This window comes from Pelmatolapia mariae, linkage group LG17 (assembly GCF_036321145.2).
Source record: "Pelmatolapia mariae isolate MD_Pm_ZW linkage group LG17, Pm_UMD_F_2, whole genome shotgun sequence".
Lineage (NCBI taxonomy): Eukaryota > Metazoa > Chordata > Actinopteri > Cichliformes > Cichlidae > Pelmatolapia > Pelmatolapia mariae.
The window spans coordinates 9,079,431-9,656,146 of record NC_086242.1 but is presented as its reverse complement, the minus strand read 5'-3'; the positions used below and the strand labels follow the sequence as shown (position 1 = coordinate 9,656,146).

The 576,716-nt window shown below is 39.4% G+C and overlaps 2 protein-coding genes across 13 annotated transcripts; both read right to left on the bottom strand.

The window, feature by feature from the left end:
• Positions 1 to 249,213: 249,213 nt before the first annotated feature.
• On the bottom strand, positions 249,214 to 537,196 carry grm8a (glutamate receptor, metabotropic 8a). 4 transcript variants are annotated; one of them, XM_063500400.1, is made up of 14 exons: positions 536,545 to 536,965; positions 529,483 to 530,327; positions 404,205 to 404,421; positions 334,590 to 334,725; positions 333,595 to 333,749; positions 328,788 to 328,925; positions 306,244 to 306,447; positions 282,617 to 282,756; positions 279,307 to 279,453; positions 276,554 to 276,975; positions 274,032 to 274,398; positions 251,177 to 251,317; positions 250,878 to 250,987; positions 249,214 to 249,308 (listed from the first exon to the last, which is right to left on the bottom strand). In XM_063500400.1, the coding sequence occupies exons 2-14, from the start codon at positions 530,023 to 530,025 to the stop codon at positions 249,296 to 249,298; spliced, it is 2,733 nt and encodes a 910-aa protein (XP_063356470.1). In that variant the 5' UTR covers positions 530,026 to 530,327; positions 536,545 to 536,965; the 3' UTR covers positions 249,214 to 249,295. The 4 variants fall into 4 exon arrangements, with proteins under 4 accessions (XP_063356470.1, XP_063356469.1, XP_063356467.1 ...); XM_063500399.1 differs by lacking the exon at positions 536,545 to 536,965 and adding an exon at positions 537,139 to 537,196 and having other exon boundaries at positions 249,227 to 249,308; positions 250,882 to 250,987; XM_063500397.1 differs by having other exon boundaries at positions 249,227 to 249,308; positions 250,882 to 250,987.
• On the bottom strand, positions 270,812 to 569,277 carry znf800b (zinc finger protein 800b). 9 transcript variants are annotated; one of them, XR_010096766.1, is made up of 12 exons: positions 567,278 to 567,720; positions 554,255 to 554,597; positions 549,908 to 550,003; positions 548,266 to 548,409; positions 545,557 to 545,737; positions 545,279 to 545,468; positions 545,031 to 545,193; positions 543,964 to 544,328; positions 542,696 to 543,865; positions 542,205 to 542,316; positions 541,277 to 541,708; positions 270,812 to 270,825 (listed from the first exon to the last, which is right to left on the bottom strand). XR_010096766.1 is itself a non-coding variant. In XM_063500391.1 (12 exons), the coding sequence occupies exons 2-11, from the start codon at positions 558,044 to 558,046 to the stop codon at positions 542,215 to 542,217; spliced, it is 2,811 nt and encodes a 936-aa protein (XP_063356461.1). In that variant the 5' UTR covers positions 558,047 to 558,101; positions 568,980 to 569,277; the 3' UTR covers positions 539,399 to 541,708; positions 542,205 to 542,214. The 9 variants fall into 9 exon arrangements, 8 of the variants coding, with proteins under 8 accessions (XP_063356461.1, XP_063356464.1, XP_063356463.1 ...); XM_063500391.1 differs by lacking the exons at positions 270,812 to 270,825; positions 567,278 to 567,720 and adding exons at positions 557,990 to 558,101; positions 568,980 to 569,277 and having other exon boundaries at positions 539,399 to 541,708; XM_063500394.1 differs by lacking the exons at positions 270,812 to 270,825; positions 567,278 to 567,720 and adding exons at positions 557,990 to 558,101; positions 568,776 to 568,853 and having other exon boundaries at positions 539,399 to 541,708.
• Positions 569,278 to 576,716: the final 7,439 nt, after the last annotated feature.

The window sequence follows — 576,716 nt, the reverse complement described above, 5'->3', positions numbered from 1 at the left end:
GCCTATCATTTCCTCACCTGTGCAATTCACCTGGAGCTGGTCTGAAGCAGTCAGCCTCAGATATTTAAGACCCACGTTGACATCTTCTCATTGCCAGTTTGTCAACTGACCCACATTGGTAACAGGCTCTTACACTCTATGCCATTGTCTCTAGTCCACGTATTTACCTTGTTCTTTTGTGCTGCAGTTTTCTGGTTACGCCACGTCACGGCTCATCCCTCAGGCTTGCTCACCTCTCGGACTCCAAACCATACTCTCTGCTGTTAACACTCCATCACTTGGACAGCTTCCAGCTCTACACCTGCCTGCCTCCTGCCACCTTTTGCACCTTTTGCTCGCTGGATCTCTTGAAACCCAGGTCAGCCATTCCACTCTTTTTAAAACAGTCTAACCCCTCTGTCATCTCTCCTCAGTGCAATCACTTCCATTTCCAGCCACGACTCACCTTGCTTGTCCCCCCAGGCCCAAACCCCTGACCCTGCAATGTTGTATATTGTATTCCCTCTAAGTTAGTCACATTTCTTTGCCAAGTTATTATGCTGTGTTTGTCACTAAGTAAAATAAAACTGTTAAAACTACTGTTGTCATCATACTAGGTCCTGCACTTTCATCCAGTTTCAATATAGGCCTCCGGGCCCCTTTTGACAACATAATTGTAAAATTGCATCAAAAAGGGAATGATGGGGTCTCAGTGACATACAAGTTGTCTAAAGGTTTGCTATTGCCACATAAAGACAATACAAGTCTCCCTCATGTAAAACTGATTAATGCAATGATCTAGTTGAATAATTGATAGCTCTGTATATTCATTTTGCAAATTATAGTCAGCTAAAAAAACATTTTAAGTTAATGGGATAAACTTTGTTTTGAATCTCATATTCACTCCTGTAAAGGACATCGGTGCTGTAATAAAATTCAGTTCACATGCACAAGGTTGCATATTCACAGGCTGCACAGCTCTGGAAATAGTTGTCACAAGGGTGGTTTGGATTGGCAGGGGAAGTGAGTTTTCTTTTTCTGACAGTGAGACAGAAAGGGTCATGGAAGAGAGCTAGAATAGTTAAAATAGGAAGGCAGTTCTCTTAGTGTCTTTTTTTTTTTTTTGCTTAAAATAACATGTGACACAGTGTCCTGTATGTCTCTGTTATATTGTTTCCCTTATTCAGTATATTCAATATAACATCAAGATTTAGAATTTAGTTCTGTTTTTCCAAAAATGTAGAATACACTTGATACTATGGTGTAGGAGATTGGAGTACAGTGCAATTTTTTTTCTTGCCATATGAGCCTGCATTACTTTCCTGGTGCTGAGATGGAACTGTATCTCTTACAGAATAACAGGTTTTAAAAACTAGTCAGAGGGTCAGAAGTTGTGTATTGAAGTACCCCACCAGGAATATTGGAGTGTTGACAAAGCAAGCTCAAAGGAAATGGAAGTTATCTGAAGCAGTAGCTCAGAGGAATGAGGTGTTATGCAGACTCTTAAAGATTGTGGATCCAATCATCATTGTTAATCTTGATTTTTTTTTTCTTTAAGAGAGTCAGCATCTTAGTAGGCAAAATCCTGAGAAGGAACTGGTCAGTTACTCTAGGACGTATCTTATTTCAGTAGACAGAAACAATATGTTGTCGAGATTATTGCTTTGACTCCTGACCTGGCTTTATGTTTAATAAAGGAGATCAAGTATCCAGAGAGAAGATCTGAAAGCTCTTATAGATTAAGTCTACAAGCAGTGAAGCTCACTGGGTCATTTAATGCCAAAAGTTAATATACCTATCATGCTTTATTAGTCTATTAACAAAGTCATTTACAGCAGCATGAAACATGTTCTTGGGTGGGGGTGGGAAATTTTATTTTTAAAGACTTCATTCTTCTATAAATTGATTCAGGAAAAACTTTCAATCCAGACAGAAACCAAAACTTTAGGGACTGTGGCTCTGCCTATGCCCATTTCTCTTAAAACTTCACTCAGATTTTATTGTATAAGACTACATTATCCATAACCCTCAGCACAAACACACAATCATTAGCTAAAAAATTAAATCCATTTTGGGTTTGTCGATTTGTGTCAATAGAACATGGAAATGGGCAACACTCTAAAGTTGTCCTGTGGTATCAGAGCCAAACAAATTAGCAGGAAGTCCTGCTGCTAAAGTCCATTGTGAGAGAATATTATTGCCCTGCCCAATTCTAAGGGTGATAGTTAGATGTTAGCATACACAGTATGTTCCAACACCTTCTGCCATTAAGTTTTGAGCAGTTTCTGCTGCAGTAGCTCTTCTTTCGGCCTCCCTACTTGTAGCAGTGAGCCTGTCATGTCTATGTCCCTGTTGCAAGTTCAGTTTGTTCTTCCCCTGGCACATTTTGGTAGGTGCCAACCAAGGCATTACATAAAAGAAAAAGGTCTTAAAGAATTAATTGAATACTAGTATAGCTAGTGGTAGAAGTATGTAAAAGAAAACAAAGCTTTTTAAAATCTTATTTTGAGGGGATTGTTCCTCCTGTATCTGAGGTTAGACTAAGAGATGGACTCTCCAGCACCCTGGCATAGACTTTCCAGGGGAGAATGAGGAGTGTAATCCCCCTATAGTTGGTGCATACTTTCCGGTCCCCCTTGTTAAAAATGAGAACCACCACATCAATCGTATACAACTGATGCAAAAGCTTGGTCCCTATAACTGGCAATAAGTCTCATTCCCAGTACATGTTAGACTCTGCCAAAGCTGCCCTTTGTCACCAGTTCTGTTCATGCATTTTATGGACTGAATTTCTAGGTGTAGCCAAGATGTGAAAGGCTTCCACTTAGGCAGTCTCAGAATCTCATCTCTGCTTTTCGCAGATGCTATCATTTTGTTGGCTTCATCAGGTGGTGGCCTCAAGCTTGCACTAGAGTGGTTCACAGTGTGTGAAGCGGCAGCAATGACAATCAGCACCTCCACGTTTGAGGCCATGGTGCTGAGCCAAAAAAGGGTGGAGTACCCACTTCGGGTCAGGAACGAGTTACTGTCCTAAGTAGAGTTTCAGTATCTCAGGGTCTTGTTCACGAGTGAAGAGAGAGGAGAGCTGGATTGGTGCTGCAGTTGCAGTGATGCAGATGCTGTAGTGGTCCATCGTGGTGAAGGAAGAACTGACCGTAAATGCTCTCAATTTACTGGTTGATCTACATCCCTACATTCACCTATGGTCACAAGCTTTGGGTAGTGACCAAAAGAATGAGATTGCGGATACAAGTGGCAGAAATGAGCTTTCTCCGAAGGGTGGCTGGCCTCAACACTTAGAGAGATGGTGAGGAGTTCAACAATCCAGGAGGTGCTCAGAGTAGAGCCACTACTTCTCCAAATCAAAAGGAGCCAGTTGAGGTAGTGAGGGCATCTGACAAGAATGTCTCCTGGGTGCATCCTGGATGAGGCCTCCTGCCAGGTGTCCCACTGGGAGGAAGCCTCGGGGCAGACCCATGACTCACTGGAGAGATTATAACTCTCGGCTGACCTGGGTACACATTGTTTTTTTTCTCCCTGAACAAGCTGGAAGAGGTAGCTGGCTGGGTCCCAGTGCCCCTGGGACCCAGCCCCTGATAAGCGGAAGAAAATGGATTAATGGATGGATGAATGGATGGATGGATGGATGGATGGATTTTGAGGGGAAGTAGGCAAACAGATTTGAGTAATGATTCTATACCTAAAGGTATTCTCCTAGTCACCATTCATTGTAAGTTAAGTTAGATTCTGGCTCTAAATAACTACTCAAATAAATGCTCAGAGGCCTTTTTAACGTAGTCTCTGAATGAATGCTTGCTTCTAGAATCAGTTGAACTACTACACACACTGGAAGCACAGAATTATAAAAATGTATGCCATAATGGCCAGGTGCTACTACACCAAGATAATCCATTTTATTCTCTCTCTCTCTCTCTCTTTCTCTCTCTCTCTCTCGCTGTCGTGCTGGCACTTGGGAAATTAATTCAGTGATATTATTGCAACACATGTATTCATAATGACCATAATCTCTTTTAATTAAGATCAATTTTAATTTCTACACTTTAAATATGTTTCATCCAGTTCATTTTCTTGCAGGGTATGAAGAAATTTTGCAGTTTGGGTAGCAAATGCATCTAAGCCTATGGTGACCTTTGTTCTCCATTTCTCTCTCACATTGCAGTGGTGACACACTACCACTAAATGAAACCACACATTTGGTTTTGTTTATCAATCCCCTGTTTAGCCTATGCAAAAAGCTATGTGGTTTTAATCTTCTTTACCACGTCTCTGATCTTGTCGATTTCTATGAAATGACCTAAGCACTTCTCCCCTCATGATATGCTTATCATATACCTAAACTACATTTAAGTATATATCTTTAAAAAATCTTTACAAATAAAGTCCTAGGTCTACCTTTATATAAGATCAAACATAAAAGGTTACCACTAAACCATTTTAAACAAGCTTTATTAGCAATTTCATTTTCTATATCATCTATATCATTATGAAAATCATTTCAAAATACTCTTTACTGGCAATCCAGCATTCTGCTAATGACAGTATTTTAATTAGGAAAAGTTTAATACCTAAACTTTACTTAAATTAAGTGTAACCTCTGGCCTGCATACTGAATTGAATTGAATTTATCTTTATTGTCATTATAAATACATGGAATATAATTAGGTACCTTCCTTGCAGTGACAGTTATTCACACTACAACCATTGCATGTAACACAACACTATTGCATGAGGATACCACCATGTGCGTGGCATTATTGGACATCATAACACAACATACTGCAACCTAATCAAGAACTTTGTTTTAATTAAATACAATTTTATGCCTTTTTAGTGGCCTTTTGGCACTAACGATTCTAACTTGTTCAGGGTCAGAGTTAGGGTCATCAGAATTTTCAAAGCAGTAAACTTTAATTTACATGTATTTCTAATCTTAAGAACGTCTTCTGAAACACATCATCTTTTCTCTCCATGAAAATAACCAGCGCTTTAAATCACTTTGATTTTATTAAATAAGCTGCACGTAACATATTCTTATGTCTTGGATTTCCTGTTGTTTCAGTCATTGAAGGTCCAAGACAAAAAAAACAAAGAATTTGTTTTACAGATCATTCAAAACACTGGTGCGATTTTTCTCCCTTTGTTAAGCCCTTCTCCTCTGCTTTAGGACCTTCTGTAACCTAGCCATAAGAATTTGACTGGCGAAGCTGTTTGAAGCAGAGATGTGCCTGGGGGAAAGTGCTTTATGTTTCACTCAGGCCAAGAAAGCCCTTTTAACCTCTAAGATATTTGCTGGCCTTCCTGACCAGAACTTGCCATTTCAAACCCCCCTGCTGTGCTTTGAGATAAACATTTTTAGCGCCTTTCTTCACTTGAGTACCAGCCATGATTTCTCAACTACACATCTTTATCCAAGGAGCACACCTATCACCCATGCACTTAAGGTTAAGCTGTGGCTCCTTCATGTGTCTGTATAATGGCATGCTGTACAATGGCAAGTATCTATCTATCTATTAGTTAAGTTTTATGATTTCCAATTTCATTATACTGTAACAATATGGCTACAGTACTGGTGATGACTGGGACATAATGAAATATATTTTTGTGGTAAAAAAAAAAAATCCTGAAACATTTCAACAACTATGCACATCCAAAATTTCAAATAGATGGGCCGGTGTACAAAATATAAATTAAAACAGAGTGTAATTCATGGCAGATCTCATTGGAACACAGACACAAAGGGAACATGGACGACATATCAATGAGGTGAGAAATGGAAAAAAGTCTCCATTTCTGATGTTTCACACTTTGAATGGTCAGAGCGTGTTTGCAAATCTGTATCTTCCAATCTGTTAGCAATTAAAAGCAAGGATGTTTTTGCCAACTAGTCGTGAAATACATAGATTGACCAATCTCTAGGCCTGTGTGGCTATGAAGAAGGACATGCCAAGCACTGAAAATCACAAGTCAGTCAGCATTGTCACTGTGGACTTGTTAGCATACTTATATTAATACAGTGGAACCCCAACTTATGAATACCCCATTTAACGAAAAATTCAAGTTACGAAGGCACTTAACGGCAATATTTCTGCCCATGTTACGGCAAAATGCCCACGTAACGAAATCCGCTGGTTGGCTGAGCCCAGAATGCCTACAATGCCCACAATGCCTTCTGAATCATGTGACAACCCCCTTGGCTTTCATACTTGCGCTTCGCTGTTCCACTTGAACGACGTATTGTTGTTGCAGTTAGCAATTAGCCTATAGCCTATCATTCACTCAAAAGGCACGATGGGTGATTCGACTTACGAACATTTTCGACTTACGAAAAACCCTCGGGAAAGAATTAATTTCGTAAGTCGGGGTTCCACTGTATTTTGTATCAACTACTACTAAACCAAATACAGAGTTATAACCTGTTTAAACACTTTAATATATATTTTAAAAAGGAAACCAGCCACAAGCAAAAAAAGTGTATTGAAGCAGGACATTTAAAAATATATATATTTGAAAAATATACTGATATACTTGTAAGCCAAAATCTGGCTAGTAACAAGTTGCTGCCATTAGTTTTCCACACTAAAATCACTTTTCAATTATTCCTACTTCTTGTTGTTTTCTGGCTTTTAGATGATATTATCAATACTTCCCCTTCTTGTCTTCTGTGAGAAGCTGTGGTTTTGCTTGAGACAATTCCCAAGCTTCCAATGAAACTCCTGACCAAACAAGACCTAATTACACTGTAGCCTGTCCCTCTGGAGACACTGAAGAGAGTAAGTTGTTTGGTATCCAATGAGACCATTTCTGTGTTATATGTGTGTGCACCTACATCTTAATAACTATTCATAGCTTGTGAATACTTAATAAGCTATATGTTATAAGTAATAAGATAGTATAAGTGCATCTCTAACTTGTGATTCTGTAGGATTACATACTGTCCACTTGTGTGTGTGTGTGTGTGTGTGTGTGTGTGTGTGTGTGTGTGTGTGTGTGTGTGTGCATGCCAAACATGGCAGCAAACAATAAAGCTCTCTGTGAGTCAGCACAAACATTAAAGTGTGCACGTCTTGTCCCGTTTTCTTGTACAGCTTTTCTTCCCATTAAGTGGGTTAAATTCACCACAAGCTAGTTCCTTTGTGATTAATGATGTCTCGATCAGATTAAATATTGGAACCGAACTTCTGCCTCTGTTGACCTCTGTAATGCAGTATTGTTTGTCACACTCTCTCTTTTGGCCTATTTGTTCACCTCCTCTCTTGTTTTATGCCACCATTTAAATCCTTCTCGTATTTCTTCTTTAATCACCGCTTTTCACTAGTTTCATTGTCCCTTCATCACTGTCTCTCTTTGTCCTCCTCGTCATTTCCTCTTTTATCTTGTGTATCTTTACTGACTCTTGTTTATCTCTCTGTCCTTCCTCTCCATCTCAGTCTATCGCTTCCTCTGTCTTGGCCTCTGCTTGTTCACATTCGTCTCCTTTCATCTTTTCCTTTATCTCACTTCTTTTCTCCCCCCTTTCTAATTGACTAAAGCTTAGAAAAAAATCCATTACACCGTGGCAGACTTTCTGAAAAATGAATTGCTCAGACGAAAATGTCAAACCCAATGTTGTATATAATTTTCATCACGCCATCCTACATGCCATTACAAGCTGACTCATCTTTGTCCGATGCAAAAGTTCAAATAGTTAAGTTGTTTTGCCAATCATCAAAGTACCATTAAGCCTGTTAATGACCTTCAAAGCCTAAAAAAATGTCATTTAAAGGAAGGCAGAATTCTGACAAGACCTATGCAATTCTATGGAGGTTATCCGCGTATGTAAATAAAGCTGGATTTTTGCATTTTCTACAACAGCATGCGGAGGTAGCTCAAACTATAGCAAGTGACAAACTTTAACATAACTGTGTTTCAGGTGAGTTTCTAGTCTTGCATCATGAAATTTTCTCAAGTTATTTCATGTTGTCACACTTTATCTTTTTTGTTTTTCACACATCTTTTATGCCACATACTGTCACCTAAACCGTGACTTTAACCCTGAACTAAACCATCTTAGGTCAGGGTTAAATCATCATTTAATGCCGTAAAATTACATGGTTCTAAATGTGCCTGAAGAAGCATGCTGTTGAGGTTTTGAAGTTACTTGACTGCTAATCACAGGACGTTAAGTCATCTGCTATTTTAGATTTTTGTCAGTGTAGAGTCAAGTGAATAAGGTCTCAACCATACAGGCCTAGAGAGGGGTCTGCGACCACATGGCAAGTGAAAATTGTGTATTCCTCGACTGGTTGGCAAAAACCTCTCTTTTGATTGCTAGCAGATTGCAGCGGTTGGCCTTAGTTTGCATTAAACATGACAAATTGTCCAAGTTGGTTAAATAAAAGAGAAATGAACACGAGCCAGTACATTGGGAGACTACTAGAAATACTGTGGTGCAACCACTTGCCTGATCATTGACATTAGAATGCCCTACAAAGGTGAGTTAGGGCAACACGTTAAAAGGGTTGCCCTACAACACTTTTAACGTGTTGAACTGCAACTACGCACCTGTCTGCAGCATGATCTTGATCTGAAAGTCACCTATGTTAGATGTTTCATGCAGAGTTTGCTGGTTTTGCAACTAATGGTTGACTTTGACTAAATATTTGTAATGTATGCAATTTTCTTGCACGGCCCTGAATCATGCACTGGTGTCATTATCATAACTTTGACATAGACGTGACGTAGACTATAAATAAATCACCTCTTACTGTGAAATCTACCTCAGCTTATGCCAATGTGAGCGTGATAAAGTGCACTGCACTTTAAAAGAAATGGTCCATGATCCAAAGTGACAAATATGAAAAATAGAGATTCAAAAATATTTATTACATAAAGACAGCAACTGAACTGTGCATTCCTCAGAGAAAAGGGTACACTCTAAAAAGTAATTCAGAGGCTTAGTAAATATCACTATAAATATAAGTTAGATGAGCCTGATAAAATCTATGAATATCCTCATAGTAATTATTTGAGTTTGATAAGTTGAAATAAATGTCTAAAATGTTAACGTATGTGTTTGTGTTAAATTAGGGTATTTATTTACATTTATCTCAGACAAAAAATTCAGTATGTGGTTCACAGAATACCTTCTTTGCATGTACTTAATATTTTTGTTTAAAATTGAATCAAAATATTTGAGAAATAGGTATCTATACTCCTCAGTATCTTGTACTAAAATCATTAATTATTCAAATCAATATTATTTATTGTCAGCAACTACAACTGAAAAGTGTAAGTAAAACACGATATTGTAGAGTAATTGAGTACCATGAGCCTTTTTCATTGTTTTGTTCATTTTGTTTTTTAACTACTCTGAGCTTTTGTGTTTGCTCTCCTGGTTTGCCATTTATCCTTCAAGTATGTAAGGCTTTGAGCTAAAAGGGGAAAGGCTCTTTTTAGTGCTTGTTTATTTTGAGTTATTGCCGTGTTTATTAAAGTTAAATTTTCATTTGGAAAAATGTTAACATGTGGTCATTTTTCATACATGTATTATGAAACACACAACTGCATATTAGTTTGTTTGTTTTTTTAGACTTAGACTACCAGTGAAATACAATAACATTCATATTTGAATGTTAGGGGGTGATCATGGCTCAAGAGTTGGCAGTTCGTCTTGTAATCGGATGTAATTGGATGTTTGTGTAACAACTACAATTATTAATTTCAACTTAATATGTTTAAGCCTTAGTTATTCAATTGAGCAAGTATATGGAACAGATTTGACTGGTTTCCAGTCTACGCAATATTTTTAAGTGTAAAAGTGTTGCCTCAAAAATTTTAAGTAAATGTCAGTTTTAGTTTTTAGAGTGTACTTCCTAAGCTTACTTTAAGTTTTAATTAATAGTAATTAATTTTTTTAATATTTGAAATTCTGTCAAAAGCCTTTTGACACGACATGATTTTTGCTGCATTTATGTCAGCCCTCTTCATTGTGTTGTCCATCCAAAAAGTTTTCAGTAGACATTGTAGTGCCAAGCCCTCACAAGCATAACAGTATGCACACATGCGGAGTGAGGGTGGAACCATTTCACTGCTTGGTAGATTTATTACAGTGTGTGTGTGTGTGTGTGTGTGTGTGTGTGTGTGTGTGTGTACATTTGGTACATTTGTGCATGTGTCTGCCCTGCATGCCAGATGACATCAATGAACCACCCACACTGCAGGCTGCGCAAGCTTGGAGTATGAGACCATGCCTCACTTCCACCACATTTATAATTCAACATCCTGTCACACTCTAGTCATCTCCTTTCTTCTCTCTCTTTCCTGCTCTCCATCCTCACTTATCTCTAGGGCCTTTCTCCATCCAAAGATATTCCTAGTCGACTTGTAGCAATAAGTTCAAGCAATTAGTCAGGTAATCATTTAAATTATTATTTTTAGGGCCTAGAAGGAATATTACAGTACAGTATAGATGCTATCAACTGTGTTGCATTGCAGTGAAGTGAAATAACAAGCCCTGGAAAATATAAAGTTTATTAGTGTGGATGTAGAGGAAGTAACCTGTTAGCATCACATGCAAAATGGGGAGTTATTTAGTCTATTACAACAGCCAGCAAAGAAACAGCTAGCATTGCTGACTAAATAAATACACATCAAACAAAGCACGCAAACATCCAGAGCTGAAAAAAAAAAAAAAAAAGTTTATAGTAGACATTGTAGTGCCAAGCCCTCACAAGCATAACAGTATACACACGTGTGGAGTGTAAATGTTTTGATATCCTGGAGCAGAAAATGTTTTAACTGGCCTTTCCTCCACCTTTATAACTGTATGGAGTTCTTTTTTTTAAATGCAGAATCTGTGGACTTCTTGATTGTGTTTGTGTTGATGATGTCTTTAGAGAAGGTTTGCCAAACTTATTTTAGTTTTTGTAACACATATGGTTACATTTTTTTGGGACAGTGGGACAGTGAAGACATGTTGCTAATGACTTAGCTCCAATTTTCAGACTTTATAAAGACATCTATTGGGCCAATTTGTATTATTCAGGCCAGTTTTGGCCCCTGGCTAACATGTTTGAAGTTGCAATGGAATTTTCTTACTAATGATTTGATATGGTCTGCTAGTAGGCACAGGCCATCTAAGAAGTTTATGATCGAGTTTTAGTGAATGAAATTGTAGTACTTTATCGCAGGCATTATTTAGCACAAAACAGCAGCTAACAGAATTATCAGCTTATACCAGCAAGTTTATCAATATTGCATTAGCTGATAACTTAACGCTCCATCCGCTATGAAATATTGTCACCTGCTCCAAAAATCAACACGATGGCTGCCAAAAAGCTAATGTTAAAGGTTCAAGTCCATGGTCGATATAAGCCATGTTTGAGATCAGCAAAAGCCAGGCAGATGTTTTCCTGTAGCTTACATGGCGGCGTCTCAGGGGTGTTCTTTACCCTCTTGAAATGATCCCACACTGATTTTCCTTTTAATTACTATCTAAATATCGCAGGGAGCAGCTGTCTAAATGACAGTGTTTGTCTATGATTTACCAAATGACTGTCACCACACTGTGTGAAGATTTTGTTTCCTTTCCTGTGACAAACTGAAAGATCAAAACTTGCTTGACAAAGAAACACTGAGTAATGTTTGGTCGACTATTTGGGGACACATATTCATTCCCTCTTCTCTCATCTGTATCTCTTTCCACCAGTTGTCGTCTTCTTCATCAACAACCACACCTCTTGCATGCTCTCAGCCTTTCTCATTAACTCCGTTTGAGCTCTCTTTTTCATCTGCCTCCCAGACCTTCCCTTATCGCAGCCTCGCTCATATTTTCTCTTGCTCCCCCCTTCCCTTTCCCCCCATCTCGCTAATATTATTTCCAGAAGCAAAGTATGGCATTAGCTGTCCATATGCTTCAGCACCAACATGCAATATGTTGGCACATGACAAGATTGTGTCCCCCTCAGCAAACTGCAAAGAGCGAGAGCAGGGAAGCATCAATAGAGCTCACCAGCCAACCGTGACAAGCAGCCATGCGCCATATGATAACCACACTGGTTCTATTCTCCTCTCTCCTCTAAGCTGACTTCTTATAGTTATTTTTTGCTTCTTCTTCTTGTATCAATCTTTCACAACATGTAACTGCGATAAAATTTCCATATCTTATCGATTACTCTAGTCTTTAGTGTTCTCTAGAGATTACATATTTACTGTTCACTTTCATTTTTTTTTTCCCATGCAGTTTGCCTCCCACGCATACTCTCCGGGTGTCGTCTTTTAGCTTCTCTGCATCATTTTCCCCTCATTGTCTTTGTCATTCTCTTCTCGTTTTATCTTCCTTCAGCAGTTTTGCCTGATTCTGATTTTAAGTACCGCTGTGTTTTGTTGGTTGCTTGTATTGCTATTTTCCCTTTTGTCTTCTGCTCTTTCATCCTCCTCTTCAAAAAATTCTATAGCTCTTTCCTTCGCCAGCTCACTTTTTCCCCCTGAATTATGTATCTCTTTATTCCTTTGTCTCTGTATGTCTTCTGACTGGCAAGGATGTTTTTTATTCAGCAGGTGATGCATTTATCAGCATACTGTGTGATAAGTGGGGGGGAGCCACTTAGCTTGGCAAAATCTTTAATTGGAATTAAACGAATATTGCTCCAGAAACATAAAGAAATGGCTGAAATAACATTTTGAAACTAAGTTTAAGTGTGTGATTCACTCCCCAAAAAAGTTATCCACACAAATTGGTTTTCTGTGTTCTAGAACAATACATTTGCCCTCTTCCCGATTTTTAGTTTTTTGAACATCTTTCAAACTTAATGTTGAATGTTAGATCATAAAACATATTTTATTATCAGGTAGAGATAGCTCAAGTAGATATGAAATGTAGTTTTTAAATGTTAACTCTGTATAATAAGAGAACAGGGCAATCCAAACCTACCTGGCTGTTTGTGAAAAAAGTACTTACCCCCCCTAAACGTAATAACCTGTTGTTCTTGGCAGCAAGAACTGCAGCCAAGCATTTGTGATAACTGGCAAGGAGTCCTCCACATCACTGTGGAGGAATTCTGGCCCTCTCTTCTTTGCATAATTGTTTTAATTCAGCCACACTGGACCATTTCAATCTCAAGCAGAGTTGAAAGCAGCAAACCCCTGGTCATCACACATTACCACCAACATATTGGCCTTTGGTATGATGTTGTTTTTATGAAATGTGTTAGTTTTACACCAGTGCAAGAGGATGAAGACCTTCCAGACAGTTCAGCTTTTTTCTCGTCAGTCCACAGAATATTTTCCTAAAAGTCTCGGGGATCATCAAGATGTTTTTTGGCAAATGTGAGACGAGCCTTTGTGTCCTCTTCGAAACTCTCTCGTGGATGCCATTTATTACTAGTCTCTTTCTTATTGGTAAATCATGAACTCTGGCATTAACAACAGCAAGTGAGACATTTAGATGTTGTTCTGGGATCTTTTGTAACCTCCTGGATAAGTTTGCCGTGCATCCCTGGCATTAATTCTGGTTCACCACTATTCAGTTTTCTTGGTCAGACATGTGATTCAACAGGTCTTTTAGTAACCAGATATGTGTGTCCCTGGTGAAATTGAACTCAGCTTTACAAAAAAAGTGTTTCATCACAGTTAATTCATAATTTGAGGAGATGCAATTACTTTACTTACTACGAAAGGGGAAAATACTTATTCATAGCACTGTATTTATAAATTGTGCTTTAGCAATTAGAACAACAAAATACCTTTAAATGTAAAGCAAAACAAAGTTATCAAATATTTTAATGCTTTTTTGTCTTTACAATCTCTAATTCTTCATATATAGCTTTTTGCGTATGGAAGAGGAACAGGGCACCCTAGAGTATAAGTACTGGTGGTTAACTATAACTTGGTGAGACATTTTTCTGGTATTTCATAAAACACTTTTTTCTCTATTCAAGCACTCAAAACACTTTCTTACTACAAGCATCATTCTCACTTGGGTCATTCCATCTCAAATCAGCCAATTTTTAGAACATTTTCTGCTCATACAGCTCTGATTTGCATACAAATTTTATGGTCCAGAGTTTGAACATAGGTAGTGATTGCTGTGAAATTTTAGCTTTATATTTCAACTACTTTTTAAAATCTTTAGTTATGTTTAAATATGAATATCTCAAAGACTATTAAAGGTAAAAGCCTGAAATTTTTACTGGTCTTTCTTACCATCAAAATGAATAAGGAGCTGTAATTTGGGACAGACACATCAAAAAAGGTTTATGTATTGGCTAGTTAAAATTAAAAGAAAAGTCCAGCACTCCCTTAAAGTCTCATATTTGAGCACACATAATTAGAAAAGCTTCACCTTGCAAAAGATAACTAGTGACAATTTCTGAATGGTATATACTTGACTTTCAAAATACTATAAAAGCAAGCATCTAGAATACTTTTTTAGCATGAAATTCTCAGTCACAGAAATGAAGTAAATGCCATCTGGAGTTTCCAGATGGTACTCTAATTATAACTCAAAAAATATTTTAGTTAACTATACTACTGCATATTTTTCACTTTCAAGCCCTGGGTTGCTCCAATATCAAATGAACAAATATTTAGAACATTTTCTATACTGCTATCAAATCCTGTCACAGACAGTGAAAAACACAGAACACTGCTAGCCTTTTCCTTTAAGCTTTTGGGGTCTGATTGTAGGCTCTGATCTGTTTCTGTATTTAAAATATCAGATTTCATCCTCCTTTGTTATGTTCACTAGCAAAAGGGAAATATTCTTGCGTCTTTCACTTATGAGCAAAATTAAAATCAATGTGCCTCACAAAAAAATAATGCTCTCTTTGGATTACTCTACAGTAAAAAAAAAAGAAAAAAAGAGAGAGATGAAAAAAAGGAAAAGAAAATAGGTTGTTTAGAATTTGATTTGATTGAACAATTTCTTTCTCAGCATGCCACCACCACCTGTGTGACTCTAATATTTTCTTTCTTACGCCCCATTCGTTTTCAATTTTTAGTCATTCCTGTCATGTCCTATCCCTCTCTGCATCTCACCATCTCTCTCACAGAGAGCAAAGTGTTACAGATAAAGAGTTGGAGTTTTGCAATTACAAAGGCAGGAAAAGGCAAACCGTACCTCACCATGTACATACACTGCTATCAGTTAATGGCACTCCATTTATCCACAAACTGAAACTGAACAAACTGGAAAATAAGGTTTTTTACATCAGCGGGTGATTTTTGTGCTACGCTGATTGTTGCCATAACAATCTTAAATCATTGTCTGATGACAACATGACACGACAGCAATTTATTACACTATCCTACACGGTCGTTTAAATCTTTTAAAAGGATTAAAAGGTCTTCTAATTATTGAATCCCTTGGTAGACCCGTGTGTGTGCTTGTTACATGCATTCCCTATTTCTGTTCTTAGTCACGAGGTCAAAGGATATCTTTAAATACTAAGTCAGCACTTGTAGATATTTGTATCAACATTTTATCACGCCGTCATAAACTGCCAACTTAAAGTGCAGCACTAGTGCCGTATCTGCTCTCAGCCGACTGAAATGTCAGCATACAAGCGGCTGTGCAGCTGCACTCTCTCTCAAAGTCATTTATCACAGAGGTGAAAATTGATTATAATACGGAATATTAACATTGTAGGGCTAACTATTTCACTCCAGCTGGTGGACGTGGAATGGGTTATAAATCTGAAGCGTGTAGAGCAAGAGAGAAGAGGAGACTAAAAAAGGAGGGAAATTAGTGTTTGGGACACACTACACATCCTAAAGTGTGAATGAAAAAAAATTAATTCTTCCTCATAACCCTCAGTGCTGTGGAGCCAGAGGGACATGACTGACCTTTGTGCGTATATGTGTGCAATCACGCACGCACGCACACACACACACACACACACACACACACACACACACACACACACACACACACACACACACACACACACACACACACACACAACAATGCCTGTAGCAATGCCTGGGAATACACAATGACTCATCTACCCTCTGAGTTCCACAAGAGCCATTCACTACAGGAGGAGTGCTACAGAGAGGACAAGAGAGAGACAGAAAGAAAGGAAGGTTAATGGGGAGGCAGGAAGGAGGTTATGGAAGAACAGAAGAAGAAATAAAAAAGTGTATATGACAATGCAGAGATGGAGGCAAAAGTGGTAAAGCAAAGAAAAACTCTTAGAGATACTTGAGCACTGAGGGAAAGGGCATGCTTTTCTGCTCCTTATTATGTATTCCTGGAAGTGAGAGAAGGAGCCAAAGGAAATCAGATAAGTTAAAAATAAAACTCTCCACTGTACATCTAAAAATAATATTCCTAAAACACTTAATGGAGCGTAAGAAATTTAATGCTTTACCCACAAGACATTTCCAGAGCTTGGGCTGCCTGAAAGCAGTTTTAGCTATACCCAACAGCTCTTTATCCAATGATCTGGCCAGCTAATACTTGCAGGGGGGGGCTTGTAGCCCATCCCAGGGTCCACTGAGTAAAAGGCAGGGTACTAACTGGACAGGCTGCCAGTCCATCACAGGGCTACCAGGTATCCTGTTGCAGTTGATCAATTACAGATGAGGACAGAATTATTAGCTCCCTATAAATATTTCATTTAGTATTTCCCAAGTGCTGTTAGATAGAGAAACAGAGGAATATTCCAAACATCCTAGTTTTGTCTGGATGCTTATATTATTTATATTATTTTACTTTAGACACAGAAGCAAAATTATTTCACAGAAAACAAAAACTACCAGCGTTAGAATTATTCTCATAATGTCACCTGAGCAATCCCAGCCCCCTTGTCTTTGTTGAATCTCTCAGGATCCTCCAGATTTGATTCATCTTGTCCTTCAGTTCACCCCACAGATTTTTAAGTGAGGGTTTTGTGCAGGCCAGTCAGTAACTTTCACTTTTTTCTTCTGGAGGTAGTTCTTCACCAGGAGTGATGTATATTTTGGGTCACTGTCATCATGTTGGAAGACAAAGCAACAACCCAGACTGAGTTTTATTGCTCACTGTTTGAGTTTTTATTTCAAAATCTTGATATATCCTTCCACCTTGATGAGATTCCCACTTCCAGACACACTGTAGCATCCCCACAGTATAATACTAGTTATATTGGGGCCTTCTTTCTCCAACCATAAGAAGCATCTGTATGGTCTAACTTTGTCTCATCTGATCAAAGGATGTGCTTCTAGTATGTATAAGTATGTATTCTCCGGGTTGCTGTTAGCATACATCAGTCAGGCTTGAGGCTGTCTCTTCTGCAGAAGTGAAGTTTTCCTTGGTTTGCAACCTCATGGTTTATTCCTGTGCAGAGTTCTAGAAATAGTCTTCTTTGAGACCACAATCCCCAACAATCCCACGTCTTGGCAGTTGTTCTGGGGTCTTTAGACACATCTCTCACTAGTTTCCTTTTCTATCTTTAAAATCTTTCACTTTCTTCCTCAGCCAGGACTCATATGTACTTGGCTGTCTTTGAATTTCTTAATGATACTTCTCACTCTAGTTCTTGATACTTGGAAATGTGATAACTTTGCATATGCTCACAAAGCAGGAGATGGATAAACAATCCTTTTTCTGTCTGAACTGATTTTGGTTTTTGGAATGAGGCTTTCTGAAGTGACAGCTTAAACATTTACTGAAGTTTTTTTTACTGTATGCTAATTGGATGGTAAGCTCATTTTGGGGCGATCGTGGCTCAAGAGTTGGCAGTTCGTCTTGTAATCAGAAGGTTTGCCGGTTCGAGCCCCGGCTCGGACAGTCTTGGTCGTTGTGTCCTTGGGCAAGACACTTCACCTACTGGTGTTGGCCAGAGGGGCCGATGGTGCGATATGGCAGCCTCGCTTCTGTCAGTCTGCCCCAGGGCAGCTGTGGCTACAACTGTAGCTTGCCTCCACCGGTGTGTGAGAGTGAATGAATAGTGGAATTGTAAAGTGCTTTGAGGGTCTCGAAAAGCGCTATATAAATGCAATCCATTATTATTTTACAAGTAGTGAGCAATACAAAGTTAAAGCACAACATCACTGCACAGCTCAGTAAAAAGGTCTGTTTTCCAATCAATCCTGGTTATTTTTGAATTCTTGAAATTATTTCTCTTATTGTGATCAAATCAAAACAATTTTTGCTTTTAAAGAGAAAAGTATGTTTAGAAATGGTATATTAAAAAACCCTTGCTCTGTTTAAAAAAGCATTTTTAAAGGAGGGGCTACTAATTTTGTCATCTCTATCCTGTCATTCAAAAATACCAGTTTTAGAATCTCAGTAAACCTTCATTATGAATCTAATACGTTATATTTCCTGTTTTCTGACAAATTTTTAGGCTCTGAATGATTGTGCATTGTACTGTTGAGGCAAACCAAACATACACACACACAGACAAAGCATACATTAGTATGCTGTGTTGCCAGGAGTAAGGGAAATTCATTGCCCTTAGCAGATTGTATAAACAGTCTTGGCAGACAATGACAAATTTGATTAATTGAATCCTGCCACCATTTTGCCACCACAACAAAGACGACAGGGTGATTGTCACATATTGGACAAATCAGCAGTGGGAGGCACGGGGAATCTCGCTGCTGCGTGCTAAAATTTTAAATACCTTAAACTAATTTCTTCACTGTTTGCCACCCGTCTTTACATATTTTTTCCAGTCACAAATTCAGATAAAAGGAATATACAAAATAAATAATGTACATGGCGTATAATGATGACGATAAAAGAAATTAATGAATCTGCTACCCCCAGAGAGACTCTCCAAACAAATACTGCAAAACAAACAGTATGTGCTGAATTTTGTAATTTTACACGCACACTCTGTTACATTTCCTCATACCCGCTTGATTGATTTCTGTCTATACATTTCTCCCCCGCACTCACTGCGCCTTCGGTTTAAATCTGTGTCACTGTGATGACAGTGAGCTCCTATAACTTCACTTGGAAGAAAGATGAGGGTGGTCGAGGGAACCTTTGGGAGTAGAAAAAGAAATTGTCTTTAGGTCACTCAGAGGTGGGAAACTGTCTTCTCTAATGCACCTTCCATTTGCCAGAGTATCAGTCGGGCCCGCACACTAAGAGCCGCGCGCACAGGCAACACTGAGCGACTAAAGCACGTTGTCGCCCATTTCAGGCATCATTACACTGCGGAATGTCCCAAATTTGTTGCAGACACAATTTTCCACACTTTAACCAGAGTAACAAGCCAAGTGGAAACAAACAAAACTTGTGTATGCAGCCTCAAGATGTCACGCATTATAGCAGAAGGCGGTGTGAGGGACGCTGGAGGATGGTGGCATCTCTCTTGTTAGCTCAGATTTTATCATGCTCCCTCATGTTTTCAATTAAGTTCTGCTGACCGAGCTCATTGCGAGATAATGTCACAGTTGTGATCCAATGTGAAATGCCGACAAGAATCAGATTAGTGATACGTGCCAAGCTTGTCTGTCACTGAACACCCAGCAGCCTTAGCAGAAGGAGCTGCTGTAATACAAAAAACTGCTGGCATAGTGGATTAATAGCCATTAACCAAATTTATGGCTTTGGGAGAAAAAGCTCACTATCAGGGGTGAATCATGGATGAACCCCAGAGTGAAAACTTTGCTTCTCTAGTTTATGTTTGCTAAACTGCTTTCCTTTGCAAATGAACATCTGTCTACATTTAAGTGGCAACTATGGCTCAGGAGGCACAAGCTGATGCGTAATGGCCCGATTTCTCCAGTGTGTGTCAAAGTGTGCATGTCAAGTACTAGGGTATGAACCCCAAAAGCTGCCCCGAATGTGATACAGCTTTATGCCCTATAAACAGAATAAAGTATTATTATTGATGTTGATATCGGTGATTATGTGCATTGATTGATTAAGATCTCAGACTGTATATAAAAGATGGAAGATAGTTAAATTTGTGATTGACATGACATTGGCCAATCAGATGAAAGGAAGAAAAATAGGGTCAAAATTCGTACTTGTAACTTGAAAGTTGAGTGCAGAGTTTCACATGTATTTTTTGGCTAAGTCCACACACAAATCTTTTTTACACACACACAAATTCTTTTTACACATACAAATCTTTTTTACACACGCACAAATTCTTTTTACACATACAAAACTGATTTACAAGTACAAAATATTTATGACCACAATTTGAGCCCATACACCTCTGGCTATGCTAGCATCCTCTTATAGGAACATTACATTCTGGCTTCTCTTCCCCTTCTTTCTGCACAGTAAAGTGTTTAATACTTTGTTAAGCAATGTTGACTTTGTTTTATGCTGTAAAATATACCCGTTGTTCTCATCTAAAGTAACAGCTTTCTGTTCAAAGCTTGAAGTTTAGTTTTAAACTTGAGGTTCAACTAATCCCAGGTAGTTAGAATAACAATTAAAAGTGCATCTCAATGAAATGTGGGAACTTTCTCAGGCACTTGTTTACACTCATCTTGAAAGCAATATTATGTTACTTTTAAATAATTATAGTTCTTATTAGAGTCAAAATTGATGATAATGCCTATTAAGCTTTTGGTCAGGTTTATCTTGTGTTCTAAGTGCCTCATTAGCATCCAACTTCGTTTTCATTTATCTTTTCAAAACGCCAAAATGGTGACAACCAAAATGCTTTGCTCGAGGCTTCATAAGAGGACTTCACCAATCACTTGGTACTGTACCAGTGGTTATGTCCATCTTTTATATACATTCTAGGGTTAAGACTAAAAGCACACTCTAAGTATAATGTTATTTTTGTGTATATGTGTTTGTTAGATACAATTTAATAGTTGGTTTCAAATAAATATAATTTCAAATGACTAACAGCTGAGCATACTGTAATTTCTTTCTTTTCCTTTAATACCTGTGTTGTAATTTGTGTGTCTCTGTGGGATTTCACAATCTTCCTTTAATGTTGTATTTGCTGTTAGCTGTCTCCTGAGCTCTTGAAACTTTTAAATGAATAAAACTAAAGTTTAAGTTTGGATCTAAAAAATAGTTTTAGATAACTTTGGAAAAAAAAAGAAAAAGTTTTTTTTTAATTCAGACACAGTGTCATAGATTCAGAAAAAGTAAGGCTTCCCATCTTCAGCCACAGATGTTCCATTTATCACACCACTGTCACACTCAACTTTTTTTTTTCCTTAGCACAGTTCACTGTCAGCGTTATCTTTAAAGACACATGAAAAATATGAAAATGATGATCTTTTTCATTTATCCCCCGTGAGTTTTTGATCATTCTGGACAGGGAAGTTCCATTAAAGTATTTTTTGTCATAAACATACAACTTTAAAAAAGGAAGAAACACTTCATTATTTCAGTTGTGCAGTTTCAAACTGCGTTTATAGCTCACTGTCATTGTCGCTTTAATGACTTATTCATAAACCTTGTCAGAGGCTGGATCTGTTTTAACAAATATACAGCAGGATGACAGTTCTGCATTTGGCCCCAGTGAATATTTCATATGAAGGGATAACACAATAGCGAAGAAGGCGACAGAGAAGTAGAGCTTAAGAACAACACTCACAGGAGTGCCAACACATGTAGTTGGTTTCACACACGCATGAACAAAGGAAATCCACTACTGATAGCCAGTCTCTTTCTGTTCCACTCCCTGTAACCACTCTCACACACATCATTTGCCACTGAGTCATCCGCTTAAGCTCCTGTCTCTCTAACAGTTCCCCCCTCACAGCTAATCTCACCTGCTCTATAAATCCCTCCCACATCACCTCGCTGGCCCACAGAGAAAATTGGAATCTTGTCATTGCTCTTTTAAGATTTACTTTCAAAGTCACTTGTAAGTGTTTTTCAAAGATATTAAAAGTGACTGTTGTTAAAATAATTAATTTTAAGCCAAACAAAGGTGATGAAACTGGGGAGAAGGGGGGGGGGCTTTTTATCAATCTTATAACACCTGTGCCTTCCTTTCCAAATGTTTTGACAGTTCTGGGGGCAGTGTCGCCACAACTGAAACAGGACTGTGGTTTTTCGCCATTGGGACAACTCGTTTAACTTGATTTAACCTTCATCAGTTTTATTTGTTTCATACTGTACTGTAAAAATGTCTTAAGTCACCGCTCATTTGTTTATATAAGAAATGGCTGCAGCAATCTATAAAACAACAACAACAACAACATGTAAACATACATGGAAATACAGTGCATAAGACAAAAAACAGAATTTGTACAATTCTAACAAACGGCAGTCTTAAACAGCTCATTAAGTAGGAGCAGGAATCTGATTATGGCCTGTAGCTTGGTTCTATGTAAACATTAACCTTATATACTCTTCTCTGACTGGGCACTAGTGGACTGAGTGCACATATATTTTTCTTGTCAGTGATTTCTGATTCTTGATTCTTGGGCTTCTTGTAGCATTTGCTAGCAGATAAACTGCAATACTCACTAGAGACTGTAGGGGCAGGAGAGCATCTTGAGTGCTGATAAACAAAGAAAGACACAAAAAAGGGGGTTAAAATACAAAGGCTTCTGACCATTTTGTGTTACGAGGCATTTATCTACAGCATGATATGTTCTTAATCACCAAGCAGCCATCATAGGATGGCCCAAATGACGTGATAATATGCCTTATACATGTTCACAAAACACATGCAGAGTGATTGGGGAAACTACCACACCCTTGAATATCCTTGAGAGGATAAAGAGCTGGTCCAGTGGTCCACAACAAAGACTCAAACTGCATTGCTCCTCATCCCTCATCTGAAGTTCATATTCGGTGTTTCAGCACAAATTTCTATGCACCATTTTCTTGAGAGTAGTAATCCCTCTGCCCATAATGATATTAGATAACATTCAGTTTCCTGCAGACAGAATGCTTGACAGCTACTAATCTAGTCTGGGAAACAAATGTAGCCAGTGATCACATATGGTGCATACTCAGCAAGATAAGAGGCACTTTCCACCAACAGAATACAATACAAAAAGCTGTCACTTTGACCTACACTTAGTATGATCCTGCCCACACGCTGTACATCTGGTGGAGGTTTAAGTGCGATAACATGCTGACATGATGCAGTGTTTGTGTATGCAGACAAAGTACTACAACATGGCGAGGGAGTAGTTTGCTTGATGTCGTGACTGATCTGAAAGTGGACTAAGTGTTTTGTCTGCTGGAGTGCTTTTTAACATTGCTTTTAAGAGATACCTGCCCTACCATCCAACTGTGTGTGTGAAGGTTTTTCTTCTATTTTTTTATTTTATTTTTATTTTTTTTTAGATTTTGCTTCTGTTGTGTTTTTATGTGGAGTCAAGCCACTCTACCTAAAAAGGTGGAGTGGCTTGGAAAGGTGGCAAACCAGGCAAAAACAGAAGAAGAAGAAGAAAAAAACATGAGAAAAAAATCACTAGCAAGAATAATAAAGAAGGAGAGCGTGAGGTGTGGGGTTAAAAATAAACTGCGGCTGTACTGTTGTTCAGCAAAGCAGTTTTAATTAGTCCATATGAGAGAGTGGTCCTTTTGCTCTGTTTTAAAATGTCATTTCTAATGGCTTGGATAGCTGAGGTACTCTGTGATCGTGCACTAGCATACTTTCAAGTGGTATGCGGCTTACTAATAAAGCAATAATGCAGAAACAGTTATAAGAAATCACAGTAAAAGCAACATCAAATAACATTTTCTAGTGAGGAGAAATTATCTAAGGTCGTTTATCCTCTCTTCCTGACAGCATTTTTTTCCCACAATATTTTCTAACAAAGGGTTTCATGCGGTTATATAATTTTTAATTCAAACATCATCACGAAGAGGCCTTTTTGACAAACTACACAATGAGCTGGACTTGTTGTTCTTAGACTGCAATGTAATGCATTAAAAGGCAGATGTATTGTTTTAGAAATGTTTCCGACAGCTCACAGAATTGGTTGATTATGAGTGAAATGCCATAATATGAATGTGAGGGACCTTTGTGAGTGAAAGCAATGTTTATGCAAAGCTTCACCTTTAGATCTGCTCCTGATAGCAGGCATATTTGTTCATCACCCTCTGGGAACCACCTTGGACTTGACGCGCCCCTGTTTTCATTGTTGGGTAATGTTATTACAGATTCACTGTATATATTTACCCTTTAGTTCCCTTAATCTCTCAGCTGGATTTGCACTGAATGTTAAAGAGTGATGCTATGACAATGCAGCCGATTCTAGCCCTGAATACAAAACACAGTGCATCTGTGATCCATCTGCAATGAATTTTTTATGTTGTTTCACAGTTATTTTGTTGGCAGACAGGTGAAAATGAGTTTAATGAATATTTTATGTATTTATAGATTAGTTATTTAAATTTCCTTGTCCTTGACCACTTGCATTCGCAGCTTTGTAACTGCACAATGGACCTCAAAGTTGAACAAAGAGCAAACAGCAACAACTAATATCACAAATACTATTATTTTATGTCATCGATTGCTACCTGTCACGAGAGCTGAGTCTCTGCTGTGAACAAGAACTGCACAATGTCCAATCCCAAAGGTGACACATCAGGTTAAGAAATACAGCCAAGACATGCTCTCAGTATTTTTATTATATATTCATGAGGTTATGGCATAAATTTGTCCTCCAGGATGAGACAGCTAGAGCAGAATTTTACTGTAATGTTCTGAGGTATAACATTCAGTGGAACATGCCATAATGCTATCTTTCACCCACTCACAATACATCATGCTTTTAGGTTGCACCAGCCCAATTTGCCAGACTTCCTGTGACTCCCCAAGATGAAACGCAAGTCTTGAAGTTGAAGGGTTGTTTTTTTTACTCAGCGGTGCAGGTCAAGCTTGCACCAACAAGAGCAAAAGTTGTGAAAACAAGACTTCCAGGAAATGATTAGAAATGTTTTGCAGCTGCCCGAGAAGTTGGATGGAGAAACTGGGCAAATTTAAATTGCATGTTGTTTATAATTGCCTCCATGTATGCTATTAAAACCTAATACTTGGCAAAATTAACACTAATCAACAATTTTACTGAAATTTCCTGAACTTTGCCCTCTGAATTACAAACTCAGAAACATGAAAAAAAGAAATAAATATACAAATATGAGGTTTAGTTAAATATAATTAAAATGACACGTTGGTGGCACCAGGAAAATAGCCTCCTCTTATAAGTGACTGGATTTTGTGCATTTTGTTTTGTATATTGCTCTGTGCTGCCAAATATGTGTGAAATCACTTCAGACTCTGAGGGTAAAGCATTTTGATTCATTTCAGATAAGCTCATAAACATGTCTGCCTTCTAAAGTTGGCTAGCTCCTACCTGTGCTACAGAATAAATGATTTTGGCTGCCCACCAAGACAGCTTGTTCCCTATTACCACCCAACACAAGTCAAACCGCCCTCTCACTGCACGACCCTCCTCGCTTATTCTCCAAACGGTTTGAAGTGTTAGCCAGAGTGTACGCGTGAACATGCACACACATTTTAGTGGAAGGACATTATCTGTGGAGATGTGAATAAAAATGTTCATGTTTTTCCACAATTAAAGATGTAATTGCCCACTTTTAATTTTTTTTTTTTTTTTACTATTTTAAAACTGAAGGGCCGTTCTCTTTAATTCAGAAATCTAGAGAGTGTGTTTAATAATATCAGAGTGTGTGTGTGTGTTTGGGATGTGTTGTAATTGATTGATATTATTATACAATATGTAAAGAGTGAACACATAAAAATTTACCTGCTCCAATTAACAGTGTCTGCATCGCAATATGAAGTGATATCGTAATATTTCTCTTCTTTGGATTCATGCAGAACAAAGTGCTATCAAACAACAACGGCTCTATGTAAGCAGAGCAAGCAGAGCTTTGAAACTGCACGTCTGTCTTTCACTGTTTCTTCTCCTGACACTTCCCATCTGGTTTTCATCCGTCTTTTTTGTATTTTTCTTTCCCCTACATTCACCTTTCTTTTTCTCTACTGCTTGTCTTAAGCCACTTAATTCTCTTATTCTCTCTTTCCCTCCTGCATATAAAACATCTCTCTCTCCCCCTCAAACATTTGCATCCCTCTTTCTTTCTCTCTCACATAAAAGCTATTATAGGTTTTCAAATGTGTGTCTATGTATAGTGGGTTTTTTCTCTCTCTTTGTCTGCACCGACACCGAAACAAGCTTGCCTCCGGCGCTAGGCTCCCTGGCCACTCCAATAGGATGCAGCATCTTTATCCATAAACATGTTTTTTATGTTTAAGGACCACACCAGTTCTGAAGCTTTGGAGCATGAACACAGTGTTGTACTGTTGCCCAGAAACTGGGTTTTAAAGAAGGGAATGACTGAAAGAAGAAATGAAAGTGGATCATTGCCATGGTCCATTTTGAAAATCAGGTAAAAAAGGGATTGGTGTGTTACTGCTACATAACTTTTCTCTGGATTATAAGTTGAATTTTGAATAATGTAGCAGTGTCACCTTCTTAGTCATGGTGGCATGATGATACATTATTCTGCTTTACTGATCAGCAGCTGTGCTTTCTGGAGAAATGTAATGGACCGAGTCAATTATGGACAGTCCATATGCCTAGCCTGATATTCCCCCGTTTCTAAATTCCTCGCATGCTTTAAACTAAAAGTTAACTATGTTGTATTCCCTGTAAAGCTGCAGACTGTGCTCACGCAGATAACTCATTAAATCTGAAGTGTTTCTCACTTTCTCAGCAACTCTGTTCCTGCTTGTTCTGCATACTGAGTTGTCATTTTCAATTAATTACCCCTTAGAGGTCTTAATAAACCAAAATATTGTCAAACTTGACATTGACAAAAAAAAGAAAGAATTATGCTATGGTACTCCTTCACTTATTCAATCTAGTGACCATGTAATGTAACAGTCACCATCTTCCACCAAAGAGCATTAAACCTTTGATATTTGATGTTTTTAATACAACATCCTGATGTCAGCCCGTTTTTATTTTACAATATGTCATCAGCCTGTTATAGCATCACTGTTATGTCATAGGATGTTGTCTTGAAAAAATAAACAGTGTGCTGCACAGCCATCTCCATGCCCTTTCATATGGTATATTACTCGATATGGTTTCTTAAAATATTTTTTCAAGGTCAACTTTGGCTTTGGGTGCTAGCGATGAAAGTTAAGATCAAACCATAATATGTCAGGAATCAGCCAAACTACATACATTTATATTTTAAGTCTTGAAATTGAATACTGACTAGCATTTTTGCTTGAAATGCCAGTCACTAAATAATTTTAGCAATCCTTAAAATGCATTCATGATTTTTTTTTATTGTGAGTTATAAATAGCTTTCAATTATTCATCATACATACATATTTTGCTTCCAAGTAATCATATGTAGTTTTACTCACATCCTTGAGTGTTTACAGCATTTGTAAAACATTAGTGAAACATTAGTGAACCCCAAATTAAGAAAATAGAAAGGTGCCTTCAGATTTTTACCCACTGCAGAAAGTGTCTAATTTGCAACCGCTTCAATTTTCAGCACGACAATGATTTTACTCCCAATATAGTAAAAGCATGCCTGCATAGCTAAATACCCAATAGAACACCATCAGTTGAGGATAAATCATTTTTTTCCCAACAAAATATAAAGAAAGACTGGTTCATAATGTTTACACAATACTGAATGCTGTAAATATGTACATAAATGTAATACTCAATATATACTAGGTACTTACCTGTCTCCTATTAAAAATATAATATTTAATATAAAATGATAGAACTAAAACTAAAATGTATTGTTCATTTGGGGAAACAAATCACAGAGAACATTTACTTTCCTGTAGTGACTTACATGCAACTACTCTCCTGAACATTTCCTCTGCTGAGCACACAGTGAATTGAGATTCTCGAGCAGCCAGTAACAGATGACATCAACATGCTGAAGCAGCAATCTGAAAGAGAGAATTCCCTACTGGCCCATGGGATCAGGTTTGTAAGTCTAGCAAAGCCTTGTCCGTGCTGGTATCTAGTATCAAAGCAGTTCACCATCACTCTGGGAAAATAATGTCTTCTTTCCTTAGAACCACTAAGGTAAACAAACATGTTTACAAAGCATAAAGTGTACTGACCCTGACTTGTCAACACACATGACACCTTACAACAATATTTCAAAAATGAGCAATGACAGAAAACCATGTATCATTTTGTATGTATAAAGAGGGGAATTTATATTTCCAATTTCCCTCCTCAAGGAAGGAAGTTGGTTGTCTGATCCAGAACAATTTGGCCTGTAACGAAACCCAGAAGAAGTAGATATATACAGGCACTGGCTTAACTAAAATAGATAAACCACGATTGGCCTTAGGAAGACAGAGAATTGTGTGGTGGTGATCTACAAGGGCAATTCCCCATTTTGAGCAGCACATTAAACATGCTTTTAAAGAGCTGGTGATAAAATGTGAGGCCTGGGGATTGGAGAGATGAATCCTTCTTGAAAGACTTTTCCATGGCCTCCCTTGCTCTAAATTACTGGGTTTGAAGCCTGCCAGCGAAGACCAGAGAGATCCAAAAGCAAATTTACTTCCCTGTGATGTGGAAGACTTGGGAAAGAAGACACAAATTACACAGAATAGCAAATGACAGGGAGAACAGAAGATGAAATACAATGTGCAAATGCAAAGAATCAATTAGGCAATTAGGTCGTTTTAAGAAAGGAACTGCTCACCTGCAAGAGAACCATTTCTCTTGCACATTATTAAATGCAAAGGGAAAAGAGAAAATCGCCATGAGTTAGTACTTGTTAAATTTTGCTTATCTCTAGAGCAACAACCATATGCTGGAAAACACATTCATTAAGAATTAACTAAAATGGATTTAGAACTCCCGTTTTCTTCATCTCATGTACTGTATTTAGTTACCACACAATAGTAAGTGCAATCGTGACTATACATACTCCGATGCACAAGTTAGAGGGAGGTTTCTCTCTACAAGCTGAAATAAAATCCACTTAAAAACGATGTTAAGTTAAAGCTTAAAATCTCAGTCACACAAAAAATAAGGTCATCACATCACTGGCTCATAAAAAGGGACTTGATACTGCTAAACGGAAATTAGAATGAAATAACAGATTAATTTATCCTGCAGTGGGTACAATGTACTTATATTTGGTGCTCAGAGAAAAAGAAATCAAGCCACGGGCATAAATCAGCAAAATGATCAGCAATGTAAGCCGTTTAAATTTACTGGAAGTTAACTGTTTTGCTGATGTAAAAGCAGATATTTTACTACCATGCAACAGTCAACAACAAGCAATAAAGACATGTGCTTTAAAAAAATGTCACTTCCACACTTCCCCTTTGTGAACACACCTTTCAATATGTATTTAAGAGCTGATTAGTCCAAAGACAAAACAGGTATGACTTCCTCCCTACCAGCAAGTTCAAATCAGCATGCTTCCTTAACTACCAAAAGATTTCAATTCATTCAAACAAAACCCATGTAGCCCTAACTACCTCAAATTAAATTTTAAAGAAATGTACAAAGAAATAAAGACAAAAGAGTTTTCAGATTTAAAAAGAAAAAAAACTTAAAAAGACCCACAACAATGCCTTCTTTTAAACTGCATTTCCAGCTCTAATGTTCCCCTTTATCACTTCCTCTTTCTTCAAGCACCTCTTGTTTCATTCATCGGAGCTAGACAACCTCTCAGAGGGAAATCAAAAGCTTTGAATAAAGAAGAAACTCGAGTTTGCTTTCCAAGGAGTTTTAGAAAATGCAAGAAGTATATTTTAATAACTAAACTCTGTTTTATAATGTGGTTGATAGAATATTACCACTTTACATTCATAAAAACATTTTTGTAAATTTGCAGAATGTTCTATTTTCTAACAGTACATAAAGTAAAATCAGAAAAGAAGAAACACGTGCTTTAGGTAAGGTCTGCAGCAGGTGATGGAGAAGACAGACAGGTGAGAGGTGGGCTACTGGAACAAGGCATTAATGAACATGGAATTAATGGCATGGTACTATGCCAATTGACCCAAATGAGAAATACCAAATGCAATGCATGTCTTAAATACATATAAACAGAAGACTGACATCTACACTAAAAAAGAAGCACCTAGGAGCTCAGTACAACAATATCAATAAGAAAGATACTACTGTTGAAGCTGGAGAGCTACAGAACCGCTTTTAAGTCTTTGTTACATAGAGTCGTTAAAGTGCATTCAATATGCATTCATATTGTCATGAATGCAGCAAACAGTTGTTGCAGATTTGTCGGCTCCACATCCATAATGTGAATCTCCCGTTCCACCACATCCAAAAGGTATTCTGTTGGACTGAGAGCTGAGATCTGAACTTTGGGTTTCATTTGAATACAGTAAAGTCAAGACTTATCATACCAAATAGGATGATATTTAATTAGACTCCTTCTGCTCAATGAAGCACTAAAAGCACACTACGCTTTCTACACTATGCAGATTTTTCCTTCTACTATTCCGTCTTCTACTGTCCATATTTGTTGTTCCTGTGAGACGTGTGGCTTCAGTTTCCTGTTCTTAGCTGACAGGAGTAGCACACAGTGTGGTCTTCTGCCACTGTAGCCAGTCTGGTTCAAGGGTCATGTATTGTGTGATCAGAGTTGCTCTTGTGCATATCTTGGTTGTAATGAGTGGTTACTTGAGTTATTATTGCCTTCCTGCCAGCTTTCAGTCTGAAGCTGACCATTCGCCTTTGATCTCTGGTTTTGGTCCAGAGAATTCACTGAATATTTTCTTTATCATTCTTTGTGAAATCTAGAAATTGTTGTGTGAGAAAATTCCAGTAGATCAGCAGTTTCTGAAATGCTTAGACCAACCTGGCTGGCACCAACAACCATGCTGCATCAAAGTCCTTTGAATCAACTTTTTTACTCAGTCTGATGCTTGGATTGAGCTTAACATGTCTAAAAACTTTGACCATATCTACATGCACTGAGTTACTGCCATGCTATTTTCAATAAAATATTTACAGTATTGACTCAATGGACAGCTATACCTAATGAAATGGCTGGCGAATGAAATATTGTTTTTTTTTTTTCAATTAAACAGTTATTTGTTATTCTTTGCTTTCTTCTTTTCCTTGTCCTTGCCTCCTTTCCATCCCTTCTTTCAGTTTTTCACAGATTAAACTGGGCAGCTATGAAGAGCATGTATACTAAATGCTGAGGAAGGTTGTTTTGCCACGCTAAACTTGCATACTACCCACACACATATGGGCACACACATAGAGCGATAGACAGACACTTAACCACCCGCATACTGCAGCCTCTGACTCTATAAGGACTACAAAAGAAACTGATTCACAGGGCCACTGCATTGTCAGCCTCCACAATAGACCTGATGAGATTGAGACCTCACAAGGACAAACCTACACACACACATAGACACATGCATGGTCTTGGACAATAGTCCTGATGAGTTAAGAAAAATCCTAATTGACCTGAAGCTACAGTAGGAGCTAGTAGAGGGATACTGATATGCATTTTGAAATGGAGAGCCACTGAAAGCTCTGTATTTTAGAAAGGGAGACGGAAGGAACAGTTCAGTGTTTAAGGCAGAGCAGCTAAGAAGAAATAAGCAGACAAATAAAAGAGAGACCGAGAGGAAGGAGGAGAAAATACTGTGCATGGAATAGGAAAAAGAAACTCCTGGAAATAAAAGAGTGTAAACAAGAAAAGGGGAATATGACAAAAGAGAAAAAGACAGAGAGAGAGAGAGAGAGAGAGATTGTGTGAAGTAGTCTATGAGAACAAGAATGTGTGAGAGACAAAAATAAATAAATATAAACAAAAATTAGAAAAAATGTGTACACAGCACAAAGAGAGCGGGAGTAAAGGAGATAGAGACGAGAGGCAGGAAAACAGGGTACAAGACAGCTTTTATTACACAACATGTGCTGTGGACAGATGGTGGTGAATTATGTATTAAGGCTTTTACACTGCGCCTGTACTTTTGCACTGGAGTAGAAAATAAGCTTGCATGTGGAACAAAATGTTTAGCTAAGTTTCCACATTTTAACCCAGAGGGCTTTTTTTTTTTTTTTTAAATATTAATACAACAGGACATACAGGTGAAAACATATCCAAGTAAAGCACACGTGTTGCAACACATGCTGAGGCTTTATAACAATGCTTGTTTTTTTTTTTGTTTTTTTTTAAAGTTATAACATTATTTTGGGTGCTTTTACTGCAAAAGGGTTTGCATTTCAAGGGCAAGAATATTTTATTTATTTTGAGTATTTCTATTTAGAACAGACAATGGCAGGTGACTTATAAGGGCATATTCATAGTTTATGGAAATGATTTTTAACTTTATACAGATACATTTTGAGTAACTTAGCCAAAACAGAACAAAAACACAATTCTTAGACAACAGAAATTGGACATTAAAAAAAATTGAATTTTGCAATTGTTAACAGTTTCCAACTTTCACATTTTTTTCCCATTGAAAAGCCAAATATTTGCAAGCTAGATACTCTTTGAACAATCAATTACAGGCACTATTAGTGCACAAATATGCATGACACCATGTGCATACAGTATCTGTGACCTCATTGTGGAACTGCACTAAAAATGATTTTGCAAAATGTATTAGAGCATCACATAATGAACAAATAATTTCATCAATAAAGAAAATGTAATGCTGCTGTTTGACAGCTGTTTGTTTGATGCTGTTTCCCAAATGCCATACGTATGTTGCTAATTCTGGTATTGTAGATATTTAAATATAGTAAGTTACTCTTTCTCCAAAATTCACAAACCAATATCTCTGGGGTGATTGAATTGATAAACTCTTTTGCAAGAATATCAGATTACTCAATTAACTGGTCAAAATCTACAGTCCTTCCGATTAATTGCTCCTTCCATAATTCCTCTTCTACTCCACTGCAATCGGGAAATATAAAATATTTAGGTATTAATGTTTCTCCCAAGCTTGCAGATCTAACTAAATTAAACTATATCCCACTTTTAAAGAAAGTAGAAGGCGATCTGGCTAGGTGGAAATGTCTACCCATATCACTCATGGGAAGGGTTGCCGCTATAAAAATGATGGTCTTACCAAAAATAAATTATTTATTCTCAATGATCCCAACTAAACCGCCACAAGATTGGTTCAGATCTCTAGATTCATATATGTCCAAATTCCTTTGGAAAAATAAGCCCCCACGTATAAGCTTAAAAACACTACAAAAGACCAAGGATAAAGGAGGATTAGAACTACCTAACTTTCAGCACTACTTCTTAGCCAACAGGCTCCAATTTATCTCAGGATGGCTAAAACATACCCTCTTAGATGAACCTTGGCTAGATGTAGAACAAGCACTTTGCAATAATCTAGAGATTTCAGATCTACCATTTATCAGCTCAAACATTCAACGACATGAATGCTTCAAAAGCGTCAACATTAGCTCCTCTCTGACAGCATGGTGGGAGTTTCTGAAGTTGACAGAGTCTTCATTAATCCCATGCAAACGTACACCTATCTGGAACAACCCTGACATATTACAAAACAATAATATGATAAACTTTTCAGATTGGAGTGGTAAAGGAATCAAATATTTAGAACATATACTAGAAGGAACAGAATTTATTTCATTTGACAGACTAGTTACACAATATGGGATCAACAAGAAAAGATTTTTAGAATATCAACAAATTAAATCCATAGTAAAAAAGAAATTTAAACCGGGTCAAGTTGAACTACAAACACCACCAAGTGTGGTTCAATTTCTTACTCTTAAAACCCCCAAATTACTATCCAAAATATACAGAATGCTTTCTAAAACAGATGAATCAATATCACTTCCTATTGCAAAATGGGAAGCGGATTTATCAGTTAACTTAGACCAAAACTTCTGGTCTCAGATTTGCTTAAAAACCTTTCATCTAATTAGAAATCCCAGTCTTCAATTAATTCAATACAAAATGCTACATAGAGTGCACTATACAGGTCATCGGATGTTCAAGATGGGCTTTACGTCTACCAACAACTGCTCACACTGCCAAACCAATTCATCCATCCATCCATCCATCCATCTTCATCCGCTATATCCGGGGCCGGGTCGCGGGGGCAGCAGCCTAAGCAGAGAAGCCCAGACCTCCCTCTCCCCAGCCACCTCCTCCAGCTCATCCGGGGGAACACTAGGGCGTTCCCAGGCCAGCCGAGAGATATAATCTCTCCAGCGTGTCCTGGGTCTGCCCCGGGGCCTCCTCCCGGTGGGACATGCCCGGAACACCTCACCCAGGAGGCGCCCAGGAGGCATCCTTGTCAGATGCCCGAACCATCTCAACTGACTCCTTTCGATGTGGAGGAGCAGCGGCTCTACTCTGAGCCCCTCCCGGATGGCCGAACTTCTCACCCTATCTCTAAGGGAGAGGCCAGCCACCCTTCGGAGGAAGCTCATTTCTGCCGCTTGTATCCGCGATCTCGTTCTTTCGGTCACTACCCACAGCTCGTGGCCATAGGTGAGGGTAGGGACGTAGATCGACCGGTAAATTGAGAGCTTCGCTTTTACACTCAGCTCCCTCTTCACCACGACGGACCGGTGCAGCGTCCGCATCACTGCAGCCGCAGCACCAATCCGTCTGTCGATCTCCGGCTCCCTTCTCCCATCACTCGCGAACAAGACCCCGAGATACTTGAACTCTTCCACTTGGGGCAGAAACTCATCCCCGACCCGGAGTGGGCACTCCACCCTTTTCCGGCTGAGAACCATGGCCTCAGATTTGGAGGTGCTGATCCTCATTCCCGCTGCTTCACACTCAGCTGCGAACCGTTCCAGTGCGAGCTGGAGGCCTTCACTCGATGAAGCCAACAGAACCACATCATCCGCAAAAAGCAGAGATGAGATTCTGAGGCCACCGAAGTGAAAGCCCTCCGCCACTTGGCTGCGCCTAGAAATCCTGTCCATAAAAATTATGAACAGAACCGGTGACAAAGGGCAGCCCTGGCGGAGCCCATCACCCACTGGGAACGAGTCCGACTTATTACCGGCAATGCGAACCAAACTCTTGCAACGGTTGTATAGGGATCGAATGGCCCGTAGCAATGGGCCAGACACCCCATACTCCCGCAACACCTCCCACAGGACACCCCGAGGGACACGGTCGAATGCCTTCTCCAAGTCCACAAAACACATGTAGACTGGTTGGGCAAACTCCCATGCACCCTCAAGTATCCTCGAGAGGTTAAAGAGCTGGTCCAGTGTTCCGCGACCAGGACGAAAACCGCATTGTTCCTCCTGTATCTGAGGTTCGACTAGCGGACGAACTCTCCTTTCCAGCACCCTGGCATAGACTTTCCCAGGGAGGCTGAGGAGTGTGATTCCCCTGTAATTGGAACACACCCTCCGGTCTCCCTTCTTAAAGATGGGGACCACCACCCCGGTCTGCCAGTCCAGGGGTACTGCCCCTGATCTCCACGCAACATTGCAGAGGCGTGTCAACCAGGACAGCCCTACAACGTCCAGAGCCTTCAGGAACTCGGGGCGGACCTCATCAACACCAGGGGCTCTGCCACCAAGGAGTTGTTTAACTGCCTCAGTGACCTCGCCCCCGGAAATTGGCGGGTCATTCCCCTCATCCCCAGACTCTGCTTCCTCCTCGGAAGACGTGTCAGTGGGATTAAGGAGGTCCTCGAAGTATTCCTTCCACCGCCTGACAATTTTCTCAGTCGACGTCAGCAGCGCTCCGCCAGCACTATACACAGTGCAGGTAGAGCACCGCTTTCCCCTCCTGAGACGCCTGACGGTTTGCCAGAATCTCTTCGAGGCAGTCTTTTTCCATGGTGTCTCCGAACTTCTCCCACACCCGAGTCTTTGCTTCAGCCACTGCCCGAGCCGCATTCCGCTTGGCCTGTCGATACCTGTCAGCTGCCTCCGGAGTCCCACAGGCTAGCCAAGCCCGATAGGACTCCTTCTTCAGCCTGGTGGCTCCCTTCACCTCTGGTGTCCACCATTTGGTTCGGGGATTACCACCACGGCAGGCACCAACCACCTTGCGGCCGCAGCTCAATGCAGCAGCTTCGGCGATGGAGATGCTGAACATGGTCCATTCAGACTCAATGTCCCCAGTCTCCCTCGGAATGCTGTCGAAGCTCTGCCGGAGGTGTGCGTTGAAGATCTCGCAGACTGGGGCCTCTGCTAGACGTTCCCAGCACACCCTCACTACTCGTTTAGGTGCACCGGGTCTGTCCAGCGTCCTCCCCCGCCCCCTGATCCAACTCACCACCAGGTGGTGATCAGTTGACAGCTCAGCCCCTCTCTTTACCCGAGTGTCCAGAACATATGGTCGCAGGTCTGGTGATACGATTACAAAATCGATCATCGACCTGCGGCCTAGAGCATCCTGGTGCCACGTGCACTTATGGACACTCTTATGTTCGAACAAGGTGTTCGTTATGGCCAAACTGTGATTTGTACAGAAGTCCAATAACAAAACACCACTCGGGTTCAGATCAGGGAGGCCGTTCCTCCCAATCACGCCCCTCCAGGTCTCGCTGTCGTTACCCACGTGAGCATTGAAGTCTCCCAGCAGGACAACAGAGTCTCCAGGTGGGGCACCTTCCAGCACCCCCCCCCCAGCGACTCTAAGAAGGCTGGGTACTCTGAACTGCCACATAAGCGCAGATGACAGTCAGGACCCGTTCCCCGGCCCTAAGGCGCAGGGAACAAACCCTCTCATCCACCGGGAAAAACCCCAACGTACCAGCAGCAAGCCGAGGGGATATTAGAATACCCACCCCAGCCCGCCGCCTCTCACCAGGGGCAACTCCAGACTGAGACAGAGTCCAGCCCCTCTCCAGGAGACTGGTTCCAGAACCCAAGCCATGCGTAGAGGTGAGCCCGACTATATCTAGCCGGTACCTCTCAACCTCACGCACTAACTCAGGCTCCTTCCCCACCAGAGAGGTGACATTCCATGTCCCTATTGCCAGTCTTGGCAGCCGGGGATCAGTCCGCCAGGGCCTCTGCTCCTGGCCGCCGCCCGGCACACAATGCACCCGACCCCTATGGCGCCTCCTGCGGGTGGTGGGTCTGCGGGAGGATGGGCCCATGTCTCCTCTTCGGGCCCGGCCACCAGACGCTCGCCCTCGGGCACCCTCCCCGGGCCTGGTAAACTGTTCCCTCGATGTTCTCTTCATAAGGGTCTTCTGAATCGCTCTTTGTCTGGTCCCTCACCCAGGACCAATTTGCCATGGGAGACCCTACCAGGGGGCAAAAGCCCCCAGACAACATAGCCCCTGGGATCCCTGGGACACACAAACCCCTCCACCACGATAAGGTAGCGATTCACGGAGAGGCCAAACCAATTCACCGGACAATTATATCCACGCTCTTTGGTTCTGTCCACCAGTTCAGAAGTTTTGGCGTGAGATATGTGAAGACTTATCGAAGTGTCTGAAATGTAACATTCCAACTTCTCCTTTAGTGTGTTTGTTGGGCAGCTTAGATAATGTCACTTCAGAAAAGAATATAGCCCACATGGTTTTCACTGCCCTATGCATAGCCAAGAAAACAGTCCTCATGAACTGGAAAAATAAAAATAATCTTAATTCTAACCAGTATAGAAATTATCTATTAGATTACATTAGTCTTGATACAGCCTCTGCCACCACATCAGATCAATTGCTCTGGGCTCCTTTGATCAGCTCCATCACCTAGTGGGGGTGGGGGTTCATAGTTTGGTCCCACCTTCACTGTTGTGATTGGTGTGGGGGTAGGGACAGGCTTAGGGCGTCGGGGGGTTCCCCAGGAGCATCTTCCTTGGGGGGCTCAACCCAGGGTAGCGGTCATGGCCAATTAAGGGCTCTGTTGGCTCTTAGGTGACGGTTTCCTCGTGGCTGCGTGCAGCGGGGCTAGGGGAGGGTCTGTGCTGACGGACGTGGGTTACTGACCTGGTAGTCTGGCTGCCCCTGGGTGGGTCCGGGACGGGCATGAGGTTCTGGGGGCGCTCCGTCTCTGGGCTGGGGCCCTGGCCGGGCCTCGGGGGCTCGGGTCCTGGTTGGTGTGTTGCTGGGGTTGTGGGCGGGTGGGTATATGGGGGCCCAGCCCTGGCGCAGGGCACTGCCAGTGCATCGAGCCACCTGGGGGACTCTTCAACTGGTGGGGGAGGTTGTCACATCTTGCAGGAGCTTTCCTCTCCTCAGGAATTCTCTCTGCAGGAGGGGGAGATATAGGAGAGGTGGAGGAAGATCTCAGCCTGGGCGTCTATTGTCTTGTGTAGTCTGGAAGATGAGTGGATGATGGGGTGGGTGCAGTTTTCTCTGTAGTGGGGTCAGGTGGGCTGTCCCGGGCTCTGTGGGGCCGGGCGGCGCTGCTGCACTGGGCCCTGGTCCGGATGGGCCTGGGCCCCCTTTCCCTGGCGGGTTGCAGAGTATGGGGGTGCCTACTGGGGTCAGCGGGGGAGCTGGCCCCAGGGAGGGGTCACTTGCCCCTCCCTTTCTTCCCTCCCCATCTCCAGCTGCCTCCCTCTTCCCGCTCCACCACAATCACCCACACATGCAGGGCCTTGGGGTAGGGGTGTGTCACCAGGGTGCAGAGGAGGCATCCCCCCCCTCTGTCCCCTTCTGGCTGCCTCTGCCTCAATTTTATCTCACAACTTAGACATTCACATTACTCACACTCTCATAACACATACATATAGGATCTTGGGGGTGGGCTCACAACACGGACTCCAAATTACCATCAGGGTGTACACCTCACCCCTGGCGTCGTTGCCCACCTCTCAATTTTAAATACATTGAGGGCTATCAGGAGGGGCTATGCGCTTACCTGCTGCTCTCTGGCAGGTAGCTCCATGCCCTCCTGGGTTTTAATTGCACCTTAGAACACATATACATCAACACTACATATGAGCGGGTAGAGGGAGGTTTGGAGTCTTCTCACACCCCCGGTCTCTGCGGCCTGCTGGAGCGGGGGGGCTAGGAGGAGGAGTTGGCCGTCCGACTGGGGTCTGGTGTGTGGGGCCTCCCTGCTGCTGCGGAGTCGGGGCAGTCTGCTTCTCCCCACTGCAGGGAAAAGGGTAACACCACCTGGGTCTGGGTGCAGTTTCCCCCTCCAGGGGCAAGGGTACCTAGACCCGGTTCTTAGAGTACGCTTGGGGAGTGTGATTGTGTGTACAGCGTCTCTTTATGTCTGTCTCCACGTTGGTTGAGTGTGGAGTAATTGCCTATGAGAGCATGAGGGTGGGAATGGATGTTTGTATTTGAGTGTGCCTGTATGTCTGTGTCTATATGTCAGGCTGGGTATCAGACGCCACCTCTCTGGGGACATCTCAGGCCCTCCAAGGTTTGGAGGCCTATCTCCCCCTACCACTTCCCCTGCCGGTGGCAGACGCCCTCAGACATCGGTGCGTTGGTGGTTCCTTGTGTCCGGGGGTGGGCGTCCGGGTACACACCGGCTCACTCCTTGGTGGCTGCTTATCGGGGCCTGGAACCTGGGGCTCGCTCGGGCCACTTCGGGGGTGGGGTGCCCTCGGCCTCTCGGCCTGGGGCTCGGTCACTCAGGCACAGCTGGCTGCCGGCGGAGCTCACGGGCACGTCACTGCAACCCCCCCTGGCTTCTGCTCCGCGGCTGCTGAGTGATCCCTCATCTGGGACTCTCCTCAGCTCTTTCTGGGACAGTGGCGCGGCTGCCCCTCTGTTGGTCTTCCTTGGTCTCTTGTGTTCTGGGGGCCTCTGGATGTCTGGAGTTTTGATCTCCTCCATACCTGCTTCATGCCCTGGAGGATGGGACTGTGGCCCCCCACACCCTCTAGCAGATTATTACATTAAGGAACCTTTTAAATACAAGCGCGCTCATGCTCACAGGTGTACACACAGGTGATCACACACACAAACTACACCCTTTTTGGCTCCTACCTCAAAGCACACTGTGCGCTGTCGATCTTACGTGCTGCACAATAATGTTTAATATTAAGTATGTAGTGTTATATTCCCATATATCATTGTGATGTTGTTTATTCTATTACTCTCGTTTTCTTCTGCTTGTTTTCTTTTTTCTTTCTCAACAGGTGATCCAGGTGATCGATATATGTATTTTTTGTCTGCTTATTTTGTTGGTTTTTGTTTTTTGCCCTTTTTCCCCGTCCCTCTTCTCCGCTGTTTTTTTTTTCCCCTCTTTCTTTCTCCCTTTTCTTTTCCCCTGTCCCGTATCTAGCAAGTAAAAAAAAAAATAAATAAAAAAAACAAAACAATAAAAGGTAAATCAAATGGACCATTACGGCAAGGCTGGGATGGTCCATTTGGTAAAGTAAATCCGTTGGGCATCTTTCTTCGCCTTTAGACAATAATTCTGATGGCAAAAGAACCAAACGGGACAGGTTTAAAAAAAAAAAAAAAATATATATATATATATATATATATATATATATATATATATATATATAGTAAGTTAGATCCAGATTGATAAACCCATCTAAGAAGAACATATAAAGAGCAATTTTTAAGCTTTTATGTTACTGTAATGAATAACCTACCAGTCTATGCAAACTCTTTAATCAAAATTTTTAATGCTAAAAAAATGAAAAAAAAAAAAAAACTCATTCATTTTTTTGATTAAGATGTTGAATTTGTTATTTACTTGCATTCCTGAACAGAATAATTAGTTTTAGTGGTTTAATGTTATGCTTGATTAATTCCTAACTTCTCATTGAAGTCCAGTGTGCTGGCTCAAATTTGGTTATGAAAATGTTAATTCAGTTTGCTATTTGACTAATAAAATATTGTTTTAGTTTTAACCAACTTTCTGACAAAATACTAAAGCATTTGTCTTTTCTTGTTTTTATGACAAGTAGACTGATTCTTTTTTTAAAGCTTTGTAAATGTTATAATCCTATCAAGCAAGACATACACCAAATAAATGGTAAGACAGAGAAACCATTGCAAAATCTGATAAACTTGTAAATGAACCTCTGAATAAAGTGCAAATAAAAGTTGTTGTTTTTTTTTAATCCAGATCCCTGCTTTTGTTGTTGATTACGTCCAAGTATTGCCATCCTGGGAACATCTGTAGCCATCAGTGCAAAGTGTCCTCACTACAACTCATATATCTGCCGCATAAAAATTAAAGAAACTATTTTTTTATTAAGGTTAAAATTGGCAGAGCATGTAATTTCTTTTGCAACAATAGTAGAGATGGCAAAGAGTCGCTTCTTGAAGAATTTAAGTTATAGGATAAAATACATTTTAGAATCCAAGAATAATCAAAATAACTAACATATCTTAATAATTTATGCATTATAGAAGAAGAGAATGATGAAAAAGTTAAAAATCAATTTGGCTGGCTATGTCAAAAGAAGAAACCCATTTTAATCAAATAATTGTCAAAGTTGAACAGTGAAAGTCTATCACACTGTACACACCTGTCTCCCTTTCCCTGGACCACTGTATCTAATTCATCCACTCTGCGGCTCTTCACCTCCTCCGCTCTTCTTCTCAGTCCTGAAGGCCATCCAGTCTGGATCCATCTCCGGCTCAATATCCCATCCATGATGCATTCAGTCCAGCAATAATTCATCTTTCATCCAATGACATTCTGCTATATATTTGTGTATCAAACTCATCCAAACATCATCTTGCAAAGAGATGTAAGGACAGCCTCTCTGAAGCCAGTGGCTTTGAGAAAAACTGAAACATTTGACACTTCAGGAATAAAAACAGGCTCCTTAAAACTTCTGTGGTGACAAATTGACAGACATCTGTTCAACTAAACACTGTTTTAAAAAAAATCTAACTGCTGTCATTCCTTAATCCCTGTCAATCAATGTCACAGTTATTATCATCCATTCGTCAAGGGAAGGGAAGCAGAGTAGGATGCCATTTTATATCACAGCAAAAAGAGCCTGTGTTTCAATCCACTGGCCATTCTATGTGGAGTGTATATATCTTCACTGTGCTTTTGTGGGGTTTTCCCTGCATACTCTAGTTTCCTTCAACAATACAAAGATATGCATTGTCATAGGAATTAACCCAAATGCTGACAAGGTCAATTTAAAATGCACCTTTTAATGGCGGTAGAGAAGTAGATGTAAGTTCATGGGACAAAACAACAAAGATCTCCAACAAATGGTAGGAACACCCCCCAAAAAAGATGAAAAAAGAATCCTTAGACAAAGGAAAGCTGGGGCTCCAATATATGCTGAAAGGAAGTGGAAACACCAGGTCAACAAGACACAGCTGAAACAAGTCAAGGACAATAGGACAGGGAAATTAAAACTAAATACAGGACACATAAGACAACAGCGTATTACAATAAAAGAGGAAGTAACATAACAGGGAAACACTAAACACAGAGACGAAAACTCGAAAATCAGCTAGAAATGCCAGGAGACTTGACTAACTCTGAGCATAAAGAAAACTGATATTAAATACTAACAAAACCCAGAAAAGAAAAGTAAAATGAACTATTACCAAACACAGAGGCAAACTATGTACAAAAGTAAACAAAACCTTGAAAGATATGAACCAAAGATTCCAAATACCACAACTCACATTTTATAACAAAAAGAGACATTAATTACTAATAAACTAGAGTTCAGAGTAAAAAAAAAAATAAGAAAAAAATTCTGGACTCATAATCTAGGACCATTTTATGTCAGTGGGTGATTTCAAATTCACCATAAATGTAAATGGTTGTCTTTTCCGTGTTAGACCTGTGACAGACTGACAACTGTAGCCTGCCTTTCGCCCTATGACAGCTGGGATAGGATCCAGTCCACCTGCAACTCTAAACTGTATGAGCAGTTGGGAAAACAGAAGAATGTAAATTTACAAAATCGAGGCCAGACAGGTCCAGCGGCAGTCTAGCATTACAACTACAGTTTTAGTGAAGTTATATCAAAGTCTAGCAACTCACACAGTTCAAAAGGACACGCAGTGGTCTAGTGCACACAAAATACAGTGTAAGCCATTTGAAAGTAATACAAATGCAGGGAAGAATGAACAGAGTTGGGATGACATTTGCTTCACACCCAAGTGAGTTTGTAGCCATGCCGTCGATTCTGTTTACCCCCCTCCCAGTGATGGGCTTGGAGCAGCCCACCCTGTCTGCTGCCAGTCATATTGGCCTTCCTGGCAAGACGGACCGTCAGAGCTTCTGCCAAGTCTGGGAACACACTAGTCCTCAGGCCAAGGGGACACATGCTAGTAAGGGAATTTGGCAGTAATGGAGTGTTAAGAGAGAAACAGAAATATATGGCAGAGCACAGGAGACACACAGGAGGAGGAAGGAGAAGAATGCAGAATTCTGAACGCAGCAGAAGAAGACAGACGGAGTACAAAATGTAAAAATAAAATCTACATTTGACTAAAAATGCTGTCATTATAATCAAAATTAAATTGCTGGAAGTCAGCTGCTGTCTCTCCCCAACTCACAACTCTCTCCAATTCTTGTCTGTAAACAACACTATTAATGAGACAAAATCTCTCACTATGCCTCTCTCTCCCTCTCTCTGTCATGCAAACACAATCTTCTGCCATGCAAACTCATACCTCACAGACACTACACTCACTAATTCACTCGCACAATATACACAAATGTAATGAGAGTGTGGTGTTTACACTGTGAAGACTGATGGCTGTTATTAAGTCAGGATGTGTCTCGCTCTGTGAGATAAGTTTATTTGGTGCTGTGGTTACACGAGGGGCATTTGATTGTGATTTCTCTATCTCATAGCAGTACCACCCCCCAACAACCCCAAAAAAGACACATGTGCAAGTACGATATTAAAAAAAAGAGAGAAACAAACAACAAAAAAATGCTAATGAATGGAAACAGATTATTACAGAAACAATTCAGAGCTCCTGCTGTTTTTTTGAATTTTCCAAAAAGGCGCATTTATGTTCTTTGATCATCCGCCTCATTTGTTTGGGACCGACTCATCGTGTGAAATTACTTTAATCAGAATCTGTGAGGAAGTTGTCGAGTTACCAACAAATAAACATCCGATCAAACAATTTATATAAACTCTGCGTCGTCGCGGCATCCACCACCTGTTTAGGTATGTAAAAAAATAAGCTTCAAAATAAGCCTCACATATAATCTGTATAACATTTGCCTTCACTATAATTTAACAAGTAGCCTCACAGTCCTACCTTTATATTCATCATTATACCAACTTTTGCTTTTTTTTTAATAACTATATATTTTGATTACTTGTTTTGTTCATAATATAAATGACTTAAAATGTGCTTTTAGATTATCAGACAGACTCAAAACACACAATATGGCTGCATTTTTTTTTATTAGTATTCATTATGCACACACATTTGTACTAATTCGTTTAGGGAACAGTGCACATTATGCAGAAACATAACCATCATGGTCTGTAGGTCTGTTGTGGCCGTTTTGTGTGTTCAAGTTTTTGAATTAATCTCTGGGTTCTGTGTTTTTGTCTCTGTTTCCTAATATTTGGGTGCTGAGCTTTATATTTTGAGGCCAGGATTATAGTCTGGGTTTGTCTTCACTTTTGATGGGATTTATGGTTCTTGGTTTACTTTTCATTCACGTTTCAATGTTTCCTTTGAAATCTAGTTGAACTTTTATATGTTTGCTTCCTTGCATTCTGTGTCAGCTTTTAGTGTCTGTTATTTAGTCATTTTGAGGTGTTTTCTGTTGGGTTTCCTTGTCAGCCTGTGTTGTTGTTTGTTTTTGTTAATTTACTTGCCATTATGAACCTTTGTCCTCTTAAATCTTCTTATATTTAAATTCTAATTACTGTTTAAAGAGCCTGTTCATGCGTGCTTATTTTCCTTTATTAAAATAGCTGTCTGTAGTGTTTAGTGAGTTAGCTCCTGTTTTATTTTGGTAGTCAGCTATCACCTGTGCTTCATGCTTAGTTTTACTTCCTCTGATGCCTCATAGCCTTGACTGTCAGCATGTTTGCCAGAGATATTTCCACTTCTCTAATAACCCTATGTATATAAATGATTCTGTCTGTTACTGAGAACAGTGAATTAGCCAAAATAAAGCCACACCTCCTGAGCCTTCATTTTGGGTACTTAACCTGCAACTTATGACATGCATGCATGGTTACATCGTGCATTCATCGTATAATCGTGCATTTGTGTATTCATCATAAAGAAAGGCTCATCTTGTTGCAGACAACAGTACACAATATTATTTACACTTGCACATATTTATGGCATATGTATGGCAACTTCCCTTAAATGACCATGTGTTTGGGTACATCTACTAATGCACATGAGCTGTCCCAGGTTCTAATGATGATGTTGTGCTGGCTTCTTGTGATATTGAGTTTTCAAGTTTGTTTTACTGTTTTTGTTTTCATCACTTTTTTGTGTTTTTAGTACCCTTGGTGTTTTCCACTGTTGTCTCCCTTTGTCTTATTCCTGCAGTTAATGCCCTTGTCCTTGCTCAGTTGTCTTTCGTAATCTTCGTGTCTTTGTATTAGGTTGTGTTTTACCCATTTCCTGTTTACTTTGGGGAGTAGTTTTCTCACATCTCTTGTTTTTGTTTTTACTTCCCGCCTCTGTGATTGCTCATCTTCTGGGACACTTGTTTTTTCCAAATTGAGATGAGTTTTGTTGCCGACTAGCACTACATCTAGATCTTATTTCTCACAGTTACCTGTACACAGATATTCTTTGATATCCTTGTACACAGAGGTTAAAAAAAACTGTGGTATTGTTACACTTATGAAAACTGCTGTTTTTTGTGATGTAGAACACAGTCTTACATCTTTTATATGCATAATGTATGATCGAGCGCATTTTTCATTACAAAGGGGTGTAATAGCCTGCATGGCTGGCTGCTAGTTCATCCATCTCTGTGTATGATAAAACTGGAATATATATGCGCATTATGTTTTTAATGTTTGGCTCAGGTTTAAACATTTTCATAAAATATGGAGCACAGCACAGCATTAACGCTGTATTTTTTCTTCATATACTGAGAAGCTATTTAGTTTCCCAATTCCCTTTTGGATTCAGTCATTAAAGATACGTACACTGTTACAGAGTTTCTGCATTTCATGAAAATTATTGAAATTTGAAGAAACAAATATTTTAACACCCCTCGATTTCTAGATTTTAGGTTAAATGCTAGTGTAAGGAGAATTCTCACCTAGTATTGCTCTCTCATTAATTCACATCTTTTTTTCATCAGTTACTGGTCCCCACTGTGAGCATTTTGACAAATAAAGTCATTTCCCAAAATGCTGAGGCTGCTTTTAGTTTAGCTGCTGATGACACAGAGAGAAACTTTGCAAGGCAGGAAGCAAAAGAGAGGCAATAAGCAACCTCAGGAGAACTTACTATCTGCAGATTCCAATTTGAAAACCAGAGCAGGTCTTAATTAATACTAAATAAGTAATTGATGAACAATGGTGCAGAATGTGTTCAGGGGAAGCTTGTTTGATTATGCAGATTAGGAATGAACAGACTAACAAGACAATTACTTGAATGCCCAGTTCTGTGCATGCATGTGGAGATACATTGCACCAGCAAATTTCTAGGCACTTGTTTGTGAGCGTGTGCTGTTGTGCGCGAGAGTGACTCTGTTTGTCAACAGGGGGATAACTAGTAATTAGCATTAACATTCATGTGTACTTTCTTCAGACCCAAACCTAGTGTAATGCAGGTATGAATGTGACTTTGAGAATATCTTGCCACGTCCAAACAAACAAAACTGCAAAAATAAAACACTGTTGGGGAATTGAGTACTGAAGTTTGAACTCAGTTCAGAATCTGCTGAGACTTGTACATATTAAAAATAGGCTAAGGCTCCAGTCAGACAGCCCAAGAGACCATTCGATGAACATGTTGTAAGCTCCAGTCGCTACGGAAAAATGTATCTCCAAAGTCATAGGCAAGTATTTGCTGGCTGTCGCTGGCTAAAACCTCAGCATTCTACAATAGCAACCACCGGTTGCTAGCAGATTTATGCAGTCACCCATATTTGCCTAGTGGTAGTAAAACTATTAATTACAATTACTGAGCTACCCAATTGAAATGCGCATAGCAAGGTTTCAGTTTCTGTTAATTTAAAAGTCACTCTTGGTTTGGTGTCCAATAATAGTAAAGTTGATGAATCAATAGCAAAATAGTGTATATGCATTTATATGTTTTACATTAAGAAAAAATCATAATAAAGAGTAATTTATTGTCTGTTAAATTGATAAGCTCATACAGAATTTCACAGCAAGGAGCTTTACTACAAAATAAGCCTTTACCAGCAATTTTCCAAAACCACTGGAAAGCTTTTTTTATTTTAAGTCTTTTGGTTATTATTCGAGTCTTAGTTTTGTCAGTTTTAGTTTTATCATATTTGACTTCAATTCCTTGAGCTGCTTCTTGTGGCTTTTTTTCTCTTTTCCACTTCCCCTTACTAGTATTCTGTTCATATAGTATCAGTCTTCACTCTGTCACATGTGTAACAGATCTTTGTCATACTCATTGTGACCAAAAGTTTTGTTATCATTACATTGTTACATCTGACTAGTATTTAATTTTATCCAAAGAAATATCAGATTTGGGATTTTAATAAGTTGCACATGCAACAACAGACATGAGAATTTTAGTTCTAGAAGTAGCTCTATTTTCTGCAATGTAGAATGTAATGGGGAAATTGTTGTTCCTACAGCATAATTTTTCTGTCACTTTTAGTTTTTACTTCCGAGTAAGTACTTTCTCAACATAAAAGGAACTTTAATTCAAGCATACTGTGATTGGTCCAGATGACATGTTAATTACATGCTAATTACTTGATTCACTGATTAGTTTGCTGACCCATGTTTAGACAAACACTTAATCTTGACCGTAAAAAAAGGCACAAAAAGAGGAGAAATAAAGCCAAACCGTGAAGTCAACTCACTGAGTGTACATGTGATGGAGGAAATATAATGTGATTTTAACTAGTAAGAGTGACATCTTAAAATACTGACAAGCAATTCTGCTTCGGCTGTTGCTAGGCAAAATGAAAAGACTAAAACATAATTACAAAAAATTAAAAGACCCTGCAAACAAGGTGATACATTATGAACCACTCAGGAGGTAAAACTTTTAGAAACAGATTTTCCAATCTAAAGTTGTTTTGAGCAAAATTGCACTGCCAATTTAAATATTCACCAAAATGTCAGGACTTAAACACTCCTCTCTGGTCGCTTATCTTGCTTAGAGAGGTAACCTCATAATTACATTTTAATATCTGCCAAAAACCCAGAGATAGTGCAAACTAAACTACCCGAGCTGCAGTTCCAATACTGCCTGTTCAGCTGTAATGGCTCAGCAGTATTAATGTCAACAGACCCATAGAAACAGCTCCGAATTCAACTTATTCATTGCTGACCTGATTTAAATAGTAGAATTCAGTTAAAGCATGGCTTCATATTTCTAAAAGTTCAAAGTAAAACAAAAAAGTGAATTTAATACATGAATATAAGGATGAAAGCAATGAAGTCATTGGTGGCTTTAAGGTTATCATTGACTTGGCTGTTGGGATTTTTAATGTTTAATTATACTATGATTTTGAAAAGCTGTTACATCCAACCTTACCATTTTTTTTATCCTTTTTTTCAGGTTAGGACACAATAGTGACAGGCTAGTGGAAAGAGGAGGAAGGTTAAATAGTAGGACAGATAAGAGAAATTGAAGAAACACTACCTTTCTTTCTCCGCTCAGGACACAAAAAAGAAAGATGGACCAGTGCCAGCACCGAAATCTTGGCAGCAGGTAATGAGAGGACCGTGGATGCTGGTAATGCCTTCACCCATCTTTCTCCTCCACATCCTCTCATCCTGTCTGCCAAGGTTAGGTAGTAAAGGGCTTTTTATCTCGTTGTTAGTCATTATCGTGTGCCACTCTGTCACTCTTCACTCCCTTCTCTGCAGACATCTTAAAAGAGAAGGAAAGAGGCGCGGAAATGGGCAGAAAAGTGTGAGTGAGAAGAGAGAGCAGTATTCCAGCAAAGATGTTGCAATAGGGAGTGTTTGCGTGTGCAGTGGAGATGTCTGCTTGAGCGTGTCCATTTTACACCTTGCGCATGACTGGAACTGAATCCATTTAGAGGGGAGAGAGGTTCTCAATCTGACTGACAACTCTTTCCACATAGTTAAGAATCACAAGCAAACAGTCCATGTGGGAAAGGGTTTTAACTCTGCAGTGCTGTGGGAGGACAGAGGCAGCAGAAAGCTGACTGTATTTCTCACACAATCAGGCAAACAGACTTCCCTTCCACTCTGCCGTGAACACTACTGCAAGCTTGCTGTCTCTTTGTATTATACTGCATGCTATAGTGGTGCATAAAGCTTGCGAGCAGGCAACAGGTATACCAGAATGTGTCATCGTACTTCTTCCTGTCCTCTCAAAAAAAAATAAGCGATGTTTATTGTCTTCCATTTCATTGCACCTTCCCAAAACAAATGTTCTTCCATCTAAAAGAAAAAGGTTTCTGCATCAACACTCAATGAAATTTCACATCAGCTAAGTGTGTTCCTCTTAAATGCCAGAAGCTCCACAGGAAGATGTACAGGTAAACAGTGAAATTTAGTATTTCCACATCAGCACACTCCTGTCAAAGCAAACTAATTTCAAGAGTGTCAGGTAAAATGATTTTCAAGTCCCCTCCTTTTCCTGTATTCTGGCTTTTTCTTAAATTGTTTGTTTAGCATTGTTTATGCTTGTACAAACAGCCAAGGCGTCAGATTTTATTATTTATTACCAAGGCTTTCACTTCTTTGGGAGTTCAGTTTCCTGCTACTCCTCACAGAATCTGTTGACATTTTGTAAAAGGGATTTCTAATACAATTCACCAAAGTCACCTAAAAGGTATTCAGCTGACACAAAATGAAGGAATTATTTGTGTGTTAATATTAAATTCAGAGTTATACAGGGGCTTTTTGTTGTCCTTTAAACAGGTTAGGGAATACAGATTAACATTTATGGCTCTACAGTGCTGATTTCTAGCTCCAATTTCTAGATAAACTCTTCATACCAGAATAGTTGTGCATGATTCCCAGTTCAAATAATCTCTTTCATGTTACACGGGGCTTTGGCACAGATCCCAACCTCATATTCTGTCTGAAACAAGCCATTTTGGCTCCTTTCCTTCTCCATTTAAACAGTTTTTATTCTTTTATTTTGGGCTGCTCACAGCCAGAGCTTTGTGCATATGTCAATGCCCATATGTGTGCATACGCACATGACCAGGGACGACCACTGTTACTGACATCACAGAAATCCAATGGTAGTAAAAAAAAAAAATGAAATGGAGCATTTAGAGCAGTCTTTAGCTTAAATGGATTACTAGCACATACCTTTGTTATTTAGAACATTGGTTGTGCTTACTATGAGCATACATCTTTGTTACAGTATATGTAGAAATGCATAATCAGTCTACTTTCAAGCATTTTGAAAAATACAGTTTTTAACTATAATTCAAAAGTTTTGCCTCTCTTTTTGGCAAAAAGCCATTATCCCTCTAAAAGCACAAGAGTAAAGTAGAAATATCCATAAATTATAGTAATTTGAGCAAAACACTAATTGTATTTCTCGCAACAGGATCTCCTATGAGCCTGTGAGCCTTTTGACAGGTGCAGAGTATAAATACTTGTCAAATTGCAATGGTACAATTTTTTCCAATTTGTGTCCAAGGCAAAAAAAAAAGCTCAGCCAGCTACCAGCAAATAGCTGCCAAGAGCTGAGCAGCCCAAAACTAAAAGACTCCAAAAGTAAATCGTTCTCTTTAATCTCTCATATTGCAAATTATACAATAATAATTACAACTTTGACCTTCTATTATTCCCAATAAATCTAATAGATGGATGAATAATAATAAAAAAATAAACAATTAAGGTTATAAAATTTGCCAAATTACATTTAATTACTTGCATTCCTGAACAGTAAAAGTATTGAATGTTATGCCTGAATAATTTCTGATTTTTCAGCACAGTCCAGTGTGCAAGTTCACATTTGGGTATAAAAATGTGAATTCAGTTCAATGAATTATGTCATTTTTAATTTTAATCAACATGTGTTTTTGATTTTTATAAGATAACAGGTTGGTCTATTGAATTTTTTAAACACTGCATATACCCTATGCAAATGGAAAATGGATATTAATTTTTCCAAACAAAAACTGCTTTTATCAATTGAATTCAGTTCCATTCAATTTTATTTATATAGCATTTTCACTTCAAGGCACTTTACACTGTAAGGTAAACACCACACAATAATATAAATTCTAGAAAACCCCAATAACTAAACCACTCCTTTCGGTCAAAAACTTGGTGACAGTGGGAAGGAAAAACTCCCTTTTAAGAGAAAGAAACTTCCGCCAGAACCAGGCTGAGGGACCAGCATCCACTGCAACCAGTTGGGGATGAGGGGAAAGAGAAGAGAGAGAAAACAAGACAAAAGGCAAAGTATAGGAGAGAGCCAGAGTTTAAAAATGATAAATGTAGTAATGGTGTATAAACACACAGCAAGTAAAAAAAGATGAGTGAAGAAACACCTGATGCATAGGAAGGCCCCAAGCTGCCTAAGCCTATTGCAGCATGACTAAGAGATGGATCAGGGTCACCTGATTAAGTCCTAACTATAAGATTTAACAGAAAGGAAAGAGTCCCTGTCTCCTTAATCACTAGGAGTCAGTTCCATAGTACAGGGGCCTAATAGCTGAAGGCAATCAGCCCATTCTACTTTTCAAAACTCAAGAAATACAAGTAAGCCTTCAGTCAGAGAAAAGTAATCTGTTAGGATAATAAGGTACTATGAGATCTTTAAGATCACCGGGCCCGATTATTCCAGATTTTGTATGTGAAAAGTCGAAGCCAATAAAGAAAAGCTAATATGGGACAAATATGATCTCTTTCCTGTCCCGATTTGTACTTGCTGCCACATTCTGGAGCAACTGAAGGTTTTCAGGGACCTTTTAGAGCAACCTGATATTAGTGAATTACAAAAGTCCAGCCTGGAAGTCATAAATGCATGAACCAGCTTTTCAGCATCACTCTGAGACAGGATGCTTTCTAAATTTAGTAATATTGCACGAATGAATAAAGACCGTCCTATATATTTACTTATTGTGCACACTGAAGGACAAATACTTCAAGTCTTGGAGTCAAAAATGACTCCAATATTTCTCACAGTGTTACTGGAGGTCAAGGTAATGCCATCCAGAGCAAGAATCTCGTTAGACATCATGTTTATAAGATTTTAAGACCTTTAAGTACCTCAAACCTCAAAAAATAATAATGTACACACTTCCCACAGACTTAAGAACAGGCAGCATATATAGTTTGTGTTTTTGACAGTTGAGAGACAAGTATTGACTGGAAAGTGTACAGATATTGAGAAGGGAACTGGGTGAAAGAAGATGTAATTGTCAACTCTAGGAATAACTGGATATGTGTCTAAAAATATATTTTCACTTGCTCAAATCAAATTAATCTTGCTATGATAGTATCTTCTCTCAATCACTGAAATTACATTGATTGAGCGTGTATTTTCTCCCTCTTAAAATCAATGCACTTTCCAGAACGAGGCTCATAATAAAACTAAACACACTGACAGCGTATGAACTTGGGAAGAGACACAGGGAGGTTAATGAGATGAGCCATCCATCCATCAATCCATCCATGGGGGGGCTAACCTACTATTGCTATAATAGAGGAAAAGGTGGGTTACACCCTGGACAGGTTACCAGCCTATTGCAGGGCTATAAAATAAGCCATGATGTTTTAGTTTTTGAAATTTAGGGTCGTTTGGACCTCCCTGTAAGGTAATAGCAGTAGCCACATCATGAACAAAAAATACTTTCCTTCCCTTAAACGTAATTATGTGCTGAATATTTGAAAGTGCTTTTATATGACTATTAGGCGGACTGGTGAAAAAGCAGCAAATCCTTCACCTTATGAATAAAACTGGAAAAATGGAACAAACTGCCTCAGTGGAATACCATTAGTCTGAAATCAGTGGAAGCTATGTTCCTCCGGGTACTGTATAATAATACCGTATGTCAAGTTGTGATAAGAAGGAAGCAATAGGCACACCCATTAAAACTAATTGAGAAGTAGGATAAAACATGCACTGGGGTGTGCCAGTCTCTTTCTGTCACATAACCAGTATATACACAAAGGAAAAAACTATTTTGCTCTGCAGATCTCTCACTTCTGTCCCTATATATATTTTCCTCTTTTCATTTCTTTTTCTTCTATGTACGCCACTTTCAAACCCCCAATTGAGCAGTACTCTTAAAGTTCTCAAACTCCAAATACTCCCTTGCTTCCCTTAGCAAAACCTTTCTCTACCTATCATCATTTTCGCTTAGACCCCAGGAGTACTGAACAATAAATCTCAGAGTGCAAGCTGAAATCCACTTAGCGGGTTCAAATTCGACAAAGTGAAGGTTGCCGGAGCTAAACTAATTTCCATGGTAATAAGGACAGAAGCAAAGTGGTGTAAAAGTCATAAATGTCACAAAATGTATTTATTAAAAAAAGAAGAGCAAAAAATCACAAAATTCTGTCATGCATCTATTTATCAGCTTATTGCTTGAGGGGTCGCAGCTTATCCCAAAATGCACTGGGTTAAAAAAAAAAAAAAAGGCAACTATCCAGAGATGCTGGTGTTTGCTGGATTATAAACATAAACCATACTGTACAGTCAGTGTTGAATTCTAAACGCAATTTAGAGTTTGCAGAGATCTGAATCCAATGTAGGTAATACAGTCATGTGAAAAAGACACATTTCACAGGATTATATGGAATCCTGTGAAAACTAACTACGACTGATGATTCAGTAGCTTGTGGAGTCTGGTTTAGCATGAATAACCTGAAGTATTTGTTTTGTGTATCACTTTATTCAGTTCAATTTTATTTATATATCGCCAAATCACAACAGTTCCCTTGAGGCACTTTATATCGTAAGGTAAAGACCCACAAATTATACAGAGAAATTATTACTCTTTACTTTGTTTTGGAGGGATTTTGTCCCACTTATCTTTTCAACATCAGTTCATTAAAGTTTGATGGCATTTATTTATGAACAGCTTTGTTAAGGTACTGCAACAGCATTTCATTGGGATTAACTTTGCAATTCCTTGATTCTTTTCTTTTTTTAGTTACTCAGAAATAGTCTTGATTTATTGCTGAGCTTGGGATGATTTTCATATTATATGATTTGTGCCAAGCCTTAACATTCAGAATGATCGTTTAATATTTGACTCTAGAATATTTTGGTATATAGAAGAGTTTATGGTTGACTCAAATTTCCATTTTGGTCTCATCTCCAGAAGTCTTATGGTGTGTTCAGATGCAACTTTTCAAACCTAAGCCGTGCTGTCATGTTCTATTTAGAGAAAAGAAGCTTTCTACTTACTTGGTCCGTCGTTTTCTTATTGTACTGTCATGAACTTTAACATTTAACGTGCTAACTGAGGCATGTAGCTCTTGGGTCTTTTGCAGTTTCTCTAAGCATTGCACAGTCTGACCTTGGGTTAAATTTTCTACTCCTGGAAAGATTGGCAGCTGTCTTGAATGTTTTCCACTTGTGAATAATCTTTCTCACTGTAGAATGATGGACTTCAAACTGTGTGGAATAGGCCTTATAACCCTTGCCAGATTGATGGGCAGCAACAGTTGCTTCTCTAAAATCATGCTGTTCCCTTGTCTGCTCAGCAGTATGTTAAGTCACACCTGAATGTTCCGGACTAGCAGAATGCACGCTTTCTGATCATCAGTGCATTTGATTATCAGCACCTAGCTTCTGCTTACACGCTTAATTCCTATAGAAGCAGCACGGAGAGTACAGATTATGGATTGATCTTACTGTCTGAAGAGTATCTTATATGGATATCATTACCATTAGGTTAAACGAATAATGGATCAGAATAAGTGAATGAATATTTAGAAGTAGGAATTAGTGACAAATCATTTTACCTTAGAAGTAAAGTGGTGGGTATGTTCCTCAAGTCTCTCTGCGACCTGGTAAAGTGCTAGTGAAACTAGCACCAAATGGGTAAAACAGAAAATGAAAGGGAGAAAGCTGACTGACCCAGATTAGAATATAAAGCTCACTGACTTATTTGCTGTGTCTTAAAATTACATTCTGATGTTGATGAGTAATGAGAGATGCTAACTGATGCCACCTTAGCACAATGTATCTGCCATACTGAGAGTTTTAAACAGTAATTATGTGAGTAGGTTAGATGAAACTGTGTGCCATGGGAGCCAATCTTGGATCCGATGCATGTATGTAAGCACAGAGACATAAATACGCATGCATACTTTTTTAGTCAGTTTAGATTCAAGCATGTCTGATTCATCTGTATAAATCTTAGTCATTGCAGAAGCTATAACATATGCACAAGCTTTCAATTTCAAATACACAATTATCAACAAAAGGATGTAGAGGCACTACATGCAAATATTACCCTACAGGGGTGGCTATTTATAGAGCTTGCTCTGCTTGTGCAGGTAGAGCACGGTTGTTTTTGGCACTTAGCTTTTTTTATTGCAAACACTATAAAGCTGTGGAAACATGCAGCGTTGTCACATTGCAAGACCCTCTGCACATTATAAATTTGGGCGACTGTCAATGTAGTACTATTAAATTATGCCTGCGTGATTAAAAATAATGAGCACACTCATATGTCTATGGAGCTTTATTTAGAGATGTGGCCTGTCACCTATGTTTAAGTTCTCCACAAAAAATACACGGTGAAAAGATGTCTATAGTCACAATAATAAACCCAGTGGACTTTTTCACTATGGCTTGAATGAGATTTCTGAATTGTCAGTTAAGAAAATGCAGCAAAAAATGTAATTTTTTAACCATATTACCAGCTGTGTCTTACACTCTTTCTCTTGCTCTATTCGGGTTGGCAGTAGACGAGCAGGAGTACTCTTGGGGTGCATGTGTGTGTAAGCTCCACTAGTTTAGTGAGAGAACCGTCACGCACAGAGGTAAGCAGTTGTCGAGGGCCTAAGGTCCAAGCACGAAACCCTCAAAGACTTGAATGACGTCACCTGTGTGCACAGCAGGGGTGGTTTTTTGTCTGACTTCAAGAAGTGTATAAATAGAAATGGGACAGCACTTTGGGACTTGCTTTTACATTACCTTGACAACGGCAAACATGTTTTGTGCCATTAAGAGTTTGTAACTATCAAATGTCAAATGTGTTTTTTCTTCTTTTTATTATTTTTTTTGTATTTGTCAAATAATTTAAAGCAATTTTTGATAAATAGGCTAAGTCTGTAAAGTCTGTAAAACAACATACACTTTTTTAAAAAGTTTTTAAATTTTTATTTTAATTATAGAGTTAGTTGCTCCTTTTGTACTTGTTTACTTTTTTAAAAATCCATTTGAGTTTCCCCTGGTTACCCAGTGTTTAATGTCACTGAAGCAGAGGCTGCAGAAAGAGTGAATAAAAGGATCACATTGTCTGCAAGAAAGCCCCATGCCCTTTACAGTTAGAGCGGGACAGACCTAACCTCTCACAGACACAAAGATATGTCCATTATGCATGAATGAATGTAAAACAAACTGTCTGCAAACACCATGAGATACCTCTAAATGTCGCTCCAGGAGCTTCACTACAAAACACTTTTATATCCTCAAATATGAACTACTTAGAATTACTGTAACTTGACATGTGTGTCTTTGGGCTGCGGGTAAAACCCATGGAGGCAGAGGGAGAACATGCAAACTTACCAGAAGACTGAAACTAGGAACCCTGTTGCTGTGAGGGAACAGAGCACCACTATACTGCCTCACTAGGACTATGTGTTAGTCAAACATTCTCTTCCTGTCACATAGTATAACACACATGAGCCTTCCTCACGTGAGCCTGACTCCTAAAAATAAATTGCTGCACATGTCACACATAGACTCAAGGGCCATTTTAGTATCTGTCTTCTCAGGAGAGAAAAATAAAATAAAATAAATAAACTTGCCCTTCCCACCTATGGTTCTGCTTCTTTTCTTCCCTCACCCCATCTCCCTTTCCACTCCATTCTTTTCAGCTTTATGCTGGGTTTGTACTTTGCAAGTACAGAATACGGTGTTTCTGTCACTGGGGAGTGTCAGCATGTCTCTTCACTTGATATGCATTAGATTTTCCACACTTTCTGGTAGTTATCTGATTCCAACTCAATGTGCTGCCAGGGGAAATTGAGTCCTAAGGCCAAAAGACAGAGAAGTTTTTGGCAGCTTTTTAAATTCATTACAGTATTCTCGTGTGGTCTCAATGGAGCTCGCCTTGCAGCACAAGGCCACGGAGGTGTAGAGCAAACCATGCTGCCACTGCAATGCAGGAGCTATTCTCTTTACCACTAATACAACCTGCTAACTTCTATCAATGTGTGCAGGGGAGCAGAAGTATGATAAACTTATTCATCCCTCAGCCTGGTGTTATACAAGGAGGTCACTGTTGATATCTTTGAAATGTTAGTGTTTGTATTGAGAAACTGACATGCCAATAATTCTGCTAATGTTGAAAACTTTTTTTTCTCTCACTGTTACTTTACCTCATGAATGGCAGGCTGCTGGTCAGTCAGTCAGTTTGTCAGTCTGTTCAACACTTTGGTCCAGATTAATATATTCTAAGTGGAAGATCACCATGAACCTTGCTGAGCATGTTCATGCTTCAAAGATGAAAATCCCTTTTGGTTTTAATGACCAATATCGACTTTAACTGACACTATGCTTAGGAATAAACTCTGTACTAGCCACACTGGCAGCGAGTATTCCAGTCTTTTACACTTCTATAGAACTGGAAGCCCAAATGTTCAAAGGAACTGTCAGACGCAGTGCAACAGATTCAGTATAGTGAATTTATTTAGTGATATTTTTTTTTAGGTTTTTTTTTTCTGAGTATTGGTCAAGTTAGATGACACAAACTGATATGTTTTTATTCATACTCCCATTTCGCAAAAGGTAACTACTTTATAATTTTTCCCTTTATAATTTCATCAGCTTTTAAATCCATGCTCAAGGACATATCCTTTGTAGTTCTTACTCAGATCAGCAGAGAACTGCTTTCTCTCAGCCAGCAGATGATTGGTGTGTTGTAATACAAAGACCAGGGTGAAATGCCAGTCTAACACTGTATAAAGGTAACAAAATCCAATTACCAGCACCTTGAAAGCTAATTATTAGCTACTAATTAAAGATATAACTTGTTTGAAATGTTCAAAAACATTTTTTTCACTTTGGACAAATTGGCTTTCTCCTGCTCTTCTAAGCCCTTAACCTGTATTTATGCTAAGCCAGGCTAACAGGCTTCTACTAGTTGCATTCTGTTTAGCCTAGAGTCTCAGAGTACTTTTTGTGAAGTACAGCCAAAGTGCATTGTCAATGCAATCATGGGTACCTGCATGGACGAACTGTAGCTTGGTAGTTTAGCGCTAAATGCTAGACTGACTTTAAGATGTTCATGAAATTAGCCTTTTCATTAGCTTCATCTTAGTGTCCGATTGTTTGGCCATCTCTGTCAGCCACTGTATGCTCCTAACATTCACAAAAATATTACATTTTCCTACGGTGAGTGATGATTGAATTTTAATCTTAAAAAACCATGTTAACTATGTACATTTTGTATCATCACTTTTCAGTCACTTTTCTTCACTTCACTTTTCTTTTCAGTCTTTTCACCTCACTCATGAAAGTCATTAAACTGTTCCCCAAAATGACATATTCCTTCACCGAGTGCATTTCATTGTCTGGTTTGTGTTATGCAAAGCATTTTGCAATTCCTTCCTGTTGAATTGTGCAATAAAAACAATTTTACTTTGCCTAGCTTATGTGCTGCATGTCAGCTAACTGCTTCAGCTCTGTTTAGATCACTAAGCTTTACTTTCCCAGAAGACTTCACCTGATGTAACTGATTTAAATGATGTCAGTCTGAGCAGCTTTAGTGTCCACAAAGAAGAAAAAAATGATATTTTTTTCACTATTTGCACAGACACACGCCAGCATTTTATTACATGCCCAATTCCCAGTTGTTCTGAAAAATGATTTTAATCTGTATTTCTTGGCTGCACCATATCCCAAGGAACAACAAGAACAGAGAATAAAGTAATGTGACAGATGATAAAGGAGCTGTGCTAATCAGGTGCTAGCTGAAGACTACATTATACTCGCTAGCTATATAATCTTCGTCCATGCTTTATTTCCCACAGTGCTACTAGAGTGCAGCTTCTATTTTTCAGTTCATTTGCATATTACTCAGGAAGACAACTTTGTTAGTAGTGGACAGCTTTTGTAAGAAGGCAATTACCCATAACGTAAAAACCAAAGGGTGTCAGTAAACTGTCGCTATCAATAGTATGCTGAAGATGTGTCAAGCTGTCTTTCTGTGTTTCACTCGTGAATCGTGTAAAAAGCTCATTCTAGTGTCCAAAGCACAGTTACAGATGAGAACTGACTGTTGGGTGTGTGGGTTTTGTGTCTAGAACAAACCTGAAGAATAAGAAATATTACCTTCTCTAAGAACATTGATTGGTCTCTGTGGAATATCAGAGATACTGATATATTTGGAAACTTGTAGAAATAAAATAACTATATAGGTAATATCTAAAATTTTTATTTCTGGCTGTTCATTTTACATCAAATGCTATTTAACAGAGAAGAACTTTGCAACTCTCTTTTTCTCACTAACTGGTGTATATCTACACACTAAACATTTTTAAATACTTGGCCCCTAACCCTGATAGGAAGAGTTTTGATTTTACCATAAGTGTGAACTATAGCTGCAAGATTGTTAATTCTGTGTGATCATGAACAAGCTTTGCTGCCTGTTTGTGGGTCTCTTTGCCTTAAGTTTTCAGTTTACTCTATTGGGTTTAGGTGACTGACTTGGCCAATAAAAAGTATCCATTCTTGGGTTACTTTTGCAGCATGCTTTGGGACATTATCCATTTGTACTGTGAAGCACTGTCTGATCAGTTTTCAGCTTTGGCTGAACAGTTCTGTACACTCCATAATTCATCCTGCTGCTTTTATCAGCAATCCCATCATCAATAAACACTGGCAGTTCCACATGTCCATTCATATTATTGCTCCCACCACATTTGACAGATGATGTGGTAAGCTTCAGATGATACCATGCCTCCTATCATTCTGGTACAAATTTAGCTGTCTTCTGTGGTCTTCAAGCCCTTTGGCATTGCTGAGTTGGCCACTGTATTCCTTCTTTTTGTGAATGCACCAGATTGTTGATTTGGCCACCCCAGAGAAGGTTTTGCTATCTCTTTGATGGTTTTATTTTGGCTCTTCAGCCTCTGTCAAATGCAGAAATGGCTGTAATTCTTAAAGAGTTGAGGGGATGCTTTTGTTAAAGGCCTTAATATAAAGTTGAAAGCATACACTTTAATGTTATCTTGACTGTTTGATTTTTGAAGTCCACTGTGGTGGTATACAAAGAAAAATTCTATTTTGACAGTTACATTGATGATTGAACATGCCACGCTCTACATTTGGTCATAGGGATACATCAATGCATACTTTAGTAGCGTTAAGTTAGCAACAGTTGCAAAACTGTGGCTTATTAACTGTGGCCATCATTTGGATGCCGTCGGGTTGACAGAAAGAAGTTTGTGTTTCAAATGTGCATGTCTAACAGGCTTTAATTTCAACAACAAACCTGGTTTCACAATCACATCACAGCATCATAGCCATAAATCCTGATATTACTTGTAATGTAGCTTTCACTCTCCTTCCTTCTCCTCTCTTTCCCATCTATTTTGTCACCTGCATGTTCTGTCTCTTCCATTAACTTACTGTCTTCTTCAATTTTATACTCTTGGCCATTTTATTTGCCATTCTCTTAAATTCTGTCTTTCTTGGTCCCTCTGCCTTTGAAGACTGGTTACCTGACAGATGTGTGTAGAGAATGACTTCTGACAACTCAGGCATTTCGTTCATCTGTCATCTTCGACGCCTGAGTTTGAGAAAGGGAGCGATATGGAGAGAAATACAGAGAGGTCACAGAAGAACTAAAAAATCAAAATGAGGCTGCCAAATTACTTTGAGGGAAAACCTTTTGCATTTTATGGTCAACCTGGCTCTAATGTCATTAGAAATTACCCATTATTTACCTTGTCTTTTTATTTATATATAGTCACAGCAAAGAGAATACACTTTCTTTCATTTCTAAGGTTGTCCTTAGCAAATCTCAAAATTAGGTCAATACAATCTCCATTGAACAACAACATATGAAAAATGTATAAATATACCCTATGCTTGTAGAGCAACTTTTAGCAGGAATATCGTCAAGTTCTTCTTTAAAGCATTGCTTGAGTTCAACAAGGTTTTCAGGTATTTGTTTATCCATAGCTCTTTTAAGCCCCTTTTCCATTAGCACCAACTTGGATCGACCTGTGATCGTCCTGCGACATAATTAATATGCGACACAAACAGTACAAAAAAGTGCGACGTTGAGGAAAGAATATACCTGTTGCTTGGGGACTCAGGGACCACAGCATTGTTATTTGTAGCCATTTCCCTCATTGCCGGGCTTCAAAAATGGCTGTTTCATAAATGAAATGCTCACATGATTCATCGACTGATGCTTCTGACCAGCCAATCGGTGGCATGCAGTCTGATTACCTCACATTTTAGTACCTGCCCAGATCGCTTGGAATCCCAGGCGAGCAGATACTAAAAAAACTGGTACCAGGTACTATGACCTAAAAGAAAACTCAGTTGTGAACCGTGCCGAGTTGATCCATGCAGGTACTAATGGAAAAAGGTCTTTAAGGTCCCACCACAGCATTTCAATAATGTTCAGGTGTGGACTTTGACTTGGCCATTGCAACACCTTTGATTTTGAGGGAGTTTTTCCTTCCCACTGTCGCCAAAATGCTTGCTCATAGGGGGTCATATGATATGATTGTTGGGTTTTTCTCTGTATTTAATATTGTGCTATCTACTGTACAATATAAAGCGCCTTGAGGCGACTTTTGTTGTGATTTGGCGCTATATAAATAAAATTGAATTGAATTGAATTGAATTTTTCTTTCTGCGATTCTGTTATTGATTTGGTGCTGGCTTGGGATCATTGTCCTGTTGCATAACATACTTTGTCCCAATCTAGTTAGCTGTCACACAGCCTCCTATCTGACTCTAGAATACTTATATTTAGAGGAGTTTATGGTTGACTCAGTGAGTGCAAGGTGCCCAGTCCCTGTGGTTGCAAAACAAGCCCAAGTCATTCCACCTCTGCAAATGTGCTTGACACTTGGTATGTGCTGTTTGTTTTTCACCAGACATGGAGCTGTGCATTATGGCCAGACATCTACACTTTGATCTTGTTTGTTCAAACAACATTGTTCAGGAACTCTTGTGGTTTGTTAAGATGCACCTTTGCATGAATAAACTGTGGTCCCATGTGTTTTTTCAGGGAGAAGAAACCTTTCACCTTGCAACCTTACCAAACAAGCCACACTTGTTCAGTGTCTTTCTAATTGTACTTTCATGAACTTTAACATTTAACATGCTCGCTGGGGCCTGTGGAGTCTGATATTTTTCTCTCTCTTTCTGGTTATTCCACAGTCTAACCTGAGATTGAATTTTTGTTAAAACTTTATAACATGAACCACAAATAGCTACAAGTACCCTGCAATTACGTGCATTTTGAGGGGAACAAATTAGGTTTTTGCAAGAAACAATGAGACAAGTACACCATAAGTACCCAGTACCTTCTGGGGTGCAAGTCGTGTGATGGAGTGACGAAGGTGCAAGTACTCACATGCATTTTGCAGGCAACTAGTCAGGTTTTTGCAGTAAACAATGAAACAGTTATGCTGTACGTACCCTGTACTTTCTGAAATGCAAGCCATATTGTAGATCACCTGCAAGACCAATGAAACAATGAAACAGTTACAATGTAGTTGTGATTACATGTAATTTCAAGTAACAAGTTTTGTACAGGAAGCAATAAAAATAATAAAATTAATTGAATTAATTTTAAGTACTGGGGTATTTCATGGCAAATTTCCAGAAATCAAACACTATTTCCCCATCTTACATCTTACTCTCCTGTACTTTCTTGTAAATTGCACGTATTACAGGGTATTTGCACCTTAGTCACTCCATAATATGGCCTACACCCCAGAAAGTACAGGGTACTTACAGTGTACTCGTTTCATTGTTTCCTGGAAAAACTGACTTGTTGCCTGCAAATTGCATGTAAGTACCGGGTACTTGTGCCTTATTCGCGGGTTGGGTTATAAAGTGTTACCAAATTTTCTTGAAGTTTCTCTTCTTGGGAATATTTGTAACTGTCTTGAATGTGTTCCCCTTGTGAATTGTCTTTCTCAGAGTAGAATGATGGCCTTCAAATTATGTGGAAAAGATCTTATAACTTCTCCAAGACTGACGCAAAGCAGCAATTCCTTCTTTAAGATCATTGCTGATGTCCTTCCTCCTTGGCAGTGTGTTAACACACACCTGGATGCTCCAGACCTGAAAATGTCAGTTTACAAAGGTTGCCACACTTGCTAATGAATATTTAAACAAATGCATTTGGTTAACAACAGCTGGCTGGTATTTATCCTCTTATTTCCTATGCAGTAAGGGTGTAATGCCCTGATGCATAAAACCTTAGAACTGGAAGAGTGTGAGTTTTCTTTTTACCACTCTGTATTCACTTACATATTCAGTTAATGTAGTGGTATTAAACATTTTTTAAATTCTTTATTTTATATTCTTGCAAATAAGATAAGCAATATCTTTAAGATAGATAGATACTACAGGTCTACTTCAGACTTCAATTTGAAACCTTTGTGCCAGCTGTGCTTCATGTTGTGCGAAGTTAACAGTCCAGCGAGCAAAGGTCCACTGGTTCAGACAGGCTCTCATTATTCTGGAATGGGCCAGAGGAACTGAGTGAATGACCTGCACGTTCTCAGTGCTGGATAAGAGGGTCAGCAATTCTTCTCTAGGCTTGTAATCAAAACCAGTTTTGTACGCCCACTAAATTACACCGCTTTGCTCTGCCAACTAGTTTGATGTTTTGTGTGTGTGTGTGTGTGTGTGTGTGTGTGTGTGTGTGTAAGGAGTGTGAATTTCTCTTTCAAAATATGTGCATTTCATTTAAGGAAATATGGGAGCTCATGATCATTCCTTTAGTAGTCATGTAGATTTGTTTGCTTGCAGGACTTCAAGAATCCACTAAGGTGCTCCTCTTGCTATGCTCTCATCAGATTTGAATCATGATATGAATACCAATGCTGCTTCACATCCCCGCAGCCATTTTTACATTACAGAAGATGTCAGCCATTGTCTCTTTAATCTACAATTTAAATATTTTCAGTTGTTTTTAAATGTGCAGCCCAGCTGCTTTAAACAGAGTAGATAAGACAAAATTTAAATGGATAAACTGTCTCCTCTAATCATGTCAAAACTTTACCTAATAGCCTTTTGACTGAGTTGGTACAGTACACTGGATCGGTATAGAATTTACGATAAAGTTTTGTCAAGGAATTAACTCGACCATTTTAGCATGAAGGGACATGCATACTTATTTTCATTTTGAATGAAACTCATCAAAGCCACAAAGAGACCTTTACGCTCCCCTCTCCACAATTTAAACATTAAATGATTGCTACACCTGACCAAGCAGTTCTGACATGAAGTGGCCTCTTTTAATTGAAAGCAGGTGAGTGTACTGTACAACTGTCCCTGCAGACAACTGGTTGGTACAGCTGGTGTTTGGTTAGCAGGTGGTCATCTTTCCAGTTGGTGCTTTAATTCCTCAGCTGTGAGCATGTGTGTTGTTATCTTCATGAATCCAAGCTCGTGCTGACTAATTTAGCCATTTGTCTGTAATTATCCAGTTTTAATTTTTTCTAGTGATTACAATATGTTGGTTTAATCGATACAAAAGGAAATACAAGCCCTATTATCGATGGAGCTGAATTACATGACTAGCATGGGTGGAATCACTAGTACAGACCCAAACTCCAAAAACACCGGAGGCTAAGCTTCCATAATGCAGCTCCTTAATTTTCTCAAATTTCACCATTTCTTCAATCCTGCTTTTTAACTCACCTATCTTTTTTTCAAACACAGACGGTTTTTAAACTTTCCCGAGCAACAGATTTTCTCTTGCTTTTCCTGTATAACAGTGCACTTGTTAAAGCGATTTAAACTTCTTAAAAATATGTTGCACCAATGCAAATTATGAAGAGTTGAATCTGTCTTTGATCTTTCTGTTCTGACTGTGCTGCCTTTATGGAAAGCTCTGAATTAAATCCAATGAATTGCATAATGTGTAGGTTGTATGCCCACAATGGCAATACTATGTTATTATTTTTAATTAAAGCGCAAAAAAAAAAAATAAAAAGAAAAAAAGCAAAGTCCCTCACAGGGAGAGACTGAAGCCTGATAGCCATCATCTGTTCATTTATTAATAGGCAGTACTGAATTTATGTTCATTAGCGCACGGCTAATGAGAACACCCCTGTTGTGTATGCTGGTGTGTGTGTTTGCATGTGAGGGCACATAGGTGCTTCCACCCAATATGATGTGTGTGTATGAAAATAGTTTTTGGATACTGACTAGACCCTGGACCTGTGCATGTATGTTTGTTCCAGAAAGAGCGTAGTGTGTGTGTGTGTGTGTGTGTGTGTGTGTGTGTGTGTGTGTGTGTGTTCCTGTCTAGCTATCTTTGTGAGGACCGAAATCTGCATTCTACTATACTTGTGAGAACCAACAGTCACTTGTGAGGACACACTTACTGGTCCTCACAAGTTTAAAGGCCTTTTTGAGGCTCAAAATGTGGTTTTAGTGTCATGGTTACAATTAGGTTATGGTTAGGTTTAGGTATAAAGAGAGTTTGATTTAGTTCTCTTTTGTTAAAGCTTTTGGTGCACGGACCTAGGGGCCGCTGGATCATCCATACTCTCCTGAGGGTTAGGGTTAGGCATTCATTTTTAATGGTTAGGGTTAGGGTAAGGGGCTAGGGAAACCATTATGTCAATGAAGGTCCTCATTAAGATAGCTGAACGGGGTTGTGTGTGTGTGTGTGTGTGTGCGTGTGTGTATATGTTGTTAATTGTGTATTTGTGCTACTTGGATATACATGTGTTTACATACATGTTTTTTTTATCCTCCCATTTGTAATTTGCATGAAAAAAGGTCATTCTGAGTCCAAATCTTGAACACATGTTTTATTCCATTCATCATTAAAGAGAAGCTGATGCAATGGAAATTATGATAGGAAATTTAATTTAATAAATTGAAAGCAAATGTTGGGACATCAAGCAATAATTAGACCAAAACAGTCATGAGACTGGCAAATAACAAATTTAACAATTTTTGAATGGATTTTTTGAACTACGATGTAAAAGCTTCCCTGTGTAGCTATAAGTGGATTGTCTTACGTTTTTTAGCATCAGAATTACAGTATACTATTCATGATTTTTTACCAGTATACATGTGTAAAGCCATTGGAATTGACAGGCCCTTGGTAGTACAAATGACATCGACTCTGACAGGAAGGTGTATTACTGCTTTGAAATTATGGGTCAGCTGTGTAACTTGTGAGTGATGCAAAGAATTGTTTTGAGTTCACCTTGCCTTATCTTACCTTACTTTAAATTACTTTGTGACAAATTGTCGGCATAGTAAACTTTATCAGTATGCTAAGGTCCTTATGCAACTTCTTTGTTTTGTTGAGTGTTTCTCCTTGATATCATGTTTCCATTTTGTTGCTTTAATAAATTCCTGGGTTGCTTTGGCTGTATGTTTTGGGTCATTGTCCATCTATATTATGAAATGCTGCCCAATCAGTTTGACTGCATTTAGCTGGATTTGAGCAGACAGCATGTCTCCGAACACCTCAGAATTCATTTGGCTGCTTCTGTCCCGTGTCACATCATCAATAAACACGAGTGTCCCAGTGCCAGCGGCAGCCATGCACACCCAAGCCATCGCACTGCCTCGGCCAAGTTTTACAGATGATGTGGTACAGTTTGAATCATGAGCTGTTTCACACCTTCTCCATAAATTTTCTTGCCATCATTCTGGTAGAGGTTGATCTTGGTTTTATCCATCCAAAGAATGTTTTTTTTCCAGAACTCTGCTGGCTTTTTTTAAAAGATATTTTTAAGTCTAGCCTTTCTATTCTTGAGGCTTATGAGTGGCTTACACCTTGCAGCGAACCCTTTGTATATACTTTCATGCAATCTTCTCTATATGGCAGACTTGGACATCGAATCGGCTACTTCCTGAAGAGTGTTGTTCACTTGGCTGGCTGTTGTGATGGGGTTTCTCTTCACCATAGAAATGATTCTGTGATCATCCACCACTATTTTCTTCTGTGGACCTCCAGGCCTTTTTGCATTGTTAAGTTCACCAGTGCTTTCTTTCTTTCTCAGTCTATACCAAACTGTAGAATTTGAGAGTCCTGATATTGTAGCAATTTCTCAGATGGTTTTTTTTTCTGTTTTCTCAGCTTAGGGATGGCTTATTTCACCTGAATGGAGAGCTCACTTGACTGCATGTTGTCTGTTCACAGCAAAATCTTCCAAATGCAAGCACCACACCTCAAATCAACTCTAGGCCTTTTATCTGCTTAACTGAAAATGACATAATGAAGGAATTTCCCACACCTGCCCATGAAATAGCCTTTGAGTCTACTGTCCAATTGCTTTAAGAGAGGGTGGCACATGTTAAGGAGCTAAAACTCCTAAACCCTTCATCCAATTTAAATGTGGATGCACTCAAATGAAAGCTGAGAGTCTGCACGTTATGTCCATGTCCATTATACAGCTGTAATTGGAATATGGAATATGTTTCAGTAAACTGGTAATACAACATAACTTGTGTCCGTGTCCAAATATATATGGACCTGACTGTAATTATTTGCAGAAAGCATTATTTTATCATTACTGTAGCATTGCAAACAAAATTCAAAGTGTCAGAACTGACCCTGTATCTTACAAACGTTCTATTTTCCTACCACTTTTTTGACATTTCACTTATTTCCCTACATCTCATTCCTGACTCAAGAGTTTTAATGCTGGGCCCATATGAAATTCCTATTAGAACAGCCTATAATTTTTTTTTGAATGAGTTTCTGTCAGCCATTTTCTAGGGCTGAGTGGTCCGGGAGGTATACCTCTCACATTAGACCATTGTCCTCCTGCCATTTTTCCCCCAACTGACAGGATCCTGTGTCAGTAAAATACAGCTAATAAGGCTGTGCTGTGCTCCCATTTAAATAGCATCTGCTAAAGAAGTTTTCACCCTATTAAGCTCACTGAGCATTAAAATGTTTCTGATTAAATGTCGCTCAAAACATGTGTTTGCAGTTTCTCTACCCAAATGTTTTTGAAGCAGATGGTGCATCAACAAAAAGAGGCTTGCATTTTAAAAATGGTTCATATGTAGCTTTTGTGTCCTTTTGTCCAAAGGCAAAAAAAACTAAAACAAAATAGATGCACATTTTAGCATTTTATATCTTTAACATCATTTGAAACATTGTAGGTGCAAAAATGCCTTCTCAGAGCTCAGATCAGATCTTTTTGGTCATTGGAAGTGCATCAACTGATTTTTTATGGCGTGAGTGCTGTTGGTTTTCTGATAATTTATTAGTTACTAGTATTCCTTAGCTGTTAAGTCATTTTTGACTTGGTGCGTTTTAATAGTAATGGGATTTTAATCTTAGAACATAGATACAGATTAATACAATACAAAATAGAAGAGACACCACAAGTTAAATTAATATATTAATTCATAAATACTAATTGAAATTAGTATTTTTAAAAAAGTGTTTTAACTCTCTTTTATGGTGATTTGCTCAGCTAATATATATTTTAGGAATGAAAGCTCGTTATTACCGTTGATCAAATGAAACAGGCTCTTTTCAAATAATTTTCAGATGGATACACAAGAGGATGTGCATCCATCTGAAAATTATGTTCGCTTTCCAGAGCCAGGACAATGGGAATATACAACCACAGGGAAATCACACTAAAGTTAATACACCACGACGTGAATTACTCTAGCAGAGCTTGAATGGTAAGTTTGTTTGTGTTCTCCAAGGCAGATGAAATAGTATGTTGTTTTGTTTTTTCTCGCCAAGGGAGGCAAGAATTCCTAAGAGGCAGATAGAGAGAGAAAGTGGGTGGCTGTTGGGGGTGGGGGTGTTACAGTGAGAAGAGAAAACACAATAATGAGAAAAATGACATCTTCTCTTCTTTAAGTGATACAGATTTCCGTAAGGGATGACGGCTTTGGATGACCTGTATTCCCCACATCAATGTTAAGTGTGCCTAATCATCACTATATAGAGTGTAAAGCCCAGAGATGATTAGTACATTTATCACCTCTCTCGCCTTTGTAAAGAGCAATCCAATTCGAATGAGCTGTCTGCCTTAAGAGAAAAAAGATCAGTTATTCTTATTAAAAACAAAGAGGAAAGAGGAGTGGGCCAAATTTCCTCCACAGCTAGTACTGATTTGTAAATGCAGGTCATGCTTGGGTGCTTGAAATATAATTACAGATACTTTTCCACACAGGTGATTCAGGTGTGAGATATTTTTTGCTTATACATGGATTATTTTAAACTACATATCCTTTTCGGATATGTCTCTGTGTTATATTAAATATGTATTAATTTATTTATTTTGCATTGAAAATGAAGTGTTACAGGAAATCAGGAAAGTACACTTTAAATGCAATTTAAACATGTTATGCAAATTCATATTTGTATATATTTTGGTCATATGAAAATTAATATGTTTATTCAAAGGGAATGGCAGCAGGAATTGGTATGGGTAGTAATGTTTTCACACTGTTTTAGAAGAGCGGTAGTGTGTATTGGCTGCTGATTTGTTTTGTATAATTAAATTAAACTACTCTTATCTGCTGATGTAAAAGGTAAGGTTAAGAATATGATTCTTCTATGACAACTGATACACTTAAGCTCATTTCATTTTGTATCATTAATTTGGATAATTTCTTTAGCTCACTTCTAGAAATCAGTGCTTTGCCAGGCAACTGTTTCAGGCTGATTGAACATTTTGATACATTTTAGAGGTGTTTTTTGGTCTGGCAGATTTTTTTTACTCTACTAACATTTTGTCAGTAGAGTACATAATGTTTATAGTAGAGGGTTGTAATCTACAGTAGTTCACTGTTGACTCATGTGTGTAATTTGTGTTAACTAATGTGCAGTTCAAAGCTGAAAAGACATGCTAAGAATATTTTCATAGGGAGTGCACATGTGAATTCTGGCACTAGGGATGGGTTCTGACATGAACGGTAGTAACCATACCGAAAAGCAGCGCACATTTCGGTGCTTTATTTTGGTGCTTTTTTTTTCCTGAGCCAATTCTAGCCAATCATTTTACGTTTCCGAGGATAGTAGGCGGGTCCAGGTAGGTACGTTCTTTTAGAGCAGCGCTACAGATTAAATATGCCCAAGGCGAAGCGGTCAAAAGTCTGGCTGTACTTCACAGCAAAAGATGCAAACTCAGCAGCCTGCAACAAGTGCTTTAAGGTGATACTGTGATACTGTGCAAAGGAGGTAACACCTCGAATCCGATGAAACACCTGGCAACGCATAGCGTTTTTTTTAAAGCCGAGAAATGCGCCGTGTTTGATAGCTTGCTGCGAGACCTCACACCGTGCACATCTACTGCGGGTGTGGTGCCTGTTATCGGACCCGGAGTTAGCAACATCCCCCAAAAACCCGAAGAGGAGAGTCCTGGCCCCTAGCCCTGCCAGTGTAGCAGAAATGATGACGGATGATGATGGCAGCAGCAGCCGTTCTCCTCTGCGTGAGTAGCTTAATGTTGTTCGTGTGTAATTTACGTTGAGTACACTAACCACGTTATTACATTAATGCATGTAAGGTGAACTAGCAAACACCGTAGTAGTTACATGCGGCTGTCTTCTTGTTTGATGGCAGATACTCCCTTCACCCTGGCCAAAAAGGCTAAAATGACCAAAGAAAAAGTGGAAAACAGTTAAACATGAGAGGTTTTTGGACAATGTTGGTGTTTTTTCCATTGTTTAAGCACTGCTTCCAGCCAAGAGTGATACCATATATGCCCTATAGCTGCAGAAAAGGCTAACATTGTTATCTTTTTACAAAAAAAACAGCTGAACATGAGAGGTTTTTGGACCAATTTTGTGTTCTCCATTCTTTAAGCACCGGTTTGAGCACCGTTTAAGCACCGGCACCGTTTCAAAAGTACCGGTTTGGCACCGGTATCGGATAAAACCTAAACGATACCCATCCCTATCTGGCACTAATGGAACCTCACATTATGAGGCTCACTGACTAACGAGCATTGGAAACATTTAACATTATGCATGTATATTTGCTTTTTAGTACTTATTTTGGGACATAATTATCACACTGTTCAAGTAGTTTGTCAGATTTGAGTTGTGAGTCTGGACATGTTTTTTTGCTGTCTCAGTGAGTATAGAACTTGCAGGTATGGGACTGTCTCCATCCATTCAGCTATCAAGTTGCTGTCTCTCAATATCTACCCGAAAGTACTAGACTGCGTTGCCAAGATGCCGGCCAAGGGGCAAAACTTGCTTTTGCTTGTACATTTGATCAAAACCAGCAATTGCTGGCCTGGAATTTGCTGTAAGCATAATATTGTTAAAGGCAATTGCATATCCAGTACAATATCTGGTATACAGTTTATGTAAAATATCAGACAAGATATTTGCCCAAAAGTCCATAAAATAAGTGATGATGCTCTCCAGCTGTGGTACATTTGAACTATTAGTATGATAATAATATGCCTGAAAAATAATAACAGTTACTTTTCCACACAGGTGATTCAGGTGTGGGATATTTTTTTGCTTATGAATGTATTGTTTAAAATTGCAGATGTTTCATAGGAGCTTGAAATTTTGCTGTGGCCTCCAAAATGTGCTGTCAGTAAATGGTCTGCCATCAGCACTACCGTACTGATGAAGACAAAGCAAACAGGACCGGTCAGATGAGTGTGTGAGCTAGTAAAGTCATTTTAAAAGAGTTTTCATTAACAAAGTACCACCGTTCAAGGAGGAATCGGATGGAAACCCATCTGAACTCAATCTACTTCAGTTTTGAAGCTGTCAAGTAAATCTGTGTGACATGAGGTATAATCAAGGTGTACTATGGTTATCAGTCTTATTAGTCTTATTTTATATACTTATCTATAACTTGTTCACAGTATTTGAAAAATGTTTGGCTTTATCATGGAAAGGAAAATGTCACATGAGAGCAAAAAAGATTTTTTTTACACTGCTTTGGGTGTTTGGTCTGAGTTCAACTTTTATTCAATCATAGAATGATAGCTAAAAAGACACACTTATTACAAACTTTTCTATAGTTGGAAGGAAAATGTTGCCAGAAATGTTTTCATTATTAAAATTATCAGTTATATAAACCATTTACAAGGCCACTTTTGGGGACTTGCGTGAAGAAAATTAATATAGCAAGCCAAGTCAAGCCAGCTGCCAAGTCAAATTCCCAGTTTGCTCCCCTGGCCTTCAGTGAATCCCTTTCTTCTCCTTTTCTTCGTATTTTCTAAGTCTATAGCAGTTGCTAAATGTTACTGGGGAAAAAAAAGTTGCAGGGAACTAAAATTCCCTCAGGACCCAAGATGTCAGCTGGATATCAGAACCAAGACGAAAAAGCCTTTGTGCTTCAGAGCTACATCCACTTTTTCAAGTTCCTAAGCTTTGTTTGTGCTCTGGGCCATTAGGTAGGGAAACACAGGGCCAGTTATGACGAAGAGGAAGCCCTTACTTTGAATGATTTTACCAAGCAACTTGAAGTAGAACAGCAGTTTCATATATTTTGATGGTGTAACATTCAACTCAAAGGTCATTTCCTTTTTTCTATGTGCTTGATCCAGGAGCATTTTTCTGTTAAAACAAGATGCCTGCCAAAGAATTTCCCAAATACGGAATTAATAAAGTATTGTATCTCAAAGAGAAGTTTGGGTGTTTAACTTTTTCCAACTGTATGCATAAAATTACATGTTGTCCCAAGATGTTGGTGTCAAGAAAATTAAAATATCTTCAATGATTTCAGCAATATCTGAGAAAATTTACTTTATAAAATCATACGAAATATATAGTATTATATTAGCCGTCCAAGCCAGACCTTCTCAATAAGATACTGGTACTACTGGTACCAATTTCAACAACAGCAATATTTACATGGTAGGTGTAGCTACTTGATTGCACTTTGAAGGGGGGTATGTGTGTGCATGTGTGTCTTCGTGTGCTGTTAGTGGGTGGGTATGTCTGAATGAGTGAGTGGGTCTGGGGCTTGCTGAGCCTTGGCCCCTGTGGGACATGGTCATGGAGGGTGGGGCTCTAACGGATGCCGGGTGGTTCTTGGGTGCCTGGGGCCCTGTTTTCTGCTTGTGCCAGGGTGACAAGCCTCTGCTGGGGTTGGCTGTCCATTGACTCTGGTTCTCTGGGACTCTCACCCTTTGGCTGTGGACGCTCCATCTTGAATCCATCCCTCCTTCTCCTGCTGGGATAGCCACACAGTTGTTGCCGAGATGTGTGCCCTCAGGTCTTTGGTATTCCCGGGGGCTGCGGATGGCCAACATCTACTCTCATTAGCAGTTACATTTTGTGACAAAGACACATGCATTTCATATTTTTCTGTTCCAGGAGCTGTATGTTTTTTCTTTGTTTGTTTTTTTTTCTTACAAGTGCAGCAGTTAGCAATACGTCATGTTTGGTATTTGTGCTCTATCCCTTTGTTACATTTTCTCCCATTTTCTTTTTTGTTGTTGTTTTTTTTCCTCCCTGTCAACTTAGATATTATCATACTACACATATACTGTAATAACTGAAATAACAGTAATAGAAATTAATAAATAAACAGATAAACGAAGCACATGAACTAAACTGTATTTTTTAATTTGGTGACAGGACCATGTCTCAAAAAAGATGGACCAATGCCCTGTTTATCACTGGGCAGCATCCTCTATTAGAGAAATGTTGTCCCATTCTTTTCTGGTACAGAATTCTAGCTGCTCAACAGTCCTTGGTCTTCTTTGCCATTTTTCATTTTAATGATACACCAAATGTTTTAAGCTAATGATGACAGCATGTAAACAATGCATTCATACTAAAGAACTCCTTTGAAACAGGAAAGGTCTGGAAAGTAGGTAGGCCAGTTCACTTGGACTCTTCTACTATGAAGCCAAGACCTATCTTGAAGACATGTATATGAGCATATGTTGCTCTAAACCTTGTTTATACATTTCAGCATTGATGATGCCTTTCCAGATATACAAGCTGTCAATTCCATAGGCACAGCTGCACTCCTCACACCATCAGAGAGGCACTGACAAAACGCTTGATGGTCCCATTTCTCTTTCGTGTGGAGGCTGTGACATCCATATTTTCCAAAAAACATTTCAGGTTTTGATTCATCTGATTGCAGATCAATCCCAGAGAAGATGTCGACCTTTCTAGCTCATTCACATGATCTTCTGTGCATGATGGAGTTTTAATCTGAAGTTTTGGATGGCTGCGTTCATAGACTGGAAGTGTTCCTGAGCCCATGCAGTAATTTCCATGACTGAGCTTTTCGTACAGAGATTTCTCCAAATTCTCTGACTCTTTTAATCATAAGTATACGATGACATGTACTGTAGATAATGAGGTATTCAAGCTCTTCAGTTTTCCATTGAAGAACATTATACTGATATTTATAGACACAGTTTTCTGCAGATTGTTAAAGCTCTGCCTATCTTTACTTCTGAGAAACTCTGGCTCTCATAGAAGCTTTTTCTATACTCAATCATGTTACTCACCTAATGGGCTGGTTCTTATAAAGCGCTTTTGTACTCTACTTGAGCACTCAAGCGATGAAAAAAGTGCTTGTATAAATGAGTGTGAATGGGTGAACAAGGGATATTATATAAAGTGCTTTAAGTGTTTTCTGTCTAACATTCACACACATGCATCAGAGAGCAACTTGGGGTCAATATTTTGGCCAAGGATATTTGACATGTAGACTGGAGCAGCCAGGGATCGAACCTCCAACCTTCTGATTAGTAAATGAACTGCTCTACTGACAGCTAGACAGTCACCCCGTTACCAATTATCCTAATTGGTTGCAAAATGTTTCTCCAGCTATTTCTTTTAGTAGCACTTACTTTCAAGTCTTTTTTTAATTGATTAGTAAAATGTCTCAGTTTAAAGATTTGGTGCTTCCTGTTTTCTGTTGTGAATAATAAAATATGGGTTTATGAGATTTGCAAATCTTTTCATTATGTTTTTAGTTACCTTTCTCACAGGATTCCATTTCTTTCTATTTTATTATACTTGTAAATTTAAAAATTCACAAGATTGTGTTTTGTTTTGTTTTTTTGATAAATTGTTAGCCGCTTTATTGCTTTATGAACCGTCTCTTCCCATCGAAAAGTATCAGGTGTGTCATCTTTCTGTTCTCACTTAAGCCATGTAATGACTTTCATTTTTCATAAAAAGAAAGTATTATTTATGAGGAGAAAAAGTAGTCATTTATTTGAAAGACCTTTGGACAATGATTCAGTCAGCTCAATGTCAGTATGAAATGGGTACCTAAAATATAGATTGCACACTCATCTTAGATCAAGTGTGTCTTGAGCCTAGCCTGTGCCTCCTTCTTTTCTTTTCTTTCTTTTTTTTATTGACAATTTTCATTGCAATGCCTAAGTACGGCAATTCTGATGTGGATAAGTGTTTTCTTATCCTTGCTGATGGTGCCACTGGTTGGGAGACTAAGGGATGTGAAACAAGCTTGTATGTTTTATAGAAACATGAATTCAGCACAAAGTAAAGAGACTCAGTTCAGGAATTTTTCCTTTCAAGCACACAGCAGGAGATAGTCTGCACTAGACAAGCTTCACTTTTGGAAATATTCCATTTAGTTTAGGTCAGGGAGCTGTCTGGAAAGAATGTGCAGGAGGCAGGACAAGAGACTCCCACTTGTTCCTTGGACATCACACAGACTTGGTACTAGTGAACTGGCAGGTTTAATGTCTGATCCAACTGCCTTAGACATTGGTGCTCTCACATGCAGCTCTTTTTTGGAATATCTATATTTTTATGTCTTTATAGTTTCAGGGTTGGAGCATAAAGATGAATGAATGATGTGAATGACCTGGACATAGCAGTAAGTTAATAAATTATTATCATGATTGATTAATTAGAATGACTTTATATAACACATTGGGACCCCCTTTTCTTTAACTTTGTTGTTTTTTAATGTAACTTTTTTATTTTTACCATTAACTATACCTTTGAAAGGTATAGTGCAGTTTGAATGGATCACCCAATACAAGAGATAAACCATCCATCAATGATTTGGTAGCTTAATTAGATAGATAATGATACAAAAATAACAACATGTCTTCCATTTCTCTTATTTTGGTAGCGACTTAAATGTCCCTCTACTATCTGGTATTTTCAAGAAATCCAAATAAAAACGTGATTACAGAAAGAAGGTGGGAAAGACAAATATTGGGGTTATTTGTGTTAATTGAGACCTTCCCAACTCATCTTGCATCTTACAAAAAAAAATTTAAAAATCAACGAGAAGAAGTATTGGAAATGAAATCGCCTAAAGGGACACTTCATAGTTTTAATGTGGAAAACAGTAGCATGCAATTGATTGATGTTTGCTGTGGCATTACAAACGGAGAAAGACATGATTAAAGTCTTGCACTAAATCTCTTTGTTGCTGACATGCAGAATATTACATTTCCAATTTACAAATTAGCATTATTCCTTTGAAGTAACAAAAAAGATTTAATGATCAAAAGGGAGATTAATTGGTTTCAGCCATCTTAAGAAACCCTCATTAAGGAAAACTTCTGTGATATTAATTGGTGCAGAAGTTGCCTATTAACATTTCAGTTTTATACTGTCAGTCATTGTTCCAACTGTTTTGTGTGGATCTAAGGCAATAATATTACTCCACCTTTTCGGACTGTATAATATCATATTTACTGTGTAAAGCCATATGTGATAAAAGCTGGATCATATCAATTTGTAGACCTACTGAACTCTTTCTGTCAAGCACTTGTTTTCTCTGAACAACAATGACTTGCTTGGAAAGGCCTGTAATTATAATACATAAAATATTGTGAATGTGGGTGGCTGTAAAACAGAATAAAAAGGGGCTCGGCAATAAGGCCTTCAGGATAAAGCAGTGGTGACCTTGGTGTCCAAATGATTATGAAACGGCTGTACAGATCGAAATCGAAAGCAAAACAATCAGGGTGCACTTCAGCTTATAGCAATAGTGATGACTTAACAAGCCGCCTTTATATTATTAGATGCCAGAACTTAATTAATTGGTATGAAGACTCTCGCTGGACTTTTTAAGGTACATCTATTCAACTGCTTATTAACACAAATATCTTATAAGCCAGTCACATGGTAGCATTTAAGGATGTAGACAACAACAAAGTGACCTGCTGAAATTTAAACCGAGCATCAGAATGAGGAGGAAAGGGGATTTAAGGGGATGTTGAATGTGGCGTGGTTGTTATTGCCACACTCTAAAAAGTAATTCAGAGGCTTAGTAAATATCACTATAAATATAAGTTAGATGAGCCTGATAAAATCTATGAATATCCGTTTAGTAATTATTTGAGTTTGATAAGTTGAAATAAATGTCTAAAATGTTAATGTATGTGTTTGTGTTAAATTAAGGTATTGATTTACATTTATCTCAGACAAAAAAATCAGTATGTGGTTCATAGAATACCTTCCTTGCATGTACTTAATATTTTTGTTTAAAATTGAATCAAAAATATTTGTGAAATATGTATCTATACTCATCAGTATCTTGTACTAAAATCATTAAATATTCAAATCAATATTATTTATTGTCAGCAACTACAACTGAAAAGTGTAAGTAAAACATGATATCGTAGAGTAATTGAGTACCATGAGCCTTTTTCATTGTTTTGTTCATTTTGTTTTTTAAATACTCTGAGCTTTTGTGTTTGCTCTCCTGGTTTGCCATTTATCCTTCATGTATGTAAGGTTTTGAGCTAAAAGGGGAAAGGCTCTTTTTAGTGCTTGTTTATTTTTGAGTTATTGCCATGTTTATGAAAATTTAATTTTCATTTGGAAAAATGTTTAACATGTGGTCATTTTTCATACATGTATTATGAAACACACAACTGCATATTAGTTTGTTTGGTTTTTTAGACTTAGACTACCAGTGAAATACAATAACATTCATATTTGAATGTTAGGGGGTGATCATGGCTCAAGAGTTGGCAGTTCGTCTTGTAATCGGAAGGTTGCCGGTTCGAGCCCCAGCATCGATAGTCTCGGTTGCCCACTACTGGTGGTGGTCAGAGGGCCCGGTGCCGAGGGCAGCTGTGGCTGCAATGTAGCATACCACCAGTGTGTGAATGACTGAATGATTCACACACACATTCAGGATGACTGAATGTAGTGTAAAGCGCTTTGGGGTCCATAGGGACTAAGTAAAGCGCTATACAGGCCATTTACCATATTTAATATTAAGTACAATTTTGATTACGTTCAGTTTACAGTATTAAGTTAATGGAACAAAATTTTGGATTAACTGACCATCTATATTTCAGTTACATTGACCAAGCATGTCAGTGTTATTTACTCAATTTTTTCATGTTTGTGTAACAACTACAATTATTCATTTCAACTTAATATGTTTGAGCTTTAGTTATTCAATTGATCAAGTATATTGAACAGATTTGACTGGTTTCCAATCTACTCAATATTTTAAAGTGTTGCCTCAAAAATTTTAAGTTAATGTCAGTTTTAGTTTTTAGAGTGCAGTGGAGCTAGTCTGCTAGGCTGCTAGAGTATTTCTGAAACTGCTCATCTACTGGCATTTCCCCACACAACCATCTTTAAGGTTTATAGTGACTGGTTTAAAAAAAGACAAAATATCCTGTCTCTGGAATATCTGACTGAAAATGCCAGAAGGTCACAGTAACTCAAATAACCAAGTTATCCAGAAGACCATCTCTCACCACACAACATGGGGAACCTTGAAGCTCTTGGGTTACAGCAGCAGACAACCACACCTGTCATTGTTCCTGTGAGCTAAGAACAGGACACTGAGGCTACAATTTGCATGGGCTCACTAAAGTTAAGCACCAGAAGATGGCTGGTTTGATGAGTCTTGATTTTAGATGGTAGTGTCAGAATTTGGCATAAACAACATGTCTTGCATCACCCATTCAGGGTAGTGGTGGTGTAATGGTGTAGGAGATATTTTTTGGCATACTTTGGGCCTTTTACGAGCTATTCGACCAACTCGATAACCTACCTAACTATTGTTGCTAACCATGTCCATTCCTTTGTGAGCACAGTGTACCCATCTTCGGATTGCTGCTTCCATCAGGATGCTATGTCTCAAAACTCAAATCATCTCACATTGGCTTTTTGAGCATTACAATGAGTTCATCGTACTCAAACAGCCTCCACAAACACCAGATCAATTTTTAGCTTTGTTCATAAGCTTTAGTGTAATTAGCATCATATTCTCTGTTAAATTTCTTTTGTTTGTTGTTTATGATGACCCAGACTGAACAACAAACAACTGGCTGTTACCCCCAGGGGTTAAGACAGAGTAGTTGATGGTACCAAGAATGTGTTAGCTATCTGAGTCCATTTGAGTACTTGCTCCATACTTAACAATATGATCTAATTACCGACAAGAAAGCAAATACTGTAACCATATCACTTCAAATATTGACTAGTACACTGGAAAGTGACCTGATAAGAATCAAAGAGCTTCTAACTAATTTTTGCCACCTATTCCTTCATATTCCTTCTTGAGATTTTCTGATTAACTGCTGTACTATATACAGAAAAGTGTACAAAGCTCCCACTCTAATACATACAAATTTTTGGATGTCCCATCCTCAGCTGATCTCTCTTTTCTGAAGGGCACCTCTCTTTTTTCCCCTTGTATGTCAAGTAATGAATTTATTAGGAATTACACTGACCTTGGTTCACATAGGAACACTTTTTTCCCCGTCTTAGAAACAAAATGAATAAGGAGGCAGAGGCAAACGTAAAATACCATCATCTTTCTTCAGCTCCCAGCAATGCTGAATGTATAATGTATTGTCAGCTAATATATTCTATAAAGATTTTTTTGTTAGGCAACTATCTTGCTTGAAGCTGGAAGGTTGAGGACCAGAAATCAATATTTTGTGACGTGAGAATTTATTTTTATGAGGTATGTTTTTTATAGGTGAAGTGTATAAGTTTAAAGAGAAGGAATACGCCACTTCTTTAGCAAGAGATGTGTTTATCCTGCTTTATTAAGCCATTAGATGTGGTGTGTTGATGCACATTTATTTGGATATGCCAACATTAATTACTGACATCAATTCATTAATCTTCACGGTGACTTCAAGTTGCCCCAATGGAAGCTAAGGGCCACCTGTTTCAGTGGTAAAGATTGGATTAGAGTTAGGGATGGTACTTGGTGAAGACTTGGGTGTTTTTCTTTTGGCAAGGTTGAGAAACTGAACAGACTGTGTTAATCCCCCACGTCCAACCTCATTTAAATGGCCATTTATCACTCTGACTCACACTTTGTGTAATTTCAAAGCACTTTTAATAAAGTATGACATTGAGCATGCATGACACATGACAAAGATTTTTTTTTTTTTTTTATTATTGGTAGTTCAGTCTGTGAAAAGTATGGGCTTTCCCAGTATATTCACCTGAAGTGCTAAAACTGTGTTGAATTTCCAAAGGTAAACAGGTAAAGCTTTGCATAGAACTTCAGGACAAAGTTGACAAATCTCAGTTTCAAGAGATTTCGAGAGTCATGTGTTACAAAGCAGGATTTTCTGTTATTCAGGTTACTTCAGGGTTAACCCTGGGTTTTCTGTACTATGAAGGTGGTTTACTTCTGACTGGGGTATATCACCATGGTAACTTACGCTGGGACCCTACCCTGCTTTGGAGCAAGTTTATATTCCAGATTCAAAATCAAAATAAAATCAACATGTACTGACCAATCCGTTTACCAGGAAGTAGCATCACCATCCTTGGATAATTGCTCAGACCACTCTGGGCAGCTAGCAGGTGGGTCGAAAGTTTTTTAATAGTGCCTAATAGTGCTGGGCGATATGGAAAAAATATTTATCACGATATGAATTCTTTTATATCACGATAACGATATATATCACGATATACCACCTGACCTGTGGTCATCTGGAAAGTACGCAGTCTGTAAACAGCGAGTGGAGAGGGTGCAGTCTTTGTTTTGAGTTACCGTAAAGCATGTCGCAAATCCGGGTGCACGTAAAGCAGCACCATGTCGCAAAACCACAAGACGGAGTCATTGTTTTTATCATCATTTTTTTATACTTTATTTTCTCTTGCATAAAGTTCAGAGTATGTATAGTGAGAAGACAACACTAATATATTTGCCACAGGCTATTTAACCCTTTAAGACCTACCATAGAACCAAGTCCGCCAGAGCTTATGTTTACATTTTACATGCTGTAGTGCCATTTGTGGGAGCATTTCAAGTTGCTATACATCAATACAACCGTTATAGCCCAAATTTTAATAATATGTATGCATTAAGTCCATAGAAACTACATAAATTGCAAAAGAAAGTGCAATAAACTACAAAAAAAATTGAAAATCGTTTTTGTTTTGTTTTTTACATATATTTCTAGTTAGAGAAATTTAAGAGGCTTATCCCTCAAAACTGTAAATACAAAAAAGTTGCACAACATAGTTTCCAACCACAAGAAATTTATTTTGAGTGTCTTCATAGTTTTATGTTTGAGATACACTAATTTTTATATACTACAGGAAAAATGAAAATAAATATCATAATGCAAATTTGCAAAAACACAGCATGTGCATCAAAATAAACTATTTCCAACAGTGTAATTTGACTTCTAAGCATCCCGGAAACGATACAGAAAAGCATAAAGTCAAACATGACTTTTAAAAACACCAACATAGGCTATGAAGGTAAAAAACTAAATTTTCCGCGAAAATGACGTCACTTCCGGTTTCGTGCAGGTAATGGCGGACGCGATAGTTCGCGCTGCCTTATATTCCAACGTAGGAAGTGTTATGAACAGCTGATCGGATCGGCAAAGCCTGTTTCTGGAATATTATGTTTTTGTTGCTGGAAGTGCTTTTTATGCAATTTTTGCAAAGCCATATGTGGAAGGAAACTGTGACCTAGGACAAGCTAATGGAATAAGATGTAAGTACAACTCCTACTGTTTCATATGCAAAAACAATTATTGCGCTACCTTACGTGGTTCCAGTTCTACAGGGATTTAAAAATAGTTAGGCAAAACGGAGTGTGCCTGCTCCGACTGGTTGTAAAGGGTTAATGATATATTTTATGTAATAATTTATAAAATTAGGGTTAGAAACGATATAAACGATAGAAGACAAATGGCACGATAGACACTTTTCTATCGTCCACACGATATATATCGTCATATCGCCCAGCACTAGTGCCTAATGTCTCTGTTTCCCTGATGAGCATCAGTAAGAAATAAAGATTCACTGGTGTAACTTTATTCCATGAGTTTGTTTTTCCCTGTTGGCTGCAATTTTCGAAATTAGTATATGAATTAATATATGATCCTTAAACTGGATGACTATTTGTACTTTTTGACATATTATAAAATTTGCAGATAGTCTAAGCTGATGTTTGAATTATGTTTTTTATATTTATTCTTTACTTACTCTGAGATTGTTAAACACTGCAGAGGCTGCCTGTGAAAGAATAAAACCTAAAGCTTTAACAAAGTACTCAATTATAATCCATCACATTCTCTCGTGTTGAAATGACAGAGCAGTAATATTGATGTCTGTTAACTTACACAGTCAGCTTTTTTACCAGCTTGAAATAGGTTAAATCGTATTAACGTGAACGTGCACATGCACTCATACAGCTCTCTCTCTCTCTCCCTGTCTCACACACAGACACACACAATCACTGAACTTGTGTTTTGTCTCCATCCTGTGTTTAACCACTTGATAGTTTCTCCATAATATAGCTTCAGGCATTTTGCTGTCAGGACACTTCACCATGTTTGAAACTGGTCAGATAACACCAACGCTACCTGTTTTGATGTGAGCATGCAGGGGGAACCCTGGGTTAAGTTAGTGAGCTGATAACCAATTTCATGTGACTGCTTATTGTGTTTCTTTGGGTAAGTGAATCCAGATAAAAGAAATATATCCCGAGTATGTTGTTTGCAAGGACAGATAGAGATCGACAAAGAAAAAAAGTGGAGTAAAAGAAAGTGAGAAGTGAGTCAAAAGCAAAAAAAGACATATTGGTTAACTGATGTTGCTAATGCTAAGGTAAGGTATACAATATCTCTACATTTTATTTCTCTGAGTACCTGTAGTAGTCACTAATTAGCATTAGACATGGCCAGTTTTCTTACTATCAGCATTATAACTAGTTAAATCTAAAAACTAACTAATATTGTTGTGCTAACTGATGACCACAACAATATTATTGGAATCCTGCCTTTCTGCCCTCAAAGCACCTTAGTTGAAATTCAGCATAATTTGCTTGTTAATGAAAAGGTCGGAAACTGTAATATTATGCAGGAAGGCTATCCACAACAGTGATAATTTGTGCAAACATAAAGGAGTTAATCAGGAGAAAGGGCTTGCAAGACAACAAGAAAAGGGAAAAATAAGGAGAGGGAAGAGAAAGAGGTCCCAGTGAAGCAGCACATATTCACTGATGGATGAGTTTTAGAAATGCAAAAAAGTCTCCAAGGTAGGCTGCAGGTACAGTCTGCACGTAAACTGTTCAGCCGTGGAAGAAGTTCTCAACTACTGAAGGTGCAGTAGAAGTAAACCCTGCATTCAAAATTTCATCTAGGCAAAATTATATAGTTAAAATACTAAAAGTTAAGGTATTCATTATTGAAAATAATACTATTTTATAAAGTATTATACTACTACTGTTTATCACTGTTAAGAAGTTAATGTGATAAGCACATATGACAAGAATAGTTACAGTTAACCTACATACACACAGTTAGCACTATCATTTTTTCCATTCACCGTGATGACTGTATCAAGCTGTGAATGGGAGTGAATGGGAGTTAGCCTAAAGGGGATTTCCCTCCCCGTTCATTTTCCTCATGCCTGGTTAAACATGATGTATTCACAATGTCATGTCTTCCTGTCCTCGTGGAGCAAATGGGCCATGGACTTGTAAACACACAAGTAACTATTACAGAGGTATGCCCCCATTCCATTTTACCCACATAAGCACTGCAACCCCTTTGTGGGAGTGAACACTACTACGCTGCAAAAGTTAGACAAAATGTGTTGAAATGCAGTTTCCTACACTGTAATTGATGTGAAGGTAATCTGAACGCCTTGACTGTTATGCATGTTTCAAAAATTGGTATTTTAAAGGTAGTTGCATTGTGTTGCATTACAAAATCATAATGATATTGCAATATGTAACATGTGGAACATCCCAGCAGAGAGAATTTAGTCTTCATACAAGAAGGCTACAGTGCTCAGTCTCTGAGGATTCACTCTCTGTAATTGCTTCATTGCAGCGACTTATTACCATGCAGTGTGTGTGGTAAGAATCTGCACATGCCTGAGAGTGTATACAGTATGCTTAAAATTCAGGGTTGTGTAAGTGCACTTCTTCTAGATATGATGGGATCTCTAGGGGTTTTATTGCAGCTTTCTCAGTATCACTTTTGTCGACTATCTATATGCGATCAAAACGTGTTTCGTCTCAGCTCATGTTCCTGATAACAGCTAATGAAGAATCATATTAACCCTCCTGCTTGCCCTTCAGAACTGATTTAAAGAAATAATGATGAATTATTTGCACAAAGTGGACTCACCGAGGATAATGAAAAACATTATCGTGTTCTGATAGATGTGTCTCTTTGTGTTTTTAGTCCAACCGCTTCTTGGAGACAGATCCTTGTTCATGAATGGATAAACAAGGGTGTATTCCCGGCATGGTTGTCTTGTATCATGCTCAAGCAGGACTGTGGCCTAATTGAGGAAGTGTTTACATAATTTTCTGTCATGTGAGTTAAATGTATATTTAACTTATTGCATATACATACATTAATAAGTAATGTTTAACTATAACACATTGAAATTTACAGCAGTCACTGAGGAAGAGCCTTAACTTTCCTGCCTCTTCAAGCAGAAAGCTCAGTATGGCATTCAGCAATCACATTAGTCAAACAAAATTTGGAGATCAAACACTTTAAGGCGTGGTATGGATCGCCTTGTGAGAGTGATGTACAGCCTAACATGGAGCAATAAAGTTCATGTGACTGTTAAGGCACCAGACACAAAGGCACCAGCAGAGAACAGCTGAATCCCTTGGCTTGCTGTTTTGTCATGTTTACTGAGAGGAACGTGTACATTTTCAGCAATGACTAAGATCTTCTCTGGTATACCCTACCAACTTTTCAAAAGTTGAGCCAGAAACAAAATCATCCAAATTGAGCTCTGTTGCAGTGCATCAGTTGATCTGAAGGGTGGTACATCAAGTACCAATAAATCAGTCCTAGATCAAACAAACTACATAACTTGGAAAATTTCCCTTAAACACTGCTGCCAACCAAAAATCACTCTGGCACAATGACATGCTAGTGTTGTCTACATGTGCTCCCGAAATATTTCCATCAGTGATGCACATACAAAGAGTGACACGTAAAAAGAAATACTGCAAATTAACAGATAAACTGTAAGACATCACCGTGTGCTCTCTATTGAAATGCTACAAAGTAGCACAGGACTATAGTCATGGTACAATAAAAGTACACAAACACCTTTTAAATCTGAGGTTTTCACAGATGACTATCTAATTCCTAAAATTAGGTACATGCAACCTGAGATATACAACACATGAATGACATGAAGTGTCAGTATTTATTACACAACCTTTCGATCAGGTAGTGATCTGCTAGGCTTAAAACTTTCCTTTTTGCTAAAGCATATAGTTAGGGCTGGACCAGGTGACCCTGAATCCTCCCTTATACTGCAGTAGGTGTAGGCTGCCGGGGGATTCCCATGATGCATTGAGTTTTTACTTTCCAGTCACCTTTCTCACTCACTATGTGTTAATAGACCTCTCTGCATTGAATCATATCTGTTATTAATCTCTTTCTCTCTTCCACAGCATGTCTTTATACTGTTTTCCTTCTCTCACCCCAACCGGTCGCAGCAGATGGCCCCGCCCCTCCCTGAGCCTGGTTCTGCCGGAGGTTTCTTCCTGTTAAAAGGGAGTTTTTCCTTCCCACTGTCGCCAAAGTGCTTGCTCATAGGGGGTCATATGATTGTTGGGTTTTTCTCTGTATCTATTATTATAGGGTATACTGTACAATATAAAGCGCCTTGAGGCGACTTTTGTTGTGATTTGGCGCTATATAAATAAAATTGAATTGACTTGAATTGAATTGAATTGAACTGATCTGGATGATTTATTTATTTATTTATTTGCCACTGTTTTACTCTAGCATGCATTGGCATACAGAGGAGTATGCCAATGCAACTCCGTGACTGTGAGGTGCCCAATTCCTGCGGCTGCAAAACAAAGGTAGACAAGGAAAGGCAGTAGGATGCTGAATAACAAAGCTAAAGAGAAAGGTCTTTACCCTGCTTTCTTTAAATAGGGGTAGAACAACTCATCTATTACCCCACCTAGGAAAAATTAAGGTGATAAGCAAGAGAGTACAGAAGGAGGCAAGGAAAAAAGGAGAGAAGACAAAGGGAGAAAACACAAGGGTACCACGCATAACATTAACCCATCTGGACCTACTTCACACGATCACCATCTCTTCATAAAGCTCAGATTAATCCAACTTAAATAATAACAAAAAACAAAGTGTGTCTAAACAGCCTTTTTTTTCCTCTCCCTTTCTTTCATGAAACGGGTCATTATTTGAATTTGTCAGTAATGAACACCTGGGCACTTCACAACCAGCGGTGATAGGGGACCATTTGCTGCAAATATTTAATTAAGCATTGTCAGTGGCTGGCATGCCTGTGTTGGCTCTGTACAGAGCTGAAACGCAAGGGATTTATGTAAGATCAAGTTTGACTCTGTCCAGATTGGGGCTGCCACGATCTGTACAAAAATGAGACGAGTGCTGCAGGGAATATGCTTTACTGATTCCCTGCCAGTGAGTTCTGTATCATTTCTTGAAGGGACAGTTTGACATTTCTTCAAATGTCTCTCTAAACTCTTTTTCCACTTAAATAAGAGGATCAATGCACTGTATCTGACTATTCTGTTAGCTATCCTGTAGCTATAGTGTCTACGGTATAAGGCAAAACATCCGCTAAAACTCAGGATTGGTTGGATGTACTTAATATAGCACTCGGCACTAAAACAAATATGTGTTTCACAAGCTGTTTGCTTAGTTTTCTTTTTATTGCTGCTTGACACTGCAGAGTAACTGCATGTAGTGAGAAGTCTTGCCTTGAAATACCATGACTACTATTGGTGGTGTGTGTCTTAGCTCACTGACTCAGTGATGTCTGAGGTGTTTGAAATGGATCATGCAGTGAACACATCCAAGCTCCCACAGTTTCAGCAGATTGGTCCACGGTGAAAGATCAGATAGCCATATGCTGGCCCTGATGCTATACTGCTCTTTCTCTGTCCATCTCCTACAACACAAACTGTCAAATGAGCCGGACTTTTATGAACAGTCATTCATCGTCTCACTTGGAAGGGACATCAAAGGAAACTCGGGGGGCTCCATCACGCTGAATATTCTCTCTATGCAAACACACAGCTGACCAAAACAAAACAGGTTAGTGTGACCTGTATTTCAAAGGAATCTGCAATTAAAATCACTGTCTCCAACATTGCCTGGCTACTGTGATGATGGTCGCACTGGCTCAAAGCAGTTTAGTTTGTGAACTGTTGAGTAGGCTTTTTCAAGTCTAGAGAATCTGGTTTCTCATGAGCATTACTATACTGCATCCAATAATACAATGGCCTGTGATGTGCAGGATCAGGACTTATTTAAGAACATGACTGCTGATACACCTCCAGACCTAAAATTATCAACTTGTGCAATCAATACTGCAACCTGCAAGGCAGGTGTAGACAGTGTTATTGAGAATACTGATAGAGAAATGTATTTGCCTTCTTCCTGATCTAAACCTTCCTGACCCTTATGTGAAAAGATAATTGGTCGTCCAAACCTTGGCAATAAGAACTGCAGTAGAACAAGAACTGCAATAAACCATGTATAACTAGGCAACATTGGTGTGGAGGAATTTTGTCCCTTTTGTGTCTTGAATTTTGTTTTAATTCAGCCACTTTGGAGGGTTTTTGAGGATGAACAGCCTGTTTAAAGCCGTGTTGTCATGCTAGGCCACTTCACAACCTTCATTTTGTTTTTCCTTTTGCCTTTTTGAGACAAACTTGTTGGTGTGTTTTGGATCATTGTCAGTGACACTGGGGTCAATTAGTTTTTTGCATAGGTCCAGGTAGATTTGGATCAATTGTGTTCCTTTTTTTCTTTAATGCAAAAAATCAATTAAAAAATGCATTTTATATTTGCTTGGGTAACTTTTGTCTAATATGAAAATTAGTTTGATGATAAATATTATATAATACTTTTTTATGTGTGTCTGGAAGAAGTGTGATGGCAGACGTTGCTGTGAGATTTTCCGGTTTTGCCTTAAGCTTGACAGCAACATCTCACTTGAGTTTTTATTTCATTTAGTGATATTAATAACGCAGCATTCGCTAATTTGATTACTGAACTCTAGCACAGTGGTGTCATGATTGAAATTGGTGGAACGATGATGAGAGGCATGCAATCACACCGGTTGAAACAAACCTCAAGTTAATAACCATTAGGAAAAAATAACAAACAGTGATACAGTGAACAGTGATATAGATGCAATAAAGAACATCTGAGACCACAACTGAAAAGTTGGTGCAAAAGATTTGCTTGTGTACAATAGTTAAACCTACCATCCACCACTGCTAACAGTGCTCTTTGCCCATCTGGACTTTATTGCAATAATGTTTGTGCGTTCCCATTGCTGATTATGACTGACAGAAATCATGGCCAAAAATGTGAAAACAACACACATTTCAATTAATATTTATCTATCATCATATTCACTTCTTTGCATGCAATACTCAAGGACTTCCTTCACTGGTAAAACACCGCTGGGGACCGCCACATTAGATTCTCTGATAGTAAATGAAAATGAAAGATGGGTCGATGCTGGAAACCCCACGTGTACCCAGATGGCCTTTTTGTGTCTGTGGGCTATTTCAGTAGCTGCTGCTATAAACAATTTTATGCCATCTGTTTAGTGATGGATTTGAGTCCATCTGTCTAATCAAACATTGCTGGAAGTTCCTAGTTTGCAGGAATGTGAGAAATGAGAATTAGTCAGCAGTCAAAAGTTCATATGAATTTAAATAAGCATTGTATAGATTTTGTCTGCTGAAATTAAATGTTATCCCAGCAAGAAGCCACTTCCTCTCCTTCATATGGATTGTTTCATTCAGCTGTGGTAACCCACAGTGTACTTATTTATTATTTACACACTGCAGGGAAAGGGGTACTCCCTTCTTGTACAGTCCTACGTGGCGTATTATGAGATGTAAACTACTTTACAATACACAACGTTAATACACAAATCCATATCTGGTAGTTGCCGGCAGCAATATAATTTTGCAGTCTTATTCTCTGTGAGATACAAGCAATGCTATCACCCCATTTTGCCAGGAAATTATGTTTGTATTTACCAGGTAAAAAAGGTCGAGCAACAAAAAAATGCAATTGGATGTTTTATGGAAATTGCATAGAATTGCGCTTTCACATACATGAGCTTGACACATAAAAGCTACAAGTCACAGTGCTGCTAGATTCACCCAGTACATTCACCCATGGAAACTCAAGACACTATATATAAGTGCAATATTAAAATGTTATTTGTGATCCCATGAATAATGAACTAATGAAAATAAGTCTAGCACATTTATAAGTGATGTATGTTAAAGGAACTAAAAGTTAAACACAGTCGAAGGCAAAGCTGTTGGGTTTTTTTCCTTTTATCTGTTCAGCTGAGGTTGTCTCTGTAAAATATGCTTGAGTGCTCCTCTCTTTTCCTGTACCACAAATGATCCGACCAACTGATTTACCACAGCATCATGCCTTCTTGCGCACACATACATGTTATTGGATTGATGACCAGACAGTTCCACCCACACACACACACACACACACCCACACACACACAGGTGGTTGGCTAACAAGACAGCTTGACATGTGCAAGCAGGTTTTGCTGACCAGTGGGGGTTTCTTACTGACGTTAGGAGAAATCCCACAGTCATTTAACTCTTCGCCCGGCTGTTTTCACACCAGCTCTCAGTAGGCTGCTTAACACAAGCTGGGCTGTCAAAAGGGAGAGGGAGAATGTGTCAGAGCATAGCTCCACATAGGTTCCCAATCATGTGCATATACTATTGGGTCTTCAACACGTACATGTGCAATGTATGTGCAGAGTGCAGTCGGTGTGTGTTTGTTTATGTGTGGGCGAGAGAAGCAGGAGTGTGCTTCTAATTATTTCTGTAGCCAAGTGTAGTGTGTTGTGTTTAAGGTGTGAGATATACCAACATGTTTGTGTCAGTCTTTGAACTGCCATAACGCCGCAACCCTACCCACCCTCTATCAGTATCACGGTTCTTCTTTACATGTATTGCAGTTGCACGGCCGGTTGTGTCAGTTGGTTTGAGAGTTATATGTTGGAGCACAAATAGATGGGGCCAGTTGGTGATGGCATGCAGCGTGGGCTTTTTTTAAAGATTTGCATAATTTTCCTTATGCTCAAGTTATTGCTCATCTTTATTGTTTTACTGTGTATGTGAATGATCACAAAATATCATAGAGACATCAATAGCTTTTGAAAAAAAAAGAGGCAAGATCAGCAATATGACAAGCATGATCACAGAAATATCATAGACAGTTTGACAGCTTTTGAAGAAAAAGGGCAAGCACACCAAGCTGACAAGTAAGTTTGAATTTTACAAGTGGAATTGAGATGGATCATCTATTGGGAGAAACAGAAAAAAACATGTTTGACAACACCAAGCCGACAGTGAAATAGTGTACTATGTTTTCAGAGTGACTGATCCATTACTTCAAGTTTTATTGTAACTGACTCATTCAAAGTTCAATTCTTTCTTAGGCGTGATGACTAGAAGATAATCCGCCACTTTGATAAAGCAAGCATGAGTGACGTATCAGATGTTTAGTTGGTTTACTTGATTGTGCCAATATGCCTGAGTACATTACGTGGTTTAGGCTTAAATAAAGAAAGGGGGGGGGGGGGGGGGGGGGTCTTTATGTGCATGGGTTTCTGCATGGAATGTTTATGTGTGTGTATGTGTGACTGTGTGTGAATTAGCACAGAAACATCACAGAGAGCTTGACAGTTTTGGGTGAAAAGAGCCAAGCTCAGCTCTGTGACAAGTCTAATTGATGCACTGCAAGAAATCTGTCATTGCACAGTGCCAACTAAGTTGCTCAGAAGAGAAAAAGTGGAAGGCAGTGGATGTGATATATTAGATTCATGGGCTTTTAAGGCAGTTTGATTACAAAAGAGGGAAAAATGAGGATATAAACAGAGGTGAGACCATTTAAAAGGAGAAGAAGACAGAATTGATAGATAGTAAATGCAGACACATCATCCACAAAAACAATGAACAACAAAATTGATGCAACTAGACAGAATAGACTCTGACAGTCAAAGGTAGAAGATAGCAATGTGGGTGGGTTGGGTGGAAAAGCAAACAGAAAGTGAGGGACAGAGAGTGCATGCAAAGAAAATATGCAAGCCGCAGGAGGGATGCAAGTGTTCAAGTCAACAGCTGTGTACTTTAAAATGTAATTTTATAAAAACAGAATAACAAGGGAGAGGAAAGATTAGTCTGAAAAGTTCACGCTTTGTTCTTAATAAGATTTTGATATATTTTTCTGCCTATTGCTGCGAGAGCAATAAATATAGCATGTCATACTGAGCCATGGATAGACCTCCCCTTATCTGGTTGTATCATGGTTTAATGACTGTGTTTTGCTTGCTCACAATACGATGTGATGACTCTTGGGGTGTGGTAGTGCGTCGTTTTGGGGGGAATTTAAGGCAGCTGTGCAAAGATGGAGTGAAAGAATGGAAATGAGAAAAAAAGCAAGAAGGAAAAGAGAGAGACAGCAACCAAATGATGTGAGAGAACTCATGTCAGACAGAGCAGCCTTGAAAAAAACAAAAACAAAAAGTATCATCTGGAAATAAGGATGAAACTTGGGAGAAAAAAGAAAAGGATTTAAAAAAAAGTAATGGAAGTAGACATATTGTGTAAATTGGAAAAGGCAGATGCCCTTAGGGCTGTCTGTGTATCTTGAGGCAATGTTTCAAGGGGCAAGGCCTTTGCTTTAAGTATTCTCAAGTTTTTTGCAAAAGTTCAAGCCCTCCTGCTCCTTCTTCTCCAAGTTTGTTATTGAGCACACAGTCAGCAATAACCTCTCTCTTCTTTCTGTTCCCAGATCTGTTATTTCAATATATAATAAAAAGGAGATTCTGTAAGGATGAGACTGCATTTAAACACATACTCCGTATTAATTCTGACACACCACTGGGGGTAAGAGACTGAACCAGGATTCTTGAAAACCAGGCCATGTCACAAATAGAAAAGGAAAAAACCCAAAAAAGCAAATATAAAAGTAAAATCAGCCATACTGTCAGAAATAATGAGAATGATAACATTTATACAATCAGAAATATACATTAGATAAATAAATAAATGCATTTTCTCAAAATGCTAGGAATGTACATTTTATTGTTATTTATATTCCATTATTACCACGTGAGTATACTATTATTTAAAGTAAATAAAGTATTGAAAGCAAATGTATTTATAATGTATTAATTTGTACATGTACACATGGATTCTTTTGGTCATTCATATTATGTTTTCCAGTAAAAAGTATATTTTCCCCTCCCAGTTCTACCAGCTTAGTAAGCAAAAGCCAAATAAAACCAAAAAAAGTTCCATGTAAAACTGAAACAGAGAACATTTGCTTTTCTTCAGCTGGCAAATGTTCTCTGTTTACTTTGTGAGTAGTTTGGGAGTGTTTTCAGACAAGTCAGCATCTTCCATGCAAACTACCAGCAACCCTAGCAACTTGCTAGGGACCAAAGCATCACAAGGAGGTTTTTGATGTAGCAACAAGACTCATTTAACACCAGATACAGCCACCAATTTCCAGCAAGCACTCACCAACTTACTGAGAAACTGGTTGAGTTACTCTTGTGACTAGTGGTTGCCAGATTGTTGCTGACAGGTTTCTAAGGCCTCCATAACTGAGGTCCGAACTAGACTGAAATTTCATTGCCAATTAGACAGTATTTGTAGCACCATTATAAAAATAGTACTAGACTAGACATTGTACTATACAGCGCCTTAATATATGCATTTAAATACTTTTGCCTATTACGCACTATCATGCACAAATAGATCTGAAGCTATTTGCCCAAGGACATTTGCTGACAAGAGGAGCCAGGGATCTAACCAATGACCTTATGATTAGTAGATGACTTGCTTCACCTCCTGAGCCACAGCAGCCATGTGGCATACACTATTCTGAGTAACAATTGAATACGCATTATTACATAAACAGCCATGACTTTTAACTTCAAAGAAAAAGAGGCCATGGGGCCTGATGCTGAGAAAGCCTTGGGGCATAAACACATTTTGGCACAAGTAAATAAAAAAAATGTATCAGGGCTGCTGGAGAGGAATAATAAAGCCTCTCTGTAGGCTCATTTGAAAGGGGATGGAACAGTTTATTTAACATCACTGAATCACTTAAGTATGTATATATATATATATATATATATATATATATATATATATATATATATATATACATACATACATATACACACACACATGTCTCCATGCAGAGTCGGTACTAGTTAGAGTAGGTACTAATGGAAAAGTGGCTTAACTTGCCCGCAGTGGAAGACAAAAACAAGGTTTGACTACCCCAAACAGCTGCCAATCGACACAAACATGCAATGCACTAACATACAATATAGTAAAACGACATACTAAGTCTTCAGCTCTGCACTGTTAAAACTAAATAAAACTAATTTCAGCAACCACAGACATGTATTGGCCTTGGTTCAGAAGCCCAAAATTCACACTGGCAAAGCAGCAGTGTGGCGATCTGTCTCCAAGTTAGGCTCCCACACACAGTTCTGCCTACAAGGGGCTGTGCCTAGACCCAGGGTTCACCTCTCACAACAAAGTTAACTGGTAATGTATTAAAGGTGTGAGTGAGAAATGAATTAAAAAGTCAAGACACTGAATGCACGGATGGCAGATTACCATTTATTCGCTTCATGTTAAAACTGGCTGACAAAACAGCTGTGAGACAAATAAAAAAACTTTTAAAAAATGGAGAGAAAAGAAAGCCAAGCTATTTAGCCCGAGCAATCCAGTCATCACGCAGCAGAAATAAACACCTCATCAAATTGTAAGAGCACTCAAACTAGAATAAACCACACACACACACTTGCTCGTAAGTGGCTCATTCAACTGTAGACTGAGGAAACAACCCTAAGTAGCGTTATTTCCCTCTTGACTCAGCATTTCTTTACTAACAGAAAAGGCAGAGAGAAAAATGTTCGCTACAAAAGTCTGTTATTGATCTGATGTCTGCTGAATCAAATTCATTCAGCAGGCAGAGAAAGCCAATTTGCAGAACAAACAAAGATTTTCCAGTTAGCCTGTCTTAAGAAATTACCCAGGATGATGTGTTTAAAAAAAAAAAAAAAAGAAATCACACACATCTATAGTTTTGCTCCTATATGGTATTGATACTCTAAGAAGCTACAAATCATATACCAACATCAAGGTGATCACTTCGTACTGTGGATTCCTGCTTAGTTTAACTTTAACTATGCAAGTAAAGGAAAGATTTTAACACTCGCATATCTAAACGTGGTCTTATAAAATAAACATGTATGCATCTTGAAAAAAATAATGATGCCATAAAGGTTTAAAAATATAGCTTTAAAAATTATGTCAGTCTTTCAAGAAAATCTTTCATATATCTCAAGTTATACAAAAAAGAAATATCTATTGATGTAAATAAATGAAGGGTGTTTTCCATTCTTTGCTAATGGTCTTCCCAATTACTCACTTCTGAATTTGAAATGTGAATCTACTGAAAGAAGGTGCCAGATTACAAAGCAATAGTAGTGACACAGCATAAGTGAAATCTAGTTTAACATTACTGCTTAACACTTACGTTTGACAATAACAAAAGTAACTTCGCCCTGTAACTTGTCAGGTGCTGCACTGTTTTGTCCCATAACTAATGTGAAAAAATATTTTCTACTTAGGATGTTGTATTTTGTATCTTTGCCATCATGTAACCACATCAGTAATTTTCATCCACTGTTTGCTCTTCCTGTCATATGGACAGCAGCTAGCGAGTGCTCCACCAATGCTTGGTTGAGTCATTTGTTTACTTCTGCAGCTGCTAGTGTCTCCTCCTCCATGACTTCAAAGAGTGGGTGTACTCGACTCTGTGTTTTTTGTCCTCAAGTGGTGAAACAAGTTTGTTGTTTCTATGTTTAGGAGAAGCAGTTTTCTTGCATTATTTGCACAATACCACTTTTTCTGGAGGATGTTCAAGGAGCTCCAACTTTATGTACTAAACTATCATCAAAAGGGTGACATGCAGCTCTTGACTTCAGACATGCCTAGCATGAGGGAACATTAAGACATGGTGTTGCTATAGCAAAGATATTGTGATATGAAATTGTTAAAATAACATGACGTGTGTTCCAGTACTAACTCAGATGATATGATATGGCACAGCTCTAAAATGCCCAAATGTCCCAGTAATAGACACGTCGGTCCACTGTATCCATTTCTCGCTTTGCTTCTCCAAAGCGTGGAATGGACACACATGCAGAGGTTGCATTACCAGTAGAGGGAGATAATATATTTAAAGTCAAAAAGTTGGTAGTGAGCAAAAAGCATATGAAGTACATTCCAGGGTCCTTAATTGCCAGAAACGATTAAGCTAGGTGGCTAATATGTATTTACATGTAAATTTGTTAATAATGTCTGTTTAAGTACTATTGATTATTTTCATGTTGGCTTGAAAAAAAATATCTCCCTCTGCTGTTACTGCAACTTCTGCATGTCGACAAGGTGTCTATTACATGTTTTGCTGTGATACTGACTTGAAATATTGAAATAGAATAACGTATACAACATAGACGTTACATATCCTTTACTGTCCAAAGAAAAGTAGCTTCATCCAGACTTGGAAATTTTGTATTTTTCAGTTTTGTTCAGGTTTATATGGAAGCCCATTTCCCCCACTACAAAAAAAAAAAAAGAAAAAAGAAAAAATAACTCTAAATTTCGAGAAAGATACTTTTTTTTGTGGCGGAAAAGGGGCGTCCATAGGGTTCAGGTTCAGTTACATTAAAAAATAGCTTTTATTTATTAAGGTCAGCTAAAACCAGGCTAGCTGCTTTTATTCCCTTTGCTAAGTTAATTTCACTGCCTGCTGTTTGTAGCATTTTAAATAACAGGTAGATATGAGCAGTAAGGATCTCCTTGTGACTTGCTGCTTGAAAGCAACGAACTGTATTTTTCAAAATATCTGTCTATTGTTTAAAACTAGACTGTATAGCATGCTAATCATTCAAGTAGCAGATTAGCTCTTGACATGAGCATTAGTTTAATTGCTTAAGCAGACAGGCAAGCATTGAAGTCAGTATGGCATACAGTGTAGGCTGGTAGCAATTCAGCTGTGCAGCCAGAAATTCGCTTATTTATTAAACTGGACAACAAGCCAGTTAATCAGTCACGCAGGCGTACAAGCAGGGCTGCCATGTGCAAAGCAGCCTACTTCGTTCGGTGGTCAGCCAGGTCACCATCACCTAGCTAAATATCCCAGTCAGTCAGAAAAGTCACCCAAATATTTAACAGAGCATGCTTTCCCTCTCCATGTCTGTCAGCCAAGCAAATAAGCTTTTCTGCCAATATTGCTTCTAGAGTCACAAGAAGGTGGGTGAGTAACAGACCTGAGTTTAACCAGAAGGAGGTGAGAGAAACAGAGACACAAATCAAGATAAACAGAGGAGTAAAAATGGAAGCTTAACAGAATACTGCTTGGCATTCAGCGGCAGAGCCAGCAGATGGTATAGTATTCTCTGCATTCATTCAATAACAGGCTAGCTGTGATAAATGATTTGTGGGTGCAGGTGTGAGGCCTGTGGTGCACACATGCAAAATAACCATAATAATGAGATTCATTTTGTCAGTTTAGTACAGTGGATGGGTGAGAGAAATTATGCAATGTGATAATTTGCAAACAGAGAAGAAATCTAATAAAGTAATAAAGCCAACGGTAATACTTCATTAATGGTGTCTGAATTGACAGAAATTAGTGGGTGCAATGGAGAGTGGCAATAGATGACAGAGAAGGACCTTAGCCATTGTTTCATAAGGCACAACGCTGCCAAAAGCATCATTACACATAATTTTTATGTGCACTCGCCAATGCAGTCATCTGCCCATGTGACACACACTGAAAGTAGAAATGGGCAAATGGGCACATAAACATGCGTGTGTGTGGTCATAAAGCCTTTTGGAATATTAATTTTCAGCCTCGTGATAAGATATGAGACCTTTTAAATGATTAGCTGAACAGCCATTTTCGAAGCAATATCACCGGGGAAACGTCTTTTGTTATGCCCTAAGTGTTTGTAATAGTGGAAGAATAAAAAGGAATGAATCATGAAAATGACACAACATTACAGCTGGGTATGACAGCCAGGGGACCAATGGACGTGGGATGGTATAGATGGAAAATTTCAGTTATAAACACAAAATCAACAGCCACCAGAAGGCTCTGCTAATTTGTGGTGACCATTAAAAAGCCCTCTGCTTTTAAATAGCTCAGATTTTTCAACATTTTTCATCACCTCTCTTTTTTAAACTCTGTTCCCCTCGGAAAATGTGTTTGACCAACTATTCTGTAATATATCTGATACAAATACACACAGAGAAAGATAGCAGCATGATCGTAAACTACAATATATAAAAGAAGGACACACACATCAGTGAGCAGTTAGGTTTACCTGTTTAATCAACTGATAGTGCAAATAGCAAGTAACACTGAGTTGGAGGCATGTAGTTGTGGTCAAACAACCTGCTGAATTTCAAATTGGGTACCAGAAAAAGAGAAAATATCCATTGGGTACCAATTGTCCAACCACTGTTATCAACCATGCAGAAGAGCATATTTGAACCCAAAATATGTCAAACCTTGAAGCAGAAGATCATCCCAGGTATCACTAGTGTCAGCTAAGAACATGAAACAGAGGCTGTGAATTACATGGGGTCACTAAAGTTGGGAAATAGAAGACTGGAAAAATGTTTAATGGTCTGATGAGTGTCTACTCCTGCTGTGACATTCAGATAGTCAGGTCAGAATTTGGGTTAAACGACATGTAACCATGTATCCATCCTGCCTTGTATCAGTGGTTCAGGTTGTTGGTGGTGTAAAGGTGTGAGGTATATCTTCTTAGCGGTAGGTCTTCAGGGTTTCTACTCCACGGCCGTATTTCATACGAGTCCACATTTCCAATGCACGCTATTTATATAAGTACCGCCGCTTCGCCTCTGGACGCAATCGGTCTCTATACCATCCATTCTCTTTTGAGCTGCTTTTAAGCATCTTTCTTGTAGTCGTCATTCCAACACAGTGTATTTGTTTTGATTCGTAGACCCTGAAAATGGCGCCGCGCTCCCACAATGCATTGCGGCGTGACGTCAACTCCAAAGCCCTATAAGTTCACTGCACTCAATCTAATCGAGCACCATTGGAATGCGATGGAATGAGAGATAATGGACCAAAATCTCAGCGGAATGTTTCCAACATACTTTTGAATATGCAACAGAGAATTAAGACAGTTCAGAAGCCAAAAGGAAGTCTAACCTGATACTAGTGAGGTGTAACTGCTAAAGTGTCTATTGAGTGCAGTTTCTTGGTCTGAAAAATTAAGTCAGTGGAGAAGTACCCAAAACAAATGTTCTTTTGAATGGTCAGCAGGGAGTAACCCCTCTGTGTACACAATTCAATAGAAGTATATGAGAAAATGGCCCTTAGTTTCCTTGATTTGTGACCCCAGGAAATACATTCCTGCTGAGTTTTTGGCCTCGGTTGCCAATTTCAAGTATTACTAAATATAGCTTATTTAAAGGTATGAGTTAGTGCAGGGAGCACCCTGTGATTGAGCGTGACACTAGCAAAATATTTGCCTTCCACACCATCATTTGTTTATTTGCAACTATACCTTCAGTTTGGGAACTTTAGGAAGTGAAAGGCTCACATAAAACATTGCTCTCAAAAGAAGCGATCGTAGGTATAGATGTCAAATATTTGCATATGCAATTTTCACCTTGTTTTGGTTTGAGTGAATATGACATTCAATCACCCACACTTTCAATCGATTTTGCATTTATTATTACAACTTAACCACTTATGAGCAGATTTAGACCAGCAATGCCGCAGTCATAAATCAGCTAAGCTTCCATCTAACCATTCCAGATGTTCAGCGTTCTAAGTGTGCACCCGATGCCCTTGAGGGGAGTTAATGTATTCAAAATGTAGATTTAATGTTTTTCAAGACAAAGGTAACATTTAAAAAACCCAGTGGCTCCTCATACGCTATATTATGTATTTTATACTTTACTGGAAAGTTGTAACCTGCAGCTAAGACGTTGTTGGGCTGAAAATCACTTACTACTTCCACGGAGTGAATCAGTCTGTTTGGTCAGATATCTTCCTCCCAGCTGTTGCTGTGCTGTATACACTGAGCAGCTCTGCCAGATAAAACAACTTCAACTTGAGTTACCTCCATTGCACACTGCCGCTGACCATGCCTGGATCTCGGCAGGTCCCAAGGACTTGTCAGGAATCGTAGCAGGGCATCATGATTGTTAAATGACTTTTCCTCTCATTTTTGTTGATTAGACATAGGTTTGCTGTTTGCTGGCAGAAACTTGTTTTTCCCATGGAGAGGGAATTGCAGCACAGCGCTCACCACTTGGCCGCAGTTTCCAAGGTTTTGCAACTTTTTTTAAAATCTTATTTCAAAAAGTACTCGCACACTTAATGTTTGATTGCATACAAACATCCAGTGGACAAACTACCGGCTGAGTTGTCATTTCATGGTTTCAAGTTTTATGATTGCATTTATGAAAAAAAAAGGTAATATGAATTCAGTATTTTAACTGGGAAAATGTGGACAAAAATATATTTGTAAAAACAGCCAAACTCTAAAAAGAAAAACAAGCCTAGATAGCTAAGTGAAACTTTGAAATTACTCTTAAACAGCTTGTCAGATTTAACACTGCATAAGACTTTAACATTATTTCAATAAAGGTTATGTAAGGCATTGAGAAAATTGACAGAAAGCCCAAAGGTCCATGGCCCAAAGCACTTCAATGCACAGCCATGACCCTGCAAGGAGTGGATTTAGGTTCTGACGAAGTCATGGAAGGTGAAAGAGTTTAGTTAAACTTTCCAGACACAAGTGTAGCAGTAGTAACAGGATTAACTGGGGTTGTAATTGAAAGGGATAAAGCTGTTAACTCGACTCCCAATGTTGTAACAGATGTTGAAACAAGCTTTAGAATATCTTATTTTATCCCAGGGTGTCAAATAGTTGCAACATTGGAGGCCAACAGAGTGATTAAAATCTTCATTTGCTTTGCTAGAGTTTTGACTAAAATGATTTTGGCTTTTTTTTTTTTTTTTTTTTTTAATTTCGGTTAGGTTTAAGAAAATATGGATGTTTGGGTTAAAACATGTCCCTAGATTAGCCCCCTGCATTCAAAACTGACACTTGTCCAGTGTGATGGCTGTATCTACAATAGTAACATTCATTATGGTTTCTCACTCTTCCACATCAATAGCATTTTTAAGTTATTTTTTGTTGCAATTACTGGAATTACATGACACACAATTATTTATGTATTTGTTAATTTGGTTCATTTGCTTCAGCACATTTTGACACTGCAATGTATTCTTGAATTACCTGTCTGCTATTCCAGTCCTTTCTTGTTAATACAAAACAGGAAGCTTTTATAAGGAAGTTGGTCAAAGTACCAGTTTCAACAGGTGGTTTACCTGCTGCTTCTGGGTTTGATTGACAGTATCATAGTCTTATTTCCTGTTCTTAGTTCTTTCCTTCCCTGAGTTTTCGTATTTTGTACTTCCTGTGTTTTGTGGTAACAGCATTAAAGCTGCCTCTTTTAGTTTACCCCTTTGTTTCCGAGTCCTGCTATTGGATCCTGCCTTGCCTGCCACACATAACGCTTTGTCATAACGCTATGACAAAGTGCAGAACAAACCTGATGACACTGCAAACTCCAGAAAGCATGAGAGTCATGAGCAGCAAAGGCTGCTGTATTTATTGTTATAATTTTGTTCATTATTAGCAGCCTTGTTTTATTCACTATGTTTTATTTTACACATTGCTTTGTTGTGCATTGGACTGAATAACTAATCAACAGAAAAAACTCCCCATATGTTAACACAACAGGGGGAAAATAGTATTTACTGAAACACACTGTTCATTAGTCACAGATTGCTGTTTTTAACAACCTTAAATTGCTTTGTTGTATGGGGTTTTATGTGAAATGTGTTGATCATATTTATTGATAGTCTGGTGTAATATGTAGCTTTGTTTACAACTAAGCAACACTTGCCTACGTCGTTTAACAGGAAAGCATTATCAAGATGTGATGATAACTAAAGTGGCCAGTAGGTAACAGTGTGGAGATGGCTGTCAGATTGTTTTGAAAACACGATACAGCTCTGGCACAATTATTTTTGAATGTTTTAGTATTTTGCAAAGCTTTTTTTTTTTACCCACCACTAGAACACACTAGTAACTAACTGAGCTTGAACACAGTATGACAGTATGACAAGGAAACACATGCAAACTGAGGCTATATGTACACAAATGAGGTAATGAGGGAGGAGGGAACACCTGGGTGACAAGATACCCTGGAAACTAATCAGGATGAAGGGCAAGGGGAACTAAAACTTAAGATGAGGCATAAAAAACACAGACTGTCAAATTAAAACAGGAAGTAACTGATTATATGCAGTGACAAGACCCTAACACACTTAAAGTTGGCACAGAAGGACATCAGATGAATGCTACAGTACAAAAATACCAGGGGGGCGCACACAAAAAGAAACCCTAAACAGAATACTAATGGAAATAAACAGGAACTGCAACAAAGAGCCAAGACTTAAAACAATAAGCAACATCACAGTCAAACAAGCAATAAACAAACTAAGAAGCAAACAGAACATAGGATAAACAAGAGTTCAAATCCATGAAAACTCAAAGGTCTTCGTCCATGACCAAGCACCATGACACCTAATGGACCAAACCATCTGCAGCGATAGCATGGGGAGAAATAGGGTTTCTTCATATTCAGTTCTTTTATAACGGTTGCTCTGCTAGCACATACATTCTGAGTTTTCTCTGATTTGCAGAGGTCAGTTTGGGTTTCTTTCTGAGTAGTTCTCTTTAGCTGAGGTCAGGAGGTTCTTCACAGGCCTCCATATCTGAAGAATAAGGAGTGAGAAACCCGTCTCACTATTGCCATAACCTGCTGCGTCATAGCACCAACGCCAAAGGATCCATTATGTGTATCTGTGAGATGGTAGTGACTTTGCTAAAGCAGCAGTAGTTGAAACCTCGGTGACGATAACAAGCTGGCAAGACACTTAAAGTGCATCCCTAAGGGCAAAGTGAAAAATGTGTTTTTCAAAGAAAGTCTCCCGACTTTCAAAGTAGGATTCGGTTAACAGCTGCAAAATTCTGGCTCAGCTTGTTTGAAAAGAATAAGCTACTCTAAAAACATTTTTCTGTTGTTTCAAAGTCTCTGATCTCATTGGGGCTCTTTGTTTGTTTGCTTTTTTAGTCTTATTTTTTTCATTGCTTTATACCTGTAGTTTTTCTTAGAGCAGGAAATATTCAAAATAAAATCCTCTAATTTGTCATTTAAAAGGAATCCAGCACCTCCCATCAGCACTGCTCTTGGTTCTGGTTTCATGTAAATTCCACAGAAAAAAAGAGATTTGGCGTGTCAAAGATAGGTACAGCATGAAAGCCAAAGTCATAAGCATGGGGGAGTGAATGTACGAAAGAGAATGAGAGCAAGGGAGAGAATTAACGAAAGCAACACAGATAATGTTATTAAGGTTTTCTTTTATTCATCCTCATGTTATATTATTTCCACAGCCTTGACGCCTTGTCAGGGTCTCTGGCTGCTTGATAACTGTGTCCACTATTCCCACAGGGCCTTTTTTCTGCAATAGCACCATGTTCTTATCTCAGAAGTACAGACGCTCACATACAGACACACAAATACACAAACACACACACAAACATGCACTGACACAAATGCAGAAATTCGCTCGCGCTGCATTGCACTTGTGCCGTCATAGCTCACAGTCTCATATGCGCATGTTCAGAAAAGCACATTACCAGCAATCAAAAAACTTCCCGTGTTCCTGTGCATTTCCACTTCATGTGGGTGCACATATACTTACAGCTTAAAAATGATGACACACTTACACAGATGCAGATTGAAAAGGAATATCTAGTTGAATCTCCATAGCAACAACTAAAATAAGTGTCATTTAGAGAAAAGGTGGGGGAAAAAACAAATCATGATGCATTTTGTGTCTATAAACTAGCAACTGCAGGACAGATACAGGGATAAACCTATGTGGCTTTTCATGATCAAAGTCTAAAGAATATGCGTATTACAAGAGGGAAGATTTTAATAATTTCATGTGTGGACAGTGAAACTGGAGCTAGCAGCTCGGTTTACCCCACTTACAATCATGACTCATACCAGGCTAAAGCAGCCTGGCTAGAGTAAAAATTTGCATATTTTTTTTGTAACTGAAAGAAGTGTGGAACACCATGCAAGACTTTTGTGCAGATTAAATAAGAAATAATAATCAGTATATGTATACTTTGCATGTGCTATTTTTCCCCAATTCCAAACACTGCCAATGGTTCTCAGACTGCCGGGCTAACTCTCATGCCAGGGCAGCGAGTCGCTGCAGGCATGGCACAGATGACCAGAGAAAAAACATGGAGTGAAACTAAGCTGAATGAATGATTCTTGGTTTGATTCTCCAGGCTTGCTGAGGACTGTTTGTATGGATTATACAAGGTTTCATATGCCTGTGTGGGTTTTTCTCAGTGTACTTAGGCTTTAAGATATTTATGTTAGCTTTATCGGTGATTCCTGGACTTATCTATGGAGACAAATTAGATAAGCACATATACATACAGTAAAGACCTGTGTGAAAAAGGTAAATGTGTCTCATAGCGCAAAGTGCTTTGAGAGGTCAGTAAGATTAGAAAGATCATATATAAATGCCAGCCCATCTATTCTATTTGTGTTGACCTTTATTTCACTTAAACATAAATTTGATTTTTTTATAGTTTTTTGACTGAAAACTCTTCTGAAGTGGAGCATGCTAGAAAAAGTTTGAGAACCAAAGCTAAGACGAGCTGTAGAAGCGCGTGGTATTGACCTTGGCATGAAAGAAAATAACGACGTTGCCCAGGTGTCAAGCCATTCAGGTAAATAATGTATCATTTCTTTTTTTGTAATCCTTTTAAAGTCAAGACTGCACTATTTATATGACCCTGAATCGCAAATTTATTTATTTATTTTTTTGTCCCTTGGAGGGTGTTAAAAATGCATGATACAGTCCCTCTATCATTACACCTGTGATTCAGGAAAAAAAAAATCCACAAATGTATAATGTTTTCGTGTCAAACGTCTACTGTCACAATCACTCTGAATGGCAAGCGGCAAATGGTAAAGGATACAAGGGTCAAAACAAAGCACTTCCATTCAGCTTGTGAAGAGTGTAAATTATTGTCTGGGTTAGCTTTCAGTACATGAACATACTGTATGTCAGCTAATTAAAATGGATTGGTCAAGTGCTTTTAAATGTTGAGCAGAGGCTAGTTGAATCTGGGAATTTCATTGGAACATCATTATTACACTTGACCTCAGGGCTGACAGAGAGTGAACAAAGTGTGTGTCTGTGTGTGTTTGTGTGCGTGTGTCTGACTCAGTATGAGGCAGCCTTTTTTACAAAATTGGGAGAAAGAATTACAGAGAAAACCTCAGACTTCCAGAGGTGCCTATTAAAACTTGAGATTCTCTATTCTGATTTGAAAATGTGACTCTGTATGTGTATGTATGCGTCTATGATGCACACACACAGTTGTGTTTGATGTTAAATGCAAACATGCGTGCTTACATGCTCCCCTTTTATGTATGCATGTAGTTAAGGGCACTGCATAGAACTGTGAAAATGTGTGTGCGCGGGTGTGTGCATGTGTGTACGATTTGTTGCTTTCATGCTGATTTCTGCTTTTCTTGACTAGCCTCCTCTCAGCGGTAGACTAACCCCCACTAGCACAGAGGTGCCAATCAAAAGTAGCTACACACATAGAAGCACATACACAAATATACAGCATATGAATATCTGTATAACAAAGTTATGCTGTGACATTAAAGCTCGTATCCTTTCACATATTTTTTGGAGCACAGAGATTGGACAATTTTATTGACTGTTGCTAAGGACTGTATACACTACTGTTCAACAGTCTCAAACTACCCTTCATTTTGTCATGGTTTTGGGTCATTTTGACCCAGCGTTCCCAGTTTTCTTGTGTTTCTGTATCATGTTAAGTTCATTTGTTGTTCTAAAGATTTATTCTATGGTTCCTAGGTTGTTCTGTTTAGTTTAGTTTATTAGATTCCCCCTTGTGTCTTTGCCCTCTGTCTCCCTCTGTGTGTCTGTTTATTTCATTGTGAGTTCTTGTGCCTCGTTTCATCATGTTCCCCAGCTCTGTTCCTCGTGTGTCCTCACCTCCCTGTTATACCTCTGTGTATTTATGTCCGTGTCTTCCTCAGTTGCATCCTCCCTCTTGGCTGTTTCCTCGTGTGCCTCTTCGCAGTATTAGTTATTAATTTCCCAGTTTAGTTTTGTACCGCCTTTTTCCCCATTCAGCAAATAAAGCTGCATTTTGAGTTGAAATCCAGTTTTCCATGAGTTTGCATTTGGGTCCAATTCCTGCCTGCACACAGGTAGTTCATGACACATTTATATTTAGCTAGGAAAATGGGTGCAGGGATTTAATTTTTTTATTGTTTTCAAAACAATAGTAACAGGTGCCTAAAGATACAGTTCAAAATTGTTTCTTTGCTAAGCTGTCTATTAAGTGTTGACATTTGTCCTCAGGAGATCCACAGATCAGTGTTAAGTGCCTGCAAAGCCTGCAGAACTATTGCTCAAGACCACTTAAAGAAATGAGAAGAAAGTCTGGCTTCTTGGAAGCAAAATAAAAAGAAATCAAAGGTGACTCAAGACTTTTACAGTACTTGGGGATAAGCAAGACTAAATGTCTGAATGCCTATAAAATGTACTTGGACTTACACATACAGACTTAACTGAACAAACTGGGAAACCCGAGAATAATGGAGAAAGAACACAGGGAGACCAGACGGACACAGAGACATGACTGGGGAGACAGAGACACGACTGACTGGAGATACGGAACACAGATGAAACTGAAGCCAACTGAACATGTAGGGGAACTAACATGCAAACAAGAACTAGAAACATAAGTATATGTATATAATTCTAAATTCTAAAGAATGGTCAGAGACCTACAGCAGGACCACGACAGTCCCCATGGAGGCAAGCCAAGGGCCTTTGCTTTGAATTTGTTTGTTAGTAGTCTTAAACTCTGTCTCTGAGATCTGCCTCACATTTCTTAGAAGAAGTGATAAACATAGACTATTTATATGATGTAAAAACATACTTCCCGTTATGTGCCAAGGTTGCCCTGGCCTTACTTGGTGATAAGGGTGCAGTAAAATATATTAAATCTTACACCTGAGTCTCCTTAGGATTCTTTCTGGATCAAGGAAACCTGGAAACCTTTTATATAATGTCATGTAGCAAACAATAATGATCCAATTTCAGAAATCCAGACTTTGAATTTAGTTACAATAAAATGCAGGATTTAGTATAGTTAATAGTAAACCATGGATTACGAACCATATGACTGTGATAGCTACACTGTGCACTGTGAGATCACTGGATATTTGTACTATTCTACCTATTAGTGTACTTTTCTCATCATGTCACATCATGTGATCAGTTTTACTCTGAATGGGAGTGTTTATGGAAAACTAAGAAAGCGCAGCATCAAATTCAAACTCAGAGGAACATTTCTACTTTTGGCTGCGAGTTCTTTTCTAGTACACTTTCACAATAGTATGTTTTCAGTGATGACACTTGCCAGCGAGCTTTTGTCATCTGGACGAGGTTATGTATGCCTCCCCTGGTTGAGAGTGAAGCGAACTAGACAAATGGACAATATAAAAGATTAACCTAGTAAACGTGATGTAGCCCCGCTGGTTTGTGAAATATATTTGAGGAGCTGAGTGTTTTTGCATGCTCTTTGGATAATGGCTTGTGATCGCCAAGTCTTTTGCCAGAAAGGCATTCTTTCTAACTCTTACAAACTATCATTTACAAAACAGACTTAATATTTGATTTAATATGACATGGAATGCACAAATGTGCTATAAAATCATCAAGAAACTATTCAGTGATGTCACAGAAAGGAAGAAGGGTCATTTTCCTACAGACTTCTATACAACAGTAGCCCCCTGGTGGCTCATAAAACAATGCCTATTTAAGACAATTCTGTAATGACTTCCCATTTCAAACCTAGCTAGGTCCCAAAAAGAGTAAAACAGTGTAAAACAGGATTGTAAACAGCAGTGCAGACAGCTACAGACAAGTTCACTAAAGCTGAAAACCACATAGCCATTATAATCCAACTGGAAACGTTTGTACTTTTTTAAACTATGACAATTAAGACTGGTTGCAAATGACAGACTAAATCACAACAGCCATTGGTTAGTGAAATTTACCACCTTAGTGTTTTGAAACTGGCCGTGACAAGCAAAGGTGTGAATCTGGGACCAAGCGACGCTGTATGCTTTGTCAGTCACAAGGTAGGCTTGCGCTAGAGCACATCAGACTTCATCTTTGTTTGACTCTAATGGCAGACATACTTTACAGAAATAAACATCATGTTGCATTCAAAATAACAAGTGAGATCATTAGAAACAATCCAGGTTTATGGCATTCACTCTGGTTTTACTTTCAGACATCGGAAACTACAATATGTGCTATGAGAAAAAAAGAGCACACTAACACACAAATACATTACACAAGTAGATACTTCATTAAATACATGACATTTTATGAGTTTGCAGTAATTGCAAGTAAACATATTGGATGGACTACATGAAATCCACTCTGCTGTCGGTGGCCCTGTCCACATTCGTGACTTGTTGCCAAGGCCACCCCTTTCATGTGAACATGCTCGTAACTCGATTACGAAAGGAAAAGATATGCTGGGTATGCTGAACTTGAACTCTCTTGTTAATGACCTTGATCATTCTGCCACAGCATCAAAGTTTCAATACAGAGACTCCTCGTGTGATATTTGCCGTTTTCATGCTCCGTATTTCAATTACTCTCATGAAAACATTTTTAAAGCTTCATTACTTCTTTAGGGAGAAATTCATTATTGCAAATGTTACCACCACTGATAACTAATTTCCTTTTTTAAATTATACCCTCACTCTTTATGCCATTTTCAATTTCTAATCCCATTTGCAAATTCCCAGCCAGTCTTCCGACTATTTTGTCCAACTCTCCTGGCTTTATAGGCTGCTCTTTATTATCAGTGTGAGACAATATAATTTCTGCATTTAATGGTATATAGCTATATGATTGGGAGCATAAGTTGACCTGATAATATTCTTCCAGACATCTAAAATTCAGCTGATGAAGCACAGTCTGCTGTAATTCTCAGCTATAGGTGACGTATAGAGTGTATTCCTGAATTACGACAAACCATTACCCTTTTAATTCAACTAAATTCTAAGATTTTAAAAAAAGAGAGCAGAGGTGCCTCAGTAGAACAGAAAATGCACAGTTTGTTCTAGCACAAATTCAAATAACGTATTGATGACAAGAATGGGCCCTTTATCTAACTTTATCTTCACACTTTTCACAGACATATGTCACATGTGTCTTTTACGGTGGTGCATATAGTCTTACGCTACCCATTATTTCTTTACATTTTGTTTCGGAGGTGTCAGACTTTCTTGTAATTTTTTAAAAGTGGTCTTGAGCAATAGTTCTCAAGGATTTTTGAGGTTCTTCCGATTAGATTTAAAAACCATCCTTTACCCAACACATCATCTGCTGTTTGCTGAAGCCTCATCAACTGTCTCAATGTAAGTGTTGCCTTTAGGAAGCCATTCTGAATGAAAGGAAAAGTGAGAAATAACTGATGAATGCCAAATTACACTGGAAGTCAGTGGAAATGTGACTTTAGAGCAAAATCCAAATTTGACATTTGGTTCAAATAATTATTAATATAACTAAGTAAAGTAAGTAAAAGTTTATTCATATAGCACTTTTCACAGACATGCTTCACAAGAAAGGTAACAAAACATAGTACAGTCAAAATACATCATAAAAACCCTGATCTAATTAAAAGCCGTTTGAAATAAAAATGTCTTTAGCTGCTTTTTAAAGGTCTCCACCGAGTCCAGACACCGTAGAAATAGAGGAAGTGCATTCCACAGTTGCGGGGGACCACTAAAAGGTTTTGATTCAATGACCTTAGGGTTATGTGTACAAATCAATTCAGCAATATAGAGAGGGGCCTGTCCCTGTACTCTGAAGGTTAAAACTAAAATTTGGCAGCCGGTGTAGCGACTTTAAAACAGGAATTATAAGGGCTCCTTTGTTTGAGCAAGTCAGTAGTCTTGCTCCAGAGTTTTGAATAACCTGGAGATGAGCCAGCCCTTTCTTGTTTAGACAGGTAAACAGACTATTACAATAGTTGAGCCTTGTAGAGACAAAAGTATGGATTATCATCTCAAGTTCAACTGTTTAACACCATAGATCTTTTGAGTTTTGAGATATTGTTAGTCTAAATACCATAAACTATAAACATAAGACATGCTTTTTCTTTTTTTTTTACTGCAGGAGGATACTTGTTTTTATTTATTCCACAGTGTAAGTTGTTCATTTGCATATTTAACCAGCTCTCCTCCTTCCTCTATTTTTTTCTCGATCTATCATGTCACATCCAATCCAACCAAGAACAGAAAACAAGTCAGTATTTCATTTACTTAATGACTGACGTTAGTGACCCACTTCCATATTAATAAAAATCATATGCTAATTATTGTTTTGAGCCAGTTAATTAAAAATAAGTGTGCTAATAAGTGTTTATTTACAGTACACAGTTAAGTGTAAACAGGAGGCAAGGAATATGCTCACAGGTCAATAATATTCCATCCTCATTAGACAAACATCCATCAAGCTTTTCCTGCACTGGTCATTCACAGTGCTTAGTAGTCCACATAGTGTAGCTTTTTTATGTTTTAACTAAAAAGTTACAGTTTAGGTGGATTGCATTTTGTTGTCCTTCTTCATTACAGGATCAACAAAATAGTGTATCTGTGTATGTAATGCAATACTTCTTTGTGTGTGCGTGCTTTTTGTTTGTGTCTTTTGTTATGCTTTTGTATATTTACTATTACAATAATTTACAGAAAATTGGTGCAATTTTTAATGTAATTACTGTAATCACCATCAATGCTCTAAACGGGTGCATAATAGGTAAAGTATCCATAATTTGCACATTGCAATGTAATAAAACAGTCCAGAATTTGTGGCATACTTTGATCTTTTCATCAGTATGTGGCATTTGCATGTAGATCAAGCAGAAACCTCTGGGGGTGAAAAATTAAAGTGAACAGCATAGTGCCAAAATGGCTGCTCCACAAATGGCCACTCGAGACTGGCTTTAGAAGCAGGTCAATCACCAAAAGTTGAAATAAACATGTTTACAGCTTGATACAAAAATGATTTTGGTCTCTAGCTAATTTTCCTTTTTATGATTGTGTCATAAAAAGTGTGGTGGAATTACTGTCTAAGTCATCCATTTAAACTGTGTGAGGCTGATAGGAAAACTTAATGTCTTCTTTGTGGTTTGCGTGAGTCTCATTTTATCTTCAGTGTTCACTTGTACAGTTGTAAACAACCCTTTAAGGCATCAAGTGATCAACTTTTCTGTAAAAGCTACACCGTGGCGTCAACAAATGCTGAGCTGCATAGTACATAAAAGTAGCCAACACTCTGCTGACTCAGTAACTACAGAGATCCAACCCTTCTATGGCATTAACATCAGTACAACAACTGTGAGTCAGGAGCTTCATGGTAAACAGTTCTATGTCTGAGCAGCTGAATGTAAGCATTACATAACCAAGCACAATCCCAAGCGTCAAATGAGTGCTGAAAAGCATGGGTTGGTGAATTCCAGGAGAGAATTACCTGCCAGCTGTGCTGAGCTTGGAGGTTCTGGGGCTGGCCTGGTTTACCTTAGCTAAAATGAAGACAAGTATTAATGCTTCACTCTACCAAGACATTTTGGACAACTATGCTTCCAACTTTGGGGACGGCCCTTTTCCATTCAGGTACAACTTTGCTTCAGTGCACAAAGAAAGAAAGATAAGCCCAAGTCAAGCCAACTCAACTTTGTTTGTATAGCATATTTAGAAGACATCAAGTGTCAGACAAAGTGCTGAACATAAGGACAGTGTAGTTAAAGAGTTTGGTGTGAGACAACTTAACTAATCCACAGAGCCCTGACTTCAAACCCCATGAGACACTTTTAGAATGAACTGAAGATTGTAAGCCAGGTCTTCTCCTCAAACATAAGCGGATGCTCCTCTGAATGAATGGGCCGAAATCTTCACAGACACTCCCAAAAGAGTGGAAGCTATATAACTGTATAACTGGAACAAGGGGACCAACTCCATATTAATGCCTATGTATTTACAATGGGAAGTCATGAAAGCTCCTGTACAGGTGACCCAATACATTTGTCTGTATAGTGTAATATCATATTGAATTACACAGGTCAATAGCTAACTATCCTCGTTAGCTGAAAACAGCCTAGTTTTACTTTCTTGGCCAAAATATGTCTAGTTTAAAACAAAGAAACCAACAAAAAGAAAAAAAAACTTGAGCTTAGCAATAGTCATGCTCAAACCAATCAAAGAAACATTGTGAATTCATCCATCTTTATTTTTATTTTTTTTTTACATATTTCTTTGCGTTTTTCACAAAGATGCAGTGGGGTTTGTTCTTTTCAACGAGAGATAGAATAGAAAGGCTGATGCACTGATATCGCAAATATTTAGTTTCCGTAAAATATTAAAGCCTTTGTGTTGCACCATTTTCTTTGTCATTTGTGTGAATTAGTAATAAAGCTAACAGCAGCATTAATGGCTATACTGAGGAACCCAAAACCAAAGGCCACATAGGGAGAAATAAAAGCCTTCAGCGAACAATCATTATGAATAGAGCAATGAAAACAGCAGTGCGTGCCAATCCTCAGTTCAGTTCTTTGCATTATTCATTTGCTAACAGCAAAACAAGTATTAACATATCAAATATTAACATAAATTCCCATGACACATTCATACCACTCCGGAACTAAAAAGGGCAATTTAACGCCACATTTATAAGTCAAGTTAAAGGAACGTATTTTTATCAGTACATGGAGGTGCAGGGTGGTTTCAAAGGAGAACAACACAGAGAATGAATCTTCCTTTAGAAGCTAAATTCACGTAAACGTAAATCAAATCAAGAAGCTTTTTGGCTATTTTCTAGTTATTTCTAGATAGATCAAAGTTAATGATTGTCATTACCAAACTTTAATCCTCTCTAAAAAAAAATTAAAGTAAAAAGTTTTCAAACATTTTCTGATGAATCTGAATTATTATTAGTTTTTAATTATTATTAATTTATTAATAATTAACAAATAACTGATTTATTTGTTTGTTTGGTTTTTTTTTTTGGTTTTTTTTTTTGGTTTTTTTTTCTTTTTTTTTAAACCTGTCCCGTTTGGTTCTTTTGCCATCAGAATTATTGTCTAAAGGCGAAGAAAGATGCCCAACGGATTTACTTTACCAAATGGACCATCCCAGCCTTGCCGTAATGGTCCATTTGATTTACCTTTTATTGTTTATTTTATTTTATTTATTTTTTTACTTGCTAGATACGGGACAGGGGAAAAGAAAAGGGAGAAAGAAAGAGGGGGGAAAAAACAAAACAAACAAAAAAAAAAAACAGCGGAGAAGAGGGACGGGGATAAAGGGCAAAAAACAAAAAACAACAAAATAAGCAGACAAAAAATACATATATCGATCACCTGGATCACCTGTTGAGAAAGAAAAAAGAAAACAAGCAGAAGAAAACGAGAGTAATAGAATAAACAACATCACAATGATATATGGGAATATAACACTACATACTTAATATTAAACATTATTGTGCAGCACGTAAGATCGACAGCGCACAGTGTGCTTTGAGGTAGGAGCCAAAAAGGGTGTAGTTTGTGTGTGTGATCACCTGTGTGTACACCTGTGAGCATGAGCGCGCTTGTATTTAAAAGGTTCCTTAATGTAATGATCTGCTAGAGGGTGTGGGGGGCCACAGTCCCATCCTCCAGGGCATGAAGCAGGTATGGAGGAGATCAAAACTCCAGACATCCAGAGGCCCCCAGAACACAAGAGACCAAGGAAGACCAACAGAGGGGCAGCCGCGCCACTGTCCCAGAAAGAGCTGAGGAGAGTCCCAGATGAGGGATCACTCAGCAGCCGCGGAGCAGAAGCCAGGGGGGGTTGCAGTGACGTGCCCGTGAGCTCCGCCGGCAGCCAGCTGTGCCTGAGTGACCGAGCCCCAGGCCGAGAGGCCGAGGGCACCCCACCCCCGAAGTGGCCCGAGCGAGCCCCAGGTTCCAGGCCCCGATAAGCAGCCACCAAGGAGTGAGCCGGTGTGTACCCGGACGCCCACCCCCGGACACAAGGAACCACCAACGCACCGATGTCTGAGGGCGTCTGCCACCGGCAGGGGAAGTGGTGGGGGGGAGATAGGCCTCCAAACCTTGGAGGGCCTGAGATGTCCCCAGAGAGGTGGCGTCTGATACCCAACCTGACATATAGACACAGACATACAGGCACACTCAAATACAAACATCCATTCCCACCCTCATGCTCTCATAGGCAATTACTCCACACTCAACCAACGTGGAGACAGACATAAAGAGACGCTGTACACACAATCACACTCCCCAAGCGTACTCTAAGAACCGGGTCTAGGTACCCTTGCCCCTGGAGGGGGAAACTGCACCCAGACCCAGGTGGTGTTACCCTTTTCCCTGCAGTGGGGAGAAGCAGACTGCCCCGACTCCGCAGCAGCAGGGAGGCCCCACACACCAGACCCCAGTCGGACGGCCAACTCCTCCTCCTAGCCCCCCCGCTCCAGCAGGCCGCAGAGACCGGGGGTGTGAGAAGACTTGTTTGTTTGTTTTAATAAGTTGAAACTGCCAACTTTAGTATCTAATCAACCTTGGCAAATGTACATGAATCTTTTACACTCAAAGACATTGTCAGGAAAGTAAATGATCAAACAGACTGCATTTGTTTGCTTAAAAAAAATCAAATAACAAAAATTCCCAAAACACTTACATGTTAACTTAACAATAAGCTCAAACCTGTTCATAGCATTGTTGCATCAGGTAACTAAGATATCGGTCAGGTCTCTTCACTCTTGATATTATCACTAATTAAGTAAAGGCAAAACAATCTGTTCTGTAGTAGACAAACAATGCAGTGGTAGTTATGAAATGCATGCTGTCTGTGCTTTTATCATGTCTCCAGCTAAACAGGAATTACTTTCTTTGTCTTCAGGTCTTTTGTTTTCTCAGTACTAATCACGAGACATGAGGACAAAAAGAGGAGATGACCCTTTTTTTTTTGCCTATTATTCAAAACAGACAGGGGCTCATACTGATTTAGAAATGTAGTCAGCCTGCTGCTGCCTTTGGATCGATCCATTTTATAGTATGGATCCACAGCAAAACTGACTTCTACCTGATTGCAAAAGAACCCTCGGATACAGTTTCAAGTACATGATACATTTGTATTTTGTTGTGTCACATCTTTCTCGTCTAAAACTCTATACGCAACACTCAACAATGAAAAAAAGTGTTCTGGTAATTAAAAATAAAAAGCTAAAATATCCCATTTATGTAATTTATGTAATTAATCAGACCCTATGTTATTACACTTGCTACGGCACGCTCCAAGCATGCTTCTATCAATAGTCCTTGAGATGCTTCTACAGCTTGATTGGGGTCCACCTCTGCCTAAGTGAACCACATGGTAATAATGACGTAAAGGCACACAGCTCTCCATGTAAGGTCTCAAAGTGGTAGTAGTGAATTCAGTTCAGCTGAATTCAATTTATTACATAGCAGGAATCACAACAGTCACCTAAAGGCACTGTATACTGTGAATGAATGTGATCTAGAGCTCCTTTGTGGAGATGAGCAAGCCTTCAAAAATGATCTGTGCAGCACTTCAATCAGGCCAACATGGTAAACTGTGCAGACAGAAGTCATTCCTCACTAAAAAAAAAAGCACATGACAGTTGAATTTTTCTACATCCATCTGACCAACTCTGAGAACATGAAAAGCAAATTCTCCAGGTCTGATTAAGCAAAATTGAACTATTTAGCCACGATTTCTCCCATGTAAAAGAAATCATGCATTCCTTCATTAATATCATCTGTCAAACAGAGTGGTGGCAGCCTAATGTTGTGATACATTCATATTAACTGCTAATCCTAGTACTGATATGTATTTTGCATAATTATTTTCTCAGTAAATCAACAGTCAAGTTCAATATTCTCATGCCATTTATTTGTTTGGTCTTCCTTTCTGCTCCTAGTGCATTTGTAATAAAATGTTGGATGATGTTTTAGTGTCATATTTATACAAAAATCCAGATATTCCCTCACAGAAATAGATAGAAAATAACTGGGACTGCAAAAAGTCTGTAATTTTTCACATGGAAGGAAACTATATACATGAATGTATGATGTATATTCAAACACCACAGAATGATTGTTGTATGTGAAAAAGACATAAACGGACGTGATCTGAACACCTGGATTTAGTAATACGACTGAAACAGCAGTGTTCACAGATGTTATGTTTTCTTAACTCCTAGAAGAAAATATAACCCAACTAAGCCACCTCTGGATGTGAGCTGCATTTTGCAGTGATGCCAGGTGTAAGGGAAGCCTGTTGAGTCTGCCTGTCAATCTGTCTCTTCTTCTGCTCTCCTAACAGTCTGTTACTATGCGTTTTCTCTCACTCTTCCCACTGACAACTATCACCAAGTCTTTCTTAGTCTCTTGAACTCCCATCTGCCTCAGTTCCGCAGACAGAGGGATCAAATTCACAGGTTTAATTGTCTCTTGCTCCTTGCACTCATCCGTGCTCCGTGATAACTGGCAAGTGGGTGTCTGGGATTTTTGAGATCATTTACCCTTTTAAAACATTCATTCATAGGGGCACATTTGAGCTACTCTGTGACTTGCCGTGAACATCTGCAGTACAGGTCATCTTAATGCATAATTTAATCCCTTCATTTTGATAAGGAGTGGCAGAGTTGTGAAGGAAAAGGAGGAGGAGAAGACAGATGTGAAGGAAAGAAAAAAGAAAGAGAGAGCCTTGACCTGACATTTTACTGGCTGGGCTGAACTTCTTTGATAGCGCCAGTGTAATGTTTGACCACAATGGAAAGAAGAAAAAAAGGGGGTGACGAAGCCGGGACAAAGGGCTGAGTGAGAGTGGGAGGACTAGAGTTTGGGGTCTTTCAAGGACTGTGGAATGCATGGAGTTAATTTGGAATTTAACACAAGCAGAATTCAAAAGAAGAAAAAAAATAGTGGCAACATGTTCACAAAACTATAGAAACCAAAGAGACCAAATGCTGCAGTTTGAAGCTAAATCTTTTGCTATTCTTGCTTGCCATAGGATTTCTGCTGCTTAACACTTTGGGTGTTTGGTTGGCTTTACCATTTCATAATGTACCAAATGTTTCAGATCACAGACAGTCTGGTTTAAGACCCAGCCCCCCCACTAGTGATCTTTATTTTATTTTTTTTTTTATTTATTTATTTTTTTTAAACCTGTCCCGTTTGGTTCTTTTGCCATCAGAATTATTGTTTTTGCCATCAGAATTATTGTTGTGATCTTTATTTTAAATGATTAAAACTGCCTGGACTTTTTTTTTTTCCAAGTAGCATTCCCTGTTTCTGCACCTTAAACATTTCTTAGTTTTACCTTTTGATATTTTTGTTGCAAAAGCAGAAGTAAAAACAATATACTGCACTGATGACCAAAGAAAAAAAAAACCCCAAGATATAATCACTAAATTTGCATGTTCCCATTAGCTACTTGAATGTTCAAATTTTTCCAATTTGACCATCATTTCCATCTTAGGAAACAGCTGTCTAACCATGCAATTTTACCCACTGGATAAATTTCCATCTTAGGAAACAGCTGTCTAAACATGTAGTTTTACCCACTGGATACATTAGACAGATTTTACTCTTGATTTTTAATGCTTTAGGCTAAAGAAAGTTAAACTTACAACTTAAAAACATTAACTAAAATAAGATAACTGAAATGAAATTAAAATGAAGTTACATGTTGCACCAGTTGTCCAGTGACAATTGCAGCTGCTCAGAGCAGTGCAGGTTGAAGTACTAACCGTTTACCTATCCTATAGCACTATGATGCATACAACTAGGTTTGGGCATTTAACATTGTGGCGTGGGTGTGGTCTCTGGCCGGGTGCAGAGAAAGGGTGGCGCAGCGAGCTCCCGGGGCGGCGCAGAGGCGGGATGAACAGGTGTGATGGGGAAGAGTGATTGATGGTGACTCTTTTTACGTTCACAGTAATGGTCGGGGCGAGAGGAGCAAACGTGACAGCGGAGCGGGGAGTGTCTGAGTCCCATGCGTTGTGCTGAAACCACAGTGCGATTAAATAAAAGTGCTGTCACCACGTCAGTGGATTTGTGTCCGTGTGTCGGGTCCGACGCAATGTCGCATCCCCAGCCTAATCCACCTACTCCCCCGCGGGCCCAGCCACCCGCCCAACCACTACAGATGATGGGCCAAATGATGCAGGACATGGCGGCGATGGCATCTCAGCAGGCTGAGACGCAGGACCAGCAGTTGGCGATGTTATGCCAGAAGTCGGAGCAGCAAACCGCGGCTCTGGGGCAGCTGCTGGGCAATACGGCCGCACCGGTGCATCCCCCCCGCTGGCAGTGACATTACACCGGATTAGGGAGGGGGAGGACCAGCTGGTGTTTATTGAGGCTTATTTAGGTGTTGAGCTGCCACTGGCCGAAGGAGGAGTGGGCCGCCCGACTGCTGCCACTTCTGTCGTGCGAGGCTCAGATGGCAGCGCTGAGCTTGCCCCCCGGACCGCGGCGGGGTGTTCGAGGATGTTTGTCGGGTGATTGGGCATCTCCCCGGAGGACTACCGGTGTCGTTTCCGTGCCTGCAGGATGACGTAAAGAGAGTGGCCGTTTGCGTGGGCTCAACAGCTGGAGGATGCAGTGGCAAGGTGGCTGCGACCGGGCCCCTCGCCGGAAGAGGCTCAGCTGCTCAATCTGGTCATCCTCAAGCAGTTTGTGGAGGGCCTGCCGGAGGCGACGGCTCATTGGGTCCGCTTCCACCGCCCGGCCAATCTGACGGTGGCGTTCACGCTGGCGGAGGACCATCTGGTGGCCAACCCGGGACCCGCACGAGAGGAGCCGTGATGGAGAAGCCGTGTTCCGACGCACCGGCTGCCAGCTGCAATGGCGCGAAGGGAGGTTGGTGGCCCTGGTGGGATGGAGTCTGCAGGGTGAAGTCCCAGGAACCCGTTCCAGCTGCTGCTTCCAGCCGGAACCCCAGCAGCAGCTGATATCGCCCTGGAGCCACGGGGAGCCGCACAGACACCGGGGCCGGAATGCTGGAAGTGTGGGCGACCGGGGCACCTGCGCCGGGAGTGTCCGCTCATGGAGGTGGGGCAGGTGTTCCGTGTTGCCGGTGCCCCAGCACCCGCCCCCGGTTCGGGAGGGACATACAACATACCGGGAAGGTGTCAAGGGGGTATACGCCACGCTTTGGTGGACACGGGCTGCACGCAGACCCTGGTCCATCAAAGCTTGGTTCGCCCCGGGGCGTTGTTAGAAGCTGAATGGGTGGAGGTTAAATGTGTGCACGGTGACATTCACCGATATCCTGTGGTGTTGCTGGTGTTGAAATTTAAGGGCAAAAAGCATAGAGTGAAGGCAGTGGTTAGCCCACGCCTGTGGCATCCCCTGATCTTGGGCACAAATTGGCCTGGGTTCCATGGTTTGTTGGGGCAGTATGCGGGGATGCGATCGCGGCCTGTAGACGTGTGTAATGTCTGGGCGGCATTCAGTGGTGATGTGGGGTCGACCGACACCGCAGCCTCTGGTAGCATGCCCCATGGGAGATTTCCCACTCGTGCGGTCTCAGGACAACACCCTATGCTCAACCTATGACCAAGTGATAGAAATTGATGGTCAATGGGTGCACCCTGAGGCTGCGCGGACTTACCCACACTTCCAGTTGATAAACAATAGGCTGTACCGAGTGAGCTGCGACAATCGCACTAATGAAATTGGTACCCAGTTGTTGGTACCGCAAAGCCACTGGAAAATTATTTTTCAGGTGGCTCATTGTAACCCCATGGCCGGCCACATGGGATCTGAAAAAACTGGAACGGATAATGGCCCAATTCTATTGGCTAGGCATCTGGGCCGACGTGCGCTGCTGGTGCTCATCGTGTCCGGAGTGTCACCTGGTTAGCCAGCCAGCCATCCGTAAGGCGCCTTTGCGCCTGTTACCACTCATGGAGGTCCCGTTTGACCGCATCGGTATGGACCATTTAACCGGAGTGCACGTGGCTATCGCTTCGTATTAGTCCTAGTGGATTGTGCGACACGATACCCGGAAGCAGTGCCACTGCGCACCATTTTCACGAAGAGTGTGGCGCAGGCACTGTTTCAGATCATCTCCCGGGTCGGTATTCCGAAAGAAATACTGACCGTCCAGGGCACGTCGTTCATGTCTCGCACACTGAGGGAGCTATATGGGTTGTTGGGCATTAAGGCTATTCGGACCAGCATCTACCACGCTCAAACTGACGGGTTGGTGGAGCGGCTGAATAAAACCTTAAAGTCCATGATCCGTAAGTTCATTCATGAGGATGAGTGCAATTGGGATCGCTGGTTAGACCCTCTGTTATTCGCAGTGCGGGAGGTGCCCCAGGCCTCCACGGGATTTTCTCCCTTTGAACTATTGTACGGCAGGGGTGTTTGACCTGATTAAGGAAAACTGGGAGGAAGGTCCGAGCCCTGCGAAAAGTGAAGTTCAATACGTGCTAGACCTGAGAGCAAAGCTGTACACACTGGGGAGACTCTCACGAGAGAATTTGCTCCAGGCCCACCAGCGTCAGCAACGGCTGTACAACAGAGGGAATATTCACCGGGAGACAAAGTGCTTGTGTTACTTCCTTCTTCCAGCTCGAAATTACTCGCCAAGTGGCAAGGGCCCTTCGTGGTCACAAGGCGAGTGGGGGACGTTGACTATGAAGTAGTATGGTTGAACCTCAATCTCCTTAAAGCCCGGAGGCAGGCGGAGACCGCTTCTCTGGTGAGCCTGGTAAGGGAGAGAGATGAGTTGGGGCCGGAGGTGCCAAAATCCAACATCCCCGCCTCCCTCCATTGTGATGACCATCTCACACAGGCCCAGAGAGCGGATGTTGCTGCATTGCAGCAGCGCTTTGCTGACATGTTCTCCCCCCTACCCGGCCGTACTTCTCTCATAGAGCACCATTTTGAAACGCAGCCTGGCGTGACGGTGCGTTCACGGCCCTACAGGCTGCTGGAAAATAAAAGTATTACTGTGAGAACAGTGGCGGTCCTAGTATGTTTGGCTCCCCGGGCGAACACTCCCCCTGGCGCCCCCCCCCCCCCCCCCCCCTCCCCACACACACACACACACACACACACAGAACATATTAAGGATTGTACATTAACATAAAACTGTTGTCGGAACCATACTGAATTTCACCAGAGAAACAGACACACACACATATGAAGAGAGAGAGAGTGTGCATTGTATGCAAACGGCTACCAAAGAGCCATCATAATTCGTCATACAATGAGAACAGGACAAACCAACAATTGACAATGACTAATTAATATTAAAATCTGTAACATAATGTATCTTTTGCTCGTTTCTCCTCCTCTTCTTTTATCTTTTTTCTAAACTGAGCTCGTGATGGCTTTGAACTTTTCTTGTCCATCTTGGTTTTAATTTTGCACTCCAGTATGAACACCCAGCCCCCAACTCGAGGATCACCACAACATAACCTAATAGACCTACACCTTAGTTCACAGATTCACTTTGTCTAGGGTTTATTTCTGGGATTTCGCACAACCCAGGGTTCAAATCATGAATACATAATGGGCTTGGATTTACAACATTATGAATGAAATGTGCTCTATTTGGAAGCAGCCGGTCCCCCTCCCCTTTCGACAGGTTGTGTGTGAGACTTTAAATCATCAAACTGTAAATTATAAATTTTTAATTGTTATTGATCCCTTTACCCCTAGTCCCAAAGTGTATATTTATTTTCTTACTCTTCTTATATTTATTGTTTGTTTACTTCACTGCTGTAACTGGAGCCACGTCGTCTCGTGTCTCTATATACTGTACTGTATGTAGCAGAGGTGACAATAAAGTTTACTTCAGCACAGCAGCGAGCAGGCGCACTGAGGGCTCTCGCGCTCACTTTATAGAATTTCGAAAAAACATCGGTGCAAATTATAAGTCTGTATCATAATGTCTGGTGTTTTCGTGTTTGTTGGTTTGTTTTTACTTTGTTTTACTTTACAGGTTGGTTATTAGATGCTGCTCCAGCCAGCCTGAGAATCCCCCGCTGCCCCGCCCTCTCCTCCCTGTGCCACAAGCAGCAGGCGCACCTCGCAAACGGAGGGCGCCCTTACTCCCAGCAAATGGGCGATAGAAAACCGATCGGTGCCTATGCCATTCCCGATATGCGCTGGCATGATGTCGGGGCAGCATGAGAACGAGTAATTTTTTTATTTTTTTTGCCGATGCCCGTGTTGCCGCCCCCACCACGATGCCGCCCTGGGCAACCGCCCGTGTCGCCCGTATCAATAACCGCTACTGTGTGAGAACTTCTGAGTGTTATACCTTCTATGTCTGCAGCCTGTCTGCAGCTCGGACGCAAGAATTTCACTACATGTTGTACTCTGTATAATTGTGTATGTGACAAATAAAGGTTGTTTGTTTTGTTTGTTAACTTAAAGCTGCATCTGCAAACACATTTTTAACTCTTACGTACACATACAAACCCAGATGGATACATTAGCAGGTATTTGGGGTATATCTTGCTTAAGAACACTTAAGAAAAGTAGACAACTTGCTCTAAATCTTAATCCTCATAGTAAAAATTGGGTAACCAGTGAGGATTTTAAGAAGTCCAGGAGATGTGACTGAATTGTATTACTTGCATACTACGCCATACACCCCGTTAGTAAATTAGACATTTGAAAATTATGCAGATATAAATCTGCATAATTTTCAAAGGTCGACATCTACATGATTGTATGTGTGTGATTTGACAGTAAGAGCATTCAAAAAAAATGGAAGTCTAGTTTACTTTATTTGAAATAAAAAATGTATATATTTTCTGCCATATTCATGATTATAATCTTGAGTTTTCAGATGGCTAATGGACTTAATGAAAAACGTAATCATGAAAGACTTTATGTATCATTTTGGTACTTATATGCACTTCTGATGGATTTCCCTGCACTAGTAGCTTACCAGACAGTAAGAAATACATCAGAGCATAACAGACATAACAGACAGTTAAAAATGCTATCTGCCTTAACCTTCCTCTCTTTTCACTGATATTATCCTAGTGATCAGTTTAGAGGCTTAGGGTGCTCAACTCAAGCAGTAAGAGACGCTTCTGAATACAAAAGGTATTGTGTACTGACTGAGAAGGAGAGGGAATAATGAAAAAGCAAGGAGGAAAAAGAAAGAGGATGTCATAAAACTTGGAGACTCACAGCTCAGTATGTGCCGTTGTGGAAACAGCTGGAGCAACAGAGCTGCTGGCACTCTGCAAATGTACAGCATAAAGTTTCACTTCATGAGTGACATGTATTGACATCATGGAAAGGGACATTAACAGTTCTGTGGTACGTTAGCTTACATCGTCACTCCATGAGGAAAAAACTGAATAAAAAAAATATAGTCCAATGATTGACAGGAAGTCATACTGTATTCACTGCATTTTGAAAGCATTAATTATCTTCTCTAATGGTAACAAAGAGCTCACAAAGAAACGGTTGTTTGTGAGCGTCAATGTGATTGTCTTCAACTTGACCTCATTTGTCAAAATGATAATAGCAAGATAAACAGAGGATGGAAGTAAGTCATTTTGTAAATAATGGTGTTTGAGCCACTTTAAATGAAGGCCTTCCAGAACAAAGACAATCACAATGTATTTGTTTTGGTTTTCGTTTGCTTCTCACAGATCTCTTTGTGAGGATCATGGGAAAAATTAAGGAGCTTGGCCGGGTGCCACGATCTTTGGGCAAATTCAGCAACTGTGTATTTTATCCTTAAGTACCTATTACAAAATATATATATATTATAAAACACAGGCCAAAGTAGGAGAGAAAAAACACAGATAATAGTGAAAGACAGACAGGTCAACATCAGGGGGAGGCTGAAACCCTATTTAAATAAGCGCTGTTTGAATGTGTGTGAATGATCGATGTGATTTTTAGTACTATCATGAGAGGGGGAAAAAATTCATTGTTAGAGATTGTATAAATGGAAAGAAATGAGGAGAAAAGGTAAAAAAAAAGATTAAAAAGAAAGGGAGCTTAGAAAGCCAAAAACGAGAGCATAACAAAGTAACAAAGAGAAGCCGCTGAGAAACAGACAGAGGATGAGACTACAGAGATAAAAGCAGGAAGCATGGCTCTGCAATCCAAAGCAAACTTAATTCATGCTAAGCTGGCATGCTGGGGTCAACAGGGGTCTGGACTATACCCATTCAGTGGAGATTATTAGAGAATATCTAAATACCACATAATAAGAAAAACCTTTCTGGAAATACAAGAAACTAAGAATTGGGAAGCAGAAAAAAATGGGCAATAATATGCAGGAAAAGGAGGGTAGTGTTATGGTCTGTCATGTCTAGCTCTTCTTTCATTCTGTGGCGTCATGCACTTTTTCTCTGGAAAGTTTTGACAGAGCAAACTTCAATTTCTTCCTTGTTAACTGACTGCAAATTAACAGTTTATTCAGGGAAACCTTGATATGTGCACATCCATTCATGCACCTTGAAACCATGCTTACACAGCGTGGAGTGCGGCTAAGGCTATCGCCTTCCTTAATTTGGAGTCTTCCGCTTCATGTGGTGTGGACAACAAAAATTTACTTCACTTTCTTCCTTTCAGTTCCATTGTAGAGCTGGCTAAAGCTTGTGCAAATTCAGCCTCACTGCCTTGTGCATTCCCATGCATTTGGTGACAGCAACCTGACAAGAGGTAAGAAAAAGAGGCAGAAGAGAAAGTATTGCAAAAATGGACAGGAATGCAAAAGAAATGGAGGACAAACAGGGATGAGAAGGAGAGAAGAATCGAGACATTGAGCCGAGAAGAAGATTGGCAAGGGGCGAAAGAGACAAAGCAAGGAAAGAATGAGAAAATGAGACAGGAAAAGAGATACGGTACAGCGCAGTACAGTCAAGGTGGCAGGATGAATGTCAGAGATTGAGAGGGAGAGTGAGAAACAATACGGCGGACAAATGAACAAGAGAGTGAGGACGGAGGAGGACGAGTGTTGAGAGGGAAAGATGTTGGCGGTGTGCAGATTTCTCCTCCATCACGTTCTGAAAAGAGAGAAACAAGGGATGCAAGGCAGAGATAAGAGGAAGTTGATTAAAGAGGCACAGCCAAAGAAAAGATGCCCTGTATTTAGCATTCTCCTGGCAGTGTGGAGGCTTATTTTCATGCCCTAGTTTGTCAAAATGAGAGGGAGCCAGAGGGTAACGACAGAGAGGAGACACAGGCAGCTAGCATACAGAGATAGTCATGTTACGCGACTGAGACAGAGGGAATAAATGAAACGTAGACTGAGGGAGAGAGAAGGAGCCCTTCATCTAATTATCAAACCCTCACCATAATTTCCCAGCCACTTGCCATACTTCAAGAGACAACGTGTAAAATCACATTGTTACGCAAAGATGTTGACAATCACATAAGAAAAGACACTAAATGAGGAGATATGTTCCTTTTTGCATGCATGGCATCTTGTTTGTGATGACTTCATGTAAAATATTGGAGCAATGACATTTGTTGGCGGGGTGGCTCATCAAAGAAAAAACAGTGCTGTATGTGTGGTTCTCACTCTAGTTTTGACAAGACTGGAAGGCAGAAAGTTTTTTGTTTTTTTTATTTCACAGTTAGTTTGCATTATCATGTTACAGTTAGTCCTCATCATACATGGTAGTGTCTACAAACCTCCTTCCCTCAAGTTGTTTTTGTCAACCTACCCACAACTGAAGACGTAGATGAATTACAGCATGTTGTCTTACCCTTAGTGCTGTCAGATCAGAAAAAAAAACTACTATCTTTAAAGTTATTGTAATTTGTGTTTGTTTGTTTTTACAGTTTGGAGAACTTACATGTGACCCTGTCCTCAAAGGCAGCTATAGTTGACTACTGCCCAGTCAGCCAATATGATTATTTGCCGGGGACAGAGCTACAACTGATCTGAGCCTAGCCAGGCCCCATGAGTAAAGGCCCATCCATGAGGCCTGTTTGATCAGAGCTGAAGTAACTGGATACCTTAAACTTTTAATCATAGGGATCACTGCAAATGCACTTGGCCTGGATTTCAGCCAGGACCAACTTGCTTTGGGAGACTCTACAAGAGCCAAATTGTCCCTTAGCCACTGGTCTTCACTGTCAAAATGAGTCATGTGATGTGGCATCTGACTAGGACATGTTCAAGAGACTGGCTCCCAGCTGGCTGAGGCTACAGTCACACTAGGCAAAACAGTTGATGAAGAACTCTGCATGACCAAAATATCTGCTACCGAGTGCAATCAGCTTGGGATCTCCCTACCTTTGAAATGGTCACTTTGAAGACGGCAAACGGGTTTGAAATCACTTCCTAGTTGCTGTCTTCAGACTCTCTTTCATGTGTTAAGATGGTGATAAAACAGGAATAAAACACCAATAAGACAGAATCAGTTTGCTGTCAGTTGTCCATTGAAAATTGTCAAGCTGGGAATTACATTCAATCTGTTTGGAAGAATGTGGCAGTTATAACTGTGATAAATCGCAAATCTGTTACCATCTGTTGCAAATTTGTGGCTCAAAAATGAGAGTGTGAGCACTATCAAAAATAATACAGTGTAAGCGCAGGTTTTTGGTCTGTTTCTCTCTAAAAATGTGTGGCAGTTAAGATAAATGAGAGGAAGCTGAAGGGGAATCAATATGACTTGATGATATAAAGGATGACTATTCTGTTGGTACTGCATGTAGACCAGAAGACAGACTCACGTGAAGTGGAGGAAATGCAGGTGAGAGCTGGATTTTCCTCCATATAAACTTCAAATCTACTGTACCTGTACGACGTATAGAAGAACACAAAATATTATTTGCTGTAAGATCTAGAACCCTCAGTATAGCTCTGGGTTTTTCCTTTCATCCTTTCCTCCCACCTCACCTCTCCTATCATTTTCACCCGTTCTTGCATTGCAGTAGCTCTTCCTTCCTCCCCCCTGTTGCTCTCTACTTTCTACTGCTCATCTTCTCATCCCCTCTGTGCAGCCTGTAGGTGGCATAGAGGCATGTAAATTGGCACAGAGTTCGGCAGAGTGATCTGAATAGCCATTTCTGCTCTACAGCCATCGTGAATGACTCCGCTGTCATATCCTCTTCGTTCCACCACACTCCTCTCAGCTTTTACTCTTTGCTTTCCATGAGCCCTGCTCATCCTGTCCTATCCTCACTCCAATTATCTATTTTCTCTCAGCTCTCTTTCAATCTCTTGTCTCCCTCCTTTTTTCTCTCTACCTATCTACTCATGCACTTCCAGCTCTTGCCATCTTTATCTCCACTTTCTCATCCTACATTCACTCTCTGGTCTCCACTTTCCTTTTTATTCTTCCCACCCCTGTCCTCTCCTGTCCTTTTCGTGCCAGTCTTTTGATTATTCCAGTGCCTCCCAGGCAGTGTGTATTAATAACACAGCGCCAGTTGCACACATGGATAGGAGGAGACGAGAGTAAAGTGTAAATGAAAGAATAGGAAAAAAAGATGAGCGATAATGGAGGGGGCTTGCACAGAATGCAAGTGACAGAGACATTGCCTGCTGTCATTTGCATTTTACCATTCAAAGACACATTCATATTTTTCAACTGTCCAAAAGTCACAAAAATACAATGAAAGGCAGTCCGACATTATTAATATTTTTTAGGCACCCCCCAAGCTGAAAATGAGTTTAAAACAAATTGAGAATATGATTTTTCACAATTTCCCATGGTTTCCTTAAAGATTTATCCAAATTGAGCATTTATACTAGCAGGATAACATGTAAACTAAAACACATTGCCCATAATTTGGAGTCATGGTGCAACTCATTGATGTGGTGTTAATGGCTTGGACAACAATAGAGGCGAACAGCACAGAGGATATTCAATCCTGGGCTTTACAGGAGGTTAAAATAAACATGTTTTGGTTGTTGTGGAGTTTTTGACATTGTTTTAAATGTAGAATATAACTTATATTATATGATATGCTTCAATGATTTTATGCAGATGACACCCAGTTGTTCTGCTACCATAGTAACCTATTTAAGTTTCTGCTGGTGGACACCCATACCCACTGGACGGCTTCAGTCATATTCACAAGCCAGCAGATTTGATTGAACGTCAACAACTTAATTTAGGAAACACCACCTGATATGAAAGTAATAAAAAATGCTAACAGGTCTTAATCAATAAAGAAAAGAGCTTATAATGATTTTGTTACACACACACACACACACACGCACACGCACACACACACACAACAATAGCATACAGTAAAATGCAGCCCATCAAAACTCAGGCCCACACAGCTAAAAAGAAAAAAAGAAAAAACTATTAAAGTTGGATTTGTTTTCACATCCCACGGATGTTAAGCTTCTTCTTCAAAAGGAAAGTGTATCTCCTTGCAGCACAGTGCAGTTGCATTCAGGTTCCAATTTCGTGGAACATTCCTGTGACAGTTCAGTAAACCACATGATCAGTGTTGTTTGCACCACTGTGGACCTTGATATGTTTTAAGTCGCTGCAGGCCTGAAAATGACCTTTCTGAGCTACGGGATGTTACAGGAACAGTCAGGGTGTTTCACTTGTTCGGTGATCTCGGGCAGCACAGTTGTCATTCAGAAAGTCCAGTACAGCTTGGAAAGTAGCTGGGCTTTCCCTTTTTGTTTTGCTATAACCAAAAATTGCTGGTTTTATCCAGCTCATCCAAATGGAACTCCATGATCTTTTTTCCAGTCACAAAATCTTCGATATCTTTAGATCAGAGGGAATTCAGAAAGATCATATGCTTTACATCCAGCAACACCTTTTTCATTTGAAGACAGGTGCTCCAGAAATTCAAAGTAAATAGAGCACTCTAGTTGGAAGCAATGAAGTAATCATGTCATTGTCGAGGGCCATTGTGTCGGGCACAGAGTTCTAAGACATGGAGCCTCTATTTGAGGCTAATGAACAAGCAGTGAATGCTGTGTCAGGTGCTTAATATTCTCTGCTGGTGTTGGAGCACCCAAGCACTCGAGACCCTCTGGAATCCAACAACTGTTTGTTTTCACATCTCTTTGGTTGTCTTAAATTATTATAGTATTTATACTACAGTATTAAAGGTGCATAAATGCTAAAAAAAAAAATAGGTCATTTCAGCCACTTAGTAAGAAGTTGCTAGTCAACGTGATCATGTCAAAAAATCTGATATAGCTGGGAACCTTCAGGGAGTGCCAAGTTTGGTTCCTCAACTCTGGATTGTTTAGGAGGAGTCTGTGGCCAAAGAAAGAAAGAAAGAAACACTCAGAGATTTTGTGTATTATCTTTTGTAAACAATTTGCTATAATGATTAATGATATGATGGGAAAATTTAACAAATAAACACTGATATTTCTAAATGTGGGATACTCACACAAATTATGCATAAAATTACCATTTTCTGTCAATGAAATAATAATAAGATAAAAAGATCAGTTACATAAAAAACGTCCACATCTGTGTGTCCATTACAAATTCCCACAGTCCTTTTTTGGTGAGTGTATATTAACATGCAAATATGAACGTGTATGAAGACTGAAAGTTTAGTTAAGTCGAAGAAAAAAAAACTGCAACTTATCCTAGTGTAACCAAATAAAAAATGATTTAAAAAAAATAAAATAAATCCATATTATGCCCATTAGGAGCATGCTGTGTTTGCTGGTAGAAAGTTTGAGTGGGAGTATGCTTTTTCTTTTAATTGATTTTGTGAATGCCAGCATGAAACTGGGTTCTATACTCAAGCAAGACGGCAAAGTGAGCAAAAACAGAAGTAATTCAAATAAAGTGGAGACAAGGAGAAGTCAAGTGGTAAATGGACTGCTCTGATAAAAACGCTTTTTTCCTTAGCAGCCTACGAAGCACTTTACAAAGTGTTAGTGAAACAGCAGGTGGGGTACAAAGAGAAGAAATTGGCTAAATCGGCTGACATCTAGATATCAACACTGGAAGCTTCCAAACAGTGAGCAACCAGACCTCTTCACAGGTCTTTTTCTTGCCACTTTGTCAACCACATCTTCTCTTGCCTTTACCCTCCTCTCTCCCCACCTTACGCTCACACTGCCTCCTACTTCCCACTGTTATTTCCTCCTCTTTATCATCGCCCCCTTCTTTCAGTCCCTTCAGTGGCAACACTACCTTCATCTTCAACTTTGCCCACCTGCATGTGGTTTCATCTTTCATCTCCCCATCCCCTTCTTTTCTATACCCCCCTCCCTCTTTTCGCTCTTTTTCTGTCCGCATGTCTGCCCATTCACTCGTTCACTCTCCCGCCACCTAATGGGGTGCTGTTGCTATAGTAACGCAGAGTGAACATGCTTGCATTCCACTGTGGGAAAGACGATAGCTTGTAATGTCTCTCTCACTTCTTTTTTTTAGCATTATCTTCTGTCAAATTCAAAAACACGGTTTACTGCAATTCCCGTAAAACCCAGGAATGAAAAAAGGATAATTACAACCAAAAAATACACGAAGCATACACTAATTTCACAACAAATACTATTAACAATACTCATGGCATTAAATGGAATTAAAAAGCCACTCATGAATACATTTGTATAATAAATATGAACATAAATGAACACATACACAATGTCAGTTATTTGCAAGGTTTTCATTGCACATCTGCTTCTTTCGCTGATGGCAGAGTAGAAATTTCAGTTCAATCCACCCAGCAGAACATAGTACAATGTATTTGTTTATTAATTCAGACAATTAGCAGATGTATTATGGTCACAAGGTTAAAACAAATAGAGTTTATATTTTTTTATTTACAGCCTTAGCAGTGACAAGAATTAGCAGCCCTGGAGTGTAGACACTGGTGATGGTGATATGATCCTATGATCATATCCTATGATAGGATGTAGGCTTGGATGGAGCACTGAATGACTTGGTTGTGGCAGAGATGGGAGGTGGGTTGCAAGAAAGCATCTTACATCACTACTTCTAATATACAGATTTAAATTTGGACAAAACTTTGACTCTGTAACATCTTTAGCTAATGTGTTATGTATTGTTAAGAATCTTCCATATCTGCTCTACATGTTTGGGATGTTTATGTTAACAAGTTATAGAATAGAGTTATAGAGTTATGAAATGGCGTGTTAAAATTGAAAAGAAATTCTAATGCAGTGAATCACATATATATTTTTCGCCTCTCTTGATGTATGCTGTCAAGCCAACTGTGTGTAAGCAAAATGATAGGCCTTTACCTTGTCTGAAACATCCCTACTTGGGTCTAGCCTTGCTTTCATTTCTTAAAACTGCTGTTTACCTCCATTTTCTCACTCATCCTATAGTAGCAGAAAAAAGAGAAATTCTATGCCAGTTTCTTTTTGAAACCAACCACAATAAACACCCATAAATGATTCTTGACATTTACCATAAGATCAATTAAAATTCATTGTGTCTGCTATTTCACCGGCAGATTACAGCACTGTTCGAAGGGGATTTGGGAAAATCCTTTCCCATTAATTTTTATCTGTCAAGTTGTCATCTGACAGCAAGGTCAAGAGTTTACTTTAAGAACAACTCTCCAGTCATTAGTGGTTACATTTGACATGCTATTCAGGGTAAAACAATGTCCAATAATGCCACACTTGAGATTAGAAGATTGCATGAGGTTATGGCTGGAAAAATACCGATGCAGGAACATTTCTTATGTAAATGATCTTGTTGTTGGTGCTACGGATGGCAGCCATGGTGAACTGATGTACTTGTTTGTAATTTGGAAGAAAAATAATTAATATGATGAATTAATGCCGTGAACGCCAATTTAAGACTTCATCGGGGACAAATCTGTTAAGTAATATTTCAGCAACAGCTGAATGGGTTTGTTGCTACTTTTGCTGTAAAATAAAGGGCATTTTTTAGTGACAGACTGGAATATGGACAAATAGATCTTCTCACACCTTTCTGTCTGGCACTTCTGCTACAGGCTGATGGAATGCTGGTTCCCCCTGAGGCATTCACACCACAAAATGGACTGGTATCAAACCTCCAACACCCACATATTCGACTTAAGGGGACTCAGACAATCTGGTGCTGTAGGTGAAGAAACTGGCAAGAAACAGCTCCGTTAACACTCTTATTTTGTTTGTAGTTGAACGCAAACAGTTCATTTATCAAAGTGGCAGATTTGTAGGCTGCACATTACCATGTCTTAAAGGTATTCTACTGGGTTGAGATCTGGTGACTGTGGATGGTTTTTGACTACAGTGAACTCACTGTGTATTTTCAAGAAAGGAGTTTGAGATGATTTGAGCTTTGTGGCATATCACATTATTTTACTGGAAGCAGCCATCAGAAGGTGGATACACATAAATAGATGGACATGGTCAGCAACCATACTCAGATAGGCCGCGGTCTTTAACAAATGCTCATTTGGTTCTAAGAGGCCCAAACTGTGCCAGGAAAACATCCTCCACACCATTACACCACCAGCAGCAGCCTAAACTGTTGTTATAATGCAGGATGGAGCCATGCTTTCATGTTGTTTAGGCCAAATTCTCACCCTACCATCTGAATGTTACAGCCGAAATCGAGAATTATCAAATCAGGCAACATTTTTTTCCCAGTCTTCTGTTATCCAATGTTGTTGAGCCTTTGTGAATTTCAGTCTGTTTCCTGTTCCTGACAGATGGTTAGAAATGGAAAATCCAAATAAAATGGCAGTTTCTGAAATACTCTGGCCAGTCTTTCTGCCACCAGCAACCATGCAACATTCAAATTCAGTGAAATCACATCTCTTCAATCTTCCATCTCATCCCGATATTTAATTTGAACTTTCATTTTGAGCCTGTAAGCATGCCTAAAGGCACTGAGTTACTGTTATGTGGCTGATTAGATATTTAACTTAACTAAGGCTCACAGTCACACAGGACTAAAGACCAATCAGCCATTCCCCGGCAACCAAGCATCGCTACAGAAAAATGTATATTCTCACTGGCTGGTGAGTGATTGCTGATCGCTCTGTGAAATTGGTTTGGCTATCTGTAAAATCTATTGCTAAAAGTCCTCAATCACAGGTCTATAGGGAAGGAGTCCTCAACCACCGGTATTCTGTGACTGCTTAGGAAGTCATTGCTGGGATCTGCTGGCAGGTGCAAAGTGAAATTGTTTGCAAAGTGTTACCCAATACTTCCAGTTCATGTTGCACTTTTCAAAGTTTTACTACTGATCAGCAAGGGGCAAGAGTTTGCAGAACTAGGGCTACTACGGCAATCTGCTAGTGACCAAAGGAATCATGAGGAGGTTTTTTAGTGGAGTACCTGCTTAGTGGTTGATTTCACCTGTTGATAGCCAACAACCCCCAGCTGTTGGCTTTTGCAACTTCCAGATTGCATGAGGAAAACACATTCCCTTAGCTAAAGGTTGCCAGGGAGTCCCCAAAAGCCCTGTGTGACTGAGCCCTAAAATACTTACCGTACCGTAATTTTCGGGCTATAAGCCGCTACTTTTTGCACAAGCTTTGAACCCTGCGGCTTTTCGTCAGGTGCAGCTTTTCTATGGATCGTCCATGATTTTTGTGATATCGTAAGAGGATTTGTTTTGATTGTTCCACTGTTGTACGGCACTACGTTGCCTGGCGGAAGGGCATGTGATCAGACACACAGTATCGGGGTACAAGAGTGGTATGTTGGTCACATGTCCGTCCGCCAGGCAACGTAGTGCCGTACGAAGTAGCGTGAAAAACAAACTTGATTAGCAAGAGCAAGAGTAGTATTACAGGAGGAAAGAAAGCTTTCATTCACAAACCCTCAGTATGGCAAACAAAAGAAATGCATATGATGCAGCTTTCAAATTAAAGGCAGTCGATTTGGCTCTCTGCAAGGGAAATAGAGCTGCTGCACGTACCCTTGGTATAAACGAATCAATGGTGAGACGTTGGAGACGCCAGCGTGCCAAACTGGCTCAGTCCAAAAAGACGAAAAAAGCTTTCAGAGGAAATAAGAGCAGATGGCCCAAACTTGAAGACTGTATTGAAGACTGCAAACGGGCGAGGTGTTTCAACTGTGTAGATCCGACTGAAAGCCAAAACAGTCGCCAACGAAATGAAGATAGAAAATTTCAGAGGTGGGTCATCCTGGTGTCACAGATTTATGAAACGAAAAGGACTGTCCACCAGGGCGCGGACGACTGTGTCAGCAACTCCCTCCCCACTACGCAGAGAAAATAACAAACTTCTGCAAATTCACACTAAGAAAGATAAACGAATATTCCATCGGACCGGACGAGATCATAAACATGGATGAAGTGCCGTTGACATTTGACCTGCCCCTCATTAGGACTGTTAATAAGCAAGGTGAATCAACCATCATGGTGAGAACCACTGGCCATGTGAGAACAAATTTCACTTGTGTGCTGGGCTGCACAGCATCAGGGTTTAAACTTCCGCATATGGTGATTTTTAAGCGGATGACTATGCCAAGAGAAGAGATCCTGAGCGGCATCTCTGTTAAAGTCAACAAGAAAGGGCGGATGATGGAAAGCGTAATGAAGGAGTGGCTGCAAGAGTGCTATGGGAAGCGACCTGGAGGATTCTTTCGCCCAAAAAAAAGCGTTGCTTGTTTTGGACAGCATGAGGGCCCATATCACAGATTCTGTGAAAGCAGCCATTAAGAACACAAACTCGATTCCAGCTGTGATTCCTGGAGGCACAACGAAGCACCTGCAGCCACTCGACATCAGTGTGAATCATGCGTCCAAAGTAGCACTACGCGTTCAGTGGGAGGGCGTGGATGACAAGCGGCGATAAATCATTCACCAAAACTGGTCGCATGTAAAAAGCAAGTTTTGCCCAAGTCTGCCAGTGGATTCTGACAGCGTGGAGAAGTGTGAAAACATCCACGATCACCAACGGATTTCGAAGGGCTGGACTGCTGTGTAATGGAGAGGAGGACACCGCCACGGCCCTTCAGAGGGTGTCCGACTCTGACACTGACAACGAGGATTTCTTTGGTTTTGAAAGCGACAACGAAGGACAGAAGCGGAGAGTGGATGACGAAGCCATCCTGAGCCTGTTCGTTTCCGACACTGGAGAAGAGGACTTTGGTGGTTTTAGTGCGCAGGACGAAGAGAAAGATGGTGGTGAATGACTGACTTTTCTTCTTGTTAAAGCCGTGTTACTGCACCTGAGCCTAAAAGGTAGCCCAAATCTATTTTTCTGGTGTGCTTTAGGTTATTGTTATACACTACATTTGTTACTCGTTTATAAAGCACAGTACATGTTTCGTACTTGTAATTACCGGTACTTGTACATATACGTAAAAAGTTATGCAAATATGTACCGGTAACTTGTTTTTCAAAATATTAATAAAAGGGATGTGTTCCCAAACAGCCATCTCTTTCCTGACAATCCCTTTTGTGCATATTCTCTTACATATGGTAAGTAAACATTAAAACACCTGCGGCTTTTAATCAGGTGTGGCTAATGTATGTACAAAACAGGAATTTCCGCTGATTTTAGCTTGTGTGGCTAATATTCGGGTGCGCTTTGTAGTCCGGAAAATACGGTAGTTGGAAAAGTAACAGTTTTTACTGTGTTCAACAGTTTAACCGTGTAACTACTGTTATTTATGGTAAAAACAAAAAAGAAAAAAAAAAAGGAAATAAGCAAATAAGCAAATAAAATAGGACTGTGCTGGAAGTGGTAATTGCAGTATATTAATGTCAGCTGCTTGGCTGGTGTTATACAGTACTGTTATTTCAGTGTTCCAACAGTAACAGAAAATCCACAATTTGAAGATGACATAACTGAAGTAGATTTTAAAACACTTGTTAACTAATCTGAACATCAACATATATTACACGAGTCCTTGCACCTATAGAAAAAATTGCATCACTTCATAAAATTCAACAATAATTTGCAGTAGCTTGATGTTTTTTTTCCCAGAGAACACTGCTTTTACAATATGAATAAAATACACTGTGAATAAAAGAGACGAGCAATGTGACTGAGAAAATATAGACAGCTTCATCACCAAAACATCTAGTTTATAGTCCACATCCTTTTTGAACATACAGGGGAGAGTGCACCTAGTATAGCATGTGTATTTGGATATTCTCTGATCCTTATTGCTGCACTGTTAGTATATAATAGATCCCTAACCGGTCCTTGCTGCAATGCAGACAATGGAGTGGTGGGAGGAAAAAAGAGCCAAAGAAGTGACAAGGCTGAGTGCAATAAAAACACTAAAAATTCTATAGCAAGACAAATGCATGATGGGACTTCTATAATGGCGACTGCTATGGTCCCATATTTTTCAATTCAGGCATGCCTTAGAGCTATTATCATACATTGGTATAGCAATGTAGGCTCCAAACACGACCTAGCAAATCACTGTAGACACAAATTCTATTATCACTACTCGTATGCATTCCCAGTTCAATTTAAGATAACAGAGGTTTTTGGTGATTGATTTTTGAGTGAATTACTTCCCCGGAGACATAGTATAGTTGGGATTCTGGATTTTCTCACCATTAAATATATTTGCAGAATGTTTATTTTCTTTTGGTGGCAAACACATCTTTGGCTGAGAGACTGGGATTGCAAACAGCTCAGAGATTTTTACTTATGTCTGTTTGTTTTTGTTATTTTCTTCTTTTTGACTTGTGGAGTTGCAAGTGTGGCCCATTCAAATCAAGCCACAAACACACATTCAGTATTTGTCCGCTCTTGACTTTTCCACAGTCATATTCTTTTAATTTAGTTAGCAATCAGCAGGCATGGCCAGGCATCACAACCGTTCACCTCCATGCATAGATCCAGAAAAAAACGATAACTATGCTTGCACACCCAAACAAAAGACAGTAGTACCCATGCTACAAACCCAGCATAGTCAGTTTCTCCACCCAACAGCCACGCTCCCTGGCTGACACATGCACACCCTTACACACAGCAGCAGCAGACAGATCAGAGGGCAGTTTGTAATTCCATTAGCTGAAAGGTCAGTTTCTCTCCATTAGCTCTGCACCATCTGTCTGGACACATAAACTCTCATGTTAACTTTAACTTTATAAACAATCCATTAAAACAGGAGTAACTACAAACAGACTGGTGCGGAATAGCAATGAGGCAGGAAATTTATTCAAAACATAACATTTAAAACAACATGGGTAAAACAAGGAACTCTGGTCATTCACATGTGTTTGAGCAGTGTGTTTATTTTCTTGACTGATTCAAAAAAACAGTCTTGCCACGGATCAGAGGCAAGTACTGAATCTGCAGACATTCAAAGACAGCCAGTGACATGAAAAAGAAAAAAAACCTCAAACAGTTAATCCTCCTCCCTTTCTCTCTATCTCCTGCTAGGTGACATTTAATGGATGCAACTCAACAGAATGCTAACAGAGCCCTGGAGCCACTGAGAGGGATAAAGGGAAAAAGGACAGTGCTGAGGTAGATCAGCTACTTTCCTTTTTTTTCTTTTTTTCAGTTAACCTTTGAAGCGGAGGTGACAGCACATCCGGTAGAGGTGTGGATAAGCACACTTTTAACCTGAACCTGCATGTATGGCTCAAAATAAAAAAAAATATTGGCCTGGTGTAGCATTTGATCCAGCTTGGGTGTGTTTCAAGGATGGTGTGGGTGTTCTGAGAAATTAAAGGCACGCGCATAATACCTGTGTAAGGAGGCCTTCCTGGTTAAGCTGATTTGTGTCAGTATTGCAAATTCACAGCCATTAGCAGAACTGGGTAAAGGAGACACACAGTTAACCCTTAGTGATTTTTGACTAGTCATTTGAGGATAGTTGACTGTACAGCAGTAACTCAGCTGTTAAGTACCAGAATCTAATAATGCTGCTCAAGCCTTTATAGACTATATAGTACTGTATATCCAATCCACTATATGAATGAAAACAAACACTTCCAAAGATAACCTCTGTGAGGAAGCTCTAAGTGCACATTCCACACTCTACCCCACTAAATCCCCCACTGAGCTTCTTCTAAAATATGATTTGTTGGCAGAAAGGCCACTTCTCTTTGTCAGCAAAAACCACTAAGTCCATAACACCACCAATATAAGATGTGAATCACATTATGTGTCGTTCAAACAGATCTCACCACAACTGGTCATGGCAGATGGCCGCCCCTCCCTGAGCCTGGTTCTTTCTTCCTGTTAAAAGGGAGTTTTTCCTTCCCACTGTCGCCAAAGTGCATAGAGGGGGTCATATGATTGTTGGGTTTTTCTCTCCATGTATTATTGTAGGGCCTGCCTTATGATATAAAGCGTCTTGAGGCAACTGTTGTTGTGATTTGGCAATGAATAAATAAAACTGAATTGAATCACAGTCACATTTAGTCAGTTGGTCAGACTTTTACACTAAAAGTTTCCTACACTTTTCTCCAACTTCTTTTTTTTTGTGTGTATTTGCAACAATTAATGTTTCAGTTCATTAATAAAATGTTAATATCGGACAAAAATAACCCGAGTAACTAATAACCAGTTTTTAAATGATGATTTCATTTATTTGAAGGAAAAAAACCTATCCAAACCCACCTGACCCTGTTTCTACCTTGGAATATCACCTGAATATCTACATTATCCTCTACATTAATGCAACACCACAATATCAATTTGCTAAAGTGCTAGATGTATAAATAAATTGGCCCTACAGTGGTCCTGAAAGACTAATTAAGGGTTAAAACTGAACTGGAGTAAAGATTAGATTCAGAGGAGTGGAGAAGTGATGTTTTCACAACACTTTGTTTTCCCAAAATGTGCAGAATGGTAAACTGTCTTGATTTACATCCACACACATGCACTAGCCAAACAATAGCCTTCCTTACCCCATCTGGCAGATCCCACATGCAGGCAAATCACCTGCAAGCAGTGTTGGGTAAGTTACTTTAAATTAGTAACTTAGTTACATTACTAGTTACTTCTATCAAAAGTAACTCAGTTACTTCAAGTTACTCGTTACTTTCAAAGTAAGTAGTTACTAGGGAAAGTAACTTTGGTTTTACACAGAATTCTCTTGTTAATGTGTTGCTTCCATAACTGGATACCCAGCAAGATTGCCAGCTTGCTTACTTGCCACAAGTGCACTGTGCCACCTAGCAATAGAAAGGAAAAAATAATGTGCATATTTCCACAAGAGAAATCCCACGCCTGGACCGTCTTTGACCGCCGCCATGATTCTAGCCTACGTCACAGCGTCATGTGTGCTTTTTACATCCAACACGAAAACTGCAGTTGTGGTGCTTTCGATTGTACTCAGAACTCGGAAATTCTGCCTTCTGAATAGGAAGATGTAGGTAACACCAGACTGCAGATGAGCTGCATACAGGGCTGGACTGGGACAAAAAAATCGGCCCGGGCGTTTTGACTAGAGACCGGCCCGCCATTATAGGAAAAATCATAAAGCCTTTGAATGAAAACAAACACTGTTGTGACAGTGATGTACACTGTTCTGATGGTATATATGCATCAATCTATCAATCGTTTGTTGTAAGATTCAGATAATTATTTGTCAAAAGCGAGACATTTTAAATGAGAATAAGAAAGAAAAGTATTTCTTTGTGCCCCCCTTTCCCTGTTAATGCCCTACCTGGCCCCCTGGCAAAACTTTGCTAGACCCGCCCCTGCACAGTTACCAGCTGTCAGGTATGTAAAAAAAGATCCTGGTGTTATTTGTCTCTCAGAAACAGTTCATAATTTCCCTTCAACTCACTCATGTCACCTAAAAGGTAAACCTGTTTCTCCATCACCTGTTCAGCTCTGATGATTCAGTAAGGACATCTCCTGGTTTCATCTTCATGTTTCCCTCTCACCACATATCCAAACGGATATCATGACCAGCAGCGTTTACGGCTGTGGTTCCAGCAAACATCAGCTGATACTAGAAAGTAATTTTAAATAAATTCTAACAACAGTTGATCAAGCTTAAACGTGCTGCTGTTGTTTAGCGCAACATCCAGTGGTTTCCCCTTTCTGGCGCAAAGTGGGCGATAAACAAACGAGAGAGAAAAGCCAATCAGCTGATCATTGATCAGTTTCATGATTGAAGTAGCAACAGGAGAGGGAGGGGGAGAGAATGAGAGAAGAAGAGGCAGCTTTGTGTTTTTTTCATTGTAGCTGAATTACGGGACAAACTGTGTTCCTTTTCACCTCAATACGAAACGCGTAATATTTTCTCTGAATATGAGACGATTCCGTTTTTTAGGGGACGGTTGGCAACTCTAATAACTAACCTTATGAATAAAATAAAGTTCAACATCAGAAACATCATAGCACCCACCCAGCTGTATAGAAACTCCGTCATGCTAGCTAGTACGCCGTACGAAAAAGTCAGCATAACAAAAATAAACTACACCTAAACTTGGTTTATATCTGACCCGGATAGACTGCAGGTCATAACGTCTTACCTGAAGTTCAGTTCACCTGACACCAGCGGCCGCCTCGGGCCACCTCGCCCTTTCCCTCAACCACCTGCTGGCCTCCACCACTTGCTAATGTTACTGAATCTGTGGAAGCTCCGCGATGCCACCACACGAAGTAACGAATAACGACCCCCTCTAAATCCCAGTAACGATTAACGCGTTCCTGATTTTGGCATAATAACTAGTTACCGTGCTCGTTACCACAATAATAACGTAGTTACTGTAACGCGTTACTTAATAACGCGTTAGTCCCTACACTGCCTGCAAGTAAGGTCTTAGCCTCCATCTTCTGCATGATACATACTGCCACATACCTTCCACATGTCAGTGAAACAATGGCAGATAGATTATTGAGATACATTATGTATGCTATACATAATACATCAATTCTTCAAGGAGAAATTGTCAGTCGTCGTGCTGTCAAAAGGGGCTGCTTGATGGTTTGATGATGAAGCTCTGATGATTGTGCCGGTAAAATATGTTTTATAGTGACTGGTGAAAAGCACTCATAGCAGTTTTTTTTTTATCATGCTTTTATCTCTCTGTGCATGTACAAATACATGCATAATGATATGTCTGAAGTTGTAAAAGGCTACAAACAGAAGAGTCTGATGTATGAATGTGAACTTTTCATTTCTTTTGCTAGAATATGCTTATCAGCATTCCCGTCCAACTTTCATCTTCTCTCTTTTGTCATAATTGTGTCTTTGTGTCAACCGTTCTCATGAAGTAATCATGCTGACATTTTTCATCAGTGTGACCAAAAAGAATAAATCAGTGGAGTTCACAGTGTAAATGGATTTGCTAGATATGCTACTGTATAAAAAGGAAGGTAAGACAAGAAGTTGACCTACATAAAGTCTTGGTCTACAAACTAGAACCGCATGGGGTCAGCTATACAGAGGGAGAAATTACTGAAGTATTAAAAAAGGGACGAAGATGGGAGTGAAAGAGGAGCTAAGGACTTTAAAACACCAGAGGGGATGTAGAACTCTTTTTTTTTAAGTGCAAATGGATCTAAAAGGCTAGCAGCTATGGGTGTGTGTTTTTGAACTGCTAGAAATATGCATGTACTTTGATGTGGTGCTCATTTTCACCCCTCACTTATCATCCGCAGAATTTTATTTGTCACTAATCCTAAATTTAGTAATTTTTAAAATTTTGGTGCAGTGGTTTGAAATTGTGCTTTTCATGGTGGTGGAAGCCCTAAAGAAGTGTATTTGTTACTTTCTGACCCTCATATACTATACCAATGGTTGCTAATGACAGGACAATCGATCGATTTTATCTGCTGAACTCTCTGACTTCCATTGCCAAGTTCCAGCTTTGGGCAACACTTGCACTAGAGCCAACAACTCAAATCAATAGTACACAGGTTCACCATATTCCCATGTTACTTTTTTTTTTAAATTGTGTCCCATTTTCCTTTAACCAAGGGATTCCCAAAGCCCCTACCCCAAGTTTTTGTATATGCCCCACATTAAACATGGTTGGGCACAAGTGTCTATATGTTTTATTGCTTGTGTCGGCTACAATGTGTGTGAGAATCTGTGGAGGAGAGTGTGGAAAGTGGTTGTATTGGTAAATAAGTTGATCCTTGCTATAGTGTCTTTATGACTTCATCAAGCTGTGCAACCGCTTAAATGCACATATATATGTTTGTCTTCTGGTATGAATTCATATGAGAGTAAACATGTCTAAAAGTGTGCAAGAAGTCAGTGTTTGGATTGTGGCCGGCTCTGGTCTATTGGTATTCTGGCTGTCTGCCTAGCACACAGAGGGAGACTCTGATTGTATGACACGGGAGGAAGATGATGAGATGAAAGAGGAGAGAAGAGAAACCAAAGAGGAGCAGTTTTAGGGTGGTAGTTGTTAAAGGCGGGGGTTTGAGCTGCGGTAGGGAGGTAGAAAAACACGTCTGACAGAACAAAAGACTCACAGAGAGGTGAGGGCAGGAACAGAGAGGACCACAAATGATTTTTCAGCAGGAATCCTTAAGAAGAATCATCCCGAAAATAAGGGAGACAGAGGAGATGGAGCCAAAAGTAGGAAAAAGAAGCAGCAACATTTGATCCTAGAAATCATCACTCATTAATGTCAATGAGGTCTCCCACTATACTGCTACAGCCACTTGCGCCTCAACTGTGAAGATGAGTATTTTTTATTACTAAGGTACAGAAATACAACAGATAAAGACCCACAAGCATAGAAGAAGATGCAGGTACACTGCCATGAGAAAGCATTTGCCCTCTTCTTTTTTTCATATTTGTCAAGCTTACATGTTTCTTATAATCAATCAAATTTCATTATTAAACAAAGATGACCTGAGTAAGCACAAAATACAGTTTTTAAATACAGTTTTTAATGTCATGAATAGACCATAAGCAGAAGACCACCTGAACTTCAGGACACAAACTGAAAAATGTGTTCACACAGGGCCAGATAGGTTTGGGTAGTTTTTTACAGTAATAAATGACATCAACATTTATTGCATTTGTGTTATCTTTATCTAATACTAAATATACCCTCCAAAATAAGGACTAAGAAATCAGGAAGGTGGCAAAATTCCTCACGAGGCAGTGTATATTCTCATCTCTCATCGTTTCTCACAGAAAAACATGTTTCATAACAATTCAGGACTTTAACATTTAACAACTTTAACAAGTTTAACTCAGATTTGTATGAGAAAAACTGCATGCAAGTTTGAAAAGTGAAAATCTGCATAGGGCTTCTCAGTTGGATCACACTACAGTCTTCTGCAGATGTGTTCTCACTACCAGAAAGTCCAATTTGGTTTAGATGAGGCTGCTGCTTAGATGAGTGTGCTTGGGGAAAAGACTTAATCTAATTACCGATTTGCTCATCATGTCCTGATAACTTTTGAATCTCTGACTTATGATGTAATTAGATGTGTTTTTTCTCAGGAAAGTGCTTTATCTCTTAGACTTCCCTAAATATTCTCATTCTGCTCAATTTTCCTGCCTTTTAAGTGTATTTTCATGCAATAACTGAAATAAACACTGTCAAACTCCCTCATGGCACACTTGATGTAGCTGGCATAACAGATATAATAGGTTATAATATATGAAACCTTTTCGATTTGTGACATCATTCATATAAGGCCCCATATGTGCCCACTGGTTGGGTAGAACAAGCACATTTTTGGGGTAGGAAACCATATACACGCACTGAGAGAGACACAGCAGTAAAAAGAAATATACATATATTCAAGATGGCAAGATGAACACATTAAGCCTAAAGTTTCACATACTTCCTCCTTCAAATGAAAGAAACAAAGTCTAAAAACTGCCATGGGGGCTAAAGGTGAAAGATAATTAGCATGATCTTTTTTCTTATGCTTCCTTACCCTCACAAAATTGTTCTTCTCCTCCATCTGTCTCTGTCTCCACCAACTTTTTCTCTGCTTCCTTTTTCTCCCCTTTCTACCTCACTAACCCACAATGCAACTTCTGTTGTCCTTCTATCCTCTGATGAACCCAGACACACAGACAAAAGAGATAAAAATGTGAAAGGAGAGAACGAAGGTAAGACAAAACAGAAGAATGTGGAAGAAAAGAGGTGCGAGGTATGATTACGCCTCAAAGGACAGGACCCACTTTAAAGAATCTCTCAAAGGAGTGATGCAGTTGGTAGAAGCATTCATATTCACAAAGGATTACCTGATATCCTTGTCACATCCCTAATACCAAATCATCCAACAGATCCAAACTTGACAGCTCTGCAGAAGGAAATATTGCTTTTAGTTATAATCCCTGCTAAAAATAAAACAGAAGCAGACTGTCAGAATTTTCTTGTTTTCTCTCTCTGTCTTAACTTCTTGCACTGAGAGTCAGACACCGTTTCTCACAGGAACAAGGGGCAAGAAGAACTGAATGGAGTTCTTATGAGATGATATCTCTCCCAAGAAATACATTTAACACTGATGATTATTAGTGTTATTATATAAAGGTTATCTTATCTTATTGTGTCTGACTTTATGGGGCAGGATTGTCTGAGGTAAACCAAAAATCCCAACGGCTGAAAACTGACAACTTTGAAGACAAGTTTTCAACCATCTTATTCCAAAATTCATTTTAAGCATTTCATAATGTATCAGTTTAAACTGCATGTTTTGTCTTTTTGGATTTTTTTATCTATCTAATTGTCAAATACTAAGAGATAACTGTACATGTATGTACAATTATGACACATAAATATAAAGTTGGGCCCACAGTGTTTTGGTCAATGACAATTTTTCTCTTTTTTCTTTCTCGGTTTTGCCTTCATACACCACAGCCAACATTTTTTGAAGATTTATTTTTGGGCTTTATGGCTTTATTTGACAGTTGAGCAGTGTAGGAGAGAGAGCAGGGGAAGACAAGAAGAAGAGGAAGACAAGCTCAAATGTAATTGGACATACTAACTTAATTTGAAATAAAAGTTTTGTTTTTATAGTTGAATGAAAATTATTTGCATTCAATAACTGTCTATCAACAAATGCTGTGTTTGCACTGTTGCGCTGCTCTCACAGGCCTTTACAGAAGCCACCTTCAGTTGCTGCTTATTTGTTGCATTCGGTTTTGTCTTCACTTGCTGAAAAGCTGCTCTGTTGGGTTGAGATCAGGTGACTGACTTGGTCTTTGAATAATATCCCATTTCTTTCCTTTGGGCTGCTTTTTCCTTTGGTTCGTTATCCATTAATGCTATGGTCAGCTTTGTGGCATTTGGCAGGGAGTACAGTCCTGTATACTTTAAAATTCATCCTGCTGCCTCTATCAGCCATCAGATCATCAATAACACAGCTGACATCGGTCCATTGCTGGCCACAGAGGACATGCCGGCGCCGTGGCGTTACTGCCACCGTGTTTGACAGATAATGTGGAATGCTTCAGATCATGAGATCATTTTTCCTTCTCTAAACTTTTCTCTTTCATTTTTTTCCACTTTTATCTATTTATTTTTTCTAATATTATGCACACTCTTTTTAGATGTTTCAGATCAAGTTTAATCTGACCTTCTTGTTCTTGACTTGGTTAGATCTTGTGAAGAGTTTTTTTTCTTTTAAACCAAGGAAAGAATTCTACAATCATCCACCTTAGCTGTCGTCTATCATCTTCCAGACACTTTGCTGTTGCCTAACACAAACAGTTAATGCCATACTTTTGTTAAATACCTTGAATTAAATGTGAAAGTCTGCACTTTACGCACATCTTGAATATTTGATTTTAAAATCCACTGTGTTGGCATGCAGAGGCAAAAATGCCAATATTGTGTCATTGTCCAAATAGTTAGGGACCTAAATGTGTACTGTTGTACACCCCAACGCTTAGTCGTGCCTACATGCGTGTGTGTATATATACTTGTGTGCAAGCAGGCAAACTGAACCCAGAGACAGTAAGCGGATTTCACTGTAGCCTCCTGGCCTGAGGGGTAGTACTCTAAAAAAGCAGTTAGACTGATCTGCATCACAATTCAGACCCAGACACACTTTGACCAAGGGACACACACTCACACGTACTCAGATGCATAATGAGTGTCGAGCTGCACACAACATTGTGCAACAGTGCTTATGCCTGGGCAATATAATGCCTAAAATGCCCTTATCCGCCTACCCACAAGCACTTGTGTAACTTTGCAGCTACAAATAACATATTTAAACACACACACAGATACACACATATACCTCTCATCAAAACCTTAAGTCAGCTACTGCTAGAGAAACACCACAATGAACATTTTCATACTATAGGAAATATTTCTCCTTAACTGGTCACTGTGGGGTCTGTAAGCCATCTATGGAGTGGAAAATTCTATCCAGAAATATACACAGCTATTGAATTTTTTTAATTGGATTTTTCAAAATCTTATGAGCATCACGAACAGAAAGCCATCGACCTCTATTTCACTGGGAGTGTGTGTGTAGAAATCTTGGACGGTTATTGCAAGAACAGCAAATAAAAGCAAAATTGTCTGCATGGAGCAAAATCATGAGAGGAGCAACTGAAAATATTTGTTTTCACTAACAAATTAAATACACAGCAGCTTGCTTGATTTATGAAAGAGTCGGTCCAAATTATTCCATGAGGTAGGATTGGCCTGGTAGAGCAACCTAACGTCAGTGAGCCAAATGCTTTCTTAATGCAGTGCACAGTGTTGTTCCATCATACTGCCTGGGGTACTCAGTCTTAGATCACTTTGCGCTGCCGTAATTTGCAGGTTATTTTGAGGTGATAAACCACACAAAGGTTTGAGCTATCCGCCAAGAAGAAGGTATTAGTTCTTATTTTCGTAAAGCAAAAAGCAGCAAACACAAAACTCTTTGCGGTTCAATTGAATGTAGCATACGTATATCGAACCTAAGGGAGAAAAGCAAAAACTATTCTCCACTTTTTAAAATCTATGTATGTTCACTGGTGAAAAGTAAGTATTGTGGATGTTGGTTATTATGATGACCAGTTGTTATTATTGTTGTGCAATAATTTCATTACCGATCAGTGGGCCCTTTCCCATTTTAGGGTGTCAGATCCTACCCTACTGCCAAAGCTGCTGATGTCTCACACACAGACACAAGGTCTCTTTTTATATCAGTGCTATGCTGCGTTTGTTGTGGGAGTAGCGATACCTATTTCAGTCCCAGCTCTTCACATATGGACATTTATGCAGGGCCTCTTGGCGTCACATTTTAAAGCAAAAAGTACTCTTATGATTCATGATCTTCACCAACCACGATTAGTATGAAGAACAGGGACATTTTATTCCAAAACTGGATTTTTTAAAAAGCTGTTTTTCTGGCGCCCTCACCTAGCAAAGCAGCAAGTGAAATTTAAGGTACACGGTTTTAAGCCTTTTGACTCATGCCAACACGACCCAGTCTCAGTTGCCTTATGTGCATTTCATGTTATTCATGCCCTGCCGTATTAATTAACCAGTTATACAGTTTTAAAATTGTGAGTTTCAATTTTATAAAGTAGGATTACAGTACAAACCGATTACTGATAGCTATAAAGTGACCATTTATTATTGTCAGCTATTACAAAAGTGTGAGAAAGTATTTTACAGTGTGCTATTGCCACTTTTACTTAGGTAAGTGCCACCAGTGGGTAAGTGAGAAAATACTGTAAGATGTGGGCGAACCCTTCAAAATGGATTCTGAATTCAGTATTGCTTTTTAAAACTGCAATTGGCAGCTGAAATTACTTCAGATGAGCTAAAAATGTTTCCAGGCTCCGAGGGCACACCATGCCACTGATAATGCATTGAAGAGCTTTAAAAATGCATTGGTCTCAGTAGGCAAGACCTACTAGATCTCACTGCCACTAAAGCACAGTTTCGCAGTCTCTCTAGCTCTCTGCAGAAACCTGGTAATACCTTACCTTTGAAGAGCAATAAATGTGAGCTGTATCACAAATCACACAGATCCCATAGTCTGCCTGTTATTTAGTTATTTATGCCTCATGGAGAAATGGCTCTCCATTCCTTCCGAGCAGCACTTATTAGTGTCACATATGGAAGATTTCTCCCCTCAGGTTGTCACGCCAATGTGGAAGTGCGGTAGGAGTTTTTAAATATGTTTGACTGGAAGGGAAACAGAACTCTGCAGAGTGTGTAAAGAAATGTGCATGTGAGAATCTGATGATTTGTGTGAGTTAAAGTGTATTGGTTCTTGCATATTTCGACCAAGCATCACTGCTTATTACATTATTATGAGTCATGCTCCTGTGATTTATTTATGCAGATCGGGGAAATTGAGTGAGTGTGTCCTTGTGTCCGGAAGCATGCAGCATGTCTGTCCTCACACAGAACGTGGATCTTTATGTGTTGGATGTACAGAGTGTGTCTGCTCACATGTGCCATTCTTGCTAAAACAAACAAACAAACAAAAAGCATATTGTTCACTAGGCTTTTCCCTGGAATCTCTGCAAAGTGAGACAGCGAAATCGAGGGTTAGCAGGAAAGGATGCCCAGACATGAGAGCCTGCCGTAATGGAGATAATAGGCTCTGGATCGACGAGTGGAGGCCAGTAAATTAATGGGCCCTCCTTGACAGAAAGTCCATTTGTTAGTTTTGAAGCGTTGTGACAGTTAATTACTGAGGGTTGGCTTCAGTGGACTACTCCACTTAGGCCGCCTCAGAGAAGAAAAAACATTTCCTGGTGTGTTGGGAGAAAGAGGACAGCTTTAGTTTCTGTGGTTTGAGTGTGATGCTATGTGCGTTTGTATGAGCGTGCTCACTTTTATTCCTGTGTGTTCAATCTATAGGTGTATCGAGGCAGCACAACTCTCTGGAGAAATTTCTGCACAGTTTCAATGGCAGCATTCTTCAAAATTAGCATGTAGGTCCAAGAAAACAAAATCAAATCTAGGACAACTGTAACCTGTGCCCCACATTGTTATGTTTAGACTGATTAAGCTTAGAAAGTGAAATATAACTTTTCATAATTACAACTAACACTCTTAAAGCTCGATGCAGGCACTGAACACAAATCATTATTATTAATTCACATTGTAATTAATTAGAGAGAGATTAGATGGATGGAGAAAATAAACAATATACAAGATTTTTGAGCTGTATGCGGGTTTCGAGATGAGATCAATGAAACCATTTCTTCATAACAAAAGCAAGAGCCACGGGGTGCCAGTTTAGCTCAGTGGGTGACCACGTGCCGTACGGCCAGAAAGTAGCGGCCCAGGTTCAGGGCTGGACTGGGACAAAAAATCGGCCCGGGCATTTTGACTAGAGACCGGCCCACCAGGATAGAGATTGAAAATGTGACCTCATTCAGGGGTAAAACCGCAAAGGATTCTGGGAACTTGTGGCAAGAGGTACTAGCGCACGCAGGCTTTCAATTGAACTCAGTTACACAGCGATAAAAAGAAACCCAAAAAATGGCAAGAAGCTGTTGTATTATTAACTGCAATAGCCGGTCGCATGACAGCCACGGGAAGCCGACGGGTAAAGAGATCGGTTTTTTTTATCGGATTACGTCGTTGAAGAGAAATTTTTTAAGCCATGTTTCCGAAGTAAGAGCCGATGGATGGTCTGGATATACCAAATATAACGTCTCAGAACACTCCAGCTCACATGTTAGTCTGCTCCAAGCATTCCCACAAAGGTCAGTGTTTTGTAGTAGTTAATACGTCATTTTTCTTAACATAATTGGTGATATAGGTTACAAGCAAGTCTGGCGCTGAACAGAAATTGTCGCGCTATGCTCCTTTATTTATTGTGCATAAATAGTGAATTGTCCTGACACAATATTGCGTTTCGCTTCTGTTATTACCATGGTACATTGACAAAAACATATACTTTTATTCACAGGATAAAACAGTTTTTTTGTATCACTAGTTGCCCAGTACGATTACAACATACAATATTATTGTCACTGCTACATTTCTGTAATGCATACCAGAAATTATTTCCACTACTAATTAATTACCGTTGAGCTCAAAGGTTATATTAATAAACGGTTAACGAATGTGTATTTATGACGAGGATTTGTGAGACTGGTAAACTTACCTTTGTTTGTACGATGGTCTTGTGTTCTACACGGTGCATTTCAAGGTCCTGTACCCATCCGTCGGTAAACTGTACCTGGGCTTGTTGCAGTGACCTGAAGTTACTAAACTTCATGAGTGTATGCACTCACTCCAAGAACCGTATAATTATAAATCTGAGCGTGGTGAAAGTTGGGCAGCACGCTAACGTCTTTTGTCCACTCTGTGTGCTCGTAAGGGTCTGACCCTTTCACTCCTTTGATTTTTTTCCTCGTATCTTTTCTTTGCCTTTTCGTCGAGTCTGTCTTTGTACGGTCCGGCATTATTCTCCTTCGTTTTGTACATTCCTTTTTTGTGCGGCAAAGAAAAACCAAGAAGGTATTGGAACCGGAGAATGAACGTTTTGCGGTGCTGCAAATGCTTGCATTTGATGCGGTACTTGGATTGTTTTGCCACGAGTTCCCGGCATGCAATGTGCGAAAGTCACGTGATCTGTCAATCGCTATAGGAAAAAACATAAAGCCTTTGCATGAAAACAACTGCTTTGATGTACACTGCCTTGTTGGTATATATGTATCAATCTAATAAACTTAAACCTACACCATCCTCCCTATTCTGGATTTTAAACAGTACATAGCGGAAACAAAAAGACTGCTTGGTCGAGTTAACCTCCTGAACTATCTACAACACATGGTAGAAACCTTAAATTAAGACCAAGAACACTAGAGGTGAGACATGATCATTAATTAATATTAAAATTAATAAATGACAGATTTAGTGATATTTTCATAAACACCTCCTTTCCTTTTTTTGTTCTCCATTTTCTTTAGTTCGTCTATAAGATTGCTAAACAAGGGGGAGGGTGCATCTGGCCTCCTCGGCTGTAATTGGTCCAGCCCAGAGTCGATCATGACCAATTGGCCAATCCAACACCTTTCATTATATATACCCTTCCTAAAAAAAAAAAAAAATCCATCGGCCCATAAAGACAAAAAATCGCCAGCGGCCCACCGGGCAAATGCCCGGTATGCCCGATGGCCAGTCCAGCTATGCCCGGGTTCGAGTCTGAACTGTGACCCTTTTCTGTGTTTCTTCCCCCCTCTCTGCCCCCACTTTCCTGTCTGTCTACACCGTCTCTGTCCAATAAAGACTAAAATGCCAACAAATAATATTAAAAAAAGCAAGAGCCACACGATGCATTTAGCTGCCTGACCTAAACAAGCAGCAGAGCATCTCCTTTAACCCTCAATTCTATTAGAATGAATTTGAATTCTGAAAGAAAGGGGAAAGGTTAAAAAAAATGTTTTTCATTTAATTTAAACATCACAAATAACACTTTAAACTAACATACACACTATTTAAGATTTGTCCATTTATCTGTTATATATTTTATTTCATCTGTCTCCTCCAGCAGTGCTTTCTCCTCCATCTCACCCCCAACTCAACTTCTTCCTTCTCAGAGTGCATTTACACGTCTGTATTAAGTCATGCCATAACCATAATGTTCACGTTGCATTGACGCAGCCTATTGTGATTCGCCTGTTCAGCTGATTTGTGCTTTGCATTTCTAGCTACTTTTTGCTGAAGCTTTTGAATTTATCAGTGACAGAATAACAATCATCACCTCAATAAAAGGACTCACAGATGTCAGCAAATTCTTGTAAGTAGACTTCCAAAACTGTAAGAATGAACATGAGGTAATGAACAAAGAAGTGGAAAAACTGGCTTCTTCCGTGGCTGGTACGACACAAACTCAGAGACACAACCACAGGGTAAGTAACACATAAAACATCATGCAAAAGCATGAATGCTGATGATGGAATTAGCCAATTGTATAGGTTACATCATAGGCTCTGTGAAGATTCACCACAGTCAAAAACTTTAAATCAGCTGTCATCTGAAGCCTCATCTCCAGACCTGACCTGAGCTCTAACATAAGAAAAAGTGAATAAACATGTATATTTGTCCCAGATATTGTTGCAGTTAGTTATTGCCAGCAGATTGGAAATCAGATTCTCCCACAATAACAACAGCTGTTTCAAGCTAATGATATGCTAGCTAATGTTAGATGCAATTGTCCTAAAAATCACACTTTCTCTGTGATAAACATTCAAGCATTGTATGAGAGTTTATTAGATTGACATTGTCTGACAAAGTTAGCACCACTACAAAGAAAGTGCAGCTAACAACAGTTAACTGCAGCAAAATCAAGAAAAGTCCAGGATACCCTTAAAACCTTACCGCAGTGTCACTGTTATTGCTCAGAAGTTAGTTTCATTGACTCATTAGCCCATCGTTAACCCTCAACATTCAAAGACATAGACCTAGCACCTAACATTTTAAGATCTGAGACAAACAGTGGACTGACAGGCAACGCTTTGGGTTAAAATATTGCAAAATATTTCATTAACACATGTGTCAGAGTCCGCTGTGTGGCAAGAATGGGAAGGACTCAAATGCACAACTTGACAAACAAGGCATAAAACTCTGACAGCTTTAATGCTGAAGCCTTGCAGCAAACCAAATTTAAAAGATGCCAGTAACTAGAAAACCAAAATACAGACCTTTGTAGGTAACACAAGGACAGACTCACACAGAGCGAGGGAACAGGCAACAGGTGGGAGCACAGCTTAAAGTATCTAGAGGAAGCAAAACTGAACACAGCGCACACAGGACGAGACTATCAAAATAAAACAGGAAGTGACTGAAACTGAGACCAGGACAAACAAACAAGAGCTTGACACAGACACCACACCTGAACAATACTGGACAGAGAGAAAGACAATATATATATATATACACATATATATACATATATACATATACATATATATATGTGTGTGTGTGTGTGTGTGTGTGTGTTAATCTCAGGTATAAGTGTAGAAGTGTGATAGAATCTCAGGTAGAAGTGTGGGCTGGGGTTTCCTGGCCTGTAGGATGGGCTTCTCCTTCCTACTTTGAGTTACCTTAATGGCTGGTTGGTACCGGTACTCTGTTCCAGATTCTTGTCACAGATATAGTGGTAATCAGGCCCTGTTTGATACCTGCCATTTTCTCCCTATAATACTGTTTTTGCACCTTTCCAAGGTGTTTGCCTGAAGTAATTTCAACAAACTAGGATTCATGTTCTCCTGAGGATTTTCACAGACACTGCCAGCCACTCTTACCTGAGCCATCCAGTCAGTCACCGGTCCTGCAAAGGAAACTACATGCCAGTAACTCATCTGCCTGCCCATTCTCCATTGTGCCATTGTCAGCACTCTGGAACATCGTCTGCCTGCCAGTTACCCCTCCGGATCTCAGTAAACGGCCAAGAGAGGACTCAGAAACTACCCACAATTACTGCAAGATCTCTTCATACCTGCCATTACCACTTCTGACATCTCCTCTCTTCTATGGTTGAGTTTCCAGTTGCATTCCTGTAGAAAAAAACTCCTTCCTGAGTCACTGACCTTCACTTCGTTACCTCTCTCTTATTTTTCAATAAAATCTGTAAAATTGCTGTCAGTCTCCTGATCTATGAGTCCAATTTGAGCTTAAACCCTAAAGATGTCACTGTAAAGTCCAGTCTGTCCTCAGTCTAATGTGAAAGGAAGGAGAAATAGTGGTGCTGTAAAAAAAAAAAAAAATGAAAGTGATACCAAAATAATGGTTGAAGTTCAAAGAAGCATTCAAGAGCTACAGGTTTTAGCCTGGACCCTAAAGTAAGCTGAGAGTATGTCGTTTTTCCAGCAGATCATGATGCAAGTTGATAATTTGATTTTCATGGTCTGGTCAATTCTTAGTACAGGTCTCATGAATCCAGTCACACAGACATGCATACATTGCTTTTATCTATGCCCAAGCACTTGCAAACAATCACATATAGTAGTAATGCAAGGCTCAGTCCCAGTACTGAGTGGTCAGGGATCACCACTGACTTTTCAAATGGCAGATGACCCACTCTACCGCCCGAGCCGCAGCTGCCCTGCTGTGGTAGACTTAAAACACCAGTAGTAAAAATGTCAATTTGCCATAGGACTAAAGATCAAAAGGAATACTGCTTGGAATGTGAAGCAGTCGGAAATCCTTGTGAAGTAAGTATTCTATATATTGCCTCCTTAATCTCCACAAGTGTGCCTCTATTGTGAAAAAGGACTGCATTCATGCTGAATAGATGTACCGCTTCTTAGAAGAGAAATCGTATGGTTCCACATGTCTTTAGATGTATAAAAAAGATTTGGTATTGAGCATATATTTCCAGCTGTACTCTCTTAGGTGTGGATAGGATTATAATGTGGATACTAACATTCTGTTTCAGAGGAAGATTGCATCAACAAAAGAATAACTTGACACATTTATATTTTTTGTTAACTCGTCAGACTTAGAAATCCTTAATCAGTACTTCTCCAATAATGAGCGGTTAGCTAACTGTGTCGAGCAACCTTTCCTGCAGTTTCCATCTCAGCTGAAAGGTGGGATGAATACATCAGTCCCTGAGTGGTTTGACACCGTTTGAATAATAAAGAGAAAGCGGGCACCATGCAGTTTAATTTGCAGGCTATAGTGAACTTCTCTGCACCATTACCACCGTGTCTGATTTAGCTCGGTGGCTGTTTCCATTCGAAAACATGTTTGTATTTCTATTGTACAAAGCAGCCTGCAGTTTTTCAGAACTCCTTTTCAATGAACAAGTTGGCTCGTGTCAGAGAACATGTCGAGTAATCACGTCTTTATAAATTATGACTGATACTGTCAATTTCAAATGCCCTGCTACTGTGAAAACATACTTATTTTGGCTTATGGCACACCGAAATCTGGCTGTTGTTCAGTTATCTATTTATCTCAACTTCCTTTTTTTCTGTGAAATAATCACAAGTAGCAATTTTTATTCTAGTTGAGAAATGTTTCCAAAGAATGCCGATTAAAGCTTTTTCATTCCAACTAAAGGCTCCGAAGATGCTTATTTCCACCTTGGCAATACAGGTCCAGTTCTTGTGTGTGTAGGTGTACAGAAAGATTGAAGTAGTTAAGCTGTGACATTATGAATTAATTTTTTTCTTTAAAGACTGAGATTTTTAGGGGTAGTTTCACTATTTGGCCTGCATTAATTAAAAACGAAACAAAACAAACAACAAAAAAGAGAAATAAGTTTTTAGTTTGGTTGGTATAAAATTATTAGTTGAGTTGAGGATTGAGAGCAAGGAAGGTGGACTTTATTTCCAAGCCTATTCTCTTTCTTTTAAAGCTCTACCAATTTCGTTTTGATTAAAACTTAAAACCAGAAAATACTTCCCCTCGTCCCTAACTTACTCTGAAAGTGCCTTTTAAAGTTTTTCTTCAGCGGACAAAATTCTAACCATAGTTTAAATCAAAAGACTCCATTATTTCATCAAGGCCACACTAACAAGGTTATCGAATTTCTGTGGTGAAATTTTTTCCACGTCTCACATCGTTTTGTGTGAAGTTGTCACATTTCTTTTTTTTAAATCGTCAAACCTCTAAATGTCAAACTAAAGTGAAAGAGTGATTTAACTTTTGTCATGGTGATCTCAGATAAGAAAGCCTCCGGCTCCGTGCTCAGAGACAATGTGGAAAAAATCTTAGTGGAATCAAAAGGGAAGCATCCTGCTGGCAATGCCCCCAGAAGCTGTGGTCATGAAACACGATCTTAGCTTTTGTGCAAACATGAAAATATCAACAACCCACAAGCAAACCTTACAGACCCTCTTTTTAGATTCCAATAATCTTATGCTAATTAAATGATTACTGAGGTAATTCTGACATCTGCTGAGAACTTTTACATTTACATGTTATAGCTGATGGGTTTTCACAGGGAAACCTAAAAGCTGTGCTTATGCAGACTAGTGACTATATCATTTGTCCTTGTCTTTATGGATATTGTGAAAAGATATGCAGAGAGAGAGAGAGAGAGAGAGAGAGAAACATATCTAAAGACATAAAAAAATATTATTATTTAGATTTTTTATTTGCTCAGTTTAACTAAAGAAATGGTTAGGTAATAGTGTTTGTTCAGCAAACATGTCTTGTAAAGACATCTTAAACTCTGGGGAGCTGTGTATTTACTGACATTTTATAGACAAACATATTGGAACATGAGTAGGGAGCAAGCCAAAATTTCAAAATAAAACATTCATCTGTCTGCAGCTTGTCACTCGCTGTTCTTAGTTCCTCTTAATAATCATGGCCCTAAGCATGTGCCTGTCCTAGTGCTTGGCTTACTGTATTTCCTACATAGAGCTCAGTAGGCCCAGAACAGCTGTGTAGGGACAAAATTATGTGGAAAAAGCGACATCTTTTTAATAATCTTTGTTTCCATATTCCACTCACTGTTTCAGATGATGCTACAGTAAATTTGTTATTTAAGTATGTCTTGAATTCTGACAAGGTTGAAGATCTCGGCAGATCAGCAGTTCATGCCTAATAAATATCTGTGTCAATATCTCTTTCAGTGTCATCTACAGAGAACAATATGATATGGTGGTAAAACCAACAAGCTAAAAAATACAGAAAGGTTCCATGACGGACTTAAATTCAAGCAGCAAAAATGTTTGCCTATCTGAAAGATTAACTGAGGCTTGAGTCACACAGGCCTAGACTAGACACACTGGCATCCATTCACTAGTAAAAAATGTGTATTCCCAAACCTGCTGATGAGCAGTTGCTGGCTATTGCTAGTTGAAAGTGGTTGCAAAGAGAGTGCCACCACCCGAATGGCTGTCCTTAGTTTGACACTAAAAGTTATGGCGTACCGCTGCAACCAACACATTTCTGAAAGTGTTACTTTTACTTCAAAGGCAAACAGCATTCATGTAATAATAATAATAATAATAATAATACATTTTATTTGAGGGCGCATTTCTAAAACCCAAGGTCACCTTACAAAGAGAAAAATACATAATAAATTAAAATACAGAAACCAGCAAAATACAACCACAAACAACAAATAAAAAAACAAAAAAAAAAAACACACGATTTGACAGCAAGTAAAATCTGTATTAAAGCCAGTAAGCCAGTTTAAACATGTAAGTTTTGCGTTGTGACTTAAATAAGGGAAGGGAATCTATATTTCTTAAGGCTGAAGGAAGTGAGTTCCAGAGCCGAGGAGCAGAGCGACTGAAAGCTCTGTGTCCCATAGTGCTAAGGCGAGCAGAAGGAACAACAAGATGAGTGGCAGATGAAGATCTGAGAGAGCGGGAAACTGTGGTGATATGAAGCAACCAGTGAAGCTGTTGAAGAATTGGAGTGATATGGTCTCTTAAGGGAGTACGAGTTATGACCCGAGCTGCAGAATTCTGAAGAAGTTGAAATTTATGGAGGGACTTATTAGGGAGACCAAATAGGAGGGAGTTGCAATAATCGATCCGGGAAGTAATAAGACTATGGACAAGGATGGCAGCAGCATCAATGAGTAGTTAGCGAGTGAGGCGAGCAGACAAGTTAGCATCTTCCATGCAAACTACAGGTGACCGTAACAATGTGTTATTGACCAAAACGTTTACAAATAGGTTTTGATGCAGCACTTTTTCTTTTTCTTTGTCACCAGTTTCCTCTAGCGCCTGCAGCACACGTCCGGCATCCACTCCTGCTGTGTTCCCTGTGGACTGTTAACCCCACATTTTGTGATGTTTGGTGTGTGACGGTCAAGACGGACAAGAAAAGAAACAATTTGCTTATACTGAACTGGACTTTAGTCAAAATCTGATTGAAACTGACCTGTTTTTTGAAAAATGTGTTGTCTTTTTATTCTTTGCTTTTACTATTGTCAAAGGCCGATCTATTCATCATCAAAGTAGTTAATTTGAATGTGTGATGTAGTAAAGTGAAGCAAAAAGTTAAAAGGAAAAACCTGTCCACTGAAGCCAGTGCCTCTGCTTTTCATACATGCTTTTTTTTGATCATGAAAGATTTTGTCTCACTTCCTCTTCATGTGGAATTACGCTGTCTTTCCTTTTCCTGTTCAAGTCAATTTTTCAACCAATCATTAGTTGGCTGACATACAATATCTTTGTTGCTGGGCCACATTCTGTTAGCTTTTTGGAGAACTTCACACTAATGCCTCTCCAATAGTCACTGCGTAGGGCAACTTCTCCTTATCCCTCTCTCTGTGTGTACACTGAGCTATAAAAACATGGCCATGTATCATTCATAAGTCAACATGCAGTAAAACGTCCTAGGCAGGAAATGAGACAGATCAAAATATTTCTCTGCCTGCATATTTTGGAGAGGAAACGAGAGGAAATCTGAAGAGGAAAAACCGAAGCGGGAGGAAGTGAGAATGAAAGAGGTGTGGACAAATTAAGCAGGGGAACTCCAGTTATTATTCAGCAGCTGCTTTAGATCTCAAACACTGCTGAGCCTCCTCTGTACTGCAAGAAGAGAAAACAAGAGGAAAAAAACTTGGGGTAAAAGATGATTCTTGAATCCACTGATGCACGTGTGGCTTTACTTTTACTCATAACATGCTAACAGTTTAAACATAGCATGCAATATATGCTACACAATAAAATGAATGTAGCTCTATTATTTTAGGATTTGCTCTACTGGAAGCAAATGTTTGAAGAAAGCTTAGAGGTTTAAATCTGTTGGAGTAGTTCTTGGATTCCCATATTGAGTCAGCTTTAATGTTTAGAAAATCTGTTGGTTTAGAGAGGGCAAAAAACAATTTAAATTCACTTATGTAAGTTCAAATTATTGATCTGTATTGTTTTAGGGCCATGCAGAAAGATTTAGCCTTACTGTACTCATTGCACTACATACAGTGCAGAGTGAATTTAATGTCTTTCTAACTGGATGGGGGTTTCACCTCTCAATTTTCCACTAACGGATATATAATGTGTTTTCCTCCGTTCCATCCATTTGTTTATTTCAACAAAAATGTGCCAGCGCTGCCCCTAGTTGCTGTTATTAACCTGCTGACTTGTACATTTTTTGCATTCCCTGTGCATTGACTGCTTTGCGTAACTCGTCGTGTATTAATAATCTCATTCACTGTGTTATTCCCCAGCATCCTGCCTCCAAAGTGATGGATAATGTTCAAGCTTAGGAAATGTTCAAGTAGTGGAGAAATTACATAATGTAGATGCATGTTTTCAGCTGTCTCACTAAGATGAACTACTCCAGGTCATTACATGCCTTTTACTGACTCCACAAAGCGTTCTTAGAGTTTAGGAAGCGTATGAATGTTGGATCCACTGTGAGACACTGAGGGAACTGAAACTACATGTAAATGCCTCATGTCTCCTATGCCCGTTGATTCAATTCTTAACATTATGGCTAGGGATTATTTTAAGTAATACGATATGGCTATAGCAGGAAGCAGTTCCATCACTTCTGTGCTCTAAATCTAAATCCATCTTGCTGCCTTTACAAACTCCCAAATCTCATAACCAGACTTTTAAACTCACTGCTGTGGCCTCTGCCTGGGTTATTTCTGCCCTCAGATGAGTTCAGAAACAGGTTTTATAGGACTATGTAAGGTAAAATAATAAGTTGCTTTCCAAGGCACTGGAGCACCGGTGTGTGAGTCAAATGTTAGTGGGGAGCACCAAGGCTGTCAGCACCAGGGAATGCTTCCAGCCTAAACTGCAAGAGGGGCTGTGGAGCAGTAACTCTCAACTGACTGTGGAGCACTGAGTGTTTTTACAAGGGGCAGCAGTGTGTGCAGCAGTAGCACCATGGAGAGCTCCTCTCCTCAGAGCGCAAACACATGCCTACTGATCCGTACGCTGTCTCAGGACACTGACTTTAAAACAGCAGCAGACAGACGTTTCTACAGCATTTTAGACATGGAATTATTATCCAGGGATGGGCAATGCGTCCGGCCTTTTTAACAAAACAGCGTCACTTGTTTTTGCCCATTCACAGCTTGCACTGCACTTCTGCTGTTAAACACAGACTACTACTCTGGGTGCCTTTCTCAAGGATGTGTGTGATGCCTATTGCAGGAAAAGGAACATTTTCCTTTCGTCATGTAGTTTTAAAAAAGTAACTCTGGGAAATCAAACCAACAACCTTCAGCTCTCAAGTCTGATTATATACTCTATATAAATGCTACATTACCTGAAAATTATCCATCTCGTGTTATAACAAATGTTGTGGCAGTAGAAGATACTCACTGAGATGATGGCCATTTCATTAGGAATACCTGTGCAGCTGTGTATTGAGGCATATATCTAATCAGTCAATCATATGACGACAGTTTGATCCAGTTAGGCGATCTTTAGGTTAACCCGCTGAAGTTCAAAGTAGGGATAAAAGACGACTTAAGTGATTTAGACATGTTTTTGTTGTTGGCTGGTTTAAGTATTTTTGAAACTGCTGATGTGCTGGGGTTTTCCCACACAACCAACTTGAGGGGTTACACAAAATGGTCCAAAAAAAGAGAAAATCACCAGTGAGCCTTGTTGATGCCAGAGTTAAGAGAAGAATTGCCAGACGGATTCAGGCCCACAGGAACATTACAGTAATTCAAATAACCACTTATTACAACTAAGGTATGCAGAAAGGTATTTCTGAAAGCGCAGCACATTGAACCTTGAGTTGCCAGTCCTGTCAGTTAAGAATAAGAGACTGAGGCTATAGTTCATACAGCCGGTCTGTTGTCTGGATTTCTACTGCAAAATTCAAAGCATGGGTCCATCAGGGCTGATAACAAATGGTTCAGATTGATGACAGTGTAATCATGTAGAGCATATTTTCATAGCTCGCTTTGGACCCTTAAGTGCCAATTGAGCATCACTTAAAAAAAATACTGCTTACTTGAGTATTATTGTCAATCCCTTTAAGAGCACAGTGTACCAGTCTTCTGATGGCTGATTCCAACAGCATAAAGCACCATGTCACGAAACTCAAATCAGTTCAAATGTTTCTTGAACATGATGGTAAGTTCACTGTACACAAATGGTCTCCACCGTCATCAGACTGAAAATCTCTGTTCTGAGCACCTTGTTGAATCATTGCCATGAATCATTAAGGCAAAAGGGGGTCCAACCTGGTAGGGTTCGGTGAGTTGGTCTCAGAGGTTCGGCAGAGCCTCCGCCGTGACATGCACGGCTCATTTTGTGCACCAGTAAAAAACATATCTATGTGCTGAATTTGAAAAAAATCATATTTTATTTTTCACTAAAGAGGGGTTCAGTGACTGTGCATATGAAACTGGTGGGGTTCGGTACCTCCAACAAGGTTAAGAACCACTGATGTACACCTTAGCGTTTGAGCTTATCTAGATTTTATGTGTTGCTAATAAGCATATCATATGATACGATATGTTTTATTAAATATGGGAATCCAACAAAATATTAATCAATTTGGTGTCAGTATAGAGATCCAGACCAGAAGTAGCTATGGCAAGTCCTGGACATAAATAATGCAAAGCGGTAAGATGGTCCAAGTACAAACAAACACCGGATAATATGAATGAACAAGAATGATTAATCACTTATTTTTGAAAGTAAACAAAATATTTGCAGTTGCACACATTATAGTTATGGAAAATTTGGGGGGATGCACGAGGCATCAGAGATATGGTCTATTTGTCTTTATTATTGCCTGCTGTAATTCTGACACCTATCTGTCTGCCTCCATCTTTCCACTGATTCATTCTCTTTCTCTTGCTGTGAATGAAAGTTTAAATAAAAACTCACATACGCATCCTTGGGCCAAAAGAGCAGCAAACATTTGCATGTGATGTGAAAAAAGAACAAGAAGTTTTTAGAAGTCTCAAAAGAGCAGTGGTGATGCAGTGATTACAAGCATACTGTCAGCTCTGTCAGTTTTTCCACTGGTAATTTCAGTAATTAAGGAGTCCTCAGGGATTTTTTTCAGACCGGTAAAATAAAAAGAGAGAGAGACTTGGTGGGGACCTTTACAGGGTTCAGACATCTTTGGAGGTCAAACTTACAAAGAGCCACCTAATTATTTCAACAAAGGAGCAAGTTAACATTGATTGCAAACTCACTACAAATTACGACAAGTCTTAAGTGGTAATCTCTCAGACAGGCAGGATCGTCCTTTTCTTTAAATTCGCTTTTATCTGCTCGCAAGGAGCTTACTTTTCCAAAGTAAAATTCATCTCAAAGTTAAACTAATCAGCCTGAAGGCAGGGAGCGAATTAATTTGAGTTTAATTGAGATCCTTCAGATGTAAATACACACATGTCATGCCCACCACAGACCTACACCCAATATATTCTATGAGACTCTAAATTGTTCCTTGTCATAACACAAGACGTCTTGTATTTGACAGACAGTTAGATGAGTGTACAGATGGAGCAAGTCAAACTGTAAGGAAAGGGGGACGGCATGAAAGCGACGCTTATAATCTTCAATGCGGCTTTCATTTCTTCTTGTATTCTCCAAAACAGCACGTACATTCACGTACACACATGCGCGTACACTCCTGTCATTTGTTAAAGTGATTCATGTGGGGAACTGATGACTTGTAGCAGACTCGATGACATCCAAGGATCGTTCCGTTTCCCTGTTCACAGCTTCCCACTCGCACACGGCCTAACCATTCATATCCACATCCATGTCATCTATTTTCATTCGCAGGATTTATAACCTTCCCCATAGTTCTTGGCCTCTTCCTTTAAATCCATAAGTTGATTCACAGCTGATGTGACCCAATATTGCTGTTGTTTTTTTTTTTTCTCTTCTTTTTTCTCTCTCATAATGATTGGTGGTTTACAGTTTTATTACTGGGGTTTGACATATTTTCCTCGGGGTCAGTTGGCTTATTACTGGATATACTGTAAATCCTCGCTATGATTGGCAGAGGTTCATGACAACACTCGCTAAGTGCAGAGGAGTGACCAAGCTGCTGTGTACTGTCACAGTAAAATAAATTGCTGTACTGATCTAGTGACTATAAACATACTGGGCTGACAGTTTTTATGTTGGAAGTAGAAGTATGGGTGTTAAATTATAATTTAATTGAAGAATTTGACATTTTGGGTGTATTTTTTTGCACTAGGGTGGCACAACGATGTGGTCCTTAAGACTGTTGCCTCACAGCAAGAAGGGCCTGGGTGTGAGTCCACTGGTTAGCTGGGCTGTTTCTATTTTCAGCTCACATGTTCTCCCTGTGCCTGCGTGCATTATCTCCAGATACTCTAGCTTCCTCCCACAGGCTAAAGACTGGTTAGGTTAACAGCTGCTTCTAAATTGTCCATAAGTGTGTTTGCTCTGCAAAAGACTGGACATATGATCTACCTGTATTCTACATTTTGCCACATGACAGCCAGGACAGGCTAAATCCCCAACATTACCCCGAATTGGATAAGCGAAAGAAAATAGATCAGTCTCTAAGTATCATGCAGCTAGTGCAGAGATATCTATGCAAAAAAATCAAAAGTGTGAGATGGTAGAGAATTTACTCCAGTGTCCTGTTATATTTTAGGGAGCAAAGAGCAGACAGCTGAGTTTATTAAACTCCACCGAGACAATCTGCAAATTTCATTAAAAGTTTAATAAATTATCATCTTGTCATTATTTTTAGTTAGCACATACCTTAAACACTTCAAGCTGTAAGCTAATGATAGTTATATAAGAGCAGATGCATGGTGATGCAATAAGCTGTACGTTTTACGTCCAATGGATGCATGATCTGATTAGTCGACTAATCGAAGAAATACTCGGTGACTAGTCAACTATCAAAATAATCGTTTGTGGCAGCCCTACTTGTTACCTATACAGCAACTGCAGGCTTAGTATCATTCCTCTCCACTAGCTGCGAGCAAGTTTAGTGTACCACTCATTTCCAGGCTGTCACGCAGGGCTATAGCATATTATATCACCTGCAATAATACAGGTATAAATTTTTATGTGATAAAAAATGTCAGTGCTATATTAATGCATTTACGTTCCTCAAGTGCATAACAAGAAGACAAGCCCAGGCATGTCTGAAAGCAAGAGTGTGTCATGTGTCAGCATCTGATGATGAGTTAACACCTTAAAAAAGGAAATACTTCAGCAACTTCAGGCAAAGCACAGTGCCTCACTAAATATGCAGGAAAACTGGGTGGTGGTGGTGGTGGTGGAAACAGGATATGTGTTTTGCCACGACAAAGCTACAATGAACAAGATACTAGCAGCTGGTGACTCAGCCAAGCATTACTGGATCACTCACTAGTTGTGCTGCACATGACAGGAAGAGCAAATGGTGAATGGAAATTACTGATGTGTTTACATGGTGGTAAAGGTGGGCTTTCAACATCTGGTTTAAAAGCTCAACTCAAGATACAAGAGCCCATGTGGAAAATATCTTTCAGTTTTATTGTGCAAAAGGTTGAGTTACTTTAGTTATTGTTAAACGAATGTTTTAAGCAGTTGTGTTATATTTTTACTAACAATTTCCAGGGAAAACACTACCTAGTCTACTTCCTTGCTTACATTTGACTATAATGCCACTGGTGGCACCTTGTTTCAATAGACACTTCAAATTCGGAAGTGAGTCATCAATGACAGTAGCCTAGCTAGAAAATGCCCTTCATTTATAAATGCTGCTGCCTGCAAGCATCAGTAAAGTTTCAGTATTTTTTTCTACACTGTCAGATACATCATTATCATAAATGTTGCTTGAAATATCATAATACAATTTTGAGCCATTTTCCCCACCTCTATTGTCAAGTGATGCCTTTTTGTCAGTTGCAGGGTTAATGCTGTGAATGGGCATATTTGAACCCAAATCTTCATCTTATTCTCAACTTCCAGCTGCCCGTCCATTGGATTGTAATGGCAATAAACCAGAAAGAACAAAAGCAAGGAAGGAGGCTCTGATCTCTCTTTGATTTGCATATTCTCAAATATTTTTGATCTTGCTCTGGAGTCAGAGTAGGATGAAGCATGTGGCCAGTTAGCAAACTCATTTTGGTGTATTTCCAGACTGTCACAGTTAAAAGTGAGCTGAGCCTGAGGGCGAGGCTTTCAAATTACCTGTCACTCTGGTTTCAATCCTTAAAGTCAGTCTTGAGTGTTAGGTAGTGACCAAGAGAATGAAACCTTGGATACGTCAGAATTATTTTTCTTCAGGGATATCTTGGCTCATCCTCAGGGAGAGTCTGGGCATCTTCCTTGCTAGTGAGGGAAGATCCGGAAGGGAGTAAGACTGCGGCTTCTTTGCATTAAAAGAAGCCAAATTGAGGTGGTACAGTAGCAGATTGTGATGGCTTAAACACCTCCCTCTGGAGATATTCTGGGCACGTTTAACTGGGAAGAGACCTTTTAGGCAGAACCGGAACATGCTGAAGGGATTACATATCCAATCTGGGCTAGGAATGCATTAGGATTTGCTTTTATCCACAGCAAAGAAATGCAATAACATGGTTTCAAACTACTGCCCCGGCCACAGTATACATTGGCAGCATAATTTTTTTTTATCACACTTGCAGTTTGTTATTCAATCTATTTCAGAGTAAAAACCGAATTTTATGTTTAAAGTTAATTTTCTACTGCTTTTATACTGTGCACCAATGAAAGTCTAAGCAGGATGTTACCTAATGGGCTCCAATTGGTTGAAGGCAACACATAAAAAAAATGGAGGGAGAAGAATAGAGGTAATGAGTCAGGCAGCCCTGAGCTCCAGAAGGGGGGACCCATAAAGTCTGAGATTGATAGAGTTTTTTAATGTGTCCAGAGTCACATCTTGTTAAAGGGCCCTGTAATTCCTCCCAGTGCCTGTGGGATAGTATCACATCCTCAAATCAAACTTCAGGTTTATGACATTGGGAGACGGGTCAGGAAAGGACATTATAGCTTTACTGACTCAAAGGCATAGCCTAGGAAATGGCAGCTGTTCTAGAAACCATTTAGAGTTTTCAACTCAGATTGTGGAATGGAAAGGAGCGGCACCAAGTGAGAGAAATCTGTAGCTTTGCGGAATGCACAGAAGCATAAAACATATCCCATGGCGTTATTTTTTGTTTTTCTAAAAGGGCACCGATTGGATATATGCTAATCTTATGAAATGAACCACAACAACCACAACAGGTGAAACTGGGGTCAACAGAGAACACGGCACTAAAAATAAATTGGACTAAAAAACAAGTGATGAACAGGCACTAATCTGAAACGGCCCAAGTTCTTGTATTTGCATGGGAGAAAATGCTATTTGCTCTTAATGTATGCATGTTTGTACGCTCTAATACCACACACCCACACACACACACTCATACACATTCACAATAAAATGTCACTGGTAATGGTCTTTTTCAACTTCTTTGACTGTGACATTTAAAAATCTTTGAAAAGGCGAGGCCAGTTTGCTGCAGGGTGGCGCAGAGAACAGTGAAAGCAGGCTCACTATTGTTTGCGATTTTAATTGCTAATCTGATAGCGAGGGACAAGATTAGATTTGGGTTTTAGTTTTTCAAAGGAAATGAAAATCAGTTGTTGCTTGTGCTTCCCCAGCAAGGAATTCAGCTCTGCCAGTGGTTTCCTAAGCTGCATCGACTGTGGCACAAGAGTAAATGACTCAGCAGAGCACATGACATCAAGGGAGTGAAGCAAAAAGGGAGCTGCTACCCAAAGAGGAGCTTCCATTTCAAACTTACATCTGTTTCTCCTATTTTGAATCAATATGAGCTGCAAAGGTCAAAACAGATAGAGAGGAAAGTGAGTAAGAGAATGACAAAACAACTGGATATCTTGTTGGGAACAAATCCAGAAAAGATTCTGTAGATTCGACACAAACCTTTACTACATCAAAGTTTTCCAATAGACTCCAGTCTTCTTTGTTCTCCCAACAAAGCTCAGGACTTTTGTCTTTGTCTCCCTGTGAGTCAGCGCAGCCAACTAAGCACCAACTATTCACCAACTCACTAGACTGCAGAGGAAGCATGAAAATGGGTTTTAACAAAATGTTTCCAAGCATCCAGTCATGTCTTCTTCAGCACATAAATCCAGCAGAGCATCAGTTTCAGAAATAATGAGCGCTAACAGGGGAGGATTGGCTATCTCAAGACAGGAGAGAAGAGTAAAAATGCCAAAAAAGAAAGAAAAAGATACAGTGTTAATACATTAATTGGTGTAGAATCACTTCAACAACTGAGAAATGCAAAAATCTGACATTTTAAAGAGGGTATTTTTCACTGATTAAGAAAAGAAATGTATTTTACACAATGTGATCTTTGAAACTTCATTGATTCATTCATTTACTTTTGATCTGCTTTGTTAACCCTTTACTGAGAATTATAACTACACAACTAATACGCTGTTATTACAAAAACTGTGTAAAATACAATCTACTGATGAAGTACAACATACTTCAAAATACACAAGAAAAAATGTGTTACTTGTTATATTTATGACAAACAATAGACATATGACATAAAAGTGTGTAACCAGGACTTAATTGACTTGTATCTGATTTACTTAACTGGAATACTTATTGTACATATAATAGCAGGATTTCCTCATATTTCCTCAAATGAGCTACAGATTAAGGGATTTTCAAATTTGGTATTGCGCGTTGTGGACAAGCTAACAGTGTTTTGTTATATTACACTGATTGTTGAACCTTTGTTCATGTTTCATCCATCCATACAGAGCTGCTTATCCGAGGCTGCAGTGTGAGCAGCCTAAGCAGAGATTCCCAGACCTCCCTCTCTCCAGCCACTTCTTCTAGTTCCTCCATGGGAACACCGAAGGGGTTCCAGCTCAGAGATATCATTTCTGCAGCATAAACTGGGTCTGCCCTAGAGCCCTCCTCCCAGTTGCTTATGCCTGAGAAACCTAGGAGGTGTCCAAACGGTGTCCTGAACTGCCTTAAATCACTCATAGAAAGATGTATTTTTTAATGCAATGATAACTTTAGTTCATCACTAATTAATAAATATCAACTTTAGTGAAAATAACTAAATGCCTAGTTGTATATGTCAATAGACTGGTACTTAACACTTCGCCTTTAAGTCCTACCTAATACACACCCAGAGTCCCATTAAATGGTGTATCAGGGGCTTTTTGGGGTACCACAGCTTGCCCCAAAACAACAAGTATATTAAAGGAAAGAGCCTTAGATCAAACTGCCAGACTTCCTTTTCAGTTAATGACCCACTCTAACTTCTGACCCACAGACAGCTCTAAAATAAACAAATCCATCCATCCATCCTATATCTTTTATCCAGGTTTGGGTCACGGGGTAAGCAGTCTGAGCAGAGAACCCCAGATTTCCCCGACTCTCCCAGTAGGACATCCCCAAAATACCTCAGCTAGGAGAATATTGTCAAAAATGTGCTAATAACAAATAAATTATCATCACTTGTTTTTGCATTAAAAGGTTATTATATGAAATGTCAAACTAAATAAAATATTTTAGCTTACTCTCTTCTAAAGTGACCTTTTCTGGAGTTCACCACATGAGGTTGGGGAAATGAAGCACAAGTTGACGCCACACATCATGATCAAAGACTGATTCCTAGATAATGGAAATTGCTGTAATTGGGGAGGGGAAGGGGGGGGGGGGGTTTCATAACAAACCGTAATGAGAGAGCCATTACAAAATCTCATCTCAAATATGAAATCAGAGCATCCTATCAGGAAAGACCAAACTGAATATTTCCCCACTATCTGCAATCCTTTGAAGTAATCTAATTTTGCGAGGAGAAGAAATTGGCAGTCAGATTAATATCTTAAAATTGTAACATTTGGTTGACAGATAAGCATCCGCGTTGCATGAAATATGAACGAATAAAGCTCACAGGGAGCAAAAATGAATACATTGTGGATATTAATTTAGCCTTAGTGACATTTACAAAATGATCATTACTGCTGAATTATTATTTGGTGTTGCACAACTTATAAATTCAGGATTTTGTCCACCTCAACCTCTGACAAATACCCAATTGATAGCATTTTAATTTGCACATCCATCAGTGGGTTTTTTGTTTATTTGTTTTTTCTGTTGTATTTCATTCTGTCCTACATAATTCCTACTTTTAATCTCCTTTTCACTCTGGTCTCACCAGTTCTTGAGGGAACAACTGACCACTGCCAGGTAGGGAAGCTCTACAGCAGAATGGCTCCATTGTTAATTAGGGAGTAGTTAATGACTACGGTCGCCCATGCATATCTTACAGAGCAGAACAAGAAAAGAACACAGTGACAGAGATAAGTTAAAAGTAACTTGGAAGTGGGGGAAAAAGCAAAATCTATTCTTTTGACTTGTACTGCTTTCATTAAAGATGTCACCGTGGTGACTCTTGGGACGGGAGGATAGAGGGTGAGAGGAGGGCAATTGCTGAGATAAGTTACAAAGTCGGATGTAAGTCGAAGAATGACTACGGTTCAACAGTTGCTTCTAAATTTGCATTAGACTAAATTATCTGGGTCCAGTGCTGATCTGGATCATTCAGCTGCATAGAAGAGAACACAGCCCAGACTAGCAGAGCAGACATGGTGCTGCTGTTCAACATCCAGAACAACTGTCTCTGAAGCATTTTTCCTGGATCACTGGCACTTTATGAATAGCAAGCATGGAAGCAGAACTTGAATTATTATAAGAAACAAAAAGCGCCACGGTGTGAGGGAAGACACAGACGCAAGGTGGAAAGAGATTAAGATGGAAGAGTTCTCTTGCTCTGTGATGGAATTCTGGTGCAGTGTTGGGGATGTTTTTGTTCGGCAATGGATATTTATGTACATAGAAAACATTCTTTATGCAGGTTTCTTAACTGTTGTTGCAAAAATATGGCTGTATGTCTATGTACAGTAATATGCAAAAGGCTTGAGTCACACGTTTTTTAAATATTTCACTGGGGGAAAAAAAACATTTTAATAAGTTTGCAATCATACCAGTATTTGGTATTCCCACCTTTACTCTCCAATACAGCCCAAACTATCTTAGGTAAGCTTTCTTGTATTTTCAGGAATAGTTCTCCAGGCTTCTAGAAGGACATTCAAAGCTCTTCTTTGGATGTCGGCTGACTTTTGTTCTGTTCTCTGTCATGATGATCCCACACTGCTTCAATAATGTTGAGGTCTGGGCTCCGGGGGAGGAAATTCATGACTGATAGTGTTCCACTGTGTGTTTTTCACAGGTGTGCTTTTATTTCATTGACAGTATGTTTGGGATCTGTGCTATATTGAAAAATGAAGTTGTTGCCAATCAGACACATTTTCCAGATGGTACTGGATGATGGATCAAACTACGACAGTACTTTCCTTTGTTTATAATTCAATCAATTCTGACAAGATCGTCGTATGAAATGCAGCCTGTCAGAGTCTGCACCGTGTTTTACAAATGGCTGTAGATACTCATTGTTGTACCGCTCTCCTAACCTCCTCCATATATACTAACAATAATATCATATTTGGATAAATCACTCCTTAAGAACTGTTGCCACTGCTTTTTCAGCCTTTTCTCCTTGACAGCCACCCTTCAATGGAGACCATTTCTGATGGATAAACTGAAGGGCCAAATGCATCTCTCAGGTCATGTGTCAAGTTGTTGCTGGAGTTTTTATCTTGTTTTCTGTTAATCTGCTATAATTAGTTTCTTAGGCCTGCCACGTTCTTTTTGTCCTCCACCCCAGTTTCCTAAAATGCTTTAAGTACACACTGCACACCATACCGTGTACACTTTGCTTAGTTTTAAGCTAATATCATCTTGGTAACGTAAAAAATATTTTTCATGCCTGCCAAAATGTGTTATCTTTGACATTTTTCATACATTTAGGTAGAAAACGGGAACAAATTATATGTTTTTGCAACAGGCTGCTGGGAACACGGTGTCTAAAATTGGTTCTTTGCTAAGCTCTTTGTTAGGTGTAGACACAAGACTGGTCCATCCCTTAAGTTAGGTGCCTTGAATATGCTTTTGCGCAGTACTGCACTTGACCAGTTACAACACTGAAGCCACTTTTTAATGTCGTCTGAACAGCCAGAACAGCTCTAACACATTGTTCTGACCCTGGAGCTCTAAAAGTGTTCTGTGGATGTTCTCAGAGGATTTGTCTTGTTCTCCTTATTCTTCTTTTTCTTTCTGTTGTGGTTTTAATGTTATACATGTTATGTAAGAGAAATGCATTAATTATTAAACTAGACTTATTTACTTAATTGCTTGCTTAATTATTATCTCTGTCTGTCAATTTTCTAATAATGCAAGTGATTTAACTACTTAGGAAAAGCTCAACAATAAATGGGATATTTGTTATTTTTTCATATTATTGAATTGATCTTTTGCATTTGTTGCTCAGAAAATCTAATTAGCTGTTTAGAGACCAAAGAAAAAATAGTTCAATGAAACTGAATTCAACTTTATTCATATAGCATAACAACAGTTGCCTCAAAGCACTTTATATTGTAAGGCAGAGACCCTACAATAATAAAGAGAGCAAATAAATTTGTGCTCATTTTACACATTTTTAAAAACAAATTTGTTGTGATTATAAACTATAAACTGTTGACTTTTACTGAAACTGCTCATCATTTTGTGAACCCTTTCCTTCACCATTCAGCCTAACTCCTGAACACATTTCAGACACATAGATTTTGCCAGCTTTAAGCCCTGCAGGAGAGAGATGGAGATAAAGAAAGAATGAAAGTTGCACTTGTCAAAGAATTGAACTTGTCAAAAGTCAAGATGACAGAGATATAGAGCGATTCATTTTAAAAGAGGTTATCTAACCACTGGATGTGGATGGGGATTTTAAAGCTATGCAGGTGAAAATACCACTTTCATTGCTATAGCATAATCTAGCCCCAGCCATAGATATGGAAGCAGCAAAACATTAGGCGTGTTCACATTTTGTCTGACTGGAAAAATATAATAGGTAAAATGAAAAATGAACTATACGACAGAGCAGAGGGAAACACAGCTGGGTAAGAAAAGAAGTGTAACTGAATAACACAAAGAAAAGAAAAACATCATCCATTTAGTGCTGATGCAAACACTTACTCCAATAACTCCTCTGCCATCGATTTCACAGCCAGAGAGAATTTGTGTTCAATACGCAAGTTATTCGGCACAACCATTCACTGTGACCGTCTCAGCTAGGGTAAATCAATTAAAGTTAAAAATCAAATCTCTTTTAATTTTGCCGGTACAAACTCCCTTCAGTGGGATTTTATGTCAAAAAATAATAATATAGGTGTGAAAGACGAGGAAAGAAAGTCAGAAATCAACAAAAGCATTAAGGGAGCTGAGAAGAAATGCAAAAATTGAATAGTAAGAGAAAGTGTTGTGGGTAGAAACCAAATATCACATCTTCAAAGGGAAGCTTTTTCCTTGAACAACCTGACTATTTTAAGGCAAGACTGAAATGTGACAGGAGAATAATGGCCTGATTCTTATAATTCAAACTCCATGTATTAATGGCTTGTTGGAGGCATGGATGCCATTGTAAATTTGTAGAAAAAATGCTATGAATGCCATTTATGCCATTGTGAATAGCAATTCATTTCTGTTTTGAAGTAAAATCAGCACATGGGTTACACCAAGTTTTTAAATTTGAGGCAACATTTTGCAATCATGTACCGTTCTTTAAAATTAGGCATGAATATGTTAAATGATAATATCTTTGAAGAACAAAATAATAGCAGCTACTCACTGTACAGTTCTATAGCAGACTTTTCTTATTTACTGAAGTGAGGCTTGAGGCTGATTCCACTGCTTGAGTCCACTCATAACTCATCAGAAGGAATCATGTCACACAGAATTTGGCAGACAGTCAGCATAAAGTTGCATTGCAGTCACACAGAATACGGACAACTTAATATTGGCAAGTGCAAAGACCCAGAGGACTGCTTGAGTTCAAATCTATAATTTAGTACTATGTAAATGAAAAATACTATAAAGCGCAATTTATCTATTTAATTTTTTAAGATTATGCCTGAATTATTTCAGTGTGCTTCCTCACATTTAGTTATATATCATTAATTCCCATCCATCCATCCATTTCCGCTTATCCTTTTCAGGGTCGCAGGGGGCGCTGGAGCCTATCCCAGCTGTCATAGGGCGAGAGGTACACCCTGGACAGGTCGCTAGTCTGTCGCAGGGCTAACACAAAGAGACAGACAATCATTCGCACTCACATTCACTCCAGCATTCACACCTATGGGCAATTTAGATTTTTCAATTAACCTATCCCCACTAACTGCATGCCTTTGGACTGTGGGAGGAAGCCGCAGGACCCTGGGAGAACCCACACAAACACGGGGAGAACATGCAAACTCCACACAGAAAGACCCCGGCCTGATGGTGGAATTGAACTCAGGACCTTCTTGCTGTGCGGCAACAGTGCTAACTGTGCCTAACCACCGTGCTGCCTTATAATTCCCTTATAATAGAATTTATTGGAATAGAATATATATAATATAAATTTTTGTTTTCATGACAGGTCTTCTAATACATTTGTTAAGCCCATATATAGATAGTATTTTGTTTAGTTTTTGTAAACCAAACAGGAAAACAGGAAAATCAGCATTTAATAGGTCTATATAGACAGCAATCAGGATCATAAGTAAAGTTCAAGACTATTACCATAAAACACAGAGTGCAAAGAGGAAATAGCTTCTTCTAATTTAAAGGTGATCACATATTTCAAATCTTCCACCTGCTTTCATGATCCATCCATCTACAGGATGATGGATCATTGGGCAGGCTGTGGTATCAGTCTACTGGTTGTTTGACATAACATTTCAATCCATATATGAATATGCTAACACTTATATTGTTTTAAAATTTGACATAGAATACAGGAGTCCGAGAGTTTAAATCCACTTTGAGATTTATTCCAATAATTTGGCAAAAAGTTTAGGGCAGGGGTGTCCAAACTTTTTTCGCTGAGGGCCACATACATAAAAATAGAGGAGGGGCTGGGCCACTTACTAGAAATTAGGTATATAACCTTAACTGTAGCGTATTAAAGTTAGAAAAATCATTTAAAAGTGGTCAAATGTGCTATATTGTTGAATATCATTAAAGACAAAACTGCCTTCATCACAGTTTTCCATAAATGGATCTTTATTGGTTTATTCAGAAAAAGCTTTGGTAGCTCATTCTCAGAACAGCAACCTCAGATTTCTTCTTGGACAGAAGATTTACAGCACAGAGAAAAAACAATAAAGGGGAAAATGGGACGGGTACATTTCAAGGTTGTTATTTAAGTTCTTAGGCTTAGCAACACACCTATTAACGTTCGTTTGAAACGATTATCAGCATTAACAGACTGCACTGGACTTAATAACAGGAGTGCATATAATTTTAGTAAATTATTCTGGTGAGTATCAGCTGCGTTGGGTATGTAAATCGGGCCATCCAGCTTTGGTGCTGATCGCCACTCGTGGCAAAAATCTGGACAAATGTCACTTGATCAAGGAGGAAATCTGCATCAGATGAGATCAGCTGACTTTGCGTGTGCGTCCGCTGTGCACAGCGGTGTGTACTCTGTTAACAAGAAAAACGCATATAAGAAAGTGGTGCGCAAAAGCAGGGTAGTGACAGACTTGATGCGCATTATTGATATTTGAAGCATGTGTACCTGCACATTAACACACGGGTACTGTGGAATATATTTTTACTCACCTAAAGTGCTCGTGCTCTCGTCCACTCCCCGCAAAGAAATTAGCAGCTGTGCGGTGTCTGTGGCATCAGCGCTCTCATCACATGCGATGGAGTAAAAATCAAAAAAACAGCTTTATCAGACAGTTGCAGTTTAATGTTGGCTGACGAGTCTTCAATGCGTAGCACAACTGTACTTCTGGACATGCTGACGTTGTTGAAGTCCTGCACTGTTTCCGTTCACATTATTTCGGTGACTTTAACGACGCCGTGTTTTATGAGGTCTCCATCTGAAAAAGGCTCGCCATGTCTTGCGATGAGCTGGACGACCTCATACCTGGCTATTGGAGCCTTTTCCTGGACAATTTGAGCACGAAAAAAATACTGTTGCTGACCCCACAGGAGAGCTACCCTTTGCTTTACTTTCTGCTCTCGCTCAGCACCAGTGTAGGATGCATAGGCCTGATGTTTGGTTTCATAATGACGTCGTACATTATACTCTTTCATAACTGCCACAGTTTCAGTGCAGATCAAACAGACACACTTCCCCTTGAATTCTTTGAAGAAATATTCACTCTCCCACCTTGTCTGAAATTTTCTGCACTCACTTTCTACCTTTCGCTTCTTTGGTTCTGCCATGTTTGGTAACTTGGGGTAAATTTATTCTTCTTCTTCTTCTTCAGTCAAGTTTAACGGCAGCTTGCATCCAAAACTGTTGCATTACTGCCATCTCCTGGCTGTTAATCGTCCGTCATTCCTGAATCCTCAGATCCTCTTGATGAGACCAGTATGTCTCAAAAAACGAAAAACCACCACTTCCCCTTCACCATGACTTAACTTTTTAACCACTCGTTCAAACGTAAGTTCCCTTCCACCACTCATTTCACCCCACATCACAGGGGTAAATTTCTTCTGTGATTGTCCTTTTTGGTGGAGCAACTGCCTTGATCAACAGTAGCTCCCCCTGGTGTTAAAACTAAGAAGTGCAATACACTCAAGCAAAAGTTGAAGTGCGGGCCATATTCTATTCTATTTATAAAATTACTTGAGGGCCAATTAAAAATGGACCGCGGGCCGCATTTGGCCCGCGGGCCGGACTTTGGACACCCCTGGTTTAGGGCCATGACTCCAGATGCACCCATCCAAGCTGTATAATTAAAGCCAATGACAGCTGAATTAAATAACATTCATCATTTCAACACAATGCAATGCTCTACTGGGAAATCTTGTGTACTGGCATTCATGTGGATGTTACTTGACATGTACCACCCACCTGTCCAAATACATAATTCCATGTAATGGCACTCCCAAGATCAGTGGCCTTCCGCAGCCTGCCAGCCTGTGAAAACTGTTCAGAAATTGCTTGAGGAACATAACAAAGAACCTAAATTGTTGACCTTGCCTCCAAACTCCCCAAATCCCAATCCAATCAAACAGCCGTGGGATGCACCAGAACGAGCCAGAACACAACTGAGCCCCCACGCTGCAACCCACTCAAAGGGTTCACTGCCAACATCCAGCTGCCAGTCACCACAGGACACTATGAGGTTCATTCTCCATAAGCCAATAGGTTAGAGCAGTTGTGGGGATGCGAAAGGGCCATACCCAAAAATAAAAAAAATAATATTACTTTTGCATCTCTTTTAGAGTCAAGTTGACATTTGATAGTTTTGATTAATTTAAAAAAACAAACAAGCTATCAAGTGGGACGGCATGAAATTTGCCTGACGCATTTATTTCTTTCCCAAAATGTACTTCCCTCAAAATAAATCTCTCACTCTATCACTGTCATGTTATCTAGCAGCACCAAATGTTCACATGCTAACATGCCAAATTAAGAGAGAGAAACCTGTCAAACATTACACCTGCATCACTACGTTATGGCTGTCAAGGTGACAATATCATTTACCTCAAAGGTCGGTTGTAGTCTTCTGAAACTGTGGTAAAAATGAAACCTTGTAGAGTCCAAATTACTCTTACAAAGTTTTCGTTTTTCTTCGGAGTTCAGAAAAATGCTCCAGCTGAAACACACCTACTTAGCAATTTGCCTAGAAATAAGCTGGGAGCTGACTGCATAATCAGCTTTTGTAAATGGGGTAAATTTGCAACTTGAATGATTTAGGAAATTTTAATGAATTTGTAACTAGTTTTAAAAAAAAAAAGTCCTGTGATTTCATGGTAATAAATGTTCCCCCTTTTCCCCTCCCCCTTTTGTGCATTTCATCATTCCCTTTACTTTTTCTGTGTATGTATGAGAAACTTAGGTAAGCTGAAAAGGAGAACAAGGTTATGTGATATTCTAGGAAAGAAAAGAAAGTTGGAAAAAATATATTTATAAATATACACTGAAAAAAAGGCCATGTTGGATTTACTTGATTCAATAGTGGACATTGGTTGCACACAAATGTTTTGCTTTGGCAGAAACTTAAACAACTGAGTTAAATCAACTGAACTTATTCATATTCAACAAACCTGTGCATTTTGTGTTCATAAAACGTGATTGAAACATGTTTAGATGAAGTAAGTTGAGCTCTTGGAATATTTTAATCCTTCACAATTTTGTCATTTTATTTCAACACTATTCAATAACCTTTACCACAGTACTACTTGATCACTTAAATACTACATGTTGTCTTCATATTACATAATGTTCAACAAAGTCTAGAGTCTGGTTAACATAAAAGTTGAATGGATCTACAACAACTAACATCCTCCTATCTTTATCCTGGTTGCAGGGGGGCTAGGTTACACACTGGACAGCTCACCAGTCAATCACATAGAAACAAACAATCATTTGCATTCACATTCATGGTGAATTTAGAATCACCAATCAACCTAAGCTAACTCTAATAACTGCATGACTTTTAACTGTAGGAGGACACCAGAATACCCAGAGAGAAACCAGTGCAAACTAACCATATTGTGGATTTGAACCCAGGACCTTCTTACTGTGAGGCAACAGCGCTAACCACCATGTCACCAATCCAGGGTTGACAAAAGTAGGAAAGCTATGATTTCAAGGCTTGATGCAGAATTTTCTGTACGTTTTTGTCCTTGACAGGTTAAACCACAATAAAAAGCAATAGCATACACGTTGTGTGTGTGTGTAGTGACCTGCCTCTTATAACTCTAGTGATTTTCCTGCAGTTTGAAATCTCATGTGATCTTGTTAATTTCATGAGTCCAGCAACTAACCACTCCTACTAGATTGTATCATGTCATCTCAACAAGAACAAATTAAGTTGTTGAATTCCGTACAGATCCTACATGATTTAATTACGTTCAAGATAGAAACATGAAAATTTTGTGTTCAAATTACAAGGTAGACTTTTTTAATGTAACAACCACCCAATTTACTTCTTTCGGTATACCAAAAAAAGTAGAGGCGGCTGTTCGACTTGACTGAGATGGATCCCTTCCTCAAATCACGATCCAAAGCGTGCGAGACTGAAATCCCGTGCAGTGCCGCGAGATTGCTATATCATTGACTTACTTCAATCGAACATGATATGAACAACTTAATCTACCCGCTCTGCATATTATGTATTTTCTACACTATATAGTTACACTTAACTTTAAACCATGAGGCAATTGTGTTACATACACGCAAGATGCTTACATAAATCCAAGAGCTGGCCGATCCCTTTTTTTCAGTGTACAAAGTAGTAGCAGTCATAGTTTAAGAAGAACGTTATCAACATTTTCCAGATCAATGAAACAATTTCTGTGTTTTTTTTAAAGTCAGACTTAAATATTTTTTTCTGGATGACAGTTAAAAACAAATACCTGTGGCAATAACTGTGTAATGGTTAAAAAAGGTACCATGGATACATACCAGTTGTATAACAATCCATCATTGTAGCTCAATGAATCAATGAAATAGTCAATGATCTAGAAAGAAATCTATATTAATTCATAAAAGCTGTCCCTTAAAACAGCGGTCCCTAACCCCCAGGCCTCGGACCGGTACCGGTCCGTGAGTCGTTTGGTACCGGGCCGCGAGAGTTGAAGCTCAGGTGTGAAATGTATGGTTTTCAGGGTTTTTATCGGTTTTCAGCGTTATTTTGTTATCGTTTTTATCGTTAACTCGGTTTTCCTGGGTCTTTTCACGTGTGTTATGAATAAATCTTCTTTTTTTCGGTACCGGTACTAGTTTTATTTTGTTGTATTTATCCGCGACACCTCAAAGGTCGGTCCGTGAAAATATTGTCGGGCATAAACCGGTTCGTGGCGCAAAAAAGGTTGGGGACCGCTGCCTTAAAATGTCCCACCCTCCAGCTTGTTTTGGCAGTCATCTCCATGAACACCTTGTTTCTCAACAACATTCAAATGGTGCTAGTCAGTCTCAGGCAGCAATGTAGATCAACAAACAAAGCACAGTGGAACAATGCGATTATGAGACAACATACAAATAACTGAACCTGACTAATACACAAATAAGAAATTTGTGATAGCCATAACATGCAAAATACTGTTTACTGTACCAGGTTCGCCAATATAATTCCTCAAAAACAGTCGTAAAATAGAGAATATGACCACTGCTATTACATAATGAAATTTCAAAGACATGTGACTGTATAGTGTTGCCAGAAACAATGGTTTTCATGAACTCCTGCATACCCAATTTTTTTGTCTTTACAGCGAGTATCAAGTGAAAAATAAAATGAAATATAAGTTACTGAAAGCAAAAGGAATCACTTTCATTCACTATGGATAAATGGATGACACGTTGGCTTTGTTTGTTTCAAATGATGCATGAATACAAAAAAAGTATGTGAGGAATTCAGCAACATGTCTGTAGTTGGACCAGAAGCTACATAATAAATATTTCAAATTGCCATAAGCCTGGCCACAAAGCAGGGACTGAAAAATGTTGGCCTAGGATATCTTTTGGGAAGGTGGGTCGTATTATTGTTGCAGCACAGCACGGTCACAGTTGATGTTTTGAAAGAGAAACCAAGGTCATTCAGAGATTCCAGAGCGCATACAAAAACAAGACATGAACACAAGCTAGAACATTTTATTTTAGATTAGGAGCAATAATGTACAGTGTGTACCAGGACTGTGCCAGTGGAAACCCCAGACCCATTAGGTTGTAATCTAATTAACTACTAAATTAATACATAAATAATTCATTAAAATACAATTATTATGACTTAATAACTGGTTATTTGATGCTTATGTTCACTAGTTTTGTTGGGCTAAGTCCTCCTTTGTGGTGACCAAGTATTTAAGTGTTAAAATATTAGTGTTTTGGAGATTAATGTTAGAAAAGTCACAGAAGAAGACTCTGGACGATATAAGAGTCAAAACGAGGCATTTGAGGCAGTTCAGGAACAGTGATTCTTGTTTTTCTTCTGTTGTCAGCTACTACACCTCAAAATCAAAGACTTTATAACTTTTATTAAAAACAAAAACAAACAAACAAACAAAACCTCCATAACTGGTGTATACTTTTAGTGTGTATACCTTTTAATAAGACAGTAGAAAATCAGACAATGGTTTAAAAAAAAGAAAGAAAAAAGTAGCATAGTTTGCCATAATCTCTCTTTACCACCAGTGGTTTGCAAAGACTAATGAATACTAAAGCATATGATATTGCATGTTTTTGACTTTCGTGCTAGAACTGGGAAACAAATGTAATGTGTGTGTCTAGCTGCCTATCACTAGCAGCAGGCAGCACTGATGTTTGAGCTCTATTGTGTGTTTTCTGTCTGGCCCACATTATGGTGGGAGTATAACATTGCTTTAACCCTTTCATGCATCAATTATGAAAACCTCAATCAGGAATTTTTATTCATCTTTAGGCATGAAAAGATGAATAAAAAATCCTGATTGAGGTTCTCATAACTGATGCATGACAAGGTTAAATACAAATAATTACAATGAAACACGTCATACATCTATAGTAACATTAAATGACCAGTGGGTGGCAGGGTATGGAGTGACACATCAGTGTCCAATGTAGTGGTTTATGTGCAAGTATAATATCAACACTGACACAAATACAAGCAAACAGCCTTTGGATAGCTTTACACTGTAGTGACCACTATGCGTGAAAGGGTTAAAAAGTGCACATTAATCCCAGTTCTGCCCAAGGGGCAGTAGTGTAGGTTAATAGCAATCTCACAACCGGAATAACAGGATGATGTCACTATGGAGAAGACAGCCCAACCCTAGTTTGTGCTTCACCCCTGGAAAATAAAAATGAGAAACTACATGAATCAAATCAAAGACTCAAGCAAAACTGGCATCACTGCAGCTGAAAAGTTGATTAAGCTACTCAGACCAATAGCAAGTGTCATTACAATCACATGTGAAGAAGCGCAGTGCACAGTGTCTATCTTTGCATCACTTAAGGCTAAATTGTTGAAGGATTTCTGAAAACTGCACTTTAGTAACAGAGATGAAGCAGAGGCAGGGGAGATTGAGCTGCCTAAAGCATCTACCTTAGGTTGAAGAAGCTGCCATTTATAAATGGGGAGAAGGGAGATGAGGTTTTTCAGTGCCTCCTTAGAGAGCCAGGAGGGCTGTAGGACCAGAAATTAAGATCATATTTTCTTCTTTTCGTTTGTAGCAGTGTTAGCACAGCATCCAAGCACAACTCATGAATACCAGATTTGTTACCTCATACTTTCAATTTAGTTGTGTGTCTGTTTATGTGTGCTTTTGTGTTCTGGTGATTAATCTTAGAGTTAATACAAAAGAAGAAGAAGAGTCTGGACTACACGGAGTCAAAACCAGGCATCACAGGCAGTTCTGTGGGAGAGAACTTTTGTTGTCATCCAATCTACTCAATATAAAAGACTGCAGGTAGCCCCTGAAAAACGTTGTCTTTGTGGAGAAATATTAGACAAGAGATCTGGGTTTAAGTACATACTTATTAAAAAGGACTCAAATCTTGGACAAAGGAAAAACACTCTCAGAAATTTGTCATAATCTCCATTTCCAACCAGTGGTTTGCAAAGCATAAAGCGAGTAAGATTAAATTCTGTGAAACGATCCAGTCTCCTTTCTCTGCTGCCATGAATATAATGAAATTAGTCACAACTTCATGAATGACTCATAATATGTTTTACACTCTCAACAGTAATTATTTGGAAAACATTTTTTTCTCTCAAATCAAAGCCTGTTTCCAGGAGTCAAACTATTGTGCAGATTTTGGTTGTAAAAAATAATATAAAGTCAATGTTAGGTTCTTCCATTTCATTCTCTTTACAGCCTGTTCTGGAACTACTACTATTACTAAATGTGTGTTCATATCAGAAAGTTCAGAACTGTTAAACTGGTAAACTTGCACAAGTTTATTCTCCACATCAGTGCTCAATTTAAAAGTACTAGAAAAGGGAGAAAAAAAATACAGCGGTCCCCAACCTTTTTTGCGCCACGGACAGGTTCATGTCCAACAATATTTTCACTGACCGGCTTTTAAAGTGTTGCAGATAAATACAACAAAATAAAACCAGTACCGGTACAAAAAAAGAAGATTTATTCATAAGAAACGGGAAAAGACCCAGGGAAACTGAGTTAACGATAAAAACGATAAAATAAATAACGATTAAAAAAATGATAAAAACTCTTAAAAAAGTCAACATGTCAACATATCAACAACATCTTTATGATTCAAACAATGTAACATGCAAGAATCACTTTTCTGATAAAACAAAGGTTAGGCACAAAAACATTCGTATTGTGCAAAAGTCTTCAGCCACCTCTCAGTTCTTTATATTTTGCTAGGGAAAAAAAAGACTTTTTATAACTCACATGAGATTGAAAGTCAATATTTGGTATGTGAAAACCATAATATTCCTCGCACTTTTTCCATAATTTCTTTAATATTCCTCAGAATGAATTCTCCAGTCTTCTTGAAGGACAGTCAAAGCTCTCCTTTGGATATTTACTGCTTTTTTGTTTCACTATTTGTCAAGATCATCCCACACTGCTTCAATATTGGTGAGGCTGATTAATGACTGATAGCGTTCCTCTAAGTGTTTTCAGCCTCTCAGAAAAAAGACAAAATAAAAAGTCATAAAATGATATACAGAAGAACCATAAAAATGCTGACTGTGTAGTTTAAATGATGCCTTTTGTTATCGCTGTACTTACCCACCACTACTCAAGATGGCAGAACAAAGACCACTTTTTTTCTTCTACCCTATTCTTTTGTCTTACATTCAACATTTTTCACATATTTTGACCATTCTTTCTCTTCAATGCTTCACCCTGACACTGCTTCCTTGTATATCCATCCATCCATCCATTCACTTCCGCTTATCCTTTTCAGGGTCGCGAGGGGTGCTGGAACCTATCCCAGCTGTCATAGGGCGAGAGGCAGGGTACACCCTGGACAGGTCGCCAGTCTGTCGCAGGGCTAACACACAGGGACAGACAACCATTCGCACTCACATTCACTCCCACATTCACACCTACGGGCAATTTGGATTAACCAATTAACCTATCCCCACTAACTGCATGTCTTTGGACGGTGGGAGGAAGCCGGAGTATCCGGAGGGAACCCAAGCAAACACGGGGAGAACATGCAAACTCCACACAGAAAGACCCCGGCCTGATGGTGGAACTGAACTCAGGACCTTCTTGCTGTGCGGCAGCAGTGCTAACCGTGCCACCGTGCTGCCACAGCTTCCTTGTATATATATATATATATATATATTTTTTTTTTTTTTTACCTCAAAATAATCAGCTCTTCCTCCTCATTCTCAGCTCTCCCCTTGATCGCTTCTCTATTTCCCATTTCTGTCTCTTGAATTCCTCCAGTTTTCTCATATTTGCATGTAAATATGCCATCTGACTTCCTTGTCTCCGTTCTTTTCTTCCCTTCCTACCTCCCTCTATCTTACTTCTGGCGCAGGTTGCCTTTCGTCTTCCACGCTTGTCTCTGACACTTGTTGACTTCCCCTCGATATGTCTCCTCAGGGAAATTCCGCTGCCACCTTAAGTGCCTTTCCATTACTCTGAAAACTCAGGGGAACTTTTGTAAGATCAAGCCTTCAAGGGATGAGGGAGTAAAGGCATCCTCAAGGGGTGTATCTTTCTCAGAATTCATTGTGATCAATCAAGTTCTCAGGCAAATAAGAATAGACACATCCAGCAGTAGTTAATTATGTTATTTTAGAGAAAATGTGACATATTTCATGGATTTTAACAATCTGAAGGTGTGAAATTGTAAAGACGAGGGGATGATATTTAACTGTATAATACTACTACTAATAATAATAATACTTTAGGAGACTTAAAGTCAAGTAGTGTAATGCAAATACATTGCAAAGCTTTCTCTTTTGTAGTTTGTTGGGTAATGAATGTGTTGGCTGCTTAAAAACCTAGTTATACCTCTAGATGGTGCATTCAAGGACACAGAAAAATTTAAGGACCGGGGGCGTCCAAAGGCAAAAAATAAATAAATAAATAAAAATAAGCACGACCAACCCAACCTTTTTTTCCCAAAATTATATAATTTTTTTGAATTAAGCACATGTAAGGCAGCTCCCCCTCCTCCTCAAAGCTTTGTTCTCCTCCTCCTCTTCTCTTTCTGCCTGTTTAAAAGCACACCGTTTCCATAGAGACACAGTTACTGCCTGACAACTTGTGGTCAAGGAAGTGTTAGAAGAAAAGACATAACAGGGCAGTCAAACATACAGAGGGTGTATTGTTATGCTTCAGAAACTATTAACAGAAGTTTGTAGTTAAAGACTCACTCACCTCCAGATAGGAGATTTAAAAAAAAATCAGTAAAGTGTTCTTCTTTTTCTTCTGCTTGCTTTAGAGGTTGCTGCAGTGGATTCATCCACCATATGAACCCACCCTCTCTCCAGCATCCTCCTCTGTCACACCAACCCTCTTCATGTTCTCCTTCACTGAATCTCCTCTGACGTCTTCCTTTTCTCCACCCGCGTGGCAGCTTCATATTCAACATCCTTTGGCCTATATATCCACTACCATCTCAGCCTTATCTCCAAACTGCTCTGTTATATTTGTTTCTTATGCTGCCCATCTTGGTCAGTCCTATCCAAGCTTCCGCCGCTGAAAAAAGACAAAAAAAAAACCCAAAACTTTTTTGCCATCCATGAATCAAAAATTCTCTGCCACTTGCAACACCAGACAATGACATCGTCTCCAAACCATATACTGTATCATAGCAGGTCTCACTATTGTCTTGTAAACCTATCCTTCTCTCACAAATCAGCCCCGACACTCCTCTCCACCGGCTCCACCTTGCCTGCACTCTCTGTCTGTTGCTTTGGATGGTTGACCCCAGATATTTAAATGCAACACCTTTATTACCTCTGCTCCTTGCAGTTTCACCATTAGACCTGTCTCCCTCCCATTCACGCACATGTATTCTGACAGGTTTGTACAAACTTTCATTCCTCTTCTCTCCAGAGCATAACTCCACCTTTCCAGTCTCTCCACCACCTGGGGCGATCGTGGCTCAAGAGTTGGGAGTTCGCCTTGTGATCGGAAGGTTGCCGGTTCGAGCCCCGGCTTGGACAGTCTTGGTCGTTGTGTCCTTGGGCAAGACACTTCACCCGTTGCCTACTGGTGGTGGTCAGAGGGCCCGGTGGCGCCAGTGTCCGGCAGCCTCGCCTCTGTCAGTGCGCCCCAGGGTGGCTGTGGCTACAATGTAGCTTGCCATCACCAGTGTGTGAATGTGTGTATGAATGGGTGGATGACAGGTTGTGTAAAGCGCTTTGGGGTCCTTAGGGACTAGAAAAGCGCTATACAAATACAGGCGATTTACAGGCCATTTACCACTACGCTCACTGCAAATCACAGAGACTCCTGTCAGCGCCCTGTCATATGCTTTCTCTACATCCACAAAGGCACAGTGCAACTCCTTCTGTGTACTTCTGCTTCAAGACTCTCAAAGCATTCTGTAGTAAACTTTCTCACTATAAAAATATTTTCCTGATGCATTTTTCAGTTAAGTGAGTTTGTAACTGTTGAATGTAGATAACAGTAGAGTCATTACAAGCGAAAGAGATGTGACACTCAAAGAATTCTAAATTAGAATCTATAGTAGAATTTTTCAGTTGCAAAAAAATGGTGGTATACACAAACGCGCACACACACACACACACACACACACACACCACTGGAATTAATGTTCGAATTCAGGGTGTTTCCTAAGACTTTCTTTGGGCATAGTAATGTGCTCACAACAAAGGGCAAACAGTGAAACAGTCTTACTTTTGCAGGCGGAGGCAAAGCATAGAGGGGAGGTGGACTGGGTCAGTACACACAAATCCTGAAATTTCCAGAGTGCAGGGCAGGGAGGCAGGGAGATGAGTGACACGGAGAAGCTGCAAGCAGACCAGCGACTGAACAGGAGAAAGCTATAGCGGTTAGGTGAGTAATGTCCGGAGAATTGCTGTGAGAACAGGAGAGAGCACGATGAGTCCACAGTAGCACTATGATTTCAGTCTATGAACTATGACGGCCTTCACTAACTAGGGTTAGCAGATGTTCTGGCGAGGAATGATTGTGAGCACTGGTCTTAAATAGCCTAATTACTCACAGGTGCCACTGGTGTTGTGACAAACCATCCTACTTTGGCAAAACGCCCTACCATACGTAGTTTCTGCACATTTCTGCAGTCACTCAAGAATTCCACAAATTTAAGTAGGTAGGACGGTTTGCCACCCAACTTCACCCTTCAGAGTATGCTTCTACCTTCACGAAGGTAGGACAGTTTGCCACTTTATTTTGTGTTGTGTGCATGTGCAGCACATGTGCAGAAACAACGGGTAGGACGGTTTGTGAGGTAGGATGGATTCCCAGAGCACTGGTACATGGAAAAGAGGAGGCTTCGCCCAGGGGTGGATACGCCAACAACACAGAAAAAAAACAGAACTCACCCAGACCATGACAATCAGCCAATTATTGTATGACATGCTCTACCTTACCTTCTGAGCCACAGTCTTTAATAAATACACAGTACTGTTGATACCAACGTCACAACAATCTGGTCATAAACACAACTGTTTGACAAAGTTGAGCTTTGACCTGATGATGACTAAAAAGAAAGGTTCAGGCATTTTCAGGTGTACTGAAGGAAACCGTAGATTTAGTGCCAGATTCAGAGTCAGTCTTTAACAAAGTAGTGGACTAGCTAACACAACCAACTCAAGCCCAAATAGACACATATGAAAAAGCAGTGTTTTCACTTGTTTACTTCTTGATTGCTATTGCTTCTGGTAACTTAATAAGTCAAGTTTTAACAGCCATCGATCTTTACAATAATGTACTACACTTATACTAAATTAAGGACATCACACAGGAAGCCAAGTGCATGGCTTTCACATACATTTAAAAACACTTACAGTGTCTCCTATTTTAGTGCCAGAACTCACTGGCTGGCAATCAGCAACTTTGTGCAATTGCTGCCTTATAGAGCAGTACACATAGGTACACACACAAATATACACACAGGGCTTAAAAGCAAAGTCTTGGGCAAATGTCTCACAGCACTTACGTGGGCAAAACGGCTTCACCTGCTATTGAATCAAGTTGACATCTCCCTTTACCAGTTTTCCCCACTATTGCATCAGTTCCCAGGGTCACTGCGGCCTCACGCCTACAGAGGGGGAGGTTCGACAGCAGAGCACACTGCGTGAATGCGTATCAAAGTTTTACTTGCACACACTTGAAGAGAGCATGAGTACTCCAAGCGCGTTTGACCTCACTTCAAGCACACAATCCGTGGGTGCATACGCATCAATACTCGCCAAGAATCTGATTTAGACCTTGGCTAAAGTGCCAAGCATGCACCTTGCTGCACTGCTTACAGGTACATGGGATCTGTTCGGTAATAATGAAGCATTTGACCTGGCTTTATGACCCTCAAAGCTTTGCACCTTTTGTGCTGCCTTTATATCAACTTCGATCAAAACATGAATATAATCACGTCCAAAGATTGCACTGATAAACGCTGTGTCTCTGAGAGTTCCTGTGGTGTTTTATGGAGATAGTTTTGCTTTTCTGTTTCAAGAATTGCCCTCTTAGAATCGATGAAACTGTGGATTTCTTAACAGTGTTGTGTAACAACATTATAATTAAAAAGCCATTTTTTACATTGTAGCAGCTACTCACACTGGGCATGGTTGCCTTGGAGCGTGCCTGAGTCCTCATTTACCGAGTTGGCCTGAGTATGCTTCAGTTTGTCTCGGCATTTCGACACCTCTCTCTTGTGCTCACTCTCTATCTTTCTCTCTTTTATGCACACACGCATTCTTGAAAAGTGCTCATGCACAACACAAAGATGTTCATAATTTTATGATTTTTGTGGCTTAATTGGGGAACCAGTTTACATACTTGTTAATTACTTAATAAAGGAGGTAGCTGTCACTGTGGAAGCACTGGATCCTCCTGAGTCCAGCTGAAACAACCAAACAGGTCAGTGCACAGTTAGCACCTGAGCACATGGAGTGCGCAGTAATGACACTATGGAGGTTAAATGTGCTCAAATCCTAATATTTTATAATGCTCTTAAATTACCAGTGACATCTTTCAATAGTTTCTTCTGTTATAAGAAAGCCTTCTTTTCAGTTCAGTTAATAAACTGAAAACAAGTATTTCTTACACAGCGCTGTAGCACCAGATTTATTCTCCTTCTCAGTGGGCCTCTCTACCAGTGTTGCGTTGCTGAGCTTATCTAACAGGTGCTTTTTCATATTTAGAGTTCTGATAGAAACGTAGCAGCCAACATTTGCATTTCATTATGATGCTGTTCTTGTTCCTTTCACCCACAAGTCAGAAATATGCAAATATGTTCATGATGTCAGTGCTGACTTAAACATCTGCACTGATACAACCACAGGATTTCACTTCCTTCTACTACTGCTCAGCTATGTGCCAAGCAGTGCTAGAGAGGCACAAATGTTTGTGATTATGACAGGCTGTCTGAGGTAACAAATGGAACAGAGAAATACGGTAACCAGTAAAAAGATTGCTAATAGGGCAAATTACTGATTAACTGAATTACAACATTAATCCCCTTTCTTCTAACACGATCATGTTAGTGTGGCATTGTGAGGCTGTATGATGCACAGCATGAAAGCTGACAAAAAATGTGAGCTAGGGCTTGAATCCTTGAGGAATGCTGTCCATTGAAGTATTAAAATCTACTGTATATTACAGAACTGCTATTGTAGTGATGTGAGGCGACGTGTGCCCGTTTCATCATGAAACTTTGTTTTGTCAGCAGTGCGGGGATTCAGCTACGTACGGTGTGATGTGAGAATCTATTTGATCTCTTAAACTGGATTTCTGCCTGTTCCTGGGGTACTTACAATGTGGACAAAGGTGTTTCAGTTCATTGTGCTTCCAGCTACAATCGCTTTTTGTGAGCTGCCTTACTGCTAGCAGTAAATCGGACCGAGCGAGACATATTTGCAAGATTACAGATCTTATTTGAAATTCAGATGTGAGGCCACATGCAGACGCATGGGTGTAGCTCTGTTCCATTTCCTTATGTATGTGGATGTTAAAGAGATTTGCAACATCAGGTGATCCATATATTTTATTTCAGAGTTCAGTGGCTAAGATCAGCCAAGTAAAGCAATTTTTGTATTTTCTTCTTTGCCCAGATGAAAAATTATTTTATTGTTTAAATGGCACCATACTGCAAACTTCATATTCTGTTTCTATGCGTCTCCAAGTTACAAGTTTTACACTGTAAATGCAAAATGTAATCCATATGGCACAAGCATCTATTGGTTGAGTTAGCTTTCTCTTCAAGTTAATACTGCTACAGTCACCCTAAACTGCTTTACATAACAGGCTATTGCCATTGCATACTGTACATCTTAAGATTTGAATCACATATAAAACACTTGTTTAAAAGATCACAGAACATTAGTCTGAAGAGTTTGTACCTATAGACAAGTCTGCACATGGTGAAGTTTGGGGTTTGCGATATGATGTGAAATTATATGTGAACATAATTTGCAGAGCTCCGAAAAATTTCTTTACTTGACTTTTTAAATCCCTCAACAAGTCCAGCGTTAAATATTCACCAAAACCTGCAACCCAATTTGCATTTCTTCTCCTGACACACAGGGCTATTCATAGACACCTACAGTAAGTTGCTGCCGACTCCACTCCCAGTCTCATGATTTGAATAATAAACAAATGTAGCTCTCATGTACTGTATAACTATATTGCCGAGTTCAGGAACAACAGGAAGCAAATGCAAAACATGCACGGAAGTTTCGATGAGTAGAAGGTGAGCTTTATTAACCAGGCTAATAAAAAAGTGAGGAAATTGATGTTAGCAAAAACTTGAAAGATAATTTAGGAAAAATGCTTCAAAAGCTGAAGAAGGCAGAAACGCTGAAGGCAAGAAACAAGAAACATGAGGGGAAAACACAGGTGGCGGACACTGCAGTGGAAAATAGATGAACTGGTAACTAACTGTGAAACAAGATGCAATGCATGACCCACAACAGAAAATATGCTGCACAATACACAGGAAGTAACAAAAACAAATGCTTTCAAGAAAGGGAGAGAAAAGCCCAGTGACTGGGAAAACAAAGGGTCCTTATGACAGATTACATTTCATTCAAGTAATTTGATATTTGGAGTTAAAAACTCCAAATGTGATGTTTAAAAACATAATTAATCTGTCGGGAAATTTATAGAAAGGAAGGAAGAAAAAAAAGGTCATAACTTGTTTACCAACTTTACAAAAATCTCTCTATTCTCTATTGCTCATAGAATAATGCTTATTCAGATGAGACAGTGCAGTGGCTCAATGCTTAGCACTGTTGAATGATAACTATGAGGTCCCAGGTTCAAACTCAAGCAGGAGTTAGGAAGATCTAGGTTAATGCTGCTTACCTGGACCTAGGACACTCTTAAGAAAGAGATTCTTAATGTGAGGAGTTTGACTTTGTGGCTGAATCAAAGCTAAGATGGAAAAATGTGAGTTACGCATTTAGATAGAACGAAGAAGCTCAGATGTGGTTAAAGATAGCTAGTAATGATCAAAGGCCCATATTATGATGGGTTTGTGTAGATTATTTAGATAAATTAAATTCAGAGGAATGTGTAGCTGTAGCACAGATTATTATCCAGGACTACAATTAGTTAAAAATCTATTCTTTTGAATACAAGGGGTTTATCAATAGCTAACAAGTATTAAATGACTATAACAATCCAGGAATAGTCTGTCTTCTACTGTTAAAATATATCAGTTTTGTGTTTCTTGTTTTCAGGACTTGGTAAGATTGATATAAGGAAAGATAATATTTCTATAACAATTGTGACTGTCATTCAGCCCCATAGGACAGGCTTTGGTTAACTATTAATCTCTAGGCGTCACTGTTTTTACTATGTACACATTCAGTTACCTTCCATCGCTCTTAAATATGAACCCAGTGAGTTTCTAACACAAAACACTGACTGCAGTGGGCCTCTGACCGGAGCAGGTAAGAGACTTTATGCAGTTTATGCAGGATTAATTTATTGAACAAACAAAGTCTGAACAAAGTCTGGCTACAGATAAGTTATTGTAAATAATCAGGGCATCAAACTTTTATTAATTCTTGAGCCACAGAGAATAATTGCCCTTTGACTTGGACTCCACTTTGTTTTATAAATGATCTTTGTGTTTTTTTCTAAGCCAGTCATTTTACAATATGAGCCTATCCCTAACCGTGCTGATGATGAGCTCTGTGTTGTTGGTGCTGTCATTAGGTAGGTTTCCCCATCGTGGTCTTAATTTGGCTTGCATGTTGTGTATGTGTGTGTGTTTTGTGGACATAAAAGATGAATTTTAGGAGCAGGGCCTTCAAATATTTCTATTAAAAGAAAGCCACTTTTAATTTTTTTTTCCTACATGTGATGTGTCACTACTCTTATTTCACATGTAACAGCTTGTAAATTAATGAAATATCCGTTAGAGAGGTAATAGGCAAAAGGTTATTATTATTTTATAGTTGTGAAATATATTTGTCATATTTTGGACCAAAATTATTTTTATTCAGGATGTTTACTATTATTTAACAGTCACGCTGTTCATAATGTTTGTTATTTTTAACATTATATATGTTGGGCAAATGAAAAATATGATCCTGTTCTGTTTTCATTTTTATAGGATTTTTTGACTTTACAGTTGGAAGTCATCTGCGAAGGGTTTCGTTTTTCAGTGAAGGTGATACGAACTGGACGAATTCACTGAATGAGTGTAAAAAAAACAACAGTTCATTGGTAACTGTGTATGATCAAGAGGACTTAGGTGCTCTTTCAAAGGATGGAATTTTTTTTTGGTCAGGGCTGCGTAAGAATGAAAGTAGTGTCACCACTTGGTCAGATGGAAACTCACTTACATTCAATATCTCAAATGTAACTAGTATTGGTGATGACCAAATATGTGAAGCTATGACAAACAGAACATGGAAAGCTTTCAACTGTTCGGACAGGAAGCCTTTCATGTGCTACAAAGGTAAATCAAGCAAGTGATATTTGCTTGCATTTTGGTGGTTTCCCTTTTTTTTCTACTTCAAAAACAACACTTTATTAGATGCCTCTTAAATGTTTGCAACACAGCACAGCTGCATCCATATTCAAGGCCTTTTTGTTTCTCTTTTTGTCAGATACAGTGATTTTGTGTACATTTTCTACTCATGCATTTGTAAGCAATTAATTGGGAACACTGATGAGGTCCCAAAATGTTAATCTGTATGCTTAGTACAACAATCATATCAAAACCATGCAAGGTGTTTCCCAGAATGATGACAGGCAAAATGTTTTTTGTACAAACCAAAATATATGAATTATCATGTGACTACTCTGACAGCACACCTTATCAGAGATATATTCCATTTAGGTATTTCATATGTCTGATTTTGAGTCACTTGAGTATGCAGTTTAAACATAGTCTGGGTTTGCTTTAAGCCAGAACCACCTTAAAACTTGTGATGAAAATGCAGTTATTATTTTTAATTAATTGAAAGAATGACAAAAAATAAAACAAAATAAACACTGTGCTTCATTTTTGTTTGCAGATAATAGTTATACACTGATTAAAGAGAAAAAGGACTGGTGCCAGGCACTGCAGTACTGTAGAAGACATCACACTGATTTAGTGAGCATCAGTAATGAGACACAAAACAATAATGTTTCTGAACAAGGAAGGAACGAAACCTTTTGGATTGGACTTCAACACGATCAGTGGACATGGGCAGATGGAAGTTGCTCTACATACAGAAACTGGTCGGAGAGTAAAGAACCAGAGTGTGCTAGATTTGGTTTCAATAGTCTGTATAAAGTTAAGTGTGGCCAAGAAAGCCAAAATATTTGCTCTAAAGGTAAGTAACTATTTATTTCAAAAAACTATTTTGACAGTAACTATGACAGGAGCTATTAGCGATAATTTTATTTTAAGTTAAAGTAACTATAGGAGGAGTCTTTAAAACAAAACTTAGCCAGTCACCAATTCAGTCTGAACTGATTAGCTCTAGTGTTGCCTAATTACACAATTCTATTCGTTTTTTTGATACTATTGTGCTAACACAAGCACTTTTCTCCATATTTCCTTTAAGTAAAAGCAAGACTGAAAAGAGAAATTAAAGGTCCACTAAAACCTCATTCATTTTTGGGTACACTAACTAAATGTGTATTTACATAAATACTTGACTTGGATAGATTCAGTTTGTCCTACTAAGTATTATTTGCAACATAAGAGTAGTAGTTATTTTGGCGTAGAAGGTTTGGATGCAGAATATTCATGATGTAACTAACCTTATGTTATTACCTGCAAATCTTACTTATATTTTTTGTGTGGTTTTCAGGCAACATGAGAATCAAAGTCATCAAAAATAAATGTACTTGGGAAGGAGCCCTTAACTACTGTGAGCACAACCACAACGGCCTGCTGTGGATTGAGGATGAGGAAGATCAGAAAGCTGTTGAACAATGGCTAAATCACACTGATGTTGAAGGTCCATTCTGGATTGGTCTCAGGCAGAGTACTCTCTTTGGGTTCTGGATTTGGAAAGACAGAACAGTGGGCTACAACAACTGGAAGAATGGCAAAATACCAGCGATGCCCATGTCCAACCACTGTGGTGTCATTGTTAAGACAAACGTCACTGGGAAGTGGAGTGATGAAGATTGTTGGCGTGAGCATCATTTTCTCTGTGAGGAGGAGATTGTATTTATGAACAAAAAATAGTTCATAGTCATCAATCTTTACTGATAGACTGGATTAGCATGTAGAAACAATGTGGGGGTGATCAGGGAGTTTAAATTTAACACATCCTAAGAGCTCATTTGTGCTTAGTTCCTCAATAGATGTTTTTATGTGTTCAGGTTGTTAGTAAGTAATCTAAGATTATGATACTTTATGATGTAGTATAAGATATATAAAACATTAATGACTATGTTTGTAGCAATAAATCTCAATTATTAGTGAAAAATAATTAGTAGCTTTACATAAGAGAAAAGATGAAATGTTAGAAATGATTATTAAGGCTTACTGTGTTTTGGTTTTTGTTGTTTGTTTGTTTTTTGGGGTGTTTTTAGGGGACGGGGGTGATTATTGTTTAAATTAGCAAAACAATATGCCACATTAAACCATGTTTCGTAAGTGAATAGTTTTGATGGCAACGTTTTTAAGTTATGAAAGTCATATACTGTGTGGCATTTCATATAGACAGAGCATTTTTTTTTTTTATAATGTTTGATGTGTGCATTGAGATTCTTTGAGAATTTCATGCTTTCATGTGAGCTTTGTCCAAAGTAAAACAAGAAAATGCTTCTTTAAATTTAACTCCACATGATTTGTTAGTTTAACATAAATGGCAGAAATATTTTTACTCCAATAATTTAACTCACTGAAGAAAAAAATTATAACTTATGCTAACTGATGTGCCGATTAATATATCCCACAGATAATAAAAAAGTGAGGGTTTTTTTTGTTTGTTTTGTTTTTATTTAGAGTCCTAACTGGGAAATTAATTGGGTTTTTTTCTTAACACATTTACTTAATCATGTTTTAGTCTTTCTTTTTAATAACTTAACATTAGTAATTTGTCAATTTCATATTATTGAAGTAAAAGTTTCTTAATCATGATTACTGGATGTTAATGCAAATAAAATTAATTTAGCACTTCATAACAAAGTTGTAATGCTGTGTGCTCAAACCCTGTGCTCAAACTCAAAATATATAAAAGAAAACAAAAAGCACACAAACACACACATAATGTAGAGTCAAAAAGAAGAGAAAACAAACATCATTGAAATTGAACTAAAATTCCTTCAACACTTAATGTCATTAGTATTAATCATTGCAATCTTAAAGTTTTAATGCTCTGTCTGTATGGACAGTAGCACGCCTAATGGGCTGAACTGGAAGAGGTCTGAGAGATGCTAAGACTTTAGCTGGGAGTGACCAGAGGGACAGCTCAGGTTGAGTGTGCTGGGGATAAAGTTAGAGAAGCAAGGCTGAGATGTTGTGGACATGTGCAGAGGAGGGATAGTGAAGACACTGGAAAGATGATACTGAATATGGAGGTGGAAGACAGAATGAAAAGAGGAAAACAACAGACAAGATTTATGGATGTAGTGAAGGAGAATACAAAGAGAGTTGGTGTGACAGAGGAGTACGTTAGGGATAGAGTAAGATAGAGGCAGATTGTGCACTGTCCACTGTGGCGGACCCTAAAGAAAGCATCCAAAAAAAGAGGGCGGAGACTAGAATAGGTCTGGAAAATGTACTTCATCGTTTACAATGTAAAGCATAAGTAACCCACCCCTAACATAAACATTATGCTAACAAATAAAATGCCATAAATACAAAGAAAGACTGAGACAATGTTTTTCCATGTGCTCAAAACATGAGTAAAAAGTCTCTGTTCTGGTGTTTTCTAAAGCATTTTTCATGCAGTTTGTCCAAAGGCAAAAAGAGACGACAAATGAGAGAGTAAGTGAAACAAAGTGAAAAAATGAAAGGGAGAGCCATTGGAAGGGAGGGAGAAAAAGAGGAGCAGATGGAGGGAGGGGAGGAGAGACGAGCAGTGGGGCCTGACTATTAACGTCATGGTGTGAGCCTGGGGCTCCTCGTGACACAAGAGATGAGTGGACATATTTAGCATAAATGCCAGACAACTCCGTAGCAACTAGCCAACCCATTACGTCCTATAATCGCAGGTCTGAACTCCCACTATTAAGTGCTCACATACAAAAATGAAGCCCTAATTACCTGCACTGGTTGGCAGCGATATTGTTGACAGGTTGGTGGGCTTCAGTATGTAATTGTTGGACTGTTGGCTAGCCTTCATCTTGACCATCTTCAGACTTAACATGCAATAACAGTTACTGAGTTGAAAGCAATACATGAGTTAGGGGATCATTTGATTTTGATCTCAATCACACAATAGGCATCCTATAATTAAACAAACATAATCTGGTGATATTTTAAATGTGTGCTCCACCAATAAAATTCAAAGCAAAAGCAAATCAACCCCATGCCTGTATGAGCCAATCACACCTGCTCTATGCAGCTCGTAGGTTGAAGTTTAAAGTACTGGACAAGTAACACTGCATTAAATGACAGATACGCACTTGTTTGGGAAAGTTGCAGGTAAAATGAACACATTCAAAGACTTGTCTGCAAAGATACATTTATGAAGAGTAATGGACAAGGATGAAAATGTGACAGCAGCGTTTAAATGTTTTTACCAGCAAAATCTACAAATAATTGTGGCAAATAATTAGGATCTTAATGATTAAAAAAATTCATTAAAAATTCCTTATAAACATCCCGCCCTATTATTTGTTATCAGTCCAGTGCTGCAGTGTTTCCATTTTATTGCCATCTTCGCTTTACAGGAAATATTTCAAAATTGTCATTGTTTAGTTTTTTGAAAATTCTGTTTAACATATAATCGACTTACTTTCATCAATTAAAACTGACCAAACAGTAAATAAAGTACTTCTTTAATCTTGTTTATATAACAGAATATATCAGTAATAACCCAGTAATAACACTGTATAGCAATAGATGAACAGTATAACAAGATTCAACCTAAATAATAAATTATTTTATTTTAAATTAAGGATATTTTTGTTAATGTTCGTGGAACTGTATTTACATGCAATTCAGTGCTTTCTTTTTAATAAATAATTTACATTTTTTGAGACATTTTCCACTGCCATATGTGTTTTGTTTTTTTTATTAATTAGTACTATTGACAGTGCTTAACAAATGTATTAGACGACTACCCAATATAACATTTATGCCAAAGCCACCCTAAAGTAACAGCATTTTTCTGTATCTGTAATGCTTAATCCACCAATATGCACAAACTCTTTAATCAAAGTGATATTTTATATGCTAAAATATAATTATCATTGTTATTTAATTGCATTCCTCACCAAAAATTTTGATTTTGTGATCAAATGTAACTAATTAATTTAATTTAATTAATTTTTGACATCTCTTTCTGTCGCAAACCCCTTAGACTTAGACTCATAAACCAAATCCTATCTGGTCTTTAAGTCTTACGTCATTAGCCGTCATTACGTCGGCCATTTGACCTTAGAACTGAAGAAGCTTCTCGGATGAGAGGTGAAACGTCGTCAAGCAACTTAAAGAAGTCCAGACGCTTTTCTTTGCAAGCTTCTTTGACTATCTAAATATAATATACCATGTTCTGACTGAGGGATTTCTGAAACAAATTAAAACGTACAGCTCTGCTATCACTTCAGACATAGATGAAGACAGAAAACTAAACAGCAGTGATGTTTGTAGGATTACTGAAGTTGGACTAGCTGGTATATAATGATGTGCTAAGTGATCGCTAGCGACACAGCTATGTTAGCATAATATAAACACTGAAGCTGGAGGATGAACGCTAACTTTTTTCCACTCGATAAAAGTTAACTTGAGGATTCTCGGTGGTTAGGGACAAATGTAATCGCATGGCAGGATGCTGTAAACAGACCGAACTTCAGTCAGGAGAACAACTGAGATAATCCATCCACAATATGAGGTTAGTCATTAATATACTGCTGCATGGGCTGGGCTGTAGTTACATCGTATGGTTTTAAAAACTGAGCTTTAAAATGAATAGCAGTAATAAAAACCGAGGGAGGCCGACAGTGATCACTGACTGTTTTTAGGGGCTTTTTGAGATTAAATAGAACAAGAAAAAAATCATTAAAACATGTTAAAAACACAAAAGCCTTATTAAACACAGAGTAGTTTGGGCCTGGAAGCAGGATTCATCACTTCATCACTTAAAGACCAGATAGCTGTACACACCTTAATTCTCTTAAAATGATTTTCCGTCTACATTTCTTGTACATTTTCCATTCCAAACTAAACAAACCACTTAAAAAACATTATTTTCTGTGGAGGTGGCTTCAACAATGCACGCTTATGCCAACTGGGTTTAAATGTGTGCATACCCTGAAAGCGCAAACCGAACAGGCACACATCAAGTATAATGATTTGAATGGATTCAAGATGTTTATTATAATTACTAGTTGGCCACCACTGGCTGCTGAAGTCCCTGCCCCTCTTTCATAATTAGTATTCCAGTCCAGACCCTAGCAACCTTTCATGAGGTTTCTGTCGCTAATGGTTGATTTCACAATATCTGCATGAGTAATGGCATTTCAGACATGTTCAGTGTAGAGATGACTAATTTACATTGGAAATTGGCCATCAGAGCTGCCTAAGGGTCATAGTAGTTGAGCTGATGCAGAGGTAGGCATATGTGTGTGTGCCTGTATTAATATCTCTGTGTGTGTGGAGCTGGCCTTCATAGTCTGTTTCTTCACTAAACCTCTGGCCAGTGAGAAGTTCAAACTAGTCCCAGCTGACCAGTATTCACCTTCACTGTCATATCCATTCATGTGCATTTATGTGTGATTTTCTTCACATTAAAATGTGAAAATGCAGAGCAAAAGCAAAAGGTGCAGAAGGTTGTATAGTAATGTCACATCTTAGATGGCCCTTCGAGGTACCATTTAATAATATAAACACTTTGGGACAAAACAGTTCCAGTGACTGCTTGAGGGGTCACTAAACTAAGATGAGCTTCCCAAAGAACTACACACCCCAAAGGGCCTTTCTTCCTGTTTTTTCTAAAAGCTGAAATAATAAAATGATCTAACAGGCATTTTTAGTGCTGTTGATAACATGGCTAACATTATATGAAAGCTTACCCTTTATTTTATTATTATTATGCAATTCAACCAGTGACTGTATTTTAGCCACTCAAGGTTCCTGTTTTGCTGGAAGAGTACCAATCTTCATGGTGGAGGAAAAAGAGACCCTTGATACAGCACTCTCAAAAACTGTATTTAGTTGACCAAAAAATGAAGCACTGTCATGGTCTGAGTGAGCGGCTGCAAATTTTCCTGAGCATCCTTGGATCTGCCCGTGGGTAGGGCCACCACAGCTTCACGCATCTGGAGCTAATTGCGACAATCAGGTCAAAGGGCATTTAGGCTCGGCGCTGTCATCTCTTCCACGGCAGTTTGTCAGCTACCTGATGTTGGTAACCGTCTCGCACATTCATGTTTCTGCTCGCAAATAGGTTGACTTAGGTTGTTTCTTGTGCTCCAGGACTTTCTCCAGTGCTGACTGACGCTCACCTTTTGGATCTCGGTTTGTACCCGCTCATTGGGAAATATCTCCAGACCTCACCTGTCTGCCCTCCTGCCCACTCACCACTTTAGATCCAACAGACCCCAGGTCAGCCGTTTCACCTTCTCAAACCCCGAGGAATTACATCACCTCCCCCTCAACACCTCACCTCCACCTCCTGCAAGTAAGCTGGAAAGACTGTTATACTCACCCTCTCTAGTAGTCCATTTTAACCCAGCTCTAACTCTGCTCTCCTCTCTCCCCAGTGTGACCATTACTTACCTGCCCAGATCCAGTTGTCTGTAGGGTCCTACCACTCTGACAGTTTCACGGCCACGTTTCCATGCCACAGTTAGCCACGTCCCTGTGTATTCACCTTTGTCACGTGTATTGTACGTTCACCAATAAATTGTGTTGAAACGCTCCCTTGCCTCCGCTCTGGGTTTCTGCGCTTCAGTTCTGTTCAAGTTGCTGGCCTCCCCCCAGCGTGACATGCATTTCCTCCTGGAGTTACTAGAACCATGAAAACTTTCACCAAAAGTGGATTATATTTTCATTATTGTATACAAACATCAGGTATGCCTTGCTAATCTTCAGTTGGCCCGTCTTTTGCCTTAAGAACTGCCTTAATTTTTCATGGCATAGCTTCATTGAGTTGTTAGAAGCATTCTTTAGGTCTGTAGTGACATGACAGCATCACACAGGTGCTGCAGATTTGTCGGCTGCACATCCATGGTGCAAATTTCCCACATCCCAAATGTGCACTGTTGGCTTGAGATCTGGTAACTGGGGAGTCTGTTTGTGTAGGCCCTCTGTAGTAATAAAGAGATGGCCTTGTGATTGGATGATTAGATATTTGCATTAAAAAAAAAACCGTTGAACGGATGTACCTAATGAAATAATTGGTGTGTTTATATTACTTTAGCGTGTGGTTGTGCTGTCAGACCATTACACTTGACTGAAGGTATGCAAATATAGAAAACACAAGCCAATCAAGAGAATGTCTTCGCTAATTTGAGAACACAAGCATGGCATGAGAAAAATAAAGAAGAAGCACAGATACTCTATAAATAGAAAAGGCTACAAAAAAGGGGGGGGGGGGCTCTAAGAGGCAAAGGACATGGCTAAGACACACTTGTTGCTACCATGGTGACCCCTGAAGTTAGTAAAGTTGAATTTTGGTTAGTGGTATTGAGAAATAAACAAACTTTTTTTTTATGTTTTACTGTTTGAAAGACTTCACATTTGATCAAACCAAGGCCAAAAGTCCAGATCTGCCACTTGTGGAGCAAACACATTTAAAGTTTCATTAGTTTTGCTTTGACATAAACAAATATTTGTGTTTAATCACACGTCCAATTGCATGAGTATTTAAGCTTGGGAAATAGGTTGCTGTGAGCAAATTATATTGTAGCTCAGTTTTAAAACTGTTAAGCTTTATTACTGTTTAGCTTCATTCATTTATTTACTTAGTGCTTTACTTGGACTAGTAAATCAATGAACTATATATGCCCGACCCTTATATGTTATTATATTGTTAACTAGTAGACAAATAAAGCACAGTTTGTTTTAGACAGATAAATATTGTACAAAAAATATGAACAAAATACTAATAAAGTTATTCGTCAAATTAGTCTTTGTTTATTTGAGCATATGCCTCCTTTTGAGAAATGGTGTTTTAATAATGGCGAGCTTTTGTTTTATTTTTTCTAGATAGCCTACTACTCTCTGTATTTTCTTCTTCTTTGTTTCATTTTATGGCAGATGGAGCAGCTTGAGCAGGGCATTAGCAGAGCAGCAGGAAGAGCTTCATTCCCCAGTCTGACAACACAGGTTGCTTTCAGGCAGTTGTTGGTCTTCTGGATTTGACAGTATTAAGAGGCCAGTACTTGATCACTGTAGTTATGGAAGAAAATTGGCATGAAGCATAAAAAATATGCTTTATTTTTAGGCTCATGCAGCATAAGTAGAACTAGAACAAGGTCTATGTAGACAACCAGATTAATTTAAACAGAAGGGTAACTGTTCTGTCACATGCATGTGAGACAGAAGACTAAATGAGTCTTTCCGAAGGCATGCCATCGGTCACAGCAAAGGTAAGACTTATTGAAACAGACATTGAAATAGACAAAGATTATGCATGACTATACGTATAAGTTGTCCCATTTGGATTTATTTCTCCAGTAAAGACTGTCTTTGAAGACACTGTGACACTCCCACCATGCTGTCAGAGAGGAGCTAATGTTGACGCTTTTGAAGCATTCATGTCGTTGAATGTTTGAGCTGATAAATGGTAGAAATCTCTAGATTATTGCAAAGTGCTTGTTCTACATCTAGCCAAGGTTCATCTAAGAGGGTATGTTTTAGCCATCCTGAGATAAATTGGAGCCTGTTGGCTAAGAAGTAGTGCTGAAAGTTAGGTAGTTCTAATCCTCCTTTATCCTTGGTCTTTTGTAGTGTTTTTAAGCTTATACGTGGGGGCTTATTTTTCCAAAGGAATTTGGACATATATGAATCTAGAGATCTGAACCAATCTTGTGGCGGTTTAGTTGGGATCATTGAGAATAAATAATTTATTTTTGGTAAGACCATCATTTTTATAGCGGCAACCCTTCCCATGAGTGATATGGGTAGACATTTCCACCTAGCCAGATCACCTTCTACTTTCTTTAAAAGTGGGATATAGTTTAATTTAGTTAGATCTGCAAGCTTGGGAGAAACATTAATACCTAAATATTTTATATTTCCCGATTGCAGTGGAGTAGAAGAGGAATTATGGAAGGAGCAATTAATCGGAAGGACTGTAGATTTTGACCAGTTAATTGAGTAATCTGATATTCTTGCAAAAGAGTTTATCAATTCAATCACCCCAGAAATATTGGTTTGTGAATTTTGGAGAAAGAGTAGCACATCATCCGCATAAAGGCTGATTTTATGTTCCACGTTCTTGCATTTTATGCCCTTAATTACTGAATTCTGTCTAATTGCTGCTGCTAGTGGTTCAATAAAAATTGCAAACAGTGAAGGGGAGAGTGGGCATCCCTGCCTGGTGCCCCTCAGGAGACAGAAGCTGGAGGATGTCTGGTCATTTGTTCTGACACAAGCTGTTGGGGAATTATATAATATTTTTAACCAGTTGATGAAAGAAGATCCAAAACCAAATTTGTGTAAAGTTGCAAATAGAAATTTCCAGTTAACTCTGTCAAACGCTTTTTCTGCATCTAAAGAAAATATTGTAGTTTCAAGGTTTTTACTGTATGAGTAGTCTATCAAATTAAGTAATCTACGTGTATTTGTTGATGAGTGCCTACCTTTTATGAAACCAGTTTGGTCAGGATGAATTAAGAGGGGGGTTATTTTCTCTAGTCTCTTCGAGAGAGCTTTGCAGATTATTTTAAGGTCTACATTTATAAGGGATATTGGACGATAGCTTGAGGGATATACAGGGTCTTTGCCTGGTTTTAGCAGGAGATTAATGTTTGCAGAATTCATATTTGATGGGAGTCTGCCATTTTCTTTGATTTCCAACAGCGTTCTGTAAAAAATTGGGGCTAAAATCGTCCAGAATTCTTTGTAGAATTCTGCAGGAAAGCCGTCTGGACCTGGAGCCTTATTATTGGGCATACTTATCAGGGCTTCCTGGAGTTCACCTGGTGTCAGTGGCGAATCCAATGCCATTGCTTGAGAGTCTAATAATTTTGGGAGAGTTATGTTGTCTAAAAACTGATCAATTTCCTTTTTAGATGGGTTTATTTGTGGTGAATACAACGTTTTATAGAAATCCCTGAAGATGTTGTTTATTTGTTTCGGGTCATATACTGTGTTCCCAGATGAGTCTTGAACAGCACATAGAGTTGTTTTTTCTTTATTTATTTTTAGCTGGTTTGCTAGAAATTGACCGGATTTATTACCATGTTCATAATTTTGTAAGCGTAGTCTTTGTACTAAGAATTTTGTTTTTTTATCAATTATCTCATTTAATTCTAGTTTTGTTTTGCGTATTTTGTTCAATGTTTCCTGATCTTGGTCGGACGCATAGGCTTCTTCTAGTGATTTGATGGTTTTTTCTAATTCCTGAATATTTTTGTTTTCTTTTTTCTTTTTATGTGATGAGAAAGAAATTATTTTACCTCTCATCACAGCTTTCCCTGCTTCCCATAGAACAGAAGCTGATGTTCCGGGAGTGTCATTAAAGTCTAAATATGAAGTCCACTCTTTTTTAAAATATTTAATATTTAAGTCTTCATCTTTAAGCAGTGATGTATTAAATCTCCAGTTTTTACTAGGCGTAGTATTATTCTTGTGCATTAGTGTTAAAGATACAGGAGCATGATCGCTGACAGCTATAGGGTGAATCTCAGTGTCTGAAATGTCCCTCAGCAGTGAGCTGCTGACCAAAAAATAATCCAGACGAGAGTAGGAGTGATGGACATGTGAGAAAAAAGTATATTCCTTACTGGTGGGGTGAAGGGAGCGCCATGCATCGCAAAGACCAAAGTCGCTCATATACTGTTTGATTATATTTATGGACTGCCAATTACGCTGAGTTCCTGCTGTATTGAGCCTATCCATTTCTTCATTTAGTCCAAGGTTGAGGTCGCCTCCAAGAACAAGTGTGCCATCTAAGTGTTCAGAGAGTGCACTGAAAAAACCGTGAAAGAATGAGGGATCATCAACATTTGGACCATATACACTTACAATACATAGCTTTTTATCAAGTATAGATAGTTTAATGATTAAGAATCTGCCCTCTGGATCTATAACTGTATCGAGTACTGTGAAATTAATTTTTTTATGGATTAAAATTGCTACTCCCCTTTGTCTAGAATTATAACAAGCTGAGAACACATTAGGAAACTCAGGTGTTTTAAGTTCATTCGAACCTCTAAGAGGTCTGTGGGTCTCTTGTAAAAGCACAACATCTGCCTGTAGTTTTTTGAGTTGGTTAAATATTTTTAACCTCTTTTCTCTGGAGCCAGCTCCATTTACATTCCATGTAACGAATCTTAGTGCACCCATAGATGTCTGTGTATAACTAGGGGTGTGCACTGTGTGTGTCGCTTAGACAAGTGGAGAGAGTACATCACTTGTTCGTAAATAAAAAGAGGGGGAGAGAGAAAAAATGTGTGGTGAGATGCTCCCTGAGTCTGACTATGTGTGTGCATATTTACTAATATGAGTACGCTTGGTTTAAGTGTGTGTATCCTATACGACTGTGTGCGCTGTCTGATGTAAATGTGCTGCCGTTGAGCGCATGGCTGTGCGTGATCGTGCTGTGCGTATGTGTCCAAATAAAGGATGTTGTTTGTGGATGAGTGTGGAAGCAGGTGATCGAAGCAGTGAAAGAAAGAAAAAAGAAAGAAAGAAACCAAGGACAAGGGTGAGCAGCATAAAAACAAGAGGGGGAAAAAAGAGAACAAAAAACGAGAAGAAAAAAAAAATCCGGAAACATTCCGATCAAACCATTGACAGAGAGTGACGGTGTTAATTCTGCTATGAAATCACACCTAAGATGTGATTTGATACTAGTAAGTTAAACAGATGTTAATGCAAGTTAGTGTGAGTGGGTGGGGAAAGGGTGTAGCGGATTCTTATCTGGTGTGAAGTTAATACAGCCACGGAGTGATGTCGGGGTCGCGGTGGAGCTGTCCGTCCACGTACAGCCGGTCCACAGCGATGACAGCGCGGGAGCCCTTCTGGATAAAGCTGCGTCGGATTGGGAAGAGGACCCTGCGTCGTTCCAGGATCTCTTTGGGGAACTGGTAGTTCACGCTGAAGTCCGTTCCTTTTAATTCCCTGCCGCGACTTTTCACCTGTTCCTTTTGTTTGAAGTGGCCAAATTTGGCCACGATAGGACGTGGTCTCCCGGCCGCAGCCCGAATGGGGCCGAGGCGATGCACCCTATCAAAGACGATGTTCTTCACCGTGTCCTCGGGCAGCTTCAGGTGGGTTTTGATGAAGCTTTTTACCGTGGTCTCCGCGTCCTCTCCAGCGGCTTCTGGAATACCAGAAAATACCAGATTATCACGCATGCTATGAGCTTGTAGATCTATAACTGTTTCTTTTATTTTTTTATTTTCTCTATTTAGCTGAGTAACATTGTCTGTGAGACATTTCACCGACTCCCTTAGCGTGGCATTTTCAGCAGCGAGCGTTTCCACCTGCTGCTGGCTGAACTCCAGGGACTCTCGCAAGGATTTAAATTCCCGGTGAAGAATCTCCACCAAGGACAGCCTTGCATCGAAACTGGACAGTCGTTGGTCGATTGACTCCAGTATGTCGACAATATCTTTGCCGGCTGGCGATGTTGTGCCGGGGGAATCTGCCGGGCGAAGTCTTTTCGACGACGGCGTCTCAGGTTTGGCCGGGGAAGCTGCACTCTGAGCCTTCTTCATCACGAGATCCTGGAAGTACTGATCAATGTAATCTTGGAGAGCCTCTAAACTCTCCCCGTTGTTCTCCAGGGTGTTGGAGATGATTTAGACAAATGTTGTTAGTTATAAGACAATTGATAAGTGTATTTGGTTATACTGAAGCTTAAAGGAATTTATTCAAATCTAAACTACCATTCGCTTTAATTTTCCGCCAAAATCTCCGGCGTCTGACGTCAGTTACAACATGAGTCGCTTACCTTGTCCGTCACTTCCGTCACTTACCTCTCCACTTCCCCTTTTCTTTCAACAAATTAAATCCATAGTAAAAAAGAAATTTAAACCGGGTCAAGTTGAACTACAAACACCACCAAGTGTGGTTCAATTTCTTACTCTTAAAACCCCCAAATTACTATCCAAAATATACAGAATGCTTTCTAAAATAGATGAATCAATATCACTTCCTATTGCAAAATGGGAAGCGGATTTATCAGTTAACTTAGACCAAAACTTCTGGTCTCAGATTTGCTTAAAAACCTTTCATCTAATTAGAAATCCCAGTCTTCAATTAATTCAATACAAAATACTACATAGAGTGCACTATACAGGTCATCGGATGTTCAAGATGGGCTTTACGTCTACCAACAACTGCTCACACTGCCAAACCAATTCACCGGACAATTATATCCACGCTCTTTGGTTCTGTCCACCAGTTCAGAAGTTTTGGCGTGAGATATGTGAAGACTTATCGAAGTGTCTGAAATGTAACATTCCAACTTCTCCTTTAGTGTGTTTGTTGGGCAGCTTAGATAATGTCACTTCAGAAAAGAATATAGCCCACATGGTTTTCACTGCCCTATGCATAGCCAAGAAAACAGTCCTCATGAACTGGAAAAATAAAAATAATCTTAATTCTAACCAGTATAGAAATTATCTATTAGATTACATTAGTCTTGATACAGCCTCTGCCACCACATCAGATCAATTGCTCTGGGCTCCTTTGATCAGCTCCATCACCTAGTGGGGGTGGGGGGTCATAGTTTGGTCCCACCTTCACTGTTGTGATTGGTGTGGGGGTAGGGACAGGCTTAGGGCGTCGGGGGGTTCCCCAGGAGCATCTTCCTTGGGGGGCTCAACCCGGGGTAGTGGTCATGGCCAATTAAGGGCTCTGTTGGCTCTTAGGTGACGGTTTCCTCGTGGCTGCGTGCAGCGGGGCTAGGGGAGGGTCTGTGCTGACGGACGTGGGTTACTGACCTGGTAGCCTGGCTGCCCCTGGGTGGGTCCGGGACGGGCCTCGGGGGCTCGGGTCCTGGTTGGTGTGTTGCTGGGGTTGTGGGCGGGTGGGTATATGGGGGCCCAGCCCTGGCGCAGGGCGCCGCCAGTGCATCGAGCCACCTGGGGGACTCTTCAACTGGTGGGGGAGGTTGTCACATCTTGCAGGAGCTTTCCTCTCCTCAGGAATTCTCTCTGCAGGAGGGGGAGATATAGGAGAGGTGGAGGAAGATCTCAGCCTGGGCGTCTATTGTCTTGTGTAGTCTGGAAGATGAGTGGATGATGGGGTGGGTGCAGTTTTCTCTGTAGTGGGGTCGGGTGGGCTGTCCTGGGCTCTGTGGGGCCGGGCGGCGCTGCTGCACTGGGCCCTGGTCCGGATGGGCCTGGGCCCCCTTTCCCTGGCGGGTTGCAGAGTATGGGGGTGCCTACTGGGGTCAGCGGGGGAGCTGGCCCCAGGGAGGGGTCACTTGCCCCTCCCTTTCTTCTCTCCCCATCTCCAGCTGCCTCCCTCTTCCCGCTCCACCACAATCACCCACACATGCAGGGCCTTGGGGTAGGGGTGTGTCAGGGTGCAGAGGAGGCATCCCCCCCCCTCTGTCCCCTTCTGGCTGCCTCTGCCTCAATTTTATCTCACAACTTAGACATTCACATTACTCACACTCTCAAAACACATACATATAGGATCTTGGGGGCGGGCTCACAACACGGACTCCAAATTACCATCAGGGTGTACACCTCACCCCTGGCGTCGTTGCCCACCTCTCAATTTTAAATACACGTAGACATTGAGGGCTATCAGGAGGGGCTATGCGCTTACCTGCTGCTCTCTGGCAGTTAGCTCCATGCCCTCCTGGGTTTTAATTGCACCTTAGAACACATATACATCAACACTACATATGAGCGGGTAGAGGGAGGTTTGGAGTCTTCTCACACCCCCGGTCTCTGCGGCCTGCTGGAGCGGGGGGGCTAGGAGGAGGAGTTGGCCGTCCGACTGGGGTCTGGTGTGTGGGGCCTCCCTGCTGCTGCGGAGTCGGGGCAGTCTGCTTCTCCCCACTGCAGGGAAAAGGGTAACACCACCTGGGTCTGGGTGCAGTTTCCCCCTCCAGGGGCAAGGGTACCTAGACCCGGTTCTTAGAGTACGCTTGGGGAGTGTGATTGTGTGTACAGCGTCTCTTTATGTCTGTCTCCACGTTGGTTGAGTGTGGAGTAATTGCCTATGAGAGCATGAGGGTGGGAATGGATGTTTGTATTTGAGTGTGCCTGTATGTCTGTGTCTATATGTCAGGTTGGGTATCAGACGCTACCTCTCTGGGGACATCTATGGCCCTCCAAGGTTTGGAGGCCTATCTCCCCCCACCACTTCCCCTGCCGGTGGCAGACGCCCTCAGACATCGGTGCGTTGGTGGTTCCTTGTGTCCGGGGGTGGGCGTCTGGGTACACACCGGCTCACTCCTTGGTGGCTGCTTATCGGGGCCTGGAACCTGGGGCTCGCTCGGGCCACTTCGGGGGTGGGGTGCCCTCGGCCTCTCGGCCTGGGGCTCGGTCACTCAGGCACAGCTGGCTGCCGGCGGAGCTCACGGGCACGTCACTGCAACCCCCCCTGGCTTCTGCTCCGCGGCTGCTGAGTGATCCCTCATCTGGGACTCTCCTCAGCTCTTTCTGGGACAGTGGCGCGGCTGCCCCTCTGTTGGTCTTCCTTGGTCTCTTGTGTTCTGGGGGCCTCTGGATGTCTGGAGTTTTGATCTCCTCCATACCTGCTTCATGCCCTGGAGGATGGGACTGTGGCCCCCCACACCCTCTAGCAGATCATTACATTAAGGAACCTTTTAAATACAAGCGCGCTCATGCTCACAGGTGTACACACAGGTGATCACACACACAAACTACACCCTTTTTGGCTCCTACCTCAAAGCGCACTGTGCGCTGTCGATCTTACGTGCTGCACAATAATGTTTAATATTAAGTATTTAGTGTTATATTCCCATATATCATTGTGATGTTGTTTATTCTATTACTCTCGTTTTCTTCTGCTTGTTTTCTTTTTTCTTTCTCAACAGGTGATCCAGGTGATCGATATATGTATTTTTTGTCTGCTTATTTTGTTGGTTTTTGTTTTTTGCCCTTTTTCCCCGTCCCTCTTCTCCGCTGTTTTTTTTTTCCCCCTCTTTCTTTCTCCCTTTTCTTTTCCCCTGTCCCGTATCTAGCAAGTAAAAAAAATAATAATAAAATAAACAATAAAAGGTAAATCAAATGGACCATTACGGCAAGGCTGGGATGGTCCATTTGGTAAAGTAAATCCGTTGGGCATCTTTCTTCGCCTTTAGACAATAATTCTGATGGCAAAAGAACCAAACAGGACAGGTTTAAAAAAAAAAAAAAAAAAAAGCACTGTTAGTATGAATCTTTTTTGAGAAACTAAATTGTTCATCATTTTTTAGCTATAATTTTTTGCCATAGTAAAAAAAAAAAAGTAAAAAACAAATAAATATTTAAACACAAACATGAGTTTCCAAATGTACTGTTCTTTTACCACAAACGTAAGGATAAAGCTCCTTAGAATTATGACCCACAATCGGCTGACTGTCGACTGCGTACCAGAATCAAGTCAGTTCCCAGCAAACAGAAATTCTCCCTCCTTTTGTTACAGGGAAATCTAATTTCCACTATGAACACACTCCTTTCAGTCAGTTGCAGAATGTCAACAAGAGGTGACAAATTTTGATTTGTGTGGTTTCTTTCATGATAAAATATTTTCAACCACTGAAATACATTCATCACACAGAGTTGATCAAGTTTAGTAAACTTGAAAAACCTATTTTAACTATTTCTTTAGTGTAGCAGTGTAGCAATCAGAATTGTTTCCTGAAGGCCAAAACAGCCAAACAGATTTACTTTCACAAGTGGAGCATTATGCTGTTCGCTATAATGGTCCACTTGATAGTCAAGTTTTATTAGAATTTTGTTATTATTAATTTTATTTGAGTTAATACAACCAAACGGACAAGACCAGTGGTAAGAAAAAGAAAAAGAAGAAAGAAAGTGGTGGAGAAAGTTAACAGAAGGACAGGGAGAGAAAATAGAGGAGAAGAAGGGGGATACAGAGCGAAAGGGAGAGAGAGAAAAACACTGAAAATCTGCATCAACACCTGCTAAGAGAGGAAGAAAAGTTCAGGGTTTTCAACAGAATCAACTTATAATGTCTGTAAAAGGGTTGGTAACGTGGAAATATATAAAAAGTTTATGCAGTTTTAAGAATATTAATAAGACACTTTTTTTGTTGTAAATCTTGTATTGATTGTCTTAGCCTTATTAAATATCAGCTGATCAAACACACACTACCAAGCTCTGTCTATATTGAAAAGATCAAGGTTTAAAAAAAGTGACAATAAAAAAAAGTGACAGTTTTCTAGTGAATTTTCACTAGAAAATTCAGCAAGTGTAAAGCTGTGAAAATGAAAACAGCAGGGCAATACTTTTTTTTTTTACAACAGCTGAGCAACAGAACAAAAAATAATATCTAAAGACCACATTTGGCTTCAGTAAACAGAACTAGTCAGTGAAAAATGAAATTGGGGGTCGTTAATATGTCCAGTGAGATATGAATACAAGAAAGTAAATACAGATATAGCAGGTGCACAAACATATCTCGTTAAGGCTTCCAGACTTTGACTGGATGATGCTGAACATGAAAGTGTCCACAGTCCCAAAACATCCAGTCTATTACAGCGCTCCTGATTTCTGCCAAACACTAACAAAGCATGGATACTTAAGATGCTCTGATGAAATGGCAACTAAAAAGGTTTGCAATGTTGCCCAGTCTGTTAACACAATTGAGTAACATAGACAGAATTGCAGAGGATGTTGAGAGGCAATTGCCTGAGAGGCTTAGAGAGTGCCCATTCAAGTGGATAGGCCACGGATGCCAAAAACCAGGTGATTTGACTCGTCTGCATGTGATGCATCTAGCACAGTCACTTCCAGGAGGATTTACTCTCATATTTATTGCTGCCAACTAACACAGCAGGAAATAGTTTTTCAGTAAAGTGAGCTGGACATTTTGCGTGGTTATGCCAGACAATAATCTTGAATGTCTTGAGTGTCTTAGACTGAATAAAAATCTCGAAAACAGTTCTTTCACATTTGAATACACTGGTCATTGAAGGGCAACAAAAGATTTAGGAGTTTTGGCACAGTAGATTAGTGATGGGATTTCTGGCTCTTTTTAGAGGACCAGCTCTTTCGGCTCGGCTCACTAAAAAGAGCCGGCTCTTTCGGCTCCCAACCGGCTCTTCAGGTTATTTTGTTGCTTTAATTAATTTATTATTAACAACAATATAAAATTATGCACAAAAGGAATTACTAATGTAAAAAAAAAAAACTGTGGTTTTATTTCTATATGTTTATATATAAATATACACGGTGGCCCCTAGAAACAAAGCACGTACAAACTCCAAAAAGCACGTACAAATTCCAAAGCACGTACAAATTCCAGAGCACGTACAAACCACGACACAATTAAATATAAATATGAAAAAATATGAAAACAAAAAGAAGATGCACATTCTCTGTCATATGGGCCTGCATGAATAAACTTTCTGAATCCTTTATCATCCACAACTGAAAATTGTTGTGGATGATCACTATACCTTTCTAATGTGACGTTGTTGTCCCTGGCTCTCTTTCTCTCTCTTTCCCTCCGGTTCTGTTCCTGTGCTACTGCGAGTGTAACTACCGCCCCTCCCCCCTCTTCCCAGTGCAAAGCACAAGGCTCGCGTGCGGAGTGAAGCGAAAAAAAAAGTACGAGAGAGAGGGTGAGAGAAAGAAAGAAAAAGACCCACGGCTCCCAATAAGGAGCCGGCTCGCGTCGTTCACTTCAAAGAGTCGGCTCTAAGAGCCGTTTCGTTCGCGACCGACACATCACTACAGTAGATATATAAAGTATTTCAACACCACGCTCGAGATTCATGTACTGATTTTTGCCTATAGTTTTTAAACCTTTATCTATGTATTCTATGTTAACATTGTACAGTGTATATTTTTATTAAGTGAATGCGTGTTGATTACTCTTCAAGTCACCATCGCCTTTCGGAGAGCTGATGTTTATTGTTTTTTTTCCTTCAAAGCTCAACTGAAATCTTGAGCGCTTCAGTGAGTTGAAGGTGTGCCTCATGCTGTAGGGGCCCACATGCATTACATGGGAGAAAGAGACTGCCAGCAGCTGTCAAGTCATCATCCGGCTACACTACAAGCAGGGTTTCGTGTGTTATTTTCCATTTGCTAGACTCTAAACAGAAAAAAACCAACCTTTTATGACATAATCAAGCAGCAACCTTTGTGACTGAAAAATGAACGTGACTGGCTCCAAAGGTGAAACGATCCTCATAAGTATCCCCATGGTTGACTTAAAGGTGTCCAGGCTGAGCAACATATCCAAATCGATCGTGGCTCAAGAGTTGGGAGTTTGTCTGGGTAATCAGAAGGTTGCTGGTTCGAGCCCCCGCTCGGACAGTCTCGGTCGTTGTGTCCTTGGGCAAGACACTTCGCCTACCGCCTACTGGTGATGGCCAGAGGGGCCGATGGCGTGATATGGCAGCCTGGCTTCTGTCAGTCTGCCCCAGGGCAACTGTGGCTACAACTGTAGCTTGCCTCCAACAGTGAATGTGAGAGTGAATGAATAGTGGAATTGTACAGCGCTTTGAGGCTCTCAAAAAGCGCTATATAAATGCAATCCATTATTATTATAAATCAAAGGAGTCTTACATTTATTTCAGATACAACTTTGCAGACCTAAAATGTTTTTTAGAAAGAAGATGCTTTCTCCTGGATGAAATGATCCGTATCTGTTCGGTTTTCTAACTTCAGTTAAACATATCCAAGAAAAAAGGTATGCTGACTGACTTCAGAACATGTACTCGTATGCAAAAGCAGTGTTGGGGAGTAACGGAATACATGTACCGCCGTTACGTATTTAGAATACAAAATATGAGTAACTGTATTCCGTTACAGTTACCGTTTAAAAAGGTGGTATTCAGAATACAGTTACTTTGTTGAAATAAATGGATTACACGGCGGTACTTTTCTGTTTCATATTGTCGCGGGTCAGGACTGTTTCGGTTTGTTTGACAAACCAGGCGGCAGCGTTACGGTTGCCATGGTTACAGGGTGACGCGCTCTCTCTCTGCGTGTTTCCTGGGTGAGAGAGCGCTTTTTTGTTGTTGTTGTTGTGCTAAGCTAAAAGGCAGAATGCTACAGGCATGGCCCTAAAGAATGTAGCCTCATGGGCAGTGTAGTCCGTGCTGCAGCGAGAATGGACTGCCATACACGTTATGTGTCTGTGAGCGAGGGAGGGAGAGAAAGGAAAAGTCCGAGCTGTCACGGAGCAAAAACGGGAGCTGGAAGCATGTAAATATAATAATAACCACTGCAGCCAAGAAGAGTGCCTGACGAGCCCATTTGTAAGTAAGCTATTAAGACTCAACTGTACACTGTGTTCGTGTTTTCCTCCGAAACAATAAGTTCCGTTGGAGCAGCCTTTCAACGCCTCTCTCTGTCTCTCGCTAACAAAGTTGACCCAGACAACAAAGTAAAGCTAGTTTTCAGCTACGAGCCCGACATGAACCCGACGTATTAGCCAGAGGTCCCTTTACTACGGTTCGGAGCCGCGGACCTTCAGTAACAGTAATAAATCACAGCAATAGTACATTCACGTAGTTGTAAACAGCATGATAATATATTAAGTAATCCAAAGTATTCAGAATACGTTACCCTCATTGAGTAACGTAACGGAATACGTTACAGAATACATTTTGGGGCATGTATTCGGTATTCTGTAATGGAATACATTTTAATAGTAACCTTCCCAACACTGTGCAAAAGTAACCTTGGAGTGAATTGGCTGGGATGTGCAGTCCTGAAAAGATTGTGCACATACTACAATTAGAAAATACTGGGGGAAAAAAATTAATAAAACACTTAATCAACATTTCTTTTTTGTGCTCCAATGGATTAAAGTCTGCTCAGAATACCTGAGCTAGCTACAGTCGCAGTTAAGACCATATTACCTTTTAAATTCAAATACTTTTATAAATCTTTCAGGCGCTATTGAAATGGTACTCCAGAATAGACTAGATGCTACGTAATGCAACTCACGAAAGCTTGGCACACGGCTCACGTAAACAGTGAAGTTATGACCTAGAGCCCATTTATTAGTTTTATAAAATCTTCTACTGATACATTAACCTAAGTCGTATTTCTGTTTGTTATGCTTCTCTAGTTCTCCTGCTTTTCAGCATTTTATATTTACCTACACCCTCTGTTCCTTTGTGCACTCCTACCTCTGCTGCATCCTCATACCAGCATGATTTAACAATGCAGGCAAGCATGCGTGCTGCACAAGTATAGATCTCAATAGGTTCCTCTCCCCTCTCACACACATATGTGTTGCATTTGGAATTTCTGCTGCAATGTGGGAGGATCATGCCAACTAGCCTCATGTGAATTATTAATTCAGTCTGTCACATGTCATGATGCGCTAACAACACTCTGCATTGGCACTCATTTAGACATAGTGGATGTACACACATTCTATCCAACACCATGCTGTAATTGTTGAGCCACTGGTACAGAGATCATGACAAATGATTGCAGATAATCTAGAGGAGAAAAAAGTAAGGTTGGCATCAAAGAGCTCCCCTCAAAGGGATTTTTGGCCTGACTCTTCTTTTGACTGCTCCTTTATACAGTGATAGGACACTGAGGCAGTTGCTTCTAAAAAAAACAATATCACTAAATGACGGTTTCTTTTTTCTTTTTTGGCAGGAAGCATATTCCCCAGGTCAACCCATTTTTTTCCTTTATCAGACGTCTTTTTCCTCCATCGTTTCTCTCTGCACTTTACTTTCATGGCTTTTTCTGTGCATATCTCAGAATTTACTATCTCCTCCCTTATTACCGGTCTTTTTCTTCCTTTGTCCCTGCTACTGTATACCTCCTTTCTAAAGCTCCCCTCCTCTCCTCTTTCTTTCATATCTCTTTGCTACTTTCTCTTTTATCTATGAAATCTTTCTGAATATGGTTTCACGTTCATTTTCTAGTACCTTCTTCCTTTTTCGTCCTCCTCTTTTCTGCTATGTCATCTTCTTAAACTTACTTATTATCTTGCTCTCTAGTTTGTCTTCTCTGTTAAACTGGCTTATTTATTTTTTCCCCCTTGGCACTAAAGGCAAAAAAAGTAAATATAAAATAAGCCATTAAAGCAAATGTACAAAAAATATTTTCGGTATCAGATACTAATACTAAATTGGTATTTTAAAATAAAACTATTGGCAAGAATTTCTCAAGCAGTGCATTCTTAAGCTAGTGCTGGTCCAATCAAGAATAGAGCCCAGTCAATTTATGAGGGGGCCGATATTATCAGCCGATATTAGATATTTGCCGATCTATTGGTATCAGCATTTACAATGCTCAATAAATGAAAAAGTAAAAAGTGAAGGAAGAAAAGAGGAGAGACATCCTTCATCCATGTTATGAGTTTTGACACTGGATTCCTCAACCATCACAGAGCAGTCTACAACTTCACTGTTGCCAGCGCACATGTTTGGAATCCCACATACACAATAAACAGCTGGGCAGAGTAGAGCTGGATAAATAAGTTATTAAATAACTATACATAGCAAATGTTATGGCATTCTGGGCATCTTTTATGTGTCTGAAAGAAAAAAATATCAGCTGACATATTTTTTAAAATAACTTAATATCAGTCTTTTAATCCTGTATCATTTGGTTTGCATTTCAGCCAAAGATCCATCATAACTGTGATTATGTCAGCTATAAAATATAAAACAGATTACAGACAGTTTAAGGCTGAATTTAAAAACGAAGCTGATACAACTGGTTCCTGATCTGTTAAGTCTCCTTCCTCTTCCATCCTCCAATCCTGTTCTCTTTTACCCCTTTTCCCCCAGCTTCATTTTAGCTGTAACATTCCCTTGATGACTCAGCCTAGCTCATATTCTCCACCTCCTGAGTATCAGCTAATCATAGCCTCAGGTAGATTGCTGTCATGGACCTCACACTACAAAAAGGACAAAGTCAACTATGTTTGATCCCAGAGGGAAACACTTTGTCTACATGCCATGGTTGCTTTCAAACACACACACACACACACACACACACACTCACACACCTCGGGACCAGAGGGGAACAGGGAGTTCTAGTATAAAGGTCATTTGTGCAAAAGAAATAAAATCTAGGAAAGAAATTTAAAACAGAACTGAAGACCTGAAAACATACTAAAGTTCAACCTGAATTCTTTAGTCAGTAATCACTCACTGATTTTCATGCATTTGCAGAAAGTTAAGAAGTCTGAAAACTCACAAATGCTGTATGCACACAGATACACACGTTTTGTTTCAACAGACATAAACTGTGAGACTTTTCAATCTATATCTACAGCCTATTTTAATTTAGCATGATGATTTTATATCACTTATACCTAGTAAGTAGGCTGTTTTAATTGTTTCTTAGTAAACAAGAGGCCTGTGGAGGCAATTCAGAACAGCTTGTTTTTTTTTACATAATGTTTACCTTTAACCCTTGTATGGTGTTCGGGTCTGTGAGACCCGTTTTCAGTTTTTCTCGAAAGAAAAATTAAACAATTAATTATTTTTTCAACCTGAAATTCATTGGCTTTGGCTTATTTTCTGTGAAGAACATAAATCCGAACTAATTTTCAACGACCTCATACTGTAGCTCCCCCCACGCATTTACATTACATACAAGGTGTTCGGGTCCACTGGACCCAGGTCTAATAAAAGTGTTGAAATTGTAGGTCCTGCGTTCCCATACTCTGTCTTCCTCCTTTCTGGTGCTGCTGATAGTGTTTTCTTCCCCTCCTGCTCCCGCACCAAGTTGTTACATTGTTGAAAATTCAACTATCAACACCGTCTGCTCTTACATTCCCACACATTTTACCCTCTTTCTTGAGGGATCCAAATTTTATTTTCTCACACCCTGTCCCACCTGCAAATTAGGGGCATAAATAAGACTTTGCCAGTGTGGTTCTTTATCACAACTGATCAAGATGGCAAAAGATTATCTGCTGCGAGGGCCATCCAATTGATTTTGGAAGAGAGAGGAGCTTCGGATGATGATGTTGACAAAGAGGTTTCAGAATATTTCACATTTCTGAAAATTCAGAGTCTGACAGTGACTTTGAAGAAGAGGATGAGGTTGAGCACCATTTAGTAACAAAACGAAGATGAGTACCCCATCAGCAGCCAGCTCCAGGATGAGAACAAGCCCACCAGACAGCAAGTGAAGAAATATGGATGTCAATAAATGGTGAAATTGAATGGTCTTCTTGCCCAAGAACTGAGCCACCCTGCAGAGCTGCTACTGTGATAAGCCAGGGCCAACATGGCTGACAGTTACTCATGTGCAGGACATCAAGTCTTCATTTGAGCTTTTCATCCCAGATTCCATCCAGAAAATTATTCTGGATTGCAGTAATCTAGAAGGAAGCTGTGTTTTTGGAGAGAGGTGGGAGGAGATGGACCAAATTGATCTAAGAACCCCAAAGGCCTACTTTAGGGTTCTTATCCTTGCAGGAGTTTTCAGGTCCAAAGGGGAATCCACAGAATCCCTGTGGGATGCAGAAACCGGCAAGAACCTTTCCGTGCATCAATGTCTCTGGAAAACTTCCACAAAATTTCCAGGATTATCCGTTTTGATAACCAAGACGACAGACCAGCTCGACGGCAGAGAGACAAGCTAGTTGCCATCAGGACAGTGTGGGATGAGTGGCTGTACCACCTCCCCCTGTTTTACAACCCTGGGCCTAATGTCACCATTGATGAGCAGCTGATACCATTTAGTTGTGAAACATATTGCTTCACGTGTAAATGTGTTGTGTCTTTCCACTCACTCCACTTGATTATAACTGATTTATTTTTTTTATAACATTTTATAAAAAATTTTTTAAAAAAACGAGAAGCACATTAATTCATAAATGTGATCTAACAAAGGTAAAGGGAAAAAATTAACCAAGTTTGCTGGTCATATGGCTTGTAATTGGGATCAAGTAAACATCTGTTGAGTAATTTAACATAAAATTGTTTGATAGTGTTAATTTGGAAAGCCAAAACTCTAGCGGGTCCACCAGACCCATGAACACTGGCTGAGTAACAAAAATACGAACACCACACAAGGGTTAAGTGATGGTGCCTTTAAATCCCAATGACATCACCTGTTGGTTTGAGGACACTTGTTTTTAAACCAAGAGTAGGGCATTTTTATTGTTGGTATTATTTTTTTAAGCTGACATTTGTGCCCAAAGACACATTTTGTCTTTTTATGCCACCACCCATCTTTCGGCTTATCCAGGGGTTAAATTGAGATTTGGCATGTGGAGGAACCATAAGATCAGGTAACGGTACACCAGTGCAGAATTACTTAGAAATAAGTCACATACCATATTTATAAGGCGCAATTAAAATCCTTTACTTTTCTCAAAAATCGACATTGTAATTTTATTTTATTTAATAACGGTACAGTACTCTGTTTTTGGTAACCATTGTCCTTGATGTAAATATGTAAAAACTGTGTATGTTTCTGTTCTGTGTCTTGTGTACTGTTTGTTTGTATATGTGTCTTTCTTGCTGCTGTTACACCCAAATTTCCCCTTGTGGGACAATTAAAGAATTATTCTATTCTATTCTATTCTCATTGCGCCTTATGTATGAATTCTGGTTGTGCTTACTGACCTCAAACTGATTTTATGTGTTCCACGGCACTCAAAAATTCGTCAAAAAATCTTCTAGTACAACTTTGGTAAGCTACAAAGCCGCACCGCTTGATGGATTGTCGGAGCATTACGGCTGCCGTAGTCAGGAGCCTCGCGGAGTAATCTGGGTCCAAACTCTGTCCGCTTCAGGTGCCAAAGTCTAACGAACACTGCAACATCACTGAGAGTTAAAAACTGTCTAAATTACTTACCAGGTGTAACAATTAAGTTTAACATCCAGGCAGCCATGAAAACTGAATGTATTAAATTTAACAGAGTTAGAAGTTAGCAGGAAGTTAGCTCGCTAGTTTCCACCTAAACATGATATAGCATGTTCTGACTGAGAGATTTCAAAGGCACAGCTCTGCTATCACTTCCAACATAAATGAAGACAGAAAACTAAACAGCAGTGACTTTTGTAGGGTTACTGAAGTTGGGCTAGCTGGTCTATAATGATGAGCTTCGTGATCGCTAGCGACACAGCTATGTTAGCATAACATAAACACAGTGAAGCTGGAGGATGAACGCTAACTTTTTCCACTCTATAAAAGTTAACATGAGGGTTCCCAATGGTTAGGGACAAATGCAATCGCATGGCAAGATGCTGTAAACGGACCGAACTTCAGTCAGGAGAACACTGAGATAATCCATCCACAATACGAGGTTAGTCATTAATATACTGCAACAACATGGGAATAGAGCAGCTGTGAGAGAATTCAACATTAACAATGGCACGGAAGTGGAGAAAGCAAGAAGAATGAGTTGAGTAAAGTTTGACTTATTGGACTGTTTTGTTTTGCTTTATGCGCCTTATAATCCGGTGTGCCTTATGTATGAAAACAGACCCGTTCATCGACAGTGCATCTTATGGTCCGAAGATACGGTACTTTGTTTTGTGAGGCTGTGATCAGCTGACCTGTGCTGCTCTGTGGGGTTCAGCCTATGGAATTCAACAAGCAGATGTTTTAAGAGCTGTTTGGCCCTTAGATATTCTGAAGGTGTTCGAATGCCTTTGACCACTAAGCTTATCAGAAACAAAAATATATGGTGTCTGTGTGGGTGACCAGTATTAACAGATTCAAACACCATTCCTGTTCATGCAGGCACTCTTTGCTCCTTCCTCCATGCCATACTATTTAGTAGGCTTGGGTGGATCAATCCAAATATCGATAGTATCGACACCAAAGCTGGTATTGGTATCAGATTGATACTAGTGTAATAAGTTCTGTACTTTATTTCTCTCCTCAAAGAACATGAAAAAGAGATCTTTGTGAGTAGCAAAAGAAATGATGAGAGGAGGAAGTAAATCCCTCAGACAGAACCAGGTCCTCAACACAGAAAAAGAGGTCACTGTCACAGTCCTTTCAGAGAGTCAGCAACTAACCAGGTAGCTGACACAGTGGTGAAAGTAATGTGTGATAACTCAGATCGGTTCTTCAGCATTACTTAATGTTAAATTGTTATTGGTCATCATAGTTGTTAGTGGTCATCACATTTGATTCGTGTCATAAATTAAAGACACACCACTCTCCCCTACATAAGCTGCCTTTGTAAGTTTAAAGCATCTGTATTGGTATTAGTATCAGCAGTACCGGCCCTGTGTTTACTTGGTATTGTATCAATACCAAAAAATTGTGCTATCACAAAAAACTAGTGACCAGTGATCCTAATACATGGACACAGACAGCTGCAGATATCAAAGGCAAGTTGTCATTCCTGTTGGAGTATAGTTGAAATCCACTTACCCTCACCATGCAATGACAAAATATTTGTCATCGGTGGATTCAAGCACACCTCAGCGGACTCGCAGACACGTCCTAGTCTAAATGTTAAACCCACAGGACCATGAGTAACTACAAGCAGCAGTGAATAACTGTATTTTGTTTCCCCTTCTGAGCAGAGGCAGTGCTGTGAGGATTAGTTCAGGTTTTAGTCCTGCCTCACCACCTGCTGTGTGGTAAGCATAATGATTTCACTCACCATAATCACTGTAGCATTTACTCTGATTTTGTAATGCAGTGCTGGCATGGAGCAGAGTATTGTGTATGAGTGGTGTCTCCAGGGGGGTTATGAATAGAAATGTAAAGTTCCTGGTCTAACATGGTGTTATCAAATTGCTCTTCCTGCCCTTTTGCAAATCTACACACTCACACACGCAGACTTTCTAATCACATTGCAGCAACAGCAGCAGCAGGGGTTGGAAGTGTACAAGTCCTGATAGATGTTGCCCTCTAACTCAGCATCTAAGTTGGTCAGAAGGAGGAGAGCAGTATTATCACTCTTTGGCTCCATCCAATATTGATTAGAGAGGGTAAGAGAAGAGATTGTGTGCGTGTGTGTGTAAAAGAATGAACATGAGCAGCAAAACATAAGAGATTTTGAAACAAAGGAATGAATACGATGTAGCAACAGTATGAGAACAATTAGACAGAGGACAGAGGAGAAAAGAGTAAGAAATGAGTGGAAATTTCGTACTTTATTTATTTTTCATATTATTAAAGGAACACTCACCTTGACGACAAAATCCAGGCAACTTTCTTCTACTATCTATAGACTAACTATATAGTATATAGTTAGGTCCATATATATTAGGACACTCACACAAGTTTTTAGTTTTTTTTACCTGTTTAATGACACATATTCCATTTATAGTTATATAATGGACATGGGCATAATGTGCAGACTCTCAGCTTTTGTTTAAGGGTATCCACACTTAAAATAGATGAAGGGTTTAGGAGTTTCAGCTCCTGAGCAGGCGTTGGCAGTTCCTTATGTCATTATCAATTAAGCAGATAAAAAGGCCTGAAGTTGAGGTGTCACGGCTGGGGCAGCAGTCGTGTTGAGGATGAATGAGGACCCAAAATGCAAGCAAGCGACTGATGAAGAGTGTGACGTTTATTTACAGGAGTGGCAGGGTGGCAAACAGGCAGTGAGGCATGACAACTAACTGAAGGAGACCTAAACTGGGATAAACTAAATCACAAACCTGAAGTCATATGAAACGGAGAATGCAGAGAGACACAGAGAACGCAGACTACACAGACAAACGCAGACGAGCCGACAACGAGCACAGACCGACACCCACTAAATATACACACACAAGGTAATCGGGTAATCACACACAGGAGGGGACAACAGCTGATCCTAATACACACGATGACTGGAGGACACAAGCTGAACACAATGACAACAGACACAGACCTTCAGAATAGAACAGGAAATCCAGAACACGAGCCTTCAAAGTAAAGCAGGAAACACACAGACTGATTTACAACACCACACGGGGACATGAACAGAGCACCGAGGACAGACACAGGTAGGGCTGATAAACACTGAGCTCCAGATTCAACCCTAAACTACTACAAAATCAGAATAAACACAAGGCACAAAGTGAACTCCAAGGAAACACAAAACGCTGGGTCAAAATGACCCAGGATCATGACATGAGGTTTGGTGCTTGTATTTGGAAGATGTTGCTGTGAACAGACAACATGTGGTTAAAGGAGCTCCCCATTCAGGTGAAACAAGCCATCCTTAAGCTGCAAAAACAGAAAAAGACCATCTGAGAAATTGCTACAATATCAGGAGTTGCAAAATCTACAGTTTGGTACATCCTGAGAAAGAAAGCAAGCACTGGTGAACTCAACAATGCAAAATAGGCCTGGAGGTCCACAGAAGAAAACAGTGGTGGATAATCACAGAATCATTTCCATGGTTAAGAGAAACCCCTCCACAAAAGCCAACCAAGTAAACAACACTCTCCAGGAGGTAGGTGTATCGATATCCAAGTCTGTCATAAAGAGAAGACTGAAACTAAACAAAGAGGGTTCACTGAAAGTTGTCAGCTGCTCAGAAGCCTCAAGAATAGAAAGGCTAGATTGGACTTTGCTAAAAACATCTACAAAAGCCAGCACAGTTCTAGAAAAAACATCCTTTGGACGGATAAAACCAAGATCAATCTCTACCAGAATGATGGCAAGAAAAAAGTATGGAGAAAGTGTGGAACAGCTCATGACCCAAAGCATACCACATCATCTGGAAAACTTGGCAGAAGCAGTGTGATGGTTTGGCTGTGCATGACTGCCAGTGGCACTGGGACACTTGTGTTTATTGATGATGTGACAGAGGACAGAAGCAGCCAAATGAATTCTGAGGTGTTCAGAGACATGCTGGGTGGCATTTTATAATACAGATGGACAATGACGCAAAAGATACAACCAACACAACCCAGGAATTTATTGAAGCAAAATAGTGGAGTATTCTTGGACGGCCAAAACCAGTCACCTGATCTTAACCCAACTGAGCATTTCACTTGTTAAAGACTAAACTTCAGACAGAAAAGCCCACAAACAAACAGCAACTGAAAGCTGCTGCAGTAAAGGCCTGGCAGAGCATTAAAAAGGAGGAAACTCTGAATCTGGTCATGTCCATGAATTCAAGACTTCAGGCTGTCATTGCCAGCAAAGAAGAAATGAACATTTTATTTTCAGTTGTTTAATTTGTCCAATTACTTTTGAGCCCCTGAAATTGAGTAATTGTGTTAAAAAAATTCTTCCTTACAAATGAAAGCTGAAAGTCTACACTTCAGCAGCATTTGAGCGGTTTCATTTAAAATTCATTGTGGTAATGTAGAGAACCAAAATTAGAAAAAAAACCCTGTAGATTAAGCTTGCTGTAGCATGGCTTGCAGACACACTCCTTCTAACACTAAACAAGTGCAATAATGAGAGCAAACCAATTCATCCTTCTGTGCAGAAAGTGAATGGCAGGCAGGGACTTCAAGCAACTACTGGTGAAAGTAACACTTGCAGTGCAAAGTGGGCAGGACTCAAAATAAACATATTCTCTACATCCGGGAGCACGATTAAAGAGACTAATAGTGAGAGCACAGGATTCGGTTGATTGACAGATGCCCTCATAGTAAATACGTTAGAGGGTTACCTAGGCAACTGAAGTCTGGAACATCTGTGAGCGACCAGCTGTTAGCTTCAAAGCGATGCAGCACTGGTGAATGGCGTTCAGTGTGGACACAGCTTAAAGCAAAAGGGCCTTCAGAGAAAGATATCAACAAACAGCAAAAGTGATTATATCCAGCACCAACCTAAAGAAATGAAGGATAGATATCAATTATGAATTGCAGCACTTATTAACATTTTTGCCAGAGGTTAAATAAGAAGATTGATGCAATATTCATATGCAGGATTTTCAACGTGCCTATTAAAAGTGTGACACCCCACAACATTCTCCCGTGTTGTGTTTGTCCGTCTGCACAAAAAGCGTTTAGTGTTATAGTTGGATGGATAGCAGTACATGAATCAGTTGCAGTTCACAAACACGCACAGTAGCAGTCAACAGGTCTAACATATATCCTGGCACAAACCCTGTACGTGTGTGTACACGAAATGTAAAGGCAGAGCCATGAGACCTTTAGCTTACTTAAGTCACTGAGATAAACGGTTGGATGTGTCCAGAGTAGTGCTGTCAGCGTTAATCTCGTTAAAGTGACGTTAACGCCATAACCACATTAATGCGGCAAATCTCAGTTAGCGAGATAACGCGGATCGCCCCATTGGAGGGGCTGCCCAGCGCTAACAAGCTAACTGCGCTGACGCGTTGACGCCGTGCAGTCCTTGCATGGGCGATCCACGTTAACTCGCTAACTGAGACTTGCCCCGTTAATGGGGTTATGGCGTTAACGTCATTTTAACAAGATTAACGCTGACAGCACTACTCCAGAGGTAAAAGAAAAAATCTGCAAAAAAAACACTTCCAAAATCCATTATAAAGTTAAAGTCCAGTGTTCAAGAAAAGTTAACTTCCTTGAATCTCAGATGTTGTCCACCAGCTACACAAAACACATTTTTTTAAATTTAGTTTATTAATGGATTAAATAAAATACATGTTAACTAAAAATAACATATTACTTGGTGACATTTAAATGTGCTGGATATTATTTTTATCCCACTGAAATGCTGACAAACATGGCCAGAGGTGCTGTATATTTTGGATGTCCAACCACAAGATACATCTTGAGAACATCTTTAGATAATTTCTTTAAAGTTTTTGCACAAAACCTTCAAGTCAACAAATTGCCTTTTAGTGGTCACTGTGGCCTTGGGTCTGGCCCTATCTTGATCTTTTAGGAATTTTTTGAGGGAATTTTTACAAATCTGACACAAACATTCACTTGGATTGAAAAGTAAAGAAATTATAATTTTGTGGTCAAAGGCGAAGGGTCACCGTAACCTCACAAAAGATTGCTGAGGCCATAACCTCTTTGAATATAGGATTTAAGATTATGATATGAGAATTTTTTAACCCCCCCAAAATTAAAATGATTATTAATTAATTTATTATTATTAAAATGAAATAATGAAGTAATGATGATGATGTCCTCATCAGGTTAAAGGTCGAGCCCAGATACATATAAATGTAAACACTAATGGCAGAGGATTGCAACTGCAACCTTTTGACAGAATGAATTTTCCCTCTTTTACAGTGTTTATGATAAGCAGGGCTCTAGACTGCGACCAATATGGTCGCAAATGCGACCAAATTTTTCCGTGGTGCGACTAAAAAAAACATTTGGTCGCACTGGTGCGACCAACTGTTACCAACATTTGGTCGCACCTGTTTGGGTAACAAAAAAAAATCTCTGCAACTCTCCATGTTGTCAACAGCAGACACACATTATGCCCCTATCGTGGACTAAACCAATCAGAGATAGTCAGGGGCGGGACCTCTCTGATTGGCGGTGGTCCAGTGGAAAGTGCAGGTAGAAGAGGGAGGTGAGTAGCTTTAATAAGGCGATATCAATTCATTAACGGATTCCACACAAAGACGTAAACACAGAGCGACCCGACGCATCAGAATCAGCTTTGTCTTTCTCAGCTTTCTCACCGGACGGCCCGCAGACGGACACGCTGTCGGAGCTTAGCGATTCTGATGCGTCGGGTCCGCGCCTGAAGCTGCAGGTTTTGTCTCTCCAACCAAAATTCGCCGAGCCAAAAAGAAGCAGCAAACTGCGCTTCACATTTGATCAATGTCGTCATGAATTTCCTCTGACTTTTGCTGTTTTGCTTCCCCACGATAAAAATTACACTTCCTACACAGCTCCCTGTGTGTACTTCAAGAACAGTTTCCCGTCTCAAATCTCTGTTTTCTGGATTATTCATTCGCTTATTACCCACCAGTCTACCGTTGTTTACAGCGCTGTCTTTTTCTTTTTTCATGTAAATGACGTCCGACAAGAAAGCCTAATTTCTGCTGTTCAATACTGAAGAAATTTAAACTTCTTAAAATTATGCAAAATTGCAGAATATTGCAGAATATTTTTAAGGTTATCTGCTATACAACGCCAGACCAGGAAAATCTCCTTCATGTTTTTCTGTGTTTTATTCTCAGTTACTTTTACACAAAGGCATCTGCTGTGATGTTCACAATTCTGATAAAGTCTCACAAGTGTCAGTACTGATAAATGATCAGAATTATAATATTTCTGACTGTCTGAGGCTAAATTGAATCGAATCAGGACTTTGAGAACCGGAATCGAATGGATTATAGAAATCAGTGATGATACCCAGCCCTAGTGAGCAGCCTAGGCCTGACAGAAGTGGATGTAGCTGTGGGTAATAAGAAAAGATGAAAAGAACTATTGATAACTTTTTTGTTAAGTTAAGGCCTGATCCGTCTGAAATTCATAGCCAGTGCTCTGACACAGCGCCATCAATCTTTGAATGCTGAAAAAGCAGCAGTGTATCCAGAAAACACACTTCATGCTGCAATAAATGCACTGCCCAAGTGTCCTCTCTCCCCACTGCCTTTCAGCAGCATGCAACAGCAAACAGGTCGTCAGAGGAGGCCAAGATGATGATTAAGTTTAACATTTTCTACAATATTGACAAAGCACTTTAAGCACAACATTGTTAGTTAATAATTTAGAAATGAATATTGTCTGTATGGACCTCCCCCCAAAGAAGGTGCACATGTAAAACTGCGGTGTTAAGCGAAGCGGTTGAAAAATTTGAGTGCGCCTAACTTTTGTGCCGGTACGCCTAACTTTTGTGCCGGTACGCCTAAATTTTTAAGTTAGGCGTACCGGTGCGCCCATGTCAAATAGTTAGTCTAGAGCCCTGATAAGGTAAGCCAAATGAGATTTTAAAAAATGCATGTATGTATTTTTTTTAAAGTATACCGACTTCCTCCATATACTCCCAGCAATTAGGAAATTAACGGTATTTGCCAACAAATAAACTATTAAAGTAAGTTAAATATGTTATTGATAAGATGCACTGAGGAAGAAACGTTGCAGTGAAGGAACTGCCAGGTTATTGCTTGAACAAAAAAAAAAAAGTGGTACCTGACATTGTAGATTATGAAAAGCACTCCACTGAGGCTGGTAGAGGCAGCCAAGTCTCTCAGCACTTCTCATAGTTTGTTTATGATAATCAAGCTAATATGTCAAAATAATTGGGCAATGATTTATTCATATTACCTTTTACTTTGACCCATCAGCATACCATGTGACTTCCTGCCTCAGGAAGCATCATTCTAAGCAGCATGACTTCATGGCTGAATGCAGATAATAAAATAAAAAATAAATAAAAAAAAACTTTTTATGATTCTCATTTGAGTGATCAGGCATACAGAACCATGGCTGTAGAGGAGGCACTTAAGTAGCACAATGAGACAAGGAAGAGGATTTTTGGTGCTGTGCACTTGCACAAATGCTCAACAGAACTTATTATGGATGATGCAGACTTTTGCTTTTGTCCTTTTTTTTAATGAAGTGCATTAAACTGTTTTGTTTTTTTCAGTGCAATAAATGTTGTGCTCTGACACAATCAGTTTTTGCATAAAAAGGCATGCTGAAAAGCTATAAAAATATCTATAAGCAAAAATACCAAACAAACTCTTGATCTATGAGCTGCTTGAACAAAGTCTATGATGACTGAGAAAGTAATAGGAGCTGACATATCCACCTCTCTCGCTTAAGTTCAGTGACGCCTGCAAAATAACATCAGAATGCTTTGTAATGCCCTGAGGTGCCATGTGTGACTGTGAAGATTTGCTCCAAAGAAATTATTGGTGTCAAAGCAAATCTACAATATATTTTCCCCCTTTTTAGCAGCTGTTTTCACTTGTTTGTGTCATACTACAACATGCAAAATTAGTTTTTACCAGATGTTCCTTTAATTGTCACAGACCAAAAACATCACTTGTCAATAATAAGTTCTGTACCTAAATAAGTGTTATCTTCTATTTATTGAAACAATATTTTATCGAGTTTGATGTTTTTTCCACAACGTGATAGCAATAGAACACCACAAAACATCAGTTAAGTGAAAGTCTAATGATCTAATGTCAATAAAGGAAAAAATAGCAATTGGCCATGATGAATAATTGAAAAGAACAAAGTTAAATAGAAATTTACATATGCAAAAACAAATGTGTAAACATGTACACAGGAGTTTACTTGTTCACTCAATATGAACCTACATAAATATTGTCTACATGTCGTATAGAAAACAATAAATTGCATTTAAATAACTAATAGCAAATGAGAATATTAACAGCAAATATTTGTTTTTTTTCCTTTTGTTTGAACAGCAGGACTGTTTCTTTGCAGCATTCATAAATAATGCTGTAAAGAAATTAACTTTTTTCTGTTTAAATACAAAGATCTATTTGTTTGACAGCATGAAAGAATTTGCTCTTTCTTTGTGTGTCTTAACAAATTAGGCCATATTCATAATGCCTTTTCTCTTTCCTGTTTCAGCTGTTGACAATAAAGTATTCAAAATAATAGTTTTACACTTTTTGGTTTAAGAAGATAATATAATATGAGTTTCATGTGCATATACTATACATTCACCCCCTACTTTGTTAGTTACACAGCTGAACACATTTTTTCTCATAACTGCCTTAATTTCTAATGATAGACCACTCGTGGTAATAGATTCAACATTGTCAGTGTTGGGAAGGTTACTTTTAAAATGTATTCCACTACAGATTACAGCATACACGCCCAAAAATGTATTTTGTAATGTATTCCGTTACGTTACTCAATGAGAGTAACGTATTCTGAATACTTTGGATTACTTAATATATTATCAAACTTTGTACAACTACATGAATGTACTATTGCTGTGTGATTTATTACTATTACTGAAGGTTATTCGCCATACTAATACCAACTAATACCAACTAGATTTTCTTAATATAATAAATATATAAATCTTTAGATATAAATCTTAATATAAAATGAGTAACAGTAGGGTGGACATTAGGTAAGGCTGCACTTTTTGCAGCGATCTCATATAGAAAACTATTCCACGACGTGTGTATATAAAACAGGTCCGCGGCTCCGAACCGTAAAGCCGTAAAACCGTAAAGGGACCTCTGGCTAATACATCGGGTTCCGTGTCGGGCTCGTAGCCAAAAACTAGCAACACTAGTAACAGTACATTTGCATAATGACTGAAACCAGCTCAGTCCCTTAATTGTGCAAATTCTCATGACCATTGATCAACAACCACTGACCAAAACCCACTGATCAAAGCCCACTGATCAATGGCCATGAGTACCATTCACAGAGAGTTGGGGAATGGCTGCAATCACAGCACTGTAAGATGGCGAAAGAGTGGGCTGGTTTCAGTCATTATGCAAATGTACTGTTTATAAGATTGTGGAAACCTGCAATCAGCTGAGACTGAAGAAGTCACTTGGATGAGTGACGAAACGTTTCTCCCAGAAAACGCTACGTCCAGATGAACAGAATCAACTTTACTTACCTGGATGATTGAGCATGCTTCCAGCTCCCGTTTCTGGTAGGTAACACCTCGTACTTTTCGACTCTCCTTTTCCTCCTTGCGCTCACAGACACATAACGGATATGGCAGTCCATTCTCCCTGCAGCATGGACTACACTGCCCATGAGGCTACATTCTTTAGGGCTATGCCTGTAACACTCTGCCTATTGCCTTCATATTAGATAGTTTTTTGAATAATAATTTTTAAAATAGTTCTTCACGTCAGTATGCGTGCCGCAGGGGTGACATGGCCCGCGAGATTGAGACACAGGCACTAGAGCCTCTTAATGCGTGTTTTGTTTGGGTTTCCACCGGCGTGGAATTACCAAAAATAGAGAGGGCATAGCCTAATATATGAAACAGGAAAGGACCGATGTGTAATCCATTTATTTCAACAAAGTAACTGTATTCTGAATACCACCTTTTTAAACACTGTAACTGTAAAATTCCTCAAAGATTTTGGTCAACACTGACATGATAGCATCACACAGCTGGTGCAGATTTGTTGGATGCACATCTCTACCAAATCTCAAAGGTATGGGATGTGGTAGAACAGTTTACTGTGGATGCCATTAGAACATAGCGAACTCTGATTTCACTATGGAGGTAGAATATTTCTTGAACTTAGCTAAGCAAACAAGCTAACTTGCTAGCTAAAGTATTAACTAAACTTTTTATATCGCCAGGGTGTTGAAACCTGCTTTTCTGTCAAAGTCAAAAATTTTCTTTGAGGACCTGAGGAAGAATAATTTTCCGAGTTAATGGGACATTTTTAACTCAAACCAAATTTTGCTCTAAACCTAACAAAGTAGTTTTTGAAGTCTAAACTGAACCAGTGTGTCACGTAAAGTAAAACTGTTGCAGCTGGTGTGTCAAGGCAAAGGCTTTAAAATCTACATCATCTTCACATCTGATAGAGCAAAACTGTTTTATTCTTTAGGATGACCCTTATTGTCTATCCACATATTTTAAGTTAAGCCATGATAGCAGTATCTATTATTGCTTTCTCAAATTGTTTGGATGTCTACTTCAGAAATAGATGATATCTTCACACTCAGTATTCACATGTAGACAAAACAAACACAGGAAACCGAACCTTTCTGTTTTCCACTGTATCCAGACTTAAAAACTTAACAGCTAAGTCACAGACACAACCTACAGGCATTAAAAGATTTGGCCAATCATTAGCAGTGCAGTGCATTCCAATGCCATTTGGTACTTTCTGAATAGGTCCCCTGAAAAAGATTGAAAGAGTGCCATTTCAACCATTACATAAAATGCCTTGACATGGCGGGGGTGAAGGGAAGGAGCTTGAATGTTTAAAATTGTGTGTCCTCACAATGGAACATTCTTCAGGGGCATCCATTTTTCAGAATCAAACACCATTACGATAATAGGTTGGGGCTTTTAAAGATACAACCCATCTGATGGCTAAAATGCTTTTTGTATTTTCTTTCTCTTTTTGACCCAATCTCTGACCCTGTGGGTGTGTGTAGGAAGATAAAAGTGGTTTAAGATGCGGGTAAGGATCCACTGTTTGTGCTTACATGCAGGCACACAATGCCTGAATTCCCCAAAATGGATATATGTATGATCTATGTGTAGACACATGTTCACACAGAGCTGTAAGCTTCCAGGTTTAACCAAAGTTCATTGCCAACCTTTGGACTCGAAGCACAGCTGCATGGCATCATGAGGGAAGTTTGTGCATTTTTACAAAAAGAGGAACTTGACAAAGGAAAATCCACCGCTGTTCTTTTCAACTTAGCCTTTGAGCAACCAAGGTGCATTACAGAAAGGAGGGAAACCACACAGTCCAATTGATTACTGTGAAATACAAAGAGACACCGCACTTTTATCAGTGGCTACTCCCCTTCTCTCTTTGGAGTTTAAAAAGCTTGGCATTCCCTTAAACCTCTGTGAAGCTGTGACACAGATTTAAGATCAATAGCTACAGATATCACCAGAAGGTCACTATTTATTATTTCTGCAGTTTCCCAAATAAGCACACGCACAAAAACTCCCATATGAATTACATTTGCTACTACAGCAAGTGGTCTCATTTCAGCTTTAATAGGTAGCTCTCCCTTAGATTCTGATACCTTTATGACCATCTCAAGTGCATTGTAAGTGTTGGCTGTCATTGTGTTGACTTTACTACTAATTTACATAAAAAGCCAAACATTAAACCTTTCCTTTGTTGCAGTAGTACACAGAATGATTCTCTTCTCTTTTATGAATACAGCACCATCTCCAGTAGGGGAAATAATGATCACTTCAACACCAGCTGAGTTATTTTTGTTGACCCTGGACTATCCCAGCCGTAAGCAGCATCTTTTAGCTATTTTGAGTTCACTGATTTTATGCGCCTTGGTGAAGTCTGCATTTACATTTATTTATATCACTAAGGTAACAGAGTGAGATGGTGATGTCCAAATAATGTGTGAATATAACACTAGGGGATGCCATTTACAAAGCAAGATTCCCAAAACCGTAAAGTTTAAAAACCGTAACAACTGCTCTTTGTAAGAGCATTAAAACTTTCAGGCGTCAGTGCAATCAAATAGTTTGATTTTCCTGTCTGTAGAAGAATTTGGTTTTATGCCAGCACCATGCTCACATTGTGTTTGAATAGCCTGTAATTATTTTGAATTGGTTGTATTGAAGGTCTATTAACAACAAAAGGCCCATTTGCCTCTCTGATAATGGTCTCTAAATGATGCCCATCGCGCTTTTATTCTCATGTCCTAAGTGGCAGTTACAATAGTAGATAATCTTCAAAGAGTACAGCATGCTCTGTCCTTTTTCCAGGAATTGAGCCGCACACTGGGGGAATTGTTTTAAACTCAGTAGGATTCCACCCCGCTTTCAACCTGCATGGGGATTTTTTTTTTTAATTTTTCTGGGCCATATGAATTGGTTTTGGCATTAAAGAAGTGCCTTTTTTAACAATACCACAGCCATAATGAGAAACAAAAATGTCTCTGCCAAACTAGAAAGTGGCTTAATATTGTCATATGGTTTTTTGCCTTTTAGAAATGTGCCTTTTCTCAAAATGTATTTTGTGTTGAGTGTAAGATGATTAAATAATATGCTTTGAATAAATTAAGCCAAATGCGTTTTGCCTTTAAAAAATGCAGTAACTGAAAAACCTCTAGAGCATAAGTCTTGAGCCTCCTCCATTTATTTATATTTTGCTTCCAAAGAGCTAGACTTTCGTGTCATTTTTTAAGTGATAATTTTCAGTCCAGTCCTTTTACCGGACCACTTAACATAGATACACATGAAATCGACAAGTGGAGGGCAACAGAAGAAATGACAGGCCTAAAAAACTATCTGCAACAGCAGATGTCCTTAGGGACTAAGAAAAACTCCAATCAAAAAACTGACACAGGATCTGAGAGATGCATGTGATTCTTCAGTTGATCCATCTGCTGTAAGCCTTATTAGAAATGGTTTCTCTAAATTGGAAATTTTCGGTTCGAATCATCATCATTTCCATGCAAGAAGCCAGTAGAGAGGTAGAACAGAGCAATCCGTAAAACATGGTGGTGAATCTATAACAGTCAGCCAGAACAGTCCCGTCAGATTTTGATCCACGATGCAATACCATCTGGAAACAGAAAGAAGGGGCTGAGGTATGTTTGACCGACAATGGCTTAATTTTTCAGCATAACAATGATCCCAAACACATTGCCAATGCAGTAAAAGCATGCCTGGACAGAAAAAAACACAATGGAATGGTACCAGCCATGGACTGCCTCCCACAGAGGCCGGACGTCAATATATGGGACGACCTTGACAGAATGGAACAAAAGGCAGCCAACATCCAAAGAAGAGCTTTGAATGTTCTTCAAGAAGCCTGAGAAATGTTCTGAAAACTATTTAAAGAAATGAGAAGAAAGCTTGCCTAAGAGAGTTCAATCTGTGTTGAAGAATAAAGTGGCTATAGAAAATATTGACTTTCAAGTTCATTATTATTGCTTTATATAACATATTTCATTTAGGTTTCCCCATGTTTAAATAAATCACTTCAAAATATAAAGAAATAAAGGATGGCTCAAGCATTTTCCACAGTACTGTATGCCATGATTTTGTCATTTGTGTTGACTCTGAAAAAAATATTTCTTACCCTCCCCTTCCCTCCTGTCATTCAATTCAGTCTGTCTCCTTTTCCACTTTATTTAATCTCTTTCCTCACATAAAATAGACTTCCTATCACAAAGACAAGTTGGTTTAATATTCTACCTCATTCCACCACATTCAGCGGATGCATTTAAGTCAGTCACTCACTTTCTCATCCAGTTTTAGTTGTTTGCCAACTTCACTTCTTTTTCATTTGTGTGTTCATTTTCAACGAGATGAGTTTGGAAACAGTTTTATCCATCATCCCTGTGAATCTTTTCTCCTTCTCAGCATGCTCTCATTCTATGTGCACAGAAATGAAGCCTAAAGTTATGAACTCAGTGGTCGATGTACTTTTATAGGCAAATGCTGACATTTTGAAGTATGGTTTTGTGTTAATGTTTAGTGCCATTTGATTTGAACTATTTGTATGCCCCAAAGAAACCCAGGTTTCCTGAAGAATTTCATGGTTGGTTGAGAGGAAAAGATTTTGAAGCAGCGTGTGGACCATGGATTAATGGTCTCCTAAGAAAATGAGTACTATTGAATTTTTTTATTGATCCAAGAGCTCTTGAAGGCCAGACTCAAATTTCAGGTGGTTTAGCTATATTTATCTCACCCATTCTGACAATCATTATTGATATTTGGGACAAAATATCTAGTAATGTGAGAGTTTGGGTTTTTTTAACATGGAGACAAAAAGAGGAGAACCCTCACCAGGTTAACAAAAGAAGTTAAATATTTAATAACATGTCTCCCCATGTGTCCAAGACAACTGTGATCTTTGTGGAAAACTAACACTAATCTGTAGCCTTGCTGCGTCTCTATGAGGTTGTACATAAGCACAGCTTTGAGCTAAATTCAACCAATTCTTAATGTCAGCATGCGAACATACAATTCCAATTGCCTTGATGTATGCTCAATCATTCAGGAAATCCAAAAAAGTTGTTCCTGTTCATCTGGACGTAGCATTTTCAGTGGGAGGAATGTTTTGTCAGTCTTCCAAGTGACTTCTTCAGTCTCAGCTGACTGCAGGTTTCCCCAACCTTATAAAAAAAAACATTTGCATAATGACTGACACGAGCACCACTGACTAACAATGGGCCATGAGGCCAGTTTCATGATCGCTATTATGCAAATTGTCTTGACCATTAATCAATGACCATTGATCAATGACCACTGATCAGTGACCATGAGTACCATTCACAGAGAGCTGTGGAATGGCTGCAATTACAGCATTGTAAGATGGTGACAGATGTGTACATCCTCATCATTGAAAGAGCGGCCATTGGCCTGTAGGTGTAAATAGACTGCGGAGTCCTGACGAGTTAGTGCTTCTGTGTTGTGCCATCTACGTAGTCAGAGGTTGTTTGGTATCCCTGATCTATAAATCACAGCATACACTATAGCGTACACTATATTACTCTTTTTGTCACTGTGGACCCGATCCTTGGTGTGCACCAGTTTTTGGTGCAGCACTGAAAACGCTACAACCAGATGAACGGAAAAAACTTTGGGGGTTTTACTTTGAAAGCAAATAATCTCTTGATTCTGATTTACATTGGACTTTTTCAAGTTTCAGTGCATCTTAGCGAGGAGTTGGCAAGTGTCAGTGTCTTTCATGCAAACTACAGGTGACTGCAGCAATCTGCTATCAGCCAGAGCTATTACAAGGTCTTTGGTTCAGCACCCTCTTTGTGACTGCTTTTACCTAGCAACAGTCATCAACCACACGCCAACCTTTTGGCAAATGACCCAGCAACCAGAGATTGCCAGGGGTAGGACAACTGGTCTCTATGGTTGTGTTTTTGCAGGTATTAGTTAGAATTAGGAGTAAATAATGGTACTGAATAAAAACTCTAGACCATAAAAATTATTAAAATTTATCTGACTGATTTTATGCAAATATCTCATAAAAGCAATAAGGCAAAAATCTCGCAACCTGCAGGAGACACAAGGTTAAGTCATAGGACCATCAACCATCTTGTGGTTGTTGAGGGAGTTAAGGCTAAACTAAAGTCAATCAAAAACAAAAACATATACGCAGTCACTAATATAGTCACCCCCCTGTGTGGCTTTGCTGATCTACTCTTCTCTGATAGGGTTCAGTTCTCCAAAACTATAAGGAGAAAGATCAGGTCAGCACCACTAACAACAGCAAAGTCACCCATTGTTCACAGACAAAGGACTGTGACAAATCCCTGACAAAACCTTGTGTGTATTGCTCCCCAAAGTACAATAGAAGACAAGATTGTGTGTCAGCTTCATTTCCACTGTCAAAGCTCTCACTGGCAAAGTGCAGTCTGAAAAGCAATTACGTTCATCGGGGAGACGTAGGCATGATTCAAAATTAATTCCTATTGTCAAGCAAATGGGGGGAAAGGAGCTTTTTTCTTGTCTGCTTGACTCATTGAGATATGGAGTCAGAAGACATATTCAAATCAGTCATGTTTTTAGGAAATTCCTCACAGTTCTTCATAATCTCTGTTTTTGTATGCGCTTTCTTTTTTTTTCTTCGAGTATCACTTTTATGCTTTCAAAGATTTTATACTTATATAAGTTACACTAAACTTGATCAAGAGATGGTTAAGTCATTATATGAGTGGAAACTGATATGAGGTGTTTTGAAGTGTTACATGTATCTAACACATCTGCTATGTTCACTATTAATGGCATCTACTAAGAGAGATGAGTCATCCCTGTCCTAGTAGCAGACCCCAAAGGTGTTTAACACACTTCAGTTCAGTAGGATCTGTATGTCTGTCCTGTCAGGCATACGCTTAGTATTAACATATAATATATTTCGAGATAAGTTATTTGAAAATGAAAATTTGAAATAAAAATGAACTGAACTGAACTGAACTGAACTGAAAAAAAAAAAGGGCTAATGACAGGGATATTAGCCCATGGTTAAAATTTTCAGTTTGGACAAACAGTACTTTTTATGTTAAAAACCAGTTTGTACTGGCACAGTCTGTTGGTAAATCCAGCCTTTTATGTGTAAAAATAATTAATGAAGATAAATTGATGCATTTGGATGTGTTCCCAATTTAAACTGGAGAAAACCAACAATATAACTGACCAAAATAGTGTGTATTAAACATCCTCACCATGTTGGTGTATAGCTCCAATAAAGGTTTTGGTGTATATTTCAAATATGACTTTTGAATTAAATCACAATGTTTTCAAAACCGCAATCACTATATGAGGATTAAGTGAAATGCAGTCACTGTTCTGTCAGACTAATCCAGTCACCATTGGAAAATGTAGTCATCCAGCCATTTAACCCAGACGTGAATACTACATGTGTAACATGTACAAATCAATATCCGACTATGATCCCATCAGCCAGACCACAGTTGAAGGTTTTCAGGCAGAAACTGTAATCTGATCTCATCCAGGTGTAAATCCAATGCTTGCAGGGTGACAGTCCACGCTGTGAAGAAAAAAACATCAGCTAAGTCTGAGCAATTGAAAGGTCACCTAACTCTGCCCCTTCCTGCTAACTCAAACAAGCTTAAGAAAAGCTCCTGGTTGCAGTAGTAATGTTAGAATCGTGAAGGAAAAAAGAGCTCTTCTTCCTTCAGTGTAGGAAAGAAGGATGTTTCTTTAATTCAATAACAAGTACATATAAATACCAGCTGTGAATGCAATGGATGGATCACAAGACCAGATTACAGGTTAACATCAGGTGCATATGGCTATCTAATATCACTATCCAACTTTATTGATTACGTGTCTTCACATTTTTTTTGCCAGTTGTAAATATTATGCAGTTTTTAACAAAAAAATATAATGACAAACACAACAAAACAGTATTTAAGGCAAAGAACAGATTTTGTGCAATTCTAACAGGATTGAAAGTCAATATTTTGTATAACCATGTTTATTCTTTAGCCTGAACTCTCTTAGGGAACTTTCTTTTGATTTCTTTAAGTAGTCTTTAAGAATAGTTCTCCAAGCTTCATTAAGGACATTAAAAGCTCTTCTTTGGATGTTAGCAGCTTTTTAGTCTGTTATCTGTCAAAATGATCCCACACTATTTCAATACTGTAGAGGTCTAGTCTCTGACGAGCCCAGTCCATGATTGATAGTGTTCCATTGTGTGTGTTTTTAACCAGTTATGCTTTTACTGTACCAGCAGTGTGTTAGGGATCATTGTCATGCTGAAAGCTGTTGTCAGTCAGATGCTTTCCAGGTGGAATTCCATGATGTTTTTTCTGTGTTCATAATTCCATCAATTTTGACAAGATCCCAACACCACTGGCTGAAATGCAGCCCCAAACCCAGGCAGAGCCACCTCTGTGATTTTACTGATGGCTGTAGTCACTCACTGTTGTGCCTCTCTCATGACAGAGACAGCATTGATGACATGTTGAACCAACATTTTCAAATTGTGATGTATCGCTCTGTAAGACCTCTTGCCACTGATTTTCAACCCAGTTCTTGTTTAATTTCGCACACCTCAACTCTGGCATACCTCTCTCACAGTTTCCCTTCCTTTAGAACAATTTCTTACAGCAGTTCTTCCACTGAAACATTTTTTGAGCTTCAGTAAATAGAAGTTGGAACAACTGAAGGATCAGATGGGCATTTGAGGGTAGTAAACATCAAATATTTGGAAGCAGTGCATACAGTGCAGAGCTATGCGAACCTCTTTGAGTCGGTTGTTGCACAATTGGTGTAAAATTACTAGTAGATTGAATTAAGGAAATGGGGAAAAAATTATGTATTTATGCAATAGACCACTCAGGCTCATTGGAAGCAAAATATAAAGAAATGAGAGATGACTCAACAGTTTAGAAAACTACTATATTTTTACAGGAAATTTGCAAAGTCTAAATCTTAAACCCAAGAAAGCCCATTAAAGGCTACGATGCACATATTGTGTGTTTCACACACATAAATCTAATCCAGCTAAATCAGACTGCCACCAAGTGCTGGATGTGCCCATAAAACACTCCTCCTTTACCATTCCGTCTTCACAGCTTAGTTTTCCAGCTAATATTTATACAGACACATGCTTGAGCAGATGCAGTGAGCTCTAATCACTTGCTAAGCATGCTACCGTGTAGCAAGCCATAAACCACGAGGAGGTCTTTCCTTATTTCCCTTCCTCTACCATCACCTCTTTTTTTATCCTCTGTTAGGGAGCGTTAAGCCACATGTTGCCTGCTATAAAAAGAGGGATGTCACAGTAACAGATGTATGTTTTTAGTGTATCTTTCTATTTTGAAATCCCTTTAATGTTTTATCCAGTCTTTCTTTACCTTTTATCCGCTTTCCAGTTATTTTTTTTTCCACAACAACCCCCTCACCTCGTTCTGAAAATATATTTCCCTTTTATTCTGCTTCTCTTCAAAAGATTTAGGGTATCTATTTTCTCTTAAACCATATGCCAGATGCTAACACTATGCAGTCAGCACAGTAGCTATCAACAGCTGTGAATCAACTCAGCAGCTGCTTCTTAAGGTGTTAGCCACAGACTTGTCACCCTTGCACCTCATAATCTTGTCAGTGTATGACCTTAGAGTTGTGTTGCTAATCTGCCTCTCAGCGACAGATGTCCTGTTATGATACCACAAGAGAAGGACAGTGAATTATGATGCTATCTCTTGCTCCTCTATTAGTCAAATTAGGCATTTAGAGGTCTTTCACCTTTATTTAGAAGGCACCACATCACTATACTAATTGAGTTGAGAAGCAGACATGTTACATCTTCCAATGATCAGGTGAAATGCTTTGCTTATTTCAAGAGCATATTGATATAATACAGCAAAGACTGCAAGCTACTAATGCTGCACATGATATTTCAAACACACTCTACCTAAGCTGCTAAATTTGCTATCTACAACTTTGAAATGTCAGTGTAACTTTGCTGCCTGCTATTTTGACCACTCCACCACACCAGCATCTACCTGTAGACTTTAGTGGATTACTTATTAATCACTTCCTGATTTCTACATGCATACTATTTTTTGAGAATGATGACATCAGAGTACAAATGCAAATCAGTAGTCTGCTGCAGTGATAAATCATTTCAACTATGGGTTTCTTGAGTCAAACAGTGTTACAAGGATTGAGCTGAACTATATTGGACTATGTCTTTAAATACCTTGTCTACCCAGAAAGGCCAAAAAAGTAAGTGTTACTAAAAAGAAACAGCTGGGATAACATTGTGCAACTAAGTTAACTTTGGGTATAGAAAAAGTCAAGCGAAGTCAAAGTTTTTTCCTATAGCACATTTAATAATAAACAACCTCAGATGACCAAAGTGCAGGTTACACAAAATATAAACTATACATAAGACTAAATATACCTCTGAGATCTCTAAAATGCCCCAAAAGAGATTTACCAGTTTGCAAAGATTCTAGATCAATTTTAGAATAATGTACCTATAATGTATAATAATGTACCTCAAGGTGAAGTTGCAAAGAATTGGAATATCTCACCATCTACAGTCTATAATATTATCAATAGATTCCAAGATCTGGTGAAATCTCTGTTCTCACTGAACAAGGAAGAAAATCCGTACTGGAACCCGGCGATGTCTTAAATTATTACTAAAACATGAACAAATATCCACACTTTAGAAGAAAATTACAACAGCAATGTAAAAACAAAGCGGCTGAGCATGAATTTTCACATGCACATGATCCTTTTGGGGTTTACAAATGCACATATGTTAGCCACACAAATGCACACACGCACACACCTCACAATGACCTCACCTTATCTTATCCTTTCTAAAGTATGAAAAACAAGTTGTGTACTCTGCAGATAATGTCCTCTGTGTATGAGCATGTGGCACTGTTCAGGTATTTTGTGTTCTTTTTCATATTTAATGGAGCATATTTGCACTATGCATCACTGTGAGCCTTATGTTCAACATTTGGTTTCTCTGAGAGTTCCCAATTTATCTATTTTAATTCTGCATCACTAATCAGACGAAGAAAACTGGAAAAGTGCCCACACCGACGCCAGCCAGCTGTATCTTCAACAGGCATGCAAACATCTGTAAGAACCAGGATCTGTATCACTGGTGAGTCTATTTAAGGTAATAGCTTCCCCTGGCACAAGCCATCTGACAGAGCTAATTACGATAAAGTCTCGGCTGGGAGGTTTCACGCGCTGCCTGAGAAACCTTAAACACAGAAACTGGCTGTTTTTCACTGTTATTCTTTCTTTGTTTTCCCTCTCAAATCACTGTTCCGTTGCTTAAGCACTGGTAACTCCCAAATGGAGACCTTGCTCATTAAGAGGATGGAAGCATTTCAGATTTCTCCTCTTCCTCCTCCTCCTCCTCAGCACAACAGTATGAGGAGCATTTGATTGACAGGTGGGACATTTCTGTTGGTGGCATCTCTCCCAGGTGTCCCGTTTCCTCACCGGGGTATGTTTTTATGGATACACACATGCATGGAGGACTGACAGAAACAATTCTGCACACATCCTCACAAATCGGGATAAATAGAAGTGAACACAATGCTGCAGACACTGCCAGAGGGAGACTGGCGGATTTCTGTCCCAAAAGACAATAAGTGAAAATTAGGAGCTGTGGAATGATGGGACACTAGAAATATATTAGGCAGAGGGTCTGATATTGCTAAGGATAAACAGAGTTTCCATTATTTACTCGGTTTAATTTAGTAGTTTTCACTCCCCGCTTTAGAATATGGAAGGTTTTAAATTAAGTTTGTTATTCCCTCAGTAACTCAGATCGGTGTGTGTACATACAAACCAATACGCAAATACTCACATATTCACACAGTTTTATACTCAATTTAAAACTGAACTTGAAATAAGCAAATAAAGAGTATGATTTGGCATTTGCTGGAAACCAGTAAATCCCATTAGAAAAGGAGATAGAGAAGAAAACCAAGCAAAAACAACAGTAAACATAAGATTTAAATAAATAGATAAATTCAATTTAAAAATAATATAAAACAGTTCTTCATTTAAATTCTTGAAAATATGGATGATGGTTTTATGGAAGATCTGTAAGAACCAAAAAAAATCCCCCAAATCTAGCACAGGCTACATAATTTCCTTTGCTTTTTTAAACCCACAGAGTCTTGCCATAGTCTAGAATAATAGGTTGGAAATAGTAAAGGCTTAGTCTCACAAACTGGTTTTATTGGAAGCACACTGTCATGAAACATGTACCTAATTTTCATAGAGAGAGAAACCGAGCGAGGTCAGGCAGATAAAGCAGGTCAAGATTACTTCACACGCGAAATACTTTCATTTGTCGCTCGCAGGCCCCCGCCTACAAACCACAGCTTGTCCGATCGTAATTTAGAGACTACAGCCGGGAACAGCAGGCAGGCATGTCAAGCTCTGAATTTCTTTGCATGTTGTGCTGGGGCTCTAGTGAAGGGATGCTAATTTGCATTTAAAGTGGTTTGAGAGAGGTGTCCTTTTTCAATGTTGACAAAACAAAAAACACAAGCAAAAGCATAAGCAAGAGATAGACCGCCTGTTTCTTCCCTCCAAAATCTGAGGTAACTCATTCAGCTAACCAGCTTACTAGAGGGCGTACAGTGTACACTAGAAGTGACAGTCACATAGGTCAAAATCAAGGCACGTGTATTTATAGCTTCTAAAATGACAAAGATATATGTAAATTAATCATTAATCAATAAAAAGTAAATACTTTATAGTTATAATTAAAATACAGGCATCTATTATCACTGACAATATTTAGAAAACTAAAGAATATTAAAACGACATCGAGTACATCTGATTTTCAGTTAGCCTTACAAGGTTATCAAATGACCTGAAAACATTCAAACTTATCAGCTTCAGATGTATGGGCTGTTCTATCCATGGCATGAAAAGTGTGACCATGAGACTTCACAAAGATGGGAAAGGATACAGAAAGAATAGCAGCAAGCTAAAATTATGCAGTAATCAGGAGCGGTAATCAGGAGGTGTAAGAGCCACTCGAGCACTAATCAGAGCCATGGACGGTGCGCTATTTTCACAATTTAGCTCAGAGACGCAGAAAAGTCCTTCATACTTGGCATAGGGTTTATCTACGTAAATCTGAGCTTCTGTGACTGCTTAGATAGCGCAGTGGAGCGGCACAATCTCAACCCCTATGTGAAGAAACATAACCTTTCTTGCTCTTTGTCACTAAAAAAAAACCTGTAAAACTGATGAATATGGGGAGGGCATTTAGATAACACTAAATAAATTTGTTTGTGTCAGATCTTGCACGTACTTGTGCACAAGGCGGTCCAGAGTTGCATTAGAAGATGACCGTGAAGGGAAAATCTGCCAAATTTAAATAAGGGTTTGTTTTGGAGTTTTTTGTAGAAATGGAACTTTTTCATTTTATTGCACCTCAGATCCTGGTGTGATCCTGCCTGACTAAAGTGAAAGGGAGATGAGGGAAAGGTGGTGGAAAAAGCAAGAGGGATTTTAAAGCTGTAAATGAATGTGTCAGAAGCTGTCAAAGAGAAGAAGGTCAGAATAACCAAAATTTAAAAAGATGTTCTAAAGGAAGTAGTATGTTGTGAGAATATGCTATGATTACTCTAAAAACAGTTAGAAACACAAAATGTGAGACTTTCTAGTTTGCAAATATACATTGTTGTTGTTTAAGCTGTATAGCAGGAGAGCTGCTTTGCTGCCTAAAGCAGGTGTGCTGGTCTGCAGGTTTGCAGCAGTAACCTAGCACACGCTAGTTGCATTAGTCGCGTTATCATTTTTTTTCATATAGTAAGATGCTGTGCTTGTGCACATGCACGTCACAGTGTGCATCCATTAATTTTGGGATCAAAGCTTATGAAAGAGCACTGATGGGAGTGATATTTGATTTGCATGGCTGCAGAGTTTAAATCTAAAAAGAATTTCTACACTGTTAAATGGAAAGAGATGTGATTAGAGCAATTTTCTTCAACCACCCTGCTTCCTGTTCCAATGCCACATTGGTAGCAGTCTGAATGAATTAGCAGGGGACAATGTGGATCATTGCCTGGAAAGCTTTTCTGCACTGCCGACAGTAAAATGTTTTTGTGAAAATGGAAGCAAATAACATAAAAATGATTACAAACAACAATATAGTGAGGGGAACATAGTAATTTCCATTAATAAGGCAACTTAATAATGAATTTGTTTTTATTATTATAAATTTTTTATTATTATTTATTATTATAAATTATCAATTATAGTCCTATAACCAGTATTAATGTATGTGCAGCCACAAAGGTCAATAGGTGCTCTTTTACCTAACAAGGTCCCACAGGAATGATTCCTAATCAGGTCACCTTTGAAAAGTCTATAACTTAAAGGTAAAGTCAATGCAAGAAAAGGCCACACATCATTCCTTTGTGTTCTACAGTACAGTGTATTCAATGTGGGTTGACCTATAGTCTCTCAGTGTGATTGTAATAAAATACAAAGATAACAAAACTTTTTTTTATGTATAAAAATGTGATACATTCTACTGGCAAAAGGATTCCATTATCCATCCAAATCATTGAATTCATGTGTTCCAATCACTTCCATGGCCACAGGCGTATAGAATCAAACACCTCAGCATGCAGACTGTAGTTTAGTGGAGGGAGGATTACAGTATCCCCTTAGTTACAATGAAATGAGATTTTGGACAACTTCATGCTTTGTGGAAACAGTTTGGGGAGGACCACTTCCTGTTACAACAAAACTACACACCAGTCTGCAAAGCAATATCAATAAAGATGAATTTGGGGTAGAAGAAAATGACTGGCCTCCACAGAGTCTTGACCTTACCCTGATAGAACACCTTTGGGATGAATTAGAGTGGAAACTGGAAGTTGGGTCTTTTTTATACAACATCAGTGTTTGTCCTCACAAATGCACTTCTGGAAGAATGGTCAGAAATTTCCATAAACACACTCCTAAACCTTTTGCAAAGCAATCCCAGAACAGTTCAAGCTGTTATAGTTGCAAAGACTGGGCTGATATCATATTAAACTCTATGGACTAAGAACGGGATGTCACTGAAGTTCATACGCGTGTGAAGGCAGAAGAGTGAATATGTTTGGCAGTATAGTGTACTTAGTGTCCAAAACACCATGACAATAATTGACCAGGCTCAGCACGCGGCACGCACTCTGCTTTGTTTGTGCTGGTTTGTACTTGTGTCAAGCTGTGCTTCACAGCTAAGTGTGAGCTCTGGGGATGTGCACTCACAGTGGCATGATCATGATTTGAAACAACCAGAATTTTCACTCATTTCTATTCGAAAATTATGTGCAAACTCTAGTGGGCGTTTTAAAGTAACTCAATGAGTGAAGTACCCGATTCAGTCGCTTATTAAAATGAAATTTTGAGTTTTTATTCGGAACACCTCTGAAAATTTCTCACCCACCATCCTTGCCATCTCTAGTCCAAGTTGTCACATGAAGTAATACTCTTTGAACAAAATTATTTATTTCATTCTGATTCATGGTTGAATGATTATTAGTCTTCCACACCTGTGCTTGGACGCTTTTGTCAGTCTGATTCACTGCTAATTAATCACACCAAATCCATCCTGTACACAAACCAGCTGCATCACTCACCGACAAAGCGACAATGAGGTCAAAACATCCACCATCTGGTTTCTCTCAGGAAATATTAGAACACTCTCACACAGGCTTACGTGGGTGATGACAAACAAGTGTCAAAGAATGCAGCCCTATATCCCTTGACAGTTGTGCATTTTTTAAGAGTTGCCAACATTTGCTTCCGATAGGGATTTCCCACAATTCCCGAAGTGACTGATAATAATTGAGCGAAATTTGCAGGACTTTTTTAGTTAAAAAAAAATCTTCAATGTAAACTGAGCTATTAATGCTAGTTTATTAAAATATTCAAAAGCCAAATACTCAGGATCCATGTGAAATTGAACATTTATTTATATTGAAAATAAATGCCCAAACCAAACGATTGAAAAAAATCACTTTAATAATTGTATTTGTGGACATAGCTCCGGACACCATAAACATGCTTAAAAAGATGTAGATGCCTTCTACATGGAGTTAACAAAATCAAGTCTGGTGCAAGACATGAATATATTTTTATTCCATTCAGCCTAAGACGTCAAGGATATTGTCTCACAAATCCTTTGTTTTAAGTTCACATTTTCAAAGTAAGAGTTATGTGTGAGATAAATGTATTGTTTGGCATCTCTAAGTAGCACAAGAGTTGTTAGCTCATGCTATTTAACATTCAGTGTTTCTATTAACAATAAGTCAGCTCTGTTTTTTCCAGGAAGATGACCCAGAACTCCCTTGTGTTTCAGATTCAGATTTGCAGCAGGGAGCGCTCTTAGCCACACTCCTGCTAACATACATATGCATATTGTATACTGTATGCATATTGATATGCAGCAGTGGGACTGGTGATTCAAAATATTTCAAAATATAGCTAGATAAATAGATTTACTCTGTACTTTCTTAGGTCAAGGTAAATGCAATAGTAAAATTATGTCTTTAAAAAAACAAAACAAAACAAAAACACCCTTTGTGGAATGATGCATGACTGCATGCTGATGTCTGAAGTCTATCAACATCCAGCTTTGGTAATTTGAATGAGCTGGTCCTTTAAACAGCCTAGAGGGATACATTACTGTGTATTTGAAAGGAAACTTACCCTCTGTGAAGCTTGAAATCCCATACTCTAATATTAACAATCAAAACGATTTATTAATTATCGAGCTAGCTGTTATTATGTTTTCTTATAAGACAGTCGTTGTGGGAGAAATGACTTCAGTGTAAAAGTGTGGCTCTTTTGGCAGCTTAACTGATATGGTGAGACGATCCTGTCTGTGTCATTACTAAATGACAGGCATGAATGATTATAAGTTTTGCACTGTGTGTAAATCCATGCAGCTCCCTAAAGTGAGATTGCAACCTTTACTGTGTTACCTTACATTATGTTCTTCTGCCTAACGTCAGTGTCACTCACTTCATCTTGGAGATTATCTTCATGCTGTTAGCATCCAATCTTTAGTTTATTCTGTAAGCCCAGGAGAGGTCCAGTCAGCAAAATACAAAAAAATAAAATCACCTTCATGCTGTGGCCCTGTATTATATCCCAGTAAGGCCCCATAGCTACCATAGCTGGGGACCAGATCCATTCTCTCTTTCAGGGTTGCTATAACTAGCTAAGTGACGCTTCATTGTTAGCACTGGCTAACCTATAGTTACTATTTATGAAAATAACGAAATAAAGAAATTTGGACTCATTTCCAGCTTTCTAAATAAAATAACATTTTTTATATATTTAAAAGTAGTTTGCAAGTCTCATACAGTATAAAGCATTGATGTAGCCCCAGGATTAGAAAAGAGCCTTAAATCTTCATACAGGCTGAGAGCCACCAGATGGCGATAGCTGTGACTGGAAAAAGACTTCTGGTCCTGTGACTATAAAAAAATGTCGCTTTGACTTGAGCTTTGTAAACACTTTCCTATTGAGTTCATTGGGTCAATCAACTTGAAATGGTCAAGTCAATGAGCAAGATTTCAGAGGCCCACCCGTCTTTGTCATATCTGTTTTTGACAACAGCAAAATGCTAAATTCGACTTCAGAACCCAGTGGAGAACATCATCACAGCTAAAGCCTTCTTTTATATCATCTATGGTTTATTAAACTTCTACAATACAGTGGAAAAAATTTGATTGAATAGATCAATGTATCAGCTGCCATGAAAAAAAAAATTAAAACTGGATTCTTTCCAAAAAGACAGAATATTTATTTTATCAATAAAACTGAAATTTGCCAATTATCCTTTTTTGGTAATTTACTATTTTAAAAATATGTTTTGATACCTGTTATCAAAATACCATATACGTTATTATCTGCAATGATGAGAAATACATTCATGTTAGAGCGATGACCACAGGATGTGCAACAATAGTTTGTTTGGCAGTTTGGGCTGCCCTAAGTGTATGACTAAAGTGTATAAAGAGTCTGTAAAAATACAGAATATTTTAACTGTTTTAAAATGAAAGAATTTTCAGTATTTTTACTATTTTTCAAATTAATTTTTGCATATTTTAATCTCATCCTTAATTATGACTTTAACCATTTACTGAAACTTCACGGCTGTAAGAAACTATAAGAAAAAATGGATAATGTACTGGCAGAAAATGGCCAGTAGAGTTCAAAGAAAAAGTAATAAACACTTAAAGAGTGCCATGAGATTTTGTTTATGGTCTGCATTAACGTCTCTGATTTTAACCTATAGCTCTGCCAGTAGGATGGATCACTGTGGCCTTCTGTACCGTACGATAAGATAAGAGACATCCAAAACACCAGAACGGATTTAGTTTATGTGATTATTTTGAATCACACTAGGAATCCTTGAAAGGCAAGCTCCCAATGCATTCTATGCTATACTCCTGGCAGTGAAGTATACATGAATCACTGTCTTGGGGTGTAAACTAAAACTGCCAACCTTGACTGAAAAGTTTAGCATTTGGCTTATAAACAAGCTCCAGTGGGTGTAGGGTCATGTTACACATTTCAAGTCTTACCCAAGTCTTTTCCATTAAATAAACAGGTAGGAGTTTAGTATTTTGTTTAAGGCCATGTGGGATTTTGTGGTTAGAAAACAATGAAAAAGCAGCTGCAGAAACAATACTTGTGATTTTACATTGTGGGGAAAAAGAGGCCTTCACTACCAGGTTTACATTTACTGATTTTTTTACACATACACTTTGTCATCAAGGGAGATTTCCATGGCTTTCAGAAGAAACAGCAGAAACTACAAAAAGTATGAGATCACCATTTCAGGAAAACACTTGGTAAATTTCACACCTTTTCTTGTAACATCTGTGTGTAGCGCACACCATCCTCCTGTAAAAGGTGTGATTTGTCCTTTCACTTTGCCTTCAGCAGTATCGATTTCTCCTCCCCAACAAGAATGGATCTACTGTACTGATGCAGTTGACTGTTTTTTTAGTTCTCATGTATTTCTGAAGGTTGGACATCAGGTTGTTGTCTCTAATATTTATCACTCAATAACTTTCACTCTCCTTTATCTTCTGGCCCATTTTCCAATAGCAGAGAAAAAAAAAATAAAAACCCACCTTTTTTCTTTCAAACTCAAGTCATTTCCTCATTTTTCAAAAGCATGACAACAAAATCTACACATTTGCAAAACATTCCTTTATTATAAATAAATCTCCTTTTTGTATAAAAACTGGCATGCTTCAACCATGGCATTTTACAGGTTCACAACCCAAGGCTACAACCCGGATAGCCAAGACAGGAGGAAACACACTCATCTCATTATGCAAGGGCGATCCATCAGACAACGGTGAGACAAGAATGAAAAAATCGTCACGACCACAAAAATACCTACAAGTAGAGAATAACAACAAACATGTTTGAGTCTCATAGATTTTCTCTTACATTTCTCTTTTTAAATATCTTTTAAAATGTAATTTGTTAAATCTCTTTTTCAGCCCCACCTTTTGCCCTTTAGATATAATTTCTACACATTTTTTGAGTTTTTTTTATGACTTTTTCTCTTTTAAAATTTTTGTTTTTGTTTTTATATGTTTTAATAGTTACTCTGTCCACCACAGTCTCCTATGGTACCACTTTTTTCATGTTGTTTCTTTTTTTTTCTTTTTTAAAACAGGTAAGTTCATGGTAGGACCAATGAGCTGTGAACAGCAGGAAAGCAGGCACACTGACTGGCTGTTTATGTGGTCCCACCTCTGTGATTTGATGGGGAACAATACAAAATGTCTCATGCTTGAATTCCATTGGGCACTCTGTCCGTTTTCCACTTTTTCAGCCAATCAGCTGAGTCACAGCTCTTCCTTCCCCTTGGCCCTGCCCCCACAACACGTCCCCCCTCCTATTCAATCCCCCCCTCTTCTTCATCGTCATCTTCTTCCTCTATGGTCCCTTCACATGGCGTGATTACTGTAGCTGACATATGTCATCTTAGTTGATGAAGCTGCGTAAAGAGTTAAATAAATAAGATGGAGCGTGCGTCAGGGGGACAAAATTGTAAAAAAAAAAAAAACATGAAAGGAAAATTGGCAAAGAAATGTAACAAGCAACGGAATAAAAGTAAAGTGACAAATACGAGGAATGGAAAAGGGCAGGGGGAAAAACAAAGAAGAAAGACCAGTTTAGAAAACAGTGTCACATCAACAGTCCGCTGTAGTTGCTGGGGCTTTTTGTTAAACTGTGATGTCTTGTGTCCCCTCAAGCATGCTGCGGTAAATGTCAATATTTTTGCTGCAGAGCAAGCCTCTAACAGCACCACCGTTACACACTGATGGAATAGTTTTGGGTTCTTTTCCTCTCACTTGTTTTCACACTGCCTGAGACTGCCTGGATGATAGTTAAAGTAATAGTAAATAATAATAATAAAGCTAAAAATTGAAATAATAATAATAATAACAATAATAATAATCATAATAACTAGAACACTAACAAAAATGGTAAAAACAAACATCTAGACACCTTTGATAATGCCATCTTTCTGTTCAATCTGCTTCCTGGAACATCAAACTTTTTTCTAAACTTTTTGCAAACAGAAGCATTTAAATAGATGACTAAGCAGTTCAACCATTTGCTAAATGAATGAACTGTGACCTGCTTTCCTCACTGATGCTAATAAAGTGCTGACAGAAGGGCAGGGCAAGGTTTGGCTTCACAGTTCTGGAACCTATTATACACGTGCACACAGAACTCACAAACTACACACAAACAAGTGTTAATAATTCCTTAGTATGCTCACGGGATTTCCAGCAAACGCACACACGCGTGCAAACCAAGAGTAACTGATACGTGCGCACTGCAGGAACCTGAAACAAAACCACCTCGATATAAACACTAAGCTACTCGTGCACACGCACATAAATCCTCCCTCATTTCATTTTATCTGCAAATTGCTAACACCGGGACACAAAACAGTCTCTAAGTGAATTTAACAGTGCTTCGACTAAAACATGGTGAGTACAGCAGGCATGCAAGAAACACATTTTCAGTAAAAGAAAACAGTATCTAAGGTTAATGTACACGTGGAGGAATATTTTATTTGTTTGATTTTTATAGCGTTACTCCATCACAGCATGCAATTAACAAAATATAAATGGATCATCCACAAACTGGGTGGTTGGTAAATTATTTGGTTGCTTCCAAATGAGCTCACATAAATGGCTGCCAGGCTGCTTCATAAACACATTATGCTATACTTGATGTTTTTCAATTACGGCTAACTCTATACTGATTCAAACCAGAAAATTAGCCTGAAAATGATGTGTGTTTTTCAAATCACATTACTAAATATTACTTTGTTGTTTTCTATTAATGTCTTCTCTGCTATTTGCTCATATTCTAGATTTCTTGACCAATCTACATGTATTTGACCTTGGTGATGCATTTTTTTCAATACAAGTGTGTTGCTTACTAAAGAACTGATGTACAACTAAAAATGTATTTTTTCTTTTAATTATATAAAGCTTGTCTCTTTTAAGTTTATATGTGTAATTATAAAATTTTGGTGTTCTCTTACTCACTGTTGGTCTCCATGCTCTCACACAGTTCAGTCTTAACTTCTCCATTTGGCCGGTCTCCTCCCTTCTGAGTCAGTTTTCCCGACATGGTGGCTGCTGTCACGATCGCCTGCATAGTCATTTATTCATAATGAGAATTTTATTAATTATAAATGAGGAAAATGGTCTTAGTATACCTACGTTCTTCTTTCTCCCTTTGTAATTTCATAAAAATATTTTCTGTTTAACGTCAGCCAAAATCGAAATATATGGATTTGGAAAGCATTATGAAAACATATAAGAGTAAAAGCCATGTCACCTTGAAGCTCCGTTTTCGTTTGGGTACGTTCTGCTCGGGGTGGAAGAGGATGATGTAAACCTTGGGCATGTAGAGCATCCCCAGAGAAACAGAGGCAGACAGGCTCAGAGAGATGGTCAGGGTAGTAGTTTGTATATACATCTGCAATGAGAACGAGAGAAAGAGTCATTTATTACATTTCAAGTTGTCAGAAATAGTCTGTTTAATCATCCAGTGTCAGAATACATTTAATCAAAGGAAGACAAGGAAGTCAGTTGGGAAGTGGCGGGGGTAAGGAAGTAGAGGGTGGTCTAACAAGGGTGATATGAGCAGAAAATTTGTCAGTGACAGCTACGACGACACACAGGCTAGTATATAAAACAATAACATGAATGATGGCACCAATGAAGTTGCTTAATTGCCCGTGTGCTGCAGAGCTCGTCTTCTTGTCTAAAAGTCGAAAATGATTCTCTATGTTTTTGTCAGAAAACACTAGAGAAGTGGGTTTATGACATCAGTTAAGAAGATGGTGAGGAAAATTACACAAAATTGACTTTCAGACAAGTTTTCCTGAGAGTTTTGATAAGATTTTGTCTGATATCACATACAGCTGTGAACTTGCTTTACTCTGTTCCCATCCTCGGTTTTGCAAGTGGATAACATCCACCTGAAACAGATATTGCTTGGGTCAACACTGGCCTAACCACATTCTCATTTTACAAGAGTTTTTGAAGATTAGAGCAATGTCGAAATGATTGGTGAATCTTTAACTCTTCCACAGCGCTGGATTCTTTTAGTCCAGTCGAGGAACTGTTCTTCATCGTGCAATGCCAATCACAGTATATATATATATCAAAAAATCTGCAGATAGCAGGATGAAGTTTGGCCTGTATGGCATTCTATAGGAGTAGAACAGAAAACTTTAGATTTCAGAGACTGAGTTGATGGCAAACTAGAGTTTCCATCCAAAAATAAAATCTGTGCATTTCTATATTTATTCAGTTGTGAGTGTGCCGAATTGCCATATAGACAGACAGGTATCCAGAAACTGTCCTAGGTGGCAGGTGCTAGTGGACTGAAGGACAGATATGATGACATGTGCTTTAGGTAGAGAGTCAAAATTGCTAAGTTCACCTACCAAATTTCACCGTTCTATTAGAAAACAGCGATTCTGCTAAGTAAGCTAAGGTGCAATTATGATGAAACAGGAGGGGAGTTCAGGCAGAGACATTAACACACTGAAACATTCTGCAGTGGACTAAGCACTAGTTCTTAGTGGATCCTTAGGGAGTTTCATAGTGTAGTTTGGAGGAGGACAGATGTAATGACAGGCTTCACCCACAGCCCTGACACAGCTGACAACATCTCAAGACAAAGGCCTTATCAGGCAAGCAGTGTAGTGGAAGGACTGGTGAAAGTAGAGTGTAGTAAAAATGCAACAAGGAAAAGTAGAAGACTCGTGGAGACAGAAGGGACATAGGGAAGCAAAGACATGACAAAAAACTGATGTTTAAGAATGTGGCAAGAAAGAAGATGAGAAGTGTGTGCATCACAGACACGATGATCAAATGAGAAGGACAGAGTGACCAGTGAGACCACAGCAGTCACTGCTGTCAAGAAGAGAACTGAATCGGGCAGTAACTACAGCCTGACAAGAAGCAGAAAAACAACAGACAAAGTAAAGCTGCACAGTGTGGTAAACACCATGCTACTACCGCAGTTTTATTTTTTTTTTGAAAAAAGTGTTTGATCCAAAGCAGCTCATTTCATTTCACTGTGAGAACAAAAACACCTTTCATGCCATACATTTGCAACACACAATCACAATATGAATAATAAACAGAAAGCCTGACTTACACTCAATAATAAGAAGTCATTCTTTTAATATCACACTGCGGGAAAGAAAGCAACCAAGCCAACATAGCAACATAGAAGTACTTAAAAAAAACATACTGAATTCATCCATGAAATATGTCCTGAAAATTTGTAACAAAAAGCAGGTATAGAGTTTAATTCAGTTTCATTGTTGGCAATAAAAGCCTCTAGAACATGCAACTGTCAATTTGTCAAAAACAGCTGGAACTGGAAATGTACACTACAAAAAATTAAGGGTAAGCTAAGGCTGTTCTCTTAGTCAGAAAGACCCCGGCTGTCTTAGCGTACCCTTACTAGATAATTTTGTGCTTACAAAAAGTAAAGACAGTAAAGTCTGGAGTAACACTGTCTTTAATAAGCAGCATCTCATGTCCTATTTCAGTTGATACGAGCTCTGGGTAGTGACAGAAAGAATGAGATCACAGATACAAGCAGTGGAAGTGAGCTTCCACTACTCCTTCGAAAAAAGCCAGTTAAGGTGGTTCAGAGATCAGACTAGGACGCCTCCTGGATACCTCCTAGGTAACAGGTTTTAGGAATGAACTACAGGGAGCAGGCCCTGGGGCAGACCCGGGACACACTGGAGAGATTATGCCTCTCGGTGTGCTTGGGAACTTCTCTGTGTCCTCCTGGACAAGCTGGAGGAGATCGCTGGGGAGAGGGAGGTCTGGGCATCTCTGATTACATTGCTACCCCAGACCAAGATAAGTGGCATAAAATGGACTGATGGTGTTTCTTGTCTAAACAAAAAACCTGACCAGATCTCTTGACTCTGATATAAAAATAAATCATTGATTGAAGGGATTTAAGTATTAAACAGCAGCACAAATCTAATTAAATACTTTAGGTGATAATACCTGAGTCTCAGCACTGGCTTCTTAGATTAACAGCTGACTTTAAAATGGTCGATGACCTGGTGAAAGAAGCTCACAGAGACGCATTAGTATTATATTTATGAATGTTTTCGTAGGCCCCTGATTAACACTAAACCCCTATGAGTTTGCCCTCAAACATGTATTTGAAGACATCAAGATATTGTAACATTTTAATAGTATCCTTATACTTATCTGCAGCTCCATGCTTTTATCCCTGCACCCTGGTTGAGTAGTTTTGCATAATTCACAATTCAAAATAGTCCTTTTTTTATATTATACTGGGCCTTGGTGCAGCTCCTCAGTTCCTCCTCTGTCTAAAACGAGCCATTGTGTCTCCCTTATAACTCCATATAGACCAGTTTTTTTCTAATTGGCTATTTCTTGCAAACAAAAATATTTGATGAGGATGGACATGCCAGAGCTGTGTCCCTGAGGTGACTGTGTGTCCCTGACATCATACAGAAGAATAGAATAGAAAACCTGACTAGACAGTGAACCTGAGCATTTAAAGAGGGATTACAAGGATAACTTGTGCATACTTTGATCTCATTTGAAACTTAATATGAGCTTCCACTAATATACCAGTATTATACTGCATGTAAAAGGAAGTAAGGAATATCATAATGGAGCCCCTTTAATCGTAATGGCCCAAACTTAAATTAGTCTACAAAAATATACAACAGAGGAACAGACATGCCTGCCTGAGGGTTTGAATTAATTGCAGTGACAGTAGCTAAAGCATAAGGGGACTGCATGGTCAATAAACTGGAAGCAAGCGGATGCGTGCAAAAGCACAAACATGACCTACACGTGTAAACTAAGAAATAAACTCACATGAACAGAACGTAATATTAACTTCACATGGGAGTTATTATTCTTCTGGGTGACCTTCCTAAAAAAAATAGACCCTGCCTGCAGCTTCATTATAGCCTCTGATTGCAGTTATTACCCCACAGCTGCACGCAAACACTCGCACACAGCAGAGCATGTGCAATCAGGACCAAACTTCACAGTCGTGTGAGACACATCGTCAATTAAACAAAAGAAACCTGATCATGAAAGAAATTTGCAAGAGGGGAATTTGTAGATTCATTTACACGTTGCCATATTGTTTCTTTTTCAAATCTCCTGCCAACAAATTGTCTTTAATTGAATTGCACTGATACAGGGAACAGTAATTCGCTATATCTGAGAAGAACAGATGGAGATGGAAAAAGCATATTTTCACTAGGAGAGAGAGAGAGGAATAACTCGAGAAAAAGAAATGGCTGAAAGAGCGAATGACGAAAAAGGAAAAGGCAGAGTAACTGCGAGAGGAAAAAGATTTATTCCCTTAAGCGGTGAACTTGCTCTTACCGAAACAGCAGCAAGTCTGCTGATAGCCACTTCCATTACATCTAGCCTTTGGTCCAAAGTTGTGACCTCCTGCTGTTATTTACACAAAGACTGAAACACATACACAAACACAAACTGAGGGCTGAAATCGTCATCCTCCACCTTGTTGTTCGCACTTGATGCAGGCTGAAATGCGTGCCACGGAAGAGCGCGCTATTAACTCAAAAGACCCACTCAAAAAAATAAAGCAATGACCTATGGCTGGCTGTATTCAGCGTCCTCCTTTAAGGTTTAAAACATTTATAGATGTGTAATGAGATTCAGGATGTGGAACAGACAGATAGAGCAGATGTGTTTAGAGCCTTGGCAGACAAACTGGAGTAAGGAAGGTCACGAAAGAAAGAGAAACAATTGAAAGTTTGGATTCATGGTGCCCTTTTAATGTTTTTTTCAGTTTATTTTTCACTGTCAACAAGTAATAATGACCCACGCAGACTTTGAAGTGCTGGGTTGATTTCACAGGAGCCTTTTTATGGAAACCTCATGACTCATATTTACTTCATTATTTCCTCTAAAGGAAACTGCTCATCTAAGAATGATCGTCTTCCACAGAGCTTGTTACATTTCAATTAGTGCTTCAAGGATAGTTCCACTGTTATTCAACTTAAACCTTATTGTGCTGACTACAACCATTTATAACCACCTATAGATTTATTACATTTCTGAGGAATACTTTTCATTTCGACTATACATGAAAATGGTTCCCAATAGGCCATAAATAGCTAAACTGTATTAGAAATGTAAATCTAGACGGAGACAGTTCGATTGTCTCATAGTTATCGGGCGCAGAAGTTCAACTCCTCATCATCACTGTGCAACCTTGAATGTACACTCAGTCGCTGATACTGAATATCTGTGTAACAATGTAATTCCTGGCCAATTGTGACAGTCTGGCAGCTTAAAAGTTCAATGACACGTCAGTTGGTGCAAAGACGGCAACTTTCTTTTTGCAGCAAACCCATATGATAGCTGAAGCATGACAGTTCATCTAAAAGGCTATTCTGAGTTAACTCGGCTGCACTGTGAGTGACACTGAAATGGAATGTACTTATCAAGAATACATTCTAAGTAAATTAAGCAAATTAGACCCATCTCCTTCAGGCTCATTGCTTTACACAAAAGGTCATGTACATATTAAGTTTATCATGTTATATGAATTGAAAATGGCATTGTAATGGGGGTATTTCAAAGTCCATATAGGGTGTCAAACATATGGCTTGGGGGCCTGAATTGGCCCAGGAAAGACTCCAATCTGCCCTCCCTGCAAAAGTAAGTACATCCTTGATATAGAGTAATGCTTTTGGCAGTAATTTTGGGTGAAGCAGTAAAATGCAGGTAAAATTTTGGTGATTTATGGTGAAAGCTGTTCCACCCACAGGCTACACCTTTATTCTTTCATGCCATGCTTTCATTTACTGTCCATTCTACATGATCAGTGCTTCTCTCTCGTCCCACCGCAGAATAACTATAAGTGCACATGCTTATTACGAGTAAACATGTTTGCCACAGCGCAACTGATAGTAGAACAGACAACAGTGCACCTGCCATATGCGTTGTCCCAGTTCAACTGTTAAAAAGCAGATGATTGGCTCTTTAGGGAGAGAGGCAACACAGCGGCACTCTTTGGCATTGCAGGATTCTTCCATAAATTTCGATTCGGGATCCTTTAGGTGCCATTCCTCTTGCATTATGTCATCTCTGGGTTTTTATCTGCACCTTTTGTTTACTCTTCGTCCCTTCATCAATACCGCTCAGCTTTCAGAGGATTTCTATTGGCAGCTAGAAAAAAGAAGCCAATCAAAGAGAGGTAGTGATGTCGTTTAATCACTGCTGTCATGTAGTTTAATCAATCGATGCGAGTGGTGACGAAAAGAACGAGGTTGCAGATTTAAGTGGTGGAAATGAGCTTCCTCCGAGGGGGTGTCTAGGCTCGCCCTTAGAGACAAGATGAGCAGCTCAGTCTTTCAGGAGCAGCTCAGAGAAGAGAGTCTGCTCCCTCTGCTCCCTTGCATCAAAAGGAGACAGTTGAGGTGGTTCAGGAATGTGTCAACGATGCCTCCTGGAGGTGTTTCAAGACTTGTGTCTCTCAGATGGTTTAGGAATGCCTCTGCATCCCCCTGAAAGAGCTCTAGGTGGTAGTTGGGGAAAATAAGGTCTAGGCAGTTCTGTTTATTACCGCTGCCCCTCTGACCCCTACACATACAAGCAACAGAAAAGACGGATTTGACATATGTAGGGGTTTTAAGAAACACAAAAATCCCAGCTTATGAGGCTTGGTGAACCATGACATGAAAGCTTCTGAGTCATTACATGGCATCTGTGATTATCGCAACTCCTTTCATACTCCAAAACAAGAAAAGGGTAGTGAAATCAAAGAGTCCTGGCAAGCGACTTATCTAAAGAGAGAGAGGGAGAGGGAACGAAAGAGAAGGAATTTGTATGAATATGAAAGACATTGTGGGAAAGTGAACGAGAGAATAAAGAAAATGCGAAAAACAAACAACAAAGGAAAGTTTTGGGTGAAATTGGTGGAATTGGAGGAGTAACGAAGAGTGATGAAGGAAAAACACAGCAACAAAGAAGCAAGAACCAGTGAGTGAACTGAGGAACAAAGTCTTGTATCTCTCATTGCCATGGGCATGTGGTTTGTGATGCAATAGCATTTTCTTTTGGGACATTTACATTGAGGTTGCACATCTTAAAGCAAACTCTGTCACAAATTTTGATTTGTATTACTATTTTAATTTTACAGTGATCATGTTTTTTCTTAGTTTTTTGGTTTTTTTTACAGTGAGCACTTGCCTGTTTTGCCTTGTTGGTATTGTTTTGCACAACGTGCATTCCGTTCAGCTTTAATTCAACCTACAATATTAGAGGGAAGACCGAAACAATCAGACGACCCCCATATAAGCAAGCACTTGGTGACAGTGGAAAGGAAAAACTCCCTTTTAACAGGAAGAAACGTCCTCCAGAATCAGGTTCAGATCTGCCATGACTGATTTGGGGTGAGGGGATAGAGAAGAGAAGGGCATATGAACACTTTGGAAGTGAAGACGGGAGTGGAGGAGAAATGCTCAGGGCATTATGGGAAGCCCTGCAGCATCCTGAGCCTATAGGAACATAACATCAGGGTCACCTGGTCCAGCCCTAACTTTAAACTTTATCAAAAAATAAAGATAAGTCAAATTTCAAAAGTAACTGATGGCTCTGCCTCCCATTCTACTTTTTATTCTACTTTTACAAACAACAGGAATCACAAGTGAGACTTCAGTCTGAGAGCAAAGTGGTCTGTTGGTGTAATATGGTTCTATTAGATCTTGAAGATATGATGGGGCTGATCATTCAAGCCTGTTTATGCATTTAAAACAAATGTGTTTTAAATGCATGCACTGTTGTTTAACTACCATAAAACTGAGAAGAAATCTGTGCAAACTTTAAGATGAATATAAAAATCTATTTTCAGGCACATCAAATTTTCACAGGAAAAAGCTTGTCTGGAGCTTTAGGAAAACATATTTTTATTGAACTATCACCTGCCATCATTTGGACACTGCTGTACTAAATTACTGGGCATTTACTTAAAGCTGAACTCATGTTCAACTTTGTGCTGTCACAGATTTACTAAGATCTCTAGCCAGAAATCAGTCCATTCTCTCCATGGAGTGATGTCTCCCAGCTCTCATTTGAAATAAATGACCACAGGCTACTTTGTTTCTTGTATCGAGTCAGGGAATGGTCAGAGAGGAAGATAGCCAAGAGAGGAGAGAAAAGAAGGGTAGTGAGAGCATTGTTCGAGACATTTTCCATTTCCAAAGACATTTTCTTTTTTTCTTCATCGTTTCATCAGCCTCTTTGCCATTCCCTCACTCCTGCCCATACAATCTCTAATGATTGGCCGGCACTCTTCACTGCACTCCAAACTCCCTTGTATCTCTCTGTGGAATATTTTCCTCTGTCCTCACTACTTCTTTTTCTATCCTTCATTATATCTGTCTATGTTGCTCTCTTCTCCTTCATCTTTCTGCCTTTTCAACCTTCTTATGTTTTACAGAACGTCGCCCTGTCATCTCCTTTTCTCCACATATCATCTCTGCATGACTTAAAAAGCTACCGCCTGTGCATGTTGATAGGGAGTTAAAACGTCCTTGATAGGTACCTGTCCTATATAAATATTTTGGCGAGCAGAATGACTTTTTCAAATTGCTTAAAGGTCCTGAACTAACTTCACAATCCCATTTAGAGTCATAACTTCCTCGGTATGTGTGTCTGGGTTCCGCTGTGTGCTTAATTGACCCCGCCTGTTTCTCTCAACTCACGCCATGGGACCACTCATCATTTTAATCACCTAAGCCACGGGAGGGTGAAGAGATTTAATTCTTATTTATATATTTAAAGTAATGTGAGGAGTCAGAATAGAATGATTCTTCCTATTGGGCAAATGTTAAAAAATATAAAACACAGTATATATAAAAATTAAGATTTTTTTTTTAATATTGATGTTTTTCTTTTATTTTTAAATATTCTGAATATTCAGAATTTTAACTATGTTCTCCCATATTTATGGACTATAGTTTGGCTCACTAATATTAGATTACATTTCTTTTATGTATTACAACAAGATGGGAAGCTGCAAAAATTGACTATGATGTCATTAGCCAGGTGGGCAAAGCCTTAACTATACTACAATGAATACAACCAATCTGGGTTTCTTCTTCTCTAAAGTCAGCTACAAAAATATGTCTTTTCATTCAACAGTTCTGCCTTCTGCCCTGCACACATGCAAAACACGGAGGGCAACAAAACACCTTTTTTTCCCAGTGCCTCAACGTACTACAACAACATGGCCTGTGAAGGTTTTTTAAGGTTTCTTACTAGGACAGAGTTACCATTGAGGAAGTACTTCGACAAGCAGGGATACACCCCCTTCCTATCCCAGTTTCAATTCACAGCATACATCCTTCATGAAGACTCAGAACAATGTCTGTAAGCATCAACAATCATCATCAAGCATCAACAATCATCATGCATTATCAACTTGCTGAAGGTAAAGTTCAGCAAGTTGTGTTGGTTGTGTCTGCTGAAGTTTAAACTGAGCATTAGAATGAGGAAAAAGGTGACGTAACTTTGAATGTGGCATGGATGTTGGTACCAGACAAATTGATCTGAATATTTCAGAAACTGCAAATCTACTGGCATTTACATACAAAATCATCCCTAGGGTTTACAGCGTATGGTCTGAAAAAGAGAAAATATCCAGTAGGTATCAGTTCTCTGAGCAAAAATGCCTTGCTGATGGTAGAGGTCAAAAAGAAGGGACAGCAACTCAAATAACCACTTATTTCAGCCAACGTATGCTGAAGAGCTTATCTGAGCAAAAAAAACCCACTTACCCTTCAAGCAGATGGGATACAGCAGCCAAAGACCACAACAATTTGCACAGGCTGACCAAAATTGGACAACAGAAGTCTGGAAAAATGTTGCCTGATACGATGGCTCAGAATTTGGAGTAAACCACATCAAAGCATGACTGCACCCTGCATTATATAAAGTTCAAACTGGTGGTCGTGGGGTAAAAGTGCAGAGGATATTTTCTTGGCATACTTTGAGCTCTTCAGTACCAACTGAGAATTGTTCAAATGCCACAGGGTACATGGGTATTGTTCCTGACCTTCCCCATCACTTTATGACCGCATTGTACCCAACTTCTAGTGGCTAAAACATCTCACAAAGCTCAAATCATCCCAAACTGGCTTCTTGAACATGACAGCGAGTTCGCTGTACCTCAATCATCACCAATCCAACAAGGCACCTCTGGGATGCTCTCAGGACAATTAAGATAGAAGACAGAAGACCGTACTGTGAGTGATCACAGTACGACTCAAACCCAAATGTACTCAAAAATGAGTTCAAGCTAAGGCGTTTTATTTAATGTTTCTTTTAAGTTACTTTTGCTGCTTTTTACTCAAGATGCTTTTTATTCTGAGCTTGTTAAATCCTCAAGTTACCCAGCTTCTCACACCAACATGGTGCTATGATGAAAAACTCTTTAAAAAAAAAAAAAGCAGCGACACAGGACATTTCACAATCATATTTTAACTTTGTGTCAGAGCAGCATAATTGGGCCCAAGCTCAGTGGTCCCTGTTGTCCACCAAGTGCCTCATTACATTCTACAAACAGCACTTAGAAACTTTCTTTCTCCATCTAATCCATACTGGTCTGGAGTCTGTGTGTGTCATAGAGGACATAGAGTATTTTGTGAAATAATGTTACAGCTATATTTGGAGTTGTGGAGCTCTTCTTGACTTGCAAATCTTGCAAGGTTCAGCCAGTAGCCCCGAGTCAAACAAATTCTGAGCTATATGTAAAAGTTTTATTGTAATGCATACTGTGAGGGTGGCCTTGTTGTCAATAGTATGCTTTCCTTTCTCTCTCTCTCTTTCTCATAACTGACATAACTGTGTCCCACTGTGCACAGCTCCAACCAATTAAAATGCCCAGCATGGACTGATGTGGAGTATCATCAGGCAGCAGACTGCTGTCCAGGTTGTGGAAAAAAATAACGTGTTACACCTTGAGCAGGAGGATTAGGAGTAACTGTGTCTGTGCTCCACTGCCATGAATGTTAAATATTCTTGTTTCAGTGGCTGATGTTTTGCACTCTTAACAGAAATCGGGCTGGAATTTATATGGAGTACACTGCAGCTGTGAACTACACATGCACAGCCCCAACCCTCTTTTGTAATTTTAGAGGAATTAATAAAAGAAGAAGGTAATAAAGTCCCTTTCATTTGGGGAGTTTATTTAAGGGAAAACATAAAAGGCTTTCATATTGTTTCTTTGGTCCCTTTAATTAAAGTTTTTATTCACAGAGTACGCTAACTCTTCCAGCTGAGGACAGCTCTGAAGAGCAACTGGAGCTAATGAAATGTTGTTTGATAGTTTTCCTGGTGTTTTCATTTTCTTGTTGTGTCCATGTTGTCATTCCGGCAATTGCTAATTCTGGAGAACCAGAACCAGACCAGCTCTTTAGTGATAAAAATGAGCAGTAAGCAAACAAAAGCGCTCTCCTGATTAGAGACACGTGAAGAATCTTTAGAGTTCATGAGTGTTTTTGTAGTTTGTGTGCATCACAACAGCAAACACAAACCGTTTGTTCTCCTTAAGTGTTGGTATGGCTTAAAATGCACAGATATTGCAATCACAAGCTTGTTTATTTGACCAAATATAGAAGCAGAGGTGCTAGCCGGTATTTTCTGAATCACAAACTAGTAAAAGCCTGTCTTTTTGTTCCATTGGCTTAAAATATGCAAAAAAGTTAATGAAGGAAAATTCCGCTCATCATTAAATTACAGAATTGGAATAAAAACTCAAACTCTATGCCACTACCCAACAACTCTTTTGTTGACCGAGGATTTTCATTCCAGTGACAGACCTGAATGGTTCCTGCCACGATTTGGGCTGAGCGAGCTCCAAAATTCCCAAGCCAAGTATCTCCCATCTACTGCCAGCAACCGGGTGCCAGTTTACTGCATCTGCACAGCAACAGCTTGAAAGGCAACAAACTGAATTTCTGTTGGGATCAGCAGGAGCTGCACTATAGCACTAATTAAATCGGTGCTACATTTATCTATTTCTAGATGGGGTTTTTTCCATTTTGCCCAAATTATCATCCTTGTGCTTAATTAAAGCAGCACGACTCATGTGAAATATCTTTCAATAAACATACTTCTTATGCACTGTCATGGTCATAAACTGTAAAATATTAAAAAAATAGCGTATTTTGAAATGTTAACAGTCATCCAAAGGAAAAAAAAAACAGTGACTTCTAACACAATAGAGTGCCAGGTCTGAAGACTTTATTTAGTTCTTAGTTTTTACTTTGTCATTGCGTTTGTTTCTCCACAGTGAGGCATGTGTGATGATGAAAGAATGACAGTTACAGTGGAGGTGGAAGATAGAAAAGTGAATAAACAACAGCATTAGTCAGAGATGTAATGGTGACGAATGTTGCTGTGGACCTTAAAAGAGAATTTTGATGAAAAGTTTGGATTTATAATGTTCTTTGCCTGCCTCTACTGCTCCCCTGGGGAGAGCCTGCGTGCGTCTCACTGAGTGTGCGTGAATTCCAGCGTGCACGTGTGAGTGTTCTTAAACGACCGTGTTTGTGAACGCAAAGGACGCATGTGCAAATGTGTAAGTGTCTGTGTGCGTGTGTGCGTGTGTGTGTGTGTGTGTGTGTGTGCACGCGTGTGTGACTGCGAGCATCACTGTGTGAGGCGGCCCCCCTTGGGCATCTCCCCCCATCCTTCAACATCTCACTGTTTGATGTCGGGATCTGACACTTGCTGTCTGTCTCTCCCCATTCTCAGTCGAACGACCAAATCCCACCAGAACCCTGGAAAAGATTGCAAAACCCATTCCTTCAAAAATAAATGAAAGATTTTACTGTTTTTTTTTTTTTTTCGCACACACACAGCCTGCTCAGGTTAATCACCCCAAGGATCGGGATTGGTAAAGTCTGTCAGAATGAAGACGGTGATGTCTAAATCCAAAAAAAAAAGGAAAAAGAAAAAAGAAAAACATTGTTCAGATGTGATCTGTTCTCTGTACGTGTTCCGTTGATCCCGCATTGCGACTGCGGGAGTTACAAGCTTGTGATGTGTTTTCTGGTATATTACCTCATCCATTTTTTTTACTTAGCCTCAAACCAAGAAAGTTTTAAATTCAAAATGTACACTTTTAAAGGTGCAGGCATAAGTTGTTTGTCAATCAAAGAATGCATCACCTGCCTTTGCTCTGATCCCATTAACGAAACAAGGAACCTACTTGCAACCAACCACAAATGGGCTTCACTAATAATGTATATCTGGTGGAATTCAATAAGGGATAAATTACCCCCTAACGCCGCTTCAGTCCTTAATGAGTGAAAATATATTCTGCTTACATGATGCTTGCTTACAGGAGACAGCATTAGGAAGCGCCATCATCAGCATAAAAAATGCTTTGATTACATTTTGGCCACTTGAGTTAGTAAATTAACCATTTACGCAGTTACTGATGTAGTATTTTATTTCATTTTTGTATTTTATTACAAAATAGGGTCAATGGAAGTGGATATGTTTGAGTAGCTGGGGTCAACAAGCAGAAAACAGGGCACAAGAGAGGTGAAGAAGAGTTTGAGAGCAGGGTGGAGTGGGTGGAGACCATTATCTGGGGTGATTTGTGGCAGGAGGATAGCAGCAAAAGTGAAAGGGAAGGTTTAGAAGGTGGTAGTGAGACTTGCTATGATATATGGTTTGGACATGATAGCACTGAAAGAAAGACAGGAGGTGGAGCTGGAGGTGGCACAGCTGAAAATGTTAACATTTTCAGTGGGAGTTCCCAGAATGGTCAGACATGGGTATAACACAGGGACAGGTCAGTTTAGGAATATTGTAAAAAGGATGCTGAATATGGAGCTGCAAGGCAGGAAAAGAGAAACCACAAAGAGGATTTGCAGACTTAGTGAAGGAGGACATGCAGAGGGTTGGTGTGACAGCGGAGGATGATGAGGATAGGGTGAAACGGATGAGACGCTGTGGCGACGCCTAAAGAGAGGAGTCAAAAAAAGAAGAAAGAAGGCAAATTTCAGAAGCAAGAAAAAAGCCAAACACAACCTTTTTACTATTATCTTTAAAATAGGATCCATGCTGAATTTCACTTAGACGCCAACAAAATAGCGCCACAAAAATGTATTTCTGCTTTTTTGGGTGAAAAAAATCAATTTCACTTCAGATTTTTCTTCTTGTTGTCTGACTGTACTACTGCTGTACAGAAAGAAAGTTAAAAACTCTACATGCCACAACTCTGCGTACTGTATTGTAGTAAATGCAAACCATTTTCAAGGATGTAGGTCTGGAAAACTGATATAAGTGAATCAGCTTCTGGCCAATCAGAGCAGGGATATCAATTAAATGCAACCCAATAAATGCTGAAATGTGATGCCGTTGGTGGCTGAGAGAGATCCGTGTCACAGAGAGAGATGCCGGTGATGCTTAGATGGTCATGACTGCATGAGAACAGCTTTGGTTATCTGTCTGGTTCCACAGTGATTCAGAAACGTTATTTTGTTTCCCACATCCCTCTTTATCCCACTCTCAGCCTCTTTGTATCTCTGTTTCAGTTTTATAGTTTCTCCTCTTTGATGTACATTATAATCTCTCTCTCTTTCTCCGTCTCTCTCTCTCTCTGATGTTGGCTTGCAACTTTCCTCCATCTTAATGTTTGATGGCTGTGTCAGTCCCACCTCTTTTGAGTCTCTTTATCTTTTATAATGTCTCTCTCTCGCTCTGCTCTCCCACACTCTCTGATTCACTGCTTCTCTGCAGCATTCTGCCTTGTATTTTCACTCTTTCCACTTGACATTTGTGATCTTTTCTACACCCCTGCCTCCACTTGCTTCCAATCTCTTTTTCAGCACTGTTGCCACCCTCTCAGCCCACTGTCTCCCCTCTTGCTCCGTCTCTCACATCCTCTTCTGATTACTATAGATTGATTACTGAAGGTTACTCCTAGTAAAGATCTGGGCGGCTGCTGGTGCACCACCGGGACCACAGTTACAGCCATAAATCTATCTTTTGACGTTGAGCTGTGACACTGTGTGTGTCTCAGCGTGTGTGTGTGGGTGGGTGCAGTAAAGGACAGAGATGGATTTATAATGCAAAGAGATTGATAGTCTGCGCTTTACACTCCTGAAAATCAAACATAATCACCAAGAAAAGAACAAAAATGAGGAATGTTACTGCAATATTTCACTTCCAGTGTTGGGTATTTTTAGGTCAGGACTCCTTCTTTTCTCCTGGGTTAGACAGCAGAGTGCTTATGTACTTGTGTGTTTTCACGAAAAGTGAGATTAAAAATTTATGATTAAAAAGTAGAATGATGAGGTGAAGGAGGCCGCGAGAGACAAAAGGTGCATAGGTGTGTACGAAAAGGAGCCGCAGTGATTGAACCTGCTGATTCATATTATTCAGTGCATGCAGCTGTGTCCTTCTATTACATCACAGCATGAGTCAGTCTTTTCTTAGTCTGGATTTAGGCTGTATCACATATCTCATTGTTTTACTCTGTAATGTAGCCCAAAGTTTTCATGCCCAGAGAAGAAAGAAAAAAGAAAATCTAATGAATAAAGTCATATTTTAGCAAAGAATTTCTCCTGGGCCCGCAAAATAGCTTAATTCTATACTTACACATGTAGATATTTTAACTCTCGGCAGCTCCTCCGATGGTACTAGGATAATTAAATAACATAAAACTCACTCAAATACGTCTCTGTGCAAGCAACTGGTGTGCACTTAACGATTCAAAAACAAACCTACTAAAAAAATATCCACCTGCTGTGAAAAAGACACACTCACACAAACATACACACACACAAACACACAGCGAGTGGGTTTGTGAGTAGAACTCGAATGGTTGCTTCTTCCTCGGTTGGAGGCAGAAAATAACAAGTTGGCCATATTTAGGACATCTGGAGAACAAGAGAGCCGGCTCACATAGAGGCACAAAGAGACGTACAGATAAAGAGAAACAGACAGAGACAGGAGAAAGCAGAGAAATGAAAGATGGCCTTATGTCGATAGAGTCGGGCAAAGGAATGATGAGGCGCACACTGAGAGAGATAGCTGCAGAGAGGATGTACCATGTGGTTAGGGCTCTACAGCAAACAGAGTGAGGTGGAGGGAAGCGCACATGCAACGTTCGCACAACACAACCTTTCACATTTCTGCAGGGTGTGGCAGAAGCTGTTTGGAGCCTGCATCCTCTGCATAGATGCATGACCTATTTCATAACAATACTTTTCCCTGTCTGTGATGGTTAAGAAGCTCCTTCTTTGATGATTTATCTCTCACATCCTTAGCCTGTATCTCCCAGTCCTCCTGCATCCCTCCATCTCTCATTATAAAACTGCCTTGCAATGCTTTCCCCCCCCTTTGACTTCTTCCTCTTCCCCTTTCTCTGCCTGCTGTGGCTCTGAATCTCAAATCTATATTTGTCAGTAAAAGAACTACATAAAGCAGTTCTAACTATACACATAGGGTACCATGAAAATAAAGAGAGTCTAAACTTGCTTGTATTCTTTTTTAAATTTTACACAGGCCCCTTACAGTATCACAGGAAACCTCTAAGGTTCTTGTCTTCTGAACACAGATATCCTAAAAAGTGTGTGACGTATGATGCAACATCTTCAAAAAGCGGCAGCGAAATGGCTGCAGACAAGAGGCTGGCTGAACAGCAGAAACAGACAACAGCTGCCCGTAAACACCAGACCAAACGCTGAACACAGCTTGGTGTGTGTGTGGGAAGGAGTAAAGGTCATTAAATGAGAGTCAGAGGATCACCGCAGAAATATCAAGAAGGCCGTTTACTTTGAGTGCAAGAGCCTGTCTTGGGCAATAAAAGAGAGATTTTAAAATTTGCCTCATAGTTAACACACAGTCCACCGGGGTCTCACAGCACAAATTTTTGGAATAATGCTGATGGACAATCACCTATTTTATCCTCTGTATAAACATTAAAAACGACCACACTGTCTGACATCATTTTATTTACTATTGTTGTTCATGGACTCCAGCAGTATGGAACGGAAGTGCTATTGGACACCAACAGCAGCAAACTAGTTTTGACTTCCTCATATATATGTATGTATTTATATATATATATATATATACGAGTATTGTTGCACCCCTAATATGTATATATATATATATATATATATATATACATATTAGGGGTGCAACAATACTCGTATCGATATTGAACCGTTCGATACAGTGCTTTCGGTTCGGTACGCATGTGTATCGAACAATACAAAATTTTTAATTTATTTTATCAACTTTTCTTCTGACGATGCTGTCTGTGTTGAGAGCTCAGTGGATCTGCGTTCGACTTATCCGCCTAGGCTGCACTGTCGAGCGCAGATCCACTAAGCGCAGCGCAAGCTAGCGAGACAGAAGTTGCTCGTTGCAACATGGCAAATTGAACGTCCCCCACCATCATTCAGATCTGGTGTTTGGAACTATTTTGGTCTTCATGTGAAGTATGACCCTGAAGGTAAGCGCGTCATGGACAAAAGTAAAACAGTATGTCGGATGTGCCACGCAATGCTCAATTACATTGGTGGGAACTAGTGCGTTAGCGCAGTTAGCTTGTTAACGTGTTGACGCCGTCCAGCCCCACGCACGGGGCGATCCGTGGTAGCTCGTTAACGGAGATTTGCCGTGTTGTGGCGTTAATGTCATTTCAACGAGATTAACGCTGACAGCACTAGTGGGAACACAATGAATATGACTGCACATTTACGCCGACATCATCCTAGCGCGAAGACAAGTGGAAGCAGACAAAAACAACAAGCACGCATGCTACAAACTTTACCCGAGTCATTTAGACCGCTGTTAGCACATGATTCTCCTTATGGGGACCTGATATGTTTAATATGCTGCTGAGAATATACCCCAGAAGAAGAGTATAGTATAGCTTTTATTTTGGAAAGAGCCATTTCTCTGTAATAAACTCTCTTTTCCAAAGATGAGTGATTTCTCGATCAGATAGATTTATTTTTTTATTACTTTGTTGTTTCAGCAACATTAAATTTAAAAACTGTACTTTTGAGTTAAAATATATATTTATAATTTTATTAAATGACAAATTAAAAAGGCATGAACATTTTTTTGTATTGAAAAAATATCGAACCGTGACACCAAAGTATCGAACCGAACCGTGAATTTTGTGTATCGTTCCACCCCTAATATATATATAAAGCCAATGCAGAAGTGCCTTAAACCTGCATCCTATCTCAAAGCCACCAGATGGTGATGGGTTATGGTTACAACTGTTCTGTTACCTGCGTTACAGACATCACAACTATCATACAGAACCAAAGAAAAAAAATGTAATTGTCTGCTTTGATTTAAAACTAAAGCTCTAGATTTCCACCAATGTCTTTAATCCATCTTGTTACGGTTCCCTTGGAGAGGAGCATATTAGCACAGAGTCCACCAAACACTCTCTGACAAACTTCCTGTCTCATGGTTTACTGTTTTTTGTGTTATTGCATTTGCTCCTTTGCTAGCAATGGTTCAGAAGTCAATTTCTCTATACATTTAGTTTTGTAATGTTTATTCAAACTCAGTATTCAGTATTTATTTATTCAAGGATTATAATTTTATAATTATAATTTTATTTATGGTCTTGGAAAAGATCAACATTGCACATCAATCTCTCTTTGTTGTTTAATGCGAGCCGACATCTTTCAGGGCTGGCAAATTCACGTCTCAAAAACATTGGTTTCAACCAGGGAAGTTGCATTCACTTGCAACTTATAAGTAAGTTATTCTCTGATAGGGAGTTCATCAGCCGGTCCGGGACAGCCAACAGGCTGGTTGTGGGCCACGGCCCGTAGAACACCCATATCTGGTATATACCGCCTTTGGTTAAACAACAGTTATCATGAGTTTCAACGCTCTTTCGTCATGACTTGATGGTCATCAGAATTCCATCAGAGTTTCAAGAGCACATGTGGTACAGGCATGAAACATACTTTCAAATGCAATGAGTTACTTTCATAATCTGACTGCTGAGTGCAATGAACAAATGACAACTTGTATCAATGCGCACAAACAAACGGTCACATTCTGTAACTGTTTCACACTTAATGCAAGGGGCTGTTTGATAGAATTGGTTCTTGTTGGTTTCTGTTTTAGAATATTTTGACCCAGAGCACGAGGAGCAGCTTCTGAGCCATAGCACCACACCACACAGACAACAAATGACCACACAAAGCTATCTCCATGACAACTGAGCAAACTCTGTCTGCCAACATGGGCCCTGAAATGTGGTTGAAGAATCTGAAAAGATGTACGCCAGTGGACCTTGAGTTAAAGATTTTCTTTTGTTAACATAAACGTTTAAATGCTCCCATTGAGATGTGTTCCCCAACACTGACTGTGAAAAGAAGCGCTGAAGCACACCTGCTAAAGAAAGGTTCTTATAATCCAAGCTCTCATACATTTGAAATGTTCCCACAAGGCCAGTGTGAAAGCCACTGTTTTGAAAGAAGCCTCCACACAATCCCAGAGGCAAGAACTAACTGCAGTAAAGTTTTCAGGTCCCTGTAAATTTCACTGACATCAGCATTTCAGACAAGGTATAGCACACAACAATGTAACTGTGACTTTTCTGAGCATGCCGAAGCATCCAAACTTGATTATCACTTGCTGCACTGTGGTATACTTCTATTAACTGTGTACATAGTCATACGAATGTTAACTCTTATATCAAGATACCAGGTGAAGCATGATAATCACAAAGTAATGAGAGTCATGCTGTCACCTAACCTCCAACTAACTTCACTGCAGCTCCATCGCTCTCCCCTCTGTCTGAAACCAAACCTATGCCCTTGGTAGAGCTCTCCTCATTAAAGTCCCATCAGCAAGTCACATCATTACCTGTTTACTCCATTCACTCCACTCTCTCCTCCCTCTCTTCTGCTCTCTGTGTTAGCCAGCCAGCTGCCACACACTCCAGAGGATATCCCAATTAGAAACAACATACAGAGACAAGCGAATGTGCGCTGGTGGATATTCCAATTAAATACAACCCATCGGACAAACATGCTAACACAAAATGCACACAAAATTGCTGGTGGACATTCTAATTAGCCAAGCAAACAATGCATGGACGCTGCAATGCCCGTCCAGTATGACAGGATGCTATGTCCGATAGCATGCATTCACACATAGATATGCCCTCATGAATATGCACACAAATTACTTTTACAGTTAGGGATGTGCAAAATCCTGCCATGAAACATTCGGCCCCTTTAAATGGTCACAAGCACAAAACATTGCATGTAGTCACAAACACAGAACTCGCATAACATGAGCAGCTTGCCTGTCATTCACAAACAGTATCTTGATGGATTTGAGAAGCTGCAAGCAGTTATAAGAAATAGTCTCCTTATTTTGGTATAACTGTAGAGTAAGGTTATTCCAGGGGAAAAGGAGAAATACTGAACTTACAGATACACTTAAAATGTATTGCATCAACAATTACTCCAAGTCTCCGACTTCTTATGGAAAAAATGAGAGTGCATGAAACATCCAGCAAGAGTATGATTTCCCTGATGTGTGATTAGACGGGATCACTTTGATGTCAGCTCTCTGCCATGCGACAGAGCCTGGCACCCGTCTTGAAAGGAAAATGGGCTTAGATGTAGAGAAAAGGGGGAAATGAAAATATCCTGACTATCACTCCAAAATAGGAAGAGATTATTAGAGCTGACAAGTTTTTGGTAGAGGTAGAGGAAGAGAAATCTGGAATATTCAGCGGACACAGGGCTTGGACTGTTTATAAAACACTTGATATAGCTACAGCGATGTTATCCTCTGGAATCTGGAGCCTCAATCTTAGCATGTTGACATGTATTTGAGTATATACAAAACTCAATTTTTAAATGATAAGTTTATCACGTCACTATGGAGGAATTTTGTCCAACGTGAATGGCCCATTTAAGGTCATGTCAAAGCATCTCAATTGGATTTAAGTCCAGAATTTGACTAGGCTTCTTGGATAGCTATCTGGAAAGGGTTTGAAAGCCATTTCTAAGGGTTTTGGACTCCAGTGCATCCTGCTGAGAGCCATTATCCACAAGTGGAGAAATGGCGGTGGCATGGTGGTTAACACTTGCCTCACAGCAAGAAGGTCCTCAGTTCAATTCCACCATCAGGCCAGGGTCTTTCTATGTGGAGTTTGCATGTTCTCCCCGTGTTTGCGTGGGTTCTCCCCGGGTAATCCGACTTCCTCCCACAGTCCAAAGACACGCAGTTAGGGATAGATTAATTGGAAACACTAAATCACATCATAGGCAATTTAAGTGTGAGTGCGATTGTTTGTCTCAGTCTATAAGTTAGCCCTGTGAGAGACTGGCGACCTGTCCAGGGTGTACCCTGCTTCTCGCCCTAAGACAGCTGGGATAGGCTTCAGCGACCCTGAAAAGGAGAAGCGGAAGCGAATGGATGCATGGAAGATCTAAAGTATTGCAGTCCACACTTGCCTTAGTTAAGGTCAGTGTTTATTATTCAACAACAAAGAGACTGAGAAAAAATGGCGTCCATGGGAGAGTTGGTGAAAACCACTGCTGACCAAAAAGACATCTTGATGATCTCTGAGATTTTGGGAAAATATTCTGTGGACTGATGGGACAAATTGAACTTTTGGTGGCAGTGGTGTTATGGTCTTGGGCTGCTTTGCTGCTTCACTTTCTGGTAGCTCAACTCGCTATCAGAAACTCCTGAAGGAGAATGTCCACTCATCAGTTCTTGCAACAAGTCCACCTCTTAGAAGCTCAAAAAAGAAAGTTAAAAAAAAGCCTAGTCAAAGTCTGAACTTAAATCCAATTGAGATGCTTTGACATGACCTTTAACAGGCTGTTCACAGCGGGCCAAAGTCCTCCATAGTGATGTGACAAACTTTTTACCAGTTATCGCAAACTGCAGTTCTTTCTTAAAATGTGTTTGACGATTGGAAACATGCTAATGAGACAAATACGCAGAAACATGAGAAATCAGGAAGCTGGTAAATACTTTGTCACAGCACTGTATATGCCTGTTTACTTCTATCGATCTAGAGTAATGTGCACATTTTCTTTATACAGATGTATAGAGTGTGTTTAGCACTGTGATGTAAAAAATGCGACTTGGACAACAACAAAAAAAAAAAATCAATGACCTGTCATGAATCTCAATGAGTGTATGAAGTGTGTTATTGTTGAAAGCAGCATATTCGCACTATCAAGAAATGGAATCAATAGACCACTGCTGCTTTAGCTCGAGTAAACAGTACGCTTCAATATGTGTACGGTCTTATGAATCAGATTAGCTATATTGGTGCTTACGTGCGCATTCAAACCCACTGTTTCTAAGCCGATAAGATGAAAGGACACTGTTTAAGAGCCAGTCACGCTATCACTCATACCCTCACACACACACCTCACGTGGCTTTTATTCTCATCGAACACCCATTAAGAATTAACTACAGGTAGGAAGAATAAGCTCGGCAGTATAACTCTCTATAAGCCCAGACCATGGCACGGTTCCAGTCCATCAGACAGACAGTAAATCCTCTTGTACTCACGAGGGATTGTCGGGAGATTTCTGACTCTAAGCCAATAGTATAGCTACAGTTGTAAAACACTTCTGTACTTCAGTGCCAAGAGATACGGTTTTGATTTTGAAAATTTGCAGGGAGGTAGTAAAAGGACACTTTTTGCCACAGCAATACATCAAACGTATGGCTCAAAATGCAATTTCAAAACTTACTTTAAAATCTGCTTAGGAGTTTTGAACCACGTGAAGCAAAAGCGAACAGACCGCACAACCACCTTGCACCTGCCAGTGAAGTTTTGTATTTTAAAAAAATATTGCACTTAAATATAGATCTAACTTTGCTCAAGCGCAGCAAAACACAAATTTGCCCTGCTGTTCACAGTAGATGGTGATGTTCCAAGAGGAATTGATTTGAATTTTAAAGCAGTGATATAAAGGGAAAACAAACAGTTAAGCAAGCACACACATATTACAGTTTGATCCTCAGAAATCTTGCAGTTGATTGGGGTTGAAGGACAGACACCAACAACACACTTTCCGTTTTCTCAGGATGTAATAAGTGTCATCCAAAATATAAACACACTCACCCGTTCTGCAGACTGGGACGTGCCAAAAAAGATGGGTATGAACGCCAGCCAGATGATACAGGTGGTGTACATGGTAAATCCAATAGGCTTGGCTTCGTTAAAGGTTTCGGGCACGCCTCGCGTCTTGATTGCGTAAACTGTGCACGTAACCATCAGTAGAATTGAGTAACCCAGGGAGCAGATGAGAGACAGGTCTGAGATGTCGCACTTGAGGACTCCACGTGCCGCCATGGGGTCCTGGGTCCGCTGCTCGCCATAGTCCACTACAGTATGGGGAGGGTCCACGGCGAACCACACAAAGACACCCAGAAGCTGAACTGAGATCAGGGAGAAGGTGATGACGAGCTGGGAGGCAGGAGAGATGAACCTGTAAAGGACAGAATGGTTGATTAAATTTTGATGTAGCAAGGATGAAAAACTGCAATTAATGCTAGAAAATATGCACTCATGGTTACATTACTCAGGTTGCACCAACTTCTTTTCATGAGGTGAGAGCATGTTCCACCAGCTCCCAGTTTGCGTTCAGGAGACAGTCCCCCTCTCTTTTCCCTTTCATAAGTGACCTTGAACAATCCTTTAGTTTGCTGATATATAGGCTGTAGCGATGATAAACGGAGTACCTCTGCTTCACTCAACTCTTTTCACTATTTTCATATTGATAAATCACAATAGCATGTCATTAACTATTTGTTAGCTGGTATTTTGTCCTGTTTCTTGGTTGTGGTCTTTCTATGTCGCTCTTGTCTGCCATCTCTTTCCTCCTAACCCCTTACTGGTTCAGCAGATGGCCACCCTTATCTAAGCCTGGTTTTGCCAGAGGTCTCTTCCTGACAAAAGGCAGCACTTCCTCCACCACCAAGTGGTTGCTCATGGGGGATCAGTCATTGGAGTTTACCCTTTGTACGAGTAACACCATATGCTCTTTACCTTTCAATATAAAGCCCTCTGAGATTACTGTTGTTGTGAATTCATGCTACATTTTTCCAATAGAACTAAACTTAAAAATTGCTTCAGTGTTACACGGTTAGTTAAATAGCAATCTGGTAATGCATTGGCCAGTCTAGTGACTTAACCTCTGGAGGGCAGTTGGCTGGTGTAGCCAACAAAGATCCAGGCCAAGATTTCCTGTTTCGGCAGCCAGAGATTGCTTATGAATATAGATACATGCAGAAAGGGTACTTGTCACTAGACAATAACTATTGTTCAAACATAATTGAGTAACAGAATTCAGACTATTCATTGAATGGAATTGAATTTTCCTTGACTTCAGATTCTGGATATTCATATACAGATATACATTACTCAGTTAGCTTAGTTAGCTAATGCCAGAATATCAGCTGGCATGTAGGGCAGTAATATACCTTGTTCACTTTAATCTGTCTTGGGTCAGGAATGCGTCTGCACACAGAGGTAGAAGCCTAACCCATAAATAGGCTCTCAATAACCATCGTGGACGATCTGTAAATACATTTTATCTCTTCTCTTTGACCTACCAGGAACGGGTGACTCCAACAGGTATAAAATTTCAAGCTGGTTCAGTGAAACATCATGATGCAGTGGCTGACATGGTGATCCACTGAGATTAACCGTTAGAATAGATCTATTCTATTTTTCACAGGATTTGATTTTTCATAAAGTCTTCAGCCAGTACGGTCCAAAAATAACTTAACAAACACTCAAAAATCCTGTCCCAATAAGATGAAGAAAACAGTTTTATTAGACTCTAAAAGGTTGAGACAAGTCTCCCACTTGACAGCGGCAATATATTAAATTTCTATAAATGCGACCATACACACTCCAGCAAATCCACGCTGAGAGCTAGAGCGAGATCAGGGAAAATATAATGATGGGTTTTGCAGCAAGAAAGAAAGGGAGAAACAAGGAGGAGCAGTCGCAAGAAGACATAGAACTGAAAAGAGAAAATGTGATGATCATCTAGGATGACAGAGATATCAAAACCGGGGTGCAAATCATGGCCCAAAACAAAAACTATATTTCCACTTGCATCAGAATGAAAGAAACAACCCACTCCTTCAAGCTCTCAAGTTCAAAGGATGCTCAGTGCTTGACTACCTTAGAGTCACTACCGTAACCTGAAAAGAGCCTCAAAATATTTTGTGTAAAAAGTCTGTAGCTGGATGGAAAAAAAAAGAAGAGGAAGAAAAAAAAAGGGGAAAAAATCTAACTGTCTGGATAGCAGGGGCATGAACCTGAGCACTATTAAATCCTGCATTAACAATTTAGCCACTTAGTGGATGCTCTCTCCCAGAGTCACTCACACTGAGTGCAAGCAGTACAATAGGAAAGTGTTAGTTCATGACTCTCATAAATAATGTATGAAAAATAAACGATGAGTAATGACCGCAAGTATCTGAAAAAGTAGGGTGCAGGTAAAGTCACACACCTGAGTGCAAAAAAGCCACACTTATAGCAATATTAAGCACCACTGCACCCATCAAAATCTGCACAGCCCAAACATGTACGCACAAAAGGGCCAAGAGCAGACATAATGGCATTTTTACCTGGGTGCTGTTACAGACTTTTTCCCTTGTTCAAAGATGCGGTGTATCCTGTTGGTCTTGGTGAGCAGCGCAGCGTAGCTAAAACACATCCCCAAGCCTAAGAAAATCCTCCTCAGGGAGCACACGCCCACATCCGGCGTCGCGATCATCAGGAATGTGATGGCATAGCACAGGAAGATTCCCGTAAGCAGCACGTAGCTCATCTCTCGCCCCGAAGCTCGGACGATGGGCGTGTCATTGTACCGGACAAAAGTGACGATGACGAAAGAGGTGGCGATGATACCCAGCATGGCGATAAAGACGGGGACGATGGCCCAGGGTGAGTGCCACTCCAGTTTGATGATCGGAATGGGAGTGCAGCCAGTGCGGTTGGCATCAGGTCGCTTCTCATATGGGCACAGCTCACAGGTAAACTCTGAGGCCTAACGGGGAGAGAGGTTTTAGAACATGCATTAGTTCATTTTCCTTAAGTAAACAGATTTTTCTAATGATAATTTGACTGTTAAACACCGATTCAACCATGAATTGGCTGATTGAAAAACCATCTGGCTGTTGTGGTGTGCCTTGATTTTATTTTGTTGTCTTGTGTCTCTCTTCCTGCAGTCAGACCAATGCATTATTATCTATTGGACTGCCGGGGCCAATCTAATCTGAACCCACAGCAGAAGGAAAGGTGGTGTGCTGTATCTCACTGAGGCTACAGAACAGAGCAGGGAGTACTGTCACCATCTCATAGATCAGAAGGAGTCTGTTCACAGAATGAGGACCTTAGTGGAGCGGGAGCTGACTATTACATCATTGACATCATTTATATGGTTTAATTCATTAATTAATCTATTTTTTTGCCAAAACATGTAGAAGAAAACCCTCCTTTTATGTAAATATATGTGTGCCTGATCTCCATAAGACACAATCTAATGTAATTCTGAGGAAAAGACTTATTATCAGTTATGCTTTTGACAACTCCACATTTACAGCAAATGCTTGTTTCTGCAAAATGACTATTGACTGCTCCTCATAAACATGATCAGCTGCTGTTGTAACTGATATTTTCTTTTTCCTTTGCTAAGCACATTTTTTGACATATACTTGCTTGTTCAAGTAGTTTTCCAACTAAACAGGAAGCCTGATAGACTTTGAAATGGTCCCCAATGATAATTTAATTTTCACAGGGGATATATACAGTTATGGCTCAAGTACATCTAATTTTCCATGGTGTACTAAGGATCATTGTTCACTTGCATGGCCCAATTTCAGCCATGCTTTAGCTGCTGCATAGTCTCATATTTGACTACAATATACTTGAGTATACATTGTTTACAGTTATCTTTATGGTCGACTCAGTGTGTCCAGGCCCTTTGACTGAAAAACAAGCTCAAATCATCACCCCTCCATCACTGTGCTTGACAGTTGGTGTGAAGTGTTTGTTCTGATATGCTTTGGTTTTTCAGCAAACATGGTGTTGTGCATTATGGCCAAGCATTTCCATTTTCCTGTCTGCTATCTCAAGGACATTGTGTCTTGTGGTTTGTTCGAATGCAACTTTGCAAACTGAAGCTGTGCTGCTGTGTTCTTTTTTCTTTTTTTTTCACGAAAGAGAAGAAGTGGCAGCATTTCCAAGCAAACTTCAGTTTCAGCGTTTTTCTTATTGTACTTTCATGAATGTTTTTCACTTGTGAATAATCTCTGAATGGACTTTTTTTTGGAAATGGCCTTATAACCCTTCCCAGACTGGTGAACAATAACAATTCTTCCTGAGAGATCACTGCTAATCACTCCTTGGCCTTGTGTTAACACATACCTGAATGCTTCAGACCAGCAAAGTGACAAAACCTCTGCTTTTACAGAAGTGCTGCTGCTGATCAGTTAATCAAATGCTTTTGATTAGCAGCACCTAGACGTTTCTGACTCTCTTTATTCCTATAGAAAAAGGATGGCTATATTTAGGCAAAACAAGTTTTTTCATACATTGATTCTGCATTTTAGCTCAGTATTTGTAAAATAAATGGTGACATAGTGTAATATTTCACCTGCTGATGTTTATCTACCTAATTTGAAGACCTGATAAGGACCAGATCATTTTATTATGTCCTGATATGTAAAGCCTTACAACTGAAAGAGGCTGTGCTTTCTTTTTTATCATGAATGCAGCTTCAAAATGTGTGATCCGGGCATTTCCCTCTCCTCAAATTAGTTACTTTCTCTTTATAAAAATTCAAAATGGACAATTTAAGTGCCTCACTTTTTTGATTGCCTAAAAAAAGAGCAGGAGTAAGCAGACAGCAGCTGTCAACAAGTCGATGTGTGCAGAAGCTAACACGTTTACAATGTCAAACAGTTTTTATTGCAAACAGGCCTTTCAGCTGATTCTTTTTAAAAGCGTTCCAACAAATGCAGTTTCATTTGTAAAGTTGGGAGAGGAAGTATAAGGAATGTTAGACATTTGATTAAAATCTACATTTTTACCTCGTTTTTTGACAAGTCAATTTCACACAGATGAATTGGTTAGGCTAAGAAGTTCTGCGAGCCTCTCTAGGTTTGAAAACACTAATAATCAGTGCTGAAATCAGACTGACAGAAAAACTGCTAAATTGATAAAGTGTTGATGCATGATTTGTTCATTTTTTGTCAAACACAAATCAAGATCTAGCCAGATTTGTATGCGACCCGTGATGTTACAGTGTTTGTGATATTTTAATTTCTGGATCACGCTCACGGTTTTGGATGGCTGATATTTTTCTTCAGAAATCTACCTGAAAGTGGTATCCTTCACAGCGCTCACAGTGCCAACAGCACGGCACCCCTTTCACCACTTTCTTCCTTTCACCCGTACGGCACGGGAGGCTGCAAACGGAGGCCGGGAAAGTTGGGTCACCCATCCTCCAACGCATGGCCTCCACCTGAGAGAAGAGCAGTGTGTTATTATTTGTGTGTCAAAACGGCAAAATGAAGCTCCTCATTTTCTCACAGGACATCTTGGAGCATAAGGATTGGCAGCCATCTGCAGAAGCTGACATAAACTGTATGTTAACAGTCCTTTAACACTCAGCTTTCTCTCTACCTGGAAAAAAAATGTGTCTTCAGGGCATCTCGCAGAGCAATTAGCACAAGCAGATCCTCTGATCATTTTCCTGAGTGCTGCCAGGCACAAAACTAACACCAGCTAGTCTGGAAGCCAGCAATCAGACCATAATCAGATCTGGCACAAATAGGCCATCTGCATTTCCTTCTGTGTGTGTCTGTGTGTGTGTTTATTTGCGCGTGTGCACACGCATATGTTTCGCCATGTGTGCATTTTGTTTATTTGTGTTTGTGTCATGCTGGCATTATAGTGAATCCCTGAGCTCTCCGTACGTCCTCTGCGAGTGAGTTTGAATGTGTGCGTACTAATTTGTAGTTGTGTGCGCGAGCAGTTGTGAGAAAGTCTGTCGTTACCGCGCTCCCCGAGGTTTAACCATCGCCGAGGGTGCTGCACAAAATTGAATATTACTGTTTTAAACACAAAAAGCACCAGTGCTAAAACAACTAGTTAGAAGGGAAAATTCATTAGACTTAGAGAGGGTGGATTTGACTTGATTACTGACACACAAACAGAAACAAGTTCTCATGGAGTTTAATACGCAAGAATGGGATAGTTGCTGCCCACAGTGTTGTACATATATCACTAAGGAGAAACTTTGTTTACTGAGAAATTTTGCTCATTACTTATTCATATCCCCCATTTAATATCTGTATACTATCACCTTATTTTCTATCAAAAGGCATAAATTAAACAACACAGACCCATATTTTATTAATTACTGAACTCTCTTAGGCAGCTTTCTTGTCATTTCTTTAAGTAGTCTTCAGGAATAGTTCTCCAGACTTCTCGAAGAACATTCAAAGCTCTTCTTTGGACGTTGTCTGCCTTTTGTTGCATTTTTGGTCAAGATGATCTCACACTACTTCAGTAATGATGAGGCCTAGGCTCTGGCGAGGTCAATCCATGACTGATGGTGTTCCATTGTGCATTTTTTCCCATGGATATACTTTAATTTTATTTGCAGTGTTTTGGGGATCATACTGAAAAATGAAACCTTTCCTGTGTTCATAACTCCATCAGTTTTGACAAGATCCCCAACATCACTGGCTAAAATGCCAAAACATGACAGTGGCTGCAGCATGTTTTGCAGATAGCTATAGACAGCAGATGAACAGTCTGTCCATCTCTCCTGATCTCCTCTGTAACTAGGGATGATGATTTGAACCAAACTTTTACCTCTGATTTTTCACCCCAGTTCTCATGTAACTTGGTATACCTCAGCGTTTTCTCCTGGTTTTCCTTCTTTAAGAACGGCTTCTTGACAGCCACCCTTTCACTGAGACCATTTCTGATGAAGCTTCAGTGAACAGTAGATGGATGATCTGAAGGGCCAGATGCATCTTTTAGGTCCTGTTTCAGGTCATTGCTGGATGTTTCCATTTATTTTTGTATGTAAAAGGACATGACTTTTACATACTGTTGGTCTGATGTAGATAGCCTGCCATTATTTCATTTGCCCTGCACTTGTCCAGTTTCCTCATCTTTTTAAGGAAAAGCTGTACAGCATTAAGTGATATTTAAAGAGCAGAGAAACTTTGGTTAACAGCACTTTGGGAATTGGCTTGTTGATGCAAAATTACCATCTTTTGCACCTGTCAAACTGTGTTGTCTTTGGCATTTTTCATAGAATCAGCTGAAGAAATGTGAACAAATTATGTTTTTGTGACAGGCTGCTCGTAACAAAGTGTTTAAATTTCAAATTGTTTCTTAGATAAGTTGTCTGTTATATGTCGACAACGCTGATTCAACTCAGTGTTGCATAGCACGACAGTGCACTCAAGGTAGCCAATGCTCAGTTTGCGCAGGGTTTGAATGTGTGAATTCTTGAGACTCACATGCTGTACATTCTTATGTTCCACAGTGCTGTCTTGTATTTATAATGATGAACATTCAAACTTTTTTGTTCTTAATAAAAACTTCCACCTGCTACCCTGCATACCTTCAGGATTTTACCTAATTAAATAAGTCTGTCTATTTACAAAGTGTTAAAGTGCCAAATCATGTGTGACTTCAGTTTCTGTGTTTTATACTTCTGTACTGCTGTACAAACACACACACTGACACACACACAAACACACCGTCCATCAGCCAGAAAGCGTTTTGTGTCTATTAGTCTTCTCATCTGTCATCTGGCCTTTCTAATGAAGTCCTTGGTGGATTTATAACACCTAGCACTGCCGCGTGCTCAAAGATTTTTTTGTGCATGTGACTGTAAGTCAGTGAGACAGAGAGAGCGAGTGGGACAATGGGAATTCAGTTTGCTAATGCATTCAATTATCTGTTTTTCTGTGGATCTAAGTAGGCACTGTATATTCTCCAGGTTCTGTAGCATTGGTTATTATGTGTATTCTGTAGGTGTGTGACCTTTCACAGTTGTGGATGTTTGCAAGTCTCTCTCCTTCACAAAGATTAGTATTCTGAATAGAAGCAAAGATCTACACTTGCTTGAAAAAACTAACTTTTGCGCCTGAATAAGAGCAATAACTCAAACGGATCCAGCCCAGTAACAAGGGATTTTGAAATCATGGCAGCTGCTCATAGCCATGTTGAATTTTCATTCTTCCAAGGTGTCTGATCTATAATGCCTCAGAAGCTTCAATCAAAATATATGACATTTTTCATTAGGACACAGACGTGTCATGCTAAAATACTAATAATGAGATAGTTCAACATATGACAAGCTGGAAACACATCTGAAATATATACTATGGTAAATGGAACATACTACGGTATGTTCTGTACTGAACAACCTTTTAGACCATAAAATGTTAATCATTGAAAACACATTTCATAATAATCTATCATTTTTCACTCGAGCTTCACTTTTAAGTTGATTTTCCAAGTTTTTGCCTCACTTTTCCTAATTTTTTTCCATTCACTTCATTCAATTTGTATGTGTGAAAAATATGAGCAGTTTTGTCAGCTTATATACTGTGTAAAAATCAATTGGGTACACTGGTATACGTGTGTAAAAATCTCACCTTGAGGTGTAATTTATTGGTCCAGGAGCCGATGACTCTGTACTCAGCAGTCGATCTGTTGGTGATCTGGTACTGGAATATGTCATATCTCCCTGGAGCATCTCCATTCTCATTGAAAACCACTGGTGTACCAGCACTTCCTAAAACAGAAACAGGTTTTGAAGACGGCGTCAATTTAGTAATTTCTTGTGATGCTCTTTCACTTTTGTTGATCAGGCGACTACTCCTGAAAAGCATAAACAGGGCTCGCAAAATCGCTAGCCCGACGTCCCGGGGCTAGCGATTTTTCCAGTCGGGCTACCAGAATCTATCCCTGCCCTGCCCGTCGGGCTATCATAGGAAGGAAAAATATATGTCAATGCTTTTGCATTCTTTCGGAAATGTAGCTGGGTAAATATGTCATTGGCATCGGTGAACCACTGTCAATATGTGACTAGGGCTGCTCAATTAATCGAATTTTAATCTAAATTACGATCTGGGCTTTCAACGATCATTAAAAATGACTGAGCTGATTATTAGCACCTCCCTCGTGCTTTACTCTCCCGCTGCTCCGTGTGGCAAATCGAGCGCACCTCTCTGCGTTTCGAACACGCGGCACAACAATTAAGAGGAGCTAACAGAGGGAAGCTCGGAAAGCTAAGCAGAAGTTATTTGGAGAGGAGAGTGACTGCCGTTGGCTGAAAAGAGAGGTAAAAAAAAAACCTTCAGTGGTGTGAAAACATTATGGGTTCGCGGAGTCAGACGTGGATCAAGTAGACATAGTGTGTAAACTTTGGTGTCGTAGCTGCACCACAGAGCGACATGGCAAAGTTCACTAAACATAGATGTTTACATTTTATTTTTTATATTGCAAACATTTGCACTGTTATCAGTATTTGCACACTATTTTATACTATTTTGACAATCTTTAAAGCCATTATTCAATACATTGTTATTGTTAAATAAATATCATCAAATAATCGAGATCTCAATTTCAGTGAAAATAATCGTGATTATCATTTTTGCCATAATCGAGCAGCCCTATATGTGACATATTGAAATCGCATTTGAATTTGCGCTTGTTTTTTGCTTTCACTTTGCAATCGCGCGAACTGTGTATAGAGAGCGACAGTACTGATTGGTGAGTGACGATAATTTGCGCACCAATTCCTCTGACATCGTCTTATCAATCGTTAGTTTACTATCAAACATGACAAGTGAAATCTCCCGCAGGAAGCTTAAACATGTGAGAGGTTGATCGCGCAGAGAATCGCTGAGCGTTATGTGAGTGCGTGTGTAAAGGCAGCAGGATATATATTTTAGTTCTGCTGAGCCAAATAAGACAGGTCAGGGTGAAGAAGTGACAGCCAAAGAAAAGCATACCACAAAACGGAAAAGTTATGACAAATCAGACTATAAGGCAAAAAGAAAGTGCAGCTTTATGGTTTCATGGACAAAAGAATTTCTGTGGCTGGAATATGACAAGCTAAATAACCAGGGGTGCACATAAGTGGTCCGCAGGTGCGCATTCGCTGTCAAAATAAAATACGCGCACAAGATGAGAAGTTGCAACGCGTGTTTGCGTCCATAAGATTTTCTGGAGGAGGACAGACATTTGTTTAGAACTCTTAAAGATGTCGAAGAAGCTCCTTTAAGCAATTACTTTGGTGTTCCTCCACCTCCAAAGAAATGTCAGATGGAGTCCGAACCGCAAAAGAAGCGCGTATTCTCGGAAAAGCGGTTGCAGGAGGTGAGCTGGCTTCAAACAAATGATGAACGCACAGAGATTTGGTGCAGAATGTGCCATGAAAATCCCACTCTAGCGGACAAAAACAGTGCCTTTTATATGGACGCAAACGCGCGTTGCAACTTCTTATCTGGTGCGCGTCTTTTATAGTGACAGCGAATGCGCACATGCGGACCACTTATGTGCACCCGTGTAAATAACATAATGTTCTGCCGGGTGTGTTGTTGGTTTCCCTCGATTTCTGAGTCGACAAGTGCCTTTGTTACTGGGACCAGTAATTTTAAGAAAGGCCCCCATTAGAAGCCATGAGAAATGCAAGAAATGGATTATTGCTCAGTCTGCAAATAACATACTAAAAATCAACCTGAAAAATATGTTAAGGACAGCCTACTATGTTGCAAAGAGTGAACTACCACTGGCAAAATTTAGCAATCTTTGCAAACTTCAAAAAGCAAATGGCCTAGATCTTGGTTCCACTTGCCTCTTACCCGTGACTCCAGTGGAAATTTCAAATTCAGGATCTGACACAGACTGATTCCTGTTGTACAGTTCTTACAAGTTCATAGAAATTTCTGTTCAATTACAACCAAGTATTTGAGTTGATGATTGTAATTTTTATACAATATTGTAATTTGTGTTTCAACAATTTTTTGATTAATGTTTTGTTGTAACGGAAACAAAACATAAAAAAAATTGCTCCCTTTTTTATTCGGGATACTTAAATTTATTTTGGGCTACCAAAAACTGAAGAGTCCCTGCCCGAAGGGCTACCAGGGATTTTGAAATTTTGCGAGCCCTGATAAAGGTTCAGTGGAATTAATGAAATATGAAAAATTCTATTTTCTAGCTTCACTAAAGACATTAAAAGTTAGGAAAGTCATCATTTCTTCTTATTTTAATGTGTATCAAAGAGATTCTACTTAGTGGCGGCATTAAAATGCTGTCTGCGCAATTTTAAACAAAGGAGTATAATGACAAATTGATGTACTATGGATGAAATTTTACAGAATTTGTAATACTGTGCAAAAGTCTTGAGCCACTTATCTTTTCTTTGTGTTTGGTTTCAAGGAGCCAGACTTTCCTATAATGTTTTTAAAGTGGTTTTGAGCAAGTTATTGAGGTCTTTCAGAGTTTTCCTTTAGACATTGGCTGCTTTTTCACTCATTTCCCCCCCTTCATTACCAGTGCTTGCACCTAAACATTTTCACCGGAATGTTTTTGTTGTTTTATTAAGCCATTACACACTGACCTTTGAAAGACCTAACACAAGAGGTGTACCGGCATTTGCAGAAAAATGTCAAAGACAACACAGTGTGACAGGCACAAAAAAGTATTTTTAACCCAGCAATGTGATTCCCAAAGAGCTACTAGTAGACATCATGGCATATCAGCATGGTGTGCAGTGTGTACGACCGTGTCTACAACCATCTGTCAAAACAAGGTGGAGGTTCTGTCATAGTTTGGGCTGCACCTTAGCAAGGGAGGATCTTGTCAAATCTTGTAGAGAATAAAAAGGCGCAAACCTCAAAAGAAGAGCTTTGAATGAGAACTATTCATGAAATTTACTTCAAAAAATGACAAGAAAGTTTGCTTAAGAGGCTGAGGTGAAGAATAAATATTAATTTTCAAGCTTGTTCAAACTGCAAACATGCATTTCCATCTATGTTTGCACATTACAATAAATCGTTGCACCCATTTCCATTTTCCTATCACAATATAAGGAAATAAAGTCTTTCTAGAAGACTGTGCTACCATTATTGCATTCTTACTATATTACAGCACCAGAATAAGTTATCAGTAAATCAGTTATATACACACTGCTTCTGTTTGCCATCTCTCTGTGCCAGCATTTAACACACATTTAGTTTTTTCACCTGTATTTCAGTCTACTCTAACAAGGACTATGATATGGATACTAACCAATCAGAGGGAAAGTAAGGGATGATTTTCATAGAGCATCTTTCCATAGTAGAATCCTCAGCGCAAATCCAGAGACAACAAGCAAACCCCACAAAGAAAGTGTCAGACAAACCAGTAGATTCAGTAGAGGGGTGTTGGAGCAGGGCAACATCCTCCACCAGTTAGTTCTCCACCACCTTTGAGGTTTAACACAAACTTTTTTTTCCTCTTTCGCTCTCTGTCTTACTTGCTATCTTGTTTATGTAGCAATGCAATCAAATCAAATTACTGAAACTAGCACAGCATAAAGGAAATCCAATTATAATCTATATGTGGAAAAAGCACTACATTATGGAAATTGCACCCCAGGTAAAATAATTCATTAATGCTGATGTAGGAAAGATAAGAAAGACAGAAAACGTTATGCATTTAAAGCAAGAAAAGGTAAACAGCGTACGACTGGAAACTGAGTAAGCAGAGAAAAGCATGTCAGAGAAAAAAAGAAAGCACAGAAACAGAAAATATCAACAAATATATTTAAAAAGAAGGAAAAGTTCTTGCGATAAAAAAGAAACCAAGCTGAACAGAGAGACGCAAGAAGGAGATCAAGTGTGATAAAAGAGTGGCGTGGGTAGAGAAATGACTTTACGATATGACAGAAAGAAAACCAATCACGATGACAGAGAGAAGAGAAGATGAAGGACAGAAGAGACAAACTCAAAGACAAAGAAGTAGAAGTGGCCCACTGTGAGCAGAACAATGAGAGATATGCACATAATGGGTAAAAGAAAGAGAGAGAACGCCGTAATAAGTAGGAATCTTACTGAGAGACTCTGAGGAAGATGAATAGAAAAGGACTGAGACAATAGATACGAGTTGTCATTGATGTCATAATTATTATAAGGTCATGTCTGCATGTGAGAAGTATACCCATTAGCCCTGCACAATGAAAAAGAACACTCACTGTTTCCTGCTGCTTTTAAAAGTGACAAGGGGGCCTTAAAAATCCTTCATATCTGACAAATTGAGAGTGATACCCATGTCAAGACTACAATACCCCAGCACTAACGCCAAAGGACACCTTGTGTGTATCTTTGAGATCCTGGCAGCTTTGACAGAATGGCAGGATTTGATATTCAAAGAATGAAAACAGGCATCACTGTCTTTGCTACGAACCACAGACAACATATAAAGATGGATGAAACCTCTGGCTATAAAAAATTGAGGCCGGCGATTTTACTTAAACCTGGAGATGCTTTAATGGACGGCAGGAGGCGACAACACTTGTTCCCAGAGGATTTATTAACTCTAAACAATTCTCTGATTAATTTATGGTTTTATCTACTTGTTTAAGTCTCCTTTCACTACTAAATGGCATTAATCTTATAAAATTTTTCCACATTTGGAGTCTGACACATGATAAAGACGATCATATAATGGAGCGATAACACTTTATAACAATGACACACTATTAAGCATTAGTAAGGTTTTAGTGTTTATTACTCCTCCATAATATGTGATTTATAAACACAGGTAAACGTAACAGGTATATATTTTTATTCTTGAATAATAAGCTCATATATATATATATAACATGTTCATGGCATATAGATAGTCTAAGTAAGTGATTCGGCTGTTTAGATGCACATTTCTGTTTATAATGATTAAGATATGAGCTCATTGTTTATTTGTGTTTTAACAGAGGTTTTATAAATACTAATTTAATAGTGTACTTTCATGCTTAATTCAGGCAGTTACACGTTGTTAATTATTTTGTGTGACATCTAAAATGAGAACTATTTTTGCCTTATACAGGTTTAATAATACACACTATGGAATAATGCTTTATAAATGATGAATTAAGTACTACGCCTTTACTAATGCTTAATAATGTGTCATTTTGATAGTTGTTTTAAGTGTTACCAGTAGAGCTTTCAACAAACTTTCCACTGACAAGATGCAAGTTACATGTAGTATCCTTGGGTCAGATCCTCCACTTTCTCTGGCTTTAGAAAGCCAGCATAGCAACAGCTATTGCCATCATTAGTGGAAGTGTAAGCTCAAGGCTTCACAATGAGAGGCCATATACCAATGAGCAACACTGATGAAGAAAAAAGAAAAAAAAAAACCCAGAGCCACTGCGTACAATAATGAATGGGTTGACATACTTACAACTGCATTGGTCTGCGTGCATCTAATATGCTCATGCATGATTAAAAAAAAAACAAAAAGTGCATCCCACCCGACGATAAGCATGTCATTTTTCCACCCTGCTCGTATTGGTTGGCTTTGCTCTGTAATATTCGATCACACCAATCTTGCCTCTTTAGGGCTGCTTTGCAAAATTCAGCAGTTAAAGTTGTTGCCTGGAGTGAAGACGGAGTTAAGGCAGGCTGTTTGTCGTGAAAAAGGCAGTTACCTTGATTATTCAGTCACATAGAGTTTGCACCTTTTGTTGGAAGTTTCTGAATAAGGTGGATAAAGACAAAAGAAACACAAAACGGGCACAACAGGAACTGCGTGACGAATCCAGTGCGTGCTGCTTACAAACCGATATAAAATTTCACACCATTTTTAACGTTTAAGGATACTTAATAACATTTTTAAAGTCTCTTTTGCTGCCGTGTTGATGTATTCTGTCTGATCAATGTACAGTAAGGGGCAGTGATAAATCAGCTTTTACACTTTCAATACTTCTCGCTTTAGTTGCTTTGACCTTGGAAGGGGAAAAAAAACACGAAATATCACCTGTTGCCCTAGCAACACACCTCCACCTCATCCATAGTGACACCCATTATGCGCTGCTTTTCAAAGCAAGATGCTGCACTGCAGAACATATTTGTCATAATGTGCGAGTAAGTAAGTGCTGCGTTTGTCCCGAAGACACGTTTTTCTCCTTAAACATCCATATGCCACAAATATTTATGTATATCTTGTAAACCATTTGTTATTTGGGATCACAGTTTGTCACCGCTCCTGTTTAGCATGTGAATTATTTGCCTGTGATGGATTTATTCTGCATAACCCAAAGCTGGCATGCTTCTAATTGACACAAAGTGCTTGAAAAAAAGGCCAGGGGGAAGATGTAGGTAACATAATGCATTGTTTCACTTACTGTGATTGAGAAAAATACTGAATTCTGAAGTCTGAGTCTTTCATTTTTGGAGGAGGATTTGGGTGCTGCGATTGTGCTGCTTGAGCACAGTGAGAACAGGTAAAAATTCTACTTGAAGGCAGGGAGAGTGCGTATGTGCAAGAAAACATTTTTTCAGGGCTTATTTTAAGTCTGCAGGTCGCCTCGCAGCACCAGATAGGCATCTAAAATGACAAAGGCCCAACTGAAGTGTCCTATGGCAAAATACTGTTTCCAGGCCTGCCAGCAACAGCGCTCTGTAGCTTCCCCACAGAGTCGGAGGGTATCCCTCTGGGTATCAACAATACACTACAACTTCCCTCTAGATTTGTTAAAAAGAAGATCACGGGTCATGACCTTTTGCTTCAGTAATCTAATAAAATATCTAATAACCAAGAACTCAAAGAAGCCAATGTGAATTTCAATTTGGCTGAAATGAGCTTGCAGACAGAGATACACTAACAGAGGTGGGAAAAGGATGAAATAAGAGGGAATCAGTAATACTGGCACAGGAAAGAAGACGGAGAAATGATTTGGTTTCCACTAGATTCAAATATATTCAATGTCAGTCACACAAATCTGAGAGAGCTGAAAAGAAGACAAAAAATGAAGGTAAGGAATACAGGAGTGAAAGTAAGAAACCTTGGCTAGCTTAACAGTTACAGAAAAACAGAAAAAGATACAAAGGAGAAACGATAGAGTAAAATTAATGATAGCGGAAGAACAAGGTAAAACATGAGGGATCAGGCATGCTGACAAGCACTCGATACTGTCTACCTCACAGTCAGCTGCAGAGAGATATCAGTCCACTTAAAAGCAAAGAAAGGTAGGGAAACAAGAAGAAACTCTTCCTTAGCAAGGCTGGTTAAAGACTCTAAAGTCTCTTAGGCTGGCAGAAAAGGAAAGAGTACAAGACTAGGGAAATGGATTAAAAGAGAGATCTACATAAATGTGTGAGAATGCATTTTAGTTAGCATAGTCTTTAAAACCTCTTCAGCTAACAGAGACAGAAGGAGGCAGATGGAAGTGGTGCAGCAAAAGGACACAGAAAGTATACAAAATGTTTGTTACTTTAACTTAAGATACTTGGATGCAAAGATGGAAGAAAAATTAAAGAATAGAAGATGAACGAGCAGAAGAGCTGGTAAAAAAAAAGCCTCAAGTCTTGCCTGGTACACTTAATAAGAACCAAGGAAGAATAGCAAGTCTTCATACCAGAGACTAAATTTATATGAAGGGAAGATGCAAAAACTACACTGCAGCACGCATTAATAAAACATAGGTCTGTGTGTGTGTTCTTTGCCAACAGGCTCCCATCTGTGTGCTATGCATCGATAGCACTAATAGGGGAAAACGACACAGACAGACAGGGAAAGAAACGCAAAAAGAGAATAAGAAATGACAGAAGAAAAGTAATAATGAAGCCTGAACTTATGGAAGAAAAAAAATGTCATTTTCACATTTTCGCAAAGAAGGCGACTGTAAAAGAGCAGCTGGTTAAACAGTAGTTCTCATGGCTTTTTTCTACTCTTTTTCTGTCCTTTCCCAATTTTCTGTCACATAATCGGACATTTTTGCAGCCACTTGCTGTACAACTTTCCTCGTGGCCAATCATTTCATCCCATCTGGTCACTCTTTACCTCTAAATCTGTTTGATCCTACAGCAACTATCTCCCCTCCCCCTTCCTCTGTGCATTTCCAAAGCACGCTTTACCCATCCCTTCCCGTGGAGTCATCTCTCCTCTCAGCATCTCTGTTATCACCTCGCCTTGTCTGTGCAAAAGCAAAACAGGCATGGAGATAGTTTGTCTGAGGGAAACAGAGCTGATAACGGAACATGTTTGAAGAGGATCCAGATCTAAACGATTCTCCGTGTGAATAACAATGAAACACTTTGGCTAAAATAAAATACAGTAAGATTTTTTTCTACTGAAATGACATGTTTTTCATAACTTATGTCAAATGATGCACATATGCAGGGCACAAGAAAATATATACATATATTTTTGTACGGCAGTCTCCAGTAATTACAAAAAAAACTAATTTACTGAGCCAATATTTGTGTCATCATCTGCATTCACTGCAGCCTTTGAGAAAACGGAAGAGAGAAGAGTAAGAAAAGCGATAAAAACTGAGGGAGTCGGTCATATTAAGCTGATCAAAAGAGACAAAACAGCCTGAGCCGGGGATAGAAATGCAATTTGCAGGGAATAAAAGCGGGAGAGAGGAGAAATAAACAAAACAAGAAACAAGGAGTTACATTAACAAACTTGGCAGAAGAAAGGGGAAAACAGTCAAGGAGAGAGCTCAAGTGTTACTTATAGCTACACTGGTTACAGTTTCGGTGGCATTAACCATCAGATAAAGTTAAAAAAAAAAACTCTCTGCTTGACTTTTTTACAGTCAAACAGTTTTATAATATATAAAGGTTTTTTCAGTTTAACTCTGTACACTCACTTGCATTTCAAAAGGCAAAAATCTCACAAACATACACACGTATAGTATTTGCGAAAAAAGATTTCCACCCCACTTTTTAAAAAAAATTTCTTTCCTTCCAAGGTGCCAGACTTTCTTGAATATTTTTTAATGGTCTTGAGAAGTTCTTTGTTTTTCTTAAATTTTCTGTTTCTTAAGTCACTTAGCATTGCCACATAACTTGACAACCTAGAAAAGAACACATTTTTCATTGTATCTTTAGGCATTTTGCTGCTAATAGTCTGTTGAAAAAACTGTTCCCATTTCTTTAGTTGTAACTATGAAATATATAAATGGTAACACAGTTTGAGAAGCATAGAACAGCGTTTTTCTACCAACAAGTTGCTCTCCAACCAGTTATTAGCCAAAACCCACCCATATCTCACCATGGTGCATAAAGTTATACTCTTGAGAAACATTATGGTTCACGTCTTGGCTTCAGCCAGTGGTGTTGGGGATCTTGTCAACACTGAAGCAGTCAAAATGTCTGAAGAAGCCTAGAGAGCTAACAAAGACAACTTAAAGAAAAGTTGCCTAAAAGAGTTCAGGCGGTCACAGCAAATATTGACTTTCTAGCTTGTTAGAGTTGTACAAACTCTGCTTTTGCATTATGTAGATTATTTCATGTATATTTGCACGTTTCAATAAGTTGCTGCGCGTATTCCCCATTTTCTTCAAAAAAATGAAAGGAAGGGTGGTTCGAGGCTTGCACAGTACTGTGTACTCACCAGCTATCTATGTAATTAGATATCTAATAATATTCCAACACCATCCATTCATCCATCCATCCATCCATCCATCTAAGTTCACCAATACCTGGGCTCCTCTGCCAGCTAAGAGGTCTTTATCATAATATTTAAGGACAGTTGTTTGGCCATGCCCAACCGAGGTAGCAACAGTAAAGAATTATAAGAAAATTATATATGGAGGCTAGGACAGGCCATACCACTCTCAACACTGGCACAGGAATCAGAGTCATGAGTTTTGCTAAATTAGGTTTAGACACAAACATAAATATCATAAAAATATGCCCTTTTTATGATGTAAAGCACATATTACAAAGCTACATTTGCTAGCATTTATCAGCAGACAATGTAAGTGTTCTTCTTCACATGACTGCTAGAAGTATAATCTGTGCTGCTCACCCTTTATCACTGATTGCAATGGATGATAACCAACCTACTAAGCCTTCCAAGGTAGAGGAGGGCACCCACAGGCGAAATGGGTATGGGAGTAATAAAACTGATTAGATGTGTTTGCATCGTCCTGTCCAACAGACCTGCATAATAGTAATAATAATTAACAAATTAATTAACAAAAATTATTACTCCATTATTCTTGCCTCTTATTTTTCTAAATTAAATGTATTTCCAATTGTGGTTTGTTTTTGTGCCCATGTGAGTGTATATTTGCCTCTTTGCTGCACTGATTTGGGCTCTCTGTATGATTGCTTTTATACCTACTTAGTTTCTACCTATTCTTACTCACTCCTCTTATCTAAAATTTTATTCAGCTAATGATCCTCTTTCAGAACTTAGCTCATTGCAGGAGAAAGGGGTAAGGTATAATATTGAAAACAATAGCAAGAGGATAGAAAGTGCTTTTATATACACAGCCTATAGATACACAGTAGCTGAATAAGGTCTACTTTATACGATGGCTGTTTTGCCCATTTGTCTCTCACAGTTTACACTGACATTATTCAACGGCCAACTATATACTGCATATGGCTTCACCAAACAATAAATAAGCACTGTAAGAGAGCTCTTCTACAGCAGGCAAGGTGACACCACCTGTACGATAGCTACTTCCAGCTGCTCCTTCAATCGCAAGAGGTCACCACAGTAGGTAGCTCCAGTAAAGTTGGCAGATTTTTCCATGGGATGCCCTTCCTGAAACAAATCCCAATTGGGGATAAACTAGGGAGTTTACCCTTGCTAAGGGAATGTGTAAACCATTACACTATGGAGCTACCATGACACTACCTGTAAACGCTTGGAAAATGTGCAAATAATCTTCTACTTACTACCTGCTGCTTGTGAGTGGACAGCAGGTAGTAAGTATGATATTATGTTTGGACCTGAGGAGTCTATATAGAGTGAAGCACTAAGTACATCCCATGACTCAACAGCTTTGTTGGTGCACATGATTTTCCAAATTTAGACAGAGCTACTGTAGCTGTTGAGTTCCGTTCTTTAGAGAAAAATTTTTTTAATAAGGCTATAAGTCTTCAGCTCTCAGATTTTTCATCTGTTTTGTAAAAAAATCTAAACATCTAAAGGTGGCGGTGTGTTCACAGATTACAACATTTCATAAATGATTACCTATATTACATTGTGCATAATTAATTGCATGAAGTTACATTTCTGTAGCCTTTTAACTAAAATGATCTTTAGACTCCTGCTATAAATAGTATTTACTAACCCAAGATACCAGAACAATTTAACCAGGTGCAATTCAAGAGACCTCAATGGGAATAATAGCAATAACAGTGGGTAATGCTACCTTGGCCTGACTGGGAGTATTCTTTGCCCAGTGGACGCAACCAGCCTCATACTGATCCATACTGGAACCATTGCCCAGGATGCCAGAGGATTTAGGGGTCTGGAGAATGTGGATGAAATGAAGGGTGGAGGCCTTGGTGTTCCAATTCCCAGCTGCTGAAACTGGCTTTTGGGACTTGCAAAGTCACCTCTGTGGTGAGGAAGGAGTCCCAGCTTGAGGCTGAGAGCTGTTCTAAACTCATTATGGAGGAGTTTAAGAATCTCAGGGTTTTGTTCATGGTTGAGAGGAGAATGGAATGGGGGATAGACAGATTGGTATGGTATCAGCAGTGATGTGGACACTCAACTGGTCTATTGTGGTGACCATGAAAGTGAAGCTACCAATTTACCGGTTGATCTATGTACTGTCGAAATGATTGTGATTGCAGAAAAACAAAGCAACTAGAAGCAATGTTTTTGCCACTGAGAGGATTCTGAAAGGATCAGATTGTCATTCTAGCTATAAAGACGCATCACACATCTAAGAGAAGTCTCACTTAGTGAGAAGTCTTAAAAGTTTTATCAGCGTTTTGGAGTTGGAGAGAGCTATTTGGGGTAGGAACATAGAAATATTGCAGAGATGGAGTACAAATATGTTAATATAATACATAATAAATAAATAAAAAGATTTGATTGGTTTACAGGTGACCATTTCTTAATTGTGGCAATATGATTATTAAAACCTTTCAGAGAGTATTTTTAGGCTGAAACTGTGTCTAGCCGAGCTACAAATAATGGAAGCCCTCCGGTCCACACATGCACTTTGCCAGATTCTTACATTTGAGTGACTGTTTTGACCAGGATAACTAGAGCCAAGGAAATAGGAAAATAAATCCTGTGCTAAAACCCATAATTCTGAAGAATGCTTTTCCAACATTGGCGATAGAGGGAGGACAACACAATGCTAAACTTACAACTTGGCCAACTTGACATCAATACATGTAAAAGCAAAGGGTGATAAACTTAAAAACAGTCAATAAAAATCTGAGCTTGTCAGTGGAAAAAAACAAGCACTTTAAATTTACTATGGACAGTTTCCTCCTGGGATTATATTGCAGCCGTTCACAGCTGCTGGTTATAGTGTTCTCACTCAATATTGAGTGAGAACACTATACACCAAAAGATTTTGTCTCCATTAAAAATTTAGGAATAAACAGACCTAAAAGATGGGAAAAGGGTTTAAGAATACCTGAAAAACAGCTGTTAAGGTATTAAACTGACAATAAAGAATCAACATCAGGTAGATGCGGATAAAAAGGTTGTTGTTAAATATATCACTGATTTTATGGGAATGGCCAAGATCGGGCATTACCTTTTTCTTACTATACTCCCCATCCACTTACTTGAAGTTTGAATAATAAACCAGGACAGTTCCCTATGCATCCTCCCCTTCTTATGGTTGCCCTAACCAAAGAAAATTTGGCATATTAACTATTATATGTTTAGCATGTTCCATGTTTCTCTCTCTGTGTTCTCTTGTCATTTCTAATGTCATATTCAGTTTAACTTTAAATTCATGCTTCTCTTTGTCTTTTGCAGTTTCTTTTCTATCCAAGTCTACGAGCTGAACATAAATTTGATATATCACTGTCAGCTCATCTTGAAGGTCATTTTACGCAGCCCCTAAAGTAAAAAGAAAAAAAAAAGTTTTTTGGGCATTTTTTTTTACTTTTACTATGCCTTCGATTTCCATCCATTTTTCTTCCTTGCCTCATGGATAGACTGAAGATGACTCTTATTTCGCTGTTTTCTTCTACCCAAAGCTGTTATTGACCAAGCAAAGTTCATCTTTCTTTTATCTGTCTTAACCGCCCTAAAGCACTGCCCTTTTCTCATTGTCTTTTGCTCTCTCTTTGCCTTTTCTGCTTTTCAGCAAGCTCTCCATCTTTTTTACCCCATTCATCTCTCTGATTCACTTTCTCTTCAACCTCTACTCTTGTCTGTTTTCCATATCTTCTTTCTCCTATATCCCTTCAAGGTCATATAGCCCTAATAGACTTTCTACTGGGATAAGCTCTTCTGACTCCTTTGCTCCCTCTTTCTTATTCCAAGATCATTTGCGACTGTACAAGTTCATCATGTATAGGGAAGCTACTTCTCCAGAATAATACAAGTACTCTTTCTCTCATAACAGGTGGGCTTCATCCCCCCAGCCAGTTCCTTTTGTAATATCATTAACCAAAACCTTCCCTTTTTTATCCTTCTCTCTTTCTCCTCAAGGCTGTTCAGCCAGGTATAGAGTTCTTCATATGAAAGTCAAGCCCCTCTAATTAGTGCAAGCCAGTTCAGATGTGAAAGTCCATCTTGTCTCTCTGCATGGAATATAACCACACATAGCGAAGATCACAATGAGAATTACCTTGCATGAAAAACACATCCACATATAAACTTGTGTAAAGGACAAAAATAGGCCCTTCTTTTCCCTACTAGAGGTGAGAATAATTGTAAATCTCACAGTTCAGTTCAATTTAATTCAGTTCTTGGTGTTGAGAATTAGTTTTTTATTCAAAACAATTCTTGATTTATAGGAGGAAACACTTGATTTTGGCTCTTTGTCATGCTATTGTCCTTACAAGTAACAGTTAAGCAAACTGGTTTAATGACGATCGGAAAAATTAAAGATTATCAGGAAATGTAATTTGAAAAATATTATATTGGACCGGTCTTTGACACAAAATAGATAGAATAAGACTTTTTTTTGGGGGGGGGGGGTTAATTTGTTTGGATGTCTAGTCTCGGAAAGATTGGCAACTGACTTAAATGTCTTGCACTAGCGAATAATTTCTCGCTGTAGAAAGATTGATTTCATATTATTTGGAAATGGCTTTATAACCCGTCCAAGATTGATAGGCAGGAACAATTGCTTCTTTTGTCCTTGGCATAGTGTTAACACAAAGCTGAATGCTTCAGATCAGCCACCTCCCAAAATTACACATGCTGATGATCAATTAATCAAGTGATTTGATTTGTATTGTTCTGTACTACGTTCTGTACTACATTGGCCCTTCTATGTAGGTATATACATATATATATCTATATCTATATATATATATATCTATATATCTATCTATCTATCTATCTATCTATATATATATATATATATATATATATATATATATATATATATATATATATATATATATAAACTTTATATATTATAAATAAAAATATAATATATAAAGTGCTGTCAGTGTTAATCTCGTTAAAATGACCTTAACGTCATAACCGCATTGATCTCCATCTCCATTAGCGAGTTAACGCACGGTGCTAACGCATTAACCACACTAAGACATTGACGGCATGCAGCCCCACGCGTCGGGCGATCCGCGTCATTTTAAAACGTTTTAAATTGTTAAAACGTCATTTTAACGAGATTAACGCTGACAGCACTAATATATATGTAAATATTCTTCATTCTGTCAACATGAAATTATATATTGTTATTGTAGTGTTTCATTTGTATGTATTCATTAAGTAAGAATCACAATTCTTATCCCTTTTTTTCGCCCGCCCCATATTGTTTGTGAGCCATATCCAAATTGCATTTAGCCTTAAACCACTCAGTCTGAAAGAGAGCACATATGGTCATGAAGAGAATAACATTTTCTTCTCAAATCAAATTCTGTGTTTGAACATAAAAGTGGGTGCTTTGAAATAAGTAAAGTTTCACTGAAAATCTGCCCATGAAATGTAAAATGTGAGCTGAAGGAAAGAGAAGCAATAATAACCATACTGATGGTTAAACATGGTATATTGCTCCCAGCTTAGCAAACAAACAAAGCAGTATGCTTGACACAGAGCCAGTCAGACTACATATATAATTGTGTACATGTTTCAAACTAAACCTTTGTTTATATGAAACTTAATATAATTTCCTTCCAATTTGTGGATAACAAATCCTAGGAACAAACAAAGACTTTATAAAGCCTATAGTGTCATGAGTTGATGACTTAATGGCTTTAGGGTGTACGAGTGGTAGGAGTACAGAAGAGTAACAGAGAGTCAAACAGAAAGCTGGGGGAAAAGAAAGACAAATAGAGTTGGTGAAAAGGGGACAATAACAGTGAAGCACAAACAAATGAAAGTATGCTAAAAGGGAAAGAATGAAACAGAAAAGCGAAGAAGGGACAAAAGAGAGCGTGATGGAGAAAGAAGCATTAGAAAGGACGTCATTTGAAATGCTTTTCTGGGGGAGTACTTAGAAGTAACAAAGCCAGCAGAAGTAAAAGCAAGTAAATGTATGTATATTTGTATCTGTTAATACTTAGACCTGGTCTGAGTTAACTTCTTAACATGACGTGAAACAATCAAACAAACCAAGAACACACATTTGAATGCTGAAGAGCACACTACTACATTCCTCTTCCAAGAGTTCCTTTTGTTTTCAAACTCATTTTGTTTTCCTGACATTCCTAAATTTATTTCAGTTTAATATTTTAGAAAAACCCGGTGTGCACTTTGAAGTTTCGATCAAAACTGTACAAGTTGCCTTAGTTTTCATTATGCATAAAATCTGTGATATACAGCACTGTGCAAAAGTTTTAGGCAGGTGTGTGTGTTTGTGTGTGTGTGTGTGTGTGTGTGTGTGTGTGTGTGTGTGTGTGTGTGTGTGTACCTCTGCAAACAGAGGTGTGCATTTACCTCTGTTTATCTGCATGAGTTTTTCTATGCAATGCACATATTGCAAACTAGTTGCAAATAATTTTCCGGCAAGGTCAAGCAAACACTGTTTTTATATAATATTATGTAATCAAACTCAGTAATACTTCTAAAATTACTTATAAATGTAGACCTTAAAATAATCTGCAAAGCTCTCTCAAAGAGATTAGAGAAAATAACCCCCCTCTTAATTCATCCTGACCAAACTGGTTTCATAAAAGGTAGGCACTCATCAACAAATACACGTAGATTACTAAATTTGATAGACTACTCATACAGTAAAAACATCGAAACTACAATATTTTCTTTAGATGCAGAAAAAGTGTTTGACAGAGTTAACTGGAAATTTCTATTTGCAACTTTACACAAATTTGGTTTTGGAGCCTTGTTAAAAAGGGTTCACGACAGTGCCACGTGTTTGATTTGTTACACATGCCCTTCCTGAAACAACCCCAAAGGGAACCAAGGCTCTTTCCTTTGTAAGGCAAATGTGCAAATCACTACATGAAAAATCAGTCTTGCTGTGTTAAAGTGGCTTGGAGCTACATCTGGGCAATATCATGTTAAAATTTTGGGTGTTCAGAAATCCTGATGGCATGAGAAACTGAGAAAATAAGAAAGTGGATGACTTTGACTTGTGTGGATAGTGTTATGGGCTTTTTTCTAGGTGAAAAAAGATGAGCAATAAGCATACTGCTATTTACTGTATACCTGCATCCTGAGGTGACCCCTTCTCAAAATACAAATGCAGTAACATAATTTTATTCAATTGCCACCATAAACCATACGTCATCTCAGCAAGAATGTATAAAAGAAAACATTGTGGCTTTTGTGTAATAAGTAAGTAAGTAAGTAAAGTTTATTTATTAAGCGCTTTTCATAGACAGGTAGTCACAAAGCGCTGCACACAGAAATTAAAATAAACAGTACGATAAATAGCAAAATGCACAATATACACAATATAAAGTTTAAATGTAAATTAAAAAATATAAAAATGTAAAAAAAAAAATAATAAAAAAAAAAGCATTGGTCAACAGAAAGCTTGTGATGATAGTATAAGATACTGTTTAGACTAGGCAACCATGTTTAACCGTGTATAACAAATTATTCGGTTAACATGGCACTCCAGCTGCCATAATCAATCATGTGTGAGGCAGACAGATTACATATGACAAATCACATCAGGTAGACGTGATTTGTCATATGCTATTCCAAAGGCCAAAACACGGCGAAAAAACCTTTAAATACTGTCCTATAAAACTTTGGAATGAATTACCTTTCAATATAAAAAAAAAACTTTTTAAGTTGAGATTCTTAATAGAATGAGATGTATATATGGCTGTGACTTAGGAGGTAGAGCGAGGAATCAACTAATCAGCAGGTCTGTCTTGATCTTGGTTCCCCCAGCTTGCATGTCAAAGTATAGGCAAGATACTACACGACAAGTTCACCCTGATGCATCCATTGGGTTGTGATTCTATCAGCATTAAGTTAAAAGTGCTTTGGTGTTAAACAAAAACACTTTAAGGAGTGGGTCACTGGGACTTGCAGTATGAAAGTGAACTGAGTGCTCAAATCAGTCAAAAAACACTAGGTAAGTACCAGTCCATTTACTTCTTTCATTTCCATCTCAGCTTTCATGGCTGTGTTTTTGTTTCAAGTTGATAACATAGCATATACCCATTGAAAGGTCACAAGATATTAAAGATATGAATTCAAGATATACCTGTGTAGATCCAACAGGACAAGAGTCCTCTTCATCACCTTTTTAGGTAGATTAAAGCCTAAAAAAAAGCCCATGCGACTCTGAAGTGAATGGAATCATCACCTTCATGAGTGGATGTGTACAGAACCCATGAGAACAAATGAGAAAAAGTTTGTCCTCTGGCCATTGAAAAAAAACTTGATTTTTAGTGTTAACATGGACATCTGCTGAAATTCTGTTAAGGCTGTACTCAAACTGTATGAAGAGGTTGCTAAACAGTTGGCTTTTTGCTGAAGTTGAAGTGCACTGGTTTTCTACATTGATTCTGTGGTTCTACAACAAAAGTGGTTGGTGAACAACAACCAAACTGGCTTTCAGTTGGTCAAAAAGCAGCCCATTCTCTCTCTCATTTTGTCATGTAGCTGCTCAAAAGGCAAATGGATTTGGATCCATAAGGAGCAACAAGAAAGAAAAGCCATGCTCTACCACCTTTAGCTTACTCTCCTCCATGCCCATGGTGTGCAATTAACACAGGCAAGACACACGCAGGCCTTCAGTCTTTGCCACATTTCTCCTTAAGTGTTATCAGTGTAATGGTGACCCTAACCACATTAATAATGAAACTGTTTTTAATTGGAAAACAGAAATGTACCCAGGCACACTCATAAAAATACACACACAAAAAAAAGTAGCCAGAAGAAGCTTCATTTCTTCAAGGCATCTGACCAGATGTGAACAACCCCAGCAGATCCACTTACTACAAACAACCACCCAGCAAATGAAACTCATTAGTTTTTTAAAAATCAAACTCAAGTGCTTACAATGGGAAAACAGACTGACAGAAAAAGTGACCAACTTTTTTTTTCCGGGGATGGAGGTCCATTAAACCACCACTAGCAGCCTGAACCACTGATACCAAGGATGGTATCAGTGGTTCTGATAAGCCAGGCTGGAACCCTGCTTTCATCTTGTTTACACAAAATTCTGACCCTATCATTCAAACGTCACAGCAGAAAGTCGAGACTCACCAGATCAGTCAACATTTTTCAGTCTTGATGAGCCCATGTAAAATCTGGACTCCGTTTCCTGATTTAGTTGACAAGAGCAGGACACAGTGTGGTCTTCTGTTGCTGTAGCACATCTGCTTCAAGGTTCGATGTGTTGTGTGTTCAGAGATGCTCTTCTGCATACCTTAACTGTAACTAGTGGTTATTTGAGTTATTGTTGCCTACCTATTCTCAAATACTCAGACCAACCTGGCTGGCTCCAACAACCAAGCTACATTCAAAGTCCCTTAAATCACCATTCTTCACAATTTTAATGCTATTTTTCAACTTCAGCAGGTCATCTTAACTGTGTCTACTTGCCCAAATGGATTGAGTTGCTGCCATTTGATTGGTTGCATAGATATTTGCACTAACCAGACAGTTAAACAGATGAATCGAATGATGTGGCTGGTAAGCGTGTAGGTGTTTAATTCCCATCTTCGCATAACCCAGACACTGGCAAATTGATTGATTCCACCTATTAATTTTTAAATTTTCTGTAATCATGTCATGCCTCAATTCAAGCATTCAAGTGCACTCTTTCTATATTACTCCTTCAAATTTTCTTTTTTTCTTCCTTTTCAAAATACTGGAGGGTAGACGTGTGTCTGGAGTAAATTATTAGTTATTTAAAGTCTGTTTTTAGTTTAAGTATTCCCCTATTTCATCAGTAAATTATACATTTGTGGCGTTTTCACATTTATGGATACAGCATGTGACCTTAAAAGGATAACACAGCTGTAAATTAATTACATTGTAATTTATTGTAATTGCCACTGTTACCCATAACTTTCTGTAGTGCCATCTACAAAGTGTCAGAGGCTAATGAAAGAATTTAATAGCTCTAATACAAGCTTGTATTCCCATATCATTTCAGCTCCATCTTATCTAATTTTTTTTATTCCGTCTCAATGTCTGGTCAGGATCACTTACGAGCTCATTCTGTCTAGGGCAACTTTTACTAAGCGAGAAGGATTCGGTGATTCATCTGGGGATAAAGTTTGCGACCTTGTAGTTATGGGAGGATTTCTCTACCCTCCAGGCCAACAATAACTGAGAAACTCACTTGAGCACAAATCTGCCGCTGCTGTATGAAACAGCAATCATTGCCTGCCTGTGAATTTATTTCTGACACTTTTAGCAAGGGCAGACACCGACAGAGCAGGAAGCAACAAACACTGATACATATTTTGGGCACATTCCTATACAGACATATTCAAGCAATTTTAATCGTTCCTCTAAATCAGAAAAGCATTCTTGTAAACCTCACAATGCAACCAGTCGCACTCTGCCTCTTGCTTTCACAGACATTATGTATTCCACACAATGCTGGACGAAGGAACACAGGAAATGAAAAGGCTGACAGAGAAGCAGGTACAGGCGCATCGGGGAGGGGAATGGAGATTAATAGTAGAATATTCAAATGAGGTGTCTGATGCTACTTTGAAATGAGCAAATGTGTTTTTTTTTATCCACTTAAAATTTGTCAACACTTGAGGAAGTCATGCAGAGAGAAAGAGAGAGAGGGGAAATTACTGAGCAGTACAAAGTGATACAAGGCTATTCGCAAAAAAGCAAAATGTAAAAAGATTACATGTTTTGAGAAAACACAAACTGAATCTAATGTTAGGCATGAGAGGTAATGTGACATGTTCTTTGATAAGGATCTGACAAATTAGACGTTTCGTTTAGCATTGTTAAAATATGAATTTGTTGAGTCAAGTTGGGTAAACTCCGGAAAAAAATACTGTAATGTGTCTACAATTTATTAAAAACATGATACTGTCCAAATGTTTACACAAAAGGATTAACCCACTATTCAAAACCTGATGTTGACTCGCTATAACTTATCAATAATACAATAATCTACCTTACATGGTAAAAGAATGTGGTAGATACCTGATGTAAATGATGCGTTCTATCAGAAAGTTCACAAATTTGCTGATAAACTTAGTGTTACACTGGGCTCCAGCCCTCTAGACTAAGTTAATTCTAACAATAATTTTAGGGTTACACTGGTGCCACATGTCAGAAGGGTATTCCTACAGAGTAAGCTCAGGATAGCCAGGCTTTCTTTGCATTTTCTGTCTTGACAAAACCTAAAAGTGCAGCAGAAGCTTTGCTAATTCAGGTCTCCTGCTTCAGGAAATAAGCACAAAAGTGGGCGTTTCATGCATCATTTAACTTTCTTTCTTCCACACAAAATGGGTCAAATGACCATTGCCTACTTCAATCAGAGATATTGTCAAAGGAACAGGTTATTTAAAAAAAAAACAAAAAAAACTTATATAACAAATAAAATCATGATGCAGAAATCTTCAGGTTTCAGAAGTGTTTCTTTTAACACTGAATTCATGATCATTAAAATATTATTTTATAGTGTTGGTGTCTATTCCCAACTTGACAACTGCACTGAAACATTAAACTTGATACATTTAAGCACCAAAGGTTACTTTGTGTTTTTAGGGTACCTGAGTCATTGACCCAGTGTTTTTGGTTTTATGGTTTTTTGAGTTCTTGTTTATTCATTATTGTTATTTTCTCTGTGTGACTTATTTTCCTATTTTAGTTTCTTGCGTTCTTGAGTTCATCAGTATTTCTAATTTGGGTTGTCTTGGTTACCAACTGGTCCCGTTCATGTCTTTGTCTCTTCTCTGTTTCCTCCCAGTTAAGTAAGTCTTGTCTTCATGTTTGTTTGCCCATCAGTGTCCAAGTTTAGTTGCCTGTTCTCTCAGTCATGTCTCCTCTCATCCCTTGCTCTTTTGCCCTCGCTCTCTCCTCCCTCTGTTCCCTGTATATAGTCAGTCTGCATCTCAATGTGTGTATTTCTCGTACTTCCTGTTTTACTTTGATAGTCTCCTGTCCTGTATGCATTATATTCAGTTTTGTCCCGTCTCATCTGTTAGATTATGTCCAGCTGTGCTCCCCAGGTTGCTGTTAGTTTAGTTTTCTAGTTCCTTCCAGTTTGTTTTTATTTATTTATTATTTATTTTTCATTTCATAATCCAGCAATAAAGCTGTGTTGATTGTAGTTCCACCTGCAAGTCTGCATTTTGGGTCCTAATCCATACCGCTTTACACCACATGACGGGTCTGTTCAGTTCTGACAGCCTCATGAACGAAATGTGGAAATTGTGTTAGTTTTTCACTAGATCAAAGGGAAATTAATTTGAATGATTTTATATTGTCATTAATAAACAGCCTACAACTATAACTGGTCAGTTGTCTAATCTGTGCTTGTAACATTTATAAATTTTCTGCCCCACCAGCTGAATGTATGCGTTCTTGTGAACCATTCAGTGGTTTTTGTAAGATATAAATAAATAGAAAGAATTTGTGATAGCATAGAGGTTCCAAATGATTTTAAACTGAGACCCTGAAAATAACCTGCTCCCAACCAGGTTGCGTGTTCAGCATAAGTTACCATGGTGATCCAGCAAGGCACAAAGGCAGCCCAAAGTGAGCCATCGATGTGACACTGGAAACTCTGGCTTTAAGTTCAACATACCTCACTAATCAATTAATCCCACTTCATAATACAGCCCTCAGGGCTTTAGCCTAATGTCACATTAGTATGGGCAGCTATGGATAAGCAAGCACTTGTGTGCAGCATTGCTGTAGCAAGATTTGCATGGAAGTGAGACAATACACACATGGAATGTACATAAATGCACAAGCACTTTGACCAGGAGACAGGAGTTCATGTTCCACTTTTAAACAGAACCTGTTTTTAGATTCAACTCAGAAACTCTAGAAGAAAAAGGAAGTAATAAAAGAGCTACTTTATTGATTTTACTTTGCTCAGAGATGTATTTTTTCTCTGTCCCAAATGCTTACCTATATCAAAAATAACAATGCAAATTAAAATTGTATTTATATTTATATAAATATATTTATATTTCTGAATTAATTTATATTTAATTTGAGTTCTTCACATGGCAGACAAAGGATAAGTCTTAAGATAAAAGTGAGTATCATTCATGCTTTTAAAGAGGCTGAAATGTTTGCAAGTTGGTGACCCTAGTTCATAATCTCCTATGTCTCTCTTTATATATTCTCATTTCATTGTCAATACACTCATATCTGATATTAATTTAAATGATTTATAGGATTATATATACACAACGCATGACAGCTTTAAAACAAAGGGAAGACGATAGTGTGGTGTGATTTAAATGTGTTTAAATATCTGAGGGGCACTTGTCTTATTTGTGCAATATACATATAGATATAAAAACTGCAGTAATGAGTATTACTGGGGGTTAGCACAATCTACAGCATATTGTTTGAATGGTCAGCAAGTAGTTTTTTTGGTTGGTTTTTTTTTTACTATGATAAGAATGCTTTTAAAAGCATATGTACCTGAAAAAGACTACAGTACAATCTTTGAAAAACAGCATTATATTGGATCCTATAGATTTACACCAAGTGGAAAACTTACCATTGAAGTTGACAGCGCGGATGTGGTTGAGTAGCTCTTTACCATCGATATTGTTGGCCATCCGTGGACAGAGGCCTGGGTATCCGTAGCAGAGCTCCCGGTGCATGCGGTGCAGAGCGTGGGCCATGGCATACACTGCATCCATCACAAACTGAACCTTTCCCTCTTGTTCATAACTGGAGTCACGGCCAACTTTTTCTAAACCTGAACAAGAAGAAGAAAAGATGTGCTTAAAGGGGAGAGAAGGAACATTAGAAGTAAGATAAAGCACATTAATTCCCAGGGGACTCGTTTTAGGTAACAATCAAGGTATGGAAATCCATTCATAGCAACATACATTACACCTGCGTCTACCTCTCATAACAGACCAGCGGGGAGCTATAGGGAAAAATCTGTGTGCAAGGATATAAAGTTACAGCATACAGAAGTAGATTTCTTTAGGTCATGTATCATCCATCACCCCACATGAATTGAAAAAATGAATCATATGCTTCAGGTACGAGACGCTACGGTTGTGTGGTGAATGGCATTTGATGCTTTGGGTAAATGTGAAACTTATTCATGGCCTTAAATGACTTTATGATAATCATTCTGCAGTCTCAGCCTTGAGTCTGTTCTTATAGGGAAGCCTGGCACCTGACCTGTATAGCCAGTTGGGTGCCTACTGTCGTCTTCACAGTGCCAGGCCATCACCATTTGTCACAGCTTTTGCTTCTGTTTGTGCTTTGTCTCCTGTACAGCCCATTTATGTCCTAGTATTATATTACATGTACACCATAAAAAAAAGCCAATAGTCAAGTGGTGACAGAAAAATAGATGTGTATAATACAGGTGAAACAATATCTACAATAATGGCACCAAAGCACGTAGAGGAAAGTGGGTAGCGTTTGGCTCCGGAAGGACTGAAGAAAGAGATGAAAGAAAGACAACAGGTAAGAAATAAAACGAAAAAGAGAGTTTAGATGAAGAGAAACTTTAAAGGAATGAAGAGAGACCAAATGAGAGATGAAATCTTTGTGCAAGACAGGTTGACCAGTAGACAGGCAGCGGGGCACTCAGCATGACAATGACAAATAACTCCTCTCAGTCCATTCTCGCCCTGGTAGCAAAGAAAGAACAACATGTTCCTTCTTTACATCTTCTGAACCACTGATAATGGCATTTCTGTGTATACAGGAAAGGCAAGAAAGTGTCTGGTGGGGACAAAATACACTTTATCCTCTTTCCGACTAGTCGCACAACCATGTGTTGAGCCTTGACATGTTTAATTTACTTATATGTCTCTACTTTTGGCTTCACATACAGTTATTAGTCTTCAGTGTATACTACCATTTAGGTCCGCTTTCTGAGCTTATCTTACTGCCGCAGCCTTATTAATTACTGCAGATTAATGTTTAGGTTCATAAGCTGCTGATGAATATTTGAATATTTTGAAGGCCTTTATCCTTGCATGCATGTACAAAATACATGCATGCATACAATCCCTGCCCTGACATAAATATGTGCCAATGCTCAAAAGCATGCAAATGGTCTCCCAACTGCATTTTTTTTTTTGAGCGGATTTTATGTAATGACTCATTAGCATAATGAGCTAATGAAAAAAGAAGAGAGTGAAAACCTCCTTGATGCATTAAGATGAAAATCAGTAATTGAGTGTAACATTCATTTTCTCTGTTTTCATCAAAAAGTTCAAAGAGTGGAACCACATAACATCCTACGTTCATTATCTTCCTTTCTCGCACGATATCTGACTTTATGTGATATATTCTTTGTTCTTGTTTCTCTATCCTTATCTCTCACTTCGACCACATTCTCTCATATTCTCTCTTTCTGTCCTACCCCTCCGTTTGGTTACTAAATCTACTGCATCTATCTTGGCTATGTTCACTCTTTTTTTCCTTTTCTTTTTTTCTTTAAAAGCAGCAGTCACCTTCAGGCAACACAAACCGAATCAAAACCCATCTGGGCTGAGCTGAATTAACAAGACCAGAGGCACCCAGAATCAATATGAGCATCCATAAGGAATTAATGGGGTCCCCAGAATAAAATCCAATCCACAGTTATGGAAGGCTGTAGGGTGCTTTGTATGCATGTCCTTATTCGTGTGTTTGTTGGTGCCTGTGGTGATGGGTAAGAACCCCAGCAGGAAATTAGTTAGCATTTTCTCCGGGCCACTGTGGTCCAGCAATACAACTGATCACAATGCTGGCCTAAGAGTCAAACTTTGATAGTAAACAGAGGAGCACTGTAACGTGTGCATATGTGTGGAGAGCGGAAAAAGACAGAGAACAAAGTATGCAGAAAGTACAAGTCTCTATCTGTCAACTGTGACGAATTTCAATTTTTACTGTTCTGTTTTGATCCTGCAAAGATGGCTAACATAATACGTTTTTTTTTTTCTACAGCACCCTGTTTTCTGTTACCTGTTTGGACACTCTCCCTCATGCTGAGGCAAAGTGCAGCTCATTCCAGCCTATCCAACTATTCAAACCTGTGGCTATTTATTTCATGACCTGTACACTGCTGGGTGGAGGAGGGTGCTTTCGGCAATATTGACTTTGTGTGTATATACGATGATGATCCGCCCGGCTTGAAAAAAATGCATATGCGGACAACTACCTGCCTGAGGTGTCAGACTGAAACTGGGGGTAAAAACCCACTGAGTTATTTCCTTTTAAAAAGTATGAAAAAAAAGGGAAAAAAAAAAAAACACTTGTTGCTCAGAGCTGGCAGATATGCAGTTATGTGTATTACTGCCCTTAATTTGACATTTCATTAGAAAAGCAGCTGCACAAATCACATAACCTTTATTTATCCACAAAAGCATTCACCTTTTGGCCAACAACCTGCTCAACATTCATAAATACACACATTCACAGCTCAGTAGTCACTGAAAGAGAAGAGAGCTTTTCTCATTAGCATCTCAAATTCTGGCCACAAGCCCAGTTTTTGAATCTAACAGCCAGAGCTACAGTCCTGTGCAATAGTCTTGAGTCACCCCTCATTTCTTTATATTTTGCTTCTAAAGAGTAAGACGTTCTTGTAATTTTGAAGTGAACAATGTTTCTCCAGGCTTTCTGTCTGCCTTTCAACACTTTTCTTTGGACATTGGCTGTTTGTTTAGTCCAGTCCTTGTATTTTACCATTGTTAGAGGAATATATGTTTTTGTTTCCTGAACCACTTAACAATGTTCTATGAGGACAAAAAGAATCCCAAACTTAAAAGATGAACCAGCGTTGTGTCTATACATCAGGCAATGAATGACGAACCAGTTTAAATCGTATACTTAGGCACAGCCTGTTGCAAAAAGTATCTACAGCGATCAAGAGTATCTGAAAGATCCAGCAACAATCTGGCACAGGACCTGAGAGATGCATCTGGCCCTCAGATCCATCTGCTGTTTACTGAAGCTTCATCAGGAATGGTTCCAATGGAAGGGTGGCTGTCAAGAAGCCAAATACCTAGTACCATCAGGTTTTGATCCACCATGCAATATCATCTTGATCTTAAACACACTGCCAGTCATGGACACGTACACAGAAAAACACACAATTCAACATTACCAGTCATGGATTGGCCTCCCTAGAGTCTGGACCTCAACATTATTAAAGCAATGTGGGATTATCTTGACAGAGAACGGAACAAAAAGGAGCCAACACCTGGAGAATGTCCTGAGGACTTTGAATGTCCTTCAGGAATCCTGGCGAATTATTTCTGAAGACTAAAGAAATAACAAGAAAGCTGACTTACTGAGTTCAAGCTGTGTTAACAAATAAACGTAGTCATATCAAATCTCAACTTTCAAGCTTGTTAGAATTGCATGCATGTTTGAACATGTTTCAATAAATCATTGCACCTATTTCCTATTTCCCAATTTTTTTTGCTGATTTCCCTTTCATTTTGAGAATTTTCTGTGTTATAGCTTCTTTCTATTTGCTAAAAGCATATTTACAAATCGCATTTGATTGGTGTCAGGCTAGTATGCATCAAACTATACTACTGAAACCCAAAAGTTTCTTAGAGCTTTTAAAGTCTTGTCTTGCCCTGAGGTTACTCTGGTAACAGCCTCTGTAATGTGACTGATTCTAGCAAGCTCACTTGAATCCTTATGTGTGCAGCAGGGTGAGGTACACTACATTCAACTGACTGTGATGTCTGTGAAAACAAAACCCAAAAAGAAAAGTGCAGCAGGGTGAAACAAATGTATCTGTGTGGCTAAGTGATGTGATGGGAGTCCATTTATTGTTCTTGTAACCAAATTCAAGGAAATTAGAACAGAATAGAGTGAAAATTGATTCAACATTAAATAGAAACAATGTAAGTTAAAACCCGATTGTATTTTATCCACTTCTATCCACCAGGTAAAAAGTACAAAGTATATCATTTAAATTACAGGCTGACATACAGTGTATGGACCAGCTACACACAACACCTAGAGAAGCTGCTCAGGCATGGAAGCCCATGCTATGAGAAGTGTGTGGTGCATAGTTTGTGTGCTGATGTTAATGCTGGGAGAAGTCTGGAACTCTACAGTTATTCAGTCAGCAGTTCATATAATGGAGTCCATATAGTGTAAGTAAGCACTTTGTGTGGGTCAGGTATAAAATTTTGATAATTATCAGGGCGGGGTTTTGTTGTTGTTGTTGTTTTTTGAATATTCACTCCCCATACTGCACATATTCAATTTATTAGGTTTATTTACTATTCCTAACATTTCCTCAGCCAGCAAGGAGTGCAGAAAGGTGAATATGTCCAGCCATAGTGCAGCAAGATGACTTTAAGCAAAGGAAAGACAGACAGAAATGCCATGTTTTATTCATTCCATTAATCTCATTGGTGTAGTGAAAAGCTGAATCACTCATTAAGATGGTTGGCAAGCACATAAACAGCAACATGTATACATGCACAGGAATGCAAAAAAGAAAGAATAGAGTCAAGCGCCTTTAGAACTGGTCAGCTTTGAGATACAGTTAAGAAACCTGTGTTTCTAAGAAGAGTGCATTTTGAAATATACCTAGACAGCCTCCCAAGTCAACAAAAGTACCTTGAGCTGTCTAACGTTCCACCATAATTACAGATCTAATTATGCTAATAGTCTAGAAACAAAGCTAAACAAGACATTAATTAGTAAGCCCTTTCACAGCAACATACCTTTAAATAACACGTCTGGCAGTGGTGCACTGAAAGTACATCTTTTTAGCAACAGTTGTGCAGTTCATAGCTCTTAGAAAACAAACCGTGGTCAGTGACCATTCGCAAGAAAGAAGAAAGACACCTGAAAAGGGCAAAGAGTCTTTTCAAGTGGTTTCACAATTTAGATAAAAATAGCGGCATGTTTTTTAGACGCTTTGGCCTTTACAAAAAAAAGAAAAAATTAAATACAAGACTGCTAAATGCTGTCTTTTCTTCTCTCTAGATTTGTGGCCTCATTGCATGTAACTTGTGTTTTATGTCTTTCTGAACATTAAAGCATCTCCTTCTGATGCATCGCTACACGTACGCATGCAGTTGTTGGCATTCAGCATTTGTGCAAATTCTCATTCAGAGAAAAAAAAGCACAACCAAGTAATGAAAGTATTGTACTTTGAGCCATAGATCAACATGCCATGTAATAATGAGAATTTCTCTCTGCTGTTCTTATGAGATGTGAAATGACACGATGCATCATTAATCAGTATATCGCAAGAAAATGCAATCGTGCCTTGAGACAGTTAAATGACTGTTGCTGTTATGAGTAGTGCTAACTGGGAAAACACTACCGTGTCTGTTTCCTGGGATTGCGTCAGGTGTTGAAACCGGAGCAAAGGGTGTGTGTGCGTGTGTGTGCGTCTGAGTGTGTGAAAAGTACAATACAATACAGCTTTTATTGGATGTGTCTGCCCATTGTCTGCAGCCAGTAACAGTGTGTGATATGTATGAAATCCACCCATTTAGTCTCTGCACGTTATGTGAGCAGGTGCAAAATCAGAACTAGAGCTTTAGCTGAGGCTTTAAGACCCAATTACGATATTCAATATTTAATGTAGTGCAGTCTTGTTTTTGTATCAGTGTGGAAAACAGGAGACAACAATAAAGGTGAAGTGGAGGCAGAGAAAGTGATGACTGGACAAAATGTTTGCTTGCTGAAGTGAATTTGCACACTTTATTCCATTTTGTAGCCAGCAGCTGCTAAATGCAATTCAGCCTTTCTGTTCACTGTTAATGACATCAGAGACCACAGGCAACTTAGTTGGTTGGCGGCTTGGTAAACGAGGATTTGCACTGAAAACTCTGGGAGGCAAAAGGACAGATAAAAAGTAACTTTCGTGTCTCATCCAAGATCTGCAATCCGAAAAGAAAAAACAAAAATGCATGAGCAGGCAATCATCTCCATATCTGCCTCCAAGTCATTTTCATATTCCGTGGTTGATTATTTGTTCTTGTTACATAGGCACGCAGGCCGACTGCTGTGATCTGATTCTAGATCTGTACAAATTCATTACTCATCTTGGTTCTGTTTAATAAAAGCTACAGGCATGTCACGGCAAAAAAACATGTTCAAAAGCCAATTTTATGATGAAAGTTTTGTTTGAAATTGAGATAATCTGCTATTTGTCGATCCTGACACCTGCTATTACAAACTGAATGCTAGCATATAAATGTAGACTTTAAAGTCTCTAAACTACAAAAGAAAAATAGTTTTACAGTCAAGACCCTGCACTTTAAAGGGGCCTTTGAAGATTAAGTTGTGGTGATATTTTTCATCATTTTCATTTTCTTTTAAATTGATACTGCGTCATAAACAGACCTCCCCAAACAAATCTTAAACTCGGCACTTCAAAATCAATGCAGAGGTGGTGATACTTTGAATTCTCTTATTAGTAGTGCAAGTCAAAAGACAAGATATATATGTATTTCCTTAGGAGTCAAAGTAAGAAGCTTACAAATAAAAACACCTTTTTTGCAGCATGGTCGGGGATGATAGTGATTTGAAGGACTTTAGCATCTCTTCTGCGACAGATGTTAACATAATAACAGGCCGAGAGATCGGCTGAAACCTCTGGTCACTATGGAAAAATGTGTATTAGAGTGTGCTTCACCAAAAACCTACTTATAATTTCTTTGGTTACTAGCAGGTTCCGGTGGTTGTCTGTACTTAGCATAGAACGTCAACACTCAACAACTGTTTGTTGAGCTACAGTGAAACTGTGAAAAGTGGGACAAACACTGGAAATAGAGATTGTTGCACCCTTTGAAATGTTTTCATTTCAGCGCTATAGTGTTTCACAGTTTCACTACTGCTCAGCAAGGATCTGCAGACAAGTTGGTGCCTTCCATGCAAACTATGGGTGACAAGTTCAACCTCCTACTTACTAAAGTAAGGAGGATTTTGGTGCAGCAGTGTATATCTCTTTGTAACCATTTTTCATCTACCAACCACTAGCTAGCCATTTGGGGAACAGACATTTTTTATAGTGATCTACATATGGTTGCCCGGAGTGTTGCTGACCGACTAGTCTCTTGGTCTCTGTGACTGGGGCATTAGCAATCAATTTCACAGACAACGAGCAATCCCCAGCAACCACTTGCTGACCTGCCAAGCAATATAACTTGCCTCTACCTTCCTATGGTTTCTAAGGGATTGCTAAGCAGTTGCTAGCCCTGAGTGATTGAAGTCTTTAATAAATGTAAAAGGCAATTGTGAAATAACTTTATATTGCACTATAATATTATACTATTTAGTTATACACAAGTAATATAACTATTCACATTGTCAAATGACTGCCGATGTTTTGACCGACTTTCTTCCTGACAGCTAAGGAGCTACTGGCTGTATTGATGGCCATTTTTCAAGTCTGCTTTGTGGGACTTCTTCACGATTACATGTGTGATTATCCATAAAATCCAGAATTACAATAAATATTAACATACCTACTTACTTTAAAATTAAAATCCTTCTCTACACAAGAAGGATTAAGATTACAACATGTGAGGGCTGTATCTGTTATCCTACTATTTTCATGATATGAGATAAAATCAAAAAATTGGGAACACCACAGTGAGCTTGGCGTCAGCAAAACCTCTGAAATGCATGTTTCACTGCCTTGCTAGTGAAGCGAGTTCCTTGTCTAATACAAACACAAAGCAATACATGAAATCATCGAGGTGAGACTAATGCAAGAATGCCAACTGGCTAAATGCTTTGATGGATGCCTTCATAGACCAGTGTGCTGGGCAGATTTTCTACATGCAGTGATTGATGGCAACACAGCTGACAGACAGACTAATGATGTGAACAAGCTCCTTAATTAAACATCAATTTGCAGCACATATTCAATTCCCTCCTTCTAAACTCTCAACAGCTAGCAAGTATTTTACGCTAGCTTTCTTTTCTTCTCAACCACCACCTGACGCCCCCATCCGCCTTTCCTTTTCTGAAGGCAAATTGGCTTATAAAAATATATGAGAAGGAAATTTATTTATGAGCCCTGGAATGATGCAACCTAAGTTCAGATGTTCATGAATACATTTACATAAAGGTTGTTTAATTAGCTTTTCTCTCATTTATCAAAGATGGCTCAAAAACATCACGAAGATGACAGCATAGGGTGATGCTGCCCACACACACCATAATTCAGAGACATTTATGAATCAATATTGTTAAAATATAAAACTACCACTCTGCTTAAATGTGTTTCTTGCTCATATTTCTTAACATACAAAAACCATGCAAACCATATTTGACTGGCTTAGATCTTTGAGGCTAATCTACCAAGGAAGACATGGCTAATCAATAAGAAAGAAGAGCAAATGAGCATCAGACAGAGATCTGCTCTACATGATTTGACAACAGAGCACTGAAGCCAAGGCTTGTGTCAATACACTGCTGCATAAATACCAGTCAGTGGCTTCAAGCCTGAGTGCAAGTATGTGTCTGTGTTTGTACAATTACATCTAAGAGTGTGTGCGCCTGTGTGAATGTGTTTGTTTCATAACTGGTGCCTCGTGTGTGGGATCAGAGCTTGATGTCAAATGTTATTTTAATATCATCCAGCTGTGAACTACACATGTCTGTGTAGACTCTTTTCAAATTTACTGTATTGATCCAACAACAAATATAGAAGATGTATAGATGAATAGAAATGTATATCTGTTTAAATGTTATCAATACAAAACAGATAGAATAAGAGATAAAGGACTTGGTTAAAAGTCCCATCACCAGGCTGGCTTTAGGGTGGATGACTAGATGAACAAGTTCCTAAAAAAGACATTTCAACCTCACTACAGTTTGGGAGGCATTCTAATAGCTGAAGTCTCAAATTAACTTATTAATAATTGCACCTTTATTCGTGACATTTTTAGAAGTCAATTACCTGATCAGAGTTTACTCGAGCAGCAACCTGTGTGAGTGAAAGAGTGAGGGTGACATGTCAAGCATGAAGTGACATGAACTGCACTTCCTGGAAGAACAAGCCAGAGCTGGCTCCAAAAACAAGTAAATCCCCAGAGACCTCAGTGTTAAAATATTTTTTTGTTGTTGGTGGTGGTGGGTTTTTTAATTGCAGATTGGCAAATTGGCTCTTAAAGCTGTACTGAAAATGTTTTTAGTTTATGTATTAATCACATCACTTTAGTAATAGTAGTAACACTTTCTGTACTCAGTATAGAAAGCTCACTCTTGACATCAGTTGTATGCATGTGGGATGTGATCACAAGTGGGGTCCAAGTTTTATTGCACCTTCACAGCAGACTCGTTTTCCTCTTGAGGGCTCTGGACATCCTGTTGCAGAGGAGATGACGGTTGGTCGGAACTGTTCCTAGACTGAAGAGATAAGGATCTGCTAATAATTGATCTGCTGTGGAATGTTCTTTGTTTGGGAGGTATAAAAGGGTTCAGGGTGATGTCTTTCCCTCAGAAAAACGGGTTAGGTGTGTGATCTGAACGTTTTGCTCCACTGCAGTGTTTTTCTTTTCTTTTCTAATAAACCTCACTTCAAAAGACACGCTCGTCTGTTGGTTGCAGTTTTATTCAAGATTTTCCATAACAAAGCATAAAAGGTGCTAAGGTTTTCAAGGAGTCGGGCATCTGACTGACAGGCGTGTTCCAATGCAGGCGGCCTTCAATTCTACTAATTTTTGTCACTGATTAGGACTCTCTACCCAGTTTGTGCCGGTGCCTTTTGGAGTATTTTGTATTGCAATTATCTCAAGTGGTAAATCTTGCTGTGTCCACTCTAAAAAATCAGAATTTGAAAACTCAAAACATCAAACAACTTTAGTCAATACTCGAGTTTTTTCAACTTCTGACTGTTGTTGATTTTACAGGAGTTCTGGGAACTTGAGTTTTCTTGTGAGGGTAACAATAACATTTTTGGTTTGGTGGAGACTTTTACACAAGATATACTTCTTGATCACTCCTATCCAGGCTTTGGACCCCCACACCTGCTTGTGACCACCTAGCATGACCTTGAGTTTGAGTTGCCTCCTAGTTGCAAAACAAGGACTTTTAGTGTTTTAGGCAAACATGTTGACCCTTACACTATTGAAACCTATACGCAAACCTTTCAAGGATATTAATGTTGCTTGTACTGTAACTAAGGAAATGTAAATAAATAAAATGAAGAGGCCACAGCTCATGTTTTTAAGTAATGTAAGGGTTAGCACATTCACCTCACAAGCATAAAGACCCTTGTTAAAACTGTGAGGAAACACACAGCCAACTCCAGGTCGGGGAGAGTGTCACAAGCAATTGTCAAGCCCCTGCTGGTCCCAACCCAGGATAAAATAAAGGATTGCATGTGGGGTAAAAATTTAGCCCAAACCACACATGCAGATCAGTCTGCTGTGTAAAGTAAGGGGGCCGATGAAAGCTGTAAAGGCAAAGCTTTCTGTGACTGACACAAAAAGTGTTTTGTTTAGTTAATGTGGCAGAGTTTGGTTTGTAGCTCAGCTGCAGGTGTCATGGAACGCTGAGCTCCATCATCTAATCACCCATCTATTCTCTTATCCTTCTCAGGGTCGCAAGAGGGCTGGAGCCTATCCCAGCTACCATAGGGTGAGAGGCGGGGTACACCCTGGACACGTCGCCAATCTGTTGCAGGGTTAACACAGAGAGACAGACAACAATTCACTAATTAACCTAACTCTACTAACTACATGTCTTTGGACTGAGAGAGGAAGACAGAGTAACTGAAGAAGAATTCATGCAAACACAGGAAAAACATGCAAAATCCACACAGAAAGGCCCTGGCCAGATGGTGGATTTGAAGTCAGGACTTTCTTGCTGTAAGGCAACAGTGCTAACCACATCACTATATTACCTGTCATCTAATCATGCCTCCCTATTTGAGTAGGATGCTGGGACCTGACTGTACCGCGCTGGAGTAAGGCAGCTGTAAAGCTACACAGTCAGAAAAAGATTAAAGCACATTGTAAATAAACGTTGACTTGTCTGGCAACACTGTGTGAGTCAGGCACTTTTCTGTTACACTCAGCATTTGAAGCTTGGATATTATTGTTGCCCTTAGGTAATATTGTGATGAGGTGAACAAGAAAATTCAAGTTGCTAGAACTCTTGTTAAGTAAAGTCCTCAACAATACTCACAAGTTCAGAAAACTCAAAAACTCAAAACAGAAAATGTTATTTTCTGTTTTCTCAACTTTTTCTTTTAACAGCATGTTTTTTTATCGAATGAGTAAACACAGTAGAAATTAGATGAAGTACACTAAAACCTTTGTGTTCATTACACTGCTTGTGTGCGTACGCTTGTTTAGCCATCTCCTTACTAATGTCACAGGTTTGCCTGTTCTCCGTAATTGACTTGCTAAACTCAATGTCACTGTTACTTTTACCGTCAGAAATAACACCAAAGCTCAAATGAGCAAGTATTTATTAGATATGTGGCATTTTGATCCTGCTGCTGCTCCTATTCTCATCTTTCAGCTACTTTCCCCTCTCTCTTCTCAGACCTGCTGTCAGGCTGCAGTGAGAGTGTTGTCTGTTTTATAAAGAGCAATCCGTAGCAGAGCACCCTTTTTCATGAATAATGTGATGCCACTGACATATGTGGCTAATATATATTACACTCTACATTATTGCTGGTATATATTACTGCTGATGGTACACACAGCTAATATAAATTATTCATTGGTCATTATTCATATCTTGCTGAATCACTGTCCTGGCATAACTTGGCTATGCACACTAGCCCTTCCTCTCTCTCTTCAACTTTTTAAATTTCCTTCCCTTCTTTTGATTTCTCTCCTGCCCAGCTTTCACTTGACATATAAACAAGAATTTCATGTATGTTTTTTTGTTGAAGGGATGTGTGTTTCATGTCACCGGACCTTCTCCCTTCCCACCCTTGAACAAGCAAACACACTAACAAACACCGAAAGGGGAAAGCTATGGAACCAAAGAGGCAGGTGGCTGCAGAGAAAGAGCACGGTAAAGCTAGCGAGACAGCAGAGAAAATGTATCAAACAAAACAGAAGAATGGTGGGGGCTAAAAATAAAAGCTGGAGTGAAAGATGATAGATAGACTTTAGGTTTATAAAAGCAAGGTCAATAAACAACAGAATAAGAGACATGAATAGCTTTAAACGACAAATGCATTGAATATAATGCTCTGACACACAAACATACTTGCTGTTAGTTTTCATACTTACAGTGCTGGTATTTGTGTCACACAATCAGAAACAAATTTGCTGTGAATCTGGATCAGTAATATGATTAGGTGCATTTGATTTAACTGGGTGACATTAGCACTATTAAAACTTCTCAGTTTTCCAAGACCTGAATGGGGGGTGGGGGGGGTGGGGGGGGGGGGGGGGTGGGGGGAACCTGGGCCTAATTTTTATAGTGTTGACCTTCATTCTTATCAGCTGTGTTAGTACTAAGCAACTACTGAAGAATTGAGAATGTGACAACGACACAAAAACTTTGAGAAATGATGGCCAAAAAAATACAAAAAAATGGTTGCTATAAAACTAAATTGCTGATGGTTATATACTCACTATCATTAGAAACAGTATGACATTTTCCATATTAGTACATAGATTATATAGGTAGCAAACAAGTAGGCAGGTAGCTAAAAACAGAGAGAGAATCTCAGACTTCCACTTGTCTGGAGAAATATAACGAGAAAAGACTCTATATATGTTCATTGCTATTAGATGATACTCACAATATATATCTATTGAGCCAGATAACACTAGTTAAACTACAGGTCTGGCTTAAAGACATAAAGATCCAGATCGCCTATGACTTTCTTCCCCTAAATTCATATAAAAACAAGATTAGTATATTTGGGCCTAAAATCGTAGAAACATGGTATCTAACCACATACTTACTTATCTAACCTCAAGATTATGTCATTACTTTGGTCTCCAATAACACTATAAGGAATCTTTGAGTCATTTTAAAATATGTCCTTATATAAACACACTAAACAAATATGTAGGACTGTTTTGCAAAACAATGTTAAAATTAGGCACATGCTGTCTCCGAGATCATGAAGAAAAAGGAAAAAATGCATTTACTAGTTCTAGTCTTGACTATTGTAATTAATTATTATCTTATAAAAGAAGCACCCCTTCTTTTAAAAGTTTCTTGAAAAGCTTCCAGTTAATCCAAAATACTGCAGTGACAGTACTGCCAGGAATGAGAAAGAGACACTTTTTCCCCACCATTAGCTTCTCTTCATTGGTTCCCTGTTAAATCCATTCATCCATCCATTCATTTTCTTCCGCCCATCCAATTCAGGATGGCAGGGGGGCTATAGGCTTTCTCAGCTGCAATAGGATGAGAGGGTACACCCCAGAGAGGTCGCCAGTCTGTCCCCGTTAAATCCAAATCCTCACATGCAGACTCTACAGTACTATATCGTCCCAGCTGAAGACTTTGTTCTAAGATAGCAGGCTTGCTTGTGCTTCCAAGAGTTTCCAGAAGTAGAATGGGAGGCAGAGCTTTCAGCTCTCACGTCTCTCTCCTGTGGAACCAGCCACCATTTCATATTCAAGAGACAGACACTCTTTCTTTTTTTAAGATTAAACTTAAAACTTTCCTTTTTTGATAAAGCTCAGAGTTAGCAGCATCACATTGCCCTGAAGCATCCCTTCTTTATGCTGCTATAGGCTCAGGCTGCAAGGGGACTTCACATGATATACTCAGCATTTTTCTATTAGTCTTCTCTTTTTACTCCCAATGTATCACTGCTGCATGTCTTTAAATTGTGTCTTCACTCCCATAGTTTTTGTCTTTTCTCACTATGCTTTCTTCCCTTTCTTTTCTTTTCTCTCATCCACCAACTAGTCACAGCAAATGACTGCACCTCACTGAGCCTGGTTATGCTGGGGGTTTTAGTTTAAGAGGGAATTTTTCCTTCCCATCGTTGCTTGTTGAGCATGTGATTGTTGGGGTTTCCTCTCTAAGACTGGAGGGTTTACCACACAGTAAAGAGGCAACTGTTGTGCTGTGATTTGGCATAAATAAATAAACTTGAATTGCATTATAACCTCATGTCAGTTTTGTCTTTATAGTTTATGTCCAAAACTCACTTCTGCATCTTTCCATTTTCTTCCATAGACAGACAACCATTCATGCTCACATTCACACCTATGGTCAGTTTAGAAGTGTCATTTAACCTAACCAAATGCATGTTTTGGGGCTGTGGAGGAAGCCACAGTACTCAGAGACAAATCACGCAACCAGTCAGCTAGTGGCTTCAAACTCAGGACCGTCTTGCTGTGAGGCAACAGTATTAACTTCTGCATCATCGTGCTGGCCAACATCTCAACTCGTGACATGAACATGTTGAGGTAACAATGATCATACAAATACATTATATTTTATGTGCATACGCCTGCCTCCTAGCCACATTTTTTCATTAGTGGACTTTATTTTTCCTTCCTCTACAATGAGATTTGGGTCTCATCAAGATGGATTACAGTTTGTGTGAGGCTGTGATACAACAGCGGCAAATGTGCAGTTCACTACTTATTTATCCAATGCCAAAGTAGTGGCTATGATTGCAGCTCACCCATACAGTTTCTCAGTATAAGAATCAAGGCACATGTTACAAGCATGCTCTCTATCGTAGGACTGCAAGTCATAAATAAGCTACCACATATGCACACAGAGTGCATCATTGAGAGCTATAGATAACCATGTCCTCTGCAAGAAAATGAAAGAGGATCATTTCACTGCAGCTAAATGACACTTCATCTCACCTACTGAAAACTAATGTTGGAAGGAGTCATAAAGCACTGTCTGTTGCTGTCTGTGTCTCACAGTCTGCAATCTGTCTGTCTGTGCCTGTCTGTCTCTAATTGTCCATCAAGCTTTCCATCTGTGCTCGTCTCCATCCTTCAGTCTGTTCAATCCTTAGGCCTTTTCACAGGGGAGGGAACAGTTTATTCAGCCTGTGAGCCTAATAACTCTCCTTCCCCATCGACCTCGTTAGGATATGGTCTATTTGTAGTGAGTGAACATGTGTTTGTACGCAAGGGTAAATGTGTGCATGCTGGGCTAAGTCAGGATCTCATTAACTTCTGGAATGGTACTGTGCTTCTCCCACAGACAGACACATGCACACATCGCTAGTGTTGGATGAAGGCTCTGTGTCTTTAAAAGCATGACTTTTGTACCGAGTAAGAAAAGCATTCATGCATTCAGAAAACAAGGGCATCAAACTAGCCAAGGAGCCTTTAGAAGATAAATTCCTCATCAACAATACTCTATAAAGTATTAATTATTTATGTTAAACTGAGGAAGTGTGTGTGGTGTGTGCAAGCATTTGATAATCCTCTGTGTTTGCCTATTAAGTAGGAAGGAAGTTAGAGCATAACCTTCATTAGGCAGCTGTAAAAGAAGCTACAGCATTATGGTAATTTTGCTAATCAGGAAAACTGGCGAGAGATGAAACTGTTATTCTTTTGTTTTTTCCCCTCACAGAGTACTATGCATACATCCTTTTCAGGCTTCTTCTCACCTGGGTAAGAGTTTTGGGCTCTCTTCACTGTGCCCCAGCAAAGTCTTATAGATGTGACCTCTAGTTGTTTAAGATACTGAGTCATAAACTTCCAATATATCAATATTTCTTATAATCACGGTCTTTTCTAGGTATAATGTGAGGCAGAGGGAACTCCAGGACATCACAGTATTTTACAAATTCAGATCAGTTCTCCATTTATTGCACATTTATATAATTAAAAATTGGTTCTGGTGTGTATTCATTGAATTGTGCTTTGCTTCGTAGGGTTTTAACTACCTGCATTTGCACAGCGGGCTTTTCCCTCATTTAATAGAGATAAAACATCTCTGAATGAGTTTTACTGGACCCATTAAAAACAGCATGCATGCAACTATAACTTCACGTAAAATAATAATAAGCTAATATAAGGAATGAAAGTAGAAACTACACAGCTGCATAAAATATATATTATGTATTGCTTTGCAAATAAATACTACATAGACTTAGATATTACTTTTATTTGCCATGTTTACAGTGTAAACAATACAGTAGATTAATTTTCTGGCCATACAAATTAGGATGAGAACAAGAGGCTGCAAGACAGTGAGAGTGTGCAGAGGAAAGGCGGGCTCAGTTCAGAAAAAAAATAACATAATTTAAAACTGTTATTGATTTGCAAAGGGAGAAAATAATTTCAGACAGGACTCCTACAGGCAAAAGAATATTGTTATTTCCATCTCCAATAATTTATACTCAGAAGTATGGCTCTATTCTGGGACCTCCTCACTCTTCCACATGCTGAACCTGAAAGCCAGAGGCAGGGAGACCAGCAGCAGGAACCTGTATGGGGCAGGCTTTAGTGACACATACATGACATTGATTGGGTCAGAAACAGCATGAACAGCAGCTGGAGTAAAGATGGATTGCAAAATGGTTTGCAGATATGCAGAATCTGTAAGCAAGCTTGCCAATTAGACAGGTAGAAGGCTACTGCGCTTGGCCTGAACTTATGCTCGGCTCAGGAATTCAAAAACTCACACTGAGACAGCATTACTGATTTTCACCTTTTCAACGTTGACATAAAATAACACTTTAAACTTGGATTTCATAGAAGAGAAGGAAATGGCAGGTGCAAGAAATCTAAAGACAAAAAGACAGACAAGGTGAGATAAAGAAGTTTGATGGCTGACAAAGTAGAGAACGATAGCAAACCGGTATTATTCCCTTGAGAGTGACACAAGTCAAAACCCACTCAGACAGAAAGGCAAAGAAATCAGAAGTATAGAAATCAACAGGATAACAAATGTCCAACTGTCCACAGGGCACTTTAATTCTTCTGAGTGTACCTGAGGCTTACAGCTCTCGTCAACAACCACTGCTATGAACAAGGTCTGATGGCGGCTGTGGACAGAGATGCTAGTGGTTGTGTTTTATTAAACATTGTTTATGTTTTTGCCTATTTTAATGTGCGTTTCTCCATATGAAAGCAGAGAAATGCTCTAGAATGTATGAAAACTTAAGAGATTCATTTGGAAATTAAGAGATTCACCTCCAATAGCATTACTGTATGTATGAAGGGAGAAGTGGGTAGACTCGCTCTATAGATCTACATTTTGTCATGCATTTTATCTCAGTGTGCGTGTATTTCAGCCTTCTTCACTATGGTGCCACATTACTCCAAATAGGTGAAAATCCTGCTCAGATCCAGTTTACCTGGCAAGTCAGTTTGAAACAACAAATGGAACCAAATGCTAAACACCAAATGGATTTTCTGGGTCATTGACACTGCCTGGTCCTGCTGTGTTTGGTCTAGCTTTAGCAGCTGTGACAAAAAGGCATCTTTAGAAAGACGTGCGATGAGTGTGCCTACTTGGGTTAGAAACAGAAAAAGAACAAGCATGTTTTAAAGTAACACACATATAGTAAGAATTGTTGCATTTTCCTTCATGATGCTCTACAAGCAGCAGGGTTTTAATAGTTTTGCAATTTTCATTTGTTTTTATTTTTATTTAGTTTTGACTTCAGATTTTCAATTTTATATCAGTTTTAAATAGTTTTTACCAATTGTTTGCTAGTTTAGTTTAGTTTTTGTTTTTTGAAAATCCTTAGTTTCAGTTTAGTTTTGATTAGTTTCAGTTATAGTTTTAGTTGTGTCTGCAATAATTAAGTGTAACAAAATCCCAGTTTCATCATATCAGTCATGCTCTTCTGCTTATCCTTGGGTATGTTGCTATTCCAGCTACCATATCCTGCACCCTGGACAGGTCGCCTGTCTGTCGCAGGGCTAACACGCAGAGACAGACAACTCACATTCCCACCTATGGGTTCTTTAAATAAATAAATAAATAAAGGCAGATGAACAACCATTGATACCAGGCAACTATAAAATGTATATCTTGGCCCCAATGAGACTATTAACTCTTGCAGCACCGGGTGTTCGTAATTTTGGTTCAAGTGAATTGATAAACTTTTTGAAGTCAGTTGACTCACACAGTTATGTAGATATCCCAGTCCTGTTGTCTCGGGATGCATCACGCTGCCTTGCCTTTGGTTAGCTTCTGTTTTCTGGGGATGAGGGTTGGGCGTGCTCACTTACCTTCTCAAGGTAAGCTAGGTTAGCCTTCTTGTGTGAACTTCTTGAGTGCACTTTATGGTTTGTGGGATTTTTTTCCCTTTAGAAATGTCCCTCATAATTTGTCTCTTTCCACTACAAGACACTTGCTTTATCCAAAACACAGTCATATTCAAAGTAATCCCAAATTGGACTCTGGCGCTTTCTCCCGACTTTTCCTGACATGATTCTGCGCGTGGACGGAGCAGCAACACAGACGACTCGACTAACGTACTTGCCACCTGCTGGCATAATTAGACACAGCAAGAAAAAAACCTGGAAACTAAACTTCATTTTCACCCTTGACTATTGTATGACACACACACATCAACGAAAACTAAACACATTTTTGCTATAAATTCAGTTAATTTTAGTTAGTTTTGTGAACACTCATTACAGTTTTAGTTAGTTTTCCTTTTTTTGTTTTTATTTTTATTTCCGTTAACGAAAATGTTTTATCACTTCTAGTTTTCGTTATTTCGTTAGTTTTCGTTAACGATAATAACCTTGACAAGCAGTATGCATGGGAGTTTCTGGCCATGTAAGTGTGTAGTCTTATTTGTGATCTGGTGTCTGCCTAAATCAGTTTGCCCTGAAGCATTAGTTTTACCTAAATGTATGTCTTCAACAGAGCACACTTTTATTCCAGCATCCGAGTTGTCGGTTGATGTTCTCATGAGCCATGTCTCAAAAAGAGGCTTTTTACTTTTCACTCAGCAGCCTGAGTGCCTTGGATTTCCCCTTTTTTGTGTGCTTACTATTCTCTTGATGAAAGATGAAATGATGAAAGCTGAAAGTTGTGGTAATGTACTCTAAATAAATCATTAAAATGCATTTTTTGGACTGAAGAACAGATGTCTGGCTGGTCGTAGTAGCTTTAGCAGCAAATCACTGGATATCATGTAGCTACTATGATGCTACGTATGTTTTTTTTACATTATACAGTAGGCTGGGGATATTCCTATGAAAAATGCATCATCTTCATGTAACTCATTTTGTACTGACAAGAATAAAGGAAACAATATCTCCCAGGTTAAATTAAGAGAGTAGAGAAAGGAAGTAAAGAGAAAATGACGCAAGAGTCATTTGGTGATGGACATGGGGCTTCATTTTCTTTATGTGTCAACGGCCTGTATCTGACAAAAGCCATTTTTCTTTTATGCAGCATAATACAGCAAACAAATGCTGCTTGGGTTATAATGTAACTGTGAACTACTCAAGCTGTTCCATTGCAAACTACTTCACTGCTAAACCTCAGAGGAATATGCTGTAATTTTTGCACACTCATTTGGAGCAAATAAATGTGCAGCAAAAAGACAAAATACAAAGACAAAATGAGTGCTTTTATAAAATATAATACACAATACTTAAAAGAGGATTTATTAGAACCATGTATATAACTTTAAAATATGGCAGACATATTTGGTTTACTTTGATTACACCAATATATAGAGCAAGTCATGGATAATAAATATTGATTGATAACTGGACATGAATAATGAGTGTATTATATAATATTATATTACAGTATATTTCTATCTAACCACGCAGCTTGAAAGAAAGGTAGATGAGAAATGTAAGAGTTAAGTTAGAGGTCAAATGCAACATGATATTTGGATGCAAACTATAATGTGATATTTGTAATCCATATATACCAGTATCATTTCCAGATGTTTTCAATAAAAACAAGTGCAGTAGAATTTTAAGCACAGTTTTAAAGATAAAAGTCATTTTATGAAAGTTTCACCTTATTTGACCTTGACAGAGAGGTCAAAGGTCCAAAATCACGTGATATTTAGAATCACCATATATCAATCCCTATATGCATATATGTTCTCAATACAAAAAAGTTGCAGTAAGAAACATAGTTCTATATAACTCTCTCTATATAACATTATTATCATTTGGACCTCCAGATCGAGCTACTGACCCTGAAGGAGAGGTCAGAGGTCAAATGTGACATGATATTTGAAATCTTTATATGGTACTTTCTATATGTTGACAATACACACCACACTTGGAAGAATCATAGTTTCTAAGTTGAAAATCCAGTAATTTGACCTTGAAGACCTTGGAGAATGTAAACTAAGTTTGGCTGGATTGTTAACATGAGCCCACGCTAAACCCCTACAAAGTTTTACCAGAATTTAAAAAAAGGAAAAAGAAAACTTTGAGCTGTCATATTTGCAGAGACACACACACACACACACACACACACACACACAACCAAAAACATAACCTCCGTGGCAGAGGTAATTACACACTATTTTGCATTTTCAACCTTCTCTGATAATACATATGTAATGATGACTATTCTCATGAACACCATCAAACACTCCAGGTCATCACCCCATCCGATCTTTTAAGATTAATAGGTTAAACCTCAAGTTCTTCAGACTCAGAAAAAAACTATTTAATTCCCGTATCCTTTTCCCAGTCTTACAATCTACGATTAATTTGCCCACTCCCATTTATCATATTTCCCATGTTACTTGAATATCTTATTATGCTATCTTTGTCACTGTTTGTGTAATTTGTTTCCAACTGCATTTTTCAGTTTTTCTAACTGTTAATTTTTTGTTGACATCATCTCACCGCCCCCCCACTCCCAGCCCAATCACGTGCAATAATCACATCCATTTCCACATCCTCCCATCAGCTGTCTCACAACAGTGACCTTGAGCAGCAGGCTGCTGATTGGCTTCTGTGTTGATGATTTGGAGGTCACAAACCCCAGCACTTGGAATTAATGGACTCTGCTTCATGACTACAGGGCCCTCGACACATAGATGCCCACATACACAGATGCCACGGCTAGTAATAGACGGTCAATGGGAGTCACAGCCCTTACAAACCTAATTATGTGAGCCAGTGGCAGGCATCAGCCAGGGAGTAGTCGCTATGACACACACATAAACATACAGACCCGATCACGGCAGCACAGAGGTATACCTACAGGTCATGTCCACTGGCATTGCTAACTTTTTTATCTAGCCAGTGACAGGTGTAGGCACTGAAAAAGTGCACACACAGCACCATCTGGATCACGTGCACATGAATGTGAAGACAGCACAAGACACAAATCAGCTGTAGTGTTGGGTTGTTTGTAAAATAACAAGCTGCAGACAATTTGGACTAGGATTGAAAAATGCAGGTCAAACCACCATAAATCATATAAAAGCAATGCAAAAAACCAAAAAATGACACCAAGAAGTGCTTATTACAGAACTAATACACATATATACCCTACGCACAAACACACAAAACAAAACGCACCGAAGAGAGTGCACTGCCACATTTACAAGCACATACTCCAACAACTATTTAATTTCCCTTCAAGCTTCGAGTACACAAACAGTTGCTCTTGTTGAGCTATATTGCTTCTTAAATCCCAACAGCTAATTTGATCTGGGGTTTAAGGTTACTTATTACAGCCAGCAGTGCACTCCACAATATATATATATACACTAATTAGAAGACAGTATTTGTCTCTGATGACAGACTTTCAGAGCTACAATGTTTTAATGAAGACTTATTCAATCTAATGTGATGTGGTTAATCAGCTGGCAGCCATAATATGAAAAGCTGGGCCTGCTTTTAGGATGAACTGGTTTCCCTGAAAATTGTCAGTCGGGTGTGCCTAGTTATTGTTTTACGCTGCACCAAAATAAGAAGAATGACACTGGTTATGATGCAAGGAGGTAGCCGATGCAGGGATAAAGGAAGACCAATTATAGCTGACCTTCTGCTACACTTCTCAGAAAGTAAAACTTACGAGCTCGTATAGATCTGTAGAATTACAGCTAAACAAAACAATCCGTTATACCCTCAAGTGTAAAACTCCAAAGTCCCTTGGAGCATTTTCATCTCTCTTTGGATCTCTAGTCAAATAACAATTCACACAATTAAGCTTTATTGATTTTTTCCCCAAATGGTTGATAGCAAGTGAAATAATGGAAGAAGTCAAATGTAGTCTTACCTGTGCATTTCTTCAGGCTGCCAGGCCGTTTACCATGCATTCCCAGTTTACAGTTAAAGTTTTCCTCCCAGAATTCAGCAAACCAAACATTTCTTCTGTTGTTGGACAGCGAACGGCTACGGAAATACCGGTCAAATGCTGTGTAAAAGACAGACAGGGCAAAGGTTAAAAAGTATGAAAATGGGTTGTTATTTTTTTTGTTTTTCTTTTTAAAACTCTTCTGAATACATCTCCCTTTTTATTTTGTTTAGAAGAGCTGGTTTCGACACTTTCAACCCAGATATTGTTAAATGGCGTAATAGGAGAGGGCACCGGTGCTTCAGGGGTTATTGGCTTCATTTCTACTGAGCCTGTCTGTGCTAGAAAATTAGGTGTTCAGCACAATGTAATACATTTTGACACATAAATGCGTAGGTTATGAATAGCCCACGTATGGTATGACTGAAAAGCTATTTTGGTTGAGCCGGTCAGTATTGGAGCTCCTATCAAATACTGATGTAAAGAGAAAGGAGAGCAAAGATTTTAAAATAAGCTTCCACAATAAATTGGATACTTGTCCATTTTAATAACAAGAGAAGAGGAACTAAAAGAGGGGAACACGTTTCTCCACTCATAGGAATGAAATACCTGTCAGCAAGTGGCAGGCTGGAATAAAGATACAGGCAAAAGAAAAGAGACGTGCAGATGAGAAAAAACTCTTCTACTACTTTCTTCATACCATAATTAAATGTGAGAGAAGCTTCTTAAGTTCTATGAGGTGCAAATATGCACCTCATAGAACTTAAATGCATGGCATTTTATCTGCCACATGAATCTTTTAACAATTCATCAGCTCATCGGCTATCTTTCTAGGTTTCTGTGCAGGGTTAGACTTTCATTTTAGCCATTTGCTACAGTAAAACTTTTACAAACTAGAGGATTTTAGCTTTGACATGAATTCTCTGATATATATTTGACAAATGTAGGTTTTCAGTTAATGGATTGGATTTTTTCTGTTTTGGATGTTCCAAATATGCAAAAATTCAGTATTGTGCAAAAGCCTTGAGTCACTCCTCATTTTTACATTTTGCTAGGAAAATAAAAACTCAGTGCAGTGATTTATTTAAAAAAAGATATGCAAAAAAAACATAGAAATACAGCATATAAGGCAAAAACAGAGTTTGTACATGAGCTTTAAAGTCAGTATTTGATATGATTGTCTTTACTCTTTAACACAGCCCGAACTTCTTAGGCAAGCTTTCTCGTAATTTCTTCAAGTAGTCTTCAGGAATAGTTCTTCAGGCTTCCTCAAGGACATTCAAAGCTCTTCTTGTTGTTGGGTGCTTTTTGTCCTGTGCTCTGTCTCATGGTCCAACATTGCTTCAATAATGTTGAGGTCCAGGCGCTGGGGAGGCCTATCCATGATTAATGGTGCTCAATTGTGTTTTTTCTGTCCAGGCATGCTTTTGCTGTACTGCCATGTGTTTGTGTTTGGGATCATTGCATTGTCATATTGAAAATGGCTGCCAGTCAGATGCTTTCCAGATGGTATTGCATGATAGATCAAAATCTAATATATGTGTTCATAATTTCATAAATTCTGACAAGATCTCCGACACCACTTACTGAAATGCAGCCCCAAACCACAACAGAGCGTCCACCGTGTTTTATAGATGCTGTAGACATTCACTGCTGTACCTCTCTCCTCACCTCCTCCATGCACACTAACAAAGACTCCATAAGAGCTGTTGCCATTGACTTTTATCCTTGTATAATTTGGCATATCTCATCCTTACCATTTCCCTTCCTTAAGAATGGCTTTTTGACAGCCACTCTTCCACTGAGACCATTTCTGATGAGGCTGTCAGGTCCTGTGTCAGGTCGTTACTGATTTTTCCCTGTTTCTTAAGGAGATAACTTTCCTAAACTGTTCAGCCACTGTAGATAGTTTTAAGCCTGAGACATCTTCTTTTGTCTTCTTGTCTTGCAGAGTTTGCTGAAAGTAGAGTGGACTGAACATGAGTGAAAAAGCAACCCGTGTCCAAAGAAAAACTCTGAAAGGCCTTTTGAAAATCTGGCTCTTTGGAAGCTAAATTTAAAGAAATGAAGCATGGCTCAAGACTTTACACAGTACTTTAAAAGCAGTAGACTTTTCTCTAACCCAAGTCCTACATCTAACCATAGATGGCTTGTGACTTGGTGGTCAAGAAGAAATGTTTCTTTGCAGTCTTGCAAGAAGACTGCAAAGAAACATTTACACTTAACTAAGAAGGCGCAACACATGCACTGTAGTTAAGTGTAACACTTTATCCCATGTGAGGTGTGACAGCCTGTGCCATGCCAAACTCACTGTGAAAGCTAAAAAGATCTCTCCTGATTAATTCAATGTGCTGTTGTGGAAATGGGTAATGTGTGCACCTGGGACGCTCTACTGATATTTGACTGCTGGGAATATTAGTCTTACTCTTTGTGTGCCTCAACAGTAAGTTGTGCCATGTGGAATCACGTGCTTCCCATTGTGATAACGTTACGTTCCTGAAAACAGAAATATAATCATTTGTGGTACTTTGAGGGTCTAAAAAGCACTAACTTAATTCAATGATAATAGAAAATTAGAAGTATTGCTACCAGATGGGCAGTTGTTTGGAAGCACACAGTTCCTATGATTACATTTTAGATTATATTTTGGTACATCTCTTGCACTGCTTTCTTATAGACTGTAAAACAATAAGTTCATATGACATTTTTAGTGTCATGTGTAATGATACATAGATATAACCAAGCCAACCTGTCTTCAGTCTGAATCAGTGTTAAAACTGAACTCTGTGAACAATGATATATTCATTTAAAACTGTATTTAAGTACTGATGAATAGAGATGAAACCATGTAGACTTTAGTTCTAAAGTTCTTTAAAGGGTAATACAATTTCAGGTTAGTAAAAAATAAAATAAAATACTGTAGTGTTTATTAAGCCTCTTCCAACCAGCTACGTAAAGTAATATATCAATGTCTGCCCAGACTCATAATATATGGAGTAAAAATATTAATGGAATTTAATATGTGGCCACCAAAGATTAGTGTCACCACTTTAGTATCTGACCAAATTGAAAGTGCTCAACATCTCCGCATCTACTCCTGAATTATGGTGTTGAATAACAGCCAGAAAGTGTGTTTTTGCAAAACATTAGCATGTCACAGTGAAGCAGAGCTCTCACCTTTTAGATATAAAATGACACCAGCTAATCATTTTATCCAATTAGATATCTGTGTAAAATTTATTCAAATGAACCAACTTGTGGCAACCCCCCCCCCCCCCCACAAAAATACTCATGATGTCACAGAGATCTTTGAGTACCAAATTCTGATAGCTATGCTTATTTCCAAGAGAACATTTAAGACAGGTGGAATGAAATTTCCTCCCAGTGTTCCCGAGATATCACATTCACAAGAATAGCACAGGTTGGGTTTGTCAGCTTTGTCTACCTTCAGAAAAATAAATGTGTTCACCACATTTATTTTTCTGCTATGCATATGGATTATTTATGTAAAAACATAATGCCTCTGGCCATGACTGTCGCTGGGCATAAAAAAGTACCTCTGAAATGAACAAAGTTGCTCATATCAGAAATGTTATTTGATGCTTCTGCCTCTAATCTGCACATTAAATGTGAAGCCTGAGCCTGAAGACAGTTAGCTTAGTTCAAAGACTACTGAGTGGGAAAAACAGAAAGCCTTTTTTCAAAGATAAAAAAAATATTATCTGGTGTTATATTCCTTATAAAAAATGTAAAAGTGACTCATGCACTTAGAGTGACTTTTTTTTTCTTTTTTGTTTTGTTTTGTTTGAGACTAGCTGTTTCCCTTGTTTCTGGCAACTGCAATAGCAAAGGTAAACACAATTTCACACTGTTGAGGGAATTTGTGGCATATTAACACAACTTAAAACTGCTGCCTCACTGCGTTAAAAACAACATTGTGGTGTCTTTGGACCAGTTGTGAAGCAAAGTTTTGCCTTAAATTATTAAAGTTACAGCAAGGAAGTATTTCCAAAGTACAGGCCGAAGACATCTGTTTTTACCAGGAAGGCCAACAATTTCATTTACTTTTCTTTTGTTTCCTATGGAAATAAAAGCTAAATTATACAGCATTGGCAGCCCAAAAATGATTTCAATGAGCTTGTCATGGCATCAGAATAATTCTCAATGCATAAGAGAACATTTACCTCATGTGCAAAAGATCCCGTGTTTGAGTCAATGTACTATACTGTGTCACTATAAATTACAGACACATTTTAAGCTTTATATAACATATGTTGCAGAATTACTGCATTACACTGCATTATGTTTCCAGGTGTACCAAAAGAAAGTCTAGTCATTAATCCTCACTCACATCTCTTCTGTCTTTTTTTAAAGTCCACATAGCCTTTCTTGTGAATCTGCCAAAGCTCCCTTTGATTCATTTAAAGTTCTATTTCTCTCCCTCGCTTCCAGTTTATATCTTGTCGCCTATGTGGCCCTCCAGGAGTCAATTATCTAATAGAGAGCTCTGACAGAGAGCAAATGAGGATATTCTCCCTGGTGTATTGGCAAAAACTTGTTGCCCACTGGGATCAAAAGTGAGAGAACATGAGTCCATTTCATTTCTGTCTCTGGTCTTTCCCCTGTCTCCTTAATTTGATCTATCAAAGTTTGAGCAGCCGCTGCTTCGGCTTTCTTTCATTTGCCACAAATCCAGTTTCAGTGCAGGTGAGAACTACTTTTATTATTCCTCACATCTTCTCAGTTATTACCTGCTGACAGCTTCGTATATGCCTATTATTATCCTTACCATCCACAGATGCCCTTTTGGGAAGAATTGTGATGGCCCCCTCAGCCACCCTCTCCTGGCCAATCACAGGGGAGATCTTGGACCCCCAGCTGTCTGAACCCACCCACAGGAAGTGACCCGTCTGGTTGTTCCTTTTAGCTGCATCCAGAACTCGTCTGTTTTAGAAAAAGAAAAAAGAAAAGATAATTCAAATATCTGAAGATAGACTACAGGAGACAAGTCGAGCAGTGGGGTACTTGGAAGCATGTGATTTAGGCTTAACCCTACATAAAGATCACTGCAGCCTTTTTCTTGTAACGCTGCTTATATCTATAACTGATGCAGCAACAGGCAGCATCCGTCTAGCCTGTGAGTAGTGACTCCTATTTTTTTTGTCCATAAAATGTGTGAAAAACATGTCATCAAGTATTTATTTCCAAATCTCAAGCATTTTGTAGCTTAGCATTCTGGACAGCATTTATCTAAAAAGGCTTTCTTCCTCAAGCATTTTTGCATGACCCAAAGACAAGAGGTCTGATTGACCAGTAATTAAGCCATTTCAGGGGGAGGTATGAGTCAAAATGGCATTTTATAATATTTGAATTTTTTGTTTAAATCTCAGTTTTGGCACATTTTCCTAACTGCCTAATAATTATGTACATCATCATTCAAGATGTAAATCCCTCTGTGTTTACATAAATAACTGAAAGGCCAGACCATTTTAACGATATATAGTGCAATAATTGTGCCTGTAGTATAGTGCGAACTCTTAGGTCGGTACCACAATGCAACACTTCTAACCAAGTGAGTTGCTAAAGAATAGCGATATGAAAACCAGGTCTTTTCTTCTTCAGAATAACATAATTGTAATCACAGCGAGCATGTAGGTGTCAAAAGGTTTCTATTGTAAAATATGTTGAAAATGTCACAGAAAACCTTATTAAACAAAAAAGTACACCTGATAGCAGCGGGAAAGTTGACCAGCAGGGTTCGTTTTTAAAGTGCACAACACGTACCGTATGTCATCCTCATTAGCGAACATGATGATGGCCCTGGCATTGGAGGTCTCCAGCAGGCGTCTGATGATCTTGTCAAACTCCCCTGGCCTGGGCTCCCTGGGGATCTTCAAGGACTGGGCAATACACACACCACCTGAGACAGAAGAGGGGGGAAAAGCAAAAGGAGGGACAGATTGCATCATCTATTTTAGATTCACTGATTTGCATTTTCCATTCTGTTTCAACACTAATTTCACTCTCGGGTTGGCTTGTACACATTTCATGAAACTACTCAAAGCACTCTGTGTCGAGGCCTCTGACGAAGGCTTTAACACTTCGAACATCCTCACAGCTTTGAGATAAAGGTAAGAGTAAGTGGTTGGTTAACATGGCAGCAGAGAAAGAAAGCAACATATTCACTAAAGTCCGGGAAGAGACATGACTGAACGTAAAATAGTACTGGCTGTTCAATACAATTTGCCCTCCAAAAGATTCAAGACAAAAAACATTTGAAAAGATTAAACAAAAACTGACAGGTAAGAGCGGACTAGGTAGGAAGAAAGTAGAGAAAGGGTAGGAGGAATCTGGGGGACTGGGAAATTATAAGAGAGGAATGCTGAAGAAGAAAAGGGATGTTAAAATTGATACCGAAAAAGACTAAAAGGAAGAAGTGAAAATAAACAGAGTGGGAAGCTGAGGAGGGGGAAAAAGCAGGAAAGGAGAACGAGCATTAAAAAAAAGAATTTGCTAAAATGAATTGAGATGATGGTGGAGGTAGGTGGTGTTGATCACAGGAGAGAAAACTGTAAGAAACAAAGGAAAAGATGAATGGGGCATGAATGATTTAAAATCACGCCACTGCACAGAGTAAGTGGCAAGAAATATCGTCTGTACCCACTTCACGCTCCTTAATTTACTATTGTCGAGTGCGGCAATATTAGTTATTTCACTCACAATATGAGATAATGAAGATTTCTGTCTACCTGGTTCCGCCTTGATCCCTCAGCCCTCTCACACACACACGGACACACTGTTGCATACTGTTTTCAGCCACCTCAGGAGGTGGTTTTTTTAAGCTGTTAATTCACTCTGGCTGCATTCAATCATTAGCTATTGTGTTAATTCTTTTTAGCAGCATGTGTGTGTAAGTGTGTAGGATTTTGTCATTGTTGTACATTGCCTTTGTTATATCTGTACAGAATGTATGATGGACATTGTGTATCCATGTCTTTTGTGCGTGAGTCTACACATTCATTTCATTCACTTGTCTCTGGGAGTGTGTGTGTGTGTGTGTGTGTGTGTGTGTGTGTGTGTGTGTGTGTGTGTGTGTGTGTGTGTGTGTGTGTGTCTGTATATAGAAGTGAGAAAGTATGAATGATGTCCCCTTTCCTCCCTGCCTGTTCCAGACCATTTATTGAACATCTGTACAGTCTGTCGCTTTCACTATGTCACAGCCCTTAATCACACACACGCACACACACACAAGCACACAGATCCACATAAATGCGCACACCGGAGTGCATGAGCGCTAAAACAAATACTCATTAGCCTCAAATTAAAAGCCTCTCAAGGATAATCACTAAAGTGACAAAATCTGCACAAGTACCCACCTCTACCCCACTCCCCTACACACTCACACATTTACACTCATTCTCACACAGACACACATAAGAAGCAAATATTTAAAGGTTCAAAATACGTTCTCAAGGATAATGACCAAGTAGACATGCACTTTTGCATACATATACAAAAACAGCAAATCAGAAATAAATACAGCGTGGCATATGTACACGCATACACTCAAATGCACAAGCGCTGATGATTGCATTCTCCCACCATTGTCCTTGGAGCAGCATAAAAGTGATTAAATCACTGTTTGTTTCACAGCCTCACACCCATCATTAATAACTGTCCCTGTGGAGAACAGGCTTCCCAGATAAAGAAAATATCAAATATTGTCTGTGAACTTAAGAGCTTCTCCACACACGCATGCGCGCACACTTGGCTGTCACTATCGCAGCCAAACACTTCATGTATTTGATGGTGCAGAAAAGGAAAAAAAAATGACGGCATGTTAAAAGTGAACGTCAGATATTAGCGCACACCTTTTGCTTCTCAGCTAAAAGCAAAGCTGCAAGGCAGGTCAGGAGACGCATCAACAGCTTCTTTTTTAACGTCAAGTTGAAAGCTTAACAGGAAACAAGGTTCAATATCCAAATCCTAGCACAGCAGGGCACGGGAAACATAGGACTGGCTTCACGTTCCAAACACAGACACGCATAAAAAGAAAAAGTCAAGAAAAATATTTGATGGCAAAAAATATCATGAAAATTTGTAGCCTACATTTCTGCTCTTTGTCAAAAACTTCTAATATGCAAAAATATTGTTAGTGTATTCTGTAATCTTTAAAATCAGCACCTCAAGTTGTCTCCAAAGCAAATCAAGTCAGCAGTGTGCTGCTGTTTCCCGAGGAGGGAAACTGTGGCTGAGAGCATTAGACACTCATTATCCTCTGGATAAACAAAGCAGTAAACACATTATTTACTGGCATTTGTTATGTCAATAATGTTCATCATTATTGGATTAAGTCTGAATTAGTGCTATATTTAGAGAAATCAAAGTGTGAAAAGCTGTTCAGTCAATTTTAACTTTCAGCTGTTCTCGTCTTACAGTCAAAGGCTCGTAATTTGGCTGATTGTGTGTAAACTGGATAATTAATTGTTTGGAGACATATGATCACACGCTGCGCATGCTAATGTGGAAACTGTAAGAAAATCTCTTCATTCACTTCAGATAACAGCTGTATTGTGTCACTGTAATAGTCAGTTTGTTACATAATTTGCCAGTTGTAGCACGTTCATCTACAATGGGCTAATTGAATTATGAGCTCTTTATCCACTGAGCACCAACACACCGAGCTCTCCGTTTATCACTAATAACCTGATTATTGAGCCTTCGCTGTGGAATTGAATGTGACTGAATCCTAATTCCTTGAACGTGTGAGTGCGCGCTCATGTTTTTCACATCTCTGGGCGCAGGTGCGAGGTGTAGCATTGTGCCCCGTGAATACCCGTTTTTTTATGTGTGAATAGGAATCAACCTGTGGCCACGAGGAATGAATCAATGCACTCAGCTATCTGTGGAAATACATGCAGTTTAATGTGCATTTTTGTGTGCGTGTTACACGTTACTATGCATTTGTATCCGCTTGTCCCCTCTGCAGCTGTTACAGAGAGAGGCAGAGTGCAAGCTGTGATGATAAATTCAATGTTAAGTGTGTCCAGCGTCTCTCCAAACGAAACCCTGGCAGTCGGTAATTAACTCCATTCTGTTTAGAGGTTGAATTTTTTCAGTTGCAGGAAGGGAAACGCCGCTGTCTCAGCGTTTAATTAACAATCTGCTTCCCTCCCACACGCCCTTCTCTCTGCACCATTTCATCTATTATCCAACAGAGACTTGAATGGGGAAGAAGAAAAAGAGAGAAATTACTCATCCTTCTCACTGTGTGCGTCTTGCTTTTGTCAATTTCTTCTCACCTGTAGCTCGTCAAACTTTTCATAATACCTCCAAAGTATTTAGACAATTTCAGGAACGAACTAGCTAAACGTGGGTCAGTGCATCCTGAAATAATTACCTAAACTCCTTACACATCAGACAGTGCATAAAATGCAACAAAAGCAAATTTTATCTTCTTTTTTCATATGTTGTTTTTATTAATCCCTCAAACCTACCTTACATGAATTTCACAGCAGTCATTTCAGCTTCTGTACAAACTGTGTTGTTGACTCTAAAGGTTTGCACACATTCACTGATAAACTCATGCATTTTATAATATTGCTGTACTACATGAATAAAAGTACTAGACCACTTAGATATTACACCTGTATGGGCTGCTCAGCCATGGAAACCCATGCCATGAAGCTCCTGGCTCACAGTTTCATTGCTGATGTTAATGTCAGAGGATGTTTGGAACTCCGCAGCAATGCAGGTTGGTGACTTTATCACACTATGCACATCAGTCCTGATTTGGTTTGTAAATGCTTCTACTTGGCAATAATACCACTTGTTGATTGTGGAGCATCTAGAAGGAGGTGGCCTCCTATTACAGTACCAGACTTGAAATCAGTGACCTCTTTAGAACACCCCATTCTTTCACAGATGTTTGTAAAGTCAGACTACATGACCTGATTTTAATCACTTGTAGCAGTAGAACTAAAAACACCTGAATTAAAAAATTAAGAGACTATGTGGTTCAAAACTATATTATAGCCATTCCCAAAAGTCAAGAGTACTGCAGCCCACTTAAAAACCAGAAAATCCCATTAAAGCCCACCCAATCTTAAGTCTTCACGACAAAAGAAACTGATGTATTTACTTGAAAAATATAGTCAAAAACACATAAACAACACAGGCTGCTGACTATAAATCACTACTGCTACCCAGTCATATGCAAAGTGTTAAGGCCAATGAATGAAATTTCTTCATGGCTAGTGACTGGTGTGTGTGTGTGTGTGTGTGTGTGTGTGTGTGTGTGTGTGTGTGTGTGTGTGTGTGTGTGTGTGTGTGTGTGTGTGTGTGTGTGTGTGTGCACATTTCTGGGTTAAACATGACTGGGGTAATAAAGTGAAACAAAGGCAATAAAATCCGACTCTCTTTCTGTAATAATTATTCCATTACAATACAGCCGCATTATCCTCCAAGCAGCCTGCAAGTGTGTCCTGATAATTTTGAGAGACACACATGCCCTATCAGCTGTTACTATTAGCACAGGATTAAACATGGTTGGATCAAATGCGAGGCTCTGTGTGGTCTACAAATCCACAAAGGAAGAAATTAATTTCTTTCTCCAGCTTGGTATTTCCTTGATAAACCCTGTCCCCAGACTCCCACTACATAAACACTTGCCAATGGATTGTTACTATGGAGAATACTTAGACAAATACTGTACATACGCAGACAGACACATGCACGCACTCTTTCTTTCTCTCCAAACCTCATTAGCACACACTTTAAAATTAAAAGTTGCCCTCTGCTTCTGTTCATGAGCGTGGGTACTGTGATATAGGCCCTTTGAAGTCAATGACTTTTTTTCTTTTGTGTATGTGTGGTGGTGCATGTGCACTTGGCTTTTTAAACAATGCTTGTGTAAATTCTGTACTTACTAACATGGGATCTTACCAATTTTTTATATGGTTTTTTTGTGCTGTTTTTCCTCTTTAGTGTGGTGCGCAAATTTTTTTGTCCCGCACAATGTGTCTTTTTTTCAGCCTCTGAGGTAAATGTCCTCCGCAGGCTTCCTAATGAATCATTGACAACCCACAAACCGCTGTCCAAAGAAATGTGCATCCTCCCATTAAAATAAGCCTTAAAGTTATCAGGTCACAGAGCCTCAGATGGGCTTGAAAATTCAGAGAGGCCCAAACCCGAACCCAAAAAAGATGCTGCTCAGGTGGAAATATTTTTCTAAACTTGTAATGGGTTCAAGTTTGGTTGATTATAATTTGATGATAATGGAACACCGGTTGGTGCAGGGAGGGCTTAAAAAAACGGGCAGAGTTTCTTCAGTTTTCAGAAAAAGAATGTACTTTTGGTCAACTTTTGATTAGCGTAGCGTGAATACACACTGAGGGAAAATTACAACCCCACACCAACATTTGGAACATTGCTCATTATGTTAGAGTTCCCACTGTATAAATGAAGGCACCAGTTTGCATCAGTGGGTGGATATTGAATATTTGCTAGATGGCACAGCATAAACCGCTTCGGGTGATGTTCAGACAAAATACAATAATTTGTGGTATCTATCTAAAAACCTCATTTACAATCTAGTCTCAGTATATTATAGCAGAATTTAATAATATAGTTGCAGGAGTTATCTTTCAGTCTGCATCTATATTGTATTATTATAATCCTAGGCACTGGAAAAATCTGTCTTTTCTTTAGTGTGCGTTACTCTGGTTTTTGTACGCAAGTGAAGAATGGAAAATGCATTGCAGAAAACAAAAACATCTTTCTATTTAGCATCTATAGGCAGCATGTGAACAGCAAGAATTGGCTAAAAGCAAACCAGAACGTTCATTTTTTGTTTTTGTTTTTAATAATGTTTAATTATTACATACATAATTATTATGTCTATTTAACTATAGATTTCAACCATTTTTCATAGCATAGATTTAACAAGGTGCTGGAAATTTCCCCAGAGATTTTGGTTCATATTGACTTGATTGCATCACACAGTTGTTACAGGTTAGCTGGCTGGACATCCATGAGCCAAATCTTCTGTTCCACCATTTCTCAAAAGTGCTCTATTTGACTGAGTTCTGGTGACCGCGGAGTCCATTTAAGTACAGTGGAATCAGTGTCATCTTGTAGGAACCAGTTTGAGATGATTTGAGTTTTGTGACATGGTGCGTTTTCTTGCTTGAAGAAGCCATTAGAAGATGGGTACACTGTGGTCATAAAGGGACAGACATGGTCAGCAACAGTACTCAGGTAGTCTGAGGCATTTAAATGATGCTCAGTTGGTACTAAGCGGCCCAAAGTGTCCCAAGACACCATTACACTATCACCACCATTCTGAACCACTGATAAAAGGCAGGATGGACCCAGGCTTTAATGTTGTTTACATCAATTTCTGACCCTAACATTCAAACATCCCAGTAGAAAGGGTTGAAAATTACCAGTACAATCACTTGACACCTTCTGTGCAACACTAATTTGAGTGATATGAAAATAAAATAGAATAAACTTTTAAACACATCAAAACATAGTTTTGAGCAGATGGGAATTAAAACAACATTCTGACAACAACTGTCTCTCCTTCTGTGGGCAACTAAAGAGTGGGTGAACTGGGTGATACTACAGTAAATTACAGTTCTAATTATCTAAAACTTGGAAAATCCTGTACATTAATAAACATTAAAATATGTACGTATAATTAAACTGAAAGTGTCATATGTGCTAAAACTGAAAAAAAACAAAACAAACTAATTTACAATGTGTTGCAGGGTAAAGTAACGGTTTCTACGTGGTGCAAAAAGCCAAGCATATTAATGCATCAATCTTTATGCTGTCCTGTCACAAACCCATGCAAGTCCTTTTACTTTTCATCTGTGAGGCAAATGTGAAGGGCAGAGGCACTGACTGCAGATTAAATGAAAAGGACTTGAACTTGTCACCTATACTTATTTCATACATAGAGGACAGACTGTGCCTTGTAAAGTAAATCTTGGCCTTTTAACAGTTTCACTACCGTCACACAGAAAATGTCTGAGTGCACTGTGTAGCAACACCTGACGTGTGTGTGCGTGTGTGTGTGTGTGTGTGTGTGTGTGTGTGTGTGTGCGTGTGTGTGTGTGTGTGCGTGTATGTGCGTGTGTCTGTCTGTGTACATGTTTAAACATCTTTGTGGGGACTTATGGGGACCTCCTCACTAGGATATGAAAATGAGTGTGCGTGTGTGTGTGTGTGTGTGTGTGTGTGTGTGTGTTGGCAGAATTGTCATCACCACAGGAGTCAGACAGTCTAGCTGAAGTCAGCATTTGCTCAGGTCTAATGTGGAGACAGGTGGACACCTAATGCACGCAGCACTGTGCATGCATCAGACGAATGTGCATCACAGGCAAAAATGGAACCTATCTAAATGCTGCAAGCAATGTTCCCTCTAAGCTGCGCACGTGCGCAATTGCGCACTGCTGGCACGGTCTCTGCGCACACAAAATCTGCGTTGCACACAGAAAAAAAATCTAACCTGAATTGAAATTAAAATTAATACTTTAACAATTCTGTTCTGCAGTGTTAGTCAGTAAGTGACTGGCTGTTCCCGTATGGGATTAGAACGATGCCACCTTATCCCATAGTCCAGCCAATGATGCGATTCACATTCGTATATACGCAGCTAATCAATGTCGTTGACAGGCTATGACAGCGCCCTTATGTGCCGACACCGGTGTTTTAGCTAGCAAAGCGGCGTGGCTGATGTGGAGTGAAGTCACGTTAATGACAACGTGTACAACCATTGGAGATGTGAGCAGGACAGACGGAACAATTGACGGAAAAGTGTGGACTTTATACCAGTTTTTAAATTGTGTTGATGGGCCACGTAAAACCAGAGTTATGATAAAAATATATGCAATGTTTGGTTTTCTTCCTGAATACTATCGTTGTTTATATTTACTGCGGGAAGAAACGGTAAAAACGGCATTTTATAAGGAAAACGCTCAAAAGCACTCTCTGCCTGTGAGCAAAAGCAAAACCAAAAAAGCCCACCCTTTCCTATTGGTCGAAAAATGTACCGTGTCGACCAATCAAAACATGGCATTTAGTTGTTTAGGAAGGGGGGAAGTTTTAGGAGTGACGGCGGTGTTTTGAGATGTGAGAGATTTGCGAAATGTAGCGCAAATCTTGTGTAGTTAGTGTGTAGTGTAGTCAATAGTTTTGTTGTGTGTGTCAGAACAATGAGGCGACTACTTAATGTTACAGGTGTTACAGGCAGTGGCGGTCCTAGCCTGTTTGGCGCCCTGGGCGAACACTCCCTCTCGCGCCCCCCCCTACACACACACATACACATAAAACATATTAAGGATTGTACAATAACATAAAACTGTTGTCAGAACCATACTGAATTTCACCAGAGAAACACACACACATATATGAAGAGAGAGAGAGTATGCATAGTATGCAAACGGCTACCAAACAGCCATCATAATACGTCATACAATGAGAACAGGACAAATTAACAATTGACAATGACTAATTAATATTAAAATCTGTAACATAATGTGTTGTTTGGAGTTTAGTCTGTTACTGTTACTATTTTTACCATTTCTTCTTAGAGCAACTGTAACCCACATTATTTCCTTAGGGATTAATAAAGTATTCTGATTCTGATTCTGATTGTTTCAGGATACATGACCTGCCATTATCCAATGACACATCTGCTTACCTGTATCTTTTTCTTGTTTCTCCTCCTCTTGTTTTCTCTTTTTTTCTAAACTGAGCACCTGATGGCTTTGAACTTTTCTTGTCCATCTTCCATTGGTTTTCATTTTGCACTCCAGTATGAACACAAATCCCCCAACTCGAGGATCACCACAACATAACCTAATAGACCTAAACCTTAGTTCACAGATTCACTTTGTCTAAGGTGTATTTCTGGCATTTCGCACAGCCCAGGATTCAAGTCATGAATACATAATGGGCTTGGATTTACATCATTATAAATGAAATGGGCTCTATTTGGAAGCAGCCGGGGACCCTCCGCTCTCGACAGATTGTGTGCGTGACTTTAAATCATCAAACTGTAAATTATAAATTTTAAATTGTTACTGATCCCTTTACCCCTGGTCCTAAAGTGTATATTTATTTTCTTACTCTTCTTATATTTATTGTTTGTTTACTTGCACTGCTGTAACTGGAACCTTGTCCTCTCGTGTCTCCTATACTGTACTGTATGAAGCGAAGATGACAATAAAGTTTACTTTGACTTCAGCAGCGAGCAGGCGCACTGAGGGCTCTCGCGCTCACTTTTCGCGTATAGAATATCGAAAAAACATCGGTGCAAATTATAAGTCTGTATCATAATGTCTGGTATTTTCGTGTTTGTTGGTTTGTTGTTATTTTGTTTTATTTTGCGAGTTGGTTATTAGACGCTGCTCCAGCCAGCCAGAGAATCCCCCACCGCCCCGCCCTCTCCTCCCTGTGCCACAAGCAGCAGGCGCACCTCGCAAACGGGGGGCGCCTTTACTCCCCCAAATGGGCGATAGAAAGTCTATGCCATTCCCAGTATGCGCTGGCTGATGTTGGGGCAGCATGAGTACGCGCAATTTTTTTTTTTTTTTTTGCCGATGCCCGTGATGCCGCCCCCACCACGATGCCGCCCTGGGCAACCGCCCGTGTCGCCCGTATCAATAACCGCTACTGGTTACAGGAGTGATACATCTCCTGTTGTCAGGCCTGCAGGTATCAGGCTGTCGTTCTCCTTTATCAAATAGTGAACAGAAATTATTTTTTGGAGTGGCACAAATAATTTGTGTGGCATCAAATTTGATGCAGAACAGCTGATTGTTCTGTAAATATTTTGAAATGTTTGTTTAAAAAAACGCCTTGGCTGCATTTTTAGGTAAACAGCTGCAAAAAACTTTGTTGTTTGCAAAACTCAGTAACTGTTTTGAAGAAGTAACTATATGATTAATTGCCCAACATTGGTCATTATATACTGTATTTTACAGACAGAGAGTTACAGGACTCTCTCCCAGACCACAAACTCATACTCATAATACAATACAATAAAGTCAGAGCTTTATTTAAAAAAAAAAAGTTGTGTTTTCAAAATTGGAGTTCAAGTTATTTTTACTTACAATAGTGTTAACATACTACACAGGTCATGAACAAGATTTATTTAAATTTTCATTGTAAGTTGGTTGAAGCAGTTAATTAAAAGTAGTCTAACATAAATGTAAATGCTGTAATTTGATTATTTTAATAAACCATGTAACTTGGATGGATTCGATGCTGGCGTGACCACAGTGCACACGTCTGCTGTTGCTCACAGTGGTCCAAGGGACGCTCAGGGAGTTTGTGTGTTCGCTCAGACACATGAAAAATTAGAGGGAACATTGGCTGCAAGTATTTCCACGAAAAAGCAACATAATAGCACATTTAAAGCAGTTTAAAACTATGTATATGAAATTAGGGGTTCCACTGAGCATTTCTTCTTCTCTTACTTCTTTTCACTCTCTATGTGTTTATATGCAATTTTGCATTTAATGTGTGTCTTTTGTCCTGTCTCCCTCTCCTCACCCACAACCAGTTGTGGCGCGTGGCTACTCCTGCCTGATTCTGGTTCTTCCGGAAGTTTCTTTCCCTTAAAAAGGAGTTTTTCCTTCGCACTGTCGCCATGTGCTTACTCACAGGGGATTGCCTGTATTATTGTGGGGTCTTTACCTTGCAATATAAACCACTTTGAGATGACTGTTGTTGTGATTTGGTGCTATATAAATAAAATTGCATTGAACTGAACTGTATTGAAATGAACTGTGTGCGTTGGCAGGTTTGTCATCACCACAGGAGTCATGAAGTCCGGCTGAAGTCAGCATTTGCTCAGGTCTAATGTGAAGAAAGGTGGAAGCCTAATGCACAGAGCGCCATGCATGCATCAGACGAGTGTGCAGGCAAAAACAGAGCCTCTTTAAATGCTGTAAGCATTTCCATTAAAAAGCAATATGATAAGAAAACATAAAGCACTTTGGAAAATATAAGAAATTAGTGGTTAAGAAAGACTGACAAAATTAGTAGGAAAACACAAGCTATACATGTTGCATATTCATTTTCCCCCCAGCCACTAGGGCTGTGAATGGAACCTTGAGAAAATACTGGAAGTAGCATTGTAGTGATAATTCACACGAGACCCCAAGTTACAGCTGTATCTGAATCATCTTGTGCAAATATATTTCTGAGCATTTACATTCTTTTTGCTTTTTCACAGAATTTGGTATAACACGCGTCAACCCACATCTAAAACCCATAAGAAAAGGAAACAGAAAAAGCTTTTCCATTTCTAAATCTGTACAAGCCAAAACCCAAACAGTGCTCGAAAGTGCTGACTTTTCGTACTTTATTCTTCAATATCAGCAAGTATATAGAAAGTCCACTAGCTTTGAACAAGTTTCTGTGAGATCTGAGATCTGACAACTGCAACTGGAGACTACTTTTGTGAGGCAGGAGACAAGTCAGTCTCAATGTCTCCACTGAGTCATCTGACCTTCCATCGCCAGTCGCACATCACCAATACTTCTAATCAATCAGACTAATCCCAATGGCCTCTGCTGGGTGGTGGGAGGACAGGATCGGCAGTGGGCCAGACAAGAGGGGATAGATGGCGAAGACCTCAAACGAAGAGACGGGATAAGGGATTGCAGGATGATAGGCAGGACGGGTGGAGAAATGAGAAGATAAGTAGAAGAGGAGAACTTTGGAACTAGGGAAGGAGGAAATGGAAAAGGACGGAAAGATGAAAAGATGTAGCATATAAAGCAAGGGGGAGGGAGATAAGCAAGGGATGATTGGATGCCAGACAACAGATAAAAATCACAAGGTCAACGTTAAGCTCAGAAATCACAAAGAGAGAACATGCCCACTTCTCTGTCTGATACTCTCTGTATGACTTCTGAGTGTTGATCTCTCTTGCTTTAACTCTACTGTTGCAACAGCCCTCTCTTTGACATAGAAATGTGCCCCCACCCCTACACACACACAGACACACACACATGCACACACGCTATCTGACAGTAATCAGACATCCAATTACAGCAGTGCCCCCGGAGTAGGGCTGTGTGCATGCATGTGACTGTTTGTGTATGTGTGTGTCTGAGAATACATGTGTTTGTTTCTTTGCTGTCTTTTTTTTTCACTGAACACACACTGATACTACATCAGATGCCTGCTGATGTCTGATACTCCCCAGCCCGGGATGTCCTGCTGTCCCTCTAGCTCATGTTTTATCTGAGGATGAAGGATCTTTCATGTAAACACACAGACACACAGACACACACATAAGCAAAGAAATATATGGCTGTTTCTAACAAAAAAAACGCTATACTTGTAGAAGAATGCAAGAAAAAGGGGTTACACAAAAAAGGTTTAAACTTTTAAACATACACTCACCAAAATATAGTGAAAATGGTCACGGCAGGGAGAAATTCTGCTTTTACATTAAAAATGAAGAATTAAAATACATCAATTAACCATATTCTAGACCAAAAAACTACATTTGTGTTGTGGATTGTTGATTTTTTTCAGTGCCAGGGTAAGATAAGATAACCTCAAGAGCAGTTTATGCATTGTTAACGTTTTAGGGCAAATTATTGTTTAGCATTTCACACAGTATGTAGCAAAATTCTGTAATCTCACCTTTCTAACAAGTACAACAACCAGTACCATCCTTGTATTATACAGAAAATTAGTGCACAGATACAAAACGTATCCAAAGAAATATTTACTATAATACAAAGTGTTCAGCAGAAGTGACAAAAAACAAAAAAAACAAACTGTAAATTGTCCTCGCTGCCTCCTAGGCTTCCCTTTACCCTGACTAGTCCCCTGTGTTCATGCTGCTCCATCTTCTTGCCTAACACCTGTATAAGTCCCTAAATGCCTCTTTTAGACTCTGACACATGATTGAATTTTTTTCTAATCGACGCTGAACCGGTTCAACATGAGTGAGACTAACTGGTAATCAGTGTTTTCTGTTTTGAAGGCCAGTGTTCCCATAGGTCAACAAAGTGTGCTAAATGATACAATCTGTTTTCAGAGATTTACAAAGCTGTGTTTGAGAATGACATTTGAACCAAAGGAGACCAATAGAGCTTAGAGTTTATTTGTTTGGAGTCATGTTGTTGGTAGTTCCATTTTGTGTGAGTGTGTGTGTTTACAACCTGGAAAAACTGTAGCAGATCATCATAATCTTCAGTCTTTACCATATCGATGTTTGGTTTAATCAGAATCATCTTTATTTGGGCAAGTTTGTGCACACAAACAAGGAATTTGAGTCCGGCTGACTTTGCCCTCTTCGTGCATATAAAAAAAAGAGATCACTTTGTTTAGTTGTTTGTCTTTTTACTTCATATTTGTCATGGTTTTTGCAGACTTCCAAAAACAGACAAATAAAGAAAACACCCAAGTTATCTTTTTCAGAACCTTTTTTTTGTCTGATGTTGTGAATGATCTGAAACTATTCTTTGAAACTATTCTGTGGTTTTGATCAGAGAAAACAATTCTGTTGAGTTTTCTGACGTGTGCTTTATTTTTGTTTTTCTTGGTTTCTTTTTTAAAGAAAAGATGTGAAGGTTTCACAAAGTGTCTGTTAGCAATTGTGAAAAAAAAATCTTGGCGCTTATACTCATGTTAGACTACACTGATTCAGTAGATGGCTCTACAACACAATACATAGATGTCTTTGACAACTACTTTCTATTCTTTACGTTCTTTTGATACTTTGCAGTCATTTATGTAAACAGTTTTGAAACATACAGTCGTACATAGTGGACTTTTTCAATGATTAGTATATGACTCTACCACTTCCAACCTCCATTATTCTTCCAGGATGCAATCATCCATGCTTTTATTTCTTCTAGACTTGTTTACAGCCATGCACTTTACTTGGGCATCTCCTAGCATAACATACGCAGACTGCAGTTAATTCAGAATCCCGCTGCCAGACTTTTAACACATAACAAAAGGAGTGACCACAATGTATCAGTCCTTGCAGCCCTTCACTGGCTACCTGACAGTTTTAGAATTGATTTTAAGCCCTACACAGTTCATTCCCTGCCTTTATCTGTGAGATGCTGATTCCATATGAGCCTGAGATCTTCTAGCATGGTTAGTAGTTCCAAAGACTCGTTTAGTCATTGAAGCTGACTGAACCTTTGTGTTCCGGGCCCCATGACTTTGAAATTCCCTTTGATTTCAATAACTGCTAATGCCTTTATCAAACCATTTTCAGTTTTAAGACCCAAGAGTGTATATGCACGGTCTTTCTTTCCTGTATTTACTCTTGAGAATTTTAAATTGTTTTTAAAATTGTTTTTTATCCATTTTTAATTTTTACCTTCAACTTTACTGACATTTGTTGCTTTTATTATTAGTACTTTGTAACTTGGTTTTGAAAAGTGCTTTATAAATACAAATAAAGCTATATAACATAAGAATGCAAAAAAACTTAAAATCATGGCTCGTGTCTTTAGTGCCGGAGTTTATCACTCTGCCAAATCAAAAGAATGAGTCACCCTGCAGCGCACAAACAGACAGCCATGTTAGCATTTTAATGGAGTCATCGGGAAGTGACAATTATGGTGTTAGACGAAATATACAATCACACATGCATTAAATATTCAATAGCAACTTCATCGATACATCAGCGCAACACAACACACAACTAATCAGCCAGCCCACAGAAACTTCAGCCAATGATTTGCTCCTGCTAGAATCTGCCAGGGAGCAGAATATATAGACAGCATTATGGCATCTGAATAGCAATGACCACGATGGCTTATTACTGTAGATAGCACCCGCATGGTGAAACATGACGCATGAATGAGGATGAAAAGAAAAAAAAAATCTGGCAGTCTGTGAATACATGGTCGGCTGTACACGTGCCCGTGTCTGTCTATGCTCGAGTCTGTGTGCGCTCAGTGCAACAAACACCTGACACTGACAAAGAAGACTAATGTGTGCTACTCTGCTTGGCTCCAGTTAGATGTGTGGGATGTAGGTATATGAGAAATGTATGAAATAAAATGACATAGCTGAAGTTAAAATAAAGTTAAAATAACTACAACTTTGGCTGTAAATGTTATTAAAAAAAATAAAGAAAAAAAACCTCGGTGACACAGATTAGGTGGGGTGTTTTTAGACATATTCTTGATGGATTATAATTTGCTTTAAGGTGGCTAAATCAATGTGTCTCCAAATGTAATTATGTGAAGGCTGAACCTCTCTGAGAAGTACATTAACTTTGGATTAACTTTTACATTACATTAAATGTAATCACCTTTTAATATAATATTAATCCTATCTTCAAGACATCAGCCACCTCAGCATTCTATGAATCTCTTTCAGGGCATTTCTGTTGTGTTCATAGGTAATAGAAAGAGTGGCTCATGCTCTGGCCAGGTGCTGTGAATGCACTATTGCTTTGGCCAACGAAGTCCCATGCATAGATTTCACCAGATCAATATGACTTCTACATGAACTATTCTTCGGGTATTGATGCATTCGCTGCTGGCCTAGCACACGGTGTTTACTGCCAAAAGCTCAAGTGACAAGGTGAAAAATAAATAAATAAATAAGGCAGTGCTACGCACACGTACGAGTATGAGTCAAAGGGCTCCATTTTCATGACAGAGCACAGAGAGGCTTTGCACAGGTAAAATGACATTTTTTTGACAGACACACAGGGGTCTTAATCCCAGCTGCAAGCATTTGATATTTTGGCGATTTTTCCCTTTTTTCCCTCCCTCTGAACTTGAATTAACTTTAGTAGGCATAACCGTTCAGCAGGGGTGTGATAGTGGTGAAAATGCAGCAGAGCAATTTCTGCTGTTCGGGATTATGGTGATTTGAGGTTATGCTGCGTACCTGCTCAGACCATTTCACAAGTACACGGAGCAAAGAGGAATGAAATGTATTTTTCTGAACACGAAAACCACTCACAGATGTACCACAATGTTCTTTTCTGTGGAAAAAAAACAGATGTCAACAATAGCACTGGAAGACAATGACCATCACCTTGCTACTGAGATATTTGTTCACATGACATCCCCACATCCACACTGCCCCTTTGACATTCTCTCTGCCATCTCATCTCATTATTATTCTTTTCCGTTTTTCCCTTCTCCTTTATTCACTTCCATCCCATTGCCTTCCACTTCCTTTCTACCCTGGGGGGAGAGATCAGCAGCATGGTGTTCGCCTCCCTTCTATCTACTCTTTCCGCCTTTCCATGCTGTGCATCCATAACCTCGCTGAAGCCTCCCACCACACGCATCATGCCTCCACCTCTCCAATGTTGCCAGCTAGCCTGTGTGTGTACAAGATCATGTGTTTTCTATCCATCTATGCCCCGACTTTATCTTTCAACTCTTTACTCTCAGCGGCAGGCTTTGTTGTGCACATCCTGTCTAGTCTGGCCTGCCTCAGTGCTCCCAGCAGGCAATATGAGTGTCATGTGGCTTGTCTTTACTCCATGTCAATTATAATTCCCACTACAAAACACAACAGCAAGGGTGAGAGAGAGAAACTGACACACTCTGGTTTATCCATCTCATCGTGGCCTTTCTATCACCAGGACCAGCAATCAGAGCCACCACTTTCAACAAGTTGTCAATTGATCTCAAAATCAGACAGCGGTTGTAGCGCAATAAGCTAACCATGGCTAAACTTGTGAAAGCTTTATTTCTTTTAATGGAAAATGTCTTTTATAGATAATAAATACACATATGCACACGAATATTGGCACAGAATACATTCACTCGTCTTTCGCTGCACTTTGGTTTGCCTGCTCGATGAAATGCCACTTGATGTGTCTGTGTGAGTGCGCGGTTGTGTTGAATTGTGAAGGACAGCAAGGCCTGTTGAAAAAAGTTAGGGAGGCAGAGTCCATTGGCATTTACTCAGCACTTAATAAGGTGAGTGTGTCAGAGACAAAAAGGATAGAGGACAGAAATATACTTTGGGTGAATAATCACACAAAAACACACCGAAAAATATCCTCTGCACTAGCGGATAAACAAAGGAATTTACACAAAAAGACACACACAGTTTGAACTCCTGCCAGTCAAGCGTGTTAGCAGGAGAAAAAAGGGGTCAGCGATGGCTTCACAGTTCAGTTAGGAGAGAACTTAACAGGTTGATTGAACCCTGACTAGAGATTACTGATGGATCACTGAAGAGAAGAGAAGAGAAGAGAAGAGAAGAGAAGAGAAGAGAAGAGAAGAGAAGAGAAGAGAAGAGAAGAGAAGAGAAGAGAAGAGAAGAGAAGAGAAGAGAAGAGATTACAGGCATTCTCTAGAGATGGAATCGGAACCTCTTTTCATAATTTGAAAAATGGTGTAATGGAAATGAACACTTCAATTCAATTATGCAGTTGTAAAACTCACTCCTGTTATTTGAGGATATTGAGCCAACATTTTTAAAAAGGTTCTACCAGTTGGTAGTTCCCTTGGAGACAAGAGAAAAATCTCTAAAAACAATGCTGTACCTGCAGATTTCAAACACATGCACACCTCGACACCAACAACACACACATACTATTAGATTTCTTGTTTGAGGGAGGAACGGGAGATCAATCTGGGTTTCCTCCTGGGTTGCTAGAAATCTCTAGGATTGTTCTATCTAATGCTCTCACCACATATATAGATGTTTTCACACATGTACCTGAGTCCCCTGGCAGAGCTGTTTGGTAGAAAGCAAATGTCCAATTTCAGATCCAGCTTGATCGAACGTTAAATGGTCTCTAAACTGCCAGTTACAAAGTGCAAAGTGTGTATGATGTCCAAATGAATGAAGTTGAGGTTATAGAAAACAATTTTCAAAGTACAGTATGGGGCATGTATGTCTTGTACACCCTGCCCAGTCACCGCACATCACCAAAAGCTAAATAGGGTATTTTCAGGAGTGAGACTTTATCTGATACACAGATAAAGTCAACTCAGTGACTCCACCATCATGCTTGACAGAGGTGTTTGTGCTTATGTGCTGTGTTTAGTTTGTGCCAAAATGTTTGCATCATGGCCAAACATCTCTGCCTTGGTCCCCTCTGTCCAAAGGACTTGTGGTTTCCTCAGATGCAACTTTGCAAACCTACGCTGCGGTTTTCTTTTCTTTATAGAGATGAGAGGCTTTCTCCTAACAACACTTCCAAGCATACATGTTCAGTCTGTTTTTATAAATTGTGCTGTCATGATCTTAAATATTAAAGCCTGAGATGTAACCTTTTGGTTTATTGCAGTTCCATTGAGCACGTCAGGGTCTGACTTTGGGTTGGATTTGCTGGAATGTCCACTACTGGGAGGACTGCCATTGTGTTAACACACATTTGAATGCTCCAGATCAGCAAGCTGCCAAAACGTCTGCTTTTATAGAGGTGCTCACACTTCCTGATGATCAGTTAATCAAGTGCTACTTAGTGTACTTAGTTTTCCGAGAGAAGAGAAGTGCATAAAATCCTGTAAACCTTCTTTTCCATATACGGCAGACCAATAGCAGTTCAAACCAGGGCAAATTACCAATACACTGATAAAAAAAAATGTATAGTCTGCGCTGAGAACTGGGGGCTGGAAATGGGCTGTTTTTCTTGCAATATATCAGTTTTGATCAAATACATCTTGAATAAAAACTGTAAAAGTCAGTATTACCACTTCCTTTGTGTGTTTTTAACCCAACAATTTCTATGTCATATGTTCTTATCAGCACTTTATTTTCATCTTTCATTGGTGATACTTCTAAACATGAGGCAGTGAATTAATTCGTCATTTGGTGCACTTTATACAGACTGTATGCAGCTCCACTTTTGTTACTGTGCTAACTCATTTTTAGAGTGCTTATGTTGTATCCTTGATCTGCAGTCATCATTATTGATTTTCTAGTCAGGACTGTTTCACTGCCCAGTAAAAACATCAAGGATTTACAGGCTGTTCCAAAAGTTTATTTGCAAAAGAGTTTAGCCTGCTGCATAAATGTAAACCTGTGCAATTTGTGAAGAAGAAAGTTTAAGTGCAATATATTTGGGAGTTTTGTGTTTTCCCTTTGCTGCCATTAAAAACATCTAAGGTGATCTGTCTCACTGCTGAGTGCCCTTTGACCCTGTAATCTAGGAAGTGTGAGACTGAGCTGCTCCTCTGTGGGCACCCATGCTGTTCAGGTCCAATCAAGTAGCCACATAACACCATTATTTCAGCCTTACCCTCTGCAGGGGTGTCAGTGTCCATCCACCGATTCCCTTCTTTCTTTAATCCCATTCTCTAGCTATATTCATCATTTCGTTCTCACTGTCAACCCCCTGCGTTTTCAGTCGCTCATCTCGCCCTCTCTGCTTCACTTCTTCTCACTTTGTGCTGCTATTGACTTTGTCCATCTTATACTCCACACCTACCTACATCCCCCCCCTGTCCCTCCCTCCATCCTGATCTCAATATCCCTCCTCTCTTTACAAACTCTCCATCCATCTACTCCTCTATAAAGGCCCTTGCGGCCAAGGCTCCATAATGAAATCTCAGCAAGCCTTATTGTGTTGATTAAAGCTGTCAGAAAGAAACTAAGAGAGGAAAAATACGGTGGCAACAGGGGAAAAACAAGGGCTCAATGGTGCGTTGCGAGCGTCCTTGTTTCAGCTATTATTTTGCCTTCCTCCCTTCTATGTTTCCCTCTCATTTTCAGTTAACATATACACAATAATTCTAGTAGTCTTCGAGCCTTTCAATCCTTCAACCTCTCTCCTTCCATCCATGTCACTATAAGCAGAACCTCTTGAGGTTTTGTTCTGCGCCGACCTTAACTTAATGCAATTCTGTCAAAACACATCTGCCCCTCAACCCTCTCTCTTCAAGCTGTTTCTCAAACACCTTCCTACAGAATATGTTATGTACACAACTACACAGTAGCAAGATGCTTAATTTGTTTTTAATCGAGCTGTACAATTCAGCGATGCACTGATGGATCAGCCAGCGACTGGACTCATGACTGATGACTGCCTGATCAGAATCACATATACAGCATTCAAGACAATGTGCTGTAAATTGATGTTTACCTGTTCAGCTCCAGAGCAATTAAATGTGGAAATGATGGGCTCTGCCCAGCTCAGTCAACACTGTTTGAAATGCATGTAGAAGCTGCGCACAGAATAATAACTGCACTGCCATCGGCACATATAATTGCAGATATAAAGCATGCCATATTTTATATTTTTTCAAAACAAGTTTAAAATAGATTTATGCTGTCAAATGTGTTCTTAGGAAGAAAATCCAGGTTTGTCCAAAATCTAAATCAGCCAAGAATGCAAACAGTGTCTCTGTTTAATATCAGCACTTACTCAATGAATGTCCCATGTTGCAGTACTAAAATTCTGACCGACTGGGTGCTGTATGTTTAATTCTCTAGCATAGAATTTAAAAAAAAATGTAAGTACAACATTTTTTTATTCTTTTACCTGCCCATTAGGGTACAAGGGGAAAAAAGGTCAGGAACTAAGCAAAAGCTATATGTTCAATCACTTAGTAATGTGTTTAAATTGCCAACTACAACTGATATTGATAGGAATGTGCTAATCTGTACTAATCCTGACCTGCTTAACATCAGCAGCTGATTAATCAATTGATCACAACACTTTGTAGAAGCTATTTAGAGCCGATCATCCAATGTCTGTGAAAAAAAAACGCACAAAAACCAAAAACATGATAGGAGGGGAGATCCAAGTAATCAGTGAGGGGAAATGCCAGAGTGGGTCACATGTGGTCAAAATGAGTCATGTACATCTGAAACCAACCAATGCTATGCCTCACACCCTCCGCTAACTTCCTGAGAGAAACTCTGAAACTGTAGCACCAGAAAATCCTAAAAAATTATACCAATATAAAAAGCCATACAACTGGAAGCAAATATTGAATCATTATTGCAGCCTTGTTATTATCAAAGCAGGTGTAAGAATAAAAACCAGAAATTAAACTAAGAAGTATGAAGCACTGGAAGTAATTTCAACTAAAACATAAAAGCACATTAGACCAAATAGAGGACAACAAGTGAGAGTAGAAGCAATTCAGTGCAGAAAGCGAGCCGTTTATATTTTTTCTCAGCTGTGCAGTTTCAAATTCATATGGAAGCCAATAAAATGGACATTTCAGCAGAGCAGGACCAACATACTGAATGTGTGTACAACACAGAATATTGACATTAGAAATGCAGTCTGAAAATCGTGTAACCTAAATATCATGAAGAGCTTTAGTATTGATTTTGGATGTAGATCTCCCAAGAGTACGTGTACGTGTGTGTGCGTGCGTGCGTGTATATATACATACACACACACAGACACACACACGCACACACACATTTTTTTTACTATTGACTATATATATATATATATTTTTTTTTTTTTTTTTTTTTTGCTTTTAACAGCAGGTCCATCAGAAAAATGACAAGCACAAGAGGTTCAAACAAATTACAGAACAGTTTTTTATATTACTTATTTTTTTCTCACAATTTAAGGCCAAAGTATCATGGTGAAAGATTTCTTCCACATACTACAGCAGCATTTCTTTATCATGTGAAAAAACTGATTTTCTATTTACTTTCTTGTGCTGAAGTATCTGAGAGATTTAAAGAGTAGTTAAACTTCAACTTAAGATCAAAGTAAGCTGTATGTGACCCACGATAATAAACGAGGTAAACACGAACATGATACGTGTAAATATTTGTAAAGCACTTATATACGTATGTGTCACCACACACACAGCAAACCCCACAGCACAGAGTGATAGTCAAGCACCATCAGGACCAGGCAGAACGGAAGGCATGTCCTCCAGAGTGCAACCTTCCATTAACATTACATTACCAGAGAGACAGGTGAATGACAGCTCAACAAGACTGAATATCAACAGTTTCTTTTTCAATTATGAAGATGACAGAGAAACCACAGGGAAACAAGCCGGACTTCCACTAGAAGTGCTCTGAGGAGATTTTGGAAGCAGCCTGCCTGTATGCAAGATCATCTAGCAGCCAGTCCAGTGATGTGCATGAATAAATCAGAATTCCCTGGTCAGGTTTGTCAATCTGTCACTAACTAAATTTCAAAAGGTTTAAATTTAGGATGTGTAGGTTCTCAAATGAGAAGCATTTCAAAAACATGTTATTCTGAAATTCAAGGATTACAGCATTCACATTAGCATCGATAGTCTTCTAATTAGAATTAGAAACAGATGCTTATCTATACTGCAGATGACCCCACTGTAAGAAAATCCACTAAACAGAAATGGAAAAATAAAATATTGTGTGGAAAGGAAAATACAACATTCTGCAACTGCAGAAATGGGTTTAAAGTGTCTGTTTAAGCAGCGGTATAATTGATGAAAACTATCAATGTTCCACATACTCCGTGTGCTCTCATTTACATTCACAACACAGACACAGACTTGTTACTTTTACGCAGAGAGACTTAAGTTAACTGCAACGATGGTGTAAGCTACAGCTTCTCTAAATGTCTCGGCTCATTTAAAGGCAACTGAACCATCTAGACCAGTGTACAGTCGTGGGTGGATAACACAGAAGCAATATTTTGTGGTAAGATGTTTGAGAACCAGCGTGAGGAGAACGGAGTGAGAGGCAGATGTGTCCTGACAGTGTTTTTACATTAAGCCGAGGCTAGGAGCAACATACTGTAACCTCAGAGCTTCAGTTTTATAGGTATTGTAAAGATATTTACATGTTTCATACGATTGTTTACTTAAAGTGGCCAGTATGAGGAAAAATGCAGTGTTTAAGAAATGGTATCTATGTGGCAGTTGTGTTTAACATCTACCTCCTGTGGTAGCCATTATGCATCATGAGTGAGTCACTGTGCAAAATGTATTAGGGAGAGAGAGAATCTGTTTGGACTATTATAAAATAAATAAATAAATAAAAAAGGATAAATGAGAGCTCCATAATTTACAATACTGTTTCACAAAAAAGCTGCAAAAATAGTACAGTGCAATATTATTATTATTTTTTAATTAAGATGCCAAATTTTGGTTATTTACTTTACAATTAGTTAGTAAATGAGTAAATTAATTTTACTGACTGAACATTGTGCTTGATTAATTTCTGACATCTCTTAGAAGTCCAGTCTGCAAATTTGGATATAACGTAAATAACATAATATAAATTATGTTTCTTATTTGCCTAAAAATAATAGTTTTAAACAGGTTTCTAACACATTAGTGTTTTCTTGTTTTTATGACAGGTAATCTAACAAATTTCTTAGGCACCATAACATCCGGATTGGAAAAATTAAGCCATTGCCAATGTACCTAAAAACATGGGATCTATCAGAAGGTATAGCTGTGGTTGCAAAAAAGTGGGGAATGACTTACCTCTGTAAACACTTTCTTCCTGAGTTTATTATGTCAGTCAGTCATTTCAGATCATATGAATAAAGACTTCTGTCTATTTAATCTTGGACTTAATCCTCCATTCTGAAACACTGTATCTTTGGCAGGCTCATTAAAAAGTTGTCAGCCAATGAACAAGCGGTTTCAGGGTCAGACCCGCCTCTCCCTGTCACATGATTGTCATTTTTTTTAAACCAAGATAACGACAATGAAAAGGAAACATCACAGTAGCTACTTTTACACTGTCCATTGATGCTCCTGTGGGCGAGATGGTGGAATTGCGAGGCTGAAGAGCTGGCTAGCTTTCTAACAGCGAAAAGCTTATGCCGTGTTCCAGATACTTTGGAACTCGGATGTTTCCACATTCCAAAAAAAGGGAGGAAAAAAAAGGACTTGTCTTGGTTCTTAGCAAGGCAGACTCCTTCAGTTATTAATAGCAATAAAACATACCACTTATGTTTTGGGGCTTTAAAAAAAACCTTCATGTGTAGAGCCTGATCAGTGCTCTGTGTATGGTTTATTTAATGAGTCAAAAATACACAATATTGTCATTACAGATCAAAAGTTTATAGTTTAAGTACTTTATATGTTCAGTGCCACCACCTTGGATTGCAAACTCTGGGTTGGTAGGGTTGCTCCAACTTCCCAAATCCAAGTTGAGGGGGCATTCCAGATTGAATTTCTGACTGGGAACTTGGAAATTCGGACTTCCGACTTATTCAGGAAAACACCATTACCTTTGGATGTTCTTTTGGTTCCTTGCTAAGATTCTTTGTGCACTTTTGAAAAATGTTAAATTCTTCTATATACTTTTTCTTTTTCTCTTTTGTGTGTCCCTACACAAAATCATTCTGCTCTGCCTTGCTGTCAGTGAAAAATAAAATAAATTACACACCACACCAGGTGAAGAGAATTCCTGCCTCAACCACGCCTTCGGCCCTCTTGCAGCCGGGAAAGGAGAAGGTTCTGAGGCTTGTAAAAGATTTAGGTTTTAGAACTGTCATAAGGAGTCCCTAATCCATATTTCATTAACTCTGTTAAAAAAATATAAGTAAGTAAGGGGATTTCTCCTCACAACCGAGGATTAATTACCAAAACTCAGTTAAATGATTAATTGGCTAATTGTTATTCTGCAAAATCGAAGCACTAATAACGTCAAGAGAATGAATATTTGCAATCATAAAGTTATACGTTGGATACCTAATAAATGACGGCAGTAGGCTTTGACGCCTATAACATAACCTCCATACCAGACAGTAGTTGAACAGTTCACACAGGTGATTCTGACACGAATTGAATCAATATCTTGATCAAAAAGTCAGTTTGAGGCTTATCAGCGGTGTGAATGAACAGGTTGTTTATCAGAAGCCTGAGGTACAGAAAAACACATGAACCAGCCATTTCTGCAACAGCCCAGATCAATGGGAGGATGATCAGGGAAGATATTGGCAACATGAGAGCACAATGAGCAATACTCTCCCTCAGCACAAAACAATTGAATGGCAATCTATCTCGGCTATAGCCAGGAAACGCACACAGTCTGTCAGACATAAAAGCATGATGGGTAACACACACACACACGCATGCACACAGTGAGCTTTAACCATGAAAAAACGAGGTTTACATAAAAATAAAACCAACAAAATCTCTCATTTATATGGTTTGATGTTTAAGGAACTTAGGTGCCTAAATGTGCACTGTGAAAAGAAAGCTTTTACAACCGTTACCCTACACAGAGCTTCCTGGTCCCTTAGTGGGGGGAAAAAAGGAAAAAGCAACAACCTACCCACCCCCTCCAGTGTCCCCAGGGCAGCTCTTATTCCTTGTAAACAGCTGGACGGCTCCTGGCTAGTAAATAGAGCAAAAGAGAGTCGGTGAAAGAGTGGAGAGTGGAAGATGGGTAGAAGAGTGGCAGGAAGGAGGGCAGGAAAGAAGAAGAGAGAGGTAGGACAGAGATGGGTGAGGGCTGAGGCTTGTAAAAGGCATGAGATTCATTAGGCATTCACACTGTGCACTGGAGAGCCCTGATGCCTCACAGTAAAAGAGAAGGGATTACAGACATCGCGGGTGTGGATGGGATGGGTGGGTGGACGGGATGGGTAGGTGGTGGGGAGGCAGAGAACCTTTTCTGTGAGCCAGGGGAGGGGAGAGGAATTGGAAAAAAACAGAGAAAGGAAAAAAAGCTGTATGAGGTGAGGAGAGAATTCGGGCAAGACAGCAAAAGACAGACAGTGAAACGGAATGAGACTTGGCTCCGAGACATCAAACAGGAAGACAGGGAGTGAGAGGGTGGGTCGGCGTGTGCAGTGAGGAAGAGAATAGATGAAAGCTGTAATGCAGGGAATGGAAGGGAAGAAGTGGTGACAGAGTGAAAGAGTGGGGCAGCAAAAAGGAGAGACAAGCAGCCAGGAGGAGTGCCGCGGTGCCATAAAATGCCAGCTGTATGCCACTGCAGTCTCTCCCCTCTCATCATTGCACCGTGTGAGTTATCACTGTGTCTGCTACCTGACACACACACACACCTATACAATCCTCCTCCAAGTTTACAGCATGTTCACTGATTACTTGGATCTCCTCTCCTGGTCTTTATGAGCTTAGGGGCTGATAGCAAATGAAACATTTACTGCCCACTTGTGGGCATGACAGCGAGCATGTCTGTGCATGTCCAAATCTGTGCAGCAGGCTCGTGTGCACATGTGCATACCAACCAGGCTTGGCAGGTTGCTATAAAGCAAAGTTGTTTCTATGAAAGTTACCCCCCAGCCTTGTAAAGTGTCCCATCTGGCTAGGCGTAGTGTTGCGCAGGGCAAAATCAGACACGAGAACTCTATTCAACTGTGAAATGAAAGGGGGGGAAATCCTACAGGAAAAGGGAAATACAGAACTTTAAGAATTCATGGACCATATCATTAGTTTTGCATGAAATATAAAATATGTACACGTAAATTAATGCTGACCATTTCTCACTAAAGTTTTTAGATTGAATTTCTGTCTTCAAGGCAGCCATTGCTCTAGTTCATTTCGGTACGCTACAGAAATCAGCTCCATCACATTGAGCAGTTCATTGCCCTTATTTTTGCTGTGGAGTAATGCACTTGTGAGTGGGAACCGATTAGAAAGTTGGTTCATTCGGGGATAATCAGAATCAAACAGTGGAAAGACGTTGTTTTTTTGGTTTTTTAATGGATGAAATAACAAAAAAATCTAACCGTCCTTTTCAAAATATTTACGTAAGATCGCTCACTTGACAATTCTTTCTGGCAGTTTAATTCTCAGATGTCGGCGCATCCTTGTCTGCTGCACCAAGGAGAAGTCTAAGACTGGCTGACAAGTTAATAGCCTTACACATACAAAGATTCTGGTATGGCGCTTAAAGCTGTTTCTAGATCATTTACTTATATAACACTTGCATCCTATTTCACATTTGTCTACTTCACCGTCACGCATCTCATCTCAAATGCTCTTTGTGGAGAGGACAGGTAATTGAGGTACGCTTCCTAACATAACCAATGTTTCCCTCCAGACTGTAACTTTGCACGGGGAACATCTCCTCACCAAAAAAAAAAGTTTTAGCTATCATCAACAGGGAAGTGCATGATTTTCAACCCGATCAACCAATGAGAAAGCCTTGAGCCATGTTTAGTCAACATTCACTGGCTTCCTTCAAAGTAAGTGAGAGGGCGAAGCAGAAGGTGAAATTTTTGGCTGCTCCCTTATTCACAAGGGAGTGTCACCGCAGCAGGTTGTTCCTCATGTTCAAATTGGTAGCTCTTAATACAGGATGCCCAGCCCGACACAACCCCTGAGGCATTTTCGTCCCCTCCCAGGTTTGATCTGGGCATTTTTCACTTGGCAGGCAAACAAGCGAGACACTACACTGCAGAGCTACTGGCACAGAAGATGATATGGCATTCATATATATTTATGTTGATGTGCAAACATGGACACATATGTGTAAATGCAAATACACACAAAATAATAATAAATAATAAGACTGTTTCCTCTTATCGGTGGTTCCTGCAGACTTTAGGTGTCTCATTTTTTTCTTATCTTAATAAGGTTGGTCTTAACTCTAATGTGATGGACTGCTCCTCTCAAGTAATAGATTCACAGTGACAAACATTCACTGTAATTGCTTTGCCATACGCTTAAAACACACACAAATTATTTCACGGTCCCATTCAGGCATTAGTCCCCGTCTCTTGAAAGCAGAGCACCTTCCCCCTCCTTTAGCTCTCACACCAGCACATCCACACCCACACGCACACATCCCGTCTCATCTTAAAGTGGCTGTTTGGTGCTGTCAGCTAGGTCTAACAGAGTCGTTTTCTAATCTTCCTTGTACAATCTACCCACCCACGTCACACTTAAGGTTGAGAATTACAAGGTTAAGTCAAGACTTATTCAGCGCTCTGGCACAGCAACATCAAAAGTACTACTAATACTACAGCTTGTTTGAAGCTATGGCTGTAACTATCTGCACTTTTCATTGCAAAGTGACCTAAACGATTTTTTTTAAATGCCAATAACATTTCCAAAGATCACAGACACAAAGATTATACTTTTTTTTAAGCGCACAGTGATATAAAAATGAAAATGTGAGCAACATGTGATGATTAAAGTCTTTGGCATTTCTTCTTGAAAGATTAATTTCAGCACTTATAATTGCATTTTCTTCCTGACTTTTAAAAACTAGAGCCCATTCAAACTACCTTTTCTGTGATATATGAATACATGCCTTCCAGAAAGTTTTGTGTTGTTCTCTCTCTTTCATACTAGAGTATATAAAAAGTTACAATGCGAGTGTGAAAAACTATTTGCTACCTTCTTCAATTTTTTAGTTTTTTGCATATTTGACACACTTAAATGTTCAGATCATCAAGCAAATTTTAATATTAAAGATAGCCCCAATAAAAATGAAAGGAAGTTTTTAAATAATGCTTTCATTCATTAAAAGATGCGAAAACTTTGACTAGTTAGTTTTTGGGAGCTTTTCAGAGGTGGACTTATTCAAAAGTTTCTGGTAGAGAGCAAAATTCATCAGTCATGACAAGTCGTCCAGGTCCCGAAGCAGCAAAGCAGCCCCAGACCATCACACTACCATCACCATGCTTTGCTATTGATAGGGTGTTCTGTTTATGAAATGCTGTGTTAGCTTACTGCCAGGTGTGAAGAGACTCAAAACTTCGAAAAAGGTCAACTTTTGTCTTGTCACAGAATATTTTCCAAAAAGTCTTGGGGATTCTCATCATTTTTTTTTAAACCGCAAGATACGCCTTTGTGATCTTTTTGGTCAGCAGTGGTTTTCTTCTTGGAACTCTCCCATGGATGCCATTTTTCCCAGTCTCTTTCTTATTGTTGAATCATAAACAATGACCTTAACTGAGGCAACTGAGGCCTGCAGTTCTTTAGATGCTCTGGGAGGGGTTTTTTTGCGACCTCTTGAGTCATTGAGTATTATTGAGTAGACCAGCCAGTCCTCGGAAGATTCCAAGTTTTCTCCACTCGCATAATTACTCTCTCTGTGGTTCACTGGAGTCCAAAACCCTTTGTAATGACTTTGTGGCTCTGGCATAACGTGAAAACTATGGATCAGTGCCATTACATGCATAGCCAGAAAAAAAAAACATGGCTATATAAATTAATAATCCCCAACAAAGAAGCAGGGATTTGAGAATCCCAATGCAGAAAAACATAAAACATTGGTGTTTTCATTAGGTTTTATCTCTATTGCTTAGTTATTTATTGTTTTGATCAGAAGGTAACTTGGCCAATGAAGTGCTTATAAAACTGTTATTTTCTTTGGGCATTTCTAAGGGACAAATCTGAGGTGCGGTAGCCTAAATCATAATTTGATTTAATGAGAGACAGCGATAAGGAGAAATGCCCAGTTCTGTTTCGTTGCCGTCACAGTCTCTGGGGTGATCTGACTAAATTCTGCTGGTCATTCAAATCCATTTACAGCTCTGTCTCTCGTTCCACTGATCTATTTCTCCCTCTGTCTTTTCTCGCTTTACCCCCTGTTTTATTCATTAGACTCACTTCTACCTCCAATCTCCTGAACACTTGCTGTTTACTTCTTTTACTTGCATTTCCTTCCACTATCTTTTCCACACTAAATTTCTTTCACTCAACCTCATTTGTCTCTCTTTCCTTGCTGCATTTCTCTCTTTCTCTGCCCCTTTGTTTTCGAGTTCCACGCTGCATTTACCCAACCTACCGCTCCTCCTCGCTTTCCTTCCCAATGTCTTTCCACCCTCAATCCACCTCCATCACCACTTTACCCAGTTCTTTCTCTTATTTTGCTCCTTCCTTTGATTCCCACTTTAATTCCTTTGTCTTCCCCTTTCTTTCCTTCTATTTCTTTCCCTATTCCTCTTTGGCTATCTAGGTGAAGTGCAAATGGTCCTCCCAATATGGGCGAGCCCAGAGACCTAAAAATGGCTTCAGTAAAAGATTATGAGGCTGATCCATAACAGCCATCAAAGCTAACAAGGGGAATCACTGAATGATGCACACTCCCCCTATAACACACAAGTACTATACTCCTCAAGCTGTAAAGATTTTTTTTTTTTTGTCACAGGTTTTTTTTCCTTTTCTTTTTTTTGTTTTAAGAGATAAACAAGGTGTTATTTAATGACATATTGGTTGACAGATTTTGTTACCTTGGATCGCTGCTTCCTATTATTCGGTCTTTATGCTAGAACACTCTTTATCCTAACTTCACTTCTCAACTTCCTTTGGGACTTATACCTCTCCAGTAGAGATGCCAGTCAAAAAACAACAACAACAAAAAACAGATTTTTTTCCCTCTTAGCAAGGAGAAAGAAATAAAAATATATATATCTATTTACTCTACTGCTTTTAAGGTTTTCTTTGTATAAGACAAAGCCAGAAAAGAGAGGGTGTCAATTCACCTCTCCCCCCTTTTTCTTTTTTGCTCCCTCCTCCATCTTCATTCCCTCTGACCTCCATGTACCTTTGTGTTTCTGCTCCTTTCTGCTGCATCACATTTTCCTCCCTGCTTTTCATGTGACCAGAGAAAGAATACAAATTGATGCTGCAATGAGCCAAAGTCAAAGAAAGACTGAAAGGACAGGGGTTAGCAGAACATCAGAAACATTAAGACGAATAAGGAGAACAGAAGGAGAGGCGTGGGGGGGGGACACACCGTTGCTTCAGTGCATGTGAATATGAATGTAAGTTCTAGTGAATGGGCAATATAGTGTGGAAAAGTGCTTGGGATCATTTCCATCACATGACATCCAAATCACTCCCACCCTCTCTCTTTTGGCGATTCAGTCGCTTTCTCTCTCCTTCCCCTGTCATTCTCGCTTATTCCTCCTTCTGTCATGACAGGAATGCAGAGAGGTCTCAGCTCTCAGCCGCTGGGAATTCTCCTCTCTTGGGACTCTGTGATCTCTCTCCCTCTCTTTCAATTTCAATTTCAATGCCCTCCATTGGCATCACAGTCGAACAATATTGGCGGAGCATCAAAAGCCTCTCTCTCTCTCTCTATCCCTCGCTTCTGCTGTGCCCTTCACTCTCTTCTTTGAATATCTTTCTCAACTCTTAATTTTTTTCTAGAAATTCCACTTTCAATCAGTGTGGATAGCACCTAAAAAGACTTCAAACAAGCCTGCTTGCTAACTGGGTCTTAAACTTACACTCGTACTCGGTAATAATCACAACATCAGATAAATGCTTAACGTGTTACTTCACAGTAAACCCTTATTTTTCAAGTTTGCTCTTTCACAGTCAGTCGATCAAACCTGTAGTTATGCAACAGCAGCGCAGTGAGTTCATCCCGACCAAGATTTTGTTTGCATTGCCTGACGAGCATGTCACTGAGTTCATCATCACCTGCACTGACAACCTCATTCTATATTGTAGATGACCAATCAGGGAAGGCGTAGAACTGCATTACTCACTTGGTGAAATTAGCATCCGCTCAGTCGCAAGTCTTAGTCAGTGAATTAGTCAGATGTTTGTTCTGTGCTTAAAATACAAGCTGTTCTGATATGAGTGGTGACGTAAAGGATATCATCTGTTGTACATTAATTATATTAGTGAAGTAAGTTCCTGCCTTTAAAACTTTTCATTTGTATCTTGCTTTAACTCATTATGTATTCATATATAACAAAATTCAACCCTGAGGGGCGTCCACACTTGATCATTCATCGCCCCCATAGCTGATGGTTGGTCAGTAATGGACATTTAAGGCTCCAGTTGCCCAGGTAACCCTCTAATCTATTTACACCCTGTCTTATTCTTCACTCTTGTTCGTAGTTGCTTCAATCACTGGCCTTGAAGTTGAGAAACGTTTAACTCTGGACCTTCTCGTTTTGCTTTGCCAGTGGTTATTTCGTATGTTGTCGCTTGAAGTTGCTGAACGTCACAGACTCGCCGGTAGCTGCCACTTTATAGGCAGCTTTAAAAGCGATATATACAGTAGCTGTTCCATAAGCTTCAATCACCACTGAGTGTTGGCATACCAGATATGAAGAAATCATGTTTGTGTCCAGAGCCTTCAAAGGATTTAAATTTTGTTTTTTTGGCTATCACAACATGTTCTGGAACAGTGCGCGTGCATTTAAATCCATGTTGTGCATGTGGTATTGATCTACTGTCTGCTTCTTTGGATCTTCATTGACAGACCTCTGTTGCTCCTGAGTGAGAAATGCCTCCCCCTCCCACCCCACCCCCCAAGTCTGTGAATCTGTCATCCAAAGCCAAACAACCCCCCGCTGTCCGATCGATCACGCATAAACATCACAAGGCTGCCTATCGCACAAATCCTGAAGCCCAATCAGTGTGTTCAATCCCCAAAAATGGATCTGCCTTTTCAAAGGATGCCACTCGAAGTACCACTGAGGTGTGGTAGTAGAGCAAAGTGTATAACCTCAGCAAACAAGTAAGAGCTACAGTAAAGTGTCCCAGAGTTTTCTGGGACACTGCACTGGCTCAAGTATGAGGTGCAGCACATTTCTCAAGATCCTGGGAAAACATTACTTTCCTTCATCTATCATATATATAAAATATGCATAAACTGCGTGGAATGAAAGTGCATCACATTTTTCAGCTGTGAGAGTGGAGCACACAGAGAGCAATTAAGAGAAAAAGGAATCAGAGCTGTCTCGATCCAAGATGTATTACATATAGCTGTGGTTCTGCCTTTGCTTTTCTGATTAGAGGATTTATTTTTTCCGTGCCAGACCACCTGTTTCATTAACAAAACCAAACCAGATGACAAAACAGATCAGAGTCACTTTCCAAACAAGAGTCCCATAACCTTTCTGATGAACACTGGGCAAGGACATTAAATAGCTTGCATGTCATCAAGTGCCGAAATTAGCCGAAGCGGCGATACCTGAGCTTCACATTAATTCCACCTTTCTGTCTCTCCTCCTGTTCCTCCTTTTCAGTCTTGTTAGCACTGTCTGAGCTTCAAATTAGTCACTCCTTCAACTCTTATCTTTTATGCCGTCTCTCCTCCTTGCGCTGTCTTTGTCACTCTCCTCCGCAGCATTCAGCCAAATTAGTTGATCTCTCTCATCTTTATCTCCTCATTCTCACTTGATCTCTCTCAAAATTGTCATCTCCTTGTGCCTTAATTGTTCTCCAAAGGCCATCATCCTCTGTCCAACATCTACCCTTTGACCCGTTCTCTGACATTCTGTACCTGAATGTCTCTTTCCCTTGTTTTCCAAAGTCCTTCAAATCAATTCTTCCTTTGCTTTTTTTTTTTTTTTAAACTATTCAACCAAAAAAGCGTCTTCATGTTCTGATGACCCTCTCTGTCACTTTCCACAGGCCGTCAACCCCACTCTATTCCTGTTCACCAAACCTCTGCATGCCTCGTTTTACATTTCACTGAATCAGAGGAAAAACGAGAGGTGTTTCGTCCTTGCGTTTATGTTTGTCCTTCTCCAAAATGCCCATGGTGCTGATAAAAAGATGTGAAAACAATGAGCTGTGATCATTTCATATCAGATGCAGAGGCACCATATTTGCACAGTGAGTAGGTTCAGAATGAAGATTAAAAGAAAATGACATTACTGTGATGACATCAACACTGTTATTTTAAAGGGCAATTCCAGAGCAGGGAAACTCATGGTAATTAACTAATTAATGAGTGTATAGAAACATTCACTTGCTGAAGCGTTGACTATTCCTATTGAATATTCTCCACACTTAATTAGTATATACAGATTACAGGACAGAAATTTGGAAACTCCCTCTTGTACTGAGTAGTATTGTACTGTTTTATACAGTCTTGTTAAAAAGAACATTTTCACAGGGCCGCATAAAATGCTGTGAAATATTTCTTTTTTTCACATTAAGAAAGTGAAACAATGGAGGTTAAGTACATTATCTTTTAGCAGGCTAAAGGATCATGTACCTAAGAAACTGCATAAACTGGAATAAAAAAAAAGACTCCTGATTCTCCATATAAATACACAGATAGACAGACAGATAGATATGCAGATATACATGCATTGAAAACAAGTGCAAATTCCAGGCATTTTGCATAATTTAAACCTTCTCTGTAAGGTAAGGTATTCTATGAAAGTATAACCTTATTTGACCTTGAATAAGAGGTCACAGGTCCCGCTTTTATTAGAATCCCCATATATCATTCCCTATATGCCTATATATTGTCAGTACAAACAACTGAAGTCAGAGGTCAGAGGTCAAGTGTGACGTACTTTAAATATTTATATGGTGCTTTCTTTATGTTGACAATACACATCACACCCGTATGAATCACAATTTTTAAGTTCTAAGTACGATTTTTTTTTTTTTTTTGTCAGCTTTCAACCAAATTAATCAGTGAGTTGATTCTGAAGACCTTGGTGGGTGTAAGTCAAATTTGAACAGATTGCTAACATGACCCCACTCTACACTCAAGCTAAAATGTTTGCAGACAAACAGAACGACACAATAACAAATGCAACCAAAAACATAACCTATCTGGCAAAGGTAATCATTTTTATTGATGCTTTAAAGATGGTGTTTAAACTTCCTTAGACAGTAAGGCCTTCATCATTCGTTTGTATGCACGGGCAGAGGGATTAAATTTGTTTGTAAAGTCCAAACAAATTCAACAATTTAGGTAACTATTTCTTCCAGCAGAGAGCTAAGAAGTGCATCTATTGCTCACGGTCTTGTTGTAGCCATATAATGGGAATGTTATGCTATAATATTAAAGCTAACATATTCACATTTACTGAATGAGAGAAACCATTGTCAGGGAAAACTAATGGTTAGTTAACCATCCATCCGCTTATCCTTTTTCAGGGCCGCAGGAGCCTATCCCAGCTGTCATAGGGTGAGAGGCAGGGTACACTCTGGACACCCCGGAGTACCCGGGGAGAACCACGCAAACACAGAGAGAACATGCAAACTCCACACAGAAAGACCCCGGCCTGATGGTGGAATTGAAGTCAGGACCTTCTTGCTGTGCAGCAACAGTGCTAACCACTGTGCCACAGGTTAGTTAACCATGGATTAATAATTACTGACCAATTGATAATTACTGGCTTGTAGAGCAGTAGGTGCCAGTTGTAAAGTTGCAACAGATGTTTACAAAGTTGTTTAAAATGATTGACTACTTGATTAATGGCGTTATTCCCTTTTTGACTTTATTTATTTTTATTTATTTTCACCAGCGTTAGTTACCAAAACTACTTTTTTGATTCTTTTTAAATCTGCAACAAACAGAAATGCCTGCTTGTCTTCACAGCAGAGAGATCAGAATCATTTAGTTACAACATTCAGGTGCACAAAGCAAAGAGCTTTGCAACTCAAAGCAGTAATTACAAAACCTCATTTCATTCACTGTTCATCGCACTCTGTTCACTGTAAATCCACTTCCAAGCTCAAAGTAAATTATCTGATTTTTCCCTCAACCCTGACCGTCTTTTTTTGGTGGAAACTATTGTTTTTTTTTGTTTTTTTGGGGGGTTTTTTGTTTCCAATTAAAAAAAAAAAAGATGTTCTAAAATGATTTTGTTATACTACAATGCTTTTCTTATTTTACTTTGCCCTAACAATCTGTACTGAACTAATAAAAATCAACTGTAAAACAAATACATTTATCAAGGTATGACTTCTTCACCATTACTTCAGTTGTTGCAAATACAGTATTTTCCTGGTTATCTGTATCGAGTTTGAAATACTAGCATTGTGATAATCTTAGTGGTGGGGAACCCGATGCTGACAAAAAAATGTATGAATTTACCAAATAATCATATTTTTACTGGTTCAAGCTGACATATTTAGACTTTCATTTTCAGGGGCTACTTTTAGTTATTTTCAGTATCAGTCAGGCTGGTTGAGAATATTTTAGATATACAAATGCATTGAGATGTGATGTAAACTCAAATCTCTGACGCACTATCAAAGTAATTACTGTTACTGGGGAAAAGCCAGTTAAAAGCCTGACTATACACATCTGGCAAAGAAATATCTCATTACTTGAAAACTCTACCTGGCGGAAGTCAACTTCTCTTACCCTACCATGCAAGAGAAAAGTTTTTTCATTTGCATGACCTTTAAGAAAGCAGGCTATTTTCAGCAGGATTTGCTACTTTCCCAGCATCACAACTCTAATCATACCTTGTGGGATGTTATGTGGGTTTACAGAGAAGTTACACAGCTTTCTGCTTCTAACTTGGAGGATTAGGTCAATAAAAACAATTTTATTTGCTTTCTTGCAATTAAAATGAAGGAAGTCCCAGCATCTGGTGACCTTCAATCATAAATCGATTTTTTTAAAAAACAGTTGGATCAATGAAAAATACAAAACTTACCTTATGATAAACAATAAGCAAACAAAAGAGTTTAGAACAGCCCCTTCCTGTAGTCTAAAAAGATCCAAACTTATGAGGGCAAGTATAATTCCCATAGAAAATACTGCTGTGACAGAGACAACAACACAACCAAATCCAAATACACACACAAAGTGCCCAGAGGCTGTTGTTGCTCTTTCCATGATAATTGCATGATCAGGTATTCTGGTTAAGCACTCTCTGGAGAAGTGCCAGGAGCTATGTTAAACAGTCCATTCTGTTATAGCTGTCACTGGAACTGGGACTGTGTTTGTATGTGTGTGATGTTCTCCCCCTTTCTGCTCTTTATTAAGTCCATCTTCTATGTCTTTTTCATCTCTTTCATCTTTTCTGTCTCTCTCTAGTTTTTCCATCTCTCACTTTGGGCAGCTCTGAGCAAATTTAAGTTTTAAAATAAAAATAAAATGAAATTTAAAAATAAATAAATAAATAAAATTAAAAAAAAAAAAAAAAAAAAAATATATATATATATATATATATATATATATATATAGTTTAAACTTTAAACTCTTGCAGCAAGCTTAAAAAGTAGCAGTCTAGAAACTTTTTTTTTTTCAATTTTCTATTTAATGAACTTGGGCACCCTTCTACTTGTAAATGTCATTAACTCATTAAGGGCTTTTACAGTAAGTCCAGAGCTTTCCACTGGTAATTATCAACTGCTATTTCCAAAGTTTCATACATTCTCCTGAACTAAATCCACTGAGGGATCTAAAAATGAAATTTGTAATTATAATTGATGCCTGGAAAGCGAGGAAAGGTTATAAAAAGAAATCAATAATTCACTTTGCAATTTCCAAAGTCGAAAGGTCAGTAAAAATAGCAGGGATTGGTGGCTCCACTCTGCAGCTTTAATGTATAAACAAAGAAAAAGAAAAAGAAAAAAGCTTAACTGCAACACTGTTGGAATTGATAACTCTAAAGTATGTAAGGAAAACTCTGGTTAAGGTGTTTGGGCACAATAACCAAGAAGAGTTTGGTAAAAAAAAAAAAAGAAAAAAAAAAAGGAGGAAACAGCATTGAATAAAACGGAAACCTTCCCTGTTCTGAAGGACAGGGTGTAATTTTTGCTGTATGGTTTGAGGCTTGGTAGTAGCTAGCAGTGCAGCAAAGACTGCACAGAAAGAGGGAAAATAATCCAGTTACAGGGTTGCAACAACTAGATGCAAAAGTGAAGCTTAAAACAAATTGAATTCTACCTCAAATTCCACCAAGAACTAATTCAGAAAGTGTAAGTGAACGCTTTTGGAATGATCCAGAAGAGTCAGCCCAGCTTTAAAAATAATTGAAAACCTGGCAAATCTTTGCTTGCTAAAATGGGCAGTGCCAAGATGAAAATATCTCAGAAGTTTACATGGTCTGTAAGACAGAGAGGGTGAAATAAAAAAAGAAAAACTCTGTACAGTGTAGGTGGGAGTTTTCCCACCGGTGCCCAAACTTTCTCACACAACTGGAAGTATCAACAGAAGCTATTTTAAATTTGGTATCAGGCTTGTGTATTTGCACCTGCATGAACAAAAGACTTTTTCTCATTAGTGTATAGTGTGAGCAAACACACTTGGGCTCATGCCCACAAACTCAGAGTCTCTTGGTTGTTAATTAATGCCCTGAAAGGACAGCATAAGCTATGACTGGCTAAAGAAGAACTAGGCTAGCCAGACAGTAATCACAATGGGCTTTAACTGAAAATACAAGCTGAGTGGTTATTAATGAGTCTGCACATACACACTAACACAGCACAGAGGCAAGTGCACAGACAAACAAAGCAGTATGGCATATACAGGAAAACATTAACATGCAAACAATACTGGAGTAGGCAAAAACATTTAAGTACACCTACTCACACAAGCATATAGGAATAAAAGCACACTTCTGAAAGTAAGGGTTGGAAATGCTTCAGAATGCTTTTAGATTTTGGGCTGACTGCCCAAAAATGTTTTAAGAAATGATTACTTCGGTGACGGTCCTGTGGGGCCTTCATTAGCTCTCTCTCTGTCACTGCCACTCACATTTTCATACATCCACACTTTCACATTTTAGCCCTGCAAGCCAATTACAGGGGACTGCTGAACTGCAGGTGCTAGGAAGGTCTTCAGGGGATTAGATATTTATATTACCAAGCAGAACCTGAGATGATATGAGACAGTCACACATGTATATGAATCAGCCGAAATAATAAATCCATTAGCTCGATGCTTTTTAATTGTATAAGCCACCACTGACCAGTCTCAAAGGACAAAAGACTTCTGAGAGTTTCCTCTGAATCCTGGCAGTTGATCCTTTGAGTCGTGCTGTGCACTGTGGCTATTGTGAATCTGGCTTATTCTGGCATATTCTGCAGGTTAGACTGGGAACAGGAAAGTGTTCAGGAAGTGTAATCGCTTTGGACTCTGCAGGAGTGCAGTGGCAACATTATACTGCTAGGGGGAGGCAGGTATAGGGGAATGTGTTTCAGTTTGGAGTGAGTGTCTTTGAAGTTATGAGCACATGATAGGTTAGTTTTCCCCGCATCATTTCAGTGATATATCCATGCAGGACATCAGAGGTTTCCAGATACAGAAGAAGATGTTTCAAACAGTTTGAAAAGATGACACTCTCTGGAAAAAAAATCTCTGCAATCTCTTTGCGTCCTCTTCTTCAACTCCTTCTTCAACTCCTACTAGTGCTGAGGCAAAGGTTTAGTCTGAGTGGTGACATCTACAGTATCATTCAGGAGAATGCTGCACCAAGTGTGGCAAACCCTGAGAACTGCTGGTTGAGCAGTTCCTGCAGGTGTAATGGATAGGTGTTTCAATAGTTTTCTCCATATAGTTATACTGTACAAAAGATAAATAAATAGCAAATCCAAATCAAACTAAAAATTAATTGTTATTGCTTCCTAAATCTGCATATCCTAGCAGGCAAACCTTCTTCCATCTACATGACATGTCCACCGTGGGCTACTGACACAGGTGTTTTACTGGCTTGTAAACATTACCTTGTTACATCAGGCACCTTTCACGGATCAACAGGACAAGAAGGAACCCAATATCAGAGTGTTCCCTTCTTCACTCGTGCTGTTTTTCATGCTACGGTTCATCCCAGTTGGTTTCAAATTCTGCTACAGGCTGTTCTGTGTTCATATCTGACATTTGTCACTGTACTGTGTTGCTGTGGGACAGGCAGTGAAACAATAGCAGTAACATGTTCTTTGACATTTTTTATATATATAGCACTTCTAATTTTATTCAAAACTTTTTTCACTTCCAGTTTGTTGGGCACAAGATTTGCATATACATGCATAAACCACAGCCAATATAAATAGAAGTAGCATACATAAAAATAACAGATAGAATAAAAAATGAAAAGCAGATTTGCAAAAAAGGCAATCCCCGTAAATTTAATTAAATGTCAACATCATGATACCTACACAGAATAACAATATGCATTAAAGATCTGGGGCTTTCCTTTTTTGTTTTCCACCAGACGTCCACTGCATTGTGTAACGCGTCAGTGTTATGACTTCACACATTCTGGTATAGCAACTGAACCGTGGAGACATACTGGCATTGTAATAAAGTGTAGGATCTGCTGTTTGATGCTCCATTGCACTGTCTCTGGTTCAACATTACACTGCTGGCACATGTTAGGGGAGCAAATTTTATGAGGGTCACTGAAGTTGCGTGAGCGAGTGACAGTGAGGTCGGGAGAAGGGGAAAGACAAAAAAAAATCCATGGGAGAAAGTCAGACAGGGAGTGAAAACGGAAACATCACGGTGGGTTGCGAGAAATGAAAACAACTTAGACCTGAGACAACTGGGAAACTCAGGAGCAAAACCAGCTGCCATCATGGTATGATGCCACATTTTCTCATTGCTGGTGTGAACAGCAGGATGGTAACAAAGCCATTTGTAGGCCAGTTTATACCTGTGGTCTACCGGACTCCTCTGGGATTGTAGGAAATTCACTCTTTCTCTGTCTTTTTTCTTTGCTTTGTAAATAAATCCACTTTCAGTACCTTCATCTAAGTTCATCTTTTATTCTATTTAAATTCTTCACATAAGTTAGGAGATCCAGTATATCATTAAGAACCTCCACAAACAGTTAAAATCTCTGTGAGGAAAGAACTGCAACGCTGTAGATCAATAGGAACAAAGCTAATGTCAGTGTCAAGGACGCAGCTAATTCCAGTGACAGTCAACAATGAATTCCACTGAATACAAAGACAAGAAGGAGAAGAGGTTAGGTGATTGCCAAGTCAGTATAACAGCAACTGGCTACTCAGACTTAAGACTTGGTTTTAGGGTTATACAGTTAAAACTAGCTTGCTGTAAAAATGTGTTATTTTTTTCTACTTCATTCTTAAAAAAGTGAATATACTTCACCTGTTAGACGGTTTAGTTGCAGTGTGAGATGAGTGTGGAAGCCTGAAAGCCAACTTTATTGTTTGTGGTGTTCTCAACATGGAGTATTACTAAAATTGAATTTCATTGGTATTCTACTGGAAGGGGAACATTACATCCTCGCTCCATTTATAGTCTGACTAGCAGCAGCTAGTCTGTCTTCACTTCTGGCAAAACAGCGAGAGAAAGTGAGAAAGTGGAAGGGCTGATGAGATTTCTATTCCCTCCCCACACCACTCATCTTTCTCACTCTGCATCTGTCTTTCTCGTATGGATTTTTCTTTCAGCTCCTCTCGCTTCCCACTCTGGTCTGGTTCTCTTTTTCAAGTTTGCAGGTGTAGGTTTAGGGAGACAAAATGCAAACCACAGGTGTTTGAAACCAAACGCCTACTGCACCACGTCCCACTGCTCCTGACAATACCAGGCTGCCTCTATGTGTATGCCAGGATTGCTGAGGTGACTGGGCCGGGCGTGTGGGCTATTGAAATTTAGACTAGTGGAGCTTCCCTTCAGGGAACTTGTAACCTTTTTTTTTTTTTTGGGGGGGGGGGGGGGGGGGGGGGGAGTTATGCTTTTTGGGTTTTTTTACAGCTACAATTCACATGTTGTCTGATAAATGCATCACTTGCAGGCAATCGTAAAGTACTTGATTTAAAAAAGGAGGACAGCTATAAAGGGATATTCACCTAATGCATGTGCGGGTATACACCTGCACATATACACACACACAGTGGCTGTGCTTTTTGAAAATTTGTCTGTTTAGAATGGGAATAGATTGCAGGTTCTACATATGCAGATTTAGAGACAGCTTTTTAAAGTCTTTTAAAGGTCTGTTTGAGACTTACGACTTGGTTTTAGGGTTATAAAGCTAAACCTAGGTTGAAATGTGGATTCGTCACGTCTCACCAGCCCCCTTCAGAATCAGCTGATTTTGTTAAAGAACTTCTGCATTTAATTTACATGCAAAACGCCATGCAGTATTTAATCAAGAGCAAGTACGGCAGAAAGGCACTTTAAAAATACATTTCAGCTCTGCTTAAAGCTGCAACTCAATTTTACACCAACTCTAAATTCCAAATTATTTTAGCCTTTAGGTGAAAATGAGATCTTTCATATGATATAATTTGTTTTGACCATTCACCTTTCCCACATAGTGATACAGCTCTTTTCACATCACCCAAAAAGCAGTTTTAGTACCTTTTCAATTGTATTATCTGAAAACAGACATCCAGGGTACCACAACTTGCTTCTGAGGCAGTTTTGCTAAATCTATAATATACCACATGATATTCAAGTTCAAAGTTAATCGATGAAAAAATTGTTCTTAGTTGACTAATAAAAAAAAGAGGTTTGGGCTTTAGATTGTGACAGAGTTGGGGTGAAATTATGTGCAAAAATCCTGGAAGAAAGATATATGACATATTCACTAGCTGGACCCACGTCCTCATTTTAGGTTTGACAGCGTTTTAGTAGGTAAAGGTGAATGGCTTGGACATGAATTGAGCTGCAGTTTGGGAAAGGCCTCGAAGGGGACTGGCGGCGGTTCCGGGGCCTGGCAGATCCCCATGTACTAAATAGAAGTGAAGAGGTTAAAGAATTGAAAAGGGGAGGAAGGGTGGGGTACTTAAACGAGAATGAACAGCTTGTAGTACTGGGGGAACCTATATAGATGAGAACCGGAAGGAGCGCGTTTGGAGGTGTGGTCCCGCTCCTGAAATGTAATATATCTATATCATGGCTAAAGCACTTCTGGATGGATGCAAACTGCATTTCGTTGCCTTGTACTTGTGACACATGCAATGACAATAAAGCTGAATTCTATTCTATTCTATTCTAAATTCCAATACTTAATCTCCAAAAAAAGTCCCCCATCTGTACTTTCAGAGTCTGTAACTTTCACAGGTTTTACAGTATGAATACATAATTTTGCATGGCTTCATGAGACATGCTTTAGTTAAAGGAAAAATTACAGTAATTAGCTGATACGGCAGGGCTCAGATGGAAGCTTTTCTCAGATTTGACTGATTTCATATTGAATGGCCAAAGAGGGAAACAGCAATTACTCTAGGGGAAGCACTGGTAGTGTAAACATCTGTGAGCCAAAATAAAATATGAGAAATGCTCATCCAGACCAATTTCATGTTGCCACTGCACTTGCTCATGTCCTCCTAGACAAATTTAAGAATATGGGAATGATATATAAACTGGCCACTTTGTTAGGCTTAGATACATGTGTTGCATTGCAAATATCTAATTAGCCAATCATATGGAAGCATCTCAATGCACCGAGCCATGCAGACATGTTCAAGACAGCCTGCAGAGGTTCAAACCGGGCATCATAAAGCAGAAGAAAGGCGATTTAAGTGACTTTGAATGTAACGTGGTTGTTGGTGCCAGGAGTATTTCAGAAACTGCTGCTCTACGAGGATTTTCCAACACAATCATCTCTAGACTTGTGATACTTGGATGGTCAGAATTACATTAAAACATGGATCCATCCTACCTCAGTTTGGTTGGTGATGGTTATGGTGGAAAACTTTGGGCTCCTTGTTTACCATCATTGAAATGCCAGAGTCCAACTGTTGATCATTTCCATCCCTTTATGATCTCAGTGTACCTGGCTGCTTCCACCAGGACATCGCGTCATGTCACAAAGCTCAAATCACCTCCAGCTTATTTCATAAATATGACATTCAGTTCACTCATATGGCCTCCACAGTCACCATATCTCAATCCAGTAGAGCACCTTTGAGATATGGTGGTATGGATGATTTGTGGATATAATCATACATGTAAAATATAAAAAATGGCAGAAAACATGACAGTCTAACAGCTTTCTGTGTGTGCCTGGTGAACAATATATATACAGCCTTGGACTGGGATAATGATCCTCTGCTTTACATCCCTATGGCTTCCAGTCAAAGTGATTATGTAGTTTTCGGCGTCTGGCAGTTGGACAGACAGCTGCACTAGAAATTAAGCTCATTGAAAATCAGGCAGTTTAATTAGTTGAAGGATAGATGTTCAAGGGGCTCATTCTGAAACATTCATTGCGAAAAAACAATAATTACCTACAGTAACGTTAAGTGCTCAATACTACTCTGTGAAAATTGTGCTATTTTGTAAACGTTATTGTCTGTAAGAATCTCCACATTAATAACTCGCCTCTTAACACAATAGGATCAAAAAATGCCATGCAACTGATACAATTTTAAGCGGAAAACAGCTTTTTTTTCACGGTTGGATATTTTTATTTTGAAAGACAGTTGCAGCTTCTTGGTGTCCAAATGTTTCACTACTGTGTCCACAGTTTAAAATTCGCCCAACAAAACCTGCTAGCAGCCTCTCTCTCTGCTTGACAGGACGCATGCACACACTGGGAAATAACACATTGCAGGGTGGCATGGTACACGCATGCACACGAGGCGTGCGTGCAAATCCACATGAACACACACACGCCCACAAGTGTAGCCACATGAAGACATATGGTCATCCCCGCCATAGGGGAGGAAGTATAACACAATAAGCCAAAAAAGCTTTGGCATTGCCTGCATGCTATCTGTGTGTAGCTGTGTGTGTGTGAGGGAGTGAGCGAGTAAGCTCAGTGTGGTGTTTCTGAAATCATTGACTCGTCCATTCCACGAGCGGGAGTACTTGCTTTATGCCTACACAAATATGTGACTGCAAACTGGCGAAAGACACGGGGAGACACCAAAGAGGGAATAAAATGTGCTTCAACTAAGAGACGTAAATGCAAACAAAGACACATCAAACGAACAAAGATATTGTTCCACTATTAGCAGGAGAGAGGAAATCCAACCCATATGAAACATACAATGTGAAAACTGAGGAGGTCCCAAAACCTTTGGAGAAGAGTGCTACAGTATTATTTTTACAAAATACAAAATTATATCTAAATACAGTTTTGTACAGTATTGTGCAAAAGTCTTGACCCACCCCTTATTTATTTATATTTTGCTTCCAGGGAGCCTGACTTCAATGTAATTTTTTAAAGTAGTCTTAAGCAATAGTTCTCTAGGCTGTCTTTCAAAGTCTTTCATTGGACATTGGATGTTGTTATTGTTTGTTAAGCCACTTTACACTGATCTATTAATCATTCAGCATAACAAAGGAACCTAACTCAAGGAACAAACCAGGGTTGCTTTATTAGCAGCCTGGTTCAAATCATCATAAACATGTATGGAGGAGTTCAGGAGAGCGGTACAATAGCCATCAAAACACCAAGGAGGCTCTGTTATAGTTTTATATATATATAAAAGTGTTGGAGATCTTGTCAAAATTGATGAAATTACGAATACAGAAATGTACTGTCAGATCCAGACACTATGCAATGCCATACTGTTAACATGACACTAATAATCCAGTAAAAGCATACCTTGATAGAAAAAATGCACAACGGAACACAATAAGTCACGGATTGGCCTCTCCAGACCCCAGACCTCTATAGTATCAAAGCAGTGTGGGACCATCTTGACAGGGAATTGAACAAAAGGCAGCCAACATCCAAAGAAAAGCTTAGAACATCCTTCAAAAAGTTATTTCTTATTTAAAGAAATGACAAGAGTGTAAGAGAGTTCAGGCAGTGTTGAAGAATAAAGGTGGCCATACCAGGTCACCAAGTCTTAGTATACTATATTTTCATTTATATTTGGACATGTTTTAATATATTGCTACAGCTCTTTCCTATTTTCCAAGCAAAATATAAAGATTTTTTGGGAAAAAAAACCCACCTTTTTTTGAGCACCTGAGGTTCATTTCAAGATCTTCTTGGGCCCCATCTGTCAATTAAAACGCCCCAGATCCTGAAGGAGACCCTCCATATTTCACACCAAGGATCCAGGTGTGTGCAAGATTCATTAAAAAAAAAAAAAGGTACAGAGGAGATCCTGGAGTATGTGTGTGTGTTTCATGTATATCCCATTGACAACTTTGACCTCACTTCACACTAATCCATGAAGACTTTTGCCAATAATTGAGGTCCCTAAGGTAGACACTGCTTTTTGAGGTTTAAGGCTTGCTTTCAAGGGTAAAGCTAAGAATTAGGTTCAGACTCAGGTTAGAGGTTCCATTATGGAGAGTAAGGCTAGTGTAAGGGGCTAAGGGGTAATGCAACAAATGATCCCCACAGGCATTTTTGTGTAGGCGATGATGTGTGTGAACAGTGACAAGCCTCTGGAATTCTCTCTTCAAAGCAATTACAAGGCAACACATGACCCAAGGCCATCACACTGCAGGGATTTGTTATACACATGCAGTGTGTGCACACGCACAGGCATGTGCTCACATCGCATATCACATACTGACACAGACAGAACATTCAGAAACAACTTCAACTGAGGCAATATTTCAGTGTGTAAAGACAAAAAATGTCTGAATAAAAAAATGTTTGTAATACAACAAAGGCCAAAGAAAATTAACAGGATTATTTTTTATTATTATTATTATTTAAATCCAGAGAATAGAAGTTATTTTTTAAGTGTAAGCACCTCCATCAACTTCTCTGCTCCATCTGCTTTTTTCAATTAGAACTTCATGAAAAAGTTTATGAAAAAGATGTGCCATTTATGAATCTCCCTGTCAGCTGGAAAGTACCAGCAAGAATGCTCTCAGAAAACATCTGGAGGCAAAGCCATATTAGCAAAAGAGCAAATTTCAAATTGAGCATGTCCAAAATGCTCCAGCAAAATTTCCTTCATGCTTGGAAAATCCACACTTGCAAGCAGGCCTCAGTTACTCATCAAATATGTGTTGCATACACTCATTTTGCAGAATTCCAGTAGGTTGGAAATTAGTTTCTATCAGCTCTATCACTTGGACTCGATCCACTTTATTGCATCCTCTCCTTCACTATGTCCTGAAGTTGATGAGTAGGATGAGGGGATGTCTGTTTGTGCGCGTGTGTGTCTGACAGTGCCTTTGGGAAATGCAGACTTTGAACAGATTAATGTGATCTAAATATAACCACTGCTAATCAGGACATCAAAACAGGCACAGGCAGACACAGATACATAGCCATTCAGAGACTTTCATGTGCACTACGCTGAACACCACCACACACGCACAGTGAAAGTTTTCATGCGCACAAATATGCATGACCACAGTGTTGCTTTGCTTCTGTTTCAGTCGGTCATTTCCATCCGTTTCATCTTTCAGGCTGTCAGCCTCAGAAAACAAGTTGTAGAAAAAAATTAATGAATAAATCACTAAATTCAAAACAAGCAAGTCATCCACATCCTGTGGTTTCTAATATGATTACATGTTCAAAACTAAACACGAACTCTAAAGCTTTTTCCCATAAAAGCTGTAGGTGTGATCTGAAGTGAAAACACTAATCTGCATCATCTGAAGCACGGCTCATTTACTCACACATGCAAACCCACGTGCACGTCACCTGCAGTGCATCGCAGACATCACGACGGCTGAAAATACAAACGCATGCATTTAAACTGCCCGATGTGCTCCACAGAAGAGTTAATAATGTGACCTGATGAGATGAGAGCTCATTATCTTTCACAATAGGCAACTAATACATCATTAGACTAAGATGCATGTATTGATGTGTGTGCAGGGAAGAGAGGAGAGATGAAGACGTGGTCACAGTCAGACAGTAGACTGCCTACGGGAGAGAAAGAATGAAAAAGAACCAAAGGTGAGACAAACAAAAAGTGGGCTGCAGACAGAGACAAAGCCTTTTTCCTTTTTCAATGAAAGCTTTCTGCATTGTGCCGTAAGAACAACAGCCGCAGGCATGTGCAGAGTCCAGCATCGACCACCACAAAGACACACTTGAAAGCAACACAAGCAGCAAAACACTGCATGTTGAGCAGCACATTTCCTTGTATTTTCTACCTCATGAATTTAGAATAGGGTCGAAGCCTCCTGGAGAAACAGGTGCAAACAATTTTTCAGAGTTCCTTCCTTTTTTTGTTGTTACTTTTGAGGGTTTTTCTGACAGTTATTAGCACAGTTTTATCTATTGTTCACATCAACTCTGAATTATCAGCCCAAAACCCAACGCCAAACACAAGACAGGTCAAAGGATCTCAGGCTCAATCCAGATATTCCACGCACATTCACAGACCAAAGTGCCAGCACAATTCAGTGTGTGGGAAGGAAAATGAGAAAACCGTCCCTGAGAACAAGCCAGAGATGAAATGTGACATCATAAACTTTATCCTCCGCACGCACAAACTCCACCCAATCCTTGCTTCCCCTTACCTCTCTGTCTCTGCTGCCATAGCAACACAGTAGGCAAACCCAAAAAAAACATTAATGTGACGAATTCAGCCAAATGTCTAAATAAATAATTTGTGAGGAATGGATTTTAAAATCAATGCATAAGTAATGCTCGCCTCTTTCATTTGTACCAAATAGTGTATTATTGGATGTCTGTCTGTGTTTAAGTATCTTGTTTGCCCATCTGTCACTCAATAGGCAAAAAGTAATATTAATAATAATATTCAGTAAATAAAATCTGATGTTAACCATAATATGTTTATCCATAGCATCAATAAACAAAGCCTTCAGCGTCAGTATCCATTTGTATTTGGTGCAACTTGCTTAAAAGGAGTGTTCAGAAACCATTTATCATCTATTCCTTTAATCACTCTGTGGTATAAATTAACATATTAATGTGACATTGAAAGAGTAATTTTCTATTCTTTCTTTATAACTCTCTAAGTAGAGTCCACTACATTGGCAAACACAACTGCTTGCTGGAATATGTGGCAATATTGGTGGATAACAGGTGTATAAAGTTAATGACAATGATGTGAGAGATCAGGACTCACATGAAATAAAGCACGTTGGTTAAGGCTAGGAAAGATTGTGATTTTTGGTTGCATGTCATGTAACACAAAAGTTTAACAAGCAGGCATCCATGTGAATCAAAATTCATCATTTAATACTAAAAAGGCTGCTTTGAGTTAGCCGGTGATGTATATGATATCTCTATCCCACAGTCTGTATTTTTTCACTTTTTCCAGGGAAAATCATAACAGTTTGTCCTCAATCAAATCAAATCTGGTGCGCACTAACTGATGCTCAAAGTCAGATGTTAAATGTTCTGGTTTCCTGTATTCACCTACAGAGGGTATTTGTTGTAATTTTTTCAGTAGAATATTGCTTTAATTTACCAGAAGCTCTTAGATACCAGTGTTTGTTTGCCATTTCTGTTCTAAGGTTGGCATCCAGCATGGAAGCCCCAGATGTTTAGAAACTTCCCACCAGCTTGTGAACACAACGTGACTAAGTGAATGGACCATTTTAATTGGGATTGTGTCGCCAGAACCCAACTGAGGTCCAAGTTTTTCTTCTGTCAGCTGTTAACAAATGCTGCGACTGGGACTCACATAGAATGTTAATGACTGAATGTCTATAATGTGTGTCTCTCCTAAAAATAAAAGTTAAGTAAACCAAGCAACTCTAGAAAGTTGCAACTATCCAAATATTTACATCACTCTGTTTCAAATGCAGTTTCTTCAGAGAAGCATCAGATCAGTCCAATGTTTATTTTCTACAGCGTGACACCAACAGCAAATATAAAGAGAGTCAGAGTCATAAAAACCTTCAGCAACAAGAAGAACAAGCAGTCCTTCAACAGGGGCATCCCCCCTATTGAGCCTTGATCTAAGCATCATTGAGTCAATCTGTGATCAGATGAGGAGGCTGAAGCAACTGAGACAGTCTAAATCCACAGAGGAACTGCAGAAAGTCCTCCAATATGCTTCAAACAGCCCATCTGCTATGAACCTTGAGGAACTGCAGGGAGATTTACCAAAGAGAATTGCATGTGATCACACCAAACAACAGTTTGTTTCTTTTATTTATTTTTGTTTTGTTGTTATTGTTCTGTAAGGAATGGGTTAGTTTTGCAACTTTTTTTTATCCTCAAGTGCATAAATATTTTGAAGATCACAACATCCGCCAAGAGTTTTAAAAGGTGTGAAACTTTAATATAATTTTAAAAAAATATATATAATATAATTTTCAGGCCAGTAACAAAAACCTGTTGGTGGAGAACATTACACTCAGTGATTTATAGCTGCAGCTGTGGATTCTCATAGCTGACTTTCATTTCCTCTGTCATGTATTTGCATTTGCTTCATCTTGCTCTTTGATCTTACAATATATTCCTTTACAATATTCACTCGTTTTTGATACTTTCCTTTCCAGAAAAACGATTGCATCCTGGTCATTCATCAATTACGCTCACCGTCCACTTCATTAGGTATACCTTTCAGCTAATAATTAACACCAGGCACATAGCAGCAACCCAACACTTCAAGGCATGTAAACATGTCAACACAGAATGCTGAAATTCAAAACGAGCATCAGAATGGGGAAGAAAGGCGAGTTCAGTTACTTCGAATGTACGATGGTTGCTGGACCAGGATGGGGTGGTCTCAGTATTTCAGGGAAAAAAAAACAAATATCAAGTGGGTAGGAGTTCTCTGGATGAAAAAATCCCTTGTTGGTGCCAGATATCAGAGGACAACTGTCAGACTGCTATATGGAAAAGAAATAGGAAAAACTTATAAAAGACTTGCATCAGCTTTAGCTTGCTTCATATAGTGAATCATATAAGGCTTATATGATTTACTCATGAAAGTGGCCACTTTCTCATTACTTCCATATATTGTTTTAGGAAGTATCCAAAACATACAAGTTCCATTTATCTAATTTTTCAAGGGATCTTATATCTGTTTTCACTCTTGTGTGCTTTTCATACAAGTTCCACACAAGACAGATACAAACCTTATAAGATTTATATATATCTTTTCCATATGGGCTGAGCTGAAACAAAGGCAGCAGTAATTAAATTCATTACTCATTAATACCAAGGTATGCAGAAGAGCCTTTTCTTGAAACATTTGAAGAACACACCCGTTGCCACTCAGCTAAGAAACTATCTATAATCCACAGGGACTCAGCAAAATTGGAAAACCACTGCCTGGATAGCACACCATGTCACAAAGCTCTTGAAGAAGACAGTGAATTCACTCAAATGGCTCCCCAGTTACCAGATCTCAATCCATAGAACAGCTATGAGATGTGGTGGAACGGGAGATGTGCAGCTAAAAATTCTGCAGCATTTGTGTAATGCTATCCAAGACAATCCAATTGTTTGTATATTGCCAATTCACAACGACTGTTGCCTCAGGGTACTTTATATCATAGGCTACAGACCCTTCAAACAAAAGGAAAAAGAAAAAAGATGACCCCTTTGGCACTTGGTGACAGTGGGAAAGAAAAACTCCCTTTTAGCAGGAACAAACCTCCTGCAGAACCAGGCTCAGGGAGGGGCTGTCATTTGTTATGACTGATTTGGTGGTGAGGGGAATGAGAGGGAGGCTGAGATTAAAAATTGCTAAAGATTAAATCCAGTGGTGAATGAAAGCAAGGTGAAAGGAGAAAAAAAAAGTGAGAGGAAAAGAAAGGCTCAGTACATCATGGAAATCTCCCAGCAGCCTGAGTCCTAACTATCAGCTTTTTAAAGAGGGAAGTTTTAAGCTTAATCTTAAAAGCAGACAGGGTGTATGTCTCTGAAATCCATATCCACATATTATATATTATATATATTTATCTGGAGTTTTTTCACTTAGACAGTCACACTCATAGTGCTAACACTGTTACATTTTCAGTCTATCTTTATCTGTGTTTTCACAGGAATGTCAGAGCCCTTTGATGTCTTGTGATTTCTTGTGGCTGCTATCATCAGCACTAGCTCTCAACACACTGGTGGAAAGTCACTGCACAAGACTCCTGTTGTAGCACTCTAAAAATAAATAAAGGTAATAATGCACTGTTTTATTTCCTCTATATTGAGAGAAAATCATATAAAGCACATGATCTGCCTTTCAAAGGAAGAGCGGAAGATCATTTTTTGAAGTTGCTAAGCATGATGACAAGAAGAAAAAAAATTAATCAGGCTTCTAGTGAGGTTTGACATTTTTGAGGCGCACACTTCTTAAAATTCTACCTTCTGCACTTCTAAAGATCTACTTTTACATTTTTACAGCATATTTATTAAAGTTTGAACTAGAAAATTTTGTTTAAATATATTCAGCTTTTCTTCCTCATTAGCTCTGTGAAGTTTAAAAGTCCTAATTAAGTATACATTAGCAGACTAAACTAAACTGATTTATTCCAATTTCATAGCATCTGATCCTGTAGTAAAGAGATGAGGACAGAAAGGGGAGATGCAGATACAGGCAAGCTGTTCTGCACCAAGATAAATTAAAACACTTGGTACAGAACAGGAAATATGCATATATTCTGGGGGGAAAAAACAACAACAACAAAAAAAAAACAAAAAACGAAAAGCAGCCAACAGGGGAGAAAGAAAAATACAAAAGGAAAAAGAACGGGGGGAAAAGTTAGTGAAGATATAAGGCCATGTGTAAGCCTGCATAAATTCCTATTTCTCTTTTGAATAATAACAGTTTCATTCCGCAGAGAAAAATGGGGGAGGCTTGGATAAGTGGTGAAACTTTTAAATCCGTGGTTCCGTGCTGGCGGAGTGGGAATAAATTACTCTGTCAGAGTCAAACTATGGAGACACAGCTATGTTTGTTAAAGTGTGGAGTGTTGGAAATGCCTCCAATCTACAGCCATTGCCCATCATTTGTCAGGTTCCACTGCCAACTCTGTCGCATAATTGGGTCTGCGCTACCTCTGTCACCATCAACCGTCATTTAGATGTAAATATGAGGGCAGCCGATGTAAGGACGGCACAGTGCTTTGATAGGTGAGACTCGTCTGACTTTGCCTTTCATGAAAAACATTGCATTATGCGTTTAAACAGTTAGTGGCACATTTTATGGTATATGGAATGAGGTTTAGACAAGTTGACTGAATTCGATAAGGAGGCCTCAACTTTATGAGAGAAAATTAGGGAAAATCGTATTTTAGTGCACTTTCTGTGTCATCCCTCATTCTAACAGGATACTCTGTGTCTGCTCCTCCGATTTAACTTTTAGATTAGTCTTTGTGTTTTTTCTGTGTGTGTGTTCCTAGCTTTAGAGTCAGTATGAATTCACATCTTGCTGCATTCAATTATTTTGTCTCTGCCAAATATTGTTGTCATGCTCTTCGTACGCTACTGAATTTGAAAGGCTAAAGGAAGTTCTTGAAGTTAAAGACAAAGGCAAGAGACCCACAGGGGAAAAGGGGATTATATGACATGTAGAGAACTGCAGTGTGCTTGCATTAGGGGAACTTGTAGCCCAACAAGCTCACAGTTTTACCCCAGGAAAAGGGATAGTGAAAAAGTCAGAGGATACTAGGGCAATGAGAAAATAGAAGAAGCGACGATAACCCGAAGAAATGAAATAAAGCATAAATCAGTACGACTCAGGATGGTTTCAGAGGAATAAACAGACAAAGAGACAGATGGAGAACATCGATTACCCTTCCCGCAACCCAGCATTCCAGCAAACCGACATGGATCATAGTCAAAGCAACAATGCAAAAGCAGTTCTGATAGAGTTGTAATTCTGCTGCATTCTGTCCTAGCTAATCGGCCACTGCCAGCTGGCCATCAGTCAGCCCGTTGGACAACAGGATGTGCGTCTCTGCTTGTATACATTTTTTGACAGAAAGAAAGTGAAAAGATCCAGGTGGATATCTATGGCTACATTCACACTGCAGGCGAAAGCGCATCAAATCCGACTTTTTGGCCCTATGCAACCCATATCCGATCATGGTATGACAGTGTGAACAGCACAAATCCGATATTTTCAAATCCAACCTGGGTCACATTCGTATGTGGTACTGAATCCGATACATATCTGATGTTTTAGAAAGCGACTGCTGTTTGAATGGTCATTTCGCATTAAATCCATCTTTTACGTCACTGACACAAGACAGACGCCAATTATCAGCGCCGGAGAAGTGCACGAGAAGACATCGTGAACGCTTCCTGGCCATCCAGTGAAACTGTTGGGAAGACAACGTTGGAGAAACGTGAATATTTTATTTATACTGTATAATCTGCAGATTCTGACAGAAATCTGCAACTATCCTTTGAAGCACCGCTCCTCTCTAAAACAGCAATAAGGATCATTATTAGGTCATATGTGAATAACAAAATAACTTTACAACTTAAAGCAAAATTGGGAAACGTAAAGTCCAAAACAAGTCTTTATATTAAGGGTCATCAGTCAAACAATACTGTTTGGTCTGGGTCTAAACAGAGCACACTGTGTGTGACGTCTTCTTTTGCGCATGCGGGCCGCTTTGAGGGTTCAAACTAGAGCGCGTTTGCTGTCACATTTTATTTGTAGTGTGAACAAGCAGACAAAAAAATCGGATTTGATCAAAAAATCGGAATTGAGCATTAAGACCTGCAGTGTGAACGTAGCTAGTTGCTTCTCTTTGTGAGTGTCAGAACATCTCACCACAGACTAGCTTTGCTTTCATATTAACGTGGATTCACTACACCCAGCAACTGTAATAATCCTAACCGGTCACTATACAGTTGGGTCTGAGTGATGCTGGCATCAGAAAAGTTGCATCTAAGCCACACATTTTCCACACAAAAAAAATAAAACATAAAGAAATCAAGAACTGAAGCAAAAAGAAACAGCCAGCAAGGAATGGTGACAAAAAAACAAACAAAACACAAACGTGTGAATTTGTAAGTTAACAAGGTTATCAGTATCAGTGGTCTGTCATTCAGGTACAAGCAGATATTGACTTCAATTATAACTGTGTAGTCTCAGTTTTAGCCTTTTTTTTCAGCTGCAACCCTGATGGTGTAAAACTCTCTTAAGAGCTAGTGACAAACAAATATGAAAAGATTTGAATTAAAATTCAAACATATATGCTCAATTTATTTTATGGCTAATACACTGCAAAAGTTCTAAAAAAGCACAATGAAAGTGACAGGTAACACCGTGCATGATCTTTGTTTTCTCCACCTCAACTTTCTATGCCATAAAACTGCTCTGTTCAGACTGTGAGTAGTGTATAACAGCATATTTTGTATTCTGTTCACCTTCCCTACCGAAGATAAATAGTATCACCAGCAAGATGTTTGTGACCAACAATACAGATTTTACAGATTCTACAGCATTTTGCATACACCTACAAATCTTGTTGACAAAACCGCTTCATTCAGATTTTGCCTGATTCAGATCCTGCTAGACCCACTTTGTAAAATAATGTAAGATGTTTTAGAGCTTTTTCTCCTCTCTGCATCTTTTCTCCGTATTGGTTGCGTTTGTGTGCAATGCGCTTTATGTGAAATTAAAAAGAAACATCAGGTTCCCTTCCTTTGTACTCCATGATTGCCTCACAGTTATCCGACACTCATTGTGACACCATTGTACTCATTTCTTTGCAGCATCTTTAAACATTAATCTATTTGAAGTCATGGGTTGACTTTGGCCTCCCACCATTTGTTTGCTGAGTAAAAGCAAAGAGGCTACAATTCTCTGCATTTTTGAATCAGCATACAATGATTTTTATGTGATCACGGCAGGCTGACAACATCAAAGTTAAATTTTGCTTTGATCACTGACTGTAAATCTCATTTTCTACAAATGACGCTTCAAGCTTAAAGTCACTAAGCTATGCTAAGCCCTTTCCAAAAATCGTCCAAGTGACAGATTTTATAATGGTGAAACTGATTTTTTACCTAATGCAATGGAAGAGGATTGCATTTAAATGACAGAAGGCGAAGTTTACTTAAACACATGGAAAATGCTTTGAGTAGCCTCTGTCTCTGTTTAGTTATATCCTATCAACATATATGGTTTTGTCCATTATTTCAGCATAGACAGCAAAGAGACACATAAAACACCAAAAAGACATTTGACACTTTTTGGTGTTTATCGCTATAATCCCTATCAGATTTTTAATATGCTTGCAGATGGCTTTTCATTAATAAAGAAATATTTGTGTGAATATTAATAAAACAGAATAGATTTTAGAATAGAATAGCAACTTTATTTTTTTTAGAACATGGAGCAGTTAGTGGGCATCAGAAAGAAATTTCTGATTTTGACTGCACTTAAGGCTGGACCTCTTCTTAGAGAGTCTATTGCTAAAAAGCTCAACTTTTGTCTCTTTATAGGTGACTAAAACTGCTAGCTTTCTTTTAGGTTACACCTCAGCTAATTTATGGCGATGAACTAGACTTCCCAAGTGCGTTTGAGGCTTGCAGTGCTATTAAATATTAATAAAAGTGTACTTTTCTTTTTCTTCTAAAATAACAGCATTTCTTTTTTTTTTTTTTTTAATTTCCTTTTTTGATTGAGGTTGAGTGAAATTTGAGTATATTTTAAATATGTTTTACTTTATTTATGTTAGCGCTATTTAGGTGGTGTCCATGCAATGAACTTACACCATCTATGAGTAAACCTTGCTAATCAGCCTAACTAGCATTCTATGCTAGCATACATTTTTTATCTGTCCCATCCCTACTTCAGCATCGTAACTAGCGGTACAGAAGTGGCTTGAGCTTAACAAGAGTAACTTTTTGGCAGGTAATTCCAAATTCAATGTTTCAAACAGCTCACTATAATGACACACAAACTGTTTCTGTGCAGTTTGACAAACAATTAGCACATGCAAGCTAAGCTTTAAATTGGTTAACTGGACACTGGATCCATAAATGTGTTGCTGAAGTTATCTGGATACTTTATATTTTATACATTTTCTAAAAGCAAATTAAATAATATTGATAACTCTGTGTTATTTAAGTAAGTTAGTTTGCAGTGCTGTGGTCTAGTGATGCATGACGTTAGACTGGTGAAGGGCAGACTGCGATATCTGTATACCATAGAATGTAGTTGGCAAACTCACTGCCTCGCTGCTTCTAAACTATTCCCCACCTGCCGACTTTAACCTCTGATGGTAACAATGGTAAAATTGCAAATCCTATAAATAATCTTTGTAACTGGTTAACAGGTTAAAAAAGGACAGAATGATCCAGAATGGCACTCCAAATAGGCATGATAATAATATTTAATCTTTTTTTTTAATGTACCATGTCATGGTATTGTTTCAAGCTGACAACCTGGAGATCCTTGTTCAATTATAAAAACTGAAGTAGAATGATTCTGTGTTATTGTTATAAACACTGTGGTTAGTTCCTCTATTGTGGTGAAGTTTACAGTAATACTCTGTGCTAGACTTATTTACAATAACAAGCATAGTTACTAACTACAGAAAAAATAAAGCTTTGACATCTTTCGGTCTCCATCACCAGCTTCTTTCTGTTCACTTTGTATCAAGTAGAGATGGGAGGCTGTGGCACAACTATACAGCACATCTAAATGCAGTACAAAAAAATCCAAGTGTTTATTTTTCCTTGTTCGACCAGTTTAGGTGCTGTAAAAAAAAGATACTACAGCATAAGACTTATAATAGCTGGGAAGACTCTGAGTGAGTTCACATATGTTAAATTATTTAACTCCCGCGTTTGGTTTTCTAAACTATACTTTTTAAGAAATAGAGATATTTTGGGTTGAAGCTCTGCGGTGGATCTCTCAATGCACCTTTACAGCCAAGCAAGTTTTTTTTTTCCCCTTGTGTGCCTGAATACGTTGGTTCTTGTCATTTATTTTAACTGTGACCCCAGAGCCTTTTTGCAGACATAGATGAAAAAATGAAAAAAAAAAAAAAAAAACACGAGGGAGGGAAAGAGAAAAACCTTAAGTTACTGGAGCAGAACGGAGAAGAGGCTTGAAAGTGCTTTTAACTTGTGCAGAAAGATTTCCAAAACACACACACGCAAAAACAGCAAACTGGCACAAACCACACACACGCAAAAAAAACAAACAAAACCTAAAACACACATAACACACACATCTTGCATAAGCATATACACACACACACACACACACACACATAAGCAAATATGCATATATAAAAACAGAGTTAAAACATACCTACAGCACAGCCTGACATAAGCTGCAAACACACAAAAACACACATACAAACACACCTATGTGTACCAACTGCTGCAATAATATAGCTGAAATTACTTTTGGGGCTTAGCAGCAACTGGCGGAGGTTTCTCTCTCACTGATCTCTATGAGGCCAAATAGGGACAGAGAATAGAGGGTTACACGCATATACATACACATGCGCACACTAATCCTCCCTCTCCCTCCATCTGTACTTCTGTCTCCCCACCCTGTCTTGCTCTGTCACTGTGGAATATGGGGAGTTCTCATCCCTGTCAAGAAAACCACTGGAGCTGAAAGAGACACTACACATCTAACAGAAGCACTGATCAACATATAGCAAAGGCACTATAGCACATTCCACCGTGGCCCAGTGCTGTACCAGAACATATAGCCAATGCATAGTACTGTTGATTACTGTGTATACCCACCAGCGAACTCTGAAACTTAAACTTGCCTTAATGATTGCTATCGAACAAGACAGATTTATGTTTTGTGCTACAGGGCCTTGAAATCTACTGTGTAACATATTGTACGTCAGCCAAACTGCTTCATAATTATTCTTTCAACTCCCAACCAATCACTGAGACAGGGCTCAAAATACTGAAATGGGTTTACAGGTTGAAAAAGCATTGCAGGCAGAGTTTTCCAGGAATCATTTCTGTTGGATGTTTTATTGGGAGGCCAGGGATAATTGCTAAAAATGGCTATTTCAGCTGGATGGGATGAAATTCATAGAGTTACTGAGGTAATAATTACCCTCTCTAGATGTCCTCTGGCAATACTAATGCCATCTGCAGAGGGCTGTTAACTCCTAATAGATATTGTCAATTTCACCCAGGTGAGAGATTGGTAACATAAGGCTAACATTGGCCTGATTATAATAGAATCCGGAGACTTGAAAAGATTTAAATCACCTCTTCTGTCTAAAAGTCTAAAGACACCTTTATTTCTTTATATTTTGCTACAAAAATAAGAAATAGGTGCAGTGAATTATTGAAACATGCAAATATACAGAATAAAAAGCAAACGCGCAGTGGGTAACGAGATTCTAACGAGCTTGAAGGTTAATATTTGCAATGACCACATTGATTCTTCAGCCTGAACTCTTCGGTAATCTTTCTTGTCATTTCTTTAAGTAGCCTTCAGCAATGGTTCTTCAGGCTTCTTGATGGACATTAAAAGCTCTTCTGTGGATGTTGGATACCTTTTGTTCTGCTGTCTGTCAAGATGATCCCACGCTGCTTCAGTAATATTGAGTTCCAGGCTCTGGAGAAACCAATCCATGACTGACTTTGTTTCATTGTGTGTTTGTTTGTTTTTAATTTAAATATGGTTTTACTTAATTGGCAGTGTGTTTGGAATCATTGCCAAGCTTTAAAAAATAAAAATAAAAAAGTAATGTTTCTGTGTTCCTAATTCCATAAATTTTGACAAGATCCCCAACACCACTGGCTGAAATGCAGGCCTACCATGCCAGAGCCTTCACCATGTTTTACAGATGGCTGTGAACATTATTGCATCTTTCTCCTGACCTCCTCCATACATGCCAGGAAAATATAGATTCATCACTCTATCAGACCTGTTGTGACTGGTTTTCAGTCCAGTTCTTGTGTAATTTGGCATAACTTGGTGTTTTCTCTGTTTCACTTAACTTTTTCTTCATTTTCTTAATCTTGAAATTATTCATATGTCACTGTGTTAAGTGGCTTAACAACAACAACAATAATAATTTTTAGAAAAAAGAAGAGGTATCCCCCTGAAAATAGTCAAATATAGGTTATGGCCTGAAAATGTGTGAAAAAGCAGCCGGTGTCCAAAGAAAGCCTGGAGGAATACTGACAAAGACTAATTTTTAAAAGTCTGTAAGCAAAGAAATAAAGACTTTTGCACACTACTGTACATTTCTGAGTAAAAGCCAAACCATTTTCAATAAGGCAAGAAACAAAAATAATATATTCCACAATGTGTTTTTACTACATGCACTAATTATGGTTAGTTTCTGTCAGTGTTCTTGCTCTGAACAAATCTTCAAACTGGCTTATATATATGTATAAAAGGTTCAATAAAAGAAGAACTTAAATTCACAAAGACAAGCATGCCTCATACCAAGAGGATAAACAAGTCTATAAGCAACTGAGACTTTGGGGCCCTTCAGGCAACTAAGACAGCTTCACCTTGAGATGAGAACCAAGGCTGGTGTAATTAGTTACAAATGGATGGGTTGATGTTTGTGTTCCCCATGTGTGTGTGTGTGTCTGTGTCTGAGTGTGGTGATGAATAGTATCAGTCTTAAGTTGTGAGGGGAGTGTAATCAAGGACAAGAAACAGAGAGCTAATTCTACCCGAGAGACATACATTGTCAACTGAGAGAGTTAGAGAGTGTGTTTAAGTGCCCGCTGCTTATTCTTGAGCATTTATATTTTGTGAGGCTGTGTGACAGCCTGTGTTAGAAAACTCACACTTACTCCAGACAACAACTGAATTCATACAGCAAGCAAAAAATATAGGATTTTCTTTGTTTTTCAGATCATTACCTTTTCTCCAATACAAGTGAGGTCTAAAAATGTAACATACTGTACATGCTCATAAATAGAAGATAGGTGCATTTCAATTAATGTACAATTTGCTCTTCCTCAATGAAAAAACAGAATAGCCAGTAGCAAGTGCTGGATAATGACAAGGACCGCCTTCATTGTGGAGGGCAAGAGTGGACTCAAAGCGAACTAAAGAGGCAAAGCTAAGCAAAAAGGCGGAAGATTAGTGTAGAGCCAGAGAACTAATTAAATGAATCTGGAGATAAACGTTTAATTATTTTCTTTCAGCCCTTTTTCTCCTGCTCATTTCCTTCCTTTCTTCATTACCGCCTTCCAGAGCTGCAGCAGAGCGGCCAGTGTCAGGGGCAGTTGACTGTTCCAAGCCGGTGAACTCAGTCCACACATACGCATTCTCTCTCTGCCCCCTACACTTACAGGTGCCCATACACACTCGGTAACACACAGATTGAGTCACGCCCACTCTCTTTCCTTCTCCCTTGCAAACACACATCCCCTTTCGCTCTGTCTGCAGTGTGTCTGAATGTAGATGTGGTAGTTTTAATCCCAGCTGGATTCCACGGGGAGGTGAGGAAGGGTACTGGAAGGAGAAAGGGCCGTGACTTGATTTAAAAGATGTCTTCTGTCTTTGGTAAAGTACACTGCCACCTCTTGTTTTATAGTGGAGAAATCCATACGTTCCAAACACTGGTTGATTTAGGAGGCTGTGGCTTCAGCACTACATGATGTGTTCTCTACAGAGAGGGTCAACAGTACTCTTGGATGGTGAAAAGTGAGATTGCCCTTTAGATGAAAATGTAGGCCAGGAGCTTGGACTGTCTCAGCACTAAAATGAAACACTACCAGGTTGAGATGCTTGCGTGCTTCTGTTTTTGGTCTAGACCTCTGTGTCAGAAAAAATATGTTTTGGGTTTGTTTTGGGGTTTTTTTGCTCTTCAGGGATTCAGTATCAGAAAAAGGCTTTTCTAATGTGTTGCTTCTGCTTTGTGTGATGTAAGATGCAACTTTGTGATATTTTTACACTGTAACAGGGCCACTTTTGCCTAAAAAAGTTGACCTTTGCATTATTTATTCATTAACCTTTGATCAGTGGGCTACATCGATTTGCTGTGTACAAAACCTGTTTAATGCATCCAGTTCATGAGCACACACTAATGATGAGTAAACACATTTGGCCCCTGCTCACTGAGCTGTGTCTGTTACTAGTTCTGCATGACTGGAAAGCCATGGCTGGGGGTGACAACACGCAGGCTACATATGCAGTTAATGTCACGGTGAATATATTTCAGGATGTAGGCATGGATGAGCAAACAAAAAAAAAAAAATCTAAACAGGATAATGGAACTTCTGTAGTGAAGCCAGTGAATATTCAAACATAATTTGTGAAACAAGATCACATTAACAATAGATGAATGCAGAGGTAGTTTACTGTAACCTCCGCACCCATGAGGCAATACCACAAACTAAGAACGATTTTAGTTTTCAGCTCTATCCATGTAGGGATCTCTTGTATATAATTCATGGCAGATACATAGAAATGTTGGCATGAGAAGCCAGTTAAATAGCATGGACATGATTTAAACAGTTTAAAATGTGCTGATGGAGATTTAAAAGTTCTGTGTATGGTTTATTAAGAATATGCTAATTTACAAACATGGATGCAGGCAGTTCATTTCTATACTGACCAAGTGCGTTCCAAAATAAGAGAAAAGTGAATGCAATTAATGTACCTGGGGGGTGAATAATGTACTTACCAAAAACAGTACAAGTACAGTATGATTATAAAATAGATGCTCTGGATAGAGAACACACACAATGGAAGACTATCAGTGCGTTGGCCACCCCACATTACTCCAGCAGTGTGGGATCATCTTGACAAAAAAAAAATGCATGACAAAAAGCAGCCAACATCCGAAGAAGAGCTTTGAATGTCCTTCAAGAAGCTTATAGAACTATTCCAGAAGACTGCTTAAAGAAAGCTTCCTAAAGAAATCCCAATAGTAGTCTTTTAAGCCCAAAGAGGCTTTTGCCCTGGAACAAAACAACAGTAAATCTGGTCCTTTCTGTGTAGCACATTTGCATGGTAACATTGACAAATTAGTATCAAGTACAAAGCTGCTAGTGTGGTGTATCTAAAAACTATGTTCATGACCACAATCAGCTCAGTTTCAACACCAAACATTGTTTCCAGCAAAAAAAACAAAACAAAAAACTAGTATCTTGGTTCCCTTACAAGAAATTATGAGTATGCAATTGTGATCTAGTATGCAAAGTCCTTTGCATACTAGATCTGGTTCCCATTTTGGGAGGTAGATGGATGAAGTCTCCCACAGTTCATCAAAAAAGTTTTAATTCCACTTTAAGGCAGTGAGCCACAGAGTGAGTGCAGTCACTCTGTGGCTTAACACTTTAAAGTTTTCTCCATACTACTGGCAAACTGTGGGAGGTCTGGATCTAACCCACTGAAATAAAATGCTTCTTCGTGTGAATAAAAGAAGCTTGTTAAATAATTTGTGCTGAACATTTCTTAAAATGAGCTCTACACCTGAAAAGATTCCACAAAAATAAGCCTGGGTTCTTTTTTATTTCCTTTTTAAAAATTAATTTATATTCCAGTGAGACAGAGAAGGCACTGCCAAATGCAAGATCCCTCTTCTTAAGTACAATTTGCGCAGCGGGTGGGGGGTGCCTCGAAATAAAGTCATGAGACACTGAGGTATTTGCTGCAATCTCATAAGGATTCTGTATTGAATTTCTATTAGCCTGTTGACTCCACCGCATCAGAGCATCCCTACTTTAAAACCAAATCCTTCCCTGTGTCTGTTATCCTGAATGTACAACATTCAGGATAACATGTAAATAAAAGCAGCATGAAACAATTTGTGAATCATTTGAAGTGTACTTATTTTTTAGATAACATGAAAACAACATATCAAATACTGATACTGAAAATTTGAGCTTTTATTAAAAAATATGCAAATTTATTCTGGGCACTATAAAGCACATTTACCCGCTTAATGAATTCAGGCCCTGATCTAAGTCTCCCTAAGACCTCAAAGAGAAAATGAAATTCCACCCTGTCAAAGGCTTTAGCTGCTTCTAACAAACAGTATGCACGATGTAGTCAAGAAAGGAATCTCTAACACTTTTAGAAGCCTCCAAACATCTGTGTGAGAACTCCTACTCCAAATGAACCTTGTCAGGTCAGGTTTGATCAGGGAAGTCTTATGAGTTAGATTTTTCTACAAGCAAGCTTTGCCACTCGGGGACTGTCTTGGTAATTTCACCGGCAGGTATTTGGACATATGGGCACAAAGACTGCAGGCTGTAGGTTTAAATAATTTGCAGTTATTTGGACAGATATAATAAACCACTATACAGATGAATGATGTTGTAAGGGGAGCCAACCTTATCTGGCTCCCCTTACAGCATCATTGCGGTCTCCCTCCTCAAAGGGTTCTAATAGCTTAAGCTAAAGTTCATAATATTACAGCATTATTAATGGTTAAATCCAGAGTCATTTCACCAGACCAGACCAGTGTTTATAAATGCAGTGCGACATCACATCACATATACGGTTAGTCAAAAGAAATACTTTACTGTGATGAAAAGTAGAGCGATAAATCTGCTACCACATAGCTGAAACTGTCATGAACCTCAATGGTTTGCATTCATCTGTGCAACATGTCTCACAGTTGGTTACTAATGGCAAGGGGTGATCTGACAAGATCCATGCTTTTGGAGACTGTGTTCAGTTTGACGTTGGCCACTGTGGCAATTTTTTAAGGTGTGGGCTCGAGAGTTAGTGCTTTAGTGAAATTTCGTGTTTAATGCCAGTGTTGAGAGCTAGCAAAGTAAGGCAAACATAGGAAGGTTGATTTCTTTAACACCTGCATCCTGTTCTTTGCATTCTTTCCCTTCTAACCTAAAAACAAAGTTGTTTCCAGTTGTTTTTTCCTCCTAAAGCAGTCCTTTTGAAACAAAGATTTTGCTGACTGCTCTGTGGACTTGGCTGAAAAATTAGATGTGCAGAATTTTCTACTTACTCCTCCTGGGAGAGGCATAGCGCTGCAGCTGTGCAGCAGCAAACATAAGTAGGACATATTCACTTTCAAACACCGTATTGGAGAAGTAAATATTTAACTTCCAGAGTCTTAAATAAAAAGGAATGGGACACGCATAGAGAAGTCTGAGTGGACAGTTTAAAATTTTCTGTTGCTGCCACTATCACCTATTCAACCCACACACACACCCAGTAACCGCTGACATATGCTAATGTGATGAGAGCAGTTTTTGGCAATTAATATCCTTTCAAAATGCACACAGTACACGTGCACACTTTCTCTAACTCTCTCAAACACACGCACCCTTTAACACTCATCAGTGAATGATTACACACCAATTCATATGGATGTTTGGTATCAGTATGCAGAGCGCCTTGTAAACTTCACTCATTACACCGCAGTCACAAAATAACATCCTAGAAATTCCCAGCAGCTCGCTTTCTCTTATTTTCTCTCTGAGTGTATCTGAAGAGGTCCACTTGTTATTGAAAATGCAATAAAATGAAAATATATGACTGTGTCTCAGGGAATATATACATGCATATGTGTACAACGAATGCTTAATATCATTACAAGGATCCTTATTTTTATTCTAATACTGCTCTTCCTTTTCTTATTCTTCTCCTATTCTATCTATTTCCCAGGGTCCAGTTTCATTCATTACTTCCAACACACTATGAACTCTCCCCGTCCCGTCACTTTTTCCTGTCCCCTCCTCTTGTTCACCAGCGTTTTGTCCGCTCTGCCATCCCTGTATCTTCCTTAGCTTGCTTGGCGTCTTCAGAGAGGCAGAGTAAAGAATTGAGTGACTGCTGTCACAGCATGCAGCCCTCCCATACACCCACTCACACATCCACCTACACACATATAAAGCAAGATAATGCATGCCCCCACCCCCCGCCCTAGAACACAAATACACACTTTGCTAAGTATTGCTTTAGACTTTACAGTGACATACACACACACACACTGATCTGACACCACACAAAACATTTATGTGCTGACTGCCACTGCACAAAGCCCTGGGCGAGCTGGCTCCAAACACACACCGGGACTAAGATGGACAGCTAGACAACAGCACAGACATACAAAAAAAACCTGTCATTTCTGCATCAGCACACAAACAATGGAGAAACAACAACAACAACAACAACAAAGGGAAGAAAATCAACAGGGTGATAAAAAAAATAAAAACTGGAAAGATTTCGACTGATGAGAACCCCCTCAAATGGATTCTTTACTCGTCTTGGCTCTGTCAGTCGGTAAATATTTGTCAACATCCAACATGATGTGTTTTCAAAAAACATTTGAGACATAACAAGGGAAACCAGCAGCATTTTGATCTGTCAACATCACTTGAAGGATTTCATAAACTGATTTTGATTCTGCATTCACCCATCTTGATGCTCCCAGGACCACAGGGACCGTGCTTTTAGAGTTTACATCAAAACAGACAAGTGATCTATCTCTCTGTGTTTCTCTCATTTTCTGTATCTCTGTCACTCTCACTTACTCTGTAGTGATTTGTTCTCATTTTTCCTGTCACTCCACCATCCAGTGAAGTAGTTAAAATGCATCATCTACTGTCCCTTCACAGCAAACCCAGCCCTCAAATCTTTCCGTGATAATACAGCAGGCAAAGAGTGATTTAAAAAAAAGAACAGAAATGCAGGCCGAGACTAAAAGAGACCTGCAAACACATCGATCACAAGCAACCCGTAAAAATCAAGAGCCAACAACTGTCCAATTTACATCCCACTGCTAAATACAAGCCCAGCTAACAACAGTACAGTATATCACCTTGAGAAGCCCATTACTCTCCAAGACTATGGCTAGGAGAGAATGGCAAAAGCTTGCTGCAGGGAGACAAGAAACAAAATATAGCTGTGAGCAGGATATCTGCTTCAAGAACCGTAGACTCTAGAAGTGGAATTCAAAAGTACTGAGGCTGTGGTGACAAATTCCCTCATCACGGGTGTCACTGCTCTGAAAACAGCTGTTCTGCTCTAAGTGATGCATGAGAACAGCGGCTCAACAAATAGAGGGAGGTTTCTCCAAGAAATCCGATTGTTGTCCGAACTGTGCAGAGCAGCATGACCTGAACTCAAAGCACCCCAAATCTGCAGCCAGAGGCAGGTGGTGTGTACTTTTTTTAATTTAATTTGCACAGTGATGGCAGAAATAAACAGTTAAAACAGGCTGATGAAGGCATTTATATGACAGAAATGTTCCAAGGTATTTTAATTCCTACTCTAAACTGTTTCATAAACTATATTGTGATGGTCTAGTGCATTTAAAGAATACGACATGCTACGTTTAATTAATAGTGTTTTAAAGATGGCAGAGACTAACACAGGACCAATAAATCCTTTCTTTAAATGATGTGTTCTGTCAATTAAGTCAAGTTAGCACAAACTACTCCAATAAAATGTGAGAATGGCACTTTGCAGTGTAACTTAATAAAAGTTATTTCATTTCTAAAATTTGGAGAATTGCTATTATTTATGTATGTGAACTGTATGATTTCTCTGAAACAGGAAATCAACCAATTTTAACTAATATAATTTGCATTATAATTTGCCAGCAGACACTCACACAGCCCCTCCAATCACTAACAGCTGTAGTAGTTAATGTTCTTAACACTGAACAATGCTTTAGGAGGAATTCGAGAGCTCAGTTAAGCTCCTATTTCGACCCAGTGAAGTATTAAAAAGTTATCGTAAAAGCTAACCTGGCCAGCATACATGTTGACATTAGCTGTTTAACTGTTAGCAGTTACCCAGTAGCCACATTAGCCATCTGTTATCATTAAGGTAGCAGCTACTGAATTTTAGTTAGATAAAAGATAAATAATTGTTGCAGGCTGAACGTGACATGGATGGAATACTGAGCTGTGACAGAGCGGATTACGGAAACAGAGAACCGGGCAGTTTGCTGGCTGGGCAGAGCAGCGGGGGAACCATAGCCCAACAGAGCAGAGTCTAATGTAGAGAAGTAATCCGAGCAAATGAAGAGTGAAATCCGGAGCAGCATAGCCAAATCAGACGGGTTTCGCGGCTCAAGAGCCGAGGAAAGGATGCTACAGACTGAGGTGGACCAGTGTGAACGGTGGGTAATATATGATAAGCTTTAACTTTCCTACTTACACAATAATTTATTGAAATGTGTTTCTTGTTTTGTTGCAGCTAGCTCTGAGGTCAGTTTTGAAAAGCAGGCAATGAGCATAAGTGATACCACACTTTATCTAAATTTTATTTGTTAACTCCATCTTCCATAATGCTCTTCTTCCACAATAGTTAAATTATTGATATGTGTTAGGCATTGTTTTTAAAATATTTTGCTAATTCTAACTTATAACTGGAAAAATTTGTGGAACATTAACAAATGTTAATGACTTCTTTGTCATTACTTCTGTTGTTGCACGATGGGGTCAAAATCTTTTATCTAGTATTGAGTATTTTCTTGGGTATTGGTATCGACTTTGAAATTCTAGTATCGTGACAGCTCTAGTTACCCCATGCATAGTCAGCAACAAAGTTTAGTACCTGAGGTTTACCAGCAGAACATTTCCTACTCTGGGTCCAATAGCTTGTTACCAAATGCATCATGCTGCCATCTCTCTCCCTGCTAAATCATGCTCATGCACCTGGCAGTAAGGGGGAATTCCTACTTAGCTCCATGTTTCACTTTAGACACTCATGCTTCCACTGAAGGCTCTAGTCAGATAAGGGTGCCATGGTCACCATGACCATGCCCCAACTGTTATACTACCTGTCTGCCATTGTGAAGCATGAAGGTGTTCAGATATGTCTTACAGCAGCTCTTCCGTGGTATTGTACCACAGTACATATCAGCCTTTTGATCGTCATGGACATCAGTTAGCCTCGGGCACCCATAACTCTGTCACTGTTCCACCATTTGTCCTTCCTTTGATGACACATGGCTGCGTGAGTCCTGCTGCCTTCAGATGGATCAAGAGATTTAATGAACTGAGATGCTTTCACTACAGCATAAAGCTGTAGAGGACAACAGGTCCTGCTCAAATTACTGATCCCAGTTTGCAGATGACAGTTTAAGCAGAGATGACAAAACTGATCATTTACAGTCTGTTACTGCTGAACATTTGCTCCAAGTTTTTACAGCAGTTTAGTGACTTAGCTTTGCTTTTGTTGATCAAAGCACCAAAGTGGCAGCACATTAATGCTGCACCAGCAACAGATGTGCTCGGAAATGACTGCGTGCGGGCCAAAACCTAAGACACATTTCCCACCAAATTACCAACAATTTACTCTGAACCACCTTATTAAAATCAACCTCACTCTTGATTTCCACCTGCTTAATGTGACCCCTGTGCATTTGCTCGTCTTTGTGTCACCATAAAAATCCACTCTTTAACGCTGTATCCTTCTTTTGTCACCCACCTGCCTACTAGAGTAACTAGAGTTGCCGTATTAGATGTTTAGAGCTTGTTCTGCTAATTCTCAGGGACAATAACCATGACAGCACACCTTTTTCACACCGGCTGAATGCGTCTGCGAGAGCTGGCGTCACTGCCAAAAAAGAAATACATGCATAAAGAACTAAAAGACAGATACACAGATGGCTGCACTTGTCCATCACATGTTTGCGACAATAACTTTCTCAGTTTGCTCACCACAGTCTGCAATCTACAGCCTGCAATTTACGCAAAGAGTGAACTTCCCCCGGAGTTTCTCTAGAACTTTAAACAACAGGTTTCCACTCTGTTCTTTCTACAATTCATCCAAAATTGCAGGTCAAAGCCACTGATCATGTACTATACACCAAAGTGCACTATGAACATCATATCATAGTTATTACATCCTGATAGTGGAGCAGAAGTGGCGAGCTTGCCTCTAACAGTTTTTTTAAACTCTAGTATAGACCTCCGCTCTGCTCTCACTCAAATCCATTTAAATTATGATTTGCTCTGGAGTGACAGTCACAGCAAATACTGTATGAAGGTGTCACACAACACAGAAGAGAAGGAGATATAAATGCTGCTTCAAACATTTTCCCAGAAAAGCTGGAGGATAAAAACTCGTCACCATAAAATGTAGACAAAATCAGAACAATCTGTGATATGGAAAAACAATGAAAGTCTTCTAATCTATTTCCCTGCTGAGCTGAGGTTTCGTTTTAAGGGGGGAAAAAATGCAGATGAACAGAGGAAAGGTTCGTTCTTACCAGTTTCTCTTGAAATCTGGATAAAGGCCTCGACGCCGCTCTCGCCATAGTTGCCTTCTGAGGCCAGCGTGGAAACATAGTTCCACTCCATCGCTGTGACGATGTCCATCATGGCCTGGGCCTGGTACGAGTCCGGTGGCACAACACGGGAGAAGAAGTCATAGCGAGTGTTGTCACTCAGCTCGGGAGCCGTGGAGGCGTAGCTGATCTGCGGGATCTGGATGGAAAAAGGGGAAGAAGGAAGGAAGATGTGAAAAAAGCGCAGTTAATAGCGTGGTGTTTCTGAACTTGAGCCAAATAGTGTAATTGTTTTACTGCCTACATATTAAAATGAGTAAAGTGGGAAGACTCTTATATGATTATTTTTTCAATTTAATGTTTATCACCACAATGAATGTGTTCCCCTACAATGAAAAAAAAAAAACTCGAATAAGTAAAAAAGTTCAGTGATATTTGAACTAGGAATTACAAAACGCCCACTCCCTGCAGGATCATTGTGGTAAATAATTGTCTGGAAATTGAGACGAAGTCATCAACATGAAAGTTACAGTGTAACTAAAATGATAAATTGCTGGTTCATAGATATGAAAGGGAAAAAAAACACACATGCTGATGATGAACAGGTATTAAAGCATAATTGCTTCATAATTGGAAATATGAATACAGGCTGACAGTGTGGTAACAAAAAGGTAAGCAGGTGGTGTCATTTTTCAACACTTGTGTTATGGCTGACAGATTCAGGGTAGAGAGAAGATTTAAAAGAGACACAGAGAAGAGACATGCGGGACCAAAAGGGGGGGACAGAAAAGAAAAGCACAACAGTCAGATTGCAGAACGGAGAAACAAAGAGGCTGACGAAACAGAAGACACACACACACACACACACACACACATACCTGTATTGCTTGTGATAGGTGGCATAACAGGCCGAAGGTGTTCAATGGCTGACAGGCAGATTGATTTTTCCCCCTGACAGTGGGAGACGGCAGGGAAAGCCCCTGCATTTATAACATTCTCAAGCACAAACACACACACACGCACAGAGTTTTTGGGCAGACATCTCATTGGCATACATTCGAAGCAACTCTTAACTGCCAATCTCAGCCCAAGCATAAGGTGTGTCAGCTGTCTGTCTCCCATGCTAACACACACAAAAACACCAACGTCGACAACTGCTGAACACAGCAAATCCAGGCGGGAGATTTAGGACAGACAGTGTGCACAAGTGTGTGTGTTTATGTGACTTGAATGTTTCTAAAGGCCATCACTCACTGTCTTTATTCCCTTTGAGCATCATCTGAAGTCTCTGTCGCTGTGCATCTATACTTGTCTTTGCCATTTTAAAAAGGTCAGGGATCCATTTTGAGAGATACTATAAGTTATTTCTCTTCAGTGGTTTAAAAGCAAATCTGTAAACAAAGGTAAATAACGCTAAGTTTCAAGATTATTGCATGCGGCATAAAAATGCATTGTATTGTAAATGAAGTATGCTAATTGTAATTCCTAACCTGTACAGCACATTCACTGTGTATAAGGAGAATATTGAGAAGAGAGAATATTTTGTTTTCACTTCTATGACAACACTTATTGCTCAGTACTAAATGGAACATTTCTTGTTTTATTGCTGGCTGGATATCTAATTTTGAAACAAAACAGCTTTGTTCCTCAGTTTTCAGTTGTTTAATAACTTTCCATTTTTCCAACCCAATGGGAGTTCACGCTTCCAGCATTTGAGTACTGTCAGGGGAATAGAACCGGGAACTCTGGTGAACTTCAGCATATGTATAATTCATACAGGTAATGATAAACAAATAAAAAAGGAAAAAATTCAAAGCCAATTCCAGCTCATCACTGTATATACAGTATGTGGCTACATGCATGTGCTGCTGCGTACACGTCTTTTTTGTGCGTGACTCCACCATTTCACTTTGTCTTTTACTCTATGTAGTTTTAAATATCCGAATTACCCATTTCAAAGAGCACTGAATTCATGGCTGCAGGAGTATGAGATATCCGTCTGTTTACCATGGGAAAGAAACTTTGTGACCTCCACAAACCTAATACTTTGATCTTTTGTTATTTCACTCTAAAGCTGGGAAACACAGACATACTCAGACACAAACACACTCAGTAATGACTTGTCATCCTTCCCAAGTCATTACTGAGTAAGAGGACGAAAAGCAGAGAAAAGAGCAAATGCAGTGAGGGAGCGAGTTACATAAAGTACACATTCAACATCCAATATTGTCTACTGCAGGCATAGAGCCAGTACTGTCTACCCCAAATATACCTGTGTTTTCACAAAATATTTCTGCAGACATTTATATAGTCACTAGGGATAGGTAGCGAAACCAGGTAATAAAACGTGCACCAGGGCTAAATTATTAAAGACTGTGGTATCGATAAACTCCAGCTTTATTAGTTCTACTCAGAGAAAACATGATGAATTTTCTCTTTTCTCCTTTCTTTCCTGTGTTTGAGGCGCAGAGGTGGCTGTTTGCTCGTTGCTGCTCCACGCCGTACTTGAGCACACGCCCAGTGAAATATCCGAGTGACTTAATTGTTTAAAAGTGCAACTGTACTTCACAAGCAAAGCTACTGACAATGCAGAAGCACAAGCCATCTTTCCATACATTTTCTTTGGTTTATCCAGTTATTTGTCATGATAGGGCTGGTACCTCAGAATTACTGTAGTACTGTTAAAAAATACTGTAAAACTTGGAGCTTTACTAGATATATGCTATGATAAATGATTTAATTACATATTTTTACAGCATTATCCTGTTAAAATACAGTATCATCTGGTATAAATAAATAAAAAAAACTGTAAATAAATGACAGTATAGTCACTGGGTATCCCAGTCTGCATGTTAAAGCATCCATTGGACAAAATATTGAACCCAGAGTTGCCTCCATCAGGATGCACTGCAAATATCAAAAACTTAGCTATAGAAAAAAGTGTGTATGTGTGTGTGGCTGGGTGAATGAGGCTTGTAGTAAAAAGCACTTTGAGCGATTAGTTGGAGTAGAAAAGCGCTATATAAGTACCGGTCCATTTACCAAGTTACAGCCACTACTGACACATTCATAGATCCCTGAAAAACAGATATGTACCTTTCATAAAGGTGCAGAAAGCTCCTTAATTTTCCAAATGTCAAGCGACGTTTGAGTGTTGTAAATCATTTACGTACTGTGAGTTCCCATTGACTCGGAATGACTTGAGCCCTTTTCAAAACAAGCTGAGTTGGAGGTGTAGTTAGAGGCGGCAAATTAACAGCTTGGTTCCCCCACATCGCTGGGGAAGAAGATTATGCCTGCAATCCCCTTAATTCCATTTGCTCTAATGAATATGTGTGTGAGTGTATGAGGGAGAGAGAGGGAAATACAAGTGTGAGTAATAAATGGAAGAGTATGTATAGGCTTATCTGCCGTTTCAATTAACACTTTCTGACTCTCACGCACTTATCAGAGGAGTAATGTCCTGTATTGTTTCAGAGTTTTGGTAGACAATTATTATCATCTATGCAATATCCACTGACTGCACAAAGATATCATCAATAATTACTGAATGTATAAACAACTGGATCGGAATCTAGTAGTGGAAAGTGGACATATAAAGCAACTGAAAACTTTTGTTGCAAATAGACTTATATGCAAGCTAAAAAAACCCCAAAAAACTATGTTTGTTACTAGGGATGGGTACCGGTGTCCGGTGCCATGATGGCACCGGTTCTGACATAAACGGTAGTAACCAGACCGAAAAGCAGCGCGCATTTCGGTGCTTTATTTCGGTGCTTTATTTCGGTGCTTTTTTTTTTTTTTTTCCTGAGCCAATTCTAGCCAATCATTTTACATTTCCGAGGATAGTAGGCGGGTCCAGGTAGGTACGTTCTTTTAGAGCAGAGCTACAGATTAAATATGCCCAAGGCCAAGCGGTCAAAAGTCTGGCTGTACTTCGCAGCAAAAGATGCAAACTCGGCTGCCTGCAACAAGTGCTTTAAGGTGATACTGTGATACTGTCAAAGGAGGTAACACCTCGAATCCGATGAAACACCTGGCGGCGCATAGCGTTTTTTTTAAAGCCGAGAAATGCACCGTATTTGATAGCTGAAAAAGTGGAAAACAGTTAAACATGAGAGGTTTTTGGACCAATTTTGTGTTTTTTTCCATTGTTTAAGCACTGCTTCCAGCCAAGAGTGATACCATATATGCCCTATAGCTGCAGAAAAGGCTAACATTATCTTTATACAAAAAAAACAGCTAAACATGAAAGGTTTTTGACCAATTTTGTGTTCTCCATTCTTTAAGCACCGGTTTGAGCACCGTTTAAGCACCGGCACCGTTTCAAAAGTACCGGTTTGGCACCGGTATCGGATAAAACCTAAACGATACCCATCCCTATTTGTTACCAAGATGATGCTAAAATTGACTAATTTGATGGTATTTTTCTTTTTCTATGAGACAAAGTATCCAAACCACTGTAGATGCAGTATGTCCTGGAGATACTTGACCTTATAGACATGCTGAATGATGACCCAATCACAAACTAAGAAATAGCTGTATTCAAGAGAAAATACTTTGGTGAACATACAGCGTTAATGTTATTTTCTTTAGTTCTAGATGCAGCTCATAACCTTGTTTGGCTATTCATTACAATTCAGTCAGTCAATATATGACATTTTGCATGCATGCTTGCTTGAAAGCTTGAATTTTAAACTTTTTTTTTTTTCATTTTATCCAAAGAACTACCGTACTTCCACAAACTAACAAATTGCTGGTATTTTTGGATCCCCGGAATACAGTCTATATATAATAGCAAATAAATAATTTTCACACACTGTTGTATAATGAAGGCATCTTAAATCTTTAATCCTCTGTTCCCAAGGATCTCTGGATTACCAGAATTCCACTATGCATGCTGCTGCTCGCCTCCTTACAGTCACTATTCTTAAATAAGCCAAAAGGTCTCTGAACCAGCACTTATTCCCTGCACCTCCCCACAAAACCTCATTAGAAGCCTAAACTCTTCCTAAGAACAAACACAAACTAATCTATATCAAGTAGTGGGGCTGCCACTGAATAGCGATTGGGCCCAGCCAGCAAAGATATTAAATCTTGGTTCCTTTGCTTAAGTATAGAATTAATCACAATGAAAACATGGAATAGCCTAGTCTCAGCCATAAAAATAACAGATTAATTCTTAATTGCTGTATTCCTCTCTAAGCAAAGAGTATTGAAAGAGCAAAAGCTTATGTTTCCCCTTCATGAAAACAATCAATCAACACCAGCAAGCTGTTAATATCACTGTTTTCTTGAGCTCTGGAAAATACATCCTTTGACTAAAACATTGCTTTAAGAAAACCTTTAAAAGCCCTTCTGCTTTTTTTGTTTCCAAATAGTATCTCCTGAATAAACTCTGGGGGCAGTGAAAGCAATAGAAACCAATATAAGCCAATATCCTAGAAGTCCTGCCACTATAGACAGTTAGGTCTGCCCCGTCTGTTCCTTAATGGGTTTGGTGAAAGAGAGGAACAGTTTCATCCTTCACTATAGATCCAACTAAATCCCACTAGGGAGCTGAACAGATAACTAACAGCCGGATTTGGACCTAATGATTCAAGCCACTGGCTTTTTGTGAGTGAGTGTGTGTGTGTGTTGTTCCAGCTGGGGACCAAAGTTGAGAAAATTCATTTCACAGAATTGCACCCATCCTGGCAGAGAACCGAAAAGACAAAAAAATCAGCATGGCAAAATATGCTGGAGAGCAGGAAATTTACCTAAGGAGACTTCTGGTTTGTGAGGAATGTTAGAGTCAGCAATTTGTGCTGTGCTTTCAGGCTACAGTAACCTACGAAGGGCTGAAAATGAGCACAAAACAATCTAAATCTATGGCAGATATTAGATTTTTTTATTATTATTATTCTAAATGTTGTTTTAAAAAAATTATTGTCATGTGGAGACCTTACAGAAACACGACTGCAACCTAAACTGGCCTATAGTGTGTGCTTGTGTGTATCTGGTGGTAATGGAGCCGTCGGGTAGGGAAGCAGAGTCTGAGCACTAGGCTGATAGATGGCATTGGTTTGAAGCTAATTAACCCCAAAGCATTACACACACATATCGCTTTTCTGTCTCCTACACACACACACAAACATTGTCAGTAAGAGGATTGGATACATTGTTAAACAGTCACACTTGCAGGGGCATTGTAAGGAAGGTTGGTCACGTCATCTGTGATAAAATTATCTGCTTAATCATGTTAACCAATTTATAGTCAACTTTTGTCTGGAGAGAAATTTTAGTCATTTTGTATACATAATTACAAAGGCTACAGAGCTTAGACAAGGATTGACAAGGCTTAGACACTCAGAATGAGCTGGAGGAATTGAAGAGAGCATGGTGACCATGAGAATATAGGCACAAATACAGTAAATATGGCCGTCTAGAGCCCTGCTTTTGAGTAAGTCTGGATAGTTATTTACTTGTTCAAAAAACATTTTTCACTTAGCCCTCTAACAGCAAGCCATGGTCTCTGTTTAATGAGGAGAGTATCGCCACAGTGGGATCTCACCAAGCTAATTTACCAGCATGAAGACTGCTGGGGCTAAGGCCTGGGCGTCTCTCGCTCTGTCTAACCCCGTTCTCCCTGTCTGGGGCCATCTGTCTCATTTTTTCCTGTTTACTGTTTGTACCTTTGCATTTGTGCCTGTCTTTTAGGCTTTCATGTTACAAATGTATCCTCATTTAACTGTTTTAAAAGGGATTATATTTTAACAATGCAACTACGGCAGTAGACTATGATAGTTAAACTACTTTTTCCATGGCTGTAGGTGTAAGATGACTCATACCACAACAAAAAGGTTCAGGAAAATGCATGTTCCTCCACAGGTTTCTTTTTGGTTTCCTCAGTCCAAATACAAGCATGTTGTGCTAAGTGGGGATTTTAAATTCATGTGAGCATGAGTGGTTGCCTGGCTCTCTGTGATGGACTGGAATCCTGTTCATGGTTCCCAGCCTTTTGTCCAATGTCAGGATAGACTAATTCATCCAAATTGTAGAGGGTGACATGGTAACAGCTGGCCATTTCACATCCAAGTCAATAGTGTTGTCATGACACAGATTCTCAGGAATTCAGGAATTACATTAACCCATCGATATCATTGAATTCATGTGTTGCAATCACTTCTATGGCCACAGATGTATAAAATTAAGCACCTAGGCATGCAGACTGCCTCTGCAAACATTTGTGGAAAAATGGGTCGGGAGCTCAGTGAATTCCAGTGTGGTATTGTGATATGATACCTGTTCAGCAAGTCCAGTCGAGAAATTTTCATGCTACCAAATATTCCACAATCCAGTGTTACAATAACAAAGTGGATGTGAGTGCAAATGACAGGAACACTGTCAGAAAGTGGTAGCCTATGGAAAATCACAGAGTGGGGTCAGCAGATGTTGAGGTGCAGAGTGTGCACAGGTCGTCAACTTTCTTCAGAGTCAACAGCTACAGATGTCCAGACTTCTGGCCTTCAGATTACAGCATATAGAGAGCTTCATAGAATAGGTTTCAGTGGCTGACCTGGATGCAAGCCTTACATCACCAAGCTCGATGCAAAGCATCAGATGTAGTGCTTTAAGGCACACTGCCACTGGACTCTACAACACTGTAGTTGTATTCTCTGGAGTGACAAATTATACTTCTCAGTCTGAAAATCTGATGGACAAGTCTAGGTTTGGCATTTGCCAGGTGAAGGGGTACTTCAACAATTTAATGCTCCCAACTTTGTAGGAATAGTTTGCTTCATGTTCCAAAATGACTGTGCACCAAGCAAGGTCCATAAAGACATAGATAAGGGAGTTTGGTGTGGAAAAACTTGACTGGCCTGCACAGAGTCCTGAACTCAATTCGACAGAACACCTTTGGGATGAATTAGAGCAGAGACTGTAAGCCAGGTCTTCTCATCTAACATCAGTGTCCGACCTCTGAAATGCATTTCTGGAAGAAGAATGGTCAAAAATTCCCATAAACACACTCCTAAACCTTGTGGAAAGCCTCCCCAGAAGAGTTGAAGGTATTATGGCTACAACAGGTGTAAAATCATATTAAACCCAATGGATTTAGAATGAGATGTCACTCAAATTCACATGGATGTGAAAGCAAGCAAATACTATGGTGCAGGTCGGTATCTCGGACAGCTCACATAAAGTACAACAAGTGCATGTTTCATCACAGTTTTGGCAAATGCTAGCTCACACATGAAGTGCAAGCACAAGAACACACACACCTTATGGCAGCCAAATTGCTAAATTACCTTCTCAACATGTCTTAAAGCAGGGGTCTCAAACTCCAGTCCTCGAGGGCCGGTGTCCTGCAACTTTTCCATGTGTCCCTGTTGCAACACACCTGAATAAAATTAGTAGGTCATTAGCAAGACTATAAAACTTGACTGCATGCTCAAGTGGCAATTCAGCCATTTGATTCATGTTACAGCAGCTCATGAGTGAATGAACATGCTGCAATAAAAGTACTTTTAGAAGTGCATTTTTCCAAACACTTACAATCACTTAAATTTACTTGAGTAGGGTGAACCGGTACTCTTGCTACTAATTTTATTCAGGTGTGTTGCAACAGGGACACACCGGCCCTCGAGGACTGGAGTTTGAGATCCCTGTCTTAAAGTTCTCCAGAGGCTTGGTAATGAACTGATCATTTGAGTCAGGTGTGTTGACTCGGGTGAGATCTAAAACCTGCAGGACACCAGCCCTCGAGGCCTGGAGTTGGAGACCCCTGCCTTAGGGCAATACAATGCACCTAATGACTGCTAGTTTTATTATTGATAATAAATTTAAAGTTATGCTGAGCTCATTTAAATGCTGCGAAACAACAATGACATATTCCCTTTAAAGGCCTGGGTTTACCCCGTGTATGCTCTGCACATCACAGCAAATTCAGAATAGAATAGCAGCCTGTAATTTGTTTGTTGACAACCAAATGAAAAATGTAGACGAGATGAAAGAAAGAGACTGAAAGAGTAAAAAGGAAGCCACTTGATGGGAGCAAACCAGAGGGAAAAAAATCTGAGTAGGGTAGCAACCAAAAGGAATGAACGGGGTTGTTTTATTTTTTACTTTTTCTAAAAAAGTGAAGAGGTTAAGGAACACAAATGAGAGTCAATGCTGACAGAAGGGGTTTTTTTTTAAAAAAGGTGGGGAATATTTTTCCTCTGTCTATATGAAAACAAGTGATTAGGTTAAGACTGGTTTTGGTAAAAGCAAAAAATAAATAAATAAAAAGACAAAAAAATACAAATAAGTTACACTGTCATCAAGGAAATGGATCGGTGTACCTGCAGGTATATCAAAACACAAATCCTTAAATGTCTGATAGATAAGAGGAACTCAATCGATGGTTACTCTTAGCTCTCTAAGGTAGTGCTCAGTTTGTCTGGGAGACTGAAGTATAAGCAAGGCACGGAGCGAGGCAGTGAATTAATGGCCCAGTGAGCCATTAATTCCCTGGAGCTTTCCAGTGGCACACTGTAGAGAAGGTGTTCGGCAGGTGGGAACAATGCCTTGCACTAATGGGATGAAACTCACATGCAAGGCCACACATTTAAAAAGAGACTAAGGTAAAACTTTCAGAGGAAATTTCCCCAATCTCTCCGATATTTGTTTTCATACCGACTATATAGAGCTTATATCAAAGCAAATTGATTTCCTCATGAAAGTGGCCCCCTTTTTTGCATTTATATCTCTTAGCTCTCTCTGTTTCCAAATATTTTTCTACACATTAAACCATGGATTCTTGTAGCTCCCCTAGGAAATGAAAATAAATAAGCATCTGTTTTTTAATCTTGTTAAATATTTGCATAAAATTTCTGTAATATTTCAAAATTACATATAAACGGTATGCAGGTATTGGGGGGCAGGGGGAGTGGCCTTTGTGTGAAACTAACACCAAGATTCGGCACCTTGAAAGCAAGTTGGTGCCTTCTAATTAGGATAAGGGTAAGATGACTTGCAGTAATCACCCCAGGGGCAAGATAAAGACGTGGATTACAAGTGACTAGAATGATAGCACTGATTTATTATTGATCTGTTTAAAAGCAGCTCAATCCATTCAACCTATCCATCTACAAATGAGTCAATTTTGCAATGACGCTCTGTAATTAAGATGCAGAAATGTACTCCTAATATTTGACGAGCTATCGTGGATGGTGTCAAGGTAGCTGAGGCCCTAAAAATATGCACTTATATTTCTGAGTCAGACTTTCTGTTCACAGTATTACCAAGTGAGTAAATGTGCATGTAGTAATAGCACAGAATGGAAGCGAAAGCCCAGCCTTTGCAACCAGTTCTTAAATTATCAGCATGACAACGAATAAAGCAGAGACACGGGGAACTCTGCTGTGCCGAGAGGCAAAAGCTGTAATGCCAACCCATCACCTCAGTTCATTTAAATTTTTAAGAGAAATCTTATTAAGGACGGCACTTTGGTTATAAAGGTTTAAAACTGAAGTGATGAATGTGCACCTGCTGCTGGGAGAGGATTCAGAGGATTGGCTGGAGGACACATGATGCAAGTTTTACTTGAGTAACATGTGTGTAGGTGTGCGCACACAGTTTTAAATACACCCCCACTGCTAATATCAGACAGGAGAGGAAGGTCAGAGGGCCGGAGGCCAGAGACCCGAGGCTGCAGCCTTTAATATATCTCTGTCAATACATCATCACTTTCCTTCTCACATGAACACACACAGCTTTACCTCGCTATATCACAGGGAACCAGCACAAACTTACACAGACACACACGCACAAAAACGCTGTCTGTCCTCAGTGGACTTGGATTATCCTGAACAAAAACCATACACACAAGCATGCATGTCTCTGTCTCATACACACACACAGACACACATACACAGTTTAATTCAATTTAATTCAGATTTATTTATATAGAACCAATACACAACAACCGTCTCCTGAAGGCAGGGGTGCCAAACATAAGGTACGAGGGCCAGAATGGGCCTGGCAGAGACTTCAGTCCGGCCCACTGGATGGCTTTAGAAAATGTGAATGAGGGTGTAAATTCTGGGCAGGTTTAAAGTTTTTCAAGTTTTGCAGCTTTTTCTAATGATAAAGACTTTCCCCACAGGCATTCAGGTAAACAAACAATTAAAGAAAAGTTCACAAAAAACAAACCTTACAGAACCTTTTCCCACGTCTTTTTATTATATTAAGTAATCTCAGGGATTCAAAATTATTGTATTCACAAGATTTTCAGAAAACTTGACCTGTGACCTTATGATTGAGACAGGGTTGCTAACTGTCCCGTTTTAGCCAGGACATCCCATATAATGAGCAAAATTGGTTTGTCCCTTATTCTACCTTAAAAGTTCCGTATATTCACTATTACCGACAATTTCGCTTTCTGACCAACAGATGGCACTCTTATAAATACAAAATCTGATTTGACTGCAGTTGTATCAGACCAATGCTTGTGTCCACTCACAGTCGTGTGAGTGACGGCCCGATTCATAAAAATAAAGGGCTACTAAACTGGGTAATGGAAGCCCGTATTTACAGTATTTTGAGTATTGAATTTTTTTTCTTTTTTGCTTATTTTTAAAGGAATTTTTGTAAGTAAATAGTGATTGCAGCTATCATTTACTGTACTCTTTTCATTATTGTTTTAGATGAGGTATTGATTAAACTGAATACCAACATTTTATGCATATTTAAACTATGCCCAACTGGCTGCATGGGCTTCTGATATGCTAGGGTGTCCCTTATTTCATAGTTAAAAAGCTGGCAACCCTAGGTCGAGATTACACATGATCAAATTTACAAACTTGGGTGTCCACGCGGCCTACCCGGTCTGCAGGGTGACAACTATACCCTATAAGCCTGTTACGCCCGCGCGGTAAAAAAAAGAGCACAGGGAGACAGGACAAGAGAGGTAACAGCAGTCAATAATGGCACAAAAGAGTAAAAAAAAGTTTTATCTTTATCAGATCTTTAACTATCACCAAACACTTTTCAATGTGGGTATTTTGACAGATAAAGCTGCACTGAGTGCATCCTCTTTTTATTTTGTCTTTCTGATGAGACACTGGCGCGCCAAAGCTTTCCAAACAATTTTAATGACTCTTTTAAAAAGACTGGTAAAAAAAACCCTGACAATTGCATCAGGAAACACTTGCAAAGCAAAGTCGTTTAAGTGCGCTGCTTAAAGTAGCAGCACATTTGGTTTTTGACTTCAATAGATGACAAACACTCAAGTATTCACTTATGACAGTTTAGAAGACAACCTTCTTATTTTGCTCATTATAGAGCATCTATCATTGCTCCATGCAATAAAATCAACATGGGCACTGATTCCTTCATTGTTGCCCAATTATAATGAAATCAAACTGTAACTTTTTTTTAGGCAACTTTTGTGAGGACAGGTTTCACTGTCCACCCCCCCTCATGCGTCCAAACAATTTAAAGCATGACAGGTTTAAACTAGAGATTGATTGAAAGCATAAAAACATGCTGTGCCCGATGTTCCGTGTCCCTGTTTAAGTACATCATTTTACATCTGCCCCAGCACGCACATTAGGTTTAAACTACAGACAGTGCTTAGATCTCCTAATGTTGCCTCTTTCACTTGCCTTGCTAGGACTTAGCCCACACTCGCTCTCATATATGCCCCTCTGCTCATGCACACTATTTGAATAATGTATTCCTCCAACAGCTGCATCTCTTCAGCAACCAAAACCTCGTGTCCAGTAGCGCACACAAATACACCCACACAAACACGCAGGAGGAAGGCACAAGACTACTTGATGCAAGCCAGCCACCTGCAGCTTCCCCTCTCTGTTTTGTCTCTCTGTGCAGTTACACAAAAGCGCCATCCAACAGTGCTTCATTGTGAGTTTCCTGCTTGATGGTGCTTTTATGTGTGCGTATGTGTGGAGGCAGTGCATGTGCCAACATGAGCGCTTGACACCTGCCAGCATTCTCTCTCAGCGTTCCTGTATGCGTCCCTGTATGCGTTCCTGGCTCCCACTGTGCAACTGTAGCACCAAATGTGACAAATTCCTAAAAATATGCAAAGTTAAACTTAACATTTCAGTCCCCATTCGTTTTCAGTTCAAAAACACAGGCAAAAGGACACATACACACACACAAATATACGCAGAAAAAAAAATGTGCATACCTGCCAGTGTTACAGAATTATTAATCAGAGCAAATCTGAGCTTCAAAAAGGTATTCCCCGGCATCAGACCCATTAGGCTTACAGTATATTCCCATTGTTGCACTTGTAAATGAGCCTCATACATCATGCAGTATGCCAACAGACCTGCACGGAAAGCATTTTAAATTTGTTTAATGAAAAACAGCTTAGCAGCAAATTAGAGGCTAGAAAGTGTTTAAAAATCATTTGATCAGATTTCGGATTATGAAATAAGTTTTGATTAAGTGTTTGACGCGAGGACTTTTTCTTCTGACACAAGACAAAAATGACAAATTTCCCTTGCAGGAGTAGAAAAAAAATCAACTCAGTGTGTGCCCACACACGGCTCAAGCATGCATGGCGCTTCAGTTGTGACTGACAGGAGTACATTGCGTTTCTTGGATTTTACAGTATGAAAAAGCATGTATGGCTGCGTTTTAATTTTGCTTCTCCGAACGAGCCTCTAACCGCTCACAAGTGGATCATCAGCAGCTCAGCAGGCAGCCTCTTGAGTCAGTCATTAATACATTATGTATCAGCATCAAAAGGGGGTTGTGTGAGACCACTACTGATCTGAACTCTGGTCTATATGCTGAAAAAAAGAGCCAAAAGAGGGGAGAAATTGAGATTCAAGACCTCATGCATCAAAAGATTTTTTTAAAAAGAAATCACTATTATTATGGGAGGGAAAAAATATATATTCATATCTTACATTTGAAGTCTCCTCCATTTAAAAAACAGACTCCTTAACATCATTCATTTCAATCTCCACCATTCATGTATTTTAATGTTGCAATTTCAGTCTGGAATAAGGCTTCTCAAAATACTTATCCACTTGTAAATTATTTATAATTGATTATATATATATATATATATATATATATATATATATATATATATATATATATATATATATATATATATATATATATATATATATATATATATATATATATATCAATGACTGTAATATCTGAATAGGAAATTGAAGCCAGTGCAGAAGCGAGTTAAATCTGCATTCGATCTAATGACCATTAAAAGGCGACTCATCTGGCTGCAAAAACTGACAGAAGTCTGTGAGTAAATAAACCTTCTTCCCACTTGATCTACGACCCCAGTAAACACTTTTCTAATTGCTTTCTATTCCCGATCACTACATTCAAGGCTTGTTGAACACAACACAATGTTCATCAGCCCATCCATCCATTTCCTCAACTACTTATCTAGCTTTTGGTCTTGGCAGTAAGCTGTAATAGGAAGACAAGCAGGACACACAGAGGTGAGGTGGTGTTACTTCCACAGTTCAAAGACATGCTTGTTGGGTTAATTAAGTGATTGTGCACTGTGGTGTGGATGTGCGTGGATGTGCATGGTTCTCACCAGAGTTGGAAAACAAAGATAAAGCAAAGTATGTTTTAGGGCAAACATGTGATTGCAATGGCCTAAGTAGGCTTTAGAAATGAGTTAAGTTTGGGATTTTTTCATCTCAATCAATCATATTTTCTGTGTAGCAGCTGGACTCAGTGACCAGTAGAAAAGGCTCCTTCAGCTGCCCTGCAATCAGAACTGGGAATTTTGAAAACTGTATAAGCTTCAGTTTATGCATCTTTCCCTGTTTTTACATAAAGGATGAGTGACGTGTTTCTAAAAACAATAAAATAAAACAAAATAGCAAAATTCAGAATTATTAATCCAATTGAAATTAAAATAACACAAGGGGGGGGAAACGTTAGTTAATGCGTCAGGCCCTTCTGTGCTGCCGATCCACTTCTAGTGCCTAAACCATCCAATTATTATTCCTCATGACTCACACATCAACCTAACCCCCTACACATAACCAGTCAGAAGCACTGTAGGGCGGACGATAACGTCATAGAATTCCCTTAGTGCCTTAATCTTTTCAAAGTAAAAGCATTTAGGTCACACGTTATTTTTTTTACCAGCTTGTTTAGACAGAAGTTACAGAGGTTAAGACCTCAGTGACCTTCTGTGTAGTTACAGCTATGTATGACGTGCATATGAACGTGCAGGTTTAATCATCTCCACAGTCAGATCCATGTCTCACTTGTCAGATCCAGTTTTACACTGTGATGGCCAAAATGTTCAGCTCAAGGCATTAATACAAGACTTCATTAGCACATTCAGTTATTAATTAGGCCGCTTTGTTTTAGTTGCTTAAATGCGTGCATCTTACAACCTTCCCATCCTTCATCATCTTAATCTTCATCCTACACTTAGATTTTAAGCATGACGACATTTGCTACATACAAACAAATTACTTGTATGTACCATAAACAAGGGTGTCTAATATATAAAAGACGAACACAGAGAGCAAAACACAATGAGATGCTATGAATAATGTTTGAGTTTTAGGATTACTAGCAATATTTCAGAAGTCCCCTTTTCCCCATTTTGTCTACACCATCATTCGTCATGTTCAGTGTGCAAATTTGCAAAAAGAAATATATAAGTATAAAGAACCATTACAAGAAATATTGCACACACATTTTTGGACCGACTTGGATTGAAATACACAGTCACACAAACTGAAAACTAGAATCAATACCTCTGACATAATTCCAATAGAACTGCAGCTGTCGGAGAAACTTTTTGCTGATGACGTCTTTTCTGTGCCAAAAAAATGTAATGACTCAGTGATGAATAGATACTTGTTAAAGATCATAATGGAGGTTAACACATCTGACCTTCCAGAAAAAAATTGGGGTTTTTATTACAAGCAGGAGCCAGAAATTATGTGCAGCTTTTTGATTATTATCGCGTAGAGACCCGAAGACCAGCATTTCAGGATAATCTCATTCCACCTCCTGAACACACGTACATTACACTGTACAGCATGCAGAACACCTGTAAAATATAAGCTGCCCTCCCTGTTTCTTGTTTCACCTGTTGGTTGATAAGATAAAACTCTGGATGTTTATTGTAGTGCTGATTAAACGGATTCTAATTTTGTGAATCTAACAGCATGCTGCCACAACAGTCCCAGCGCATTCATGGAATAGCAAAAGGCGCAAATGCTTTCTGACATTTCAGCATTTGTTTCAGGATACAAACAACAGTGCAGCAGATGGCGAGACACTCCACTCATCTATTTCTTGTGCTTCCAAGCATCACTAAATGGCTATTGTTGTGGGCTCAGCAGCAGGTTAACACAGTCAAATAGAAAGCAACTACTTTAAATAGTGACTGTGCCGCTTATATATAGTGTGACTGAATTTAAATGGCAGAAAACTGATGTAAAATAAATGAGAAACATTTGCAAGAGTAATTGCAATCAGTTTGTTAAAAAAAAATAGTCACTGTCACTATAAATTAGGAATAAAAATGGTCAGTTAGTCAGTTCAGTGTACATTTCTTGGCTATAAAGTAGTTTTAATCAAATCAAAGACTGAGTCGAGTAGCAGGTGCTCGCTAAAAAGAGTTAAAGCAAATTATAATGAAAGAGGAATTGATTATGTCGGTGTGAGTAAGCACTTAGCGAATTCGCTCTTGGATAACTTAATTGATCCGGAAGTTGGTCAGCAAGAGTCATTTCGTGATGCAAGTTCAATCACACAAAGTAATTGCGCTGAAATGCCGGGTGAGCGTGCTCAAGGAGTAACAGGTGTACAGCAGACAAACAGCTGCAGCATTATGGGAAATTAGCTCCCCTGCTATGCCTTTAAAGACAAGGTTAAGAGGAAGAGATATAACTAAGTTTTACTTTTTTCTAAACTTACACCAATAAAAGAAGTCTCCCAAGACGGACGGTTCTTTCATCCCACCGGGGAGAGCACAGGGAAGAGGGCTGAAGGACCAGCTTGTTATCTGTACCATATGGTCTCAAGGGAAGGAGTATCATTTTATTTTTAGGGGGAAGAAGGCTCTGGCGCTCGCACATGCTCACACCTGCTGAGAGGAAGCAATTCCATTTCCGGATGCCCCCCTGTGTCTTCCAATCCACCTCCCCCGACAAACTTTTTACACGCACACTGCTTCACAGACCTTTACATGAGCACACAGATGTTTGCTCTCTCTCCCTCTATCTCCCTTTTGACTTTTTTTAATTTTTATTTTTGCACAACAAAAGCAAAAAACTTTGCCTTAATCATATCTTAGGTGACCTTGAAGACTTTTTGTTTTTTGGTACGAGACATGACATATCACGAAACAAAAATCAACCGACTTCACTCACTGTTTCACCTGAATGAAATTTTTGTGTTGTCACTTTAATAAACTCAGTGTGACTCATCGCTCACTGCATTAGCATGCACATAATGTACTCGAGTGACTCAGTGAATATCAATTCTTGTATGTTTCCTGTTAGAGAATTGTGGATCAATATGATTGTCATTGTGCAAGATGATTAGATCTTTAGCAGAGTGATTACATCTTTAGGATGAATGCTGACTTCTGTTTCCTACACAGACACACATACACATATCACTGATCACATCACATGCTCATAGACACACACGCATCACATGTTCACTGTTGCAGACACACATGACACATGTTCACATGTGAGTGTTTTATCTGTCGCATGATTAAGGAGATGTTTGTGTGACCACTGAGTTAATGAAAGAGCTGCGAGAGGGGGCCGGAGTTTGGAGTTGTCTGGGATCAGGTGAGGAGCTTGCAGCTCCAAGACCCTGGTCCGATCGGCTCCCCTTGCGAGTTAAAATGGATTGAGCTCTGTCTTGCTTTGTTCACGGGAATAAGTCTCTAAACCAGCGGGGCCTGCGAAGCGCAGACCTAACATTCCCTTTGTGCACTCAGTGGTTCCATGAGTGTATGCGGAAGATGTAGCGAAGTATGTGCACCGCACGGGAGTGCACGGTGTAATTAACTTGCATGGGACTGTTTGAATATTGAACTAGACTATGCGTGTGCATGCACACGTGTTCACACGAGAGAATATGAATGCAGCTGGCAGTTTGCCATTATGTTGTTAATGTGTCCATCTGAGTAACAGGCAGCTGTGTGCACACAGACTTAATGCACTAATGCAGTGCTGCCTAATAGAAAGAGCTACTGCTGAAATCACACACTTTGAACAACCTATTAATATAATGGGATGGGTGGAAGGAGGGGGGAGGGATAGAGGAGGGGAAGAGGATGGGAACTAATAAGGAGGGTGTGGATGAATGATAGTAATCGGTAGGTTGGAGTAAAATGGGGCACAAGGAAAAGAAGGAAGAACGAGTGAGAAAACAATGAATGGATGTGAAGACAGAGAGATAAGGAGGGATGATAAATGGAGAGAATGGTAATGCAGAGAGGTGACAGATCAATATGAAATATCTATGGAGATGAAGTGGATGAAAAGAAAGGGATGAGTGGAGAAAGGAGGAAAGAGACAGACAGGATGAAGCTGAAAATTAAATGATGAATGGAACAGTAAAACAAGAAGAAACTCGGGAACAGTAATGACAGATATGCACTGCTAGCAAAACCTCCTTAATCAACTGCTTGCATGGAGAAAACAATCTAGTTTCATTTGTTGTAAATAAGCAAAATCATCTCTGAATCCCAAGAAACAAATAACACTGAAATATAGTGGGGGAAGGCAGGAGTTAAAGTTAAAATCTGGCTCATTAGTTATAGATCCACGGGTTTAGCATAAGCAGAAAAAAATAACACCAAAGTACAAACTTTAGTGACAAGCAAATTTGTGCAAGTGTTTTTCAAACTTTCTGGAAAACACTGCAAATTATATTATATTTTATGAGAATAAGATGTTGACTGGCTCTCTTTAAGGCAATGCAGAAAATAGACTGGAAAATTTAGATTTTTAGGAAGTTGACACTGGGACCAATTCTTTCTTAGAGGCTTTCCGTGAGCCTAACTACTCAACACTGGTTCCTATTCCCTCCACAAAGCCTTCACCATCAGAGAAATACTTTCAGTCAGCCATCAATTGGCTTACTGTATTCAGCTTAGACACATCCTTTTGTCCACTCTTTTACATTCTGTTATGGTTCTATCCATCTTTCCACGGGGATTTTGAATAGTGACTCTATAACTTATATTTTCTCTCCACGCATCCTTTTTCTTCTTCTGATGATTGAGTCCAGTGCTCATTTTCCCCCTCACCTTCTCCTCTCCATTTTCTTCTCGCACATTTCTTTGCTTTTCTTCAATTCCATATTTTTTCTAATAAACCTAAACTCTTAACAGAAGAGAAAAAAATGAACGTTATTTTTTTATATCTTTCCTGCTTTACCTTCACTTATTTTGTTGTTCTCTATTCATATTTTTTTCTTTCATGCTTCCATCTCTTTTCCAAAACAAAACTTTCCAAAAATCATGTATTATTTAAAAATGGAGTGCCGGATGTTGACATAGAAATGAACCTTATATTCAAGGCCTGTATTTAGCAGTTTCACCTTGTCATAAACCAAATTTTATGCCTGTGATAACAACAGCAATGTTGCATTTTATATAAACTAGCAATCATTTGGTTGAGTTGAAAAATTGGAGCAACCGTAGCAATGGGGATACCTTAAACCTCAAGCACCTTGAGGCGACTGTTGTGATTTGGTGCTATATAAATAAAATGGAACTGAATTGAATGGGGACTGAGTAGCCCCCAGTAACAAGCTGTAACCTAGGAAAGAAAACTTAAGAAGCACTTTAGAAAAGTTTCTCTTACTTCAGTAGTGCTGTGAGATACTGCAAATTTTATCAATCCGATACCAAGTAAATACAGGACCAGTATCTCCAATATTAACTGTCAAAGGTCTGCAGCAGTATTTCTGTTAGTGGACCCAAATTCAGACACTCGAGGCAGGGACAGAGTTCAACAAAAGGCGAGCCGTTTATTAGGCTGGGAGAAGGTAACAACAAAGGCAGGTAGATAATAAAGCAAAACTTCACTAGGACTAAACTGGAAGGAACTAAATGATAAACTTATGGGACAAAGAACAGCAAATGAACATGTTAAAAACCTGAACACGATATAACCAGGGAACTTGGATGCTAGGAAACATGACGTAACACAAGAGATGACCCAGCAACGAATGACAGAAACTCACATACTAAATACACAGAGAGGAGACGAGGGAAGTGGAATCACATTAGGGACACAGCTGAAACAAATGAAAGTGAGGCCACAAGGGAAGCAAAACTAAACACACTGAACATGGACCACGAGACTATCAAAATAAAACAGGAAACAGTGACGTAGACTAACACATCAGCTTGACACAGGAGGAAATGCAGATGATAGAGTATTGATGAGCTAGGAAAGCATGGAATAAACATGACTGAAAGGGGAGACATGGAATGACACACAGGAAGGGGAGGCAAGATAGTTTCACAGGACAACAGGGAAACAGAAATATAACTAAACAATAAAGTGAACTGCATACTAAAAAAATAGAAAACCCAAATATTACAGCACACAAAAAAAAAACAACATAACTCAAAAGGCTGGGTCAAAGGACCCAGAACAATAACAACTAATATCAATAAAGGCAGCTTATTAAAGGATACGTCTGTGGTTTTTATCTTCCACAATAATGAATTAATACAACAAAACACACCTTTCAGATTTTCGTGTAGTTTGAAACTGGGTTTTTTGGAGATCTAGAATGTAAATGTGACTGTCTATAAAGCACCTTTGGTCACTAAAACTGAAATGGATAGTCAACACAAAAAGATTCAAACATTTTGTGTAGTGCAATGTTGAAAGGTATATTTTTTTTTCATTTCCACAAAATAAAATAAAATGGTAGAATTCCACACACCAAAATTGACAGAGAATGCCATGAAAATAAATCCAAAAGTTAACGAGATGATCAAGTAGTCCAGTTTAGTGACACAATTGAGCTGAGAGACGGCCTAGCAGATTCAAAGCCACCCCTGTCTGTATCTACATCAGCCACAACACCAGTAACACAAACTTAAAGCTTTAAATAAATTTTATTTGATAAGTTATTAAAAATAATAGTAAAGAACAGGAAAAACACCTCATACCATTTTCACAAAGCAGAAATAATATTACAGCTATATAAGTGGCTCTTTTTGGAACTGCACTTTCCGACGCAATCGTCATTTTTCAGCCTGGAAGTTGTCTACAGGTTGGCATGTGAGACAGTGTTTGTGCAATTTCTCTCAATGACAGAAGGGGGAGACACTACAGATTTGATGTCACCTCACTTGGGCTCCAAACAACTGTTTGATTAATATTTGTGGGCATTTTCATTCACTATGCAAGAGCTCCAGTTGTACTAAGGAAGACCAGCAACAACATACACTAGTGTTGTAGGGTTTTTTTTATTGTTGTGATTTTTAATATATCACCTATATAACATGCACCTTTGCTGGGGAATTCCTCTTGGGGAAAAAATTATTGCGTATTATGACTTAAGCAACAGTGGCTGCAGAAAGATGAAAATACTGGAACAAATAGTCCAGGATGTGCTAGCCATAACTGGGCATTGTGACATATCTGGGGGAGACAAAAAGGAAAAATCAGTCACAAAACCTTTTTTTCTTTTCTTATTTTTAAAAGGCATCAGAAAATAAACAACACAATCTTCTGTCATCTATTTTGAAGTGTTCAAGAGTTTAAAAAGATAAGAGGGTTTGGCACAAATGCTGCAAGCTGCCAATTAAAAAGAAAATAAAAGGCACTTTTATACAATGCCAGCGCAGAAGTGACTTTCCTCTCTCATCTGTCTTTCAGCAATCAAAGGTGTCCAAGCCCTCCACCACTGCCGCGGTATCATCCCCGACCTCATCTCACTGCCTGCTTTTCATCTCTACTCCCTCGCTCCCCCGCCGTCTCTCCCCACCTCAGCTCCTCTCTTCACTTATTTTCACCTCTGTCCTAACACCCCCGCAGATGTCCTGTTCTGTCTCTCCTTGAAGATCCAAAACCCAGAGCCTGTATCTTTATCCATTCAGACTGTCAGCCCAGGACTTTGATCACTTCGCTTTAAACTCTGGCAAAGAAAATAAAGTTTGTGCCCCACAACCTAAAGCAACTGAAGTTGTAGAAATTACCGCTCTGTTATACGCTTATTTGTGAACACGTGTGCAGAAATGAGTTTGTCAGCCTGCGCTCCTCTTCCTCGCTGCCTTTGTATTTCCATGTTAAGGTTTCTTTTTATAGGATTTTGTGCAGCTTGAAAGGCTCTTGTGTGCAGTGCAACTTCACATGCCAACCCACCTCCCCGTCTTTGTCCCTCTCCCCATGTCCCCATGCCATTCTCACCTTCCATTTAAATCTCCCATACTCTTTCACACATTTTTGTTGCTCTGCTCCACTGTGCCCTGCACTGAAACTCTGTACCACTTTGCTTTTGTAAGCCAGTAATTCTCAAGTTGCACCCGAGACCACAGTGGATCTCTGCGTCTTCCTTTTATAAAGCATGAACTTTTCAGTGGAGCCTACTTTTTGTGTCTCTCAGACTGTCTGTTATTTAGGTTGCCTTAAAAAAAAAACTTTTTACCAATACAGCAAAGCGTGTCAGGGGTCTAAATCACTCCTCCTCAGTTAATCATATTCGTGCTCCAGCACTTGTCACATTTCTTGATGAGCTGTCAGCCTTGAAGTGACGTGTAACCCAATACTGGAGTAACTACCCAAAGAGTCTTAAAGCCAACATGCATTAGCGAGGTAACAGTTTTCATCTTTAACACATTAGTTGCAGGTTAATATCAAGAAAGGTTTGCATTTGTCTGCAGAACACTTTTGCTATATTGTACTAACACTAATAATACTAATTAAACCATTAATGTGCACTTTTCCATTTCAGTTAGTGTTAGAGTCCCTTCTTTATTTTGCTGTTATCTTTAGTCAGACCAGTTTCTCTTCTCTGTTGTCTGTTTCCCTGCATGGAATCGAGCTGATAAAGTGAAGACAGTGACAACTTGTGATGGTATTGTTAATGCAATTAAACCTGCTGATGGCAGACAAGCTAGCATTGGCCATAGAAGCAGCATAGAAACTCCTGTCAACAACATCACGACTGTATCATCAGACAAGCAAATGAAGACTGGTCTGACCCAGAACTCCTCCTGGCTTTTCAGATCTAATATTGTTAGGTTAGGTGCAAAAAATAAATAATATAATTCAGATTTATGCAATCTTATTGCACTGTGCTCATGATCAATCTCAATGTTCTTCTGAAAGACAGCAAAATGCCCAGAGGTGAATTAATTCCCAGTTGATTGCAACACTATTTCAGGCTTTTAAGAGCTGCACACTCAGAGTTAAATTAACATTTTTAAAAGAGTTAAATATTTAATACTATACCAGAGTTCCATCATTAACTTGCATAACAGTGTTCAATCACCACTATAAGGGATATGAAAGCTGGTCACAGTTTCTTTCTTTCTTTTTTTTTGTCTTTGTATGGTGTTAGTTTCATTCTGTGTTGTGTCATTTAACCATTCTTTTACACCCCAGCTTTTGCTTTTAGCGGAACAAATAGTTAAAACACACAAAAGAAAAAAATCAAGACATAAGGAAAATTGGCTGAAGGACAAAAAGAAATATGTCACCCTTCTTTTTCAGAGCTACTTTCTGTGAGCCTAGGGGTTCCGGTTAATATAGCAATCAACAAATTTGACCTGACCTCTTTACTGTTCCTCCAAGCTGATTCTGCCATCCACTCTTACTCGCTCTCACGCTCATCAACAACTGCCTGATAACAAGATAGTCATTTCAATCAAGTGTTTTTTGGAGCAGAGAAGCAGCCAAAAATCGAAAACAAACAGTCCCAAGTATGAGAGTTTAGAAGCACTACTTTAGCATTAGTGCCCTAAGAAAAGAGGTCTCACTGCATAAAGCAGCCCTGAGGCAATGAACCAAAAAAATGCTAATTTAGTAAATAAGTGAAATCAAAATCTGTCTTTAAGGCAACCAATTATACTTCTTCACATATTGCACATGTACATATTTTTTAATATCGTTATTTCAGTTTAAAAATGTATAAAAATGTAAACTGGGGTGCCCCAGGTCAAAGGTGAAACCTTCTTTGACTCCTCATTTTACTTAACAGTGATGTGTCTTGTGTTTTAAATACCAAAATTAAAAAGGGACAGGGTAATAACTTGAAATGTGGTTTGTTGCCTGAGGGCAACACCCTGCCATAGAGGGTTAACATTTTTTTAAAACTGTTAAATAATTAACACAGAGTTCCATCATTAACTTGAATAGGAATGTTTTTTATAGTTTAGTTTTTTGTCCTTGTATAGAGTTAGAGTGAGTCAGCGCTTTGTCATCTATCTACATTTTCAACATCATTTTTACACTTCACCTTTTTTGCTTTTTGCGGAACAAATAATTTAGAAAGTTCTAATAGAAAACCCCAGAGAACATTTTATTTACAGCACTTAACAAAATTATTAGACTGCACAAATATTTTGGAAATTTGTCAAAAACTTGTTTAAAACTAAAAATTATGCTATTATCTATTAGGCAGAAAACAAACTGAATTTATGTTTTTATTCCCAAATTTGAGCCAGCGCACTGGGCTCGTTTGTGAAGTCAGAAATTAATCAAGCACAACACTCTACCACTAAAACTGTTTTTGTGTTCAGGAAATTTAAGTAAATAACTGTAATTTGGAATCTTGATCAAAAAATAATAATATCCTTTACTATTTTTTTCTGCTTTTTTTGTAAAAGAGTAAATTTGGAAATTCACTGACAACAACAATAATTCTGCTTAAGGATTCTATAGCTAAAAAGAAAGCACTTAACATTTTTAAAATCTTAAAATATCCTTGATAAGATATCAATTTCATTTGGTTGTATTGTGAAATTTATTATTTATTTAATACAACTTTATTTACCTAATGTATGGTGTATATGGGAAATGCTGGTCAGAATCATAAAAAGGTGCTTTAATCAATATCGTTCAGTAAAATTTAACAGTTAAATAATGCAAATAACTGATCAATTTACTAACTGTATTGTGCGAAGGATTGCCCCAACTGAAAAACTCAGACAGCTATGCTATTTATCACATCATTGTAGACCATTTTAGAAAGTTTAAGTTTGTTTGTTTTTGTAATTTAGCTTGGTTTAATCGCCTTCATTAGTTTGCTTTACATTAAACTTGCAGCTCCCCCATGTGTTGTTTCCTGTTAAAACAAGCTGTAAAGCTCATGCCCATGACCAACAGACAACAGCAGCAGCAAAGAGATGACGTAAGTAACAAGGTGGTAAACCCAGTGAAGCGGATAAAAAGACAGAAATTTCCTTTAGGGGTTTAGACCAGATCGGGGCTAAATGAAGCGCGAACATCAGGCTTTAGCTGGCCAGTACGCAGGGGTCCATATTAGTGTGCCCTGCATCTGCTGGATGTGACAGCTAATGAATTGGACATATCAGCTTTATTTGATTAGAGGTCAAGCCTGGTTGTCTGATTTGACAAATTGAACACGCTTGGGTCATGAGCACACAGATTCCCTGACGTCCCTGTGTGTTTCTAATCCAGTTTGCCTCCACAAGTTTCCACATTGTGTATTTTTCACTTCTAACTCTCTTAATGGTGAAAGTAATGAAAGGTGATGGAGCTGCTGTCAGACACTCATGCATTCCTTCTTTAAGAAGGCATGAAGCTGTGGTTAGTTAGTCCCGCGCACACACATCTACACACAAGCACACGGAGGCATAAACACACAGCATGCTGGGCGCATTACATAACAGTATTGAAAGTTGGAGAGAATAATTGGATAGCTTCTTATGTGTTTTCCTTCAGCACATCTCTAGGTGCCGATAGCCAATAAGCATGCTAGAGTCAAGCGCACCAAGTTTTTGATTACTGAGTTAAATCACGGTAACACAGAGCCAACAGGAAAATGTGTAGGCTGCCACAAGCAATGCTGTGTCCATATCTCCTATGAGAGCATATTTAGCAGAGAGACGTGAAGTATAGGGTTAGTGTAAAACATTTAATTTTTTTATTTATAATTTCAGACTTGAGGAAAAGAAACGCACCTTTACAGCCTTTTTCGGCTTGGGAATTTTAAAAGAGAAAAAAGAAAAAGCCCCATCTCCTAAAGCATCTTATAACCCTCCATCGCTTTGTCATTCCTCCCTTCTCTCTCATCTTGCCCCAGGACTGATGACTGGGTTTCTTTTCCGTTATTTCCAGCTGTCTGTCGGAGTCCATCCGTCAGTCTCTTTCTGAGAGGGACAGTGATATGATTTCCACGATAGGAAATGGCAATTTTTTTTTTTACAGACTTGGGGTTTAGTCTCTCAGTCTCTCTCTCTATTTATGAGGAGGGCAGTAAAACAATATCATGCCAGGACACAAAGGCCTTCATACCTGTCTGCCTTCCTGTCTTTCTGTCCAATACTCAAGAGATCCATTAAAACAAAGAGATTTCAGTGTGACAGTTCCATGTTCAGGCATAATCATAATGTTATTTGTCATTTTGACAGATAAAAGATAATTGCTGCCCTGCAACACAGTTACTCACATAATTGAATCATCATCAGCAGCACATTCAGCTGCATTAATTTAGGGAAAGCAGATGCTTAACGGAGCACGCAAGCCACCAAATAACAGCCAGCTTGACGTTGATTGGAAGGTGGTACTAAACAAACTATCACGGGCTAGAGAAACCCTGCAGGTAGTCAATCATATTAGTGAATTAGCACGCAGCTGTTTGTATTATACAAATGACATTAAACTTTCTGGAGAGCTGTCTTTCCTCTCCCTTGGCCTCTTTTTTGCAAATGATTTGATTGTACTGCTACAAAATGGTCAGCTGAAAATCTTGTCTTGTCTTGTCTAGCAATTGAGTTAACAATTGTAGTTTCATATAAACAGAAACTAGCCAACATACTGGCATTTTTCAAAGTTCAAGATTTTGTTTCCAGTATATTTATGAGGCACCTGCAAAGCCTCTGTGTGGACTGTGTGCTTCGGTAGGGCAGGGAAAGCAGAGGCACACAAACCTTTGGAGTTGATTTAACACATTTATCAGACACTTAAAAATACCCACCCATGGTGGGGTCACAAGCAAGTGTACTCCTAGTTTTGGTTCCAAGCCCAGATAGCTCAGGAAGGATATCTGCTATAAGATTTTTCCTTATTAGACATGTAGATCATCAGTAGGATTTTCATACCACTTTGCTGCTGGTCAGCTAAGTGTTGGCAGAAACTGTTGGCCTAAGGCAAAGTTAGAGGAGAGGGGGTTGGCATCTTTGCAGGAGTGTGGGGAGACTTTAAATGTAGGGACTATGCAAGGAGAAGAGGTAATGATGGTGCACGAGTATAATACCCAGGGTCAAGGGACAGTGCACAAGAAGAAGAAGAGCACAGACAGGGTGGAGTGGGTGGAGACGAGTGTCTGGTTGATTTGTAACAGAAGGACAGGAGATAGAACGAAAGGGACGGTTTACAAGATGGAGACCAGCTATGATGTATGCTTTGGAGACAGTGGCACTAAACAAAAAGACAGGAGGTGGAGCTGGAGGTGGAGTTGAAGATTTTAAGATGTCATTGGGAGTGCCCAAGAGGGACAAGATTAGAAATGAGCATAACACGGAGACAGCTCAGGTGAAGCATTTTGGAGACAAAGTTAGAGAGGCAAGACAAGGCTGAGATGGTTTGTGGAAATACTGGACAAGGGATGTTGAAGATGGTGCTGTCAAGCAGAAGGAAAGGATTCATGCATGTAGGGAAGGAGGACATGCAAAAGGTTGGAGTGACAGAGGAGGACGCTAGGGATAGGGTGAGATGGAGATAGATGATCCACTCTTGCAACTCTTAAAGGGACCAGTGGGAAAAAAAAGACCCAATAATTAAATATCAAATAAACAACTTCTAACAACTAGAAGGGAACACTAATGGTCTTATTGAACAACTGGAACATCAAGAAAGTGGGCTGAGGGTAAGCAAGGCCGGACAGCTGTTGCTGCTCCGCAGTGTCTGTCATTCTTCGTACCAAACAAAGGCTGACACCCTAAAGGCACGTCTCCTTGTTTTATTATTCTCCCATTTATTCTTTTGCATACTAGCCTATCTGTCTATACGTCTGTCAACCTGGAAGAGAGGCATCTCAAGTTATTCTGCCGCATAGCAATTTCCCCCTGAACTTGTACTGAAAAACTCCCATATGCAGAATGACACCCCCTTTGCTTTTAATGTCCTCTAGTTTCCTCTCAACTGGATTTGCCCTTTTGTTATGTAGTCTCTCAGGAAATCCAGCCTACTTAACAACGATCCTATCTATTTTACTTGCTGTACTGCTATTACTACTACTGCAATAGGGCAATACTGGATTTGTAAAAACTTAATAGTAGGATCTATTAAAATTCTGTTGTTTCAGCATGTAATTGATTATAGCAAGAAAGACCCCAACAGAAAAAAAGATAACTTAGATAAGAAACAGCATCAGAGCTCTAATATGCTCCACTTTACTTTTGCAAGGTCAGGCAAAGGCTAGTAGTGTGGATGATGAAATTGCAGTGACTGAAGCAATTGCGTGTCTATTCTTTTGTATTCTGTTCCTCTTACAGGATGTATCTGCAGATCAGAGGGAAGGCGGCGTCGGTGTTTGTGTGCGCCTGTGAGTGCGTCGCACATCTTTGAAGCTTCCTGCTGTCAGCCCGCTGCATCCACACACACCCACTGTTGTTTACTGCGTGCGCTTATACAAATCCAGGCACACAACTAATAGGACAAAGCAGATGTTTGCATAGGCACTTTTGCAGCATCACCAGAGCTCACATCGCACATACAGCATTCACGCTGAAACACACTCATAGCTGAAGAGGCTGAAATCAGGGTGACAGGAAGGTTAACAATATTTTAGAGTTGTCCATTATTGTCCTTTAACAAGCAGCCCACACCTCCTCTTTCTCTTCTTGCTGTCTGCTGCAGCTCTCACTTTTTCATCTGACACGCAATTACAAATATTTGCGCACCGTTTTCTCCCTCTTACACAGACTTGCTCACGATTTCAGTTCCTCTGCTCACAAACGATAGCACTCCTTTTCCATTCTAATGATATATTTCTGTCTCTTCAGATTCTTTTGATCACTTTGCCTGTTTTATCGCTCTCCCTCTCTCTCTCTGACTCTGTCCTTATATGTCTCGCCCTCTCCTTTTCTATCATCTCTCTAAAGCGGTTCTCCGTTCACTGGCCCTGCCAACATCTTCAACGATTCCTTACTTTTTTTTCTCAGCATGAAAGAAATCTAGGAATATAGGCTGGCAGTATACTCCAGGTGAGGGGTGGGGCGGGGGCGGACAGTGTGATGCAAAAGAGATACCGAGAGTAACATTTATAGTGCAGATGAAGGGGTAGATGAATAGGAGGGAGCACGGATTTCAATAAGGAACAGAGGTGGATTTGGAGGAGCTGTGAAAAAGTGAAAGGTGGGGAGATAGTAGGAAAGGGAGGGTAAAAGGAGGGAGAGATGTTTAATTCATTCTTTCACCGTGTCATTAAATATATATGGGCGCTGGAGCGAGGAGAGATCACCCTGACTTTAGCACAATGGATCTACTGAGATCGCTCACGCTCTCTCACTTTCTTTCCGTGTGTGTGTGTGTGTGTGTGTGTGTGTGTGTGTGTGTGTGTGTGTGTGCCAAAAATCAAACACACCCATGAATACGCACGCCGTCACGCACACACTTCTCCCCTCACACTCACACATTTCCTTGGCAGGAGAATCAACTATTACAGTGTCTGTCGGTCATTACGCCTTATTCCCCCAGTGATGGATGTAACACTTTGTGGCGCTGCAAAATGTGTTTTGGAAATGTGTTTGGAATTGCTTTGTGGCACTGCTGAATGCTTTTGGAATGAGATCATAACAGGCTGAGAGCCACTGTAATACCATTGTGGAGCAAGTGGCAGGATGCCACTTCAGTGTAAGTTACTGGTGTGTGTGTGTGTGTGTGTGTGTGTGTGTGTGTGTGTGTGTGTGTGTGTGTGTGTGTGTGTGTGTGTGTGTGTGTGTGTGTGTGTGTGTGTGTGCATGTGCGTACTTTAAGGTGGATTTCTTATATCTGACAGCTGCACGTGTGTGTATTATATACCAGACTGATGATGGCATGTGTGTGTTTATGTCTCTGTGTGTGTGTCACGGGCAGAGTGCACTCATATATGTATTTATGTGTGACACTGACAATTTAGGTTGTGACTGCCAGAGTTGACAACCACAATTCTGCACTAAGTGGGACTGTTATATGGTTTGTCACCTGCATTACGCTGTCGGCTGGAAACCTCGCACCTAAGAAAAATTTGATTTGCTCACTTTATGCAGTTAAGGAAGCAGAGATTTAAAGCTGGGGCTATTTTGGATAACAGCTGCTACACCGAAGGAGATTATCAGACCTGTTTCAAACATTTGTGGCCATCCTGTCCATCAGAGACTGACAAACCACAAATGGAATGCGCTAATCTCGAAGCATGGGGTTTTACAGATTTACTTTTAAACACCCCTGTCAGCACGCAGACTGATCTGAGCCGAAGTGATAACATTATACACTTTTTGATATGCACAACTTGACATTTGCACAGGTCCTGAACGATTCTGTCGCGTACAAACATCAGGGATTGGGAGGCAAAAAGAAATGGGGTTCACGGCAATGCATTCAACAACATAATCCAATGTTGTTTGTGCCAAAGTGCAGATTAGAGCTACATTTTGTGTGTGATAGCCTGTAACACAACTTTAAAACTCACATCAGCACCGAAGCATGGATAGCTTCTGTGGAAACACTCAAAAGCAGAACTGTCAGTTGAGTGGTAAAGCTGCAGTCTTCACTGCATAAAGCCCACAGCCCCAAGCTATCCAGGATTAATCAATGGAACCCAGCCTCATTGATTTAGGACATGGAAGCTAGCCATGCATAAGATTAGGCATGTGTGATCCTCTGCCCTGTAGCCTGCCTTCTCTTGACTTGAAACACTGCACATCCTTTAAACTTCCTGTATTAGTTCCAGTGTAATGTCTTTCAAACTTTTCTTCACTTTGACATAGTATTACGTGGATCCCAAGAGGAAAAACCTCTATGGATGTTAGCGCCTGTATCTGCTTTGTCATACATTGAACTAAGGTACTTGGAGAGATTTAGGTAATCTACAAATAATTAATGATAACTGATAGCCAAAAATTTAAACTTCTATGTCTCATAGCTGCTGATCCCACATGGGATATGCTAGCAAACAAACTACAAATGTTTTACCAGAACCTCACTTGGAATTAATATTGAATTAAGCATGTTTAATTTAAGCTGGCATTGAATATTGAATTACAGAGAAGGAAAATCCTGCAAGGAAAACACTTATAAAAGGGGGGGTGAGAAGGGATAAGAGTGTATAAGCATCGCTAATGTTGGCACACATTACTCGATGCATTAACCGTAGAGTTGAGGGGGACACACGAGGCATGACCTTATATTTAATTCATCACACACTCCCTGAAGTAAGGCTGAAAGCTTCGGGGAAGCTTGCTCTGATCGCAATGAACAGATGACCCTTTCACAAACTGAAAATTAGACTTTAAAATGTGTTACATGCGTTATACTTTGCTCCTTGGTACACCTTATGACAGATTGGTGGGTGTGTACCTCTTCTGTGTGTGTCCGTGTGCTGTAACATCTATATGGCCGGCTTTCTTTTTTATTTCATGTGAGCCACAGTGGTAAATGGTCTGTACTTGTATAGCTTGCTTTAACCTTTGCAGTTCCGCAAATGCTTTACGCTGTGTTTTTAAAACACAACCACATACACACAAACGCCAACATGGCCCCAATATCCACGGGTCACACAAACATGACGTTTGAAAGTAGTTGCCCTTGGGTGAAAAGGATTTCAGCTAGACTACCACCTTCAACATGTCAGAGACAAATGCATGTCTATGTATATGTGTTTGTATTTCCCCGAAGATAACAGCTTCCAGCGAAAGACTGCAAAGTGTTCACTCGAAGCTAAAACAAATCTGTTTCAATAAAGTGCTTTCAAGGATGTGTGTGTGTGTGTGTGTGTGTGTGTGTGTGTGTGTGTGGTGGGGGGGGGGGGGGGGGGGGGGTGTGTGCTTACTGTAAAGTCAATAGCCAAGTGTAGATAGTAAGTAACAGGCACAGAAAACAATCATATCAGTTGTTTTTAATAAAATTGTAGTCTGTGAAACAATGTCATACTGTAGGAGTGTTTCCATGTCTTTCAATCAGTAAAGTGAGGTTCAACTTTCAGTGGAGACAAAATTTATGCTCCAAAACTAATATGTTGTTGGAAAAGAAAGTGTTTGAGCTTTCCAGCATTTAACAAATAACTAGTCCTGGCCTAAAAGGTAGAACAAAGCGTACAAGTTGTAAGCTCACCTAGCAGTTTCTGTTTCTAAAAGCCTGGATGTCTAGATAGTAGTATATAATAGTAAATCAACTATGGGATACCAAGTATCTCTTTTTAGGGCATTTGCAATATTTTAACAACATTTAACCATATTCATTCAATACATTAACCTAAAAAGTGCAAAATAATAGAGCTTACTCTTTTTATTGCTTCATTTATTTAAAGTATAGTATTTAAGTTGTTGCTAGCCTTGACTTGTCTACATATTGACCTACTCTTTAGCATACTAGAAAGATACCTTTTTACTTAAAATCAAGAGACATCAAAGCCTGATAAAAAAGTTCTTAGAATACTGCAAACTAATTAAAGAGATATATCACATATTCTACAAAAGGCAAAAAAGACTACTTATTCATGCATCCAAGGTATGTTTGTGTTATGTATAATCTTCAGTATTTATGAGAATAACCTCCATACCTTTGGCACTCTGTGTCAAAAGACATTACTGAGTGTCTGCCTTTGCAGAAAATAAACGAATTAAATAAGAAATTATTCCTTTCATTCCTAATGGTTCCTAATGGTTAATGGTAGGTAGCTATGGCATCAGTGATGTAGAGTGAGCTGATCATTATCGTAAACTGAGACCTTGAGAAATTACCATGCTAGCTGAATTGCTACACACTTTAACATGTCATTCAGGTTTTAATGCAGCTACTTAATGGTATTTCTTCAGCCACCATGTATTAACTGTATAACAGAAAACAAAATATCAGAAATGTGTTGAATAACTGCATTATTTTAGCCTTTTCTTAAAGTACTAATGCCCATATATTTTATTGCCGGGAACTACAGTCGTGTGAAAAGTAAAGTTTTTGCAGTCCTTTGGAAAACTTGCCACACTGTTCCTGCTTTCATAGGAATTAAGAGGGTAAGTAGCAGCCAGTTGCTGCTAATCAAATCAACTTGGCTGGTGGTTTGGAGTATTCACGTGTGTGTTAATCTTCCCAGGAGTGGATATGTCAGCAAATTCACCCCAAGGTGTAACCATGCAATTCTCAGAGCTTTATTTTAGACTCTTCTGGCCTTAGTGTTTGTTGAGTGGGGCTTCCCGTTTGTGAGTTTGCGAGTTCCTCTTTGTGAGTTGTTGTGTGGTGTGTTTTGATTGTGTTTTTGACACCCTGAATTTGATATTGGGCTAATGGAGTTGAAAAGGTAATTGCAGGCTAGCCAACAAGCTATTAGGCTAACAGCTGGCAAAGCTAACAGCTGGCAAAGCTAACAGCTGACTGAACATGCTTACTGGTGGAATTGGCTAACATGGGGCCAAAGAGGACTCTGATGGCTGAGTAAGTCGAGGACATTAAAAAGTCTCTTGACTTCCTAATGGATGAAATTTTTTACTATCAGGTTTGCAGCAGAAAAGCATCTTTGACACTGTGCAGAAGGTAAAGCTCTGTCCAAAAGGCAGAGCAAAAGAAAATGCTCGCAGATGTATAGGAATTTCTTTTACTTATGTATTAATCACATTATTTTATTGTATAATGCCTTGGTGCCACTGGATTTTAACATGTCTCACACTCATACAGTAAGACAAATGGTGGGGGTCTAGTAAGGAAGTTGGGGGGAAGCAGACAACTCCACAGGAAGAATCTTTTGTCTCTTTGAGGACTCTGGGAGGTAGCAAGGGAGTGTGAACCTTAAGGTGTGAAACAGCTGTGTACTGCCTTTTGTTCCTGAAGAAGGTATTTAACTGAGAGCCATGCTAGGCTCAGGTGAGACTCTGCTGACCGTCTGCCCCGCGGTCATGCAGGCTCTCCACCAACTTGGTTGTCTGTTCTTTGTGTTTTGATTAAAGAATGTTAGCTACCGCTCACCGCTCGTCTGCAGGCTTTATTTAATGGAAAACTTCCACAACACAGACCAGGAAAGTAAGGTCAAAGAACTGGAACAATACTCCAGGATAAACGACACGATCATCACTGCGCTCCATATTAATCTTTCTGTAAATGTCGTCAGTTACCAACAATAGGTCAGGATATCTAAGAATTTGAGATAGTTGTGGAAATGGTATCTACTGCATAAGTTAAAGATTTCTTTTGTTCAACAAACACATAGTCTACATGTTCTATTTATGTGCTTATAATATACACCATGTACATAAAACCTACATCCATACAAACACTAGCTCTTATTGTGCTTTCTCTGCTTTTGTCGTAAAATATTGGAGGGAGAATCAGAAAGTATACACATCTAAGGAGAGTACTGAGATGTGAAGAATATGTAGAGACTGATGTTGATAGTCAGACAGGCAAAGATGAAGATACACCTGGACAGAAAGGTGACTTCATCATCTATTCATAAAGTTAACCTGTCATGTGGTCATGTGGTCAGGTAAAGTTGACTAATGTAGTGCAATGTAAAGCTTGCCACTGCAGTTACATTGCCTTAGATACAAACAACTCAACATGCACGTGTGTGCTCATCATTGCTTCACTCTGGTGCTTAAACACATAGCACTGCACCTGTGTATAGTTGTATGATTTATACATGAAATGCATGTATACCATTGAATCCACGTGTGTCTCTGGATGTGTGTTTCCAGAGAAAAGGTGGAGAACGGAGACTAGCGATGAGTCACCTGTGTGACTGACCTTTTAGCATACACACTCACAAGAGGTTAGCGTGTGTGTGTATAATCTACAGAGTTCTTCTCAGCCTGCAGTGCGTGGACAGGAGAGAGAAGGTCAAAAGAACAAAATGCACGTTCTATCACAGTTTCTTGAGCACACATTTTACTCACCGTCTATGAAAAGTGTGTACGTTCAGGTGCAAACCCTCCCTGCCATCAGCATCTGTCAAACTGGTTTCTACCCACTCTAATGTCAAGGCAGCTTGGCTCCACTGGGCATTATGAAATCCTCTGATGTCTCCTCTTTCACTACACCTGCCTCCATGAATGAATATTAATGAGCACACAACAACAAAACAAAGATACTAATTTTAATATTTTGCCCACTCAGCAAACCTGGTTTGCATTCACACCTGCCATCCCCATCTTGGAAATCTTTTGCCACATCAACTTAGGATCAGAAAGTATTCTCCTCCTGAATGCCATCAATATTTATGAACAAGTCAACAGACCACGCAAGCTATTATAATGACTTGCAGACCATTATGCAGTTGCACAGATATACAGCAGCTTGTGTCCCCCACCTGGTACCCACAAGCTGGAGCTCTTTCTCCTTGCCATATTAGACTGCAGCTACAGGACCAAGTCAGAGACTGAATTTACAATAGTGTGTTTTTGCCAGTGGTTTCTATACCTAGACTTCTTTATTTAGTAATTGAACTAATGGTCACTGGATTCAGATCGATTTTGACTTTTAGAAATTCCGATGCTGAGGCTCGCTCGTGAAAATTAACCTCCAACTTTTTGGAAATTGATTAGCTATTAGAGCCAGTTTTAAAGTAAAATGTCACACTAGTCTCAATCTTTTATTTGTTAGGAATTACTCTCTTTCTTTGTTTCACTCTTTCGTCTATCCATTAATCCACCTTTCATCCATTTTTTAATCACTTGTCCAATTAAGGGTTACAAAGGGAATGTACCCCATCTTAGCTGAGGTCTGATACAATTTTATTTTCGACCATGAACAAGGCAGACAAGCAGTGCAGCTGTATTATTTCTATGAGCCACCATTATCAGCTAAAATTTTAAAGATATGATGGATACACACTAACTAATTTGATTCAGCATGTGAAACCTCACCAGATTTTATACATTTATAAGTTTTTCACAAGTCTTTTTCCTTTTCTTTTATCATATTAAAACCTGCAAAAATGTGGGTTTTGCACAGGAAGACAATGAATCATCTTGGGCTCTGGGGATGTAACTTTCACAATAATAAACTGATCATTTGAAATAATTATTTGTTGATTTCCATCAGTAACAGTGTCATGTGAGAGAGCCTCCACTGTCTACACAAGCGTGATGTGTTTGTTTTCCATTATGAAATCATGCAGGCTAAAACCATCGCAAATCTTAAATGCATTACTGATAGAGTACATGGTACCGTGCAATAGTTTGGGCATGCTGCAAAAACAGAATCCTTTCAAAGGTAATGTTAACTTGCCGCTGTGCGTTTAGGAAGTCTCAGTTACTTCAGTCTCATTTAATTGTTGAGATTGGGCCATCACTTTTAGGACTCATATTTTAAATCCTGCTAAAGACTCTGAATGGATCATGAGTTTCAACTCCATTAGACACCACATGAGTGTGTTGGCACAGTTCTCTTGCCTTGCTTCCTAGGGTTCAAATCCCAGCTAGTGCTTTTCTGTGGGGAGTTTGCGTGTTCTCCTCATGCTTGTGTGAGTTCTCTCAAGGTATTCCAGCCTCCACCCACAGTCCTAAAACACATTGGCAATTCAAAATTGGCCGTAGGTGTGAATAATTGTTGTCTCTTTGTGTTAACACTGTGCCAGATGGGTTAGGCCCCAGTCCCCCGTGACCCTTAAATGAATAAGCGAAAGAAAATGAGTGGATGAATTTATGGTGTATTAAAACACCAACTAGCTGCATTTTTTAAATTCTGTGTTATTTAAATAATATATTACATGAGACAGATACAGTACCTCTAACCCGACCATTTGCCAGGTTAGAGGCTTGCCTGTAGGATTCTTGATGTATCAGTATTCAGATCTTGAAATCCATAAAAAAGGAAGAAATCACTGAGGCAAAAGGATAAAATGATAATACACAAGAAAATCTCATAAAACTCGAATGGGCTCAGACTCATGTGTGAAAAGCATCATGTTCTTTCTACAGGGTGAAACAGAATGCCGTGTACAGCAGATGGCAAGAATGCCAACGGGGAGACAACAGAGGTTACGTGAAGGCCAAGACAAAAGTTCTGCAGCAATGCCAAGTTGGTAATGTGTTACTGTGTTGCTTTAGTAGAGGTACAAACCTGTAGATATATTAACGTGCCCCCCCACCCCCATGTGAGGTACGTATAAGATACATGTGATTCGTGGAACCACATGTATCTTATCAGCATGACAGGTTATTTTTGGGAAAAGCCTTGGAATGTTTCTATCCTTTTCCCAAAGTAGTGAATATTTTGTTGAAGCTAAAGTCCTTCAAAAAGGAAGGAGTAACGGGGGCTTGGGGGAAGACTGTATGAAATACATCTGAGAGACAGATGGTAAGAATGCAAAAATGAGACAGGAGGAAGACGGATCAAATAGAAATGGATGCCCAAAGTTGTTTACTAATCCCTTATGTGTGAAAAGAATCATAAAATATAAATTCTGAAAAGTGAACATTACAAGAACTGAGTTTTTAAAAGTGTCAGGATCTGAGTCACTAACTACTTGAAGCATAGTAGAAAGACTCATATTTTATGCTTTGGCATTGCTCAGCTGATACACTGACGGCATGAATTTCTTCCTTATATGAAATTAGAATTGAGGAATGGCTTATGTATAAATATAAATGTGATCATAAAGTATCATAAATATGGTAAACAAGTACTGGTAATGTAAAAAGGTGAAGAATAAGACAGGAGGAGGTGGAGAGCAGAAGAGGTCAGAAAAGAAAACAAAAGTGGCCCGAGGAGCAGAAGAAATAAGTCAGAAATAAAACAAACACATGTTTAAAAAATGTAAATCACTAAAAGAGAAAAAAACTAAAAATTGAGGATTAAATTTCTGTTACAGTGCAATACAGTGCAGACTTGTTGAATGTTTGGACATTTTTTGAAGTCATCTGTGCACAGTAGGAGAATGCCTTACAAACTTGGCTTCGTTGCAGATTTATGTCACACCCAGTTAGGCCAAGATATTTTTGGATGGCCTTTGTTGACCTCGATAGTTTGAGATTTGGTCAAAGTGCAGACCCTCATCTTTAACAGTTTCACTGCTGACTTTCAGGGGTTTAAATCCAATGGACAAACTAAAAATCATAAACACTGCTCTTTTAATGCTTTGTTAGGATTCCTGTGCAGGCAGTGGAACCTGTGGGCATCCGCTGTGTGTAGGAAACCCTCGCTTTGAAAGGCATGTAATGCAGCTTTCTTCACTTTTCTTTTTTCCTAGTTCTTTCTGCTTTTAGTTTATATTCTAGCAGATGAAATGCATACTTAGTGAGATTTCAATTACCTTGACTGACCTAGCCTCTCTGCAGAATATTCTACTCTTCATCTTCAAAAACTACACTGGGTGGCTTCCGTAGTAGAATTTCAGTCATTGTCCACTTCCTGTGAGGTACTATGAATCAACTGAGCCCACAGAGAAAGTATATTTCTGTAGACTCAAGAATTCATTCTGCTTTCTGTCTCAGTGTCCCAGTGCCACTGGAAAGCACAGATGTGCATGCACCACCCTGCTTCCATTGTGTTTCAAAGACCCTGTTGTAGGCTTACACAAGTTTCAAATACCTCTGTTCTAGAGCTGGTCTGGTCTTTACAGATATTTCTGGTTAACTTGACCTTTTTAATTCTTAAGGCTGATAAATGGTTTCCACCTTGTGGTGAAGTGTTCCCCTCACAAGAAAAACACTTGGACAATGATGTTTTCTTTACCTCCTACTGAGTGTTCTTCACTTGGCTCGATGTTGTGAAGGGATTTTTCTTTATAGTGGAAGATGATTCTACCAGGCATACAGGGCAGATGATTCGGCAATCATCCACCCCGCTCCTTTCAGTGGACGGCCTTTTGTGCTGTGAAGCTGAAGTCTTTTCTTTTTCCCTTCTACTTTCTTTCTGATGGCTTTCCTTTGTTTTTACAGCCTGAGGATGGTGTGTTTCACATGCATGGAGAGCTCCTTTGACCAGATGTTGTGGGTTCACAGAAACAGCTTTAAAATGCAAATGCCACACTCTTACATTTAAGCCCTTGAAATTGAATACAGTGTATAAAATGCAATATTTATTTTTTTTGGGGGGGGGGGTTGTAACCCCTTGAACAAAAATATAAGGACAAACTTGTAACGCTACTTCCAGCCCCTACCTCAAAATGTCACTGTAAGAAAGTAAGAAAGACAAAAATAATATCTCCTGTAAAAATCTGCTCTTCACGTGGGACCAGGAATGACTGACCATTTCTTATGACAGCTGTTTTTTGGGATCTCTAATAATCAGGCAGAACAATAGCAAGAGCACAAAATGAGAAGGAGAGAAGAGGGTGGGGGGGTTGAATGGAAAGGACAGAGACTGAAAGATACATAAGAGACGGTGACAGGGGACTGAGTGACAGAGATGTTTGCCTGCAGCGTTACAGCTGGCAATCCTTGTTTCTGTTTTCTACCACTCTGCTTCTTATGAAAGAGCACATAATCGCAAAGATGTGATACAAGAGAAAGTTTCTAAATGCTTCAGGACAGCTGATGGACAGAGTATATGCCAGTGCTTACGCACACCACCAGACACTCAGGACGAACATCCAGAGTTTATTCCAACCCCGTTTCTTTTTTATTCTCAAGGGCAGCATTTTTCTGTTTTCTGTTTTGTTTTCTGAACACATAAAAAGCAATAGTCATGATTAATTTTTAACTGATCATTTGTTGTTCTGCAGTTAGAATACAAATACAGTAGGTCCAGTTTTCAGCCGAGTATTCATTTGGTAAGTGCTGGATAAGTAAGCTATATTCCTCACACTGGAGAAGACATCACTGTTTTATGTATGAAGCTTTTCTAACTTTGTATATATACTGACTGCATTTTAATTAATCGTTAAAATAATAAATTACAGCACAAAACGCTCAAGAAACCATAGACTAAATAAAGGAAGATAAAAAAATAAATTCTTAAAGCCTGAAAACCAAGAACATAAAAGGTGCTGGAGTCTAGTTCTCTCTCACACCACTTGAAGTTACTAACTGATTGGCTCTGTTTGCTGCAGCAGCCATATTAATGAACACTGCAGCACACAAGTGTGAGAAAGTTAAGTGAATTCTTTTGACCTGTAGTCCGGAAGCCTTCTTGCTCCGCTATTGCTGTCTGTGCTAATGATAAGCAAGGTCTCACACTTCTTCTTCTTCTTCTTCTTTAGACTGCTCCCTTTAGGGGTTGCCAAGCAAATCATCTGTCTCCATCTCAATCTGTCCCTTGCATCCTCTTCTGTCACACCAACCCTGTGCATGTCCTCCTTCACTACATCCATGAATCTTCTCTGTGGTCTTCCTCTTTTCTTCTGCCATCTCTGCCTTGTCTCTGCAACTTTGTCTCCAAAACACTCAACCTCTCTCATATACTCATCTCCAATCTTGTCCATCCTGATAACTCCCAAAGAAATCTTATGATCCTCATCTGTCCTCCCATCTTTCTGTTAGTGCCACCATCTCCAAGCCATGCATCACAGCAGGCCTCACAGTAAATAAATACTCTCAGATTCCTGGACTGAAGTTTGTGCAAGATTGTGTGTGGATATCTGTTCCAGCTGAACAACTATTTCCAGCACCCGGGCTACCATTAGATAGAGGGAACAATCTCCAATGAGGTTTGCTGTGTGCACTGTTTTATATAAAATCAGTTGTGGGAAGACTGGGGCAACGTAGGTTTTATACATATTTGATATAAAGTTACAGGTTAACCGGTGAAGGCTACAGCTGCTCATTTGATCAATTTTTGATGTGTTTTACTTTTTAAGGATTTTTGTCAAGGCCAGTAGCTCTGCAGCTGTTAATAAATTGTTTCCTTGCATGTTATTTAATCTATAATTAATGTAACATGTTGTTTACTTAGTATGTTCTTCGAATTTCTAATGTTCTCAGTGCAGTATCTTTAATATCTAACGAGATAGAGACAATATTTTATTAGTATGGATACTTGCAAGAAAAACAGAAGATTGTTTAAAGCCTTTATTAATTCAGATGCCTGCTGGCCTGGTTGAAGTCAGAAAAGTCAATCACGCAGATCAACTCATGCATTTTAATGCTAGTGATCTAACAGGAGGCCAAGGTAACCCACTACTATATTTGGAGAGTGGTTTGTATATTGTGTGTTTGGGTGTCCAATTACATCTCTTTTTAAAATTGTCCTAACTCCCCCAAACTTGACCTAAACACATCCCAGGGCCAGTCTTTGCATATGGTGTGTTTTAATAATTCAATTTTTGTTTTGTTTTTTTGTTGTTGTCAATCCATAATTTCTAAAAATGCATTTTTTGCATTATACTTACATAGAAAATCTAATAAAATCTAAGTGAAATAGATGCTTTTTATTACTATCTTTGTAATGAATCAAGCTGTATTGTTTTAGCTAACAAAGAGCTGAATTGTATTGATAGATATCCTGAATCAATGCCCGTACATGCGTGGCGAGGTGTCAATTTAATGTTCCTATAGCGACTGCATGGAACCCTCTTCAGTGGGGTGTAGACCTGTAAACAATGACTGTGCAGGTAAAACCTATCCCATTCCTGCATCATATCTATTACTATCAGCAAGTGTTGCAATGCACTGTGTGTCACAGTGTGCCAATTTCCTCCCAACTGTTTGACGTGAAAAGATTAAGATGACTCAGGGTCCGTTAGCATAGAAAGCAGTAGAGGTTTCATTCTTTTCTATGGCTTACCACGCACAATCACTGTTTCCCGCTGCATGGAGCAAAGTATAGTGCAATCACGGTGGCGAGGGAGCATTCATACAACCAACGGTAATGCAGAATAACATGCAGTGGACACGTACACGTGAAGAGCATGAGCAGCTGCAAAAAATTGATGTGGTCCAGGCAGAATACAACAGCCATGTCTACACAGATTGTGGGCTGCATGCCCCGTTCTATGTGAATTGGCCCTAAGGCAGTGAAGCTGAAGAGGGCACAGGTAATTAATTACTTATAGGGTGGAGTAAAACACTGACAGGGACAATTTTACTCCACTTTTCATACATGCATTTTGCTGACAAGCTTACATATTATTGCTTTAATAACTCCTCTTGCTAATGCTGACACGGCTCATACCCAGAAGCGTACAGATCAATCAGTCTTATTTTTATGGTGGCCCTGAGAGAGAGATCAAATTCACTGCAACGTAAGAAAACACTAGCAAATATAAAAATGCTGCTAAGCACACAAAACACCAAAAGGTCAAAAGAAACGTCACAAAACACAACTGAAGAGTTTTGGGGAAACAGAAACGTGACGGAACAGCTGCGGAAGTAACAAGTTAACAGTAAACTGCTAGTGGTAAACATGTATTATATGAATCATGCAATTAAAACACACATTACCTTTTTCTTCCTCACAACACTGATGAATTCTCGACTTCTTTGTCTCAGTGCAAGCCTTCACATGCTTTGGTTTCTGTCACTTCCGCACCTCTTCTGTTGTATTACTTTACCAGAAACACTTAGGTTGCGTTTTGGATATTTTATTTGTTTTTGCTTCCACTGTGTTTTACTCAGTTTCCATTATATTTTGTGTGCTTTTGCGGCATTTTTCTGTTTGTTGGTGTGTGTTGTTTTAAGTTGCTGTGTGTTTGACCACTCAGGGCCACCATATATTTTACGTCACTACAGTACACTTTGTCAGCCAGAACTACATTACACATATTTGCTATAATAATTAGTGTGAATAAAAAGTTTTGGCCACATCCACAGAGACATTAGCTGTCTGCCTGTTTGGTTTTTCTCCACCTTATGGTTGCCCTTTTGACTACATCCTTTCTCTATCTTAATCTTCATCCTGTCACATCTCTCCACCTGTGCTTCCTTACTAGTGATGTGCGGATCGATACTGAAATATCGATTCCTCCGATACCAGTCATTTATGTTCTAGAATCGATTCTCATATTAAAATATCGATATTTTAGTAATTTAGGGTAAATTTGTGGTTTATCATTAACAGGAACACAGTGGAAAGAAACTATATCATTCGGATTGTCTACATTGGAAGGAACTACTTCTTCTTCCGCCTGTCATAGTCATGTGCGAAATACGGCTGTATAAATGTGTCGCAGCCGATACTTAATACTATCCATCAAGTAACAGTCTGCAGTCTATGAACTCAGCTAACACCAGCTAACAATGTTAGCTTGCTGGTGATTAGCCTTCAGTAATAGTAATAAATCACACAGCAATAGTACATCGAAGATACTTTAGTGGGAGATAACCCAGGTACCAACCACAACTAAAACAAGATAGTTGCAGTATAGGCTAACATTAGTTTTTTAAAAAGAACTTACTTCCAGATGTTTCTTTAGTTTTGAGGTGGAGTGTTTTGACATTGAGAGCAGCTTGGTTGCGGGCAAACAGAGTGTGCATTGAACAGTCAGATTTCGCCCATCCCTTTCGTCTTTAAATATGAAGTGGTGTCGGAATTTCCAAGTAAGAAATGCATTCCTACCCGCACACTGCTGGCTCTGTTGTGCTGGCTCCGGGTCCATTGTGTAACTAACGCCACCAACATTAACAGGATGCTTACATTAGAGCCTCTTATTGCATGTTTTGTTAGGGTTTCTGACAATGCGTGGAATCAGCAAAATTAGAGAGGGGATAGACTAACATGTGAAGCAGGAAAAGGTCGCCGTGTGATCCATTTATTTCAACAAAGTAACTGTATTCTAATTATCACCTTTATAAACGGTAACTGTAACAGAATTCAGTTACTCATATTTTGTATTTTAAATACATAACTCCGGTACATGTATTCTGTTACTCCCCAACACTGATTTTGGTACGGTGGTTGTGGCCATTTGCATAGGTATTGGCCTACACATGGCCTACAGAGAGGGATTTTCAACCTATGCAAGCATGTTTGCATGCAATCCTAACAGCCTAACAGCTCAACATGCTATGCATAGGTCAAATGCTGTCTGTGAGCTGGAGCAGAGAAAGGGAGCATCACAGCGCGTTCAGCACCAATGTGAGAAGCACAAAAAAAACATCAAAGACCAAAAAATACAGCATGAGAAGAACAGCTGGTGGCTGCAGTGGACATTTTTTGTTGTTTTTAACACTCAGTTTCACTTCAGCTCATCTCCACAGCTGGCAAGGACCAACAGCACAAGCAGGAGTAGTCCCACAGTGACAGTAAAACGCTGCAACATGGAGATGACATTTTGCAAAGCCATCTGTAGGCTATGAGAAGGCATAAAAGCAGAACAATGTTTTACTCCTTACTCTTACTTACTCTCTAACTTTCAACCTTTTCTCTCTTACCCACTTTCCTTATCTTTGAACACCTAACTCCACTTCCCTTTAGGGTAGCACAGAAATTCAATGATTAGCACTGCCTCACAGAAACACCACCTTCATCACCTCCACCGGGACATGTGGGGATTTCTATGTAGAGTTCTGTGTTTTACACAGCAAGCTATAGCTTATTCTCACAACCCAGAAAAAAGGCAATCTTTAAAAATCTTGGCCTCTCACCCTTCGACATATCCAAAATTTCCAGCGGTGAAAGGGTGAGAGGGTACCATGGACCGGTCACTAATCTGTCAATGTAAATTGATAAAGAGATCAAGCAATTAAACATTAAACAATATTAACGTGCCTCGTTCTGTGATTAAAAGAATAGAAATCAAGTGGACCACAACGAGGTTGTTGGTTGCTGTGGAAAAACAGGTCATTATAATTCAAAAAGAACTAAGGCTGTGAAAAGTGCTATTAATATTTGTACATGATTAATATGTTAAAAGTTGTTACAAACTCGCTGAACAGAAACACAAGAATTAGTATGAGATGGCTTCCCGAGTCCACTACTCATTTATAAATAGATTCAGAGGTTATATAAATATATATATATATATATATATATATATATATATATATATATTTATGGCATCAGTGTGAGCTCATCCCCTTGCAATTTAAAAACAAAGGAGAGGAACTGAAATTAAATTTAATCAAAATCTTACAAGTTACAGCCAAATATTTCCCCCGTGTTGAGTTCAAGAGGGTATAGAGAATGTGAGTTTAGCTGACCCAACAATACTGTGACAGATGTAGCAAGAAAAAGAGTCTTTGATTGTCACACATACACAAAATGTCATGCATTTGAAAAAATAGGCATGCTCTTCCCCGAACACACACAAACACACAGGCACACATATATGCAGTACAATGCCCCTTGGGTCTAGAAGCAGATCAGGGGGTGCTGTGTCATCAGAGCTGACTGTCAAATGTGGTGACAAAGAAATCTGCATAGAGCGGAAAAAAGTGAACTACACAGAAAGAAAGGGGGCATATGACAATGACAGAGATGCCGAGGAAAATCACGTGAGGCAAAGGATAAAAAAAAGTGACAACTTGCTCAGAACCATCAACCAGCCCCCTGATAATGTGCTTATTTTGGCGATGCAGCTGAAAGCAAACAAAAGACAAAGAAGACAAGAGTGTAAAAGAAAGATAAAAAACAGCAGAAGTGTAAGACATGGACAGATGTATTCAAGTATAGTGCAAAGCACAGTGGGGTTGACTGGTTTCTGTCCTGTTTCTTCAGGCATGCTGAGGCATGACAGTGCAAGACGCAAAATTCGTCTTGAAATTTCAATGCCTGAAACTTTCAGCATCTCTCCCACACAAATCCTCTCGGCCTTTCCGTAATAGCAAACTGACAAACTAACCTTTCAGTCTTGTTTCTGTCATTGATGCTTCTGTCTATCTCCCCTCCATGCTCTAACTATCACAAGCACACTGCACTCAGTCCATCTATCCGTCCACCCAAACTCTTGGTCCAACCACTTGCCTCTTCCACCAAGCCACCCTTCCTACCCCTTTCCTGCCTCTCATCGCCCCCTTGCAACCCTTTTTTAACCTCTTTCAACTCCTCTCAGCCTCTTTCCTCCCTGTCAGGGGCCATTAGTTCAGCCTGACTGGTGATTTACCCAGTAGAAACCCCTCTAACCTCGCACTGCTCCAGGGAGGGGGGCCGAAACACCTTTTAAGAAGCAAAACATCCTTGGATTGCTCACAATACACACTGGCGCATCAAGCAGGACCATCAGTCTTGCATGCTGCTGCTCACCTTCTCTGTCTTTTTCCCTCTTTCTTACCTAAGGCAAATGCAAAGTATGTTGGCATTTAATACATTTTCTCTGCCTTTCTTGCATTTATGCTACCATCAAAGCTGTTGGATCAATGACCTTTTCATTCATTGCAGCTTATTTCTACTTGAATTAACAAATTAATGCTGGCCTTCGACTACACAATCATTTTTTCTGCCATGATGGTCACGGTGTCAGATCAGGGAAAAATAAATTCTTCCTTTTTGTGACTGAGAGACCTAATACACGACTCATTACGCCCGGAAAAAACAAAATGTAAACAGACAATGGCAACTGAAGCAGCGTGAAGGATACTGGCTGTCTGCTCCATTATCAATGCTCCACCTAGCAACATCATTTCTCCTTTGCTTTGCCTTGTCCACAGTTGTACAGAGCCAACCAGTACAACAAAACTCTCAATGGCCAGTAAAGCAATCTCTGCTCATGCTGGTCAGCATAATTATGTAAGATAAAACCGCCATTTGATGTGCACGGTGTCTATTTTTGTTCCCGACCTGACACAATGCTCCATATTGTCAGTGTCTGGCCGTAATTAACACTGCTGTGGTGTAGTCTGAAACCAGCATAACCGTCATCTAGGATTTTTAGAAGTCACCAAACACTATCTTCATTCATTTACATGGACAGCTGCACAAACTCATCCCATTATGCCAACTGTTTTCTTTTCAGCCTGTGTCTGTTTTGGAAGAATTCTGCATATTTCTGTTATGTCTATGATCATTTTTCTAAAATTAGACTAAATATTTCACATTCACATATGCCACATTATGGTGTGTAAATGGATCAGCCTTTTCAAGTGAAAATGTCTCTTGAGTTCTGACACTTATCAGTAAAGCCCAGTGTACAAAACATTTACATAACTGCGTCTCAGTTTTAGGCTGCATTGACTTTGTTGTTGCCAGTGAAAAATTAAAAAACAGCATGCTAACTAGCTTTAATTCCATGACTTAGCCCATTTGCTCTCACTGGGTTTATATCTTTCTGAGAGAGATGGATTAATTTTTTCCATTTTGACCCTTGCTTTCCTTCCATGCCAGACTAACTTCATTAGTAGCACCACCGCCCCAAGAAAAAAAAAGTGTAAACACAGATTAAAGGAAATGAAACCAGCTTCAAAGAGATTTTTCAGAACAAGTCGAGGGTGTAGGTTAACAGTACCACGGCCCGTTACTTGCCTGTTTTTTTTTCATTACCTCTGACTGTATTTCGAACATATCCGAAAGCACCACACGGAATAAAAATTTCCTGAACTTATATTATGAGCACATTTTTAGAAAAATCTAATAAATGTGTCCAGTAGATTCATCAGTTCTGCTGACTGACTGCTGGTGAGCTTCTGTAGAGGTATGGGAACTAAAAGGTGATAATGGGCTCACGAAAGTAAAAAAGAAAGACGGTTCGTGTGTGTGTGTGCGATTGCCTGTGTGAGCGCGTGAGACAGAGACCCATTATGAAATCCCACAGAGAAATGAACATTAAAACCGGGAAACTGTTTGTAACAGACAAAACGTGGCCCCTAAATTGTGTATGTGTGTGTTTGTGATCATTAGTGTGCAGAGATAGTACTGGGAGGTTGTGCTGGGTCGTGGTTGAAACTCCACTGGCAGCATAATGACATGACCTATTGATCTAGAAAGCACTGCAGGATGTTACTGACCTCTGGATAGATAGCAGAGGGTGGAGGAAAGGAAGAAAGTCTATAGCTTGTGTGTGTGTGTGTGTGTGTGTGTGTGTGTGTGTGTGTGTGTGTGTGTGTGTGTGTGTGTGTGTGTGTGTGTGTGTGTGTGTGTGTGTGAGGTTCCTGAGTCTCCTGACTGCAAAAGTTTGCACACACAGGTGGTGCTAAAACATGGTGACAAGATTAAACTTCCTAAGTGTCCTTTGGTAAATTCTAATCCTGCAGATTTAAGCAAATCCCAAAGCCGTCTTCCCCAAATGAAACATCCTTGCTCTATTAGTCTACCGGAACATTATCTCGTAATTAGGGGAAAAAACAATGTCATTTTAAGGATCAGGAATATGTGCACAATCACAGTCCCATGGTTACGACTGATAACCAATACAGCCTAAAAATGAGGCCAAATTTAATAGAGAGAAGAAATATGTCAAGTGAACACCAACACTTGCAGCTTTGTGAGATTATACCTGTAAACATCAGTGCTTTTGGCCTTAACGGCGACATGAGCATGCTTACAACATGCTCACAAACCACAATGACATTGGTGATTCATTGCAACATTTCATATTCATTTATCTGTCTGACAGAACAACGCCATCCACAGCTGGCTGATTCGTGGGTAACCCCTCAATTTATAACAATACTAACATACTTATTAGAAGCTAGTATCACATAAATTGATGTTTGTTAATTGCTGTTCAAAACCAATTATAGCAAAGGCTGATTGCTTTTTGATTAAATATCAACAAAACAAAGTAGTGGAATAAAATAATTTAACCAGTGATTGCAGTACATGACAAGCTACACCTGGAGTTGCTACAATTCATTATGAGAGTGGCAAGAATCCTATGACATGTCATTCCATGCCTAAAATGTCATTCCTATGTTGGTATGGCACAGATATTATTACAGCAGCACAAACATAAATTTTCACACTGGCTGACAAATATTTCAGGATCTGAGAGATGCATCTGGCTCTTATTATTATCTTATTCATTAGTTAAATTTATTTGAAAAGGGACCATGTACAATATTAACATAAATGTTGCCATTCAATGCATTTTAATAGAGTTAGCTTACGCTAATTTGCAACTGTAGTCCCTTGGCAGGTCATATGCAAAAAAATGGATTTAGTTGATCCATTTATTTTTAGCATTAAGCATCTCTGGTTGCAGTCTTTTCCATACAACAGTACAACACTACAAAAGAAGAACATATCAACTGTAGTATCCTCCACTACTTTCTGAAGTCCTGTTTTGAAGTCTCGAGAGGAGTTTTCTTATTGGCGAAAACTTGGAACAATGGTTTGACAGGATTGACTTATCTACCAAATTCACTCCGAGAGTACATCGAATGCTTTTGTGACTCTGGCTGTCACAAAAGCAGTCCCTGCCAAAATAATCATCTGTAAAACACGGTGGATCCTCTGTTGTTATTTGAGGCTGCATTTCATCCAGTGGTGTTGGAGATCCTGTCAAAACAGATGGAATTATGAACACAGAAAAGTAACATCAGATTTTAATCCATCATGCAAAACTATGTGGAAAGCATCTGATTGGCAACAGCTTTAATTTTCAGTGTGACAAAGATCCCAAACACAGGGCAAAGCAGCAACAATATACTGGCACAGACAAACACAATCATGGATTGACCTCCTCAGAGCCTGGATCTCAACATTATTGAAGCAGTCTGGGATCAAGCAGCCAACATCCAAAGAAAAGCTTTGAATGTGATTCAAGAAGCCTGGTGAACTATTCCAGAAGACTACTTAAATCTTGTCCAAGAGAGTTCAGGCTGTGCTGAAGAATAATGGTCATCATACTTCAAAGCGTGTTAGAATTATACAAATTCTGTTTTTGCCTGGAAATAAATAAAAAGCTAACATTTCAGCAATCTACCTAATTAATTAGAGTTCTCTAAAGGCATTCATTGATTAAAACTCTAAAAACTCACCAATGTTCATCAAAATGACATTTTTCATATATCACCGTACATATCGTTCAATATGTAAATTAGTTCCTCTTTCATTGAACATACCCAACTGGATATGCAAGCCCCACTCATTCACAAATTCCTTTGCTTCATGGAAAGACACAGCATCTGTCCACACTGCTGTGTGTTTGGTTTAGTGGGTAAGAAAAAATCAGTGCTTAACTTAGCGCCACTTCTCTGTCTTTAATATAATTGTTCTTCTTTCTTTTTTTTTTTTTTTAAAAAAAGCAACAACTGCACTGCTTTTTACCTTTATTAACAATAAGAGATTTAAAGTTTCCAATCAGCACTGTTAAGTAGTATTCAGTTACACAGAAAAATCTCATTTAGGCTGCTGCAGTGCTTGTCGACTGACCTTTGAGCAAGAGGATGGCAGAGAAGGAGGAATGAAAACGGCCAGCAGACTCTGATCAATAACTGTGTTGTCCCAGCTAATTGAAGCTGACACTCATAATTGGGAGAGCCAACAGTAACATGGCTGCTGATACTGTTATTGATGTAAAGGCCAGCAGCAACAACATATACTCACTTTGATAAGAGCAATATGCAGAACTCATCTTGCTTGATGAATCCATTACTAAAGGAGTTACAAAGTGGGATATTTAGACAAATAAATCCAGGGATTAAAAAGGATTCTTTAATTTTGAAGAATTTTCTATAGGGGCTAAAGTCCAATAAAATGTTTGGTTATTAAGTGGGAATGTTTTTTTCTTGTGTGTGTGTGTGTGTGTGTGTGTGTGATATGATTATTGATTACAAAAAAGATAAGGCCATAGAGGCCTTGGGATGGCAGGAGAAACACAGAGTGAAGATGGATTCAGGGAAGACAGAAATGTACAGATAAAAGAAATGCATATGGTTTTCAAGAGGTGGAAAGAGAGCTTAAAGAACAGAGACACAAGATAAACAGATGTGTCTGTGGAGAGTTAGGCGAAGCCGGTGGCCAGTACACAGTGTTATGATCGAGTACAAAATAACACCTCCTGTCCCCTCTATCCTTGTTTGTGTGTATTGCTCTCTTTCATCATCCATCTTTTTCTTTGGGTTATCGTCTCTTCCACTTGTCCTCCTCTCCTTTCTCTAATTTGAACCTCTTCTTGCCCTAAAAGCTTAACTTACCTTCCTCCTCCTTGTTCTTTCATTCTTTTTTCTTTTTGTCTGTTTCCAGTAATTTCAATAGTATTTCATCGTTTTTTAGAGCCTCATTATCATCATAAAACTCACATTTAGAGAGAGCTGGTTTTAGGAGTCCAGTTCAGCTACATATAGTTTGAGCACTTAATAATCCAGAGTGAGTCAAGGTCATAGAACTCTCCTGGACATGAAGGGACTACCTGCATTTTCATCTTAATATATACACACCGGTTATACTTGCCAGGCTGAAAGGCTGATGTGTGCCATTTTATTACCATTGTCTCACTGTACTGTGTAAGAACTGGAGGATGGGGGAACACACGCACCTCTTCAGGGTAGGCAGCTGCACAGTGCAGTGGGTCCTTGGTTGTTCTGTTCCATGAAAATGCCAGCCTCAAATAAAGTGCATATGTGGGCAGTTCCTTGAGGATGAAGGAACTGATACATTGACTGGCCTAAATACAACAGAACACCTCGGGCACATTATGCTTCAGTCTGATGCCACCAGGTTACATCTCAGACTCTCCAGGAGCTCAGTGATGTCCTGGTCCAGATTTAGGAGGAGATTCCTCAGACCACCATCTATCATCTCATTAGGAGGACGCCCCGGTGCTGTCAGGCATATATAAAAGTATGTAGGGGTCATGCCAACTACTGAGTACCCTTCTGAGTTGCTGGAATGAAATTTCGACAATATGGACTAGCCTGCCACATCAGTCTTTCACTCTGATTTTTGGGGTGTCTTTGAATTCAGCTCTGTACGTGATTTTCATTTCCATCAAACGATATGGCATCCTTTCATTCCTAGCACATTACTCAGTCATTATCAGTATACTGTAGATATCCAGCATAATATTTTTCCCATTGATAATCGGCTGTGTTTTCTTTAAATTTGTTTGTAGATACTGCTTAATTGTCTATGAAGGTTAGAGGTTAATCGAAGTATGGCTTCATCTAATTGGGAGTTTGTATTGGTCAATTTGGTGATCATCATCCTTACTCATTCATTACTCAGAAATGTCACAAAATAGAACACAAAAGCATCTATGCTTAAAGAATACATACTATACATACTACATACTATATACACACTCAAACACACACACGTAGAAAAACATATTTAGTATACACATTCAGTAATGTATATACCTTTACATATTGTACATATATTTATTACTTTTTAGATTAGCCATTTTTATATTTTGCTTGTTTTACATTATTGTATTTTGCACAACTCTGTTGCTTGTGAAGCTCGCACACAAGAATTTCACTCACATGTACTGTACCAGTGTACCTGCACATGTGATGTGACAATAAAAGTGATTTGATTTGATTTGATTGAATAAGTCAAAAAATCAATCAACAGTTACAGATTAGGAATGGATGTCTGCATTGAGGAAAGGCTAGAAATCCATAATTCTCCAATATTTTTCTCAAGTTTATTGCATTTTGTAGGAAATAAAATGAAATTCCTTACATAAATGTATTCCTGCCTGGCAAGCTTAAGCTGAAATTTAGTAGATGCCCTTCTGGTTGTCAAACATAATTAATGCTACATTTTCATATTCCCTCTCCATGGTTTTATGACAGGAAGTTTTGCATTAGGTGCTGAGGCAGCTTTTCTTTTCGTTTCACTCCAGTGAAGCCACTGTAAAGCTTTCCCTTGTCTCTATCAATGCCCTACATTATCTCACCCCCTTTTAGACTTGCAACCAAATATCTGATCACGTTCGATCTGGCATTTGGGTTTTAATTTGGAGATTTGTCTTCTTAACACGTGGGTGAAAACCTTCTCAATCACAGCAATGAGCGTAACACTCTATAACAGAATTTTATATTCTCCTTTAGTGATTTTTCTTTAAAAAAAAAAAAAAAAAAAAAAAGCACCTAGCAACAAATCCAATTTGCTTGGTGAGCAGCAAAGAAGCACCCAAACAAGCCCACTAATGAGCTGTTCACACACGCTCAGTGTTGTCCTTGTGATCCATTACTCAGGCAGAGGTCATGAACTGTGTGAGAAAAAAAGTATGCCAGCCATTCAGGCCCCTTTTAACTTTCTCTATCATTAAAATACAGCCAAAATCACAGTACAGTGTATGGTCATTTTGTCAGACAAAGTCCCAGTTATGGAATCTTGAAAAAATTAATGGCTCCTGCCTGAAGTGTTCAATATTCATCTTCTACTGAAGCTCTGTCCCCCAAACGATTGCATTCAGAACTGCCCTCCACCAGTTATGTCATGATTTACTCTTTTTTCTATCCTATTTCCAGAAGCTTTCCTCCTTGATATAAACTTTTCCACACTTCTCTTCACCTCCCTGTTTTCTTTTGTTGTTGTTGTTTGGGTTTTTTTGCAATTGGACCACTCTATTTATTTCACCTTCTACCTCTGTCTTTCTCATAGTACCCTTTCACTCCGTTTCAGTATCTCTTCTGGCAGCAGCAGCATCTCCCTCCTTCAGCAGCATTTCTATCCTTCCATCACTCATCTCTCCAAGAGTACAGCCACTGATGCCTGCCGCCACGCCGGGAAAAAACACATTTTCTGTCATATTGCCATGTCAGTGAAATTTAGGAGCCGTGTGTTTGTGTATGTGTGTGTGCTTGGGTATGTGTATGCGCGTGTCTCTGCTTCAAGGGTACTTTCATCATCAAATTCCATTTCCTTTGCAGACAAACACTTCTGCCGGCAGGCTGACAGACAAGGGGGAATGAGAGAGCGAATGAGTGTGTGCGTGTCTGTGTGCCTGTTTGTTCGTGTGTGTGTGTGTGTGTGTGTTTGTTGGCTACTCAGGGCAGGCATTAGGATGCATTGGCTCTCGTTTTGCTTTTATTTTTGTTTGTTTTTCCCTCCCTCAATTGAAGACAGGGGTATTGAAGTCGATATTCATATTGGATTTTTCTCTTATTTAAAATTGCTGTGAAGAGGTTTTACACGACTGGAACACAATGCGCACCCACACGCACAGACACACGCTGCCCACGAACGGAGGCTCAGATAGTATCCTTACTGAAAAGACAATTACAGCACAATGTGTATGGGGGTGCTTGCCAACACAGACAAGCATCGTGACGACAACAGCCGCACTGCAGTGCAACACAGTGCTTCCCCACACGCCCACACACTTATAGTAACATTTTATTCCTACAGGAAGAGAATATGTTCTGTATCCAGCTCAACTGAGTTTGTTTAGTGTGCATTGCCTATGGATTTTGAAACAAATCTATGTAGCTGTGTTTGTGTCTGCTCTGCAAGTGTGGGGACAACCCTGCGGTGAATGACCAATAAGCCACTGGTCACTGAGTTGGCAAAAGCTAGATATCCCCTTGGCACACTGGCCCGAGTGTGTGACACAGGAAGTGCAGAGCTGATACAGGGAAACACCATGGAGAGTAAACAGTTGGCATTCAGTGATACACACAGACACACACAGACACAAATACACAGGAAATGTAAATCTTTAAATGCAAATATTATCTGTTGAAGTTGCCTAAGGCCCGCATTCTTATTGGCACTATTTGCCTACTTACAAAAATGTAACTAGTTGCACAGGCCTAGACACTGATTGGATCCTAGAAACCACTGGTCGCTATGTAGTGGTAAATGGACTAGTTCTTTTATAGCACTTTTCTTAAGCTTGACCATTCAAACTTTATACAACACGCCTCAATTATCTACACACAAGCACTTTTTTCTACACCAAAGTGCTTTCTATATAACACTTCGGTGTTATAGAAATATATCTTGCCCAAGGATACTTAGGCATGCAGACTAAAGACCAGAGCAACCAGGGATCAAACCACCAATCTTCTGACTAGAAGATGATGTGCTCCTGAGTCACTAGTCAAAACATTCCCCAGCCAGTTGCAAGTGGATGTTGGAGGTTGCTGGGAACTTCTCTGTTGCTAAATCCCCAATCGTGCAGGACCACAGACCGGTCACTGATCCCCTGGCAATCTCCGGTTGTTAGGTGAAAATGTGTATTCACTGACTGGTTGCTGGAGATTGCTGGTATACAGTTCTCCATGCGATTGCTTTGTTCGCTAGCAGACTGCTGTGGCCACCCATAGGTTGTATGGAAAACACTGACTTTTTGACAAACACTCACTTTTTCACATGTTCCACGCAAACTACAGGCAATCCTGGCAATCTAGTAGCAACCAAAGCAATCAGAAGGAGGTATTTGGTGCAGAACCCTCTTTGCGTCCGACTTCACCCAGCCACAGCCAGTAAACCCAAAGCATCTAATAAGGAAATACAAATTCATCCTGTGCTAGCCATCACCAACTGGTCTTTTGATCTGTGTGACTGAGGCCCAAGGTAATTAAAAACTTCAAATTAACCATAAGGCAGAGATTAAGCAAGTAGCTAAGCATAGGTAATCTTAATCATAAAGATTAATAATGTGCAACCATATGCAAGTAAAAAAGATTCTTCACAAGCTCTGCAGATGGCCCTCCACAGCAGAGCACTTGAGCTTCACCGGAGAGGAGTCTTAATTACCTGGTGAAAAAGCCTGGTTGGCGGCAGAGAAGCGGTGAAAACAATGAGGAAAATTAATGAGGGTGACATTAAGAATGGAAAAAGTTCAACAAGTCAAAACTATAGCACTCCTGAGTGGATGAGATGTGGAGGAAGACTGTAGAGAGACTTACATGAGGATAAATGTGGCTCATTGTTTAACTTGAATAATTTGCTGTTCTTTCTGTTTTAGTTTCTGGCTCCCAGAAGTTTTTTCCTGTTAGAATCTATTTCTAATGGTCAGAATACATTAAATGTTTGTATGATACATTAAAGTCTAGCGATTAAAGCCCTATAGAGTCCATATCCAACCTATCTAACCCCGTTAGTTTCAAATAGTTAGTGGACCTTTATTTTGTCAGCCTGACATTTTGTTTTTGGAAAATCTTTATTTTTTTGTGCAAACTTTATCCTAGTGTACAATACTGAGTCTGTAAACTGCCTACCACTGCAAAAAGGTCAAAACTAGTCACTGAGTGTGTGAGTTCTATCCTACCTTTAGGATACCTTTAGTTATTCAATGCCATGAAAAGTATTTTCTCCCTTGCTGATTTCTTTTTTTTTTTCATATTTGCATAACAGACAAAGATAACCCAAGCAAATACAAAACTTTAATGAGTTTTTAATGATGACTTCATTTATTATATCAAGGGGAAAAAGCTAGCCAAACCCACCTGACCCTATCTGAACACCTAATTGCCTCCTAAACTTAATTACTGGTTGTGCCACCCTCAGCAGCAAGAACTGCAAACATGTGTTTGTAGAATTGTTTTAATTCAGCCACACTGGAGGGTCTTCAAGCACAAATGGTCTGTATAAGGTCATGCCAAAGTATCTTTTGGATTTCAGTCTGGACTTTGACTAGGCTACTCCAAAATCATTTGCTCTTTTTAAGCCATTCAGTGGTGGATTTGCTGTTGTGTTTCAGATCTTTGTCCTGCTTTATAACCCAAGCGCAGTTCAGGACATGAACTGATCGCTGGACATTAATGGTTCCTCCTACTACCACCATGACTGACTGTTGGGAAGATGTTCTTTTTGTGAAATGCTATTAGTGTTACACCAGATTTGACAGGACTCAAACCTTTCAAACAGTTTAAGTTCTGTCTCATTAGTCCACAGAATATTTTCCCAAACGTCTAGGGGTTTTCTTCATTGGCCAGGCACTCCTGGGAACGTTCACCATTGTTCCAAGTTTTTGCCATTTGTGGATAATGGCTGTCACTGTGGCTCACTGGAATCTAAAACCCTTAGAAATGACTTTATAACTCTTTTCATGCTGATAAATGTCAATGATTTTGTTTCTCATTTGTTCTTGAGTTCCTTTGGATTCTGACAGGATGTGTTGAGATCTTTTAGCTTACACTTCACAATTTTAAGACAGGTTCTATTTGATTCAAAAGGTCTGGGAGCGATCAGACGTAAAATAGAATTTTATTTAACATTATTAGCGTTATACTATTTTGCGCTGGGCCAGGTAGGTTTGGATAACTTTTTTTTTTACCTTAACAAATGAGGTCAACATTTTAAAACTATATTTCATATTTACTCAGGCTGTCTTTGTCTAATATTAGAATGTCGTACTACAACCGTTCTTCTGGAGTTCCCTCACTTACACAGAGGGTAAGTATGCTCAAAGCATGTTTAAAATAGGAAGGGATGGTAGGAGCACTCTTAAAATTAAAAAAGGAAAAAAAGATGAAATGTGTGACAAAATTAAGCCCTCTTAAGAACATTACAAAGTTTGTAAAGAGAAACCAAAAACATTAGAAACACTATACTGGCGCAAGAGAGATTGCATAATCTTTGGGGAAATATCATGTACAGTGAAAAAAGGAAAATAAAGTCTTTCATGAGTCCACAGAAAGATCATAGACAAATGGCTGGCACCATTAGCCTGGCACAGAGTTCTTACACTGCTGCCAGTTTTGGGTATGTAAGCATCCAACAAACCTTCCTAACTATATATATGTTAAAATAATATAATATAAAGAAGGAAAAAAAACAATAAAGATGTTCACAAATATGGCATGGGAAGGGAGCTGCAAAACATTGGCACTCATGTATTGGCACAGGAAAGCTGGCAAAGAGTTGGCAGCAGTCTGATCATAAAAACAGATCTAATTGCATACTGGATGAAGCAAAAACAATGTAGAAACATGTTTCATATGTACAGATATGAATAACAACGGGCTCGAACTGAAAAACTGGCATATAGTCTGCGATTGTGTCTCCACCAACTAGGGTGATATTACAGAAATTGTTGGCACAAGGTTGTCAGTGAGCATCTAATAAAACAATTTAATTAAAGCCAGCAGCATAAAGTGAGAAAATATTTTATCTATAAACAGATAGTAGCTTCAGTGGTGCAGTGGTGAGACACTGAAATCAATGGTAACTACCCCTCACATGCACTGGCACTGCATTAGAAGCAACTCTGCTGTCACTGCGGTTTACTTGATTAAAGGTAATTGAATAGAGGTACAAAATTATATTAAAAAGGTCTTTCATTGTATGAGAAGAGTTGCCAGGGGATATATGAGAGACTTCCCTACTGACTTCCCTATTCATCTGACTTGCAATAACTTGGACTCTATGAGGGATCAAAGAAAGTCTGCATTAGGATGTAGGTGAGATGGCATATGACAAAATCACACAGTTTGGCTTAAAATAGACCCCTCAAGAATAAAATGGGCAACAAGCTTTGCTGTCATTTCCTTGGTTGCCATAGTTATGTGGGCCACAACAGTGATAAACCAACATTTTTGGCCTTGACTCATCACGGGGATTGTAGACGTTAACAGACTCTATTTAAATCAACCAAACCAGCCTGCATGTTGGAAAATGGTGCTAAAGAGGTAGCCAGTCCATTAGAATGTGACGCCTACAGGTCCTGAACAAATGTCAGCTGATTCTACATAGATGGCCTGAGGAGGGAGCACGCGCTGTATTCTGACACTGATTTGGCATTAAAATAGTATTGGGTCTTCTTGTGGACATAGCAATGTCTCAAAACTACATTCATATTTGATGGAGAGTGATAAAATATGAATGTGAAGAAGTGAGAGTACTAAATCCTTGAAAGCTGGCACAAGGGAAGAAAACAAAAAAAATCCCCTCACCTATTAACCTGACGGCTTTAGCTTTAGAAAGTGTTGATGTTTGGGAATTTTGACATCTTCCTGTGTTTGTTACTGAGCTAGGAGCGAAAAGCATTTGCTCAAGGAGTGGTTTAGTGAGAAATGAATGCCTGTCATACATTTGCTTTATCCAAGAGAATTTTCTTTGAGAGAACAAGGAAGAAAGGCTGCCCAGTTGGAAAGTTATCCCCACTTACCGGAGGTGAAGATGTAAATATAATCACTGCCTGTAGTTTACATTAGAAGCAATGCATGCCTACACAGCAAAGCATTTAGCCACCCTGCTTAAGAAAATTTTTCCTTTAAAAAATTGCAGTCCTAATAAAAAACAGGCATAAGGAAATTGTGACTGACTTCGGTACACTTATACTTTTAGAGGACTACAGTCAGCCCATGTACTGAGCCGCACAAGCCGACCTAGAAGGTGCTGCTGTTTACTCTGCTCTTGGTATAAATTTGCATGATCAAACTGACAAAAGTGAGAAAGCTAACTTTGAAGATACCGAGCAAAGGAAACCCCTGCTGTTTACTATAATCTAGAGACACAGTTCCTCTTACGTCTTCCAAACTCTCTCACTCTCAGTTCTGTCTTTGGTTGCTCACTGAATGTGCTTCTATGTATTTAGTAGCTTTGTTTAAAAAAATATTAAAACTAAGACTTTCTTTTTACGATCTTTTAGTTTCTTTCAGTAGTGGTCGATCTTTTTTAACATGGTGGGATCACCTTCCCTTGAAAGCACTGCTTTACATGTATAGGCTTTACTCTCTGGCTCCTGTGCCAGGGAAAATTTCATTTCCTCTGAGGTGAATCTCGACAAGATTATCTATATAAAACCTTGAGAGAGCTACTTCTCAAGGTGATGAGAGGAGCTGATGTGATCCACTGATAACAAGTATAATGGATCCTTTATAATCCCTTGCTCCACCTCCCCAGCGCCCTGTGCACCTGCAGCCGCAGTACTACTCCCTCCGGGTAGCGTGCAAGTTGATTTACACAACTAGTGCTTGTTTAACGCTTTGTGTGCATTTTGGAAACATTTATTTGCCGATTTTGATATATATATCTGTCTCCATAAAAGCCAAAATACACTATTGATGAATGGCCACTGTCAAAACAGTCCCTCTATTAATTTCTGTCTACAACCCTATCACAGGGCTTATAGAGACGTCAACCCATCCCACTCTCTCCCTCTCCTGCACCTCATGTCATCACTGGTAATCATGTAAGTGTAACAATGGAGGATGAGGAAAGACTTGTTATTCAAGTCAAGGAATATGCCAAGCTCTACACCGTACAATACCATCATTACAAAGGCGAGGGCCAAAAAAAAGGATATTCCCTAGCAGCCTGTAGACTTGACAGTCTGCTAATGAGACTATATGAATAGGATATATCACTATATATAGTGATTTTTGGCCTTGTGGAGTTAGAAACAACAGATATGTGGTAGCCTACCAAGTCAAAACTAACAACTGCAATACACAAACTACCCAAGGCGTTTCTAGGTCCCGTGCCAAGTGCGTTCTTCCAGTTTTCATGCTGCAGTGCAACGCTTCATAGCGGTGCTCATAGCAGCATTTGACACACTGCAGCAGCAGTGTTTTCAGCTTGACACACATTACTGATCACTGCATTGATTAAAGCTAGGAGCTCAGTTTTAGGTGGGTGAGATCATGTTTCCTGACCTACCGCACAAATGGAAAGCGCAGGGATGAGTAAGTAATCAAAGCCATTCAGACCACCACTTGTACAGTCTTCTGAGACTCTAGCTGCTCACTGCTGCTGGGAGTTTATTGCTTGACCTGGCTTATTAGCATACCCCACACTGTAAAATGTAATTCTAGCTGTTTGTTATTTCAACATATTATTCTATATCAGTTTGACGATAGATGACTGAAGTTGTTGTTATAACATAGAATTACAAGTTAAAAACGTCCCAATTACACCAAAAAAAGCTAACTTGAAAACTCATGTCCAGCTAAATCAGAAACTTATGTGAACTTGACAATGCGGGTAAGTTGAGCACAGCAGGATTCAAAACTGCCTCACGTGACTGCTACCGAGGTGCATCATGGGGAATTGGCGGTTAACGACATGCTCACTTTACTTGGACGTTTTCTAATCGTCTTCTTTGGAATATGCTTTCAAGGTGAGTAACATTGGTTATAACTATAAGGAAAGAGAGCTACAAAAGTTGGAACATGTTTTGAATTTATGGCATGATGTGTGTTTTTCTCTTTTACCGAAATGTTTGCTTTAGCTAATGTAACTTTAGCCGACAAGGTCCAGCTTGTGTGTCATGACCAAACTTGACCTAATAAACTGACATATGGCCTTTTTTATGGGTTTAATGTGGCGCTGAGCAAATCACAAGTATTGTGCTGCTAGCTTTAAGGTTGTGCACTCAACCACTGTTGCGATATTAGCAAGCTAACTCAGCTAATTAATAAAGCTTATTTCATATTGTCTCTGTACTTGTAAATTCCTTTCAAGTTCACAGGCTGTTGTATTTTGGTGGAAGTTCATTTTGGCAATATTTCCAATAACTGGCTGGGTTCAAAAAGAACTTTTTGGCAGGACTCGGATGCTTGTTGTCATCTGTTTACCCCTATGTAATCACTTAAGGTGTTATTAACTGCTGCATGCTAAGCTGCAAGAGTGCACTGAGGACAGAGACAAAATATGGTCTACAAACCAGCATTATATTAGTTTTTATCAGATAGTCCTCCAGTGTGCTTATTTTTTGCTTTAATTATATTGTGCAGTTATTTGTTACCCTGAAATGCTTTATGCTTAACAACAGTTCACTATTTTGACTTATTTTTGAACTCTTGTGATCAGTATGACTAGATTGTGTGAGTTTCCATACTAAACGAGCTGTAGTGATAAAATAATTGGCATCAGAGACACTGATTTTTGGCATGGTATACTGCAGAAGTTTTTTTTTTTTTTGCATAATTTACCTTTTAATTAAACTGCATTCTCTGTATTGTAACAAAACTAACATTGTTTATATGTCAGAAAATTAGCAAACATGAATAAATGGCGAAAACAATATAATTATAACATATATTTTTATTTTACTTATTTTAGGTCTGTGAAGCCAAACTTGATGCTGGGGATTTATTTTTGTCAGTGGAGTCAAATGGTAAGTTACAATTTGTGCATTTTGTCATACTGGAAACACCTCAGATTATATTGTAATTTAATAGCTCTGTAGAACAAATGATATAAAGATTGTAGTGTCAGGGTACTTCTTAAGAAGTAATATGGCACTATTGATGATCACATGCAGGTGGCATAAACTAAATATTCAGACGTGTTACCAACAAATGATTCATTAACAAAAGCAATGGAGCAGACTGTTTAGGTTCTTGTGGTTGTAATAACATCCATAACTGCAAGTTTGTCATTAATTTATTTTCACAGGTCTAGATGATCACATTTGACTTTGTCATTTAAATGAGGTGGACTTGCAAACTTTGCGCTCTTTGGGGTAAATTGCTGTCCACTACATATACACAGAATCTGCACAGTATTTCAGATCTAAAAAGGGAGTATGTAATGGACTTGCTGGCTTTAATGTAAAAAGCCTGTTGTGTAACTTTAATGAGGCAGTTGGACTAAAACAGTATTGCTCATCAAGGTAAACATCTGAGGAATAAGGAAATTGTTACTTGTCCTTTTACTCAGTGTTCTTTTAATCACACGTTTACTAAAGTTTTACATCACATAAGTCATTTTCACAATCATTCTACTTTAAAAGATTTCAAGACAGAGCTTATTGTTCTCTGAACTTCCTTGTTTGCTGAACGGCAGGTAAAGTGCATCTTTTTGTTTGTTTGCTTTTGTGTGTTTGTGTTTTCTCTAATGGGCCTCAGATGACTGTTTGCTTAAATTTGGGTCTCAAAGAATCTTTTTTTAATTCTGCCTGTACTCTCCACCCCTCTTCTTCTATTGCTCAGGTTGAAGCAGAATTTGCCCGTCTTACATCTGTTGACCTGAAAGGGTTCCTTTTTGCTGTGCTTGACCATTATGGAGAGGTTCGTGGAGCTGTACAAAATCAAGAGCGGCATAGAAAGGCTAACTAGGCTCATAAGATGCTTCGGAGATGATGTAAGTGTTCAACTGCGAAATCTAATCCTTTGTTTAAGTTTTAGGTTATCCAGTTCAACTGATGAGCTCATTGAAAGAAAGCTGATAAGTAAAGTCTGTCATCATATTTCACAACTGGACATTTAGTGTGGTAACTTTTACAGAATCTATGTATATTGGTGGTAGGTTGGATATCATATTCTACTTGAATGTCCTGATAAGCCTGATTCAAAATCTCCAATGATAATCATATATTGATGGAATTATGCATCAAAAAGCTGTGAATTTGGAGCTGTCTACATGCTTCATAAACACTGTTTAAAAAGTGTTTTTGTTTTCTTTTTGACTTCTTTGACCAGAGCCCTACACAAAGGAAGAGGACAGAGGACCTCATTTTCTAAAGGAAGATCCCTCACACACTTTCAAGACTGTGAAGGTTAGCATTGTTTCTTTTAGTAAATTTAATAATGACAGCACCACAGTGGATTTTAAATTAAAAAGTACATGTGTACTTTTTCCTCACCAAATGTATTATTACAAGATCTTTGACACTGGATTTGGTCTGGGTTTCAGAGAAACTAACTGGCAAGCTAGCATTGATATTATTAGTGTCTTGTGTTTATTCATGTCTTCACCAGGGTCTTTGACATTTCGCTGCTGTACTGTTCACTTCAGCTTTACGTTTGATTTCTCACATTGTATATTGTAATGGCAGAGATATTAGGATATTTAAGGGGCTGCAGTGGCTGCTACAGCTGTGGGGGGCAATACTTTGGTGAAATGTCCTGGACCCTGGAAAAGAGACTGTGTAGACTGGGTAAGCAATTAAAGGTTACTGGCCGAGAGTCATTGGGCAGCTGGGTAAAGGTGGATGTTGATATTCAGTGCCAATTATGCAACCTGTTCAGCCATGTCTATATGCTCTTTTTTCATGCTGTTAATATAGGGGGAAAAAATAAACTTTAATCAATAAACTGATTAAAGAAGCATTGTCTATGGAGCCATAATCTGATCCTGTAGTGTAGCTGCAGTTTGCACATTTCATGTATTCTCAGCCAGATTTGGTTTAGAGCACAGCCAATATTTAGCATAAGTAGATTTAAATTCACACACTGGTGATGGCAAGCTACATTGTAGCCACAGCCACCCTGGGGCGCACTGACAGAGGCGAGGCTGCCGGACACTGGCACCACCGGGCCCTCTGACCACCACCAGTAGGCAACAGGTGAAGTGTCTTGCCCAAGGACACAACGACTGAAACTGTCGGAGCCAGGGCTCGAACCGGCAACCTTCCAATTATAAGACGAACTGTCAACTCTTGAGTCACGATTCAGTCATCCACCCATGTGTGTGAATGACTGAATGTGTAAAGCACTTTGGAGTCCTTAGGGGACTAGTAAAGCACTATACAAATACAGGCCATTTACCATTTAAATTGAAAATTTTGTTTGAATTCTGCAATTGAAGACATGCTCAGTTATTTATGAACATTGTCTTTGTTTAAAGCAAGAAATGGATTTGTAACATGGGGGTGCATATCTCATTCTGAAAAAACTTTAACAACTAATAAGTGTTACCCAAAGCCAATCACCATCATCCAAAGCATCAGTATGGCTCTTCTTTGGAAAGACATGAATTGTTAAGCACACGGGATATTGTGTAATTGTAATTGTGTAATTTTTTATTTTTTTTTGTCTTTGAACCCTTTTATAGCCAACAGGTATTGAAGACACGTTTTCTAAGAGGATGAAAGTTGGCATTGCGATGGTGAAAGAAGAAGACATCGATGTGTTGGTTGTCCTTGAGGCAGCAGTAATCCTGTCTAATCTGAGGGATGTCTCAAGTGCCATTTCCATGCTGATGGGCCTTCTTTTTGCCCTCAACATACACTATCCAAAGGAACTTAAGGGCATCTTTGAAGTCATTCAGAACATCCTAATGAACATTGGTGGAAGGCAGTGCATCTCACTAGTGCATGGTCTAAGAAACAGACTCTTGCAGAAAGCCATGCAGAACTGTAATTGTATGATCCTTAGTGTTAAGGACAGTTTTTATTTTACTGTTTGTTTTTTTATTCTTGCAAGTTCTCATTCTCACTTTTGTATGTCACTAAATGACTACACTTTACATTCCAGATTAGACAATTACTCATTTGTTCATGGTTTAAGAAACTTATGTGAACAACAATATAATGCTGGACTTTGCAGATGCTTATCTCATGCAAGTCAGTAGTTTTTCCTTTGTTTTGCAATTGAGCAGACTCAAACTAATGTTTCTGAAATATCCATATTATCAAATGTTTCAGAAGCATGCACTCATTTTCAGAGATATTGGTTCTGTGGAATTTGTTGCAATTGTAAACAAAGACAAATACAAGTTTGATGTCTTAGTTGTTATAAACTGATCTTTACTGTCACTTATCAAAGGTTTTGTACTGTTTTAATATTTCACATTTTATGCTAACAGGTGTGACTGAGCACAATGAAGTTTAAAAATTTTGCAAATGTAAAGAATAACTTTTCTAAAATAGCAAGTGTCCCGTTGATACATTACATTAATGCAGACTTTATGTTGTTACTTCACAAGAATCACTACTGCTCCTAGAGTATTGGTCAGAATTTAATCTTCACCCAAACTGGGCTCAAGACCAAATTCAAATTTATTGTTTCACAGGGAGCAGCCTTTGAGTTTTGATGGATTGTGAGCCTGATGAGCTACGTCACTGATTTTTCTGTTTCTCAGATGACTAAGATGGCACAATAAATGGTGAATGTTGGGTGCTCATGAGTAATTGTCTTGTCATGTTCTTAAAACAAACTTTCTGTATGAAATGATCAGATAGACTTTAATGGAATCTGTGGGGTTTTATTTTTTTTCTGTAAACAACAGAAAATTAATTTAAAGGAATGTAGATATTTAAACCTGAGATCTAAGATAAACCTAACAGGTAGTTTTGCTGAAATGGATGTTAGAAAGCCAAAAAAAAACAAAACAAAACTTAAGATGTTTAATTCACATTTTTCTTTACATCCAGTCAATCAACTCTGATAATTAAAATGAAACTGATTTACAAGTTCACTCAGCTACCTTAAGGAGCTCAGTTAATTAATAAACTTAAATCAACTTAGCTAACAGATTATGTTAGTTAAGCTAAAATAGATTCCTAAGTTAAAAGAACTACTAAAGTATTTGAATTAACTAAAAAACCCAAGTCAGCTGAACTAGGACAAGAGTTTAAACAATAGATTATTTTAATTTAGCTGAAAGGGTTTTCCCAAGTAAAGATGACAATTAAAGGAGTTGAACTGACTAATAAATCTCAGTCAACTAAACTAAGATGAAAGTTTAGACAACATGTGATTTTTCATTAAGATAACAATTGGTTGTGTTATAAGAACAAACTCTATTTCTTGACTTAACTTAAAATTTTAAGGCAGCCCTTTACCTCATATTTTTAAGTTGAAACAACAAGTTATATTTTACAGTGCAGAGGTGTGCTATCAGATTCAAGTCAGGCAACAAACCGGGTCTGAGTCATTTCGTTAGAAACCTTTGTGTGATTTTTGCAGTGTGCGCGGTATCATTATCATGCTGGAAAGTTTGCCTTCTCCAAAGCATCTGCAGATATCTCGCTAACCTGTATTTATTCATGAGGCTTTTTCCTGACAGCCACAGCAGCTGTGATTGGGTGAGCTGTTCTCTAGGTCCTCATTACAGAGATGCAGCAATGGCAGCCAAATGCATTTTATTATTGGTCACTGTTCCTCCTGTATCCTTTACAGTTGCAATGAAAGTCTCACAGCTCTTGTACATAGACAAGAGTTAGACTTAATTGGAAATCTCAGCTGCACCTAATTTCAGTTCAATGATCACCGATTTCTTGTTACCTCTTTATTTCAGTGACCACTGTAGTAGTATTAATGCTGTTTTTAAGAAGCTGTACCATTTTGAATTATTTTACTGATATATCACAATCACTTCTGGTGCACACTGTGTGAGCTTCTGTATTCAGGTCAGTTTGTAAGTCAGATCCACAGAGAGACACAGCATGGATTTACGATGTCGATCACATCCTGCATACTGAACATGCACACACATGTACGACCTCTAGCACACTGTTGGAAGGGTCCCAAAGCTCTCTGAGATAACCAGGTATTAGAAGATATGGATCATCTGTGTGACAGCAGAACCGCATGGAATTGCTATGATAGCGGCAGACGTAGAAAGGAAAGAAAGAAAGGCAAAAGAAAGAAAGAAAATGCAAGACCCCGTATTGTGTTGTTTGCAAGCTTTAGCCGTTTTCAACTCCAGCATTGTCAATACGTTTAATTTTTTAAAAAGTGTAGGGTTCAAATTGGGAAAAAAGTAGCAACTTTGGTTTCTTTTTAATATGCATATGAAAGAGGCTTTACTTTCACATCCACATACCCTGCGGTCCCTCTCCCACAGCTGACCCTCAAAGCCTGTTTCTCTCACAGGGACAAAAAAACAGAGAGAAAGAAGATAAAGTTCTCCTTTTTTTTATTGGAAAAACAATCTGTCCTAATCTACAGAGAGATGCTTCTCATCACCCCCCAGTACATTCCCTCCCATCCCTTGTTCCCATCAGTAGAGCAACACCCATCCACAGACACACACACACACACACACGCTTCTAGATACTTAGACAGAGATGCTCTTTTATCTGCTGCAGAGCTCTTGGGGGTATGTGTGTGCATCTGTGTGTGTGTGAATGTTTTCATGGTGTCACCAAACAGGAAGGAGGAAGTTCCCTCCAGCAGCTTTCTTTTATATCATGTTTTCTTCAGAGGAAAGTGGGAAAAAAAGAATAAGAAAAAAAGTGGACAGACTCACACAATGCAGGGAGAGAGAGAGAGAGAGAGAAAATCCATACATGACTGCTAACGAGCCATTATCGAGACACTACGAAAAAGATGGAGACTGATTCTAAGCAAATGTGTCAAAGCTCTCAATAGCAATAATGAAACAGAATTAAAAATTGAGCACAGACCTACTTGCAGTTGGTTCCCAAAAGACCAGGTACCGCTCCACTGAGACTCTGTCCCAGGACATCAGACTAAATTTTACTTCCCTTGGGAATAAAAATAGGATTATCTAAACACTATGGTACATTATGACTTAAATCAGAGCGCTGAGATGGCCTGCTGAAGTGTCACTGAGCAAGTTTCAGGAATGTTAAGACATCTAGTTCTGTTTCACTATTGTCAGGACAGTCTGAAAAAGGACTATTTCTCTGTGACTATTTCTCAGTTTTAGACCATATTTGTAAAATTAAAGTTTCATTTTACACTGATACAGTTTTATATAATCACAAGGGTGCCCTGCACACTGGGGCTGGCAAATCTTTTTTTTTTCCTTACAATTTTGTTTCCAACTAGGAGTTTAATCCTGGTATCAGATCATCAGTTCAGTGCATGGCTCTTGTTATCACAGGAATGATCACTAGCCTGTGAGTGCAATGGGAAAAATAAAGTCTATTATTCTGAATTCAGTGTGTATTTCTGGTCCACTCTGTACTGGAACAATCTTTCCCAGTTCCAACATTTATGAAAAAGATAATCGAGGTAATAATCAAGGTATTTCACAGTGAAAGTATTCTTTTGTTCTCGGTTATAAATCAGGCGTACACCTTTCCTTTACAGCACTAGATGCTTTTGCTTGTTTCTAAAAGCCCAAACTTACTCCCTTTCCTCCCTTTAGTTCACTAATTTGTTCATGTTTGATCATATTCACAATTCAAGGAAAGTCACTTTAGTGTTGATTAATAGTGATCTCAAAATTTCCCAAAATTGTAATTGCTATTTTCCCTACTGGCCAAACTCAATCAGTTCCCATTTCGGCATTTAACTAAATGGAATTATGTTAAGAGAGCAGAGTCAGTCACTGATCCATTTTCTGATTTACATTTTGCCAGATGGTCTTTGGATTCCAGCCACATCATTACCATATAGCATTTTTCATTTGCAAGTTTCAGGTGGAAATGGGCTGACAAATACTTCAGACCTGTTTTTGACTTGAATTCTGCACCAAAAATGCAGACGTCTGCGTACAGCGAATGTGGTTGAGAGACGACAGTAAAATCTGACAGGGTTTTGAAGTTGTTGGGGTTTTTTTTTTTTCATATATCTTCGCACACACCGAAACTTTCTGAAGTTGGCAAAGGTGCTTGTTATCAGCAGGGCTGATACGAGTGGTACACAAACACAGAGGCTCCTATGTTTTTGTAACTCACAAAAAAGCAACAGTGAAAATGGCAAAATTCACACATGAACACACACATAGATCACTTCTGCCTTGCTGCTTTCTGTCCAGGGTCTGTATATATGCACGCACACACACACACACACACACACACTCACATCCCACCTGCCCCCCTCCTACACACATACACACCCTCCCCACCCACCACACACACACACACACACACACACACACACAAAGGCACACCATCACCATCTCCCTTTGGCCAGAGGCTATAGATTTCTAAGCACTTTCTGTCTCAGATAACCAGCAAATCAATGAGCTCTCTTCAATTAACCAAGCCCCAGGACCTGGTACCTCTGCTGCAAGATGTGTATATGTGTCGATGTACAAGTCTGTAAATGAAAGGGTGATGGGATGTGTGTTTGCATCTATGTGATACCTGAGAGGTGCTTTCAGGGCAGAACTCCAGTCTCATATCTGATGCAGGCCCGAGCTAATTGAGTGGCCTCTACACACAGGCGCACACAAACCTTAAGAACAGCTTTCCCAATCTCCTGTACACTTACTCTCTGCTTTTCACACACATATGCACTCAAAGCATTTATGTAGACTCACAGACACACTCACAGAAAGCGGATATAAACAAACACTGGTGACCCAAGTAAAGAAGTCAATATTAAGAACCCGGCTCTGAAAGATATATTGTGTTATTCATCTAAACTGGATATTTGAAATTGCTACATGATGATGTGTTTCCCTCTTTATGCACTGAAGCTGGCACGTTCCCTGAGTTTTTCCAGCAAGATGGTGCACCACCACATTATGGGTGCCAGGTCCAAGCATTCCTAGATGAACAGTTTCCTGGAAAGTGGATTGGTCGTCGTGGGCCAGTTGAATGGCCCCCAAGGTCTCCCGATCTGACCCCCTTAGACTTTTATCTTTGGGGTCATCTGAAGGCAATTGTCTATGGTGTGAAGATACGAGATGTGCAGCACCTGAAACTACGGATACTGGATGCCTGTGCTGGCATTTCTCCTGCGGTGTTGCTATCAGTGTGTGAAGAGTGGGAGAAGAGGGTTGCATTGACAGTCCAACACAATGGGCAGCACATTGAACACATTTTATAATTGGTCAGAAACTTGTAAATAACTCATGAAAGAATAAAGTTACGTTGAAACCAAGCACACTATTGTTTTTCTTGTGACATTACCAACAAGTTTGATATGTCACATGGCCCTCTTCCTATTGAAAAAACAAAAGTTGTATCCAAGATGGCCGACTTCTAAATGGCCACCATGGTCACCACCCATCTTGAGGAGTTTGCCCCCTCACATATACTAATGTGCCACAAACAGGACTTTAATATCACCAACCATTCCCATTTTATTACGGTGTATCCATATAAATGGCCCACCCTGTAGATTAAATCGTCTGTCCCAAATTGAATCTGAATTATCAACATTAGAGGAGGCACTTCGCCAATCTAATACTGGGGACATATCTAATGCTATTCTAAAACTAAAACTTGAATACAATCATATTTTGAGAACCCAAGTCGGAAGCGATATTATCAAATTGAAACAAAGACACTTTGAGTTGGGAGATAAACCCCATAAATTACTTGCCAGACAATTAAAAGACGTGCAAGCCCATCGGACCATACATTAAATTGCCTCCTCTACCGGTGAATTAATTACTGATCCTAAGCTGATTCAGGGGCGATTCTAGGATCAGAGCTTTCGGGGTGCTGAGCACCCAGAGAGCTGCCCAGCCAGGCAAGATCAACTTTACACGTCACGATGAGACTTCTTCCCTGTCTCTGTCAGTCCCTGCATCCTTAAATGTCTCCAGTTGTCCCGAGTTCCCTCTGACTGTCTCCTTGGTGCATTTAAACCCCTGTTCCTCCCTGTCCTCGTCGTCTGTTGTCTTCATCTCCGCTATCAGTCATCATAATTTTACCATCTCTGTGCAAGTCTGCAAATTTCTTTATTAAATCATAAGATTCTTAAATTCATCAAGTCTCTCTGTGCCTGGGTCCTCGTCACAAAACATGACATCACTGTTTTGTACATTTTAACACAATTTAATCCCCACATTTGTGAAAGAAAAGCAAAACACTTTTTTGAAAAGTCTGTAACAAAACCATCAAATCTGATAAAGGTTATTTAAATGCTGCTCATAGTGAGTAAGAAGTAAACTGAGTGCATGTTTTGGACAGAGATTCACTTTTAATGTGTATGTATAATATAATACAGACACATAAAAAACACTCCCAAAACAGAATAAATTATTACAAAATATTAATAAAAAACTATAAAAATGGAGGCAACTTTGCCTGTGGTAGAATGTATACAATGTATGAAAAAATCTTTACTGCAGATACTAATTTAACTAATTTAATAATACTAATTTTGTGTTGTAAGATTTATGAGTTTCATGCTTTCATAGTGGTACTTGGGAGAGCTTGACATTTTGCTCAGGTGGTACACACTGTAAAAAGTCTGAGAAACACTGATAAGTGTATGTGTGATTATGATTAAGGAACTGACCTCCCAGCCCATTGTTCCTTCAGTGGGCTGGTTTCAGTCATTATGCAAATGTACTGTTTATAAGATTGGGGAAACCTGCAGTCAGCTGAGACTGAAGAAGTCACTTGGATGAGTGACGAAACGTTTCTCCCACAAAACGCTACGTCCAGATGAACAGAATCAACTTTTGGAGAAGTGTATGTGTGCTTTTGGAAAACATTTAAAGCTGCAGTACAGAATCTTTGAAACAAGCTAGCTTAAAACAGTTTTAGAATATAAACAGAGCACTCTTCTTCTCTTTACAGCTCCTCACTCCACCAGGGCTCTGTTTGGCACTTTCTGATAGTGCGCAAATGTGATGCATGTACTGCGGCAGTCATACAGACAACTGGACGGTCCAAATGTTGGCCTACCTATTACTGGCTGAGGTTTTAGTAGAGTTGTGGCTGAATCACATAAAAATATATCATTAATTTTAATCTCCCCAATCAATGATAATGTTATGTTGGAATGTTGTTAAAGAGGGCCAAAAATGTTTCAACCCAGTTTGTTTTGCAGATTCTGTATAGCAGCTTTAATATAGGGAGGACACAACTTCCAGACTGTATGAGTAAAATCAGGTTTTTTCTCTTTGTCAGTTTAATAGTTTCTGTTTTGCCTGTCACTGTTCCCTGTCTGTTTTCTTACCTGGTTCTTCCTGACCTTGTACTTTCTCCTCACATTCCCCTCTTTCCTCTCTCCCTCTTTGGACTGACAATCATACACAAATAGATTGTATTCAATTAGATGAAAAAATTACATTAATATGAAAAAAAATTTATTAAGATCACTAACGAAAAGTCCTCTCTCAGTGTACTTTCAACCAAAAGGCAAATAACCAAACCACATGTACATCTAACAAAAGATATAAAATATTGAAACACTGATCCAACATTATCCTTTATTGATGGATCATTTGTTCTTACACTTTTACCTGAATGTTGCTCCTGTTTTTGAAAAAACTTCCTTATATCCATTATGAACCTGGCTGTCTCTCTGTACACAAACACACACACACACACACAACAGGAGTTATAAGGTTAATGGGCATTCAGTCAGTTAGCTAGTTAGTATCCATTTCAAACAGGACAGTGGTAACAACAGCAGGCTACGGACAATTTTAAGTTTTAGATTTTAAATAGGCTGTATACATTTCAGTGGGAGCAACAGGACGGTCAAATGTCGCTGAATTTACTACAGAGTAGGACGGATTGTAGGGTAGCAAACATCATTGGAAAACACGTTTTCAACACTGCAGGTTACCTGGGTGTAATGTTTTTCAGCTAAAAAGAAACATGACTCCTATCTAACTACATAAAGAGTAACTGAAGGTTAAATGCTGCTAATATGTCCTGTTTTAATCCAGGCACTCCACCTCCGCTCCGCTGCATCTCAGCTACCATCCTCTGGCAGCAACGGCCCTAGAGCCAGAGTAGGGGTGAGCTGGAACAAACCATTTTGGGAGGGGGGAGGGGTTCTCTATACTTTTGTTGTTCAAATGTTCCGTCTCAACCAAGTACTGTATGCTTTTTATATTTTTAGTAGTGTGTCACACAAACAGCAAATATTGTCAAAAAAAGTAAGAAATCTTTGGGGGTGCTTTGATTCATTTTAAAAATGGGCTAAAATCGCCCCTGAGCTGATTAATGACAGATTCGTGGAATTTTTCAGTCAACTGTACTCTTCTAAATCGAACACCACTGATTCTGAGCTTTTTAGCTTTCTTAACTCTCTGAACATTCCAACCCTCACAGAATCTGCCACTCAAGCGCTTGAAGCTGACTTTAGCATCACAGAAGTCAAAGCTGCTATCCTTTCTTTCCCTAGTGGTAAAGCCTGCGGACCGGATGGGTTCAACATAGAATTTTATAAAGCCCATGTTGATATAATCGCTCCACTTTTACTCAGAATGGTGAACTGCTCCATTGCACGGGGCTCTTTTCCTGATAGCATATATGATGCCCACATTTGTCTTCTCCCTAAGAAGGTCAGAGACCCCACCAATGTGTCTTCATATCGCCCACTTAGTTTATTAAACTGCGATCAAAAAATCATTACAAAAGTCTTGTCTTCACGTCTTAATAAATTTTTGGGCACTTTAATTCAACAAGATCAAACTGGGTTTATCCCACACAGATTTGCTTTCTCTAATAGCCGTTGTCTGTTGAATGTACTGTATGGAACAAACCCTCCAAATTCAGCTGTTATTTCATTAGATGCACAACAAGCTTTTGATCAAATTGAGTGGAAATACCTGTTTGCTACGCTTGAGAAATTTGGCTTTGGTAGTAATTTTACAACTTTGGTACGTATGCTTTATGAACGGCCAAGATCATCGGTACTGACAAATTTTGATAGATCACATCCATTTCTACTTTACCGGGGGACTAGGCAGGGTTGCTGTTTATCTCCACTGCTCTTTGCTTTAGCTATGGAGCCTCTGGCCATTGCAGTTAGAAGCAGCTCTGATATTGTAGGTATATCCTGTGGTCCTGTCAAATCCACCATAACTCTATATGCAGATGATGTGGCTCTAACACTGTCTGATGCCAGGCTCTCTTTGCCTCCCCTGCTTCATCTCATTAACAAATTTGGACAACTGTCTGGTTTCACAATTAACTGGGACAAGTCCATTTTTATGCCACTGGCAGATGGTCTTGACTCCAGCTTCATCTCTAGCTTACCTTTTAAAACCACCAGCAGTCACTTTAAATACCTAGGTATTAACATTCCCAGAAACCGTAAGCTACTATTTAAATTGAACTTTCAGGTCCTCGTTGATAGTATTAAAGCTAAGATAGATAAATGGACTCTTCTCCCACTTTCTTTAATTGGACGTGTCAATATAATTAAAATGGTAGTACTTCCTAAATTTATTCATCTCTTCCAAAACATACCCATCTTTCTCACTTCATCGTTTTTTTTAAACTATCGACTCTATCATTTTGTCTTTCATCTGGGCAAATAAACCCCATAGAATTTCAAAGGCACACTTGCAGAAACCCTCCTCTGAGGGCGGATTAGGCCTCCCAGTTTTCAGGCACTACTATTGGGCTTGCAATGCCAGAACTTGGGCTTTCTGGAACAGTATTTCAGCTGTTCCTGCTGTTCAGAAGGGATGCGGTCCTTCTTGGCCTTTTATAGGGGTGCACAACGCTAAATCAATTTTTGGTACGTCACTTGATGCTATTCGGTTTTCTAAGCCAAACATACCTACCAAACTTCTAAGTAATGATTTTGTCCTAGGTCATTCTCTTAGGATCTTAAAGAAAGTTAGGGGTGCTTTGGGCCTTCCAGACCTATCCATTTTTGCTCCCATAACTGAAAACCTTTCTTTTTCACCTGGCTTGATGGACCCTGTGTTTAAGCTTTGGTCAGAATTAGGTCTTCACACTATTAAGGACCTCTACATCGACAATTGCTTTGCTTCATTTGCTCAGTTGCAATCAAAATTTATGCTCCCCTCTGCTCATTTATTTAGATACTTACAAATTAGGAATTTTGTTAAACACTCTTTCACCCATCTGGATAAGCCCCCTGCTCATAGTGACTTTTATGATTATTTGATTCAAAATCCCACTTCCAAACACCTAATCAGCCAGTTTACACTTACAGCACCTACAAACCACATCAAGGATGCTTGGGTTAAGGACTTGGAAGTAGACATATCGGATGCTTTGTGGGCCAATGGGTTGAAGAAGATTAAAGAATGCTCTGTTAATGCCAGACTACAACTTATACAGTTCAAGGTCCTTCATCGTTTGCATTTTTCTAAAACAAAGCTAGGCAGCATTTTTCCGTCTATTTCGTCTTTGTGTGACAGATGCAAAGCAATGGAAGGAACCCTTGGTCACCTTTTCTGGTCTTGCCCTACACTCTGGAGTTTCTGGGCAGAGATATTTAATATATATAACCGGATTTATGACTTAAAATTAATACTAGGCTGCTCCCTAACCTCACTGGCACTCAGACGTCCTCTTCAGAAAGCCTTAATGTTTGGCATGATTGTAGCTAAAAGACTTAGAGCCTGGAAATCACCATCTCCTCCATTGTTTAGAGTTTGGCTACGTGAGATGATTGCATGTTTGTATATTGAAGAGGTTCATTATCGTCTGGCATTACCAGCAGTTGAATACAAATAGGAAACTGATTACGAATACGAATGTATTCATATTTATAACAGAGAAGGTACAATAAATAAAATTATTGCCAATGTTGTGCTGGGAAACCTTGGGTCTTTCCATCTAAGTGGATTTTACTTTGATAAATGCCACATGATTGTTGAAGACTAAGGGGCCATAGCCTTTCATGGAAATGGTATTTCCTGATGGATACAGCCCCTTTAATCCCTGCCAAAAAGCAAAAATGGTTCAGAAATGGTTTGAGGGGCACAACAACAAGTTTGAGGCTTTGAGTTGACCTCCAAATTCCCAAGATCTCAAGTCAATCGAGCATCTGTGGTATGTGCTAGACAAGCAAGTCCGATCCATGGAGGCCTCACATCCATGGAGGCCTCAACATCTTGGTACAGATACCACAACACACCTTCAGGCATCTTGTGGAGTCCATGCCTCGATGGGTCAGGGGTGTTTTGGCAGTAAAAGGGGGACCAACACAATATAAGACAGGTCATAATGTAATGTCTGATCGGTGTATAAGACTGGTTCTCCTGTTCGTTTTTGCTGGATTTTCGAGCTACATGGTGTGGTGGAGTAATGCATCTAGTTTTTAGGCTTTTACTCTATGAGAAATTCAGAGTCTAGGCACCAAGCTGAACTGTGGTTAACATGCATCACAACTACAAACAAGAAACTTTTCAAAAAGTAAAATCAGAACTCGTACGAGAGGGGAAAGTTGAAAGACAGGTAGGCAAAATTAAATTAACAAAAAATATACTGTGAGAAGGGAAGCCAAGAATAATTTAATCAAAACTGACAACTGAAGAGAGACAGAGCAAACTGTTTCGAGCAGAAATATAGGCAAACAAAAAGATCAAGGGGAGCTATTGTATATTTTAGGACAGTGCGCAGACACTAAGTCTATGATGGACAGGAGGAATTTTCATTAAGCCAGACCACATTAGTCAAAAAGGTCATTTAACTTCAAAGCACAAATCAGAGGCTGACAGTTGACAGATCCTTCCTTTCAAGACACACAGGGATTTACCATCAGAATCTGTGCTATGCTTTACTCACAAACACATTACTTTATACAGGGGAAAGACACCTAGATCTCTTCTGAGGGACAAATATAGTCAGACAGGCCTGCTTAAAACCTTCCACTTATATTTTTAGGTTGTGGAATATGGCATAAAAATAGCTTTTTCTTCTTTTTTTTTAACCCTGGTACACACACACACACACACACACTGTAACTGGTACAGCTGAGTGATTAAAAGTAAACTACATGTAAAGAAAATAAAAAAAGAGACATTATTTATAACTTCAAAGTCTCTCGTGACAATACGACTCACGCACAGTGTAGCTACTTCGCCTTTTGCCGAGGTACAGATGCTCTCTTTCAGCTTGTAGTACATTTAGTACATTTGAGCAGAAGCAGCACTCAGTAATGCTCAAACACGTGCACACACAATCAAAGAGACAGAGAATATGTGGTGGTAACAAAAAAAAAGCAAAGATGAAAGAGATGTTAAAGGAACAGAGAGACAGATTTGTGAAAAAAAAGTGTACAGGAGTGAGCAATAACTAGAAGAGGAATGAAGAGGATGGCATCAGAAAGGATAACACTGCAAGTGTACCAACAGCAGAAATTGATATTTGTGCAATCCAGAGGACACCATAGCAGGGTTAAAAAAAATCCTTGATCTCCACACACTGGTCCTCAGAGTGTGATTGATGTGTAATATCACAGTTTCTTTTGTTGCAGTCCAGGGCAAAGTCTCCATTTCCTTGTCAGGTTGACCACCTCTCCTTACCCTCTGTGCTCATGCCATGTTGAATAAATCCTATTTTTGTACCAAGTAATGTGGTGTGTCAGGAAACAGACAAAACAAAACCACAGCAAGTACATACACATTTCCCATGCAGTGGCCTGTTCAAGGGTGGACTTTGGACTAATTTGTCTTGTCAGAGACACTTAAACCACGTCTGTCAAGTGTGGGCAAGGTATTGTTTAAATTATTTCATACTATATGTTACAAAAGTTTTTGCACACATGCTAGAAATATACTTTTTTTTAAAACAAATGTTTTGTTTTTTTGCAAAAAATGGGTTCTCAAATCTTAACACTTGCCTTAAAAGAAAACAAGACACGAGAGAAACACCCTTCAACTATATTACAAATTTTGAATTTGCCTAGTTTCTCCACCAGAGGGTGCTCTATAACTACCATGTTGGCAACAAATGTTTGGAATGACACAAAGTCCTCTTTTCCTCTAGTGCCTACTCTGCCCAACTCCAAAAATGTCACTATATGTTACTAATTGGCTAAGGAGTGGCGTGGTTTGGATGGATCACGAGAGCAACTCGTTCACTAGAATCAAACCCAACATTTTTGAAACCCAGTGATTTGTCTCGCCACTCGCACCCTTCTCTGGCTCTCTTCTTTTACACAGGTTTTAGAAATCCTTTATAAGTCAGGATCTAAAGCTGATCTATTGAACCTGACCAAATCTGATGTTGAACATATGACATCTGCATTTTTGTATCATCATATTGTCATAAGCAGAGTTTTAAAGCGCTAGCTAATTAGAAGTAACTGAACTCTCAAAATAAGAACGAGGAAATTTCCATTAAAATGCCGAGTCATCCAATTTCAAAAGTACAATATTATCACAATATAATACATATGCTACTGGCATATCAGCTCAAGGTGTAGCAAAAGAACTCAAAATAAGACAAAATAAGTCTGCTAAGTCAAACTATTACTGCAATTGGTTTACAGCGCCTCTATATTTTAGCATAAATGTTAAAGTTTCCTTATTTACAAGGCGCCACCGGAGCGTATCGACCTCGGTTTGATTTGTCAGTGATTTTCCATCAGATGCTCTTCCTGATGCAACCCTCCCAGCAATTGTTGGACAAAAGTGTTAGCCACTACACTACAGAATCTCTTTTCAGACCCATAGTATTGGAGATGAAAATTATCACAGTTTGTCAGCCAACCAGTTTTTCTAAATATGATGATTATGAAATTGTAACGTTTCCTGCCAAGGACATGACCTCATTGCTGCACACAAGCGAACATCAAACTCAGCTCAGCAAAGAGTAGGAAGCAGAAAGTCCCCTGAAAGGGGAGAATCAAACAGGTGGATGGAATGTGAAAATATGGCTTTTGGAAATCCATGGGCAGAAACAGCAACAGTGGCACCAAGCTGCTGCGTAGTTCTCAGCTGAGCAGAGTGCCTCTGCATGCTATGCAGCAAAAGCATGAGAAGAGCCCTGAAGAAAACAGTACACCACAAAGACTTAGGAATACAATTACAGAAATAAAAGTGTAGCAGTGGACTCAAGTTAGGCTCCCTAAACCAATTCCCAGGCTTTGTTTTATTATTTGTCGCAGTCTCTTATAAAAATGAGCTAAACTATTTTTAGTGTGTTGGTGTTAAGAAAAAGTCAGTAATTTCAGCTTCTGAAGTGCAACACTGCTCGAGAAAAACAGGCTTGCTGCATAAATGTTAGTAGGACGGGGGAAAAGCCAGGCTTACACACAGCTTACACACCAGATGGACTCATACTGGCAAAGTACGGCAGCAGACCTTCTCTGTCAGCTGTGACGTGGACACAGCAAACTTTGCTAATCGGTCTTGGAGAGAATGGAGATGCTGTGTTTTGTCAGGTTTCATCTCAGCAGACTGGCTGATGGGAAGGGGATATCCAGTGCCTACCTTAAATTAATGAGTAGGGTCTCTCCTTGCGCTGAGCATCACCAGAGCCATAACTGAGCTGATTAAAAGCCTGGAGCGCACAGTATCTGCCCCAACATTTAGTTTTTTCCAGCTTGCTGCTAGAGAAAGTTTTGCTGCCACTAGGATTGGATTAAGAATTTATATGCACCTCCAGTCAAATGTTGGTAGACCAGCTCGGTCTATCAGTCAGTTAATACAACACACACCAAGACACACACATGCACACACAAAGTGTACAAGTGCATGGGAAGTGAAATGGGTTATCTACTAACACATTAAATGGGATCTGTAGGCTTATTGGCTGGATATAGCTGATGTGTGTGTGTGTGTGTGTGTGTGTGTGTGTGTGTGTGTGTGTGTGTGTGTGTGTGTGTGTGTGTGTGTGTGTGTGTGTGTGTGTGTGTGTGTGTGTGTGTGTGTACTTGTGATTAATCCTAGTAGGAGGTGGTGAAACCCTGAGGCTATACTTTCCTCTGATGAGATCTTGACAGCTAAGGTTTATTCCTCTTCATCTCCCTCTCTGCTTCTCTCCTTAAGTCCTTGCATCCTACATTTCTTCTTCTCTTCTTCCTCATCTTTAATTGCACTCTCTGTGTCCACCTCTTGTTCATCAGTTCAGCATGTTCTATCCTCTTCTCCTTCCATCTTTCTTTTCTTTTGTTCGTTACTAGCATCCTCTTCATCCAAATGAATTTCTTACAAACCCTCTTTCACCCACACTTTCTCCTTCGGCTCTTAGTACTTACTGTCCACCTCTGAGTGCAACCTGAAGTCCTCTCATCCTGCTCTTTTCTCTCGATATCTCTCTTTAAATCTTCCTCCTCCCTGCTACTTCCTCCATCTCATTTTCTGGCTTTCCCTCTCTGCAGGTGATTAGCAGTGTAGAGGTCAAAACACGTGACCCCTGCGAAATGAACAGCTTTACTTCAAACCTAGCAGCGGGTGCGCAAATATCCACACACACACACACACACCAGATACAGGCAGGCACACGTATCACAACCTGACACAAAAGAAAAAAGAAGAAGAATTGTGTTCTTTCTTCCACTTGCTTGCATGAACTTCAGAGACACCCCTTTACAGCACACCATATCTAGTCATCTGAATTCTGTGTGTGCATACACTCAAAGAACAAGCAATGAAATCAAATACAATTTCCACAAAAGCATACAAATGCTAACATGCACACACACATCCACAAAGAGCATGCACAGCCTAACACACCAATCAAAATCAGACTTTGTGTTCTTAAATTACAGTTTGAAAGCAGTGCAGGTCACAAGGCTTTAAAGTCTTAGGTCTCCAGTTATTACCATAATACAGCGTGATGTGCTACAGAGATATTAGAGTGTAGTGCTACAAAGATATATAAATCTATTATGTTTATCGATGTGACATTTTGAAAGGTTACCTTTAAGGTGATGATAAATTTGCACAGCCCGGGAGAACAACACAGCGTGGATAGAGTTCAAAGCGCAAGCGCGCTCAACTGCAACCGACTTCTGTTTGATAATTCTCCGAATACAGTCCCGAGTGGAGGGAATGACAATGCAGTCAGCAGAATAAAACGTTGACATTACTGCAAAGCAAGGACTCCATACTCCATCCGCGGCCACGTTTGCATGTGTTCACATGCCAGGTACCATTAATTTGTTCAATATGTTTATTTGAACAAGTCCCCTATTGGATTATTAACTTTTCAAGGTGTATGGCTATGGATGCACCTGCAAAAAATGATATTAACCAGGAACAGAAGCTTCAAAGCATATTCAAACAATTAGCCTTTAATTTATACATTTATATTAAGACATTAATCAGATATATCAACAAAAATTTACACTTGCAAACACTTCCTGTGTTTGACTCACCTGGTCCATGACGGTGAATTTTCCAGCATTTAGCTGCATCACTCAGAAAGGTCTTTCTCATTTGATTCTCTGCCTCTCCTCCACCTTCCCTTTTCCCCCTCACTGTCTGTTTTGCTGAAAGCCTTGTCTAAATGCTGCCTTGAGTCCAGAGTCTGTATGCAGTCCATGCATGGACGCTGCGGTAAGAGGGACAACTGATGCATTCTGAGAGCTCATTGTGGCAAGATGTGTCACTTTTGAAGTTGACTGTTTAAGGCAGGCTACAAGGACCCTGGAAAATGTCTGCCACTGATCTCATTTTACATTTATCCTGCCTCTGTACTTCGCCAAAGAGCTGTGGAGCTTTTGGTATCCAAATGGAGCTGATTTGCTGAGGTGTGGCATCAGGTTTAGGAGTAAAAATTTATGTATCAGCAATTTTAGCTTAATAGTTTGCAATCTAGGCACTCTTTCTTAAGAGGAAGTAGCCATGAAAAGGTGTGTAGAATTTCATCACTTCAGCTGTTCCTTTAGTGTGTCAGATACATTTTTTTTATAAACAGAACTATTCAACTGGTCCTAGAAAAACATAAAAAAGCTTGGCTAGGTATAAATAAAAAGCTAAATCAGATTAATTATTAATAATAATCCATGTTTACATGGATAGCAGTGTGTAATCTGTTAGAAAAGATGAATTCATCAAAACCTGTAGTAACCTTGATTCAAGCAAGCATCATTTTTTAAAGAAATTCAACAAGTCAAAACAGAAGGCTTATAAATGATTTGCAGAGATCAGCACTCTGTAGCATTACGCTAACTGTATGTTTTCAGATGGAACATAAAGTGACCGACAACTCAAGACAAGAACTGACTCTTCATCCATTTATCGCAGACATTCGTTTAGCATCTTTTGCACTTTTCTCTCATCTAGCGCAGGCAGCTGTGATGTCTTGATTCAGAGGTGTAATCGACACTCCAGCGGCTTAGAGAGACTGCCCACGTGTTAGCTGGCAACACTGCCCGGGCCTTTGATATGCTCAAGTGTGTGTACAGTACATTTTTATGTGCATGTGTGTGACTCATTTGTGCACTGGAGCTCTTTGAAGATATACACAAGCCTCCCAGAGCTCTGCCTTTTGTGAGGCAGAGCTCTGGGAGGCTTCACATAAGAAGTGCCAAAGTGTCCCTTTTCTATATGAACTGACACTCATTTCTCTACACCAACTTCTGCACTTGATTTTCGCACTCTAGCACATTGACTGGTACACCTCAGAGAAGCTAGGTTGAGATTTTAGTGCAAAACATATAAACCACCTAAAGTCTCAAGTGCTTGAGTTAAAGGCAGCTAGACTTCTAGGGTCTTAAAGACATTTGCCTCTCATCTGAGAAGCCTACTCAGTTCTTAAAGCTGATGGGGAATCCCAGGTATTTAACAGCTAGAAGGGCTGTCACCTTGAACGTGGTTCCGAGAGTTGCTAACTCACCCTGTCATCACGTGAGTTTGTAGGGTCGCAAGACCCGAGGTGTGAAATCTTTGTGAGGTAAAACTGAAGAAGCCTCTCAGATGGGAGGTGAAGCATCTTTAAAAGTGACCTTCAGCTCAAGCACTTAAGGCTACCATGACCTGGATGACAGAAGACCTACACAGACATATATCACCTAAATTCAAATCACAGCAATTTACCCATCATCTGATTTCATCATTTCCCTATGTGTCATTTTACCTTATTCCTTCCATTTCTATCATCCTACCTAAATATTACCCTCTTCTTCTATTTCAGAGAAAGACAAAACAGGATGTCACTGTCATTATCATGGAAACAAATGCAGCAAATGGAAAAAAAGTTTGGATCCATGGGAGCGGGAACTCTCATTTGACAAAACACGAAACTCAAGACAAGTGAAGGGAGACAGACGCAGTTGAAGTGCGAAGTATAGATGAGAACAGGGGAGGAGAAAATGAAGACGAAGAAGAAGAAGAGAGAAAAAAAGCCTTTTATTTCTTGTTTTGCCAAAATGAATTTCAAGGCTCATCTGCTCCGGGTGATGTTTGTGTTCACTGCCAAACAGCCTCCTATAAATACAGACTCAGCTCTGAGAGGACAACAAGCCAACATCGTCCGTTATGTGGACACAAACAGAGAAAGTGGATGGTAATGCAAACGACAGAGAAAAAACACGGAGAAGAGGAAAAATAGCTTAAAGAAGGATGTAAGCTGGTGAGTGTGAGACGAAGCAGTTTGGTTAAAAAGCCAACACACACATGAAGAAAGTGAAAAGAGGGATAACTATCTAATATAGCTACAGCACATAAGGGGAATATAAATATTATATGCAGACAAATCCTATACAAAGCACACATGACTTTTACCATCAGAAAGAATGCTAAAACTGATGCAGACTCCCATCTGAGCATCAGAAATATGGACTTGGCTGATTTACCCTCTGCGTTCAGGAATCCAGAATGAAAGCAATCGCCAGTGTGAGAGCAAGTCCCATCATTCTTGATTAGTATAGTCCAAGCCCTTCCACAGGATACTGTATGTATCTTAGCAAGCGATTATGCTAGTAATTACCCCCTAATATTCAGGATAATTGTTATTTATTACAGCTCAGGTCTCATTTTTACAATTTAGGCTGGCATTTACAGCAATGATAGCACCACGCTATCTAAAGTTAGCTGCAATAACATTAACAGTTTGTCTGGTGCATTAAACAACAGATCAAAAAATACTGAATAATTAAACTTGCTTGGAAATGAAATGAAAAGTGAACAGTGAACCCTGCTGGTTAAAACAAACAGGCCAGAGTGGCTAAAGCATTTGATTGGCTGGCAGCTCATTTCTTATCCAGTCAGACTTCTGTTATTGTCACGGATTCAGATGATTTAGCAGCTATTGGTGAGACCAGTGCTGTGATAAGCAATCAAACTATGAAAAGTTGTAAAATAGGAAAAGCATGCATTAAGGTTTTATGAACAAGAACCTTATATGTAAAAGCGAGCCCTTTAAAATGGAGTGGCTCGCTAAAGAAGGCTGGACATAGACCGATGACCTTTTTTTTTTTATTTCAACCCTTTCCCCTCTCTATTGTGTCATAAAGGTTCATATCAGACTCAGATGGTTTCTAACAAAGACAGAAGTTAAAGTTTATCACTCAATCTACTTACCCCTCTAAAGCTTAACTGCAGTGTCTGGGGGAACAATAAAATACAGAATGAAGACACTAAGAGCTGATAGGATTCAGTTCGCCTGAAGGTTGAAGACTCAATACAACGCCGGCTAAGAAGTGAGGCAGAAAACGGCAATATTGCAGGGCAGCGTCAAACTCTGTGTGAGCACATGCTTGTATCAGCCTGCTGGGTGCGTTTGCGCATCTGTACTAAAGCTAATCTGTGTGACCATCATCCAGTTCACTACTAACTGAGTGAAGCGTCCAGCAAGAGAAGGCTCGATGCTGGCATCTCTGGAAGTTTGCATGTGTGTTTGTGCATTCACCTCGGTGGTGCCAGTCAGGCATGACAGAAGGAGAGAATTAAAAGCCGTAGGCGCAAAGAGACCTTCTCACATATGAGTGTGTGTGTGTGTGTGTGTGTGTCTGTGTGGGTGTGTGTGCATTTGTGCGTCTGTAAAGAGTGACCTTCTCTCCAGACTAGTGTCACAGACGGTTGGTTTTGGTACCAGGCCTTTGGCTTTATGGAGGCCTATGGGCAAGGTATACTACCACTCTGGGAGAGAGAGTGTAAATGTGTGACTGTGCATGCCGGTGTGTGTTTGTGTGTGCACGCAAACACTATCAGAACAAGCTCTTCCTTCACCAAAACACCCACGCATGGTTTTCCCCTCCTCTCTCTCTCACTTCATTTGCAATATGTCCAAAAAAAAGGGATTAGGTAATACTTGTTTATTCCCCTCTTTTCATAATAACAACTTAAAAAACAAAAAGGTTCTGGTACGTGAGAAAAATCGATTTGTAGCTTAAGAAAACAGTTTTCTCAAGTTTTTGCAGTTATTACATCATCATCTTTACCATTTAGGCTGTTAGGTGAAAGCAGGAATGATAACAAAACTAATTGGTCAGGTTTAGGAAATGTGCTGTAGTTTGGGATTTGGGTTAATGCACCTTTTTCAGTATCTTACCTAACCAATTGCACTGAAGGCAATCTTTTACCATATATACTACCAAAAGTTTGGACACACCTTCTCATTTAATGGCTTATCTTTATTTTTACGACTTTCTACATTGTAAATACATACTAAAGACTTCAAATATAATTCAAATTCAAATTCAAATTTTATTTGTCACACACACACAACCAAAAACAGTATGACATAGGGGTGAAATGCTTGTAGCTGTACAATGCCCAACCATTAAATGACAGAAAAGGTTTTACAGTATTTACAATTTATAGGTTACTACAAAATTTACAAATTAACTTAGAAATTTACAGTAAAAAAAAAAAATGTGCAAATAGCAGAAAGAGATTATAAAGATTATAAATTATAGGAAATGTGTGGTGGTGCGTGTGTTAATGTGATGTGTGTGAGAGTCCAGTCTTATAGTGATGTGATGTGTGTGGGAGAGTCCAGTCCTACACCTGGTTCAGGGCCCGAATAGCCTGGGGGAAGAAGCTCCTCCTCATTCTCTCTGTTTTGGCCTTAAGGGAGCGGAAGCGCTTCCCAGACCTCAACAGTGAGAAGAGTCCATTGTTGGGATGGGAGAGGTCCATCATAATCTTCCTAGCTTTGGACTTGCACCGCTTGGTGTAGATGGACAGCAGGTCAGGGAGCTCTGATTGAATGATGCGTTCGGCCGAGCGCACCACTCTTTGCAGATCTCGTCTGTCCTGCTTGGTGCTGTTCCCAAACCAGGTGCAGATGCATTATATATGCAATTACATAGCAATGAAATTTATATTTCTCAAAGTAGCCACCTCAGATTAGAGCCCAGATAAATGCCACACAGAGTTCCACTCGCAGACACATCTCTACATCAACTTTTCAGAGGAGACTGCGCAAATCAGGCCTTTATGGTCAAATAGCTGCTAGGAAACCACCACTAAGTAAAAACAACAAGCAGAGGAGATTTGTTTTTGCCAAGAAACACAAGAAATGGACATTAGACCAGTGGAAATCTGTGCTGTGGTCTGACAAGTCCAAATTTGAAATCTTTGGTCCACCCCTGCCTTCGTGCGCCGCAGAAAAGGTGAACGGATGGTCTCTACATGCATGGTTCCCACCATGAAACATGGAGGAGGAGGTGTGATATGTGGAGATGCTTTGCCGGTGACACTATTGAGTATTTTTTCAAAACTGAAGGCACACTGAACCAGCATGGCTACCACAGCATCCTGCAGCGACAAGCCATTCCATCCGGTTTGTGTTTAGTTCATTTATTTGGGATTTTATTCATTTATTTCTATTATTCATTTATTTTTTAACAGGACAATGACCCCAAAAACACCTCCAGGCTTTGTAAGGGCTATTTGACCAAGGAGGAGAGTGATGGAGTGCTGCACCAGATGGCCTGGCCTCCACAGTCACCTGACCTAAACCCAATCGAGATGGTTTGAGATGAGTGAAAGCAAAAGGGCCAACAAGTGCTCAGCATCTCTGGGAACTCTAAAACTGTTGGAAAACCATTTCAGGTGACGACCTCATAAAGCTCATCGAGAGAATGCCAAGGGTGTCCAAAGCAGTAAACAAAGCAAAGGGTGGCTATTTTGAAGAATCTAAAATATAAAACATGTTTTGAGTTATTTCACACTTTTTTGTTTACTACGTTATTATTCCATATGTGTTCATCCATAGTTTTGATGCCTTCAGTAGGAATCTACAATGTAAATAGTCATGAAAATAAAGAAAAAACATAAATAAGAAGGCGTGTCCAAATTTTTGACTGGTAGTGTACACCAATGTACTCCGGGGATTGAATAACAGTTAACTGCAGACGAAATCAGCGGGTCAGACTTGACAAAACTGTAACAAATACAGTACAAAAAGGAAGAAAATGAACCAGGGCAGATGATAAATAATGTATTAATATATTAACTTTTAGTGTGTTACACAATATCACCTTATTTCTTAATATAAAGTTCGCCCACTCATCACATGTTTTATATTTATGGAACACTGATGCTCTCTTCTGATTAATTTCTGAAAAAGAAAGATGGGAAGCCATCTGTTCCAGCTCCTTCCTTCTCTCTGCACCCTGTAAAGATGTCCTTCTGCAGGAGTCTGTAGGGAACATGATTAGAAGGGAGGGGAAAAAATCAATACAAAGAAATTAATTGTGTCGATATATGGTGTCTCTGGAGATTCCCACCTCTAGTTATTAGGCAGATTTGGGCCCACCTGTGCAGGCTTCTACATCGAGTGGTCTAACCTTTGTGTTTAGGGCCCAGATGTGGATTTTGGTTTGTTTCATCCTTTGTGTTTTACTGACAATGCAACCCCACATATTCACTTTATTAAGTATACCTGTTCAACAGCCTGTAATGTCTATCAGCCAATCACATGGCAGCAACTCAAATCAGTTAGACATATAGACATGGACCAGACGAGAATAGGGAAGAAATGTGATGTTGTGAGTGTCAGATGTGCTTGTCTGGGTGTTTCAGAAACTGCTGATCTACTGGGATTTTCCCACATAACCATCTCTGAGGTTTACAGAGAAATACCAGTGAGCAGCAGCTCCCTGGGTGAAAATGTCTTATTGATGCCAAAAATCTGAGGAGAATGGCCAGACTGCTTTGAGCTGAACATCACAGTGAGTTCACTGTACTCAAATGGCCTCCAGAGTCTCCAGATCCCAATCCAGAGAGAGCCTTTGTGACGCGGTGGCACGGGAGATGTGCAGCTGTGTGATGCAAAGGGAGTGTCCAGCCTTGATATCACTGATACCTTTCACACCACAGATGACATGTTTTGTTTTGTTTTGCGATTATGTCTATTTTTTCAAAATAAACTAATGACTGCCATCACAAGCTGCCGTGTCTCCGTCTATGAGCCGGCTTGTGACTTGAAGCAGAAAGCAGATGATTCTTTAATGTCACAGACAATAACACAGACTGTCCAGCTGGGTCTACTCAGCTGTGATGCCAATGAGAACAAAACACTCATACTGTGCCTTTAAAGAAACTGGGAGCATGTTTACAGCAGTGACTGAAAGTAGCTTGTAGAGTACATAAATCTACTGCATGTCTTTGCCTTTACATGAAAATGACTTACACATTTTTAACAAGGTTGAGTAAAACATTTTCCTTTTCATATTTGTCATGCTTGTACATCAAACTGCTTACCTACCTGTTAGCCCATGAAAACACATAAAAACATGTGTAAATAACTGGCAAGTAAAGAAGTGAAGCTGGATGAATCAATGCTACCAGTGGAATCAAACAAGCCAGGCATAAACACACTTAAATGACTGTGTTTCATCTGTGCCATTAAAACACAGCCTTTCACTATAAAAGACTCAAAAAGTTTACCAGGCAATTAGGATGAGCTCCCAGCAAAGTCCGCTAATTATTATTCATTGTCTGCTCATCGGATCTCATCCTCAGTATGCATATGTTGATATAAGACACTCCTTGATTTTAAACAAACCCTCTTTGTGGTCGTGAGGCGGCATCACTTTAAATTCAGCTCCAGTCACGCGGAACCCCTTCTACATACATAAGCAGGCAAACTATGTTAGAGTCTCTCACACACACACACACACAAATGCACACACACACACATTTTCCCTCTGAGCCTCCATAGACCCAATTAGACAGCCATAATTACTGCCAGACAGGAACGAGAGGACGGAATAGAAAATAGCATCCATTTTTTAACCCGCACTAGATGTTTCATTGCATCAGTGTCCCTAAACATGACAGTGAGCGGAGTGGCGAAGAAGAGACAGGTGTAGAGAAGGTGTCGAAGAGCGTGAGAGCACAGGGCAAAGAAATATAAAGCGCACAATGAAGACAGGCGGAGGAAGCACGTGTAAGAAGAGATGTGGGTGCACAAGCATAGCAGATATTTAATTCATGCTTATCTTGCTTAAGAAGTTAATTTAGCAAAAGCAAGTTAATGCTCTGATTGCACACTTCGGCTTTTTTTTTTTTTTTTCTTTTAGCCACACACATCCACACAGAAATGGAAATTGAGAGAACTCTCTCAAACCTTATAGACTAATGTCATTAATTAGGTCTTCATATGTCTGCACAGCTAAACTCTTTGCTTCAGTCTGCACGGATGAAAGAAAGAAGTGAAGTGAAAAAAAAACACTTGGGAAAGAATTTTCCTACCTCACACAGAGCAAAAGCAAAACCAAGCAAAGCACGAATATGAAGAACTGCTGTTTCTGTGATGATAACTGCTCACTTAAAAATATTAAGGGCAGTCTTCGCGGCCAAAAGAGGGGCAGGTGGGAAGCCAAATGTTAAGATAGGAAAAGGCATGTATATATACATATATATTTTTCCAGTTTATTTATTTTTCAACTACCTGAAACACCTTGGCAAGTCAATTTTTTGGCGTGACATCAGTAGAACCTGAATGCATCATAAAATAACCACACTGTGTCTATCAGTAGTGTAAGTGCTGTCAGTGTCCTGGAACAAGGCAAATTTCTTCTGCACACACCCATCAGCAGAGAATTTAAGCAACATTTGAGTTATGTGCAAGTTCTAGTTCTCAGTTTTTACATTTTAAAATTGTGGGAAAATCAAAATTAAATGTAATATATGAAATAGGTGGGGACAAAAACATTTAAACCAAAGGCTAAACGAGTTAAATAACTTCATGTAATTAGATGCTTACCTCTGCAATGAACACAAACATATATACACTAAATAAATGCACTGCATATACACTTTGATATGTATTCACTACCGAAGTGGCACACAGTAATACGCAGACAGATAGTGTTTACTTTTCGTGGCAGAGGCGAGATGGCGACTAATAGGAAATTGCAAGTGTAATGAAATATGTTAGCTGTGGCTGCACCACAGATTCGCGTGCACACTCGCAGATAAATGCACACTTAAACCTCGCTATCTGCCAAAAACCTGCTGTAGCAGCAGAAGCCTGATAAGGGCTCAACTTGACACATTTCCCTCGCTCTTTTTTTCCCCGTGTTTCTCCTTTACTTTTTGTTCTTTAACATATCTCTTTCAGTAAAGCAGCACGTGTGAACACAGACGGTGAACTGCCCTCCAGAAAGCATGTGTGTGTTCGTTTCTTAAAAAGTTTCCCTCGTCCTCTTTCTATCGCATGCCTGCTGCCGTCTCTGACAGCAATGAGTTTTTGTTTATGTATTAGCGCCTTTCATCAGCTTCGGTACAGTGTGCATGAATCTTTGTGCATGTTTGTGTGTGTATGCGCTATACCCAGAGAGTCATACCTCAAGGCAGTCTGTTATCACCAATAGCCTGCTAAATTAATCAGTACCCCTCAGGCCTCTTGACCGGACCCCAGACACTCGCTCACTCACTCACTCACACACATACACATGCACACACTCACACACCAGTCATACGTTTCACAACATTGCAGAGGCATCATTCACAGAGTCAAACAGGTCTAACAGCACCCCATGGAGAAATACTGAGACTAGGTGAAAATATATACACACATACACACACATATACTACACACACTCTCAAGCAGAAACAAAAACACCTAGTCACGAGTAAAAGTGAGTATAGACGTGTCATTATGAAAAAAAACATCGTTCTCTGTTATTCGATGTTAAGAAGAGAGGTGACAATAAGCGAGGAGCAGTGTGGCTTCATGCCGAGGAAGAGCTTTACAGATGTAACGTTTGCTTTGAGAGTGTTGATGGAGAAAAGCAGAGAAGGTCAGAAGAAGTTGCGATGGGTCTTTGTGGATCTAGAGAAAGCATATGATAGGGTGCCAAGAGAGGAAATGTGGTGCTGAATGAGGAAGTCAAGGATGGCAGAGAAGCCTGTGGGGGTGGTGAGGTGTGCGGTAAGAGTGACAGATGGGTTCAGGGTGCTGGTGGGATTACATCAGGGATCGCCTCTGAGCCCCTTCTTGTTTGCAGTGGTGATGGAAAGGTTGACAGATGAGGTCAGGCAGGAGTCTCCGTGGACTATGATGTTTGCAGATGGCATTGTGATCTATAATGAGAACAGGGAGCAGGTGGAAGAGAGTCTGGAGAGGTGGAGGAATGCACTGGAGAGAAGAGAAATGGAAGTCAATAAAAAAACAAGACAGAATACATGTGTGAAAAGAGGTAGGACTAGTGTAACAGTGAAGCTGCAATGAGCAGAAGCAGTGAAGGTGGACGAGTTTAAATACTTAAATGGCAAAAAGACTAGTTCCTATGTAGACCTTTTCTACACTGCAAGGCTTAGGTGGTTTAGACATGTGAAGAGGAGGGATAGTGGACAGACTGGATGATGAATGCTGAATATGGAGCTGCCAGGCTTCAGGAGGAAAAGAGGAAGACCACAGGGAAGAGTTAAGCATATGTGTAGGGTCGATCTGACAGAGAAGGATGCTAGGGACAGCGTGAGATGACATGGTGTAGCGACCCCTAAAGGGAGCAGCCAAAAGAAGTAGTAGTAGTATAAGAAGAAGAAGAAGAAGAACAAGTCTCTTTTTTTTTTCTTTCAAACTGATGAGAAAGAGATAAGCATAAGAAAAATCACTCTGCATTCATTAGTGTGTGTATTTGTGTCTGCGTTTTTCTAAAAGAGGAATGCATGTCACTAGGTTAGTTATGAATACGTTGCCACTTTTGCCAGCACACAACAGGGAGGAAATTAACGTGTGCATTTATGTATATACGTCTGAGAGAGAGTGAAAGAGCACAGATTGTGGGTGTGAGTGCAGATGCTGCAGCAGTGTAAATCTAATTCCTATCTGCATAATGGCACCTCCAGCTGAGGAACGCCTGCTCCTGTTCCCTCTCACTTTTTTCCTCTTTTCTCTTTAAAACACACACACACACACACACACACACACACTCTTTTTCACTCGGTTTCATTGGCATAATGCTTTTCCTAGCCCCCTACCCTAATCCTAGCCATCGGAGATGAATGCCTAACCCTAACCCTAAAGCCACATTCTGAGCCTCAAAAATGCATTCAAATTTGTAAGTACTGGCATTTGGTCCCTACAAGTGACTGTTGGTCCCCACGAGTATAGTGGCATGCCAGTTTCAGGTCCTCACCAATATGTTTAAACAAGTACACACACATACACAGCTATATAAAAGCACATCTGCATATATATATATATTCTCCCCAAACCTATTCAGACTTCCTCACTCTCAGAAAGTACATATCGCATTACCAAACACCCAGAGCCCTCAGCACCCACGCACTCTGAGGAAGAGGCATATGTGAACTGAACCGTGTGTGTCAGCTATGAAGCAGGACTCAAGCTCAAGTTAATGTTGATGATCAAAACTGACCAAAACTCGAAAAAATGACAAACACAAAGCTTCCACTATAGCACTGGATTATCATGGCTAACATGATAGCACACAGAGCAGAATAGCACTGATTTGCACTCTTGTTGCTTGACACATTAATTTATACAAAATCATTCTTGTTTTTACAAGTTTTTTGGCTGTAAGCTGCATGCTAAGAAACTTTTACTTTGTAAATTAAAGCAGCACAGGCATCAAGCTGCAAATTCACCCTGAAGATGCAGTCAACCCAACTGACATTAGCAAATGTACCTTCACTTAAACAAATACCATATATTCTTAGAAACTACTTAGCGCTTTCATGATGTAAAGATGCAGCTGCATCTGTTTGCAAGTTGGCTTATTATGTGCCTCATATACCCTTTTTATTAAATGTGTACGGCAGAAAATCTTCCCACACTATTCTTTTTTCTCTTTTTTTTTTTGCATTGCCATCTGTGCTAATAGGCGACATTATTCACAGTACACTTATCCGTGACACCTTGCTGTTTACAACAGCCATGTGGTTTAAAACTGTTAAAACCAACTCTTCACTTTGGTGAAATGGGCTTTGCACAATAGACCCACATCAATATGTACAGACAGGGCTTAAAAACAGCCTCAATTACAGAGCTGTAAAAATAACATCTCCAAGGTAGACTTGAACTGAAGAGGCCCGTTATGCAAAGAAACCCTTTAATATCCAGGAAAGGCTGACTGAGCAAGCACACTGGTTTAAAGGATGGCAGTGGAGTAGTAAGTCATTAGATATAAAGCTTCAGATTTTGATGTCACCGGCACGAACCATTATGGGATTGTTGTTCGCACAAGTCAGACGTATTAAAGGAATATACGAAGATAAAGGATGTTTTTGGGTTTGAAATTTAAATTGCTGAAATTAAAAATTCATCAGAATGCTAAGTTGCTATTGTACATGGCACAACTGTACATACAACCAAAATGGAAGCCCTTTATGACCCTTTCCAGCTTGAAAGCTGCAACAAGTAGCTGAGATCACAGAGCCAACAATGCATGGCTTTGGTAGCAGTTGGATGAAGGAAAAACATCACCTTCATGTGGTTGCACAACTTAGATTTGGCAGTTACCTTGGCTGTAGCCACATGGCAGCATAGCATAGTAATCAAAGAAAATGTGACAAGGCAAATATGACTGGTTGCTATCGTTACACTTCAGACATAATTTAACAGGATGTATGTTATATGGTTACAAACTACAGGGCTGCTGCAACATTGCTAATTCAAACAACACCTATGTGCTTTTGTTTTAGGCAAACCAGTGTGATTGGGATTGGATGCCATCCCTACACTTCGGACACACAGAAGTCTTTGTGGCTCCCTCTGATCTGTATCAACAGAGAGCACTAGATGCTCCTGCACCTGCTGCTGCACCAGAAGACGAAATGTTGTAATGAAACATTCTGCCCTAATAAATGCCATAAAAATACTTTGCATCTGATTGACATTGATTTTTAAGATTCACTGTACAGTTTAGTGCAACTGCGAGGCACAAGTGAGAATACTATTACAGTCCAATATTAAAAACCATGTAAAACTTACTTTATAAATGTGTATGCAGTGCTACACATGCATGAATGCAATCTTGAATTTGTTTAGAATTCTTAACATTTTTAAGGTCTAAGTGCTCACCACAAAAGGTTTTGCTGGAGAACTTGAGCGTCACTAGCTACTAAAAATAAAGTAACTGTTCAATGTGTTCATTTGCATCAACCTTGCCTAATACCACTCCTTTGCTTTATTGTTTAGCTTCTCTCTGTATCATGCTGCTGATTTTCTCATGGGTCATTTGGATGTTTTTTAAGCATTCATTAGTGTGTTTTCCTCCGAATCACCTGTTGGCATCTGTCTTTATTTTCATTTTGTGTGAACAACACAATCCAATGATTACCAATACCAATACTAAAGCCAAGATTTGGTTATTTAAAAGTCCAATATTCCAATATATCGGCCAACACTGGATTTCATAAGATGTTTGAAGGGTTTTTACTTTCATCTTGTCTTTACATTTTAATTATGATACTGATAGATCAGCAAATACCTTCCATTGGCCAATAATATTGGCCAGGTCACACCGATTTATCAGTGGGCCGATAATACTGATGGTATTATCGGCCCACTGATAAATCGGTGTAAAAAGTTGTATCTCAGGATGAATCCCACCTCTTGTCCCATGGTAGTGGGGATAGGTTCTAGCCCCCCCAATGACACTAAACTGGATAAGCAAAAAAAATGGATGGATGGATTGGTGGAAGTTTAAATCAACAATCTATGAGCATTTATGTCACACAGGTAAAGAGCCACACAGTTAAAATGAACCAAAATGCCTCCAAAGTAGCCACAAAGATGTTTTTTCTTGAAGCATGATTCACCTTTAGCTAGCCAGCTGAGATGCCCCACTGGGACAGACAAGAGTTCAAAGCATTAGTCTGTGTCTTTTAAAGACAAGCTTTCACTTCTTTTACATCCTTTTAGCAGTTTTGACACTGGGCAGTACCTGAAAAACCTCAGTCTTCATTTTGCAATAATTTACAGTTTCATTTGAAACACGTATGCAGTCCACTCGTACAAATAAATCTGTTTAGCTGAGAACACGTTCAAGGCAGCTGCGCATTTTGTGTGAGGCCAGAAAAAGTTTTGGAAGCACTAACAATTATACTATGAAAATTCATACCTTTAAGTTTTTATTAGCTTTGAATCACTTCTTAAAGTATACAGTAGTGCTTCATGAGCTTTTCATTCAGCTGCATGCTTTATGTGTTTTTATCCTGAGCACAGAGTAGCAACTTTCTCACAGAATCACAAATTTGGATGAGTAGATTTCTTATATAGCAGGACATTGCTGAATTTGAATGAGCTGATGACCTTGCTGCTTCCTGAACATTTAAAAATTGTCATACTAAACATTTAATACAAATAAATATAGAATGCTGTCCGTTTTTGGTGAATTTGTTGCTTCCATCCTCATAACTTCTGATGCAAAATGAGAAACTTCCGCTGTTTTTCTTTTCTTTTCTTCCTTGGAGCAAAATGTCTTACATTTCTCCATATAACTAATTCCTAACCACAAACATCAGTAACACTGTGTGAATGCGTCTGTACAGTGTACCTCCCTGCTCCACTGCGCATGCACTCATGTGTATGCGTGAAACTATTTTTTTTTCCTTGCATAAACCTTGGCTCATGTCCAGCTCCACTTGGATGGAGCTCAGTGAGTGAAGGGAAAGCCTTGTCTTGTCTTAGCGGTTAAATCCCCCTCTGAGACAGCAAGTGAAACACGCTCTGAGAGTTTTATGTATTGTTGCAAAGCTGCTTTTTTTATGGAGATATGCAGGGGTAAGCACCCCCAAGGGCTTTCTAAATCACCTCTCCAACAGGTATTATGATACACAGGCCTAGGTTCACAGACAGACCATTGGCGCAAAGCTACATTAACTGTTTACATTGACTGTTTGGTTTAGGCAATTATCATTAAACTGAATTATGTTTAATACATTGGGAATTGGTGGACACTACACACATTACACTATATAAAAGATCTGTTTCTCTGTCTACAAGTGGCATGCTAATTCTATTACAACTACAGACTAATGCAAATGTTCATTCAAATGATGAAAATTCATATTAAATTCCATTAACATATTCACTTAAACTCATCATAGGTTCATTCCATCGACTGTGCTACAGTTCATGGGGCAGGTGTGCCTTGGGCAGTAGTTTGTTGTTTTATTCCAGGGTCGGTGACTTGATTGCCATTTTATCCACATTTCCAAGCGTCCTTGAGCCTGACACTGAACCTGATGTTTCTCCTGATTATAGGTAAGAATCTTACATGGCAAACCCACCATTTTCTAGAAGCTCTAAAGTTAAAAGGTGTCGTGTTTATGTTTCTTTACACTAAGGATAAGTCACTGATTGCTGTCATATAACTATACTGGTAAACTCACAATACTACAAACTAACATTATCTCCAATACACCCAATAACACGAATAAAAGCAATGTTACATGTTGCTAACCTGTGCGTCTTAAAGTTTTTTTCAAACTTTTATTTCATGTCAGAGTTAACAGCCCTCTAAAAAACATATCAGTAATGTAAGACATCATATTTCTCTTATTCTGCTACTACAGCCCAAACTTATTTTCAGAAATAATTTAGAATGAGGCAACATAACCAAAATAACAAAATAGACCCTGTAGGCTATTTATGACTAAGTCATTGATGACGTGGCAGCCTTTGTTTTAGACTTCAAAGCAGTGCATACAAAAAACAAGACTCTGAGATTTCCAGGTTCTACGGGGAGGACTAGTGACTGAGGCAAACCTATAAGGCAGTAAAATAGGTAGTAATCATCATGTATTACTTATAGTTAGGTATTTAAGTATTAGGATGTGGACTGAAGTGCAGATCTTTGGTGTTAATTCAAGAGATTTTACAAATATAGCACCCCATTTTCACAGGCTCAAAGGTAATTAGACAAACTAATGTAATTTTAAATGTGAATATTGTTTTTAATACTTGGATGGAAGTCTGGAACGCATGGGCATCACCAAACATTGTGTTTCCTTGCTCAAGATGTTCTTTCAGGCAATTTAGGTTGAGATCAAGTGGCTGGCTTGACCACTGAAGAATACCCCATTTCCTTACTTTGAGATACTCTAGTATTGCTGTTGCAGTATACTTTGGGGCAATATCCATTTGCACAACAAAGTGCTGTCTTTAGCATTTAGCTAAATCTGAATAGAGTATATAGCCCTGCACACTTCAGAATTTATTGTATTACTTCATCCATCAGTCTAATCATCATAAAACAATACTTGATTTGTAGATATGTCCATTCTATAACATTGCCTCCACCATATTTGACATGCTTTGGGATTAGCTGTTTCTCCTTCTCCATGCTTTTCTCCTTTCATCATTCTAGTTTCATCTCTCTCTTTGCATGCTCTTGATGATTTCTTGTCTTGTCTGGCCTTCTTGTTCTTAAGTATAATCAGTGGTGTGCAACTTGTTACTTACTATATCTCCAATTATGAAAGCATCTCTTGATTTCTGACCTTGACAATGATGAGCATCTTCTTCAGAGTTTTCATGACTTGGTTAGATGTTGTGAATTTGTTTTTATAAACCATGGAAATAATTCTGCCATTATGCAGTTTATTTGTCTTCTGTAGTCTCTCAGGCCTTTTGGTGTTAATAGCCAGGCCAGTTCAATCCTTTTCTTTAAGAAGTACCACATTATTGATTTGCTCACCTCAGCATGACCTTCCTCAGTTGCATTGATGTCTCTTTGGACCAAGAGTTCCAGCACTCCAGAATTCAACACTTAGAATCAACTCCAGATGAATTACCAAAATTGTGTCAAAATACCTCACTGTATCTAGAACAATGGCAATGACCCCATGAAGTTCTGCAGCATTTAATATTCCCCTGTGATCTTAACCTCAAAGAGTCTGTCTACATTCTCTTCTCCAGCACGGCTGGGAAAACGAATCTGCTTTAATCACAAATAGCCCCCACAACAAATAATATTCTAACAGAATTTAGTTTTTTTTTAAATACAATTATGATGAATAAAAAACAACCGATTCCATTATTTTTGAAAGCATATTAATTTTGAGTAGTACAGTACTTCATATGAAGTATATTGTCAACATTGTTTAGTTAAATTAATATAATTTTTCCTTATGGTACAACAGATAAGATGTGGCATCTACAATATGTTTGAAAAAAACTGGAGCCAGTATTTAAATTTAAACAGAAGATTATTTATTTGGGAAACAAATAGCTTTAAAGACATGGACAGTTAAAAGGTCAAGAAAGTACGTGTTTAGCAGGGAGTCGTCCCTGTGAATGATGCTGTTTGAAGGTCAAGAATGACTAAAGGATAGGCTAAAGCACAAGGGATGTTTGAAACGAACAGCCACACCAGGAAACTCTCCTATTCCACACTGTGCAACAGGAGGGTGTCAGTCCTTCAGTGGTTTCAGAGTGATTAAATGTCACCGGTATCATGCAGTTTGTAAGGACATGGTGCCATATAATGTCAGAGAAAAAAAGCCAGAGTACATAAAACTTTTTACAGCAGCTGTGATGCCAATGCACCTCGAGGACCATACACACACACACACAAACAGACAGACACACTGTAAAAAAAAAGAAGAAAAAAAGCCAACTATACTATGATATATAGGAACAATTAACATTTGAACATCCACACAGGAAGCAAGCACAGCGGCCGAAGACCACAGAAAATCATTGAACAACCTAACAACAGCCAAAATTATCACAAAGTGGGGGCTCAAAGTTAAACTTTTCGAATGGTAAAAAAATAGGAAGACTACGGTGTCCACAAATGCCAACCACCTCCCACAAAGCAACGGATGAACAGCAAATTGCTTCTTGTGTAGATGAGATCACATCAGCAAATGCTCACACTAACAATTACAACTTGAGCGATTTAGCATCAGACCAACACTAGCTATTTAGCTTTAGCTATTTAGCTAACTATTAGCATTATTAACATTTATAAAGAAAATAAAGTGAATTAAAGAAACAAAGAAACACCCTTCAATCATGTTATGAGACTTTATGTTGTACGGTTTATCCACCAGAGGGCGCTCTCCAACTCTCCTGTGGGCAACACATGTTTGGGCAGAGCATAAAGGTACATATCAAATGTTGGGGAAATATCAGCTGATTATCAGAATACCAGATAAGTTATATAAGTTGGGCTCTGCTGACAATATTAATCGGCTAATGTTCACCATCTTCTTCTAGCATGTCAGCAAGTTATCATTTAGCTAAAACAAATGGCTGTTTTAGTCGTGAAGTTATTAAATCATAAATCAGTTTCATCTTCACTCAGCTTAATTTGGAAATGAGTAATGGCTTTCACATGCAAATGGTATTAAATTATTTATTTACAAGTGTAGTGTATTAATAGAATGTATTACAATGGCAGCCAAACCCTTCACATGTATACATATCAGTGAAGGCATGTACCTCTTTTAAATAAGATTACATTTCATGTCTTATCACTTGGGGGCGTTGGGGTTTATTTGGGAAGGGGATGCTCGAGCAAACATATTATCTTTACTCTGCTTTTTAACTGACACCCTGTTGTTACCATTTTCCCTTTTCTGTCCCAATCTCTGCTATTTTGTATTTAAAAATCTTTTCTCCATCATCACCGTCACCCTCTCGCTTCCTGTTTGCAATGTGTGTTTTCCTGTTCCTGTATGCATGAACTCACTGATGCTCCATGTTTATTTCTCCGCTCTGAATGCAGCCCAAAATTAGCAAATAGAGTCATTTGTAATAAATTGCATAAGGTCGCATGAGGTTGCTTAATATTTTCCTGGCACTATAATTAAATTTCGTTTGCAGTGACTGTTGCAATATTCTCCACGTGAGCAACTGTCACTAGGGATAGCTGCCTGCGCTTGGTGTCTGTTAGAACAGTTTGGTCTTTAGTTCATACAATTCAAACCATAAACCAATCAAAACAACAGAATGTTTTCCTGACTATAGTCAGTTAAGATTAAACAGAAGAAAATCATCATGTCTTTAATATTTATTCTTGACCTGGTTAATCATTAATTTATCAGTAGCTCAACATTCAGCAATCAGCCCCAAACAGGCCTTACTGAAGCCACTGACAGGCATTTTGAATAGCCAAGGCAAAGCCCATCCGTATGGAGAAGAAACACTTTTTTGTGATTCTCTCTCGGGGCTCCCTGACAGATGAGAGGAAATACATCAAAGCTTTTCTAAATGTCATCCTAATTATCGCTGGTGTTGCGCCGAAATATCAAAAATACTCCAAAATACCAAAGCCCCAAGGTTTTTCTCAACGTGTAACCTCTGAAATTCATTGTCAGCTTTCAAAGCCGCATCAGGACTGGAGAAGTCAACGGCATGTCAGGTTGTGTGTGATTCACTGTGAGTCACATCTGGCAGGCAGAGAGGGGTGATGACCAAAAGGAAACTTTGCTGACTTCAAAGAATAATTACTTCAAGTACGAGTGTGACTAGTGGTAATGATGTACACTGCCATGATTATCAAGGGAGAGCTTGATTTACTGATACCACTGCTATGGCTACTTGGACTGTTTTGGTGCTAAGACATTGCTTTTGTCATAACTTAAACAAAAGGGTTTCACCACCATAGATCACAGGAATTGGAGGATTCCCCTGATCTACCTCATTAGACCTCTTCTTCTGTCTTCAATTGCTTTCGGTCTTTGTGCAGCACAAACATTTCCACTTTCCATTATATAGGCAAGCTGTCTCCTGATTTTATGGTTGTCATAAATAGGGTGTCATGTGGATGTCAACAGACGAGGATCTTTTTCACAGTTTTTCACAAGAAGAGATTTTCTCCTGGGAAGCATGTCAAAGAAGCCGTGCTTGTTTGATCTCTTTTTAATTGTACTGCCATGAACTTTTAGCATGAACATTTAACATTTAGAGCTGTAGCTCTTTGCAGTTTCTCTGCAAAGTTGGCCTAATAACCATTCGCAGATTGATGGGCAACAGCAGTTGCTTCTTTAAAATCATTACTGATGTTTTTCCTCCTTGACACCTGGATGCCCCAGACCATCGGTCTGCCAAAACTTTTGCTTTTATAGAGCTGCTCACATGTGCTCATGATCACTTAATCAAATGCATTTGATTAGCGGCATCTAACTGCTACTTCCCCTTAATTCTTATAAAAGCAATAAAGGTGTATACAGTCTTTCACACTCTTTCAACACTTTGTCTTCATTTATTCTTAAATAAACAATAATACTAAGTTATATTCAGCATTTTGTTGTTCATTTGAGGTTGTGTTTACCTCATTTTGAGACCTGCAGGGGGGACCAGATTCTTTTTATTATGTCGTGATATGTAAAACCTTAGAACTGACAGAGGACGTACATTCTTTTTTACCATGAAAGAAAGTTCTGACACGAGTCCCACCTTTTCCTAAATGAAGGCCATCTTGGATATTTTTCTCACTAAATTTACAATTTTGTCAGGATATTTGTCAATGAGGCATTTTCACAAATCTCTCAGAGCAATGCTTGACGGACAGGGAATGCTTTTACATGCAGCCCCCCCCCCAGAAGCCAGGGGGGGTTGCAGTGACGTGCCCGTGAGCTCCGCAGGCAGCCAGCTTGGCCAGAGTGACCGAGCCCCAGGCCCAGGGCCTGAGGGCACCCCACCCTCCGAAGGGGCCCGAGCGAGCCCCAGGCTCCAGGCCCCGACAAGCAGCCACCAGGAGTGAGCCGGTGCTTACCTGAACACCTATGCCCGGACACAAAGAACCACCAATGCACCGATGTCTGAGGGCGTCTGCCACTGTCAGGGGGAGTGGTGGGGGGAGATTGGCCTCCATACCTTGGAGGATCACTGTGTAACTGACCAGCACAGTATCTGACCTTCCCTCTTCCTGATGAGACAGGAGGCGGGTTAATGGCTTAAGCTTTGTTAAAACTGGAGACTTCTTCCTGTTAAAAAGGAGTTTTTCTTTCCCCATGCTGCCAAGTGCTTGCTCATAGGGTTGTCGTTTGATTTCTGGGGTTTTCTCTGTATTATTGTAGGATGTTTACCTTACAATATAAGGCACCTTCAGGCGACTGTGATTTGGTGCTTTTTACAGCTAATCTGAATTGATTTGAATTATGTGCACAGATTCACAGACTTCTACATACAGATACTTTAGATATAAGAACAAGAAGACTGCAAGTTGAATCCACGGAGCTGCTCGACTCTTTTTTGAAGAGCATGTCGTCAAACCCTAGAATAACCATAACCGAGAAGACCGAGTGTTTGCTTTTGGAAGCCGAAATGAGTGCATGGTGCTAATCAGTGGTTTAAAATCTGAGCCACACCTGTCCTTCACTTTCTCTATGTATGCATGCTGCTACTCTTTTTACACCCTCTGTCTTTGTGTTTCAGTAATTATTCCCCTTTTGTTCACTTCCACTTCCCACCAGGACACCATTACAACGGCCACATACACAAAAAAGGCAATAATTTGTGAAGGTGGGGAGTAAGGGGAAGAGGGGGAGAGCCAGCCAGATAAAAAAGGGTAAAAAAGAGTGAGCAAGGGATGTAAAAGAGAGAGCTACTGAAAAAAGAGAAAGTGGTGATGAAATAGTGAGACAGAGAAGAAAGGGAACCCTGGAGAGAAAGATAGAGGAGATGAAGGGATGCAGGGTTTGGAGGTGAAGTTAGATCCAGAGGTGGAGAGAGATAAAATGAGGGCTTGATGGAGGGAGGTGAGAGGTCGCACTCTCCTCTACTCTGTCAGAGCTGTGATTATTCCAAAATACACATCTCTGTCTTTCTTTCTCTGTGCCCACTCTGCCAGCATGTTTTTTGTCCTCAATGATCTCTCATCCCCTGTCGTCTTTTTATCCTCATCTTTCGTTCCGATTTATAGTCTCTCTCGCTCTCTCACACCACCCTATGTCCTTCCTCGCTCCTCTCCCTCACTCATCCTCTATGCATAATTCAAGCTGAGATTCCAGCATGACGGGCATGGCCATTAAAAATACATGGGGACGCAGCGCCGAGCCCGTTTAGTGCTGCCTTTCCTCGGAGGAGGAGCACCATTGGCTGGGGCAGCGAGGCCAGTAAGGAGAGAGAGAGAGGAGGAGCTGGAGGAAAATGAAGCGTTTCCAGTGGAGGAACTTTCCCAAGGGACAAGGAACCTTTGGAGGGATTTAAAGGAAATTAAGTTCTGAGGGAAATTCTTTTAACCCCCAAAATGCTGTTTGCTCAGGGCGAAGTGCTTCCACGCAGTTGAAAAACTTTTTGTGATGGGTCTCATGCTCACGGTTACAAGAATGTAAACCTGGCACCTCATGGCTGATTAACTTTAATTATAAAACTTTTTTTTTCTGATTGTCTCACAGCATGGCCTGGCGACCTGTACGTGGTGTATACTTTCACTGTATGACAGCTAGAATATGCTCCAGCTCTCCTATAATGGATGGATGGGTGTTTATGGTGATTACAGTATGCACTTTTGTACTGGAGGAACTTTCTCATTGTTTAAGGAACTTTTGGAGGAAATAACTCAATTTTGTCTGTCTGCACAGCAACATTAAAGCCCCAGTTCTTTGGGTTGTTAGCTGCTTGTTAAGGATGGGCACAAAAGCACAAAAAGGATATTTGCATGACATAAATGCCCGCCGAATGATTTAAATGCCACCATAACCTAAATAGCGTAGTATACTTGACCGTCTTATTTAAAAAAAGGATGCAAACATTAGCTGTATAAAGTATCCTTTAAAAAGAAAAAAAAACGTGATTACAGCCCTCAGCTTTCTACCTTTAGCGTTTACCACAAAATGAAGCAATGTAGGAAGAAAATGAAGAAGCTGGAACACAATTAAAAGAAAGTAAAGACCACCACAACCAAAGTGGATCTAATAGAAAAGTGTTTTCCTTCCTTCTCAAAACAGAAAAAAAAGTAATTAAAGGTATGTAGTCATTGGCGAGCTCCCCAGAGGATAATTATCCAAAGTTATTCCTTACAACAGTTTCATCCAAAAGTATACAGCACAAATAAAAAAAAACACACCCACATCTCCACACAGCTCTGCAGGAAAAGCGCCACCATGCCTGGTTCTGTTTGACTGTGGCACAAACAAATCCCCTATTTTATCCTGCATGCTGTGGCGACTGCAGCTACTCTTCTGAAGGGGGGTGTGTGTCTGTGTATGCACGTACTGTTGCTCAGCTCTGCCCATCAAACAGACACAGACCTGCAGCTGTGACACCGACAGAGAGCAGAGAAGTCAGAGAGCCGTCACACTACGCTTCCATTCTGTGAAACTTTGCCTTGTCTCGCATCTGCTTCAGAGTAAAACCTCACAAAAAAAAAACCCACATCCAAACAAACAATACATGTTCTGGTGCAATCACATCTGTTACATCCACTTGAATGGGGAAGTTTTCTAGTATATGGCACACCTTAATCACTTCCTTATTAGTACAATACAATAACTTCAATCAGTTTTTAAATTTATCCACAAAAGTAACCTCATAGGTTTCTCAAATAGCAACAACTGTCTAAACTTTGATGGATGTCATGACTTTGTACAAAAGTTGAGTCAACTGTGTCAAAGGTCAGACTCTCCACACTTCAAATAGCTCAAATCCTCCTTTTAATACTGCTGACAATATCCAAAAGCAAACTTCTCCCCCAAGTGGCAATCACTGTGGAAGTGCCAAAAACTGCAGCTCTGGCCACTCAGCCAACCCCTTAGTGCCCCATGTTAAAGTTAAATGACGAATGTAAAATAAAACAACAACATTGAGGCCAAAAAATAAAAGGATGATTTTACATACACTCTATGGGATTCTCACCTGCCTGTATCTGACTAGACAAAGAGAAACTTTACTATTTAAGGCTGTGGTAAGCCTGTTTTTCTGAGGAGAGGAGAGGAGAGGAGAGGAGAGGAGAGGAGAGGAGAGGAGAGGAGGCAATCACAGGCAACGGATGTGGATTAAATGTGGGGAAAAAAGAAAGGAACTTTTTTTGTCTTACTCACTTGACCTCAAGCTTAGGGGGGTAATTGGCAGAAACCGGCAAGTAATGCACTCTTCACTCTCTGCTTATCTGTCACTCTCACACACACAAAACATACACATGTGCTAATACTCCAAACGTTCAGAGAACCAATTTCACACAGAAACTCCAGTCCCACATGCAGCAACGTAAACAAACCATTTTTTTTAAATCTCCCATTCCTCATTTTATTAACTCAGTACATCACAGGTTTTTTTAATGGGCACATAGATGGTGTGTGATACAGACAAAGAAAGAGTGTCATATCGAGCATGCGTCATCTCTTCAAAGGAGGACATCTATTTTAAACACTCACAAGCACACATCCTGTCAATGCCCCTTCAAAGAGGTTGCTTCTTGCAGGAAGATCCTGTCTTTCTGCTAATGTTGTTTCCATGTCTTCTTGCCTTTTCGTTCATAAATAATACGCTGCTGCTATTAACATGGTCAGGAAGGCTGCAGGAGATGGCAAGCGGACAAGACCGCAGATGCAGAGGAAGATAGATTGAGGCACACCAAGAGCAGGAGAGTTGGGATGTGGGAACACCAATCACTTAACCTCTTTTTTTCCTCTCGGTCCTCCCACCTGTTCTCTGCGATCTAATGCAACATCACTGCAAGAAAAAAAAGAAAAAGAAAGAAAGAAAAAAGTCTTTGCAACCTGCATTTTCCCTCAAGTCTTCCGCTTCTCTTTACTGAACTCTTTCCCTTTGACGATTACACTTTTACTGCCTTCCCTCTCCTTATCTACCACCTTTACTGCCCTGCTTTTTACTGCCCCCGCCATCCTCTTTCAAGAGATGGAAAAGAAGTACAGAGTGAAAATAAATGGAGGAACGGGGATAAGAGGAAACAACATAATGACACACACAAAAAAAGAGTGAAACGATATTAAGAGGTGAATCTGAATAACAAAGAGGCGAAAAGATGAGGGAAAATGAAAGGAAAGAAGCGCATCATTTTCTCTATACAACTTGTTTCATATCCGCAGCTTTTATCACCAAACATCATGAATCTTACTGGATGATGTTCAGTGCTCCTTATCAAACACACACATACTACCCATTGATTTTTAGCTCTACACCAGCAGCATGTTATTAAAATGGGGCCCTTAAAGCATCCCATTCTCCCCCCTTTGAGTTTTCCTCGGTCTCATTTTCTCTACTTATCTGTCCTACTTTCAGTCACATTTATTAAAAAAAGAACTCTATACTGGAATGTTTTCTAATCCCTGAACTATGTGGCGTTCTCTTGTTTTAAGTACACAAAGTCTTCAACAGCACTGACACTTGAAATGCGTCTTGAAAGATAAGGCAGACTTAATGAAGCACTTTTTTTTGCCCCTCACTGTTTTTTTCCCCGTAAATATTAAAAATGTATTCGAATGCAGCGTTTTTTCATGTCGACTTCCTGTCGACGCCCTAGTAACAAGCTTGAGAAATAATATATGAGTCATGTCTCATTCAATTTTTTTTTAACTTCTTTTATTATTGTTTTACGCTGAGATCTCAGCAGATTTCAGTTTTGAGGTAACAAAACTGGCTTTACAGGGAAGAAACAGCGTGCCAATGTCTCTACCTATGTTGCTCCACAGCACACTGTTGAACTTATTGTCCCGGTGTTCATTCTGCCACCTGTGGCAGCGATGCAGACTGATATAATCCTTTAGAAACCACACAAATTGATTACTGTGACCAGAAAGCAACCGCTCAGATCATTTTTGACAGCAGAAACAGAAGAAGAAGCACCTTTTCCACAACAGCTGTTTATTATTCCAGTCAGAAACAATGCTATAGCAACAACAGTATTTTTTTAAGAGCTGTCTAGCAGACACAACAGTGAGTTGATACACTTGAACTGGTGATATTATTCTTAACATAATGTGTCCTCCTATTAAAAACTGCATCTCTGTTCATTTTCAGATTGCGAACAAATTTCACACCTATGTAGTTTCTTGCGTGTGTATGTGTGTGTGTGTGTGTGTGTGTGTGTGTGTGTGTGTGTGTGTGTGTGTGTGTGTGTGTGTGTGTGTGTGTGTCTGTCTAGGATATTCTGACCAAACTGCAAACTGAAAGATGACCCAAATAGCTTTGTCAGATGTTGCACGCAGCATTTGCACTAAGCCAATACGGCACACTCTCCTTGCTGATAGAAGCATGATCACAAGTTTGTGTCTTAGTTTATTTTGGGAAGAGCAGAACTTAAGACCAGTCCTTTGAGAACTTAGTTTAAAAAAAATGAAACAGCTTTGTTTTGTTTTGTTTTGTTTTTTAACCCAAAAGAGAGGAGCCAATTTACAATAATAATACAGAAAGGCAGGAGGTTCTCATATTTAATGTGTACATTTGGTTGATTAAACAGCTAAAATGCTTCAGTGATTATCAAAATTGCCTTTGATTATTTTCCTGTTGACTGACTAATCAACTAATTGCCTCGGCTATATAAGCACAGTTCAGTGTGAAATGTACACAGACACCGTGAACATTCAGATTTAAAAGTTATCTTCACACATAAATGCATTCATGCATCTGTATGACAAAGTGTCCGAAGCACGGTCTCCTGCATTCTAATTAGACCGCAACTGATATATGCTCATGACTGATACCAATACCGATATTTGGTAACTTAAAAACTCGATATATCAGCCAATATCTTTTACTTCTGGACAGATTTCCCTAACACTTGTTTTGAGTAGTTATTTATGAGTCCTTACTAAGATAAAATGGCAATGCAGTTTAAAGATAAACTTGTTTTATTGTCACAAGTTGTGGATTATTCGCTTACACTCTGTCCAACTCTGCCCAGATAAGCTGATTGTTGTGCTTGTGATCTTCCAAACATCTTCCAAACATGCCTTGCTACCGGATGAGTTACAGAGTGCTCCCTGGTGGACAAACTAAGCAACATCAATACTCATAGCATGATTATATTGTATTTCTCCTTTTCTACATATATTTTTTTTAATTCATCAGCCATTACAAATGTCAATACCAATATGTTAGGCAATAGCTACTATTGGCCGATATCGGCGGGGCCAATATATCGATGAGGCTGATTTATCAGTCAAGCTATAATTCTAACAGTTTTGGGAAGGTTACTTTTAAAATCTATTCCACTACAGATTACAGAATACATGCCCCAAAATGTATTTTGTAACGTATTCCGTTACGATACTCAAAGAGAGTAACATATTCTGAATACTTTGGATTACTTAATATATTATCAAGCTTTTTACAACTGCATGAATGTACTATTGCTGTGTGATTTATTACTATTACTGAAGAATACTCAACATACCAATACCAACTAGATTTTTAAGTCTTAATATAAATGAGTAACAGTAGGGTTGACATTAGGTAAGGCTGCAGTTTTTTGCAGCGATCTCATATAGAAAACTATTCCGCGCGCATTTAAAATAGGTCTGAGTCTCTGAACCGTCGTAAAGGGACCTCTGGCTAATACATCAGGTTCGGTGTCGGGCTCGTAACCAAAAACTGGCTTTACTTTGTTGTCTGGGTCAATTTTGCTAGCGAGAGACAGAGAGAGGCGTTGAAAAGCTGCTCCAACGGAACTTATTTTTTCAGGGAAAAACACGAACACAGTGTACAGTCGAGTCTTAATAGCTTACTTACAACTGGGCTACACTGCCCATAAGGCTACATTCTTTAGGGCTATGCCTGTAAAACTCTGCCTATTGCCTTCATATTAAATAATTTTTTTAACAATAATTTTTAAAAATATTTCTTCACGTCATTATGGGGGCCGCAAGTAGAGGTGACATGGGCATTAGAGCCTCTTAATGCATGTTTTGTTTAGGTTTCCGCCGGCGTGGAATTACCAAAAATAGAGAGGGCATAGCTTAACATATCAAACAGGAAATCCCTTTATTTCAACAAAGTAACTGTATTCTGAATACCACCTTTTTAAACGGTAACTGTAATGGAATACAGTTACTCATATTTTGTATTTTAAATACATAACGCCAGTACATGTATTCTGTTACTCCCCAACACTGAATTCTAATGCCTAATTTTCACACCATATCTTCTCATAGTAACTACCAGGGCTTCTGTGCAGGCTGGTTCACAAATCACACACTATCATCAGGTGAGTAAAACAACAGAAGCCACAAAAGTGACAACGTTCTAAATTACTTTTGGCTTCAGTTTCTTATAATATTGCTGCACTACAGCAAAGTCAGGATCCAAAACAAACAAAGCAGAGTACATAAAATAACCTCCACAATATCCGTAACTAACCGCACAGCAAGGAAAGAAGCCAGCTACCAAAGAGATAGATTACACCGGTCTAACTCTCCGTTAGATTAAGTGGCAATTAGGCCTGTGTGATATGAGGAAAATCCGTCATGTGTGACAACATTGTTAAATGTAGCAATGATGATATGACTGGCAATTAATAAATATTGATTTGTGCAAATAAGCTAAACAGATCCTATTTCTTTCTGCTTTAATAATTGCATTACTCACAAAGGCACCAAATGTTGAATAGCCAAAGCGCTCTGAATAAAGAGATGACATAAATCATTTTGAAAATGCTTTTACACTGTAAATGCAAACAATGTCCTTAAGTTAATTTAAATCTGTGACTTTACCTCAATTCTTACTGGTTTTTGAAACGTTCTGATATCAAGTTATTTATACTTTTACCCAAGAAGTATATTTGTCTCAGTTATGTAGTACAACTCCTGCAAGGACAAGTGCATTGATTCATGAAACTGTTATTGTTTGCCTTCCAGTCCTTAATTTAGTACTTCTGTAGCTCAACACTTCAGTTTTGTTGTGTTTAGGGTTTGATTACTATCTCATGTGCTTTTCAGTGTTTGAATGCTTAAGACAAGTGTAAAGGTTTAGGTTTAGGCCAAAAATTACAGAGAATCCTGTAGCGACAAATAACTCCCAGCAGGTGTTGTTGTCCAGTGTCGGTGTTTTACATTAATACAACCAGTGTTTCTGAACTGTATTGTGTATGGAGCTTGCAACAGAGAGTGAGAGAGATTCGTATATAATACAAAACATAATGTAAATACAAGTTCAAGCTTTTTCAAAACAATCTGAGCCATTATTATTCACATATTTGACATATACGTATATAGTTTTTAAGTAATGTATTCAACTTAAAGCTCTTCTATTTTGGCATATTGTTGGGTTCACATGACTTATCCCAATTAAGTGTCACACTTCTTAAGTGAACAACTTAGTTAACTTACCCTTCTTAAGGTGAAGTTTCTTATATATGCACACTTACGGGAGCTCCTCAGCCATGGAAACCCATGTCACGAAGCTCCCAGTGCACAGTCTTTGTGCTGATGTTAATGCCAGAGAGCATGTGGAAACTTTGGCATCAAAATGCCAAAGTTTGGAAATCTGCAGATACTGAGTCTTTTAGGTGTTCTTATAGAACACTTTCTACTTGAGCATTCAAAACCCTTTATCCTCCCATTCACACAAGTATTTTTACATCCAAGAGTTTTCTATCGTACATTCACACCTACATTCATACTCTGGGAGCAACTTGGGGTTCAGTACCTTGCCCAAGGATACATGTAGCCAGGAATTGAACCTTCCAATTAATAGATGACCTGCTCTTCAACCCGCTCTCATGAGCTACAGCCAACACTTTTTTATGGCCCAACACTTTTGTCAACAATTTATGCCAGCTTATCGAATTTTATAATGTAGAGAACAACTCCAGAAACAAGTGAATGGATGAACCTAACTGAGAAACCAAGGGACACAGCCTGCTCATAGACTGTGTTGGGGAGTAACGGAATACATGTACCAGTGTTACATATTTAAAATACAAAATATGAGTAACTGTATTCCATTACAGTTACCGTTTCAAAAGATGATAATTAGAATACAGTTACTTTGTTGAAAAAAAATGGATTACACTGTGGTCTTTTCCTGTTTGATATGTTAGGCTATCCCCTCTCTAATCCCAATCTAATTTTGGTAATTCCACGCATTGCTGGAAACTCAAACAAAACACGAAATAAGAGGCTCTAATGTAAGCGTCCTGTTAACGTTGGTGGTGTCAGTTACACAATGGACCCGGAACCAGCACAACAGAGCCAGCAGTGCACGGGCAGGAATGCATTTCTTAATTGGAAATTCCGACACCACTTCATATGGGCAAAATCTGACCATTCAATGCAAACACTGTTTGCCCGCAACCAAGCTGCTCTCAGCACCAAAACACTCCCCATCCAACCAAAAGAAACATCTGGAAGTAAGTTCTTTTTTAAAATACTAGCATTAGCCTACTGCAACTACCTTATTTTAGTTGCAGTTGCTACCTGGGTTATGGGCCACTTCCCTATCTTTTTATTCCCTATCGTAATATTGCTGTGTGATTTATTACTATTACTGAAAGCTACTCGCTATCAAGCTGTCATTGTTAGCTTGCGTTAGCTGAGGTTAGTTCATAGACTGCAGACTGTTATACTGGATGGATAGCATTGATAACCTGCTCGCTGCAAATAATCATGTGCAGTTCCGAAAGCAGTCTATAAACTAACCTCAGCTAACAATGTTAGCTCGGTAGCAAGTATTCTTCATTAATAGTAATAAAGCACACAGCAATAGTACAGTCATGTAGTTGTAAAAAGCATGACAATTTATTAAGTAATCCAAAGCATTCAGAATACGTTACTTACATAGAGTAACTTAACAGAACATGTTACAAACAACATTTTGGGGGCATGTATTCTGTAATCTGTAGTGAAATACATTTTAAAAGTAACCTTCCAAACACTGCTCATAGACTACTGGCTTGTTCCTGTCCTTAACACTCTAACAAGCCATTAATCATAAAATAAGCATGACTTAATTCAAGAAGATGTAAAGCTACTGAAGCCACAAACTCATCTGGATAGTTTTTACTGACTTCACTTTTAAGACTCTCAGGCTATGTCCTTCTTTTAAATGGCATCTTTATGTTTTTAGACATTCTTATCAAATACCCAGCACGTGCCCCATGGCTGTTGATGAAAAGATTATGGTCATTTTGGCTGTCAACAGACCTCTGCAAGCTATTCGAAAAAATCCTTCTAAAAAATTAGCTGGTATCATCAAAAACAGTGGAGAATAAGCATTACCAAATGCTACCCTCTCTGTTTTTAATGATATTTAAATGATGCCACTAACTTTTCATTTACATGATGTGTTTAGTTTCATAGCCCTGGCAACCTTGGCTGAGGAGCTCCTGTAGGTCTGGGGTGTATCCTGCCTCTCGCCCTGTGAAAACTGGGACAGGTTCCAGCCCCCTGCAACAGATGGATGGATGGAATTATGATGCTGGTCTTCACCTGTCAGGCCTCTGGTATATTGGAGAGAAGTAAAAGCAATATGCTTTTGACCACCTGGCATGCATTTACCAGCTGTCACAATTAAATCTTATCATTAAAAATAACATTCATTAGCAGTAACTGCTACCGGTGATACAGTCCTTGCTTGCCTTACCACCCACTCCTACCTCCACACTTCACTTACCGTGCACTGAAACAAACCTTGAAACTCCAGTAAGTTTTACTTACTTGCATCACATTTACATCATGAAACAGTGAATATCTCATTTTGGAATAAAATCGCTCGACTTCTAGAAACCACTTTTCACTCTGTGTGTGTTTGTGTCCTCCCTCAATCTCATTCTCTCTCCTTGTCGAGTTCATTTATTTCAAATGAGAGAATCCATTACTGCGGCATCATTCCACTGCAGATAACGCTGTCTTCCAGAGCAAGTGGTGAAATCAAGCATGCTGAAAACATTTCATCAGGGAACCAAAGTAACAACAGAAATTCATGTTGGAATGACAAGATGAGTTTCATCCAAGTGTTGTGAAACACAGGGTCCTTTCATACAGCTGGCACACTGGTTACACGCTGATAAATGGCATGCAAGTGTGGCTTCAATAATAGAACGCAGATACAAATAACCAGCAAGCAAACCAAAAATTAGCAAGCAAAGTACTTTATTTTCCTCAGTAATTGTCTGCACTTGTTCAGCTGTTTCAGATGTAGTCTCTATCTCCTTCTCGCAGTGGACATTTTGTTTTCTGAAACAGAGGTGTGACTAATTGCACTAATGTCTGTGTTCCGTGAAAGTGTGCCAGGGTCCTGGTATTGTACACGCTGGCTCACTGGCATAGCTTCCTGGCTCAGGACACAATGGGTGTAGACTCAGTAGTTATCACTGGCAGCCCACAGAACCCCAGATCCCACCACAACACATTGGTTTCCTTTAACTCTCCCAAAAACATGCAGAGCAACGGTTTTGCTGGAAGATGCAAAAGAGGAAATTGAGTTGATCCCTGGGCACTGCAGCGAAATTGCCTGACTGCTCCTTAATGGTGGGAACAGATCAAAGTGGAGGAAATAATTCCCAAAACTCAAAGACATTAATAATGTTTCCATCCCTTCAGGTGAGGTGCAAAATTCACCCATTAATAATGCTATTAGTTATACTCACATTTAGAAAAGTCAAAATGTCCGCAGTAAGTAAAGCCCTGTGAAATATAACATAACAAATGTGCCAAGTCTGTATTGTCCAGCTGTGATGTGTGAAACCTTTGACTGTCTGTAATGGCTTCACTTATCCCTTATCTGAGCTTTTATTCAGCCGCAAACCTGATGAAAGGAGCAGGGGAGATAGAATCTCATTCCACTATAATGCGCTCCATACACTGGTGCTCTCCATGCACAAACATACAGATAATACTGACAGACTCAATCTCTTTTACTCACCCCACCTCTCTCAAACACACACACATACACACACAAATACATTCGATTAAGGTCTTACAGGAAAACCCTTTCTCTCGAGCAGGCACGCACATTCATGGTCAAGTGGACACAAATAAATCCACACATTAACACAAGCACAATCAGCGGTTTCATTATACATTTATAATGACCTCTGAGTTCCTTTCAGAGATCTTGATTAAACTTTAAATTACATTCCACATTTCGCCTCATAAACAAAAAAAAACTTTACAAGTAAATAGACCTGCATTGTTACGCTGGGTTTTGTCTGGATGAATGAGTGGCGAGATGAAACGTGGACCTCTCCTAGAAAGGTTGTGAGCATTTTAAAGGCTTTAAATGGTTTCTTTGTTTAGCTGTTTGATTGGGTTTTTTTTCTTTTTACAAGATTATGGCATATCCATCATGCATAGGTTTTTTTAAAGGCTCAAATCCATTTAAACAGTTTGTACTTACTGGAAAATGACACCGGACAGTAATAGTTTACAGTCTTTGTAAATATAATTGTTATTACAGATAAATTAGAAAATAATTATATTACCGTATTTTTCGGACCATAAGGCGCACTGGATTATAAGGCGCATTGTCGATGAACGGGTCTGTCTTCATACATAAGGCGCACCGGATTATAAGGCGCGAAACAAAACAGTCAGATAAGTCAAACTTTACTCAACTCATTCTTCTTGCTTCCTCCTCCTCCTTCCGTATCATCGATTCATTAATGTTGAATTCTCTCACAGCTGCTCTATTCCCATGTTGTTGCAGTATATTAATGACTAACCTCGTATTGAGGATGAAGTATCTCAGTTGTTCTCCTGACTGAAGTTTGGTCCGTTTACAGCACTGTGTTTATGTTACAGTGGCTTGCAAAAGTATTCGGCCCCCTTGAACTTTTCCACATTTTGTCACATTACAGCCACAAACATGAATCAGTTTTATTGGAATTCCGCGTGAAAGACCAATACAAAGTGGTGTACATGTGAGAAGTGGAACGAAAATCATACATGATTCCAAACATTTTTTACAAATAAATAACTGAAAAGTGGGGTGTGCGTAATTATTCAGCCCCCCGAGTCAATACTTTGTAGAACCACCTTTTGCTGAAATTCCAGCTGCCAGTCTTTTAGGGTGTGTCTCTACCAGCTTTGCACATCTAGAGACTGAAATCCTTGCCCATTCTTGCTCCAGCTCAGTCAGATTAGATGGACAGCGTTTGTGAACAGCAGTTTTCAGATCTTGCCACAGATTCTCGATTGGATTTAGATCTGGACTTTGACTGGGCCATTCTAACACATGGATATGTTTTGTTTTAAACCATTCCATTGTTGGCCTGGCTTTATGTTTAGGGTCGTTGTCCTGCTGGAAGGTGAACCTCCGCCCCAGTCTCAAGTCTTTTGCAGACTCCAAGAGGTTTTCTTCCAAGATTGCCCTGTATTTGGCTCCATCCATCTTCCCATCAACTCTGACCAGCTTCCCGGTCCCTGCTGAAGAGAAGCACCCCCAGAGCATGATGCTGCCACCACCATATTTGACAGTGGGGATGGTGTGTTCAGAGTGATGTGCAGTGTTAGTTTTCCGCCACACATAGCGTTTTGCATTTTGGCCAAAAAGTTCCATTTTGGTCTCATCTGACCAGAGCACCTTCTTCCACATGTTTGCTGTGTCCCCCACATGGCTTGTGGCAAACTGCAAACGGGACTTCTTATGGTTTTCTGTTAACAATGGCTTTCTTCTTGCCACTCTTCCATAAAGGCCAACTTTGTGCAGTGCACAACTAATAGTTGTCCTATGGACAGATTCCCCCACCTGAGCTGTAGATCTCTGCAGCTCGTCCAGAGTCACCATGAGCCTCTTGGCTGCATTTCTGATCAGCGCTCTCCTTGTTCGGCCTGTGGGTTTAAGTGGACGGCCTTGTCTTGGTAGGTTTACAGTTGTGCCATACTCCTTCCATTTCTGAATGATCGCTTGAACAATGCTCCGTGGGATGTTCAAGGCTTGGGAAATCTTTTTGTAGCCTAAGCCTGCTTTAAATTTCTCAATAACTTTATCCCTGACCTGTCTGGTGTGTTCTTTGGACTTCATGGTGTTGTTGCTCCCAATATTCTCTTAGACAACCTCTGAGGCCGTCACAGAGCAGCTGTATTTGTACTGACATTAGATTACACACAGGTGCACTCTATTTAGTCATTAGCACTCATCAGGCAATGTCTATGGGCAGCTGACTGCACTCAGACCAAAGGGGGCTGAATAATTACGCACACCCCACTTTGCAGTTATTTATTTGTAAAAAATGTTTGGAATCATGTATGATTTTCGTTCCACTTCTCACGTTTACACCACTTTGTATTGGTCTTTCACGTGAAATTCCAATAAAATTGATTCATGTTTGTGGCTGTAATGTGACAAAATGTGGAAAAGTTCAAGGGGGCCGAATACTTTTGCAAGCCACTGTATGTTAACATAGCTGTGTTGATAGTGATCACGTAGCACATCATCATATACCAGCTAGCCCAACTTCAGTAACCGTACAAACGTCACTGCTGTTTAGTTTTCTGTCTTCATTTATGTTGGAAGTGATAGCAGAGCTGTACGTTTTAATATTTTCAGAAATCTCTCAGTCAGAACATGCTATATCATGTTTAGGTGGAAACTAGTGAGCTAACTTCCTACTAACTTCTAACTGCGTTAAATTTAATACATTCTGTTTTCATGAATGCCTGGATGTTAAATTTAATTGTTACACCTGGTAAAGCAGCAACACTGATCATTTATTAAAGATGAAGGAATTTAGACGGTTTTTAACTCTCAGTGATGCCGCAGTGTTCGTTTAACTTTGGGACCTGAAGTGGACGGAGTTTTGGACCCAGATTACTCCATGAGGCTCCTGACTACGGTAGACATAATGATCCAACAATCCATCAAGCGACGTGGCTTCGTAGCTTACCAAAGTCGTACTTTGACAGATCTTTGAGCACCGTGTACCACATAAAATCCTTTTTGAGGTCAGTAAGCACAACCAGAATTTATACATATGGTGCACCGGACTATAAGGCGCACTGTCAATTTTTGAGAAAATTAAAGGATTTTAAGTGCACCTTATAGTGCGAAAACGACAGTAATAAGAAGAGAGTGAGAAATGAAAACACTGAAAAAAACGGTTCAAAATAATTTAGATAGACAGATAGACAGATAGATGTCACATGTCAAAGTTCATGAAAGAATGTGGCTTAGGTTTACAAAGTTGCATCTGAACAAACCACTTCTCCAATAATGTCCTTTGAACAGAAAAGGCCAAAGGGGGTTCCCTGATCATAATGTACGATGCAAGTGCACCTCATGCCATCCATCAAGCACGATGGTTCGAGGGGTAATGATTTGGGCTTGTTTTGCAGCCACAGGACCTGGGTAACTTGCAGTCATTGAGTGCAACATGAACTCCTGTGTATACCAAAGAGTTCTAGAGTCAAATGCGAGGCCATCTGTCTGACAGCTACAGGTTGGCCCAAACTGGAACATGCAACAGGACAATGATCCCAATTACAGCAGAATCAAGGTGATGTAATGGTCCAGTCATAGTGCAGAGCTCAACCTGATTTTAGGACCTGTGCATAGATCAATGCCCATAAACCTTAATGAACAGATAAAAAACATTGTAAAGAACAGTGGGCCAAAAATCCTCCACATGATGTGAGAGCCTGATAAAGTCAAACAGAAAACCATTACTTCAAGTCATTGTTGCTAAAGGTGGTTCTACAAGCTTTTGAATTATCAGGTTTATGTAGGTTTTTACAGGACTGCATAGAAACCTGTGAAAACGTTATTTTTCAAAAGACAGTATGACATTGATTGGCTGGATTGGAGGTGATGTGCAAAGTAACTAAAGCTAGCCAAAGCAGCTAAAAATAACACACCCTGTATGAGAGAGCACATTGGATATGGAGATGGCCATCAGCTAAAGTGGACTGGCATCTGCTGGGATGGCTGAACTTGACTTTGTCGCTAGGCTGAGTTAGCTCTATGCTCCATTAATATTCTGCTTCATACTTTACTAAGCACATTCGTATTTGGGGGTTTCCTGCTTGCTATTTTCAAACTCACATCACAAGACTGGCACTGTTCAGCTGCAAATAAATCCACTTTCGTCCATGTTCACACATAACATATGGCTCTTGTTAATGAATCTCCAGGCAACACTCTACAAATGAAAGTAATAAATAATTTCAGAAGGACAATTAAGTCTCCCTTCATTAACCATTTGCTCATTAAGTCTGCCTTCGTTAGTAGAGGTTGGATGATCGCGTCCTGCCCAGCTGCAGCAGTCGTGATATTTCCCTGTTGCAGATAATTCGGAGTGAAGCAATGTGCACAAGTCAACACGAAACAGAGACCCACTCATGTCCTAATGAGCCTTCCTGCTTGCTGTTCGGAGTGCTCTGTGGCTTCATTATCATCACCCTCTTAATGCATAATGCTTCCATGAAAGAAATCAACACCATATCATTACACTCTAGAGAATGTCACACTCTCCCCTGCTCACCGTCTTTCTGGCTTTTTGCCTTTTTTATCTTTTATTTGTACCTTTATCCTTCTGTCTATTTTCCTTGTCCAATCTTCACTCTTTTCTTGTCTTAATTCCCCTTTCTTCTCTCGCTTCCTTGCAAAGTCCCCTTCATACGCGTTCCGCTCACTGGTGTCTTCCCTGTCATTATTTCATCAAAGAGTGTGCAGGATTAGAACAAGACCGTGTAACAAACCGACCTGACCTTGAGACTAATAGCAAATCCCTTCAGACTTGTGTCTGAATAAGCATCTGAATGAAATTACAGCATTTCCTGTTAATAGCATTTTAATGCAGCCGTTGTCATCGTTGTGGAGCCGGATGCCAAATTGATTTGTAAATTCAGAAGGCAATGATGTGTCTGAAAAGGAGATTGTTTTAAGTGAGCAAAACTCTCAGTCGTCATTGCATTTCAACAGCTTGAACAAACATATGTTCTCAGTAATTTGCATTCTAGCACTTCTTTAAGAGAAAGAATGTGATTTTGTTCACACCAAAACGGAAAATGGAGATTTCTCAAATCCTGTTAATATTGTGAAAGAGTTTAAGTGGAGCCACAGTCTTCTTTTTTTTTCGTTATTGGCAAGTACTTTAGGTTTTTAACATAACCAGGTGAAAACTAAATTGCCATCTTTCATCTTCAATTCAAGGGCTTTCTACAGCCATATCATTCTCAAAGTCTACAATCAAGTGATATCTACATAAATGGAAATGGGAAGTTTACAACTGGTTACACTTCAAGAACAAGACGCTCAGATTTGACCTTGTCAGACAACATCTAAAAAAGCCTGCACAGTTCTGGAAAACAAGTCTTTGAGCAGATGAAACTGAGATTAACCTGTTGATGTTTTTAAGTCTTGAGTTTGGTATTATACTCATCGGCATATTGGATTGGACCATAGTTGGATGAGAGACTGGAAAGCTAAAATATCAGCTCAACTCAATCAAGGTGTATCCATATGCTGTATCAGTGTATTATGCTACAGTTAGCAAGATGCTTCCACAAGCTATAGTAGTGAATAGCAGATAGCAGAGAGATCCCTGCTAACAGTGCTAGCATGTGACTTCTTAGAGCGTCTGTTAGTACAGTTAACTACATAACCAGCCATTTACAATATATCATTTCTCAGATAAATTCCTTAAAATGCTCCAAAGGGCACAGACACCACATACATGGTGGAGAGATCGTGTTAAGTGACTTAATTCCTTAGCCTAATAAGGCTAATAATTTAAACATGCGAGCTAAAACTGAACAATGAGAATATATTTTGGACATTTTTAAGAATGGAGAAAGTAGCTATAGAAGCATTTTTTTGTTTTCTTGTGGACTACATGAGGCCATTAGCACAGGGATTGGCGGCTTTTTAGCCTCAAGTCACTATCGAGGAATTCTTTTGTTTACCACACTTCCTCACATGTTTCCATTTGGTTTTATGCTACTAGCGTAGCTGCTACACATATCAATATGAGACTGGGCTGTTATCGCATGTCTGTTTGTGCATTCTGTTTTGAGGCAGGCAGTGCCCACGGATAAGGAGGTTTTCATATATGCAGTTAACTCATTGTGCAACTGTCACAGCTTACTACTGGGATCGAGGATGTACCTGTCACAGTGGAAAAATACAGCTCAAACAACAAACCCAGGAAAGCAATCAAGGTGGCGGTAATATGCGGGCAAATGAATATCGCACAGTGCAGCAGTTAATTCTCCAGACGTACAAGAAAGGGAAGCTGCAGCTGAATTATGGAAGCAATAAGAAGGTTTCTCGGCAATGAGTCTTCCTCACACATACACTCACCCACCGGTGCAAGAGTAACTGGATGTATGTGCAGCAATGTCGCAGAGCGTGGGAAAAGGCTTCCTGCTCTGACCTTGGAAATTGAACACACAACTTCATTAAAACCACTAGAGACACAGACAATAAGTTGTCTTCTCAGAGGAAATAAGAAGTGGAACTGATGCTGATTGAAGAAGGGTAGAGATTTCAGTGTGTGTGTGTGTGTGTGTGTGTGTGTGTGTGAAAGAGAGAGACAGAGAGAGAGAGAGATGTGTGCATACTGGAAGTGTTTCCTAAATTCCCTAAGGCAAAGTCATTCTATTAGCTCTCACTAGGGGAAAGCCACCACTTATCAATTTATGAATTGACTTTCATTTTCGGCTTCTGACACACAGCGTGGGGGTGTCATTGAGCGAAATGTGCTTTTCACTTCAATGTATGATTTCCTGGCGACACAGCAGACAAAGCCACACACTGAGGTGGGGGGCACTGATGTAAAAGTGTCTTAAATACTACTTGCGACAATATCAAGCCACATTATCGAGACAAATTTGATGCCAATGTGTGCTGTCAGCGTTTTACAGTGATAGCTTTATATGGCGATTGAAGCAAAGGTTAGCTTCAAGGAGGTCTGACAGCTGTCTAAAGGTCTCGGAGGTTCATGGATCCATAATGTTTTGTAATTACCCATCCGTGCACAAACACGATCAATAAACCTGGATGAAGCAGGTAGTTGCTGGTGAGTGAATAACTGCAGAGAAAAATTAAGAGAAAATATGAGAGAAAATACAAAAAAATGTAGACTCCTCAAGGTTATTGATTAGGAGGAACAGCAATCAGGAAATGAGTGGGCAGCCCTGTAATACACAGGATGTTTCAGGCTCCAGGTTAAAATTACAATTTGTGAAAAAACCCAGCGCAGCACCTATCTAGTCTTCATCATATAAATCAATAGTACCTCATTAATTCAATTCAACCATCGATCCAACAAACAATGCAAACTAAAAATGCTCCAATGTTTTACAAAGAGCTCATTAGGCAGCATTACATCTGCTGTCCCACACATTTATTTTAAACCATGACTATTTGAAGGATAAATCTAGTTTTCTAAGGGGACAAATGGAGGCGAGGAAGTCAGAGAATCATGCTGCTTTTAAATGAACTCGTGACTAATGCCTAGACAAACTGATGTGACAGAGACACAAGAAAGCTTGGGTAAAATTATTGCTGGTGTTTTGCATTTCCATCAAATCATTTGGAAACATCCATCACGTGCAGTTTACAGATGAACTTCATGGTTCAATTGTAGCTATGCCTTTCTTTTCCACATATCCAATTTCCCTGGCAATGTGGAATTATTGCCCACATTTCTGGAGCTCTCTTATTCGCTCTAATCTCTGAGTAAAGTAGATTATGAGTTGACTGATTCTCTTTCTCATATATTTTAGAGCCCTTCAGGGGTAAAACTACAGTATACAGGCAAGCAATTTGCATGATACAACAGAAAGCAGAGTTTGTGGAGAAGATGTGCTTTTTATTGCCTTCCAATCCCATTAATCATCTCTCAGACACATTCCATGACCCAGTTTGCAGGTTCGAAATCCTATAGGGTGCAAACTGCTGATCTAGATAATATGTGTGACTATAGCTCCAGAACACTGTGCTCAGTAAGTATGTTATACAGTACTAAAGTTTGATTTTCCTTTCATGTATTAAGTCAAAACAAAATCAACAAATGAACCTTGACAGTTGTTCCACATACACTATATTGCCAAAAGTATTCACTCATCTGCCTTCACACTTTAGTGACAGCCCATTCTCGATTGGATTGACTGTGATGTTGGCTGAGATGTGTTCCATAAGGTTTAGGAGTGTGTTGGGAAATTTGACCATTCTTCCAGAAGCACATTTGTGAGGTCAGACACTGATGTTGGCTCACAGTGTCCGCTCTAATTCATCCCAGAGCTGTTCTATTGGGTTTGGTCAGGACTCTGTGCAGGCCAGTCGCATTCTTCTATACCAAACTGATTGATCTATGCTATATTTCTATGGACCTTTCTTTGTGCACTGTTGCATAGTCATGTTGGACCAGAAAGTGGTCTTCCTCAAAATGTTCCCACAAAATTGGGAGCATAAAATTGTCCAAAATGTATTGGCGTGCTGAAGCATTAAGAGTTGCTTTCACTGACGAGCCCAACTCCTGAAAAACAGCCCAAACCATAATCCCACTTCCACTTAACTTCACACTTGGCACAATACAGTCAGACAAGTACCATTCTCCTGGCAACCGTCAACCCAGACTCGGCCATCGACTTGCCAGACAAAGATGCACTCTAGAGGACACATCTCTACTGTTTTAGAGTCCAGCTTCATTGTGTTTTACACCACTGCAGCTGATGTCTTGCATTGCACTGGTGATCTAAGGCTTGGATGCAGTTTTGTAGAAGCAGGCTGCATTCCTCTCTGCTTGCTTTTTTTACATCTGTTGCTGTGGAGGTCACTGGAACACCTGAATTCAATGATATCATTGAATTGTATGGGTGAGTGAACATTTTTGGCAATATAGTGTAGTTCCTTTTAATAGTTTTGAGTTGATTGTATAATTTGCGTCCCAATATTCCGCTGCCTGGTCCATGGCTGGTTTCCCACCATGTGGATGAACAAAGTTTTATTTTATTATTTCTCATGTCAGTCCCTTTGCCTCTTAGCTCTCATCCCACAGTGCAGAACTGACATGAAGATAGTGCGAAGATCTTTTAAAAACAGATGAGCAGCACAAAAAGCTCCAATAACGTCATGCTGTTTGTCTAGATTTCTCTCAGCTGTGACTGTCAGTGAGTGGCTCCCTCTGCAGCTAAGCTTGGTTAAAAAATTAAATAAAATCTGTTTTCTTGAGGATTTAGAATTTTTTCACACAATCTGTTGTTTGAATCTCTTTTGTCTGCTGTTAGATTAGAAGACGTGCGTGCACACACACATACACACACACTCTCCCTCACTTCTGTATCTGCTTTCAGAGCCCCCTGTGTTGAGTGGGCGACTAGCTGTGACTGGCGCTGTCAGATTAGCCCATTTAAAAAAGACATATGTTTGGTTGTGAGCATGTGTGTGTCCTCCATACTATTTTCACACTGCGAGCCATGGTACATTATTCATGTTAAACTACGCAGAGAAAGATACAGTCGTGTGTCACACAATACCACCGCCACAGGCATGTGGTTGATACCATCGCACACGTACAGATAAATGCCTAAAAGACTCCCACGTGTTCGCAAATAATCACACTGGCACGCTTTACCAAACACACTGGTTTGCACATTCGCCGGCGAGCACAGAAAACATACCGACATGCAACGCGCATAAAAACACATGCAAAAAGACACATGCGCAGCACTAAATCGTATTAGGCAAATGAGAATGAGACGGCACAGAGGCAGAAAGGCTCTGTTCGAGCGCTGTTGCTGTGACAGATCCTGGCATAAATCATGTTTAGTTGTTGCCGTTGTTGTTTAATATGCAAATCTCCCATTTGAAGCGCAAGCTGGTTGTTAACAAGTGCATTCAATAACACATGTGCGCTCTCACAGCCCTGTACGTTTTCACACGCCTGTAGCGTATGGATTTCTGAAAGTGGGCAGGTGAAAAATGCATGGCCACACCATATACACACACACACGCACACACCTTGTGAAAGAGCGTGGGATAGATGTGGATGTGAAATGCCATGGGCGTCATTGCTGGACTCATATTTCATAATCATATGGTTATCCATCAGGCCTGTGCAGCTAATGATGACAACAGAAGCACACACACAAACGCACTCATAGAAATATACTCTGAGAGAGAGAGAGGTACAACTGTTCTCAACCAGAGACACGAGAGCTGCTGCAAGGACACAAACATGAGCAGCACAACGATGAGGCACACCGTTGCACAGCATACACATGAGCACTCATGAGGATGCTCAATTAGGCCCACGCGTGTGATGAAGAACACAGAGACACAAAGAGATGTCCTAGAGGGGAAACATACAGCACATGTGCTCACACGCATACAAACACACATAAACACGAACTGTAAGTGAATGAAGGGTCTGTTGACAGATTTCAGCAGTAATTGATACCCGTGTTTGGCAGCCATTTTTATCTGGCTTAAACCACAAGCCAGGAATGATCTAAGCTGCACAGCAGAAGCATATGCACACACACACACACACACATAAACCCTTTTCTTACAAGCATCACTTGACACATCTTGACACATCTCTCTCGCTCACACAAACACACATGCACACACACACATAGACACACACATGTGAACCTGAGATAAAATCACACTTTAGGCTTTGAAAGGCAAAACCAAACACTCCAAAAATTCTCTCTCTCTCTTCTGCCTTGTTGAACTTGCAGCATTGAAAAGAGCTGTAGCCAAGCCCCCCCGTAACTCGTATTCTCAAGCCAAATATGAACACAAAATGCAAAAAAGAGAGGATAGGAAGGGAGAAGGGAAATGAAACAACAACAACTAAAATAAAGTGGCTCGATCGTGTGTCAATTCTTACCTTAAACAGGCGCAGGATGTTGGCCACCATGATCGACACTGAGCTGGCTGCAGCTCCGATCACTCCTACGATTTTATCCGGCTTGGTGAAGATTGGAGGGTCTCCATTGGCACAGCGGACATCGGATCCATCCCTCTCTATCAAGGCCTGTACAAATGTCAGGGACTGCTCCAGAGCGTACGTGTCCCTGGAGCAGGTATCCAAGATCCGGGCCCCCAGCGTGATGTTGGGTAGCAGTTCGGGGTCCTTGTTGATCAGGTCGATGGCGAACATCATGGCCTCCAAGCGGTGGATGCCCTTTTCCTTTTTTAGCTCACCACATGGCGTGCCACGGTCCCCTCTGGCGTGCACTGGAAATAATCCGCCGAGTATAATATCGCCATCTAGTCGGATGGAGTGGGCGTACTCTGGTGCCGCCTGAGGGTCTGTGGGGATTCGCTGAGGGGAGGCGACGGGAATGAGCCAAGTGTAAGAAGTAGCCACGAGGAGGAAGATGAAGGAGGGAGACAAGGGGTAGGAAACTGGTCTCCACTGTGGTTCCATGATCAATGAAGAAGTTAACAAAGCAGATCTCAGAGGAGGGATTCCAAAACTGAGAGTTCTGGAATTAATATAAATGTTGGGCCTTTCTACTGGTCGATGAAGGAGGGGTAAAGGACCCCAGAGATGGAGCTAACCGAGCCCCATGAGGAAATCATAATCCAAAAGACAGCACAGAAACAAAAAAGCTAAACAAACAAACAAAACAAAAAAAACTGCGGTAGTGCAAAAATGTGTCAGTGAATTTGAAGAAATCTATTTAGGGAGTAAAGCGTGTAATCCACAAGTCACATCTTCAGTAGAGCCTGTTGGAGAGAGACAGAAACAGGATGTCTGAGTGCCCAATGTGATGTGAACATCAAGCTTGCTGCAAGGATGTAAGGTCCACCTGACAAACATGTGTAAAACCACTCAAGGGCAAGGAAAAAATGCACTGAAATATATCAAAAAAACAAGCACAACAAACGCGCTGATGCTCATTCGCCAGCACGCTCACATGGGCATATTCTATCCAGCGGAACTGTCAGAATTTGCACTTCAGTTCTATAATTGAAATCCCAAAGTCTGTCAGTTCATAATCACCTCTACACACTCACACATACACACAGTCTCTTGTCTTGGCATATCGATGAGTGGAACAGCTGCTAAAATGACAGCACAGAAACCTTTTGGCGAGCTCCTCGGGCTATCCGCGCGAAGGCACGTGGATACCTGCTCGTGGAGGGAGAGGAAGAGAGCCGAGGGAAGCAGCAGGGGAGGGAGGACAGAGGAGACACAGACGGTGAAAAAGATGAAGATAAGGGAGGAGAGACAGAAAGGGAAAGCATGTAAGACAGAGAGGGAGAAGCAGAGTCAGCGGTGAAAAAGACAGAGAGCGCTGCTGTGGAGCAAGTGTGCTGCATCATTCAAACACCTGCTGTTTCTGCTGCAGTTAAATGAACACATTACATCCAGCGCAAAACTCTCTGTCACACACACACACACACATGTGCACAGAGCTTCAAATCACAACAGGTAGCATTAATGTTGAGTCCCTTTCTGGAGAAGATCCTGCAAGATGATACCAGATGACTACTTCAAACTCACTCCTGTAGGGAGAGTTGTAGCTCTATCTATGGTGAGCAATGCTGTATTTAGCAGTCATGCTGAAGAACATGACTTTAAAACTTGGTTTTGACAAACGTGTTGGTTTCTACATGATAGGGGTGCTAATGTGCTTCCATTAGTTCATGCCTCAGGGGATTTAATCTCTAATTCGACCCTGATCTAGAATCATAGATTTTATTTTACACTAACGCTGCATGAAGAGGTAATTTATGCAAATTTGTTAATGCCCCTAAGTAATCAAACCCTAAGTGGGTTAATTAATCTACAACTTAACAGATTTAGTGAAAAAACATTTTTCCCATCCATTTTTTAAGAAATCTATTGTTAAAAGCATCAGATATACAATTCACTAGCATTTAAGACCAACCGAGGGTGTTTGGTTGATATACACTCATCAGTCGCTTCATTAGGTACACCTGTTCAGCTGCTCATTAATGCGAACATCTAATCATCCAATCAAATGGAAGAAATCCTGTTCATCTAAGGAGGTAAACATGATTGAGACAACTTGGCGAAGTTCAAACTAAGTATAAGAATGGCAACAAAAAAAAGGTGATTTAGGTGACTTTGAACATGGTGTAGCTGTTTGGCTTTTCCCACACAACCATCTCTAGGGTTTACAGATTGGTCAAAAAAAAGAAAAGACAGAAAAATAACTTGTTCAAGGGTGAGAGGAGCTTGGCCAGACTGCTCTGAGCTGATAACAAGGCAACAGTGGCTCAAATCACTTATTAATGAAAAAAATAAGTGAATTACTGAATTTTAATTTAAAAACATTGCCTGCCTTTGTCACCTGTTAATGTTCAGGTGCCGGCTGCTTACTGGGGTCAGCACATACTCTGGATTCTTTGCTGGCATTGCCTTAGCATACTGTCTGTGCAGATTCTTGCAAAGAGCCGAAGTTGTGTTAGCCATAAAATGCTGCTGTTTCTGTCCTGTCTGTTTACATTTTGCACTATTATCCTTTTGTAAAATAAAATGAAAGCAGTGTTCACACTTCCACTCCTCAAAAGTTGCAGACCAATCCAACATTTTCTGCACAGAACATGAAATTGCTGACCGGAGCAGCTGGAAGAAAAAAGCTGCTATTTTTTTTTTTAGTCCGCCCCACTAAAAGAACCATTTTAGTGGACTGAAGAACCGTTGTATGAGGTATGTATGGACATAATTGTCAATGTAATATAATTAATGTACTTAGTACAGTAACATGTTACATTGCTGTATTAATGAAAAATGTAGTGTGACAACAGTGGTATGCAGCAGAGCATCTCTGAACGCACAACACTTCAAATCTGTAAGCAGATGGGCTGCAGCAGCAGAAGACCACACCAGGTGCCACTTCTGCCATCGAAGAACATGAAACTGAGGCTTCAGTTTGCATGAGCTCACTTAACATTTCTTGGTCTGATTGTCTTGATTTCTCTTGCAAAATTTGAATGGTAGCATCAGAGTTTGGTGTAAACAACATGAAAGCATTCATCCATCCTGCCTTGTGTCAGCGGATCACGCTGGTGGTGCTGGTGTGATGCAGGATATTTTCTTTGTATTGTTGAAATACCAAAGTCTACCTGTGTTGTTGCTGACCATATCATGGTCATCAAACCTCTGAGTAATGTTTCCAGCACCTCGAAGAATCGACATCAGGAAAAATGAAGGCAGCTCTGAAAGCAAAGGGGGGGGGGGGGGGGGGGGGGGTCCATCTTTGTACTAGCAAGGTGTACATAATGAAGTGACCAGCGAGTGTAAATCTTATTACATCATTTCCACACATTTAGGCCATCACTCTAAAACGTCATTCTTTATTATAGTTGTCCTGCTTACCCAAATACACACAAGTGTTTCTTTTGAGGTGGCCTATTTCACACACCCAAGCCCGTTAATTGGCCGCATAGTTCTTTTCATCCTTATCTTCTTCCCTTAGAGAATAGTGTCTCAGCACAAGTAAACTACTAAGTTGTATCCTAATGTTAAAGGAAGACTTCAGGAGGAACAGCTTACTCGTTTTCTAACAAAGAGTCAGGTGAGGTCATGTCTGTGCGTTAAACAGAAGCCAGCAGACTATATCAAGACTGAGAACGGGTGGAAACACTAAGAAGTTGCCAAGATATTTTCCACCCACAGCTTACGCAAATGATTATGACTATGCAACAGGCTACCCATTTCCCCCTCTTTCCAATCTTTACAGTAAATTGAACTAACTGGCTGCTGGCTGTCGCTTTATATTTAGTGTATGCACGTGTGAGTCGTACTGTGAAGGTAAATAAGCATAAACATTTCCTGGAGAAAATAACAGATGCGTGAGAATTCATATTTTAAAACATGCTCAATCTTTCCTTTCCTTTTTCAAGCGTTAAAGCCTGGAATCAACAGCACATATGTGATAACCTAGACAATACTGGACCTGAAGGTACCACCTACACCAGCATTGGGTCCGCTTCAGTGAGTCATTACAGCCTTGCCTATATCATCCTGAAAGAGTTTTTCATATTAAATGACTATAGATTTGCAGTTTCTTCTTTTTGCAACGATAGCTTATAGCTGTGAAAGCTGCAACTATACTGTATAGAACGAATCTGCCTGTTTGCCAGTGTGTGGTCACTTTGACATCCCTGCTTTATTTGCATATCCTCAACCGTGCATCTGGAATTTGATTTTTTATGGGTTTGTTTTTTACCTACCACAAGAGGAGATTGGCCCATTTTCAATCCTGACCATTTATTATGTAAAATAGCCCTTAAAAAACGCTAAATGCATTAGTTTAACGTAAACATTTGCACTACCCCATACTGAAATGTCCAGCACTCCTTAGGAGTTGGCTACAGTACTCATAATCTTGAACTGTGTATGTCTGCTGGCCCATTAATCAAATCCCAGAACAGTTTTCAAAAAAGATTTCTCACCGTCTCCCCATAAAACTACAGCATAGCCTTCCTGTAATGAAAGCCAAGCATCATTTAAAGACTTCTGAACCATTCTGCGGACCTGTTTGATTTCCCCCACGGGAGGCCCTAACAGGTTCTGGACTCAGATCTCATCCCAGCGTGAGGTGCACTCTTGAAGAATCCATTTATAATTCGATTCTGTCCCAATTAATTCATCAGTTTCTCTTCACTCTAAATGGAATTAGGTCAAAGCCACTCATACGGCCAAACCCCCGCTACGATTAAAAACCCTGCTTTATATAGGTTATCCAGTTCTGATTCATCTAACGGTGTTCTCCCTGCAACATTGTGTGTTCGACACTTTTTGCCTTGAATTCAAGCAGAGAATGGGTTAAAATGAAGGCCTGGGGCCCCTCAGTCATTAAGCCGCACTAGATTATAGCCAGCTCAACTCTACGTCTGAGTATATTCCAACGGGGTCCAATAAACTGCGGTACAGCTTTCTGTCAATCCTTTTGCCTGCTTTTTGCTTCTTCTTTTTTAAGTTCATCCTTGCAGCTCTTAGCACTTGGCAGGCATCTGATATTCCCAAACAGGGAGCAAACCGCATGAATATTTTTAAAACCAGAAAGGGGGCATTTATGATTTTAAAAAAAACAGCTACACTGGTTCAAGATGTAACTACATGCAAACGTCTCAAGTGGGGCACTAAAAAAAAACACAGATCAGGGCAACGTGCGAACGTCTCGTGACTGAGCTGAGGCCCCGAGGTTATTAAAAGTTTCCTGTCTCATTTACACTCGCGCCCTCTGAGGATTATCAAGTTTAAGAGGTGAAAAGACATCCTTTGTCTGCACGCTCATGAAGCAGCACTACACACCTGAGCTTATGCTGTTCTTAACCAGTTTGGCTACCGCTATTTGGCTTTCCAATCGGAGCCCCTGTCATACTCTGTGAAGGCTCAAACATCTGCTTTTTCTTCTCCCATGTGGCAGCCTAGAAGGAGGCAGGAGAAATCCCGAAGAAGGAGGCTCCCGCTGATGTGACGCTTATGTGCTCAACGATGAAGAGTGTTAAACCCCCCCCACCCTCCGAAAGGCTGCAGCTGGCTCATCACTCTTTTTAATTCACACCCACGGCTGGCTGTCTACGAGCCTGTTGCCCACTTCTGGTTGTGTAGTCAAGTAGGGAGGTTTCGGGGGGGGGGGGTTCTTCACTCACTTTTTTCCAGATTCTTCCTTCTCCTCCTCCCTCCATTTCTCTCTCTCTTTATTCCCTGCCACGCTCTGCCTCTCTGCCACCGTCTCATCTGCCTCGCTGCTGCATCGCATCACCTTCTACAGGCCGTCTCCATCTCTCTTGAGAGTCCACTGCTCTTTTCAGAAAGTGATAGCTTTTCTGCTGCCCTGTCCTCTCCCCCATCTTCCCCTCCTCTCTCCCCCACTCCACCTTCCCCTTAAGTAGGTGTTCCTTTGAGTGCCTCATCCAACAATTGCGATCAGCCTCTTCGCCACCCCCTCCTTCATCTTCTTACATACATGCCTCGTTTTATTCCTCCCTTATCTCGCTGTCACTTTAATTTATTATTTTTTTCTGTTTTAGCTGTTTCATAGGCCACCGGCGCACTAAAAAAAAAAGTGGTGATTCCCTCAAAACACACACACACTCACACAAATCTTTGGATCCGACTTCCGTTCAACCTGTTATAACCCTAACCAGGGCTGTAGATGAATAAATGAAATGTGGCTGAACTTGAATGCATATTTTTTTCTCCTGGTCTCTTCTCCAAACACTCCAACCATAGTTCACGTTACCCCTGAATGCTACCTCCAGAGGGGAAAAACACTTTTCTTAGTCCTTTAAAGCCTTTTTGATTGTTTCCAGTCTCAGCACACATCAGTGGGGCATGCAGAAAAAAGCTCACACACACACATGCTTCTGATGTGATTAAGTCATGTGTCAGAAGATAACGCAGAGCTCACAGGTTCAAAAATAAGACTGTGCGAGATCAAAGTCTAGGGGTGTGTGTGCTCATTATGCAGCCCTTTGGGCTTCATTCGGTACAGCAGTGGTGGTATTCTGATTGCAGCCTAATTAAGACACTGCCATCCTCAGTAAAAGCAGAGAAACACCCGTGCAATGATATCTGGAAGAGCAAAATTCATGCTCATTATATCACGTCTCTATTTTTTCCCCTAACACACATCCACGCAATCCTGAGTAAAACACACCTTTGAACGGGTGCTGTTAGAGCATGTACTCACCCAGCCACCACCGTGGGGAAATCCACGAGAGAGAGAGAGAGAATAAAAAAATGCATAAAACAATAAAATCCCGCAAGAAGTAAGAAGCAGTGAAACTGAGACAATGAATAACACAGACTGGTCAAAGCCATTCAGCAGAGGAATGTGTGTTAGAGAGAGAGAGAGAGGAAAAGGTGGGAAACACACACACACACACACCCTCGCTGAGAAATGCAAAAGAGATCAGCGCATTTAGTAACGTGGAGAAAAGAATCTGCGTGTTTAGATACCTCGGAAATGAGAAAATCAAATCATCCGCCAGTGTGCGAGCGGTGATGCTCCGGCTCCAGCCTCCCCCGCAGGCTCCGTGGGGTCCCTGTCCGTCTAAAGCAACTTCCTTGCGGAACTCAGCAGTTTCACCTCCACCCTCACACACGCACACACACAATCAATATTTATATATCTGTATATCCTGAAGTAAAAATCTGTTTGTTCCACAACAGCAAAAGGAATTTGAAGACAATTTAGACAATCCTCATGGCGATGACTGGAGAAAGGAGCAGATCTGTGCAGCTGCCACACAAGAACAAAAACAAGAAAAAAAGAAAAAAGAAAAGAAAGTGTTCTGTCGTGACCAACAGAGCTGATTTAGGGGCTCAAAATCAACTATTAACTCCGCACTTGTTAATGGAGACAATAGAGGGAGGCTGCCTGTAATGAAGTCGATGCCCAGGAATGAATCTCAGACACAGAGAGATGTGGAGAGAGGGAGAAAGAGAGAGGGAGGGGAGAGGGTGATGAGGGGGGGGGGGGGGGGCAGAGTGCAGGAATTCATCATGCGCGGACTCTCGTCAGTAACGCTCAATAACGCTGTTAAAACCCACCTGATTGTTATCCGCTCCTTCTCTAAGCTTTCCGCACTTTGCGCATAAACCCTTCCCGTGAAGTCCGCTCGCGCTGCTCCGCGGACGCGCGCGCACACTAACACCACCAACACCCCCCCTTCTCCAGGTTGTCGGTGCTGAAAAGGACAGCGCACGACACGAAGCTGCCACACGAAGCGCGAACCCCCCTGTCCCCCAGCTCTACGTGAAACATATGTATGTATTGGAGGCGTCGGGTCTGCTCCTGCACCAAATCATCCTCTAATTGCGCCACTGTCGTCCAGCAGAATCCACCCATTCAATCAAGTTTATTACCAATCAATCGGATCGATTGTTTCCACAGTGGAAGGCGTTGGTTATTAGAACACGTTAATAAGTCATCAGAATATGCTCAGGCGGTTGTGCCACACTCTTAATTGCTTCAACTTCAGTCCGTTTTTTGTTGTTTTTTTACTGCGCCCATTGATTCCCCCTTCCACACACCCCTCCTCTTCCTCTTTGTACAATCATAGCGCCATGGTTCTTTGTGGTGAATGGAATTAAACAAATGAACCGCATCCCATCTGCTGTGTAATAACAATTTGATAAGCTGTGTGGAGTCAGAAACCAGGCAATTGAAACAGACCCGGGTGTTCCCTCATGTGACAGCGTGTAAGATGTGCGCAACACGTCCAATTTGTGGCTTTTCCGATTCGGAGGGAGGTGCATAGACGCGGAGCAATGGCACCATCTAGCGGTGGATGTCTTCTAATTGCAACAGGAAAGGGGCCGGTGAGCGTTATCAAATTCTTAAAAAAATTTAAAAAAGGAAAGAAAGATAAAAAGAAAAAAGTCATGGCAGGAGTTGAATAAAACAGTTTTGAAGTTTTGCTTTTTATAAATATGTACATGAGCTTTAATTCTATGGACTCAATTGGCCAATATAAGAAGTGTACTAAAATGAGCTTTCAAGTTAAAGTGTAACCTTCATGTCTACACTAGTAATGGGTACATTTTGTTCCATCTCCTTTCATTTTATACCTCTGTACATAAGTTGGCTTGTTTGTTTGTTTTCAGGTCCCCTTAGTTCAGGACGTCAACTTTGAAGTAGGTCCTGTGACAGCGATGACTAAACTCTTCACATGCCAAATTCCTTTCAGTTCATTTTGGAAATCTTCTTCAAAAACGTTTCATTTGTTCTTTTTTCTAATGTTATTATGGTACAAACAGCTGTAGTAAGTACTTATCAAAAAGAGCTTTCATTTCTAGATAGGTCTACTGAAATTGGAGTAAGTGACAGATTTGTATCGGGCAACTTTGACATAGTCGAGTATTTCCACCAGAAACATGACTTATGCACTTACTTCTTTAATTAGACTTTGCTAGTACATGGTTGGACCTTATGTTTTTAGAACTGCTTTAATTATGCATGCCTGAGACTCAACAAGATGCTGGAGACAGTCCTCCAAGATTCTGGTCCATATTGACATGATATCATCACACGGTTGCTGTAGATTTGCTCTATTGGATTGAGTTCTGGTGACTGTAGCATTAATTTGACTACAGTGAACTTATTGGTTTCATGTTTAAGAAACCAGTTTGATATGATTTGAGCTTTGTGGCATGGTTATCCTGCTAGAATGGACAATAGAAGATGGGTGGCTGGACTTTTAAGGGGTTAGCAACAATATCCAGGTATGACAGTATCTTCTATTGTCCAGTTTCCTGTTCTTAGCTGACAGGAGTGGATGCTGCTGTAGCAGTTTGATGTTCAACAAGTTGTCTTGACAGGCAGACACTGCTAGTAGCAGCAGCATTGACTTTCTGCCATGTGATTGGTTAATTACATGTGTTAATGAGCAGCTTAATTCGGTGTACCTAATAAAATGGCCAGTGAGCATATGTAACCTGCAATCTGACAATGTTGTTTGCAGAGATTGAAATTATTACCCAGTGTAACGGTGTGGCTCACTGTCTATGGACCTACTGATATCAGGCTTTGACTGTACTTACGAATAGAAATGTGTTCATATCTTTGAATAATATTTCCTGCACTCAATAAAATGTCTCTTATTGTCACCACCACAACTCAGTGGCATTAAAAAATAAAAAGATGCATTTCAGCAAAGTTGGGTGGGGAAAATGGAAAGCTGTCTCCAAAGACATAATTCTTGAAAAACCAAATGAAATCTGCAAACGCTGTAAACAAACAAGATTGATTGAAGTAGGTGACTCACATTTCAAAGAGAGAAAAAAAAGACAAAGCCACACAACAACCTACTGAGGTTTAAAGCAGTATATTTTTATTTAAGTGGTTGGTTTCAACATTCTTGTCACTGAAAGGCTTTTCTAACGCTTGTCAAATGCTCTAGAAGGTGACCTTAATAACATTACAACTTATGATTAAAGAAATGTCAAAATTAAAAAATAATAATAATCTAAAAGTCTCTTGAGGTTTCATTCCTGCTCTCTTCTGGACACATTTCAACAACAAAATCTCCTCCTTCAAACAGTGTAAGATTTTAAAAAAAGAAAGAAAAAAGAAAAGAACTAATGGTGGAACAATGCAAGCTTGCCTCAGCAATAAACAATTACAGAGTTGTAACTAGTCAGACGTGTTCAAAGCATATGGCCAACCAACACAAGTGAGTAACTATTTTGACTATTAGAACTATTATTTATACCATCCGTGCAGGATGGATCGATATATACACGCTGTCAAAACCTCGCTGCTCTAGCATTTTCGGTTATAAAAATAAAGTTTGGTCTTTCCTTTTTTTCAGGTTTTGTTCCATTTCATGGCTTTCTGTTTGAACAGTAAGACATATCTGCTTTTGGTCTTCCTTGATCCTTTCTTTCCAACTCTTATGTGCCAGTGTCTCAAAGACTACCATCAGGAGCGGTTAGCAAACAAGTAAACCCCAACCCCCCCATCCCTCTCAAGTTTGGGTACAGGAAATCATATTTTGAATGGAATTCATACAGTATTCAGTAAAAAAAAACAACAACAACAAAAAAACAATCTTACAGGTAAGAAGGGAAAGAAAAGTTCATGCCCCTGCATGTTTAAGTGGATGTAACAAAACATTTAATGCCAATTGTTAAATAAGGGGAATTTAATAGTTTTGCTTTCTGGATTTGTGGCTTTCTTATTATTCAAACCTGCCATGCGTGCTGCTTTAGGCACTGAGGTTGAGACACATCTACCAGGACCTGTGATGGAAAGTACAGTAACTAACTGAAGAATCAGCAAGATGACAGTGGTAAGAAAATAATGTTCCAGTTAACAGTTTAAGATCTAAGGCAGTATGGCTGTTGGTGACCTGTCACATCCTGCAAACATTCAAGCACACATTACTCCATATAATGTGCTGTTCAGTTCCTTCTCGCTGTGATTTAGCATGCAGGGTGTCAGTTTGATAGTCCAAATGTTTCCCCTGCTGTACCACGTGTTGTTTCAGACTTTTATAAGTGGGAATTTGATTCATTTCTATTAAGTGAAAGATTCCTTCCAGAGTACAAAAAAGTTCTCCGGAAGCATAACCTGGTGGTACAGGGTACTGTCACGGTAAAGGAAACACCCCTTACAAGCATGCAATCACACCAAGTAGATAAGGCAGAAAAAACAGTGATTACCACATGAAACTGATTGAAGTGATATTAGAAGAAGCACGCACACATTTTGTTTTTTAAAACTTTAAAGAAAACTTAAAAATCCACTCTGGTATTTCCTTTTCTTTGGCTGTACCCTGTAATTCATAACATCTGAACTTGTTGGTCACTTTAGAGCTGACTAAATCCGACAAGTTTAAATTTCTGGGACAATGTACGTGACAAAATAGAGACTATTCAATTCTAAGGCGAGCATCAAACACTTTGGCTACAGTTTCTCTTCCTGGAAAGACAGCAGGGCACAAAAGTGGTCCAATCAACACAGGAATCAAGTAAGAGGGGGAAAAGCAGATGAACCAGCTGAATATAATAGGTCTGCATCACACCCAATTTAAGATACGGACATACATATAAGTCGTAAATTAATGAAATGCTGCTGTAAGGATATAGGTTCATTTTGTATAGGGTTAATTTAGCTTTATCTCTCAGTCTGTTTTTTGCAGAGACCACAATCCAGGTCTGATTTCCCTCCCTCTCTTACACACACACACACACACACGCACACATACACACTTCCATAGATTAACTTCATCCTTTTACTAAAGGCCGTTTACAGGAGCAAAGCAGTACAAACTAGTCATCTGCATATGGATCCATATTCACATCTTGTAGTAGGTAAATAGAGAATATATATACCAGTAGTGAGTCTCTGTGTAGATAGCAGCGCCACCATCCAGCATGCTGGCTGGCTTCATCATGAAATTATACATGAATGTGAGATTCCAACAATATATTTGGTTCTTAAGCAAATGTGGAACATAAAACTGTTTGTACTTCACTCCTCCATCGGGCTCCGTTGTTCCTTTTTTGTTTGTTTCCTTCACATTTCCGTCATCTTTTTCCTGTGCTTGCTCCATCTGCCTATTATTTTTCCAGTTTGTCATCATTAGTGGCTCGCTCACCCTTTATTCCAGGGGGTCTGTGTGGAGAGAGAGAGCGATGTAAAAGTGAGGGTAAAAAATGATCAGAATGAGTTGAACGAAGAATCAAGGGAGAAGCAGGAGGTAAGAAAAAAGACTTCTAATGAGCAGAGTGATACATAGAGAAGTAAGTGAGAGTGAGCATGCAGGAAACAGCTGGTAAAACATGCCAAGCAGTTAATTAAAGGAGGAGAAGAAGGAGGAGGCTGATTGGGATTTCTCATCTCTGCCCAGGGAGTGGTCTTCAAGACTAACAAATAAACACACATTTCCTGCCACAAAGGAAACTGGCCCATCTCAAACACAAGCCGACATTTACAGATTTGCTCAGGTACAAGTGCATCTTGCAGGAGCTTGTCTTTTTGCAGTTTTGGCACACACATCAGGAAACAGAGAGGGAGACAAAAAAAACAAAAAGACAAACTGGCAGGGTGAGAACGAGGCAGCGATGAAGCAGCGGACTCGCTGCACTGGAGGGAAACTCTGTGTTCTTACACTGTGTTTTTCACCAGACCAGGGATTTGGAGCGGGTGCTGACTCCTTTCCTCCTGCTGGCTGCTGCTGTCGTTGCGTTACGATGGCTTCGCTTATGTGACTCCAGGTACAACTGAGAAAAATCATTCACAAATACATTCAAATGTTATGCAGATGTATGCTAGTGGGTTTTTTTTATTTTATGAAGTCACTACTGGCCAAATGTATTTTAATGTTGTGGTTGCAGGAAAAATAGCATACGGATGAATGCTTAATCTATGGATGACTTTGATTAATCAATTAATCATTTTGCTTATATACCAGAAAACTGCAGAGAGTCCAAGGTGACTCATTTAAATGCAAATTTGTGCTACTTCCTGTCTCGGTCAGAGCACTCTTTAAAACTGTTGACATTTTTAACCTCAGTAAGACTTTCTGTGGTATAAACAAAGGTTATTTGGTCTTTGTCAGTATCTGCCTGTTCTCACAGGGAGAATTCGTGTCAGTCATACCTTCTTAGCAAAGGCCCGTCCACACTGGTCACAAGCGTGAAGGGAGAAATTCTTTGTCACTCTGACTTCAGTGGACGATGTCCCCGTGCTGCTCTCTGACTGGGCGTCATGTCGCCGCGTGTGTGGGGTTTGGTTGCTGGGTGAGGAAGAGGTGGTGGTGGTGGTGGTGTTGGTGGAGGAGGAGGAGTTGTTGCGTTGGTGTGTGTGTTTTTCGCTGCGACGGGTCAGCGGGGGGCTGATGGGGCGGTGCTGATGGGTCTGCTGTCTCTCTTGCTTACGGGTGACGGGAGGGGACGGGGTCAAGACTGTCGACGACAGCTCCTGTTGTTTACGAGTGACGGGGGCTGGAGGTGGGGCAGAGGAAGAGGAAGCTGAAGAAGCTGTTGGGCCAGTTGTGGAGCACTCTTGCTTACGAGTGACGGGAGGTGAGGGGGAGGAAGACGACGAAGCGTGACGTCCGTTCACTTCCTCTTTGACGCTGCTGCCTGTCCTCTTGTTCGAATTGTTGAGGACTACCTCTGCTAGCCTCTTCACTGCCCTACTCTCCAGTTTGGGCATGATCTTGGCGAGGTACGTGGATGACTTCTTGTGAACTACGGTCACGTGACGCAAGACGTCGCGCTTGCGACGCGACTCGTAGCGACAGAGAGGGCAGCGGTAGAACTTAATGAAGATGTCGTTGCCGTCTGTGTGCAGCTCAATGTGTTTTGTTAAGTTCTGACGTGAGCTGAACTGTCGTTTGCACAGCTTGCAGAAGAGCTGCTTAAAGTCAAAGCCCACTGACAGTTTCGTCATTTTGGTGGCCATGCTGCCACTACACGCGTTTCCCCCACGGGAGGATGATGATGATGATAATGATGTCATTTTTGGGCTTGACGGGGCCTCTTCCTCCTTCACCTTCGTGGCATTGTGTGCCACAGAAACTCCTTTAGCTGTGCCAGTGCTGTCACCAGGAGAAGGTGCTGGACTGCTGTCAATGTCCTCGTCGTCTTCTTCATCCGAGGGCTCCACTGCTTCCTCCTTAACCCTGACATTGTTGCTGACAGACAAGTTCGTGCTGCTGCTGTTGGAAGTGGCTGCTGCAGCGGTGGACGTTGCTGTACTAGAAGACTTGTTGCTTTTCATGCTGTATATCTTGTGGACTATACGCATGTGCCTCTTCAACATGAGCTGAAACACACAATTGAAATTCAAAAATTAATTCACGTTTGTTTTCTGAAGGAGCAAATTACATGACGACAAAATACCAACTTATTAACAAACCCTACCTGTGAGCTGTAATTCCTCTTGCAGAGCGTGCAGCGGCATGATGCCGAGTTTGCCTGTGTCGAGGCTGGGAGCTGAGTCTGAGGTTTGGCTTGGTTTTGGTTTGAAGATGATGTTTTAGAGTTCACAGGGGTGGACTTGGAGCTGTGGCCACGTGTTGGCGAGGCATTGCTGCTCTTTCTGGGAGGCGTGACTTCCAGTGAGAAGGGCTGGCCGGGGCGTGAGGCGATGCTGGGTGTGATGGTGTCCCTTCGCAGACCACGATGCACCTCATCAAAGTGGCGTCGCACATTAGCTTTGGTAGCGAAGGTTTTGAGGCACACTGGACATGACTTTCCAGTAGGTGTGCTGAGTGTCCTCGGCCGACCTGTGGTGTCATGAAAAGGGTTATTATTTTAAACGATAATTCCTGTGGAAAAGTAAAAATTTCATTTAACATTAAAAAAAACACATCATTTTTTATAGCATGGTAGGTAAACACAAAGAACAATGAATAATAGCAAATGGCCACAATTTGATACTTCACGTGGAATGTTTAGAACAATGTTACCAAAAATGACATCTAAAAAAATTCAAGCCCAGGCACTCGAGGTAGGTTTAAATGAGTAATAAATGCCTTTTACTTCATCAGGCTAAAGACATGAAAATTTTTTGAAGGTTTACATTCACCTAACACTCAAAAGATCCCCAGTTTGAGAGACTGGGAGGTGAAACAAATGCCTTCAGGGCTGTTTCAGGAAGGGCATACCATCTGATGTGGTGACCCTTTGTGAATAACAGAGGAACCAAAAGAAGCTTTTCAGTGTCAGTTCTTTGTAAAAACAAGTCAATAACTTTTACAAATATTGTACGGGTATGCAAAATACTGTTACACAATAGAGGGAGCAAGTTATTAATATTACAGTAATGCATAGATCCATTTATTTTTCTTTTTTCTTAAAGAACAAGGAGGATTGTGGGAAAGGACACAATTTTAAGTAAGTTTTGTTAGATATTATAATTTGTCAGGACAGGAAAAGCACAACAGAAACTACTAGTCAATTTACCAGCACAAATACAGATTGCATACCTTTCACCATGGACAGCAGGCTCGTAGGAACTGTGCGTGTCTCTGTAAACTTTCTGAGTTCCTCGAGTTTTGTCTGGTGCATTTTGCGGCAGTGGCGTCTGATGCTGCGGCGCGAGTTGAAGTCTTGACCGCAAAGACAACAGGAGATTGTCACATCTTCAACCTGAATGAGAGTGAGAGAAATAAGACTGAGTTACTCAGCATCACAAACAAGACAACACTTTGTCTTTGTTCTCTGCAACACCTACCCCACTGTTGGACCCCTCATCCTCAGGCGGTGGCTGCTCCTCTTTAGCCTCCTCTTCAGGCTCCCATCTCCTCTGTCCCTGGTTGTGTCCTGGGCTGTTGTGGCTTTCTGGTCCACCTGTCTGGTTTGCCTGGTTATTCTCCACACTTTCCATTGATTCGCCCTCCCAATTTACTGGACTCTCTCTGGCACTGCAAGAAATAAAAATATATCAGAAATGAAGAAAAGACATGATCTTAGAAGTTGTAGTACATCTTACTCCATCAGCGCAGTGCTGACCTGGGTGTGTGTGATGGAAATCGAGCAAGCTCCTCCTCTGTGGTGAGGTACTGAAACACAGCCTTTGTGGTGGTCTGTATGGGCTCCAGTCGGACTACGTAATCTGGCCGATCGGCTCGTGGATAGATAGCATCCAGTAAATCCTTCATGGCAACACTCTGCCTGTCATCACCTGATGAACCTATGAAAGAAAAATCCCAAGAAACAATCCATCAGCTGTTTGTCACATAATACACAAAAGAAAAACAAATGTATGCAAATAAACACAAATATACACAAGTATATGAGTGTGACACAGATGTTCAGTCTCAGTGAGATCTTTAGAAGCTGAACTGAAGTCTGTATGACTTGAAGGCTATTCTGGTGCAGCTGCCTTATAAAGAGCAAGCTAGAAATTTGTCATGAAAACATTTGCCTTGCTAAAAATAAAATGCTAATACCGGCTGTGTTCACATGAGGTTACTACAGAACCATGTTTTACTGACAACACCATTTAGAAAGGATATCTGAATATATATCGGAAAAAAAGATCACGAAGACAAGGTAACCCAAAATGAAAAGATTTTAATTAGTGGAAAATGATCCTCATTCAGCTGTAATGCCATCACCTGAAAGACTGCAATTTGCCCTAATGGGCTGCTACATTATACTATTAAAAAGAGAAACAGAAGCAGTCATTGTATTCATTTAAAATCTCTGACCTGTGGCAAATTGCACAAAGGCATCAGATAAAAGTGCCCAAATCTAAACGGACAAAATAATCTCACAGGGGCCAACCAGCTTTTCTCTTTAATTTTCTTTTGTGCTACTGAAAAGAGGAGAGAGTGAAACAACATTTAATATGGTTGGAGTGTAGAGTGGTTGTGGTGATTCAGGTTATGTAGTGAATGGATGAGGGTGCAGGGCTACAAAACACCGTCTCTGTGCAACTTTAGATTAGCACATATCCTTATCCACAAAGAGTATTTTATTTCAAGTAAATGCAAATGTTTACTCTTGACAGGATTAGGGTTTCCTCAGCAATAATAAAGCCCTTATTTTATTCTTATAAATCACTGTGTGGTATGGGAACTGCAACAAAACTGATTTAAAGTCCCTCAGGTGGATTATAAGGACAGCAGAGAAGCTCATTGTGGCCCTACCACTTACAGAACTATGCAATGAACACTGTATCTGCTCTACAGAGCCCTCCCATCAATTGTTCACTGCTCTGCTGTCCGGCATATCTGAGCATCCAAACCAACACTCCCAGACACTGAAATAGCGTCCTCTCCCAGGCAGTAAGCCTCCTCAAAGCTTGGGGCCCCTTCATTGCACCAAGAGACTGAACACAGGCTGCGCTCACTCAGTCATATTTTACACTCTAGTATGTCTACACTGTATGGACATGCTTTAGACCACAGGTGTCAAACTCCAGGCCTCGAGGGCTGCTGTCCTGCTTGTTTTCCAACTAGCCTGCCCTTGTAGCTTCTTATTGGCAAAGCACATGTAAACCAGGTAATCAGCAGCAGGTAGTGCAGGGATATCTCAAAAACGAGCAGGATGCTGGCCCTCGAGGACTGGAGTTTGACACCTCTGCTATAGACTAACATACTTCACTAGATCTACATTCTGACATACACAGCCACCTTAAATGGCACAAGGAAATTTACGCTCTTTGGCATAACCACATATGTTATCCTCTGGTATATTTATACACACTTTATAGCTACCAGTGCTGTTACTGTAAAGTCTACCTCTGTGGTTGTTATCCCTACTGGCAATGTAATCATGATGTCGGTGTCTGCACTGTAGGGTTGTCTTGCACTGTTATGTAGTGCATCATGGGTCATACCTGTATTGAACAAGTATGAATGAGTCATTTTCTAATATAATACACAATAAACCTTAGTTGATAGACTCCCGATTACGAAAAACAAAAACAAAGCTGTACTTACTGCTGCACAGATCAAAAAGCAGATGAAGATAAGATACAATTAAAAGACTTTTTTTTACAAGGTAAATAATATAACTGACTGTTCATACCAAGACAGCACTGTTTCTTAAAAGAAAGCAGAGAAAGCCAACGGAAAAATTGCTTGAAGACTTTCTTAGTGTACATCTTTTCTTGGAGCCTCCTTCCTCTTTTAAAGCAAAGAGACGTGGACGCATACTATGGCTAATGAGGAGTAGATAAAACAAATGGTGAGAGTTCAAAGTCACTCTGCTTAGTAGTACGAGAGGAGAAACTGCATGATGGATAGATGTGCAATGGGATGTGGGTTTGTGTGTACAAAGACAGAGACAATAATGAGTATGAGACAGATGGCATGAAAGAGCGTAAAGGAACCTTGGGAGTGAGAGAAAGTCAAATTTGAAGAAGCAGAAGGCGACGTTAAAGAAATCAGAGGCTTTTTTTCCCTTGCCAAGGGCATTTGTGTGTGGGTAACCTCAGGGATTTATGGGGCCCAAGCTGAAGTGAAGTTTGATCCCTGCTTTATCCGGGGACTTACAGTTTGTCTGGGGGTGTTAACAAGTTAATTTGAATGCCCCCAGTCTTCACAAAAGGTCTGTCCCCAGTTCTTGCTGTACCTATTGATTTTATTATTGAGTTTTCAGGCATCTTCTCTGCTCTTTTGGGGGATTTCTCAGCAGAATTTGGATCATGAAGATGTATTCCAGACATGTTGATGAATGTGTGTCTGCATGCTTAGGCACGTTGTCACTGACCATCAGATTCAGGCAGGCGTGATAGGCAATAGTACTCCTTATGTGTGATGAGGTTGGGCAGGCCTCTGAACAGACTGCGGCACAGTTTACACTCAAAGATGGTGTCCACCTCCCTTAGCAGCATGTGTTTTAGCTGGCTGGTGCCTGCAACAAAAATATAAGGAGTCAAAAGCACAGATACAGTATTTTCAAAAACAGTCCTAAGCGTAGGTTGGCTGCAGCATCATTATGCTGAAGGACATTTTATTAGATAAAATTTGAATTCATTTATATTTCCACTTTTTTTAAGACTCTGTATTATATCTTGATATAAGAAACCGCATAGAAAATTAGGATTAATCACAGAGGAATGATAAGTTCCTGTATGCATGAAAACCCTGTAGGGTAACTGTGATAGATATCATAATCCCTGGAATTAGTACTTTGTTCTTTTAAAGGATTTCTGATAGTGATAATGAAGTCTTTGTATTAAGGACTACACTCCTTTCATTACTTTTTCAAAAACTGTCATTCAGCATTCATTTCAATTGTGCATCTGTTCAGTGCTTTATTGGGTATGTGACACATTGCTGCACCTTCCTGGACATTTTATTTACATGTGTCAATGGCAAGAAATACACATATGCACACAGACACATTTATGTTATGCAAAAATCAGAGTAAACACCATTAGGAGGACTCACACAGATGTCAGAACCACACACACACACACACCTGCCACTTCATTTTATCCTTTGCCCTCTGCCACTGGCTCAGAACTATATGTGTAGTGGCATGGATTACAACAGCAAGTCATAACCACAGTGAGCTTACAATTTAGAGGTACAGAGCAGAAGATCAGACTAAACACAACTGGCTGAGTTCAAGCAGAATAATCATTATTTCAACAGAAACATAATCTACAGTATTTTGAATATTAATGACTATTGTATTGTACTGTTGATTTGTTTTAAGAGACTTAGTTGGAAGGAAAAGCTTTCAATTTAATAGTCGATCTGTGTCTCAACCTTTACCTATGGGCATGAGCTCTGGAAAGCTTTTCAAGCATTCCCAGCTGGGAAGAGAACCGGGGGTAGACCCAGAAATCACTGGAGAGGTTTTATAGTTATATAGCCTCGGGAAGACCCAGGAGGAACTGTAAAGCACTGCTGGGCAAAGGAAGACCAGCTAATAGGTGCTCACTGTCATCAGATATGGAGACTTTACATTGCAATACATCACCTACATATGTGCCTTTCAGGCAGACTTCAAGCAGACTGACCACAGTGTCTACAGCTGTTCATGTCCTTCTACGCAAAAGAGCATAATCATGGCTTCAGGAATCAAGAAGTGCAAGACGAATAGAAAAGAGGGATCTTTTTTTCTTAACTCCTTATCCAGTTCAGGGTTGCATCTTTTCAATGTAGCAATTTGCTCATATTTTTCAGACTAAACAATTAATCTATTAAATAAACAAATTAGAAATCAAAAAAATTTGTGGTATAAAGGATGGCAATCCTGCTGAAGTGTTACTGGGATTAGATCACAATTTCTTGTGGCACTCCACTGTGAAAACTGTCAACACATATTCAACTGAAAGAAGGGAGCAATGACAGGAGATCATAAATAAGAATGAAATGAAGGACAATAAGAAAACACAAACCAGAACGGAAGCATTCAATTATCTGCTGAATCCCAGACTTGGAGGTCTGCAGAGGCTGCTGGAGCAGAGGAGGATCACCCGGCTCCACACAGAGACCTAAAAAGAGAGAGAGAGAGCATTTTATTAAAGTGAGCGTGTAATTACAACAGAGTATGAAAGCCACTGAGAAATAAAGCATCACCTAGAAATTCTGGGGAGCTGGTGGGAACAAAGTATATTGCCAACGCCAGTGCTTAAAGGGCAAATACAATCAGAGTCAGACAATGAAGTCTGTTCAGGATAGTGATTCGTTTTGAAATCATTACCTTCTAATACACACACACACACACACACACACACACACACACACACACACACACACACACACACAAAATGAGAAAGCATGCCTTCTATCTTTGCCTTCTAGGATCAGCATTATAACGGAAAGGAAACACAGGACATGGGTGTAAATGAAAAAACACCCTTTACAAATGAAATCTCTCTGCAGGGATTGCTCAGAGGACTACAGCTCAAGTGGGAGTGATGAAAAACGTGCAGTGGGAGGGCAGAGGCGTGCTGCTGGCAAATTTTTGTGCCAACTCCAACAGAGGTCGGCGACAGCAAAGGATTGGATACTCCGACTTGGGTCTAGCACAGTGCCACATTATCTGCCAAAAGAGGAACATGGCGAAATTTACTGATGTGCACTGGAGAATATTTTTTGCTTATGCATGACCTGCAATTACTGGAGGATGTAGACTGAGAAAGCAGCAATCCTGATCATGGCAGGGATTTAATGTTTTGTTTGACTTATGTGCCAGCTTTTGCACTAGCTTCCCTTTAATGCATGTAATCATTCATTCAATTGTCATATAATACAGGGAGACAATTGTCCTTTACTCCTCTCTTGTTTTCATGCAAGTTGAATTGATTTATGTTCACTCTCAATGTAACAGTACTAGCCAACAAGTTTTAAAAAATGTAAATCAGATATTAATTTTTCTACCTGCATGAAAGATCAAATTTGTCGCCACAGTGTTATTTATTGGCCTTAGTGATAATAGTTGTTTGTTATTGATTGAACGAAACACTTTTTAAACCTTTTTTTTAAAGCTTTTTAAACCATTTTCAGACCATACGTTTGTTGTTTTTTTGCTTTTGTTTTTTTAAAAATACAATTACTGTTTTAGTCTTCAATTCAAAACCTGTGGTCATGTTGGATGAACCATAAACAAACATCATCAGAAACAAGCTACCAAGCAACAACCACCACGTCACTGTCATTTTTTGTAAAAAATAAATAAATAAAATGCATCATTAGGATGTGATCACAACATCCTGTGCCACAACACAATGAACACAATCAGCACATATTCATGGAAAGAAAGAAGTTTGAACGTATTGGTCTCAGAGTCAAACAAATTTAGTTTTCTGTTGTATAAAACATTAAATATAACATAGCAGGAGCAGAGCTTTGGTTCTTGCATTATTTATAGAAGCTGACTGTGGCTGAAAGACCTGCAGTGGTTTACTGAAATGACTTATGGGTAGGTAAAGTGCCCTCATCCTACCTCCTCTATAATAAAAGGTAGAATGAGGGCATAATTTTTATTTTGTATGTAATTATTTTTTGGTATTCCATGAACAATTTTTTTTACATCAATACAATCTGAGATGGGCATACAAACAACCACAGGGGTGTTTACCTTCACATACACCACCACACACCCTGTTATCACCTCAAAAAATAAGATGCCATTGAGAACATTATTTCTACTGCGACAAAAGAGCTGTTTGTAAAAGCAAGGCTACCACAAGGCTCCAAATAAAACATTATCATTGCTTTCAGCTGTGACAAATATCCACTGTTTGTCTCCCTCTGAAGCATGCACATATATTACAGCCCACAAACTACCATTTGTGTATCTTGGAGATTGTAGCGGTACCCTTTGACTGGCATTCTGTTAATTCGTGGAAAGCTCTGCTATTTCCAAGATGACGTTAATTAATGTCATGTTGGAATTCAGAAGCTGAGACATTTCATGTTTAAAAATTTTGCACTGGTACAATATATTTTAATGCCAACTAGGGCAGTCAGATTTTTAAGTCATGATTACTGTGATTAAAATGCATCAAGGCAACAACATTACTGTGATATGTATAGAAATCTTAAAAAAAATGTGATAAGAGGTTTTGTGTTTTGTCTTTTTTTATCAAGTTAAATTAAAAATATAGTCTCTCAGTATAACTTTAACAAAGGCAAACAAAAAGAACAATTACATAATTATTTCACATGTCCTTTAGTGGTATCAATATTTTATTTTTAAACAGCATGTTTATAAACAATACAAAGTTATCACATTACTTTCATCTAGTTATCAATTGTCTACTTTTAAGAAGTTTCTACAATACTGGGAGGCAGGTCTACTCAAAATGCCATACACACCTTGAGTAGACCTGTTTTGTGTGAAAGTGGTGTAATTGTGGTTGGTTTACTCTGGTTTGCTTGGGCTTTTTTACACAGAGAAAAAGCCCAAGCAAACTCCAAGTGAACCAAGTGAGAACACTGAGTCTGCTTATTGGCTAGATGTTGCTGGGGCAGGAGCAATAAAACAAAATGAAAAAGGTACTGTGTTCTTGAAAACATGGAGAATTTCTTTAAGCAGTATATCTAGGTGATATTTCACAGTTCGTCGGACTGAGGTTGGATCACATTTTAACTGTAAACAAACTGCTCTGGACTTTTTCGTGAACTGGACCCAGACCACTCATCCATAGGTCTCAGTGCGGTTGTTCTGCTCTGACAAACTAAACAGTAGAGGTGTGAAAACACCCTGAGAGACACATAAAAATCAAAGAGACTAGCTTACAGAGTAATACACCCACAGAGAAGGTGGCAGAAAGGCACAGAGACAGAAAGGTAAATGACAACTGTGTGAGAGGCTTTGACAGAGATGAAGATTATGTATTAATGTGTGACAGAACGTGTTTTCCTCTTTACCATCCCCCAACACCTCCCCTGCGATTGCTGCTATAATCCCAGGGGTGAAGGTTAGTGACCACTCTGACCTCCACATCCCCCTCTGCAAGAGAGTCAGATCAACCAGAGCTTCTCTGTGCAGTGTTTCTTTATTGCTACCAGAACTATATGACATTAACACAGTATCAGTGTACACATATGTGAGATGCATAAATACACCTCTTCTATTCCGAAAACATGAGACAAGAAGGAATGCTATTGTGAATGAAAGGCAGAGAAGGTTCATCTAACAAACCAAAAGAATAGAATAAAGCAAATATTTCAGAATTCAGACAGAACATCTGTCACTATAAAAAGTAGATTTCATAGCCTTGTAGTACAAATTACAACTCTAGCCAAAAGCTTAGCTTGGTTTTGGGGTCATGAAACACATTAGCTAAAAGTAATCACACCACATAAGCAGGACAGATGTGACAACTGCACAATCTGGCCATGAAAATCTTTCCAAGTTCTCATCCTAAGTGGAGAATTAGGACTATTTTTTCCAAGTTAATCAATAAAGGGTTACATCTTATTCTTAAACTAGGACTGTGTTCATTTCTCTACACATTTCTATTTGATTTAATCCCATTCTCACCAGCAGAATGCCTTCCAAGTTCCATTACAAATGGAGGAGTAATGCAAAAAAAAAAACAACTAGTGTAATAAATCAGTTCCCAAATAAAACTTTCATAAACGTCTGACAGCTCCAGCTAACCAGTGGTGCCCACAGTGGTGCTCAAAGCCAAAGGCAGTTCCCATTTTCTGTGTATAAACAAACCATTCACTTTGACTTTGGAGTCCAGCCTTACTCTAGCGCCCTGACAGGAGGCTGACAGACAGTTTTAGCCTGTAGGTGGATGAATCAAAGCAGCGAGTAGTGCAGAGTGAAGACTAAAATTCCCACCATGAGGTTGTATGCCAGCCAGCCATGCTGCAGCTTACAGCCATGTCTGTCCAGACTACTAATATACTTGGTGAAGAACTTGAAGGAAAGCAAAAAGACTAATGCAACAGACCAAATGACAAATGTGGTAACAATAGTCTCGTCTGTTCTTCTTTTATAGTGATAAACACTGCCCTGAAAAGTGGTTTTGTAAAACATACTGATGTTGATTTAGCTGACCTTCAACCCTTTGAATTTTGTCCTTTTAAACATTTGTCTTATTCTTGAATTATGTAGCTCTGACCAGCAACATCTATCAATTCATCCATGAGACCAAGCAAACGGTTGTGCTACATTTTCCCATACCCTTTCCTCAAACAATGAGCTCATGAGAATGGGATAAATGGACGACTCAAAACCTTAAGCGCAACAGCTTGAGTCTGCACACAACAGTCATACCCACCTGTGTTCTGACCATGTTTGCAGGCACTGGTCTGCAGAAGCTGCTCCTCAGTCTGGCAGCTCTGGTCCCTGGTCTCAGTGGTAGTGTTCCTATGAGGCTCAGGCAGTAGAGGAGGAATGGGCTTCCACAGAGGCTTACCCTGGTGCTGTCCAGCAGAGTTGCCCTTTTCCTGAACATCCACTGGAGTTTCCTTCTGGTCCCATTTCACCGGCAGCGCCTCAGTTGAAGCAGAGGTCTGAAGATGGAGTTGATCAGAGCACTGATCTTCACGTCGGGGTTGCACCTGTTCATGTTGGGTGTCCGAATGGAGTTGGCCTCCCTCCATCTCTGGCTGAACACCAGTCTGAGAAGAAAGCCAGACATAACAACATAAGACACACACATAAAATTGACTGCATTTATAATTAAAGCCACTGTAATCTCCATGCTCCTGTGGGTACTGTGGATAGCAGCAAGAATTGCTGCCTGCCACTGTGATATATACAACCACTGGAGGGAGACAAATCCAAAAAATCTTTAACTGCTTTAGATAGTAGCTGTCAAAGGGAAAGTGACTTACACTGTAGGTAAAAGGGCAAGCCACTGCAGTGGTGGATACTAGCATATGTGGGACTGCTTATGAAACAAAAGCTTTAAATAACTTCTTTATACTTAATAGGTTCATCTCAGGAACGCACCCCTGGTAAAAGGTTCTGTTTGCAAAGGGAAGCCAATTAGAAGAAAGTTGGCTAAAAGACAGAATGACCTTAAAGGGAAAAGAGATAAAATGGCTTGTTTTAGACAGTGGATGAATATAAAGAGCTGCACCAAGGTCTAGTACATAGTAAATAAAGATTATTTTAAACAGTGTATCCTACAAAACTACTCTAACAGAGTCCACCCATATGGAAAAGATATATATAAATCTTATAAAGTTTGTATCTGTCTTGTGTGAAACTTGTGTGAAAAGCACATAAGAGTGAAAACAGATATAAGATCCCTTGAAAAATTATATAAATGAAACTTGTATGTTTTGGATACTTCCTAAAACAATATATGAAAGTAATGAGAAAGTGGCCACTTTCATGAGTAAATCATATAAGCCTTATATGATTCACTATTTGAAGTAGGGCACATCTTATGCAAGTCTTTTATAAGTTTTTTCTATTTCTTTTCCATATGGGCAAGAATTTAAAAAAATAGTTTGAAATTATAAATGTTACCTAATGAAGACAGAAAATTCATGCATAAAACACATGCACACAAAATTTGAAACTTATTCATAGACAAGTAAATTAGAAGAGAGCCCCTTACAAATACAATTTGTAGCTGTCTTTGTCCTGAATTAATGCCAATTGTTGGGCAGAATGAAGGACCACAACAGCTGGCCGTGTATACGTCTCTGTGCACAAGTCTCCTGAGCATCCAGAAATTTTGTAGAGGAACATTAACCTTGTCACACACAGCTACCCCCCAGCAGGTAAGTGACTCCCCATCAACTCCTCAATGTGTGCACACACAGCATGTTTGTCTGCGTGTGTATTTATGTCTCTTAACCAGACCTCCTTTCTATCCAAGTCCCCAATCTTAGCTCCTCTGCCACCCACCAATTTATCCTCATTCTCTCTCTGTCTGTGTCTGCCTCGCTAACTCCTCGTGTCCCCACTGTCCTTGAAGAGGGATAAATGACTCCACATTAAGTACATTACAGCACATCACCACAGGACAAGTGGGCCAGTTGGACACTAACGCACAAAGACATACAAACAGACACATTGCCATATCATGGCATAAACAAATAGCTGCAAAATAGCCAAAAAATATCACATTTGTGCAATACACACATAACCTAATGAACCCAAACAGATATATTTCAACCAATGGTTCAAGTGCAAAGATGAAGGGAAAGAAAGAAACACAGTAAGTTTTTACTTTAAGAAAAAGAGGGAAAAAATCACCATCATGAGCTGAAAAAAAAAAAACATCAGGGAGTGCCACCATTCACTTAGAATTTCAATTCATCTGCCAGTCAATCAGTCAACTATTCATGATTCATTTTCAATGGAAAGTGGTGAGCACAAAGCACAAGAAAGAAGACTGATTAGAGTAGGTGCGCGGGCTATGAAATTCCACTCCTTAAAAAAATGTCATGTGGAATAAAGAATAAAACGAACAGGTGAAAGTGGTATCAAAAAAATCACAGATAAATCAGTCTGATAATTATTTAACAAGACTGATTTTCATATGGATATTGACAGCAATATGCCATTAATCACACGATGAATGGTATTTAATCATGAGGTCTATAACTTCAACAAAAAAAAGATGCAGGGCTCTAATGAAGATTTGTAGATTTGCATTTGTATATGGGGATTTACAGTTTTTGGTTACTGCTTGGGCTCTGCGCATCAGCAAACCGAATCAAAACAGAATAATGAAAACTACAGATTAATAGGGTTTACAGTGGTACTAAAAGAATTGTTCGAGATATAGCCCCTTTAATAAGGTGATCAAATTGCAAAATTTCAAAAACACTACTAAAGATTTTGTGTCCCGCTTTGCAGTGAGGCTTCTTGTTATTAAGAAAATGAACACGTGAAGAGTGAAAAAGTAAAGATGTTAGTGGAGCTTCAAAAAACTTGCAAAATACACAGAATCCTCACAAAGATAAAGTGTCAGTTTGCCAGAAGACACAAAATTTTGGCAAGAATTCTTGGAACAGACCTCTACAACAATGCATCTATATCAAAATTATGAAAAAACAAACATGCAGAAATAAGACAAAAGGAACAGCTTATGACCCTCAGTATAGCACCTCATTTGTCAAACATGGTGATGTCATGCATTGCTGTCAGTAGAGCTGGTACACAAAAATTTATTGATAATTAAACGGCTGACAGATGAAAAAGGATAAACACTGCTAAACATATTCAGGCAAACACGCTGAAACACAACAGACAACCTATCATCGTTCAGCGGGACAATGATCCTTAACATGTGGCCAGAGCACCCAAAAAGCTTTTCAGGGTGAAGAAAGTCCTTGCGTGGAATCGTTGTTACATAATCTCAGCCTAACTGAGCTGCATTTCACTTGCTGAAAGGGCAGACCTACTTGATTCACTGGTGTAGATACAAAGAGTGTTGAGATTGACCGCGAGGCTAGAACATATAACATGATTTAGTTTATGTCTGATTTATTTTTAAACCCCTAAATGTTGGCATTATGTGTAAAGGGCTACAGCTCCTAAACTATCCTCCCCAGTGATGAAAAACAACTCAAATTAAAGCTAAGACTCTGCACTTTGTCGTATTGACTGTTTTTTTTCTCCAAATTGCCCAGCTGTCTAAATATCCTTGTCTAGACTGTAAATAAGCTTCTATTGTAACACAATCACTGACGTATTTTCTCTTTTTCACAATAAAAATACTGATTGTATTACCTGGTGTATCTGTACAATCCCTATTTCCCATATGCAAAGGCTGTGGTATAGGGAGTGCACACTGTAATGACTGCAGGCACAATACACATGCTACAAAAAATACAAACAAGACAGGGGCTAGGACAAATAAAAGAGGGTACTTAAAGGGAAATATATAAGGACAGAATTCAAGTTTTCCCTAGCTCACATCCAGTGAAATTTGTAACATGTGGCAGGAGTTATTTCAATAACAGGTTAGGTTTCATTTGCATCTAACATAAATGAAGTGTGACTTTACAATCAGACAGGCATTGTTAGATTTTCTTTTGTCCAGTACCTGTCTGCGGGGACAGTTAGAGCTCTTCCTCCCAGCTGACTTCTGGGCCTTCACCATGCTGCCAAGACTGGCCTGCTGCCCCACACGTTCACTACCAGCATACACCTGTAACCTGCAACAACACTCCACATGAGCCAAGAACTGGACTGAAAGAATTACCTTCTGCTGGAAGAGCCACTAAAGCATGAAAAGCTGTCTAAAGAATTAAACAAATTATAGTTCCTTATATCTTAACTGTGCATTGTTTTCTTGTTTACACATGTACACTTCCAATACATTTGTAAAGGTTTGTTTGTGTGCAGATTACACAAAGCTTTACCATGATACATTATCAACATCAGTGGAGCAGACTAGTGAAAGAATTGTAAGTCACACAATCTAAACTTTAAATAAAATGCTACCAATGTTAACCATTTAATATCATCTTCCACATGCGTTAGCCTTCAGAAAATGTGGGAGTTTTACAGAAAGTTGATGAGAACAGTCTGCCATGTTACCATGAACCAATACACTACATGATTTGCACCATCTCTATGTGTGCATTTGTAACGGAGTACTCTGGCTCATGAACATTGCTTGTCCTAATTGATATGCAGCATATATTTCTTCTAAGAAAACACTATATAGTTGCAACCATTCTGCAGCAGTGTAAAGATTGATTCAATCTGCATTAAAATAAGTTGTCACAGGTAATTCTACTGAAGTAAGAATTGGTGCAATCAGCAAACCCACAGAGAGAGAGAAAATGTGCATAAAATACTTTTTTTTTTTACCCATTTTTGCAACACTGTGGTGTCCAAATCAAGAATCTGTAAGAAAACTGGTAGAAAAAAAAGTTTCACTTCTTAAACACAGCCACATAAGTTACAATATAACATGTAGAAAACACACCCATAACAAGGTCTAATATAGATACTGGGTGTGTGGAATCTGAAACTGCTTTTAAGTGGGCTTTCTTTTGTTACAAGTTTCCTTTTGATACAGGAACAGTATTGGTGGAAGTGCGGAGCCAGTGGTTTTGAATGAGTTACCCACTTGAGTCCTTTATGAGTCAGACTAAGAACTGCAGTGCCAAATTGTTGTGGATGCTGTAAAGATGCTTTTCATTGGTTGCTCTGTATCATACCAAATCTACCATAGGTTTGTATTACAGATTTAGGTGTGAAACAGTATGAGTTGCTGCCCTCTAGTGGTCATTTAGACACCATATTACTGGATGTATTTTTTTAACATAAGATCATCCAGCTTCAGAGGCATATGCTGAACAACCTCACTTTTCCAAAATTTGCCATCTTTCGCCATAAGATCTATCAACAAGAAGCCTACGTTAGCTGTCACTGCAATCTGCAGAGTGACTTTTGTTGTTTTAAATGTATGAAGAGTCCAACGTTGAACTAATAAGTTGCTGCAAGTGACAGTGGCTTGAAGCAGTTTGGCTATGACATACTATGAGCATCCCAAATTTGTGGTAATTTGGATTTAGGAGACAGCAAGAAAGCACAAAACAAATTAGATGAATATCAAGAAGGGAAAGCACAGATCACCAACTGAAATTAGATCACATCGACTCTATGCCTGAAGCAAACATGTAGTAGCGAAGATTTTGAGACTTTATACTAAGCTTATTAAGTATTGAAACTAATATTCTGAAATTAATCACTATGACTTTCAACTACAGGGAAAGGGACATTAGGCAAACAGCGACAGTTGTGTCAGTAGATGCAGCGGGGGCCCCGAATGCTTCAAGACAAAGCCAATGTCAGAGCACGCTGTCCCATGTACAGGCATGTCTCCCACTCAGAAACACTTTTACTGCTACTGAAACTCCAGCAGAGGGAGACAAAGCATGTAATGGAAATGGGTTTTTTTAGTTGAAAAGTTTTATAGTGTTTTCTACAAGACCAAGGGCTTGAAGACAGCTGATATACAGACAGTGTGGGACACAGGATGTCACAATGCAACACTCCTCTTAATGCAAAAGATGTTTAGTATACCTCAAGTGGGGGCAGAAATTATGCCTGGCCTGATGGTTAAGAACAGCAGGTGAGATGCTGTTCTTAACCATCAATGCAACTCTGTTAAATAAGTCATAGTATATATATATATATAGGGAGAGAGAGAGAGAGATTTTATATATAGATTGTTCCTGAATTTACATTTCTAGTGTGCCAGGCATCGTTAAGAACCACAGCACGCCTTTTCATCTCTGGATCCCGACTTTTAGCACTAATGATGAACCAGTCAAGCACTATGCAATAATGCCACAGCAGAGGATACTTGCAATAATGGAGCAGCTACTTAACAGATGAGCTCAACTAGAGTGGAGCCATGGCTGGAGACGTAGAAAATGTCAGTCTGTGGGAATGCATTTGTTTTTATCTTGTCTATCTAAAAACCTCAAAAAGGTGAAGACAGCATGGCTGCAACAGGTCAACAGTGCTCCTAAACCTTTGCTGAACACAATTTTCTTTTTTAAGATTCAACTGTAACAAAGTCAGAATTTCTAACAGAACTATTCAATTAAATTTATGTATTTTCGACTAAAATTAAGAGCAGGTATATTAATACATCATGCACCTACCCAGTTAAGCTCTATTTTTATCATGAGGGAGATTAACACCAGCCATTAACTATAATGGGAAATGAGGACTTTGACCGGAAAGTCTGTCTACCCTCCCGACTACTGGTGAGTAAGGAAACAAGCTCATTTAAAATTTCTGTTTCTTTTTTTAAAAAAATATTAAAGTTAACCTTAGTTAATACAACATATAAAGGCAGTGCTAAATTTGAAGCCACTGTGGAAGTATCCTTACTCCTACCCTTCACCGCTCAACAAAAAAAGATCCTTGGTCTTCCTGAGTGTAATTTGTACACCATGTTTGTTAAAAGTCTAAAAACATCTAATACCGGTGAAGAACCCTACATTGGTCTTAGTATGCATTCAAGAAAAACTGGCTATCTATTATGTGCTAATCCATTAGCTCAGTGGCCCCTGATGACCTGCTTAAGGTGTTTCTCAGTGTTTCACTTAATGCATGCTGGGATGCATTCAAGCACTCTACTATCCTAAATACGAATATATTATTACAGAAAACAAACACAGATTACAAGTTTCTGTCACTCTGACCACAAAGAACTATGCATGAAAACGTACATTTGAAATTATCTAAGTTTCATACTAAATCTAGAACTATCAGAAATGTTTGCTACCATTTTCCAATCACATCTACAAGACAAGTACTATACAGCAAACTTATAAACATAAGTTTATCTACATGTTTGAATATACCATAGTATCAAAACAGACACACATCTCGACCCAAGACTAGCAGCAGCTAATAACTGATAACTCCAGCTAATAATGCCATTCTTCCCAGTCTGCTGGAGCTGACCCTACCTTAAAAACCCCAGTGTGGACACTGCCTTAGGCTCCAGTCATAGAGTCCTAGAGACCAGTTGGTGACCTGCTGGATGTCAGTTACTCACTGACCAGTCTTCTAGGCCTGTGTGACTGATACCTTAAAGAGGCATCATGTACTGCAAAGGCTGAAAACAAACACCTTTAACAACACACATGTCAACAACACACAGGGGACTCGGATTTGTATGGCAACAGACAGAGGTGGTTATGAAGGACTGATATGTGTTATGACTCTGGTAATGACACCGATGTGTCTCAGACTGGAAATGGGGATATTAGCATGGTTAGCACATTGGCCTAAAATCACGTTATTTTCCTCACATTTATCAAAATGTCAGATATTTCAAGTAGTTCTACAATTCTACTTTTGGGGCCATCAATCATCTTTCACTCCATTCTAATGTATACTAATGTTTACCTTTTAAATATATTGGCAGCAGTGATTATTGTTATCCTCACCTTTCATGTTTAAAAAAAACATTATCTGTTGAGAAAACTATGCATTGTACATCTAGTACAGTGATGCTCTGTGAAATTGTCTCTCAGAAAGAAAACGATGCTCCACAAATGCTGTAAGACCAATTTCAAAAGATCAATAAAGAAGAAACAGGTTTGAAAAAGGCATTTCCTTCCATCCTCCTCAGAACAATACTTGATAAACAACTGCTGAACAACAGCTGATAATGCAGAAAAAGATGACTGATATGAGCTTGTGTTTGCAATGAAAGGCTGAGCTGGGACTAAATTGCCTGAGGCACTTGGAAATACAGTCTCAAAGCTGACAATCTTAAGAATTAATCACATGTTTCTTATATTCTAAAAATAAGTGCTCAACTCTTCTCCTCTCCTATATACTAATATAACTCTGAACAAATCACCCACTACCTGGCTAGTATGACTCACTGCCTGAGTACCATTACCATTTCCAGCTGTAAAATTTCAATTCAAATACTCCAGTATACCCATTCCCAGCAAAACAAGCTGGCATCCATTGCTCAGTAGTTCACAAATTACACCTGAGTGTGAGTTTCAGCCCTGGTGGTAATCCATAGTGAATTCTGTTAATACTATGATGAATCCAATTTGTAAACTGAGTTTCCCATCTGGGAACATCTCTTATTTTAGGAGAAAAATCGTAATTTTCCTTTTCAGAGAAAATAGATAAGGTAAATTCACAACAGAAGAAAATAACTTTTTCTATGCTGCAGTGAAACCTCAGCTTTTTATGGTATAGCAAATAAAGAAATATTAGCCTACATAATATTTAAACATCTAAGTGTGCATTATTATAAGATGTACTGCTTATGTAGCGCCACAGCCATTAGATAGATGGCAGCAATCATGATCTACTAGTCATTTCCTGTGGCCGCTGGAGAAGACTTCCTCCTAATGGACGAACTCTATACACTGACATGATGCTAGCTGCTGGCAGGTATACCAATACTGACTACAGCACAGTATGGAGGCAGTGATATTGCGCGCTGCTTGAATGTAAACACTTTCCACACGGTGAATCACAGAATGGACAGTTTATATACGGTGGTGGTGACCCTTTCCCTTTATTGCTTGTATTCTCAAAAATGTGCAATATGTATATAGGAAGAGGACGTCCACTTGGAGGAGGTCCACTTGGCCGCCTCATGTTTCCCAAAAGTATCACTATCCAAAATCTCCAAATTTTTCTCCACATCCATACTTTGAAAGTCTGACTGAAGGACAGGGAGTAGTGAAACCAATTGGTTTAACTACCAGTACCTTTGCACAGGTGCAAGTTAAGCATGTCACATGCACCAATGTTCCCAGGATGCTGGCTTTTGAAATGTGCGCTACTAACAGGTTTCAAGGTGAGCTGGGCCCCAGAAAAAGCAGGATGTTGATCAAGAATACGGCAATCCAGTATTTGGATCTTTTGTATTGATCTTTTTCATAGGTCCCATGTTGTCACTGATATCTATCTATCAACCTACCTACCTATCTGTTCAATTCAGTTCTCTGATTTTCTGTGTTCACTTCACCACACAATCAACCAGAGTGGGAGCTAATGTACCACAGAAGATGTTAAGAGCAAAAAAAAGAATAGTTCGGAGGTGTTTCACACCTACTACACCAGCAGCTTTTCTTGAATATTTCCAGAAGTTTTACATTTTATCACAAACTCTCCTCAAATAAGTTGGCATGACTGAAAAGCTCAAAACTCTCCGTCTCAGTCAGAGACGTTACACAGGGTAGAAGCTGGAAGGACGTTGGTTTGGTGTAACTCTTGCTGGAAAGCTTTTACTGGACTTGAGTAACATAAGGTGTCCTCATTAACTCGATTCATATTATTGCACTTCAGCTGTCTCCTGTCAGCTACACACACACACACACACACAATGTGTGAGAGGAAGGTGAAGAGAAACTAACGCAATGCAAAAATAATAATAATAATAATAAAAATAAAACGGCAGGTTGCAGTTGTCTAATAACTCTTAACATAAGCTAAAATTAGCCTACTAGAAATGTAATGTTTTGTGAGAAATTTTTTGTTTTGTTTTTATACATGACAGTTTCAACTTGCAACTGTGGATACAGCAACATACTGTGTTCACTGAGAACGGTTACTGGAAGCGTTCCTGAGCCCACACAGTGAGTTTCACTACTGAATCGTATCTGCTTTTAATGCACTGCTGCCGGAGCAACCAAATTGTATTAATGTTTTTTATTTGTCCCTTGCATACACTGATTTCTCCAAACTGTTTGAATTAATTAACGATAACATGTACAACAGATGATGGAAATCCCAAAGTATCTTAGATTGAGACGTCTTACTCTGAAACTGCTCAAAAACTAATCTGTTCAACCTCCACAACTTTTCCAAGTTTTATCCCCCTGTCCTGTTACTTAACATTTTGCATGACACCACATCTAGCCATCCTGTTCAAACTGGATGGCTAGATGTGGCCTTTCTATGTGAAGCTTGTATGTTCTGCCTGTGCCTGATTGGAGTTTCTACCATGTCAAAAGAAATATTTGTTATGACTGCAAAAGACTTGAAAGCTGTCCAGTTTGTGTCTCACCCTCTATATCGCCTCCATGGCCCTGTGGTGGACAAGCATTTAAGATTGAGGCATCTGTGTATATTGACATTTTACACAGTGTCCCAACATTTTTGGAGACATATCTGTACAACTGCAAAATAGTCCCTCTAACTGTAACACTAAAACAAGCTTAGATAAATTCGGTGGTGTTTCTCACTTCAAGAAAGGTACTGGTGACAGAAAATAAACATTCACATTCAAATATGATTAACTGATCTCACTGTGTGTTACAGTAACATCCTGTGTGATAGCATTAACAGGTTGCTGCCCAGGAACATATGGGATCTCATATACATGCACACACCAGTTGGTCTTGAGATATTATACTGAAACTCACAAACATTAATCACTGTGGAAAGAAATCATTCTCTACAACGTTTTGGTTGCAAATGGGAAAATACCTGAGCGGTACCACCACAACCACACCAGCTGAGTTATTACACAGACTCATTCTCCCCAGCAGCAACTTCATTCCCGCCCAGAATTCATTGCACAGCAAAGTTTACTGAAACTTAATATCTTGACTTGCTTTCATGTCATCATTTTCATCAACCCAATTGAGCCAGAACACCCTTTAAAGGCACACTCAGTGGCAGTACACACAACAGCTGAATTAGACCAAACCAGATATGAAACGAATTCTCCACAGGACACCGTGTAGCCTTAATTCAAAGCAAGCACACAGCACATTAGAGCAACATAAAGAGATGCAGCAGCAGCAAAGCATGGAAAGGGAGCACAGACACAGATTTAAATAAATAAAACCACAAGAGATGCATAATGGGCATTTTCAGGCCAGGTGTGGATGCACAGTGCACAGTCTACTTCATATCGAGGCTTTAAAAATCACACATAAATGTATAATTAAGTACAAGCCCCAAAGAGGGTGATGTCAACAATGAATGGCAAAGAAAGAAAGCAACAATCTATGAAATCCAAAACACACACAGATCACCTGAGATCCCACCCTACTCTGTAATGAGGCAACACTGTTGTGACAACAGCCTTGAACAACTGTTCTAAAAAGTCAGATATTTCTATCACAATAGGTAAAAAGTCTTTTTTTGTTGTTGACAGATTGATATCTACTGAAAACTGTGCTTGCCTTTACCACGGACACTGCAAAATACGTTTCCCTAGTGTATTTAATTGGTTTGTAGACTCGAAATACTCCACCACAGTTTCCTGGCTCACTAGTTGACTTACTACCTAGCTTGCTGGCTGTTTTGCTGAAATTGATTATCTTGTTTCCTGGCTGAATGGATATTTTGCTGTGTTTCTACTGTGGTGTGTGACTGGCAGGTAAAAAGGCTTGTTGACTGACTGAACTTGCACACTGGTTTGACAAGCTGACTCAGAGACTGAACACAACACTACATCATTAACCTGACTGAATCATACAGCGACGTCATTTAACTGTTGCAGTCAGCATCCACCCTGGTGAAAACCAAGATACCTGTGGTGCCTCAGCAAGGAAGAAAGCCAGGCAGTCTTGGCTGCTGTTCTTATCTCAAGCTGCTAAAAATAAATAAATAAACGCCTAGAATAAAATGAATAGAGGCCCAGCTGAGGTAGTTAAAAGATTTGCAAAAAAAATGGCAAATATAAAAGTAATATGAAACAATATATAATACAGGGAATAACAAATATATAGTAGTTGCTCATGAAGAACAATTCTGTCAACTTCAGACTAGCCCTCCTTTTTATTTTAGTCCTCTGTCACTCACTTTGTTATCTAAACTCATGGCCTTGTTACCCATTCATGTCACTCCCGAAGGTTAGACTGACCATCTCTATACTGTCAAAGTTACTCATGCACTGTGTCACAGCTTGAACAGAGGGCAATAGAGAAAACAGAGGCAATAGGGGGCAGTGCAGCCAGGTTCTGACAGCATGCAGTGCAAAATAAGTTTTCAGTTAATCAAATACTGAAATAACAGCCACCTGCAAGTTCAAAGTTGGGAGCTTTAAACTGTCAAAGAAGAAAAGATTCCTATATCACTCCATTACCTCAGGGTGGCATCTGTGCTTTAGGGAACATGTTTCACAGCACAGGGAGCAATCTCTACTGATCTGTAACCTTTTGTTTTTTTAAAATAAAAGTACAGGAAGTGGAAACTGCACAGTAAAAAAACTATGTAAAAAAAACTCAATGTAAACACATAGGTGGGGGTTAGTCAGGTAAAAAATTCAGGTAATATGAGATAATATTATTAATTAATTTCACGAATCAAAATCCTGTATGTTGACATCGCTGCAAAATTCGTGTAAAGCTCACGCATTTCCGTTACATTCCTTTAATCCAAAAACTTCTTAGAAAAGAGTGATTTAACCGACTTTACTGCACAACAGTATCTTATAAAGGATTCTGTAGCTGACATTATCACCATTTCACGACTTTATGCCTTAGTTCTCTAGTTCGGTCTGGCCGATCAAACCATGCGCAGTGCCCCAAAGCGCAACGGCAACAAATAAAACGTTCCTGGGTAAAAACGCCATGCTCATCTCCAAACCAGAAACGCGTGGCGCGCCGTGGATGTTACTAAAAAACGAGCGAGTGCTTATCCAGTGTCCGAATCATAATCCAACCCCATTCTCTGCGCTGTTCATAAATGCTTCACGGCCATATCATCGCGATCCAATGGAAAAGACGTGTATCCACATGAGCGAGTTCACAATAGCCACATGCACCGAGCACCATGAGGAAAGGACCGGACGGATATACTCCTCTCCGGCTGGCCTGTCGAGCCCTGTAGCAGGTTTAACCAGTGTGTGTACGCATCCACTTACGCATCCCAGGGAGAGCGATGGAAACATAACCATCTCGAATAAACGGCGCGATCTTCCGTGTTTATACGAAATCCAAGTCGGTGCACTACTGGAGAGTGAAAGCGCACGGCGATTGTTGCCGCCCGAGTCCGTGTCTATTGGTTCTCGTTCAGCTGGGGCAGCGTCAGCACACACACACAGTCTCCATTTGCAACTCCATCGCCCCCCATGGGCGTGCGAGGCCGCGGGCTGTGACGCAAATGGCACTGGGTGATTTGCAAATGACATATCTTCCTAATTCGGTGTCGTCGCCACAGGGACTGGTCCAATTCACCAGATATTACCACAGAAATATCCATCCGACGGCGGGGGACGAGTAAATAAAGGCGGATGAGCAGTTCGCTCTACGGGGATGCGATTGCATAACTCAGGAAACTTAATAAAAATGTGCACGGAGCGAATGATGTGCAGTCTCCGTGGCTGATTTTTTGTGGTTGTTTCGATTTAATCCCAGTGGCCTGTGCTAGCACTCACCACACGATCCGTCATCGACTTTTGGCCACAGGAGGAACCAAGCAGAGCGTATACACAGGGAACCCAGTGGCCTCGCTATGGTGGATGTGTGGTGGCCAGAGCTAGGACGCATGCACGTAGCTGACGGCGAAAGACAGGACAGCCGGAGTGTGACTTAGGACCACATTCACAGGCCATAAAGGGCCCGCGTGAATGCTATTGTGCTCTTTTATCCAAGAGTCCAACTATTTACAAAAGGTTGGCCAACACACACAAAAAATATCGCGGCGAAAAGGTGGCGGCGGTTACAGCAGCTGCCACCGTTCTCTGCGCAAAGCAACAGCACAATCATTGCGCAGCGCCGGACTTCCCCAGTTTTGTGCAAACTGTGCGATTCGCTCAAAAGACTTTTATTTTTTTACCTCATTCAGGCTATCTTCGTCTGGCAAACCGCGAACCAGAGCGCAGAGCAGTCGTCGTTCTCATGGCACGATTTGCATCGCCCCCCATTATCCCCGAAAATCTCCTTTTACACGGTTATATTGTCAGCCTAAAAAACGCCACTATTTTGAGCAACAAAGGAGCAGCTTAACGTGATCAAAGAAAAGGCCAAGTATAAAATGCACCTTTCACGCCGTTAAAGAGAGGCCCCTCGTAACTATTGCAGCATGGCAGGGGAGTGCGGCGTAAAAACGAGCTAACCCGAATAAAATACACACAAAGACAAGGTGCAGCTCTCGCACGAATCCGTCCATCGCCACCGTGACCGCAACACTAAAACGTCCCCGATCATTTGGATTATCCTGGAGTGGCCGGGGGTGATATCACGGCGAATGTGAAACGCTGCGTTTTGCGGCTCCGTGGCACCTTTTCCAAGAAGCAGCTTGGCGCACAGGACCGGTGACCCTTCCATCTTTGCGCGTCCTTCTACCGAGCGAATTGGTGAACAACCCCGTATTTTGACCGGTCTCTGTTGAATAAAACACATCGCGGTAGGGGATTTTACCATTGAGGAAGTAAACGCTGCGTGTAAAAGGCTGCTACAAGTCTCTGAAACTATTCCTCTCCCCGCCGCGGCCAGGCAGAAACAAGAGGGCGATGACGCCATTTTCTGCAAAAACAACCATGCTCGGGAAGCCAAAGCGAAGGAGGTTTAACCCGCTCCGTAGCCCTCAAGTCCCGCTGAAACGTATTTAAACCAAGTCCTTACCTTGTTTTTCTCGGATGGGTGGCGGAATAGCGTGTTTCGAGAGATAAAACTGCTCGACCGTTGCTACTTCGAGTCCGGAGATTGTTTATTTCGCCTCCCAGCGTCCCTGGTTCACTCTGAACAAGTTCCTCTGCGAGCCGCTGTCTTTGTGCACCCAGAGGAGCCTCTCAGCGTTAAACCAGTCTCTGCGCAAAGGTGCACCCTCTACGTCCAATTTCAGCTAAAAATATCGGCACTTTAGAGGGACACTACGGAAAAGGGAGATCATTTGGTCTTTTTTAATTGCAAAAAGTTGACAAATTGACCCGCTTTTTATCCAGTGTCTCGGTTATAGCGTTGATTTATCCCCCAAAACGCGCAACCTTTTCGAGGACACAGACCTCTCCAGAAGAGTCCACGACGCAAACTCCGAAGTACACCAGGGTGTTTGTACCCACCCAGAAGTTAAATTGGCAGATAAAATATTTTACACCGTCAATTTAATAAAATACCAACTATTTAACCAAAATAACCAAAATTACTGACAAACGTGAACGAGTTATTCGCATTTGTGGTGATACGGTTTAATATACTAAATGAATATTTATAGTTTTTAATCACAATTTTATCCAGAATATGATTTAGAAGTGCATAAAACACAGTTGTGCGCTTAAAGTTTTCATCCAAGGGAAAATTGACGAGTTTATTTTTCTTCTTTAAATGAATTCAAGTAAATTGAAAATTTTGTGTAACTATATGACAAGTTATATGTGACACATGACAACAAGTATAAGGTTCTCCTTTTAAAAATGTGTTTCCAAGGACAACTCTCACTGATCTCCTTAAATATACCAGATGACAAATTGGTTTCTTACAACTTCATGTTGTTTTCTACTTTATTTTTAAATTTCCAAATGGCATTGGTTTATAAATACTGACTTCAAACTACATTTTAAAAAAAAAGCATGAGTAGCTTTTTCAGCTGTTGACCAAGTTTATTAGTAATAACACTAATGTGATCATACATTTCTCATCAATAACATCCCTTATGTTTTCAGTTGTTTGGATAGTTGGTGTTGAATAATCACATTTTTTTAACTAAAACATATCTAATGGCATCTCACTGGCTAGCTAGTCTGCTAAACACTAGCGTTCCCAACTTATGCCAAATAAGCACTTAGCCTCACCTGTCCTTCCTTCATTACAACTTCCTTCACTTGTTTGTAACAAATAATGAAAACAACCAACTGTTTTGTGATATTTCAGATGCATATAAATACATGACTGGGACTATTTTCACTGGTATCAATGCAATTTAACCCGCCTAGCATCCTTAAGCTAGTTAGCTTAACTGCAAAAGGCCAGCAACAGCTTCTTAGGTAATATAGCTAGGTTAGCTTTTTTTGTTTTAAGTTCGCACATATATATGTTAAACTACAATGATTTTTTACAAAACAGAGAAATAAAGTTTGTAACTGCACGCCTACCTTGTTTCCAGACAAGTTCAGTTGAAAACAAACCTGTTGGTGCAGGCCATGGGGTCTTACTAATAACCCCCCCTTACATTTGAGTCATGTCACATAAAGGAAGCATTTTTACTACATTTTATCACTTCAGGTTATCTAAATGAATTAAACAAACATACTATTTTGCTACCAAGCTCATGCACCCACTAATAATAAGTGCGAATTAAAATAGAAAAAGGGCAGAAAAAGGTAAAGTAGTTAAGCTAATTGGTGCCAGCTGGCTAAAACATAATAACTGTATGCATAATATGTCTGAATTTGATAGTGGCACATATCTATCTAGCTTATATATATATATATATATATATATATATATATATATATATATATATATATATATTTATATATATATATATATGCTATGGTGACTAATTTCAGCTCAAAAATTATAGCATATGCAAGCTTCATGTTATGCATTACTCATGTTGAACATGGGCTATGCACCTGCTGCTTAAATAATTAGATAAGGGCAAATTTTAAAATGTTCCCCTTGCCTAATAGAACTAGTTATTGTGTAGTAGTAATTGCAGCCATTTTTACAGTGCAGATGAAATGGGCATATATGTATATGTTTTGTTGACTAGCTGTACTAACTAAAGAAAACATAGACATTTGACTGTGACGGTGGATAAAAGTAATGTAAGTAAGAGAGGGTATGATCAGTGCAGGTCAGTGTATTTAGCTAAAGAAATGTAGAATATAAAAGCTCTATGTGATACATAAGTAATGTGGAAGATGGGAAGTCATGCTCTGCTGCTCAAATAATGAGTAAAATGTTACCTAACTAGTAGCAGTATTCTAATAAAACTGGTGATTTTGTGGTAGTAATAGGAGTTCTTTTTAAAGTGCAGGTTTAACCAGTTTATAGAGAAAACATGATTGTTTGCAATAAATAGAAAGTTTTTTTCTGGCCTTTCCAAATCTTATACTACTCTTTATACCTTACGTACTATGATATCTTAGTTACATTCTTATAGTATGATGTGATGCAGTGTTATCATAGTGTGCCATCAGCTGCTGTTGAAGCTGTTACAGTCTGTCAGGATCTGGTAAAACCAGCCTTCCTGGTAACTAAAGCTAAATGCCTTGAAATGCACCATTTAAATATAAATACAAGGATTTCCGTTAAAATGGAGCTTTACCCCCTCACAGTTGGAACTTGAGTCAGCATGTTGTGTTGCTATTGGTATGCTTAAGAAAGGTGTCTCACTCAAGCAAAGTCAATGTGCTAATTTACCCTGAACAGGGTAGAAGTTTGATTTGGGCGCACTGTGAACAAACTGATATGTTACACCTGTTATAAAGGGTTCTGTTATTTAACTGGCAAAAATCATAAGCATCACATATGTGAAATCTTATCTTGAATCGACCCGACAAACTCTTAGACCACATCAAATAAAGAAAAACACTCAACACATTGAATGCAAAGTGGGAATAAAGTATGGTTTTAAGGAGAGGGGGGCGGAATTAAAGAAGTTCCATAAGAGTTATAATCCCCGCCAGCTCTTTCCTTTAAGCTCGTGAGAGCCCACAACAAAAGGTGCCCACCACTATCGCCTATACACAATTAACTAAAGCACCAGCATTATTCCATTATCATAAGAATGCTGTTTGCAAAGGCGGGAGGGGGGACTCCTCGGCATTCATGGCCGTGGTCGAATAGAGCTGAGAGCTTTTATCTTCTCAATTACATGCAGGCTGCATTCATCACACCACCTAGTGACATGTTTGGACACTTTTTGTGCACAACAAATAATTCGTTTATGTTGGTAATTTAAATGGCTTGTTTATAATTATAGCAGTGGGCCTATTTTTTTTTTTGGAGGGACTGGTGAGATTAGGGTGGGACTCGTTTCCAGAGGGACTCCAAGACAAACAGATGACACTGGTAAGATCTTTTTGTTTTTCTCTAACGGGGCATTAAATGTGAGCAAATATTGTAACTGCTAATAGTCTCCAAACATTCCTCATAATCAGATTTATGTTCATCTCTTGCAAAGGAATGAAAATGAAGCGTTTTGTGACGCGTACATTGCTTTCCTAATGTGACCGTTCTGCCTCCTAAGAAGTGTCAGGATCTCACGCGCCTTCAAGTCGTGCACATGCTGCTGCAATTATGAATTCAGAAGACCACCTGTGCAGTAATTGCTCATACCAGCAGTAGCATCTGAGTTTAAGGAGACTAAATGAGGGCAGGTTTCTTCTTTTGAGGCTAACATCATTTGTTTTGAATCACATTTCTGCCTGAGTGCTTTTGATCTATTATGTGGCTGATGATGAGATTCAGGGTCGTGTTTGAGCTAACTGACCACAAGGTGTCAATGTTGCCGGGAATGTATTTCGCCGTGTGTCATTTTGGTTCATTAATGGAGAAAGCACTGAGGAAAGCAGCAGGTATAAATGCCTACTGGATGTCATGCTCACATAAATCTAACTAGATGAAGTGATTTGTCCAGAGAGAATAGACGGAAGGAGAGCCATCTGTACTTGCCAATGCCTCAGTAATGTATAATTCTGGCTTAACACAGCAGGTTTCATCCTTATGGCGCTCTATCACAATTTAATCCCTGGTGCATTGTATTTTGTCTATTTTCATTTCTTGATTCTTGTTTAAATCTTTCCTTTTAAAATAAGATTGATGTTAGGAAATGTGTTGAATGGACAGGCAAGAATGGTGAGCGTTAAAAAAAAAAATAATGCAGCAGCTCATTTCTGTGGAGACACTTTGATAATGACCAACCTAAGATGCGTGGGATACGTATCAGGACATCAACCGACCATAACATTGCAGTGCTATGAGATTTCTTTCACTTTCATGCGTAATTTAAGTTTTCCCACCTCTCCCTGCCAAGTCAGTTTTTTTCCTTTTATTTACTTTTTTTCAAAGCAACAACAAAAAAAATTACCATGAGAAAGACCAAATGAAGTTTGCAGCATTCCTGTTTGACTCAATATACAATAATGTGCAAAAGTCTTGAGCCACCCCTCAGTTCTTTATAGTTTGTTGAGAAAACATGACATATGTGCAGCTTCATTTTTTTTTTGCAATGTGCAAAAATACTTAGAAATACAGTATATAAGAAAAAACAGAGATTGTAAAATTCTAAAGAACTCAAAAGTCAGCATTTCATACAGCCATCTCTATTCTTCAACACACTGTTAGAAAAGCTTTCCTGTAATTTCTTCAAGTAGTCTTCAGGAATAGTTCTCGAGGCTTCTTGAAGGACAAAGCTTCTCTTTTGATGTTGGCTTCCTTTCAGTATGTTCTCTGTTCACACGATCCCACACTGCATCAAAACTGTTGAGGTACGCGCTCCGGGGAGGCCAACCCATGACTGATAGTGCTTTATTTTGTGTTTTTCTATGCAGGTATGCTTTTACTGCATTGGCAGGATCATGTCATGCTGAAAAATAAAGCTGTTGCCAATCAGGTGCTTTCCAGATAGTATTGCACGATGGATAAAAGTCTGATGGTACTTTCCTTCGTTCATGATTCTATCAGTTTTAGCAAGATCTCCAACAACAATGGCTGAAATGCAGCCCCAAACCATGACAGAGCCTCCATCGTGTTTTAAAGATGGCTGTAGACACCCACTGTTGTACTCCTCACTTCTTGCATACGTATTAAAGACAACTGGAACCACGGATTTTAAATTTGGATGCATTACTCCATAAGCCAAAATTTCTTGCGTAATTTGACATACCTCAGCCCTTTTCTTTGTTTGACTTCCTTCAGAATAGCTCCTTGTTGGTCACGGTTCCACTGAGAAAATTTCTGACGAGGCATCAGTAACTGAAGGGCCAAATGCATCTCTCACTTCCTTTGTCAGGGGTTTGCTGGATTCCTTCCTGTTTTCTAAGGACACTTATCCTCTACACAGTTTCCTCACATTTTTTAAGTAAGGACTGCACACCACACCGAGATATGCCAAGTTTTGGCCTAATGGCTCTTTGATTATCACCTTGTTGTTGCTGCACAAGACAAACAAACAAACAAAAATGGGTTTTTGTTATCAATGCCAAATTGCTAGTAACATAATGCCCTAAAATACAATTTAAAGCTGGTTCTTTTCTAAATTATCTGTTATGTGTAGACACAACACTGGTTGATCGTTAGAGTCAGGTATGTTTTTATGCTTAAAAGATTCATAATACATTGTTAATTTGCTTAATAAAGTCTGGCTCCTTAAATGCAAAATATAAAGAAATTAGGGGAAGCTTTTGCACAGTACTGTACTCAACTACAACTTAGAACAGCAGAAAAAAATATCTAACTTGAGCAGATAAAGATTGGTGTGATCATGAGAGATGTTTGCTAAGTGTATGATACAGATTTGGGAAGTAAAATCAGCAAGATTCCCAGCAAAATTTAAAAGAATTATCCCAATACCTAAAAGCTGTGTTGACCTCAGATGTTTCAACAGTAAACACCCGAGCCTCATCAAGCTAATCTTTGTTGGAGATAAAACAGTCACATACAACAACTCCATTCAAGGTAAGTGGACTACATTTCTGATTAGCTCCGCCATGTCTGTGGTACACAGTGTTTATAAAAATCGTATTTTTAGAATGTAATATAGGTTTTAAAGTGCTACTATAGAACTTCTCAAAGAAAGAAAAAGACGGTCACTGATTTATGAAATAAAAACTGAATTTATGAGCTAATAAAACGCTAGTCTATGTAAAGGTAATTTCTGAAGCACCAACCTTGTTTGATATATGATCAATTGTGTTAGCCTAAACTTAGTTCACCCCCTTGGACACAGCATTCTTTTTTGTACAGCACACTGTCTCATTAAGGTATCGTGGCCATCTAGCCATGGGATCAATTGTTGACATACTCTTCTTCACTTCGCTATGGTAGGCTATTTTAACATCTTCCCATAAGTTTACATAAAAGCTACATAAATTCTTAAAATTAAATTGGGGAACTTCAAAAACCCCGCTTTTCTGTGGGGATTTGTTCGTTTGTTCAGTTTCCAATCATCAAACTTTGTGGTTATACAGTCACATCTGACTCAGTCTTGGGGGGAAAAATATCAGCTGTTCTTTACAAGCATCTGCAAGGACTCAAGAAGGGTCATTACTCACATCAAAGAAGTTGATATAAATTAAATTACTAAGCATTTATAGTTTAATGTGCAATAACTGATCACTGCTTCCAGATATATTTCACGTGAATAACATTTAATGTGTAAAAGATAAAGAAATAACCTCTGTTTTAATGTTTTCCACTCTTTCTTTGATCTAAAACACTAGTAAAACTGTAGAAATATTAACTGGACACCACATTATCACTGACATAATAAGTGAATCTCTAAATTCACCCCACTCGCCAAAGCCCGTAAATGACGAACATGTGATACTTGCTGCTAGAATGTGAATAAGGCAGTCAGTGTGTAAGTATCGTAACATTTTTGGACTCCTGTCCATAAAGAACAGAGGACAGAGACTGCTCAGAGGAGGGGCAAATGGCTAATTACTGCCTGTAATGTCCTTTCTCTGGCTGAGTAAGGATACTGAATGACAGTCTGGAGCAGAGATGGAGTCTCGGTTGCCTGTTCTGACTGTAAACAATAATAACAGAATCAGTGCTATGGAGAGAAGGGCACTGAAATGACACAGCAGAACAATCTGACTTAGTGTTCCGTCGTGGGCTTCTATCTGATCTGAACAAAACATCAGCTGATCGTGGTTTTTGAGATCAAAGGTCAGTCACTGAGAGGCCCTGTGGGATTTAACATGAGACTCCAAGATGTTGATAAATGCTCAAATAAAGAATTTGCTTTGCTCTCGCAACAAGCATAGTGTGATCTTTTGTTATGCTTTAGTTGTGCTGTCCACAAAATTAGTCTGTGGATTCCATTCGCTTGCCAGCAGAGGTGACTGTTCTGTAGCGTTTTGTGTCATCAATCCTTAGGGTTAGACCTTGACCTGGAAAGTAAACCCCGGTGGTCTGGAGAAGAAGCTTCTGAGTCACAGTCGACATCGTGTTTTGTTCAGAAGAGCCCTTTTCTGTTAGTCCAAGAGGATCTAATTAAAATACACAGAACTGTTAATGCGGCTGCTGTTACAATCCTTTGTAGAAATGGAAAGCTTTGATAGAGGTTGGATGGTCAGGCAATTCAACTGGACTTATGTAATAACAGGTGATAGGGTAAAAAATGTTGGAAACCACAGTAGTACCTTTGTGAGGCTTTTTGTGTTGTAGGCACAGCACTACACACGTGTG

Bases quoted from the DNA above. Each gene is read 5' to 3' on its own strand.
- znf800b (XM_063500389.1), bottom strand. From the start codon at position 567,544: ATGTCATTTGCAAATCACCCAGTGCCATTTGCGTCACAGCCCGCGGCC. The intron at 545,738-548,265 runs GTCAGTGACAAC...TTTCTTTCATAG, and splicing joins ACGCCTGCCTGAATCTGATG to GTTCATCAGGTGATGACAGG. The intron at 542,317-542,695 runs GTATGACTGACA...GATTTTTCTCAG, and splicing joins GACGGGCCTTTGCTAAGAAG to TTGTACCTGGAGTCACATAA.
- grm8a (XM_063500399.1), bottom strand. From the start codon at position 530,025: ATGGAACCACAGTGGAGACCAGTTTCCTACCCCTTGTCTCCCTCCTTC. The intron at 276,976-279,306 runs GTAGATTTCTGA...TCTCCCCGTTAG, and splicing joins GTGAAGGATACCACTTTCAG to GCCTCAGAGTTTACCTGTGA. The intron at 251,318-274,031 runs GTGAGTGTGTTT...TTCTCATTGCAG, and splicing joins CGTCCCAGTCTGCAGAACGG to ATGTATATACAAACTACTAC.